Raw genomic sequence first — 560,001 nt, forward strand, 5'->3', positions numbered from 1 at the left:
TAGATGGGCCATGTACGCACGATGCGCTTCGCGCACCGTGCGCACATGGAGGACATATGATGCACTTCGTTTTGAAAGGTAATATTTTAATTTTTCGTATATTTTATAAGCCATGCACAAATGGTGCCCTTCGGGGACAATTTGCACACGGGGTGGAGAGAGTGTGGATAATTTTTTTTTTTATTTATTTTTTTTTAAAAATTTTAGTTTTTTTCAGCTGTAATAAGCCATGCACAATTGGTGGCCTTCGGCCACCAATTGCACAGGGGGTGAAGAGAGCGTGGATGATGATTTTTTTTTTAATTCTTTTTTACCGTACGCGTACGGTAAGCGTAATCGGCGAAATTACCGAAAAAATAAAAATTCCGTTTTTGGCCTTGGAGGATCTTTGGGGACTCCCTCAACATGCCTATGTGTGTGGGAGCTGTCTAAACAGCCCCTTTACATGTTTTTGGGCTTTAAATTTTAAAAATCGCTCTCGGTGCGAGAGAGAAAATGGCGGCCGCAGCTTCCTGGTTTCGGCCGATTCGAATGTTTACTAAGATCTAAGAGCCAATCAGAATCGCGCTCGCGCACGCCACCGTACGCGTACGGTAAGCGTACCGTAAGCGCACCGTAAGCTGGCTCAGATATATATATTGATTTAAAGGCTATTTTCTCAGAATCTACTGAACAGATTTACACCAAACCTACAAAAGGCACTTCCTTGACCTGAGGACTACCTCTCTGCCAAATTTCTAGTAATTCTGTTCAGCCGTTCGGGCTGTAGCCCTGTCTAAAGGTCCTATGGAAAAATGCATGGGAAAAACGCGTTTTGGGACCCCCCTTTTATCTCAGCCCCCGCTTGACGAATCCCCCCGAGACTTTCAGGGTAGGAGCGGAGCGTAGCGCCCCACCTATTTTGAAAACTTCGCGAGGATTCGTCAACCGGCGCAAAAGTTATTCAAAATAGAATGTTGCGGATTTCCTATGGAAACGTGGTCCTAACTATAACTACCTACTGGCAACCGCCAGTAGGTAATATATATATATATATATATATATATATATATATATATATATATATATATATATATATATATATATATATATATATATTCACTGAAAAAACCATAGGTTTCACACACGTTATAGTTAGGAATTAGCATTTAAAAAACCTTGCAAATTCAGTGAAAAAACCATAGGTTTCACACATGTTATAGTTAGCTGGAAATTTTACTGATAAAAAACCAATGAAATTCCCCCGTTATAGTTAGTGCAGGCAACTATAACTCACGCGACCGCAATCCTCTGCTGATGACATATGTGTCTTTATGAAAAAAAAATATTTGTAATATATGTATAGCTAAAATTTAATGGAAGAAGACATGGGCAAATAAGTGTCTAAATACAGTATTAGCATCAGCAGAAGATTGCGGTCGCGTGAGTTATAGTTGCCTGCACTAACTATAACGGGGGAATTTCATTGGTTTTTTATCAGTAAAATTTCCAGCTAACTATAACATGTGTGAAACCTATGGTTTTTTCACTGAATTTGCAAGGTTTTTTAAATGCTAATTCCTAACTATAACGTGTGTGAAACCTATGGTTTTTTCAGTGAATTTGTACGGTTTTTTAAATGCTAAGTTACTTTACGCCATTCGTGGCATGCGCGCCCACTTAACGCAGTTCGTTCCGTGCGCGCACGGTGCGCTTCGCGTACCGTGCGCGCACAGTGAGCACGCAGTGCGCTTCGCGCACCGTGCGCCCACTTTACGCAGTTAGTGCCGTGCACGCACGGTGGGCACGCGGTGCGCTATGCGCACCGCGTGCCCACATTACGCTAGATGGGCCATGTACGCACGATGCGCTTCGCGCACCGTGCGCACATGGAGGACATATGATGCGCTTCGTTGTGAAAGGTAATATTTTAATTTTTCACAGTACTACTATGCCATGCGCAAATGGTGCCCTTCGGGCACCATTTGCACATGGGGTGGGGAGAGTATGGATATTTTTTTTTTTTATTAATTTTTACCGTACGCGTACGGTAAGCCTAATCGGCGAAATTATCGAAACAATTAAAATTCCGTTTTTGGCCTTGGGGGATCTTTGAGGACTCCCTCAACATGGCTAGGTGCTTAGGAGCTGTCTAAACAGCCCCTTTACATGTTTTTGGCCTTTGTTTTTTAACCCCCTCTCAGACTGCGAGAGAGAAAATGGCGGCCGCCGCTTCCTGGTTTCGACCGATTCGAATGTTTACTAAGATCTAACAGCCAATCAGAATCGCGCTCGCGCACGGCGGCGTGCGCGTACGGTAAGCGCACGGTAAGCGCACCGTAAGCTGCCACAGATATATATATTGATTTAAATGCTATTTTCTCAGGAACTACTGAACAGATTTACACCAGACCTACAAAAGGCACTTCCTTGACCTGTAGACTACCTCTCTGCCAAATTTCAAGGAACTCTGTTCAGCCGTTCGGGCTGTAGCTGTGTCTAAAGGTCCTATGGAAAAATGCATGGGAAAAACGCGTTTTGGGACCCCCCTTTTATCTCAGCCCCTGCTTGACGAATCCCCCCGAGACTTTCAGGGTAGGAGCGGAGCGTAGCGCCCCATTAGTTTTGAAAATTTTGCGAGGATTCGTCGACCGGCGCCAAAGTTATTCAAAATAGAATGTTGCGGTTTTCCTATGGAAACAGGGTCCTAACTATAACTACCTACTGGCGACCGCCAGTAGGTAATATATATATATATATATATATATATGAACAAGGCGGTTCGCCGTCGAAACGCGTCTTGCCGCTGTTGGATTAAACTTCTTTTTGCCATCATTTCACGGAGTCTGTGCCTGTCTGCTCGTCGACTGCCAGGATTGGAATTCCATATATATATATATATATATATATATATATATATATATATATATATATATATATATATATCCTTAAAAGCGAAGCTCCTTCTGGACAGCTGGCCCCCATGGAAAGTGGCGTACACGCTAGCGGAGTGTGCTGGCAATCCTCAATGCAAAAATCCAAAGTAGGTACGCTCTCAGTCAAAGAAATCAATCCTCACGAGTAAATGCGACTATGCTTTATTCCACACAACGCGTTTCAACTGCATCCGCAGCCTTGCTCACGTGAATATGGTGCACTGGCACAAAACATACAATAAGTAATCACGGACATCGCGTCATAGTCATGAGACAAATAAACATAAAGAAAGGACATTATCTGTGAAAATCTTGGCAGCCATATTGGAAGTGCCTAAACTGTACGTTACAATTGTCCAAAAAGTCAAATGAATGTCAGTACGTAAATCACTATATTGAACTCACACAGTGCACTGTGCCTTCACACTTTATGTCTTTCTCTTACTGGATGAAACGCTGTACTTGTGCCTTTCTTTTCCTTTTATTTGACACGCACTAGACTGAGTTCAATATAGTGAGTAGAGAGTCACAACTCAGTATTCCACTATGGATGAGTTACTTTCTCGCTGTATGCAGTTAACATTCAGTTACCTTAATTTGTCACGAGACTATAATCACTCATCATTATCATGTGAGGTTACATATTACGCTGTATATGATTTACGTACTGACATTCATTTGACTTTTTGGACAATTGTAACGTACAGTTTAGGCACTTCCAATATGCCTGCCAAGATTTTTGTATGTTTTGTGCCAGCGCACCATATTCACGTGAGCAAGGCTGCGGATGCAGTTGAAACGCGTTGTGTGGAATAAAGCATAGTCGCATTTACTCGTGAGGATTGATTTCTTTAACTGAGAGCGTACCTACTTTGGATTTTTGCATATATATATATATATGTATCCAACGGTTCACTTCGCAGTGAACCAAAATACCACGCACTCACAGTCTGTTAAAACTATCCCAAGTTCTTTATTTTCTTTAGTAGGTATCCAGTCTACAAAGTCAAACCAACGCGTTTCGCCATCCACCGATGGCTTGGTCACGGTTAACAATGTGCATTTCATTTACCCAATAAAAACATTCGTTGTTAGTCATGTGATTGTTGATGTCACATCTTTGGCCACTTTGAAATTGATTCACATTAAGGTTAGAGTTTCCTAATTATTTGGTTTCTAAAGGAGAACCGGTTCTCACCATTCAGGTTTCACAAGGAAACCATTTTTTGTTTGTGAATAGTCTGGGGTGTCCATTATGACGATGTTTCCACCCTTGTCTGCCATTTTAATGATTATTGATTTGTCTAGGTAGTTTCACACCATATAGACATAATGTAATTCTTTAAAACAGTAAGAATGAACTTACAATTATCAACAAGTTCAGCCAGCAAGAGTCTCTCCCCACTAGAGGGGATTCAAATCAAACTGTGAGGATTAACCCACTAGAGGGTGTCATACTAATATAATTGGTGACCTTGAATCTGATCAGTGAAACCTTATTCACAAACAAAAAATGGTTTCCTTGTGAAACCTGAATGGTGAGAACCGGTTCTCCTTTAGAAACCTAAATCATTAGGAAACTCTAACCTTAATGTGAATCAATTTCAAAGTGGCCAGCACTAATGGCATTAAGTATAATAAAATAGAACAAGTGACCTACACATTTACCAATAACACACGGTTTAACAAACACTCTTTGGATAATCCACAATAAAAATTTAATCGAGATAATGGTTCAGATCAAAATATGATAGGTTACCATACTAAAGGAAACAATTAATATTAAAATCCGCATGATTATTGTTTGGAATTGTGAGTAAAAATGAATTGTAAATAATATATGGTGGAAACTACATATACCAGAATTCCATTTTAAGAAAGATGTGACATCAACAATCACATGACTAACAACGAATGTTTTTATTGGGTAAATGAAATGCACAATGTTAACCGTGACCAAGCCATCGGTGGATGGCGAATCGCGTTGGTTTGACTTTGTAGACTGGATACCTACTAAAGAAAATAAAGAACTTGGGATAGTTTTAACAGACTGTGAGTGCGTGCTATTTTGGTTCACTGCGAAGTGAACCGTTGGATACATTTAACACGGCATGGCTCGGCCGTAGCACTGCACCGGATAAAGATGCGCCAGGGGTCCCCCGAACGGAGCTGAATTGTGGTTTTATATATATATATATATATATATATATATATATATATATATATATATATATATATATATATGATCCAAAGTTAGACCAAAAGCAGAGGCGCACACAATGGCAAGCGGACTCTCACTTGCGAAAAGAATCCTTTATTCAGCAGAAACCGGCACGATGAATAATCCCTTTAAAACTTCCCAATGCGTTTCGGAGCTCCTGCTCCTTGCTCACGGGAAACATGCTGTGTGGCAGATACGAAGAACGTGTGTCCCTTAATTGGCCATTATAACGCCCCCCCGATGGACTTCTTAGTTCACTTGGCTTCTAGGACACGTAGTCCAAAATTGCAATAAGACCCTGCATGGGTTCTGGCTTCAGCATACTCCAGGTTAAGCTCCCAATGGAGCCTTCAATGTGCGTAGCGGTTTCAATCCACGCACCTGCCATCCTGCATAACGGACCCTAGAACCAAAGTCCACAGTGCACAATTGTAGTGGTGGTGCTGCCTCCCCGGCCTGGACAGGCCGTTAAACATTAAACATTATGCAGGATGGCAGGTGCCATGATATATATAATAAAAATTAAATATATTAAATAATAAAATGTATTTTGAATTTAAAAAATTGATGTTATACACATTTTAACAAATATAATAAATAAGCGTAATTTTAAAAAGGTAAACACACATATATAATAATTACTATATATAGATTTTCTTTAAAACAAGTAATGATCTATTAATTGTAATTTCTTTTATAATTTAAAAGTTATATAAAAATTATAACAAATGAATATATCTATACATATAGCAATCACTTTAAATTCATTAAAAAAACATTCTATTATAATTTAAAACATTAAACTATTTAAAATTCTTTAAACTTAAATTTCCCACTCCAGTCAGTGCAACAGTAGGGAAACTGTTGGAGAGTGGAGGGGTAAAAATTACTATTCCCACTCCAGTTAGTGCAACAGTAGGGAAACTGTTAGATAGCGGAGGGGTAAAAATTACTATTCCCACTCCAGTGAGTGCACCAGTAGGGAAACTGTTGGATAGTGGAGGGATCAAATTTACTGTTCCCACTCCAGTCAGTGCAACAGTGTCGAAAGTGTTGGATAGCGGAGGGGTAAAAATGATTATTCCCGTTCCAATGAGTGTAAAATTACTATGCCCACTCCAGTGAGGGCAACAGTAGGGAAAGTGTTGGATAGCGGAGGTATCACATTTACTATTCCCACTGCAGTCAGTGCAACAGTAGGGAAAGTATTGGATAGTGGAGGGGTAAAAATTACTGTTCCCACTCCAGAGAGTGCAACAGTAGGGAAAGTATTTAATTGCGGCAGGGTAAAATTTACTATTCCCACTCCAGTCAGTTCAAAATTAAAAACAAACAAAATGTCAACAACCCCCAAAAAATATTTAAAAATAAAAATAAAAAATACATATGTTAAAAATGTAAATACAACTATATTTAATATTAATTTTTTTTATAAAACATATTATAATGTTAAGTGCACATCACTAATACCTACATATATTATATTAAATTAAATTACAAATAACAATGTTCAAACAAATAAATATTTTTATTTAGAAATTATTTATGAACATACAATAATTATTACATAAATGTAGTTTATTTACTACTATAACACCACACAATTCACAACCCACATCTAAATTAAAACAAAATGTACTTCCATAATTAACATAATTAGTTATCAATTAAAGAAATATTATTAGTTAAAAACAAATTAAATCACATAGAAATGAATTAACTTCCCACCCTTTACCCCTCTAATCCCCACAACCCACACCTAAAATAAAACTGTAAAAAAATGAATTTCACAATTAAAATTGGTTTTCAATTAAAATACTTATAGTATTTAACAACTAATTATAAAGTAAAATTAATTTACTTCCCACCCTTTACCCCTATAAAACCAAAACCCAAGCACAGAAAAAAAAGAAACAATTACCCTAATTAATTATCAGTTTATTAATATTAACTATCAAGTAATTATTAATGAACTAAAAATAAATGACTTCCCATCCTTTACCCCTGTAAACCTCACAACCCGCACCTAAAATTAATTACACAATTTCCATATTTACTTTTCAATTAATTAATTAATATTAATTAAAAACGAATTATTTATGAATTAAAAATAAATAACTTTCTACCCTTTACCCCATAAGCTCCGCATCCCATGCCTAAAAAATTACACATTTATCATAATGAATTACTAATTAATTAACATTAATTAACAAATAATTAATAATTAATTAAAAATAAGTTACTTCCCACCTTATACCCCTATACATCCCACAACCCACACATAAAATTTACCATAAAAAATAAAAACTAAATTAACACTATAAAATCTACATTAAATAAATATTAATAAATAAATAAATAATCATTTGTTTATTATAATCAATTTACTTCCCATCCTAGTCCCCTATAAACCCACAACCCGCTACGTAACTAAAAAACACAAAGTTTAATTAAAATAAAATTGGTCACTACTAAAAATGTAACACATATATTAAAAACCATAATCAATACTTATACACAAAATACATCACATACATTTAAAATATATAACACTAATTTAAAAAATCAATATGTAAAACAACTATGGGCCAGATGTATTGAGGTTTTTTGCGGGCGCACTGTTGTACATTCAGTTTAGTGTTGTGCACCCCAATTTGCGAGTCGCAAATTGCGAGTCGCAAATGTGACGCAAATTGCGACTCGCAAATTGGCGGGTCATACATCTGGCCCTATATTTTTGCAAACGATATTATTGACTTCTATATTTTTGAAAACAATCTTTTTTTACCTTAAATTCGATATTCTTGACCACAATATTCTTGCTGTCGATATTTCTAAGTCACGAAAATAAAATTGGTAACTACTAAAAATTTAACACATATATTAAAAACGATAATCAATATACAAAAAATACATCACATACATTTAAAATATATAACACTAATTTAAAAAATCAATATGTAAAACAACTATGGGCCTGATGTATTGAGGTTTTTTGCGGGCGCAAATGGGTTTTAAACTTGTTTGCGCCCGCAAAAAACCTGTGGCCCATGTACTAATCCTATTTTGCAGGTCACAAATCAATTTGAGACTCGCAAAATAGGATTAGCGAGTTGCTATTAGGAAGGGATGTTCCAAGGGCATCCTTTCCTAATAGCGACTCCTTAAGCTATGTATAACTGTTTTGCAACCGCAGTTGTGATCGCAAAGCAGTCACAGTTTACCACTCTTCACAGAAGGGTGGTAAACAACTTGCAAACGGGAAGTTGTCCCCAGGGGAACCCTTTCCCTTTGTGAGTGGCTCTCAAAATATTTTTAAGGGCAGGCAGTGGTCCCAGGGACCACTGCCTGCCCTTAAGAAATGAAACTGAAAAGTTTCATTTTTATTTTTTAAATGCAGCCCGTTTTCCATTAAGGAAAACGGGCTGCATTAAAAAAAAATCTGCTTTATTTAAAAGCAGTCCCAGATATGGTGGTCTGCTGACCCCAGCAGGCCACCATCCCTGTAGTGCCAGCCATTCCCAATGGGGTCGCAAATTGTGCTTTCCTCATTAATATGCATGAGGCATGCAATTTGCGACCCCATTGGGAATCGCAAACAGTGTCTCAGACACTGTTGTTCACCCCAGTTTGCGAGTCGCAAATTGCGAGTCGCAAATGTGACGCTAATTGCGACTCGCAAATTGGCGGGTCATACATCTGGCCCTATATTTTTGCAAACGATATTATTGACTTCTATATTTTTGAAAACAATCTTTTTTTACCTTAAATTCGATATTCTTGACCACAATATTCTTGCTGTCGATAATTCTAAGTCACGAAAATAAAATTGGTAACTACTAAAAATGTAACACATATATTAAAAACCATAATCAATACTTATACAAAAAATACATCACATACATTTAAAATATATAACACTAATTTAAAAAATCAATATGTAAAACAACTATGGGCCAGATGTATTGAGTTTTTTTGCGGGCGCAAATGGGTTTTAAACTTGTTTGCGCCTGCAAAAAACCTGTGGCCCATGTACTAATCCTATTTTGCAGGTCACAAATCAATTTGAGACTCGCAAAATAGGATTAGCGAGTTGCTATTAGGAAGGGATGTTCCAAGGGCATCCTTTCTTAATAGCGACTCCTTAAGCTCTGTATAACTGTTTTGCAACCGTAATTGTGGTCGCAAAGCAGTCACAGTTTACCACTCTTCACAGAAGGGTGGTAAACCACTTGCAAACGGGAAGGTGTCCCCAGGGGAACCCTTTCCCTTTGTGAGTGGCTCTCAAAATATTTTTAAGGGCAGGCAGTGGTCCCAGGGACCACTGCCTGCCCTTAAGAAATGAAACTGAAAAGTTTCATTTTTATTTTTTAAATGCAGCCCGTTTTCCATTAAGGAAAACGGGCTGCATTAAAAAAAAATCTGCTTTATTTAAAAGCAGTCCCAGATATGGTGGTCTGCTGACCCCAGCAGGCCACCATCCCTGTAGTGCCAGCCATTCCCAATGGGGTCGCAAATTGCGCTTTCCTCATTAATATGCATGAGGCATGCAATTTGCGACCCCATTGGGAATCGCAAACAGTGTCTCAGACACTGTTGTGCATCCCAGTTTGCGAGTCGCAAATTGCGAGTCACAAATGTGACGCTAATTGCGACTCGCAAATTGGCGGGTCATACATCTGGCCCTATATTTTTGCAAACAATATTATTGACTTCTATATTTTTGAAAACAATCTTTTTTTACCTTAAATTCGATATTCTTGACCACAATATTCTTGCTGTCGATATTTCTAAGTCACGAAAATAAAATTGGTAACTACTAAAAATTTAACACATATATTAAAAACCATAATCAATACTTATACAAAAAATACATCACATACATTTAAAATATATAACACTAATTTAAAAAATCAATATGTAAAACAACTATGGGCCAGATGTATTGAGTTTTTTTGCGGGCGCAAATGGGTTTTAAACTTGTTTGCGCCTGCAAAAAACCTGTGGCCCATGTACTAATCCTATTTTGCAGGTCACAAATCAATTTGAGACTCGCAAAATAGGATTAGCGAGTTGCTATTAGGAAGGGATGTTCCAAGGGCATCCTTTCTTAATAGCGACTCCTTAAGCTATGTATAACTGTTTTGCAACCGCAATTGTGGTCGCAAAGCAGTCACAGTTTACCACTCTTCACAGAAGGGTGGTAAACCACTTGCAAACGGGAAGGTGTCCCCAGGGGAACCCTTTTCCTTTGTGAGTGGCTCTCAAAATATTTTTAAGGGCAGGCAGTGGTCCCAGGGACCACTGCCTGCCCTTAAGAAATGAAACTGAAAAGTTTCATTTTTATTTTTTAAATGCAGCCCGTTTTCCATTAAGGAAAACGGGCTGCATTAAAAAAAAAATCTGCTTTATTTAAAAGCAGTCCCAGATATGGTGGTCTGCTGACCCCAGCAGGCCACCATCCCTGTAGTGCCAGCCATTCCCAATGGGGTCGCAAATTGCGCTTTCCTCATTAATATGCATGAGGCATGCAATTTGCGACCCCATTGGGAATCGCAAACAGTGTCTCAGACACTGTTGTGCATCCCAGTTTGCGAGTCGCAAATTGCGAGTCGCAAATGTGACGCTAATTGCGACTCGCAAATTGGCGGGTCATACATCTGGCCCTATATTTTTGCAAACGATATTATTGACTTCTATATTTTTTAAAACAATCTTTTTTTACCTTAAATTCGATATTCTTGACCACAATATTCTTGCTGTCGATATTTCTAAGTCACGAAAATAAAATTGGTAACTACTAAAAATGTAACACATATATTAAAAACCATAATCAATACTTATACAAAAAATACATCACATACATTTAAAATATATAACACTAATTTAAAAAATCAATATGTAAAACAACTATGGGCCAGATGTATTGAGTTTTTTTGCAGGCGCAAATGGGTTTTAAACTTGTTTGCGCCTGCAAAAAACCTGTGGCCCATGTACTAATCCTATTTTGCAGGTCACAAATCAATTTGAGACTCGCAAAATAGGATTAGCGAGTTGCTATTAGGAAGGGATGTTCCAAGGGCATCCTTTCTAAATAGCGACTCCTTAAGCTCTGTATAACTGTTTTGCAACCGCAATTGTGGTCGCAAAGCAGTCACAGTTTACCACTCTTCACAGAAGGGTGGTAAACCACTTGCAAACGGGAAGGTGTCCCCAGGGGAACCCTTTCCCTTTGTGAGTGGCTCTCAAAATATTTTTAAGGGCAGGCAGTGGTCCCAGGGACCACTGCCTGCCCTTAAGAAATGAAACTGAAAAGTTTCATTTTTATTTTTTAAATGCAGCCCATTTTCCATTAAGGAAAACGGGCTGCATTAAAAAAAAATCTGTTTTATTTAAAAGCAGTCCCAGATATGGTGGTCTGCTGACCCCAGCAGGCCACCATCCCTGTAGTGCCAGCCATTCCCAATGGGGTCGCAAATTGCGCTTTCCTCATTAATATGCATGAGGCATGCAATTTGCGACCAAATTGGGAATCGCAAACAGTGTCTCAGACACTGTTGTGCATCCCAGTTTGCGAGTCGCAAATTGCGAGTCACAAATGTGACGCTAATTGTGACTCGCAAATTGGCGGGTCATACATCTGGCCCTATATTTTTACAAACAATATTATTGACTTCTATATTTTTGAAAACAATCTTTTTTTACCTTAAATTCGATATTCTTGACCACAATATTCTTGCTGTCGATATTTCTAAGTCACGAAAATAAAATTGGTAACTACTAAAAATTTAACACATATATTAAAAACCATAATCAATACTTATACAAAAAATACATCACATACATTTAAAATATATAACACTAATTTAAAAAATCAATATGTAAAACAACTATGGGCCAGATGTATTGAGTTTTTTTGCGGGCGCAAATGGGTTTTAAACTTGTTTGCGCCTGCAAAAAACCTGTGGCCCATGTACTAATCCTATTTTGCAGGTCACAAATCAATTTGAGACTCGCAAAATAGGATTAGCGAGTTGCTATTAGGAAGGGATGTTCCAAGGGCATCCTTTCTTAATAGCGACTCCTTAAGCTATGTATAACTGTTTTGCAACCGCAATTGTGGTCGCAAAGCAGTCACAGTTTACCACTCTTCACAGAAGGGTGGTAAACCACTTGCAAACGGGAAGGTGTCCCCAGGGGAACCCTTTCCCTTTGTGAGTGGCTCTCAAAATATTTTTAAGGGCAGGCAGTGGTCCCAGGGACCACTGCCTGCCCTTAAGAAATGAAACTGAAAAGTTTCATTTTTAGTTTTTTAAATGCAGCCCGTTTTCCATTAAGGAAAACGGGCTGCATTAAAAAAAAATCTGCTTTATTTAAAAGCAGTCCCAGATATGGTGGTCTGCTGACCCCAGCAGGCCACCATCCCTGTAGTGCCAGCCATTCCCAATGGGGTCGCAAATTGCGCTTTCCTCATTAATATGCATGAGGCATGCAATTTGCGACCCCATTGGGAATCGCAAACAGTGTCTCAGACACTGTTGTGCATCCCAGTTTGTGAGTCGCAAATTGCGAGTCACAAATGTGACGCTAATTGCGACTCGCAAATTGGCGGGTCATACATCTGGCCCTATATTTTTGCAAACAATATTATTGACTTCTATATTTTTGAAAACAATCTTTTTTTACCTTAAATTCGATATTCTTGACCACAATATTCTTGCTGTCGATATTTCTAAGTCACGAAAATAAAATTGGTAACTACTAAAAATGTAACACATATATTAAAAACCATAATCAATACTTATACAAAAAATACATCACATACATTTAAAATATATAACACTAATTTAAAAAATCAATATGTAAAACAACTATGGGCCAGATGTATTGAGTTTTTTTGCGGGCGCAAATGGGTTTTAAACTTGTTTGCGCCTGCAAAAAACCTGTGGCCCATGTACTAATCCTATTTTGCAGGTCACAAATCAATTTGAGACTCGCAAAATAGGATTAGCGAGTTGCTATTAGGAAGGGATGTTCCAAGGGCATCCTTTCTTAATAGCGACTCCTTAAGCTATTTATAACTGTTTTGCAACCGCAATTGTGGTCGCAAAGCAGTCACAGTTTACCACTCTTCACAGAAGGGTGGTAAACCACTTGCAAACGGGAAGGTGTCCCCAGGGGAACCCTTTCCCTTTGTGAGTGACTCTCAAAATATTTTTACGGGCAGGCAGTGGTCCCAGGGACCACTGCCTGCCCTTAAGAAATGAAACTGAAAAGTTTCATTTTTATTTTTTAAATGCAGCCCGTTTTCCATTAAGGAAAACGGGCTGCATTAAAAAAAAATCTGCTTTATTTAAAAGCAGTCCCAGATATGGTGGTCTGCTGACCCCAGCAGGCCACCATCCCTGTAGTGCTAGTCATTCCCAATGGGGTCGCAAATTGCGCTTTCCTCATTAATATGCATGAGGCATGCATTTGCGACCCCACTGGGAATCGCAAACAGTGTCTCAGACACTGTTGTGCATCCCAATTTGCGAGTCACAAATTGCGAGTCGCAAATGTGACGCAAATTGCGACTCGCAAATGTGACGCAAATTGCGACTCGCAAATTGGCGGGTCATACATCTGGCCCTATATTTTTGCAAATGATATTATTAACTTCTATATTTTTGAAAACAATCTTTTTTTACCTTAAATTCGATATTCTTGACCACGATATTCTTGCTGTCGATATTTCTAAGTCGCGATATTTACAACTCTGTATTTGTGTAGGTCAACATTTCCAACTCGATATTTTGTCTAAATACCATTTACAAGTCCTTGTAAACATGGGTTTGCTTCAAAATACATGGGGTTATGCTCTGAAACACCCATGCAACTGCTAGCTGATGCAAGGTAACGCTTGCATTACTTCGTATTTTGCTAAACCACAAAAATCGGGATTTGCGTGGCTTTGTAAATCCCAAAATAGATTTTGCATTGGACCTGCCCCAGATAAGTGATGGAAGCTTGATGCAAAATCTTAATATATCTGGGCTTAAGTTTATGATGTTAACATTAACACATAAATCATCTCACAGCTACATGCAGATTTACCACCGGTTGAGTTTCCCAGGGGCTAGACGCTCCTGATTCCTAAGGTCCTAAACCGTCAAGCTTTTCCTGCTGAGGCATGAACTTCGTGGAGTTCTTTGTTGTAACAGACTCGTGTGCTATGTTGCACTGTATTGCACTGCTGTATGCTATAGTTTTCTGTACTGTATTGAATGGTATCGTTGTGCACTTATGTTTGCTCCACAGTTCTGAGGCTTACTAGACTGCTGTGCTTTCCTACACTATACTTTGTGGTGTTTTATTTGCTTTGCTGCGCTGCACTATACTGCGCACTATTGATGTATACAGGAATGGCCAGCAGTCTGTGCTTTGCTGTAGTGTTACACCAATCAGCGGCAGCTCTGCCACGGTTGCACTCACAGCACTCTGACTCGCAGACTGGGGCGATGGGATATTAATTAGGGAGGAAAATGTCTAAATGTATGGAAGTGCATTTCAGAACCATTGGACCTTTTGAAGCTTGAATTTGGACTCTAAGCTTCTCAAGGAGGTCATTAGCTGGGGTTATATGTGGCACTTCAGAAGTATTCCAATCGGAAGATATAGTTAACACGGTATGAACGTTTCTTAACAGGGTGGTGTCAGTGGGAAGTAAGAGGTTGATTTAATTTTATTTTTGTTGTGATTAGTTTAAAGAGCTCATTTATGAAAGAGAGCTGTTTCTGCGACACTGTTATATAGCAACAGGCCTCAGTCTCCTTGTAGTAGTAAGGGGGAGGTCAACATTTTTGTTTTCACAGTGCGCTTTGGGAATAAAAGGTTCAAACTATAAAAAATAAATAAAAAACGAAATAAAGCAAGTCAGAGTGTTCGCAAAGTGGCTAGATTGATTTTATTCACTGAAACAATAAAAATGTCATGATAACGCTGATGGTTACTGTGTTTCCTAGAGAGAGATCAGAGTTTTGCCTGTGGAAGTTTTGAATCATGGAAAGGTAGTGCAGAAGTCGAATGTGCCTGCTGCAAAGAACATGTACCTGATGCAGATCACAAAATGCACATGATGTTTAGAAGTTTAGTTGTTTGTTAAATAAAAAACATCTGTGAGGTACTCAGAAATGCATTTTATCTCGAAGCCTGTTATGAAGATCTGTGGTTATACTGAATAAGCAGCTGCCTATACTGAATAAGCTACCTGTTATTTGACATTTCTTTATTAATGTAATAACTTCACTTTCACAGTTGCTTTATTAACCTTCCTGCTTTCTCAAATTTGCTTGAAAATGCACCATTTGGCCACTCTTTTTTTCAAAAGCCCTGCTTAGTTTGTTCGGGGTCGCTCGCTACGTTCGCTCGCTACGTGCAGTATGACAATAATTTTACGCCTCACCACTTTCAAATGTCACCAGCCACCACTGCATCTAAGAAATACTATGTCGCTGCTACTTTTTATGAAAGGTTAAGGGCCAGATGTACAACACTTTTTTCCTGCCGCAAATGGGAGATCGGCCTGTTTACGACGGTAAAAAAGATTCCAGGCATGTACAAATGCTATTTTGTGAGTCACTGACTCGCAAAATAGCATTTGCGACTCTCACTATTAGGAAGGGGCGTCCCTTCCTAATAGCGAGTCACCATGCTATGTGCTGTTGTTTTGGGACCACATTTGCGGCCACAAAACACTCGCAGTTTACCATCTACTTCATGTAGGTGGTAAACCACTCGCAAACGGGAAGGGGTCCCCAGGGGACCCTTCCCCTTTGTGAACGGGTGCATAAATATTCTTTATGAGCCGGCCCTGAAGAAATGAAACTGAAAAGTTTCATTTTAATGTTTTTTAATGCATCCCGTTTTCCTTTAAGGAAACGGACTGCATTTAGAAAAAAAAAACTGCTCTACTTAAAAGCAGTCTCAGACATGGTGGTCTGCTGAGCCCAGCAGGCCACCATCCCTGGGAGTGCTAGCCATTCCCAATAGGGTCGCAAATTGCGACAGCCTCATTAATATTCATGAGCCATGCAATTTGCGACCCCACTGGGAATCACAAACAGTGTCTGAGACACTGTTGTACATTAGGTTTAGCGAGTCGCAATTTTGCGCACTTTGCGACTCTCTAAACTTAATGGTCGTACATCTGGCCCTTAAAGCCCTACCTTTACTGAAGGAAGGCAGTTTACAGTCTCACAGCGCTTGGATGCCTATTGCAGGATTGTTTAGCACTCGAAAATGATGATGATGATAACTATATCAGTGCTATTTTACTGCTTCTGGTGTTAAACAGCTCATCAGTCTCCCAGATTACACAGATCCCACTGTCTGGGGCCGTAGAGCCAGCCGTGAGATGACCCTGCCTCTTTTACATAATGGATTAACGACAACATAAATCAACGGATTCAGTTGCTCAGGATCGCACTGTGAGCAAGGAGCTGGGACCTTGGTATCTGAAGCCTAGCTCCGTCTTCTCCCCACCCTCCCCCTCACAGTCGGTGAAGGATGCTAAACAGCGTGCGCATCCAGAGCAGATTCCACCTTGTTCATTTTGATATCTTATATTAGTTAGTCTGTCTTTTAGTCCAATCTGCCTTTTACTCAGCGTTTTAGCACCAAACATTAACCGCGCGGCCCCGACTCTCCCTGTCTCTCTTTTTGCTCATTTCTCTGCTCCTTCACTATTGCTGTCTCACTCACACTATCAATCGACCCGGTCTTCTGACGAGATTTGTTATGCTAATGCCAGATAGATGTATCGGGCGTCGTCTGTGTATATTTTTATTTTGCATTGTGGTGAATTTATATTTCATTCTAGGCACAAAAGGTTCTCTCAGCAAGATATGTCTAAAAGTAAAGCGCTCGGATACCTCCGGGTCTAGCCAGCGCTATATAAAACCTTTAAAATAAATAATAAATAAATAAAATATGTAGGTGTGCATATTTTCCTGAAAAAGACGTATGGTTTTGAAATGCAGGAAACTTTTCATCTCGTAGGCGCCAGGTGAGAACCAACGAAAGTATAAATATGCGCGTGTTGAGTCTGAAGAATGTGAACTCTGAGAACTTTATGATGGGTGCAAGTGAGGAAGGGAGGCGCCGGCACTCTGGGCGGGAGTGGCGGGGCGTCCCCAGCAGCAGCCCCCAGCCCCCTCCCCCTCTCTGCCGTCTCTCTCCGAGGCAGACGGCTCAGTCTTACCACCTCTTCCCCTCCGGCTAAGAGCTGCCGCCCGGCCAGAGGAGGCTTCCCCGGGCAGGTCTGACGTAAGGCGGCGCGGAGGACAGCTCACACGGTAAGGAGTGATGGGAGGGAGGGGGCGCTCGGAGCCCAGCTGCCTTGTCCGCACGCACCGGCGCGGTGCCGGAGTGGGACAGAGCGAGCAGTGCTGACGAGCTCTGTGGTCAGCGAGGAAGGGGAGGGAGGCACAGGTCTGTTGCGACGTTAATGCCGCCTGCTCGATTCAGCACCAGGGAGTCTGTAAAACTGGAGCATAAAGTGACAGTACGATCAAAGGCAGGGCAGTGTCGGGGCATTTGCAGCAGCCCGGCTTGAGGAAAAGCCATTCCCTCAACCTCGGAGAGGATCAGAAGGGTAGAAAGAATGCCACGGCGCAAGCACGAACAAATCAGTCCAATTGGCTGTTTTGGGGAAGCAATAATCAGAGTTCAATGGGTTCCTCAGGGCGCTGTGCACCGGTACCACTACACCTGCTGCACCAATGAGAGCTACGACCCTTGAAGCAGCCAGATGTGTGTCACAGGTAGGACAGTGCAAGGGCAGGAGTCTGACCCCGCTCTTACGAGTCCATGCGTACGGTGAGCAGAAGGTGTGGGGTTTTGTCAGGGTGAGAGGAGTATCACGCGCTGGAAGGTCTCCCGAAGGTGGAAATGGAAAGCAGAGGTCGAGGAGGGCAGAGAGCAGGTGTGGTCCGGGCAGGGCGTGGCAGGGAATCCGGTGCACGTCGGAACATTGCCCCGAGACACCGGGGAGCGTCCCTGCCCTGGAATGCAGCAGGTATTTGTCAAGGAAAAGGGTCTGCAAGAGAGGGAGAGGGCGAGAACGAGAAACAGCGAGGAGAAAAGAGAGTGACAGGCGTAGTAGAGAAAGAGAGTGGATGAAAAGAGAGAATTCGCTGGAGAGGAATTAGAGAGGGGCGAGATTAAAAAGAGCTCGAGGGGAGAAAACAAAAATTAGAAGGGAGGAATCAGAGGGAGTGAAGGATGAGGCGCTGGAAAGAGAAAAGAAAGATTGGGAGAAATCAGTGAGATTAGAAAAAAAGTGAAAGGTAGATAGGACAGGGAGGAGAAATTTGAGGTAGAGAAAGAGCGAGAGAGGGAGACAGGGGTTTAGAGGGTAAGAGAAATTACAGTCTAACAGTGGGGTAGTAAAACGCCGAAGAGGCGTGCAAGCATAGTCTGCAGACCGTGAGCAGCGCATCACTGCAGGGAACCTACTCAGGGCGGTAGATTAATGCGCCGAAAACAAAGTTCATGTTTCAAATCCCCATAGGTCATTTAAAGGTGGCGTGGCACTGTGTGTATGTTGGGGAGGGGGAGAGGCACTTATCACAGAGTCATCAGTTTTGATTACTTGGAGAGCCCCTTAGTAGTGGAAGAGAGAGCACCAGCGGCAAACCTAAAGTTGCACAGTTTATCATCTCGCAGGTCGTGTCACCAGACGTACATCTCTACTGTGCAGCGGCCCCGGGCGCTGCTATCTAAGGAGCAGAGAGTTGCAATATGGTCCTTCTGACCAGAGCACAGACCACGTTTGTAAAGTCTCTGATTGGCTCACCCCCATGCTCACATTGTTTTTCAGCCTAGAGTTTAAAAGAATCATCGCCGTATAGCTGATTTAAGACCTCTACTGTACGGAATAAGAGTGCGACGGTCCTCTCTTAAACTCACGCTGTATAAAGATGCACCTATGGAACCGAGAGCTTTAGATGAAAACTGTAGCATACCGTGGTTTAGATATGAGAAGAACTGGTTCCCTTCCTTGAAGCTGGGAGAGATGCGGGAGGACCCCTCCTCTAGCTCCAGTAGTGATGGTGCAAGGGGGCTTCCAAAAGAAAGATATTGGTCCTATGCCCTGGGCAACTGGCACAGAACTGATCATCAATGAGGTTTGGTGGAAACAAGTTTGGCCCATAAAGGCGCCCCAAAATGTGAGCTCTGTTTTGATAACATTATGCCACCAGCAGCGAAATACCTCTGTGTGAACCCATTAAATCGTTCTAGTTCAAGCTGGATTCCAAACTAGGACGATTCTGATAAATGTCAGGTTTGTGCACACCTGCAGCAGAAACCGAGGCAAGCACACAGCAACATCAGAAGAGCGGATCCCCCCCCGTGTGTCCACCGCTGGGAGTTAGATCATGGGCGTAGGAAGTGTGGGGGACGCGGGGGATATATCCCCCCCAGATTTTGGAGTGGGGGGGACACGGGGGACAAGGGTGGGGGGGACGAGGGGACAAAGGAATTTCCCCTCTCCCTTCTGTTATCGCAGGGCCATTAGCACGCGAAAGCGCTACCTAATGGCCCTGCACTTGACCTGCCTGGAGTCAGAGGCCACCCGCCCTCTGTCTTTTGTTATGCTGCAGGAAGGCTCAGCCGTTCTGGGAATAAACGCTGTCTCTTTTCCTTCATGGGAAGGACCCTGTCCACTACTCCTGATCTGCCTCTGGCAGCTGCCCTCCTCTCTTTATTCCTCCATCTCTTGCTGTCTCTGTCTCGCTCCTGCTTACGTGCTGATTTCAAGAGGCAGCTCTTAAGGTACTCTCTCTTGCCTCTCCTTTTCTTTATTTGTTCCCCTGTGAAATTGATCCAAAAAAGGCTGAACACTTTGGGGCTCATTTATGAGCCCCTGCGTCACTTTTGCGCCACCGGTGCGTCACTTTTTGTGACGCACCAGTGGCATGAAACATGCGCCATGTTGCGCCATATTTACAAAGTGACGCATCTAGGTAGATGCGTCACTTTGTAAACCCCTGCGCCACATTATACCTGCGCCAGGTATAATGTATGCAAGGGGGGCGTTTTGACGCAACAAAGGGTCGTAGAAGTGACGCAGTGAAATCTACGAGATTTCACTGCGCCACTTCTAGTGTGCAAATGCGTCAATTTCTTGCGCCTGCCTCACAGCAGGCGTAAGACTGACGCAGGCCCTTTCACATGGGGCTTGCCCCATGTGAAAGGACACATTGCTGGAGTTGCGTCACTTTTGTGACACACTCCAGCGATGCGTCACTTTTGCGCCTACAGATACGTCAGAAATACTGACGTATCTGTGACTCCTTGCGACATGATGCGTCATACTGTAAATATGACGCATCACTGGAGTCGCAGGGAGGGCACAGTGAAAAGTGGCGCATCACTGTTTTCACGCAGTGATGCGTCACTTTTCATAAATGAGGCCCCTTGGCTTTAAATGTCCTCATTTTCTGACCGTTTTCTATTGAAAAGAAAAACCTCGGAATGGAGAGAAAAAATAGTTAAATACCTAAATAAAGCAATACAGAGCGGACAGCAGACAGGCCAGACTGTTATTTACACCCACACACATTAGCGCCACTTTACAGAGTTTGCCAGTGAAAGCGCTACTTTCTTTTTATCTTCTTTCTTTGAACAACATTGTTTTCCCAGGGTGGGTAAGTGTGCCATTCCTAAAGTGGGTAGAGTGGAAACGTTTAATATGATCGTTTTCAACTTTTTAATTATTTTAGCTTATAAAATGCGGCTCTGTGTTTGGGGATGTGGCCTTTTTAAAACCAAACTGCATACATTTTGAAAGGATATAAGCAATGGACATTGAAAGGGGTCCCTTCCTGGTCCTGTAGCCATGTCTTGAACTTTTCAGGCAAAATCACTTACTGATTTCTGAATAATGAGTTTAAAACCGTTAAGGTAACCATGTTTTTTTCTGATTACAGTTCACATGCTTTGCTTATTCTTGCATTCCCTATGAGTGTTTGCTTTTTCCAGGGTGTTATTCATGTTTTTTCAGGCAGCATTTTACTGTTGTCTAGTGCATAATTTGAATTTAGTCGCAGCACAATTGAGTTGTGCTGAAGGCAGTGCGAGTTTCTCTCAGTGGGGCAGTATGGTGTTCAGTGTGGGAGAGAATGTGGCACTCTGGCCAGAGCTGTTGAATTTGGAACTGGAGAACCATGTTCAGACCTTCATGACCAGTTCACCATACCACACTCCTGACAGAGCTTATTCGGATGCTACACCTTAGAAGGCCCGATAGACCTTAGAGCCCAGGTGTCTTAGCACCCGCAGGTGGACCTGTCCACCACAATCCATACTGCAGTTCACTTCCAGTCTTACGGGCAGGCATATGAAGAAGCACATCCTAGATCGACAGTGAATCTGTCACTGAGGTCACAAGACCCTTGAGGCCAGTCCACCTCACCCATTGGTACCTCCATTGTCCTTTTTCCAGCACTAGCAGTGCAACTTGCCAGGGGTTGGCAATGTAGGATTTGCATGCACACCAAACTTAGGGGGTGATTATAATGGCAGTGGGACCGCCACATCACCCCGTCGGTGGCGGTCCCACCGCCATTGGTGACTGCATCACAGCCCGCCATATTACAATGGCGGGTGGTTACCTGGCGGTCGGAAAGACCAACCACCACGCACCCGACGGGCTTCTTGGGCCCTCCGGTGTGGTGGAGGGGCTCGTGGTTCCTACAATGCTGGTGGTGCCTACCATGCACCGCAGCAGGGATTACGATGTCCCTTACCCGCCAGCTTATCAATGGCGGTTCACCTGCCATGGAAATGCTGGCGAAAGGGACATTGGGGAACCGTAGCAGGCCCCTTTACCCCTGGCCCTCAGACATGGGTCCTGGGGGGCATCTAAGATGCCCCACAACATATCACTGCACCATGTGGCAGGCACCGATATATTTAACATGTTCCTTTTTTTTTAACTTTGCGGCGGATGATGCAGCCAGCAGCCCCTGCTGCAATGTAAAAGATAGGCACTGCGAACACCGTAGTGGCAGTCGCATTGGAATGCCTATCGTGGGGCCCCCACCTGGAAGGCCAGCCGTCCCATTCCCCGATTCGATGGCGGTGGTACTGAAGTCCGCCTGCCATCGTAGTCAGCCCCTAAGTTTGCATTTTATGAATATGATTCAGCGGGAAATAAATTGATGTTTGCAATTTAATTGACTTTGGTTGGCCTCTTATCTATGAGATTTCCCTGTTGAATGTGCCTTTACATTGTACATTTTTGGTTGTATGAATTGATTGCATACTACACTCTCCTACAGGTATTAATTTGAGTGTCATTAGGAGTGTCTGGGACCAATTGTTTTCTTAGGAATTGTTTTCTTTACTAACCTTTGCAAAGGGCCCTAAACTTCACAGCAACACAAGTCACATTTGTTTTAGTAATTTGGGATCCGTTTGAGCTACAAAATTGTTTTGGAGGAAATCGTTAGATTATGCAGCAGATGATGTATTATGTGGCAAATATGATACAGCCATAGTTAATTGGAAAACATTTTTCCACTTAATTTTGCCCAACATTGTAGTTGATCAATTTAAGTTCCCCAAACCCAAAAGTCGAGTTTGGGCACAATTTGCATTTTAAAAGCAGCCCTATAACACAAGGCTACTTTTAAACTGACCTCAGGCTTCAGCAGTGCACACATGCAAGCGCAGAAAGGGCTGCTGGCCTCTAAACTACCATGCCTTATTATATTCTAGGGACTTAAAAGTAGTTCTAATCCCCCTGCCCTATTATGTACTAGGGCCTTATAGGAGAGGTCATGCCAATCATAGGGGTACCCTAACCCATAGTGCACCCTAGTGTATGTAGGTGTTTTCACTGTATTTTTAAGTGCCTCTTTCAGAATAGCACTGGCTGTTTAGGCAGAGGCCAGGGTCAGTCAGTCAGGTACCACCAGTACCAGTCAGCAAAAAGTTGGGGAGTGCCCAGGGCGGCTTTGCAACACTAGAGAAACACAAACTCAGAATGTAAAACATAACACCATGGTTGGGGGGTTCTCTTCAATAATCAGAATTGATTTCTATCCTAATGAACCCATTTTCCAACATTAGGATAGGGAAAGACTGGGAAAAAATCATAACGTTCTAATCTATACATTGAAGTTTTTATGCAGCTCTTTGATGATGGTTAATAGCTCACTGTTCAATGTTAGGATTTTAACTTATAAACTTCAAATACCAAAAGAATATCTCAGACAAAAGCAGTAACTCACTGACCTATTGAATTAAAACTTTCACTAGACAAGCCTTCGATCTCTCTCAAAAAAAGAACATTAATCACCAAAGTTATCTTCACATTTTTATTGTTGCCTGAAAATTGCTGGAGACCAGGAATGCAGCAGCAGGTACTTTTCAAACCCTAATGCACTTGCAAACACGACGCCCCCACCCTAAGTCAGCGGCCTTTGTTTGCTTTGTGCATTAAGATGCAAGATTCATATATATGTTTTTTTTAAACATTTGGTCTCATTACTATATGAATGTAAATAACAATAAAGCATACATACAAACTATGACTACATGCCTGCTTTTCTCAATATTTCACTTCGAAAGTATGCGATTGTATTTGTTTAACGGGCGGTGATTTGTATAGGGTCACTGGAAAGTGCACAAGGTTGTCCCTGTCCCCCCCAGAATTGTAGTGTCTCCTACGCCCCTGAGTTAGATGCACTTTGAATTCTTAAGGCAGACACCACTGAGGTTTGTCTTTGGTATGACGACGTTATTGTTCTCCACGTGGCCTTTAATGTCAGTCCTTAAGAAACAAGGCAAATATCTAAGCAGATGAGGTATACTTCGCACTGGCTGGGCTGACATCACGGACACACTGAGATGATTTTTATACTTGATAAACTATTATTTGATGATGTTTTAAGAGGTTTTATGCATGTAAGTACATCTTAGTATAGACTGTATGTATCTGTTCGCCGTTTGTAATTGTATATATTCCTAAAGATACACATTGGTGCTTCTATGAAAAGTTTTATGGAGTAGTCCCCGAAGTAAACTGCACGGATTGATTGACATGAGATTGGTAGTTTAACATTCACTGACCTCAGTCTGAATGTTGTGAAGTGCTCACGCGCCTGCGGCTATCGGCGAGAGAAATGCTGTTTTGGAATAACCCCACCATCGACTTTCTGTCCTGCCATTTCAAGTAATTCTTTTCTCTCAAATCCTGGTACCCTGGAAAAGGCCGTGCTCTCCTGCTAATTACCATAATAACATTTAATATCTCTGGATGAACTGCTGACTCCAATGGGCGGGAAACTCCTGTCCCTGAGCTGTGCATGTTGATTTTCGAATATGCCAGGGGGTCACACGTCACATCTCGCACCTAAACCACCCCCGCCCTTCAAATACACCTCAGTGTTGACACCTTGCCCTGTCCCCAGCTCCCCAGCAGCCCCAGGGCCTCTGCTGCGTGCCCGGGTGAAGGAGTGAACCGCGGCAGCGCCTTCATGACCCCTGAGAGCAGGGCTAGCGAAGGACGTGCTGGGGGTAAACCGCTGGGCGCAGCTGCTGCCCCGACTATTCATAAGAACGTCACCGTCAGCAGTGGCCACAACAACTCGCCACTTCGTCCTATTCAACTTAGATGCAAATGTGTATGATTCACGGAACTGTAGCAGCTGGTTATGGCAGAAGGGGCATTATGGGTAGCTGTGCTGATTGTCTGGAAAATGCAAAAACAACAGTTGATGGACACTGGATTCAAGCTAGCCTGGCTGAAGAAGGGTGATATACCCTGAAACCGGCCCCAGGATGCTTGTTTCCGGTCCAGGGAGGACCTGGCCTGGCAGTTCGGTCTGGACTGTTCCCATGGGGCACAGGGTCATGACTGATTTGCATATGGCTGTGTCCAAACTGGGGTGGCGTAGTGGGCAAAAGAAGATGGACTTAACCCAGATCTTTTGACTGGGGGAGAATGTCTGCATTGTCAGCATTCCGTCCATCATTTGTTTGCTGTAACAATTGTCTGGAAACGTGAGTGGCATAGGCTGCAGTGAGAGAAGAGTGATGGAATTACCACAGAATGAGGTCTAGGCAGCAGCGAAAGAACAGGGATTGAATTGCCAAAGAATGAGATCCAGGCAGCAGAGAGAGAACAGTGAGGGAATTACCACAGAATGAAATCTAGGCAGCAGCGAAAGAACAGTGATGGAATAACCACTGAATGAGGTCTAGGCAGCAGCAAAAGCACAGTGATAGAATTACCACGGAATGAGATCTAGGCAGCAGGGAAAGAACAGTGATGGAATAACCACCGAATGAGATATAGGCAGCAGCAAAAGAACAGTGATGGAATTACCACGGAATGAGATCTAGGCAGCAGGGAAAGAACAGTGATGGAATAACCACCGAATGAGATATAGGCAACAGCAAAAGAACAGTGATGGAATTACCACGGAATGAGATCTAGGCAGCAGGGAAAGAACAGTGATGGAATAACCACCGAATGAGATATAGGCAGTAGCAAAAGAACAGTGATGGAATTAGCGAAGAATGAGATCTAGGCAGCAGCGAAAGAACAGTGATGGCATTACCACAGAATGAGGTCAAGGCAGCAGCGAAAGAACAGTGATGGCAACACCACAGAATGAGATCTAGGCAACAGGGAAAGAACAGTGATGGAATTACCATGGAATGAGGTCTAGGCAGCAGCGAAAGAACAGTGATGGAATTACCACGGAATGAGGTCTAGGCAGCAGCGAAAGAACAGTGATGGCATTACCACAGAATGAGGTCAAGGCAGCAGCGAAAGAACAGTGATGGCAACACCACAGAATGAGATCTAGGCAACAGGGAAAGAACAGTGATGGAATTACCATGGCATGAGGTCTAGGCAGCAGCGAAAGAACAGTGATGGCATTACCACAGAATGCGGTCTAGGCAGCAAAGAAAGAACAGTGATGGAATTACCACAGAATGAGGTCTAGGCAGCAGGGAAAGAACAGTGATGGAATAACCACCGAATGAGGTCTAGGCAGCAGCAAGAGAACAGTGATGGAATTACCACGAAATGAGATCTAGGCAGCAGCGAAAGAACAGTGATGGAATTGCCAAAGAATTAGATCTTGGCAGCAGAGAGACAACAGTGGTGGAATAAACACAGAATGAGGTCTAGGCAGCAAAGAGAGAACAGTGATGGAATTACTCAGAATGAGGTCTAGGCAGCAGCAAAAGAACAGTGATGGAATTATCACAGAACGAGATCTAGACAGCAAAGAGAGCAGTGATGGAATTGCCAAAGAATTAGATCTAGGCAGCAGAGAGACAACAGTGGTGGAATAAACACAGAATGAGGTCTAGGCAGCAAAGAGAGAACAGTGATGGAATTACTCAGAATGAGGTCTAGGCAGCAGCAAAAGAACAGTGATGGAATTATCACAGAACGAGATCTAGACAGCAAAGAGAGCAGTGATGGAATTGCCACAGAATGAGGTCTAGGTAGCAGCAAGAGAACAGTGATGGAATTACCACAGAATGAGATCTAGGGAGCAGCGAAAGAACAGTGATGGCATTACCACAGAATAAGGTTTAGGCAGCAGTTAAAGAACAGGGATGGAATTACCACATAATGAGATGTTGGCAGCAGTTAAAGAACAGTGATGGTAGTACTGAAGAATGAGATCTAAGCAGCATTGAATGAACAGTGATGGAATTACCACAGAATAAGGTTTAGACAGCAGCAAAAGAACAGTGATGGAATTAGCGAAGAATGAGATCTAAGCAGCATTCAGCGAATGATGGTATCAGCACGTAATGAGATCCACGCAGCAGAGAGAGAACAGTGATAGTATTACCACAGAATGAGATCTAGACAGCAGCGAAAGAACAGTGATGGAATTACCACAGAATGAGATGTAGACAGCAGCGAAAGAACAGTGATGGAATTCCCACAGAATGAGGTCTAGGCAGCAGCAAAAGAACAGTGATGGCATTACTGAAGAATGAGATCTAGACAGCAGCGAAAGAACAGTGATGGAATTAGCGAAGAATGAGATCTAGGCAGCATTCAACGAACAGTGATGGAATTACCACAGAATGAGATCCAGGCAGCACCAAAAGAACAATGATGGCAACACCACAGAATGAGATCTAGGCAACAGGGAAAGAACAGTGATGGAATTACCACAGAATGAGGTCTAGGCAGCAGCGAAAGAACAGTGATGGAATTACCACGGAATGAGGTCTAGGCAGCAGCGAAAGAACAGTGATGGCATTACCACAGAATGAGGTCAAGGCAGCAGCGAAAGAACAGTGATGGCAACACCACAGAATGAGATCTAGGCAACAGGGAAAGAACAGTGATGGAATTACCATGGCATGAGGTCTAGGCAGCAGCGAAAGAACAGTGATGGCATTACCACAGAATGCGGTCTAGGCAGCAAAGAAAGAACAGTGATGGAATTACCACAGAATGAGGTCTAGGCAGCAGGGAAAGAACAGTGATGGAATAACCACCGAATGAGGTCTAGGCAGCAGCAAGAGAACAGTGATGGAATTACCACGAAATGAGATCTAGGCAGCAGCGAAAGAACAGTGATGGAATTGCCAAAGAATTAGATCTTGGCAGCAGAGAGACAACAGTGGTGGAATAAACACAGAATGAGGTCTAGGCAGCAAAGAGAGAACAGTGATGGAATTACTCAGAATGAGGTCTAGGCAGCAGCAAAAGAACAGTGATGGAATTATCACAGAACGAGATCTAGACAGCAAAGAGAGCAGTGATGGAATTGCCACAGAATGAGGTCTAGGTAGCAGCAAGAGAACAGTGATGGAATTACCACAGAATGAGATCTAGGGAGCAGCGAAAGAACAGTGATGGAATTACCACAGAATAAGGTTTAGGCAGCAGTTAAAGAACAGGGATGGAATTACCAAATAATGAGATGTTGGCAGCAGTTAAAGAACAGTGATGGTAGTACTGAAGAATGAGATCTAAGCAGCATTGAATGAACAGTGATGGAATTACCACAGAATAAGGTTTAGACAGCAGCAAAAGAACAGTGATGGAATTAGCGAAGAATGAGATCTAAGCAGCATTCAGCGAATGATGGTATCAGCACGTAATGAGATCCACGCAGCAGAGAGAGAACAGTGATAGTATTACCACAGAATGAGATCTAGACAGCAGCGAAAGAACAGTGATGGAATTACCACAGAATGAGATGTAGACAGCAGCGAAAGAACAGTGATGGAATTCCCACAGAATGAGGTCTAGGCAGCAGCAAAAGAACAGTGATGGCATTACTGAAGAATGAGATCTAGACAGCAGCGAAAGAACAGTGATGGAATTAGCGAAGAATGAGATCTAGGCAGCATTCAACGAACAGTGATGGAATTACCACAGAATGAGATCCAGGCAGCACCAAAAGAACAGTGATGGTAGTACCAAAGAATGAGATCTAGGCAGCAGCGAAAGAACAGTGTTGGAATTACCACAGAATGAGATGTAGGCAGCAGCGAAAGAACAGGGATTGAATTACCACAGAATGAGGCCTAACCAGCAGAGAGAGAACAGTGATGGTATTCCTGAAGAATGAGATCTAGGCAGCCGCTAAAGAACAGTTATGGCATTACCATAGAATGAGATCTAATCAGCAGCGAAAGAACAGGGATTGAATTACCACAGAATGAGGCCTAACCAGCAGAGAGAGAACAGTGATGGTATTTCCAAAGAATGAGGTAAAGGCAGTAGAGAGTAATGAGGTCTAGGCAGCAGACAGGGAAAAGTGATGGTATTACCACAGGATGAGGTCTAGACGCAGCAGAGAGAGAACAGTGATGGTATTACCACAGAATGAGGACAAGGCTGTAGAGGATGAAAACTGATGGAATTACCACAGAATAAGTTCCGGGCAGCAGAGATAGAACAGTGGTGGAGTTAACAAAGAATGAGGTCTAGGCAGCAGAGAGAAAAGACTGATGTTATTACCAGGGAATGAGGTCTAGGCGGCAGAGAGAGAGAACATTGATGGTATTACCACGGACTGAGTTCTGGACAGCAGAGAGAGCAGTTATGGAGTTACCACAGAATGAGGTCTAGGCAGGAGAGAGAAAACGGTGGTTGAGTTATCATGGATTTAGACCTGGGTAGCAGTGAGAGAACAGTGAAAAAATTACCATAGACTGAGGTCGAGGCGGCAGTGTGGCGTCACGTCACCACGGAATGAGTTTTCAGCAGCAGAGCGTGGACAGTGCTGGAATTGCCACAGAATGAGTTATGGGCATCAGAGAGAGAACAGTGATGGAGTCACCACGGAAGGAGTTATGGGCAGCAGAGAGAGAACAGTGTGGCGTCACGTCACCACGAAATGAGTTATCGGCAGCAGAGCGTGAACAGTGATGGAATTACCACAGAGTGAGTTATGGGCAGCAGAGAGAACAGTGGTGGAGTCACCACGGAAGGAGTTATGGGCAGCAGAGAGAGAATAGTGTGGCGTCACGTCACCACGGAATGAGTTATCGGCAGCAGAGCGTGAACAGTGATGGAATTACCACAGAGTGAGTTATGGGCAGCAGAGAGAACAGTGATGGAGTCACCACGGAATGAGAAATGGGCAGCGGAGAGAGAACAGTGTGGTGTCATCACGGAATGAGTTATGGGCTGCCGAGAGAGAACAGTGTGGCGTCACGTCACCACGGAATGAGTTATGGGCAGCAGAGAGAGAAGAGTGTGGTGTCACCACGGAATGCTCAGATAAAGTACGTTCTTTGTAAAGCCTCGCTAAGAAGATCAACTGACTGACAGGGTCTTAGCGGATCACCTAAGAGTGCGGGCGGTGCCGCAGCTTGATCTGATCTGTTGTGACACGGATGACGTCAGAGAGGCAGGGGCAGGCACCAGCACGACGAGCTGTTAACCAGTGGAAGCCGGCAATGATGGGTCCGATGCTGGAAAGGCCCCTGAAGGAAATGCACTGAAATGTGCTTGCACCTGCATTTATTGTAAAAAAGTAGCTTTTATGGAATTCGTTAGGAATCCCATAAGTGCTTCGGGGAATTTAAAACTCGCGCAGTTTGCAGGAACACTCAAATCCGTAATAATTTCTTCATAAAAAAAAACACACTGCACTTTCTAAAATGAAATGCGAAAGTACATTTGCGTTTCGAAACTTTTTTGTTTTTCTCCATGCGGAAAATATGCGGTATGACCTTCCTCTATCTAGTGGTCGAAGTGGGCGGGATCGGCAGGGCACGGCGTGCCCCTACTTCTATAGTTTAGATCCCGTGCCCCTCCTTTTCTCGCTTTAATAATGCGTCCCAGGACGGCAGAAATCGCCAAGGCCTGCAGAGAAGGTTCGTTGTTCCCGCCGTTCGGGGACGGGTGGTGCGCAGAGAAGGAAAGGACTCTGTCTTTTCTTTCTTGCCAGAGAAGAAAAGGACAGTGTCCACTTCTGCTCCGTCGCTGGCAGCTGACCCCCCCCCCCCTCCCTTTCTCCCTCTTGAAAACCGTGACTTCAAGAAAGGGTTCTCATCCTCTCTTTCCTCCTTTCGCGTATTTCTTCCCTTGTGAAATGGATCCAAAAAAGAAAAATACTTTTGCTGCACGTGTTGTCTTTTTCTGACATTATTCTATTCCAGAGTACAGCTTCGGGACGGAGAGAAATAAAAGGTTCAAAATATGAAAAATAAAGAAAAAACTAAATAAAGCATGACAGTGTTCACAAAGCGGCCAAATTGAGTTTCCCAGTGAAGTGCTACTTTTGTTTGATCTTTTCTTTGAAAAAGCATTGTTTTCCCTGAATGAGGATGTGCACCATTTTTGGAGATACTGCAATGCTGGATTGATGGGTGGATTGGAAAACAAAATGTGTACCGCGGCTAGGTGTTAATGGATGCTGTCTTTTTACTAGGGGTGGGCGGAATTTGCAAAATTCACTTTCCCTAACTATCGCGAAAATGTTAAAAATCTCCGCAAACATGTGGAAATATCGCGAAGACGCGGACGTTTTTTTCCCGCCCGTTCGCGGTATTTTCTGCGTGATCGCGGCTCGCCAACTTACCCATGCAGTTGCTCACAGGCCATCTTGTTTTCACTTGTCTCGCCCGCTTGGGTTCGATATGACGTGCCCGCGTCCTCACGCTCTCGCTCGCGGTGGAGAATGACGTGCTCGAGATCTCAAGCATCTCATACTCTCGCGGTGCATGATCGCGCGACGAAAGACGTGATCGCGCGATGAAAGACATGATCGTGCGACAAATGACGTTAATGTGGGCGCGAACTGTCGCGAGACAGCGCAAAAGGCTACCAACAATCCAACATCTTGTGGAGAACGCGACCGGATAGGGAAAACTTGTCGGCGAACGTGGGGATTCAGGTAAGGCGATCGCGCGCACGCGAGAATGTATTTTTTTACAGCGCGAGCACGAAAAAAAATTCTGGTAAGATGCGGATTACGGAAATTTTGACATTTTCGCGCTCTCCGCAGATTGCAAAAACGTCAAATTATCGCAATTTCCGCGAGCGGAACGGAATGTTCGCCCAGGCCTACTTTTTTACCATACTGCTTGCGTTTTGTAAGGACATAAGCAATGGACATTGAAGCGGGACCCTTCCGGGCCCTGTAGTCATGTCCTTAACTTTTCAGGCACAATCACTCACTGATTTCTGAATAGTGAGTGTAAATGCATTACCATGTTGTTCCTGCTTACATTTCACATGCTTAACTTAATCTTCCATTCCCTATGAGGTGTTTGCTTTTTTCAGGCTGTTGTTACGTTTTTTAGGCAGCATATTGCTCTTGTCTAGTGCGTAATTTGCACTGAGTCACATCCAGGTATTTATAGCTGGGCACAACTGGGTTGTAGTTGAAGGCCATGCAAGTTTCTCTCAGTGGGGCGGTATGGTGTTCAGTGGGGGAGAGGATGTGGCACTCTGGTCAGAGCTGCCGAATTGGAATTGGGGAACCAGGTTCAGTCTTCATGACCAGTCCACCAGACCACTCTCCTGAGGGAGCACATTCCCATGCTAGGCCTAAGAAGGCCCTGCAAGACCATAGAAGCCCTGGTGTCTTAGCACCAGCAGGTTTACCCTAGTGGGGGCAAGTGTGGGTTAACCATGGAGGCCCGTCCCCTCCAATCCATACTGAAGTTCACCTCTAGTGTTGCGGGAAGGCTTATGAAGCAGCACACCCTGGAGCGAGGTCACAGGACCCTTGAGAGGTGCCAGCTCTAGGGCGGTGCGACCGGTGTGTTCCCATCGGGTGCTGCCTTTAGACGGCCCTTTGTCTTCTGTAACATTTCCTATACAGTGATTTACACACGTATTATTGATTGTCTGTGTGTAGTGTGTGTGATGTAAAGTGCTCTGAAACCCTACACTGGTATGAGTGGCGCTGTGAATCAAATTAAATGCATCTGAGAGAGAGTGCTGTTATGGAGACACTCGGGGCACTGTTAAAGGGTAGAATTGAGGGAATCCGTGGCAGAGGTGGTCATTGGGGGGCACCAACAAACATTGTTGCACAGGGTGCCACCAGCGCTAAAGCCGGCCCTGCCCTTGAGGCCAGTCCGCCTCACCCATTGGTACCTCCATTGGCCTTGTTTCAGCAGTAGTAGTTGCAACTCACCAGGGATTGGCAAAACAGGATTTGCACACACACACCAAACTATGTTAGCAAACTTCACATTTCTCTGCTTCATGCTCAAGCACTTTTAAGACATGCTGCCTGCTTTGGGGCCACTGGAATTATGCAGCAAAAGAAGACAAAATTATGTCGCATTGTTGACTAGATTATTCAGCAAAAAAAGGCTGCAACATAATGCAGTATATTTTCTGACACTTTATTATTTTGACATTTTTACACATGCTAACAGTCTTTGGAAAGATTTTGCCTTATTAGTACCAGTGTAACATACAAATGCAGCAGTGAGAAAGGTGATCAGTCAACCTTTGCAAAGAGCCGTCCTCTTTGCAGCAACACAAGTCACATTATTTTAGTAACTTTTGATCCGTTTGAGCTACAAACAATTTATTAGTTACAATTGTCAGATTATGTAGCAGATGTTGTATTATGTTGCAAATATGCAGAGCCATAATTATTTAGAAAACTTTTGCAAACTAGGATATTTTTACCATTTATGTTTGAACTGCTCTTGTGGAAAAAGGAAACTCCATGGACCTGAGACAAATGGTTTGTGCTTCCACTTTTAAGCGTATTTGGGACATTCTGTGATTGGAAACATATCCCACTTTTTGATTGTATTTTAATGTCAGTAACTCATATTAAACCTTAAATAATTATGTGTAATAACATAAGCTGTAACTGGTCAGTGAAATGTGAAACAAATACTAAAAATTGGAATGTTTTGCGCATTCTGGCCACACCTCTGACTCCGCCCACTGACCCAGTTCTCGGGTTATTCCCGCCCTCTCATCCTCCACTCACATTTCCCCAACTTTTTTTACCCCACTTCGAACACTGCCTCTATCACCCATTCATACCCTGAATGCGCACTTACACTTGCCCTCTAAAGTAATTATAGTGTATTCACGGTGGGGTGACTAAGGGGGAACTAGCTGGGAAATGTGTGTATGATACCCGTAAACTTCCTTTTTAGGCCTCGGCTAGCGAAGGCTGTGCTTGCGCAGTCTCGCTCGCGAGATTTAATGTTTTTTAATACGGGGCTTGAACCCGCCCCTCTTCTCCATTGGCTGGCTTCCTAAACGGAGGCCAGCCATTGGAGGAGAGGGGCGTCTGTCCGTTTAAGCCCCGTCTTTTTCGGATTCGGGGGCGTGTTTTTTACTTTCTTTCTCTCCTCTGGAATGTAAACATTCCAGCCAATGGCAAGAGGAGAGAAAGAAAAGCACGCCCCCCAATCCGAAAACGCCGCTGCGTTTCTCCGAGGCAATTCTGCTTGACCTCGGAGAAAGATGTTGGTGTTCATGGCGAACAACAACCTTCACCAGGGCCGTCAGTCCAAGTCTCACAAAGTTCTTGCGGTGCAAAGCTGCTCTAGTGTATGGAGTCAATGTATGGACTCTTCGCGCTGTATATAATATCATGCGTTTACAAAAAATCAGGGGTACTTTAACGTAATTGCATTTCTGAAAAGGACCATATTTGTGTATGCTTCAACAAACGATTGGGTTAATGTGGCCTACCTTTAAAGCTCTAACAATGCCCCCGAGGGGTATCCCAAGGAGCATGTTCCCTTATATCGGAAGAGCGTTTGCTCCAGCTTGCAAAATGCTCACGTACTCTCATTGGACCCTGGGCTCTTAAATAGCGGGACAAGTTTTAAGTGATACTTCGAAATCATAAAATATTTGTGCTCTTTATAAAGGCATGCATATAACTGCCAGAGTGCCATTCAAGGTTCTTACCTGTAATTGGTGCTAGTCTGAAACGCCACCCGTCAGATGCTGTGAAAAGTGTTCGGCATCTGCGGCTCCTTAAATTACTGTTTGAATGGGCCAATCAAGTTCCTAGGCCCACCCTCAGCATTTGTTCCCGGATGAACCTTAAAATGTGGTGGCCATGATGAAACGGGCAAGTGCTAGAAGTATATCTGACTCACAAGGGCCAAAACCAGATACGATAAGAACCGTACAAAATAAAAGCTGGATGGAAGAATTGTATTCACCCAGCAGTACGATTATCCCAGCGGTCTATTCTGGCAACTTAAGTGAGACCCAATTGAATGTAAAAAATTGGAGTGAATCGGGAAGGCAAATCCCACAGACCACAAAAGAGGGGGAGTTCGATGTCAAAAGTCACCGATTTATATTTATAAGAAGATAAAACCGTAAATAGATTATAACCTTATTTGACCTGATGGAAACTGTATTATGATAGATAACAATGACACCTCATGGTGTTATCCCTCTAGTGCTGTCTTCTGACCCGAGGGAAGTTCTAGAGCCTATATGGATCAGAGCAGCAAGAAAAAAACAAGCATTGGCATAGCCAATAGGTCTCGCATTCGGGACCTTATAAGTGTTTAGCTATGCAACAGTTGCATAACTAAATACTTATAAGGTCCCAAAAGCGAGACCTATTGGCTATGCAAAGCGGGCATGCGGCCCCGAAAGTGAAAGTGATCGGGATCACGATCACGATCAAACATCAAAGCGGCCCTGTGGCTGCGAAAGTGAAAGTAATCGCGGTAAAGCGCGGCGCGCGCGCCCGCGCACATGCACTGTAGCTCTAGGCTGGCCTGGTAGCACTTCTTGGAGCCCTCTCAATAAGTCTCGCCAGACCAGCGCATGCGCTGGGTCAGGCGAGACCTAGCAAATAGGCTGCTAGTTATTTAATAGGTAACAGGTCACTCAATTTCTAATTAAGGATACATCCATAACTGGCAAAATAATCCACTGATAATGTCCATTTGAATGCCTCTGGATACTAGCCTAAACCCCTATGGGGGTTGTGTATCATTTTGGCTGATACTTTTACTTGAAGTGCAGCTTGGGGAGATAGGATTTGAAACGTCTCTTATTTCCTTTGGAACACCGTGTTGATCTATGAAGCTCAGCCGGATCTCTAGCCTCAGCATATTCTGTCTAGGTGTGTCGAATGGTGTTTTCCCATGAGATCTCACTGTTTAATCCTTTTGTGTGAGTTTGGAGTAATTTTTTTCTTTTAAATGTTCTTTTTCTCACTTCTGATCCATCCTTTGCTTCTCTAGTAGTGATTTTCTCCAGATTCAGCCATTTGAGACTTTCCGGTGAGTGCTCATTCTCCACAGTGTTTCACTATAGGTGCCATAAGTTTTGGGGTTTTAATGGCTGATCTGTGTTCGGTCAATCGAGTATAAAAGCTGCAGCCTGTTTCCCCTACGTAACCTTGCCCACAAGGAAATAGCAGAAGGTATATGACGCTCTGGATTTTACACTTCGTCATCTTCTGCAAATGTATCTTCTATCCGTTGTGTGTCCACATGTCTGTTTCAATGGCACTATCACAGACCATACATTGGCCACATTTGAAATTTCCTTTAACTGGGTTACTTCCATCAATAGTTTTTAGGATGAAACTGCTGCTTATTTTCAGGCATGATCTAACTGGGTGTCTTTCAAGCTATTATTTTTACGATGGGCGAGAACTGGTTTCTGTATCCTCGTTGAATCATCTGATTTTGCATTCAGAATATGCCAATTTGAATTGATTGCCTGGTGTACTTTTACATTCAAAACAGAATGTCTCATAATACATACTATTAGCAGATCTTTTTTCTTTTTTTCTTGACAGATTAGGTGGTCTCTATCATAGAATCTTGCCCTTTTAAGGGGTTTCTAAATAAGCCTCCTCGGATACCCTCTCTTCAGGTGCACAATTTATGAACAAAAACAAATAACATGCAAACCGATCACCTTCCGTTTATTGAGAAGCCGACGTTAGTAGAAATTCCATCCACAATACACGTTACAATCGATGTAATTATGTGTTATGTTTAGACAGAAACACTTCTTCGCTACTAGACTTAACAATGTGTAGACTGCTTTAGAAAAGAGTGGTGATTTTAACATACACATCCCAATGAATGTGCGCACGTCACACTTTATGAAATTATAATTTCAATATTCAGTCAAATAAGCGTCAAGTTGAGGAAGGCGCTATATGGAGCCAAATAACAATGCCGTTTCTTTAAATGTTTTAAAAACAAAAACATAAAAAAAATAATGTCATGAGCAATGCCAATAGCTCTAACTTTAACAATGCCGAGACCATTGCATTGTAAATGCTTGTTTGTGGATGTTTACCAGCTTTTCTTAGAGCACATTTGCAGACATGGAAAATCCACCATCATGGAAAGGTTTTTAACAGCCGCCCCCATTTACGAGGGCAACAACCCACCATTCCTGCTTTTAGAATTTTGTGATAGTGAATGCTAGTATTTCCGCCCTAAGTTTCATTTTTAGTACAATTTGCTTTGCGAATCAGTGTGTTAGGAGGTAAAACGTGCCTGGCCTTCGCAATAAACAATGCAATGTGTGCAAACCGTGCATCAGTCAAGTGCCGGAATCCTTGTCGGGAAGGGCCCTGCTAGGAATGGGGGATTACGAGCCTTATCACTCGGCTTTAGGCTAAAAGGTGCAGCTTGAAATTCACGTCGCGCTCCAGGGCTCAGTTCCTGCTAGACGTGTTCTTCTTGACCGTTCTCACCACTCGAATAAAGGGCTATTTTACCCGAGGCTGAGGCTGAGGCTGAGCCCGACACTTCCTTGTATCTCGGAACCCTATGATGGATTCCCAGGCAAACATTTTGACAACTAAATATATTTTCTGCTAGAACTCATTGTTCAAAACTCTCTACTTCCTCATATATACCAAGATGTAGCTATTAACCTGTTAACATTCAAGGCAGGAATGGACGGCAGTTACACCTGTCAGCGATACGGAGAGCAAGTACACGCATCGCACAGATTTTATAGCAAGTGACACTTGACAATATGTAAGATCCAAACACATTAGACAATGACTCAGCAGTGGTACCCAGTTCAGTACTGGGGATCAGCTCCCCCAGTTGCATGCTCCTACCGATGGCCCCATACCAGACAGCAAAGCATCTTCTGTTTCCATCCCCCACAGGGGCTGGCACCTTCTGCCAACAATTTCCGTTCTCAACCAAGAGTCAGAGGCAAATAACGCCATCAACATTCACCTGGGCAAGTTCTCCTCTTGACTAGGCGAGGGATGAAAAAGTACATACAAGCAAATACAAACGCACACAACACCAGGGAACCTCATAACGCACCGCCCCTGAAAATGCGACTGTGGCCTGACCAGCCTCCAAGCGATGTCTCCATCAATAATCAATCTAAGGCAACCCAGGGTAGGGCCGAAAGGTGCAGGTCAGTCCCACCTCCAGCCAGCCCATACCCAGATACTCATTACCCCGTCAAGGGGTCAAACCAGCAAACTAGCCACATTTGTCAGATACACCCCTTCGTTTCTGCAACAATGTCAGTCTCTTGCTCCAGGTGAGGGGGGGTGTTTTGCAAAGCGGCTCCCAGCCTCAGGACAGGTGTGTCTGGATCCTCCATCCATCGAGACGCGTGGGCAAAGAAGAAAGAAACGGCTTCTCGATCTTAGGGTGTTTTTTAGCCCCCGTTGTGGCGCCCCTGCTGATGACATCATGACATGCCTAGTACCTGCGTAAAGCTGTGGATGGAGCACCCAGTCTCTCATCCTGGGAGAACTCAGACACAACCATGGAACCATGGCCGCCCTCGCCCCTCCGTCCCATTGAGCGACTAAAAGCGACCCTTTGCTAAATGCAGTGGTTGCCATCTCATTTTCAGTTGAACCAAGTCTTCAGCACCAAGTTTCTTTACTGTCACGCTTTACACAACATACATTGCCTACCCTTTCAACAATCCTGCCACATGACGACATTTTATAGAATCCGGAAAGCACTGCAAGGTACTTGTTGAGTGTGTTGTGTCCTGTGCAATTTCCCAGTGGATCAAGGAAGACCTGGAGTGTCCTGTGTTTGTTCGTGTCCTGTATTTGACTGTCCCAGCATTATGTGACGTGTGCAGCATTTTGCGTCAGTGCGCGCTTAAACTTTAAATGAGGGGCTGAGCCCTGCTGGGTGTTATAAACAGGTGTAACCAAAGACTCACTAGATGACATGAACTGTTAGCTCATCTGAGTATTTGCAGTCGTATGTTATACGCCAGTGCTGATATGTGCACTGGAGCACAATGGTATGCGTCAGTGAGCAATGGTAATATTCACTTTGTAGCGAACTATGGTGTATCCTCAGTGAGGGAATCCTACTTGATTGAAAAGAAGTTTTAAGTGTGTGTATTTGGTCATGGACCATGGTTGTGTGGGATTTTGTCTCACACTGGGACAGTACGTCCTCTATTTGGTGCCGTTTGTTCCTGTACAGTTAGGTACAGTGTGACATCTTTGCCTTGAATGATTGATTTTTAATTTATTAAGCATGCAGTTATCTAGGCACTGAGTGTCCTAGTGCCAAAATACTGAAAACAGAAAGATACTGTCGCAAGGTTTAAAGAACACATATGTTTCATGATGTTTGCTAAAAAGTACGAGAACAGTAGTGCTGTGAAGAGAGAATGCAGGAGTTCAAGGCTTTGGCTGTAATAACTTGAAGCAAAATCTCAGCCCCGTAATCTACCTCTTTAAAGAGAGTCCTACCTCGCCATGCACAGTGTTGTCATCAATGATGTCATTTCAGTTGTTATCTATGATGTTTTAAATGATGTCATAGATAATTTTATCATTGTTGTAATATGTGAATCATAAGCAGTGAATGGCGAGGGCATGAGTTATAGTTACTTGAAATAACTATAACTGGTGAATTTCAGTGTCTTTTTCGTTTGATATGTTATGTTTAAACTAACATTTTCACCCAACTATAATGTCACTTTAACCTTTGTTTCATTCAGTGAATTGTATAGGAGTTTTTTTTGTGACCAACCCCCCAGGGCAGCTAACCTCCTGCGTGAAGCCGTCTCTCGCTGTGCATGGCCTTCAGCCCCCCCATGACATAGAGTAGGCCCAACCCCCTTAGGGCAGCGAATCCCTCGCCACACACGGCCTTGGCCCGATGAGTAACGTGAGGTTGGCTGCAGGGCATGGCCTGCAGATAGACCCTCTGCCCAGTGCCCAGCCACGCCCGTTATTTGGCTGTGTGCAGCTGGGAGTTGGCCAAAGTGCATAGCCTGCGTCCTCTGCCCAACCTTAGCAGGCAGCCTCCCCATGCTCTGCATGGCCTTAGGCCATCCACAGGGTTGGGTTGGCTGCAGGGCCTGGTCTGTTGCCAGGCTGCAGGGCCTAATCTGTTGCCAGGCCTAGCGCCAAACCCCCTGAGGGCAGCCAAACCCCTGCATGTGGACACCTGGCTAATGTGATTGGCTGGCCGCAACATGAGAAGAAATGTTGTGGCCGCCATTACAGGACACAGGGACTTAGTTGGGTGATGGTGTTCCCCAGGGCCATAATCGTCCTGGGGGTGGGGTGCACATGCACCCCTCTTCCCCCCCCTTTAATACTAATTATATATCCCCCCGGACCCTTGCCCACCCGAGTGGCTCTCGAAAAACCAAGCGTGGTAGACGGCGCTTGTTTTGTTAACATTTTTTTACCACAGATTTGCGGATCTACCAAGTTTTCATGCCAACAATTATAAAAAACATTTTTGACCCCTGGCAAGGTCCCTCTGGGACCCCAGCACCAGGCCTAGGGTGTCAGGGTATTCCAACCCTGCCCATTTTGTTGTTTCTTTCATTATTGGGGGGACTCTGACTCAGTCCCTTGTCCCAAGAGGGTGCTAACACTTTCTGGTTAAAGTTTTGGCGGACACTCAGATCTGATCATGAGATCTGTTTGATCCATGGAGGATTTGCATTCCTAGGTATAAATAAATATTCTTCTGCAATAACTCAAAACTACTGAACAGATTTGCACAAATTACAAAAATGGCTCTTTCTGGACCAAGAGCTGGTTTCTTGCCAAACTTGGTGTAATTCCATTTAGCGGTTCAGGTTGTAGTCCAGTTCAAAATCCCTATAGGAAATTGCATAGGGAAAACGTGTTTTGGGACTCCCCCTTTTCTTCTCTGCCACCAAAACTTTCAAGACAGCAGATGAAGTGATTGTTGGCGTTCTGGTTTTGAAATTTTTTTGAAGATTTGTCAAACAACGCCAAAATTATTAGCAAAAGAAAAAACTCTTTGTCTATTGAAACTAGGTCCTAACTATAACTACCTACTGGCAACTGGTAATATATATGAATATATATTAATTACCCAGTGGTAGTTGCCACTAGGTAGTTATAGTTAAGTCTGCTTTTCCATAGAAGGAGCGGTTTTTGGTTTGCCAATAACTTTGGACCCGTTTGAAGATTCTTCACGAAAGATTCTCAAAAAGAAGTTCATCCACCTCAGCTAATTTCTGGAACGTTTTGGGGTGAACCGTTAAGCGGAGGCCGAGAAAAATAGGGGGTACCAAAATGTAAAACATCTCCATGCATTTCCTCAGACTTCTTAGAGAGGCTCTAGCAAAAACTGCTGAACACCAAATTCTGCAGGAAGCTAGTTCTTGGTCCATAGATTGTGACTTATATGATTAGGTGTTAATCCGTTCAGTAGTTTTTGAGATATTAAGAGTAAAAAATAATAGTATATTTTGACAGTTGGTCTCAAGAGAGTCTTCGAGACTCTTGCAGGAGTGCCATTTTAAAAATAGAGCGTTCTGATTGGCACAGAGAGCTTTATTACCTCTGGGCAGTCCCACTCCCACAAGAGAAAGACTCCCATGAGTGCTCTGATTGTCTGCCAGTAGCATGAGAAAAATGTTGGCAGCTAGTACAGGACTTGGGGACTTATTCCCCCATCCTGAAGTTCTGCAAGAAAGATATATGGGAGCAGAGTATGGATAAAAAAAAAACCTGCATAAAATGCAGCAAAAAAAAAAGGCAGCCGGGCAACATATATTTAGTATAAGCTCCAAGGAGCCTACCCCAGGGCTATGTTTAGAAAGGGGAGGTGGGCTGTTCAGCCCTCCGCCCCAAGCCATCGGAGGACACGGGTAGCCCACCCCGGGACTGATATTATTGATTATGGGGAGGGGGCCACGTTGAAAGGCCCTGGCGAGTCCACCCCGGGGCCCAAATGTACACAATGGGGAGGGGGCATGATGCCCCTCTCCCTGAGTCTAAAAAGGCCCCAGGGAGCCCACCCCCTGGCTGAAGTCTTTAAGGGAGGGGGGTCACGCGGACACCCTTCCTGAGCCATTAATGGTCCCGGGGAGCCAACCCCTGGGGCCGGGACAGGAGCTATGTCCCAGGGTGCCCACAGCCCGGGACAAAGCGGTTTCCAAGCAGTGCAGGCAGGGAAACCTGTGCTTGTTCTCACTTGGTGGGAGCAACTTTAAATCACCCGCCAAGCCCGAGAAAACAACAAACCTGCTCACAGCTAGTAGGATGTTTAGAAATGCTCCTGCCCACTGGGAGCAGACTTGAGATCTGTTTTCCTGCCTGCCATGATGCATTAGAAGCTGCTCCCTGTTGGCGGGTGCAATGTGGGCTCCCGCTGGATGTGGGGACCGGCTGGGGTCACAGGGCTCTTGGGATTACCCCCGCGGCCCGCAACAAGGATATGGTGGGTGCCCTGTGTGGCCACGAGGGCGTCCACTTTTAAGGTTCCTGGCCCAGAAGGATGGACATGAAATCAGCCAGCGGAGGGAGTGTGCATGCCACCCACCCCTAATTATGATGCCTGGCCCCAGGGGATGGGGCTCCCAGGGCCAAAATCAGCCCAAGGAGTGGGGTTGCATGCCCTCTCCTCCTTCAATGTGTTGCCGGACCCCGGGGAAGGGGTACCCTGGCCAAAATCAGCACAGGGAGGGGGGCCGCATGCCCCCTTCCCCTTCAATATGTTGCTGGGCCTGGAGGATGGGGTCTTCAAGTCTGAAATCAGCCTGGCAAGGGGGGGCATGCCCCCTCTCTCATAAAAATGGCACTGGACTCTTGGGGATGGTGTACCTGGGGCCAAAATCGGCCTGGGCAGGGTGGCCATGTGCCCCGCCCCTTCAATATGTTGCTGGGCACTGGATGATGGGGTCCCTGAGGCTGAAATCAACCTGGGGAGGGTGGCTGCGAGCTCCCCTCTCTCCTAAAAATAGTGCCAGGTCCCTTTGGGATATAGTCCCGGAAGCCGAAATCAGCCTGACGGGGGCTCTGTCCCCCTGGTCCAAATCAAAATTGGACCGAAATCGGCCAAGGGAGGGGGACAGCGCGCACCACTCCCCACATAAAGATTATGCCGGGTGATGAGGTACCCGTGACCGAAATTGGCCTGAAGAGGGATGCCGCATGTCCACTCCCCCACAAATATCACTGGGTCCCGAGGGATGGAGTCTCTTGGGTTGAAATCAGTCCAGGGACAGAGACCACAGGCCCCCTCCCCATAAAAAGTGCACCCGGCCCTGGGGCCAAAATCAGCCCAAGGAGGGGCACCTCCTCCCCTTGACTTAAAAAAAATGGCCATGGGTGAGGGAATCACCAGGGCCAGGCCCTGAATGGTGGGGGTTGTATTTATTTATGGTAATTAAGTATTACTTTAAGTAAAAAAAAAACACTCTGAAAAAAAAGGTTAATGTAACATTATGGTTAGGACAACAGTGACAATATTAATGTTTTACACTAAAAACACAGAAATTCATCAGTTATAGTTAGCTATGCTAGCTATAACTTGCCCCCCCACCATGCACTGCTTATGACCTCACATATGACATCACTCATGACATGTTCTACGACATAATTTATGACATCGCTGATGACATCCCAAATGACATCCTTGATGACATCACTGATCACATCGTCCAATGAGTGTGTTAGTGATCACAAGGGAGTGTTTGCCTGTTATCAAAGGCACACTTGTGGGTGGGCACAGGGAACTCTGACCAGGAAAATTAAAGTTTCTGTGTCGTTGGTAGGTAGAGAGGGGCACTGTAAGCCATGAGATAGCTTACAGTAAAACAGACAAGAAGTGCTGCAAAAGTGGGTCGCCCCTGGGAATGTTTACTCCATTGGTTAGGGAGGGGTCAGGAGTTTCCCCCACCCACAGGTTGGCACTGGACATAAATGTGGCTTCCCCAGTACCCTTCACAGAACACTCCTGGACCTGTTAAGAATCTGAAGAAAGTCTGCCCTGCTGTCTTAGGAACCTGAAGGAGTACCAACCCTACCTGCCATTGTTATGATTGCAGATATGTTTAAAGAGAAATATAGAGGAGGGCTCAAAAGCTGTAATAAAAAGAAATGGAACCTTACAGCAAAATTCCTTAACACATTTCCATTGCAAGGATTTGTTTACAGTGATGCCTCATCCAAGATGGCAGTCACCGTGGACAAGGATACCACAAACTGAAAGTCAGACTAAAACAAAATATTGCACATTTTGTGATAGGGGCCATTGTGAATCTTCTGTATGAAAAGGTGAAAGTGAAATTAATCTAATGGCTAACCAAACCTGCCGCTGGAGTCTTGGAAACCTTGGCCTTTTGGAGCCACACATTTTTCTTCATGTTGCCTTGGATGTCTGCTTCTCTTGCCACTACTTGAGGGTCTCAAGGGTTTGGTAGGAGGGTGTACTATCACTGATGAATGTTGATAGACCTGGGATCCTTGATGTGGTTTACCCCTTAACTTTTTGCCTTTAACCCTCCTGTTTGCTGACTTTGTTTTGGCTGGTTTTAGAACTTTACCACTGCTGACCAGTGCTAAAGTACTTTTGCTCGCTGCTTAAAACATGGTAACATTGGCTTACATCCAAAGTTGCATAGTTAATTGCATAGTTAATTTACCTGTAAGTCTTTCATAAAGTGGTGCTATCTGTGTGCAGGGCCTGTAAATGAAATCCTATCAGTGGGCCTGCAACATTGAATGTGCCACCTATTTAAATAGCACTTTAAACATATCTCAGGCTGCCATAACAGCCTCTGTGTGTGCAGTTTTAAACAGTTGTTTCAACCTGGCAAAATAAACCTTTTGCTACGCCCAAACCTTCCTTTTTGATACATATGTCACCCCTAGGGTAGACCCTGGATAGCCCAGAGGACAGGGTGCAGATTATGTAAAAAGTTGGACATGTATTCTACATTTTCCATGTTCTGGTAGTGAAAAACTTTTACGTTCATTTTTCACTACTGCAAAGCCTGACCTCGCTCATAGGATATTATTGGAGTTACCTTATTACATTTTATAAGGGAAATTTCCAAATGGGAACAGGTAACTTGATCATTTTTGTTGTCTCTGGAATTGTAATGAAAAATCTTGACTACTGAGGATGGCGAATTTTAAATTACAATTTTGAAAACGCCACTTAAAAAGTTGACATTTTCCTGCCATAGCCATTTGGTGCCTGAAGCCTCTGCAGAAAGGGCTGCATACCCCCTGTAGGAAGTGTGGAGCCAGGAAGGCAGGGCACCTGTGTACTTAAAAGGCATACCTCTAGAAGCATATCCCCACTTCAAAGGCACAACTGAGTATAAATATTGGAGCTCGAACACCAACTCTTTGGCACACTTCTGGACCTATGGATCCTCTGCCAGGAAGAAGGGCTGCTGTGCTGCTGAAAGGACTGCCACTCTGCTGGACTGATGCTCTGAAGGAATGCTTCCTTGGTGTGCTGACTTGTTGCCTGATGCCCTCTTGCCTGGGTGAGATGAACTGGATCTGCATCTTCTGAACCCAGAAAATCAGAGTAACTCCAAGCGCTAATTGGCTTGCCTCCAGATCTGAAGCCTCAGGGATATAATATGCTACCAACAACCCTGCACCTGTGAGTTTACCCTGCCAAGTGGTACTACCACAGTCCTGGACCCTTGGAAGCAGGCTGAAGTTGTTCTGCCAGCCTCTCTGTATCTCGTGGAACAGACGCATCTCTCTGCTGCATGGCGCAAACACTGAGCAGAAGCGACTCATCAACGCTACTGCGTGGAATCCGTCACTTGGAAAGACACGCATCACTGCTGCAGCCCGCACCTCCTTTGGAACCACTGCTGCGCGATGCATCTTGTGCGTAGTGCTTTACATCGCTCGTCATTGGCAGCCTCGACTCCAGACTCTGCATCGCAGCCTCGCAGCTCCTCGGAACCGATGAATCACCCCGACTGCATGACACATCCTCGATGCCGGGCTTCGGATCACAAGCCCACATCAACATAATCTTCGATGACGACGCAAGGCCTCGCACCACAGCCTTGCCACATCCTGGAGCCGACGCATGGTTCAGCTGTGTGAAGTATTCTTGCAAACAAGGATTGAAGATACTTTGGGGCATATTTACATGGGCTTAACGTCGCCACAGCATACATTTTTTGACTTTTCATCAGCTTTTTTAATCGCCGTATTACAAGTTGCTGCTAACTGCAGTTAGCGGCAATTTTCATGCGTTAACGTGAATTTTTCACATCAGCACTACTATTTGTGTGACTTACCAAGAATGAGATACAAGATAGACATTCCCATGTAAAAACTCCCGAAAAACACACGACGTGATATTTACAAGTATTCCCTTGTATATCGCAAAACCAAAAAAACTGCATTTAAGTCCAATTAGAGGCAGTTTTTTAAGGCCAGAAAATACCTGGTCTTAAAATTGGTGCAAACAGTTGGGGCCTCATTTCAGATGTTTTGGTGCCAAACAGCGCTGCAAGGAATGTTGCTGCGCTGCCCCACGATGAAACAAAAGGGCAGGAATGCGCACTATCAATAACATAAGGCGCATTCCTGGGCCTCATTTATGAAAAGTGTTGCATCGCTGCAATAAAACAGCGATGAAATACTTTTCGCTGCGCGTTCCTTGCGACACAATGGATGTGCCATATTCAATGGACAGCATTCCATGTCGCAAGGAGTGACAGATACGCCTGGAATCCTGATGTATCAGTTGGCGTTAAAGTTGTGCATCGCTGGAGTTGTGTCACAAGCATGAAGCAACTCCAGCAATGCATGTGGCAGGCCGATCCCTATGACACTGCGTCACCCTTACGCCTGCCATGAGGCAGGCGTAAGGTTTTGATGCAGTGGCATCCTTAAAGCGTCACAGTGAAATCTCATAGATTTGCCACTCCTACGAGGCTTTGTTGCGTGGGAATGCACACTCTGCATACATCATAACTGACGCAGGTAAAATGTGGAGTAGGGCTTTACAAGGTGATGCACATGCCTAGATGCGGCACTTTGTAAATACGGAGCAACGTGGCGCATTATTCCTGCAGCCAGTATGTCAACAAAATGACACACCTGCAGCATTAAACTGTTGCAAGGGGCTACTAAAAAAGCCCCCCATGTCTTTTTACCCTACTTTGGTGTACAATGGCGGCCATGTACCAATGCAGACACCGTTGTTCCATGGTGCAAGGGTGTCTGTGTTTCGGAGCAGATTGATGTGCACAAAATCTATCAATCCAGGCAATTTCTTCTTCCTATGTGTGCTTCTGAATGCTAGAGACATAGAATAAGGGAAAAAAGAGGAGAAATTAATCCATTTATCCTTGTTGCACCTCCCAAACCCCCCCTTGGGGTGTGATCGATTCTGAAGCATTCCCAGGTTTACGGTTTCATGTAAACCTGGGAATGCTTCAGATTTCATATGTTTGGCGTGGGAACGCTCACAGCAGCACCCATGGAATGCCCCTTTCACACTGTTTAATGCTTGAAAGGGGCATATATTTACAATGCCATGAAAAGCCACGGAAAGTGGATTTATGTGGCCTTGTAAACATGCTGTGGCACATTGCGCCACCGGAACGTCAATCAAGTGATGTTGCAGTGGTGCAAGAGTGCCTCTAGGGCCTCATAAATAAGGCCCTAGGATAACAGAAGAACTCCCAAAATTCCTCCTTTTGAAGGTCAACGACATCATCGACCTCCTGCCATTGCAGCTAGGAGCACCAAGGAAACCACCAACAACCTTGACATCCATCACTCACCTGAACAAGTGCCCCATTCCCTTTGGGTGATGACTGGACCTGTTCTCCTCTAAGTGCTGACCTCGGTAGACTGGAACTCCAGCAACATGAAGCTGGGGACTGGGAACCTCAGAAAGCCAGAGACTCTCCAGAGCTGTCTGGAACCGTGAAAGAAGGAGAGACGCACAACCTGTAAACCTTCAAAAAGGTGATCTGCTGTCTGAGGAGTCACATCCGGGGCTGCACGGACAGTAGAGCCCATGTCGCTGGGGTATCGTTCAGGGGAAGTGTTGGGATCCTGTCTCCGAGTGCAGTCAGTTGCGCATTGTTGCCACCACATGCAGTGCCTTCCACTTCTCTTTTATAACCAGCTTCGGAATGGGGTGGCTTGTGGTTATGGTGGGGGATGCCTATTCCTCCTACACTTCCCACTACGACTGGCTCTGTGAATGACAGCTTGTTGCGCAAATCCTTCACTCCCTGTCCTCAGCACCTGTCAACCAGTAGATTGCAGTCAGGTCCAGACCTGTTCAGCGGTGTCCAAGAATCGTGTGTCACCATCTGAGACTACTCGCAGCCTTGACCAGAAGAGGTGGGAGTATTGGATGCCCAACTCTCGGAGGTGTCGCTTAAGCACTAGCGTAGTCATGGAAGAAAATAACTGTGGCCATATTCACTTTTACCTCCCCCAGCTTGCGTACCTCCCTCAGCACAGTGTCATGATCCCTGTAGGAAGTGGAAGGGAAAGGGTCTAGGACCTGTCCCTGGCAGCGGATGACGCGCCGGCACGCAATGGGCCTGCTCCACAACAAAGATTGGGGAGAGTGCACCTTCTGGCAGTAGATCACGCAACCATGTCGCAGTATATGCCACTGCATCAGCCCTTCTGCTCCCTCGGGCAGACCCAACACCCTCAAGTTGTTACACCAGGAGCAGCCCTCCACATCCTCCACTGTTCTTTCTAGTGACTTTAACACGAGCCATTAGCTGCTGTTCCTCCAACGCTGCGGTGAGGGTAATCGGGGAGACTTTGGCCAGTTCTTGCTCAATGTCATGTGCCTTGTAAGTCAGCTTGCAATGATCTGCGCGCTCCAGAGTCAAGTCAACTTTGATTTTGTCTATGCTGCCCTCAAGGGAAGTGCGGGTATGTTCGTGGGAGGTACACACTGCAAGTACAGAGTCCAATTTGGAGTCCAGGGTGTCCACTGTCACCTTTCCCAGCTGCCAGCGATGCCCAGCTGCTCAGTTCACTGGCACGGTGGAGCAGACAAATGTCGATGCTGCTCCCGTATTCAGGCGGGCCATCGTTGTGCTAGATGCCCAGGCACTATGTATGACATGTAGTGCAGTGTAGTGTGGCTAGCTGGCCCCTCTCCTCCGGTCAGGTTTATGCTTGCCAGGAATCTTCGTTCGGGTGGCACCGATGAAAATCCACCATACATCCAAGAGCTCACTATCAGGGGGTGAAGAAAGGCAGCACCACCCAGTTGCCTCCTCAGATCTTATAGCGGCGACCAGATTCAGTGTTCCCCAGAGTCCCAGTGAGTGACAGCAGATCAAGCTGCGCGTCCAAGGGCCTGGGCCTGAACCGACCCTCTTGCCCCTGGGGACTAGAACAAGTTAGTGGAGTCCCCCACCAGTCTTGTGCAATGCCCTCGGTAATGTAGGTCAGCCGCATTGCAGGGATTGCTTAGGGTAAGGTCCACAGGTGCTAGGCCTGGGCTTTACTCAACCCCCAGGCCTCCTCCGCTCGGCACCCCACCATCTCCTCACCTGGACATCAGCACCAGGGCTCAATCAGCAGTGCTCTCTTCGAATCTATGACTCAGCCAGCAGGAGCCTCAGTCAGGCGGAATTTCACAAGCCTGGGTACAGTAGTGGCCGCCAAGTCTGCTGGGTAACCTCCTGATGCAGGTGATGCAACAGTGCCCCCTGAGGGGTGAAGTTGCGGCACTCCCAACACAAGTTTGGCGCAAGTTAGGGGCCTCACCCTCCACAGCGTCCGGGTACCCGCACAAACTCCGGCCTATGAAGCAGAGAGGCACCATTGATAATCTCCTTGTGCACCCCGGTGTAGTGGTGGCACAAGTTATGCAATGCAGCCTTCCCTACGTCGGTGCGCAGGAGCACCTATACCGATCACAACTCCAAGGGGTGCCAGGCGGTCTTTTCACACAGGTCAGCAATGTCTCTCCATGTGACCTATCAGGCTTTGCCACCAGCTAAGGGCGATCACCAATGCCTCCGTGTCCACCGCCATGGCCCACAGGTTCAGCACCACCACCTCCCATTCGGGGTCTCATACACAGACCCAGCAAGTCCTCCAGGCCCCAGGAACTGTCCGCGCTTCCAGGCATCGGCTGCCATGGTAGCGCAAGGATGGCGCAATGAAAAGTGCTGTAACACTGTTTTTCCCCTGCGATGCACCACTTTCCATAAATGAGACCCTGACTCTGCATTTCCTCCTCCCCTGGGACTAGGCTGGTCATCCTGGCTGTTAGGGGGGTTGTTGACCTCTGCTGAACTTGGCCCTGGTTGCTCCATTTTGGGCTGACTAACGTGAATTTTTTGCCGCTAATGGGCTTCTCGTCACTTGTCTCTCGCTAACGTCACATTGTTTTATCGCCTTGACGCTAGTGTTAGCGGCAGTTTTCGCTGCGGCTAGATGATACTATCGCCATGTAGTGACATATTGTACAAACATCTCTAACAGGGTGATAGTTTTCGGTGATAAACAGCGTAAAAAAACGACCGCAAAAACTGGTTAGCAGCAATTCTTGTAAATATACCCCTTTGTTCTGTGGGCCTAACTGGGTCCCTGTATCTGGCCTGTGTTCCCTTGATGGGATTTATGACTATCTCCTGATCTGGCACAACCAGATATCCACAGTTGGCTTTTTGTGCTTTTTGGCTCTATTTTCACTAAAATCTTTAATATTGATTATAACTGTTCCTAATGATTGGATGTTTGTCATTTTGGACTTGATGTATTTAATACAGACAGTTCTATTTTTCTATGACCTGGTGTGGAATCCTTTTTGTGTGATGTTTTTACTTTATTACCGTTTGAAGTGTTGAACAAATACTTTACACATTGTCTCTAAGTTCAACCTGACTGCTCTGAGACAAGCTACCTGAGGGTTGAGCACAGGTTAATTCAATTTTAGCTTGTGTCTCACCTTGACAAGAATTGTGGTTGTTACTTGACCAAGCCTCATACCCCAGTCAACCAACAACCCAATTTCTTACAACTGTACTTTCCTGTACATTAATAATTTCTTTGAAGGATCTGATTGTCACTTTATTCGCCCTGTGGAATGAACATTGATGAACTTGGAATCATTTTATAAGAAGCCATGGAATGAAAACTCTGCATTTTTTGTGATCTTTAGTGGGTTGTGAGGTGGTTAAGTCACCTCTTATAATACTGTGCCCTTATATTCATGTTTCTAGACAGTGTTAGTAGGAGGGTGAGTTTTTTCACACACTTATTTCTTATTCACTCCATAGAGGAAGCCAGCATAAAAAAATCACTGTTATATATTTTGCAAATAGATACGCTTACATGTTAGCAGAAATTCAAGGAGAGTAGCTGAGAAAGTGTTGTTTGTAAACCAGGTATTAATTTGCTTTATAAAAAAACATATCAGAATCTAGTCTATTATAGTAGTCACAAGAAAACTGATAAGTCACATTTTCTTTTTTAGACCAGAATTCCGAAGTTGCGCTTACCGCAATATGTCTGAGAGAATGCATCAACTACTTTTTCTGAGTTATCCCATTCCCCTTCCCCCTTGGGTATTTACGGTTCACATTTAATTTGTGTGTGTCTGGAGTGCCTTTTGGGGAGTTGGAACAAGCTTCAGTGTATTCATGATACTTATGCAGAACAGAGACTTCTGGTTCATGACAGCCTTGTACTCAGGGCCCCATAGGTGACTCCGAGAGCCACAACGCTGACCTCTTGTTTGGGCTGCAGAGACACAACAAGTATCCAGAGGCTTTTCTTTCAACTGCTCTGCTGACCAGTTCCATCTGGACCTGCCCTGGACCCTGCTTCTGGACTCTGCTGTAGTGAATCTTGAAGTTAATCTTAAACCCCAAGTGCTGTACCCAATGTCCTGAGTCCTTGTCTGGTGTCAAATGTGTATTACTCCTAAAGTTCCTTGAAACCTGGGACTTAGAAACTTTTTTGCTACTTTTTGCTCTGAGAACCGAAGGTGGACCAAGACCAACCTGTCAAGCCAATCCGATGAAAGTGCATGGAGGCTGGGCCAAAGACTCAGGTTGCTCCCACTATGTTCTTTGCCGCAGCAGTAAATCCTATTTAGCGGGACTTCGCAGCGACGGTGTCCAGCCTCGCTGAGCCCTCTTTGACTACAACCTGCTGTCTTGCTCCACTGGAAGAATCCAGGCTCCTAAAAAGTGACTAAGTCTCAAGGTAGAAATCTTCAACTGGTGAAGGTGCGAAAAGTACCTGACCTGCGAGGGACCTTCTCTGGGCACAAAATGAAAATTTCTTCTGCTCAGACCTATCCCGCAAAAAGTCAACAGCTTTATCGAGACCTCGTTCAGCGTCTATCCGGAGACGTGGAGACGTCTTCGGCCACAGCCTACTTCCTTGTCCTTCTGAGGATTTTTGACATACATCCCAGAGACAAAGTTAGAAGGTAAAACTTTTCTAGGCCATCACAGTCAGCTTTAACTTTCGACTTTGACCCGGTCTAACGTGACCATATAACAGCGTAACACTTTTTGGTGCTATTTTGAAACTTAAAGTTTAAGAATTCAGAACTCAAGTTCTAATTAGTGGATTTTTATTGTTTTGGTGTTATTGTAATTATTACCATTTACTCTATTTATCTAAATTTGTTTGGGATTTTTCTAGTGTTCTGTTTGCTCTTTTTTAAAGTTTGAATTCTGTATAAATACTTTACACATTGCCCCAAGTTAAGCCTGATCACTTGTATGCAACGGTACCAGAGGGTTAAGCACACGTTTATTTAGTGAATTTTGTGGTTCACCTTAACAAGGATTGTGATTATTATTTGAGGTGGGTTCTAGCCCCCTCAACTAGTCCTCCCATTTCTTACACTAATTATAACTCCAACTCTAAAAACCTTGAAGATATACATGTATACATTGTCAAGGTATATATTTGTAAAGTTAATTATACTAATCTTATACTTACCTAATGTACTTATGTTCTCAATATTCTAGCAGTCAACATTTTGCCCACAATATTTCAGTAGGTTGATATTTAAATCTCAGTATTATGGTAGTAAATCTGGGACTGACTTGCATGCACATAAACTGGGGAATAAAATGTATTTGTCATCTGGCCTTGAGACTAATATTTTAAGGATTCAAATCTAACTATGGAAATGTCATGATTGAGGTCAACAGGACGATCAATGCAGAAAATCCGCTGCACGTTAGAGGAAGTTTACATTGCATACTGGATATTGCTAGAAGTTGAGGGCCCATCAGCATTATTTATTATAGCAGTGCTTGTGGTTTCTTTCCTTCCTTGTCCTTTCTCCACAAAGAGATTTCCCAGCCACAAGTATTGCCCTGGGAGCATGAATCGTGTCAAGTTGGAGGCATGGAATCACCACTTTAAAACTAGAAAAGGACAGTGAGAAAGGAAAGGCAACATGCATGACTGTGGGAACTGTTGTCTGTCAGCATTGTAAGAGGTTGAGGTTTCCAAAAGCAAGTCTTTTAATTGTGTCTTCTTTGGTGCATCATGTATGCATTTTTTTGCTTTATTCCTCCTTGTTTTGTTTTGCACATTAAACATATATAATTCAATAAAAGCTTCTTTACTCAAACACTTCCTCAAAATAATACGAGTATAGAGGCACCATAAGAGTGATATGAATGGATGAACAGAAGCTACCAGAGGTGGTGCATAAGAAATTATTGGGAAGTGGTTTACATAGACCATGTGTTGTAGGACCAACTGCAGCCTTTTTGTCAGCTCCTCACGACTTCTGGTGATGGCAATGATCAATAGCTGACTGGGCCACAATGTTGTGTAATTTCCACCAACCAGTAGGAAATGCACGTTTGTGGATGACATAAACTTAGCATTGTGCCAGACTGATTCCATCCACCCCGTGGGATATGTTGTCCCTGGGACAAGCTAGCTCGCAGAGCCACCGTCAGCCCCCCTCACCTAAACAGGGAGAGAACAGTTCTAGCAATCACTTCTGAACATGACAACTCCATGGTGACAGACTTCAAATTTTCGCTTAATCACTCATGCTTTCTTTTCTTTTGCTCAGAGAAATATATACAGTATACACAGAGGGGCATTTTCAATATTTATTGAACCAGAGTGATTCTTGTATAAAAGATATGGGCTGCGATCATTAATAGACAGAAGTAGATAAAAGTTATATTGAGTGTCAACACAAAGAATAAAACAAAGATTTCCACCATTTTGTTGAGACAGGTTATATATGCATACATATAAAAGATTATAATAATCAAGCATACCCCTGCAATGCTAACCCTCACTTATGTGTCTAGGGTTTGAATATATGGTTTGCCAAGAAAACCCCTGTCTGGATGATCTAACCCCTTGACCTGACGGGTAAGACGATATGACCCCATCTTGGTCATGGACTGGACACCCCTCACGGAGAAGTCAGTCAGCTTCAAGACGAAAACTTCAGCATGCAGGGACCCCTCAAGATCAGAAGAAGTGTCTCCTCTGATTATGTTAGGAAACAAAAGGCTATATATAGAAAATGGCATCCTTGCCTTGGGTTGAGATTGTAATAGGGTAGCAATTGTTTGTATTCTACAGATAGCTGTGTCACCAAATGGATCTAATATTAAAACACATTTGTATTACGCACGTGAGAGGTCTTGCACCAAATGCCAAGGCAGTGTGATAGGATTCTCACGAAGTGTACTGTGTCAGCAAGGTTGGTGTGTGTGCAAAACCAATCCAAGCATCATAAATGTAAGAATGTTAATGTGGCAAAGAGAAGACAACTTTAGGAAGAAGAATCCTTGTATTTGCATGAATTGACTATTTCCTACCGGGCATAACTCTGGCGCATGATACAGAATTACTTCTTAGATGGCCCTCATTGTCTATTTGCCTTTAATGCACTTTGTAGAAGGTTGTTGCTGGTAGCTCTAGTGGAAGCACATTTCAGTTAAACTAAATAGGAATGTGTTCATTATCTGGGGCAGTTGGGGTTTGCCGGAGGATAAGAGGCGCTTTGTGGATGATCTAATCAGCAGTCGTGAATATACATTATGGCATTGCGGGTGAGCTAGGGTGCCATTAAGAGCAGATAACTTTGAAGACTGAGTAAGAAGATTCAAATACATCATAACAGCAACTATGCCTGGTGCCCATAGTAGGAAGTGGGTGTGGCCCAGAGTAAGCTGAAAGGGGTGTTTTTGTGGCAAAGTTGGAGACTTTTTCAAGGAGTGTGATGGTATTGTGTCAGATCCAGATAGAAAGCTATTACTCCAGTTGTGTTTCTTCAAGAACAAGGCACTAGTTAGGTGTATCACTGAGTGGAAGGAGCAGTGATGTCAGGTACTGCAGATGTTTAGCAGGATAAAGTAGATGGCTATGGCTGTGTAATGAAGAAAATTGTGATGTGCAAAGGAATGCTGAAGGGTACTCTGGGCTTTTACTGGTATGTGAAATTAAGATGGGGAAAGATATCAGATATGGTAGAGTGGACTCTGTGGGCATAAGGGGTCAAAAACCCACCACCTGATTTTTTCTCGACAAGAGAATACACATTCCTCCTCCTATGCTTCATACAATGGTCAGAGAAGAACACAAGATGTGCAACCAATGTCAGGCACTGAACAGCCTTTCAAACAGAAACATGCTAGGATTTATTATTGAATAAACTGCAAGCTTATCATTCATAAATCAGATATACCGATGTGTCAGCTGCTCCTGATTTTCAGGACATTTATGTATCCTTTGACATATTTATGTTCTCTAATGCACTAGTCACCACATTCGGTAACTGATAGATGATGCTTCTTAGTTTGTTGATCTTGATTTTTGTTTGAGCTTTGCCTGCTTTTTGAAGGAACAAAGTACATACAGATGTATCCAGTCCTCCTATTTTCAAATTTTTCTGATATTTTACTATCAATATTTCTGTGAGTTATAAGTGATATTTTCAGGATATACTTTGGATCAAACTGAGCATATAATTCTGTCGTTTTTCATCTGATGGCAAACTATAATAAATATAGTTGCAAGTTTTGGATAAAACAAAGGGTATTTTTTATATTTTGTTATTGTAGTGTGTTTGTTGACGCTTTGCCATAAGAATTTTATATAGCGGTACCATTGCTTAACAGTAACTGCACAGCTGTGCTGGACTCTGGTTTTGCTGCAATATTCTGTCTGATTTCAGAATTTCTTTTCGAAATCGCTAGATTTGAACTCAATCAATCAGGATTTATAAAGTGCGCTAATCAACTGATAGTCTATCCAGGCGCTTGCATTTACTGGACTTTAATTTACATGGACTCAGTTTACCAGGTGATACCAACACTGATAATGGTACTTTTGTGGTACTTGATGAAGTCCTCCTTTTTAGTGAGAAGTTGTAAGCAGTGCACGCGGATAGTAAGTTATGTTCATGGCCACTGGAATTTTGCGGCAGTGGAGGGCCAAATTATGCAGCAGGGTTAAATTAATTATGTGGCAAGAAAGGCAACTTATGCGCCACTATGTAGCACATTTTGTGATAGTATTACTTCATTTTCCACTGCACGGCAACACGTGTCACTACATTTTTAGTAACTTTTGAACCGTGTGAGCTAGAAACAATTTTATGCTGCATATGATGAATTATGCATCAAATCTACAATTATGGAAAAATTGTAGTGGCTGCACAATCACATATTTCAAGGGGCCCTGGTTATGTTCGCATGTTTTTTTTTTTTTTTAAAATATTTTTTATTTGCATTTTTAACCAATACAAAAACAACTGGCATGTCACAAATAGTCATCCACGCGTCCGAAAAACTCCCCACCCCCCCCACCCACGGTAACATCACCATGTCAATCAACCTATCAACATCCGGCTCTGTCATAAATGACACTGTTGACAGTCCTCTTTTACCCCCCCCAAAGGCTCCCCCCGGGTCTAGGGCCCATGTCCAGCCACATACCTTCACGTATTACAGTCGTACCCAATAGGGCCCACAGCATATCAATCAGATCCCAGACCCCCCATCGAGACCATGATACCTTCTCCATTTCCCCCATACTCTGCGAAAGTTCCGGGGGCAGCCTCTCGCTTTGTAGGTGACCCTTTCCGCCGCCATATACATGTCCATCCCCCGCCTCCATTCTCCCAATTGAGGGGGTGATGACGCCCCCCACACCCACGCCACGTCCCTCTTTGCCACCACTAGGGCCAACAGTGCGAAGATCAAGTGTGGACAGCTCAGGTCCATATCGTTGGTTATCCACAGTAATACAAATTTAGGTTCCATAGGAAGTGTTGCCTCCTGCACCTTACTCACCTTACTCATCTCTCCAAATATTTGTGCCCAGTAAATGTGGATGATGGGGCAGTCCCAGATGATATGATAGAAGTCCCCCTGTGGGTGTCTACAGCGGAGACAACTGGAGTCACTGGCTCGGCCCATACGGTGTAGTCGAACCCTATCATAATATACTCTGTGTAGTATTTTGTATTGGATGAGTCGGAGGCGGAATTTAATCGCAACTTCTCTATGGTGCATCAGGGCAGCCTCCCAATCTATTGTGTCCATCGTCCCCAGGTTCTGTTCCCAAGTTTCTCTCAGTTTCCCCAGGCTATCTGGCATATTATTGTTCAGGGTCTTATACGTAAAACATACTATCTTGTTGGCTATCTGTTCTTGCAATAGGTGACCCTCTAACGGGGCATATTCTGGCAGGGGAGAGGAGAGAGAGCTCTCCGCCCTCCATGCATGACGCAATTGCGCATATTTAAAAAACTGGGTGGGGTGCAACCCAAACTCCGTTGCCAGGGTCCTAAATGGTTTAAGATCCCCCTTCACCACCAGATCCCCCAACGTAGAGATTCCGATGTCATCCCACCCTGTAAAGAGTTTGTGGAGCTCCTTCAACCAGGTACAGTTTCATATCGGCGTCTGTTTTGTCGGTTTATGTGTCCACCCCATTATATTTGTCGCCCTATCCTAAACGTGGCCGGGAGTAGTCGTCTCCTACCTGCGCCTCCATATAAATAGAAGAAACAGGTACGGCGTGCCATGGTGTCCCTTTCTAACCTGTAAGTGTGGTGATCAGCTGGTGCATGAAGCCATTCATTGACCGGCGCCAAATGTTCTGCCCAGTAGTATGCCTCAATGTCTGGCAAAAAGATCCTTCCATTATATTGGTTTCTCTGTAACGTACCCGCGGCTATCCTCGGTTGCTTTCCCAACCACAACAGGGAACGCACTTCCGCATCTATTACCTTAAACGTCTGTCTAGGTAGAGGGAAGTATTCATTTTGTAGGGCATACAAGAAACGGGGCAATATGATCATTTTGAACATTGCGGCCCGGCCAAGTATCATTAGGGGGAGGGCTTTCCATGGGAGGGCATCGTCTGCAAAGTTTGTAACAACTCGCTGGATGTTTCTTTGATAGGAGAGGTTTCTATTTGTTGTCAAATAGATCCCCAAGTACGTGAATCCCGTCTGCGTTACCTGGAGGAACCCAGTGAGAGGGGGCCACTTCTCCTCCGGTCTTGGGCTGTACAGGATCGATTTATGCCAATTTATCGTATAACCCGAGAAGGAGTTATATCTGCCCAGGAGCCTGAACAGTGCGGGGACCGTAATATCCGGCTGGGCCACGTACAACAGGATATCATCCGCATTGAGCGAAATTATTTCTTCCCCTGTGTCAGTCTGCGATATTTGGAACCCCCGTATCTCCCCTGTCTGTCTGACCTCACAGGTCACAATTTCAATGGTAAGGGCAAATAATAGTGGGGATAGAGGGCAGCCCTGTCGGGTCCCCCTTCTAATAGGAAAGTCGTCGGATATCATCCCGTTCACCTTAACCCGGGCGCTGGGGTCTGCATATAGGAGTATCAAGCCGTTGGAGATACTCCGCACAAGGAAAGAAAATCCAGTCCAGTCCTTTCACTGCCCAAGGCAGAAGCAGCAACTGCAGGCCAATCCAACAAAGCAACAAAACAACACAGCAAAGGGGCAGTACTCCTCCTGGCAGTTCTTCCAGCTCTTCTTCTTGGCATGTTCCTTGTTTTCAGTGAGTACTAAAATGTTGGGTTCTGGGCCCCAATATTTATACTCAAAATTCCTTTGTTCTCTCAGGCAGAGAGTGTCTGTGCTTAGTCCAAACCAGTTATGTCCTCTCTGGCCTAGCTTCCAGGGAGGAGGTGGAGACAGCATTGTTCAAGGCAGACCAGTCCCATTCAGGTGCATGGAAATCTCCTCTCACTACTCTAAATGCAGCCCAGGTCTATTCAGCCCAGCCCTGACTGCCAGGAATGACAGAACACACCTCGATCACCTCAGTGGCTGTCTGAAGAGAATGCACACCCCCAGCCCCTGTCACTCCAAAGCCAGACAGTCAATCCACAAACCCAGCAGAGGCACACAGGATGGCTAAGCAAGAAAATACTTACTTTCTAGAAGTGGTATTTTCAAACACAGAACATCAATCAATCAATCAATCAAGCATTTGTAAAGCACACTAATCACCTGTGATGGTCTCAAGGCGCTGAGGGGGGTGGGGTGCAGCTACTGCTCGAACAGCCAGGTCTTGAGGTGTCTCCTGAAGGTCAGCAGGTCCTGGGTCTGTCGCAGCTGGGTGGGGAGGGTGTTCCATGTCTTGGTGGCGAGGTAGGAAAAAGATCTGCTGCCGGTGGTCATCCTGTGGATGCGTGGAACGGTGGTGAGGGCGAGGTCAGCGGAGCAAAGCTGGAGGAAAGGGTGTAGGAGGTGAGTTGTTTGTTGAGGAGTGCTTTGTGAGCGTGGGTGAGGAGCTTGAAGGTGATCCTCTTGTTGATTGGGAGCCAGTGCAGGTCTCTTAGGTGGGCTGTGATGTGGGTGTGGCGGGGGATGTCGAGGATAAGACGTGCGGAGGCGTTCTGTATGCGTTGTAGTCTTTTCTGGAGTTTGGCGGTGGTTCCTGCATAATCCAGTCTGCTGCTGACAAGGGCCTGGGTGACCGTCCTGTAACATACACAGCACCCTGCCCACAGGGGTACCGTAGGCCTACCTTAGGGGTGACTAATATGTAAGAAAAGGGAAGGATAGGGCCTGGCAAGAGGGTGCACTTGCCAGGTCGACAGGGCAGTCACAAACTGTATGCCGACCCTGCAGTGGCAGGTCTGAGATACCATTTCAGGGCTACTCATGTGGGTGGCACAATCAGTGCTGCAGGCCCGCTAGTAGCATTTGATTTACAGGCCCTAGCGCACTTTACTAGGGGCTTATCAGTAAATCAAGTATGCCAATCATGGAAACACCAATCCATAATAACAATTTACAACAGGAGCACTTGCACTTTAACATTGAACAGCAGTGAGAAAGTGCGCAGAGGCACTAAACCAGTAAAAACAGAGTCAAAACCGGGAGGTCAGAAAGCAAAAATACAGGGGAAACACGCCAACAAATGACAAGTGTAACATAAACAAAATAGTGTCTTTATTAACAAATTTGTGCGTTGTGAACTCCCATCAACCTCGACTCGCAAATACGTAGTTTGGCAAGCACTGAGGCCTCAGCCTGAGGTTATTGATTGATAGGTCACAGGTGTTGTGGCACGTAGCTGGAAGACAAATGCACAGACAGGAAACCTTAGATCAATTCCACATGTAGGCGCAGCAACCCTACAATGGTCAAAGGAGACTGCCCCCAATAAAGCAAACACAGCCGGAGGGGGCACATGCGCTCCTAAAACACCATAAAGTCTGATGCCACATGAGCTAGGAAGATATAGTAATCAGGACACAGCATACATACTTATCACGCGGTCCCCATTCTGGACTTCTGGAAACGTTGCCCATTGGCCACATTGTCTCCAGTCAAGGTCGAGGCCCAACTGTATTATCCATTAGACAATTCATTTATGACTCCAAAGGCAGTAACGTACATTCCTAACCATACAAGGATTGCAGAAACCTTTTATTACCTACCAAGAACTGTATAAGAGAAAGTCACAGACCGATTGTAAACTGAGACAGTCCTCAGACCCTGTACCTGTTCTCCCGGTGCTATGTTTAATTAAACAAACTGTTCCTGTTTTGCCAAACGCCTCTTGTCTCTTGTTTTTAACAAGGTATTTTATGTTCAAGTAATAAGTCAGATAGTTGTGTGTAAGAAACAAACACTATTATTTTAACCTGGGAGGACCTATTGATTTAACTAAAATTATATGCATACCTTAGCTATTTGTAGGGGATTTCAACGAGTCCTCTTAATCGGGCATACAGCATGGGGCAGTGGATCAGTCCACTGCAGACATCGGCTAACTGCAGTGTGAAGAACAGCATTCTGCATTTTCACAAGAGAATGCACGCACATAAATAAACTTGTTTAATTCCGTGCAAGGTATTACTATGGCAATATGTGCTTTTTGAGACCATTTAAATATTTTTGCTTTCAGACAAAGATTTTTTATAATATCATCAAAAACCTAGCAGTTCCCCCCAAAGATAACGTTTTATAATAAGCCTGACAAAACAAAACAGGTATTGACAAAGCCAAAAGACTAGCAGCCAAAGCCAGAAATTCTGTCTTTGCACATACTGGTTAGTCAATGGGGCTCACCACAGTGCTCATGGTGAATATTAGAAGAAATTAAATAATTACTCTCCTAAATTAAGGTGCACAGCAAGATATTTTCTTACATAGTCCGTGAATAATGTTTCGTCCAAGTACATACCTACGTTCTTGACTTTGGATTTATGTTTGAAGGAATGATACATTTATGGAAAACATCATTAACATAAATTCACTATGAACAGAGACGTTTTAAGGCATGGGGAAAGTGGGCTCTGGCCCAGGGCCCCAGCATTTCAGGGGGCCCCTGATAGAGCCAGCAGTGTTCTGCAGAGAGTCTTACCCTGGTGACCGAAATAATTCTTAAACAGATTGTTTTTTAATATTTTTTTCCTTTAATTTATTTTAATGTGGATGATGTGTGAGAGTCTATTACAGACATTTTGTAGAGAAAGATGTTTATGTTTCATGCAATATCCATAAAAAAGTTTCTTTTTGATGCAAACAGGATCTCACATATGAGAAATGGGAGGGTGTCACAGAGACTATTTTCAGTACTATTAGTGAGATGCTGCTGTGTCACAGTTTTGAACACACACATCATTTTCCCTGAACATTAGATGCAAACACATTTAGAATCTGGGCCAGTGTGCCAGGGCGCTCTCAGTGACCTGGCCATAGAGGGCATGAAAGAGCTGAAATTGGATCATAAATTCAAAGCTGTTCCGCACAGGGGCTCCCAAAATAAATTTGGCCCAGGGCCCCCAAAATCCTTAAGATGCCCCTGACTATGAAGATTCAATAAAAAACTAACATTTCAGGTAACATTGGATAATCTACAATAAGGAAACTTCTTAAATTAGTTTCTCCTTTTAGGAAGGAAATGCACTTCACCCAATCTCACCAATATTGACCTTGATACTAAACCCTCATGTAACCTTAAACTAACAATAATTCTAACTTTGAGGCCCTGTCCTAAGTTTCTTCCTGTTTGTAACCTTTAACATCTTAAAACCTACAATGCCTTTATTGCTATATAACATTGTTTTTGTGCTGATATTTAAAATGTGTTATTTTCAGTTTTCTTAATAGTGACCTGAAAATAAAATGCTTACTAAAGTTTTTTTTCATACTGTTTTCCTCACAATGTTTTCTACATGATGATATTTCACAGTGGTGGCTGGCACGGATTGGGGCCAAGGGGGTGGGAGAGAGGTTAAGGGGGGTTTAAAAAAGAAAAAATGCACTTACCTGATGCCGTGTCTCTCCTCCGTGTCTCTGTCACCGTCTCTCCCCTGGGGCCGGAACAGGAAGCACCCAGGCTCCACTGATCTATTCGCAACACTGCAGTGCAGCATTGTGATTGGTAAGCACCCAGTCTCCCCTGAGCCAATCCCAACGCTGCAATGCAGTGCTGTGATTGGTCTGAGCGCCATGGTTCAGTGCTCAGCCAGTGAATGGCAGCTTGGACATGTTCTCTATGCAGGCTGTAATGCAGCCTTCGTGTAGAACATGCAAAGTGCTCATGAACGTTTGGCCAGGCCGGGAGGGCTAGCCAAACATTCATGTGCACTTGGAGTGGGCAAATCACTCCTCCCTCTGCTCTTCTTTAATCGGAGCAGTCCGCGCGCAAACCTGCCGCATCAGGAAAACATAAAATGATAAGAACCTCAAGTTATTATCATTTTATGTTTTCTTACTTTCACTGCTTCAAAGCAGTGGGGCGATACTCCTCCTCCTTAGCGGAGGAGCCGCCGCTGATATTTCATCAAAGTAACATTATCCCCTTGACTTGTGTGTAACAATTACATTTTGGTTGAATGCATCTTGGGAGGTAACCAAGGAGAAAATGTTTGAGTAGGTCTCTAGAGCCAAAATAATGATTTTCAATTTACAGCATTAAGATGCAGCCAGCTTCCGTGTCATCTAAGCTTGCATGTTGTTTAGAGGTGTACACAAGCCATGCTTCCTATCAGCCCACAAGGTCTAAGCTGAGATATCTGCATATACATTAAATCACTTGAGATTAGTTGTGAACAAAGTTCTTTAGAGTTGTGCAGAGTAAGGCCCAGGAAACTGTCAGCAAAGACACCATCCTAGCATAGAGGTCTCCAAACAAGTAATTGTATTCCATTCCTTTATATTTCAGGAAACAAAACTGGCAACCTCTTTGCTTTGCACTATGAGATAGGTCACTTTTGTCAATTGCATCAAAACCCCTCGCTTCTCATATCTTCCCATTGTGGTTTTGAGATAGAAAAGTCAGTTACTTTATATGTTGTGCTACCAAAAGCGCCACCCATGCATTCAATATAAAGCAGCCAGTTTCTGGTGCTCTATAAGAGGATCTTCTCCAAGTATGGTCAGACTTTTAAAACTTTAGTACAATGTCTTGATTGCTCGCTGAGCCCATGCGCATGCGCTGGTTCGGAGAGACATTTTGGAGGTGAGTTTTCAAAGTGCTGCTGGTTGGCCTAGCGCTTGTGTTCACACGAGCATGCACGCGCGAACCGCTAGCCGCACATAGAAAGAGGAAAATGCTGTTATTGATTGTTTTTGTGCAGGAAGGTGTCCCTTCCTACACAATAACAATCATCCCTGCAGCGCAGGCACCTTTGCAGAAAAATAGATAGAAGGGGGCCTGCGCTTGCGCATGGCAGCCAATTGTGCACCAGAACAGGGGAGAGCACAAGGATCCATCACTAAATGACTTGCGGTGCCACGCTGCGTCATTTTCTTGTTGATGAGGCTCTTAGCATATTATTTATTTCACTGAATGAAAGTTCTTACATTGAAATGCAAGAGGGACTACTTTACACCTGAAAGGTGCACTCATTCATCACTGTCAAATTTATTTATTTATCTGCTATATGCTTTTTATATAAACGCTATCATTTTCTTGTTGCTTTTTCCAAACGCATTTGCAAAGTCAATAGTGCAGATTTTAATATCATTAACAGCATTTTTGTATGCAACTCATGCATTCAGCATTTGTGAATGCTGGTGTTTACATACCCTGTCACATCAAAGCCAGACCAATTGGCTTTTCCAATGTTAGTTTTGTTTGAGGAAATAAGAATTCACAGCAGTTTTACTGCAATATTCTCGCAGTGATCAATTGTGTGGGTGAGTGGCACAGAACGTTAAGAGGAGTGCAGAAAATGACTCTTTTCCTAAATAATTATGTTAGGGCCGATGGCAGCTGTGGTTACTAGTGTATTTTTCGGTCCCTCCAATGCACAGTCATGCGAATAAATGTGGTGTTGCTGCCCCCACCGAAGACCGAAAAATAATGTACAGCTGGGTTAGAAATCTATGACACAACTCCTTCACATATTTGCATAGCAATGTTTTATTTCTAATCAATCCAATATGAAACATGCTAAAAAATGCACATGAAAGTTGTCAAACAAGCTAGTTTTGTGATTTTTTTTTTAATTGTCTTTCTTTTTAGGTCTCGCTGAGCCCAGCGCATGCGCTGGCTCGGAGAGACATTTTGGAGGTGAGTTTTCAAAGTGCTGCTGGTTGGCCTAGCGCTTGTGTTCACGCGAGCGTGCACGCGGGAACCGCAAGCCTTCTGCAGCACTTTGAAAACTCGTGCTTAGCGCGTCATCGCGATCACTTTCGCTTTCAGAGCGATCGCGATGACTTTCGCTTTTACGGTCGCGCGGCGTTACTTTTACTGCCGCGCGGCCAATGCTTGTTTTCTATACATCTGAGGAAAGGCCCCTTGTGGCCCCAAAACCAGAAGCACGCGCCCCCTGTTCTGGCCTACTCATAGTGCCTCTTGAACGAAAGGCACCTGGGGAAAGTGCAGCGCTCCCCAAAATATTCGAGAGGCTGCTTTACAATTCTTCTCACCCCAGTGAGTAAAGTTAAAACACCCTCCCTCCCCCCGCCCCATTACTTGTTTTGAGTGTTGCACTGCGATAGTTTAGCACTGTAAGCCAGTACTGTTCTACGGACGCCAGTGAGGTAAAAGGGATCGGACTACCTACCGCCTAGAAGAGCATAGAGTACCCGAGGAGCTATTCGCTCCCCTCGGGTGCTAAACACATGGGTGACTCTGGCATTGGTGAAATGTTCTCTTCTAAGCGGACCATCACCTCCCTCCGACAGGGAAGAGACTATGCCCCCGCCCGCTTTCTCTGACAACGATGGGTTGTCACCAAGTAGTTTTATTTATTTTATTTATAATGTGTTATATAGCGCGAGCATGACCTTGTAGATATCAGAGCGCTTAACAATATCAGGGCGACATGTAAAACCAAAAAACATCATCCACCCTTTTCAATCCCTTGGATCTCAGCAAAATATCTATTTTACACCCTTTTAATTAAAGTTTTTTTTCTGGGTTCTCAAATTAATTTAAGTTTAAATAATGAACTCTTTACAGATCACTCTACACAGGGTGCGCACTTTATACAAAGTGTTTGTATTCCCCTGTTTTCCCTCATTGTGCTGTCCTTGGAAGGCTCAGCCAGCCCATGTCTGGGGACTTTGACTTGAACCCTTGACACGGAAGTGTTCAGCGGCACGCAAATGGCGCTGCTCACATATTTTGGCACAGATGTTTACAGTAGCCACTGGACTGACGTTGCTAAGATAGCTCAGCGAGTAAAGTGCACACTGCGGGCATCTAGAATGAATGAATTGACTCTTGGAGGGGCTGACTCATCCCTTCATTTGTCTGAGGTCTGCAGTTAGTGCACTATTGACGTAGGTAACGCCACCACCTGTGGCCAGATCGCTCCACACCTGTTTTACATTAGACTCCCACCCCCTGGCTCTTCATTGCACACAGATTACGATGTTTGGGTATCAACCAATCAATCAATCAAACAATCATAACATTTGTATAGCGCGCTACGCACCCGGAAGGGTCTCAAGGCGCATGGGGGAGGGGGGCCGCTACTGCTCGAACAGCCAGGTCTTGAGTTGTCTCCTGAAGGCGAAGTGGTCCTGGGTCAGCCGAAGGTGGATGGGGAGGGAGTTCCATGTCTTGGCCGCCAGGTAGGAGAAGGATCTGCCTCCGGCGGTGGCTCTTCGGATGCATGGTACGGCGGCGAGGGCGAGGCTGGTGGACCGTAGCTGGCGGGTGGGCCTGTGGAAGGTCATGCGGTCGTTGAGGTATTTGGGTCCCAGGTTGTGGAGAGACTTGTGTGCGTGGGTGAGGAGCCTGAACGTGATCCTCTTGTTAACGGGGAGCCAGTGCAGGTTCCTCAGGTGGCCGGAGATGTGGCTGCGTCGAGGGATGTCCAGGATGAGTCGGGCGGAGGCGTTCTGGATGCGTTGGAGTCTTTTCTGTAGCTTGGCTGTGGTTCCGGCGTAGAGGGTGTTTCCATAATCCAGCCGGCTGGTGACGAGGGCCTGAGTGACCGTCTTCCTGGTTTCGATCGGGATCCATCGGAAGATCTTGCGGAGCATGCGGAGGGTGTGAAAGCATGAAGAGGAGACGGCGTTGACTTGTCTGGTCATCGAGAGGGAGGAGTCCAGGATGAAGCCCAGGTTGCGTGCATGGTCTGTTGGCTTGGGGGCGGTGCCCAGGGCTGGGGGCCACCAGGAGTCGTCCCAGGCGGAGGGTGATGGTCCGAGGATGAGGACTTCCGTTTTGTCTGAGTTCAGTTTCAAGCGGCTGTTCTTCATCCATTCGGCGACGTCTTTCATCCCTTCGTGGAGGCTTGTTCTGGCGGTGTCGGGGTCTCTGGTGAGGGAGAGGATCAGCTGGGTGTCGTCGGCGTAGGAGATGATGTTGAGGTTGTGTTGGCGTGCGATGGCTGCGAGAGGTCTCATGTAGACGTTGAAGAGGGTGGGGCTGAGTGATGATCCTTGCGGGACGCCGCAGATGACTTCGGTGGCCTCGGAACGAAACGGTGGGAGGCGGACTCTTTGTGTTCTTCCAGCGAGGAACGAGATGATCCACTTCAATGCCTTCTCTTGGTTGCCGGTGTTGCTGAGACGTTAGACTAGGGTGCGGTGGCAGACAGTGTCGAACGCGGCGGAGAGGTCCAGGAGGATGAGTGCCGCTGTTTCCCCGTTGTCGAGAAGGGCTCGAATGTCGTCGGTGGCTGCGATGAGGGCGGTCTCGGTGCTGTGGTTGGCTCTGAAGCCGGACTGCGAGGGCTCAAGGGATCTGTTCGTCTCGAGGAAGGCGGCAAGCTGTCTGTTGGCGATCTTCTCGATGACTTTGGCAGGAAAAGGGAGGAGCGAGATGGGGCGGATGTTTCTGAGGTCGGTGGGGTCTGCTGTAGGTTTCTTTAGTAGGGCGCTGAGCTCGGCATGCTTCCAGCTCTCCGGGAAGGTGGCGGTGTCGAAGGAGGTGTTGATGACGTCTCGAAGTTGGGATGTGATGGTGGAGTCGGCCTTGTTGAAGACGTGGTGGGGGCAGGGGTCAGTCGGAGATCCGGAGTGGATGGTGTTCATCGTGCGGGTTGTGTCTTCGGTGGTCACTGCGGTCCAGGTGCGGAGGGTGGCGGTGGGGTGCGTTGGTTCGACGGTTGGGTGCGAGGATGGTGCGCCGAAGCTGTTGTGGATGTCGGCAATCTTGCGGTGGAAGAACGAGGCGAGTGAGTCGCAGAGATCTTGTGATGGGGTGATGTCGTTGTTGCCAGTGCTGGGGTTGGAGAACTCCTTGACGATGCTGAAGAGTTCCTTGCTGTCGTGGGCGTTGTTGTCCAGTCGATCCTTCAGTGATTTCTTCTTGGTGGTGCGGATGAGCTGGTGGTGCTTGCGGGTCGCGTGTTTGAGGGCGGTCATGTTGTCAGTGGTCCGGTCGAGGAGCCAGGCTTTCTCGAGGGTGCGGCAGGTCTTCTTGGAGTCCTTGAGGTCGTCGGTAAACCAGGGGGCCTTCTTGCTTCTGGGTCTGCTGGGAGGGTTCTTCAGTGGTGCGAGGTCGTCGGCGCAGGCGGTCAGCCACTGCGTGAAGTTGCGGGCTGCTTCGTTGGGGTCCGGTGTGCAGGCAGGTGGGTTCTGGCTGAGTGAGGTGGTGAGCTGGTCGGCGGTGATCTTGCTCCAGCTTCTGTGAGGAGCCTGTTGCGGTTGGTGGTGGGTGGTGGTTTTTCTGAAGCTGAAGTGGACGCAGCTGTGGTCGGTCCAGTGAAGTCCGGTGGAGTGGCTGAAGGCGATGTGCTTGCTGGATGAGAAGACGGGATCAAGCGTGTGGCCGGCGTAGTGGGTGGGGGTGTTGACCAGTTGCTTGAGTCCGAGGTTGGCGAGGTTGTCCAGCAGGTTGATGGTGCTGCGGTCCTTGTTCTCCAGGTGGAAGTTGAGGTCCCCTAGGAGGATGTAGTCGGCGGAGGGGAGGGCGTGTGGGCTGATGAAGTCTGTGATGTCTTCGCTGAATTGTGTGCGTGGTCCCGGGGGTCTGTAGATGAGGGGTGCCTCTGAGGGTCGTCTTAGGGTCGGTGTGAATCTGGAAGTGGAGGTGTTCGGCGGCGGTGAAGGTGTCGTCGGGGTATGTGTTACTCTCGTAACCACCAGTACATCAACGTCAGATTGATATGGACAAGGCAATGACCTGTCCTTGACCTGCCCTGGGCTTACAGTTTCCCTTGCAGTCCCACGTAAACACATCTTGTCCAGCTTTCTGCTTTCAATTATATGATTTGTAGTTCAGGTTCCCTTTACAAAATCAGGACTACATGTCCCAGAATTCGAAGCAAAAACCTGGCGTGAGTGAGTTAGGTATGCATGACCCGGGAACACCTGGAAGTTCTGCCTGCCTTGATCTGCAGCGATCGGCATCTGGCTTGACCCCTAACTGCCACCATGACCTCAGCCTTGACCCCTACCTGCCACCATGACCTCAGCCTCGACCCATTGAGACTTCGCCCTTGACCCGGTTGTTAACCTGATATTCAATCAATGGCCTCGACCTGGCAGAGTTCCCGATCTTCCCCAGCCCTACCAGCTTGGGCGTCAGAGTCATGTCGACGTCACGGGAGGTCGATGTTCTTAGGGTCGAGGAAAACGTTTTGTAGACGTTCTGGCTTTTTGATGTGCTGTCAGTCGTTGATATGATGGGGTACACGTGCACCTTTCAGGTTAAGAGTACAATGGGGGGGGGGTATTAGACCGGATCGGACTACAACGCCCAGAATGCACAGATTTATTAAATGATAGTAATCAGGTCGTTTATGTAGCGATCTGGCAACCCTGCTTGTTATTTAGAGTGCTACGAAAATGATAAACAAAACTGTGCTCCTAAGCGCTACGTTAGAATGCACAAGGTGCAGTCCTCTCCCCAGCCCGACCCAGACTCTTCGAGGTATGCCCACAAATATAACGCGTCATCGTCCCTGAAATGGATATCATTCAATGTATGAGTTCCATGTGTGTTTAAATGTCATTTACCATGGGTTTTCTTTCGGGCGGGTTCCTTGTTCTTCCAGCTCGTTGCTGGTGTTGGGTTCCCGCTCTTTCAGGGCCCTCTCCAGCCTCCATTTGTTATTCTTTCTCATTCTCTGGAGTCAGTTTCGGATTTATTCTCTGTTTGTTTCTGTGCCTCGATGGTGAACTTGTCCACTGGGGGGAGGGGCAGGGACAGCAGGGTTACATCATAAATCTTTAAATTAACAGGATTAACTGTTCTGCAGACCACAGATTTACCTGCTTTGAAAGTACCAATCTTACCTCATAGCTGTCAGATTTCCCAGTCTTAGCTTCCAAGTTTCCCAGGTCCATTTAGACCCATCCAGGCTTTTGTCTTAGAATCTGGGACTCGTAGGCGTAGTAATCTCAGCATAAAACCAAGACTACAAGACCCAGAATTCTGTGAGGAAACAAAATCAGGCGTGGTCTAACTAGTCACGCTTGGACCTGGGAAACTTGGCAGCTCACCCGGCTGAACAGCATTCATCTTTTGCGGTGCCTTCATAGGGTTAGTAGACAGAACTCACAGGTCTCTAGACTGAGAATGTAATCACCCCTGAGTTCTCTCTGCAGCATGCGGTTTTAATTCACCCATTATAGCATTGTAGCATGACTACTAGTACCAGAATGCAAAGGGGGAAATAGCAGGAGTGGGAAAGCTGTCAGAATCCTGTGCCCAGCAGACTGTTGCAGATTTCTACAGCAGGTGCTCAACCCATAGGGATGTCTAACCATCTGTATGTAACACTCGGGTTAAAAACAAAAAGAGGTCTGCTTGAGGTGATGAATGGCCTTTTTAGGTCTCGCCTGACCCAGCGCTTGTGCTGGTCTGGCGAGACTTTAAGCGAGGGCTTCAAAAAATGCTACCGCCGGCCACAGCTTGCAGTGCATGTGCGCGGGCGCGCGCTTGAGTAGAGGCGCCATATGGCGTGATTTCTGCTGCGCGCGTACCACTCGCGCACATGCACTGCAAGCTGTGGCCGGCGGTAGCATTTTTCCCCCAATGGCTGTTGATGCCTCTGCCATGGGGGTGAAAGTTCGGCCCCAGTGCTACTTTGACATCGAAATCAACCGGGAACCTGGTAAGAGAACTCTAAAGATTCATTTCCTATTGTTTTACTCTGTGTAACGCTCGCAATTATGATCTGTGTAGTGTGAAGTTGCAAATATTTCCTTTTTGTTGTTGTCGGAAATGCCACGACAGTGGAATATTAAATGAATTGTGTACATTTTTAATGCCTTAAACAACGCTCACTAATGTCTCTTCAGCATTTTTAAAAATCTGTAATATAACCCGGTAAAAATTGAAAAGTGTTTCTTTTTGAAGGAAATTAAACTGTTTAAAATCATTTGCCTTGTCCGCCACTAATGTTTTCTGTTGATTTTTAAGATCGACACTTTCGCAGTGTATCTGTGCTCCTGTGTGTAGCGGAAATGGTCGGGATTCCTTTTGTGCGATAAATGATACCTGACAAAAATAGTTACTGGCTGTAGGAGAAAGGTATATCCTCTTTTCTGGGACTCATGTTTATTATTTAAAGCCTGTAAACTCTATATATTTCTTTAGGCGGCTCTTTTGAAAGTCGTAGTTCCTGAGGAGGGACAGCTGTCACCATTACATTGGGGCCAACATACAGTCACTGCAGTCATTCTTTAAAATTGCAAGGAAACTGCCATGGCTTATTTGTTGCGCAGGGACTAATGGTTTCTGTGTTTTTAATAATGTGGGACGATGCGCTGGAGAGATTATTCTTCAGAGGGCTAAAGTATCTCATTACAATATGAATTGACAAATTTAAATACTATTTAGATTTATTTCATTAGCTGGATTGGAGAAAAGTTTTTGTGGTGTGCAGCAGAATGTCCAGGTTTATTTGGTTAACTGAATGCCCACGCGTTATTTTTTCCAGATAGTTTGTTGTATACAGTAAAACATATTTTGTGTCGGTACGGAGGGCATCAGTTATCTGCAAAACTCCAGTGCCTGGGTATCACGTTTTAAGAGGAATTTGGGCTTGTATTTGTAAAATAGCACACCAGCAAACCAAGCAGTTGCTCCATCGCTGCATGAAAGAGAATTGTCTTGCTCTATTCACCTGATTCTGCACTCACATGGTGGGGACAGGGCCTTGGCTTGCGCAGTTCTTGCTAAGAAGGACCTTTCTGCTGCTGGCACGATGAGGCTGGTTTGCTCCATGTGCGGCCACGCACTGGTGCTCGGTGCTACATCGCTCTCAACTCTGCATTTGTATCCTTCCCAAACTTAGAAGACGGGTGAACAGTGATCATATATGCTTTAAGTGGAGTATCTTTACATGATGGAAGGATTATAATTTGACTCATCTAATGACCAGCAAAGTTTCAGTTGACACTGACGTATTACATTTAGTATAAAGTTTGTGCCCACTCGTTAAAACACAATTTTGAGAGGTCTTAGACACTTTTGCCACTTGTACTTCTGCTGTCTTGTGATCATTCCTGTTTGCAATCTTTGCATCACTCACATTTGGGAAATACAAAAAGAGAAGGTATCCAGCACCATTGGCATAGCCAATAGGTATCGCCTTTGGGACCTTGTAAGTGTTTAGCCATGCAACAGCTAATGTTGTTGCACCAAGGATATTGTGCTGCATAACTAAATACTTATAAGGTCCCAAAAGTGAGACCTATTGGCTATGCCAATGCTTGTTTCTCTCTTTGCTTTGTGAGTGTTAACCACATACAAATATGTTACATTCACTTTCAGCCGCCTTTGGCAGTGAAAGAATTCAATATGTCGTGCACATTCCTTCTGCGTCAGTGAGTTATTCTCCGGCCTTTCGGAGTCCTGGAAACCACAAGGAGGGGCGGGCAGGCTTCTCAGAGGACAGGCGCGCAGAAATGCTGGAAGGCTGAGCGAGGCTTTGCAGCTTTCGTTCAGAAGTGTTCGTGCTGTCGTGATGCCACAAGTGTGGGAGAGGTTTACTACACAGGGCGGTGCAGCCAACCCTCGCCTCGGCCAGCCCCCAGGAAGGACTGCTGTGCACGCTGGGTGCACCAAACCCCACTGGAAAGGTCCATAGGATTCAGAAGGCGAGATTGTGGAGTTTAAATTAACCAGACACTCAAGACAATGGTTGTAAACAGGAGTGCTCAATATGGGCAAACTGGGCATACGTCAAGTTGAGAGAGGTGCCAAATTCGAGGATGAAAATCGACTTTAAAAAAAGGAAGAAAAGTGATCAGGGTTTTCATACAGGGTGATATATTGGTCGTTGGATGGTGTAGGGGCACCCTTGGCATGAACAAATGTGTTTTTCAAATTTGACTGTCTGGTTACTGGTGTAGTAATGGAAAATACAAACCAGTCTGGAGACTCAGTGGACTCATTCATAAACGGTGGTCTTGTGTGCCTAATCCTACAGGTTTGAATCCCACCGGGCATTTAAAAGTTTCAACCCAAACGCAATACAATCCGCATCGTTGCCTTGGGAACAGTCAACATCTTGCATCAGCTAAGAAACCGCTCTGTTGTTAAAGGTGTGCTTTATAAGTTGACATATGTTTTTGTTGCTCCTCTAGTGGCATAACATGGGTATCCCATTTTCATTTCAATTAGTAGAAAGAACTTTGCTCACCGAGAACCCATGTAAACGACGAAGCTGCGCAAACGCCAGCTCGCAGGGTTGTACTGTGAAGCAAATGCGAGAGCCTCACCTGATTTCACCTTTGTTTCTAAACCTGCATTACAAATTGGGCACATTTGACTTTGTTAATTTCTAACACTGGATACTAAGGGGCATATTTACAAGAACTTAACGCCGCCGTAGCATCGCTTTTTTGACATTACTGCGGCTTTTTTTTTATCTCCGTATGTACAAGTTGGTGCTAACTACAGTTAGGGGCACTTTTCTGGGGTAAACATGAATTTTTAAGATCACCACTTCTGTTAGTTGGACTTAACGAAAATGACTTGCAAGGTGGGCGTTCCCGTGCAAAAACTGCCTCCAACACCACTTTGCGATATTTACAATGAAACTCCCATACGGCCATAACCCCCCAAAGCTGCTGCAAGTCCAGTTAGAGGGAGTTTTTTAAGACCAGAAAATAGCTGGTCTTAAAATTGGTGCAAACACTTGAGGCTTCATTTCAGAGGTTATGGTGCTGGACAGCGCTGCTAGGAATGTTGCTGCGCTCCCCTGCGACTAAACAAAAGGGCAGGAATGTACACTATAAATAAGTAAGGGAGCGTTCCTGGGCCTCATTCATGAAAAGTGTTGCATTGCTGCGACAAAATAGCGTTGCAACACTTCACTGCGACACCATGGATGCGCAGTATTCAATGTGCAGCACTCCATGTCGCAATCAATGACAGATACCAAAGCACAATCCAATGGTCCAGCACCCAAAATGCAACAGATATTAAACATTTGTCATAAATAATTGTCGACAGTTTGTCTTTCAAAAAAAACCATGGACTTTCAGCAGAGATGATTCTTTTCCTTTTTGATCCTTTATTCAGAAATTTTCTTTCAACATGTTAAAACAGACCATAGCCAACGCGTTTCATCCTCGCGGACTTCTTCAGGGCTATAAACAATACATATATATACATAAAATTAATATACACTATTTACACAAGGTTTTTCTATTTATATTACACTTTATACAATACAAACAATCATTACATCTTATTATATAAAAATAAAAATGAATGTACAAACCATAGTGGTTCGAGGTTCCCAATTCTTTGTGATTAAGACAATGAATCAACAATTCTTTTAACATGAAAGAATAAAGCAAAAGTTCTCAAAACTCATTCCTTCCTTTTGCCCATTTCCAGTACATCTCCTATGGGATCATAATCACTCTGCCGAATTCCAAATTGTAAGAGAGGAACAATTATATATACTATTCATCGAACATATAATTTGTTAACATTTCCGTATGTGTTTTACATGAATATATACTGTCATACTGGAGCATCTCAAGACCCTTGGCTAAAATAGGAAAAAAGTATCAATTCCATCAGGCTTACCATTAAGTAGTAGCTTTGTTTTTCTGTGGTCTGTGCTCTATCGTTTAGATTGCGGTATTCTTGTCTTTGTACTCTAATTGTTGTGTACGTTTTTGCGATATCTATCAAAGAAAATATTTCATTTTTTAATTTTTTAAGGTGCGAAATATGTATACAGACTTGTAGAGTTATTCGCAAAAAGGATAATAAAATAATAATGTTAGGACACAGGGATTTATGCTATTTTTTATTTCCTAAGTTGCCAATTTAGAAAGGATTTGCGTATCCCTACCTGACAGAGTGATCTGGCGATTGGAAAATTCAGTTCCTTATATTTTCCCGGTTCGTTGGGTTAGTCAATATCCGCCATTCCTCAGTCAGTAAGTATCTATCCAAAAGTAAACAACATAAAGTATGTGGCTACCCCTATCCATGGTAATCATAGGCCAGTATACATGTATCCCTTTATTTCTCCTTTTTTTTCTTTTCCCTCTTCTTCTTTTTGTCTCTTTTCTATTTCATGCACACAAGCTACTATGTTATTATCTCAATGTGGATATATTGTTAGTCCAAAACTAAGTATGTTTTAATTTTAGTCCCAGGTCTTTATATAAATATGATTTAAACGTGCTCAAAAGACTATAGGGATTCAATACTAATACAACCCTCACTTCTAAAATGGATATATCTCCTCAATTCCATATCACACAAATGTTTTGGCTGCAAATAAAGGCAGTTTCCCTGGTATTCTATTAATTCCCCACTAATCTCAGTTAGTTCCAATATGTATATCCATAGGCTTACCTTTCCGTTTTTTATCTGCCGGCTAATCGCGTGGCGTCAGTATTGCCAAAAGCAGTGTGATCTCCGGGTTTAAATACCCCGCTCTAATTGAAATGTGAAGCACCTGTGTTAGATCGGCGCCTCGTCTATTAACCATTTCTAATCTTGGTCGCCATCTTAGAATAGGTACTTTATCATATCTTATTCTCGTTTTTTTACTTAAAAGGATCTATTTAATCATTTAATTTATTCATATGGTGAACTCTAGCACAATATTATGCGTATATATATTTTATCCGCTTCCTATTCTTTAAGCCCAATCATGTACCCGCACCTGTATTAAGTCGGCGCCTCGTCCATTAACAATTTCTAATCTTGGTCGCCATCTTAGAATAGGTACTTTACCATATATTATTCTCGTTTTGTTTACTTAAAAGGATTTATTCATATGGTAAGCTCAAGCATAATATTATGCGTGTATATATTATCCGCTTCCTATTCTTTAAGCCCAGTCATGTAGTCATTAACCCATCGCAAAGCCTCACCCGATGTTTTTATGTCGCCATCTTGGAATGGTTTACTAAAGCGTGCTGCCATATAGCTAATTAGAAGCTTTTAATGTATCCACACGCGTTCGAAAGCATCTCCTTTTATTTATATATTTTTATGTTCTTAGTGACATGACTCTATATATTGTCAACATCATTCGGTTATATCCGATCTTACAGTGCATTATGTCCCTCTTTATAAAAACGTATGCCGATATTTTCATATCGCCATCTTTGAATGGTTTCCAAAAGCGTAATAGCAAATTCAAAGGTTTTAGTATATCCACACATGTTTCGAAAGCGTCTCCTTTTACATATCTTTCGACATATATTCTATATATTGTCAATCATTCTTTAGTTATGCTCGATCTTGCAGTGTATTATATTTGGTTTTTTATGAGCGTAAACCACCCTTTTGAAACAGAATTGTTTCAATGGCGCGCATGTATATATGCTATATATTGTTATTTACGCATATCAACAGCGCTTTTTTAAGTAATACATTCTTAGTCACATGATTTTTCATACTTGCGTATGTCTGAATACTATATATTGTTATTCAAACATATTATCAACAATAATTTTGTTCATATATTATTGTTATGTTTGTATTGAAAGCATACCACCATTTCGGATAGGGAATGCTTCAATGTATATAAAAACTCCTCATTTCATTAGTGCTCGTATATAGGTACTATACAGTAATCTTTTATGTCTCATATTAAACTCTCCAAATTTTTCTAATACCAGGTAAGTTTTGTTAATTTAAATTTGTAATCTTTTGAGGATACACACCACTTTTTACATTACGAGGGTTTAGTGTATTGAGGATTTCTGTTTTATACTCACAATGCCGATAATCCTACATTGTGCTCCCAATGACATGCTCCCTATATGACTATTATTAGGTTCTCCCTTTATTATTTTGTGTAGTTATATAATATGTACTAAAATCTCTTTAAGGGATTATTAATCAATTTTTGCTCTTTTTAGATTCTGCCATCTTTGAATGATATTCTATTTATCTCATTTATATAATGGAAAAGTTTTTATAGTATATAAAGTGATCTAATTGTCATGGTTCTTTATGATATTAAACTTTACATGACATCACGTCGTGAGTCATCTGAATATTGTACCATGTGTTCAAAAAAGATATTCCGGACAATATCTAAATTATATTTTTATTTGCACCACTTATCATGGGGGGATTGAAAGCATTTGTTTATATTCCGATTCTCTCCCATGAGTGGCATTATACCCCAGGTAGTTCTTAATAGTCTTTTTAAGGGAAAAACTTAAGGTTCAAGGGGGCCAGTTTTTAATAATTACATACCCCTTATATATGTGTCAATCATCATCCATATAGGATTTATTTAGAGATGGAACTATTCATCTGTAATCGTTTTAGGGCATTCAAATTCACAAAAAATGATAAAGTTCATCATTTGTGTTTAGACCCAAAGCTACTGTTCTTAAGCGGCAAATCCAACCAGCTTCCGCTTTTCTTAGGATCAATTCTCTGTTTCCGCCCCTCTCCGGTATTTTTATGTGTTCCAATGCATGAAACCATATGTCTGTTTTCAATGGGTGATGTTCGTGGATGTGTATTGCTACTGGATAACGTTCATCCTTGTTTTTTATGGCCCTTATGTGTTCCTGGATCCTAGTTTTCAAATTTCTGATACTACTGCCTATATATATTTTATTACAGGCACATCCAAGGACATAAATTGTGTAAGTTGAATTACAATTAATAAAAGTATTAATTGTATAGCCTTTTTGTGTGTTATACCGGAAATCTGTTTTTTTGTTGCATCCAAATTTACATACACTGCACGAACCACATGTAAAGAACCCTGATGGTTTATATGGAAGCCATGTGGTTGGTTTTGTATCGGTTTTTTTAATGTAACTTGGACAGAGAATCTTTTTCAATGTTTCACCGTTTTTATAAACCACTCTCGGTTTTTTAGATACACTACCAGGTGGCATTTGTTCAGTGGCAATTAGATGCCAATTTTTTCGCAGGATATTATATACATGATCACTATAGGCATTATATTTGGTTATAAACAGAATTTCTTCCGTTTTTGCCCCTCTGTTTTCTTTTTGTTGGCTTGATGTTAAAGTAGTTTTGCGATCTATTTTTAATGCCCTTAATTCTGCTTGTTTCAGACATTTTTCTGTATATCCCCTATTTTTGAATTTAAGTTTGATGTTTTTAATGCTTTTTTTAAAATTGCTTTCTTCGCTACAAACACGCCGTGCTCTAATCATTTCCCCGAAGGGTATGGCATTGATTGTAGACCTGGGGTGTGAGCTTTCAGCATGCAGAATACTATTGCATGCAGTTGGTTTAACAAACATTTTACTTTGTATTTGATTGTTTGCCACATATAGGTTTAAGTCAAGGAAGTCAATTGAATCTCTAGAGTAATTGATGGTCATCTTCACATTAAATCTATTTTGGTTTAGATATTTGTGGTAATCCAATAGGTCTTCCACCCTTCCATTCCATATTAGGAGCACATCGTCTATGTATCTCCCATAGAAAATGATATTGTTGCTCCAGTTTTTTGAGCCTGGTCCCCAGGCGTGCTCCGTCTCATACAGACCCATAAAAAGGTTTGCATAAGACGGAGCAAACCTGGATCCCATGGCCGTGCCCTGTTGTTGTAGAAACCATTTATCACCATGCAAAAATGCATTCATACTGAGAATCAAGCGAGTCATTTCAAGGAGCATAAGAGTATGCTCCAGGTGACAGGCATTTCGTTTGTATAGGAAATGTCTTAGAGCTTCCAGTCCAACATCAGTTTTTATGCATGTATACAGACTTTCAACGTCTAAGGATACAAATAGAAGATCACTACTGTCCCAGATAAAATCCTCCAGCTTACAAAGGACATCCCTACTATCCTTAAGATACGATGGCAGATTCTTAACAAAGGGTTGTAAAAACCCATCTACATATTCCGAGAGGTGCTCAGTTGGTCCCCCATTACCCGAGATAATTGGTCTTCCTGGGGGAAATCCTCCCCCTCCCTTATGAATTTTCGGGAGAATGTAGATACATGGTTTTCTAGAATCCTGTGCTAGTAGGTATTTATATTCTTTATCAGACAGAAGACATGATTCGTGCCAATCACGTAGACTAGCATTGATATTTTGTTCAATTAGTTTCGTTGGATCTTCCTTAAGTTGTGTGTAACAGTCACTATTTCCCAATTGTCTGTCAATTTCACCTAAGTAGTCACATCTATTCATCACCACAATATTTCCTCCCTTATCAGCTTCTCTTATAACTATCTCTGGATCTTCCCTTAATGATGTTAACAATTCCCTTTCTCTTTTAGTTATATTATATTTGTGCTTACAGTGGGCATTGGTGGTATGTTTGTCCTCCAACTGATGTAACTGTTGTGTAACCCTATTGTAGAACTCATCAATAAAGGTGTCCTGTGTTCTTGGTGGTTGAAACCTTGATCTATCTTTCAAGCCACTATCTATTGAGGTGTCCTCAAAAATTTCTAGCATACTTGCAGTATCCGTGATATCAATATTGTCATCATCATTATCTAGGGTAGCCAAAAGATGTGTAGCATTCAGATCTGCAATAGTTAATGAGGAAACATTTGGGTGATCAGACAATACATTTCGCATACAAGGTCGATTTTCAAAGAACTTTTTTAATCTCAGTTTTCTTACAAATTTGAAGAGATCAATGTGAACATCAACAAAATCACATGAATTCGTAACACAAAAGCTCAATCCTTTACGTAGGATGTCCTTTTCACAGTCAGTCAAAGTTCTTCCTGACAAGTTTACAATATTCAACTCATTAGCGATTAGATCATTGGCAGTAATTTCATCATCGTTATTACATTCATCCAATATGGTATTCACTTCCTCACTTGTGTTTTGCTTTGCATTCTGGTTTGTACGCCTATTTTTGTATTTCTTCCCTCCCCTCCTGATTCTTGGTTTGGGTTTTTCTTTTTGTTCCCCAGTCTGTAACGTTGTACCTCCCTTAAAAAATGGGACGAGGTAGAGGTTTCCAGATTACTTACTCCCTCCCCCAGATCACTTTCAATAGAGGAAAGGGAAGCACTAGTATTGGAAGACACACTTTCCGCCTTCTCAGTGGCTTTAGTAACTTTGGATGAGACATCATCATATTTTTTAGAAAAAGTAAAGATGCGGCCACTCGCATAATCTGCCTCATCTCGTAATATTTTCTTCTGTTTTTTGTCAGACATATGGTTTCATGCATTGGAACACATAAAAATACCGGCGAGGGGCGGAAACAGAGAATTGATCCTAAGAAAAGCGGAAGCTGGTTGGATTTGCCGCTTAAGAACAGTAGCTTTGGGTCTAAACACAAATGATGAACTTTATCATTTTTTGTGAATTTGAATGCCCTAAAACGATTACAGATGAATAGTTCCATCTCTAAATAAATCCTATATGGATGATGATTGACACATATATAAGGGGTATGTAATTATTAAAAACTGGCCCCCTTGAACCTTAAGTTTTTCCCTTAAAAAGACTATTAAGAACTACCTGGGGTATAATGCCACTCATGGGAGAGAATCGGAATATAAACAAATGCTTTCAATCCCCCCATGATAAGTGGTGCAAATAAAAATATAATTTAGATATTGTCCGGAATATCTTTTTTGAACACATGGTACAATATTCAGATGACTCACGATGTGATGTCATGTAAAGTTTAATATCATAAAGAACCATGACAATTAGATCACTTTATATACTATAAAAACTTTTCCATTATATAAATGAGATAAATAGAATATCATTCAAAGATGGCAGAATCTAAAAAGAGCAAAAATTGATTAATAATCCCTTAAAGAGATTTTAGTACATATTATATAACTACACAAAATAATAAAGGGAGAACCTAATAATAGTCATATAGGGAGCATGTCATTGGGAGCACAATGTAGGATTATCGGCATTGTGAGTATAAAACAGAAATCCTCAATACACTAAACCCTCGTAATGTAAAAAGTGGTGTGTATCCTCAAAAGATTAAAAATTTAAATTAACAAAACTTACCTGGTATTAGAAAAATTTGGAGAGTTTAATATGAGACATAAAAGATTACTGTATAGTACCTATATACGAGCACTAATGAAATGAGGAGTTTTTATATACATTGAAGCATTCCCTATCCGAAATGGTGGTATGCTTTCAATACAAACATAACAATAATATATAAACAAAATTATTGTTGATAATATGTTTGAATAACAATATATAGTATTCAGACATACGCAAGTATGAAAAATCATGTGACTAAGAATGTATTACTTAAAAAAGCGCTGTTGATATGCGTAAATAACAATATATAGCATATATACATGCGCGCCATTGAAACAATTCTGTTTCAAAAGGGTGGTTTACGCTCATAAAAAACCAAATATAATACACTGCAAGATCGAGCATAACTAAAGAATGATTGACAATATATAGAATATATGTCGAAAGATATATAAAAGGAGACGCTTTCGAAACATGTGTGGATATACTAAAACCTTTGAATTTGCTATTACGCTTTTGGAAACCATTCAAAGATGGCGATATGAAAATATCGGCATACGTTTTTATAAAGAGGGACATAATGCACTGTAATATCGGATATAACCGAATGATGTTGACAATATATAGAGTCATGTCACTAAGAACATAAAAATATATAAATAAAAGGAGATGCTTTCGAACGCGTGTGGATACATTAATAGCTTCTAATTAGCTATATGGCAGCACGCTTTAGTAAACCATTCCAAGATGGCGACATAAAAACATCGGGTGAGGCTTTGCGATGGGTTAATGACTACATGACTGGGCTTAAAGAATAGGAAGCGGATAATATATACACGCATAATATTATGCTTGAGCTTACCATATGAATAAATCCTTTTAAGTAAACAAAACGAGAATAATATATGGTAAAGTACCTATTCTAAGATGGCGACCAAGATTAGAAATTGTTAATGGACGAGGCGCCGACTTGATACAGGTGCGGGTACATGATTGGGCTTAAAGAATAGGAAGCGGATAAAATATGTATACGCATAATATTGTGCTAGAGTTCACCATATGAATAAATTAAATGATTAAATAGATCCTTTTAAGTAAAAAAACGAGAATAAGATATGATAAAGTACCTATTCTAAGATGGCGACCAAGATTAGAAATGGTTAATAGACGAGGCGCCGATCTAACACAGGTGCTTCACATTTCAATTAGAGCGGGGTATTTAAACCCGGAGATCACACTGCTTTTGGCAATACTGACGCCACGCGATTAGCCGGCAGATAAAAAACGGAAAGGTAAGCCTATGGATATACATATTGGAACTAACTGAGATTAGTGGGGAATTAATACAATACCAGGGAAACTGCCTTTATTTGCAGCCAAAACATTTGTGTGATATGGAATTGAGGAGATATATCCATTTTAGAAGTGAGGGTTGTATTAGTATTGAATCCCTATAGTCTTTTGAGCACGTTTAAATCATATTTATATAAAGACCTGGGACTAAAATTAAAACATACTTAGTTTTGGACTAACAATATATCCACATTGAGATAATAACATAGTAGCTTGTGTGCATGAAATAGAAAAGAGACAAAAAGAAGAAGAGGGAAAAGAAAAAAAAGGAGAAATAAAGGGATACATGTATACTGGCCTATGATTACCATGGATAGGGGTAGCCACATACTTTATGTTGTTTACTTTTGGATAGATACTTACTGACTGAGGAATGGCGGATATTGACTAACCCAACGAACCGGGAAAATATAAGGAACTGAATTTTCCAATCGCCAGATCACTCTGTCAGGTAGGGATACGCAAATCCTTTCTAAATTGGCAACTTAGGAAATAAAAAATAGCATAAATCCCTGTGTCCTAACATTATTATTTTATTATCCTTTTTGCGAATAACTCTACAAGTCTGTATACATATTTCGCACCTTAAAAAATTAAAAAATGAAATATTTTCTTTGATAGATATCGCAAAAACGTACACAACAATTAGACTACAAAGACAAGAATACCGCAATCTAAACGATAGAGCACAGACCACAGAAAAACAAAGCTACTACTTAATGGTAAGCCTGATGGAATTGATACTTTTTTCCTATTTTAGCCAAGGGTCTTGAGATGCTCCAGTATGACAGTATATATTCATGTAAAACACATACGGAAATGTTAACAAATTATATGTTCGATGAATAGTATATATAATTGTTCCTCTCTTACAATTTGGAATTCGTCAGAGTGATTATGATCCCATAGGAGATGTACTGGAAATGGGCAAAAGGAAGGAATGAGTTTTGAGAACTTTTGCTTTATTCTTTCATGTTAAAAGAATTGTTGATTCATTGTCTTAATCACAAAGAATTGGGAACCTCGAACCACTATGGTTTGTACATTCATTTTTATTTTTATATAATAAGATGTAATGATTGTTTGTATTGTATAAAGTGTAATATAAAAAGAAAAACCTTGTGTAAATAGTGTATATTAATTTTATGTATATATATGTATTGTTTATAGCCCTGAAGAAGTCCGCGAGGATGAAACGCGTTGGCTATGGTCTGTTTTAACATGTTGAAAGAAAATTTCTGAATAAAGGATCAAAAAGGAAAAGAATCATCTCTGCTGAAAGTCCATGGTTTTTTTTGAAAGACAAACTGTCGACAATTATTTATGACATAACAAATGTTTAATATCTGTTGCATTTTGGGTGCTGGACCATTGGATTGTGCTTTGGTTGTTTGAAGCGTGGAGCTTCAGGAGATTTAGAGGTTTTGGATCTCCGGTCATTAGCACCATACTTTTACATAATCTCACTAGGGATAGGTGCGGTTGTGCTTTGCCCCAAATCCTCTCTTTTTTCTAACAAATCAATGACAGATACGTCTGGAATACTGATGTATCTGGCAGCGCTAAAGTAACGCATTGCTACAGTTGTGTTGTACGCATGACGCAACTCCAGCAATGCATGGGGCCAGCCTAACCCTATGGCACTGTGTCACCCTTACACCTGCCATGAGGCAGGTGTAAGGTTTTGATGCAGTGGTGTCCTAGAATTGTCGCAGTGAAATCTGAGAGACTTCACTGCGCAAAACCTACAAGGCTTTGTTGCGTGGGAACGCACACCCTGCATACATCATACCAGATGCAGGTATAATGTGGCACATAGCTTCACAAGGTCACGCATATGCCTAGATGCCACACTTTGTAAATACGACACAACGGGGTGCAAGATTCGCGCTGCAAGTACGTTAAGAAAATGAAGCATAGGTGCTGGAAGGGGCTCAGGATTAAGCCCCACTGTCTTTTTCCCCTACAATGGCGCACAATGGCTGCCATGCGCCATGGTGCAAGGGTGACTGTGTTGCGGAGTTGATTGATGTTGTGGCTCCATCTCTACTCAAGACATCTACAGGTGCATCTGGACTAGTGGAGGGTAGGAGTAAACCAGTTGGCCTTCATGGAGTGCTGTTTGCCTGGTCTTTTCTTGAGGGGTGCCAGGGTGTCGGTGCAATTGGGGATCAACCAGTGGAGATTGTGCCCTGGGGTGTTGGCGTCTGTAAGCATTGGTACTCGGAGTGGTGGTGCTGAGGGAGTTGACGAGAAGTTCTTCAGTGGCCTTGATCCAGCTGCAACAAGGTGGGTTGGGGGGGTTCGATGATGGTGGTGGTGTACAGTGGGCGTGGTGAAGGCGTGATGTATGCAATGATGGTCGGTCCAGGAGAGTTCTGTGGTGTGGCTCTAGTTGAAGTTCCCGCTAGCAGAGAAGACGGGCTCGAGCGTGTGTCCGGTTATGTGGGTTGGTGCGGTGACTAGCTGCTTGAGTCCAATGTTTGTGAGGATCCCCAGGAGGGGGGGGTGTTCTGGTTCACTGGGGTTGTCCAGCTGGAACTTGAGGTCTCCGAGTAGGATGTAGTCGGTGCATGGTAGAGCCTGGGGTGCGATGGGGTCTACAATGGCATTGGTGAGTGGGGGTTCATGACCCAAGGGGCCTGTAGACGAGGGTGCTGTTGGGGTTGGTCTTGATCTGGAAATGGAGGTGTTCCATGGTCACCGTTTGATCATTATAGTGCGTGGTCAGTCAGAGGGGCTTTTGTAGGCGATGGCAGTTCCACCTCCTGGACAGTCGGGGTGGTCCTTGCGGGTGAATTTGAAGCCATCGGGGATTGTGATAGCGATGTCTTGCACGGAGTAGAGTTTGGTGCAGGTTTACGTGAAGAAGGCGATGTCTGAAGAGGTGGTGTCGAGGAGGTCCCAGATTTCTGTGGCATATTTGTGGAGGTAAACCCTGGGTGTAGTGGGGCTATGTGGAGGTCCATGGAGTTGCAAACAAACTCCATGGAACTCCGTGGAGCTCTGCTACGCCGACCGCCTCCACCCTCTATTATGAAGTAAGTTAACAGAAATTAGAAATAAACTTAAAACCACTTACCTCTTTACTGCGGCGCCCCTCTGCTGCCCTCCTCCTCTTCCTCGCCATACCGGTAACGCTTAAGAAAACTGCGAGAAAGCAGCAGATGGGAACATCAGCAGCAGCAACCAGACGGCACAGTGCTGTGGGATGAGGAAGTCAACTGAAGGTTAGTCCCCCATACACCCAAAAGCAAACTAACAGGGAGCAAGACAAGGCAGCACCACCCGGTTGCCACTTCCGATCTGACAGTGGTGAACAAATTCCGTATTCCCCAGTTCCCCAGCGAGTAACGGTGGATCAAGCTGCATACCCAAGGGCCTGGGCCAGAACTGGCCCCATGCCCCTGGCACCTACTGCCATCAATGGCCAATCTCAGCAACTTGAGCCAGTTAGTGGAGTTCCCCACCAGTCTTGTGTGGTGCCCACGGTGATGTCGATTTGCTCGGGGCAAGGTGTGAATCACCCACAGGCACTAGGTTTTGGCCCGAATCGCTCCTGGTCATCCTCTGCTGCGCGTCCCACCTTCTCCTCACCTGGACATTGACACCGAGGCTCAATGCGCTGCACTCTCTCCAAATCTGTGACTCAGCCAGCAGGAGCCTCAGCCAGGTGGGATTTCACAAGCCTGGGGAACCTTCTGATGTAGGTGATGCAACAGGGTCCCCTAAGGCATTAAGTTGCAGCGCTCCCACCACACAAGTTTGGCATAGCTCAGGGGCCTCACCCTCCACAGTGTCCAGCCTGCGCAACATTCTCTGGCCTGTGATGCAGAGAGGCACCGCTCGCCATCGTTAATCTCCTCCGTGCACCCTGTTGTAGTGGTGGCACCTGGAATGCAATGCAGACTTCCCTATGTTGGTGCGCAGTAGCGCATCTACCGTTCACAGCTCCAAGGTGTGCCAGGTGGTCTTCTCACACAGGTCAGCAAACTGTCTCTATGCGACCTGCCATACTTCACCACCAAGTAGGGGTGATCACTGACACCTAAATGTCTACTGCCATGGCCCAGCAACTCCACTCCACCTCTGCCTCCCACTCTGGGTCACAGACGCAGGCCCAGCGAGGTCTCTGGTCCCCGGGAACTGTCCCCGCTTTCAAGGGTTTGGCTGCCAAGGTGTTGCAAGGAGGGTGCTATGGAAAGTAATGCATCACTGGTTTTTCCCAGTGAGCGCCGCCTTTCATAACTGTAGCCCTGAATCTGCATTTCCTCTTCCCCTGGGACTCTGGCTGGTTATCCTGGCTGTTGGGAGGTTTGGGGGTGGTTGTTGATCGTTCCTGCACGTGGCCCTTGATGCTCCATTCTATATTCCATTGGTTTTATTTCCTATTTTTCATTGGATGTGGACTTATAGGCTTTTTTTGCCTCTAGAGGCAAAAAAAGTCATACTGGGCTGACTAACGTAAGTTCTTTTGCTGCCAATGGGCCTTTCATCACTTTTTTCACGCTATCATCAACATTTTTATTGCCTTGACGCTAGTGTTAGCTGTAGTTTTCACCGCGGCTAGCTGTTACTATCGTCATGTAGCGACGTACTGTAAATACATCGCTAACAGGGTGATAGGTTTTGGTGCTAGGCCACGTTAAGAAACCTGCTGCTAACTAACACTAATGCTGGTTAGCAACAGTTCTTGTACATATACCCCTAAGTCTCAGCAAGTAGCTTGGATTCCTTGTTAGAAATTGGGTTTCCAGTTGGCAGAGGTATGCACCCTGTCCAAACAAGAACCAAAATCCTACTCCGGGTAAGTGTAGTACACACTAAAAGGTTACCTGTGTTCACTCACTGGTAGCTTGGCACAGAGCAGTTGGGCTAAACTAAAGAGGCAATTTGTAAAGTATTTGTGCACACATACACACATACAGTAACACATTAAAAACACTGCGAAGGTACTCCACACTGGTTTAGAAAAATAGTCAATATTTATCTGAGCAGAACAAGGTGAAACAATAAAAATCCAACATACACAAGTCAAGTTAAGAATTGTGTAAGATTAAATCAAAATGCAGTGCTTAGAAACCAAAAGCTCCAACTGGGGCTATCTGGTCATGCTTGACTGGGGCACACCCAAAAGTTCAGTCCAACCGTGATGGAGCACAGGCTGTGTACAGGAGTCACACAGACCCGCTAATTGTACCTTGGATGCGTCAAAGCTCAGGGATGATGTATTGAGCAAAGGAGGGGATGCGTCGCTGTAGAAGGCAGTGTGTCATTTCCGAAGTCGGGCAACGCTGATGATGCATCAGTGACAAGAAGTGATGTGCATCGGACTGATGAGTCTATGTCAAACCGCTTGGTTGCATCGGGGTTCTGGGATGTTTCATCGCAAATGTTGGTGATGCGGTGTCCGGGGCCGGGGAAGCTGCTGTTATGTGTCGGCAGTGCATCGGCATAGTTGGGCTACATTGTAAGTCGCGGTCATTGTGTCAGAGTTAGCCAGCGGGGTCTGCAGCTCCGGTGCAGACATTGGTGATGCAGCAGGATCGCAGGAAATGCGCATGTTTCGATCGATGCTTCGGTGTCAATGTGTTGGTTCCTTGGGTTGCAACACCAAACAATTCTCTTCCAATGGCCCATGACTGGATTAGGCACTACTTGGCAGAGAAGGACTCACAGCAGAGGAGCCCAGGTGGTAGCAAGTTGCAGGTGAAGTCTTTGATATTCCTGAGACTTCAGAAACAGTAGGCAAGCCCAACAAGCCCTTGGAGAATCTTCAGAAGCAGGATGTAGAGAGTCAAGTCCAGTCTTCTCACTCCCAGGCAATAAGCAGCGGGCAGCAGGCCAACACAGCAAAGAAAGCAGAAAAGTGGCAGTCCCGCCTGGCAGCACAACAACTCTTCTTCCTGGTGGCATGTCGTCAGTTCCAGAAGTATTTTGAGTATATGGCGTCAGAGGTTCAGTACTTATACCCATTTTAGCCTTTCAAGTACTGAGACCTCAAAAAAAGGTCATTGTAGTGCACACGACCCTGCCCTGGCTCCAGACACACTACAGGAAGGTATGCAACTCTAGCTCAGGAAGACCGATCAGCCAGGTGATGGGCCATCAGGATATGCAAGGCACACCTCCGCTACCTTTCTGTGTGACTGTCTAAAGGAAACTTCAAAGCCCAGCTGTCACCTAACCCAGAGACAGGCAGAGACACAGAATGGTTAAAGTAAGAAAAGGCCTACTTTCTAAAAGTGTCGTTTTCAGTCCAGAGACACCAAATTTACTTTTACTATCTTTTCTCATTTGGAAGTTACACTTGTAAAGAGTTACAAGGCAGCTCCCATGCTAACCAATGGGAGAGTCAGGCCTTTGATGTAGTGAAAAATAAATGTAGCAGTTTTTCACTACCGGGACATGTGAAATTCAAAAGTACATGCCCTACGTTTTAAATACATTACACCCTCCCAATGGGGCTACCTGGGGCCTATTTTAGGGGTGATTTATATGTAATAAGAGGGACGGTTTGGACCTGGCCTGTAGAAGAAATTGCCATATCAAATGCGAGTTTAAGCTGCACACACAGGCAGGCCTGAGACATGTTTGAAAGACTACTCAGGTGGGTGTCACAATAATTGCTGCAGGCCCACTAGTAGCATTTGATTTACAGGCCCTGGCACATGTAGAGAATTGTACTGGGGCGTTTTAGTAAATCCAATGTGCCAAATTATGGAGAAACCAAATGCCCATACATTTTATAGAACAGGAGGTCAGAAAGCAAAAAGTTGGAAGAAACCACACCAGGAGATACCAGGTCTAACATCCCTTTAACCACAATGTACTAACTGTGACATAGAACTCTTTACCACACATTTAGCAATATTAGTGGTTTTGGGTTGAGGAGCCCTCCAGCTTCGCATCAGATGCTTTGCCTTCCTTCTGTTAATGTGTTCTTGGCACAGGCAATCTTAGTGCCTGAAGCAAATCTTAATTTGCTTGTCTGCTGCCAAGCTGACTTCCAGGCTGTCAGAATCATGCAGGATCACTTAAACCACAGAGCATGAACATTTAACCCCATGTCTTACCTGACGGTAATTCATCTCAATTCAGTTATATTCAGGCTTAGCACAGTAGTCACTCAGCATATTCGTATTTGCTTGGCATGTTCCTGCACAGAAATGCTGTTCACACATTGTATCAAAGGGGCTAATAGTACTACTTCAGTGCTTATGATATAATAAACACCAAGATGAGTTTGGCCGTTTTGAGTATTTCAAGTCCACAAATAAGATAATCCTGCAAAAATAGTGTTGTTCATTGAGGGGAGTGTGGGTCCTCAAGCTACCGCCTCAATCCCTGTCATTGTGAACCACAAAAAAGTCAACAAATTAACCTGTGCTTAACCCTCTGCTAGCTAGGCACAAAAGCAGTCAGGTTTAACTTAGACGCAATTTGTAAAGTATTTCTGCAGCACTTTTACAGTAATAAAGGGAAAACATAACACAAGAAAACTCCCACACCAGTTTCGAAAAATAGTGCGGAATCTAATAAATTATTTGACACCAAAACAACAAAAATCTAATCAGTAGAACTGGAGATTGCAAAGATTTATGGCAAGTATAGTGTTGAAAAGCACATAGCGCAGTTAATGTCTTTTCAGGGATGATTCTATTGAATTTACCATGAAACTCTCACTACAGGAGAACTTAAGGTGCAATTTTAGAGCCAGAAGATGTGGTTAATTGGTGTGTACTGCTTTCTGTTGTCAGCAGTTCTACACAACATAGATGGTTTAGGAGGTTCAATATTATTCATTGTGTCATTTCCTTCATTGGATTGATAGCATTATGCTAATTTAAAATTCCATTGAAGCTGTTTATAGTTCACCTTATGCAGTCAATGCAAAGGCTTTTTCAGAATAATATATGGAGCTGATAATAATAATATTGCAGTTAAGCAGGTCAATGCATCTACTGCCAGAATTGTCCTACAGATCACACGTTTGAACCCCCCCAGACCATACGCAGATTTTCTTCCTTAAGAGCAGTGCTTAATTTAAATAAGTGCCAGGGCTCTTGTCAGGAGGATGCTGCAGCTTGCACCACATGTTGTCCCTGCCATGCTACCAATGATATCAACAACACAACTACTAACCATCACACTCCTAACCATCACACTCCTACAAGTATGACGATTCTGACTATTTCATGCCCCAAAGCTTTGTGAATGGCTTGGGCGGCAGGTAATAGTCATTTTTAATGCATATCGAATTAACAATTATTTGTTTCTGTAGTCATCTCTAAATTAGTCGGACAGCGCCACTGTGTGGCAGGCTGTCACAAGCCCCAATGCTGACAATTAAGTGTTGGTACCGAGCACCGGAAAGAACCAGCTCAAATTAAGCACTGCTAAAGGGAGCTGTCGGAAGTCAAAGAAATATGCTATAACTGGAGTGATGCACATTACTTTTGTTCTTTAGGGTAATATTACAATTCCCAACTTTTGTGAGGTAAATCGCTATTCTCAGATCAGGTATCATGATCATATAACTGCTAGTTGTGCCCTAATCTTGTCGTAATGAGGCCTGGAAGTTCAGCTTTCAGTTTTTATTTAGAAACCTTTGTGCTGATGCCATGAATCATTCTCTGCCACTGCAACTCTGATAAAAAGTTACTGTAGGATTAGATTGATGATTTGACTTTTGATCAAAATATGAGGATTTTTGTTTAGCATCTGTTCTCCATCCCTGTTAAAGGAAGGCCTACCTCCACCCAGAGATGCTCATGTTTCCGAAAACATCTGGAAACAAGCTGCATCTTGTGTACGGGTTGCCAAGAGGACAGAAATAGCAACTCCATTGTTGACAGCATGGATTAAATGCGTTCTGAATTAAAGGTGGTAGTGTCCAGCAAAACCACCTATGGCTGTGACTTTCTTTTACATATATCTGCAGTAGCAATGTACCAAAACCCTTGTATTGCTTTGCAAGAAAAGGGCATGCAGGCAGAGAAGGAGGCGGGGCCAGAAAATACATTAACCCATAAAAAGCGTTTTCATACAGTGACCAATGAATAAAACCAATTGATTGAAATGCAGCGCGATCTGAACTCAGGCGGTGATGGAGGTTAGTTGCTTGTCAACTTATAAGCGTTTAAGTAAAGAGTGAGTTCAGTCTCCCTCCTCACAATAGCACAAACACCTCAGTTTTACCCAGGACAGTGGCCATTGAAACAGTCATGGACCTCTGGGGGTTTCAGATGACACACAGATAGCATAAACACTGTAATCAGTGCTTAATTTGTAAAATATTAAGTGCCAGGGCTCTGACCAGGAGGACACTGCAGTTTGCACCACCGATAGCCCCTGTCATCGCTACCAAAACAACTACTAACCATCCCACTTGCATGTAAATATGACAGTTCAGATTATTCCAGGTCCCCAAAGCTAAAGGAATAGTTGGGGAGGCAGGTACTTACATTTTTTATGTACATTGCAGTCCTAAATTACCATTGTTCTGCTCATCTCTAAATTAGATGAGCAGCGCCACCATGTGGTGGACTGTTCTAAGTGTAGTGTTGACAATTAGGTGCTGGTGATGAGCACCGGAAAGCACCGTCTCAAATTAAGCACTGTCTGTAATTAAAAGCCTTTGATCTTTGCTGAACAGTCTAAACTTGCAATTGTCCAAAATTCAATTTTCTGGATATTGTAGCCGCCGTGCACATTTGTAAGATCTCCCTTTTGGGCCGGTGCTAGAGCACATAGTTGACCAGACCTCAGCTTCAGGCATTACAACAACATGTAATTTTTCGGAGAGCAATAGTGCTATTGGCCAGTGTAAACGTACTAGTAAAATCACAAACGTGTAAGTTTACCTTTGTGAATCGGCCCAAAAGACTCTACCTGGGGAGTAAAAAGTGTCTCAATCTCGAGAAATCGCAAAGAAAATACATGGTGAAAGCAGCAAATAACCTGACCCTACAAGCCAAAGTGGGACAGGCGACGAGTCCTTCTTTCTATGTCTGGACACAGCCCATCTTTAGGCATAGCTGTTCATTGTGTCCTCCACAAAGTCTGCGACACAGTTAGTACTGCAATTCATTCTGAAAAACAGCCAGGTATCAGAAGGTTCATTGGTCAGGTACTGCAGACCATGGCATTTCTCTCAGCGCCATGGGCAGATCACTCCACAGCCCTTCCCTGAGCTGGGAAATCCGGTGGTCCATAGTCTGGTGCACAGCATCAGTGCTTGGCCTGCCAGTCTGCCCAAAGCCATGAGCGCACCACAGCCCTGAGGTGCAAGTGAGCCTGCCCGTTATAGGCTGGCAGGGTATACTCAAGAAATGTGTGTGAGAGGATAGGGCACTTGTGATCCTACTGCTCAGCTATAACCAGGGCCGCTGGACTAATGTGATTGTGCAGTTGTGCCGATTTCCGGGTTACCACACAACGTATTGCCTGTTGCAGCTGCATAATTTGCAGGTTTTTATATAAAAAATAGTTTCAAGCTCAAATGAATCAAACGTTCATAAAACCACAGCGGCAAGTGTTGCTGCACAGTGGAAGGCACTTCAAAGAGGTTGACTGGTCACCTCTCAGTTACTTATTGCTATATTAAGGTGTTAAGCTAGTAATAACGAGATAAAACATTTGGCCAGGCAGTGTTAATATGTATACAAATGACAACATAATACCACCACAAAATGTGCTATGTTAAGCCGCATAAACTGCCTTCTCTTTTTGTATAATGTAGTCAGCCGTGCCGCATAAGGTGGTCTGTCACATAACTCCAGTGGCCCTGGATATAACTAACCAACCTTGTGATACCTTTATGCCTTGCAGCCTGACAGTGTACAGTGATGCAGCTGGCACTGCCAGAGTGCATGCCAGGGGAAGGGTTTGCATCCTTTCTGCTAACAAAGTTTTTGTGGACAATACTGTAGTACTTGACTAAGGGCCTGACTTATTCTCCATAGAGAGCTCTTTGGGAAGGAACAGCATGGCTTTTCATGTGAGGGAATAGCACTTCATATTGCAAAAGCGCATAGTGGCTGGATACGAATTACTAAAAGATTTTGAAAACAGATGGAAGATTACAGGAAAGTGCAGTCTCCACATCTGGGCGTTATTGAGGGCCATTGCCAAAGCCATTTTAGAGTATGTAAAGTCGTTCTCCTGTAGTATTTTTGTACGTCCCTTGCATGTCTCTGTGAATTGAATCCAATGCATCTAAAACAGGAATATTTCGGGAATAGTCTCTGCGCCTCCAGCCGCTATCATGGAAGGCGTGCTGCTTGAAAACTAGGCAGGCTCAGCAGAGTCCTCAGCAGGGCCGGCCCCCAGGGCCAGTGCACCCAGGTTTGGGATGAATGAATGGATGACAGCAACTGATCAATCATTCCTGATGTGAAGGGACCGCTCCACGAAGGAGGTGTCCTTGCGTTACAGGGATCTGATCTGAAGCGAGAGCAGTGCATTGGTTTCACTGATCCTGACACCAACTTAGATGGGAAGAAAGGTCTGATCATTGGATATTCAAAACATTGAAAGCATTTTTGGGGGGAATAAGGGGCATATCAACAAGGGCTTTATCTCTTCTTTTTTGACCTTAAAAGCCAAAAAAGCAGAGATAAAACTAGCACCCTATCAACAACAGGGTGCTAACATGCAAATTCGCATGTTAGCACCCTTTTACTCTACGCTTCCCCTTGCATCTCTAATGAGATGCAAAGGGGGCGTTCCAGAGTAAAATAATAGGAGAAATGTCGCTAAGCGACATTTCTCCTATTATCAAGAATATCGCTGCCCTGTTAGAGACAAAAAAAGCAGCGCTAACCGCGGTTAACGCTGCTTTTTTACGTCTGGTATTTTTCTGACTTAGCCATGATATCCTATGGAAGGAGGATATCATGGCTAAATTTGTCTGTTCCTATCAACAAGCTAACGTGAGATTATCACTGGGTTTCCAGCGATAATCTCATGTTAGCCACTTAGCGTGAGGATTTTTATCACTATTGAGATAAGCGTTGCTAATAGCACGCTATCTCAGCGATAAAAATCAACGCTAGCCGGCGATAATTATCCTAGCGCCAAGTGCGCCTAGCGATAATTATCGCCGGTGGTTGTTGATATGCCCCTAAGCTTCTTCAGTTTGGAGATGTGAACCAGAAAAAAATTCAGGCAACTCCATTACAAAAGACCTTATGGTGAACATGCGCTTAAGTTTTATTAACATAACTTATTGTTAACATATTCATATTCACATACACGTAGAAAGTACTGCGTGCTTGTTGCACCGTTACTGATAGGGAGTTGGACGTTTCTATGCAATTGACAAAGGTATGTATGTAAGACATGCAGAGGTTATTGCAGCTGTACTCCGTCCTGTCCCGTAAATGCGTTTGTGATTCAGCCCCTTTGTATGCGAGAGAAGTAGGTGCTTTTCGTTATGCTGCTCGCCTGGGTAAGAAGAGGCAGGACATGTCCATAAAGGCACAAGGCGCCTGTTTTGGTATTTCTACATATCTTTTGAGATGTGTGTGGGTCCGGCATCAGTGGCATAGCCAGTGTGTCATGGACCCATGGGAGGCAATAAATGAGCACGTGACTACTGTTCGAACTGTGGGATCCTGCAATGGCCAGAGTTCAGGGGCCCCTCAGCCCGCTGGGCCCTGGTGAAAAGGAAAACAAACCTTTTCTAGCCCTTGTAATCCTGAGGAGAGAGGGAAGAAATTGTCTTAGAAAGACAAAGCTCTGTCAATCATTTTTGGGAGAGGAGTGTGAACAATAATTACAATGCAAGGTGACTTTTCCATGTCTAAGGACGCAATTTTAAGTGCATTATACAATGCACGCACCTGTGCAAGAAAGAAACTGAAAACACGCGAGGCTGTCTCCAGACATGACATAAACCGCGTGTACCCTCTTTCCAGGAGCGTGTGAAATGGCCCAAGGGCAGGGCGAAGGGCAAATGCGGCCTGAATGGACACCCAGATAGCTGCGGAAACTCCCTTTTTGTCCGCACTCGAGCAGAGCGGTTGGCCGCCCGTGGGGCCGCCCGTGGTGCCTGACTTTGGTCGCCAGGTCGTCAAGCTTTACTCAGTGACGCGCTCTCGTTCCTTTGCACACCCTTCGCCCTGCCCGAGTTGTCGCTCTTTCCATAGATACCAGAGTTTTCTATTTATCTACTCAACACTTCAGTAATAGAATAATGCGAGGCGGAGGCCAGAGGGCCTGCCCTGTATAATCATTTACTAAGTTCTCCATTGAGCGCTATAAGCCCCTGAGGAGTTATTTCAAACTGTATTTGTCATTTGAATGTTGGTAACGTTATTAATGCGTGCCTTTTATGTTCATTTCCTTTACATTGATAAGGTAATCGAAAGGGTGTTCCTGGATAACCTTTTCATTCTGTTCACCAACAATACATTGTTAGATTCAATGAGAGTCACTCGCCAAACATAGCAACAACCTATATGCAACTAGCCACGTCCTATAAATCGGTATACGTGCCGGGAGGCTAGACGTTTTCGTGCACACTACTGGGCAGTAAGAACAAAGTTCAAAGTGAAGTGGTGGTCACTTGCCCCCCACTTCCTTACCACGTGGTGACAAGTCACAAGTAAGTAATATGTTGTGCGCTCATAGACTTTCAGCACACTCTTTCAGCCATTGGCTTGAGAATTTGTCAATCTGCTCTAGGCTCAGCCTAGTGAAGTATTCACCGCCCTCCTAATGCTATTGACTGTTTGAATGTATCCTTTCCTATCTTTTTCACTCCACTATAGTCCTCTCTGGCAATTGCCTTTGGTTTCTTTGCTCTAATGTGCTAGTGCTTTAGCACATTAAATCAAGATCTATTCGCTTTGCCAGTGCTTGTTGTTATGTGGTCAGGGCCAGCTTTAGTGCTGATGGCACCCGGTACGACTATGCTTCTAGGAGCCACCAATGACCTCCTTCTCCATGGGTTCCCTCACTACCACCCTTTATCAGCGCCCCTCAAGGCTCCATAACCACACGCTCTCACTTGCATGCAGTTCTCTGATGACAGGTAACAGCTCACTGTTCTATATTAGGATTTTAACTTATAAACTGCAAGTAACAAAAGGCTCTCTTCGACAAAAAACAGTAACCCACGCAACTACTTACGTTACATGTTGTGATCTGCATAGTACTTGTGCTTTGCAGCATAAATCCTTTGTTTGCCTTATGATGAGTCTGGATTTTTCTCTAGACAGAAGCTCAATCTCTCTCCAGCAGCTGCATTAATCTCCAGAGTTATCTTGACATTTTTATTGCTGACAGAACATTGCTGGAGGCAAAGTGGCTGCAGCGGGTGCTTTTAATTCCATAGTGTATTTGAAGAAATGGCGCTCCCCGAAGATAGCGCTGAGTGCGATGGCATCGGTTGCACCGCCCTAGAGCCTGCCCTGTATGTGATGGTCAACAAACAACTGGAGATGGAATCAAGTATTCCCTGTCATATAGAAGGTGCAGGAAGCATGAAATATTTGGAACCCCTAAAATGCTCACTCACCGGAACAAGACATATGGGGAACAAAACCTGGTTCGATAGTGCCAAGTATAGTAGTATAGTAGAATGTGCTAGTTAAATACAGCACATTCTACTATTTGTTTAAGAGAATAACCCCATAACATGTAATAACTACCTGTCACATTCTCATTTTCAATGCAGCGTTGCGATTGGTCTGAGCGCTGTGACAGAACGCTCAGCCATGGGATGGAGGAGTGGGCATGTTCCCCATGTAGGGTGTAATGCAGCCTTCATGGAGAACAGGAAAGTGCGCATGACAGTTTTGGGCGGCTCGAGAGGGCCGACCAAACAGTCACTGTGCACCACACACACGCTTGCCACAGCAGGAGGGCAGTATAAAATGATAATAACATTATATTATTATTATTAAATTTTTTTCTTTCTTTTGCTGCTTCCTGGCAGTGGGGCGACGCTCATCCGCCTTAGCAAAGGAGCCGCCACTGCCTGACTGTGGATTGGCATTGAAACACTCCTCTGTGTTCAGTCAAATCCAAACTAACAGCGCTACTGAGCCTACATTTATTATCTATCTCCTCCTCTGTCTGCTGAAATAAAATCACCAAACTCTGAAAATGTGCACCTGAATTGCCTTCTCTAGCATTGGTGTGGAGCGTAAACCTTCATTCTCCTGGTCATAGCATACAGAGCAGCCATTGTGGAAAAACAACACATTTTCCACCTCTTTCATAGTTTACACCTGTAATTGAGAATCAGTTATAGGTAAAAGCTAATTCTAGTTGCTAAATTAGAAATTCAGTAAGATTCAGTTTGAATCGCAGTTTTTGCAACAGGAACTGAAAGACATGTTAATGCATACCAAACTTCTCTTTTCTCATTTGATAACCCGTTGCGTCCAATTTACACATCGAAAACGGTTAGTACATTTGGCCCTTGGTCTTTTAATTCTGGTCCTGGTCTTGCGCCGTGTAAAGATGTGGGCTGTTTGATGGTCTGGTGTGGATAAGTTAAGGAAGAGACTTTTGTGTTTCGGGTGTCCTTATGCCACTCATAGTCATTGTACCAATAGGCTGTGTGGTGGAACATCGAAGGGGGACTGTGCAAGAACCCTGTATGCAAGGGTCATTTAGTGGACCTGGTGTGGGTGTCTTCCCCCAGCAACCCACCCTGCGCGGTGCTGAGAAGTTTTGTATTTTACCATGCAATATCGTTGCAGTGGCTTTAGTGATGGTTTTATGTTTCCTTGATTATGTATTTGCACAGTGAGTGTAGTAAACAGTTGAAGCTGAAAAAAGCACCACACAGGCCCTGTTAACTTCCTTCACATGAAAGCAGTCTGCGGTGTGATATTCGGAGTAAATGACACCCTCCCGTGTACCAGGGATTCAGGTGTGGACACAAACATTACATCTAATCCCACAGCAGCCTCGGCTGCCAGTGTGTATTGTCTGTGTTGTGCTTGTGATTGCCATGGTAACGCACCGCGGCCTGAGGGGAAGGACAGTGCAAGGGTGACCTCAAACAGCAACACAGACAATTTATTCAGTATTTACAGCAGTTTTGCCAGCATCTGATGAGTAATCCCAAGGTTTACCAAAAGGACATTTTGGAGATGCAATCGACAGTGACACCAACATACTCCGCGATTTTAATAACCATTTAGCATTTTTGGAATTGAAAAAAACTGAAATGTAAAAATGGAATTTGTAAACAACGAATGAAAGACTGTGAGCAAGGAACGGCAAGCAGGTGCAGAGGGCATAATGAGCGCATTGTTTCACCTGCTCAGGTAATCCTCATTGATATCCTAGTGGGTACACAGAGTGAAATCGTGAATCTTGGCATTGAATTGTAGTAATTTCCCTGTTTTGTAGTGGCAGTGGCAGTTTATCACCTTCCCTGCTTCTCCACTTTCACCAACTTGGCTTTTATTAAGTTTCCTCAGCACTGCCTTTCCATACCTTGTAAGCCATGCTTCCTAAACGCAGACTGATGCATGGCTTACTCGATGCTGTCTATCCATATCTTACAAGCCATGCTTCCCAACCGCAGACTGATGCATGGCTTACTCAACGCTGTCTTTCCATATCTTGCAAGCCATGCTTCCCAACCGCAGACTGATGCATGGCTTACTCAACGCTGTCTTTCCATACCTTGTAAGCCATGCTTCCTAAACGCAGACTAATTCATGGGTTACTCAACGCTGTCTTTCCATACCCTGTAAGCCATGCTTCCTAAACACAGACTGATGCATGGCTTACTCAACGCTGTCTTTCCATACCTTGTAAGCCATGCTTCCTAAACGCAGACTGATGCATGGCTTACTCAACGCGGTCTTTCCATACCTTGTAAGCCATGCTTCCTAAACGCAGACTGATGCATGGCTTACTCAACGCGGTCTTTCCATACCTTGTAAGCCATGCTTCCTAAACGCAGACTGATGCATGGCTTACTCAACGCGGTCTTTCCATACCTTGTAAGCCATGCTTCCTAAACGCAGACTAATTCATGGGTTACTCAACGCTGTCTTTCCATACCCTGTAAGCCATACTTCCTATACGCAGACTGATGCATGGCTTACTCAACGCTGTCTTTCCATACCTTGTAAGCCATGCTTCCTAAACGCAGACTGATGCATGGCTTACTCAACGCGGTCTTTCCATACCTTGTAAGCCATGCTTCCTAAACGCAGACTGATGCATGGCTTACTCAACGCTGTCTTTCCATACCTTGTAAGCCATGCTTCCTAAACGCAGACTAATTCATGGGTTACTCAACGCTGTCTTTCCATACCCTGTAAGCCATGCTTCCTAAACGCAGACTGATGCATGGCTTACTCAACACTGTCGTTCCAAATCTTGCAAGCCATGCTTCCGAAACGCGGACTGATGCATGGCTTACTCAACGTTGTCTATCCATACCTTACAAGCCATGTTTCCTAAACGCAGACTGATGCATGGCTTACTCAACACTGTCTATCCATACCTTACAAGCCATGTTTCCTAAACGCAGACTGATGCATGGCTGACTCAGCTCTGTCTTTCCATATCTTGAAAGCCATACTTCCTATACGCAGACTGATGCATGGCTTACTCAACGCTGTCTTTCCATATCTTGAAAGCCATGCTTCCTAAACACAGACTGATGCATGGCTTACTCAACGCTGTCTTTCCATATCTTGAAAGCCATGCTTCCTAAACACAGACTGATGCATGGCTTACTTAACGCTGTCTATCCATATCTTGCAAGCCATGCTTCCTAAGCGCAGACTGATGCATGGCTCACTGCAAAGCTGTCTTTCGGTACCTTGCAAGCCATGCTTCCTAAACGCAGAGTGATGCATGGCTTGCTCAACGCTGTCTTTCCATATCTTGCAAGCCATGCTTCCCAACCGCAGACTGATGCATGGCTTTCTAAATGCTGTCTCTCCATATCTTGCAAACCATACTTCCTAAACGCAGACTGATGCATGGCTCACTGCAAAGCTGTCTTTCGGTACCTTGCAAGCCATGCTTCCTGAACGCAGACTGATGCATGGCTGACTCAGCTCTGTCTTTCCATATCTTGAAAGCCATACTTCCTATACGCAGACTGATGCATGGCTTACTCAACGCTGTCTTTCCATATCTTGAAAGCCATGCTTCCTAAACACAGACTGATGCATGGCTTACTCAACGCTGTCTTTCCATATCTTGAAAGCCATGCTTCCTAAACGCAGACTGATGCATGGCTGACTCAGCTCTGTCTTTCCATATCTTGAAAGCCATACTTCCTAAACACAGACTGATGCATGGCTTACTTAACGCTGTCTATCCCTATCTTGCAAGCCATGCTTCCTAAGCGCAGACTGATGCATGGCTCACTGCAAAGCTGTCTTTCGGTACCTTGCAAGCCATGCTTCCTAAACGCAGAGTGATGCATGGCTTGCTCAACGCTGTCTTTCCATATCTTGCAAGCCATGCTTCCCAACCGCAGACTGATGCATGGCTTTCTAAATGCTGTCTCTCCATATCTTGCAAACCATACTTCCTAAACGCAGACTGATGCATGGCTCACTGCAAAGCTGTCTTTCGGTACCTTGCAAGCCATGCTTCCTAAACGCAGACTGATGCATGGCTTACTCAACGCTGTCTTTCCATATCTTGAAAGCCATGCTTCCTAAACACAGACTGATGCATGGCTGACTTAACGCTGTCTATCCATATCTTGCAAGCCATGCTTCCTAAACGCAGAGTGATGCATGGCTTGCTCAACGCTGTCTTTCCATATCTTGCAAGCCATGCTTCCCAACCGCAGACTGATGCATGGCTTTCTAAATGCTGTCTCTCCATATCTTGCAAACCATACTTCCTAAACGCAGACTGATGCATGGCTTACTCAACGCTGTCTTTCCATATCTTGAAAGCCATGCTTCCTAAAAGCTTACTCTCTTTGGTGGTGGCCTGTGAGAATCTGATTGTTGTAAGAACATCTGCATGATATGACCTGCTGAATCTTTGTTTGTCAGATAAGAACATGAAAGCACTAATGACCAAACAGTGATAATCCTAAACATTGATTGATTGTTACAGAACTTGTGCTCTCACAGTTTCACTGTATCTACACTTTATAAAATAGTATTACTATTTTAACATGTTTCTCAATGTATTGACATTTAAAAAATCAAAGATTGAGTTTCTCCTGATGAGATTCAAACTTATGACCGGATGTCAGCAGGGAGCTATTGACCCCTCCATCCAGCTTTTAGTATGTCATGTCCTCTCTTAAACTAGATTTAGGAGTTATAAACCACTTGTCACCTACCTGTTGCTCCGAGTTGTGGGCCTAAGCCACAGATGAAGGCCTATAATGAGAGACTAAATTCTAAGCTTCTGACACATCCTGAGGATGAAGGATCTTATTGCTATTTGAATGTTCGATCCACAGAGGTAGGAATGTTCCAAGTAAAGCTGGGGTACAGAAAGACAATCACTGGATTGTTGGAGTCAGGGCCGGCCTGGCCATAGTGTGCACCGGGCATTTACAAAAGCGGCACCGGTGAGACAGGAGTGGTGCTACCAACTAGCCCCCACCTCGGGGGGGGGGGGGGGGGCGGCCGAGGTGCTTGCCTGGGCCAGTTTTGGTTCCCAGTCCAGCCGTGGTTGGAGTGAATACCCGTCCGTGGTCCGTGGTTGGAGTGAAGTGTTGTACCAGCCCTCTGTCACTGTGTTATCTTCAATAGCTCCCTCCGATTGACAACCACTGACTCGGACGACGACTCGCCCTCCATGGAACACATCCACTTCCAGATCCAAACCAACCCCAGAATGATGCTTCGAGGAACACTCGTCTACAGACCACCAGGCCTACGCGCTCCGTTCACCAACATCATTGCTGACCTCATCGCACTCCACGCCCTCGCCGCCTCAGACTATATACTACTCGGAGACTTGAACATCCACCTGGACAACCACAATGACCCCAACAACACTGCCCACCTAGAGAATATCACCAACATAGGGCTGAAGACACACACTCGACCCCGTCTTCCTAGGAGGAAACAGCATCTTCTTCAGCTGCACCACTGAACTCCTCTGGACTGACCACCACTGCATTCATTTCTCCTTTAGTAAACCCACCGCACGCTAGCACTCGCACCAATTCCAACACAGAATCTGGAACAAAGTCTCAGAAGAACACTTCACCTCCGCCCTCAACTGCACTCCACCCTCAACTACGACGGATGCCAACACCGCGGCAAGCAACCTCCACCAATGGATAGCTAACTGCGCCAACACACTTGCCCACCTCCAGAGCACCAAGAGACGACACAGCAAGAAAGCTAACTGGTTCACCATGGCACTCCAAGAATCCAATCGCTCCTCCTGTTTACTGGAATAGACGTGGAGAAACAGCAAAACTCCGGAAGCACGCTCCGCCTACAAAACAGTCTCCACGGCACCCCACCACTGATCACTCATCAAATCCACAAAGAAAAACTTCCTCCAAACAGAATCCTCTCCAATGCCGATAATTCCAAGAAACACGTCGCCATCATACAGGAATTTGCCAAACCCAACAGCGAAACAACTGACGTCCCTCCCTCCCAGACCTCTGCAACAGACTCAGCTCCTTCTTTCACCTCAAGATCAAGACCCTCTACAACAACTTCGACGACCAAGACCTCTGCACCGCCCCAACCCCTACCCCCAGTGATGCCACCCAACAGACCCTTCTTACCTGGACCCCACACACAACAGAAGATTCCATAAAGACCATAAAGAGCATCCACTCCAGAGCACCTTCTGACCCCTGCCCGCCACACATCTTCCAGAGGGACGCCACAGCCATCGCACCTGAGCTACGTTGAACCATTAATGGCTCTCTCAAGACTGCCACATTCCCTGACAACTGGAAGTGCGCTGAAGTCAACTCCCTCCTAAAGAAGCCTTCCACAGACCCGACGGACCTAAAGAACTTCAGACCGATCTCACGGCTCCCTTTCGCAGCCAAGGTCATCGTAAAGGCCGTCAAGACCCAGCGATGACACTTCATTGAAACCAACAACATCCTAGACACCTCTCAATCCATATTCTGCATCAACAACAAAATCGAGACCGCCCTCCTCGCCGCCACAGACGACATCCATGCCCTCCTCGACCAAGGCCAAACAGCAGCGCTCATCCTCCTGGACCAATCAGCAGCCTTCAACACCGTCTCCCACCGTACACTAGCCACCACACACCATGACGCCGGCATCCAAGGAAAGGCCCTAAACTGTTTATGATCATTCCTCACAGGCAGAACACAAAGAATAAGACTCCCGCCCTTCCTCTCAGAACCAACAGATATCAGATGGGGAGTACCCCAAGGATCCTCCCTCAGCACCACCCTCTTCAACATCTACATGGCCCCCCTCGCAACCATCGTCAGAAACCACAGGCTCAACATCATCTCCTACGCCGATGACACCCAGCTCCTTTCCCTCACCAAGGAACCTGACATCACCAGACACAACTTCCAAGAAGGGAGGAAAGCCATTGCAACCTGGATGAGGAACAGCTGTCTAAAACTCAACTCGGAGAAAACAGAAGTCTTCATCCTCGGTTCCACCACCTTCGCATGGGACGACACCTAGTGGCCCTCCGCCTGCAGAATTACTGGACTCATCACTCACTATGAATCGCCAGAATAATGCAATCTCCTCCGCATGCTACAAAACCCTCCTCATACTACGCAAGATATTCAAGTGCATCCCTTCCAACTCCAGGAAAAGGGTCACTCACGCACTCATCACCAGCAGGCTGGACTACGGCAACGCCCTCTACACCGATATCAACAAAAAACTCCTCTGCAAACTCCAGACCGTCTAGAACACCGCAGACAGACTAATCCTCAATATCCCACGGCACAACACATCCCCGTCGAAAGAAGAATAACTTTCGAACTGCTCACGCACACCTACAAAGCTCTCCACAACACCGGACCCCAATACCTTAACGACCGCATCTTCTTCCATGCTCTCAGGAGAAACCTCCACCCAGCCAACCTCTCCCTAGCCACCGTCCCACGCTTCTACAGGACCAGAGCAGGTGGAAGGTCCTTCTCCTACCTCGCAGCCAAGACCTGGAAAGATCTTCCCCCGTCACCTTCGGCAAACCCCAACACTGCACTAATTCAGGAAAGACCTCAAGACCTGGCTTTTTGAATGACCACAACGGAGCTGCCCACACCCATTCCTCAGTGCCTTGAGACCCTTACTGGTGAGTATTTAGCTTTACAAAACCCTTATTGACTGATTGATTGAATGAAAGTCTCATCATTCAACTGTGCTAGCATAGTCTTATAGCCTACCACAGTGTGTGTGTGGGGGGGGACTTTAGTAGCTGGTATGCCTGCTGTAGCGGAAACATTCCACCTTTTGATGGCAAAACTTCATAATTGAAATAAAAAGTATTTCTGGGGATCACAGTAATTATAACTCCCTGTGTATATCAGCAATCTCCTTCTGCTATTTTTCACAGCTGCCTATCAATGAATGACATTTATGAATCAAATCTTTTTTATTGGAATGGTTATCTTTACAAAGAATTGCCTGCAACCAACAGCCTGGAAGCAACACCAATGCAAGAGCCAACATAGTTATACACTAATAATACACATTTGAGAGACAAAACAATGTAAGTCCCTCCCTATGCCACCACCCATCTCCACCAACAAGTGAAGTTCACCCAAGAAAAATCCACAAGAGATAAATGTGTGAATGCTCTATCCCCACCATGCTTATGTATCTCCCTCTCCCACTTCCAGTTGAGAACACTCTGGTTGAATAAAGTACTCTAAGAAATTTAGAACAAGTAAGCCCCCTAAACTTGAAGGACAGGTAATCTAGGAAGGGAACTGTTGGATCTTATGAGTCCTAACAACTGAAGTTGGTAGAATGTGGGCAGGGTGGATGGAATTTAGAATGGGAATATTGGGAACACTGATGTGGATATTTAAACATGGAAGTGCTTGCACATGGCTCCTAGCATATTCTGTAGTCTCATAACTAAAAGTAAGTAGCTTTTACTTACCTGCTCCGGAGACTTCTTAGCAGTAACAGAGTCAGATTCAAATATCACAAATTTTTGTTCAAGTGACATTTTAATTTTGTTTATCTCCTCAATCTATATAACAATTTCCTTTGATAGGGAGGCCTGGTCTTGCTCCTTAGTGCCATAATTGCTTCATTCTTGCATACAATCCTCAGGTAATTTGTTTACCGCTTAAGGAGCGCAGTGTGAAGGTCTTACTATTCAGCAGTTCCAGTGGTGTGAATGCAGTGATTCTGGGAATTGATATGTCAAATTATCCAGTGAGCCCTAGACCTTTGTCACAAAGTGAGATTTGGACGGTGCTATATTAGGCAAGTTTGTGTGCCTCCATTTCCACATCCATTCCCTCATGTCTCGGATTGTTGAGGGACCCATGCTGTAATATGTAATCTTACAAAGATATCCTATATCTCCCTGTCAGAGAATGTATGACCCAACTCTTCCTCCAGACATCTCAGGTGACTTGATGTCGCCCTCATCTCTGACATGTATATATAGGAAATATAAGCTTCTTGTCTCCCTCTTTTAGCAGCAGTAACTATACAAATTGTTTTATGTGGCAACCTACTATGGGTTAAAAGTTCCTAGTATTGAATCTAGCAATAGTGATGCTCCTTTGCCTCAGGTAATCCAAATTTAAATGGGATCACCCTAAGATCCCTCACCCCACCTTACTTCAGAAATGTATGTTCTTCCATGGCCCACATTAAATCTGGTTTGCCAATTCTTATGGGAAAGCAATTAATTTTGATCTTATGGCTACTGTTTACTGCTAGTGTCATTGTAGTTACTGAAAGTGAGTGTAAGCCCCAGGCTCAGTATTCTTTTCCTCTAACACTGGTATCTTCCAGATACTTGGACCTACCTCTATCTAAACTATAAAACACCATTGCTTCTTAGATTTGGATCATTCCTATTTAACCGTTCTTCAATTTCGGAGGTGATTCAGATTCCTAGGTACATTAAGTATGAAGCCGGTTGAAAGTTAATTTCAGTTTTTCAGAGCCAGTATTATATCCCTTGCTATGTAGATATTTGGCAATTAAAATGTTTGTAACTTGAATTTAAATGAATGGTCAGGTTCTTGCAATAGTGGGAGTGATTGAATCAGTGGGGTTGGTATGGAGACTAAAATATCATCTTCATATATTGTCAACTTATATTCTATATGCCCTGTTTACACACCTTTTATGTTACTATTTTTCCGATCACTGTTCACCATCAAATCCATGGTGATACCAAACAAAAGGGTGACAAGTCTTTTTCTACAATTGAAAGCTTCTTTTGGCTCTATTTATTTGCACGTTGGGGTTTTGTATCCGCTGAGTACCCACTTTCTAAATCTATGCCGTAAATTAAACATTTCAAGTGTCTTACTCAGAAATTGCTAACATACTAGATCAAATGTGTTTTCTGTATCCAAAAATAACAGAGGGGTCTTCTCTTGTGATCTGTGTATATTTTCAAGAACGTGTACGACCTTTATTGTGTTCTCACCACAATTTCTCCAGGGGACAAATCCAGATTGTATGAGGATGTAAGAAATTGGAGTAGTATTTGGGGGAGGACCCACCTCAAATATTAATCACAAATCTTGTTAGGGCGAACCACTAAAGTTACTAAATAAAGTTGAGATTAACCATTTGTAAGCTTGGATCAAAGCAGTCAGGCTTTTAGAGGCAATTATACAGTACTCAAATAGTAATAGAGTTAAAACACAGCACAAGCAAAATCCTTATCCAATTTCTGGATTTTTGAATTAAAAATAGCACCAGAAAGCACAAAGCACAAACCATGGTTGTCTGGTCATGCTAGACCTGGTCAAAAGTTAAGACCAACTACTATGGAGCACAGTTTTGTTTTCCTGGTGGAAAGTTTACCTTCTGACGTAGAAACTTTTATGGAGGAAAATTGATTGTCCAAGAGTCGTCGGTGGGACAGGTTGGATCCAAATTCAACCCAGATCTGTGACTGGGGTGAGTGTTTGAAAAGATTCAGCACTCCGTCCATCATCTCTTTGTGCTTGCATTGGATCCAAAGCAGGGCTCAACGATGGCGGGTTCCTAAGGAACTGAATTTCTGATGACAAAGGTGGGAAAGCTCAGAGTAGGCAAAGTCTGAAGTTTATGCCCAGGAAGGCAACAAGGTTGATCAGATGTTTCTCAGTGTCCATATTCATAGAGCCCTCTACGTCCGGACTTTGAAACATTTCTGGAAGCAGATCTCCTTCATGTGCAGACCAGCAAGTTAAGACTGACCATACTTTCTATGTTAACGGCCACGGTTTTGATGGAAATCTCAGCCTCAATCAGTTCTCCAGGAAGAAAGTTGGCAAAAAAAAGTTTCTAAGGCCCAATTCTTGCAGTTTGAGTACAGGACGAGTACACTCTGAAACCTGTCAAGGGTCCAAGACCTGGGGGGCACCACTTGGAAGCTAGGATTCCCTCCAACAGAGGCCAGCAGCAGGGTTCAGGGCAGGTCCAGTTGGTACTTGTCAGCTTGGCAGTTACATGGAAAGAGCCCCTGTAAGCTTGTTGTGTCTCTGTAGTTCAAACAAGAGGTCGGTCAACTGACCCTTGCAGTCATTTCTGGGGTCCTGGGTTAAAGGCAAGCATGCACAGTTTTCCTACACGTTCTCCAAACAGCAGGGCAGTCCTTCGTCTAGTTCTTCACAGGCCCAGGAGTATTCTGAGGAGGGTACTTGGGATGACATATCTATGCTCAGTGCCAGCCTGTGGGTGGGGGAAACTCCTAGCCACTCTCTAACCAATGGAGTAAAAGTTCCCAGGGATGACCCACCTGCTTTTTGCAGCACTTCCTGTGTTTTTTCTGTAAATTATTTTTCAGTACCCCTCTTTCCAAAACTCCAACATGGCAGAACCTTTCTGCCCCTCACCAGAGCTTCATGTGCCCGACCAGAGGTAGGATAACGGGCAAGCCCTCCCATGTGATCTCTCCAAACCATCTACTAGGTTTGGGGTCAAGTTGTCTAGGAAAACAAATGGAACGCCGATGTAGTGAACTACATTTGCCAGTGGTATGATAGGAATCCTTTGCAGCTCAGGAAGGGGCTGGGCACAGCCCCTAGGGCAAGCTGCTCAAGGAAGAAATTACTTCACCCCAACCCAAGCACTTGGACACTGTCTTGGAGCAATCCGCATCTCACCGCAGGGGATGCATCAGCAGTCATGTGACACTGGACTCTTGCAGAAAGGGCATTTAGACTTTAGGCAGGAAAATGACTACTTTCTAAAAGTGTAATTTCCAAAACATTAAGTTGGATTTTAAATTACTATTAAAATGAGTTCTTGAATCATATTTCTAGCTGCTCCCAAACTGAAATTAAGCACTATAAGTTGTTATAGTGTAACCCAATGTTCTCCTGTGGGACAGTCATCCTTGCCACAGTGAAATAAACTTTGGATGTTTTTTACTTCCAGGACATGTAAAACATAGGGGGCCTGATTCACAAACTGCACTTTATAAAATGTTTTGTACTACAAAATATAATACAAAATGCAGTTTTCAAACTACATGCAGAGTTTTACGACTCCGAACTCCCTATACCTATGTATGTGGAGTTCTCTGCTCTGATTGCAGAGTCTCCAGGTATGGAGAAATCCACACACATAAGTATAAGGAGTGTGGAGTCGTAAAACCCTGCACATAGTTTGTGAATACCTCAAAGAAGTAAACCTGTGAATCAGCCCCACAATATACATGCCCTCCGTTTTAAATACGATGCATCCTGCAGGAAAATGGAGTGTTTAAATCTGGCAAAAGGTTTGTTTTACCAGGTCGATATGGCAGTTAACAACTACACACCTAGGCTGCAGTGGCAGGCCTGGAGACATGTTTCACAGTGCTACTATAGTAGGTGTCAGCCCACTAGTAGCATTTAATTTACAGGCCCTGGGTACATGGTGTACCATTTATTACTGACTTACAAGTATATTAAATGTGCCAATTAGGGGAATGCCAATTCTAACATGTTTAGAGAAGAAAGCACAATCACTTCCCCACTGATTAGCAAGAGAAAACTGCACAGAGTCTCATGGCCAACAAAAACGGGTTCAGCAAAAGAAGGCAAAATACCACACAGAAGATGGCCATTTTAACCAAAGGTTTATTAACTAAGGTTTATTATGCCCAGGAGGATCAGAAACAGTGTTGCCATCGATAATGATCTATGGATCGGTGTTCATTAATGAGATGGGCATGCAGGAGTTACAGTGCGTATGGTCTGGTCTGGTACAAGGATAACTGTGCTTATAGCCTCTCATTGACGCTGCCATTATACCATCATTTCAAAAAGAGTTAAGAACCTGTGTTGGGATGAACTTAGGATGGGAGCAATACTTCCAAAACAAGTCTTTTAACCCCTTCCATGCCCATGACGGAACGGTTCCGTCATGAGCATCGGTTGAGCTGTGCTCATGACGGAACCGTTCCGTCATGGCCCCGCCCGCGCTCGAACCCTTCAGCACCGCGGGGGAATCCGCGCAGCGCTGAAGGGGTTAAAAGAGCAGAGAATAGCGGCCTGGACCTCGGGATTTGTGTGATTTTAATTTAGCTACACATATGACTTTCTCAATTTATGTATGTTGATCGAGTCTATCCACCTACCGGCCATCAAGGTTTGTGCCTGCGACTTTCCTAAGTATGTATTAATACGGGAAGGAAATTATTCTTCTGCCTCATCAAGATCATCATGAAAGGCCCCCAAAGTTTTATCAATATCTGAGTCTTGTCAAATTACTGTTATTTCTGTCTTTAACTGCATTTATCCTGTCCTTCCTTATTTTCACTAACAGTTTGCAGGCTAAAAATGACTGTACTTGGCTTATTTCCCTCACTATATTAACACTACTTTATTCTGAACAGGGTATATCCCTCTTCATCAAAATTAGGGTTTAAACCTTGGCCCTGGAAGCTGACAGTTTGTGTCATATTTTCATTGATCCAGTCCTTTTATATATTCCTTCTAACTTCTAAAACTGCTGTTCTAAACTTCTCCAAATCTCAGCTTTAACTTTGCTAAAAATACAAGACGTCAATATGGGTCATACTCTTGTCTTCAGTTTCAAGGCATCGCAAAGTGAGCTATGATTCACATCTTTTTTCTGCCATGGACTTAGTAATACACTCATGCACATATTCTTGCAGTTCCTTGTCTTGCAAAAGTCCGCCCTCAAGTCTCCACCTTCGATCTGTGTGAGGTGTCGGTGAAGAGTGAGAATCATGAAAATTGGGGCACGATCTGATAGGGCTACAAGACTGATGGCTGGCTGCTTTTCATTGGGAAGCATATCTGATGCAGCAAAGAAGGGGTCTAGCCTGGCATAAGTCTGGTATGCAGCAGAATAGAAGGCATAGTCAATAACATCAGAATGCTGATTACATTCAACAACTACTAAAGCCATGTTCTATAACCACTTCTGGCAGTAAGGAGTCAATGTGCTTGTCTGTGCTGCCCATAAAGAGAATATGTTGTTTGCATCATGTATGTTTGAGGTGCCACCTATGATAATTGGACTGGCTGCTGCCGTCACTTGCTTGCTTAATCTCCACAACGGCCCCCACAACGCTAAGGATGCCTGGCCTCCACCTTGGGGGTGCCCAGGAGTGGACGCCTCACAGGGAAAGCCAGGATGGGTTCCACAGCGGTATTCGTACAAGCGCCTTGAGACCCTTGCGGGTGAGTAGTGCGCTATACAAGTATCAATTTACGTCACAGCCTCTGTGCCCGTGCTTCTAAGGAATCCTGTCCTGATTTAGAGCAGCATGCATTCACATTTGTGAGCATGTCTGTTCTAAGCTTAAGTACAAAAATAAATGATCTAATCAGGGAGTCAAACTCAACCTTCATTACTTCATAGGGATAATTCGAAGCCTCCGCTCTTCAATTTCGTGGGCCCAGAAGCAAAGTATTGTCAGGGGAGCCATTTAGATTGAAGAAAATGCCATCCTTTTCTATGTAGGTGTGTTTCCTGCAGCAGGCATACATTACCCTTCAAGTCTCAGACCATATTCAGGACTGCCAGGTATTTTGTGGGTTCATAAGGTATGCCACATTTAAATTGATCAGTTTTACGATCATAACAAGGACTTTAAATCCACTGGGAGAATGGCACCTTTAGAAGCCTATTTAGTTGACACTTTCCTTTGTAACCACGACTGATCCTAAGTATACCTCCCTGTATCCATGGATATCTTCTGTGAGCCTTTTTTAAAATAAACCACATTATGACACTAAACTGTAAACCCGAAGACTAAGAGCTGTTTTCAGAAAGACCTGAGTGGGGGTCCACCTTTATATTGTATCCCGGACCTAACAGGCACTAGGACCTAATGAAAAATAATTCTCTCCACCTTCCAAAATGAGCATGCCCCCGGTCTCTCCACTATCTATCATCAAAGAGAGAACCTAAGGGTGTTCTATTCCTTCATCCTGAAAATTCGAGGCTGCATCTTCCATTTCTGGGGGACCATTTTGCATTGTGCTCACCTCTTTTGAATGCTGCAGAACATCTGCCTTTGCTTCTGTAGTGTCTTTCTTTGTGGGCTTCTTTCTCCTTCTTATGGATTTCACTCTCTGCCAAATTGGTCTCAGCACTGCCTAGCCTTCATTCCGTAATCCTGTCTCTTAGATGTTATCGTTGGGTTCTACTAATCCCAATGCTTTCTTGCATCAGTCGAGGCACCTAGGGAGTCTTCTCTTTTTGTTCCCTAGAAAAATGATGCAGACTAGCCGTCTCAATTGATGGCACACTTTATGCTTTCATTGGAAGTATCTTACTCATCTGAAGTCTCTTCATCTTTGAAGGGTTGAGCTCATCAGATGCTGAAACAGTTGAATCTTGTGCTCTGGTAAGCGTCCTGAGGGCTTCCTCCTCATCAAAGTAATGCACCCCCTCGAGGATGTGAGGAGTAGTGTTACCCTGGTCATCTCGTGCCAACTCGACGGGTGCTGTCCGGTTTTTGTGGTGGATCCCCCAACCTTTCCCTAATGGAGTCTAACAACTGTTGTACATATCTCTGGATCTCTTGGCCTGTAGCCCTCTTTGGAAGACCAGGAATGTTCTTGGCGCTTCACTACTAGGTCCTCATTCTGTCCTTGCAGTGACTGGATTATATTCCACTTCTGATCTACTGTCCACTCGATGTCGTCCACACTGGTCCCAAAGAAAGAAGTCAGGTTTCTATTTAGTTCCCTAAAGCAAGCTTTAAAACCAGATTGATTGTGCCCACTTCTGCTTTGATATCTTTAAGAGATAGAAATTGTTGAAAATATTCGGATATGACAGCTGAACAATCCAATCAGTCATCAATCGGTGTAGTGATTGATGGGACAGTGTTGTTTTGCAGAAACACTTATCTTTATGAGTGAGATTCAATGCTAAGAGTTTCTTAATATAGGGTTCTCTCCTTACCTACTTAAGCAGGTTCCTCCTGGCCCCCACCTAGAACTTACCTGTGCCTGGTCGACCGACCACGCAAGGCCCTTTCCTTCCGACCCCACTCCAGTGCATGTGAGGCTCCCCATCTCACTCTCTGGCTGCTGTCAACTATCTCTCTCTATTTGATCCCATTTTGCTGTTTTCACTTATTTTTCTTTTCCTTTTTTACTATTCTCTCCTCTAGTTTTGGCCTCCGTTTGGGCTTCATTCCTTTCTCACCTTCTGCCTGCCATGCTCTCCCTCTCTACTGCACCCCTTCCAATCCTGCCCACTGCCCCTGCTCTTCTCTCACCTTCTTGCCCAACTTAATGGTGGCAACAGTGTGGATGAGCAGTGAATGCATCATTATCTTCAAGGACTCCATCAGCTGCACCTCCACCTCAGCGGCGACACCCAGCATTTGAAAGCACCTAAATTTCAAGCTCCATGTTACTGCCAATTTTGCCCTGACTAGCCCCTTCATCGACCGACAACCTGTACTGCGCAGAAACTTCACCAGCACCACATCGCGCTTCATCACACCCCTCATCCTAGACTCAAGCTCTTTCATCCTTGCCAGAGACTTTCATTTCCTAAAGTCTAGAAAACTACACCGACCCAATAACCATTGACCTGCTTGAGGACCTGGGGAGCCTAACCCAATGAGTGACTGGTCCCACTCACACCGCAGGAAATTTGATCCAATATTTGCCAACCTCAGCGACATCACTGTCAACAAGCAAGTGTTGATCACCAGTCTCATCAGTCTACGAACCCTCATCACAGCAGATCCAACATCGCTATAACCAGCATTGTCACTGACAATCAACTTACTATGACCACCTAAGTCAATGCCATCACTGCCTCCTGCTTCCACTCCCTGAAATTTATGAAGGAGATCTTCAAATGGCTGCCTACCAGCACATGCAGAGCCGTCACCTAAGCCCTCATCACAAGCAAACTGGACTACGGAAACACCCTCTGCGTCAGAATTAGCCCACAACTAATAAGACAATTCGAAACAATACAGAGCTCAGCAGCCAGGATCACATTCAACCTTTCATAACACACACAAACACAAGCACACACACACACACACACACACACACACACACACATAACACACACATCACCACACACAGCAGGAACCTCCACTGGCTGTGCATACACAAACCAGCTTTTTTTAACTCCTCACACATACCATCAGGGTCATTCACAGAACGGACCAAGGCTATCACAACAACCGCAGCGTTTTCCACAAACCCACTAGACACCTCCTCTCAACCAGACTCCTGCTCTCACACACCCCATGAATATGAAAAACCAGAGCTGGTGGGTGGGCCTTTTCCTACATCACTCCTAAAGCCTGGAATGACCTGCCCGTGCACATCATAGTGGCCTCCTAAATGTCCATATCCAACAAAAAAGCTGAAGACGTGGATCTTTAAATAGGCTCTGCCAAGATAGTCCTAGGCTTGACCATGCTGCTTCTGAATTAATAGCACTATACATACGCACTATACATATGTAGTTTCCAGGCATTCCACCATTGGAGAAAGTATTTTCTCTATTTCTCTTCAGTGTTTTTTGTATTGTGCACCGTAGGTGAGTACCCACATATATACTCACCCAGATATTGTATGCCACCTGCGACTATGTGATTATAACTTACATATCCTTCCTACAGATACCCTAAAACCTCATGTATCCCATGAACCTTCCACTCTCAGGTAATCGTTTTTTACCCACTATAGCCCTGAAGTTTCCAAGTAACACCACTCCATTAAATAATTTGATCACTTGTTAATTTTTATTTTTAATCAGGGGTTCTCTTCATTTGCTTGTGCTGAAGAGAACGCTACACTTCACTTAAGTTCAAAATGTCATCAACGTTTAAGCACACAAACTGATGTTGACAATATATATAAACATTTCCTACTGATATAACCCAACTTTGTGTGCTTTGGAATGCATACTTGAAAGCGTCTCTGTTTATATGTAACTATAATACCTATACTTCTATGTAGTTCCTCACACTGGGACACTGCGCACAATTTTTTTCTGTCTGTCCATACTTATGTATGTATATGTCAAGTGGTTTATGTTCTGTACTTTAGCATGATTTTAATTGTGGTCCATATTAAGTGACTCTTGGGACTATAGTGTGTCTTTCGTGTTTGAGTTAGCTGAACCATTGTTTTGGCTGTATAAGGTACAGGACCCAGGCATATCTCCCGCTCAGATGAGAATCCAGGTTCTCACAGGCTTACCTCCTACAATTTAAACTGTCTACAAAGCATTGCATGAGTTCCCCATGATCCCTTGAGATTCCAAATTCTATTTCTTTCCTATAGATCCTTCTCTGAACTGTATCTTATTTTATATTCTTTACTGTACATTTGAGTTCTATGTAAATGTAAGATTAACTTTTATATTAATAATAAACATGATGCTGATTGTATAAGTTTGCTCTGTAGCATGGTTCATCATTTTGTCTGAACCTTTTACGTGAGGGTTGCTGCAGGTTAGAATATGCCTAGGCCAGGTTTGCTAGGGGCATGCCTGTATGTGAAGAGGGTGGATGCCTAATCACCCTGTTTCACAGTTGGACCTCCTTTTTTACTTACAAATACAAGAAATGTGTGCTTAGTTCTGTTTATCCTATTTTTTTCACAAAAGAGTGTAAATGGAGTCCTTAACTAGGGGTATTTTCAAAACTACTCTCAAATACATTGTAGCTTCTTCCATGTTTGCCAGGTATGGAACTGAATGAAAATAACCTTAAAGATTACTAAAGTTGATTCAACATGTCTTAAAGTGCAAAGTCTGAGTTCTTTCCATGAGAAATATCCAATTCTCTGGCCTTCCTCCTTTGATTCAAACTGTGTAAAGGTTTAGGATGTTGTTCTGCATCTCTCTCACTCAGAGTTACTAGCTTGAACACCAGATCAGGTTATTCATTATGATGTAGCAACAGGTGGTAGGAAAAATGTATTCCATCTGTTGCTACCTCATAAAAGAATTTCAGGGTAATCCTGCAAACTTCTTAGAGAGCCTGTCAGTGTAGCGCTGACTTTCTGCTCTGGTGGACGACATATCGCACAGCTTCAGGAGGGAAGGGTGTAGGGCAGCACAGAGGGTGGTTGGTGGGTGGGTGGCAGGTGACCAGTCACTTTTCTGTTTTACATTTGGCATAGGTAGGAAAGGGCATATTATCTATGGCTCCCCATTCCTCCTCTCCCCCTGCTTAGTAGTTGTAAGCAGGAGTAGATGCTTTGAGGGTCATGCATACCATAAATTTAGAGATGGGTAAAAAGTGACTAGCGGGCTGTTTTTCACCACAGGCTTCTGAGCCACATCATAGACAGCTCAAGTTTAGCTCTTGTTGTTTATCCGATGTTACTCAGATCCTCTCAGTGAAACACATCCGTTATTAACTGTTACTCATATATAATTCTATATCTTGTGCATGACCATGGGATCAAAAATGTGGGGCTAATACTTTTTACTCTAAACCAAGAAAAATGTTCTCATATCGTGCTGTTTTGAGCGGGGCGCCTGGAACGTGTGATGTTCTGTGGAATTAACTGATAGCCAGGAATATTTACTACCAATATATGGGCTTGATTTAAGGTTAGGCTTGTGAGTGTCATGTAGGCAACTGGTCAGTTTTTCACTCTGGGTACAGTGCCTGCCTCAAACTGGAGCTTAGTGTGAGATGTGGTAGGACACTAGGATTACCATAAGGCACTCCCCACAGACACCCCATCAATCAGAGCCCACGTTTGGTGTGGCCGAAGACTTTACCCATCTTGAAAAGACCCTGACAAATGGCTTTTTGGGCCTGTTTGCAGTAAAGCAAACATGAACTACTGCAGAAGCAGGTAACTAGGTCAGAGACCTTTACCCCATTGGCTGAGGAGGGGCCAAGAATCAACTAGCTAGTGTCAGGCACCTTCTTCAGAAAACTTTCTGGACCTACAGTAGATTAATTAAAAGAGGACCAGACCTACTGTCTGTGAACTGAGAAAAGTCTGGAGTGATTCGGACCTGCTCCCTCATGTACCCTGGCAAAGAAGTGTACTCCAAGGGTCAGTTGCCGGCACTCCCGTGTGGCTACAGAAACATGCTGTAAGAGGCCTTTTCCTGGAAGTACCCAACTGACCAGTTGCAACTGGACCTAGACTGGACCTTGCTGTTAACCTCTGCCTGGCACCCTGTGAGTCTCTAACCACCTCCCCTGATGTCCTACAGGTATTTAGAAGTGTACTTCTCTGATTGATTAAGACTTAAAAGACTAAGTCAGAAGGTAAAATCTTTTGCTGTGTCAAATTTCGTTGGTGCTATTTCTCCTTAAAAATTAAAAAGTGCCTATCTCTGATTCCTCTTTTTGGGTTTCTGACATTTTTGGTGTCATTTTGTTTAATGAATTATGCCCAATTTTTTTTAATTGGTTTGGGATTATTATTGTTTTGCAATTTGACTTAATAACTGTTTTTGTTCTGCATAAATGCTTTGCACATTACCCTAAGTTAAGCCTGTCTGTGTCATACCTACCAGGAGATTGGGCTCAGGTTAGTTAATTGACTTTAAGGATTTACTTTGACAGGAGTTTTGATAATTCTTTGAGGTGGGCAATCGCTCACTCAAAATAATAATTACATTTCTTACATTCAGTAAAAGACTTTGATCTAGAGCATGGAAGAGAAAAGAAGAAAATGGACAATGAAAGACGAAGAGAAGTGTAGGGGAACAGTGACAAAGGGAGAAAGCAGGGATGACAAAGAACACTCAAAAGTGATAGAAAGACTCAGGAAGAGTAGGCTGGTGGAAGAAAGAGGCATGAGGTAGAATCCACACTAAGCAGCCTTGGTATTCCGCATCCCTTGAGTTCGGCAACGGTGGATGGTAGAAACATTTTGAGATCCTGAACTTGTGTTTTGGGGAAATTAGGTGAAGGTTAATTTACAGGCACTGTGTAAAACAGCCGGCAGAATATCGTTTATAGTCAATACCAACAGTCTAATTTCTGCCAATAAATTCAGGGCCTGCAAAGATAAGGGTCAGTTCTCCCATACCCCATGACATGTATCATCGGTGGATGTTTGTCTTCATTATACGGACTGTGAATAAATCTTTTCTGTTTCACTTTCCATGTGTCCATCACAGAGATTTGATTAACAGCTCTTGGCATGGTAGATTTACCACCACCTTATTTGGCGGTTTTACTTCTGCAGGAATGGTGTCAGTTCAGCTGAGTTCGAGTGATGGAATCCCCTCCAAATGGCACCACTTTAAGTTGTTAGTAATTCCACTCTCAGTAGCTTTATTCATTGATTCTTTGGTGTGTTTTTTCTTACTACCTTCCTCTAAGTGACAACAAAACAATTACCTGGATTGCCTATTTTGAGCTCCTACACCCATACGTTGGGCATTTCCATTCAATATATATTTGACAAATAGCTTTGGCAAAACTGGCTCATTCACTGACTTCCATAAGTGACTGTATGTACATATTTTTTTTTAAATTATGTCATTCTAATGGGGGTCTGCAAAATACTTCAGGCTAAATCACTGAAATGTTCATTTAGAACAGATACATTAGCGGCTGAATCCGATGAAATTCTTCCTACCCAATACATTACCATTTTCTCCTAAAATGTTTAACATATGCTAGTTCTTCCAGGAAAGACAGATTCTGGTGGAATTTCGGCCATTCTATCCGAGTGAATAATACTCAGGAAATGCACATTTGTGTGCAAATTAATGAGGAAATTAGAATTCCATCGTCTGTGGCGATTTTCACTAAATAAGCAGTATATGAGGACCAGAATGAGTCCTATTGTTTGGCTGAAATGTCGATAACGCTACCGCCCCATGATTGCGCTTTCACAGTCCGCCTTCGGCTTCACCGCCAGCCGGGTCGACTTCCATTATGCAGCTTAAAGTTGCAGTTGCAAAGTTCTTCTTACCTCTTGCATGAGGGACCACAAACAGCAACAGGAAGTGAAAGAGACAAGACTGTACGAGCCATTTTACGTCATGTAGTTTACGCTCCTTGTCCTTCCCCAGCACATCCAGTGCTTAATTTGTAGAACAATAAGTCCCAGGGCCCAAAGTCCTCTGGCCGGTCCTACAAATATTGGGGATGTGGAATACCAAGGTTGCATAGACTTGATTTCGCTTCATGACTCTCTTATTTACTACAAGTGGCGGCCGCCACAAACAAAGGGCGGTGAGGTGACTGGAGGGAACACGGGAGGGGGAGCACGGCAAGGGTTGCGGGCGGGGGTGTTAGAAATAATATATACAAATAAAAACATACCCCAAGCCGCCGCCTCCTGCAGCATTTCGGGCCTCCTCTTCTCTTCCTGGTCCCAGCAGCCCCTGGGACAGACTCCCATCCAAGCCAGGCAGTGGGGTGACGCTCCTACACCATTGTGGAGGAGCCACCGCTGTTCACTACCAGACCTCCCCACATCGTTATCTCAATCTTGCTGGTTTTTTCTCATCTCTGTTTCTCTTCTTGTCACTCTTTTTCTGTCTATTCTTTGGATAAGGATTAAACAAGGGATCAACCATGTGAAGTCAGCGTAGATCAAACACTGCCTGATGTTGGTTGTGCTTCTCCTGTCACTGGGTGAATAGAAGTAAATGGACAGCTTTCTGGTGCAAAATAACTTAAAGGGAGGTCTGATACCAGTAAGGATGGACTGTAGTCAAAGCAGCTTAACTGGCACATATTGGTGTGTGAAACTTGTGAAAGATGACACTTAATACAACAAAATGCAAAACCAGCATTTGGCACTATGTTTGAGAGCAAAGTGGATCCTCACGTCGAATTTTGTACATGAGACAGAGCAACACAAGCGCCGCAAACAACACCCACTCACATCTCGGTCATTCGCACTGTTCCCATTCCTATGCGCTTGTGCCGAGTTTTTGCCATGAATGGTGCTTAATTACGGGACTTAATGTTATAGAGTAACTTGTGGAATTCATCACAACAATCATAATACAAAATTACCAAAATTATGAAAGATTGCATCTGTGTAAGTAAGTTTTGCCTGGGCCAACAGTATACCTTTCAAAGTTCTAATGAATGTACTAACACGTCTCTAAGCCATGGGACTAAACATTCTGATGTTTCTCTATCGTACGGCAGCTAAGCCCCTGCTTTGGAAGGGATCACTCAGTCAATCAGTCTGGATTTGTTTAGTGCGCCTAATCACCCGTAAGGGTATTAAGGCACTGAGGGCACTGCTACAGGGGGGCTCAGTTGAACAGCCTGGTCTTGAGTCCTTTGAAGTGGGAGGTCGTTCCAGGACTTCATGGTGAGGCAGGAGAAGGACGTCCTCCACTGTTGCTGCGGTGGATGCATGCCGATGTGTGGGCTGGCAGAGTGAAGGTGTCTGGAGAGAAGGGGGAAGTTCAGTCGGTGGTTGATGAATGCCGGTCTCTGGTTGTGGAGGGCTTTGAAGGCATGGATCAGCATCTTGAACTGGCATCTCTTCTGAATGGAGAGCCCGTGGAGCTTCTTGAGGTGGGGGGGTGATGTGGGTCCATTTAGGGAGGTCTAGGATGAGTCTGGATTCTTTGAAGTCTCTTGAAGAGGTGCATGGTGATTCCTTTGTAGAGTGTGTTGCCATAGGTGTGCCGTTTTAAACAAGTTCAACAAAACAAATTCAACAAAGAGAGTCCTCCTCTTGGCACATCTCCCGGATCCAGATATTTCAAAACTTAAGTAGATAATGCTTTTGAGGAACCAGTGTTTTCAACAGGGAATGACTCAGTATAAAATATGGTGTGTAAACTGTAAAGTTGGCAAGAAGACAAATGATTGTTCAGAGCAGTCTCTGTGAAAATATAGAAGGTTAAAAAAAGGTTGGGATCCCTTTTCATTCACCTAGCAATATTAGAAGACACTTCATGATGGATGGATGGCAGTACCTCAAAGCCCACTACTTTGAATAATCAAATCGTATACTTGACCTTTACTTCAATGCATCCATTACTTCGGTTAGGTAGATTTAATATTCTGACTCTAGTTTTAGCCAAATTGGACATAAGAAAACACTGAAGTAGTGAGCTGGATGCACTCACGGTCAGGGTGAATTATTGGTACTTGAGAGTGCAGGTTTTGACGAAATGCGGTGCAACCACAAGACAAACACATATTTGGCCAAAGTATTGTCACATCAGAGATAATCAGGGACTGCATAACTGAAATTATGTAGCCTAAGTACATAGCATTTTTTTAAATTTGATTGTGAGTTGCATATTGTCTTGTAATACATCTCTAATTTTCTAATTGCCACCTAGTATTAATATTGTTTGTCACCCTTCTGTACATAATAAGTATATTGCAAGTCACAAAGTAGTTCCATGATAATAGAGCGGAGGAAGGACGAAGCACAAGTTTCTCTAGAAGGTAATGGAACTCTGAGGTGACTTGCAATGTCCTTATTATAATGTATGGCAGAGGGTACTTTATTGCTTATAAATACGGTTTTACCTCCACCCTTCCCAATCGTTGGTGTGTAGACAAGAAGTATAAAAGCAGAATCTGTACTGTGAAATTAAATGCACCAAGAAGTAGTTAGTCATTTTTGCAAGCAGGATATTAGAAACCGTTTAATGTAAGTTAGATTAACATAAACTGAGGCTCAGGTTGTGTAGAAACATGCAAAGTCTCTATTTTTCCTGCAATGATGTGTAGCATTGAAAAAATAAACAGGTTGCTAAAAATATTTCATTTCTGATTATCATTTTTTCGTTTAAGAAAAGAAAAAATCAGAAGAACGCAAAGCCAGCTCCTGTTTTTCTTCTTTAACCCCTTGGCTGCGGCGGGAATTCCGCCGCAGCGCTGGGGGGGGGTTGGGGGCAGCGCGGTGGCGCTGTGCTCATGACGGAGCTACTCCGTCATGAGCCACGGTTGAGCTGTGCTCATGACGGAGTGGTTCCATCATGACTCTGCCCACTGCGCTAATCGCCCGCACAGGCGGGGAATCAGCGCAGCGTGGGCGGAGCGGCGGCCAACGGCCGCAGCATGACGGAACCACTCCGTCATGAGCACAGGGCACCCGTGGCTCATGACGGAGTGGTTCCGTCATGAGCGGGGAAGGGGTTAAACTGAGACTGTAATTGTGCTGAATGGCCTATCGTCCACCTGGCTACTGGTTCTGGCAGCGAACACCATGCGTCAGAAGTCTACAGTAATCATTTAATATAGTTGAGCAGTTACCTCGTTTCTTTATTACAGGTGACTAGAAACGTCACATGATATAAGAGAGGGGCTTTTGTACAGTGATTCAGGTCTCCCATGTATAAGAAAATGACATAGCTACCTTACTATAATAAATTATAACTGCGAAATCAGAACACTTGCTGCAAGATATTGCAGATACTGTCCCAGCCTGCAAATACTTACTGGGAGCAAAATGCAAATACTCTCTGGCTGCACCTTTCTGCAGCAGCCATGGCTGGGTTCAAACTGGAATGGCATGGTGAGCAAAAACCACAATGGATTTAGGCCCAGATCTCTGTACTGGGGTGAATGTGTGACATTGTTCTGCATTCTGTCCATCAACTGTTGTTTTTGCACAGGGTGATCTGGCTCAAAGTATTGGCGGAGGGGCTTAAGAAGGGAACACTGACGAGTAGGTTCTATTGAAGGGTAAGTCTCATTAGAAATTGTTTTTTTCAATATGTTCCCGAATTGATGAGTATGATACACCTAAAGATCTCTCCTACCTGATTGATGGACCTCAAGACCAATAGTGGAGGATGAAAGCTCTGCCCTTTTTCCGGTGTGGTGATGGATGGAGAAATGAGTCTGAGCAGAACTGTTTAGATATCGGTCTGTAAAAAATTGGTAACCAGATTACATAGCTATAATCAGTAACTTCAATGAGCGCACCAGTCATGCTCTCACTGCACATACCAAACTCACACCGAAATAAAGTATCAGAATAGCTGCTTAGACTTTTGCCATACTTTCTGAATTAAATCCTTTCATGAGGATTCTTTACAGGATCTGCAGTTTTAGGTGTTGCAATGAGTCAAGGAGTGCTCCTCAGTAGTACAAAAAATCTTTTTGTTGTGCTTGTAATCAATTCTTTTTAATCTTTGGTTCTCGGGATTCGCTTTCCAGGGTTATTTTTTGATCATTTGAGAATGGCACTCACTCAAACTGTTTCGACTTTTTCCAAATAAATATTCTTTCCGCATTAAATAAAGTCTTTATCTTCACGAACAAAATCTCAGATTTGTAGTATAATTCACCACTTTAAACAATGTTGGTTTTCTTTTTTCAAGGGTTTCCCTCTAAGAAAATCTCACTAAGTCTTTGACTTCTGAGGTTTATTTTTAAGATAAAATATATTTTCCTGAAGCTAAGCTTACCATAAGCACTTAAAATCTTGTGTCTCTTCTCTCGAGGAGCGCTGCTGCTTCGTTGGGTGGAGACTCAATAACTGTCAGTTGAAGCATGTTATTGTCTCCTTTTCCTGTGGAGCCACACCCAGATCCACTGGCAGTCGCAGCGGAGAGTGGTCTCTTTTTGTTGCAGGATTCTCAAATAAATACAAAATCTTGTCCTGCTGGGTTTATTAGATCTGCTTATTGAGAATGCAGAGAGCCTCATTCCCAGTACCAGGTCAATTTTGTCTCAAAGGAGACTGAGCAATATTAGATCTTTGGGACCTGAATTAATATTTTGTAGTAGATAACTCCAAAGTGCATTCTTGTACACGCTCATCACGGAAAAGCATCACCAGTTTATGACTTTTATGATCAGAGGTTAAAAGTATCCATCCAGGCATCAGCCAGTTACAATGATTTACAATCCTATAATATTAATTAAGGTCCACTCAGTATTTGCAGTTCAAAATATTCTTCAGGGGGTTACGCGATGCGCATATTTAGACTATTGACAGAATGTTGGTCAGTCCCCCACTGCTTGTCTAGAGAGCCTTGCACTGTTTACAAGCCTCTCCTCAATCTGGAATGTTCCTTCAACCATAAATAATCTTCCCTTCTGCCATCATATCAAATGGTTCAGTTAGTCAGAGCATACCAACCTTGGAGGAAAGGGATGATATACTTAAAACAGATGATGGAACACTTTTAAAGCCATCCTATTATTTAGCATGGTGGTTCCAGAGCCTCTTAGGTCTAAGAATGGCGTCCTGCAAACAAGAAGTTGTCTTGGCTTTCATTCAGATGACTGTTCCAAATCTGAGATTGATATCAGTTCTATTGAATGCTGATTTCAGTTGTATGATGGAACCACGCATGCAATTACCACGCATGCCCTTACCACACCGTCTATACTACACATGAGTTATTTATTACCAGGAATGCTTTTACAACAAATATTTTGAGAATGCATATGCCTTAACTACGCATGCCTTTACCATGAAAATGTAGCTGTAAAGGCATGTTAGGAAATGCATATGTGTTGTTGTAAGCAAGTCTTATATGAAAGCGCCCGATTCCCAGTGAAGATGTAAATCGGTGAGGAGATCAAAGAAAATTCATTACCATGAAAGCTGATGGCCATCCTCCCATCAAGTGCACGCACACTCACTGACTGTGATTTGCCCAACAGTAACCAATGGACGTCCTGTAGCACACACACAAGCCAATCTCCAACAGGAAGTGGCTGAAAATGGAAAGCTTTTCCAAATTTTCTAAAGCTCATCAGAGGACATCTTTATCACAAAGTGCAGAGGTCGAGAACTCAGGGTGAAAGGCAGGACAGGACCCACGTAACAAACTGGGAGTGAGAAGTGGAGTGACACTGCCCGGGCTCCACCGCTGCGGGTGGAGTCACGGTAACCCCTGCGCAAGTGTCAGGGAACATATACCCGCCCCTGGGTAGTGGAGAGAGCCTCCCTCATGTGCTCCTTGTGAGACGAGACTCTAACATAGTGCCGCACAACACCACTCGGCTTGTGAAGCGTTCTGGGGGTGGATTCAGTGAGGTGCATGAGGTATATACAGGTCTCCAGCTTTACTCCAGCCCATTCTGGAGGAGGGGGGACAGCTGCACCACTGCTTCCACAACCCCTCAATCCTAGTGGCAGCTTTAAGTGACATTTAAAAAGTGGTGGCGAGTCACTAAATAGCGGTGGCTGACCAAGTTCCACTTCTTTCCACGTACGCATGAAAACACACCACCCTGAAAACCAACCCTAAACACTGATCCTAAGCTTTTAAAACTAACCGTTCTTTGTGCTAGCATTTACAAAGCATAGATATGATGGCATTATTTGAAGGAGACATGAGCGCAGCCATTACTACTTTACCATGCATATGCCTTTATCAGTCATTCCTTTAGCACGAAATTTGTGATAAAGGCATGCATGGTAAAGGCATGCGTGGTAAAAGCATAGGGGTGGTAATGGCATCGTGGTAACGGTCATGCGTGGTTATGACCGCGTTGCAATGGCTGTTTCCCACTGAATTCCAGACAGGTGTTTTACAGTCTCTTATTTCATAGACTGCAGAGTCCAACCTCATGTAGGGGCTTCATTTCAGAGTCCAAGACTTATTGTCACACTAACCAATGACTATTCTCGGTCCAACCGGTGGGCTTATCTGGAGGCCAACCAGAGTCATGGCTTCTGGATTCTCCAAGACCTACATATCAACAATCTGGAGATCAAGGCCTTCTTTCTGTGCATGAATACTTTCCTTTCGCTGCTATGGGGGAAAGGTATTCAAGTTTCAAGTCCTCATGGATCATATCACTGCAATCTTCTACTTAGACGGCAAGAGCTGGGGGTCTGTCACTCTCTGGTCAACCTCTTAGTCCAGATGTAGGTCAATTCTTTGGGAAACAATATTTGCCATTTGCTGAGTAGCCTCCAATATGCACAGGAAGAGAAATATGGAGGCAGACCCCAAACCTACCTGTTTAACACGAATGAGAGATACCTTTGGTTGTTCAAAAGATTACCTTCAAGACCTGCAGCTGTCCATGGATAGATCTGTTCCCCATAGCAAACAGCACCCAATGTCTGGAATTTGCATGCATTCTAGACTTGGGGAAAAAGTTCTCTGGAAACGCCCCCCTTCTGCCGTGTTCAGGGATATTTCTATGAGTAGCCTACTTTCTCCTAGCTCGTCCGGCTCTTCCTTTAAAGTGCAATAGGTCCTGCAACCTTGGGCAAATTCCAGTAGCTCCAGTGTGGCCTCATCAAAAAAGGCTGAGAGGACTACTGTTTCTCGCTCTCTCTTTGCAGTTGATGAACCTTAGCAAAACTAGCCATGTAACGAGCCCAGCAAACGATACTCTTCAATGTAGCAGTGTGGTGCAAATGCACACATCTCTTCACAAAGTAATGAAAGTTTTTTTCTTGATTTTCGGAATTACACCAATGCTATTTAACACATTGGCTATAGAAAAGACAACATGAGGTATGAACATGTTGGCCAAGGTGGGGAGCATCGCGTGAACTTGCTGAGCGACAGTTGAGATCATTGTAATGAACATAAAGCGATATGTGGAGTTACAGCAAAGTGCTGCAAAGCCTTCCCTTGCTTCCACAAGTAACACCCACATGGTCTGGAAGAATACAATGATTTTTTATTAAAAAGAGGAAAAAACAAATCATATTCTTTCAAAGGCGACTCGTCTATTTTAGGTTACATTATGTTTTTTAAAAATACTTAATTACAATTTACTTTTTTTAATGTTTGCTTAACCTAAAAGAAGAATTATTAGCTTCAGTTTGCATTATTTTGGATTGGATGACACAATGTGTGAAAGGAAAATAGAAGCGCTGAACCATTGAGGTGGGTAACAATAAAAGATCTGTTATTTAGCAGCAATGTTCCCCTTGGGACGAAAGCTTTGCAGCATCAGAAAGGCGAGAATGAGGCGTTTCGAACAGGCGAACAAGGTCCGGGTGTCGGCTCAACATCCTGTGTGATTCTGGACAGATCTCTTAATTTCTCCATGCCTAAGGGGGAAACATGAACTATGACTTTATGCAATATACATGGTGCTCATATAAAGCGCTCCAATACCTTCTACTTAAGATACACAAAACTGCCAAAGGAAAAAAAGAGCACCCACCAGACCCCAATTGTAGATGTAAGCATGGGCATTTTAAAATTGCATTACATTTTACAGATACTTTACCCAGGAGAGTGGAAACAAGAGCAAAGTTAACTTCCTGGCAGCCTCAAAATAGGAAGTCGGTCAACTGGATTTCCTGTCTAGTGAGGTAAATGTCATACATTTTGGCAAATCAGTGGGAGGGCAGTTGTATTTCAATCAAATTAATAGATATCTTAATAGTATCATAATATCCAAGTACTTTTTAAAGAATTCCTGCTCTTTCATTTATCAAACTGAAGTATGCAAAAATGTGATGGCTGGAATGCTTGAATTAATCTCAGCCATTGGTAAATACTCCGGCCGCATCCCAGTTCATTGATATTTTGCACACCATGCCATCTCAGTTTGGACCCAGTCATATGCAAATCAGTCTTGACCCAGCTCCAATAGGAACATTCCAACCTGAAAAGCCAGGCCAAGTCCTTTCTGAGTCAGAACACAAGCAACCCAAGATCGTTTTCACCCTTATGTGCAACAATAACGATAGTCTGGGATTGTTGCCAAAAAGTGAATAACGTAGGTATTGTCCAATTAGGACACGTCTTTCAAGAAGGTACATTGCTTTCTTTCATGCATCTACAAGAGAAGTTTCATCTACCCAAATCTGCCTTTTTCATATATCTTCGAGTTCAAGATTTTTTAGGGACTTCAGGATAAGAACTGTATAAGCCCTTTTTAATGAACTTAGATTGGATGATCAAGAAATGAAAGCTGTATATTGGAGTGAATTGGTGAAATTGTAAGAGACAGCCAATATTATACAACAGTCGCTGGCACACAACACAGTCTTTGCAAAAGTTCAACATTAAAAGAAGCTTTTTAGATTTTCCTGTACGTCAGCCAGGCTGTTTAAATGACAGTCGTACCAACTCTAAATGTCCAGCTTTGAGAATTAGGAAATGGGCTGATTCATAAGTTTGCCGTAGGTTACACCCTCCAAGAGTTTTAGAGGCAGGTAATGAATAAATTCAGCTTTATCGCTCATAATCAAATCGATCCCTGTTATCATGCTATCAAACAATTAAGCTTGGGTTTGGCCAGTCTCCTCTACAAGCTCAGCCCGTCTTGTATTTGATGCTATCATACTAGCCAGACCTCTGCATTATAGCAGTTGTGGGCAAAATATGTGAAGTTTTATAGTTGGAGAACGTTGTTTATTAGTCAAAGGGTAGAGCGAGTCAAAAACAGTTCCATATGATCTGGGGCCCTCTAGATCACTGGAAATAATTTGATCTGGTAAAATGAAATCTTATTGATCCTTGTATTAATATTTAGGGTCATGCTGCCTGTTGCATGTTTCAAGTCTCATGCTTTAAAAAAGGGACTTCCCCATCATGTGGAAAAACCTTTGTCCAGAGTGGAGGGAAACTCTGGACTTCTATCCTGGGGCACTAACACCATCCCCCTGAGCTGAGGAAGAGCAGTCTAAACAAAGCTGCAGAAAAAAGACCAAAATATTAGGTACCAGAGAGACATACAAATGCACTCTTGGTTGGTAGAGAAGGCAGCTGTCAGCAGAACTGTGAAAATCACATGCAAATTGGTCCACTGAGAGTCAGCGCACTCGTAATGCAGAATGTAGTGATCAAGATGTCATTTCAATTGTCATCACTGATATCAATGATGTCATAGAACCTGACATGAATGTTGTAGTAAGTCGGGTTGTAGTCAGTGAATGGCAAAGGCGAGAGTTATAGTTTCTTATGTTAACTCCAACTGGTGAATTTCAGAGTTGTGTTTGGTTTAAAATGTTAGGTTTAAACTAACATTTTCACGTAACAATAACATCACATTAATCTTTGTTTTTTTCAGTAAATTTCTAGGGTTTTCTTTTAATATAAAGTAAAATATTATTACCATATCTAACTATACTGTCACTTTAACCTTTGGTTGTTTCTAGGGTTTTTTAAGGTAAAGTAAGATTGTATTACCTTAAGTAATTATGTCAACCTCCCGCCGTGCACTCACAGTACCATCACCGATCCACCACAGAGACCTGCGGTGCCGCGAGCTGAAACCTTGTGATCTGATTGGTTGGCCACAACTTGAAGAAAATGTTTCAGCCATCATATTGGGACTGAGGGGTTGTGTCCTAAACAAGTCAAGTAAAAATGCATTAGGGAGCAGGGGAGGGGTACAATGAAGCCCTTGCTGGAATACGGGATCTCAAGAGGAGCCCTGTGAGATACAAATGGATTATAATTGCTGGATCTTCAGTTCTGCCGCTGCCCACAGCATAGGCCTCCTGTGTGGCTTTGCAACAGTTATGCAGATCCCAGACAGCATTAAAAACATACACATACATGTAAGCGCCACAAAGACAACTAACAGCCACATACATCCTGACACCCAAGTCAAATGAAATATGCATACATTTTGAATCTAAATTTCTCAAAAACTACTGGGTAGATTTATAAAAAATCACAAAAAGCAGACATTCTGGGTAAAGACCAAGCTTTCTGCCCAATTTGGTGTAATTCTGTTCTAACAGTTTTTCTGAATCTTTGTTCAATTTTCCTATGGAAAATTGCATGGGGAAATGCATTTTGGGACTCCCCTTTTTCTCGCTCTTCGCTTGACGGATTACCCTGAAGATTTCGACGAGCGAGCTGAGGAGGATGAGATTTTTCTTTAGACGTTTGTGTGAATAATTCATCAAATGGCTCCAAAGTAATTAGAAAACCAAATAATCAATTTCCCATGGAAACCTAGTCCTAGCTATAACTACCCTGTTGAGATACATAGATTTTAATGTTAAAAATATATGTGTAAACAACTGTTGCATTATCATAATATTTAATAATAAACTTACTTTAATGTTAAAATTAAATAAAACAGTTGGACTTATGTTAAAAACTAAAAATAATGAAATTTAATTCCATACATAACTTTGAACAAATGTTAATAAATAATAACCAAAAATAAAAATGTTATTTTTGGAGGGATTTTAAAAACAATATTCTTGAAGAAATAATATTTTAATCAATTATATAATACACAGGAATTTGCTGTGCTGTAAGATTTTATTTTAATACTTCTGCACTGAAAATAAAAATTCACATTAATTTTAAATCCATATTTTATATATATATATATATGTCATTATTTCTTTCTAAGAATAACAAACTTTAATATTTCTCTCTATACAGTACATTCGGTAGATCTCCACCATAGTATCTCCAACTACGTGTCAACATTAATGACTTACTTTACATACATACATCCTGGTATAAGGAGGATTCACCATGGGGTGTAGATGGTAAAGCCTGTATCTCGGAGTAATTACACGCTTAGAAATGGTGAATGCCCAAAAAAAGTCTGAAGTAACTACTGGGTGCATTAACTGATTTACACTTGTGTATTTGTACCTACTAGCCCTGTGGCCGCATATTCCACTGTTCTGCTTGTCACTGTTCTATTAATTTATTTTGGTGTTTTGTGAAGCACCTACGTTTTTTGATAACTTCAGAACGCTTCCGTTATTAGACCATGTATCCTTTAACATGTGGAATCTTCTAATAATATTAGGGCTTTTTTGCTGCTGGTTAGATCACTCGCCTTGATCTTGTGCCTGTAATTTGAGAAGTGTTCATTGCACATCTGGTAACGCCATTATCGGAAGTGGACAATGCGTTGTCAATATAAGCTTGATGTTTTCATTTTAGTCTTCTCAAACAGCACAATGCCTGGACGTTACAAATGTCTGGCATTGAAAAAGCCACCGGGAAGACATCTTACTGCAACTGCCCATACTGTGCCCCAGCGCTGTAAATCGTGCAATCAGTGTCAGCTGTAGAGCATTAAGCATTCATTCTGTAATTAAGTATTGTGTTTCTCACAAAATGGAGTCTGCAGTGGCGGATAAGACAACAAACCATTAGAACATATTAAAAACGACTTATCTGCTGTTCTGAACGGAGATTACCAATCATCCTTTTATCAGTCTGGATGATTCAGTGAGGACTGATGATTTAAATGAATCTCTCTTCATTTAGGCCTTGTCTGAGCAGAATGGATGCTTTTTTTGCTTATGAATGCAAAACAAATGGGGCCTCATTTAGAGTGGTCCGATATTTGCTACAGTAGTACCACGTACTAGGATAGCAACGTGGGGCATTATTGCAAATTCTGTTGTACCAATGAGGTTTTATGAACAAGCTACTTACCTTTGGTAACAACTTATCTGGTAGAGACTCTGTCTATGCGCAGATGCATTTATACTGCATGTTTCCCCCTTTGCACGATGGGTAACAGAAAAATGCATCAATCTTTTCCCTGGCACAAACTCTGCAAGGTTTTATCTTGTGTAAATTGTGTCAGGACTGACCAGAGGTGTGCAGTTGTTCTTGCACACTTTGGCACCGATTTGGGTAGAAACGTTTATGCCCGAATCAGGACTCCCGAAATCCCAGGGGGGGAAGCGCCTATGCAGCATTGCAGTTAAGCTCCTGTCTCAGGACGCAGACGACACTTAACACATGATTTGCTTTTATTTGCACAGCATGGCCTGCACCGGTCACAACTTTTTAACCCACATCATAATTACTTAGATAGTTGTCCTTAATGGTTTCTCTTAAGCTGTGCCATATACGTTGAAAATCCACACTGAGGTGCTTCTGCATTAGTAGAGTGGTCAGGTCTATTTTTAATGGTTATCTTGTGAGCATGTATTTAGTGATTCTTTCATAGCGTACACCTAGCTGGGAAGCAATGGAGCGCTGATAGGGAGCCTTCAGCAGGAGCCTAAGACTACCATTGAGAACATTATGGAGAGGCCGTTAGCATGCGAGTACTGGTGTGTAACAGGTAATGCTCCTTGAAGAAATGTGTCTTCTGTATTTTTCTCAATTACAGTTGTCGCGTTTATGATATTGATGAGTTTGTTGGTCCAGAGCCTGAGTGCATATATCGAGATGGCCAGCTTTGTGTTGTTTGCTTCCTCTGCTTTTTTTTTTCTTTACACTTTGTTTCCTGTCTCGCAATGTTCTGGCACCTAGTGTGGGGTTGTCCATTTGAGGCCATTAGTGTCCTTAGGGTTATGTTTTAGATGGTGTTGTAGATGATGTAACTGGCCTTGAAGATCATGCAGGCTGGAGGGGATGTAATTCATTGAGAATAGCATTGGGGCAAAGTAGTGGGGTTTATTCAAGCACTTGAAGGAGGTGTGCTGAAGCTATTAGGGTGCCTTTATTGGGCAGCTGTTGGTGTTTGAGAGGTCTCTGAGCAGAGCTTTGCCTTTATCCTTCTCAAGTCAGCCTTCATTTTCTTTAGAAGGGGAAGGTGGCCCATGCTGTCTCAGGTTTCCTGGAGATGTGTCCAGGGTTTATCCAAATGATTTTCTGATAATAGTCAGGGGACAAGGACATCTCAGTTCATATCACAGAGCAAGTCTTGAACCTGTGGTTGGCAAATAGGAGTTCTGTTTTTGTAGGGTTAAGCATTAGGTAGATACTTAGGGCCTGATTTAGATCTTGGCGGATAGGTTACTCTGTCACAGTGGTTATGGCTAGCCCATCCACCAAAATATAAATCCCATTATATCCTATGGGATTTATACTTTAGCAAGAGGGATATCTATCACCATTGTAACGGAGTAACTCGTCCGCCAAGATCTAAATCAGGCTCATAGTTTTCATTGGCATTCGTTGGCGGATACTAGAGGAGTTCAGCCTCTGGTACAGGAGCGAGACACCGTCTCAGTTGCTACGCTTTTCTGCTGCCTAAATTCTTTTAATGTGCTGCTACCACTTTATATTTTAAAATTGCTGCTATCTTTTTATACTTAAAAATCCCTGCTATCCTTTTTAACTGCTGTAAAGACTAGAGTGTACTAATTTGTTGTGCTTTACAAAGGAGCTGTGTTCAATGCTCCGTCTGGGGGGACGCGAGGGAATAGCGCAACACGCAGGGCTCACCTAGTGTAGGCGCCGGGTCAGCGTTCCAGCAGCTGAACCCGATGCACAGCTGACGCGATACATATGCCAGATGGCGTGACCACGCTGCCCGGTCAAGGGGCCAGAACCTCTGGGTCTGGGTCCCCAGAAAGGCTCTGCTACTCCAGGTCGTTCCTGAAGCAGTTGAATAGTCCCCCAGGCCCTAAGTGCACTCACACCATATCTCTGGAAAACTTTAGGACAGGTGCCCTTTTTGTGGCTTTACACTCACAACGCGAGTCCCCCCCCCCCCATTCTCAGATGGGGCTTCTTTCAAACTAGCTTTACTCAATTGCAGGTCTTTGCCTAAGCACACAACCGAGATTCACGTGTTGTTAAAGGACTCTGGTCCTGAGGTTCTGTTTCTCACGGAAACCGGGCTCACCTCCAGTTCAGAGCCTGATATCGTCCAATCTTTGCCTTCTGGATATCTTATCCAGAGGAAAGACAGAACAACAGGGGGGGGCGGTATTGCCATTATCTATAAAGACCATCTGGCCTGTAGACTACTAGGGAGTCCGTTGTCAGACAGTGAGAATGTCCATTTCTCAATTGAATTTACACCCTTAGTGTCAATCTCTGGTATACTGATTTACAGACTGCCTGGGTCAATGGGCCAATTTGGCAAATCTCTACTGGAAACAGTTATGATCCAGCCTAGCTCCTCAGCGAATTTCACCCTCCTTAGAGATTTTAACCTTCACTTTGATGACCCTTTGGCATCCACGGCAATCGAACTAGCGCATGACCTGATGGCATGCCAACTCCACCAGAAGGTCTCCCAAGCAACCCATATTAATGGTCACCTTCTTGACTCAATTTTCTCAAATCTGGCGGATCTAAAAGGGGAAGCCCCCAACCCCTTGCCATGGTCAGATCATTTTTTAATTCCATTTGTATGGGCCCCATTGAACCCGGTTGTGCACACCCAGTCCACACGAATTTTAATCCGTCCTTGGCCCAAGCTCTCTGTAGAAGGATGGACCCAGGAACTGGAAAACTCCATACCAAACTTAGAATGTAAACCAGTCACAGATTATCAAAATCTCACACACTGGATCTTGGAGTCACTGAACACAGTGCTCTCAAAGAAATCTATCCAGAAGAAAATAGGTTATAACAAATCTGCTTGGTTCTCTCCTAAGTTGCACGTTTTAAAACAACAATGCAAAAAATTGGAGAGGACATGGAGGAAAGACTTCTCACACATTAAGAAACAGGAATACAGGGCAGCCATCAGAACTTACAAGGCTGAAATAAAACCAGCCCAGGCCACTTATTATCATGAAAGGATTTCCTCTGCAGCCAATTCTGCCAGAGAGACCTTTCTTATAGCCAAAAAACTTCTCAAAGTCCCGGATCCCCCAGTGGCACCCGATCCTTCGGGATACCGATGCGATGAACTCGCTAAATACTTTGCCGTCAAGGTACATAATATTCTCAAGCAGCTCCCACAAAGAGATGTTGATACACTTGAACCAACGGCCGCGTGCCGACCTGGAATTTTACACCAGCTGTAGACCTATATCTGATGACTCAGGAGTCATTTTTAGCCACCTTAACCTGGGTCAAGTCGGGGTCACCACTGGACCCTGCACCACCCAACATTTTTCAATAGGTAGGGCCCATAGTTGCCCCCATTATGACCAGCCTTGTTAACACCTCCCTTGCACTAGGCATAGTCGCCCCGGAATGGAAAAGAGCAATGGTGAAAGCTTCGCTAAAGAAACCCAACCTGGATTTTGCAGATTTGGGCAATTATCGTCCAATCTCTACTCCTGGTAATCAGCAAAATTGCAGAAAAGCATGTTAACCATACGCTTTCCACCTTTCTGGAGACTAATAACCTGCTTCACCGCTCACAAACTGGCTTCCGCCCTTGTCAAGGCACTGAGACCGCCTTATTAGCGGTGGTCGATGAAGCGAGAAAAATCCTCGACACTGGAGGTACGTCGGCCATCATACTCCTAGACTTAAGTGCGGCCTTCGATACGGTGAATCACTGTATCATGGCTCACCGCCTCAGGTCTATAGGAGTGTCCGGCAAGGCGATATCATGGCTCCAATCTTCTTTGAGGGTTAGGTGCTTCCAGGTTTTTGAAGGTGACATTTCCTGTAAACCCATTCCCCTCAGGTGTGGAGTCCCCCAGGGCTTATCTTTGAGCCCAACTCTTTTTAATGTCTATATGTCTCCACTGGCGGATATTGTTTCTCCCTTTGGGATTCATATAGTCACATATGCCGACGACACTCAATTAGTAGTGTCTCTAAACCCAGGCCGACCATACATCCTCCGATCTCCATGCCTGCCTGGAGGAAGCTACGAAGAGGATGAGGCGGTCCCATCTAAAAGTGAATGGTGATAAAACGGAGCTCCTGTTGCTTGGTAACCAGGTACATTTTAAATCTAACACCATGTGGCCAGCGTGTATGGGCCCTGCACCCAGCCCTAAAACTGAGATAAAAAGCCTGGTTGTGTGGTTGGACCAAGATCTTACATTTAAAGTCCAGGCAAGGAAGACAGCTGCTTCATGTTATGGCATGCTTAGAATGATCCACAAAGTGCTTCCCCTCCTACCGGATCATGCAAAAAATGTGTTGGTCCAAGTGCTTATCATCTCCTGGTTAGACTACGGTAATGCCCTTTATCTGGGCGCCCCAAATGCAGTCACCACAAAATTGAAGATTGTACAAAACACCGCCGCAAGACTGCTTATGGGAACAAAAATCGCTGCTCGGCAAAACCGGCACTACGCGCCCTCCACTGGTAATCGGTGCAGGAGAGCATTAATTTTAAAGCCCTTTATGTTGCCCATAAGTCTCTAGGAGGGAATGGACCTCCTAATATAAAAGCCATGATTCACCCCTACAAGGCCAATCAAAGCCTCCGCTCTGATGAGTTGTGTCTAGCATCGGTACCTAGGATTAAGAAGGCCAAAAGTGGCAGCCAACGTTTCTCATATAATGCCTCAAAATTATGGAATAGCCTGCTGCTGCATCTGCGTAGGGAACCTAACCATTTAGCATTCCGGAAACAACTAAAGACGTGGCTCTTTCCTTAGACGGCCTGGCCAACTCTAGTAACCACTTCAGCGCTGGGATGCTCCCGGGTAGCCATGCGCTTTATAAAAGCCATTTCATTCATTCATTCATTCATTTTTGGTGTAGCTCAAAACAGATATTGTGTAACTAAATATGAAAGGTGGAGGAAGGTTTGAGGTAGAGTTGAGATTAGTGTTGTCATCAGAATATTGGATATTGAAATTTCTAGTTAGTATGGATCTGAGGGGTTTCTTGTGGAGGTTAAAGATGATGGAGGAGAGAAAGGAGCCCTGGTATAATTCGTAGGAGACGGGGAGATTCTTGTCGTTTCTAGCTACAGAAGTTGGTGATGTAGGAAGTGAACTATTGCAGGTCTGTGTCAGAGAAAGCCATGCATGTTCGCTCTGTGTCAAAGATGGCAGAGAGATCAAGCATGATCGGTAGGCTGTGATCACATCTGTCAGTGATGAGGAGGCCATGATTGACGACTTCAAGAGCATTTGTTTCTGTGCTACTGTGGGGCCTGAAGCTGGACTGATAGTCATGTAAAAGATTGTCCTTTTGGTCTCTTCTTGTGCCTGGATAGAGAATGCTTCTGATAACATCTCCTTTTAAGGGTACGTGGCTGATCGGTGGAAGTGGGCTAGACCATTTGATGCAGACAGAATGGGAGTATTAACAGCAGAGGTAAATTATCAAGATGGTTACATATGGATCTTGATCTGGTAAATGCAATATTTCCAGATTGGAAGAGACTATTAAGAGATGGTTTTAGCTTCTTGTCTTCTCCCGCCTCCATTTTTTTGTGATCCTAAAGTGGTTGCTGATCTGTTTTGCAAGATATGGAGAGTGCTTGATTTTATCGCTTTAGGTGATGCAAAGTACTTTGAGGGTGATGTTGGCTTGTAGATGGAGCCAGTGGAGTTCTTTGATTGTGGATGATATTGTGCCAAACTTAAAGCATCACCTGGTCAATCAGGCTTGTTTAAACAGTTTTCAGTTGCCTAGAAGTCTTAGGATAAGAAGAACACAAAATGTAACATGGAACGTCTTCTGTTAGAGGGAAGTACTTCCTGTCAAGAGCACCCACTGTATTCCATACAACTCCATTTAGCTGTGCTGAGCATCACCTACAATATATGAAGTGAGTTGGTGCATTCGTTTCCCAGCATGATTAGCACTCTCAGCAAAACCATTTAGTAATACAAACGTAGAAGGTGCATTGCACAAGACCTGGGGACTAAAATAATTCAGACATTGTTTCTTTAGCGCATGCTTGATGCATTCTGTAGACCGCAGTGAGGAGTCTTAGTTTCATCCAGGCAGGTCTACTACCCTGCCCTGTTGATAAGTTATAGGGACATGCCTTCCTGAGGCTTCTACCTCCCATATTTTCCAAACATGATTCCTGCAGATCCTTCTTCACCATTAGTTGTTCATTCCCTACTTTAGTTGATGGGTGTACTGCAGGAGGGCCCGTCACGTCTGTGGTTGGAACCCTGGCAGGGTCAGCAGATGTCTGTGAGAATTGTCCCTGGTGGAGCCATGAAAGGGATTAAAAGTTATAACCAAGTTAGTAGTGTGAAAATGGGTCCATAACATTCACAGTTGGTCTGCTACAGGTTACTTGGGGCCATGTTATTGCAAAGATTGGGCAGCCCCGAATTGCAGTCATCTTTGTTACTAAACAACATGCACGTAACACTATGTGATCCTTTACAATTTTCATACTTGCATTCTACATTTTCTATGTTGTATTCCCATGTCTCCGTGCCTTTTTTGTTCTCTTTCCATTCCCACTCTCTTTAGTCAATGTACTTTATCTTGTGCCCAATAGTCCCCTCTTCTTGCAGTCATCACAGCTATACAGCTCCTTCTCCTGTCACTATTCTGCTCCTTTCTCTGCTTAGGCAAGCCCTCACATACCATCTCATAATTTACACTCTCATTGTTGACATATAACAGAACTTGGTAATACTAGTTGTGTCCTCCCCTCTCTTTGGCCATATTATGTAAACTGTATCTGTTGTAACATGTCAGGTAGTTGGTTACTGAGTGTTCCATCCAACCTCTACATGTGATGTAATAACTTCCATGAGAATGGGAGTATGTGGAATGTTAGATGGAGGTGGGGCAGTAAGTTACAGGAGGAGCTGTTGACGAGGGCTGTGCTGTGTTGTTGGTGGAAGCAATAAACTTGGAGGAACTTGAAGGATTTCCTCTGCCTTTTCCTCACATATTACCAGTATTGTCTTCCCAGGGAGCTATAAAGAAAGACAACGTGGTGGTAATTATCGGAGGAAATAGGGTTGCATAAAATCCCCCCTACGCCTTTGGAATCGTTAAAAGGACCAGCTCTGCCAGTCATTTCCAACCTACGCTCTGGTGGTGCTGGGCAAATATGGGGATGCTGGTTGGGCTGCGTAGTCCTCCCTCTTGGACTCCGCTATTGCGCACCCTTTCTGTTGGAAGACAGGGATCCTTTGTGACTTAAAACTGACATTTCTTGGGTTAGTCAGCCCTGTATTATGCGAACAAAGCTCAGAAGTAAACCAATATGATACTGATTAATTTTGGGGCATTTTCCCTCTAACTGCGCTTACTGTAATTGCAATGGAACACCAGCAGAGGCAGGAGGAGAGACTAAAATTACAAGAATTCCTACCGGTGGAAATTTATAGCCCGTAATTTACGGCTCTTTACATAATTTGGCCCTTACTTTCTAGAGGGCATAAAATATGAAAGAACATGCAAAGCAAAGGACCTTTTCAGTCCTGTGCAGCAAATGCATTCTGGTCCTTTTTATACCACCAATGGCTTCCTGTCATTTATAAAGATGTTTGTTACTTGCTTATGTTGCTAAAGAATCATAGTGGCTAAAAACTAATTGTTTGTATGTTATAGAAGGGTCGCGTTAACCTACAGTTACCTGTCATTGATTACACAGGTCAGCGATGAGGCTTATGGAGAAGAAGAAATCAGGCGAGACCCTGTGGACCGTACACTATTGAGCAGGGATCACACAATATGAGCAGTGCCACTTACATCTCCCACTATAAGTTCTCAATAGCAATATTGCGAAATTATACGCCGAAACCACATAATGCATCCCGAATGCTCGCAGCATTCACAGGCACAGTGTATATTCTGGGACCTGTAATCAGATTAAGTACAGTAATCAGATTATGTGCGTTTCCTCCCAGCTGGAGTACTATGCAAAGAGGCTAACCCAAAGTCAATAATTCAAGATCTGACAACTGGATAATCTTTGATGGATTCCTGCGTCCTCCAAAGGCCAACAGATGATACCAAGGCTCTTTGATGATCACTCAACATTTAAAACATCGGGTGCCCTGTATGTGATTGCAGAGATGTATTGTGGCCAAATTAATGAGCACAGGCGTGGCCAGTCTATGGCTGTAATGCCCAGGCATGATTGTACATCTGGATGGCCACAGGAATTTGATTGATTTACAGCTTATAATTTGTTGAGCAGCTTTATAGTACTAGCTTTATTTATTTGTAATGTGAAGATTATGTCTTCGTTTTTATAACTGTTTTAGTATTTATTTGTATGCGCAGTGCATGAGAGCTTATTTTCGCACCCTTTCTCTTTCCCTTCGCTTCGCCATGCTCTCCCTTTGCTTTCCCTTCTGGTCTTATTTCAAAATTAGCTCCCCCAGCCCTCGCTTGCCTCAACAAATCTGCCTGCTACCCGACACTAATATGGTGCATTCACCCACGCAGGAAGGCTATCTTGGTTTTTCTTCGATTTTCAACCACATTGATGGAGGGGAGGATTTATTGGAGTCAATTGTGTCACAGCTATCCACATTACACTGTAGCAGCAACATCCTAAATCTCTTGAATGCCCTACAGGCAAGATAAAAAGAAACTTGTTGAACCCTGCTGATTGGACAGATCACTAGCTCACCCTCTTCCACCTTCATTATTTCAAAGAGACCCAGCAATTGTAGATGGGGAAGTTATACAAAGGGGCCATATCCTGGATCTATAGTTCGCTAGTTATTAATGCTCTGGACCACTTCCCCAGGCTGAGACGGAAATGGCAGGCCTGGGTGGGCGAACTGGAGGATGCTGATGGGCGTGAGGCCACAGTGGCCCCCCAGGAGGTGGCTATTTTGAAGTGCCTCCAACTTGTCCAACTTAATTATTTACATATCACATGCATGACTACCCGGCGGCTGCACTGAGTGGGTAGGATCTCCCAGGCCACCTGTTCCAGGTGCTTCCTGCCAGAGGCAGATTTTTGTCCACGTGATTTGTTCCTGCCCGAAATTGGTTCAATTTTGGGAGCGAATAGAGAGGGACCTTTTGGCAGTATTAGATCGGCAACTGGCCCTTACCCCCAAGGATTCTTCTATAGGGATTGTTGGAGAATGTGGATGGGCAGAGGATGGAACATGTTTTATCTGGGGTGGCAATGTAGGTTGCCAAGCAGGAATAAGCCAGTAAATGGAAATCTCCGATCCCCGCTCAGTGGCAGGGTGGCGGAGAGGGGTGGACTGGTGTGCTCAACAGGAATGGCCCATTTGTGAAGCTCAGGGTTCACCCCTCAAACATAAGATGATCTAGGGCAGGTGTTGGGCCTACCTTGGACTGGGTGAGGGGACTGCTTGAGTATTATGTATGCTTTGTACTATGCTGTGCTGGGCATGGGGGGCTGTGGTCATGTTTTGTTGTTTGGTTCAAAACTCAATACAAATTGGGTTATGAAGAAAGAAAGATTCTAAGAGCTTCAGACCCCTGGTGGTGCAAAGGCCCTCCCCCTTGATTTGAGCAAACCTTAGGAATGCAAAGAAAAGCACAAGCCAAATCCGCCTTCTGCAAAAGGGAGATAACAAAAAAAAAAAAAAGAAATTCTTGCAATGGTGATGAATTTCACACATACTCCATTTACTGTCAAACATTCCTTGGAATTTCTCTATTTTTTAAGTTGCTAGGTAAAAAAAGAATGAACTGTCCCTCACACCCTTTACTAGAGTTCTAAATGGATCCAATTCCATCCTGTACCCGAAGTACACATGGTCACACGGGAAATAAACCAAGCAGAAATGTACTAAACAATTACCAGTACAAAATCATCCTCTCATTGCCTCAAACCCATACTGCTAGATCTGACATACTAGGTGTGATTTTTGCCAAACTTTTTGCCTTCACCTGTCCTCTGAATTAGTTTTTGTTGCCATTAGGAATCTGTGCTCTTTACCACTGCTAACTAGTGCTAAAGTTCCTAAAAACATTCTAAAATTGTCATACACCTGATTTGGCATATTTAATTTACTTTTAAATCCCTAGTATGTGGTACTACATGGTACCCAGGAACCGTACATTAAATGCTACTAGTGGGCCTGCAGCAGTCATTATGCCACCCACTAAAGTAGCACGTTCAACCTTGTCTCAGGCCTTCGACCTGGCAAAATAAACCTTTTGCTAGGCCTAAACCTTCATTTTTAATACATATGTCACTCCTAAGGTAGACACTAAGGTGCCGATTCCGATCCGTTAAAAATATTCCCCGTACGAATCGTATCCGGATTTTTTTACGTACGAATCGTACAAGTCCCGTACAAACTGGCAAGTACGATTCCTATGTTAAAAAATCCATACGAATCGCATTGGGAAAATTCCCCGACATGTCCTCGGGTCGGAAAAAGTGTCCGACACGTCCCCGGACAGTTTTACGTACGAATCGGGAAACTGAAGTCCGAGCGCGCAAGTACGATCCGTCCCGTCCGTCTGAATGCACAACCGTATGGAAAAAACACCGTACTGAGCGAACTCCCATAGCAACCATGGAGACATCCAAACATGTGCCTGCATACGCGCCGAACACCCCACCAACCCACCCCCCCAAGTACGCGCCGTACCCCCAGCCCCCCCATGTACGCGCCGTACCCCTCACCCCACCCCGTAGGTACGGTGTGTACCCCCACCCCCCGTATGTACGGTGCGTACCCCCACCCCCATATGTACGGTGCGTACCCCCACCCCCGTATGTATGGTGCGTACCCCCACCCCCCGTATGTACGGTGCGTACCCCCACCCCGTGTAGGTACGGTGCGTACCCCCACCCCCTGTATGTACGGTGCATACCCCACCCCCGTATGTACGGTGCGTACCCCCACCCCGTGTAGGTACGGTGCGTACCCCCAGCGCTACGCGCTGGGGGTACGCACCGTACATACGGGGGGTGGGGGTACGCACCGTACCTACAGGGTGGGGTGGGGGTACGCTCCGTACCTATGGGGTGGGGTGGGGGTACGCACCATACATACGGGGGTGGGGGTACGCACCGTACCTATGGGGTGGGGTGGGGGTACGCTCCGTACCTATGGGGTGGGGGTACGCACCGTACCTATGGGGTGGGGGTACGCACCGTACCTACGGGGTGGGGTGGGGGTACGCACCGTACCTACATGGGGTGGGGGTACGCACCGTACATATGGGGGTGGGGGTACGGTGCGGACGTGTAGGGATGGGGGTACGGTGCGTACCGGGCCCCCTTTTCGCTGTGCATCGTGGCGTACTTAGCTTTTCCGGCACTTTTTGGGTCCCGTAAAAATATTGCCGTGCGAAGTGCTGTGGGTACGAATCGTACTTGCTGGTCCTTAAAACGCTGCCTGACTCCGTGCGAATGTCGCGTACGCGGTGTCCCGGATCGGAATTGGGTGTATATTTTAGCCGGTCGGTGTTTTTTACGATTCGTACGGAAATGGTGTTTCTGTACGAATCGTACTTGCGGGTTTGTAAGGTGGTTTTCCCGGGTACGAGTCGGACGGAGAAAACGCTCCGTCCGACGATTCGTACCCGGTTTTTCCAGGATCGGAATCGGCCCCTAAATGTCCATAGGGCAGGGTGCATTGTATTTAAAAAGTACAACATAAGTTATTATGTTTTACATGTCCTAGTAGTGAAAACTTCCTACAAAAATGTTTCTCAGTGTAAGGCCTATTTCTCCCATTGGATTGACTATTGATTGGGAGCAGGTAGGAATGTCTTGTTAGGCTCATGTGAATTGTAATTTAAAATCCTCCTAAATGGTAAAGTTGGATTTTAAGTCACAATTCTGAAGATGCTACTTTTTGAAAATTGGCATTTTCTTGTCCTAACCATTTCTACCTTCTGCCAGTGTCCTGGGCCATGTGACTGTGAATAGCTCTGCTGTTGGGCTTTGTGTATTCCTCCCAGACAGTAAACAAAAAGGATTAGGTGTGGACAGGATGGTTCAACCTGCAAAAATGGCCAGTATGGCTGGAGGTGCAACTGTTCTCTGTCCCACTTGCATCTCAAATGGCACTAGTCTTTTGTCACCCCATAAGTCTTGGAACCTTGACAGGGAAGGAAATCACTTTCTAGAACTGTGTAATATAGTGGAGCTCCCACACTTCAAAGGTCGGCATCAGGTATGAATATTGGACCCTCAGAGCATCACCTTTTCAGTACACTCCTGAACCTATTAAAGACCTGAGAAGGACTGCCTGGACCCCCCGAAGACTGCAGTGCTGCTATCAGAGAAGTGCCCTGCTGCTTAAAGACCTACCTTGCTGCTTGACAGAGAACTGGACCACCATCTCCTTGATCCCAGTATCCCTAAAAGTGTCTCTAAGGGCTATTTGGTTAGTCTCCTGTGTGAGCTACAGGGACATAACACACCCCTCAGGCCCTGAACCCTGCACCTCTGCTGGAGTGAGTGCTAAAGTCCCAAGTGGTGCCCTCCCCAGGTCCTGGATCCTTGTAAGTTGTGTTAAAAGTGCTGCTTCTGCCTACCCCAAAGATGTGGGTCTTAAAAAACATTTCACCAAAAAGTGCCCTGAGAGCCGGCAGAAGACCAGGACCTACCTTCTAGCCTAAGGTGCATCACCGGTCGGCCTGACATTGCAGCAGCTCCTGGTACATTCTTCTCCACAAGCAAAACCTGTTCAGTGGGACTTCTCAGTGAAGGTTCCAAGCCTTGTGGCTCCCTCATTGACTAGAGCATGCCGCTTCGTCCCGCTGGAGATTTTCGACTTCCAAAAAAGAAAGTCTGAAGGTAAAAGTCTTCACTGCGACTTCATCCAGCAGCTCCCTGACAATGAGGCCTCCTCCCTGGGCACCTCCTGCTACCTTGCTACACTGAACTCTACATTCTTAGGGACTTTCATTCAAAATTTCTTCTTAGTCCCAAGGTAAGCCGAGACTGGGTACCAATCCACCTCGTCTATTCGGCCTGCACTCCACCGTGGTTGGCCTTCACTTTAGACCGTGCCCCGGTGCCACACAAACAGATACCTACAGTTGTTGCTTTGATCTTTTAGGTGCTATTTTATACTAAAATTTTTAAAAATTCATAACTCTGATTCTAGTAATTGGATTTAACTTGTTTCGATGTCATTTTATTCATGAAAATCTACTCTATGTTTCTAAATTGGTTTGGGATTTTCCTTGAGTTATGTTTTCACCTTATTGCTGTTTGTGTGCTGCATAAATACTTTACACATTGCCTTTACATTAAGCTTGAATGCTTATGGGGAAGCCTTGGTTTCCTAGGGACAGTTGAGCACCCATACATGATTCATTGTAGGGGAGGGGCACATAAGGAGAGGGGAAGGCAGAGGGGGGCACACTGACATGGGGTGGGAGAGGGAGGAGGGGAGGGTCCGCCTGGGAAGGATGATTATGCTCCTGGATACTTGGTAGCGACGATAACTGTAAAGTTCTCCTTTCGATGGTGGAGGTAACGGGGCTTGTACTGAGTTGTTGTTATGAAACCAATAAAAAAAAAATTCAAAAAAAAAAAAAAAATTAAGCTTGAATGCTTTTGTGCCAAGCTACTAGAGGGCTAAGTACAGGTTAATTTCTTGACTTTTGTGGTTTAGCACAGGTACACTTAGTGACTTTTGTAGTTTAACCTGACAAGGATTGTGGTTGTAGCCTGAGTGGGGCTTTCAACCCCCTAAACCATTATCCTAATTTCGTACACATACTATTTCCACTTCTTAAAGAACTAAGGGGCATATGTATCAACATCTCCATTTGCGATTCTCAAATAGCGATTTTTTGAGAATCGCTATTTGAGAATTGCAAAACGGGATGTATTTAAAAAATTGCAAAACTTTTGCGATTTCTTAAAATTCCTTAATTGCGATTAGCAAATTGCGAAATTGCAATTAAGGAATACCTTCCCATTCATTCCTATGGGCCAGGAGGCCCATAGCAATGAATGGGAAGTCCTTCTCAATTTGCGATTCGCTATTTGCTAATCGCAAATTGAGAATAATTTCAAAAGTGCAAGGGTGTCATGATGACACCCTGATGCACCCCTGAAATCAGCATCTGTGCACATATGGCGCACATACATGCCCTAAGGGCATGTATGTGCACCACATGGCACTTTGAAATATGCAAAAAAGTGCATATTTCAAAGAAATCGCAATTTACCACCAACTTGATGTTGGTGGTAATTTGCGATTTCTTAAGGAGAAATCACACAACTTGGGTGCGTGTTACATTGCATGTAAGAAATCGCAATTTGCAATTTCTTAAATGCTTACGCAAACTTAAGAAATCGCAAATTTAGCGATTCCTTAAGATTGCGAGGCTGAAATGCCTCATACATCTCCTTTTGCGATTTTGTATTCGCAAACGCTGTTTTTTTGCGATTCGCAGCGTTTGCGAATACAAAATCGGTTGATACATATGCCCCTAAGTCCTTCAGTTACTCCACATGAGGCAACCATAATTAATTTCCCTTTAGCAGAAGGCTCGGCATTGAACTGTCTAAAATAGGTAAACCCTAAAGATCCACACTACAAAACCAGAGCAAACCCTAAACATCTGAACAATTTTTGCCCAATCTCTAATCTACCCATTCTATTTATTTATTTCTCACATTTTTATAGCGCACTGTTACCCGGAGGTGTCATGGCGCTGATTGGCAGAAGTGTGTATGGGCAGAGGGATTAGTGTGTGAAGAGCCACGTCTTCAACGCTCTCCTAAAGGAAAGGAGGTCCGGCATTTGTCTGAGGTTCCGCGGCAGTGCGTTCCATGCCTTTGCTGCACCCAGGGAAAAGCTCCTTCCCCCCCAACAAGCTTTTCTGACTCTGGGGACAACCACCAGTCCCTGCTCAGCTGACCTCAGCGATCTTGTCGGTCTGTGCCATTGGAAAAATCGGGTCATACAGTGGGGCCCTAGGCCATTCAGAGCCTTAAAGGTTACGCATAGAGATTTAAAAGTGATTCTTTTACGAACTGGTAGCCAGTGTAGCTTCACCAGGTCCCATGATACCGAGGCAAATTTAGGTGTACCTGTGATCAAGCGGGCTGCTGCGTTCTGCAGAATTTGGAGCTTATTAAGAAGCCCCTGTTGGGCATTCAGCAATAGGCTGTTACAGTAGTCCAGTCGGGACATCACCAGTCCTGTAACCACTGTCTTCTTGTGCTCGTCTGCAAGAAACGGCAGGACTTTCCGGATGGTTTTTAATACGTAGTGGGTTGCTGAGGTAAGTGCATTAATTTGAGGCCTGAAGGACAGTGAGTCGTCCATCAGTACACCCAGGTTTTTGACCTTCGGGACCGGAGTTGGGGGGGTACCCATTTCCTCAGGCCACAAACGTGGGGACCAGAAGTTGTCTCTGGACCCAAACAGCAACACTTCAGTTTTAGCTGAATTCAGCTTGAGGCAATTTTCTGCCATCCAGTTGCTGACTTCCCGCATGCAGCCTCTGAACCTATCTGCTGTGCTATTGGTTTTCCCCGGTAGCAGTGACACCACTATCTGAGTGTCATCTGCGTACAATGTTAAGTTGAAGCCAAAGGATCTGATAATTGGTGCCAAGGTGGAGACGCACACATTAAAAAGAGTAGGACTCAGGGAGGATCCCTGAGGGACTCCGCAGGGGAGCACAAAAGGGTCTGATTCGAAGTCCCCCAGCGCCACCTTCTGCGTCCTGCTGGAAAGGAAGGCATGCAGGATTTTAAGCGCCTTTCCTTGAATCCCGCTGGCCCTTAGCCGGTCCACAAGTATCTTATGGTGGACCGTATCAAAGGCCGCGGGATGATCCAGCAAGATGAGGGCAGCTCTGCCCCCTGCATCCATCACTGTTCTCACGTCCTCTACTTATTTAATCAGTGCAGATTCGGTGCTGTGACCCGCCCGGAATCCATGCTGAGATGGATCCAGGCTCTGGCCTGCCCCCAAGAAGGCGCTCAGCTGTGTGTTTAAGATGCCCTCCATGATTTTCGCCAGAAGGGGCAGCCTAGCAATTGGCCGAAAGTTATTCAGATCCGTCACATCTAGATTAGGTTTCTTCAGCAGGGGTAGAATGGAGGCTTGTTTCCAGCGCGAGGGAAACTCCCCGCTATCCAACATAGCATTGAACAATGGAGTAAGACCTGCGACCATGGCCAAGGGGGCTAGTTTGGCTACCATGGCCAGACAGGGGTCATTAGGGGAGCCGGATTTTATCCTTTGTAGTCGGTTCCCCACCTCCTCCTCCCTAATGGGGGAGAAGTTGAGTAACATCACTTTGTTACTGCCTGCCTCTGGGTTAGTTTTTGGAGCGGCGATCTTTGCTTGAATGTCTAGCGGGAGGAAAATTCTTTCTACCTTTTCCTGGAAGAATTTAGCCAGATCTTCGCATAATTTGCGACTAGGTGGTATCTCTACTGGTTTGGGGGCAGCCAGGGAAGATACTATGCGAAATAGTTCTTTGGAGGAATTACTTGCATCCTTGATGCGTTTAGTATAAAACGCGTGTTTGGCCTCTTGGATCGCGTGTTTGTATATTTTCAGCTCTGCGATGAGAGGCTTTCTATCCTCCTCTTTATAGTTTTTCCGCCAGACTCTTTCCAACTTTTTACAAAGCACTTTATGATCCCTGATTTGTTCAGAGAACCAGGGAGCCGAAGGACTAGAGCGTGTGAAATGATACGTTTTAGGAGGGGCTAAGTTGAGGCAAGCTGCCTCCAGCCAGTTCGTATATGTAGTAGCTGCGTCTTCCACATTGACTAGAAGGGGCCCCCTAGAGGTTCTTAGCAAGCCCTCAAGAGCCTCCCCTTCTATGTTTTTCCACTTCCTGATCCTTCTGGGTGGGTTCTTGACCTTACTTGGTCTGGGAGGCGGGGCCAGGCTAATTTCAAATTGAACTGCCGCGTGGTCATACCAGGAGTCCGGTCGAACTGCCGTGACTTCTAGATAGGGATGGTTAGAAAAAATCCCATCTAGGGTGTGTCCTGCTCTATGAGTCGGGCCACTGACCCTTTGCTTTAGCTCAACCCCATGCATCAGTTCTGTGAGATCCCGCGTGTCAGGGTCTGAGTCACACTCCAGGTGAAAGTTGAAATCTCCCAACAGTGTAAACGTCTTGGCGCAGACCGCTTCTTCTAACAGGCTACTGAGTGCTGGGAGAAACGGGGCTTTGGGCCCGGGGGGGCCTATACATAAGGCCGCCCTTGAGGGTATGGTGATCAGATAAGATGAAATTATAAACGAGTGCTTCGAAAAGGTCGGTGGTGCCAGGCTGGATGGATCCTCTGACCGAATTATGGTAGATTATGGCAAGTCCTCCTCCTCTCTTTTTTTCTCTGTTCTGGACAAAGCACTCGTACTCAGGGGGGTAGCTTTAACAATATCTGGACCTGAGGCTGCATCTGTCCAGGATTCCGTTACGAATGTTATCAGAGCTTTGGTTTCCAGTATTAGGTCCGCTAGTTCTATACTGTGTTTCACCAGCGATCTGGCATTTAGTAACAGGCATTTAACTGCAGTATGTTCTTTCCTCTTCCTGGGCTTAAATAAGGCCGTGGGAATTTTACTAGTTTGCCAACGTAGCTTAGGGAGAGCCTGCTTGCAATTTGTGCAGAGATGGGGGGGGCTGCTGATCTTGCCGCATTTCCAAGGTAACGCAGCCGGGACTCTTGCCATTGCCCCGTAGGGCCAATAGTGTGTTACGGCTATAGGAGTGACGACTCACGTCTCTCCATGACCCCGGACCAGGGTTCTTGGCTCTGGGCGCAGGTCCGGCGCGGACGGGCGCAGACGGGCTAGCCTTTGGCGAGCCTTCGGCGCGCCGCCGGCGCGCCCGCTGCGCTTCCTAGGGAAGGATGTCATTTTATGTAAATCGGGTCGGGAGGGGCGGAGCACTAGTCTGCTCGCCCAGCTCCTCACTGAAGAGGGCGGGACAACGGTGACTAATCTCGGGTTCGAGCCCAGAGTGTGCAAGATGTCTAGTCCTGGAATGCTGTGTGGAGGGCCATCTAAAACGTACTGTAAAATGTTCTAGTTGGCAAATTAAGATTTGGTGAAACTGGCACTCTGGGACCTGTCTGCAGGTTTGATGCCACGCATTTCTTGTCTCCAAATTCTAGAATAGAATGTGACTGAGAGACGATGTCCTCGGATAGGTCTCTTTCTCATACCTCAAGAACCGGTGTCAAAGTGTTAACCAGACCATCACTCCAAACCTGCACATCCCTGTCGAGGCATTCTGCGCGCCTTCTTTCTTTCTCCCACTCTCTTAAGTCTATAAATGGAGCCGCTGGCCTGATACCTTCAGCAGTGTAATAATAGATACCACTCTTAAGCTGAAGACACTCAGCTCTGTCTAAACAATTAATTGCCTTAATAATTGAAAATGGTTGCCCAAGCTCTATCGCACATTCAGTCTGGCTGACGATAAACCACCAATGACTTAACCACTTAAAGCAGACCTCCTTTTAATATCTCCACCTAACTGCACTGCAGCGGTTCAAACCGGGATAAATAAAGCACTGTACTGAACTGAGATCCCTCAATTATGGAATGACTTAAATCGTCGGGCTTTGTAGTGGATAGGTATTTAGACAGACACATAAAAAAGCTCAGTCTCAAAGGGGTATCAAACCCTTCAACCTCCAACCACAGTATTTGCAGTGCTCTCTTTTCTGTGTACAGTTTGCCACTCTATATTCACTATTTTATAGAACTTTATTTGCTAACCATATCTTGTTACTTTGTTACGTTTCTAATGTCCTACCCTATTTGAATCTTAAGTAAAGCCCATAACTCTACTCTATGTAAATTTGTTCAAAATAAATAATAAAACTGCTCTTTGAAATAATCTTCTAACTGAACAGTACAAACATTATTAGGATGCCCATCTGTGTGCTCCTAGAGGGGTAGTGGCCAAGTGCAATCTCAGTCAAACTACTGCTTTGCTAATGCTTTTTATGCGTTACTCTTGTAAAAATGCTTAACATGTTAAATTGATCTCTTTTGTACTATGCAAAATTGGATTTAGCTGTGTCTACTCTGCTGTTTCCACGAGCACATATCTAGAGAGGGTAATTAATATTTTAACTACCTCTCTTCACCTGACCCAAGTGCACTCAGTGTGTGCGGGCATATAGTTTGCCAACACTCTTCAGGGGAGTACCACAGACCCCGGCAATCCCTGTGATGCGGAGGGTCGCACCCTTTAGTTGCTCACCCCATCCAGCCTACGGCTTATGAATATCTGTAAGTTACAGGAGCCTCAGGGGCACCACACCACAATTTTGTGGCGGGGTCTCGTCATTTTATTTTACACCACTGATCCCTTAGCCATCAGAGGCCCAACCAGGAGACTAGCTTACATGTGAGAGTCGGCCTTGCTATTTGCTGGGGGTGGGTGGAACTTGCGGAATTTGACTCCATGGAATTCAGCGGAGTTACATAATAACTCTGGGAGTTTTCTCGGAATTCTGCCAATAGACGGAAATAGGTACGTTGTGCAGCTCGCGCTGTAATTTAGCGTTACTAGCGTGTTCCATGCTGAAAAATCAGCAGAAACTCTACCACGTAGTGCCCCATAGTGCGCAGCTACTCAGCTGATTTTGCTGCCACTCGAGAAGATTTTCTACTTGAGCAGCAGCCTTCTGACTGTGAACGGTCGCTACCACCCATGTTAGAAAAATCTAACTGGATATCCACCTACTGATTGAAAAACACACTAGGGGATGCCAAATCTCGCTTGTGCTAGGTAACTTAGCATTCTGGAGCCTTGTGCAAGAAAAAAAACCACCATGCGGTGATTGGAGGAATTTGGGCAAAACTCCACCAAACGTTCGGCAATTGTGCGAGTGGAATGGAATATTCTGCACACCCCAACTATTTGCTATCTGCATAATCTCTGGAATGACTGGGCACTTCTGGCGCCTCTCTGCTTCTACCTCAACTGCAGGGAGTTATCATACACCTTTGAATCTAAGGTGAATTTATGATATAATTCAGGTAAAAGATGTTTGCGACTGCTTGGGAGGAACACAATTAGTGTGGAGTTATTGATACAGAATTTGACATCTGATAACCTTACTATGGCCATTCTGCCAGCTCATTTCTGCACCTTTGTTGGATGCTGAAGCAACCAAACCCTTCTCTAGTTTTTGTCCAAAAAATAATCATGAAGACAAAACTTAAAACACGGTGTTGATAATATTCTAAATAATAGTTACCTAGCTAGCACATAATGCATAAGAAAATTGAATCAGCTGCCTTCTCTATTTATGACCTGTGATGACCTAAATATATTATGTACATGCTCAATCCACTTTACATTTTCTTGGTATGAATGAAAACTGAAAATGGCTCCCCAGTACACAATATCAAAATCAAACTCAAAAGAGATGTGGTTATAAATGTGTAGAGTCATATATTGAGGCCTAAATTCTTTATAAACAGGTTTGATTTCCCTGTGCTTCCCAAAGATGGGCCTGTTAGTTCAATGTGCTGTGGCTCGCACCTACCTGTTTTTGGGGTCTTTGCTTGCCCATTGCCCAGGTTTTCACACAGGTGAGCTATGTCGTCCACTGGCAGGGTCTTCCACAGTCAGATTACACTGTTCGACACAGCTAGGCAGGTAAGCATAAATTTGCTTGAGCTAGTGCACCATATAAATGTATTCCTCCCCAGTCCCCTGCCCCACGCATTTAATACCAATTTGCTATTACAGTGGTGGCTACGGAAGAGTGTACAACTGTACACCACCCAGAATTAGACTAGTGTCTTGCATGTTCAATTCTGGGTGCCATGTACAAGGGGCACATCAGTGCTTAATTTGAGCTGTTGGTTTCCGGTGCTCGGCACCGGCACCTAATTGTCAGCACCGGTACTATTGACAGTCTGCCACATGGTGGCGCTGTATCTCTCAATTAGAGATCAGGACAAGAACAGTTGTTTATTCGTTCACTATAACATAAAAATGACTAATACCTGCCACCCAGATCCTACTTATAGCATTAGAGGCATAGATTAGTCTGAATTGTCGCACTTGTTGCAGTGTGACGGTTAGTAGCTAAGTTGGTACTGCCATTGACAGCGCTGACAGGGGCAATAGGTGTCACAAGCTACACTGGCCTCCTGTCAAGGTTCCTGGCACTTATCTTTTTACTAATTAATCACTGGGGTACTGGTGAGTCACAATAGGATTCCCAGGGAGTGTGGGGAATGGAAGTGGTGGTCCCATCCACCAAATGGTGTCATCGGGTGTTTCCGTGGAATTCCAGCAAGAAATATGCTGATGAGAAAGGAAAAGAATGCTAAACCCATTTTGTGCTTATGTGAGCAGAGTCAAATTACTTTTAGCATTGCCTCTCTCTATTTGGTAACAAACTGGTAGTAGGAAATCTTGTATATCGAGGCAGATACTACTCTCTACTGCCAGCTGTAAGCAGTTGCACGGGCAGGGTGTGGCAGAGCAGTTGTCAAGTCTAAGAATGTCTGTAATACCTACCAGAAAAATACTGAAGTATCTGTACGATACCTTCTTGAATAATGCCCTGACATGTGTGGAATAACATCAGCATCTTCAACACTGTGCAGTAAATAAAGAATTATTAGACTATAGCCCAGGCTGTCTGCACTGTAACAATATAATTTGAATTTAATATATTTACAAAGCGCGTCAGCTACCTTCAACAGAGGTGTCCTGGTGCTATAGCAGGCAGGCAGAGAGAGGGGATGCCAGGAGTCTAGCTCTGGCTAAATAACCAAGTCTTCAGACCCCTTCTGAACTCGATTTCAGATTGGATTAGGAGCAAGTTGACAGGCATAGAGTTCAATAGTCTGGTCATTACTACAGTGAACGATCTACCCCCAATGCGTGTCTTTGCATATCGAGGTACGCAGAGCAGATGCTGAGAGCTCGATCTCAATGATCGTTTTTGTTGGTAGAGGCATATCCGTTGCTTAAGGAAGCTAGGACATTTGCTTCTCAGTGCCCGAAAGGCCATGGCCAGGGCCTTGAATTTTATCCGTTTTGCTACCGGTAGCCAATGGAGCTGTCTTATATGCGAAGAGATGTGGTGCCAAAACGGTACTCTTCTAATTAATCTCGCAGCCACATTTTGTACCATCTGCAATCTCTTGATCAGATAGGCAGGTAGCCCCAGGTATATACTATTCGCATAATCCAGCAGTGATGTCACTGACGCATGTACAATGATTCTGCTGCAGTTCTCCGGTAGTAAATGTAGAAATTTCCTCAAGCTTCTCAGCTTACCAAAGCATGAGGATGCTATATGACGTACTTGGGTTGCGAACGTAAGATCCATTTCCCATTTTACACCCAGGTTTTTTGCCGTGGTTGAGGGACTAGTTAGCAGTCCCATTTCATCCGGCCACCACAGTCCGGCAGACGGGGGGGATGTCTTGCCGAAAAACAGGACCTCATTTTCTCTGCATTGAGCTTTAACTTGTTAATATTCATCCAACAGGAGATGTCCTTCAAACATCTCTTGAATCTGGTGAAAGAGTCCACGGAGTGATCCTTGAAGGAGAATACCAACTGGGTGTCATCCACGTAAGATATAGCCTTTGCTTCCCAGTTGGCAATGAGTGAAAAAAGTGGTGCCAAATATACATTGAAGAGTAGAGGGCTCAGGGCCGAGCCCTGCGGTACCCCACACCACAGAGGTTTTAGCGTCTGACTTAAGGGTTTGGAGAGTGACCCTTTGCATGTGGTCACTGAGATAGGACTGTGGCCAAGAGAGAGCCGCCCCCCACAATCCCGCCAGTTTGAGCCTGGCTAGTAGTATTTGGTGGTCCACCATGTCGAAGGATGCGGACAGGTCCAAGACCACCAGCATCGCTGATGCTCCCATGTCCACAGTCATTCTTACTGACACCACCACCTCCAGCAGTGCCGTCTCTGTACTAACGCCGAACCGAAAACCGGACTGCGTGTCAGTGTGCCACAGTTGTGCGATATTTCATCAAGTCCCACAGAACCAGTAATATTTCTCAGAAAAATTCCCCAGAACATTTACAGTATTTCACAGTGCACTTTACTTTCTTATTTGTATATATACTATTTGGGGGGCATGTGGTGCATTGTGGGACAGAAGCCGATCTCTGCATGGGAGAGTGCATCTGCACGAGGTGAGAGTGGGGAGGCATCGGGCCAAGGTGGGGCTGCCTGCAGGTCACATGGACGAGGCAGTTCCTGTCGATATTTAACATCTATTTGGCCTGCTTTCATATTACACTGTGAGGAATTAACAAGCAATCCTTTTGACCTGGCACAGTCCTTTTGCCAGTGTGATATAGTATTGTTAAGGCACAGTCAGTTGGGGCTGCAGGAAAGAATATTAGAACATTGGAATGTTGAGCGCTCCATTGAAAACAATGGAGGGCTCTGGGCTTCTAATGGCTGGTAGAAGCCCAGAGCATCAACATTCCAATGTTAGTTCACAGCTGTTGCTGTGAACAATGGCGTCATGGAGCCCGAGGCTCTGTGAGGCCTTTGTTTTATAAAATTAGAACATTCGGCTCTCTAGGGTCAGAATGTTCTAATAGCCTTAGAGCCCTTTGTAGCAGGCTCTACTGGCCATTAAAGGCCCAATCCCTTGTTAATGGCCTGTAGAGCCCGCTACTTCGGCTTTAAGGCTATATTATATCCTGAAGCAAATAGCCTGATTGTTAGCATCCTGCAAGAAGTGTGCAGTCGTCTCTGCGTCGAGTATTTTTTGCCATGTCTACCTTAATGTAGTAGGCTCCAATTAGTTAGTGAATATATATGTCTAGGTATGACCTTGATCATGCCCTCTCACTTTGAGGACATTAAAGCTGAACCAAAGAACGCAGCAAGACCTTTTAATTGCTTTAACCAGAACTATGGTGGCATATCTGTTCAGTCCTTCAAGATAGTCTACATTGCTCAGCTTTCGCTGCGTATGACCTCAGGCTCACACATCTGGTGGCCCACCTATAGGTTTCGCCTCATTTTGATGTTTTATTATGACCTTGGAGCTGCTCTAGGATTCCTCAGTTACATCTCTAATCACGAGATGTCCCAAACTTAGGGTACGGCAAATGTCATCTACACTTTGTGTCAATATATACACAATAAAATAAAATATAAACCCGCACAGAACTGTGGTGTGTGCTCCTGGTTTTCATTCCCGACGTCTAATGAGTGAAGATCGGAGTTGCGCTTATATTTATATATGTATATATATATATATATATATATATATACACACTCGACATGAGCTTCACCACCTCTGTGGGAGAAATGTGATAGAGGATAATTGAGTGATTGTTCTATTTAGAACTGGTCATCTGTCACTCCATGAGGTCACTAGCTGGTGGAAAGAATCTAACTCCAATGCAGCATATTGTAGATTACGGAACTCAATACTAAAGATCCGGTTGTGGGGTGTTTTCTACGAACCACAGAACAGAGTTGATGAGTGGTGCCCTACTATGTGGTGTCTTTGACAACCATCTAGAACCCCATTTGTGAGATACCAGCTCCAGTTTGAGATGGAATGATGGTTTATGTCGAAAATATATTTAACCTTTGTCACTTACTTAAAACAAATGTCAAATCACTCTCTGATAATATTAATCCTTAAATTAGAGACTCTGAGTTTGGAGTGTTTGTTGTTTATTGATGTGGTACAGGAAGCGTTTCGATCGGAAAAGCTGTACAAGGCATCTGCTACAAGGTACATTTGCAGTTTGTGGTGTGAATAGGAGGAAGTGTTGGATTTAATGGGTGGAGGATGTTCAACATAACCATGACAGTACACACACAATTATCATATATGCATCCATACATTGCTGAAGAAGTAAGGTTGGGGTATGTAGATACTGGCTGGGATTCTTGTGGGGTGAGGTGCTGCTTGCTATTCAGTCGTGTGCACCATGGGGCTCTGCAGATACGACAGGAACCACAATTCCACTGTAATGAGGAATAACTGTTAATAAAGAGTTGCTTATTTCAAAGCATTACCATCATTACAGTGCTGGATTCAGATTGCTGTAAATCTGTTACGCGGTTCGCACCTGCATTTTGATGGCAGGAGCTCTTGTCTGGTGCCTGTGGTACCAAAACAGTCATTACCCCTGATTATGGGGTCACGCAGCCGATCATACTATCCACCTTGGCTAAGAAGGTTCGAGGAAGGCGACGCTTTGATGTTTGCCAAGGGAGAACACATGCATTATTCGTGCATGCTGCGGCAGGCTTCAGGCAGGATGCACTTTACTGATGGATGACGCAGGCTCACGTCAAAACACCCAAACGAAGGACAGAAAAGAAGAGAGAGAGAAATCATAGAGGGGACACACGATGTGGTGACAGCAGGGCAGCATTTATCGATGTGCGTCACTTTGCGTCATAACACACAAGAGGAGAACATCAGGGCAAACCCTCTAGCCCGATGAAAGACTCTTTTATAACAGATGGGATGTATGTGGAGATGTATGTGTTGGTATTTATAGAGCGCCTGTCAAACCACATCTGGGGGGCCATGGGGCGAGCAGGAGCTACTGGGCCTCAGCTGTCGTGGTTGGGTCGTTTAGCTCTGATGTCCTGGGGGATGCCCTACGTTTGCTCTGCAAATTCTTGGCCTAAGAGGGGACTGATAACAAAATGCTGGCATTGGCACAATGAAGGTCATTCTTATCACATAGGGAGGAAAAGGGTGAAGTCATCGCAAGTATTTATCTTTCGGAGATCACCAGATGCTACTGGTATTAATTGAAACTGAAATGAGCTATTTCCTAAAATGTATTTTGGCTGATAGGGGGTGGAATCAATAATTATTTTAATTTGAGTCTGGCAGGGGGAGTTGAGGCCTGCACTGGAATAGATTGATCCCACACATTTTATGGAGGTGTAGAACACCGAGGCCCTTACACAAGGGATGAGGGGATGCGGCATCAGTATTTCCTATCTGAGAAGCAACGAATTTCGCATTTGGCAATGCAGCGCGCGCAATGAAATTTGTTTTATTTACTTATTTATGTACTTACCTCTGTTCGGCCGTATGTTACTACCCCCCCCACCCTTCTCCTCCACCGCCCCGCATCACCGCCCCGCAGCACTCCCTCCAGGAGCCGCTACTGATGTTTCGGCTATTGGTACTTCCGGGGATTTCATCTGCCTAATACAAGGCTCTCCCTAAGCAAGGGGGGGGGAGTAGCATATTTTTCTATGTTTCTGTACTGATTTCCACTTGATATTCCACATACTATTCCCCGTTTCCTGGCCCTTTAAGCAGGCAAAATGTCCAGTTCAAAAACCTATACTAAGCATGGTAATTCCCATAACAGAAGTGACCAACCGCCCTGGGTATTACAGGACAGGTATATTTGTGCCCAAGCAGATTGTTTTCTCAGTGACACACTGTAAACTGTGGGTAGATATGCATCTGGCCTTCACGTAGTGTGCAGTATTGCGAGAACAAAATGCTAACATGGTTCAGTTTCCTATCACACCTTCTATTTTTCATATTACCCGAGGCTGTTTTTAATAAAAAGTAATCTTTTGGCAGTGGGCCAGGCTAGGATATTGCAAGAGAAAGAGATGTTTGTGCTCAGCCTCTCGGGATCAGGCTTCGTTAATGAGATTCATTGAGAGATAAAAGTGGCTCATTACTAACACATGTCATTTGCTTTGAAGGACAGGATTCGTTGCTAAATAGGGGCATAGCTATCAAGGGTGCAGCAGGTGCAGCGGCACTGGGACACAGAAGTGTAAGGGGCCCATTTGACCCATAATAGTCATTATTGTTTTACTTCCAAACCAGGGGATGGGACCACAATTATGCTTGCATTGGGACCCAAGTTAACAACTCAGTTGACCGGGAATGCCATTTTGGAGAAAAAAGAACTATTGCCCCCTTGACCAACTTGCACCAAACTTGGAGGAATCACCCACCGAATTTCAACCCTTGAGCAAGTCAAATTTGAAGCAGATTGGTTGAGTGGCTCAAAAGTTGTCATTCGCTTCCAAAACGTCTCACTTTTTTTATTTAACAAGGTATTTCCCATCGATGAATTTGGGAGCAAATAACTCCTAAACCATTGACTGACTCTACACCATATTTTGGAGATAAGTCAAAAAGCGAATGACCAGTGTACATGAGCGAGTACAATATATATTCAGTAATGTTCACTACCCCTGGAAGTTTATGAAGAATGTCGGGGGGCATATTTGCCCCTGGCTCCTATTAAAAACCCACCAACCTTGGGCAAGGACACAGATTAAATCTGTACCTTCTTATGCATTACCAGGGCAAGGGCCGTTTACCAACTCCTCTATTGCACCGCATTACCCAAGTGAAGTGTAGTATTTGGTTACCCTGTCCACCTTGTCGACGGATGGCTGATAATATTTACCCTCTTCTCCCCCCAGCTTTGTCACATTGTAAGAGGAGATGGTTTACCCACCCGAGCCTTGGCTCACAATCAACGGAGGCGGGATGTCTTAAGCTAATCAACAAGCAAACTTCCCTTTATCTTAATGTAAATCTCAACTGTGATATAGCACCCACATTTTACACCATTCTTACGCACCTCATTAACACACCCCTCCCTTTCCCAGAAACCGCGGGGGTGAATATTAAATCGACAAGCCCTCTTGCACTGTCGACGAGCAGGATGATTCTATAACAGTTCTCCCTCACATGGGAGTCCCCTGCAGTCGAAAAACACTAGCTTAATTGTGGTGGCTTGTTTCAACAGGCAACACATGGGTGGCTCTTCCTATACAGTTAAGACGGCTGGGCTATTGAACCTTCTTCCTGATCATCTAAGGTCAATTAAAGATAAATCTAGATTTAGGAAGGAGTTGAAAACACTCCTATTCAGACTATACTGATGGCAGGATGCTGGTGATTCTCTGCTCTGGTCCATCTTCTGTTGCCTAAAAGCGACATTCTTCAGAGTAGCCGTGTGCTATATAAGCACTTTTCATTTATTCATACCCCATCTTGCCCAAGGGCAGGGTGTGGTAAATACTGGTGCTTCCCCTTCTTGTCCAAGTGCAAGAGGATAGATTTAAAAAAAGTTTTTAAAACAGCATGGTGTAGCTGACAGCTTCTCCAGTCCCATCTTTGCCTTCCTCTTGCATGTTCTCCATCATTTTGTGGGCCTCAGAGGATCGTGGCAGCCGCTCCACTGTGGGCCGCTGTATTTTGCGCGTTTAGCTTCAAACCCTATTTTAGTTGCATTCTTCTTATCGCTCACATCACCTCTCTCTGCAGCCTTTCATACTTAAAATCTCAACTTTGCATGCCCTCATTCCTCCCTAAAACACCTAGTCTACTAACTCTTCCGTCCTATCTTTACCCTCGTCATCATCTCCTCTACAAAACTGCACTGTAAGATCTCTTCTTAGCTTGTTTGACTCCAAGAGTGGCCCTATGGGAAACAGCGTTTACAGTGCTGCCATTACAGCGCGGTGCTTTTACAACGCGGTTGTTACAACGATCACGTTGTTAGTACCCAATACTTTTCCATCGCAAGACATTAGATCGACTTGCTTTACGGGGGTGCTCTAAACTAAGGAATAGTATAATTTACTATTCCAACACCTTCCCTACTGTTGCACATGCTGGAGTTGGAATAGTAAATTATACTATTCCTAACTTCAGCGCGCCCCGTACAGCAAGTCGATCTAATGACTTGCGAAGTAAAGGTATCGCATTCTAACAAAGCGGTCGTTGTAACAACCGCATTGTAATGGAATGCGATGTAATAGCATGCGTAGTAACATGCTATATTTGGCCCTACACCTCCTCCCCTTTCGTCACAACTAACCAACTTCCCTTATACAAACCTGGGATCTTTAAACCCCAATAATCTAAGTCCTCATAAGATGTCTGAACTTGAATCACTTGGACATCTATGACTGGATCCAAGACTTTCTTCCAGATCTGCTCTCTTTCACTAAACCTTGAATAAAAAGTAACCTAGCATCAATTCTACATGAAGCAAAACTCGCAGGGTACAAAATCCTGCTGAGTAATCGCTCCTCAACGAAGGTTAAGTTAGTTGGGCGAATTCTGCACCAGACTTTGAAACTCAGGGGGATATGTACTAGGAAGTGGCGGAGCGTGTCGTTAGGCTCCTTGGCTTAACACCTCTCTCCTCCACTTTTGGAACGCAGAGCTGCACCATATTTACAAGAATGTAGTGAAGATTTGCATTTCCCCCTGCGATGGTACTAGTTTAACAACTTAGCGCCATCGCAAGCACGATTGCACAAGAGTGCAAGGGTGTCTGTGTGCAGGGGAGGATTGGTTATGTGTAGGAAGGTGTCCCTTCCTGCCCATAAACAATTCTAAAATGCCATTTTGTAACTTTCATGTGTGCTGCTTCATGCAGGGCACATGAAAGTTACAAAATGGCATAATTTTTGATTAATTAATTTTGGCGCTGCCTACTATGCACGCCACCCTTGTACATAGGGGGCAGCGTCAAATCCAATGGGTGTTGCAGTGAAACGCCCGCCACAACACCCGCTGCACACCCCTTTCACGGTGCCTTATGTACAAGGCAGCGTTAAGCCTCGTTAAGTGGCTTAATGCTGCCTTGTACATAACATAAGACGCATCCCCTATTGCCACCAAAACATCCGTAAACGTGACATTGTGTTAGCGATAGGGGCTTGTACATATGCCCCTGAGAATTTTTTCTTTCTAGCAATCATGTGCCTGCCCACTGCTATCTCATTGTAGAAGAGCTGCACGCCGAAACACAAATTACCCGTGGAACTTCTCTGATGGTCCAGTGCCAGAAGGCTACAATTGACACGTTTTTTAGGAACCGACTGAAACAACCAGTAAGCTGTGCTGACCTTTGACCTCTTGCTACCATAACATTAACAAACACGGTGCTAATCATTAAAGGCTTTGTTCGTGCCTTCAAGATCAACAACAAAGAAAAATGATTGATGTTCCAGTAACAGTAGCACAAACGTGATCCTGTAGAAAAAAAATGCCTCATCAAATTCAAAAGACCGGTTTCAGTAATCTCAGTAGGCTGAACTCCGGCCCCGAAATTATTGTGTAAACTGTAGGTTCTGTGCACATTTTATTTTGCTTTGTTACTAAAAATAAGTGCATTTTCTATGGAAAAACGTATTATTTGAGTGACATTTGAAATGGTGCTGTATGGCATACATAGGTCTAATGGCTATCCAATGTGTGCCACCGCGTGAAACGCAGCAGGCCTTTCTACCACATCTGGTAGCCTTAACTGGTACCTTTCTAGACTCGGGCTGCAATTATTGAGATAATATTCGCCGCACTCTCCTGTGGGCAGGGCTTGCATTTTGCAAGGCTTGAAAGGACATTTTGCACCGTCCATAGTAATACATTGGGTGGGCTGTTTTAGAGGCCCTGGAAGGTGTTCGACACCAGAGAGTTTGTTTCAAATGTCCATCTCGCTCCCCTTTACATTGACACATTTGTAACCAGATATGTTTTAACTGTTCCTTTTGCAGCTCCTGGTCCTATGCTATAGTTCCTTTCTTTAGCACCTCAGTGGACAAAAGTATACTTGCAGGTGCATGACCTTTAATGCGATAATACAGAAGAGTCCATTGGTGATCAAGTGATCCAATGAGGTCATGGGTTTTATGTAATTTCCTTGTTTTTTACTCATTCTCAAACTTTATTCAACAAAGCTGATGTTCCAAAAAGATGGTTCCAGCAGTTTTGAATTCTAAAAGGCAGTGCATACTTGCTTGCATGGTTTTTCTTCTTGACTGCTCTTGCCACAATGTCTGAGCTTGCTTCTTCTCCTCCTCAGGACCCTCCTACAAGAAGACGTCAGGGCCGCGGAGAGAGGTATCGCCATGTCGTCTGTTGCAGCTTATTATGGCGGCAAGGTGGTCCTCGTTACAGGTGCCACTGGTTTCATGGGCAAAGTGCTGGTGGAGAAGCTGCTGCGGGCCTGTCCAGATGTGGAGGCAGTTTTCATTCTTGTGAGACCGAAAGCTGGACAGACTATAGAGGAGAGGGTGACGGACATGTTAAGTTGCAAGGTAAGATCATGTGGTTAACATCTGCCGCAAGAGAGAATTATGTGCTCTGCAAACAGTGTGTGGTAAAGGCTGTTCCATGAAAACAACTCATCCACTCACCAGTGCTGCTGGAGTGGGGGTGGGGGGATTACTGCAGCACCCCCACCTTTGCTTGATGGAAAATTAACAAAGAGGCCTTTGAAGCATTTACCGTGCACTTAAGATCAAACTGTCACGTAACAAAGTGTGGCTAAATATGCAGACTCTTTCCGCTAATAGTGAGTCAATTAATGACTCTCAGATTACTTTTGGGAGATTCATATCCATGTAATTAATTTCAAATAATATGTCAGATAATATATTTTTTATTATTTCTAGAAATAGTTTGCTTTATTAAATGTACCAGCCTGTTTTTTTAAACTGGATTGGCCCCTGTTGTTCCTTCCCTTAATCTGATCCATCCACGCTTCTTTTTACTTTTAACTCTCCCCATACCCTATTTTCTACATAAATCGTTGAATTTACACTTACTAACTTGTATGCTGTGTGATTTTTTTAAATCCTATATTTTTCTCATGCCATTTTTTCATTGATAATTTGTATCTCAAGATTTTATCTGAAATGAAATTAGGGGGATTGTTGACAGGGCCTTTCTACACGCTTGCGGGGTGTTTTTTTACGACTCGTTGACATGCCTTGTATTATGTATGGCTAGCAATGGGCCAAAGATAGGACATCGTTCCGTGCATAATCATACAGAAGCCACAATATTTCTGCTCACTCTGGTTGGAAACAGATTTTTATAAGCAGAAATTGTTTTTATTCCTTATTAAACGCACTCTTAATGTAAAGGTTAGCTAGAACTGCAGTGGAAACTTTAAAATGTCGGCGGTAACATTGTAGCACTTTTACCATGCTGTCTCAACCCCATGTTGCTGTTCAGAGGGCCTCAATTCCTCTTCAGTGAGAGAGTTTTGGATGAACCCTTCACTCCACCCAGAGATAAAGGCAGGGTTGGACTGGCCGTAGCGGGCACCGGGCAATCCCCCGGTGCGCTACACGGGTTGGGCCGTTTTTGGGCCCCTGGGGGCCGGTTTTGTTACAGGGCCGTTTTTGCAGCATAGCTACAAAATCGGCCCTGTAACAAAATCGTCCGAAAACCGGCCCTGGCAAAGAGCTCGGCAACATCCCCAAGCCCCGACACAATCTTGCATACGGTGTCTGGAGGTTATGGGCTCCCCTGTGTGCTTCTGTAAATGGGATAATATGAGGTCATCATTAATGGCCACACATTGGCAGCAGCGTGCTATTAATTGGAACATTAATTGCAAGTGGGTCCAATGCTACGGCTGAGCGAACAGACATGAGCAGCACTCGCTGTACAGTCCCCCGGGGTTGTTCTAGAAGTTCAGAGCATCGCTCGCGTCTTTGTCCCACATTTCACAGATGCTCCGGCGCAAAGCTTAATTGATGTTGCTGCACAGTGACACTTGGCTCCTGATTAGAAAAAATCCGCCTGCAGTGCATTTCCTTTTAAATGTAGAAAGTGCTTTAATACAGAATGCATATATTAAAACTATAAAGCACCACCCGTGCATAGTACCCCGGCCTGTGACTGTTAAACATACCTACCCACCTAAACTGTCCAGAGAGAGCGAGTGGGCCTGACGTCCGCCAAGAAGAAGGTTTGGGTGAAGGGGGCACTCTCCTTTCTAGCATTTTGAAAACAAGTGGCCAAAAAGTAATTTGAAAACGGCTTATTTACAAGAGGCCTGCACTGCTGGAGCGTCCATTTTTAGACTCTCCGGTGGCGCAACCCTCCCAATCATATCTATGAGGCGATGCAAACCCTCCCTGCGTGGCTTTGCATGGCCTCAGAGGTATGGAGTAAGGCGAGGCAGCGCAAAGCTCTGCCTCACCTTACCGTGCATCAAGGAGGCGTTCCATGGGTGCTGCGGTGGGTGTTCCCATTCAAAACCCAAACCACGTAAACCTGGGGCAGCGCCGGAACCTTACACCTCCCCACAGCAGGCGTAACGAGGAGAAATGTTTTCATTTCTGCTCGTTTTTTCCTCTTTCCACGTGGGCTGTATTCTTTAGCACACATAGAAAGAGAAAAAAGGCTCTCGGAATTGGTTTTGTGCAGGTAGGTGCCCCTTCCTGTACAAAAACAATGCTGCCAGCAACGCAGACACCCTTGCACCGTTGTGCAAGGATGCCTGCATTGGCGCTAAGAACCAAATTGTGCACCAGCGCTGGCTGAAAGAACAGGAATGCACCATATCTTGTAAATATGGTGCATTACTGCCCTTTCAAATTGGCGTAGGGCAATGCAGCAAAAAGACTTGTGGTGCTACCCTACACCAATCTTATGTAAATGAGTCCCATAGTTTTTAAGTATAATTGTCGAAAAGCCACTGTTTTTAGTGGCTGTTTTCAAGAGACACTTGGACGATTTCCCAATAGTTTCATGCTTTGCAAAGCAAGCCAAGCTCGATACAGGGGACTAGAAAAGCAAGTTTATCCCCCAAGACAAGTTTGAGAAGATCGTGGTAAAATTACATGTTTTCTCTCCAATTTCCTTAAAATGGTTAAAAGCCAATCTCGTTATCCAATTTGACATGACGGGCAATCATTAGGTCTGGCTGGACAAAGCATCTGTTCAAAAGACCTATTATAAATTGTTATTTAAAAAATATATGCATAGTGGGCTCGGCCACACCCAGAGGAGTATAACTTTTGCTATTGGCTGTTTGATGCATCATTCAAACTTCTAGCAAGTGACTGAGAAACAGTTTTACATATGAAAAGTACAATTAAGCATCTCACTGTTTGTCACATGCAATTCTTTATCACCTATATTCATTTCATTCAGAAAGAAATCCTTCTTGCTAAATTTTACCCTGGGATTGGCAAAGCCGATAGGTCCGAGTGTAACCTGCAAAAGAGCATTTGCGAATAAAAATGTGTTAACTGCATTTGTGCATTCCTCTGTTTGCATGAATTAGCACATTAAAGCCAGACCTATACACTTTGTCAATGCTTGTTTTACAAAATGCACATAGCCTCTCTCTATGTTCATTACATTTTTCAGTCCTGATCCTCTCAAGCAGATTTTCTGTTACATATTTATACTGGGAAGTTTTTTATAAGAGGAAATGTGTCAACTTGAAAAGTTATGCAGATCTCAGACCATAGACAACAGATTTCACTGGTTTAGGCACTAGATCTACCACTCCATTCCCAGAGATGCAACAGGTTCAGAAAGAAAACAGATCCCCTTGGCCATGTCAATCATACAGGATAAGGCCTCAGACAACAGTATTAGACATATATTATGTCATAAAAATCTATATCAAAACAGATACGGAAATGCTTTCACATGGATCATTAAATAACAAGTGTAGCAGGAAACCTATACATACACAAAGGATTTGCAAAATACCAGAGAACTCATAATTCTGGCTCCAAGCCAGTGGAATTAACTCACCACTCCTAATGAGGGCCTAAGAGCAGAAATGTTACCTGAAAGTTAATATCTGATTCTCTTGGAGGAATGAAGATAACTGCTGACTGAAAAGATTTGAGTGGATAAACATGCTACTGGTGAGATGAGGTCAGTAGGAACTCTGAGACATCTGTGGGAGAAACATTAACATACTCCGACACAGACAGATACACACACAAATTAAACACTAAGGGCCATATATCTGGGAACCCACAGACTTAAACACTCACCGGATGCAGTGGGCTACTCTAAGGTTCATGCCAGCAAAAAGAGATATTGCTCAACTATGGGGAGCAGCTCAGCCACCCACACTAGAAGCCAGGGAAAGGAACCTGGACTGGTGTATGTTCACAGAGAAGACAGTTTACCTGGCAAGGGGATGCCCCACAAAGTGGTCCTGTGTGTGGGAAATCTGGAATACCTATCGTGGAGAGCTCTGTGTGCCGCCAAGATGTGATGTACAGGACGACCCCCTCACCCCGTGACATTCCCCTTGTATGTAATGATAAATGTTTTCCTTCTGTGATTATTGCAATGTACAAACTTGCAGACCCTCTGTAAGGTCTATTTGAACCAATGTATGTTTAATTAAAATAATTATTTAAAAAAAACCACTTAGGGCCATATTATGAGTTTGGCGGTGCGGGACTGGGACCGCCCTGCTTCAGACGGCTGGTGTTAATGGGCAAAATGGGCGTTGCCCTGCCACCCTTAGGGGAGAGGCAAGAAGAATTGCAAAACACCAAGCAGCTGAACATAATTTACTACTTGGTTGCTGCTCTCCGCTCTCATATTTATAATAGGGCAGCTGTGAGGAACTTTGCAAAGGTACGGTCCTGCTGCGCATGCCTTCTGGGCGAGGTATTCTTCGACCAGCAGGCACAATCTACAGCAGTGGCATCATGGCAGAGGGCGTGCCGACTTTCAATGCCGTGAATAAGGGTTCTTTTTGGGCGCTTACACAATGGCCCTGAGAGGAGTTCACAGAACTCCATTCTTTTCAATAGAAGGGGGTGTGGCAGGCTGATAGGAAGAACGATGGAGTCGGAGGCAACAATTAACCACTCATCATAAGAGGGGGGGCTTAGGTGAAGCAGGCTGTTGTCTTCATCCCTCCCCTGCCATCTCATTACCAAGAGGGAGTGGGAGAATCGATGAGTCATACCTTTCCTGCTCCGTTGTCCGTCCTGACCTTACTGAAAGGCAGCAGTAAGTTCCACTTTGTAAAATCCTACATTGTGAAAATGAAAATATGGTGCAGTGCTTGTTCTCTGCTGCCAAAGGAAATCCCATCTCTCAGAATATAAAATCAGTAGAGAATCAAACTCGATTTAAAGCCTCTTTGTTGTTTGTAAATTAAATAAAAGAAAATGTTTTTGTATTATACTAGTGTAAATCAAACTAGTAAAATACAAAAACATTTTCTTTGATTTGAGTTGCAAACAGCCAAGACGCTTCATGTTTCAATACGAAGTTGTGCGCGCTCTTGTATTAAAAAATAAGCTGTGACTTGCTCAGTCTGCGTCTGCGCATTTGAAGCCAACGAGGGCATGCATACATGAAATGAGTGCCATGATTTAAATTTTGGCACTTCTTCTGCGACTTACATGATATTCAGACATACTGTCAAGCAGTATATTAACACACACTCGTTATCCGCAACTTTAGAGTTTTAGTTTAGTCTGTGTTGTCCACTTGTCTTTGCTCGCTGATGCTCCAGATTCCACTCCTTCTTTGAAACCTATTTCTGCTCAGGCTCTTATGATGTAGAGTTCACCCGTGTTTTCCTGTGTTGGTGCCTATGCATGTTCTGCACCCTGATATTACATATCTGCCTCCTTTCTTGGCACCTGTCCCTGCTCTGTGGCCTCCCTGCCGAGCGTGCCAGGCAGTGGTCACGTAATTCAGTTGTATTTGTGATCCTGTGCAAATGGGTGTGATGTGGTACACGGTCTTCAAAATAATGACACGGCTAAAGTAAAAGAAAATTCAATGCTCGTCCACTACTTAAGAGTCACCCCAAAGTTAATTCCCCCACCACTTTTCACTGTCACCAGCCGCCACTCAACACCGCGAAACTCATGTTTGAACCCTGTTGGACTTGGCCCTTCTGGCAGGTTCACCCCTGAACTTTTTGCTTTTATTGGTGACTTGGTGGTAGTGGTTTTTGGTTTCTGCGCACTTTCCCTGTGTCCCAGGGTAAAGTGCGTGCGCCCTCTGAGTGCATGTGGTGAGATAGGCCTGCCCTCCCATAGGAATGCATGGGGAATGTATGTGTCCCTGGTAGTTCCTGATGCGTGGGGTGTGCAGGCTCGAGTTTGGTATGTGCGGACTCGTGTGATCGAATGCTTCGCAATGATGTATGATGCGTGATTATGTCATGTGCGGAAGTGCCACTTCTAGGAGTTGGCATGTTAGTGTAAAAGGTGTCTGGCGTGTGATTGGCTGGAGCTGGCTGGTGAGCCTGGCTCCAGGAGTCTGGTTGGGTCTGCCCCAGTGGTGAGTGTGAGATTAGCATGCTGATGGCTGGGGAGGAGTACACCTTGGACCTGAATAGGGCAGGGCTTTCCCCACACAATGCTGGCTCCGCCCCCTGTGGTGCGACTGACGACCCTAGCCCTGCCAGTGAATAGAGTGAGGGGCTGAGCACATCAAGGGTGCCCCCCAACCAGCTGCGACTGGTTTTCCCCCTCACCCTGAACCAAGAACAAAGGGTTTTACTGTATAAAAATGGGTCTGTGTCCCCACAGAATCTGTTCTCTTCCAGGATCCTGAGGGGGGCTGCTGCTGCTGCTGACGGCCAGGAGGAACCGCCACTTGGGACTGCCTTCCTGCCTGGAGGGCCCAGTGAGCTGGCCCCTGGCCCAGCCTTGCCCCCTGCCTACCTTCCTAAAACTTTGCTGGGCTTTCCTGCTCCCCAAAGCGCCTGGAAGTGCTTTTATTTTCCTTATAGCGCTAGGAGCGCTTTATTTTGTGGCCCCAGCAGCGCTACGATAAATTCACGGGGGGAACCCCGACATAGGGATTCCCCCGTTTTTGCCGTGCACTTCGCGGGTGCCTACCCCGCTTATTTAATTATTTAATTAGCGGGTGCCCACCCCGCTTTGGTGCCGCATTTTTATTGGTGAATTTACATTGCGGGTGCCCACCCCGTTTATTTCCCTCACGTCGCGGGTGCCCACCCCGCGACTTAAAACTATTTCCGAAATCACCGCCGCGGCCGGGCTCCCAGGAAGTCAGGCGCCGAGTGAGGACGGGGGCGGAGTCTGAACAGGAAGCGGACGGGAGCCTACCCCGCGCTCCTGTGACGGGAACCAGGAAGTCCGCGAGTAAGCGGGGATCCCGTGTGCCAGGAGAGCCCCGCAGGCACAGAGGAGGTTGGAGCGCTGCGTGCTCCCTTGCAGCTGTCCCCATCGCCGGAGCAGCCCATCGAAGTCCGGTGAGTGAGGGTGCCGGTCGATATCCTTGAGCCCCGAGAGGCTCCAACGTTGCATAGGTGTGTAGAGCCAGTGTGGCTCCACCATACGGGGGCATCTCCTGATCAGCGGAGCGGCCCCGAAAGGCAGCGGGCCGCTCCCACGTATACGGGGGCACTTCCTAGTCAGCAGAGCGGCCCCGGAAGGCAGCGGGCCGCTCCCACGTATACGGGGGCATTTTCTAGTCAGCAGAGCGGCCCCGGAAGGCAGCGGGTCGCTCAAACGTCGCCCCCACCTTTGTTCTAGAGCCCGTGAGGCTCCAACGTCGGGGGCAATGGTTTAATAGAGCCCTGACAGGCTCTAGGGGGCATTTCATTGTTTTAGTGCCCAGAGAGGCTCCAAGGGCGACAGATTGGTTTTAAAGGCACAGTGGTGCCCACGCGCATTTCTCCAGCTGCCCAGCACTTAGTGGGCAGCTGCAACGTTTAGGGTGTGCCCAGTGCTACGTTGCGTTTTGGCTTGCGCAGCCTTGCCCTGACTCTGCTGGACACAGGGCGTCCTAGCCCCAACAAGGCCAATTGGCCTAGGGACTGCCACAGGTGGTGGCTAATGTGAGTTTTGCGCTATTGTTCCTAACCTGCACCTCTGAATGTGTTTTTATGCGTCATGTGCCCTGTTTTACACCGCTGAATGTTTTTATGCATCATGTGTTTTCCTTCCCTACACCTCTGAATGTGATGCATCATGTGTAACGTTCTATTACCCCTACAGGTATTGTAATACTTAGGTGGTTGTTTGTTTTCTCCTAGTACAGGTGGTGCTAGTGAGGTCCTAGTTCCCTGCGTGACATTTTCCTAAGGTGGTTAGGGTCGCGTAGGTGGTACTTACCAGATACCAGTAGTTACTGGTTGTGTGCTACATGTTCTATTTTTGTGCTACAGTATTATTCCTATGTTCTAAGTGCTAATTTCTACCAAGTGCTAATTCCTGACAGTGGTCCATGTGGCCCTGTCCCCTGTATATATAATCCCTTGTAAACTCTGCCCGTGCCTGTTGGCACATTGTAAAGTGTGTGTTTTTATCTAATGTGTTTTGGTAATACAAAGGCTATTTTTATATAATACCTTGTGTGGAGTTTCTTTTGTGGTGGGCCTTGGGTGTTGTTGCTGGGTGCGCGCGCAAACGCTTTACACATCGCCTCAGAGATAAGCCTGACTGCTCGTGCCAAGCTACCAAGGGGGTGAGCAGGGGTTTTCTTTGGCGTGTAACTTCCTTGCCCTGACTAGAGTGGTGGTTTCTGCCTGACTTTGGCGCAAGCCTTAGCCAACCAGAAATCCCATTTCTAACAAACCCCCTGCCAGATTAGGAGATTTCTCCTGTCTGATGGGCGGTTCTTTGGCGTTCCCACGGCGGTGCCTATGATATAGGCACCGTAATGGGAACTTCAAAATCAGTACATGCACGGCCTGGACTGCTGCAGTCCATGCGGTGCAGGTACTGGGGTGCATGCACGCAGGGAGGCACAACATGTGCCCCCCTGCATGCACCCCATGAAGCAGAGGCACAAGCAGGCCCTGTAGAGCCCCTTTTGTTTCCTCGCTGCCACACTTTTCTTGGCGGTCGCACTGCCATGAAAAGTGTAAGGAAACTTGTAATAAGCTTGGCGGGGCCGTAGCGGCCCCGCCGAGCATATCGCCACCTCAAGACTGCCATGCCACTGCCAGAGATCTCTGATCCCTGGCAGTTGCGGTGGTCCCAGGGCGGCCCGACCGCCCTGGTTGTAATCAGGTCGGAAGACTGCCACTGCCGCGCCCCCGAGTCTGGCAGTCCATGGACTGCCAGACTCGTAATACAGCCCTAAGACATACACAGTTGCTCTGTTTCCTTTTATCTTACACTTTTGAGGTTTATTGACCTGTTGCCTCATTGCTCTCTATTATATTGGACAGTAGAATGTCAAACCCCTGCTGCAATGTCATATTATTCACCAGCACTCTTCTTTTTCCACAGTACCACATCATTTTGAATAACACTGTATCATATTGGGCAACAATATAACACAATGGTCAGTTCTGGGGACAATGGGCAGCGCTGCTTATATTTTTTTGTTATTGCATGCGTAGAATCGGAGTAAAAACAGACAGACAGCACGAGTGTGCTTGTTTAGGCCTTTTCAGCATCCTACGTTTCTAAATGGCCAAGCTCTATATTTTCGATCTAATGAGATTTAAAATACAACGCACCATTTAATGCCCAGTCTCTGAAAATTCAGTCTGCGAGAACCACTAAGCCACTTGGAAAACAGTCTTTAAATCCTTCAAGGGCTGAGCAGCGTTAATATCCCACTGTGGTTTAAAACGCTGTGAACCAACCAAACAATGATTTCATTAACGCCTAACTCACAGACACTGCTCATAGGCGCAGGCTCTCTCGCAGCCAGCAGCGGGAGAGGCAAAGCAACATTCAGGGGGGATCTGAGGGGAGTTCTAACATGTGTTTTTGGGTGGAGGGAGAGGGAGCAGTTTCAGATCTCTGTAAAGTGATTCTGAAAGACAGATCCCACGCAAGCGCACAAGAATCGCAGAGAATTTAAAAAAGCATTGGCAAAGCCAATAGGTCTTGACAATCTAAGAGCATTTTTGTATATCAATAAAAAAAGCCGCAGAGCCCTATACAAATGCATTTACATTGTCAACGCCTATAGCTCTCAGATTGCCGAGACCTTCTTCGCTTAGCCAATGGATTTTGTTTTCTGCCGAGGCAAACGGAAAAAAAAGGAAAAGTTAAGTCTTCCCAATGGGTCTGTTGCAGGGAAATACAAACATGCCTGGAAAAATACCGGTGTAAGGTTAATCAAACTCGAGGTAGAGATGTAAAGGGATGAAAGCGGTGGTGTGGGTAGAATGGATATTCAACTGAGCAGTGAGAGGTTTATGGCTACTAAGCCTGTGAGCCTGCACTGCTGAGAACACACTCCAGGACTGTTTGAAAAGGGTTTCAAAAAAGCTTTGGCAAATGCACAAGGCTTTGGGAGTGTTGGTTAAGGAGAGCAGGGAGCAGGTTTTAACCAGTGAGCGGAGGGTTTTCAAAAATAACGAGGATCAGGGGGACAGCGTAGGTGGGTGTTCGTAGCAGCCGTGATAAAGCAGGTAGCAGCGGTGGGGCTGTGTGGGGGGGATTTCAAGGGACGATGGAGAGGGAAAATGAATTATTTATTTAATTTTCCCTCTGCATCGTCCCTCGAAATCCCCCCCCCCCATGCCGCCCGCCGATGTTACCTGCACGGACCGTGGCTGCTTCCCCCCCCATGCCGCCCCAACGCCCCACAGCTGTTACCTGCACGGACCGCGGCTGGTTCGCAGGCACTATGGTTGTGTACTATGCTCTTCCTGAAGTGGTGCCAGGTGAAGGGTAACACTGATAAGTCTGAGACTTGGGCACAGCCAGAGGTATATTAACAGAGTTGGCCAGCGCTCTCAGGGAGAGCTTAATACCAGGAAAGGCCTGACATATGCACGCCCTTGCCAAATGAGGAGAACACAAAATGGAGCGACGTTGATGCCAGCAAATGGGGAGCCTGTGGGAGGCTGTAAGCCCGCACGAGACCTAAAAACGATAGCATAGTGAAGTAATACTGCTTTAACATATGCTGCATGACACCACATAATTTACCTTTTCTCGTCACATGATTTAGTCAACTCTGTTGCATAATTTTGTCCTCCCCTACTGCATAATTCCAGTGGCCCTTTTTATATATTTTTCATTAAACAACACTGACCCTTTCATGAGTGAAGCTTCGAAAGTCCACGACGACCTAGCAATGAGGAAAAGCAAACAGCAGTCTGAGTGCAGAGAAGTACAGTAAATACCCACTGCTCCTCAAACCAGTTTCTCTCTTACTGAGCAGCACTGAAACAGTGATTTGTCAATCTTGCCCTCCATTTACGGAAGGGGAGGCCTAATGAGCTGAGTTCAGTCTGTGTGAGTCCAGGTCCAGGGCATACTTGAAATTGATATATCACCAATTATTAAAAATATAATTCGATTTAAGGTGTGAAGGACATAGAGGACTCTCGCAAGCAACAGTTTACCTGTTGCAGGGGTCAAGAAATGTACATTTCGTCATTGTTTCTAATTTTAGGATTCCATGGTCCCAGTAGCGCTTTACAATAAGTGCGTCAGTCAGGTGACCCAATAATAAAGCATAATATGACACTGAAAGCACTCACAGAAAGCAATAAGGAAGAAGTGCACTTTCACGAGCCGCTATTAACATTTCATATGGCGCTTACTATCGCAGTCTTGCATCTTTATACCACTGCAAACCTCAGGTGTCAACAAACGCAAGGGAAGTCATTTTACTATGTCGTAAAGTTGAAGACCTATGTCGGACTCAGTAATCAGACCAGAGACTTGCACTGCAAGCACAGAGCTCAGCCGCAGGTACATTAACTCACTAAACTGTAAAAGCCACATTACAGTACTGGCACAATGTAAACCTTCGATGGCCAGCAGTATATGAATCCCTAAATTGAAAAGCTGTGAAAGTGAGAATAACCTTGTGCTCAAAGGCCCACTGCCTACACACTCTCTGCTTTACACTCACAACTTACAAACATATCACTGCTGCAGTAAATAGACACTTTAAAGAAAGCAAACAAAACGGCTCATTTTAGCCCATGGCATTATGGGTATGAAAGTGAGCCCAAGAACGCCTGCTTTCTCCACTCTGCGACCACTGACCAGTAAGAAATTAAGCCGACCGTAAGAGAGCAGTGAAACGGAATTGGCAATACTGCAGCCCTTCTAGCAGGTCCCAAAGGCGAGACCTATTGGCTATGCCAATGCTTACTTTTTTGCTGTTCAACGTCACCAACAAGCACTGACAAAACCTAACGGCAGGAAAGTTGAGAAATATTGGCTTTGTCAGCCTCCAGGCTTTCTTCCATTTCTTAGCTTTTCAGTTTAATGGGTTCCCTCTTTATCTTAATCCCATGGGGCATTTAGATAACACACATTTTACAATGAAACTAAACTGTTCAGTTCAATGAGGGTGAATAATGGAGAAAGTCGGATAAATATTCTAAAAATATATTTTTATTTTGCTATTTTATTCTCCTCAACACTGGATATAAGTGCACATACATGCATGCAAGCGCACGTGTATGAGAGTTTTCGAGTGTGTACTGTATGAGTATGTGTGTGCCTATGAGCGTGAAAGAATGTTTCAGTCATTGTTTGTGTAAATGTGTATTTGATGTGTATTAGTCCGTCTGTGATTGTTTACGTGAGAATGTCAGTATGTGCATATTTGTGTTTGTATTTGTGTGTGGTATTTCTCTGTGTTAGTGCGTGTCTGTGTGTCACTGGGTCAGTGTATGTGATTATGTCAGTCTGTACGTACACGCACGTGCATTTTTGTGAGATTGGTTTAGAGTGTGCAAATGTGTCTCAGAGTATATATTTATGGGTCTGTCGGCGTGTGTGTTTGTGTACCCATCAGTGTGTCAGTGCGCTTGTGATTGTGGACTTGCGAGTGCATGCGTGAGTAAGCATGTGCTTTGCACAGGTTACCTTTCGCTTTTCTTACAGGAAATTAATATGCATGCATCATGTCAAAATCACAGACTGTGAGCTTTTGTGAAGAATTCCCATTAAAAAAGAAGCAAAAACCCGTATCAGAGGGTGGCTGAGACATGAGAAAGCGAGTGAACAGTGGGGGATGTAGCCATGGCAATAGCTCAGCGGCAAGCGGATGCAGCTAACATGGCGATGAAAGCATGCCTTATCTTATGCAATCTTGTATTTAAAAGGGCTCCATAAGCCGTGCGCGACAAGGAGCATCTCGCTAACCTCGGCCAAGATTAAAAATAAAAAAGGGTGTGGAAAAGAACATCTCGGAGGCTGCAATGGTGTCGCTTCTTGTGACTGGATTAACAAGCCCAGGAGTGGTGCGTGCGTGAGCACGCAGTCTTCACTTTTCAAGCACTGCACTCGTGCTTGTGGCGCGCCGCTGCTTGCTCCTGCAAGGTGGATGCCGCCACAAGCACGAGTGCAGTGCTTGAAAAGTGAAGACCGATGGTTAAAGGCCCTCCTAGTGCAGCGCATGCGCGCTGCCAAGGCGAGACCTAAAAAATGAACAGTCAGGCCATATGGCCATCTGATCCCTTCTCGTTAATAGGAAAACGACTTCAATAACAATCATTTAGATTTATAATGCGAGGTAAGTCCATTGTACTTGTTTAACCCAATTTGCAATGATCAATTGGTATTTAATTATCACACAGTAAATGGAGTCTGCTTAACAACCCCGCCCCTCCCCCAGGTTAGTGCTGTGACCTCCCACATGAGACATATGAGACAAGACCAGCTGGTTCTGTAAGCCCATGTACAACAGTTATGCCTTCCGCTTCGAGGACAAGGGTGAGGGATAGATAGCCTTCCCCTGGAGGATCACTAGGTAAAAAAAAAAATGCAGGAGGGTTAATTGTAAAGAGGAATCGAGTACAGATTAATGGTACAAACAAATCAATACAATTTACACTAAAAGCATTTGTTCTTGCTTGACCAGCAGCAGGCAGAGGTGCAACACTCTAAGGGCCAAGAGAACAAGAGCATCAGTGATATTTAAAAGACCACCATATGCGCAAAACTAGATGATGCACTAGATGATGCACAAGCTTGGGAACGCAAGTTTTAACCTAGTTATAGAGATAGTGGTTTTAAAAAATCCAATTCTGAGATGGATAAACAGCGGGCTTCAAACCAGAAACATGAAATTATCATTGTTGTCTATTGCTCCCGCTTAAGGTTCAACATTAAAATCACACTGCAAAGTATAAACACTACAAAATATTTTATAAGTCGCATAACGGTGCATTATCTTGGTGAGAAGCAGTTTAATAATGCACCTCTGAAAATATTTTCACAATGGTTTTGTGACCTATTTAGAAATGTTAAATAAAAACTGCAGCTAGAAAGTGTGAACAGTGGGACAGACCTTCTAAAACACTTGGGATTCAACCATGTACAGAAAAAAACGATTATGTTCACATTAGCAAGCAAGGCAGTTGCATTTAAAAGTATGTTAGTGCAAATGCCTGTACTAAATACCTAATTTGAAGAGAGTGTTTTGAGACAGTAGGCAGGTAAAGAGACAGTAGGCAGGTAAAGAATTAATTCAAATTAATACACATGCCCCTATACAACTACCCATTTGCACTTCTTGCTTATTCACTCACTGATTTTACATTATCAGACAACCTGTGGTTACATTTTCCCAACCATAGATCACCAAGAATTAACCGTGTTTTGGCTGTGCATCTGACCAGCAAGCAACGGTGCTTTGCTAAATTACACTGCTTGCCTCTTCCATTTTTATGGAAAGGAGGAGGCAGGATCTTGGTGTTGGAAAGGATTTAATTTCTTAAATGATACTTCTTACGACTGGTGCTCTCCAGAGGATGTGTGGGCTGACAAAGGTACTCCCTAGAGCAGACCAACGACAGGTTTCCCAAGGCAGATCTTGCGGGGTGCCACTCAAGCATCACATATACAGCGTATATGCCACTGGGTAAACTTATCTATTTATCAAAGAGATTTTCTTTTAAAATCCCAACAGACAAGCACACGTTCAGGATTGACACACAGCCCAAGGAGCACTTTATTAGCGCTTTGGTATATTGCCCTTCACGGATATCCGAATTTCTACAATATGACGCAGAAAAGCAAGGAGCAGGAGCGTCGTGGAGGCTTTACGAATATAATGACCGGTTACTCACCGGTAATATTCATTACTCCGAGTCGTAGCCCTCCCCGTCCCAGTCCTGACCAGTTGAGCATAGCTCCTCCCACCAGACACTCCCAAGCAACTTGAAACCCATCCCTTCCCTCCAGGCCACACCCATACCCTGAGGCATATAGCACCGTGACCCGCCACTCCACATCCTGTATCAACCAAGCACAAGAAGCCGAACAGGGAGGGAGGGATGGGAACCTGGACTGGGACGGGGAGGGCTACGACTCGGAGTAATGAATATTACCGGTGAGTAACCGGTCATTACCTCCTCGTCAGCCCTCCCCGTCCCAGTCCTGACCAGTTGAGCAGATACCAAAGCAATAATCGGCTTCACTCAGCAGAAAAACAGACTTTAATAAGCATATAAAGTCACACCACCGGAGCAGAACGCAACACAGCGTCCCCAAACCCAGCAGACTCAGTCCCCCCAACCACCAAACGATAATGGGACATAAACGTGTGAGGAGAACTCCAGGTAGCAGCTCTGCAGATCTCGGCCATGGAAGCCCCCTGAAAACAAGCCCAGGAAGCCGCCACCCCCCGAGTCGACCTTCCCTGAACAGAACCAGGAGCCAACGCCCCACAGGCCTCATACGCCGCACCCACAGCCCACCGCAGCCAACGACTGAGGGTAGCCCCAGAAGGCTTCAGACCTTGACCAGCCAGCCCAAAGGTCACAAAAAGGGATTCGACCTTACGAAAAGGCGCAGTACGCAACAAATAGACCTCCAGAGCCCTATGAACGTCCAAACAGTGCAGCCGCACCTCCACCTCCGAAAGAGGATCAGGACAGAAAACAGGCAACACCAGATCCGAAGAGCAGTGAAAAGAGGAAGGGATCTTGGGAACAAAGGAAGGATCAGGCCGAAGAACCACCCGATCAGGAAAAAAACGTAAAAACGGGGCAGAACAAAGCAAGGAGCCCAACTCCCCAATCCGCCGAGCCGAGGTAATAGCCACAAGGAACAGAACCTTGATAGTCAGAAACCTCAAAGACACCTCATGCAGAGGCTCAAAGGGAGCCATCTGCAAAGCCCCCAAAACCAGAGGCAGATCCCAACTAGGAGCAAAGGTCCGAATGACAGGCTTCTGAAGGATACAACTCCGCAACAAGCGGGACACCAGGGGAACCACCGGGTCACAGACCGAACCCCGAAAGGCCCGGACAGCAGCCCACTGAGCCCTCAGGGAGGACACAGCGAGACCCAAGTCAAACCCGTCCTTCAAAAACTCCAAGACATGCACCGGATCCACCTCCAACGCGGACCACCCACGCGCCTCACACCAAGACCGAAAAGAAACCCAATGCCGGGCATAGGACTTGAGAGTCGAAGGGCGCCTGGACCTCTGAATAAATTCCGCCACAGAAGGAGAACACCCCAAAGCCACAAGGTTCATCCTCTCAACAGCCAACCCGCCAATCGCAGGCGGACCAGACACCCCCGAGACAGAGGGGGAAATGACAAGGGACAAGGGACCACCGGCAACCTCCAGCAGGGCCCCACCGCCAACTTCAATAACAGAGGGAACCAAGGCCTCCTGGACCAAACCGGAGCCACCAGGATCACAGAAGCCCGATCCCGCTTGACCTTCAGGAGAACACGCGGAAGCAGAGCAATAGGGGGAAAGGCATACAGCAGACCCCCCTCCCACCGGAAGGACAGGGCATCCACCCTCCAAACCGCCGCAGAGCGAACCAGAGAACAATACTTCTCCCTCAAGGCGTTCCCCGGAGCGGCAAACAGGTCCACCACCGGGATCCCGAACTGAGCCATTAGGCAACCAAACACCTCCTGAGTCAGGCACATGTCCGACAGGGAGGGAAACACCCTGCTCAGGCGATCCGCCTCCGTGTTCAAAATCCCCGGTAGATGCAAAGCCCTCAGAGACAGCAAGTGAGACTCCGCCCACAGGCCGATACTTCGTGCCAACAAATTGAGGGAAGCCACCTTCGCGCTCCCCTGGCGGTTGATATAACACACCACCACCGTGTTGTCTGACCGTACCATCACATCCCTCTGGAGGATCCAAGGCAGAAAATGAGTCAAAGCCAACAGAACCGCCTTCAACTCCCTCCAATTCGAGGACATGCCCGCCTCTGGCACAGACCAGAGACCCTGCACCGACTCCTGACCCAAGACCGCACCCCAACCCAATTCGCTGGCATCGGTCGTCAGGACCAACCTCTCCTGGGACACAAAGGGCGAGCCCTGTAAGAGGTTCCAATCCACCAGCCACCAGGACAATTCTCGGGCGATGGACACCCCCCCCGGAATCAACTGTTCGTAATTCAGAGAGGCCGGATCCCAATGCTCCAGAAGATGATTCACCAGGGGGTACAAGTGTAGACGGGCCCAAGGAACAATCATAACAGTAGCTGACATTAGCCCCTGAACACGCAACCACTGGCGAGCCGTGGAAGACTGAGCCCCCAACACCTTCCGCAGCTCGTGCATAAGAGTCAATCTGCGAGGTTCCGACAGGAAGACCTTTCCCAACCTGGTGTTGAACACCCCCCCAATGAACAGTAGATCCTGAGTGGGGTGAAGATGGGATTTCTCCAAGTTCAGAATCCACCCGAACCGTTGAAGGAGACTGCAAACCTCCATGGACTGAGCCTGAGCCTGAAGGAAAGAAGAGGAAGAAATCAACCAGTCGTCCAAGTAAGGGAACACCTGAATACCCCGAGCATGCAACAAACCCACCAAGGGAGCCAACACCTTAGTAAACACCCTCGGAGAGGCCGACAGGCCAAGCGGTAATACCTGGAACTGGAAATGATCCACCCCCACACAGAAACGCAGGAACCTCTGAGAATCCGCGTGCACTGGTACATGAAAATAAGCGTCCCGGAGATCGAGCGAAGTCAGGAAATCCCCCACCGACAGGAAGGGAAGAATCAACTGTAGAGTCACCATCTTGAAGGACCGATGAGGGATACACAAGTTCACCGCCTTCAGATCTAGCACAGGACGGAAGTCCCCATTTGGCTTCTGGATCAAGAACAGGATCGAGTAAACCCCCCGACTCCTTTGACTCACAGGCACCTTCACCACAGCCCCCTTGGACACCAAGTCCCGAACTCCGTCCAACAGAGCACGGCATTTCGCCGGAGACCTGGGAACAGGGGTAGACCTGAACACATCCACCGGAGGAGTTCCGAATTCTATTCTGTAGCCCAGCCGGACCACCTGCAAGACCCACTGGTCCCGAACGAACTCCTCCCAGACAGGAAAAAAAGAAGAGAGGCGACCCCCAACTGGCAACCCCATCATCACATAGTCACGACTTGGAGGGACCCGCCGAAGAGGAAGCACCCTGTTGACCCCGGGACTTGTGGAAGGAAGGGACACCCCGGCCACGTCCCCTACCACGAAAGGGCTGGGTCGCCATTTTAGACTGAAACGCCTGCCCAAAAGCCCGCTTATAACCCGCAAACTTCCCTTTCTGAGAAGAGCGGACCGGAGCCAACAACTTCTTGTCCTCCGCAGTCTTTTTAATCAAAGCCTCCAACGGCTCACCAAACAGTTTAGAGCCCGTGAAGGGGATCTTCATCACGGCCGCCTTCTGAGCAGCCTCCGCCTTCCAAGACTTAAGCCACAACTGCCTCCTAGCAGCAACCGAGGCACCTGCAGCCGCCGCAGCAGCGCTAAGGGAGTCAAAGGTCAAATCTGCCAAGAAACGCAACTGCTGTTCCAACATGGATAAAGACTCCGAGGGATCCTCATCCTGCATGAGCTGCGCAGAAATACTTTGACAGTCTTTAAGAAGTGACTGCACAAGATAGCCGGTGTAAGCTGCAGACCGAACTGCAAGATTAGAGGCAGCAAAGGACCGTTTCAAGGCCCCTTCCACACGCTTGTCCCCAGGATCAGAAGGAACCGCATCCTCAGACACCACCAGGCTCTGAGACGCCATGCCAGCAAGCAGGGAATCCACCTTCACCACGGCCGGGAATTCCTCCGAGAAACCCTGCAAGGGATACCTCCTAGCCAGAAACCGGGGAAAGGCATGTTTGTCCACATCCTTCCATTCCCCCTCCAGCACCCTCCGCACAGAAGCATGAATGGGGAGGCTTTCAGGTTCTCTCTTCAGGTAATTAGCGAAGAAGTCTTCAGACTCTCCACCCGGCACGGGACCAGGGAACCCCAAATTGTCCCGAACATGCTGTAGAACACAACTAAGGTCCGACCCTTGGACAAAACGACCCTTCACCTCCTCAACAGAGTCCATTTCAGGATCTACCTCCGCCGAGGCATCCAATTTCCTTTTCTTAGGCCCAATGGGAACACGAGCCACAAAGGCAGCCGCCACCGCCGCCTCAATCATCTTCTGAATATCTATTAAGGAAGGAGCAGTGGAAGACCCAGCGACCACCTCCTCATCCACACAGCCGAGCTCACGTACATCCGCACCTCTACTCTCCATGTTGTGAACATGAGAACAGAGAAACAGACCCCATTAAATACCGAGCCGAACCATGGGAAAAAAAGAAATATATTCTCAAAGGCCAACCAGGGAAAGCCCCACCGATCTCCAGCCAATCCCCAACAGGACTGAAGGCCGGCCCCAACACGGCCAATCAGAGACTTCCACCCATCCCATAAAAGGAAAGGACAGGACAGGGCCCAACCTTTAAGGATACCAAGAACCCAGAAGCCCCCGCACCAGGAACCAGTGAACAAGGTAAGAAATACCCCCAAAGCCCACTGAAGAAACCTGCCTAGACCCAATCAAAGGGATTAGAACCTGTAACCGTGAGCGTCAGAGCCCCAGACATAAACCAGAAGGCCACAGTGACTTTTCCCCAGGGCATACAATGCAGCAACCCCCAACCAGCAGGAGAATAACACCCCACTCCAAGATCCGAGGAAGCGCGAAGCGGACAGTCAAACAGTAAACAGTAAACCCATCTGTATAAACGCTAAACAAACAGGGGACATGCCCCCACCGACGAAAAAAAGATATAGAAGCCAAAACCGTCACGCCCTTGGCGCGCAGAAAGGCAAGCCGCGCCTCACACACCTCCTCTCCCCCCCGGGCGATCCCGCTAGAGCAGGGAACAAACTCGGAAGAGAGGAGGCCGCAGCAGGGAGTCACCACCCCACACCAGGCAGTCCTGACCCCCCAACCCCACGGTCCCGCTACAGCAGGGACTCAAAGTAAATGCCTCAATAATTCAAAAACGGCACCTAAGGGGTTTAAACGGGCGCTAAACAACCCGTTTCACACTCACCTGACAGGAGGCTTGAAGACCCAGCACCTCCTATCCCGTCGAAGTTTGCCCGGAAGTGAATCTTGCAGAAAAAACAAACAGGATGTGGAGTGGCGGGTCACGGTGCTATATGCCTCAGGGTATGGGTGTGGCCTGGAGGGAAGGGATGGGTTTCAAGTTGCTTGGGAGTGTCTGGTGGGAGGAGCTATGCTCAACTGGTCAGGACTGGGACGGGGAGGGCTGACGAGGAGGTAATTAATGTAACTGTAGAGGGCCACACGGCCTCTACGCGCCCAAGCGTAAGCACGCACCCCTCGTGACCGGGCTCGGTTACGGGGGTATAAAATAAACGGGCCAAGGTCGCACGTGACCTTACGGCCGGAGCACAAGGAGAGTGGTCGCCTGCCTTATTTCTCCTGCCCCATAGTCATAGGCCGCCTGCCCCGTCCCCGCACCTGCTACAGTAACCACCACACGGGCGTTACTACAAGTGTTAAGGATAGTTCCATAAGAACACAATTGCATATAATGTACAGGATTTTATCACTGCCCGAGCCAGGCATGCAGTCATTTGTCATCCAGTTGAAAAACATTCATTCTGTAAAGAAATAAAGAAAACAGGGAGTATAAATTGGTAAATCGGCATATTTTGCAATGGCAACGGATGCCATAACTGGTTCTGTGCGATCGTGAAAATCTAGTCTTAGAAATTACGCGGCCTCAAAAACCATGATGCTATTTAAACGAGCACAGAGAAGCAACTCGGTTAACCTGGCTGCCTAAGTTCCAATAGTCAGTTTAATTTGTGTTGATGGTATCGTTTTTCTAATGTTTCTTTCAGATGCCTTTTTTTCCAATTACAAAGAGGAAATAAAAAGAAAGTAACAGTTTTATGTAAAGTTAATCCATCTGTCGTTTTGCTGCATCCCGCTCTATAAACCCGTGATCCTCGACCAGAAGGAGTTACCGGAAGCTGGAGGTGATGTCATCCCCAGACTCCACCATCCGTTATGCCTGTCAAGTTAATGCTGCGTGCGCCACCATATGGCCTGGGTGCACATTCAACAAAGGCGCTGCCTAGAACTTGGTTTAAACGGCACTTCCAGAGATACACACGAAAATGAGACGGCATTGGTGAGTTTGGGCAAACCCGACTCTTCAGTCGCAGGAAGAACATGTTGTGTCGGCAGCTTGCACGCATGTCTCACGTCCAAACGGAGGGGGCCGTGCAAATCTCCTATGTGTGTGTTTTATTGCAAAGAAGGGTCACTACTGGCGTGGCATCGCTGCAATAGGTGGAGTGGGTGTGCAAACAATTTCACTTTCAACAAGCATTGGCAAAAAGGAGACGGAGAGGACAGAGCGAGTGAGTGGGCGAGGAGAGAGATGCGTGCATGTGTTTGCTGGCCCGGGAGTGGTGCGTGCGTAGTGTGAATGTACGCGCAGTCTGCTCTTTTTCGAAGCAAATGGTCATGCTTGTGGCGCGCCCCTGCGCGCTCCCGCAAGGTGTATGCCGCCACAAGCACGAGTATGTGCTTTGGAAAAGAGCTGAACGACGGCTAAAGGTCTCCTAAGCAGCGCATGTGCACTGCATAGGAGAGACCTAAAAAGCATCAACGATGAAGAAAGGAAAATGGGAGTGACAAAGGAAGAGAGAAAAAAGCACCTTTAGGAGCATGCTGAAACGGCGCTTCTCACTAATTAAAACAACCACGCTCGTAACCTGTGGTGGAATAGGTCACCCATTCGTAAAAACAAAAAAGTAGTCCCTACACAAAGCATATAAAATGGCCGCTGCATATGTTAACAGAAGTTGGCTGGTTCACTCGGCGGGGGGGGGGGGGGCTAAACACCAGAAAGGGCATAAAAGGCATGACGCATGCATGCCCTTGACAAATGAGGAGAACCCAAAATGGAGCGATGTTGATGCCAGCAAATGGGAAGTCTGTGGGCAGGCTGTAAGCCCACAAACAGATACAGCATGTCTCGGTTCAGGACAGCGCATGTGCACCAACTGGAGCCGAGACCTAAACAATTAAAGAAGCCTAGGATTGTGTAGGACAAAATTGTGTTTTTTAACTCCCTGGCCATAAATTCTTAGAAATCCTATTTCATAACTTTGTTGGGAGCAGAAGGAGGTGCTGGTTATGCTTTCGAAACTGGATTCTTTCTTTGAGAGACTGAAATGCACACATTAGTCAGATATAGTTGGTTGAAACGGAACGACAGGTATCTTCCGAGAGTCAGTTCCACGGATAATCTCAGGATTAGATCAGAACATGATTTTCTTTCCTCTCCTCTGTTTGCTTGCATTGTTTTGGCTTGGAAATACTGTTCCACGTGCCTTCTGCAGGACACACAAAAACACTGGGAATTTTGTTTACATCAGTCCTTTGACAGTTACTTGGTAACAGGAAAGGAGGACAATGTCTTGTACAACATATAATATATATACATTTGTGTTTAATATAAATATAGTGTAATGCAAAGACTGCATGAGGCTGTGTCTGCAATGCATTGCAACGGAATTCAATAGAATGTATAAAATATCATGGGATACATGAAATATCGAGTCATAGAAAACACCTAGGGGAAACCCTGGTATTGTATTTCCCTAAGCGGTATTACTGCAGGATTTCAAGTTTCAAAGTTGCTATGGTGAATAATGCGCAGTTTTGCTTCTATGTCACGATAAAACTGTGCTCAGTTCACTTTTCAACATGCATTTTCCTCCAGTTATTTCCACATATTTGTGATGAGCAAATAGTACATTACTTTAAATTCAAGAAAAAGTATTAAATGTGTTCTAAACAACTTACTGCAAATTTAGCACAACTTTTGTGCACTTCCAAGCTTCTCTGAATGAGGGTGTAAAAAAGTCATGGAAGTAAGCCTAAAAGGGACTGAGTAAGAGTTAGACTGGTTTAACTGCGGGCAGTGCTAGATGATAACATTTCGGGTTAGTATACCTGCATCTAAATGTGTCTGTTCCTACTTACTGTCCACAGAATGGTGAATAACCTGCATATTTAAAATGATTGGGTCCTTTTCCACCTATGGATTCCTCATTGCGGTGTTTACCAGCTCCTCAAAGCAAGTTGTAATTGGGGGCGGGGGTGCCTGGGCGCAAAGTGAAGGGGAGGAATGTAAGGGGATTGGAGATGGTGGTGTCAAGCAGGAGATGAACCATCCCTGCTCCTCAGCCTGTCTGATCCACATGCATATTTATCATCTGGCTTCTCTGTCCTGTAATATTGGGCCTGGTAATATCCCAACCGGAAAATGGGTGCGGGAACACTAGGCAAATTGTGATTGGGTGCACCCGGTCTTGCCATGGTATACCACTCCACCTGACTTACAATTGTTGCCTTTTTGCTTACAACATGGTAACTCTATCCCAGCCCTAAGGCAGCCTGGAGGGGAGTATTTATTTTTCCTTTGTAAACTGAGGGATTCATTTGGAGATTAGAGGCCATACTAACTTGGGGCAACAAAAGGTCGCCGACCATCTCATTATCAACTTCTGACACAGTTACACAGGGCAAAATGTATGTGACGACCAAAACATATTTGTTTCTGATCGGACCGTGTGAAATTCTGCTGTCGTATTTATTATTTATTTATTTAAGAGTTTTATATAGCTCTGGCAAGACCCAGGGGTATCAAAGCACTTTACAGACTAAGGGCATATGTATCAACATCTCCATTTGCGATTCTCAAATAACGATTTTTTGAGAATCGCTATTTGAGAATTGCAAAACGGGATGTATTTAAAAATTCGCACAAATTTAGCGAATTCTTAAAATTCCTTAATTGCGATTAGCAAATTGCGAAATCGCAATTAAGGAATACCTTCCCATTCATTCCTATGGGCCAGGAGGCCCATAGCAATGAATGGGAAGTCCTTCTCAATTTGCGAATCGCTATTTGCTAATCGCAAATTGAGAATATATTCAAAGGTGCAAGGGTGTCATGATGACACCCTGATGCACCCCTGAAATCAGCATGTGTGCACATATGGCGCACATACAATGTGCGCCACATGGCACTTTGAAATATGCAAAAAAGTGCATATTTCAAAGAAATCGCAATTTACCACCAACTTGAAGTTGGTGGTAATTTGCGATTTCTTAAGGAGAAATCGCACAACTTGGGTGCGTGTTACATTGCATTTAAGAAATCGCAATTTGCGATTTCTTAAATGCTTACACAAACTTAAGAAATCGCAAATTTAGCGATTCCTTAAGATTGCGAGGCTGAAATGCCTCATACATCTCATTTTGCGATTTTGTATTCGCAAACGCTGTTTTTTTGCGATTCGCAGCGTTTGCGAATACAAAATCGTTTGATACATATGCCCCATAGTCAAAGTAGTGTTAATGAGCAAAAGTTACAAAATAACAGAACTGGTCGGAGGTCGGGTCATAGTGCATTGTGAATAGAAGCAGACCTACGGTATTTAATATGAGGAAAAGGGTCCAGTAGTTGGCTATGTGTTAGGATCCGGAGTGTTGAGGTGTCGATTGAGAATATCATTTGATTGTCTTTTGATGTTCATAAAGGAAGGATTTGCACTCTAAGCTGTATACTTTATGTTTTGGTTCATGCTCAGACTTGGGTCCTGGTGATAGCATCCATTTGCAGTTCAAAGCGTCAATGGTGTTTATCCACTCTTGGACCTGGGAGATCTGTCCATTTTTGATAGGAGCAGGATTTCCGTCTAATCTTGATTGAGTTTCAGGTGGTTGTGTGAGAGCCAGTTTTTCACATTTATGAGAGTGGTACTTAGTCGTTGTACACCTTCTTGTGAGGATACTTCTAAGTAAAGTTTGGTGTCGTCTGCATAGAGGTGGGAGAGGATGTTTACATGTTTAAGTATGGTGGTGAAGGGTTCCATGTATATATTGAAGAGTGCAGGTGAGAGGACTGACCCTTGGAGGACACACAATTATGGTGGATGTGTCAGAGGTTGAGCTGTTTATTTTTTTTTGTTGGAAGCGGTTATGAAGATATGAGGTGAACTATTTAAAGACCAGGTCGTTCACTCAATCCGCTTTTGGAGGGATTCTAGAAGCATCTTGTGATCGACCATGTCGAAAGTCGCTGAGGGGATGAGTAGGCAGCATTTATCAGCATCTAGCAACTTGTGTATGTCATATGCTATGTTTAGTAGGGCTGTTTCCTTTCTACATCCTTTTCTAAAACCCGGTTGGAGTGGGTCAAGAAAATTGTTGGAGTCATTGTGTTGGATGAGTTGGGAGAGAATACATTTCTCTAGTATTTTAGCCAGGAAAGGAGGTTGGAGACAGGCCTGAAGTTGTTGAGGTCGTCTAGGTCAGCACCCAGTTCCATTAGCAAGGAAGTGACTTGTTCTAGTTTGAGGCAGTCGGGCATCACCCCATTGCTCAGGGAGCTGCTTAGTATCTTAGTCCAGAGCGGTGCTAGGGCATGGTTGAGGCTCTTTGCTAAGGAGGCCGGAAGAGGATCTGCTAGAGGAGAGGTGGGCTCAGCTGTAGCTCTTCCCTAATGGCTGAGGAGCGTCGCCCCCACCATTGACAGTGCAGCCAGCAAGAATGAAAAATAAAATGGCAATGAAATCTCTTCATTTCCATTTTATTTTTCATTTCAGCCGAGCGGAGTGGCAGTGCTGGGCAGAGACACAGCTGCTGGTTGGTAGCAGAGAGCAGTGTGAGGTCCGCTACAGTTTAAAATGCACATATCACTTTGGCTGGATGTCTTGCGACAGCCAGCCAGACATGCGCATTTTCAACCTCTCCACTCAGCTGTCTTACACATCTAGGTGGAGAGCAGGCACAGGACCCCAGTGCCAGATGAAGTGTCAAGGCAGCCCACTCCAACCTATCCTGGCTCTGATTTCATGCTGCTAACATTATCAGCAGCATGAGAGCAGTGTCTGGATTCGTGCAGGGGAGTTGGCGGAGGCTTCAGAAGGATTCGGCATTCCAGAAGAAACGCGGAGCAGAGGATGAGGAGGATGCATGGATAAGTACATTTTTTGGGGCAGATTTATGTTCCCTGGCGCATCCCTGCAAATCAGCAGGGATGCGCCAGTGAAGATGCATCAAGCAAGTTTGCCCTTGCGCCACCGCAGGTGCGCCGCATTTACAATGCGGTGCATCGTGGCGCAAGGACAAGCAGATGCGTGACGCATCTGCCGGCGTAAGGTTGGCGCAGTGCTGAAGTTGTGTCTCAAGCGCGACGCAACTCCAGCATTGTTCCAACCTGCCCTATCCCTAACATGGTGCGTCACGCCTTACGCCTGCTTAAAGCAGGCGTAAGGATTTGACGCACTAGCGTCGGAAAAGTGACTGCTTGAAATCTTGTAGATTTCACTGCATCACTCTTCCGAGGCTTTTTCCGACGTAACGCCCACCCTGCATACATTAAACCTGACGCGGGTTTAATGTGTCGCAGGGCTTTACAACGTGACGCATCTCCCTAGATGCGTCATGTTGTAAATCTGTCACAGCATGGCGCTAGCTTTGTGCCGCCGCTGCGTCACAAAAGTGACGCAACGGTGGCGCAAACGTGGCGCACAGGCTTGTAAATCTGCCCCTTTGTATTTATTTTTATAATTTCAGGGTGGCTAGGTGGGCCCAAAGCCTGAGGAATTCAATGTGCGTAAGAAGCATTGGTTCACGCATATCCTTTCACTTTTTAGTTGTCTCTGCAAACAATCCAAAAGATGTCTACCCAGAGTGCAACAGACTGATTTATTTTTTATTTTTTATTTTGTCCTCATTTGCCTCTAAATGGACTCCATTCCAATTGCACCCATAAATAGTGTACAATGCCCTTTTGTGCTGGAAACAGGGAGACCGGGATAGAAAGGAAAGGATACTGGCTTCAGTACTTTTACATCCATGTCTATTTGAAGCACCATTATCCATCCTAAATTCCCTATTTGTCTCTCCCCTACTCTCCCTCATATGCCGGGGCGTAGAATGGGAAGCAAAGGTAGGGGGGGACCCCAAAAAAACCCAGACGAGGCAAGGAAGGCATAATCATCAGACTTCAATATTCATTTGTTGCTCACACCATTCTATTAAGGGAGACCAAAAGTCATGCTTTTTGAAGGCCTTCATGTCCAGGTTAGCAACATACCTAATAGAAATTAGCCAATCAATAAATACAACAGACTGTATTGTACAAAATTCTTCTAATTGCCGTTTCTTTCTCGCCCAACTGCGCCGTGCATGGGAATCTATCTTTTAAGGAATTATTTTAGGGAGTAAATAAAAGAAAGCCCCCTCAAAGAACATCATACTAATTAAAACAACAAACGTGCATTTATTGAATTGTACATTAAAAAAAATTCAGCAGGCCTGAACTTCAAGCACGCGTTGCTGGTGAAAACCTATTATTTGTGTGTGGTCCCCACGGAGAGCTCAACATGGCCCTGAGTGACGGGTTGATCCGGAGTGGTGCGCCTCGAGAGGGAGGAGTGGCATGGTAGACCTGAACTGAGGGGCGGATCCGTCAGAGCTGTGGGAGAGGGGATGGAATGAGGATCACATGGTTCTTGAAGGGCTGTAAGAGCTGTTTGGGTTTTTAAAATGCCAGTCATTAAGGTTCTCAGATTTCTTCTTTTCACTGACGGTGCAGTGGTTTATTCCCGGGCTTCGGATTAAGCATCAGGTGAATTCTGGTGGTTGTTGTCAAGGGGTAGTTCAGTTCATGCAAGTGAACAAACACATGGGAACTTTAATTTGTGAAAGAAAAGCCCATAGCGTCATCTGCTAGAGTAAGATCTAAAAGGGGGAATTGCTGTGATAATGGCTGCAGAAGCAGGGCATAGCAGCTCAAAAAGAGGTTGGGCTGCTCGAGGGGTCCATGTGTCTTGACAGCAGTGTATTCCTCAGGCGGCTTTTGAATATTTGCACACTTAGCACTGAAAGGTTTCATTGGTTGCTTAGCTTTCACAAAGGCTGAAGGGGTGCATACATGGTTGTGAGAAGGAATATAGGAGGTGCCTGGTTGGGGCAGTGCAAGAAGAGTTCACGGTTGTGGAAGGGTTAAAAGAGCAGTGAATGCATGACTGAAAGGCTGTATGAAGGGTGCCAAATAGGAATACTCGACTGGGAGGGCTTGTAAGAGGTCAGGCGCACTGATACCAGGAGTGCTAGGAGACTGCTCCAGTGCCTGGATGCCCTACCGGATTATTAGACGTGCCAGACGAACCAACATAACAAAACTGATGCACATGGTAGGGAGGGTGCTTGGATACAAAAAGCTGTAAGAAGTGTGCTAACTTTTCATTAAAAAATGTGTAGTAAATGTATGATATAAAATACACCATTTGAATCTATTCGTTCATAAATGTTCACGAGGAGACCCGCTGCTTCCCCCTTCATTTTGGGATCGGGTCCGAAATTTCCACCACACCAATTTTAGAACTCACCAGCCGCCACTGGGCGGGCTTGGAATTCAGTATCATTTTTGAGATGTCCTCCTCCGTGAGCGAGTTGAATGTCTTCCAGCTTCTGTTAGTTGAGGGGGATCCTAGGTATATATAGCATCCAGAGGGCTTAGGGTGAATGGCCATTCCTTGGGAATTTGGTGAGAGTGAAAGTGAGTTGCTTCCCTCGGTACTGAGGGGAAGGTTACCAGTGGATGGTAGATTGTGGTTGTCTAAGGAGAGTTCGATCATTGTGATTTTATCATTGAAGAATTTCACAAATGGTAGATTGTGGTTGTCTAAGGAGAGTTCGATCATTGTGATTTTATCATTGAAGAATTTCACAAATTTGTCACAGTGTTCTTTGGAGAGATGGGGATTTTGTTTTGCTGGTTTCTGAGGTTTCTGTTTAATGATATTGAAAAGTTCTTTGGGGCGTTTCTTCTGCTTTATCTAGGACTCTGCAGAAGAATGCATTTTTTTCTTTTTCAGTGTGGTTTTTAGGCTTTTTTACGTTCCATTCAGAGCTGTAGAGCATGGAATGAGCAGGGTTTCATTCTCCAGAGTCTTTCTGCCACTCTCAGTTGTCTTCTTTCAGCGTTGAGGTCTTTGTTGAACCAGGGTCTCAAGAGAGTGTCTCTAATTTTTTTAAGTTTCCAGGGTGCTAGTTGGTCTAGGATGGATGACATTGTTGAGTTATAGTTAGATGTTACGAATGTCTGTGGAGAGGAAAGTAGAGACATCATTCTATCTTCCAGGTCATCCAGAGGAATCGGACGTACGTTGGGGGACCATTGTATGTTTTTCTGAGTGTGAATGGGGGTAATTCCATTTGGTTGATATGGAACAGAATGATATGGTGATCCAACCAGTCGACTGTCAGTATGTTGTCAATACTTGTACGCTTCTTTGTGTGCTATGATAGGATCCAAGGTTGTGCCTCTGGTATGCGTTTGACCTTTGTAGTGCTGTATAAGGTTTTTATTGAGTAGGAGATTGTTTAAGGATCGGATATTGTTAAAAATGGGGGTCTCTAGTTGGCAATGGTTTGCACCTTTGTCCAAGTAGAGACCCTTCTTCCTAGTCAGGGTAAGGGGGATACACTTCTGGACAGACCATCAGCATTGGCGTGTTCTGTACCAGGGCGGTGTTTCACCGTAAAGTCCATCCCCTGTAGGGAAATGGACCACCTCAACAGTTTTGGGTTCTCATCCCTCATCTGCATCTACCATCTGATGGGCCTGTGGTCAGTCTGAACCCAGAAGTGAGTCCCAAACAAGTAGGGCCTCAGCTTCTTCAGTGCCTAGCCCACAGAAAAAGCCTTGCGCTCAATCGAACTCCACCTCTGTTCCCGTGGAAGTAACCTCCTACTAATGAAGGCTACAGGTTGGTCTAGGCCCTCAACATTAATTTGTGAGAGAACAGCCCTCACACCATGCTCTGAAGCATCTTTCTGCACCACAAATTCTTTTGAGAAGTTGGGCGCCTTGAACACGGGCACCATGCACATAGCAGATTACAGGGCATCAAAAGCTTTCTGACAGGCATGAGTCCAGTTCACCTTCCTGGGCTGCTTCCTGGAAGTCAGCTCAGTCAAGGGGGCAACGATGGTGCCATACCCCTTGACAAATCTACTGTAATATCCGGTGAGGCCTAAAAAAAGGCTCACACCTCTGTCTGGGTCTTCCCAAGCCAGAATGGTGTCAATCTTAGGCTGTATGGGCGCTACATGGCCGCTTCCAACCGGGTATCCTAAGTACACCACTGATCCCCATGATCTGGCACCGCTTCTCTTGATCGTGAGGCCTGCCTCTGCAGGGCCTTCAAAACTTCCCAGAGGTATTGCAGATGTTCCTCCCAAGTGGCACTGAACATTGTAATGTCATCCAGGTAGGCAGTACTGAAATCCTCCAGTCCAGCCAACACCTGGTTGACTGACCTCTGAAAGGTGAAAAGGGCATTCTTCAACCCAAAGTGCATCACCCGGAATTGGTAGTACCCCTCTGGGGTTGAAAATGCAGACCTCTCCTTGGCCCCATCAGTTAAGGCAATCTGCCAGTACCCAGACGTTATGTCAAACGTACTAAGGTACCTGCCAGCTCCCAACCGATCTATGAGCTCATCAGCTCTGGGGATGGGTTGTGCATCAGTCCTTGTAACTGAATTGACTCCTCGGTAGCCCAGGGCCGTAGCTACGCGAGGCATTTGGGGGCCGGGCCAGTCCATGTTATTTGTTGGCCCCCCAAACAACGCATGCAGCTTGTACGGTATTATTACAACTCTTCATATTTTAATGTGCATAATGTAAGATGAAAATATTCAACCTTGAAATGCAGCCTTACTAAAGAAAAATAACCTCTGCAATGTGGCCCCTTTGAAAACACAGCAGCTTGTTGTGTTGCTGACAGCAGCCTGCAGAAGGAGGAAGGCGGTTTGTCCTGGGTATGACCTCTGAGGCGGAGGCACAATAGACCACCTGCATGAAAAGTTAACTCCTCTCAGCATTGTCTCTGCGTGCGTGCCAGGCGTCTGACCTGACTAGAGAAAAAGAGCGTGAAATTCCAAAGAGGGACAGAAAGTTTCTCTCTTTTCCTGTAGCCTGTCCGAATCTGTCTGACACACAGGAAATTGAACTGAATCTTTCCCCAGTCATGATACCTCTTTAAAACTGTGGTGTGGGTAAGTTTTGCATTTCTTTCCCTTATGCACTCAAGCCGAAAGGGAGCCCCTGAACAACTTTCCTGATACATTGCAACAAGCAATATATACAACAAAAGAAGTGTTTGAAATGCAAAGTTAGTCCTGCAGGCGCGATGCCTGAAATCCATGCATGTTATAGTTTGGAGCGGTAATGTATAACAACAACAATCGATTACACTGTCAGGATGATAACTGCAATTGGTGTTTTAGTGTATTCTCAGAACATCAGGTATTACTTTCTCTCTTCAGAATTGTTGCTTGCACACTTATAAATGGTGCCAGTGGGCCCCATTATGTGTAACACAATCAACAACTCAAACGTTTAATCCAATCGCACTTTGCATTTCTGTTTTACTTCAAAAACCATGCCTGTAAACATCAGTTCATGTAAGGTACTGTTACGTGAAATCAAGAACAACTTTAATGCCTGCTACATGACCTAATGCCCCCAGGTAGCTTAGCACACCTGTCCCTGCTAGCCGTGTGTACATGTTTGGTGGGGGAGTCTTGAAATGATGATTGCTTCCTGTCGGTCTATTTTGTAAATGTTAGTGAGGTTGGCACAGTTGTTATCTATGGTGTATATTTTGTAAAGGTGAGTTTCAGCACCTGTACACCCCCTCCCCCCCAGGAGATAGTGCGCTTTACAAATATGCATGATATAACATTTACTTCCAGTGACCTACCTATTTTAAGAGCTGCTGCCCATGATGCTCATGTTTTGTGCAAAGTTTTACACTCATCTCCTACCATTCTCTACCTATATTGTGAGGGATCGTTCTCCTGCTACTTCATATAACTATGTGAAGGACACTTCCACAACTCCTTACTGTGATGCACCATGTTGTGGGAGACATGCCCGCCCAACTAATTTCCATGGATCAGCTGCTTTTCCTATAAGTTATTTTTAAGGTCAAGCCTGCAAGAAGCCCACCAGTTTCTTACCATTTGTTGGCTTGCATGGCACTCCTCTTGACAGCCTAGTAATTAGTCATTGCAGACCTAACATCATTTCCGTTCATCTCTGGGAAGCAGGGACCAAGCACAGATTGATTCAATGTAATCAGTGCCCGTCCCCTGCTCCTGACGTGACTGAGGTACAATTTTGTTCTTGTTAACTTTTAGTGCCCTGCAAACAGAAAAAAAATACCCAACAGGACAAACAAAATTGCAAAGATTTAATTTCTAAAGTTAACTTTATTTTATTTTGGCAAGTCTTCTTTTCTCACCTTGCATTCATGTTTTACTTTATTTTTGATCATGGGTGCTATTCTCAAAAATTAGGATTATGTTATTGCAAAGCGACATCCTTTCTTTCTTATGTGAAATTTCTGAAACAATGCTTTAACACATAATCATGCAGTACACCCAATACCACCCCACTCAACTCAGCCCCACTCAATTCAATCCACACAGACCAATCCAAACCACCCCACTCTAATCCAAACTAGTCACCCCAATCCAAACCACACACACCAATCAAATCCACTCCAACCCTCCACAATCCAATCCTCCCAACCCACCCCACTCTAGTCTGCCCCAATCCAATCCAAAACTATCTGTCCCACTCCAAAACATTCTGCCCCACTGCAATCCCAAAGAATCTGCCCTCTTCCAATCCCAAACAATCTGCCCCACTTCAATCCAAATCAATCTGTCCCACTCTGACCGCCACACTCCAGTCCAATCCACATCACCCCAATCTGCCTACTCCATAACAATTCACCCCACTCCAACCTAAAACAATTTTCTCCAATCTGCCCCACTCCAATCCAAAACAATCTGCCCCACTCCAATTCAAAACAATCTGCCCCACTCAATCCAAAATAATCTGCCTCACTTCAAACCAAGACAATAAATCCCACTTCAATCCAATACAATCTGCCCCACTCAATTCAAAACAATCTTCCTACTCCAACCCACCCCACTCCAATCCAAAACAATTTGCCCCACTCCAATCTACCCAACTCCAGTCTACCCCACTCCAGTCTGCCCCACTCCAATCCAAAAGAGACAGCCCCACTCTAATCCACCCAATTCCAGTCCAAAATAATCTGCCCCACTCCAATCTGTCCCACACCAGTCCGCCCCACTCCAGTCTGCCACACTCAAATCCAATCCAATCAACCTCACCCCAATCCACCCATACTCTAATTTACCACAATCCAGTCCAACCCACATCAATCCAATCCAGCCCAATCCAATCTACCCCACCCCAGTACAATCCACCTCATCCCAATCTAGTCAACCTCATTCCAATCTACTCCACTCCAATCCAAAACAATCTGCACACTCCAACCCAAAACAATCTGCCCCACTCCAATTCATCCCACTCCAACCCCAAACAATCTACCCTATTCCAATCTTCCCCACTCTAGTCTAAATCAATCTGCCCACTTCAATCCAAACAATCTGCCCCAATTCAATCCAAGCAATCTGCCCCACTCCAATCCTTAACAATCTGCCCCAGTCCAATTCACCCACTCCAATCCACAACAATCTGCCTACTCCAGTTGACCCCTCTCTAATATGCCCCACTCCAATCCAAAACAATTACCCTACTCCAATCTTTCCTACTCCAGTCTGCTCTACTCCAATTCAAAACAGACAGCCCCACTTTAATCCACCCAACTCCAATCTAAAACAATTTGCCCACTACAGTTCGCCCACTCCAATCTGTCCAACTCCAATTTGCCCCACTCCAATCCACCTCACCCAATCCACCCACTCCATCCCAATTCACCACACTCCAATCCACCACAATTCCCCCACTTCAATCCATACCGCTCCAACCTTCCCCACTCCAATCAAAAACAATTTACCGTACTCCAATCTGCCCCACTCCTATCCAAAACTATCCACCCCACTCCAAACTGCCCCACTCCAATTCAGAACAATCTGCCCCACTCAATCCAAAATAATCTGCCTCACTTCAAACCAAGACAATCTATCCCACTTCAATCCAAGACAATCTATCCCACTTCAATCCAAAACAATCTGCCCCACTCAATCCAAAACAATCTGCCTACTCCAATCAACCCCATTCCAATCCAAAACAATCTGCCCCACTCCAATCTGCCCTACTCAATTCTACCCCACTGCAGTCTTCCCCACTCTAATCTAAAAGAGACAGCCCCACTCTAATCCACCCCCTTCCAATCCAAAACAATCTACCTCACTCCAATCCACCTCAATACAAACCACCCCACTGCAATCCAGTCTAATCCACTCCAATCCACCCCATGCCAATCCAGTCCACCCACTCCAATCCACCCTACTCCACTCAATCCAACCCACTCTACCCCAATCCAATCTACCCCAATCTACTCCAGTCCAGTCCACCCCACCACCTCAGTCCACTCTACCCTATTCCACCATACTACACTCCACTCTGCACCACTCTATGGCACTGCACTCTGACACTGCACTCTACGACACTCTCTTACACTGAACCAGTGAACTCTACTCAACTCTACGACACTCTACTCCACGACACTCTATTCCAAAAAATCCAGCGTACGGCACTCTACTCCCCCCATGTCACTCTACGCCACTCCACGCCACTAACTTGTAGCCACGCTGGACAGCAGCCACACTGGCATACAACATGGCAAAACTCCAGTCAGTGCAACAGTAGTGAATGTGATGGACTTTGGAGGTGTAAAATTAACTATTCCCACTCAAGTCTCTGCAACAAGTAGAGAGAACATTGGATTTCAGAGTTATAAAATGTTCTATTCCCATTCCAAACAGCGTAAGAGTAGGGAAAGTGCTGAACAGCGAAAAGGTTAATTTTACTATTCCTACTGCAGCCTAAACAAGAGTAGGGAAAATACTTCTGTTCAAACACATCACATACATGAGTAACCCCATGAGTTTAGAAAAATATTAAACTCTTAATAAATAAAAAAATGAACATAAAAGAATATATATATGTGTGTGTGTGCCTGTATTAAAAAACTAAAAACAATCAATTTACTTAATTATTAATCAATAAAATGTTAGTTATCAATTAAGAAATAAATGATTACCTTCCCATCCTGTACCACTAAAAACCTAGCAGCCAGCACCAAAAAATAATTTAAAAGAACTATTCTATAATTTATATTATTAAAATATATTAAGTTATTAATTAACAATCAAAATTGGTAATTATTACTTAATTAACTTCCCACTCTACACCCCTGCAACCCGAGCATCTTGCAACTAAAGTAAAATGAAAATAAACAGTATTCCACAATTTACATATCTAATATTCAATTGAATAATTATTTTACAAATAATAGTTAATTTTTATTTAATTACCTTCCAACCTTATATCCTTACAAACCTAGCACCCTGCAATTAAAATGTAAGTGGAAAGCAGTATTCCATATTTTACATAATTAAAAATCAATTAAATATTGAATTAACATTTAATCATTAATTGCAATTAATTATTATTTAAGTTACTCCCCACCCTGTATCCCTACAAATCTACCTGCCCACAAATAACATATAACTAAAATAAATCAGTTACATAAATTACATAATAAATATAAATATGAATCTTATAGTTAAATTTCTCAAGTAATACCTGACTAAATATTACTTAATTAATTTCACTCCCTATCCACCTACAAACCCAACAACCCACTACGACACTATAAATCATAATTAAATATTAATTAAAAATGTAGATTCACTTAAAATTACAAGCCATGCTTTAAAAATAATGAATACCATTTATATAAACAATAGTAACATAAAATTAATATTTCAACTAAAACACACTAAACGAATTAAAAAAACAATATTTTTACCACTAAATAATGAAAACGATATTACTTTCCTCAAAAAACGATATACTCATCAACGATAATTTTGCATTGTGATATTTGTGTGTCACGATATTTGATTTCTTTAATGCATTCATGAGACATTGTATAGGTTTTCACAATGTAGCTAAAATGGTGGCTAAGGGTGGGGCTACTGGGTCAGCAGGGTAAGGGCTTGTGAAAGCAAGCAAGCCATCTTAGCTTTAGAAAGATACCTTAATGTAGTCGTTGAAAGATGAAATACTAAAACATGGAGTTTAAATATTTTATCTAGGATTCCTATGCTGCTATCACAGGATTTCACTAAGGAGGTCATTACAATTTCTGGCGGAATCACTTCCGCCCGGCACCGCATCGGTCATGGGACCTACCGACACCCAGTCGGCGGTCCCGTCTGCCTCATTGGGATGCGACCGAACATTGTTCAGTCGCATTCCTACATTTTAATATGGCAGCATGCATTCTGACCGTAAACCGGCCATAATGCATGCTCCCATAGTGAAATGGGAGGTGCGGTTCATCCCTGCACCATGTGGCAGGCACCTCAAGGTACCTGCCACAAGGTACAGGGATCAATGGGGGGCACCATAGGTTGCCCATCGGCCTTCAACTGGAGGCCGTGTCCCCTAGGGGGCCCTGCTGTGGGCCCCCAAAGATGCTTTCCGACATGGTTTCCCTTCCGGACAGACCGGCATGGAAACCATGTCGGAAACTTTCATAGTAACCTTAGTGTTACATACATTGAATGATTCTCTATTGTCAGGGAGTAAGTCAAAGCATGAATATGAGGCTATGAATGATACAGATGCTAGAAAACTGTAGTTCGACGAGAGTAAGATTTTCTTTCTTGCCTTAATCGTTGATCTTTTTGATTACTAGATTTTATATCAACATTTTATTACTCGTTCCAATTTCTAAGATTGTGGGATTAAGATTTTTTTGCAGTGCTTGGTGTTTTTGAGCTGATGCTTTGATGCAAGTGATCATAAAATGTAAGTTGGAGGAGCTTGCACTAAGATTGTTTTTCAGCACACGATTGCTGTTTCATGTATTTTAGCCAGGATTAATTTAATAAAACCTGAGGCAAGTATGTGCTTCCTACACAGCATTACAACACAGTAAGCGTGAATATGCATGTTCACACATGGCTGGAGCATGTTTCGGTCTATACATCTTCGGAGTGATGGCACAGCAGAAGAATGGTGAGCCATTAGAAAGAGATAATGCCATGTTTTTCCAATGAAGGCTTTTAACAATGGAATTAAAGTTTGTGTCCCTTACTTATTTTTCCCTTTGTGGAACCCTCAGGTGAAGTCATGAGTTCACCACCAGGGCCCCTAGCCATCTTCCATGTTGTGATTTCAGCTGCAGCTTTGCTGCATGACTTCACTTGCATCTCACATTTAAAATGTGCCCATATTTATGTCACACTTTGCCATGGAGGGCCACATTATTTAAAGGTCCAATCCTCTGAAACAGACATTGGTTTTAACTTAGCACATTTTCAGCATATTTGAGGAGGGAGTCAAAATTGTTTTAGATGAGGTCAGCATAGCAACAAGAAGCCTAGTAGGTGGCACTTGTTATATTCTGAAACAAGACCCAGAGACTGGTTTCATGATTTCAGGAAATATCCTGGAGGAGGTTGTGGTGGAAAAGAATCAGAGATTAGTCCTCTTTGACTTCTAATACATTTAGTCCATGGCCCATATTGCTGTAACCCAAGGATGTTATATATTATACTAATGTGGCCCACTCTCACAATTTTTGGATAGGTGCCAGTGTTTCGAGGATGTTGTGTAAACCTCTTCTTTGCCTGCACTGGGAAGCACCTTATGCGCATGGATCTAGCCTGGAACACAAAGTTAACTATCCCGGCAGCTAAGCAGTTCACAAACCAAACAGGCTGATGGTTGAAATAATTGTTGGCAAACCCCAAGAGGGAAAAAAATGAGACACACCACTATGTCTTCTTGCACAAATTCTTGATTACTTACTATGCTGCCCCCATGTTCCAGTTGCGTAGTCACTGTCTCTGAGATATTCAGAGAGCTTCCTTCGGTGCAGGTTAGGTTCCTGACTCATCAACCATCTACCACTACAGAATGGTATGGCTTCTGCAGCCAGCAGAAATCCGGGGTCGCTTTTTAGTAATCAATATGTCCTTGTAAGTTATCTCGGTGTATACGTCCTTGCGCAATGCATGACCGAGGGACTGGTGCAGAACACATGCAAAATCACCAGACAACCATCACAGAAAGGGTCATCGCCAGCAAAAGCAGAGATTGATGAACGACAGGACATCGTTTCCTGTCAGCCTCCTCACACCACTAAAGGTGTAGCCTGATTCTAGGCCTTCCCAGTTTGTTGAGTGGTCCACGCCCAGGTCTCTTTATATTCTGACCCCTCCCTAGCCATGTCACTCCCACTTCAAGCTGTCAGGATCCTAGACCATGGAGCAGCTGCTGTGATGTCTGAGGTACTAGCATGGAACATATTACATTTGGCTGTGGGTGGTTTGCTGGTAGGGAAACTAAATAGGATATGCGAAAGCAATGCATATTTCATGGGTGACCTTTATCCTCTGATCTAATTGGCCAGCTCTCCTTAGATGTCAGAGCAGTTAGTGGAGTGATTCCAGTGCCTGGAAGTCTTTTGTCAATCTGATGCCATGTTTTTCTCTTTATGTGCACCGGAGCGACTGTCTTTTGTACAGAAAGGTGTTAACCAATTTTAACGTTTTTCCTGGTTCGGTGCATATGAAATATTATGCGTATCACAGTGTGGAACAGCGTTTCTCCACCCCTGCAACAAGGGCCCCCTCGGTTCTCTACTCTCACCAGTTTGTGCAGTTGAAAGCACAGATTTATGGCAGCTTCCTCTATATGCGTTTGTTGGTGCTTCTGCCCGCGTTGGTAATCTTGAAAAAAGAGAACAACTGTTCTTGCTTTGATTTATTGAACTGATTTTTTCCCTGTTCCCAGGCGTCTGTTGTTTCCATAAAGTCTCATTGTGATGGTGTTCACTTACCGCATCTTTTGGTTCACATAGCTCATACTGTGTTCTTAGTATTTCATTTAGCGGGTTCCAACGGTGCACCCCGCTTTGGTTATTTTGGCAGTCACAGGTTTCAGTTCAGTTCCTAGATGGGAGAGATTATGGTGGCTTCCAGTAATCACTGGGTGTGTTCCTTGATGTCACCACAAAAGGATGCCCTGAAAACTGGCCCAACCACGCTAGCCCAGAGCCAACATGTTGCAGCGTTTCCGGGTTTCCGGGAATCGTGTGGTGTGCAGCACGCACAGCCCAGCACGCGTCGGACGTCACTCAACTGGCGTCAGCTTTGCAGTCTCCCTTTAATTTGGCCAGAACAGGTTGGGCTGGTATTTTCCCGAAGAGTGGACGCGGGTGTTTATGACGGTAGCAGGTTTCTGGCGAGATGTTTTCTTGTATTTGCTGGCCTGTTTTTAGTACATGCGGTTGTTTGCTGGTTGTTTGGAGGGTACGAAGAGATTGCGACGCGCATCCCTGGGCCAGGGAGTTTGCCAGAATTGTGGGATCTGTTCGATTATTACTATTACTGCTACCACAGGCACTAGTAACAGTACAATAATAATGATCCCAGTCATTGCCCGAATGAGCTTGTGTGACTTATAAAACTTACGTATTGCACCATCTTTGCATATATATTTTTTTCCAGTTATTCCAATGAAAGGTATACAAAGTGATAAAATAGGTTGGGGAGTAAAATCTGTGAAACCTAAACGTGTCACCTAAACAACAGAATGTAATCTTATTTCTATTGTTCTTTCCATGTTCTATGACATGGAATTCGATATCAGGAGAGAAGTTAAAACATTGACTTGGGAACATGGAAAGCATTAACTAAGGATGTAAAGTAGACGGTTAGCAAATTTAGCAAAGTGTGGATTGATTGGAAAATAACCACTGGATTGCAGGGTTTTCTGGTTATGCTACAGCACTGTTCTTGAGTTTTGTGGACAACGTTTACAAACTTGATTTTGAAAATTATTGTGTGTGTGTATAGAAGGTGTTTGGGCCTCGTTCCAAGATGCAAGATGGCCGGGAGAGTGGAATTACCGAATCTGGGTGGCATCTCCCCAACTAATCCCGGTCATTACAAGCTTAAATCACCAGAATGGAGAATAACCTAGGAAATATGGAATTACTATGTCCTTTCCCACAGGGTGTGCCCCATTCTTGGGTTGCTTCGGCTCACATTTACCACCTGCTCACAGGAGTACGAATGGCGGGTGAGCCGGAGGTCATCAGGGCAGGTCTGGGGGGCTTCTAGGGAAAGTGTTCCATACTCCACTCTGCTGCTGAGTGAGGTGATGGCCAGGTGGAGCTTTCTTTGGCTCCAGGTCATTGTCCAATGGTGATACTGGATTATTATTTGCATCCAAGCTGGGGCGCGTGTTCTGGCATTCAGTATTCTAGATGACCCAAACATGACTTAATATAGGATAAATTTCATTTCTAGTTTTCTGAGATAAAAAATGCACCTGGCAACGCTTGACCAATTTGTTTAGGTACAATCAATACATTTAAAACACTGCGGTTCCTTCTATAGGCTAGACGTCCCCTCCCCCACTAGAGATTAACAGCCTCATTTAAATTATGGGCTATCATTTAACCCTCTCGGCTTCTTCTGTTACTCTGCTTTTTCAATTCAGGAGCATTTAGCCTGTTATTAGCAGCTGTAGCGTTCTTTTCACATTCACAAGATCCTGCAACTCTAGGGCATGCATTACATTTGTCTCTATATCTGGGGGGGAATTCGAACTGTGAGGTACAGGAAAATACACCCAAACCGTGAACTGTGGCCGACACATTCTGTAGGTGTGTGTTGCAGCCACAGAAACTTCCAAAATCACAGAGATGACACATAACATCTAATCAGTTAGACAGAAAATCAAGCCTTGGTGTACACAAAGGGGCTGTATTTGTGTTAGAGGAAGTGTTTGATAATAGTTGGGTGGCTTTATGTGTCCTGCTTCAATTGTCCTGAAAAAAATCTCCTATTGATAGATACTCTTGAAAAAGAGTCAGTATTTTCATAGCATTTTTAAGAAATCCGACATGCGCACAATCCTTTACTTTGTGAAGTGAAAACGATGTAAATCAAACAATACGTTATCATGACTATAATTTAAGACAAATGACAGCTCAAAGGCAATTATTTAATAGACTTGCAATTTTATGACCGGCTGAGACATCCGAACAGAATGCCCTTCCTAAACAAAAAACATAAATCAACAATTCAAGAGCCATTATCTCAGCCAATAAATACATCAAAGAACAAACATTAGCTCTCATGGAGATGCTACATGTCGCATCACAATTGCGCTCCAAAAATGTACTACTTGCTACCCATTGCCAAAACACTAATGGGAAATCAAATTGGACTATGTAACTATTCTAATAATGACTGGTGCTTGATAGACAACTTAACCAAGCAATGCAAAAGCACGAAAAAAAACATAAAATCCAATGTCCTAAAGGGGTTGACACAGCACTCAATCTCCGTAGTTCTTCCAATTGTAGTTTTTTTAAAAAGTGAATTAAAAAGGACCATCCATACTTAGCTGGTTGTAGCCACACCTAAAACACACAGAAGCACACTTTTTATACCAGTGTGAGAATCTGGGGACTGGATATTAGTTCTTATAGCATGTCTTTAGGGACACCAAATCAGAACAATGTAACTAGGAGTGCAAACAGAAGATGGGGCAGATTTTTTTTTTGTGCAACACAGTACAGCAACCAAAGTTGCAGCACTATGCTACACAAAGAAAAGAAAGCAGCGTAGCGCTAATTGTATAAAAAATGTTCTGCTGCAGCTCGCTTCCCCTGCAGTGTAGCACAAACAGGCTGCTGCTCAAGCACTTTGGACCATTTGTCCAAATCTCCCTGCAACTGAACTTTCTAGGTGCCTGGGGAATAAAGAGGCGCTAGCATCATCCGCAAATTCAATTTACAGTGTAACCTATTTGGCTACACAGTGAGGACTCAAAGTTGGTAAATGGAATTAGGTATAGATGTATTACAAATTCAGAGCTAAGCTGATATACACTCGTCAAAAGAATACATTGTAAAAATACAGAATCACTACTACAGATTAAAAACAGAATTTGAAGATAAGGATATGATTTACATTTCCCTTGCCTATGCATGAGTAGAGTCAGATTACCTAACTAAGCCTAACCTAATTAGTATGACTGGGGAAACCCTAATTTGATCCAATAAAGCAGAAAGGTGTCAGCATTGTGGACAGCTTATGTAGAACTTCTCTCAAATCAACGGTATTGTATAGCATAAAGCCACATAGCAGAGAAAAAGCAAAGAGGTCTGTACCCCTCAAAGTCTAAAAGGATTCTCTGTAAAGCTAAGTTGTGATAATCAACTAAACCCACAAAAGAACATTCAAGAATCTCATATCATGTGTCTATGGCTCGTCCAGATTCTCACAGTAAAAAACTGGCAACCATACTTGAAACCCCCTTCTTATGATCTGCAGATTAGAACATCCTTGGATTCCTTCCATCTCCAGACACAGCACAGACCGTGGTCCTCCCTTTGTTTGTTAGCACTTCTTGTCCTCGCCAATGATACTTTCAAGCCTCACTATCTCTCATATATAATGTGTGTTTCACTAACCATGAGGTCATACGAATGCACCTGCAGAGGAGAGAAAAACATTGCAACCTAAGCAAGCTTTCGCATTGAAGTTTAAACAATAAAATGCTTAAGGCCATTGGTCAAACAATAACTCAGTACACGTTTTAATGCATGGTTATGGATACGTATACAGGCATAAGGTAAATGCTGATTACCATTTAAATGATTACACAGGAATTAGCAATATTATTCAAACCACAAAAATGCATATTATATATATATATATATGAGAACTACAATTCGGTGACACTAAGGAAAACGTTAGCATGCACTATATCATGCTAGTGACATTAAATCACATAAATAGATGAGACCATGTGTATGTATATATGGCGGGGTCAAAATATAAATGGGTGGAGCCAAATTTACGCTGCTCCACTGTCTAGCTCCTAGAGTAGACCTAGACAAACCATAAGACATTTCACATGGTGGATGTGTGCTCTGAAGTTCAGCACAAATACAATGTGTGAAAGGTTAGGAGAGATAAAAAGAAAAGGTTTCTCCAACAAGCCCTGTCTAACATCTTTAGTAGATCAGGCTTTGATTGAAGAACCATGTGAGGCTACGATGGAACTCCGTAGTATAAACCAGGACACATCCCCTTGACGTAAAGTAATGCAACACAAAGCACTATTTGCTCTAAAGAAGGACACTTTTACAGTGCAATAAAGTTCACCTTCGAAACTAACTACCATATCAAGAATTTGCGTTGCTTGGCTTCACTTGTCTAATTTTGCGGCAGGAGAAAGTCTTGCTAAATCTCTCCACAGGCTCATCACTGTGCTTGATGATGACTTTGTGAAGAAGATGTCATAGCTCCTTTGAAACTGTGTGACAAGATCATGGCCCAGGAACAAAAGGTGAAATATCTTTAATATAAAGGTGAATGCCATTATTAGTGTGAGGCAGAGGATGTAAAAACAATAGCATGAACTCAAACACTGGATGTGTGACACCATGGAAAAACACAGGCTGTGCGCCAGGGTTTATGCAAATCCAGCCAGCAGTGGGTCCTCGAGCCTTTCTCTCATCTCCTCCACTCCCCCTGGGCTCATTGCCATAAATATGCCCAGTGACATCTAAAAGAACCTCTAGCCAGGATAGTTCCCTCAGTTCGGGGAGGCAGGAGAAGACATGGACCTATGAGAGCTGTTGGAACCCTTACTGGACCGATAACATTTTAGATCCAGGTATCCTGTCGATCTTATTGGCACCCACAACATTTATAACTGATAGTAAGCCAATCATATTGCTCGTCATAAATGTACTGATTACAGTGTACCAAAAGATAGGCTGTGTGAGGTCCGGCCATCTAATTCCACTAGAGACTTCCCAAGAGGAAGAAGTGGTCACCTGACTTTGCAATGATTGAAGTGGCCAAAATAATTAGAAAGGATTTGAAGGGGTCCAAATGCCAAAGAAGTGACTTCTGTCACTGCATGAACATTGTGGCTAACTGGACCATCTCTAGGCAGATTTCTGAATTGAATGACCTAATTGCATGGTTGCAGAATATACTGACCAAACATCATTCATCTGGTAACAGGACATGATATTGTCAGAAATTTCTGGGTACCCCATTAGGGGTACCACTATCCTCTCTGCAGTCTGCTCTACCTCCCAATTACCTTCACGTCGAATGTCCCTACCCTAGTCTAGGAGGCGCTCAGCCCTATTAGTAGTACTCTACTACAAACAGTAAAGGTGAACCACCCAACAAATATTTTTGTGGGGGCATTTAAGGGGTTCTGAGGCTATGTAGGGTAGGATCAGGCTGCCCGGGACGTCATTATTTTCTGTGGTGTTATGGGGATAAAGAAGCTCTAGGGTCGAGAGGTAGTTTATGGTGTATTAGGTTAGAAGGAGTAGGATCAGGTTACTTGGCAACGCTCTCTTGTGTACTTTGTGATTAGAAGAGGTTGGATTGTGCACTTGATAGAGAAGACAGATTGTGCTGAGGTTAAGGAGGTAATAGTGCTTCCGTGTTTACAATAAGGCAATGTTCTAGTGGTTTTTAGCCAAAGTAGACAAGCTTGCCAGAGCAGGAAGTGGTGTCTCCTCACATGGTCTATCCCTAGAGATGCTGGTGGACTGAAAGGCAGAGAGGGATTTCAGGCTACAGATGGCCAAACAAAATGGAGGAGAAGCTGGCTTGGAGGAGAAAATATTCACTTATGAAAGCAGCGCCTCAGAGAGCTGGACCTTAAATCTAGACAAGCAGAGTCCAGCATCATGCCCTCACTGTAAGAACGAGAGAAGAAGGTTTGTGTACCCAAATATCTGGTACTCAGTTATGTGGTGGAGGATGACATTGATAAATGGTTTGCAGCTTATGAGGTCACCAGGAGAGATCACAAGATCTCAGAGGAGCACTGGGGTTGTGGTCTGTGGAAGCATATGCTTCCAATGGAGAGCGACAGTCTTCTGGCCCTAGAAATAGAGGACCGAACAAGGTACACTCCCATAAAAGTCATTCTTCTAGCTAAATTTTGGCTGGCCCCTGAAAAGGTTAGGGGATAGCCACAACCTCTCTAATCAGCATTAGGTGTATTTCTTGGATTCATCTAAGAAGACTAGGTGAGGGGCAGCACAGTTAATGATTACAATGGGTTGTACAACTTGACTTTAAGGGGGCACATGCTCAAAATTTGTTTTACAGAGCTGAGCCAGCAACTAGTGGACAGAAAGCTTACTGACCCCAGAAAGATTGCTTAGGCGGGGGACTTCTGGGACAGCACCAGGGTGTCCAAATAGGCATCTAGGGGGTACTCCCAAAAGAGTGGTCAGGGGTACCGCCAGAAGTAAGAGGGGGGGAGAACTTAAAAGTAAGGAGTTCTCAAAAGACCCCCAAAATAATTCCCAAGGGAACAGTGGTAACCAGCAGTCCCAGTCTGAACCAAAGAAGAAGGGATTATTTGATAAACAGACTGGGAGATTTGCCTCCCCCCCTCAATATACTGAGTGTTACAGATATGAGCACCTCAAGGGAAATACCAAGTGTCCCAAGAGGGCATAGTCCTCCACTGGTGGGCAGACACCTGGGTTGGTGAGTGTAGTGCTTGGGGAGGAGATGGTCCCAGTTAGCTATGGGGAGCAGACAAATGTTACCCTAATGTCCGTGGGAGAAAAGGAGATGGTGCCAAAACCCATATGCCTGGAAATACTTTTTAAGTATAGGCAGTGGGTCACTATCAATGGGCAATGGATGGAGCCTCTGAGGGACATAGGACCCAGCATGACTTCTGTAAGGTGTCAGCTGGTGTCCTCAGAGCTTGTCCATCAAGTCATAGTCGTAGACAACTGAGAGTCATCCACTGGTGGCTCTGCTTCCCTTTGAGTATGTGGGGGGTCTCAGGTTCTCTAAAAGTAGCTGTGATACCTGCCATGCCTGTCGATTGTCTGTTAGGCAATGACCCAGAGCACACTATATGGGAGGAGGTGGAGATGTTGGGATTGCCTGAATGGGTCTGTGTGACCACAAGGTCCGTGGCTGCCTGGGAAGGGAGTCAAGGGTGCCTGGAGTCTGGAACAATGGTCCAGGCAGCTGCCAAGAAGAATAAGGTCAAGGGGCTCGCAGTCCCGGTTGTCAGGGCACCTGAGGAGGATGCTCCTGAGCCTCCTGGAGAGGTTATTGCAAGCCTGGGTGATCTGCCTGAACTTGCTGGATGGCAAGTTGAGGGTGGTTCCACCAGAGAGTAATTCTGCAAGGTGCAGAAAGAGTGGCTATACTCTAGAGGGCTTGAGATGGCAAGCTGAGGCCCAGGCAGCAGGTGGTACTTCAGAAAATCACCTTATCCTTTGGGAGAATTACCTCCTATACAGTAAGCCTCAGCTTCCTGGACCTGGGGCAGCCTGTGTGCTGGTGGTCCCCCGGTCTTACAAGACCTTCCAACTGATATCACCCTGGCAGGACCTCTGGGGCATGACAATACCTTTGTCAGGCTTGTTGCCCACTTCCATGGGCCCTGGATGAAGACAGCCTCAGGAGCATTCTGTAGGTCCTGGCCCACTTGCCAGGTCAATGGGAACTCAGGGAAAAAGCTCAAGGCTCTCTAGTACTTGTCTTTGGCACTCCCTTTGAGAGGGTGGGCATCAACATTGTTGGTTCATTGGACCCCAAGACAGCTCTCGGCAATATGTTCATCCTGGTCTTGGTGAACCACACCGCTACCAACAGAGAGGCCATCCTTTTGAGGTCGGTGAATGCACTTGCATTGGCCAGGGCCCTGATGGGGATTTTTGCCCATGTGGGGTTCCCCAAAGAAGTAGTGTGTGGCAGAGGGACTAACTTCATGTTGGCCTACATGAATGAGCGTGGAATGACATATAGGTTCTCCACACCTTATCACCCCCAAACAAATGGTCTTGTGGAAAGACTCAACTAGACCCTCATAGGCATGATAATTGGCCTACCTGAGCCCATGAGGCACAAGTGGGTCATCCTCCTGCCATGCCTTCTATTTGCCTACAGGAAAGTGCCAGAGAAGAGAGTTAGGTTTAGCTCCTTCGAAATCCTCTCTAGCCACCCTGTTAGGGCACCTCTTAGAATTGTAAGAGAAGGGTGGGAGCAAGCCCCCAGGAAACCACCTCAGGATGTGGTCAGCTACATGCTGGCCTTCCACAACCAGATGCATAACTTCTGGAAAAGGCGAAAAATTATCTTGTGGGCAGTCAGAAGGCCACTCAGGTAGGCAGACAAAGGTAGAGTGCTATTGAAAGGGATTCTTTTGCTGTGGTCTGGGCAATGAAGAAGCTGTGACCATATGATGTATGTAAATGAGGGGTGAAAATCCTAAACTGTTGAGGTAGTCTATCTCCCTATAGGGAATGGACTTTACAGTGGATCACCGACCAGGGTTAACCAATACTGATGGTCTATCCATGTTCTTATACCTTAGGGATGAGAAACTCCCAAAAGGTTGGTTAGCTCTCCCCACTTTTACCTGGGGGACACGTGTTAGACCTATCAGCACTAAGGTGGCCTTCCCCCAAGTTTTTTGCCTTCTCCATTTTTGTTGATCTCGCTTTTGCTGTCTTAGGACTTTGTACACTTTACCACTGCTAACCAATGCTGAAGTGCATGTGCTCACTCCTTAAAATAGGGTAACACTGGCTTACCACAGATTAGCATATTTAATTTACTTGAAAGTCCCTAGTAAAGTGGTACTACATGTGCCCAGGGCTGTAAATTAAATGCTACAAGTGGGTCTACAGCACTTATTGTGGCACCCACTGCAGTAGCCCTGTAAACATGTCTCAGCCTTGCCATTGAAGCCTGTGTGTGCAATGTTAAACTGACTTTTCAACTTGGCCTAATAAGCCTTTTGTCAGGTCCAACCCTTCCATTTTAATACATGTAAGTCACTGCTTGGCTATGCCCTGGACAGCCCAGAGGGCAGGTTCTGGTGTATTTGAAAAATAGGTTTTCTTGTTGTGAAAAGCTTCAAATTAATTTTTCACTATTGCAAGGCCTACCTTTCCAATAGGATAACATTGGTGTTACCTTATTACATTTCTTCCAAATACAAACAAGTAAACAATTCATGTTTGGTGTCGATGGCATTGTAATGGAAAAACCTCTCTTATGATTGCAATTTTGAAAATGTCACTTTTAGAAAGTTGTCTTAGCTATTTAGTGTCTGCAGCCTGTCTCTGGGTCACATGGCTGGGTATAGCTGACAGTTGGACTTTGTGTATTCCTCCTAGACAGCCACACAATAGAGAGCCTTGTTGTGCCTGGATGGGCCATCACTGGCAGGATGCCTGCATACAAAGGGCTGCCTACCCACTGTAGTTAGTCTGGAGCCAGGACAGGGTGGGCAGGATGTCTGGGGACTTCAAAGGGTAACCTCTACAAGCTTCTCCTACTTCAAAGGCAGATCTGGGTATAAATATGGATTTCAAACCCAACTCTGCAGTGCACTTCGGACCTGTGGATACTCTACCAGGAAGAAGGACTGCTGTGCTACTGAAAGGACTGCCCCTTTGCTGGACTGCTGCTCTGAAGGACTGCTGCCCTGCTGTCCTATTGTCTGGGTGAGAAGGAGTTGCCCTGCTTCTGTTGAACCCAGGACCCCAGAGTGACTCCAGGGGCCAGTTGAGTGGCCTCGACTTGAGCCTCAGGGACATAAGGCCATCTTGACCCAGCACCTGGACTATGACATTTGTGAGCATACCCTACCATGTGGTGCCACCCCAGTCTGGACCCTTGGGAGTGGGCCTAAGGTGCTCTGCCAGCCTCTGTGGATCCAATTGAACCGACACATCTCCGCTGCTACACAGCGCATCCCTGAGCAGAACTGACATCACCACTGCTGTGTGGCTCAACTCCGTAGCAAATACCCGCATCACATCACAGCCTGTTGCCTCATCAGGAACTGCCGTGACGCATCCTTGGGCCCTCGCATCCCTTGCTGGCGGCAGCCTTAACAAGGATAAGGGAATCCGAATCTCAGGCCAGATGGAACCGACACATCGCCTTAACTGCATGACTCATCCTTGATGTGCATCCTCCACTAGGTGCCTGATGTAACACATTTATGTAGTTGATGGCCCCTAGCACATGGAAGACAGGGGTGATTGTACAGAAGTCCCCTGTCACCGATAGCCTACAGTGACTGTGGCATGGTGCTGTACTGGTGCACTCATGATGCAGGTCAATATCTGGTGCAAGAATATAACTCGTTACAACGCAAGTCATTACATCGCGTGGCATTACAACACAGTCATTACAATGACCGCGTTGTTACCACGCAATGCCATTACTATGCAAGTCATTACATCGACTTGCAGTATATGGCACGCTGACATAAGAAATTTATAATTTACTATTCCAACTCCAGCCTACGTAACAGTAGGGAAGGTGTTGGAATAGTAAACTATACTATTCCTAATGTTCGCGCGCCATCTACTGCAAGTCGATGACTTGTGTAGTAATGGCTTTGTGTGGTAACAACGCAGTCATTGTGATGGCAACGTTGTAATGGCATTGCGGTGTGATGACCGCGATGTAAAGGTTGTTTCCCCTGGTGCAACCGCTAGTATTTCCATAATCCACTGGCTAAACAGCAGACAACAGCCAGTATGTTGACATGAACGTTGGTGGCATGTGAGTAAGCTCGTGGAGAAGGTAGCTCCTGCTCTCATTTTGCAGCCATGTTCAAGATCACATCTGGAGATAAACAGTTTGCCTACAGTATGCCTTGCTCTGACATACCAAATTGAGTGACCTTTTGTTGGTATAGCCTTTTGTCTGATCCTGAAGTACTTGGTTCTCAGGATGAGGGGCAGTGCAACATAGACTAGTGCCGACGTCATGAGATATTTGTTTTGAATATGTTTGTCTTGCTTATGTTACTGACCTGTGTGATTGGTTAGTAGTTTGATGAATCGCAGCTGGAAAGTGGTCAGGTGTTCTAAACAAGACCCACCATTTAGATTAACAAGTGACTATACTAATGACATGTTATTCTGATGAATGTATGTTTACTATGTATTCATTAACACCTTCAGTGCCACGCCCTTTCCCCCTCCTGTGCCGGGCGTTGCACTAGTGGGTGGGGTTCATGACGAGATAGTCTCGTCATGGGCACAGCGCAACCGTGCTCCATGACGAGACCATCTCGTCATGGGCACTGAAGAGGTTAACAGTTTATTTTAGGCCTGGTTGTAATAGCGTGTTTTCATGTTGCTAACTATGTGCTTATCTGTTTGTAGACGGTGATGCATTTTACAAGTATACAATGACAGATTTGAGTTTGTCACCACGTATTTTTCAAACCCTTTTGTGTGTGTGGTTGTTATGGTACCAGATGTGTGTGTGTGTGAAAAATTGTACCAATTGTTTCTATATTGTAATCTTCTTCGTCCTATTTTCCTTTGGCCTGGTAGTGATCTGATAGTGTTATTCCCTGCTTCGAATGGCTTTGATGTGATGTTGCTGCAGTTCTTATGAGTATCCGGGTGTGGTGGCTGGGCGTACATAACCTTGAACCTGGTTGGCCTGTAGCATTACTCCAGTAGTTTTTGGCTAAAACTCAGTGAATTGGGCCTGACATAAACGTTTGTAGATGCATCTGTGGATTGTCATGGTTCTCCATGTGCTACTCCTTGTTTCCACCCTTGTCTCTCCTATTTTGTGATGGATAGTCCATACTGTTGGTCCTCCCACTGCCCATGTCCAAATGTATAATGCAGAATCATTTGTGGTGTGTGGAGGTTTCTGACACACCGAAGTTTGGCTTCCAAAGTACATTTATTTTTAAAAGGCCTTTTGTGAATTTGAATTGCCTTTACCCATCACAGCCATATACCCTTAGCATAGTCTTTTACTTTTACAGCAATTCAATTCTACTGAAGAACTTCCATCAAAACCCAAATAGCAAAAGGCTTTTTTTACTGTGTTACAAGCATCAGTTTAGTTTGTGTTATGGAAACACAGGGCTCCATCTCCCCCCACTCAACACTTACTCTAATCCGAGTATTGACAGACTCTTATGGGTGCAAATACAACACCAGAAGTACTTCTGCAAGCACTACATCCAGCATACCCCTCTACTTGCATATGACTAATGTTGGTGCGGTAATCCCATTGTTGGATGCAAAGTGTAGTTTGTACCCGAAATGGGATAACAAATTAGGTGCAACCGGTGTTCCCAACGGGTTTGCCAACTCAATTTACAGCAAATACCACCTGCCACAAATAAGTGGTAAAATTAGCACAAAATGTACTTTTTACCTCTGTTTTTCCCATTGCAAACTGAACTGTAAACGCTTCGGGTATCATTGGTCTGAGATGGAAACAATTCAGAAATGTAGATATTTTTCAATGATGTATAAGAATTATGGGGTTCATTATTATGGCGGGCAGACTTGGTCCGCCCGCCACAATATTGGTGTTTGGGACCGCCCGCCACACATGCGGTGGTCCCACCACTGCTATTAGGATGTGCCCGCCATACTGGCGGGCGTTTTCTGGGCCTTTATCATTGCGGGAGGTGCTGCTGGCTGTAGCACCGTCCGCAGTGATAAAGGTGCATGCACCGCATTTCCCTGCACCACGTGGCAGGCACCACGCGGTGCCTGCCATTTGGTGCATTGCAATGCAGGGGGTACCATGGGTACCCCCCAGTGCAGCGACAACCCTTCCCACAAGGGGGGCCCGCAACGGGCCCCCAAACCCAATCCCCACCAGCCTTTCCATGGCAGCATCGTAGCCATGGAAAGGCCTCCTAAAACCCAAGTCCTAATATGGCGGACGGTGCCTGCTATGCACCGCCACCATATTGACTGGGTCTGGAGCTTGGCGCCCCCTCCATGCACTTTGCAGCCCCCCACCCTCCAAGTTTCGTTATGCCTCTGCTATTACCAACCCACCATTGCCCCTAGCAGGGATTGCTGTTGACTTCGAGATCTCACACCTGTAGTCACCCTCATCTTCCAGAAATTGTGCCTGATACTAGACTAACCCTGGCTAAAGATACCAGACAATCAGCCCTCACCCTTCCCCCTGTGGAGCTTTGCCCTACATTGGTCTGATAATTCTGGCCATTACATGCCAAGTAGAACAGGTATTACACAGTAAACCTAAATGTAAATACCATCCATGTCGCCCTGTCAGACCATATGCTTAACTGCCTTAGTGCTCTGTTTCGAGTTTAGTGGATGAGATTCTGCATCACAAATGTGGTGGACGTCCTATTCGCTGTATTTCAGTGCATTATAGCCTATGGCACGTGCAATAGGGCAAACGTGAAACCCTCCCACTTATTGACTTGTTCCACCACGAATAAATCATTGAGGTGCCTAATTATGAGAGCCCTGCGTGACTTTTGCACCACATAAAATGGACCATGCAGGGCTTCCTTAAAGATTTATGTCCCTGCGTGGATTTAAGTGGCTTCATAATTCATGAGTAAGGCGACACAGCGAGGCATATCATGGGCGTTGCTATGGGTTTTCCCACATAAAACCCATTAGAATTTGCCCCTGATTCACAAAGTGATGTTAACCTGAAGAAGCGTCAAATCTGTACGCTTCCTGAGGTGAGGCGTAATGAAGAGAAATATGTTTATTTCTCCTTATTGTTTCCTCTTTCCATGTGTGCTACATTCTGCAGCACACATGGAAAGAGGAAAACACCTAATATGATTGTTTTTGTGTAGGAGGATGGCCATTCCTGCACAAAAACAATCCTGCCTGCAATGGAGGCACCCTTGCACCACAGTGCAAGGGTGCCTACTGTGGCGCTAGGCTGCCAAAACGGCTCCAGCGCAGGCTGAAAGGATAGGAATGCATCGTATTGCTTAAATACGATGCATTTCTGCCTTTTCAGTTTGGCGAAGGGCAGCACAGAAAGGTGCCTTGCTGCGTTGCCCTAAGCCAAAATGGCATAAATGATGGCCTTTTTTTATTGGAGATTTTTCAATTGCAACCAGTGCAAAAAACAAACAAACATTTATTGGCACCCTGCTGCTGTTCTCCATGCATAACTTCCACACCTTTGTTACCAATTCTTGTAGCTGCAAAATTCTCCCTATTGGTCTGTTACATAGGTAGAGACAGATCTCAGTGTTCCACCTACCATAATATTGTAAAGGACTGACAAAATAATCTGCTCATGCAGCACAAGTGGCTTAATTCACCTAGAAGAGCAGTAAATCTCAGCCTACAAATGTACTGGTTCACTGCTTTGGGGAATTCACAAACATTCCGATTGGTAAATCAGCAAAGCTTCTCCAGAATGGAACAATCTCTAGTCAAGCATAATGCATTTCACCCCAGTTTATGCTCAAAGGTAGGCCAGTAGAAAGAGATACAAGATTATGCATCTCAGAAACAGTTCTGAGCATATCAAACATATAGATGACAGCTTCATAGGGGCTGATTCACAGAACTAATCTGAGATAAAATCCTAAACTTACTACTTTTGATATTCACAGAAGGCATTTAGTAGTAGTAAGGTTAGGACTCCTAACTTTACTACTACTAAATGTCTTCTGTAAATACCAAAAGTAGTAAGTTTAGGATTTTATCTCAGATTAGGTCTGTGAATCGGCCCCATGGAGGTTACATAGTATTATTGCATCATCATATAGTTCATCAGTGTAAAGCAAAAAAAGGCATGCTCATTGCATGAAATATGTATTTTGCATTTTTTTGCTCCAATTATATATATAATATAGATCACATGTGAGCTTAATTTTAACTGGTGATTGCCAGTGGCGGGCTCTGGCACTCATTTTTGGGGGCCAGAACTTATTTTTCTGCATCAGATGTTTACTGATACAGGAGAGGGAATACACATAAGGCAGAAGGACGCAAGAAGACAAAAGACGGCAAAAAGTCACAAAGGGAGAATGCAGGGACCGGTAAGAGAGAGAGACAAGGGGTAAGGGGGTGCCTGGTAGTGAATTAAAAGGCAGCCTTGGTATTCAGCGCGGCAGCATTTAATTGCAAGGGATGCGGCCTTCTCAGTTTCATAAAATTTTATTGAAATAAGAAATGCTCAAATATTACATAGTAAGATAAAAAGTAAGAAAAAGGTAACTAAAAATAGATAAATAGCTAGTTAAGTAATGACAATAACTTAGGCTGTAAAATAAGGTATCAAAGATTAAGAGAAAATATAAGCAAAAACTGGCAATTGATATGGAATAAAGCATTAAAAAGGAATACGAAATACACAATCTAATCAATAGCAAAATTGAAAAAAAAAAGAGAACGCAGAAGAAGTACCTTATTGAGAAATAACAGGAAATCATGGAGGTTTAGAAACTTCTTGCTGTATCGGGAGTAAGGACAGAGAAGTACGGGCACTCACGTCAAAAAATGCTGTAACTGGGCTCCACAATTCTCTTCGTTTAACAGCTAAGGTTAAGGGATAAACAAAAGTTGTGTCTAATCTATGATTGCAGCAAACAGCATACCACCAAGCCTTATAAGATAATTTGGTGAAATCCTTCCAGGTTTTGGTGATTTGTTGAAATGCCACAGCTAATAGCAAATCAATTATCCTAACGCTACTAGTGCAATGCTCCCAGATGGGAGATAAGCTCCCTAAGAAAATATGAGATAGAGAAAAGGGATGGGTGGAGGAAAAAATCTTGTTAATTTGAGACCAAACCTGCCTCCAAAAATTAAGAACAAAGTGACAATCAAAAAGCATGTGGAAAAGATCAGCACCTGGTAAAGAACAGGACCAACACTTGTCTGAGGTATCTGGGAAATGGTTGCTGAGAGTGAGTGGTGAAAACAATAAACAATTGTAAATAAAAAATAGTGTTTGAGTAGTATTGGCCGCCCTGGAGGATCTACGAATTTTCAACCACAATTTGTCCCATAACACAACAGGCCATGAAGTTCCAAAATCATTTTCCCAATGTTCCTCTGTAGTGGTTTTGGTGCGGGGATAGGACAGAGTGTGAAAAAAAGCATATATCTTGGAAGCTTTAGAATGTGTAAGAAGTAAAGAATTCAACGAGGGCATATCAGATGACGTGGGAATTGATGAGGGAGATGCAGCAAGATGAACCTCGTAGGCTTGCTGTAAAGCGTGAGTCAACAATGAATATTTGGTTTGAAAAGCGAGAGGAAGATTAAAAGAAGTGGCAGCTAAATCAAAAGGAATGATTTGAGTATGATGGAACAATTGCCTCACCCAAATAAGACCACGTGTTCTCCAAGATTTCCAAAAGACTGGCTTATTGTTCATTAAAATGGATGTATTATGCCAAATAGGTTGATCAAAAAAGGATGAATCAGGTAAACAAGGAAGGATTTTGGAAGTATGTTTAAGAATGGGAGTTGAAATGGACTGAGGTCTGCGAGAGAACATAAGATACTCTTTGAAAGAGAAGGGAAAAATGAAAGACTGTTCTAAGGTTAACCAGATAGGAGATGTTAATGAGATGTCTTCAAGCCAATGAGAAACTTGATGTAACAGGAAAGATTTATGATACAAGGGAAAGTTTGGAAAGTTCACCCCACCCTCCCTTTTAGAACGCATCAGCCTAGACAAAGACATACGAGATTTTTTATGCCCCCACAAAAAGGAAGAGAGAATAGAGTTAATCTTCTTGAAATATTTCAAGGGGATAGGAAGCGGAATATTAGAGATTGTGAACAAAACAATGGGAGAGAGCATCATTTTGATGGTATCTAATCGCCCCCTCCATGACAGGTAGAGAGGATGCCATTTGCTAGTGAGAATAGTTAATTTTTGTATACAATCTTCCATAGACTTAGTGATTGTGCCCGAGAGAGAGGAATGAAAATGGAGGCCCAGATATTTAATAGAGTTAGGGCTCCAAGTAAACCCTGAAGCAGAAAAGTCATCCTTGAAAGTTCCTTTAGTGAGTGGCAAGATCTCGCATTTATCTTTATTTAGTTTATAACCCGAAACCTGAGCAAAAGAATGAACTTTGTCTAAGAATGCTGGAAGGGAGGTGACTGGTTGGGATATAAATAATAAGACATCATCAGCATAAGCTGCCATTTTAATGTTGGAATCATGAAAATTAAAACCATGTATATTATCATTCTGACGAATTCGCAAAAGGAAAGGTTCTAGAGCAAGATTAAACAAAAAGGGCGAAAGTGGGCATCCCTGCCTAACCCCTCTCCCTAACGAAAAATAAGAAGATAAGCCTCCATTCGCCGAAATAGCAGCCCTAGGACGAGAATAAAGAAAGGAAATCAGGGAAGAAATTTTTGGTCCGAAACCGAACCACTTCAGAGTTTCAAATAAATAAGGCCATTCAACTCGATCAAAAGCTTTTTCTGCATCCAAAGCTATGGCTGCAAGGGAATGAGGGTGATGCGAAGTCTTAGAGAGAACGTCAAAAAATATTCTGGTGTTATCCGATAACAATCTGCCCTTGACAAAGCCAGATTGTTCTTTCCTTAAAAACTCGGGTAATGAAGATTCTAAACGCAAAGCCAATACTTTAGAAAAAAATGTGTAGTCAATGTTTACCAGAGAAATAGGGCGATAATTTTTACAATGCTGTGGATCTTTACCCGGTTTCGGAATAATACAAATAAGGGCATCAGAGAAGGAAACAGAAGCCGAACCAGTTTGAAGAAAGGTAGAGAGAAGCAAATGCAATTTGGGAATTAGCAAGTTTGAAAAACAGGAGAAGAATTCAACAGTAAAGCCATCCGGCCCCGGAGCTTTACCCTGTGTGAGAGTATGAAGAGCCTGAAGAAGATCCCTGTGAGTAAGATCAAATTTTAAGGAAGAAAGATCCGGAGGAGTATCAAAAGGACAAGATATGGTAGACAAAAATTGGGAGATGGACTGTTCAGACGAAGATGCTTCAGAGGAATATAATGTTTCATAAAAATGCAAGAATTCTTGTAAGATGTCCTCATTCTTATGTTTCAGCAATCCATCTTGACCATAAACAGATTCAATGTTGACTTTGTTATGTTTGACCTTTAAATAATTAGCCAACAACTTACCAGCCTTGTTCTGTCCACCGTAGAACTTGGCGCTGGATTTTAAGAGAAAATTAGAGGCATTAGATGTGGAAACTTTATTAAATTGAAGTTTGGCAGAGATGAGGTCGTTTAAGCAATCTTTTGAGTTAGAAGTATAATATAAGTGCTCTAAATATTTAATTTTGGAAAGTAGAACAATAGTGTCCTGTTGGGCTTTCTTCCGTTTACGGGAAACATAAGTAATGATGAAATCCCTAGCCGACGCTTTGAAAGCATCCCAGACTACAGGAAATGGAACTTCACCTGTATGATTAAACAAAAAATATTCATGAAAAAAGGACGTGAAAGAAGATACAAATTGGGCATCAAGAAGGAGAGCAATATTAAAGCGCCATTTTTTAAAGGAAATAGGATTCTGTAGAACATCCAATATAATGGAAACTGGAGCATGATCCGATATTAAAATGGAGCCAATGTCAGAAGAAATGAGGGACTGAGTAAGGTGATGTGAGAGAAAAAAATAATCTAGTCGAGACTGAGTTTGGTGAGGGGGTGAGAAGAAAGAGAATTCTCGGGAGGTGGGATTGCAGAGTCTCCAGGCATCAGTAAGTTTGAATTGTGTGATAAGGTGAGTAAAAGATTTTTGTGACTTATGAGGGATGTAGGCGCTAGCTGAATGCCTATCCAGAAAGGGGTCAAATACTTCGTTACAATCACCTACTAGAATGAAATTATCAACATAATGTTGAGTAATTAGCGGAGCTAAAGAGGACCAAAAAGAGGCGTCCCCACATGTGGGAGCGTACACATTTAAAATGGAAATAGGAACATTGTCGAGATTAAAATTGACTCACACCCATCTACCTGAAATATCAGCGAAATGCGTTACTGACTGGACTAGAAGAGATTTTTTAAATAAAATCAAAACGCCATTACGTTTACCATCACCTGGAGAAAAATACACTTCGCCTACCCAACCCCTTTTCAATTACTGCTGATAAATGTGATTCCTGTAAACAAACTATATCTGCATTTAGTGTGGACAGATGGGATAACACTCTCTGTCTTTTAATTGGTGAATGTAAACCTCTAACATTCCAAGAAAATATTTTCAAAGGCATGAAATAGTGTAAAAAAAAACAAAAAAACATATCAATATATCAGTAGAAGAAGAAGCATAAAAATAAACCAAGAAAAAGATATGAAAAGCATATATATATGTTAATAGGAGACAACAAAGATAAAGGAGAATAGTGTCATGAAGAACATCAAAGTAAAAACCAGTTACATGATGAGGAAAGAAAGGGAAAGTAAAAGCATGGAGATATAGTATAAACAAGAGCAGGAACGAAGAAAAATGGAAAAACTGGATCAAGAAGAAAGAAGGATCTAAAGAGCATAAAGAAGAAAGAAAAGTAAATGAAAGAACAATAAAACAGAAGAGGAAGAATAATAAACTTACACATTGTCGAGGACAAACAAAAGGAGAGGAGGGTGGAGGCCACATAGAGCAATGACGAGTCATAAGCTCCCAAGGGAAGGCAGGGAGGAAAGACAACCGCAACGAACTCCAGGGCCATGAAGGTGAATGGTGATGTGAAGGAAGAAATCTGTATGAAGGGGAGAAAAGGGTGAACGTTAGATATGAAGAACATATACAGTTAACAAAAAACAACCAATTGAGAAGACTGTATAAACATAACAATCATAAAAGACCAACCAAGAACAAGCGTACCATCATTAATACAATGCAGGTAAATGTAACCAAATACCAATAGACGATGCAGCAGTGTCCATACTGGTAGCATTGTGAGAATATAGAAAGCTCTTCAGTTTCAGCGGATCATCATAAGTAGTAGTCTTATTATTGAAAGTCACCTTGAAAAGGCAAGGATGAAAAAGTCCATATCTCGCTCCCATAGATCGGAGCTGTGGTCTAAGTGAAAGGAAGTCCTTACGCCGATCAGCAGTAGATTTTGCATAATCCTGTGAGAAGAAAAGCCGATTACCAGACCAGGTGAGTTGAGGAAGTGCCCTGGCAGCAGACAAAACAGTGAGTAAATCGGTATATTCCAAAAAATAGAGTATAACACCTCGCGGCTTTTTAGCATGAGTGGTCGAGAAGCCAGTTGGAGGAGGACCTAACCGATGAGCCCTTTGTATGTTCAGACTGTTGGTATCCGGCAGCTGGAGAATCTTCGGTAAAAAGGATTTGAAAAATGCTAAGGCATCAGATCCCTCTGAATTTTCCGCCAGGCCATAAATGCGGAGGTTATTTCTCCTACTTCTGTTCTTCAAATTCTCAATTTGTTTGTGGAGTGCAGACACTTGAACACACAGTGGATCAACCTTGGCAACAGAGGAAGCAAGAGTGTCAACATGGTGTTCTAATAGGGTTACACGACCATCAATATTCGACCACTTGTCGGAAAGCAGCTGAAGAGTAGATTTGGTTTCCTCAAGAGTAGATTTAGTTTCTTCAATAAAAGGGCGTAAAGCCCTAATTTCTTCCAAAAGTATATCCATCGTTACTGATGAGGTTTGTTTGGGAGGAGAAGGAGGGTCTTTTTTTAGCCTTTTGGTGGCAGCTTTAGTGACGCCACTGGTGTGTGGAACAGAGACTGAAGAAGAACTCTTAGCCGATGGATCAGAAGAGTCATCCATCTCTAGACACCTGTATCTAGACCCCGTTTGAAGAAGAAATTTACGAGGAGTTGCAGAAGGCTTGTGTAGCTCCTTGTACAATCTACCCATAGATGTTACAACAAAAGCAAAAGTAGTAGCCACAAAATAAGGGAAGAATGAACAGCAGTAGAAAGTGACAGTGGCATCCAAAAGCGTGAAAAAGTCAGCACTGTGTCAATACATTTGAAAGAGCCAGGACGAAATAACCTGTAAGTGAAGCAATACTCATCATAGAGCGCAGTTAGAAATCTTTTTACACTGCAAAGCGACGAAGAATAGGGTTCAGTTAGGAGCAACAACAAAATGGCGGTCACAGGTACATGTATTAACTTCACATATCTTTATGAAATAAATGAAAATATGTCACATTAAAGTAGGACATAGAACGCGGCCCATGTCTGGTGAATTGTAGAGAAGAATATCCGCAACATAATGTTCACACATACTGCAGCGTCGCTGTGAGGAAGAGGGAGGAGCCAGAGGTGAGAGGAAACCCAAGTTGCACAAAAAAAAAAAAACGCTCTATAAAGAGCCAAAACTCCGCTTAAAGGTGTAGAAGGTACATCAAGGCGTGCAGTAGGCTATCGAAATGAAGAATAGTCATGTCAATCCGCGTTACCTTCATTAAGCAGGAAGCGCCATGCATAAAGCTCTGACCGCGCTGATACAGGAGGCTCCGTCAACGAGGAATCAAAATGGCGGACGTGATGAGTCGGCGCTTCGAACATTCGCCGAGGTAAATGAAGAGCTACAGGTAAATACGAGGCTTTAAAGTCACCCCGGCAGTGCCACAACCATTCCGAAGTCAAAATTCATGACTTCTAGGTGTTCTTTTTTTAGATATGCAGGAAGGGATTTCCAGAGCTTAGTGGTAGTGTAGGCAAAGCTTTTTCCTCCCCATTTTACTTTATGTGCCTTGGGGATGATCAGATTACCACTGTCTGACGATCTGAGTGGTCTGGCTGGAATGTTAGATTTAAAGAATTGTGACAGTTGCCAAGGCCATGTCTAGATTTAAAAGCAATGCATAAGGCTTTGCATTGAATGCGTTTACTGATGGGCAGCCAGTGTACCTCCATGAGCTACAATTGGCATCACGAATGTAAGCCGGTCAAGCATATGAATATGTGATGATGTCGTACGAAGATCAGATCAGCAGGGTTGTATCTTCCTGCGCCTTTACTCTTAAGCTCCTACGCAAAATCAGATCCCTCCTTCCAGAAGATTGCCTAAAAATCGCAGTAACGGCACTAATCCTATCACGGTTGGATTATTGCAACAGCCTCTACATCAATATTCAAACAAAACAGTTATTGAGACTTCAGACAGTGCAAAACGCCGCAGCCAGACTACTCACCGGTATACCCAGGTTCACATCAGTAAGGGCAGGGCTTAGATCCCTACACTGGTTACCGGTTGCAGCTCGAATTCAATTCAAAGCCCTATGTCTAGTCTTCAAAGCCCTCAACGGCTTTGGCCCTGAATTCCTTAAACATTCCATCCAGTGGTATGTGCCAGGGAGAACACTGAGATCTCTGACATCCAAACGCGCTATTCTTCCCCGCTATTACAAACTCAGATGGGGTGGCAGAAGTTTCTGCCACTGTGCCGTTAAGGCCTGGAATAGCCTTCCCACCTATCTCAGGAACTCCCCTGGATTACTCCCATTCAGAAAGGGCCTGAAAACCTGGCTCTTCTCGTGAATTCTCAGCCCTCTGCTTTCTTAGACAGGTAGCGCACAGCGCCAGGACACCCCAGGGTAACAGTGCGCTTTAGAAATCATGATAACATAACATAACATAACATACGAACACGTCATGAAGGAAAGAAAGGCTGGACTGCTAACCAGCGAGCCAGGCCACCACAAGGGAATCACTGCCTGTCCTTGACAAATTATTATAAATCTGAATCATAGCCATTCATGTTTGGGGTCAGTGGCAGGGTTACTGCCAGCCAGTGTGACAATATGTACAACACAGGCAATTTATACCTCAAACTAATGTCGAAAGTTAAAGATGGAGCGATTGGTAGAGAGAAAACCCATATCAAGGCATATATGCAATAAAGTATCATTTTTATAACTGTCCTGTAGTCCAACAATTTCTACATATTTTGTTGTGCAAGATGAGCCCTTAAACAACATCTTTGCACAACACCCATAGTTCAGCGGGTAGTGTCACATTTCCTCTAGAAAGAACATGATAGAAATGTTTGAACTATGTTTTTTCTCTTGACTCTATTTACCAATTCTGTTCTTCTACTGCTATATCACTGACTTTTAATGTGAGTCACCCCTTGTTACTAGTTCAATACTCACCTTAGTTCCGTACATAATTTTGGTTCTCACTTCTCTTTCCACTCCTATCACCTTCAGCTCTGTTGCCTTCTGTGAATGTTTGGATATGTTATTGAGATATTCGTTTTTTATGGTTTATCGAATGTGTTGCCTACAATCTCCTTCATGTCGTGTTGTACAGCGTGCTTATACCATTGGATGGAAGGCGCTATATTAAAATGCAAAAATAAATAAATAAATGTGCAGTATAATTGGTCTTGTCAGAAATGTCCTACTAAAGCACAACGACGGTGACTTAAAAACGGAAATCAGAAATTTCTGAATCATCTCTCTTCTTTGTAAAAAAAAGAAGAAAAAAAGAAATGATTAAGAGCTCGTTGTAAATCGAAAACGGCACACTGTAGTAAAAGGCATTTCATCACTTGTGGAAGAACATAAACACTCCCAGTTTATAACACACTTTCGAAGAAATGCATATTTCTTCAACTTTACAATCTATTTAAAGTGCAACCGTTAGTAATAAAATATTCGTTCTCTGACAAAAACACAATTTGATTTTACAGATCCTGCTGGCCTTAAATGACTCTGGAAACAGAAGTCACAGAAGGATTTGCCCATCATGTAAAGTCAGCAAGAAAGAATATATTAGTCAGACCATCAGGTTGACAACTAACGCTGGTTTCCACAAAGATTGCTAGGAATATAGAATCCCTTGAATTTAAATGGAATTGGGTGCTAGGTAGTAGAGTGTTGACGTTGAATAACAACTTAGGTTATGAAGGTATATGTATTGCCAATGTGTATATTCAGAAAGTAAAAGGAAACGACTATAAGGTGGACCTGGAATGCTTAAAAAAGGATCTGGAGGGCTTATGTGATATCTACCCCAGAGATGTGCTTTTGATATTGGGCGATTTCAATCATAGATTAAACTCTTTAAAAATTGATTTATGGTGTAGAGACTTGTTCAGGGCCTACAATATAGAGATTGCTAAGTTCCCCAGCTGTGACACCTCACCCCAAGATGTAGCGCTTGGACATTTGTTGGGTTCTATGGGCCTGGTCTGCGTAAATGGAAGAAAGGATGCAGATCGGCCTGCAAAGCGCACCTTTACAATAGGGAAGCAAATGTGTCCGATAGATTATGGTGCCGATCACGATCCGGCAAAAACCGGGTACGAACCGTCGGACGGAGCATAATCTCCGCCCGACGCGTACACGGTCGTCAAATTTTACAAACAAGGAATTACGATTCGCACGGGTACACCATTACCGTACGATTCGTAAAAAAGCCCGACCGAACAAAAAACACCTACCAATGCGATCCGGGAAAGCGCCGACCTGACGTCGGGACGCACGCAGCCAGCCATTCACGACCCAGGAATCACGATTCGCACCGACGTCATCCCGCACGGTGAATATTTTGCGGCAGCCAAAAACTGCCGGGAAATCAGGACGACGCGAACAAGGACCACCAGTACGCGACGGACAGACGACGACGCGAACAAGGAGGACCAGTACGTGACGGACAGACATGGACCCGAACCTACGAGTCATCCCTGCCCTCATAGCAGTCCACCTCCTCTACAGGTTACGACGCAGACGCCGCAGAAGGTCAGAATAACTAAGGGAGGGGGGAAAGTGGGGTGGGGTGGGGGTGGCACGACCAGGGCAGGCCACAAAACAACCACATGAGTCACACACCACACATGGCCTGGACATACCTGACTCCCATGCCCTGGTCACCACGAGGGGGTGGGGGCGTCTCCTGATAAGCCAGCGACCGCCACAACGGAAGTCCGTCACCACGCGAACCGGCAACACAACCAGACAGGTACGTCCCGTACCCACGCCTGAAGAGCGTGGGTACGAGTCGGACCACGCCCACACACGTCACCCCAACAATAGCGGGACGGATCGCACCCACGTGGCAAAGGCCTGGGTACGGGCCGCACAAACATCACATAGCGTGGGGACGGATATGTATGGACCCTACCCCCACCCCGTATGCAAGGAGCGTACCCCCCACCCCAACAGTGCAAGTACGACCCGTACCCCCACCCGCGTATGCAAGGAGCGTACCCCCCATGCCAACAGTGTAAGAACGACCCGTACCCCCACCCGCGGACGTACGGAGCGTACCCCCCATGCCAACAGTGTAAGTACGACTCGAACCCCCACCCACGAATGCAAGGAGCGTACCCCCCAGCCCAACAGTGTAAGTACGACCCGTACCCCCACCCGCGTATGCATGGAGCGTACCCCCATGCCAACAGCGTAAGTACGACTCGAACCCCCACCCACGAATGCAAGGAGCGTACCCCCCTGCCCAACAGTGTAAGTACGACCCGTAACCCCACCCGCGAATGCAAGGAGCGTACCCCCCCATGCCAACAGTGTAAGTACGACTCGAACCCACACCCACGAATGCAAGGAGCGTACCCCCCAGCCCAACAGTGTAAGTACGACCCGTACCCCCACCCGCATATGCATGGAGCGTACCCCCCCTGCCAACAGTGTAAGTACGACTCGAACCCCCACCCACGAATGCAAGGAGCGTACCCCCCTGCCCAACAGTGTAAGTACGACCCGTACCCCCACCCGCGAATGCAAGGAGCGTACCCCCCTGCCCAACAGTGTAAGTACGACCCGTACCCCCACCCGCGAATGCAAGGAGCGTACCCCCCTGCCCAACAGTGTAAGTACGACCCGTACCCACACCCGCGTATGCAAGGAGCGTACCCCCCATGCCAACAGTGTAAGTACGACTCGAACCCCCACCCACGAATGCAAGGAGCGTACCCCCCTGCCCAACAGTGTAAGTACGACCCGTACCCCCACCCGCGAATGCAAGGAGCGTACCCCCTGCCCAACAGTGTAAGTACGACCCGTACCCCCACCCGCAAATGCAAGGAGCGTACCCCCCTGCCCAACAGTGTAAGTACGACCCGTACCCACACCCGCATATGCAAGGAGCGTACCCCCCATGCCAACAGTGTAAGAACGACCCGTACCCCCACCCGCGGACGTACGGAGCGTACCCCCCATGCCAACAGTGTAAGTACGACTCGAACCCCCACCCACAAATGCAAGGAGCGTACCCCCCTGCCCAACAGTGTAAGTACGACCCGTACCCCCACCCGCGAATGCAAGGAGCGTACCCCCCTGCCCAACAGTGTAAGTACGACCCGTACCCCCACCCGCGAATGCAAGGAGCGTACCCCCCTGCCCAACAGTGTAAGTACGACCCGTACCCACACCCGCGTATGCAAGGAGCGTACCCCCCATGCCAACAGTGTAAGAACGACCCGTACCCCCACCCGCGGACGTACGGAGCGTACCCCCCATGCCAACAGTGTAAGTACGACTCGAACCCCCACCCACGAATGCAAGGAGCGTACCCCCCAGCCCAACAGTGTAAGTACGACCCGTACCCCCACCCGCGTATGCATGGAGCGTACCCCCCATGCCAACAGTGTAAGAACGACCCGTACCCCCACCCGCGGACGTACGGAGCGTACCCCCCATGCCAACAGTGTAAGTACGACTCGAACCCCCACCCACGAATGCAAGGAGCGTACCCCCCAGCCCAACTGTGTAAGTACGACCCGTACCCCCACCCGCGAATGCAAGGAGCGTACCCCCCTGCCCAACAGTGTAAGTACGACCCGTACCCACACCCGCGTATGCAAGGAGCGTACCCCCCATGCCAACAGTGTAAGAACGACCCGTACCCCCACCCGCGGACGTACGGAGCGTACCCCCCATGCCAACAGTGTAAGTACGACTCGAACCCCCACCCACGAATGCAAGGAGCGTACCCCCCAGCCCAACAGTGTAAGTACGACCCGTACCCCCACCCGCGTATGCATGGAGCGTACCCCCCATGCCAACAGTGTAAGAACGACCCGTACCCCCACCAGCGGACGTACGGAGCGTACCCCCCATGCCAACAGTGTAAGTACGACTCGAACCCCCACCCACGAATGCAAGGAGCGTACCCCCCTGCCCAACAGTGTAAGTACGACCCGTACCCCCACCCGCGAATGCAAGGAGCGTACCCCCCTGCCCAACAGTGTAAGTACGACCCGTACCCCCACCCGCGAATGCAAGGAGCGTACCCCCCTGCCCAACAGTGTAAGTACGACCCGTACCCACACCCGCGTATGCAAGGAGCGTACCCCCCATGCCAACAGTGTAAGAACGACCCGTACCCCCACCCGCGGACGTACGGAGCGTACCCCCCATGCCAACAGTGTAAGTACGACTCGAACCCCCACCCACGAATGCAAGGAGCGTACCCCCCAGCCCAACAGTGTAAGTACGACCCGTACCCCCACCCGCGTATGCATGGAGCGTACCCCCCATGCCAACAGTGTAAGAACGACCCGTACCCCCACCCGCGGACGTACGGAGCGTACCCCCACCACACCAGTGTCAGTAGACTCGTACCCTCACCTCGAATGCATTGTGCGTACCCCCACCGTGTATGTGCCAAGCGCACATATCCAGAAATCGGAGGTGTGTGTGCAGAGTCCACCCAGCAGTGCCCTGAGACAGGAGTGGTGGGTGTGGAGTCCTCCCAGCAGTGCCCTGACACAGGAGGGGTGGGTGCAGAGTCCTCCCAGCAGTGCCCTGACACAGGAGGGGTGGGTGCAGAGTCCTCCCAGCAGTGCCCTGAGACAGGAGGGGTGGGTGCCTATCACTCCCAGCAGTGCCCAGAGACAGGAGGGGTGTGTGCAGAGTCCTCCCAGCAGTGCCCTGAGACAGGAGGGGTGGGTGCCCATCACTCCCAGCAGTGCCCAGAGACAGGAGGGGTGTGTGCAGAGTCCTCCCAGCAGTGCCCTGAGAAAGGAGGGGTGGGTGCCTATCACTCCCAGCAGTGCCCAGAGACAGGAGGGGTGTGTGCAGAGTCCTCCCAGCAGTGCCCTGAGACAGGAGGGGTGGGTGCCTATCACTCCCAGCAGTGCCCAGAGACAGGAGGGGTGTGTGCAGAGTCCTCCCAGCAGTGCCCTGACACAGGAGGGGTGGGTGTGGAGTCCTCCCAGCAGTGCCCTGACACAGGAGGGGTGGGTGCAGAGTCCTCCCAGCAGTGCCCTGAGACAGGAGGGGTGGGTGCCTATCACTCCCAGCAGTGCCCAGAGACAGGAGGGGTGTGTGCAGAGTCCTCCCAGCAGTGCCCTGAGACAGGAGGGGTGGGTGCCCATCACTCCCAGCAGTGCCCTGACACAGGAGGTGTGTGTGCAGAGTCCACCCAGCAGTGCCCTGAGACAGGAGTGGTGGGTGTGGAGTCCTCCCAGCAGTGCCCTGAGACAGGAGGGGTGGGTGCAGAGTCCTCCCAGCAGTGCCCTGACACAGGAGGGGTGGGTGCAGAGTCCTCCCAGCAGTGCCCTGAGACAGGAGGGGTGGGTGCCTATCACTCCCAGCAGTGCCCAGAGACAGGAGGGGTGTGTGCAGAGTCCTCCCAGCAGTGCCCTGAGACAGGAGGGGTGGGTGCCCATCACTCCCAGCAGTGCCCAGAGACAGGAGGGGTGTGTGCAGAGTCCTCCCAGCAGTGCCCTGAGAAAGGAGGGGTGGGTGCCTATCACTCCCAGCAGTGCCCAGAGACAGGAGGGGTGTGTGCAGAGTCCTCCCAGCAGTGCCCTGAGACAGGAGGGGTGGGTGCCTATCACTCCCAGCAGTGCCCAGAGACAGGAGGGGTGTGTGCAGAGTCCTCCCAGCAGTGCCCTGACACAGGAGGGGTGGGTGTGGAGTCCTCCCAGCAGTGCCCTGACACAGGAGGGGTGGGTGCAGAGTCCTCCCAGCAGTGCCCTGAGACAGGAGGGGTGGGTGCCTATCACTCCCAGCAGTGCCCAGAGACAGGAGGGGTGTGTGCAGAGTCCTCCCAGCAGTGCCCTGAGACAGGAGGGGTGGGTGCCCATCACTCCCAGCAGTGCCCTGACACAGGAGGGGTGGGTGTGGAGTCCTCCCAGCAGTGCCCTGAGACAGGAGGGGTGGGTGTGGAGTCCTCCCAGCAGTGCCCTGACACAGGAGGGGTGGGTGCAGAGTCCTCCCAGCAGTGCCCTGAGACAGGAGGGGTGGGTGCCTATCACTCCCAGCAGTGCCCAGAGACAGGAGGGGTGTGTGCAGAGTCCTCCCAGCAGTGCCCTGAGACAGGAGGGGTGGGTGCCCATCACTCCCAGCAGTGCCCTGAGACTGGAGGGGTGTAACACATGTGTGTGAGGCCAGAATTATCCACATGCATACTGGCTACAAGGGAACATGTCCCCATGAACTCATGTCAACAGACTCCACACACAAGTACAGTGATCACCAAGGATGCCACGATTGTCGCAGGTGGAGACATGGCCCTGCATGCATGGCCAAAGTAGAAGGGCTCCGTCACACACACAGCTCATGTAGACACAGCTCTGCGCTAAACATTGGGAACACCCTGCAGGGAAGAAAGCTGGGTACACAGAGGAAGGAATACACCCTTGGACAAGTGCACCATGCAGTAACTGCCTACATGAACAAAGAAAGTTAGCCAACACCTTGTGATGGCACACAGATCACAGGGTCCCACCAATGAGCAGTACACTACTACATATCCCACACACCCAAACCCTTACACACCACCCAAAACCATGTAGCAGCCCCACCAACACCAATACCAGCATAGCAGTAGTGTGATAATGAAAACAAAATTAAGCTTTATTCAGCAGGAGCACAATGTCCGTGGATCGCAGGCAGTTCAATCTTCACAAAGCCCATAGGGCAGTCAATGATTCTCAGCTGGATGGGGGACACAGTGGGATGCGTGTCCCCTACCTTGCCTGCACAGTCAAATGGCATCGTCTTCCACACTGGTGAGGGCATCAGGGGGGGGGGGGGAGCAACAGGCACCGCAGGGACATCAGGGCAAAGGGGCGGCGTTGTGGGTGCAGGGATGGAGGAGTCCACCACAGGGGGTGGGTCAGTGCCAAAGGCGGAGGCCAGGATGGCACTACACACCTTTGCAAGGTCCTCCAGGGAGTCCCCTGCACCCGAAGGGACCTCAGGCCCCAAGGAGGGGGGGGGTCAGAGGGATGGGTCGCAGCGCCACCGGGGGAGGGTGGAGACAGGGGGGGAGACTCAACCACCCTGACCGGGGACCTCCGTGACCGCTTGCGTGGTGGTGTAACTGTGGGGCTCAGGGACAGAGCGGCCATGAAGGAGTCCTTGGGGGAGATGTGGCCAGGAGAGCTGAGGGGAGGGGATTTGGAGGGAGTGGACTGGGTGGAATGCGGACTCCCACTATGGCTGCGTGTCACACGTTTGCCCCCCGACCCAGTGGGTGTGCCTACCTCACCCTGTGTGTGCGTGTCAGGAGGAGTGCGGTGGACCTTCCCTGCTGGTGTGGTGCCCGTGTCCGTTGATGTGGGTGCATGCCGACGTCTGGGTGTACGTGTGACAGGCATGGGAGTGGGAAGTGTGGATGGGGCAGGGGTAGGTGGGGGGAGGTCGCGCTGCAGGAGACCCACTGCTGCAGTCAGTGTGGAGTCGATGGACCTCAGCAAGTTGCGTTGGTCAGCCTGCGATGAATGAATGCCCTCCAAGAAAGCCTCGATGTTGGTGAGGGTTTTGCCGTGGGCATGGAGGACATTAAGGATCGCAGCCTGACCAACCTGCAGTTGCCGCTGGATGTCCACAGACTCTGCATTGGCGGCAGCAGTGGAGACAGGGGCAGGGGGCGCGGTGCCTGGCAGGAAGGAGACATGCTGTGACCGGGCACGCTGGGAAGGGACACGAGCAAGTGGGAGGCGGCTGGTGGAAACTGAGGGGGCGGTGCGAGGTGTTGTTCCGCTGTCAGCTGCTGGTGCAGCCTCCGCCCACATCGTCCCCGGACCTGTCAGCTTCGTAGTCTGATGTGCCAGTCGACAGGTCCTCGGCCACACTCTCCTCCGCCTCTGTCCCACTCGATGTGCCAGACCCGATGTCACGGCTGGCACTGGTGCTCGGTCCCTCCGCCTGGTCTGTGTCCATGTCTCCCTCTGTGTCCCCCGACGATGCTGTGGGCAGGGTGGAGAGACAGAAATTATTCAGACACCTGTACACATCTGTCACATGAGTCCAATCTACATAGGTAACATTGCATGGCCTGAAAAGGAAGATCCCTAACATCTATTGAACAGGGTACCGATGTAGGGCATGAAACACACAGTTGGTTGAGCCACCATGCCACTGAAATACCATGGAGAGCATGAGACAATAGCTAAACACAGGAAAAGGAGTCTGACATAGCACCCAGGTCCTGGGGACAATCCAGCACTGCATCTGCACCACACAGCGTTGGCGAAAATACCGATGACCAGGGACCATATCCATGAACTTGAGACACATGCTGCATCGGTAATGCTGAAAACATGCACAACATGACTCGGTCACTGCACATTGCGTGTGTGTCCAGGCACATCACACACTGCCCAGACCCAGCAAGTGGTAATCAGGATTTAACACATAGGCATTGCCCGCCCCAACAAGACCCTACACGAGGCAAATTGTGGAGACACAGGTGGCACCAACATCTCATGGTCTGGGTGATACACACAGGGGCAGGCAAAAAGCAAGATTGGACGCCAAACAGCCAAGGTGCGCCTGTACAAATAATGAGGTACCAGTGCCCATCCTCAGATGAGTATAACAAGACACACAGGCACTGGCAACTGTGAGTATGAAGAAGGACAATCAGGTCAGGCTGCACAGTGGACACCTGTACAAATTAGCACGTCTATATACATGGTGACAGGGGACAATGGCACAGAGCACAACTTACGCTGTAGACACTGACAGTGGCCACGTTTATGATGACACATACACCACTGAGGAAAAGGTGCCCCAGGGGACAGTAGTGGGCACGCAACTACATGCTACTGAATGGTAATGACAGCAACACACGTCACCATCCCTGCACTATGTGTATCGCACAGTCATGCACATCATGTCACAGGCCACTACATAGGACATGCGCGCTGTAAGGCATGACACATGAGAGACCAACTCCCATGTCTGGAGTCAGCATCAGTGCCAACTGACATGGAACCCACATGCAGTGAACTTGACAGTGCACAGACAAGGTCCCACAACCTGTTACACACCACCCCCACACATGATGCTACAGACATTGTTCCCGTGGACAAAGCGCCAGCCTACATTACCCTGTGAAGGAGTGACTACACACAGACCAGGGAACACATTGCAAGGAGGGGAAGGGTGGCAGGGGCACAGCGCTATACTGGGGCAAACAGGATCTGCACAGCACCTTTAAACCCTGCCAGTGGATTCATGCTACTGTGCCCTTACAAATGCCGGTGACACACAACAAACACACATGTACCTACCCCCTTCCGGCTGCTGCATCGCCTGTAAGCGCCTCTCAAGGTCTGGAAAGACCACCGGCAGCACACGCCTGTGGAGGTGGCTCAGACGGCGGCGGCCGCGGTTCTTGTGGCTCTCAGGTGAGTCCCCCAGCAGGAGCCGTGCAATCCTCCGCGTCCAGCACCGGATATCCTGCCAGCGTTTCCTCACCTGGGCCAGGCGCCGCCTCCGACCATCCACACCCCTCACGGCACTGACGGCGGTCAGCCAGATCTGCTCCTTGGCAGTGGCGCCTACCTGTGAGGAGGAACAAGTGACACCACATCAATACACCAGCCACATGTCACAGAGAGACATATGGGTACAAATTAGCTGGTAACAACAAGGCATGTCATGCAGCCAACGCATTGCACCTTTGTCATAGGGACATCATCCCCTGGTGAGGGGAAAAGCACTACGTGCCACAGTGGGTACACAGGTGGAATGATGGCAATGTCACAATCAATGATCTAGGCTCACACTGTGCATCACACCCACCCCTCCTGGCTCAGGGCACTGCTGTGAGGACTCCACACCCACCCCTCCTGTCTCAGGGCAATGCTGGGAGGACTCTGCACACACCCCTCCTGTCTCAGGGCACTGCTGGGAGGACTCTGCACCCACCCCACCTGTCTCAGGGCACTGCTGTGAGGACTCCACACCCACCCCTCCTGTCTCAGGGCAATGCTGGGAGGACTCTGCACACACCCCTCCTGTCTCAGGGCACTGCTGGGAGGACTCTGCACCCACCCCTCCTGTCTCAGGGCACTGCTGGGAGGACTCTGCACCCACCCCTCCTGTCTCAGGGCACTGCTGGGAGTGATGGGCACCCACCCCACCTGTCTCAGGGCACTGCTGTGAGGACTCCACACCCACCCCTCCTGTCTCAGGGCAATGCTGGGAGGACTCTGCACACACCCCTCCTGTCTCAGGGCACTGCTGGGAGGACTCTGCACCCACCCCTCCTGTCTCAGGGCACTGCTGGGAGGACTCTGCACCCACCCCTCCTGTCTCAGGGCACTGCTGTGAGTGATAGGCCCCCACCCCTCCTGTCTCAGGGCACTGCTGGGAGACATCAGGCACCCCCCCCCCTGGGACCCCCCCGACAGTACATGGCATGTGTGTTACACCTGGACGCAATGGCAGAAGTCACAGTCACCACATAGGGACAGTCTGTGGCAGTGGCCTATGCACTCACCTGATAACCTGGTCGCCCATACAGCATGGAGTACTGTGGGAGGATCACATCCAGCAGAGCCATGTTCTCCTCCAGGGTGAATGGCTGTGTCCTCTCCACAGCCCTTGACATGGTTCCAGGGAATCAGTAGCAGCAGCTGGGTCGACGAATGCAAAGATGTGCAGGCAAGTGCTCCCTCATGGGACCTGGCTGCCTTATATGTGCCCTTCTGCCCAGTCTCATGCACAGGAGTACAGAGAGATTGGTCACTCACATTTGCATCCTATGTTTCCACCAATCCCTTCAAACCTAGCAGTCTGTGGGTTCTCTATCGGTTTCATTCTCCTGCATGATGTCAGCCCCACAAACACATTGCAACAAAGTAGACAAATCCCAACTGACTTCTGCTGTGCACCTTCCAGAACAATTTCGAATTTTGAACTTGGTCTCCATGACAACCAGCATGCATGTAGGCCTTAATACTTGTCCCCTATGTAATTTGGAGCATCACACACAGGTACGGTGCGTGTGGGGGCCCTAGGGCACCCCAAATGCATGGCAACGGCCCGTACATGCATGCCTACGCTCTCCATCACTTTTGGTCTGCACGCGTATGCGTACCCGTAGTGGTACGGACCGAACACTCGCATCTACGCTCACTATCACTACGGGTACGCATACGCGTGCAGACCCATAGTGATAGTGAGCGTAGATGCGAGTGTACGGTCCGTACCACTACGGGTACGCATACGCGTGCAGACCCATAGTGATAGTGAGCGTAGATGCGAGTGTACGGTCCGTACCACTACGGGTACGCATACGCGTGCAGACCCATAGTGATAGTGAGCGTAGATGCGAGTGTACGGTCCGTACCACTACGGGTACGCATACGCGTGCAGACCCATAGTGATAGTGAGCGTAGATGCGAGTGTACGGTCCGTACCACTACGGGTACGCATACGCGTGCAGACCCATAGTGATAGTGAGCGTAGATGCGAGTGTACGGTCCGTAACACTACGGGTACGCATACGCGTGCAGACCCATAGTGATAGGGCCGTACACTCGCATCTACGCTCTCTATCACTATGGGTCTGCACGCGTATGCGTACTCGTAGTGGTACGGACCGTACACTCGCATCTACGCTCGCCATCACGATGGGTACACATACGGCAGCACTCCCACAGTGATTTGGGAACATGCACAGGCCCTCTCAGCAGCAGTACGGCGGATTTTACACATCACTGTGGTGATAGGCGACACACATGTCGGAATAGGGCGGACATACTTGTCCATGGATGGACATACTTGTCCAGGAATGGACACCAAGGCATCGTCTGTGCATTACCACATGTGTGGGGCACAGGTGTCACAGGCTGTGATGTGGAACATGCCTCCTGAGTGGAGAAGGCACCAGATGTATGATGAGATGTGTACATGTGTACTGTGTGAGGGTGCAATGTGTGCCAGGCATGCCCTTGACTCCTTTGACATGTGTGCATGTGGGACTGCGCACTTGGGGTGAGCGTCACTGGCATGGCACGGACACCAACACACGGAAGTGTCCCATGATGCCCGGTACAGGGGTCATGACACATGACTCATCACTACCCACAGTGCACAATGTGACTATGCCATATATGTGTCCGGGATTTACATCGGGTTGATGTTGTAGCACCCTCAAAAGCTGCAGCCGTTGCAGCAACCAACATGTGGCTGTGTGTAGATTGTCATTGCACACTGTTCCCAACACCATGCCACATGTGTTACCGGATGTGAGGTGCACATGTATGCAAGGGACACGGAGTAGCGTGACAAGGCCATGTCAGCAAACTCACAAGGAATGTGTGGGGAGTCATGACATGTGCACCTTCATGGCAAGGTGTGTGGGCTGGACTAGTGTAATGTCATGTGACCTGTGGCTCAAGTGTTCCGCTGCCAGTCTCTGCAATCAGCATCACACTTCTGCTGATGTGTGGGTGTATGTCACTCCTGTCTTGCGTCGGGCAGTGCACTTGCACTGGGACACAGCTATTTTCATGGCGTGGCATGGGGAGGTTCTCAATCACCGTGTGTAGCTGGGTCTTGGAAGGAGTGTCACCTTGCATCCATACGTGTCCTGGGCATGTAGCACATGCCTGACTCCCTATGTGGCATGTGTGTATTGCCAGATTTACATGTGCTCAGTAGACATGAGTTGTTCTCGTAGTGCACTCACTCTTCCTTGTCACTTCCAAATTACTGCAGAGCGCCTCCTGTTGCCCGAAGAATTCCAGACTTGGACACCATGCAGGAGAATGACAGGATCCGGCTCTACCGCTTCACCCAACCGTTGATTCTGGAGCTGACGGCGAGACTGGCACCACACCTGCAACCGCAGCACAGGTATCCTACGGCACTGACACCCCAGCTGAAGGTAATGGCTGCCCTACATTTCCTTGCCACGGGTACCTTCCAATATACCATAGCTCATGTTGGTGGCATGTCCCAGAGCATGTTCAGCGGTGTGCTGCATGATTTCTTGGAGGCCATGTTGATTCACCTGGATGACTTCATCAAGTTCCCAACCCCTGAACAGATGACTGAGGTCAAGCGTGGTTTCTATGCCCTGGGAGGGATGCCCCATGTCATTGGGTCCATAGATGGGACACATGTAGGTTTGGTACCACCACACGCACGGGAGGTGGCGTACCGCAATCGGAAGCACTACCACTCCATCAATGCCCTTGTGGTGTGTCTGTCCAACATGGTGATTTCACATGTCTGTGCTCGTTTTCCAGGATCAGCACACGATGCCTACATCATGAGGCGTAGCGGGATGCCTGATATGATGATGCAGCTGCGCAACGAACGGGCATGTGTTGTTGGTGGGTACAGTCTGTCTGTCCTGTATTCTGTTTGGCCGAGCAGCACTACCGCTTCGCCAGTTCTAACGATATCCATGTGCTTTCCATTTAGGGGACGCTGGCTATCCCAACATGCCTTGGCTGCTGACACCTCTCCGCAACCCCATCACGCCGGCCCAGCTCCGCTACAACACCGCCCATGGCCGGACAAGGCGAGTGATAGAGAGGACGTTTGGCATGCTGAAGAGCCGATTCAGGTGCCTCCACAAGACCGGCGGCGCACTCCCATATGCCCCGGCGAAGGTCTGCAAGATCTTCATGGTCTGCTGCATGCTGCACAACATGGCAGTTGAAAGAGCTGTGCCCCTCATCCTGGATCAAGATGACGAGGACCATCCACCCGTGGAGGACGAAGGGCTTGGCAATGGGGCTAGTGATGTGGAGGATGTGGAGCCGCAAGAGGACATCCGGACTCGGCTCATACGCGACTTCTTTGCTTAGTGGTGAGTACCAGGGTCTGAGTGTGCACGCATTGGTCCCCGTGTGGCATGCGTTGTGATGTGTGTCTCCACCTGCATGTATGGCACGTGGGTCAGAGGTGTGTGTGGGTGTGTCACTGGAGTGATGGTGGCAGTGATGGTAGTATTTCCCCAGGCATAATTGTGACCTAGCATGTTGTCATCCATACATGTGTCGAGTAAATGCACATGCAAGTGGCTGTGCTTTTTGTGGCTGACTTCTTGTGTGTCTCTCTTCCCCAGGTACCTGCGCATGCCGTCTTCTGGTTGCATTGTTGTGGCACTGCTATTCCTCATGGACATGGCATCGTGGGCTGACTCAGCGTTACAGGCACGGACACGTTTGGAAGTCTCCATGGGGTAAGGGATGCATCTGGGGTGTATTGGGTGTGGCAGTTGTTCACGATGTGTGCACACTGCCCCGGTCGGGGTTTGGGTCCTCTGCAGACATGTGGCATCCCCATGGGACACGACATGCAGCTGGGTACACCTGAATAGATGGGCTGCCTGGTTGTCAGTCATCAGTGATGGGATAGTGGATTGTGATGAAGGCATCAATGTGTGTGACACTGCCCTCGGACACATACGGTTTACATTGTCTTGACATGGCGTGGGACTTCCACATCAGCGGATGTATGGTGTATGGCAGTCTCTCCGTGAGCAGCTGTGGGTATTTAGCTGTTATCCGACACTTGTGTGCCAGTTCCATGGCTATCACGCATTTGTGCTGCAGAAGGGGGGTGCCAGTGTTGGACCCACATGTTACTCCACATGATGTGTTCATGTGTACTTCAAGTTGCCTCTGCAATCCCAAACACATGACTATTAAAGGTGTCCCTATGCCTCCAAGGTGCCTCTTCTCAGTCAATGCTGGTGTGTTGGCACGGTGCATCCTGCATGTCTGGCATGGTATTCCCTGATTGTGGCTATGTGTCAATGTGTCGAGTGGCAAGATGCAAGCTGTGTGTGTGTGCTGAGAGTGTGTAATGGGCATGATGTCCATGACTGTGTGGGTATTGTGACATGTGCCATCCCCATGCATCCAACGTTGTCCATGACCCCATTCTCTGCATCCACCGGACTCAAGCTTGCAGGACATGGTTCTGCCACCTGTCTACACGTACCTGGGTGCCCCCCAGGACACGGGCCAGGATCCCTGACCTCTGCGCATGACTGTTGCTGTACTCAATGTGTCTGTCAGCACGGTTGTTCGGCCACCCCCTCAGCTGGTTCTGACCATCACGGGTGTGTATGGTGCTCCATGTCTGTCTTGCCTAGAAAACTGTGACCCATGTGTCCTGTGCCAGACTCAGGCCCCAGGGTGTGGATGGTTGAAGTGAACAGATGACTCAGGCATGTTTAGACTGTACAAGACACATGTTAGGTAATAATGCTACCAGCAGGCATCTACTCTTAATAGTGTGATTTATTATTGGGGGGGGGGGGGCAAAGTGAGGGCCTTTCCGGGATTAGGGAATCCAAAGTTCAGTAGGGGAGTTGGTGTCCTTGCCATTGGAAATCCTCAGAGTCCATGCCACAGTCTTTGTCAACATTGGTCAGCCAGTGACCAGCAGGGCCATGTGGCAGAGAATGTCTCTTGATGCTGTGATGCTGTTGCTCCAGTGGGCCAGGTGCCAGGCCAGGTGTCCTGGGAGATGGTGATGTAGCAGCCACCCTCACGGTCCTTTCCGTGGACGACCCGGCTTCCTGCGGGGAACCTCAGCAGCAGGCCGTGACGACGTCTGGGATGCTCCGTCGGATGTTTCCTCCTCCTCCTCATGATCCCTCCCTGTGGGTGGTGATGTTCTCCGCCTTCTGGCACAGGGAGGGTCGGCCATGGTGTCGGCCATCCGACGGAGTTCAGCGTGAATCCCCTGGGACGCCGTCACTTGCTGAGCCTGTCTGTCCTCCATCCTCCGTTGGTGTAGCTGTAGACAGGCTATTAGCTCCGCATGTTGCTGGGCCTGCTGGACCTTGATCCCCTCGAGGACGGACACAACCTGGGCCATGCCCGTGGTGTCCTGCCGGTATGAGTCCAGGATGTTACGGACATGGGAAAATACCGGATCCCCAGCCAACTGGTCAGGCTCGCGCCTCCGCCGTCCTCCACTCCCACCACCCCTGCCCACTTGCGTCTGGCCTGCACTTGTGGGCACATCGGGTCTCCGGGACCCCTGAGGGGTGGCATTGGCGTTGTCGCCTGCCTCCTCCTGGGTGCCCGGGACACCGTGTCCCTCCTGGCGAGCCTGGCTGCATTGTGGTGTTGGGGCAGGGATCCTGGGTGTCTCCTGGGATGTGGCAGGAGTGGGGGTGGTGGTTGGCACGGTTGTACCTGACGCAGGTGCTGCAGGTGGTTGGACACCAGAGGGGCCAGGTCGGTCGGGGTCGTCCGCAGAGTGGTGAGAGTGGTCGCTGCCGGTGGGATCGGTCTCCTGCAGATCCGGGTCCTGTGAGTGTTCCCCCCCAGTGTTGGGGGGTGCAGCACGACGTTGACCTGTGTGTGAGAGAGACAATGTTAATTTTGATCCATGCAACATCCATGTTTCATCCGTTACAAAGTTGGCACATTTCCTCTTGGAATTAGGATCTGTCTTGCATTCCACTCACAGTGCACTTGTGCATGTGTGTGTCCCTTGGGCACCAATTTGGCCCCTTTAACTATGTGTGGCACAGTCTTACTTGCTGCGTCAAGTGTGACTGCAGTCAGCAGTGGAGTGTGCATGTGTGCCGAGCTATGCATTTGCGCCTTCCTTGTAGCACTGTACATGTGCACATGGAGTGGATCCACACACTTATATGATGCAGGTGGCTGTCCTTGTGCTCGTGTACAGGTTGTAACATGGCCCTGCGTTTTGCCATGATGAAGAGGGGGGGTTCTGGCACTGGCCACCCTTGTCTACATGCACGCAGTCCACCTGCTGACGAGCAGACATTCCCACACACCAAAGGACTGATTTGCTCTCCCTGTGTCTCCCTCCTTCTCTGTCCCCCTCTCCCTCCCTCTCTGTCCCCCTCTCCCTCCCTCTGTGTGTCAGCCTCCTCCCTGTGTCCATCTTCCTGTGTCTCCCTCTCTCTCTGTCCCCCTCTCCCTCCCTCTCTGTCCCCCTCTCCCTCCCTCTGTGTGTCAGCCTCCTCCCTCTGTCCGTCTCCCTCCCTCTCAGTCCCCCTCTCCCTCCCTCTCTGTCCCCCTCTCCCACCCTCTGTGTCCCCCTCTCCCTCCCTCCGTGTGTCAGCCTCCTCCCTCTGTCCGTCTCCCTCCCTCTCAGTCCCCCTCTCCCTCCCTCCCTGTCCCCCTCTCCCACCCTCTGTGTCCCCCTCTCCCTCCCTCCGTGTGTCAGCCTCCTCCCTCTGTCCGTCTCCCTCCCTCTCAGTCCCCCTCTCCCTCCCTCTCTGTCCCCCTCTCCCTCCCTCTCTGTCCCCCTCTCCCTCCCTCCGTGTGTCACCCTCTGTCACCTTGGCCCAGCTTCCTGGGCACACACTGTTAGCAGATCTTTGAGTGGCCCTTGGCCAGTTGATGTGAGTTTGTTTCTGATCTCCAGGCACCCATTTTGTCTGCTGTGTGTCTGTGCGCTGCTGCTGTGGTGGTGTGTGCTGCCACTCTTTCACACTGTTGGCTGTTCATTAGCTGCTGGCATGTGCAAAACAGTGCCTTCACCCCCATGTGTTGATGCAAGGCGTCCGCCATTTGCTGGCAAGTCATTCCTGTGTTGGGACACAGTGTTTGTCTGGCTGTGACCTAGGCCATATGGGCAGAGGGCATTGTTGTCTGCTTTGGAGTCGCACTATGTGATTCTTGGTGCCCAGCCTCCCGCCATCCGGGTTACCGTGTCATGTGTTGTTGTCTTCTGTGGCCTGTGACTTGACATTGTCCAGCTGGGTGCATGGGGCATGGTGGCAGCAGTGGCATGTGCCTGCTCATGGAGTGTGGTTGAGTAATGCGATGGCTTGTGGTGGTTGCGTGCCTGTTATTAATTTTGGTTGTGGTTGCAGTTCCCCCCATGTGAGGTGCGTTGTTTGTGTACTCACCCGGGTCTCGGAGTCCTTCTACTCCTTCAACTGCCTCCACCGGCAGTATGGCCATCACCCTCTCCTCCCAGGGATGGTACTGTACGGCTCTGCGGGAGGGCCCTCCTCCGGTGGCGTTGGCCTGGTCGTGTTCCTCCTGCCTCTTGGCTCTGACCCTCCTCCGCAGATCGTACCACCTGTTCTGGCAATCCTGCTTGGTCCTCCTGGTGTCCGCAACAGCATTCACAGCATCGACGATGGTCTGCCACATGGCTGTTTTGGCTGCCTGGCTGGTGCTTCTGACCAATGTTCCAAAGATCTGTGGCTCGACTCTGAGGATTTGATCAACAAGGACCTCCAACTCTCGGTGACTGAACTTTGGATTCTTGGTAGTGGGCATGGTGAGGGGTGTGGGTGGGGATGGTGTGGGTGTGGGGGGGGTGTGGATGTTGGGGGGGGGGGTGTGGATGGTTGTGTGTGTGTGTGAATGTGATGAGAGGGTGTTTGTGAGGGTGGTCGTGTGAAGGTGTGCAAGTGTAAGGTGTGGTGTAGCTTGTAGTCTGGTTCTGTGGTGTCTGGCAGCAGTGAGTCTGTTGCAAAGGCTCATGGTTTGTGTGTGTGGGCCCTTTTTATTGGTCCATGGGTGGGTGTGGCAGTTTTTGAATTTTGGGTGGGTGTGTTATAAGGAGTGGTGGTGTATTGGGCCTCTGTTTGTTTTTGGCAGTTGCAGGTCAGTGATTGTGTTATTTTAGTGGTTGTTGGCCATGTTTAGTGGCTGTGTGCCTTTCGAATGGTGTATTCTTGTGTTGTTTTATTTTGTCCTGGTTGTGTACGTGCGTTTTGAGCGTGTGTACGGTGTGTACATGGGCCATTTGGTTGTACGATTTTGTCCTTGTGTGTGGCTTTGTAAGACTCGTACATGCGGTTGTGATGTTGGGGCATGGGGTGCGCTCCGTACTTAGGAGGTTGTGTTGGGGGTGCGCCAGGAACGTACTGGGGTGGGGGTACGACTGGAACGTACTGGGGTGTGGGTAGACGGGGCTATGACACGTCCTGGGGTGGGGGGTGTACATTGACGGTGGTACGACACGTACTGGGGTGGGGGTACGACTCGAACGTACTGGGGTGTAGGTTCACGGTGGTACGACACGTCCAGGGGTGGGGGTACGACTGGAACGTACTGGGGTGTAGGTACACGGGGGGTACGACACGTCCAGGGGTGGGGGGTGTACATTGACGGTGGTACGACACGTACAGGGGTGGGGGGGTGTACATTGACGGTGGTACGACACGTACTGGGGTGGGGGTACGACTGGAACGTACTGGGGTGTAGGTACACGGGGGGTACGACACGTACAGGGGTGGGGGGTGTACATTGACGGTGGTACGACACGTACTGGGGTGGGGGGGTGTACATTGACGGTGGTAGGACACGTACTGGGGTGGGGGTACGACTCGAACGTACTGGGGTGTAGGTTCACGGTGGTACGACACGTCCAGGGGTGGGGGTACGACTGGAACGTACTGGGGTGTGGGTACACGGGGGGTACGACACGTACAGGGGTGGGGGGTGTACATTGACGGTGGTACGACACGTACTGGGGTGGGGGGGTGTACATTGATGGTGGTACGACACGTACTGGGGTGGGGGGGTGTACATTGACGGTGGTAGGACACGTACTGGGGTGGGGGTACGACTCGAACGTACTGGGGTGTAGGTTCACGGTGGTACGACACGTCCAGGGGTGGGGGTACGAGTGGAACGTACTGGGGTGTAGGTACACGGGGGGTACGACACGTCCAGGGGTGGGGGGTGTACATTGACGGTGGTACGACACGTACTGGGGTGGGGGTACGACTCGAACGTACTGGGGTGTAGGTTCACGGTGGTACGACACGTACTGGGGTGGGGGTACGACTGGAACGTACTGGGGTGTAGGTACACGGGGGGTATGACACGTACTGGGGTGGGGGTGGGGCTCGAACGTACTGGGGTGTAGGTTCACGGTGGTACGGCACGTACTGGGGTGGGGGTACGACTGGAACGTACTGGGGTGTACCTAGACGGGTGGGGTATACATACACGGGGGGTACGTGTCGGACGTACGGGGGCTGGGGGGAGTGTTGGGCGCGTATGCGGGCACATGTCTCCATGGTTGCTATAGGTGTTCGGTGCGGACGGTGTTTTTTCCATACGGTTGTACGCTCGGACGCACGGGATGGATCGTGATTCCTCGGTCGGACTTGGCTTTTCACGTTTGTAAGGTAAATCGTCCGAGGACGTGTCGGACACATTTTCCGACCCGAGGACGTGTGGGGAATGATTCCCAGTGCGGTTCGTATGGACTTTTTACCATGCGAATCGTGATTGCCAGTTCGTACGGCACTTGTACGATTCGTACGGTAAAAAGACCCGATACGAGTCGCATGGGGGAATTTTTTACCGGATTGTGATCGGCACCTATGTGTTTATACAGGCTTGGAGTTTTGATCTAATCAAACATTTTGAAGGGTTGAAGGTTGTGACCACTACCCATTGCTGACAAAACTTTATGTAAAAAGGGTTCCTCAGAGACAAAGAGCCTTACTAGTACAGGTAGATTATCCAAAGCGACTTACAACTCGTATTACAGAAGAATATATAAAAAAACTAAGGCCATTCCAGCTGACATTTACATTAAAAAATGTATTACCAGAGGAGGATATTACCTGGTATGAAGAGATGATAAGGCAATTGGTCGAATGCCTCAGGATAAAAATTAAATGTGGTAAACTTGAGTTAGCAAGTAAGTAAAAATTACAAAGTAATAATAAACCATGGTTTAACGAGGATTGTCGCAAAGCAAAAGCCAGCATTAGGCAAAAGGAAAGACGTCCGAGAGGGAGATACAATGATGAATTGCTACTTAACCTTCAGAAACTAAGGTCAAAATATAAAACAATCATTAGAGATAAAAAAAAAGAACCTATAAGGATAGATGCTGGGTGAAGTTGAAGAAAAAAATGTGAAAGGCTTTTGGAAACTAATACAAGAAAGCACTGGTAAAGCTGTAGGGTCCTTGCAGTGCTCTGTACCGGAGGACAAGTGGGTCGATTATCTAGAGGAAATGTATGGGAAGTGGCCAAGGATGGTGGAAATAAACACCATCATATGGCCAGGCGTAAGGGAAGAAGTAAAAGAGCACTTCTCCCCTAGTCACATTAGAAGTATAATAGCCAGGCTAAACTTAACTCGAGCCACTGGCCCAGATAACTTGCCGGCTGTTATTATAAAAACAAATCCTGAGTGGTGGTCAGAGTTTTTTTCGAATATGTTCCAGGGGATGCTTAACACAAGGGTCATGCCAGACAGTTGGAAAGGGGCAATTGTAAGACCAATACATAAAAAAACTATCGTTTAATAAATCTCTTGGACATAGGTGAAAAAGTATTCGCTAAAGTAATTCTGGGATTACTCAAGGATTGGACAGATGGAAAACAGATAGTCCCCCCAGAACAGGGAGGGTTTAAAGAGGGACACTCAACGGTTGATCACTGTTTTGCTCCCTGGTCCATCGCGCAGAAGTCGATCGAGCAGAGGGGCAATCTGTTCTGCTGCTTTGTGGACTTCCGCGCAGCATTCGATCTTGTGAGCAGGGAGGAGCAGGGAGCAGCTGTGGTCAACTTTGGTAGGGTATAATATCCAAGGAGATTTATTGGCCTTGATCCAAGCCCTGCATACAGGAAACTGGGCCCAGATAATCTTGGATGAGGATGGAGGATTGTCTGGGAGGATCGAGATCGGTAATGGGCTGAGACAAGGGTGCGTACTTGCCCCCTTACTTTTTTCCCTGTTTATACCTGACCTGCCCTCAAAATTAAGAAAGGTTAGAGGGGCCAGCCCGAAACTAGGAGGAAACCATATCTCCTGTTTATTATATGCAGATGATCTGGTAGTTATGGACCAGACGGAAATTGGTCTACAAAGAAAATTAAACATGTTTAATGAATATTGTCAAATTAAAAAATTAGTTGTGAACATGGAGAAAACCAAAATCCTATGCTTTGGAAGAAGAAAAACAAAGTTCTCCTGGTATCTGGGCACAGAAACGCTGGAAAAAGTAACAGAATATAGATATCTGGGGATGTGGTTTGCGAGTAGCCTGCAATGGTATACTCACCTTGATGCCTTAAAAATGAGGGCATCGGCTTCCGTGAAGGGTCTAAAAAGATTTAATAGTGCATATGGAAAAATGTCCGATAGGCCGGTTCTAAAGGCCTATCTAGCAATGGTTCCTCCACAATTCCTGTATGGTGCAGAGGTCCTCTCTTTAAGTGCAAAAATGGATGGGACAATGAGGAGGGAAATATCCTTAAAAGTTTCTTCTCGTTGCCTAGATCATCTATGGTACAAGCAGCAAGACTAGAATTGGGAATCACCTCTTGGGCTATAACAGCTTGCATGGCTTTATTGCGCTTCTGGCAGCGTTTAGGATCATGTGAGGACCAAAGAATTTCACAGTGGTGTAAAAATGAAATATCCAACAGTGAGTTGACCTGGGCAAAAGAGACAAGAGCCTCAATAAACGAAGCGCATGGTGTGTTAAAGCTAAAGTTGTGCCCTCAGTCGCCCCATTTAAAGATAGATAAGAAAGAACTTAGGTCACTGGGAATGGAAGTGTCTCGAACAAATGATCAGGAGTATCTCTTACAGAAAAACTCAGTTTCCCATATGGCCTCGGCATGGGAAAATGATTTACACTACCCTTATATAGACCGATTACCTAGTTGTATGTTACGGCGTGAAGTGCTAAGATTGAGAATTGGGATAAACCCCTGTTACGCGACTAAAGGGGTTAAAAACTTAATGATAGATAGCAATGGAAAATGCACTTGCACTTTGGGTACTTCCTGTGATATTTTACATATTTTATTAGATTGCTTGAAGATTTTAGATATACGAAAAGAGATTTTAGATCCGATTTTTAAAAAATACGATATTAAAAACAGGAAGCAAGCTGTAAATCTCTTAATGGGAATGATGAACTTGGATATAGCCTGTGTCATTGGGAAATATATAAAGAAAGTTAAAGTGTTCCTCAAATGTAAAGAGTACTGATGAAATCTAGATCTTTTAAGCTATCAGGAGAATGAGTTATTTAAGGATAGATGTATTGGGCGAGACATACCTGAAGGTTTATGTGCCTTAAGAATGGAATAGTTGGTTTTATCATATTTTAAGACGATATTAATCTCCTATTTTAAAGAAAATTTGTTTTATAGGCTTGCAGAAGATGTATTACATATTTTATGATATTGACTTGTTTATATTTAATTGAATGAGATGCTGCTAATTGTATACTTTTATGGTTGTAAAAAACCGAATAAAGTTTTATTGACTGACTGACTGACTCTGGAAACCTTATCATATTTTGAGGTTTCTGCAGATCTTTGGTTCAATGGATAAGGTGGTGCAGGGTCCAATTCCACATATATCTAGGAACCTCAGATAGTCTTTAAAAATCAAAAGAAACAAAGGTTCCTTCCGATTTACATGCGGAAACAAAGCAAGAATAATTGAAATTTCGAAATAAATTGCATCATAAATAAAGTGAGGGTTTTTTTCATAGTAAAAGTTAGAAGAGTATTCAGCCTCACTCGTCATTCTACAAGTCTGACAATAACAGGCTGCGGTGCCTGGTCTGACGGGCCTAACATGCCAGGAAATCCTTCTCTTTGTTACTCCTCTTCCAGTTTGGTATCAGTGGCCCAGCCATTGCTGCTGATGGACTCACAGGTCAGAAAGGCAGTGGCAGGAACAGAAAGTAAACAGGACTGTGTGAGAAACCCCCAAAGTCTCCACAGTTTTTCCCCCATTTTGAATACGAGATGCTGATTTTCTAACTCTGATTGTGCCCTGGGCTCTGCTCATCAGACCCAGGGACTGTGCTCTGATTAAATGTACATGGTAATTAGATATACTTACAATTGGTACTGACAACCTACTTGTAAGTTCTTAGTATATGGTAGGGCATGTAGGTCTAGAGGCCCAGTAGACTTAATGCACTTAAGTGTGCACAACTGTGCTACCTGCTGTCATTTTAAAGCAAAAGACACACAATTGATGGACGAAATGCAGAACAAATCAAAACATTCAGCCCCAGTCAAAAGATCTGGGTTAAATCCATCATTCTTTTGCTCACCATGCCACCCCAGTTAAGACCTGGCCATATGCAAATCAGTCTTGACCCTGTGACTCATGGGAACAGTCACGCCCGAACTGCCATGCCAGGTCCTCCCTAGACCAGAAACAAGCACACTAGGACTGGATTCAGAGTTTCAACCCTCATTGGGCAGGGTAGCTGAAACCAGTGGCTCAGTGAGCCTGGAACCCAAGTCTGGGCATAACTGGCGCACTTAGGGCAAGAAAGCAAAAGACACACAATTGATGGACGGCACGCAGGACAAATCAAAACATTTACCCCCAGTCAAAAGATCTGGGTTAAATCCATCATTCTTTTGCTCACCATGCCACCCCAGTTTAGACCTGGCCATATGCAAATCATTCTTGACCCTGTGCCTCATGGGAACAGTCCAGACGAACTGCCAAGCTAGCTCCTCCCTGGACTGGAAACAAGCATCCTAGAACCAGTTTCGGGGTTCCACCCCTCATCAGCCAGGATAGCTTGAATCCAGTGGCATAGTGTGCCCGGGACCCACGTATGGGCATACCCGGCGCACTTAGGGCGAGAAAGCAAAAGACACACAATTGATGGACAGCATGCAGAACAAACCAACACATTCACCCCCCAGTCTAAGGATCTGGGTTAAATGCATCATTCCTTTTCTCACCATGCCACCCCAGTTTAGACCTGGCCATATGCAAATCAGTCTTGACCCTGTGCCTCATTGGAACAGTCCAGCCCGAACTGCCAAGCCAGGTCCTCCTTGGACCAGAAACAAGCATCCTAGGATCAGTCCCGTGCTCTCCATGCCACTGGAATCAAGCTATCCTGGCTGATGAGGGGTGGAACCCCAAAACCGGTCCTAGGATGCTTGTTTCCAGTCCAGGGAGGACCTGGCCTGGCAGTTGGGGCTGGACTATTTCCGTTGGGCACAGGGTCAAGACTGATATGCATATGGCTGGGTTCAAACTGGATTGGCATGGTGAGCAAACAAAATTATGGATTTAGGCCCAGATCTCTGTACTGGGGTGAATGTATGACATTGTTCTGCATTCTGTCCATCAGTTGTTATTTTTACATTTGTGTCAGCCTGAGTGGGACGGGTATGCCCAGACGTGGGTCCTGTGCTCTCCATGCCACTGGGATCAAGCTATCCTGGCTGATGAGAGGTGGAACCTCAAAACCGGTCCTAGTATGCTTGTTTCCAGTGCAGGGAGGACCTGGCCTGGCAGTTCTGGCTGGACTGTTCCCATTGGGCACAGGGTCAAGACTGATTTGCATATGGCTGGGTTCATACTGGACTGGCATGTTGAGCAAAAGAACGATGGATTTAGGCCCAGATCTCTGTACTGGGGTGAATGTATGACATTGTTCTGCATTCGGTCCATCAATTGTTGTTTTTGCATTTGTCACCCCGAGTGGGAAGGGTATGCCCAGACGTGGGTCCCGTGCTCTCCATGCCACTGGAATCAAGCTATCCTGGCTGAAGAGGGGTGAAACCCCGAAACCGGTCCTAGGATGCTTGGTTCCGGTCCAGGGAGGACCTGGCTTGCCATTTCGGGCTGGACTGTTCCCATGAGGCACAGGGTCAAGACTGATTTGCATATGGCTGGGTTCAAACTGGAATGGCATGGTGAGCAAAAGAACGATGGATTTAGGCCCAGATCTCTGTACTGGGGTGAATGTATCACATTGTTCTGCATTCTGTACATCAGTTGTTCTTTTTGCTGTCTTTTTAAAGGCACCCCTGTTTTTGAGGCTGCCTTCACATAAACATTGAATGTATATTTGAGTTTGGAATGAAAGATACTTCCAAAGTCTCAAGACAACCTTTTTTTTACATATAAGTCACCCCAAAGGTCTCCCCTAAGTGGTAGAGTGCCTTATAACTATAAGCAGGGGCATGATAGATTTCTTTTTCTGTCCAGGTGAGGGGAAACTGCCAATTTCTTCCCCCCCCCCCCCCGGAAGCACAATGGCTCCATAGGCTAACATGGGAATGCTTTATTAAAGTGTAACTATTGAAAGAAAGGCGCTAAAAATGTACTTCAAAGTATCAAAATGATAGGATAGATCCAGCAGCTTGCCACTGTTAGTATAACTATCACAGAAAAGAAGTTATAGAACTTTTTTCTGTAAGCCAAAACCCAGCCTTCCAGCAGCCCTGAACTGATTGGTCAGCCTTTGACAGGCTGAGGGAAGCTGTCTTAATGAGGTGTGGAGTGGCTTGACTAGAGATAAAGGATTTCCTGTGGTAGGAAAACTTCAAGCTGCATAGCAAAAGACAGGATTGGGGTGGAGTGGCTGCACTGGTCTTCAAAGAGGGAATGGCAGTTTAGGGCAGCACAGGTGCACCCCAACATCCTGCACTCCCACCCAGACATGAGCCCCTGTAATTAGATCAGCAGAGGGGCTGAAGGGGGAGTGTTAGGGAAACTTAGTCACCATACCAGAAGGATGGCTTAGTCAGATCTTAACCTCCAGGAGAAAGTTTCTCCATCTTGGAAGAATAGTGCTTTCTGGGACGAGAATATGCCACACTTTGAAAGGCTTTGTCATACCTGAGGGTGGTACACTGCACCCCATTTGTCAAGGGTTCCCCCTTGCTTGTCGCTCAGGAACAGTGGATAAAACTTGAACAGCTGCCTGGCAACTCAGATCCCTGTCTGAAACTACAAGAAGAAGGACTGCACTGCTGGAACCCTTATCTGCACCCCTGGATTGCACTCTGAAGGACTGCACCTGCTGTACAATCTAGACCTACAGCCCTAAGGACGTTGCCTTGTTTCAGAAAATGGAAAGAGTGGACTCCCTGGCTGCACACGTTAAAAGAGCTCACCTGCACCATCTCCACCAAGATGTCCCCAGCCTGGTGTGCATCTAGGGGACTTTTAAGAATGTAGCCAGGTTCATTATGGGAATTGTAGTCCCAACATCCTAAGGACCATCTCAGAGATTCTAGATCCTTAGATTTGTGTTGTGGGCACTGTGAACCATCAAGGAAACCTTCTGGAAGAAGATCCGGAAATTAGGAGAAGTTTGGAGCAACTTTGGTAAAAAGCTTCATAAGGGGACCGACGAGTCGACAAGAGTCAAACCGCCATTGTCGAACCGCGACCTGGCCTGGATTTCAGGCCCTTCTTGCTGAAAGCTTTGGAGCTCCAGTCATCGACGAGACTTCTAGGAGCTGACCGAGGCCTCGTGCTAAGCCAAGCCGATGACGTCAATGTGGATCCGTCCTGACAAAGTGCCTTGCTTGATGACAAGAGGAAAAAGCTCCTGAAAAACGACTGCGCACGAAGGTAAAATTTGGACCGAGGCCTCCCGCTTAGGGTATCCGACAAGGGCTCCATCGTGATTGCCCTCAAACTCTGACTTTGTCCCGGTCAAGCCCGTCGAGACGTCCCAAAGTGTCGATTTGGGCTTTTAAGCACTAGAAAATAATTATTCTTTAAACATTCAAATCTCTAGTTTCCTACATTGGATTTTTGTTGTTTTGGGTGTTCATTTGTTCATAAAAAATATAACCTATTTTTATGAATTGGTGTTGGATTTTTATTGTGTTTTGTGTCTTACTTAATTAATGTATTGGTGTTTTTAAATGCTTTACACACGTGTCTCTGAAGTTTAACCTGCCTGCTCGCTGCCAGCTACCAAGGGTTGAGCGGTTGTATGACATAATTTCGAAAGACAAAAATTCGACCTACAAAAATATCGCAACAAAAATATCGTGGTCAAGAATATCGACATCCTATCTACAACATGGTAAGTACAAAAATATCGATAATTTAATATCGATGTCAAAAATATCGTAATTCAAAAATATCGTTTTTTTTTAGTTTAAAAATATATGTAAAATAAACAAAATAATACTTATAAATCAAAGAAACATAATTAAATATATTTTATAATATGTAAAATTTATAATAAATATATATAATTAAATGAAACTTTAATTAAACATATATATATAATATATAATTCATTCCAAATTGCTCCTTCTGTCTCCCCTCGCCCAGGGCAGGCAGGTCGTTCGGTGTCGGCGGAGCGCGCCGACTTTAAGATTCCCAAATATGTCAAGTATAACGACCACCACCGAGCTTTTCATTCACCAGATCTTAGTTTATTAGGTAACGCGTTTCGCCTGACACAGCAGGCTTGATCACACACGGAGTCGTGGGATGAATACACGTTTATACTTTCAGGGAATCAAAAACAGAAAACGGACAGCATACAAACTAGTATCAACCAAGTATGTTAGTTTGGTGGCCATTTTAAGCTAGTCAAAGGTATAGATGAAACATATGTTCAGTCTAGTGCTGTATATGGCCTAACACATGTTGTTCTTAATTTTAGAACTATTGTATTCATAGTTCCAAACAATTAATTGTTTCCCCATGTTATACATGTTGATTTATATCCATTATGCATAGTAGCAAAAAAGAGATATCCTATATTCAGTCTAGTGCTGTGACCTATTTTGTGAGTCTTCAATATATACATAAAATTCGCTATTCATTAAGCATAGTGCTCTGATACGCATACATATGAGGCAATGTGCTATTATGTACATAATGGCATGTATAAGCTATACGAGTTCATGACACAGTGTCAGTATTATTGTCCGTTGTAAAAACATTCTCCTCAAAAAACGTGATGTGATATATCCCTGCTCCACCCAAAAAGATCCACACCCAAATCAACAAAATTAAAATTCTGTGCTACCTTTCCCTTATGTAATCTATACATTACAGAAAAGAACTAAAACATATCGTTAGGAATATGGAGGTTCTCTTATCTGTCATGTGATTCAATTTTCTGTTCTGTAAGAAAAGGGTAGGGGTATATTGCGATTCCCTTCCGGAGTCGGCCCCTTCCTTTCCTCCTAAAATAAAACAAATTACAAATATATTAGATACACTTTTTCAAATTAAAATTCTACTCAATTACCTCTTAGTACACAAACATACAGATCAATTAGATATACAGAACATAGCACCAAATGAATGTTATTCTCGTAAATGCACACTCAATTCCTCATCTTGATTTAATCCTCCTGGATATTTGCTTTGTAAGTTAATAATGTGCCAAGACTCCCTCTGTCTGAGTTGTAGTTCTCTATTACCACCCCTTCTATTATACTCTATCTGTTCGATTACAAAGAAAGATAAGAGTGAGTTGTTGGATAGATGGTACTTAGCAAAATGTCTTGCCACAGGGTAATGTGGATCTTTGTTCTTAATAGCTCGCATATGTTCCAACACCCTCTTTTTTGCTGCCAGAGTGGTACTTCCCACATACCTTAAGTGGCACGGACATTCGAGGATATAAATGACAAATGAAGTTCCACATGTAAGGAATTGTTCAATATTCCTTTCACCTACAGGTGTACTGTATTTTTTCCGCATGTGACTGCTGCGGCACGCTCTACAGTGACCACACGGAAAAAACCCTTTTAAATTAAGGCGTGTGTTTTTTTGGGGTTTGGAAATATCACCTTTCATCAGAATATCTTTCAGGTTTCTGCTTTTCCTGTAAGTGATTAGTGGACGTGTAGGTAAATCCTTTACCAAGCTGGGTTCCGTCTTCAGTGTGTTCCAGTTTTTATTCAAAATTTTGGCAATGTTTTTAGACTCTGCGTTAAATGTGAGGATGACCCTAGGTTGGTTAGTCCCTTCTTTATCGTCCTCGGGTTTTTCTAGCAGAGTTGTTTCTCTCCAGATGTTTTTCACTTTTTCTACTGCTCTATCTAGCACTAGCTTAAAATGGCCGCCAAACCAACATACTTGGTTGATACTAGTTTGTATGCTGTCCGTTTTCTGTTTTTGATTCCCTGAAAGTATAAACGTGTATTCATCCCACGACTCCGTGTGTGATCAAGCCTGCTGTGTCAGGCGAAACGCGTTACCTAATCAACTAAGATCTGGTGAATGAAAAGCTCGGTGGTGGTCGTTATACTTGACATATTTGGGAATATAATATATAATATATACCCGTACTTAATAATTACTTTTAATAATAATTTCTGTAACATATAAATTATTAAATATTTATTTAAATTACCAATACATCTATACACATAAAACAATAACATTAATAAATATTAAATAATTACATATAGCAAATAATAATCAATATGTTTAATTTGAATAATTTTTATTATTAATTATATATTACAATAGCTAAAATATTACAAAACATATTAAATATCAGACACAATAAAACTACTAGTCCAACTTCAACAAAAACAACAGTAAGGAAAATGTTGGATAGCGTAGGGGTAAAAATTAACTATTCCAACTCTCGAGAGTGCAACAGTAGGGAAAACATTGGATAGCGTAGGGGCAAAAATTACTATTCCAACTCCAAAGAGTGCAACAGTAGGGAAAGCGTTGGATAGCGTAGGGGTAAAAATTACTATTCCAACTCCAGAGAGTGCAATAGTAGGGAAAGTGTTGGTTAGCGTAATGGTAAAAATTACTATTCCCACTCCAGAGAGTGCAATAGTAGGGAAAGTGTTGGATAGCGTAAGGGTAAAAATTACTATTCCCACTCCAGACAGTGCAACAGTAGGGAAAACGTTGGATAGCGTAGGGGTACAAATAACTATTCCAACTCCAAAGAGTGCAACAGTAGGGAAAACGTTGGATAGCGTAGGGGTAAAAATTACTATTCCAACTCCAGAGAGTGCAATAGTAGGGAAAGTGTTGGATAGCGTAAGGGTAAAATTTACTATTCCCACTCCAGAGAGTGCAATAGTAGGGAAAGTGTTGGATAGCGTAAGGGTAAAATTTACTATTCCCACTCCAGAGAGTGCAACAGTAGAGAAAACGTTGGATAGCGTAGGGGTAAAAATAACTATTCCAACTCCAAAGAGTGCAACAGTAGGGAAAACGTTGGATAGCGTAGGGGTAAAAATTACTATTCCAACTCCAGAGACTGCAATAGTAGGGAAAGTGTTGGATAGCGTAAGGGTAAAATTTACTATTCCCACTCCAGAGAATGCAATAGTAGGGAAAGTGTTGGATAGCGTAAGGGTAAGAATTACTATTCCAACTCCAGAGAGTGCAATAGTAGGGAAAGTGTTGGATAGCGTAAGGGTAAAATTCACTATTCCCACTCCAGACAGTGCAACAGTAGAGAAAAGGTTGGATAGCGTAGGGGTAAAAATTACTATTCCAACTCCAAAGAGTGCAACAGTAGGGAAAGCGCTGGATAGCGTAGGGGTAAAAATTACTATTCCAACTCCAGAGAGTGCAACAGTAGGGAAAGCGCTGGATAGCGTAGGGGTAAAAATTACTATTCCCACTCCAGATAGTAAAACAGTTGGGAAAGCACTAGATAGCATAGTGATTCTATGAACATTATAACCAATTCAATAATATCTTATAAAAAAATTGCATGTTAAAAATGTTTTTAAAAAAAAATTATTATTAAATACCAATTATATAAAATAAATATTTAAATAAATAAATTTAAATTACATCCCACACTATTCCCCCTTTAACACACAACAAACTACACATACAAAATACACAGTAGATTTAAATATCAATTTATCTCTTATTTACAATTAATAATACATTCTTTATAATTAATATAGTTATTAATTGACTAATTAATACATATTAACTACGAAATTACAAATATTCACCTATTAATTATTAAATAACAATACATTAATTAGCAATAACTACAAATAAAATACAATAATCAATTATTTATATTTACTATATTTAACTAACTAATAACAATTAATTAATAATAATTACAAATAAATAAAATATATCATTATTTATTTTATTTTAATTACATCCCACCCTATTCCCCTATAAACCCACAACCCACTACACATAAAAATTCACATAATTAATTTAATTATGAATTAATCACTTAATAAAATGAAATCACCAATTAATTACTAATTAACAATTAATTAATTAACTATAACAATAAATAAATATTATTAACAAACTAATTATAATGTATATAATTAACCAAATAATAAAATAATTTTACAATTAATAATTATTTAAAAATTAATTAATCTATTAATCAAATTAATTAACAATTATTAATTATTTACCAATTAATTAATCATAAATACCAATTAAAGAATACATATTCATTCATTAATTATAATTACATTACTTCCCACCCTATTCCCCTATAAACCCACAACCCACTACACATAAAAATTCACATAATTAATTTAATTATCAATTAATCACTTAATAAAATTAAATCACCAATTAATTACTAATTAACAATTAATTAATTAACAATAACAATAAATAAATATTAATAATAAACTAATTATAATGTATATATTTAACCAATTAATAAAAATATTTTACAATTAATAATCAATTAACAATTAATTAATCAATGAATTACCAATTAGTAAATAATTACCAATTAATTCATCATAAATACCAATTAAACAATACCTATTAATTCATTAATTATAATTAAATGACTTCCCACCCTATTCCCCTATAAACCCACAACCCGCTCTGATACTAAAACGCTAAATTAAATGTAAAATAATTATAAATCTCTAAACATTTATTTTTAAATGTATTAAAATACATTACAATGATCTTTAACATACAAATAAAATACATATTAAATGACATTACACTAAATAAATATCGATATTATTGACATCGAAATTTTTACTTACGATATTACTTACATCGATATTAATTACTTCGATATTATTAACTTCGATATTACTTACCTTGAGATCGATATTCTGTCCATCGATATTCTTGACTTCGATATTCTGTACCTACGATATTAAAAACATGATATTATTGTAGGTCGAAATTTAAAACTCGATATTTTGGCTAAACACCGGGTTGGGCAGGGGAATAAATTATTGAGACTGTGACTGAAACTTTTATTGTGTTTGTGGCCTTATTACTAGCGGTAGGTCCCTGCTTATCACTACTAATAAACCATTTATCAATGTAAAAGCCATATTTATGTGCCTTGGGCCTCAGAGCAGTTTCCATGTAATTGGATTGAAACTGAGATGTCCTTGGATATTATTTCAAATTATTTAGAAGAAACTATCTGGGTCCTAATTTTTACAATATTTCCAATTAGGTCCACATATCAAATATATTTTCAGTGAAGATAATGGAAGATTCTTCTCCACCTAACATGGTAATATTGGAGAAACATTTCTTTTTTATGTAGAAGCCTGCAAATAGAAGGCAGAATTTACCTCCAAAAGTCATAAAAGTTAAATAGCTCCACCAAGGACACAGATGGGAGAATCACCAGTCCCTAAACAGGAAGTTCAATTTCAATTGGAAATTACAGTATTTTTTATTTTTTTTATTTAGATTTCATTGGTACCAAGTGCCATTTATTCAGCTGCTTCAAAGTTCATCAGGAATAAAGGAGGATCATGTTATAGAGAAGGAAGGAGGTGGAAGCTAGTCAGCAATGTGAAAACAAGTAACATTCACAATACCCAGAAGCTTGCATTCTAGTTCCTTTTGTAGGCAGTAAAGGTAGAGAAAAAGGTACTATTGAGTCAAGGAAGAAACAAGGACATGAGAGATAAAGACTGGAAGGAGTCAGAGAATGCACAGGGAAGGAAGAAAGCAAGAGGAAGGCAAGGAAGGAGTGACAGAGAGAAGGTTAAAGAAACGTTATACAAGTAGGATGGAAAAAAGGGAGGAAAAGGAATGTGGAAATGAAAGAAGCAAGAAAAAAGAAAGGTAAGAAGGAAAAAAAGAAGTACAGCAAGAAGAGAGAAGTGATGACGAGATAAAAGAAAGAAGGACGGAAAGAAGAAAATAGGAAGAAAGGAGAGAAGGAGAGAATTCAGAAGGGAAGGAAAGAGAAGAAGGAGGGAGGGAAAGAGGAAGGAAGTAGGAAGGAAAGAAAGGAAATAAGGATGGAACAAAGGAATTGGCAGAGGCAGGTACCTTTGTCCAAGTAGGGTCCCATGTTTCTAGTCAAGGTAAGGGGATACACATTTTAGGTAACCCCTGCTCACCCCCTTGATAGCTTGGCACAAGCTGAGAGGCTTATCCCAAAGGCAATGTGTAAAGTATTTGTGCTCAAAACACATAGTAACACAGTGATAGCACCACAAATGGACACCACACCAGTTTAGAAAATAAAGTATCTTTATCTAACCTCAACAATTATAGCAAAAATAGAACTTGTAGAAAACAAATAGCTCCACCTGGGGCTATTACGACATCATGACAGTAATAAATCCAAAGTATGGTGCTGTCCGCGTTTGCGCAGCATCGGGCAGAGTCACACTGACCCCCAAACAAACAGTACCTTGGAAAGAGAAGTCTATGACAATGCATTGTGTCGTGGAGGTGAGGCGTCGGTGCCGAGGTCGAGGCCGACTCCCTGGCTGCCACAGGGGAAGCGAGGCATCGTGTCCGCGTGGAGGCGACATGTCGAATCCAGGACAGAGGAAGTCGGTTGTGTCATGGTGAAGATGTGGTTCCGGTGAAGCGATGCGAAGTCGGCGAGTTGGTGGAGTCACTCTCGGCGGTTATTGGCGCTACGATAACTGGATGCAGGCGCTGGCAGTGACGGAGTCGGTGCGAGTGCTGGTGTTGGGGAAGGCCGATAAACACAGGCATGGCAGGTTTCAAAGGGTGACGGAGCTGCGTTGCAGGAAGGGCGGTGCGTCATGCACTTCACGAACGGTGCCCCTGGCCGCGGTGCAGGTTGCGGTGTCACAGCTGCATCACTGACGGCACCTCAGATTGTTTTTCTTGTTTCTGTTTGGTTTCTTCCAACTCCCAACATCAGAAACAACCTCCAAAGACCCACCCCAAACTGGAACAGCTACCTCCTGGCAGGTCAGGACTCTCAGGAGTAGAGTTCACGAGAGCTGGGGTGAAGTCTTTGTGTACCTGAGACTTTAGAACAGGATGCCAGCACACACAAGCCCTTGGAGATTCTTCTACAAGCAGGCTTCTCCTCAAAGTTCTAGTCCATGTCATTTCCTTGGCAGAAGCAGCAGCAGCAGGCCAACCCCACACATCACACAGCAAAGGGGCAGTAATCTTCACAGCTCTCCAGCTCTTCTCCTTGGCAAAGGTCCCTCTTGAGTCCAGAAGTGGTCTAAAGTTCTGGGGTTTAAGGTCCACTACTTATACCCCATTTTGTCTTTGTTCTTTTTTGTGCCAGGGTCTCTGAGCCCAGTCCAAACCAGTTCTGTCCTCACTGGTGCAGTATAACCACAGGAGTGGAGACAGCATTGTGCAAGAGAGACATGCCCTATTCAGGTGCAAGGGAAACTCCTTCCACTACTCTAAATGCAGCCAGTGTCTATTCATCTAATCTCTGAGTCATCCAGGAAGGGCCAGGCACACCTCAACCCCTCAACCTCAGTGGCTGTCTACAGAGAATGTACATCCCCAATCACTATCACTCCAAAACTAGACAGTCAATCCACAAAGAGACAGAGGCACACAGAATGGTTAAACAAGAAAATGCCTACTTTCTACAAGTGGCATTTTCAAACACAAAATTTAAAAACCATCTTTACTAAAAGATGTATTATTAAATTCGGAGTTCAGAGAGCCTAAACTTTAATCTTGAATCTTGTCCCAATGGGAAGTTATATTTGTAAGATGTTACAGAGTATCTCCCATGCTATCCTATGGGACAGATAGCCTTTCAATAGTGAAAAAACAAAATTTGCAGTGTTAGAAATGGGATTTCGGGTTAGCTAGGGCAAGCACCTAAGCCAGGCAGAACCCACCACTCTAGTCAGGGCAAGGGAGTCACACCGAAGAAAACCCCTGCTCACCCTCTTGGTAACTTAGCACGAGCAGTCAGGCTTATCCCAGAGGCAATGTGTAAAGCGTTTGCACAACACACTCACACAGCAGCGACACACTAGGCACACTGCAAAAGAAACTCCACACAAGGTTATATAAAAATAGCCTTTCCATAAAACACATCAGAACGTAATCACAAATATACACTGTGCCATCTGGCACTTAGGTATCACTTTACAGGGGATTATATACATTACAGGGCCAATCGGGCCACTCTCATCACCACTTAGAACATACAAGTAATAAAACAACCAGTAACTATTGGTAACGTTGCATGTAGCATAAACACATTATGCATAACGTCTTAGGCATATATCCTAAATTACTAGTGCACCACAATAACACTCCCACAGTGCACACATCACGTCAGGGCCTTACGCCCAACCAAAACATGAGGCGAACACCAGGCCAACTGGCCTTCCTCGGGGGCCCATCTTGGGCTTTCTCGTAATGCCCTCTGTCCCAAAGTCAGGGCACTACTATCATGTGGCCTTGTAACCGGTCACCAGGCTGCCGATGCAGCAGGGCACTGGCCCCAACAGGCCGGTACAAAAATGGGGGCAAGGGTGCAACTCACCCGTATCTCCTCATCAACACCAAAATGCCCCCCACGTTGCAGCTGCCCGCCATCCGGCGGCGCAGCTGTGTAAACCCACAGGCACTCACAAGGTGCCTTGTAAGCCCCACTCACCAGGGCTTCTTGTGGTGAGGAAATAACAGGGACGCTCAGCCCCACTCACCACTCCTTGGGGGCTGAGTGGTTCTGCTCCCAGCCCTCCTGTGGTGGGTATATCAACGCTCCATTTTCAAATGGGGAGCAGGGGCCTCCGTGAAGGCAGGGGCCCTAGTGCAGCTGGTCTCGCCTGTGTGGGACAACGGCAGGAACCCACGAGACTCACCAATGCGGAAGCTCCTCACCGGGCCTCAGGCCCTACAAATATGTTTCCCTCCTCGCGCTTGCACGGAGCAAAGTCTCCATTATTCGTGGCTTCTTCCAGGCTCACAGGGCCCTCCTCTGTCTCCTTCGCTTACTTCCCGGGATGCGGCCCCATTCACCACGCCCACAACCAGGCTTGGCCATGCAGTCTTTTACTGCCTGGCTTCCGGCGGCTCTCCTTTCTCACCCTAGGGACGTTGCTGGGCAACTCTGGTGCTTCCAGGTTTCCCAGTGGGTGGGGCCAGACAGCGGGACAGTGAAGGAAGCTTCCTCAGGCTGCCGTGGTATCGACGACTTGTAGTCACGATCCTCCGGCTGCAGGTCACTGCCAGAGCATGCGCCGGCCGCCAGGGAGAGGGAGAGTGCTTCTCCTGCCTCAGCTCTCCCCTCCTGTCCCTCAGCAGCAAAGGGTGGCATGGCCACACCACGAAAGAGCTCACATGTGCTGAACAGCACAAGAAGAACTTCACCCGCACTTTTGGTCTTGAGGCTACAGAGATGACGACAGAAGCACCCTCAAGCACTCCACACGGTCTCCTGGGAGATCAAAGAAAGGAGGATAGTTTTCCACTGCTAGCCCCAGCAAGGGTCCTTCCCCCTAAAAATCTTTTGAATCCCTGAGATTCTCAACATGAGGCCAGCACACCCAAGGCACAGTCAAAGTGGCGGTTCCTCCTGGCACACTGCAGTCCACGCAGTGTTTCAGTTCCCAAGTAAGCTCACAAGGCCTTGGGCCCAGGCAGGCCAGCTCACAGGGCCCTCCTGCAGAGGGAGAGTCCTTCTTGGCTGTTCCTCCTGGCGCCCAGCAGTCTTCAAGTAAGCACCAACAGCACACTTTTCATGGGGTCACAGCCCCAATATTTATACCACATTTGTCTTTGTTCCAAGGGCTCTGCGCCTGGTCCAAACCAGTTCTGGGGGGCACTCCAATATTTGTTTAGAGTGCACAACAGTCCTCATTGACAGAGTAGGTCCTGGCCCCAGGCACACCACAGGGCGACAGAGCCAGCATTGTACGAGGCAGGCTCAGACTTATTCAGGGTCAGGGATTACTCCTCCCACAACTCCAAATGCAGATCAGGCCCATTCAGCCTAGCGCTGACTCACCCAGCCCCTCTGGTGCCACTGGACCTCACCAGCCCCTGTCACTCCAGAGCCAGACATGCAATACACATCAGGCAGGCACAAAGACACATAGCACACAGAAATACCCACTTCTAAAAGTTACATTTCTAAAATAGTGATGATAAATCTGCGCACACCGTTACGCAACATTTATTACCACTAGTCCAAACATACCAAACTTGACCACGCTGCTCCTCTCACATCAGGAATTACCACTGAAACACTTCTCAGGGAATCCCCAATGTATTCCTAAGAGAGGGCAGCCTCACAGTAGTGAGAAACCAAAATGGCTGTTTGTCACTACCAGGACATGTCACACAGTTAAGGTACATGTCCTCCCTTTTACCTACAGTGCACCCTACCCATGGGGCTAGCTAGGGCCTACCTTAGGGGCAACTGATATGTAGGAAAGGGGGGTCACAGACGTGGCACCCACTTTATGTGCCACGTCATAGCAGTAAACTGCACGCGCAGGCCCTGCAATGGCAGAGGCCTGAGACAGGTTTGAAAGGCTACTTTGGTGGGTGACGCAATCAGCGCTGCAAGCCCACCAGTAGCATTTAATTTACTGCCCCTGGGTATATGAGATACCACTTTACTGGGGACTGAAAGGTAAATTAAATATGCCAAACAGGTGTATACCAATCTTACCATGTTTTACCTTAGAGAACACAGGCACTTTACACTGGACAGCAGTCATACAGTGCCCAGAGTCCTAAAATCACCATCACCAGGTCAGAAAAAAGACTAGGAGGAAGGCAAAAAGTTCAGGGATGACCCTTCAAAAAGGGTAAAGTCCAACATGCAGTATTTCACTATAAAGCCATTTCACACATACCAGTATATGTCCTACCTTTCACATACTCTGCATCCTGTCCATTGGGGTACGTTGGGTCTACCCGAGGGGTGTCTTACATGTAAGAAAATGGAAGGTTAGGGCCTGGCAAGTGGGTGCACTTGCCAGGTTGACATGGCAGTTACAAACTGTGCGCACAGACACTACAGTGGTAGGTGTGAGACACATTTACAGAGGTTCTCAGGTTGGTGGCACAACCGGTGCTGCAGGCCCATTAGTAGCATTTGATTTACAGACCCTGGCACACTTAGTGCACATTACTAGGGGCTGACCATTAAATCAAATAGGCCACTCATGGATAACCAATCATAATAACAATTTACACAGAGAGCATATGACCTTTAGCACTGATCTGCAGTGATAAAGTGCCCAGAGTCCTAAAGCCAACAAAAACAGGTCAGAAAAAATAGAAGGAAGAAGCAAAGCGTTTGGGGATAACCCTGCAAAAAAGGCCATTTCTAACAGAAAAAAGGGCGAAAGTGAGTGACAGAGAGTACTAGACAGAGAAAGGGCAAAACAAGAAGTAAGGTAGGCAAGTAAAAACTAAAGAAGGAGGGCAGAAGAGAAGCAAAAAAGGACGTAGAAAGGGAAGGAGACAAAGTTAACCAGAGGGAAGAGAGAGTGAGGTGAAAGAAAGAGGGGGCAGGAAGGAAGAAAATGATGGCAGTAAGGAAGTAAAGATGATTGAAATGTGAATAAAGCTCAAATGACAAGATGGAACAAAAGAGAATGAATGAAGAGAGGGACGAAGGAAGGAATGAAACAATGAAGGAAAGGAAAAAGACAACAGACCCGGTTCACAAAAGTAAACTTGGTCGTAAACGTAAATTGTTGACTGCATTTACCTGTTTTATGTGTACCAGGAATTCCTAAAGGGATTCCTGGCAAGCATAAACCCATTTACGTGTGCAGCGATCTCGGCAGCAAAATAAAAGCCCTAAGGACTCATAAATACCAATCAAAGTGTGGGTAAATGGGTTTTTCAAAAGTGTCACAGCACCATATTAACATAACACTGTAAATATGTTGTGCAGTGTGGAGGAGGGTGCTTGACATAACATGCAAACATTTTATCAAAACAAGCAATAACCCATAAAATATTACCAAATGATTTGGAAAGGGGCAGTGCCTTCTTCATGGTGTGCCAATAACACCTGTGGGCAACATTTTTGGCATGAAGTGACATCATTTACCTCAACTGCAGGGATTGAACACGGACATAGATTGACCCATGCTTGCTACCCAAGTGCTCCAAGTCTGTCCCCCCAGACACACATCTCATAGGCCAGGTGTAACTTAATGAAGATAGCACTTTGCTATATCCATGGTATTTGCTTCTTGATGCCACTGTAGTTTGATTGGACCGTCTGTTAAATAGAAAATACTAAACAAAGACACATTTGGATGTGTTTAAATAGGTGGGCTACTCATTTTTAGGTCTCGCCTGACACAGCGCATGCGCTGGTCTGGCGAGACTTTTTGTGAGGACTCAAAAAAGTGCTACCACTGTAGCCTAGAGCTACAGTGCATGTGCGCGGGCGTGCGCGCCTCACTCTTGCGGCCGCATGGCCGCTTTGATATTTGATTGCGATCACTTTCACTTTTGCGGCCGCACGGCCGCTTTGATGTTCTCCGTGAGCCAGGTTTTTTTTCTCCTGTTTATTACTTCTATGTAGTAATGGTGGCACCCATCCGCCGCCATTACTACAGAGCAGTAATAAACAGCAACAAGCATTGGCATAGCCAATAGGTCTCGCTTTTGGGACCTTATAAGTATTTAGTTATGCAACTGTTGCATGGCTAAACAAATAAGGTCCCAAAAGCGAGACCTATTGGCTATGCCAATGCTTGTTCAAATAGTCAACTGGTAATTGGAAAAAAACATAATTCATAGATGGAACACTCTTGTGGACAAGATTAAGATTAAAACCTTATTGCATAATTAGTTAAAACCTTTGCAACTGAAGACGATGTCATCAAATCACAGTGAACATATTTCATAGGTTCTTTAAAATACAAGCTTAAAATTTTAAAAGTTAGGAAACCATTGTGTCATAAACTCTTGTAGACAAGGGGAATGCATTACTTTGAATAGGTACTTCATTCAGATATATGCATACATTAACTGGATTAATTCCTCGAGAGCTCAAGCTTCAGGTGCCAGTGCCTACTGCGTGTTTTGTATTCATGCATGTTTGTGACATAATATTTTTAATATATTTGTGGCAGGCTGAGAGGAAACAAGAGAACTTGTGACTGCCACGTAAGTTGTATTGCCTATAGAAGTGAAAACAAGCCCAACTGTGTGCAAACGAGAGCTTAAGTCTTACTTTCAAAACAATGCAGGTAAAACCAAATAAATTGATCAAAAAAGTGATTTAAGGACAACTACTCGATTACACATAAACAAACATGTTGTCTAGGAACAATATATAGTTTGTAGCATACAAACGTACAAAGTTTTTTTTAGTGCAGATGACGCAGTGCTGAAAGTGAAACCAGAAGTTTATACAGTATAGTACAATGCAAAACAAGACCCTGAAAGATCCCTAGGTTACTCTGGTTTTTGGAAAAGTTGAGATCCTATCTGTATTTATGGTATCTCGTCCCGTACATCACGAATGCTACATAAACCCTAAGGAACTGATGTTGACGTTTCGACCCAGAAGCAATTTATTGGGCTCATCAGGACATGTGTCATCTGACTAATGTTCCACCAATCGTGTAGACCAGGGTTCTCCAAAGTCGGACGTGGAGGGCCGTATCCATACCAGATTTTAAGATAACTACATTTATCTGAATGGGGATATGCCAAAAATCTGGCATGGATCTGTCCCTTCAGGACCGACTTTGGAGAACCCTCGTGTAGACCAAGAACCAAACAATTGGGATTACTTCATGGTCATGGACCGAGAAGCGAAGTTTGTGTCAAGTAAGTAAAACGCCCTGTAGAAGAAAGCACATCAGTTGTGGTATAACAGCCGCAAATCGAAGCCGCAAATCGAAGCCTTTTGAGCAAAGCACATCAGTTGTGGTATAACAGCCGCAAATTTGAAGCCGCAAATCGAAGCCTTTTGAGCAAAAATCTTTCAAGAAAACCAGGTTGCTTGTTTAATTAGCTAGTACCACGGTGCACCTCAATTTTATCGACACGCTCCCATCCTTTCTCACCAGGTAAGCACCATACTACCAGTCAGTGACCGCGGGACCAGCTAATTAGACTAGCAATCAGGTTTTCCTGAAAGTTTTTTGATTTTTGACAGATTCCATTTTTTATGAATGTATTTAGTTTTGCCCACATTGTTTTGAAAGTAAGACTGGCGCAGAACACGAATGAGTTCCACGGGCTATTTATTGTTCAATTGTATTGCCATCAGACTGCCAGTCGAGAACCTCTGTTTCCGGGCTCTGGTCCCCCATCGGTTAGTCAGCACTGACTTCTAGTGCATCTTCTCAGCAGTGAAACGCGTCTTCGGCTCGAGAGATTGCTGATGCGCACATTTGCAAAACTGTTCTGTCAGGTGCCGTCCTCGTCTTGAAGCGCGCAGCACTTTGCTTTCAGTTACGATTCTGAATTCAGGCTTAATTGCCATTAGTGCCTTCCTGGTCCGAGCTGCAGACGAGGCCCTCACTCTCTCCGTTCCCGTCCAATGGGCGCAGCGTGCGTGGCTTGGCACCGTCATGCCGCGAGCATTAGCAATTCTGCGCCACAAACACGCAGGCCTCGCGGCCCTCACAATTGGGCCGCTTGTCTCCGAACACAGACGCACTTCTGTGCAATGAATGCATGCAAGACCGAGAATAAAGGGGGCCCTCAGTGTTACGGGCAGGTGCCTCCCTTCGTAGGGGGCTTGACAGAGATTCTTTATTAGACAGCTCGGCTAAGCGAGTGCTTCAGGGCGTCAAATGACGAACTATAGTTTCTTCTCCTTAAAAACTGCCCGTCAAAACGAGAGCTAGGGGTCGCCCATCCGTACACACTGAGTTGTTCCGTTATAACACCAAAGCGCATATTTTTTGGGGGGTGGGGGACAGATGTGTTATTTGTTGTATTCAGTCAAATAGGCCGTCTCAGTTTGTCATTCCCTTCAGTGATGGAATTTGAAAAACTTTATTCCGGGAACCCAGAAATTGGGTTCAAGGTGTGGCACCAAACACAGGGCGGAGTCACGAGAGCCGAGTCATGAAAACCAGTTCAACAGACAACTTATACACTTATATTTAATACCTATGCCCCAAAGACAGACGCGTGACTGTAAATCTGTTTTGGCTTAAATGTTGCAAAGGCTGCAGTTTAAAATGTCTGATGGGGTTAAGGCACCTGTTACAGAGAGCACTGTGTGCTCGATATGTAGCAGGTAATAATGTTATGTTATGTTAATTTATTTCTTCTATAGCGCTCGGCTACTCCGAGGAGCATCCCGGCGCTTTGATGAAGAATATCGGCAGGCAAAACAAGACATAACAACTAAAAAAGCAGACAGAAGAGAAGGATCAAGTTTATTTAGTAAAAAGTTTATTTAGTAAAAAGCCACGTTTTAAGCTCTTTTCTAAAAGCAAGGAGACTGGGAGCCTGTCTGAGAGAAAGTGGTAGTTCATTCCACTCCTTCGGGGCTAGGTAGCGGAAAGATCGACCTCCTATCCTTGCACGCCTGATAACCGGGACTGTCATTTTGGATAGACCAGATGATCTCAAAGACCTGCTGGGTACATATCGAGAGAGACGTTTCCTTATGTACTTAGGGCCAGATCCTTGTAAAGCTTTGAAGGCAAAAGTCAGGCACTTAAAAAGAATTCTTTTATCGATCGGTAGCCAGTGTAAAGAATTCAGTAAAGCCATGGCACCTGCTCTTCTCGGGAGCCCGTAAATAGCACGGGCTGCCGAGTTCTGGACCACTTGCAAACGGGTCAAAAGATATTTTGGTAGACCCAAGAAAAGGGCGTTTGCGTAGTCCAGTCGAGATCCGATCAAGGCCTGAACAATAATCTTCCTATGCTGGAAAGACACTAGAGTAAGAAACTTCCTCAGCATCCGTAAAATGCCAAAGCATTTACCTGAGAGGCACGAAACATGTGGCCCATAATTATAATGGTAAAATACCTCCGGTGGACAATGCACTTACTGGAGAGATCTGTATTTTGTCTAGTCTCAAGTTTGACTCATAGAGTAGCATAGTGTCTCCGGAAAAGCACATGTGAAACATGCAGACGACATGTTTTTATTTTGGTAGACGGGTATGTGGGTTACTGCTTTTGAGACAGAGATCTTTTCTGCTGAAAACAGCCTTTACAACAAAGGCTTTATCACGAATATGTATTTACGACGCAAGCCTTTATCACGCAGTACTTTACAAAGAATATGCATTCACCGCCCATGCCTTCAACGAAAATTCCATTGTAAAGACATGAATGGTAAAGGCATATGCAGTGCTTTAAATGGACCGGTACTCACCGGTACTGAGTACCGGCACCCCGGCACTTCTCTGTAGCCACAGAGAGTACCCGTACCATGATCAGCACGGCAGGCGCAGATTAGGTTTTCCCTCCAGTGCAGGGCAGATGCAGCTCTGCTTCCGAGGAGCTTGTAATGAGTTAATCTGTTTTAGTGACATGAACGCATTTCTCGTGGGCTTGGATATGTGCTGCAAATGGTACAGAAGTCATTAAGTATGATCATATCTTGCCCTTTAACCCGCCCCTAGCCCCGCCCACTTGCCACACCTCTTTTTTAGTGAGTACCTGCACTTATTTTTTCCCATTTAAAGCACTGGGCATATGCCATTAAGTTATTACTACCGTTAGTGTTATTAGCAGTTAATACAATTGCAGTCCGTGCAAAATGTGGCAGCACGAATTCTGCTTAATATTCCTTGGCGACACTCTACTTCAGCAGCCATACGCCATCTACATTGGCTAAGAGTGGAGAGCAGAATTAAATTCAAGGCTCTCTGCATCGCCTACAAGGCCATTCATCAGACTGGACCAAAGTTCTTAAAGGAAGCTTTTCAGGTGTACATACCTGGAAAGAATCTAAGATCAGCAGCAAGCCACCTATTGCATGTTCCCCGAACAAGAACGGCCACATGGGGAGATAGACGCTTCCTGGTAGCGACCCCCATACTGTGGAACACACTCCCCTTGTATATTAAAACAGCACCAACACTCATTGCCTTCCGTAAGGCTCTGAAAACTTGGCTATTTAATCAATAAGTTCCTGTCCTCAATTTTGTGTATCCTAGAGCATCTCATTGCGCCTAGACACCCTAGGGTATTAGTTGCGCATTAAAAATCCCATAAATAAATAAATAAATAAAATACTTTGTGTGGCACACGCTGACTACCACTCTCAGGCAGCGTCACGTTTGCTGTTGCCTCTCTTGAGCACTTGCATTACATTACAACTTTTCCCGCATTTGCTGGCCTTTCGGTTTCTTTCTCCCAAAACCAGACAGCCTTTCTCTCGAACTCCGGTCAGTGCCTGCTTCTCTGACAGCGAGTTTGGGAGAATTCCTCCCTCCCAGGGGCGTGGCCTTCCTTCATGCACCTTCACCAAAATTCAAAACAGGATTCCTCAGCATGATCATGCCCAAGAGGAGGGGAAACTGTTCCTGGCCAAATCTTTCAATTTAACCCCTAACAGTCGCTGGGTAGAACCACGCGTCCAGCCACTGGGCAGAAGATGAGGCAGGATACAGAGTAGAGGTACGCATCACAAAGCCTTCAAAATACAATAAAAATTACACAAACCAATAAAATTTTGCCGAGCATAAGTCTCTACCAAGCATGCATTTACAACAAAAATGTTGTTGTAAAGGTATGCGTGGTAAAGGCATATGCGTGGTAAAAGTTTTCGTTCTAAAGGGAAGCGTGCTAAAGATGCATGCATGTTCTTGACAGCGTTAAAAAAGCATTCATTGTTTTGGTAAGCACTATTCCTTCATGCAATCCTTTTTGCTACACGCAGTTCATAAGTTACAATCCTTATTATTTAGTACAGTGAGCTATGAACGGGCATCAAGGATTCAGAGCCTAATTGTTTTTTCTCAATCTTTTGTTATTATAAGGCTGCAAAAAAAGGTTTATGTCGGTAGTAACATAAGATATAAAGTACACCCTGCCGTACATTATAGGGTAACTGAGGAGTTTCATAATCATATAGGGGAGCAAGACCAAAGGCCGAGTTCCTTTAGAAGGTTATGGAATGCCGAGGTGATTTGCAATATCCTTATCATGTATGCCAGGGGGTGCTTTATCCCATATAATACATGATCGCACCATCACCATTCACACAAACCACTTAAAACATTGGTATGTAGCTCTTTTATATGAAAGATCAAGCATATTTGGAAACATGAAGAATAAAAATAAAAACTATAGTGCAAAATTAAACACATCAAAAACCTGTTAGATATTTGTGGCAAGCAGATATTAGAAACAGTTCAATGCAAGTCAATATTTAAAAAAAAAAAAAAGTAGCAATAGCTCGAAATATGTAGAAACATGTAGAAAGATTCTAGCTTTTTTTCTATCTAAAGAGTGCAAAAAACTAACATATTCTCTCTGCTTTTCATTGTTATTAAAATAGAGCAGAAGGAAAAAACGACTTAAATTTCTGTTGCTTTAAATAGCTGCTTCAACTATGCTCCATGACATGACCAGAATTTCCCCATGGCTGCTGGCTCTGGCAGCAGGCATTATGACATCAGAACTCAATTGTAATAACTTACAATAGTCGACTTCGGTCGTCTTTTCTACCTAATCGGCGACTGGGTGCATCACAGGTGGCAGATTATAAAGAAATTAGAGATTGGCGTTTCTACAGGGATAATAAAAGAAGAGGGAGGTACTTACTTAGAAAAGGGATGGGATAGCATCCAAAGAGAACCAAGAAAAGTCCATAATCTTATGCAAGTAGATGCATGGATCATGTGTTGAAAAAATGGGCTATCATAAACAAATAACAAATATACTTGCAATAAATTCAGAGTGCAATGGATATCAATTATAGACAAGAGATAAAAAAATTACATAAAAACAATAAACAAACTACTATATCTGTATAAATATTTTAATAAGATTTAGATAATACAATTGCATATAGGTTTAAAAACATCTCATATTAGAAATACAATATTATTAATACATCACAAGAAAACTACACAAATGTCGATGCGGCGTTTCGGTGAGTCGTAACTCCTTCACCTTCTTCAGGACAGAGTTTTCTAAAAACAATCTAAATATATTATATCGAGTTATTATAATATACTCGATAAAGTCGGACGGAGGGCTCTCATCCGTATCGTTTAGAAAAGGAATGACCTTTATATCGGTAAAATATTCCTTATAATTTGCATTTGTTGGAGCCACCATTGAAAAAGACGTAGGGAGTATTAAAAATTGACACCAATGTCAAAACTGGTAAGTACATTGCATCACCAGTGTGCCGTAACTTTGGCTATGTTAGTTGAAAATCGCAGTTTTCTATAACTGACGATACTGAGCTGGCTGCTTGGTGATGATGATACAGCAAGAGTAAAATCCGATAAAAATTCTGGGTCAGTATCCTGACCCAGAGGACGTTTGTTTGGAGCAGGGAGGCTGCAGAATTTTTATCGGATTTTACCCTTACTGTATCATCATCACCAAGCAACCAGATCAGTATCGTCAATTATAGAAAACTGCGATTTTCAACTAACATAGCCAAAGTTACGGCACACTGGTGATGCAATGTACTGACCAGTTTTGACATTGGTGTCAATTTTTAATACTCCCTACGTCGTTTTCAACGGTGGCTCCAACAAATGCAAATTCGAATGAAAATGTTACCAATATAAAGGTCATTCCTTTTTTAAACGATACGGATGAGAGTCCTCCTTCCAACTTTAGCGAGTATATTATAATAACTCAATATATTATATTTAGATTGTTTTTAGAAAACTCTGCCCTGAAGAAGATGAAGGGGTTTCTACAGGGATTACAGAATCTCATCTATTATAAAGTTTTATTAGTGCAGACAACCCTAAGCACTTCATACCAGTAAAGACGACGTGTGACTCCTACACTTTGAACCTCTCATTGTCTTATGTAATATCCTGTACATTGATTTACACACTTTTATGATTTATTGTCAATGTATAATGTGTGTGTGATGATAAGCGCTCAGACTCTCTATGCAGAGATGTATAGTGCTATAAAAGAAGTATATCAAAAAAGTGCATAGTAAATTCTATCTAAATTGTTATTCGTATTAATGCTCGTACAGCTGACACATTTGACATTCTTAAAGACCATGCATTTTTCATTTATACCGAGATTGAACTAAGTAAACAACCTGCTTCCAAATCGTAGTTTCTTAAGTACTTGTGAAATGAAAACAAGCTGTGTGCTTTTGTTTCCCCTACATTACATATAGCTCCCAGCCATCATCATAAATAAACAAAAGAAGGGTTGATGTCCCTTTTTATTCGGCCTCTGTTTTGGGCCCAGCTAGAATCTAAATTTAAAAAAGTCCCTTGCCATCCGTGCCTCGCTTCTCCAAACAGAAGGCAGACAGCTTGCGGGGGCTGCTGAATTGTATTCTGGATTTGGCAAATTACACCTGGACAAACTCAGCCTATATCACTGGGACTAGATGGATCCCAGTTACAGTTCAATAATAGCTGCTAGATCTCCCTTTATTCCAGCACTTATTCCTTTCAAATAGGCAACAACTCTATTCCGAGTTTGGGGTAATCACAATTCAGTCCCTTGTGACTGTAAATAGCTGAAACATGTTTACAACTTCTCTGATAAAACTGAACTCTCAGTGCCCCTGCAGAACTTTTCAACTGTTAAAGCCTGGTGAAACCTCTAGCTGGGACATGGGCTGAAAATGGGGAATTACTGCGGGAATTGGGAATAGAAATAGTAATTCCCTACTACTCGATGGACCGTTGGGGTTCCAAACAGAGTTCAAATATCATTCATCATCCCAAAGTAACCACTGTCGAGTTATTTTAAGGTCAAATTTACCAATGCAGAAATATTTAGTGCTTGGGCAACTTAGGGCCTTATTTTGAACAGCCTGCTAATAGCAATTTAGTTAGAATCAGGTATTTATTTTTTCCAGTTTACATAAAGCACAACACTCATCTCAAAGGGGATATCACAGTGCTGTAGTAAGCCCTGTAACATAAGCAGAAGTACTGAATAAGGCCGAAGCAGTGGCGGCTGCTTGTGGTCTGAAGTGATGGGGTGGGGAGGGAATGCAAATAAGCACAGACAAAAAAAAACTTTACCTACCAGTCGTCGCATTGCTCCTCTCCTGATCCTCGACTCCATGGCCTGCAGGTGCACACTGCGCAGGCTCCCAGATGCCAATCCCAGCACTTCTCTCATGCTGGCCCGGTTTGCCAATCTGAGAGCGCCTGGGAGCCTGTGGCTTTTCTCCACCTGACTATACAACACAACCGGGTTTAGAAATGCTAAGTGCGAATAATGCTTTGGCTGGTCTAAGACGGCCGACCAAACCATCATGCGCACTTTGTAGTGCACTTCACCCCTCCTCCCCACTGTTGCCATACATTGCATGGCCCCACCCTATGGCCTCACTGGCAATGATAAAATGATAGTAAAAATGGTTTATCATCATTTTTTTTTTTTTTTTTTTTTTTATAAACCTTTATTGGTACATAGAGCAGTTACAAACCCGGGCCTGAAACCATCACAGTCGGCCAGTAGTACAGAGTCGATCAAAGCAAATCAGTCAATCCACAAGAGTACAACAACCCGCCTCCCAAATGCCCCGTCGTAACTCAGGATAGTATCGGTACCATATCGGCCCCAGGATGAAAGAGGTTTCTTTTAGAGTTTTAAGAAGGAACAGGATCTAATGCTGCACAATCCAATAATACAAAGGACAGGGGTTACCACAGCTCAGGATATTCACAGGCGGGACTACTGTAGGCAGGACGTTGGCGGTGACGCACCTTAAACAGGATAGACAATGAGCTATACAATTCGCCCACCAATACAGATTCATGCCCGCTGCAATATAAAAACGTTAAAGAAACATCCACCCCTGTAATCTGTAATACCAGGACGTATAGAGAGGAACCTGTGAGACAGTTCCCAAAAGAAATAAAAAAAAAAGAGGAGAAGTAAGAGAAAGCCAAGAGAGACAAAGAATAAGAAAGAGGCCCTAGGAACATAAGAGGAAAGAACAGTAGTACCCCTCCCCCCTAACCCCCCACCCTGCACCTCTGCCAATGGCTACGGCCTCCCCCTTAACAGCGTGCCTGTCGCCCGGTGTACGGAACCCGAAATATAGAAGAAAGGAGAAATATAAAAGAAGGAAATATAAAAGAGAAAGATATATTGGGGGGTTCACCAGTACAGGCCCCCGGCCCCTCCGCGTAACTTACAGGTATATCCGTTCCGCTGCAGGACAGCCGAGGAACCCATCGACTCAGAATAGCAGTCGCCCCGCCAGCCCCCCCAGTTACCCCTCTGTCAGCATCTGAGGGAAACAATCACTATTTCGTAACCCAGCCCCACCCGGCCATTATCAGAAACATGTCCCAGTCCACACAAAACGTAGCCAACAAAGCACCAAGAGTACAATAGACAAGGATATCCAGAGAAGAGTAGGAGTTCTTCCAATACGCCAGGACACGACACATTTCACAGCCGTTCACAGCCCACAACCGCCTCCCACGCAGCAAGACATAGTCCGGTTCAGGAAGAGTAGGCAGTTCAATTTAAATGGGTTGCGCGACGATGTCTGCCACAAGGGAGAGGGCAATAAAGGAGTCCCCACAGTCTCACATCCGATGGAATCCCCGAACACTCCATTAGTCCATGGACCAAGTTCCATTCCGACGATGCCCTTTGTAGCGATCAAGTAGACCCCAGTCACCAACGTCCACTCATCAGCAACGTATAGGGTCCCGTAGAGATACCCATCCGGGACATACCACAGATCGTAGAGGGAGTCACCAGGCAAAGGCACACCGTGAAAATACCGCATCAGGCTCTCTCATACTTCCACTTATGCCGGGGACTAATCGCCATGCGAACCAAACCCACTCGCTGTGCTTCCAAAACACGGGAAGGGGCTTCCGAACTCCACACTCCTTTTGAAATGCGCATCGCCATCGACTCGGGCGGGCAGGGTTCCATGAGGGTATCACTACCAAATGGGGCGCACAGCATTAAAGCCACCAGAGTTCACACTAGAGCCTCCATCATTTGTGCCATCCGGACGTCTCCCCGGTGGCACCCGTTGTGATAGCCATCGCAACTGCCCCCAGAGGTCTCATCTGCGCCACCCAGTGTGTCCGAACGACTCCAAATCGCCATGCAGCAATCGGCCCCGATCCGCCGAATCGCGGGATACAGGCAGCAGCTAGCGGGTCGTACCAATCTCCAGCAGAGAGACACAGAGCAGCGTCACACGTCCACATTTAGCGAGGCAGCGTTCGGGTGGGTGGGGGGGGGGGCCCGTCCGGCATGAGGGGACGGCACTCAGCAATGGGCGCTAGGATGTTGTTCAGGGCGGGTTCGAGCGCCCCCGCGGGTGACCGTGTTTTCCCGGCCGTTGTTGTTCCACTCACCACCGGCTACAGTATCACGCGAGGTCCCGGCTCCGGGACCCGCGTAGGCCACACCGACCGGGAAGCATATCTTCGTCCCTGAAGCTCGGAGAGCCGCCGGAGCGACTCTCGGTGAAATCGGTCCTTCTCCGACATCCAGGAGAGTGTCGGCAGAGCTGCCCCGACAGCTAGGTCCAGCAGCAAAAAGAGAGAGTCGACGGAGCCGGGAGCCCGGGCGGCCATCTTGGCCGCCGGCCTGGCTCCGCCCCATCATTTTATTTTTAATGTGTTACTGTGTGTGCAACACACACACAGTAACAATAAAATTACCGGCATGTGCACCCATTTGCTAGGACCAAACCATCTCTTTTACTACATATAAGTCACCACTAAGGTAGGCCCAAGGTAGCCATGGGCATGGTCAAGTGTAATTGAAAGGTAGGACAAGTACTGGTTTGTTTAGCATGTCCTGATAGTGAAATACTGGTAATTTAGTTTTTCACTATTGCAAGAACTATCTTGCCCATAGGTTATCATTGGAGCTGCCTTGTGACATCTTACAATTGTAATTTACAATTGGGAAGAGATAGAGATTTGTAGTTTGGGGTCCCTGAACTCACCATTTGAAAATGCATCTATTGGTGAAGTTGATTTTTAAATTGTGTGTTTCAAAATGCTTCTGTTATAAAGTGGGCATTTTCCTGCTTTGCCATTCAATGCCTCTGCCTGCCAATGGAATCCATGTCTGAGGGAGGGTGACAGTTGAGCTGTTTGTGCATTCACACTAAACAGCCACATAAAAGGAGCTAAGGTGTGCTCTGCATATTCTGATGGCCCATCACCAGGCTGATGGGTCTTCTTGAGCTAGTGTGGTGAGAGGAGTTGTTACTGACACCTGATTAATGATGTGCCTGTCCTCACACAAAGCTGTCTCCACCCCCCTGTAGTGTGTCTGGAGCCAGGTCAGGGAAAGGCTGGGTTGTGTGCACTACAGAGACTTTCCTTGGAAGTTTGCCTACTTCGAAGGCAGAAATAGATACAAGTACTGGAGCTGTAAAACTATAACTTCAGAACACTTCTGGATTAAGAGGACATTCTGCCAAGAAGAAGAGCTGGATGCTGTAGGCGGTGAAACTGAAACTCTGTCTGTTGCATTGCTGTACTGACCTACTGCTTTCTGCTTCTGTCTTGGGCAGTGAAAGGACTGGACTTTGCTTTCTACATCCTGCTTGCCAAGGTTCTCCAAGGGCTTGTGTGCATTTGCCTCCTGTTAAGAAGTCTCAAGCCCATCAAAGACATCATCTGCATCCCCTGAACTCTGCTGCTGGGAGTTCTGCTCGTCCAGGTGGTTGCAATTCCAGTTCTGGGCCCTTGGGAGGTGGCTTTTGGTTCAGTTTTGGACCCTTGGGAGGTGACTTTTGCTGCAAAAAACAAACAAAATCCATGCATCGACCTCCGGCATCTGTTTTTCCTGACGCAGCACAGCTGGGCGTTTGAAAAACCAATGCATCGCCTCAGTGTGGCTGAAGAATCGACATAGCACCTGCCATGCGGCTAAAAGATTGCAGCAGCCCGAGTTCTGAGCACTGTGCCACCGGCACCCGCTCCAACTACGATGCTGTGTGGCTGAAGAAATCGACACATCACCTGCTTCGCGGTTTAGAAAACAACGCAGCACCTGTTTCACCGCTGCCCCATCAACCCAGCGCATCTGGATTTTCAAATCATCGTACCTGTGTGCCAATTTCTTCATCATCGCCTGTTTTTATCTTTGATTTTGGCGCATCCCAGGTACTTCATGATAAAAGTGACACATTCATAGTTTCCTATGGACTGAGCTACTTTGAACCTTTTAAAAGTGATATCTTGATTTGTACATTTTATTTATTTATTTTTATTTTTGGAGTTTATATAGCAATTGGCCATTTTGTAGTGTTTTCACTGTGTTACTGTGTGTGTATGTACAAATGCTTTACACATTGTCTCTGAGATAAGCCTGACTACTTGTGCCAAGCTACCAAGGGGGTGAGCAGGAGTTATCTTAGCTGTGTAATCCCCTTCCCCTGACTATAATAAGAGTCCGTACTTTGACAGGGTCAAGCCACTGCCAACTAGAGACACCCATGTCTAACGCTAACACATGTTCAGGCTATGTCCTGTCTCCACCCGAAGGGCTGCATACCCCCTTGTAGTTAGTCTGGAGCCAGAGCCAGGAAGTCAGGGCACCTGTGCACTTCAAAGGTGTGCCTCAAGAAGCTTCTCCCCACTTCAAAGGCACAACTGTGTATAAAACAGGACCGTAGACACCAAATCTTCATGTTATGTTCATAGTGTTCCCCTTTACCTTTTAACTAGCTGCTCCGCCAGTGTGTGTGTTGTGTGTGGAATGTTGCCATGAGTGGAAAGCTTGGGCGCCTGGTGTGAGTGGAGACAGTTGGAAGATGGGATGAGCAGCTAGCAGGCAGCTCCTGGTGGGGCTGTTACTATGGATGTTAAGAACTTAATAAATATCATAAAGTCCTTTCTCGGCAATGTCTGCTGTGTCACTTCTACGCTAGGAACCAGTTTATTTTGGCGACGACTGGACTTTAACTCAAGTGTTTTAAAGGAATCAAAGCTGTCTACATGAAACAAGGGTAACTACATGAAACTTAAGAAACTAAAAGAAATATGAATTTAAAACTGTCAACATGAAACAAGAGAAACTACAAGAAACATTAGCAACTTGAAGATGAAAGTTTGGAGCTTTAGGCAAGCCAGCCCTACCAGTGTCCTTATCAACGACGGCCTCATCCACCTTTGTTCTTGCCTATGGTCAGCCCAAGCCTGGTCATGCTCCAATGGACTAACAATAATTATTTTGGTGCAAGTGAGAAGGTAGTGTAAGGTTCTCTACTTCCCCAAGTGGGTAATCCACCTACTTCGTGTTGCAGAGGAACATAAAGAGTTTGTGCTTAATGAAAAAGGCACATAAACTTTTGTAAAGCACTTCAAATTCTTGCCAGCATCCTCGATCACTAAAGGATTACTGAGGAAGTTTTGTTTTGCTGCGTGATCGTGAAAAACCTGGATACTCTGCTTTGGGAAGGACTTGATGTTTGGCATTAGTGTCACGTTGTTGTGTTTAAAGATTACATTGTCACAGTTCGGGTTAGAGCACCATCGTGAGGCTCTCTTCCTTTTCGCTGTGTTGGCAGTTTGGAGTGGCAGCGCATGGGAATAAAGAGAGGTGAGACACTTTTTGTCTGTCATTTGTTGTGTCGGGTGAGACTTTTTGTCAGTGGGCGCAAGCAAACTGACGTTTTCCGGTTTGAAAAACTAGGCACAAGCTGTGCACAGCGCGCACTTACTTTAAAACAAGCATTTGCAATGCAATAGGTCTCGCCTTTGGGACCTTATAAGTGTTTAGTTATACAGCATATTATTGATTATATTACATTAACCATTAAATATATTAATATTTGTTGTAAAATAGGACAATTGAGAGCACTTATATACCACCACTCTCACAATCCTCAGACTATCAGTGTACTTAAGTGCTGGTAAAGTGTTTAAGGGTTGACTTCACAGTAGAATAATCAAAGTATGTACAGTCGCAGACCTGCCTTTACAAAATGTATCTTTGCACAAATATACAATCAGCACAAGGTCCTTTCATTCAGTCACTTGGCTAAATGTTCAAGTACAAGAATCAGCTTGTATGCAGTCACACCAATGCAAGATCCTGCCATACTGACACGACTCATGTGCAGCAGCACACAATCTTCTGGGCTTCTGCTAGGCCTGCATAAATCAGCACAATGGCGTACAGTACATAGTCACTAACTGTACATGATGGTATAATATCTTAACATGGCTTTATCCAGTGTCAGGCGTCACAGCTAAGGACTTCAGGACACCAAAAACATTCTTCCGCAAGTGTTTGATGACAGCACCGTGTGACAGAAAAAAGGACTCAGTGTATCTAGGGACATAAAACTTTGAGTAAAAAAAACACAAATTGCTTTAGCAGCAGCACATTATAAATGTTAAGGTGTGAAGGAAGGCAGAGAGATAAAATCATCGACCTTAACATCCATAATATGCAGAGGTAAACCAAGTGCCGTGGGAACTTAAAACCACTCTGTGACAAACAGGCAGTGTGCGCTGCAGGACTGTAGAGTGACCAGCATCGTTCAAACAGGCAGCTTCTGCTGCTTTATTATAAAGTCTCAATAAACAACGGAGAAGTATTATATTTTAAGACAGACTACGGAAACAGCAGCAAGTCAAAGTTGTTACAATGCTTCTGGCTGATAATACCTTACTTGTAAGTTGTTTCACGCACTGCCGCCTGAAACAACCTTTTTGTAGCCATTAGTGGATTATTGCGTTCAAATGAATATGCTATATGTTATGAAATCAAAAACTCACATTTAAATCACCATATCCTACAACATTGTACAAATATTTAAGAAACAACGGACAACTCACCAGAAATAATGGCTGGCTGCTGTCAGGACTACACGGTGGCAACAGAACTCCTTGTGGTACCACATCGGTGAGTGAGTTCTCCAACTGAAGGTTCTCCAGGCCATTCTGAAGGAGCAGCGAAATCCGGTATTCTAACTGTTTGAGCACCCTCGTCTGTTTGTGCTCCACTGACGTCAGAGGAAAGCTTAAAAAATACCCTGCTTTCTGAATGTTTGTGCCTGCACGTCTGTCTATGCCTCTCTTAAAGCACCGCCTGAGCCTTCACGAAATCTAATATGGAATGCATGGAGAGGCACAGAAAGACTGCATTAAGCAATATACACACGAGGAGGAGGCACCGCCAGACGGGGATCTTGAAACGACGGGAACACCGGAATCATCAAAAGACATCTTCTCCGGCCTGAACTCTCTACAACTTTATGAATGTTTTGGGGGCATTCCTGCGTCATGGACGTTGGGAGCGCTTCAGAGCTTTTCTCCACTGTGTCTTACATGTGAATAAGGCAGGAGCTTTTCTAGCTGCTTTGTGTTTTAGCTCCAGTGAAATAACTCATCAGTTTCTGTTGGGTTGCATTGCAAAAGTGATGCGGGCTTCCTGTCCCTGACAGTCAAAGTTATCTACAGCTATCTCAGGTACAACAGGAATGCTTGCACTTTCTCACTCAGTAATTGTAACAAGAAACGGTAAAACAGAAATTAAAACATGGACAGCATACTCAACACGGCGCGCTTCTCTTTGTCCTGTTTCGTTTCCCTGCTTGTGCTGCCTCTGCCCCGTGAATTGGCTCGTGTTGCAAACATGAACGTAACTCCTTCAGCATAAAAAACATTGTATGCGCGCGCATGTATTGTGCACAGGTCAGGCAAAATAGAGTGCGAACTCCCCTAGCCAATCACAGCACAAAACAAGCATTTATAAATGCAATAGAACTCGTGTTTACTGGAGACCTATTGCATTGTAAATAAAAGTGCTTGCCTGGAAGAAGGTACGAATGGGAGTGGGAGGTAGGGTGGTGGTGGGCAGAGAAGCCACAGATTGCGGGAGGGAATGGGGGGAGGAAGGGGAACAAAAACGTTTTGAAAGTAAAGGGGCTGTTAGCTATGGAAGGAGAAAAATGACGACATGGCCATCAGGAGGCGGGATTAAGTTGCTGAAAACCAATCAGATTGCAGCATTTAGGATTTCAGCCAATCACAAAGATAGGCGGAAAGTGGGCGGAGCTTCCCCCACTATACTGTATACAGCATCTCTTGCCAAGACAGCGCATGCGCTGCCTAGGCGAAACCTAAAAAAAGATTTTACATTTATTGTAAGTGCCTGCAATTTTACTTCTTTCGTGAAGACGCTCTAACTGGTGAAAGCTCCTTCTGTGACGTTGCTGTCCATACAGGGATCCGACAATGTGGTCTCTTTGATGCATTGTGCTGCTGAAGGACGCTCTACAGTACAAACGCGGTGAGAGCCATCCGGCACGGCATGGTCAGCGTGCCGCCATCTTTGGGTTGGAAGCTGCAGGCATTCAACATAGCCGTGAAATATCCCAGGAAGTCTTCTTTCTTCAGAGTTCTGCCAACCACGTTCTGTGCTGCCTTCATTATGGTCGTGGATTTTATTTATTTGTGTATTTTGTAAAGCGCACAGCTGCCCCAACGGGGCGTCCCGGCGCTGAGAACTCTGGAAACAGAAAGCATAGGATCAGAAAGCCTGTTAAGAAGAGAAGATATGGGTCTTCAGGGATTTACGGAATGCTGATTCTGTTTGGCAGGTGCGTAAGGCTAGTGGGAGCTTGTTCCAACGCTGAGTGGCACAGACCTCAAAGGTTTTTCCACCTGCACGAGATCGTTTAAATCGTGGAGTTTCCAGGAAAAATAGGGAATTGGAGCGTAATGTCCTGGAGTTAACATACGGTCGCAAGGTGTTTTTCAAATGGGCCGACCCATTGCCTTTTGACGCTCGGAAGGCCAGCGTCATGGCTTTGAAAACGCATCTTTTAGCAATGGGTAGCCAGTGCAGTTTACGAAGGTGTGGAGAAATATGATGTCTAGCAGGGATTCTCTCCACCAGCCGGGCGGCGGCGTTTTGGACCGTCTGAAGTTTATGACAAAGGCCTGCTGTGATACCCAGGTAAAGGGCATTGGCATAGTCAAGATGGGATGTTATCAATGCCTGGATCACAGTCTTACGGCAGTCCGCCGGCAGGTAATTAATAAGCCGTTTAATAGTCCTGATCTTTGCGAAGCAGGAGGCTGCTACTGTTTGTACCTGAGTGTTGAAACTGAGGTGGTTATCCCAACGTACTCCTAGATTTCTCACCGAGTCTCTGGGGATGGGGGCTTGGCTCAGATCTTCTGACCACCACAGACTAGAATCCAGAGGGGATGGTGAGTTGAAAAACAAGATCTCCGTTTTTCCGGCATTAAGTCGGAGGGAGTTAGAATCCATCCAACTAGAAATGTCCCTAAGGCAGGATTTCAGCGGATCAAAGGCTGAAACGGAGGGGGTATCGAAGGTGAAGAGTAGCTGAATGTCGTCAGCATAGGAGGTGGATTTAATCCCAGTCTGGGCGATCAGTTTGGCCAAGGGGGTGAAATAAACATTAAATAGGAGCGGGCTCAGGGAAGAACCCTGTGGGACTCCTCATTTGAGTGGTCTGGCGGGGGAAGTGTAGGGAGGGGTGAAAACCTGCTGTGTGCGGTCCGAGAGATAAGATGAGAACCATTTCAACACAGCGCCGCCCAAACCTAAGTCCTCCAGCCTTCTCAGCAAGATCTTATGAGAGACGGTGTCGAATGCTGCTGAGAGATCCAGCAGCACTAACACCGCCCTCGACCCCCGGTCAAGCGTCCACCTCACCGAGTCAGCCATTTCAATAAGGGCTGACTCCGTGCTGTGGCCCGACCTGAAGCCGTGCTGGGAGTCATGGAGAAGGCCATTGGATTCGATGTAATTCGCCAACTGAGAGTGTACCAGCTTTTCCAGGATATTAGCTGGGGCAGGCAGGAGAGAAATAGGCCTATAGTTACTGGGGTGGTCCGGATCCAGATTGGGCTTCTTAAGGATGGGGACCAGAGAAGCATGTTTCCATTTAGCAGGGAAACTGCCCGTTCTGAGGGAGTCATTCCAAATGTGGTTCAGGTAGGGATTAAGTAGGGGTGCTAGTTTTTTATATTGCTTGGCTGGCCAAGGGTCAATTGGAGAGCCTGATTTGCATTTAAGTAGTTCGGCCATGGAGTCGGCTTCTGAGACGGCTGCAAATTCGAATAGGGTGGACATCGGTGGCGAGAGAATAGTGGGTTCCTCTTCCCGTCCTTCTGTGTTGGGGGTGGGGAAGGAGGAATAAATAGTCTCGATTTTGTCCTCGAAAAATTGTGAGAGTTTATCGCATAGCGACTGTGAGGCGGGCTGAGTTCGAGTCAACGCGTTGGGGTCTGTGAAGGATCTAACTATATTGAAAATCTCCCTGACGCCATTGCTGGCGAGTTTGATTCTAGAGGCCAGAAAATCCCGTTTGTGCTCCTCGATCATTCTCGGTATTCTTTGAGGGCTGTTTTGTAGGTGATTTTGCTATCCGGGGAATAATTCTGTCTCCAGAGGCGTTCAAGAGATTTACAGGAGGCCTTTTTCTGCCGGAGCTCGTCAGAGTACCAAGGTGCTGAAGGTACAGCCCTGTGGGTTTTGATGGGTTTAAGAGGAGCCAAAGCATCTAAGGCCTGACCGATCCATGCGTCCAAGTGGTCAATCTGTAGGTCAGGATCAGACGACAGGAAAGGTTGGGTATTTTTTAGGTATTCCAGGAGCGTTTCAGGGGTAATGCGACTCCAGTTTCTGCCTGATGATTTGGGGGTGATAACGGGTCTAATGTGGCAGGGAATGCCAATCTCAAAAGGGATGAGGAAATGGTCCGACCAAATAACCGGGGTAGGGGGAGTCGCCCGAATAGATGGTAAGTTGGAACAGATCAGATCCAGTGTGTGACCCGCTTTATGCGTGGGTAGGGTTATTATTTGGACTAGGTTGCAGGCCGCTAGCGTAGAGATGAAATAGTTGCTGTGCGAACAGGAATCGTTGTTAACATGAAGGTTGAAGTCTCCTAAAGCGGTGAAGTTAGCGTAACGTGTGCTAAGCTGAATAACATAATCCGCCAGAGCCGGTAAGTGAGAAGTATTGGAATGAGGGGGGCGGTAGATAAGAATTCCCGAGCAAGAGGAGGACGGGGAGATTTGAACACTGAAAGGCAGGCCTTCTATACATTCAATTTGGTCAAATGGAGAGAGGGTAACCGTCCATTTGGAATTGTGGATTAAGGCGACACCACCTCCCGGTTTACCATTGGGTCTGTTGGCACAGATAATACTGTAGCCCTCTGGTAAGGCAAGGGTGATAGCGGGATTCGTGGTGTCGTTAAGCCACGTTTCAGTTAGAAAGAGCAGATCCCAGTTGTTGTCCCGAAGGGACTGCCAGATGTCAATGGCATGTTTGCTCAGTGATCTACAGTTGATCAGCGCAGCTCTGAGGGTCAGGGAGGACTGAGCTCCACGGGTGGAGGCAGGGTTCAGAGCGTACGCCGTACTGATAGTGTGATCTGAAGCAGGAAGGGAGAAATTGCAGACTGTGCAGACATAGACCTGGCTCCGAGCGTCAGAGGTGGAACAAGGGCAGGTCACGCAAAGGGGGGGTCTCAGAGACATCAACTCAGTCCGAGTGTATGTCGCGGTGTTATGGCTAGTGGGTCGGGGAGGGGGACCGGCCCCGGTCGCGTCCTGATCGCGGATGAGCGCAGACAAGCTTGCCTTAAGCGCGCCTTCGGCGCGCAATCGTCGTGCCCGCTGCGCTCGTCCGCTGCGCTTCCGGTACATGCACATTTTTATGGAGATGTGACGGAGGGAGGGGGCGTGGCCTCGGAGTGGGCGTGTCCCAGTCAGGACGTGGGGAATGGCGGTTGAGGAAGATCGGCGATTTTGCCCTTACCAGCGCTCGTTTTGCTGCGTGAAGGGGTGCCCGCACACTGCAATCGTGTGTCAGGAGGGGTGAGTGAGTTTTTAAAAATGCTGAGTTTTACAGTTTTACAGTTTTAAAAACAGTGAAGTGCTCGATCTGTCTAGCTACTCCCGGCTGTGCCTCAGGAGGTTTCAAGAGTTATCTGCGCACTTGCAAGTCAGCGCGCCTTTTATAACACTTTGCAGGGGGCATGGCCTCGGAGTGGGCGTGTCCCAGTCAGGGCGTGGGGAATGGCGGTTGAGGAAGATCGGCGATTTCACCCTTACCAGCGCTCGTTTTTCTCCGTGAAGGGGTGCCTGCACACTGCAATCGTGTGTCAGGAGGGGTGAGTGAGTTTTTAAAAATGCTGAGTTTTACAGTTTTACAGTTTTAAAAACAGTGAAGTGCTCGATCTGTCTAGCTACTCCCGGCTGTGCCTCAGGAGGTTTCAAGAGTTATCTCTGGTAGTGGTGCGCATCTTGTACTACGGAGCGCCAGCAAGTTATGGCATCTCTTGCCCCGTGCGTGAGAGGGGGCCTGATCCCGATGATGGAGGAACAGGGTTGAGGGCCCTATCGGAGTGGCAGTGACTTTATGCCCTCAGTTCTGTCTCAGAGCAGCACGGTTACCGGTGAGCAGGCAGAGACATATGAGAGCTTCCTCAGCTTTTTCATCTTCGCTTGTCAAGCAATTGACCCTTAACAGTTCATGTGCAGAAGGCATGTGGAGAGCAGGCTATTTTGTGCGTGTTGTATTGTCCTCCCAGCAGCCATTACTCGTGCACATCCCAGATCCCAGAGAGCAAGGGGGTAGTTTCTTGTTTTGGAAGCGCAATGCCAACACCTGCTCAGAGTGCACGCTGCTGGGACTTCATTAGCATGCGCAGGAACATCATCTCACTTGAAGATTCACCAACGTCAAGTTGTTTTCGAGGACTGTGTGGAGTTGTTACTAAGGTACTGTTTGACATTTAATTTTTCTCATCTTGAGCCTCAAAACGGGTGAGAGTGTCTATGTATGTGGCATAAACAAGGTGCAGCCAGATCAACATTCCTCGGGTGAGAGGTGTCGCTCACCGGCACATGTTTCTTTGTTTTCAGATAGCTATGTGCTATAGTTTATTTACGCTTTTTTATTTTATTCATGCCTGTGTTGTTGTTATGGTTAATGGTTGCCTTTCCCGTTATGCTGCATTTTTGTTGTTATAGTGTGTGTTGGTCTTCTTGTGTGTGTATGTTTTTCACATTTTGCTTCACACCTTTGTTTGTTGTAGTGGGTGTTAGTCCCATCTACTCAGCTTTTAGGGGATGTTAGTCTCACCTACGTTATGAGTAATGGGTGTTAGTCCCATTTATTCAGTTTATAGGGGGTATAAGTCCCACCTGTGTAATTTGTAAGTGGTTTCAGTCCCATTTACAGTCTGCATTATGGGTTGGAGTCCCATTTTGGCATCTTTTTTGGTGGTTGTGTTCCTTTCATAGGAATATCTACATGGTTAGGAGCACGTACATGGGTGCGGTCCACCCATAGTAAGTAAGTAAGTACATACATGGGTGCGGTCCACCCATAGTGTCTGTCTCGTCACTGTGTAGAGTTCTCGTTTTTTTTTTTCTACCGTGTTTCTCTGCACTTTTGTTTCACATGTATTGTCATGTGGTGTTTTCTCACTTTTTGTCAGTGAGCTAAACGTTCTTTGCTCTTTCTTTTTGTGTTTTTATTATTAAAGGTGGAGGATGGTGATAGTTTGTGTATATCTTTTCACTCTTCTTTCTTCCTTTGTGTAGTCTGTTTTCCCTCTCATGGTGTTGTTTTTACCATGTACCCCTGGGTTTTAGACTATTGATTTTATTTGTATATTTTGTGTTTGGTTGTCTTGCTTTTTAGTAATGTTGAATTAATTTTCAATTTCAAAGGGAGAAGATAATGTAGTATCTTAATGTTATGTTTCAACGTGTTCCACTTTACCTTTTAACTAGCTGCTCAGCCAGTGTGTGTGTTCTGTGTGGAATGTTGACATGAGTGGAATGCTTGGGCGCCTGGTGTGAGTGGAGACAGTTGAAAGATGGGCTGAGCAGCTAGCAGGCTGCTCCAGGTGGGGCTGTTACTATGGACGCTAAGAACTTAATAAATATCATAAAGTCATCTCTCTGCTATGACTGCTGTGTCACTTCTACGCAAGGAACCAGCTTATTACACTCTTCAGTACACTTCTGGGCCTGTGGATACTCTGCCAGGAAGAAGGACTGCTGTACTGCTGAAAGAACTGCCACTCTGCTGGACTGCTAATCTAAATGAGCTGCTGGCCCTCCTGCGCTGAACTGCTGCTCTCATGCCTGTGGAGGAAGAACTAGATCTGCAACTTCATCTTGAACCCAGGACCCCACAGTGACTCAGAGGGCTAGTTTGCTGGCCTCCTGATAAGAGCCTCAGGGATATAAAAGGCTCTCCAAAGGCTCCTGGGCCTGTCTTCAGAGAGCTCTTGACCCCCAAGATGTGCCTCTCAGGTCCTGGACCCTTGGTGTGGCTTGCAGGCTCTTTAAATCAAGATTCTGAGCTCTTTGTGACCGTGAACGGGTCAGTTCACATCGAGACTGGCCTGCTCGCACTGACATTTTGCGTGAGCTACAGCGAGCCCGTCTCTTCACACAGAAAGCATTGATTGCCTGCGTAGGACCACCAATGCGAAGCATCAGCTCGCACATCCACGATGGCTGTCAGGCTCCTCGCGCCACGGCGACCACCCAGTCTCGCACGTCCAGATAGCCACATTTGGTGCTTTGTGCTTTTAGTTGCTATATTGCAGTTCAATCCTTAAAATTCATAGCTCTGTTTCTACTGATTGGATTTTTGTCATTCTGGGCTTGTTTTATTGATCAATTTCTGCTCTAATTTGCTAATATGGTGTGGGATGCTTATTGTGAGGTGGTTTAACTGTTTTATGGTTTTAAGTGTAAGACAAATACTATACACATTGCCTCCAAGTTAAATCTGACTGCTCTCTGCCAAGCTACCATGGGGTTGAGCACAGTCAATTTGGGGTTTGCCTGGTTCTTACCCTGACAAGGAATGTGGTTGCTTCTTGACCAAGGCACACACCCCAATCAACCAGTAACCCAATTTCTTACACTGTGGTTATCTGATCACACCAGACAGGGACAAAGTCACAAGTTCAGCCTGATCATGATGGAGTATGGTTGGAAACAGGGACAGAGTTATGCCTGCTGAACAAAGTACCTTATATCCTGGTTGTGGAGCGTTGCCAGATCCCATGTAGAGGATGCGCCGTGCAGGGGCGGTTCCAAGGAGTTGCGAGTCCTGCATTGTTTTTGAGGATGTCATCAACAAAGGCCTTGCGATACGAAGTCCTGCATCAAAGATGCATCCCTCACCGTTACTTCCATTGAAGTGGTGGGGCAGCGATGCAGAGTCTGCTGTCGCCATCAAGGGTAGCGTTGAAGAAAGGCTTGTGATGCAAAGGTCTGTGTTGAGGATGTAGTACGCATGGTGGTTACGAGGAGACTGCGGTGAGATGTGAGATCTGGCATCAGGGATGTGTTGCGCTGCGTCAGTTCCGAGGTGGGGCTGTGATGAAATGCTTTGCGCTGCATTGGTTCCATCCACAGGACCACAGCTTGGCTGGTACAGCACCTTCAGGCCACCTTCCAAGGGTCCAGGACAGTGATGTCACCACTTGGCAAGTAAGGCTTAGAGCAGATAGAGTCCAGGTGCTGGGCTGGGAGTGTTTTCTGTCCCTGAGGCTCTGATCAGGAGGCCAGCTAACTAGCCCTGGGAGTCACTCTAGTGGCCCTGGACTTCAGATGCAGGTCCAATGGTTTCAGGCGGGGCAGCAGGGCATCAGAGTAGCAGTTCTTCTTGCAGAGCAGCACAGCAGTCCTGAGTCTTCCACCGGTTCAGCAGCACAGCAGTCCTGAGTCTTCCACTGGTCCAGAGGTGCATTGAAGAGTTGGGTCTGAGGGTCCACTATTATCCCTGGTGCTAGCTGGGAAGTAGGCTAATGTTCTGGAGATTTCCTCCCCCATGGGTGTTTGGAATTTACGCACTAAAGCCTAGTGTCAAACCTATTGTGAGTGTGCTGAGGCAGAGCCTTTGTGATGTGCAAGTGTCGTGAGTGACAGCTCTGCCCCACTATCAAGTCAGAGATGGCCCAACCTTTGTCCCACTGTGTAGGAGCGATACACAAAGACCCTTGGCCAGCTACACTTAGTCATATGACCCAGGATACAGGCTGCATGCACCAAATTGTTGGAGCAAAAAAATGCCAGCTTTCTAAAAGTAGAGGCAAAAAGGTGCTTTAGTTAAAACACCAGCTGCTGCACTGCTGCGATGAAGAAAAACTCTCCTCCATAAGTAAACCATTAATTATAACGTTAACCAGAGTAATCCATAGTATTCCCATTTTTTAGAAAATCCAATAATCCATATCTTCATACTCATGAAATCACTGTGGAGACAGGTTAGTTGAACTGGAATGCTTTATTCCTCATTTTCAAATGTCTCATGCTGCTCATCCAAGCTTTAACATAGACATGTGTTGCCAACTATCCTTTGAGCCGGTACACTGGAAAACCCAATGCATTTCGAACTATTATAAGTTCTTCGTCAGGGGTGCTGTAAGAAATCAGAGAGAACTGCTTAACGGCTGCACCAGAACATAACACTCTAAGTGATTATAAATGAAGCATTTACCCCGTGTCCTACCCTCCCTAGCAACCCACATTTACCCCCTTTCCTACCAAACACTGAAATGTCTCACCCTAACCCAAAAGGAAAAAATAATAAATAAATGAACAAAAACCCTCCGTTATTCATAGCAACCACAAAAAACTAACAGTGCTCATTTACCTTAAGAAACCATAATCGGCGGTTTAACGCATGCTTGTCTTGCTTCAAATTAGAAAAAGGATCAACTTCACTCTCTCCCACCATGATTATATTCGAAACCTGCTTACACACGTTTCCCCAATCAATCCCTAATGAATTCAAAACCACGTGACCCATTTAAACTCCCTTGCTCGTGAAAAAGATCATCTGCCTAAGTTTCCCATGATGCTTAGCTTTCTAAAAGTGCCATTTTCAGAATTGTGACTTACAATCCAGCTTTAGCAATAAAGAGTGTTTTATATTCCAAATTTTTATACTCCAAACTCGATATTCCGAACTGCTCCCAATTGAAAGTTATCACTTATTAAATATAATAGGTTGATCCAATGTTGTCCTTGGGAGAGCTAGGCATTGCAGTAGTGAAAAACGAATGTAAGAGTTTTTCACTAACATAATATGTAAAAATTAAAGGTACATGCCGTACATTTTAAATACACTGCAACCTGCCCTATGGGCTGTGCAGCACCTGCCCCATGGGCAACTTATAAGTATTAAGAAGGAAGGTTTAGGCCTGGCAAAAGTATTTTGGCAGGTCGAAATAGCAGTTTAAAACTGCACAAACAAACTGCAATGGCAGGCCTGAGGCATGTTTAAAGGACTCCTTAGGTGGGTGGCACAATCAGTACTGCAGGCCCACTAGTAGTAATTAATTTACAGACCCTAGGTACATGTAGTACCACTTTACTGGGGACTTACAAGTAAATTAAATGTGCCAAATGGATGTAAGCCAATTTCACTATGTTTAAAGGAGAAAGCACATGCCCTTTAGCACTAGTTAGTAGGGGAGTGTACAGAGTCATAAGACGAACAAAAACGAGAACAGCAAAAATGGAGGAGTAAGGCAAAAAGTTTGGGGGTAGAGCATCTTAAGGCTGATAGGTCTTACAGGGTGCATTAGTGGATAAGAAATGTACTTGCTCATTGGAAGCAAGGAAAACACTTGAAAACTTACCTAGATCTACTAAAGATATGAAAAGTTAGGTAAGATGCAGCTAAAGTGAGTCATGATTAAAAGTGGCAAACATGCAGAAACTGCAGATGAGGCAATAGTTTTCATTCTGTGACACAAAACTTCGAAATTACGGCACCTGTAGCTGCCTTTCTTAAAGATTATTGGGCAATATGAAAGAAGAAGTGTTAAAGCAGTGGATCCACGGGTAAAAGCAGACACCAGCGGTGTTGCCCCATTGCTCTTAGAGCAGTGAAAAAGGGGAAAAATAAAATGATAATAACAAGGTTATTATTGTTGGATTTTTGGTTGCTGCGGGCTGGGTTAGGGCTTGGCGGGACTAATGGCTCAGGGTGGGAGGAGGAGTGGACTCTGCACACTAAGTGCACATGACTGCTTGGCTGGCTGTTTCGGCTGGCCAAGCAGTCATGCGCACTTTGCATATTCCCTACCAGGCTGTAATAGACAGCCTGGTGGGGAATATGCACACGCCCCCTGTCCGGAGCTGAGCATTGATCCACAACGTTCCGACCAATCACAACGCTGTATTTGCAATAAATTAAACTTGAAAGATGAGACTGCTTGATCTTTAAAACAACTGGAAGATAGTTCAGGAGCCCTCTAGCCAGCAGCTGTGACTTTTGACAAAGACTGATTTCGATCAGTCCTTGGAGCCCTAACCCTCATGGCAGTGGAAGCCAGTGATCTTTGAGAGTCGTAAGGCATGAATACTTACCCCAAACAGCATCAACCGAGTAAGCCCGGTTTTCCTCAGTGGTGGCTTCATGATTTCTCCTTACGAATATTTTGGAAGAATGGGGCACTAAACAGCACAGTTTTCATTGACTGCTTATTTAAACTGCCACTTGGTTTATTCAGAAGAGCCTTTCCCCTTTTAAACAACTAATGAACTTAACATGTTTCAGAGGATTCTGCAGCTTACAACAAAGTCAAAACTGTCAGTTGCCTTCATAATAATTGCAGTGGTCTTTCCACTTGAACAACTCATATACAAGCCATCTGAACCACTTGTGGATTCAACTACTTTTTCCCAAGTACTACCAGGAGGAGGTTTCAATATATAACTATAATAGTTTTAATGCATCAGTACTTAAAACCATAGATAGAGGTTTTCTCTTCTCGGAATTTCTGAAGACATTTATTAAAATCTCAGTCATGTTCTATCCATGCTGCTGTTGAAGAATTCCACATTATCTGCTGCAGCTATGCTTTTCACTAATCTAGCTACATCACATTTTAGTCTGCTTTTCTTTTCACCCTTAGAGGGAAAATTGGTTGCCAGTGTTTTCATTGTAAAAAAAAGTGTCTCTTTTGTATTTGAGTTACAGAGATTTGGATTTTGTACATTTATTCGAGGAAAGGGCCATGTTACATACAATTATTTTATGTTTTCTGCAAGTGAGGCTTTAAAGCATTCTGGCAACATCCATAAAGTTCTCCCAGGAGGCATTTTAGCATTGGGGACCACTTTAGTCAAAGATTTGATAGCATTTTGTCCTATTATTTCTTTTATTAATACCCTCCCTTTACTTCCGTTTTTGAAGCCATCAACAGCATCAGAAAAGTTCTATCTCAGTTCTGGGGAAGCTTTGAGCTCATTAATCAGGTTTTTATAACACTTTCAATTTATAACCTATTTTCTTATCTTTAGGACACATTTTTTTCCAACAATACTCGTAATTGCTGTCATCCATCTTATAAAGTCACTTTGTTTTGACAGGCATGCAGTTTGCTACATTTCATCAAGAGGCTTAGTTTCGCCGAATCAGTCAAAATAGGGCAAATTCTGCTACGTGAGTTTAGTGTTTGTTTACTTATAATGCAATTCATTCAACTACCGATTTACGTATATATTTTTTGTTAGAAGTGTACTCCATCTTTGATTATTTCAGTTGTTTTTTTTACTACTTCGAATGTTTGTGGCCCCATCTTTTTTCTTTATTTGATGCATTTTTTTGTAATATTGTCTCTAAGAATGCAGACAGGTAATTCTGACAGATATTTTTCTATGAAATCACTCGTCCGTTGCATAAACATGAGGTGTATCCTGTACCCTGGGTGATCATTTTCTCCCTTCATATAAGAGAATTCTGAAAATGTTCTTTCTTGGACCACCAGGCTGGGCATACCAGTTGCAGTTGCAGTTGCAGGAAGGACAAACAGTGGTGATTGGCCGTCTTTAAAAGGATGGGGGCAACAGTCACGGTGTCCTGGTGGCGAAGTGGTGAACAGGCCGTCACGTCAAGGGTTTCGGTCAGCAGAGCTTTCTGTGACTCTGCCAATGGAAGCTTAGCAGTTCCTCCACCCAGAGACCCTAGTTTTAACACATGGTCAAAGGGGGCTCTGGTCCAGGATCCAGCCTTTCAGGGCCCCCTGAAAGTGTCAGCTCTGTTTTGCAGAGAGTCTTGACCTGATGACCTTGAGGAATTCTTAAACAGATTGTTTTTTATTATGAGTGATATGTGAGAGCCTGTTACAGACATTTTGCTGAAAAATGATGTGTTTATGTTTCATGCAACATCCATATTTTTTTTTATTTTAGATCAAAATAGGAGCTAACATCTAAGAAATAGGTCGGTGTCACAGAGATTATTTGCAGTAATATTAGTGAGCTGCAGCAGTGCAACAATATTGAAAATACATGTCACTATCACAGAATATTAGATGTAACAACTTTAGAATTTGGACGAGTGTGCCTCTGCGCTGCCAGTGACCTGACCAAAGACGTAGTGAAAGAGCTGAAATTAGATAATGAATTCAAAGCTGTTCCAAACAGGGTCCCCCAAAATATGTTCGACCCTGGGCCCACCAAATCATTAAGCTGTTCCTGCCTCCACCTATAGATGGGGTCGGAGAACTGTGAGCTTGGTGGATGGAGCATGAGTATTGCCAGTTTATGCCACTCATCTAAACTCTAAACGAACCCCCATATATTTACTCTTGCAGCTAGTAGTGATCTTCAGAATTTGCTAAAGTATGAAAGAAGCATTTGTACACATCTTAGCTGCTAAACCCAAGCTATGTGTAATCCATTACAGTTTGAGGTAAGACAAATATTGTTATTTGATTCCTACCAAATGAGGCTTTTCTAGTAGCAAGGTACAGAGTAATAGATTTTCATGCAAAACTAATTTTTGGGAACAAATCAGGATTTTCAGCAAACTCATAGTAAGGTCCTATGTCTATTAACAAGGTGCAGTGGTGTGGGGGAAGAGCAGGATGCAAGTGGCAGGTGCAGAGTACGAAGCAGAGTGCAGAATGCAATGGGATGAAAGGTTCAAGACGGAACATGGTGTATTAAAAAGAAGAGCTCAGGTTTCAAGAGCATGGCGGGGTGTAATACGGAGTACAACATTCAAGAAAAAGGCATGATACGTGGTGGAGTGCAGAGTTCAGAGTATGGTGGAGCAAAGGGTGCGTGGTAGGAGGGCAGCATGCAAGTAGAGACAAGATGGCCCAATTTGGAGCATAGAGTGCACAATGGGAAGTATAGGGTGGAAGGGGGAGCTACATTGCAGTTGTAAGGGGAGCATATGGTCAAAAGAGGAGCAAAGGACCCCTCTGGATCACTATTAAACCGTATCACTTGTGGAGTCCCCCAGGGCTCCCTACAGTATCCGATCATTTTCAGCCTACACATGGAGATATTTGGTGCTCCACTCACAGATAACATCATCAAGATTCACCAATATGCCAAAGATACACAATTCTATTTGGAAGTCTCCTCTGCTTCAGACATTCAACGCCTCAAACACTACTTGCACATCTTCCAGGGCGCCTACTTGAAGCTCAATCCAAACAAGACAAAATTCCAGTTTTTGCTACGAACAATAAACAAGATACAGTTAAAACCTGGCTTAATGACTTGAATCTTGCCTGCTTCATTCCCCAACTTTCATAGAATGGCAAGCCACTTGGATTCACCCTGGGCACCAACTTCACACTCAAAGAATATATTTGGCAAAAATAAAACACATAACAATATAAAATAGACTGGGTCTACGAAGGTATCATCAACATGTATCAGAATAAACTGTGGTATAGATACCTATTTCTCTGGTATCTCATACGCCTCTCCTTTTTTAACTTGAGGTAGTCACCAATAGCTTTTCACCTTCAATTTATATAAAAAAGTTGGTACAGTTGAATGGAGTTTATTCTGGTTCCCGGGTGCCACGCCTTCCACTTTCAGCATGTTTAGTGGGTTGAGGAGTGATGAGTGCACTCGAAAGTTGTATCCCCAAAGATAGTAGTAGTTGATGGGAAACGAACAGGAGTGTGCAGGGTTTAACCAGAAACTTTGTTGTTCCTAGATTTGCATTACAGCTGAATGCGAATCCATAGTGAGGACTCACATATGGAGCTCGATGTGTGACCTATAAAAAACGAGCTGGTACGAGGAAGTGTGGCTCAAGAAGGGTAAAGAATATATTTGTGACTGAGATTTGGTTTTGAAAAAATGACCATCAGAGGAGAATCGGTTGTTTAGTAAGAACTGTGTGTGTTTTGTCTTTTTACTTCTGGCAGTCCCCGGAATAAGTGTTTGAAGTGTCCCTAACTTTGCCCTGAAGAAATCGCCTAAAAATTCCTTTGGCGATGAAACATGTTGGCACAACATAATGGGATGCATAATAAGCAACCTTTTTAATTTGGACTAGGTGCACACATAAAGAAGAATAAAGTTGGTTTTGTGAAAAGTGCATCTTTTTCAATTTTACTTCACTTGGGTCGCATCGTGGTATGTGTTTGTTTCACCATTTAACACACCTCACATTTGGGTGTAATTGTTTGGACACTACACATATATTGTTTTTAAGCAAGATGACAACCACTGATGATAAAAGTGGGCATAGCTGGTGAGTACCAACCAGCAGGCTCAATTGGCGGTGCGCACGTGAGGTGTCATCTTGTTTTCTCACATTTTTTTCAACATTATTTCAAGATTCAATGATTTGGTAGTTTTGAGTTGGGACTTGAGTAGTGTCCTCCTGCACTTTTGGCGGGGGAATGAACAAGTGGGGATTGCCATTAGTAAAATATTTTGTAGTTTCTTTTTTATATAAATTGAAGGTGAAAAGCTGTTGGTGACTACCTCAAGTTAAAAAAGGAGAGGCGTATGAGATACAAGAGAAATAGGTATCTATACCACAGTCTATTCTGATACATGTTGATGATACCTTCGTAGACCCAGTCTATTTTGTTTTGTTATTTGTTGAGAGGAGGGCGACTTGTGGTCTTGTTTTACCTCTATAGCTCCTATTTGTTTTGCAAAAATAAAACACAGCCAAGTAAAGAAACAAAGTCAATCTGGTCTTTCCAGAAGGCGATTTAATAAGTGCTGTTCTAGCCCTCATAATTTCGCATCTGAATGATGTAATGCCCTATGTCATGGCCTCACAGACTCCACACTCACACCCCTCTAAGGGCATCCTACATGCTGCAGTACGTCTTATCCAGGGCCTAAAGAAATATGATCATATCACCCATACTGATGGAACTCCATTGGCTCCCTCTACCTGTCTGTACCATCTTCTTTTCTAGCTGCTTCATTTACAAAGCTATCACAACCCACACCCTGACTTATCTTGCAGACATGCTCACCACCTCTAGTGGATCCCGTCACACCTGCAGCCAGGACAACATCATTCTGCAAGCTAAAAAGTGTGAAAAAGAAAAAACAGGACAGCAGGACTTTTCCATCCTTGCACCCAGGATGTGGCACAACATCCCCATATCCATCACAACTGCCAAACACTGCTCCAATTTAGGTTAGAGTTGAAGACTCATCTCTTTAAAGAACACTACATCACAATGCATTAACTATCTTCTCACACTCAATGCCTTTATGCTCCTCATTAAACATGTACAGCATTCTGCTGCTTATTATCTAGGTGTGTGCTATAGAAGTACCACATACATACAAGAAAAGTGTACAAGAGAGGAGGCAGCACAGTTTGCACATATGTGTACAGCAGAGGATATGCTGAGGTACACAGTACTGAGTGCAAATGGATAGAGCTAGCAGAGAGGATGCAGGGTGCTATCAGAGTGTGTACAGCAGAGGATATTATGGGGTACATAGTAGTAAGTGCATATGAATAGAGATATCATACAGAATATAGGGTGCTATCAGAGAATGCAGAACACAAAGCAGAGTGAAGGGTGCAAAGGAGAATGCAGAATAGAGGGGAAAGTATAGTATGAAACCCAAAGTGGAAAATGCAGTAAGGACTGTAGGATCCAAAGGGTGAGTGAATTGTATAAAGGGGAGTGCATGGAGTATGGACAAATGCTAGCAGAAGACGCTTTGCTTGAACATACAGGTTTAGTATTGAGTACGTTATGTATGTGTAAACAACACACACACACTCAGAAAAGATACAACATTAGCAGCATCAGTGGAAGCTTCCCTCACACACACTTAACAAGTAGCAAATGCATATAAGAAGCACACATTTCTTTTTTAAATGTAGGACAGATACCACATAACCTTATGCACTACATGCTTCACTCATCCACACATAATAGGTGCCAGATGGTCATCAGCAGTGGAAGCTAATCCCATGCACACACAAACGAGAGATACTACACAGGCACAAGTAGTACAAGCTATGCTCACACATCAAACCACACATCAAGAAATCTCCCACCACACACACATTGAACAGGTAGCACAGAGCAGGATCTTGGCAACAAAGCGGAGGCAAGAGAAGCCACAGCAGAGCAGCAGAGACAAAATAAATCACCTGGAATTAGCCAGAGAAAGCAAAAGACGCTCAATAATTAATGGGTGGCGGTGGGACCCTTGCTCGCTGTGCCACTGGATTCAAGCTAGCCTTGCTGATGAGGGGTGATACCCCAAAACCGGTCCCAGGATGATTGTTTCAGGTCTGGGGAGGACCTGGCTTGGCGGTTCAGGCTGGGCTGTTCCCATGAGGAGCAGGGTCAAGACTGATTTGAATATGGCTGGGTCCAAACTGGGGTGGCATAGTGAGCAAAAGGACGATGGATTACATCCAGGTCTCTTGACGGGGGAAGAGTGGTTGAAAGGTCTCAGCACTCCGTCCATCATCTTGTTGTGTTTGCTATGGGAAGAGTCTAGGTAGGAGCTCTAGGCAAGCAGGTATAGTTTTCAGAAAGTAATGCATTAGTGAGACTGGGACTAATCCATTTTCTGTCAACAGCAGTTACATAATAGAAGCTGCTGCAGCATGGAGTCCAGTTAGACTAAACCCAACCACTCCCATTGTAACAGATCAATGAGACTCGCCTCAGCTCAGGAATCAGCATCCAGAGATGGACTGAAGTAGGCACATCTGTCTACAGACCCATAACCTATAGCAAACATTTACTTAAAAATTCCCATGATGAGATCTCCCGATCTCTGAGAGTTGTGTCAGCATGGCCCAAAATTCCGGTCTCCTGCGGGACTCCGCACAAGAGAAGATAGCCGCTCGCAGCGAAAGGATGCCATTCACATTCCTTTGCCACCCCCAGGCATGAAGAGATGCAGAGATGAAAGAAGGCAGGTGAAATAAATGTGATAACACATATCAACGTGGGGGGAGGTTTAAGGGAAGTTTTAACAAAACAATAGACCAGCAGGTTGTGTTTCCCCTAAAGACAATTATCGAAACACTAGTACAACCTGGGTCTGTGGCTGAGCAAAGAAATTACACAAAATGGTCAAGGTAAAACCCCATTCTCATTGTGACGACTCTATAAGAGAGCACTTCCTTCAACAGGACCCATCAATCACTTAAGGTGGTTAATTGTTATTATCATCTGGGTCTGTGTACTCCAAGCAGCAGGACCAGTTCATGAAGCAGTGATCTGGTCACTAGCATAGAAGGAGCAACAAAGGAAGATTGTCACCTGATCTCTCACAAGTATTGTCTCGGATGAAGTCTTATCCATGAATCAAAGGTGAGAGATCCTAAAAGTCAGCAGTAAAATCATAATGGTGAGAATTAAAAATGGCTAAGGGTACTCAAAAGTTCTTTATTAGTAGAGGACCCCTGTCACGTTTAAAAAGCAAGATGGCAATATGGCATAAATTAATTTGACATTATGCTATTGTCCATAGCAAATACGGTCAACATGTTTCTGCCCTCAATCGATCAAAAGTATCTGGGCTTTCGTCAGGACCTATAATACTGCTGTGGTTTCTGTGTGAAAACGTGTAAACAAAGAATACAAAAAGTAGGGGTGTATAGATAAACTATTCCTACCGCACCGGTCAGGTTAGAAGCACTCAAAACCGGATACCTGTGGAAAAAATGAAAAAGAAACAGAGACCCAATGTGTAAACAAACTCAACCAAAGGTCAAAAATTGATAAATGACCTAAAAACCGCATTGACTAATGCTTAATGGCATTCAATACTGTTAATTTTTGAATTGCACTTACCCATAACAAGTGGGTACTGCCCTCACCTCAACCTGGTCTCGACTCAGGGAAAGGGGCCCCGCTCTAAAAAGGACAAAACTCTCCTCTTAGAGGCGTGGTTTAAAAACATGAGAAATGCTATGTTGGTGCATTTCTCATGTTTTTAAACCACGCCTCTAAGAGGAGAGTTTTTCAGGTACAACCAGTTGCAACCTGTTTTCTCTTTCTCCTACTGTTTTGTCCTTTTTAGAGCGGGGCCCCTTTCCCTGAGTCGAGACCAGGTTGAGGTGAGGGCAGTACCCACTTGTTATGGGTAAGTGCAATTCAAAAATTAACAGTATTGAATGCCATTAAGCATTAGTCAATGCGGCTTTTAGGTCATTTATCAATTTTTGACCTTTGGTTGAGTTTGTTTACACATTGGGTCTCTGTTTCTTTTTCATTTTTTCCACAGGTATCCGGTTTTGAGTGCTTCTAACCTGACCGGTGCGGTAGGAATAGTTTATCTATACACCCCTACTTTTTGTATTCTTTGTTTACACGTTTTCACACAGAAACCACAGCAGTATTATAGGTCCTGACGAAAGCCCAGATACTTTTGATCGATTGAGGGCAGAAACATGTTGACCGTATTTGCTATGGACAATAGCATAATGTCAAATTAATTTATGCCATATTGCCATCTTGCTTTTTAAACGTGACAGGGGTCCTCTACTAATAAAGAACTTTTGAGTACCCTTAGCCATTTTTAATTCTCACCATTATGATTTTACTGCTGACTTTTAGGATCTCTCACCTTTGATTCATGGATAAGACTTCATCCGAGACAATACTTGTGAGAGATCAGGTGACAATCTTCCTTTGTTGCTCCTTCTATGCTAGTGACCAGATCACTGCTTCATGAACTGGTCCTGCTGCTTGGAGTACACAGACCCAGATGATAATAACAATTAACCACCTTAAGTGATTGATGGGTCCTGTTGAAGGAAGTGCTCTCTTATAGAGTCGTCACAATGAGAATGGGGTTTTACCTTGACCATTTTGTGTAATTTCTTTGCTCAGCCACAGACCCAGGTTGTACTAGTGTTTTGATAGGTGAAATAAATGACCATCAACTTTGCTCATGTCTCTAAAGCCTCGCGAACACCGGGGAATTGAACAATTCCCTTGGAGATGTGCCATTCAGCCAATAACCAGATTCATAAACCAGCAATCACTCTAGGAGACATACCTAACAATGTATTTTCGTAACAAACTGCTTAAGAGATTTTATAGAAAACAATAAGTGTCATTGTAACAATTAACATTTCTTTACAAATTGTGACATCCAGACTGCATGGCACTAATTTTGCAAGAGCCATCCACTTTCCTTGGGTGTGAACGACTGCTGATGCAGTGTTTAAAGAAAGATGCCTTTTCAATATGGGAGCTTAATCAAAAGTAGTAAAGCAGCCAATCAGATGGAGGTAACATCCTCTGCCTCCAAGAATATCACTGTGTAATGTTTGCACCCATAGGCAAACTGGCATGATGCACTCTAACGATTATTGTAACTTAATGTACAGCGACAATGCTCAGTCTACACTGCTGAAGATGTTTTCAATGTGCCACTATGCCAAGCACTGCCTAATATCTGCAGAGCAGACAGGGGGTTATGTCTGTTAAGGGCTGCCTTTGGGGTGGTATTTTTCTGGGCATACAGGGTCAGCGAGCTGGAGGCCCCATCCAGGTGCAATCCGGACACCTTATGCCTGCATCTGGAAGATGTTCACATGTGGAATGGGCACATGGTGCGAAGACTGAGGTGGTCAGTAAGTAAAGGGCAAGTTCACACACCTCGACTGCATCACATCCCCTGAGTTCTGCCAATTCTGCCTAACACAGAACTGCGTTCAGATAAGACCGCAAGGGGTCCTCCCGTTATTCGTGCACTAAAATGGTAGATGTCTCACTCTCAGCCAGTTCCAGTGCATGCCAGTACTTTGTATAGTGCTAGAGCAAGCTGGCTTACCCTCGCAGTGTTTCAGGTCTCACTCATTCTGCATAGGGACAGTGAGGACCGCGACAGTCTGGGGTAGGATAGCATCCAGCGGCTCGGCAGGTGGAAATCCCAGGCCTTCAAGACCCAAATGCAATTAAGTCAAGGCATTTCTGATCACTGCAGAGAGCCCTGAGGGGAGGAAGATTCTGAATGGTGCAGCTTCATTGAAGGACTACCAAGGCATCTGCCTGCGCAACACCACAGTGGTGTGGATGGGCAAGCCAGGCATGAAGTGGGCACACATGTTGCTAAGAGTGCGCAAGACTGTGGAATTTGGGTAAGCCAGACGCACTCCTGATACATTTAGGCAGAAATAATCTTGCTGAGCTAGGGAGATGTAAACTCTTGGTAGCACTGAAGGCGGACCAACAAGTGTCGCCAGACTAATCCGCTGACATTGTTTGGTCTGAAGTGATAGCTCGATTTGAGTGGGGGGAAGAGTGGTGAACCATGGGGCAGTGAAGGTACAGGAGGAAACTGGGGGCCTCATTTACGAAAAGTGACGCATCGCTGCGTGAAAACAGTGATGCGTCACTTTTCGTTGCGCCCTCCTTGCAACATGCTGTATGCATCATATTTACAGTATGACGCATCATGTCGCAAGGAGTTACAGATACGTCAGTATTTCTGACGCATCTGTAGGCACAAAAATGACACATTGCTGGAGTGTGTAACAAACGTAATGCAACTCCAGTAATGGGTCATTTCACATGGGCAAGTCCCATTTCAAATGTGCCTGCATCAGTCTTACGCCTGTTGTGAGGCAGGCGTAAGATATTGACGCATTTGTTTCACTGCGTCACTTCTACAAGGCTTACTTGCGTCGGAACGCCCACCCAGCATACATTATACCTGGCGCAGGTAAAATGTGGCGTAGGGGTATATTATTATTATTATTATTATTAGGAGCTTATAAAGCGCGCTTATACCCGAAGGTGTCCTGGCGCTAAGAAACTGATCATCCCTGGAGAGCGAGTGTCTAATCCCTAAACAACCAAGTCTTCAGGCCCTTTCTGAAAGAGAAAAGTTCCTCCATTTTTCTCATATGTGCTGGCAGACAGTTCCATGCGGTGGCAGCACCATATGAAAACAGCTTTCCTCCCCAGCTGGCCTTTTTTATCCTAGGCACCACTACTAGATTGCCCTCCATAGATCGCAGTGCCCTCCCCGGCACATACTGCTTAAAACAGGCCTTCAGAAACTCTGGGCCAGTGCCTTTTAATGCCTTGAAGACTGTACACAAGGCCTTAAATTGGGAGCGTTTGTGAATTGGTAGCCAATGAAGTTTCCTCATTCCATCTCGGATTGAGACATGTTTAGGTGTACCTGTCAACAGTCTCGCTGCCGCGTTCTGCACCAACTGCAGTCTGTACAGGTGTTTCTTTTGCAAGTTAAGGTACAGACTGTTGCAGTAGTCAATACGCGAGAGAATGAGAGCCGACACTACTAGCCGGAGACCATCCGTGGGAAGCAATGCTTTAACTCTCCTCAGTATCCTGAGGATGTGAAAGCAGGATGAAACTACACCACTGACCTGACTTCCAAAGTCCAGTTTCTGGTCCATAATCACCCCCAGATTCCTAGCTTTGGGTGTGGGCACTGGTATCTTCCCCAATACATCGGGCCACATGGCTGGGGACCAGATGTTGGGATTATTTCCGAATATCATTACCTCGGTTTTTCCAGCATTTAGTTTAAGGCAATTCGCAGCCATCCAACTCGCTATACCTTGAAGACAGTCATGACACCTTGCTGAAAGATCAACTTGGGACCCTCTTTGTACTGATAACACAATCTGCGTGTCATCAGCGTATGAGGTAAGTTGGAGTCCATAGGATCTAATCAAAGCTCCCAAGGGACTCACATATACGTTAAAGAGAGTGGGACTCAGAGATGAGCCTTGCGGGACCCCACAGGGAAGGACAAAAGGTTTAGATCTCTCTGCTCCCAATTCAACACTCTGGGATCTGTCGGCCATAAAAGACTTAAGGAGGTTCCAGGCAGTGCCTTCCACCCCGGCCAAAGCCAGTCGGTCCATCATAACGCCATGATGGACCGTATCAAAGGCCGCCGACAGATCTAGCAGAATGAGGATCGCCTCACCCCCTTGATCCACCGCCACTCTGATTTCCTCAGTCGCCTTAACCAGGGCAAGTTCTGTGCTGTAGCCAGCACGAAACCCAAACTGTGTGGGATCAAGGGCCTTCGATCTTTCAAGGAAGGAGGTAAGTTGCTTGTTTATGGCCTTCTCTAATAGTTTTGCTGGTAGTGGGAGCCGCGAAATAGGCCTATAACTATTCGGGTCACACTTATCCAGAGTGGGTTTTTTAATTAATGGTAAAATGGAAGCCGCCTTCCACCTCCTGGGGTAGCTACCTGACTCTATAATAGAGTTAAACAGTGGAGTGAGTGTGGCGGCAATAACCTGTGGACAATTCTGAAGAACCGCCACCGGGCATGGGTCACTGGGGGCTCCAGAACGTGCCGTCACCAGTAAACCCATAACCTCCTCTGCTTGTAGCGGGCTGAAGCCCCTAAGTTTATCCTGCGTCTCTACTGACCCAGCCTTCGTGCTCCAAACTGCCTTTCCAGCCTCTTTGTAGACTTCGGAAAAGGAGGAAAAAATCCCTGCTACCTTGTTCTGAAAAAAAGTGGCCAAGGTTTCACAAAGGTCAGAACTAGTTGAGGAGATCGGTTCAGCTGGGATCGTGAGTTTGGTTAAAGTTTTAAACAGTTCTCTGGAAGATGAACTCGCCAACTCAATTTGCTCCGAAAAATATCTTTTCTTTGCCTCATGTATTTCATTTTTGTAAATAGAGAGGCTATTTTTATATTTTTCTTTATCGGACGGACTGTAACCCTTCCGCCATATTCTCTCCAATCTTTTACAGTCCGATTTCATGGTCTGTAGCGCATCAGAGAACCACGGAGCCGAGGGAGAGGCCCTTCTGGGCGTGAAAGATTTAACAGGTGCAAATATATTGCAGGCCCTCTCAATCCATTCAAAGTATGAGTCTGCAGCCTTATTTGCGTCCTGTGGAACACCAGGGGCGTTGGCCATTAGGTAATTACCGAACTTTGTGCCATCTATCTTTTTCCAAGCTCGGGTCACAATCTCCTCCTTAGGATTAGTCTTTGGTAATGTCTGGGTTCCAGTTGGGAGTGTGAAAATTATTGCGGCATGATCAGACCAAGGGAATGGCAAGACTTCCACTACATCCAGATCCGTTCGATTGGTAAAAATGCCATCAAGGGTGTGGCCAGCCGTATGCGAGGGACCCACCACCCTTTGTTCCAATCCTCCGGCATCCATAAAATCCAGCAATTGCCTGGTATCCGGATCTAGTTTGTCATCCAGGTAGAAGTTAAAGTCGCCCAAAACAGTAAATGAATGGGCACAGAAACCATCCTCTACCAGGGTGCTGAGTGACTCCAAGAAGGGCGCTCTAGGGCCTGGGGGGCGGTAAATCAACAGTGCTCTGAACGTATTTTTGGGAGAGAGGCGGATAGTGATAGAAAGTGCCTCACATGCTTGGTTGGATGCCGTGGAAAATAAAGGCTCAAGACTATTGTGATAAATAACAGCAAGTCCGCCCCCCCTTCCTGAGGGACGGTCCAACGTAAAACAGATAAAATTAGCAGGGAGAGCCTTCACAATGTCTGGGCCTGCGGCACTGTTAGTCCATGTTTCCGTAATAAAAGCCAACTTAACCTGATGCTGTTCCATGAGCAGACAGCAGTCCGTGCTGTGCTTCACTAGTGATCTAACATTCATCAGCAAACACTTCCATGGTACGGGTTTCCTTAGAAGTTGTGGGCCTGAATCCAGTCTACACCCACCTCTAGCAATGGGGCCCTGCATGACCTGCAAGCAGTACCTGAATCTCTGATGATCATTTCAGGATGGTATTTGGGACAGCCAGCCTTCCCCCCTTCAGGGTCGAGAAACCTCAGCTGGGCAGAAGTATAACTCACCAACCCCATTGTGGCAGAGCCATGGTGACTAGCCCTCAGCCCGGACCGAGCGCGGACGGGCGCAGACGGGCTTGCCTTAGGCGCGCCCGCTGCGCGCGTCCGCTGCGCGGCCGAGGCATGCTGAGTTTAAATTTCCCCTGCCGGCTCCCGCGCCCAATCACAGCCCAGTTCCCGCCTCCGGTCTCCACCAATGACCCGCAGGTACTACGTCACTGGCGGAGCCCCGGAGAGAGATCGGTTCAAGCCCCAGCCGGTAAGCCTGTACAATCAGTGCAAGTATAATTGTAAGCGTCAAGCAGAGAAATGACACATAAAAACATTAATACTTTCACCTAAAATTCAGTGTTAAAAAGCCTTCTAAAATCGGTTATCATTAAAAAAAGGAGCGTGACCTGGCGGGTATAACACACAACCCGTTCTCCAGGGATCAGCCCCGCGCGCACGAAGCAGCTGAGTTTAAATTTCCCCTGCCGGCTCCCGCGCCCAATCACAGCCCAGTTCCCGCCTCCGGTCTCCACCAATGACCCGCAGGTACTACGTCACTGGCGGAGCCCCGGAGAGAGATCGGTTCAAGCCCCAGCCGGTAAGCCTGTACAATCAGTGCAAGTATAATTGTAAGCGTCAAGCAGAGAAATGACACATAAAAACATTAATACTTTCACCTAAAATTCAGTGTTAAAAAGCCTTCTAAAATCGGTTATCATTAAAAAAAGGAGCGTGACCTGGCGGGTATAACACACAACCCGTTCTCCAGGGATCAGCCTACAACGTGACGCATCAACCTAGATGCATCACTTTGTAAATATGATGCATCATGGTACATTTTTTACGTCGCTGGTGCGTCACAAAAAGTGGCGCACCGGCGGCGCAAAAGTGACGGAAGGGCTCATAAATAAGCCCCTGAATATCTTGATGAGCAAGTTCTGCAGAGGCATGGGCTAGGAATTCATCAGGCACAGCCTCATTAGTCTTAAGGTCCCAAGCAACTAGGCGGAGGATAAGGTCCACTTCTCCGGGGTCAGGTTGGACATGTTCCTCCTCAACATCATTTGAGCACTTGAACTGTTGGGACTTTCCTAAGGATAGGGCCAGTGGGAAAAGGGGGGAGATGACGGTGAGAGTTGAACCGTTGGCAACTTGGCAGAGCATCACCAATACATGTCAATAATAACAAAGTAGCGCAGAAAAAAGAACCGCTCGAACAGGTTTTTTGGGATGCCTCACAGCAGAGACACTGGAAGGCAGACATGGCACTCACAGCCTAGGCACAGACAGAAGGCCACGAACACCAGACTTCGGTAGCAAGGTAAGCCTTGAAGCTGCAGCACTTGACACCAGGGGGTACTTCGAGTAAAGTGCTGTCATCTTGATGATTTATGGTCTTTGACTAAAGTAGTTATGATGCACCAAGGAGTGATTTATGACCAACGATTGACCTGATCTATGATGTAATGATTGTTTTATGCTCTAAGTAGTTCATGCTATATGGGTCGTTTCAATGACCGATGTTTCGTGATGATTTATGACCCAACATGGTTTTTAAAGAACTGTTAATAGACTGCGACTATTTACACACCAATGGTCTTCGATGGTCCTTTGCTGAAAGAGGCGGTGGGTTGAGGTAAATGGTTAGAGACCATGAGGAGATGCTTATCTGTCTTGGGAGGTCAGCCTTCCTGAGAAAGAGTTCAGATAAAAATTAGTTATTCTTCTAAGCTGGTGTGGACTCATTTTGTAGTGTTGTTACTGTGTTACCACTTTGTGTGTGTGTGTGTGTGTGTGTACAAGTGCTTTACACATTGCCTCTGAGATAAGCCTGACTACTCGTGCCAAGCTACCAAGGGGGTGAGCCGGGGTTATCTTAGCTATGTGACTTCCTTACCCTGACTAGAGTGAGGGTCCCTACTTGGACAGGGTGTGAATCACTTCCAACTAGCGACCACATTTCTCACAATACAATACACTATGAAGACATGATTTCTATTGTAACAGTGCCACCTTTTGAAATAGAAGTTGTTACATTAGCACAGAGAAGCAGCTAAATTCCACTTCATACATCACACTTGCATGCCTAGCACCATTCTTTAAACCAGATTTAAAAGGGACTAAACAAATAAATGTTGTCAGTAGACTCTGATTATAGCAAAGTAGGTAATCCATTCAATAGATGGGAGCCAAAAACAGACAACCTATTATTTACCAGCGTGAACCTGCATTTTTCAGGTCATCACAGAGCTAGTGTCTTCAGTTCAAGTGAATTATATTCAGTTGTCTTTTATTTATAATAAATACACACACCTTGACCAAGTTTCTCTCTGAGATCATTTACATGTTTGCAAAAAATCTATTTGAACAAGCATTAGCACAGATAAGAGTTCTCACCTTCAAAACGCAGGTGCCGAGCAATAGGGCCTGTTAATAGTTGCCAAAATGGAAAAAATATATATATTTCAAAATAGCTGCTGGTGCATCACTGTACATGCAGCCATCTCGGAATGCTTTTACTTTCTAAGAAAAACTATTCCAGGATGGCCATTGGTTTATCACCATGCAAGCAAGCACGCATTTCTTTGCATGCCCGTGTGTGGTGATGCGCCAGGATCCGATTTGGGATTTTTTGTATTTATTTAATTTATTGTTCTGAAAAGGTTGATGGGCATGAGGCCCATTTCTGATATTCGACTATGCAAGCCCCAACCTGCAGTCCCATTTTGTGCCACATGGGTGCCTCTCTGTGGATGTGCGCATGCTCTTTTAAGACGATTGTGGTATTGAGTCTGAGAGTCTTTGATTTCCCTCAGCTGCTTGTCTTTTGTGACAGAGGCCATAAAGACTAGGTATGCCACCCAGGTGCACATAACCAATGGTGGCATACATGGCTGGATTTTTGCATTCACTTGACAGGTACAGTAGCCTTGAAAGTCGTGCACCAAGTGATAGGAGTACGTCGGGCAACAAGTGGACCCCAGATTTTGTAGTTGCAAACAGTTTTAAACGTTTAAGCCCTAGTTTTCGGTGTGCATAAATAAAGTTATTTTGTTGCCTGTGTATTATTCCTACTGTCAGTGTTGGAACCAGGAGAGGTGGCCTCTCCAACAGGTAACTGTACCATGGAGCAATCACCATTTTGGTTATTTGCACTCTCTCACATAGTGGCAACTGTATTGATGACCAGAGAGCACAGTCGCTGTCCCCCTTAGCTATGAGTGGCTATAGGTTGTCCAGCACCATGTTACCTAGCTGATAAAGACTCCCAATCATTGTAAGTTAGTTGTTAACCACTTAAGCCCATACCCATCTACAACCATTCTAATGGTATCCCGGATAAATGGAGGATTTTACTCTTGTTCTAAACAATTTTGACCCTGAAAATGAGGAAAAGCATTCAATCAATGAGAACAAGCTGTGGAAGGATGCGCTGGGCTCTGGAGGGTGAAACAAGTGTCATCTGTACATAAAATGAATTTAGCCCAGCAACTGTGTTCCCTCACTTACAGTGTGATTCCACAGCCTGGTTGTACATCAAAGGGGCTTGAATGCAAGGTGAAATAGAAGTGGTGAGAGTGGACAGCCCTGCCTTGTTCGTCTACATGCATGGAAAGACAATAGGTTTTCAACCACAGAAAACTAAAGCTATCCACATGCGAGACTTAAAAAGTTGTGTTCAGATTAAATGTATGTAATTACAGGTTTGAACAGCACTGTTATACCTGTACTGAATAAATAAATAGCACTCGCTAGGCCAGGGGGTAAGAGGGCTTTGTGGAGTGCTCTAGCATATATTTGAATATGATGGTGCAGCAACTCAATTTCACTCATTTGATTGACCTCAGAAGGATGAAAGGCTGAGTGGACCCACCTGAATTCAAACCTGTGATGATGGGGTGAAACTTAGATCTCTGAAGTGGATGGATTAGTGCACTGAGCCACCAGACATAGGCTATTAGATTATGAGATATATATATAATTGTGCTGCATGAAGGGAATACATTGTCTTGAGCATTCAATGTCCATATATTGGAAACAGAAACAAATACTGAGAATTATTAACCTTAGTTAAAGAGTGGTGTGTGCCCACACTGGCCCAGGGAATTGTCAAAGGCCCACACCACCATTCTAAAGGAAGCGGCTCAACTGTCCCCATTCTGTGCCTTAACTAGGGGCACAGTCGATTGTCAAGTGGGTTTCCATGTTGACGCAACCCACTGGGCATTTTCTTTCCCGTCTCAGAAACAAACCCCTAAAGTGGGTGAATTTTTACCTGACACTTGAAAAAATCTAATATCCTTGATACACAGGGAGTTTTCTCAGGAATATCTCTCTACTTCTGTACCCAGGTCCACCATCATTCCCAGTCCCCAAATCCGATGCTCTGTAGTGGATGGGATTTCAGGTCAAGGGTTAAGGACGGCAGAGCCAGCTGAGCCTCCGCTGTCAAAAGTGTGGCAGTTAGGGATAAATGACCCTCTAAGTGTTGAGTGGGATTGATGGGAAATTTTAATGTTATTGACAGACATTCCATATTGGACCAAATGGTCATATAAAACTTCTGGATTTCAGTTGAGTTTGGGCCAGATGTACTAAGATTTCATTTGAAAAAAGTGGTCACAAATTGCACTCCAGCTTTTTGCAAATTAAATGTGATTTTGTGAACTGACAAGTTCTAATAGGTGAGTTCACAAAATCACCAGTCAGAATGGATCACAATTCAACCTGTCTCATCACAATTCATGAGGTAGGTTACAAATTGTGACTTCACTCCAATTGGATGCCATCAAAGTTATGGGGGCCTGCTATGGTCGACAGACCACCATGTCTAAGATCACAACAGAATAAAGTAAACATTTTAATGCAGCCCATATTCCTTAATTCATACCAACCTTTTCAAAGCCAAGAACATTTGATGGGAGGTGTATCAGTACAAATGAATACATATTTTTAAATTCTATGTGTAATTGAGCTTGGGAAAAAGGCACACCCGCACCAGACACGTACAGTTTTGTGTATTTTACTAACACCCTCTTCTACCAATGCCTTAAAAGTATTGTGTGCAGGTAAATGCTGCATGATCAGGGCAGTAACTAAAGAAATGCTCTTAAGCTGCGATGTTTTCTAGCAATTTTTCCAAATGTCCTTTGGGGAAGGAGGATAAAATACAATGTAAAATGTGTGCTTAAAAAAAAATCCTATTAGGTTGATACAACTTGCCCAGTGTGTTTGGAATTTATCATTTGTCATAGATACACCTATAAAGTAGAACCTTACATTCCATATCATACTAGGTCTTTTGCCCACATATGTAATTAATTAGAACATTTGCCATTCATTGTGCTTCAATTCATTGAGAACTCCAAAATGCCTGAAATTGTATTAAATCTTTTTAGCCTAAAGTAATTTTACATATCTAGCCCGTTTAATAAAAAATGCTTATTTGCCAGAAGAAAGACCCCCCCCCCCTTATATATTCCCCACAATGATTTTTCATTGTCCTCTACCTATGTCCAGCTACACTTTGCTCTGGGAAGACTCACTCTGTCTACAAGGTTCCTTCCTCCTTCCCTCAGCCTTCCTAAACACACGACCAAATCCCACAAGAACCTCTACATCCTGGGAACCTTGAGCATCCAGTTTGACCAATCAAAACTCACCTCGACATGATCCATCCTGAAAAAATGAAGAATCTCAACTTCTTCTAAACTGCTCTTGAAAAACACACTGAGCTGAGCACAGCACAGCACTCTCTGGATATAATCGTTTCCCCACCAGGACTCCACATGGTGACTGAAAATTAAATCACCACCACTTCATCTCTTTCAATGTTAATCCGCCCATCCGTACCTGTTTTACAAAATTAAAGAGCAACAATACCCTCTCCTGACATTCAAACAAGTTCAGTTTCATCACACTCAACTTTCACTTTCCTTGATATCTCACTTGCATAAGAGAAGAGAAGGTTATCTGACACCTCCAATGGAGGTAAGTTCAAGACTTTCTAATTCCTGCAAGCACGACCAAAGATGCCACTGTTCAACAAAAATGTAAAGACACCAATGGAAGAAGTCAAATGACTAAAGTGATAACCTCCTCTTCCAGTGTTACACAAGGATCTACAAATAGGCCATCAAAAAAGTAAAAGGATTGCCACTCCCATTGGAGCTGCAAAGCATAATTGCCCTAGAAGGAACTTTGCGGGTGTCTAGAATGTGAAGCACGGTCAGGCTAACATCACAATAACCATAATGTTATGCAGGTAAGAGACGAGTGAGACTACATATCTGAGATGCATCCACAAGTACCAGAATATAGGGCTTTAGGGTTGGCTGTAAGTGGTGTGAACCGATCAGTGGAAGTTAAGAGTAACAACTAGACCACACATGCAATCATGTACTCACTCAGACTTGGGCACACCTCTTCCGGGGCACAATGAGCAGCAGCAGTATTTAAGTTGTGATTGAGGAAGCTTCATGGAAACTTTCTATTTAGTTGTATGGCTTCCCAAACTGATCAGTTCATCACAATTTCTGCCCCGTCTCACTTTCATTGTTTTTCCTCTTTTTTTGTGACTTCATGTTAGCAGAGTTAGGCAGGGTCATTGCTATTCAACTTGTTCTGCGCCTCCTTACCTTTAACACCACCTTTGACTCTCCTTGCATCCCGTGGTTCCACGCCACTATTCTGGTCAGAGTGGAGTTCATTGCTAGCACATTCGCATTGGAGTTAGATTAGAAACATTAAATATTCACTTCTTAGTTGGGCTACTCATCTGTCATTGCAGACATAATTATGTATTTGTCATTAAGAATCACATACACTACCAAGCTTGTTAACCTCCTTGCTGAACCCAAAAAGCAGACGATTGATGCAGGTGTCTCTTTTCCTCCATTCCTCTTTTCCCATATCACACTGTCTGGTTGATGTGCGTGTACGGTACCTATGAACAGATAGAAAGTATGATTCTCATCAGCACCACAGTCCTTCACTCAAAACTTGACAACAGGTTCCTCTCAGACGTGCATAACTTGATCTACGCCACTACTGAGAACTCACCATCCCCTGTGTATGAGGCCCTCGCTGACCATCTTGTCATGAAAACCAATGCCCTGGAATACTATCTCATAAGTGAGTCACCCAGCAACCTCCATGCTCTGCCCACAAAGCACAAGACCATTTCTGCTGGCAGACAACACTTTGTGGCTTCCTTCAAGTAACAGGTGACACCTATACTACAAAGCAGTACCACACCCTAACAATCCCACATTTTAAGGCTTAGCAAGAGAAGATTGCAGCCTCACAAAATCATTTACATAACCTAGCCCAATTTCCCTCTCGCATATATAAATAATAGTGGACTTGGATACAGCAAGCCACCTTTTACATTGCCATTTTCGACCTTCTCCAGCCTCGATAGGTCACAAAAACCCCAAACACAGGGCCCATATGTGGCACCTGGGCAGCACTTGGACTTGTAAATTGTTAACAACTACTTGGTTGGTTTACTACTTAATCTGGCTGGAAAGCCTAGAAAAGCTTTTATGCTCCTAGCTAAAGGGGCTGCTCTGCCAACTTTCAGTGTAACCCAAGTCAGCTTGTCATCAAAAAATATTCCCAGGTTGGGGTAAGACGAGATCTTACTAACAGGGCCAGACTGGCTGTAGTGGGCACCAGGCATTTTCCCGGTGGGCCGCCAGGGTGGGGGCCGGTTTTGTTACCAGGGGCCGGCAATATAGGCCCCCTGTAACAAAATCGTCTGAAACCGGCTCGGACGCACCCCTCCTTCCCCACAGGGGGGCCAACCGAGCAGTTTGCCATAGTCGGTTTTGGTTCTTAGTCCCGCCCTGCTTACTAATCTTCTTACTGCTAACAAAAAAGCCCTATTTCCCTTGTCTTGGGGTCCATAGACCATGATGTGTGTTTTGGATTGGTGTACCATCAGGCTGTCCATGAAGGCACAGAGCTGGTCTAATAAGCGCTGCAAGCCAATTGCAGTCCTAGCCAATGAAACAGTGTCATCAGCATAAATCAGGTATACTGCTTTTGCCAACCATGGGGCAACCATGGGGCAATCAGCACTAGAATGTAGTAAAGGCTTTTCAAGTCTAAAACGTTCTGTTGTTTCCCCAGCTGGGCCATATCTCACACTTGCAGTACCTCTAAATGTAGCTCCCTCAGGAAATCAATTATGCTGAGCTTGACAATTAGTTCCCTCCTAATTGCCCAAAGTTTTGATCTATTAACTTAATCAAAGGCCGAGCTCAGATCCATGAAAGCTGCACACGTTTTGACTTCCTTTGGGACGTAAACTAAATAATTAGCAGGTATAAATTTAGACATTTCTCGGCTGTCCTGAAGCCAACACGGAACCCGAACTGAAGATCAGAAAGGACATTATTATCGGTTGTCCACAGATATGCAACCATCTAGCAGGATCCAGCTCATTATCTTAGCCGTGGAGTTTATTAAACAAATAGGGTGGTAGTACTTATGATCCCCTTTATAGATCCTTTCTTAAAGATCGAACTATTATTGCATGTGCCCAAGCCTTAGGTGGGCCCGTAGTTAAGGGAGCCCTAAGAACATTTGTAAAAAAAAGGTGCCTAGAGTGGTAAATTTGCCCCAAATAGGTCCGCTGGTACCGTATCTGGGCCTGGAGTTTTCACGGCGTGGCACCTATTGATATCAATCTCAATGTTACAGAGTAGTTGATCGGAGACTAATGGATCAGTCGAAGTTCTTGTCAGAACCTTGCTCGTACCTGCGTCTCTCGAGTGACAAGATCCGAGTATAATCAAGATATGTACCTGGCCCAGGTCTCCAGAGGGATCGTTGTGTCTAGCCCAGATTTTTGGTATTTCTCCAACTAGTCACAATTTACAGTTTGCCAGAAAACCTTACTATCTTTAATATCGCTGGCCTTTACTAGGTTATGGTAAGCTTCCTCTCTCACTATCCATTTCTGGACCATTAAGGCAGCCTTATACCCATTTCTACAGGTGCAGACCTTTTCTGGATCTCTTGGCACTGCTTTAAGTGCTGACAGCAACCGGGTATGGGCTTTGGTGCAGGTTGTAGCACACCACCTCGTCCGTTTGTTCGTGACAGTTCAGTTTAACAGTGAACATTTCCTGAGCAGTCTCACAGAATTCTATCAAAGCTATTAATTAACTCATGCCCCCCCATCCTTGATCTCCTCCAGTCATATAAAATCACAAAGGGCTGCCACAATTAAATTTGAGAGAAAAGAGTCCTTATCAGCTCTCGCCAAACTCATAATAACCCCCTTATTAGACGAAAAAACAATGATTTATTTATTTATTTAACATTTATATGGCGCAACGAATCATCCCCAGGGGGATCTCTCGGCGCTTGGCAGCACACTAGCAGGACCCACGCTGACCCCCTAAAACAACCAGGTTTTCAGGCTTTTCTTAAAGTGTCCCAGAGAGGTGCTGCGACGTATCTCTTCCGGCAACCTGTTCCAGTGAAAGGGGGCCAAATGGGAGAAAGCACGCCCTCCCATTCTTGATTTATAGATCTTACACAGAACTAAAAGGTTTTGATTGCTAGACCTCAACTGGCGACCCGGGACATATGCCCTTACCTTCTTCCTTAGGTATACTGGTCCCAGGCCTTGCCTAGCCTTGAACACCAATGTAAGAAGTTTAAAGACTGCTCTCTTTTTGACTGGCAACCAATGTAAGGCTTGCAGCAGGGGTCAAGACGGAGAGCATCTAGGCTTGTTCAAAGCCATTCTTGCAGCAGTATTTTGCAGTACCTGGAGCTTGGAGAAGAGCTCTTCCCTGGCTCCTACCAGTAGTGCGTTGCCATAATCCAGCCTGCTCACAATAGGCGCCTGAATAAGGGTCTTTCTTGCATCCAAAGGGATCCAAGGAAATACTTTCCTTAGCATTCTCAATATCCCAGAACAGGTGAAACATCACCTGCTGCTTTTAGAAAAAGGCATTGCTTATCACAATGGCTAAGAGCCTCTGGTCGCTCTGTTAATATTTAAAAAGTCAATTTCGATGTATGCAATGATACATGTGTGCATGAAAACCAAATTGAATCACTGTTGTCGAAATCACCTGATATGGCCTCTCCATCAACCACGAGTCAGAAATACATAGTCAGGCAAGCCCTTTGACCTATGCCTGAGGCAACTGATTGACAGATCACAGGTGGGGTGGCACGTAACCAGCAGGACAAACGTGCAAACAGGAAAATCCCAGATTAGTCCCATATATAGGCAAAGACACCACAATGGTTCAGGGAGGTTGGCCCCAATAAAGCACACATGGCTGGAGGGGCTCACGTTTCCAGAACACCGTAACGTTAGATGTCACATGTAGTTAGGAACATTCCGACAATCAGGACATGGCACATGTAGTAATCATGCACTCCGCATGCCAGACTTCTGGACACTTCACCTACTGGCCCACATTGTGTCCATACAAGGTGAGACCCACCTGCATTTGTAATCAGGTGGGAATAATTAAAACTCCATGACTAGGACCACATTCCTCTTCCTAAAAAAGATCTATGAATTGTTTTATGATGCTCCGAAAATGTATGTAATAGCTCTCAGATCAATTGTACTTTGAGGCAGTCCTCAGACTCCAGCTCTGTAACTGTGCTCCCAGCCGAAGTGTTATATTTAACCAATTGTTCCTGTCTTACCGAACGCCACATGTCTTTGTTTTTTCAAGGTAAATTCACATTCGAACAACAGCTCAGAGGGGAGTCCACAATCACGTAATCTCCCACCCATGCCCTCAGATTATACAATACAATCGATTTGGCTGATTCAACCATACTCAACAAATGTAGGAGTAGTAACTAGGCCACTGTTTGAGTAATTGAATACGAACATCAGATTATGCCTTATTAGCAGCAGATTGAGTTCATCCCCATATGGTCAATGGCGAAAATGTGTAATGGGCTCCCTTTTGGCATTCAGCGGGCCACATGACATGGCTGAGGACACTGAACAGTGTTTGGTGTTGAAATCACCCATCCACCAGATCACATAGCTACCATTGGAATTACTCAAACTCAGCTCTTTAGCCTCCTGCAAAGATTTCACTAAGGCAGAGTTACCAGCATCAAAAACATTGTTATAAAAATTGACCAATATTATATGTGCTCTTTTACAGTTTATAATTATGATCTGATAGTACGGCAAAGCATGATTTGTTCATATGATCCGGCATCAGAAAGTAAGGGCCACCAATGTAACCAGACCTTCTTTAGCTCTGCCCATAGTTCCTGGTATCACAAGATTAGAGTAAGTCACAAACGCATCACAAAAACAAGTTCTATGAACCAGGTTTCTTGAAAACAAAGAACTGCCTGGGGTTTAATAAACTTTAACCAGTTTAAATTCTCCAGTTTTATGCCCAGTCCTGCTATGTTCCAAAATTTGAATCTTATATCTCTGCGTCTATTATATCCAGAACCCATAGTGACAAGGCTTTCCTCCATGGGAATGGGCAGACAAACTACTCTCGCAGGCATGATACAGCCTGTATCTTTGCCCACCGAGATCTTGGGGCCAGTTGACTTGTCTGCGAGACAATCTAGTTGGTCTACCTCTGTAAAGGGTAGAAATCTCTTCATGGTAGTGACAGGGTTTGCAATACTTGGAAATGGATGATTAGGAATATTAGTTGTTCTGTAGAAATAGCCCAGTGGAAGGACATCAATGACTGAGTGACTGTGTGTTGTCACTCAGTCTGCCCATAATATGCTTGACAGTAGCTTATTCCTAAAATGAACAGCTATACAATCGTTGATGTCCGGTTTTGGAAGATTACCTACCCAAGAAACCCTCTGCATATAGTTGATCTCATTATGTAGTTGTCCTAAGCTGTGCACCCTCCTGCTTACACACTGCACTATCTTGTTCAACAATTGACCAAAGTTTTCGCAAGTGCCTGGCTTCAATAGCAACTCCTTGAAGGACTGACACATAAGGAGTGGCCTGAGGAGGTAGCTGAAGAGTGTGGGGGCCTGTTAGAGAAGGTGCTAGTAGGTGTTAATTGCTGATCTTCTCTCAGGGCACATGATCGAGCCGCGTTATCATCTGAAGCCACCTTGCAGCTGCCCTCTATACCATGAATTTCTCGAACTGGGAGAGGGCACTGTTGAAGCACCTGTGTTTGCAGAGAGGACCAACAGGGAGCTGAACAGTCCCTCTATTCTATTGCATGGACCCATCTGTTCTGGTATCTGTGCTTACATCCCTAACTAGGAGCCCAGGTGGGTGTCCACTGCATTTGGGCTCCAGCAATCCATCACAGCAGAAATAAAGTTTGCAAATTTAGCCTCCATGCAAGTGATTTTGCTAGCTTTATCATTACGGGTGCAGGGGCCCAGTCGCAAATAGTGCAGTCTCTCCAGATATCAGCCGGGCATCCAGTATGGCCTTCACTTTTCTGCACTGGGGGGACTTCTTCTTAGCCTGGGCAATGAACAGTATGAATCGGATGGAACTGGTGCAGCAGGCACATTGAGTGCAGCATCTGAGATAGTTGTTTCATTCGTGATATTCCCTGCACACATATTTCTCACTCTAGTACCTGAGTGCCTCTGAGTAGTTCTGGAGTTACAGCTGACCTCAATTGGATCACTAGACTCTGTCCCATTGCCCTTCCCAATGGCGGACATCATGGCGGAGCACAACTGCTCTTCAACTGAGCCATTTTCCTGTTCCAGAGCACCCATAGCGTTGGTGATATAGGATAATATGGTGCCCGCCCGTGGGTTCTCCCTTACAGAGGTGGACTTTCTCTTCCCCATGTCAGCACAGCTCACACTCTAGTTTAGCAAATTTTCTGGTAAAAATGGGGAACAAATGGACAGCCAAAGAACTTACTGCATAGTGGTCGCAGGTCTCAGATCTTAGAGGTGTGGCCTAGCCCAGCCTCTTTTGGTCCCTGACGGGCGGTAGACAATCCCGCCCTTGGAAGCGGGTAAAGCAAATGCTCTTTATAGTGCCCGAATCAGCATGAACTGCTGTGGGCAATCGCGGGGCCGCCGGCGGTGTTCTGGGACTCGAAGTCCCCCTGGAATGCTGCAGTAAAGTTGTCCCCAGTCATGCTCACTGCTCCTTGTGTATGCAGTGACCATCCTCTAGTTATTCCTTGCGGCATCGTGCCCCATGTGCAGGCCTGGCACAGTGCACAACGTAGAATGCTTCTTATTGAGAAAAACACACAGAGATGTAGGCCCTAAGGAAGGAGGATGGATGGAATCCCTTTCACCTTCCTCAAGGCCAAGCGACTATGAAATCCCACTAAAAGTCTTTACAACATTTACAATGCATGCCACACAATAACTGAACGCAGCGCTCTATATCATCTTTGGAAATAATGTTTTACCACTTGCTGTCTATTTATTTTTGAGTCTCCAGTACTCTTAATGTAAATACCTTGTAACAAATGTAAAAGCAGCATGGAATAATAAACATGAACTTTATTGTTGTATCAAATGGCAACGAATAGTTATTATATTTTTACAACCCCTACTTGGACATTTTACTACTTAAATATAGTGAGATTTGTGATGCACCCGAACGTTTTACCCATGGACATAACCAGTTTACCCTATCACAAGCTAACGTCTTTGTCATCTATGCTGATGTGAGATTGAGGCTTTGTTCAACCTTTTAAGAAGTGTATTCTGCTATATAGATAGTGTCAGCATACCCATTGTCATTACACATAAACTGTGCTAACATGTATGTGTGGTACATAAAATAGATGGTAGTGATTCTTCAAACCCAGAATGCAGGAAAAAATTATCATTGCTCCTGTTATCAGTTAAATAAGGATTTGCTTCACTGCAGGAGGAACTTAGACAATGGTGCTATAAATGACAAGAGAGCTACTAGCAAAGAAAAATGATCATATTGTTTCCCTGGATAACAAATCTCAAGAGTCCGGGGGCCCTACTGTCCTACATCCTTTTATCAATCAGGTGTTTATATTGTATCGTTGTGTATGAATTGGGAGTGAAAGCAGAAAACACCTCCATAAAAGCGATTATTTTATGCATAAGCAACCCACGTGGGGAAATTTGTTAACTGTAGCGCGCATCCGACTTTATTGTTTACACCCAAGAAAATGGCGTAGACAGTTTCAGCGCCATGCTAACAACTCGCGAAAAAACATAGGCCTAGGTGATCTAATTACACCAGCGTAATCAGAGTAATTTCAGTAATTATGCATTAATCTTGTGATGCGAAATTACAGAAACTACGCAATTAAACCAGATTGAGTAAAAGTAATTTGGGGCAAAAATCCTACGGCAAGAGCACAGCAGCAATGAACTAGGAGAGAGAGCTGCTGCCGGCTACTGTTGTTCATGTCCTGTAGCATTTAGTGCTATTTTCTTAGCGCAAAATGCTTCCTCAGGCCCATATAAGACACAAGGGTGCATTTTGCACTATGAAAATAGTACTAAATGCTGGATTACGCCTCTCACTTGTACACTAGAGAGAATTACGCCTGTTAGACTCACTCCTAGAAAAAAGGTATTTGTTTGCATGAAGTTGAACAGAAAGTAGGAAAAAAAATCATAACTTTGCTTGTATTAACACAAATGTCATAAAGCCCTATTTTGCGGCTAACCTTTACCTGTTGAAGGAGGTCTGCTTTTAGAAGTCACTCTCATACCTGAATAAATCTAAATGTCTTCCCTTATATTTAAGAGATAAGTTAACCTTTAAAGATAATTGCAGTCAAACCTTGAAAATTCAGAATCTTTAACTGCTGACTCGGACATTCTTGAAATTACTTTTTGGCAAATGACAAGCTAATTGAACCTGCCTGTCCTTCCAGTTTTTTAATCTGCATTTTTCGCATTGACAGCAAAAACTTCTCTCCACTCCCTGAAGAACAACTTGTGAAGATTGCCAACTCTCTGAAACCCACTTTCTACTTGGTTTATCCTCTACCTGCCTCTGATATCCAGTCCCATTAAACTTTGCCCCAAAGCTGGGTGTCATGAGACGAACTGCTCCCTGGAGGAAGACTGTCTAAAGTCGGCCAGATTTCACCCCTAAAGACAAGGCAATGGGATCCAATTATTTTTCCTACTTACACCGGAAGCAAATCTTTCTCTTCTTGGGGAAGCGATTGACACAAAATTGTATTAACATCAAGTTATTAAAATTTATACAAAAATAAAAATCATTTGGTAACCTATAAATCCGTCTTTTGCAAAGGATGAGGTACTAAAATGACAACTATCAAATCTTTGATTTCATTAATAATGTGTTTAAATGCAAACTACCAACGGAATTCTCCACCCTCACCTCAGCATTCATGCGTACGAACTTGAGAACTGAACAAGAAATGGACCTTAATGGACCTTTTACTGACAGCGGCTGTGAAAATGGTCCTAGCCAACTGGAAAGACACAAGCAAAACCAGCTACAAAGGATGGATCAACTGGGTCACGCATCTCAGAGGAGCAGACAATATCGCGCTACAGGTCTCACCCTGGAAAGCGTCCTCGAGAGGGATGTGGGAAGCTCTAGACACTTACCTTGACTCGTATGAACCCCCATAAACAGTTGGTATCCACAAACAACGTATCGACCCTCGCTCAAAAATTTGCTCCCTAACATAACACCGGTGGCCCTGTAAGCGGACTTAAAACATCCTGAAAGGGTATCAGAGACAACGCAGTATGTATAGCTGTTGCAAATGTAATGTACACCGTCAGTTGTAATGCAGTATATAGGGCTGATACAAATGTGATGTACAGGGAATGCATCTTTCTCTTGTCTGTCCTATTCCTCTTCGGTTTCACCACTAATTTGTCTGTCCTTTCCCTCTTACATCTCTTTCACTCTCAAAAAACAAACAATAGGTGCTAGCTATACGTAAACGACTATTTATCCACTCTTGGCTAACCCTGTTAACAGTGGTTGTGATTGTATTCTTTATAAAAGCAATAAAAATTCAAGGAAAAAAAAAAGTTCCACTTTATTAACTTATGTTGTGCTGATGCATTAAACTTCATGACCGCCTCCAAATTTTCAGAAAATGATAAATCATGTAAACCAAATAATAAAAAGATTTCTTTCCTTTAAAAAAAAAAAAAGAAAGCAATAGATGACAGCCAGTACATTTTGAAGAATGGAGAGGCCTGCCCTTTGGTCCTTCTTGACTTCTCAGTGTCTTTTGATATGATGGATCATTGGAGGCTCATAGAAAGCCTGAAGACTCGCATTGGATTCACCAGAACAGCTCAAAGTGGCTACTTATCCTACCTCAGGAATCGTACACAGCCTGTGAGGATGGAAATACCATGAATTTGCTGCAGTCGCAGCTTTATTTGCACCATTTACCAACATCATCACATTGTGTATCTACCTACAAGCTTGATAAAATGGACATCATCAATCTTCCTCAAATTAAAACCTAAAAAACAGATTTTATTCTCATTACCGGAGGACACCATACAAAAGTCAACATTGACTGGATGAAGGAACAAAAAACAAACAGCTTTTCACTCAGACGTAAAATCCCACGTCTTTTGGATTTACCCAGACCTCACCTTTAGAACACAGTGAATCCAGTCAGAGGTGCATTGTCTGCACTAAAAAGATTTTATCCTTTCTTAATCAATCTGAATTCCAAGCAGTTACACAAGCTATTGTTATCTCTAACATAGACTAAAGGAATGCCCTCCTCATCGAAGCCACCAAAGACGTGCTTGCTCCCATGAAAGAAAGTGCTGAGGGACCTTCGCTAGCTACCTCTGAAGGCAAGAATCAATTTCCAGCATGCATACCTCACTGTCAAAGCTTTAGATTAAAAACATAACATCCAACCTCGACTCATCTGGAGGGATCAAAACCCTTAGCCCCGGATTACGAGTACCCCAGATCGGGGGCCAATATTTGATACAGCCAATAAAATTTGATATCCATGAGTTCAGAATTTACCAGTCGCCATAAGAAATATCCTATCATAATTATCCCCCACCCAAATGGAGAGCAACTTGCATATATTGGTGCTTTCTGCACCAAAATGTGCACACACTGGTAATTACTGGGACTTTCCCCCTGGTAAACTTCAGTACGTTTGACCTGCTGAAAGTGACCTGAGGACATTTTTACAGGGTGCGCTCAGCAAATTTAACATGTGCAAAAGACCAGCGACTCAGAATGTTTAAATTTGCTGTAGTGCATGTCAGACTTTTACAGGGCACTAATAATCAAATCCACAAAAGCAAAGAAACTCTTTGATTGGAAACTAAAATATTCAGATCTAACTCAGCAGCATCTGAATGATTGTCCTGAGCTACCTCATCTTTGTGGAGTTCACTCCTGAAGACCTGAGATGGCGAGTACCATTTCGTCCATTTATAAAGCAAATAACAACCATACTCTTTGACATTAACTTCAATGCTTAACCAACCCTTTACAGTCGAAGCGGATGAAGATAATTTTGCTCATTATAATGACTTAATCAACCCCTACTTTTACTGCCCACCTTCCCTGCTACTTTATGCTGGGACGTTCTTCTACTTTTTACTATTGTTTCTACCTTTCTCCCATCATTGAGGCTGTCTTCCTCTTGTTCTGTGTATTTTCAGAGACCTCGGTCTCTTGTTGCAGTTATCTGTAAAATGCACCAGAGGTAAAGTAGACTTATGTAAACAAATCTTAAATAAATAAAATAAATATTCTGGCAAGGGAAATGATAAACCAATCCCTAGAATGACTAAGCAAATAAGAGCAAAGGACATACAAGCTGCAGTTTAGACTAGGACTAGTCACCACTTGCTGAAGTACTGGACAGTACTGCAAAGACTGATGTTGTCTCTGTTCTCTTGCAGCTTTTTGATCGAGTACGAGAAGTTCATCCTGACTTCGAGGAGAAGATCGTCCCCATCAGAGCTGAACTTACACATCCTAACCTGGCCATCAGCTCCGAGGACACGCAGCAGCTCCTGGCCCGTGTTAACATCATCTTCCACTGCGCTGCAACAATTCGCTTTGATGAGCCCTTAAAGTATGTATCACTTTCTTCACATGCGGCTTCAGGTGGTGGAGTATCTGGGTCCCTGGTACCATGCTTTCCATTAGTGATTAGTAGGAATTGTTGTTGCTGTATCTATGGAACAGGTAAAGGTCAAGTCAACATGTTGCCCTTAGCACAATGATCCCAAACCTCGACCTCACCTTCCAACAAAAAACAATAGGTTGTACAATGCAACACCACACTCAGGGCAGGAAACACTGGAGAACTCTATATTGGATCCACTACTTCTTCCCCAGTTACAGACAAGAAGCACTGCGGTCTTATGCAAAACCACACTGCTCAAAGTATCCTATCAAAAACAACAAGGCAAGGCAAGATTACCACTACTGTTCAATTAATGCATGCATCCCTTTGATCAGGTCCTCAAACAATAAGCAGTAGACGTTCAAATGAAGGCAGACAACACCCAGATGCATATTAATTAGGTGAGTCACTGGATTGATTAGATTATCCCTGCCTACAAGAATATTCTCCTTGCCTGAAGATTGGGATCCTCTGGGGTGATGGAACAGCCCAGACATTCACCCCTTTCCTAATGTCCATGTATCTGGGAATCGACTACCGACCACCAGTTAGGCAAAAAACCTGGCGATCTGCTCAATGTCATCTATTCTTTTAAACCCGAACCACTGAACACCGTGATCAAGGGTGAACTGGCAACATAGTTGGCAATGGCTTGGCTGGACTACTACTTTAGGGTGCATACAGCACTTCCAAAAGCAGACCAAAAAAGCAATAATTATTGAACTACATAGCCAGACTGCGCCGGAGTCTTTAAAAGCAAGAACATGTGAAGTCAGCATTCAAATTATTCAGTAAATGATAAAGTTCGGAATCCTTTGCAGTGTATAGAAATGTTATCGGCAGAAAGATTTGGTGTCTATGCCCCCTATTACAAAGCAAGAAGGAATCCCCAGTCATCTACATTGATCTCGAGTATAACAAAACCTCAAAGAGATTAAAAAACAGAAGCAGACAGCTAGGCGCTTATGCCTTATACTTCGCGAATGCATTGCTCCTGACTATGCGGGCATAGCGCAACCATGAGGAGCCTCCAGAATACAGCAATATTCCTACTGACCTTTGGCTAGACAAAGGAATTGGTGCTATCGAGAGGGATATCAGAAAGGGGTCCTGTATGCAGATGATTGGAATCCCACCCATACTGCATTTATAGTTTCAAGTTTACAACATTGCTAAATAAGCAGAAAGCAATGCACAAGACTTTATACAAATGCTTATTAGATAAATAGGTAGCATGTAATCTCATCCCAAACCCACATCTGGTAAGATACAGGAATTCATGCCGCATTTCTTTGACCCCTTTGGTGAGAAATAGTGTAATATTTTTGACAGGGTTGTAGCGATTATTTGTTTATTGCCACCAGGGTACAGCGCGTGAAGAACCCACTGCACCCTAATCATGAATGTCTATAGTACTCAATTCGGCTATGACAGGCCATTTCCCTTACTTATATTAGTGCTCATTGCGCCCCTGCTTGGCACTGATGTTGACTTCCCCAAATTATAACAGAGAAATGTGTTGGGAGCCCTATCTGGACGGGCTTCTGTCTCCGAGCAGTGATGTATCTAGTGTTTCCATACCACAGGTCCTCTTTCAGCCGAGCTGGTGTCCTACGAAGGACACTACAAAAGAGCATCCATCGAATGCGGTTTACCAAATATTTCCAAAGAAACAGAGAGACTTGCTCCTCATTTTTCTTCACCTCTTAGTGGTTGTCAGTACCACTGATTACAGTTCCGCAATAACATCAGACCGGAGGTCATTGGGACAATCCTTGATGGAAATAATGACCCTCATCTCAAATAGGTGTGAATTAGCTAAATTTGAAACCTCCTGGTTCAGGCTCATTTTGTTACTCAGTGAAGGACTTCACAGTCCCATTCTGCCACTTACCTCTTTAAGCATTGCTGTAGCCACTGCACTCGGTCCCCCAGGATATAGTTGTCTCTGCTCAATGATAAGCTGGCTGAAAGTATCCACTGCCTTTGACATCCATCACTCTATGGGTAAACAGGGAGAGGGGGGGCTGGTCCTCAAGACTAGAAGAGAAACACAGGAAGGAATATGCTCCAATAGGGGCAAGGGCCATTACACACCCAGATGGGTCTCATGCTTCATCATTAGAAGAGCTCCCCGTCAGGCCGGCGCTGCAATGCCCGGTGGGCACCCACTAGGGGTCTCTCTGCCAGAGATCTTTTTGAGCCTTATGGTGAAGTGGGGGTGTGTTGGTTGGCTCAAGTGGTGTGTGTAGAGTGGTGTTAAAGAGTGGGTTAAAATAGGTGTAGTGATGCTCAGTGCCAAACTATTTAATGATTTCACTCACTAGCCTAATTAAAAACATTCACACTAATTTAAGATATAATGGTCCAAATTAGCATGAAGAGCGAGTTGGTCTGAAATAAGGCTAACATGTTTCTCGCCTATATCTGTCAAAACTTATCATGTGGCGCTTCTTCAGGACCTAACGTAAGAAACCTACACTACATTCTGACTAGATTCAATAAATGGTGCCTTGTATTATAGTAATCAGTCACACAACGGGTCAAACAGTATTATTGTAGCTTAACCTGGATGAGAAAATCTTAATAGGGTTTCAGTCAGACCCTATAAGTGATAGCAGAGGAAACGCCAGTTAGCGCCTCATACGCGAAGTAGGGTACGCCGTGACACCTCCATCTGCTTCCTCAAAGGGAGTTTGACATCCATCACTGCACTACTTATCCATCCGCAAAAGATGGCTGTCCAGCCACCATATAAATCCCCACCCAAAACCATGTTTTTGCTGTTGGCCAAAATAAAGCTGCAATCCCTCCTTCCTGGTCCAAATTACAAATCACTGACTTTCAGCATCGTCACCAAACATTCCATCTCCACCCATTTTGCAAAAAGCATCTATTTTCACCTCCAACTACTAATTAAAATAAAACATCTTGTAATCCCTCTGATCTTACATTTTTTTTTCCAAATACATGCTATTGCCCTGCAGGCACATCTCATAAGATCTGCCTTACTGCTTGCCATATCTGCCCAATGTTCCTCTGACTGCCATTTTTTTACACAGTAGTATGGGAGAGTAAAACCTGACCACTCGACTGCCCACTCTAAATCGGGCGGGTGATCAAATCGCTAAACCTCTGACTGGTCTTTCTTTGTCAGACCGTCAGAATAGTGTATCAGCGACAGAGACAGAGTAGTGTCTGCGGCTGTTGTACTCTAATTCAGACAGGCGGCCTTCAGTTGAGCAGAGAGGGTACTCCATCGCTGCACAGGGTACTTCGTTGCTGCTGTAACGGACTACCCTCTCCGCCAAACTCTAAATCAGCACCCATTATTGGTTTTTCTCAGGTTTGCTACTATAGCCTTATAGCCCGCCGTAGCGGGCTATACCGGCTGTTAAAGGCCTGCTGCAGCGTTAAAGGCCCGAGCCGAAGGCGAGGGACTTTAACAAAGCAGACTTTAAAAGCCGGTATAGCCCTGCTACGAAGGGCTATAAGGCTATTAGAACATTCTGCCACTAGAGGGCAGAATGTTCTAACAAAACAAAGCCTTCAGGGAGCACGAGGGGATTCCAATCCCCTCAGGCTCCCTGAAGTCTTTGTTCACAGCCAGAGCTGTGAACAAAGACACATTGGAATGTTGGTGCTCCGGGCTTATACCAGCCATTATAAGCCCGGAGCGGTCCATTGTTTTCAATGGAGCTCCCAACATTCCAATGTTCTAATAAACAATATTGCTATTATAAAAGGACAAACAATCCAACAATTGAAAAGGGTCGATGGGAGTCTGTTCTAACAATATCAGATCATCATCTTTTATTAAAATGGAAACCTGTATGTTTCCAATTTTGACAGGAAGGACGTAGCCCTAAATAAGTAGATAGGGAGGTTACTGAGCTACAGGATAAAAAGAGTAGATGTAATGGCACAGCTTTGTTTTAAAGCGATATGGATTTGAATTTTGCTATTATACGGCTCATTTTTGCCCATAAACACCCTGAAACATGCATTTGAGTTCAAACCAAGTACTATTTTCGTAAAACAGCCATCCATTCCCATGGTGGTCAGCTTTTTCCATAGCAGTTTATTACTAATCCCATCAAACACCCTTATAAAATCTACCACATAAGCATTATGATTGCATCCAAAGCACAACAACTTAGTAATAATGCGACTTCGCATCCTAACATTTTCCACCATTCCTAAGTTTTTCTTAAACCCAAGCTGTTCGATAGGTAACACACCAGCTTTCTAGCCCCACACAGTAAGGTGGCTCGAAACAAGACATATGAAAAACACAATTTCAATATCCAATATTGTGATAAGTCTGAAGTTACCTGTGTCACTTTTCGCTCCTTTTTAGGTCAGGCCTAGAATTCGTTTTTGCTGCCTCGCCAGCCTCATGTAATCAAAATATTCATAATAAACAATAAAAAAAATACACCTACTTAGAGGGCTTTGGGTCAGCGCTCTTCATTCTTTGGTCTGTTCAGCTCTCATTCACATTTTCTCTCCACTCACCACAGCATACAGTATGCAGCATTGGACATTGGTTCACCCCACTTTAGCCACTAGTTCTCTGTAGTTCCTGATCAAATGTGCAGATCCCCCTCAAGTGTAATCAGTGCCAGGGCTGGCGGGCCAATTATTTACCTGCCAGTGCTTTGCCTTTCCATTTTGTATTTCTTTGTCTTTAGTAGTCCTGGTGTGTTTAAACTAAACTATATATCCAAGTTACATTAGTTCAAAGACATTGGCACAAATGAGGATCATATTTTTCTGTGATGTGCATTAAAACGAAATCTATATTTTTTTTTAATACACTTGCTTGTTAGGAAGCACCCTTATTGTTCTAATAAATTAGATGCACAGGGTTTTTAAATTATAACATTTCTATTATGTATAGACAGCAGAATGTTTTCTTTTGTATTGTTGTGGCACATCTTTGAAATAAAACTTAAATAAATTTAACCACCGCACCAGCTGGCCAAAGCCAGATCCATTGGCTTTTCTTTTGCTTCAAAAGAGGGTGGAGGTAGCACCAGGGGAAGTTACAAATTGTCCAAAGTTGTCTTTTTAAAATTCTTTATTAATCTTCGTATAAAAACACAGGACAACAGCCAACGCGTTTTGTTCCCTTTAGAGGAACTTCATCAGGGCAAAATGTTTACTAAATGGACAAAGTTCCATTCGTTGAATCTGGATGCCAGTAAGTCAAATCGGACAAAAAATGTGCAGTCATGTTTCTAAGAGACGTCTGTACAGTGTTGCAGTTAATGTCTGGGTACTGCAAGGAATCACTCCGAGTTGTCCCAATCGATATTCGCATGTGGATAACTTAATCCAGTCTTTGAAAGCATCCACAAAGGACACAGATATAGCTTGTGTCCAAAGAGAAGTCCACTCAAATGGGAAATGTTCTAACATGCAAGTTTCTAGCATGAACACTGGATGAAGGATCCCAATTGGAAAATCAAGTCCGCGTTACGATTGACGCAGAAACATGCACCCAAACCCACAATCCGGGAAAGCAGTCTTTTCTATTGCTTTTTTGTATACAGGGGCCAAGTGATTGCCAGACTGAGAATTTGGAATGCTCTATTCTCAATGGCATCCTGAAGATGACCCAATAAATACCATGCTTCTGGTACAATACAATCAGGAACTCATTTGGACCTGTGACTGTCGGGATGTTTATCGACTATTAGCCCTTTCAATAGCTTTAGTTAATATGCTCTCCATGAATTGGTTAGCCCCAGAACATGACTTTGGATGAACCTCCAATTCACACTTATTTGTCCCAAACAACTCACCCACAGATTGTTGACAATCTTTTCCCAAAAGTCCGCAAAAGCTGTTAAAAGTTTTAACCAAATAGTCACAATCGATTCCTCGTATTGTTTTGGAACACATTTTTGGTTAGCTATAACAAACATTGTCTCTTATAATAACATTTCCTGTGTTCGAGGCTTAAAGCAGTTTTTGGTTAAAAAATGCAAACTATGCAACAGATGATGGATTAGGTGTACAGTTTGCAATACCACATTAAGCTGGGAAACACCACATCCTCGGAAATGCTTAATCTACAGTAGCCCTAGCACATTAAGTTATAGGTTATGCCAGAAAGAACATGCTCTCTTTGCAATACCTGTGGAAAGTAGTTTCTAAGAGATTTGGTGAGAAAGTCTCAATTCATCAAAAGGTCAGTTCTAAGGTTGAAGCATAAGATATATTTGCCAAAACTGATGTAACCCCTCTCATTTAATGAATTGCATTCACCTTAACGGATTTAGAATTTGGGAGATAAGACACACCTGCCAAAAAGCAGCCTAATCGCTCTCTTTAGAGTTCATCGACATCAATACAATCTAAATATGGCGGTCGCTTATGACTGATGTTGCAAATCAGCCAAACTATAAATCAACCCTTATGCTCTGTAATGCAAAGATCCTCTAATATTACCCTTAAGGTTCGCCAGAGGGGTCCGATTCAGGCATTTTCAGATGGCAGCACCTTTTCTGTGATTTTATAAGGAATTAGAGGCTTAGGGCCAGATGTATCTAGTGTTTTTCCCGTTCTCAAACAGGCCGATTCGCAAAATCGTCCCGTTTCCGAACGGGAATAAGTCTTTTGGGATGTATCATCCCAAAAGGCATTCACAAAATAGGGAATCGAAAAATTGCGATTCCCTATTTTGCGAATGCATTTATGGAATCGCAGTTTGCGATTCCTTTAGTGAAATGCAGGAAGCAAAAAAAATATGCGACCTGCCTTTAAGGAATCGCAGATTACCACCAACTTCAAGTTGGTGCTAATATGCGAATTCCATGAAGAATTCACTTTTTTGCATTTTTCAAGGTGCCATGTGGCGTACATACATGCCCTAAGGGCATGTATGTACGCCACATGTGCACACATCCATATTCCAGGGGTGCAACAGGGTATCCATTTAGCACCCTTGCCCCCTTAAATTTGAATGCGCAATTTGCGAGTACCTATTGGGTACTCGCAAATTGCGCATGCAATTCCCATTCATTCCTATGGGCTTCTAGGCCCATAGGAATGAATGGAAAGCCATTCCTTCTTAGCGACTCGCAATTTCAAGTTGGAAATCAGGAATATGTAGGAATCGCAATTATTATTGCGAAACCTCCATACATTGCATTTTGCGATTCCATAATAGCGAATCGGTAAAATTCGCTATTATGGAATCGCAAAATCCAAAATTGATACATCTGGCCCTTAATTTACAAACCCCCTTTGCAATCGCAAACTCTGCTATTCACAGAGCCAGATGGCTTGAGATCGCAAAAGGGATTTTTTACTAGTTATGAAACTAAAGAGTACCCCCTTTCTTAATCACAAAAGGGTTTTGTGACACATTCTGACTCACAAATAGACTTGGTTGGACTGGCTAATAGGGCAATCGGAGAGTGCCTGAAAGGACTAGTCTGACTAGTCAGTGTGTGGGTCATTGTTTTGGCTGTTTGTGGGCCTGTTTTATGGTCTGATGGGCCAGTTTTTACTGTTGATTTCCTTGATATTAAAACAAACATTGCCTGCAGCAAGTTTAAATCCGTGCAGTCTACCTAACATTCCTTGCAAAACATCTAAACAGCGTATCTTAACAAATTCAAAACTGCCCCGATTTGCAGACATGGAACACTTTTGTAGCTGTCTAATTCAGTAATGGGGGCCACTTTTTTTTTGGTTTCCAGGACTATTTTAAGTCCCAGTCTGACTCTGCACTAGATGTAGGTATGAAAAGTATCCTCTCTTGTTTGCAGTTTGCGCTGAGATATAGCAATGATTTGTGACCACATTTGCAATTGCAAACTTTAGAAAAGTTGCGAACATCTCAAAGGGGACGGTATCTCATTCTCAAAGGGGAAGATACTACACTGAATATACTGTTCATTACTATCATAGAATATCTTGCAAATGTGTGTTGAGGAAGAGCACTAGAAGGACAAAATATCTGATAATTAAATTTTCAAGCAAACTCTACAGCCCTCCATCTCCCGATTTTAAGTCATACATGGAGGCAGGCCGTACCATTATTAAATGACGCGTCAATCTTTCTGATATGTTACTGCTAGAAGGCAAATCCAACGTGAAAATGATGGGAAGCATTTTCAGGTTGGAACTCAGTGGGGCACAATGCTATATATGTCAAACTTTGTTATTGCGATCCTGAAATGCCTCCTTGCAGGCCAAAAAGCTGGTCCAAACTTTTAGCTGGGAAAACATCTATCTTGCCATGGATGCTAAAAAAATGTTTCAGCTAGCATTGAATGCACACAAAGTAATCCCTCCACTGGAACATGCATTCCCACCCGTTGAAATCCCTCTGAAGGCATTTTCTTTTATTTGTGTTCCTGTCAGACCTTCATGTATGAACACTTAACAGTCCCATTCATGCTTGAGGCAGTCTGCCCCCTCTGCCTAGTTCCTGGAGTCCATAACTTGAGAGTGGACCACAACTGCGAGGTCTTTAGAGGTAAGAGGTGAGGCTACAGCTCAAGGTGGGAGGAAAGAAACTAGTACTCTTGAGGTAACAGAGACCTGCTGAGACCTGGGAGTACAGGTACATTGTAAATACCAGAATGTAAACAAGATGAATGGTGGAAGTGAGGCCATTTGAGATTTCAGCATCATGTCAAGCTCTTTGATCATAGTTTTTTAAATAAACTCACTGTTGCCCAGAAAAGGGAAGAGATGCATTCTGATCTGAAGACATTGTAAACACAGTGAAAATCCTCTTTGAGTTATTTCACCCTACCAGTGATGGTTTGCTTACACTGATTCGGTTAACATTAATTTCCAATGAGAGAGCATAGCCCTCCCAGCAATGTCTTCCCTTCAGGACCTCGAAGAGATCAAATGTATTTGTCACCCTTTCAAGAATAATTCTGCTCCATTGACTTTAATGACATGGCATTTTCTTCTTACAAAGCTACATCACCTGCTCACCAAAAGTGAGCCTCCATTGACTTCAGTGGCATCAGACTTCGTTAACTTCAGTGGCATCACCCTCCACATCACAGCATCGAACTGCCAGCAGTGGTTCATCCTTCCCACTCCAGTGGGTCAGCATAGTCCCAGCCCACCCAGCAATGATTATTCTCCAGGTCCCCAATTGTAACAAAAAAGATTGGCATCACTATTTTAAGAATATTTTATTTCCAGTCTGACAATACTGTTTTTAGCAAAATCCTGCTAAATGTTTGGCCTGCGATATTTCTGACCTTCAATTCGTGCTCCACCATTTCAGGGTAAACCATGATGCCATACGGTGCAGTCAATGGCAAAATAATGTAGATGTTTTTCCTGAAACAAAATAAATTAGTCTTGCATACACAAAAGAAAATCCTTCAATTGGCATTGCATGTAAAAAAGACTTTGGCTACATGCTTGGCCCAGCCTGGTTGTCCAATTTTGCTTAGGTGGCATTGATTAGTTGGCCTGGGTGCATGTGACTCAAGCCAGTCTGATGAGGGGGCCACTCGCTGAGCTGCTGGCATGTGTGTGCAGTATTTTGGCCACTCATACTCTTTGAGGCATGACACTGGCGACTCGCATTCTGCATTGATAATGTGGACCTGCAGTAAATGTTAGGCAGCAATGCTCGCTGCGTAGGGCTACTGTGTGGGGCCAATAATGCTTCCTGCTATATAGGGGTCTTAAAGCTCATTACTGTGTTGGGCCATTAATGTGGGATTTAATGCTAGTTACTAGGTTAGGCTGTTAATACTCATTACAGTGTGCGGCCATTGGCACTAGTTACTGTACTTTGTGGGTAATTAAAGGTGGTTACTGAGTGAGGGTTTTAAAGCTCATTAGAACATTGGAATGTGGAGCACTCCATTGTAGACAATGGAGTGCTCCATGCTTCTACAGGCCGGTAAAGGCCCGCAGAGCAACATTCCAATGTTTTACAAAAGCCTCTCGAAGCTCGAGGGGATTTAAATCCCCTCGAGCTTCGAGAAGCCTTTGTTTAATTTATTAGAACATTCTGCCCTCTAGTGGCAGAATGTTCTAATAGCCTTATAGCCCTTCGTAGCAGGGCTATCCGCTATTAAAGTCCCGCTGCTTTTGTTAAAGTCCCTCGCCTTCGGCTCGGGCCTTTAACGCTGCAGCGGGCCTTTAATAGCCGGTATAGCCCGCTACGGCGGGCTATAAGGCTATAATACTGACTATTCCCTTTCTTAAATAACCTACACTAGACTCTGATGAACTCGTCAACTACCGGCCTATCACTCACCTACTATTCATCAGCAAGATCAGTGTAAAAGTAGTCTATGTTTAACTCCAAGATCACATCAGTGCTAATCATATCTTGTACAACTGACAGTCTGTCTTCAGATCATGCTGCAGCATAGAGACCCCCACCTTACACATCATAGATAATGCCCTCTTGGCCACAGATGATGATCACTCCTGCATCCTACCCTCATGCGCCCCTATCAGTCACGAATGGGGTTCACAAGTTGTGTTCTTTACTAGTTCTCATCCTACCTTTCCAACCAACACCAGTTTGTTCACAGGGGAACTGTCCAGTCACAAAAGCTCACTATCACATATGAAGTCCCCCAGGGTACCATTATGTGTACTGTCGTATTTAACCTTTACATTGAGCCACTTGGTGCTCTACTCACAGATAACAGAATCAAGAATTACCAATATGCAGATGATACACAACTCTTGAAAGTCACTGCTTGTACATCATTCATGTCTGGATGTACAGTCTACCTGATGCTCAACCCAACCACAGAATTCCTATTATTTGCCTAGAACGACAAACACAATACAGTTCAAACCTGGCTAAATGACATGAACTTTGATGGCTTTGCAGCCCACATAATACCAAATCACTTGGATTTACCCCTGATACTTATCTATCCCTCAATGAGCATATTTCCAAAAACCACAGACGGCCTGGAACCATCTCAGTCTTCTAAAGAAAGTCAAATTGTTTTTTTCAGAAAGCGTTTATAAAACTGCTGTTCGGCCCATGTACACTTGCATCGGTATAGTGATAATGGCCTAATCCATGGCCTCCCAGACTCCACATTTGCACCCGTTTGGGGCATCTTATACACTGTCTCATTCAGGGCCTGAAGAAATAGCATCACATTACTGATGGTACTCAATTGGCTACCATCTTCAAAACCAGCTGCATAAGTTACGAAGCCATCACAGCCAGCACCCCCACTTATCTCGCAGACAAGCACATCATCTCCGGTGGTTCTTGGCACACCTGACGTAAGGACACCAACAGACGGCAGACTAAGAAGTATTAAAAAGAAAAACAACAGACCTTTTTCATGTTTGCACACAGGAGCCGGATCAACATCCCTGTATCCATCAGGACTACCTCAACACTGCTCCAACTTAGGAAACAGTTGAAGACTCATCTCTTTAAAGAACACTACATCACAATTCCTTAAGCATCCACAACTCAGCTTCCTTTACTATTACTCTCTGAGTTTAAGCTCACCTTTTCCCATGTACAGCCTCCACTGCCTTTTGCCTAGGTTTGAGCTACAGAAATACCACATATATACATACATGCATGTATAAAGAGTGTTTATTAATGCTAGTTATAGTGAAAAGTCATTAATGCACATTTAATTTAAGGAGTCATTGAGGTAATTCTAGTTGTGGGCCATCAAAGTATAAAATACTTGAGGCAATTGATGCCCATATTGCCTACGATAATGGTATCCAATGTAGGTCCCAGAAAGACCTGATCCATGCCAGAATTTCAGGATATCCACATAGAATGTATTTCCAAACAACAAAACTCTATAGAGCTGATTAGGATGTTGCATATGCTCTATGGGACCACTGATTCATGTTACTGCCAAATGATGCATGCTGCTGTTAGAGGCAATGACACACTACTGTCTGACAACAATGATCTTCTTTGCTCTTTGGATTGTCATAGACTAGTAGACATGAGTGAGTGTTTAATATATGTAACGTTTCCAAGTGTAGGTGCCTTACCAATCTTGTATCTGAAAAATGCATATGTCTTTTCCCATGCCCAAGTGCTGGAGAGAGGGCTGGGCAAGGCCAGACCTACTGCATTTATAAATACTTGCCTATTTCAGTCAGGATCTTGGTAGTCTGCTGAAGCAGTTGCCATGTTATGTTTAGGAATGATCAAGTTCTTATTTCTAGTAGTGGAACATTATTTCTTTATGAAGACATCACATATGCTCTTGAAAATTAGGGACTTAAAAATCAAGGAAAATGGAATTGCCTCTAGATTGAGTGAATTGATTGAGAACGCATATTGCAAGCTTTCTTAGATAAAACAATTTAGAAATGATTCACAAAGGTTAACTTACACCTTTGTGTAAGTTTACAATTTGTTTGGTATTCACCAACTATGGGCCTGATGTACAAATATAAACTTTTCTGTAGGTTTATTTAATTTGTTTAATATTATTAAACTACAAATTTGAATTTAGTAAAAGTAATTTTACCACTTCCTAGACTTCGCACACGTGGCAGAGACTCTGCTCATAGAAAGAGAGGCCTGCCCCTTCTTTTTATGTGCGTGTGTCTCCACCCCTACTACGAAATCTCTGCAGTCATAAAACTACTATTAGAAATTAAACTCGTAGTTTGTGAATACGAAAAAACAGTAAACTTACACAAAAAGGGAAAGTTTGCCTTTGTGAATTGGGCCCTACGAGTTTAATATTACTAGTAGCAATTTTACGACAGCAGAGACTCTGCAGTCGGGACATAGAACTCTGCACCTAAAACAGGCATATCTTTTTATGTTCGGAGTCTCCCCCACAAGTGCAGAGTCTCCACACTTGTAAAATTATTTGTAGTAAAACTAAGCTCGTAGTTCGTGAATACCCCAAATATTGTAAACTCACACAAAGGTGTAAGTTTAACTTTGTGAATAAGGCCTTATTTCTTGTTAACTATTTAGTGATATGATATCAGAAGGATATTTCTGCTTGTGTTGCAGAAAAAGGAACTGTATGGAAACAGTGTAAGTATTAGAATGAAATGGGAGATCTAAAGTCTCCTTCTCCATTGTTATTGTGCTCAAGCTCATTATGTCTCGCTCTCTTCTTTCATAGGCATGCGGTGGAGCTCAATGTCAAAGCCACTCAGCAGCTTCTAAGTCTGGCTCGCTTGATGCAAAACCTTGAGGCCTTCATCCACATATCAACAGCCTATGCAAACTGCAACCGAATGCACATCGATGAGGTTGTTTATCCTCCGCCAGTTGAGCCCAAAAAACTTATCGAATCAGTGAAGTAAGCTGTTGTTTTTTCATTGTGCATCTCTGGTTAACAAAACTATTTTGTGTATCCTCTGGAATAATCTACATGAGTTAATATTGTACTTAGGGTGATCCAGATATCCTTGGAACTCCCAGGCATAATAAAATCCCTTTTCCTAGGTGTATACAATCTGTGTTGCACCACTGAAGACTCTGGAATCTCCTTAACCTTTCTATATAGTCAATCAATTCTACAGCAGTTGGTAGAATTAAATTAAGAATAAAAAAAATCTCTAGAGCTATTATGCCATTCTCATGGGCTGTCAATCACATTTACAGTTTCCATAGTAACAGTTGACACCCAATATTAATTTCTGACCTGGACAGCCAAGTAATACCCCAGGTAGTATATATTGCAACAATCATTATTACATGTGTTAGTGATAGTACCAAGACACTGCATAGCGCATTAATCATCCGATATAGTATCCAAGTGCTTGGGCAGGTGTGTGGTCCACAAAATACTTCTACGTCAAGCCAGGTCTTCAGCTTATTGTGGAACTCAAGTAGTGAGGAGGATATTCTGATGTGTTGAGGGAGGACATTCCATGTCTTGGGTTTGAAGCCGGAGAATGAGCAGCCTGTTTTGCTTTTGCGAATGCAGGGAGTGTGCACGAGTGAGAGTGAGCAGGTGTCAAGTGGGTTGGTTAAAGTGTATGCATCTGTTCAGCTATTCTGGTCCTGTGTTGTTTAGGGTTTTGTATGTGTGTGTGAGAAGTTTGAATCAGCTGCTCTTGTAAATGGGGAGCCAGTGAAGCTTTCTGAGGTCGGTGTGATGTGGGTGCAGCATGAAGGATTGATTGTGAGCCTTGCAGAGGTGTTCTGGATGGTCTGGGGTCTGTGTAGGAGTTGTTTGGAGATTCAGGCATAGAGAGTGTTGCTGTAGTCCAGCCTGCTGTTGATGAGTGTTTGCTTGATGGTTCGTCTGGTGTTCTAAGGCAACTATTTGAAGATCTTCCGCAGCATGCGTAGGGTGTGGAAGCAGGATGATCACACTGCGTTGACTTGAACTGTCATGTTGAGCTTGTCGTCTATAATGATCCCTAGATTTCTTGCATGGTCTGGGTGTTAGTCCTAGCTCCGACGGCCACTAGGTGGAGTCCCATGTGGAGGTATTGTTGCCGAAGACCAGTACTTCTGCCTTGTTGGAGTCGAGTTTTAGGCAATCGGGTCGAATCCAGTCTGCTACCATGAATTACACTGAATTGAATGCCATTTATATAGTGCAACATCGACCTCTAGAACATTTCCTGGTGCGAGAAGAAAGCTGAAAGGCACAGTGGATATTGCTCAGAAAGCATTCAAGAAAACCCATGTCTGTAGTGCACTTCAAAAAAATAGGTGGTCAGTGATAGTGATGGTGTGTGATGGATATTGTTCCAGGCGTTAGGGTATCTTTTGGAGCTTTGGGGAAGATGAATCTCAACAGTCACGAGGGCTGATATAGAATCAAGTGATGATGAACAAAGGACCAGAGTTAGTATAACAAAAACAAAGTGTTTCGAACAAAAGTCACTATTTAATAGGGAGCCAAAAGAGAGACAGTGACCTCAGATGTAAGCATGCCATAAGAGGCCCAGGAATAACCGTGCAGCAAAGAATTGGAGTATTTGTGTGTGATTCAGTGAGGCACTGTGAAGATTAAGGTAAACTGCATTTCCATGGTTCTTTGATGAAATAAGTGTTTTTTTGCCGTTTTACATAGTGCAAACTCAACCCAAAAATATTGGAACACTTTACATGAGCACCATTTACAATCAAGTTTTAGGCTCAGACATTCTATGGAATCAGCTCTGCTGGAGATCTCGTATACTATAAAGATGACGCTGGATAGGGGTCATAACGCTGTGGTGATCCTTTTAGATCTATCAGCAGCATTTGATACCATCCTGAAATCAGATTTTGCTTCAGCGATTCTTTGAAATTTGGATTACTGGCAAGGTCTGGTCCTGGTTAGAATCTTTCTTTGTAGATAGGAGATAAATGGCGTCTATTGGGCAGTTTTCGTCTGAAGAGAAATCAATAACCCATGGTGTTCCGCAGCGCTCTTCTCTCAACCCCTCCTTATTCAATGTTTACATGGCTTCTCTTATATCTCTGATTAGCTCATATGGTATTTCAACTACCTCCTATGCTGATGATGCTCAATTGATTTTGGCTTTGTTCAAAAACTATTTTATGTCAGAACACAATTTTAAGGATTGTTTTACTGACATTACATGCTGGATAGAAAGCAATCATCTGAAATGCAATATACACAAAACAGAAATGCTCTTATTTGGGAAGCACAATTTGCTATACCACAACATTTGGTGGCCTGACTTTGTGCCCTTACCCCTCCCTCCACCCCCTGTAGAGGGAGAGGTGTGGTGCAGCAGCCAGAGCGGCTGACTCCAGAGCGCAGGTCTCGCAGTTTGATTCCGGACACCGGCGGCAGCTCAGCTCAGCACCATGTGACTCTGGGCAATAGCTCACTTAATCTCTCAGACGGCCCCCGAGCCTTGAGGGGAGATATGGTTGCGCTTTACAAATATGGATTTATTTATTTATTTAAAGGTGGCTAGAAATTTAGGAGTAAAATTTGAAAATATTTTGTCTTTCGGCCACAAGTCCTGTCAGTTGTTGGAATTTGTTTTTCCCTGATTAAATCACTAAAAAATCTTTGATATTCTCCCTTTGGCCACAAGGAAAACAGTAGCTTTTGTCCTCATATCCTCGAGTTTGGATTACTGTAACAGTCTTTATGTAGGCATCCCTAAGCAACTTCTTGACAGTCTCCAGGTTGTTCAAAATTGAGCCGCTAGGCTTGTGGTCAGACTTACCAGGAAAAGCTCCGCTTCTAAAGCGTTTAGAGAATTGCATATTGGGATATGCATAGCGCATGGTTCCTATAATTGTAGGAAGTTGTGGCGCGTGATGCCGAAACGTAGACCTGCCCTGTCCACCGGGTCCCGGGAGGTAAAAACTTATATAAATTACATGATGTATAAACAAAGATGGCATACTGTGCAAATCACCACAAAAGGGTAAATTTATTATCTTTTTTTGCAAAAGAGAAAATTTAAATAGAGATTCAAATAAATACAAACAAACAGCTACTAACAGTCTTTAAAAATAGGTCAGCATAAATAACCCTATTGTCATAACATTTGAGAAAAACAAATGTTATCCTTCCTATTTACATTTTGATATAAATCTTAAATTGTGGGTTTGAAATCAAACAATGTATCTCTACTACATCTGATAAGACAAAATACATTTTCCATCTATAGTTTGTTATGAAGCCAGTTCTGAAAAAAATTGTTATAAAAAATAGCCAATTACCTATTGTCTCCAAATGACACTGCCCAGAAAGTTCATAAAACTATTACTATGGTAGTTCATGACATTCCTGGATAAATCCTTTCATAATAAATTATTTATGAGTGCTAATAATACAGAGATATAACCACCATCTTATAGATCAATTATCTATTGGAATGGCACTGGTTATTCAAAACAACTCATTAATAGTTTCATAGATCGCTAGAATAGTTCATAAAAAACAATGTTGTTAAATGCCATCAAATTCAATACCTTATCAATGATAAAATTCAAATACTCAATTCGCATATATGGTTATGCTAATATAAATCACAGATTTCATGCAAAATGTCTGAATCGAAAAACCTAAATATACACACATCATGTGACTACTACATATAAAAAAACTATACAGGGAAAAGAAGCACCTGAAATTTTAGGACAAATTCATCATTTATAAACAGCATTGCATAGATATGTTTCCAAAAAATTCATAGAAATGTATGAAAATCGTATTCTTGATTCAAACCATTTGGAGATCTCGAGTCAAGATTTTAAATATATCTGGTCTTCGGCTGTCTCAATATTCGCTCTTGGTTGCCGCTCCTTGTTGGTTTTCAAATTGAATCAATAACAAAGTATTTAATACAATTCGGGTTACTATTGTGTCTCTCAGCAAAGTGGCGGGCAACAGGATATGTTTGATCTACATTGGTGATCGTCCTCAGATGTTTGAGGATGCTCTTGTGGACCTGCAGTTTAGTGCCCCCTACATATTTCAATCTACATTCAGACTCCAGAACATAAACCGCATATTCAGTTTTCTAACTGAATATGCCCCTGATTTTCTGTGGTTTCTCACTGAAAGATGTGCAGTATTCGTAGATGTTTTTACCAAATCTGCAGTCCTTACATTTATTGCACTTATAAAAGCCATTTCTGGGTTGTAACCAACTCTTTTCCTTCACACTCTCAGGGCTGCTTTTTACTAGGGCATCCCTCATAGATGGAGTCTTCCTAAATGGGAGAGATGGTACTTTTGGCAGAGAGGTCCGCAGTGTCACATCACCCTATACTAATGGCCAATGTTTTCTCATAATGGCCTTTATTTGTTTCTCCTATTTGCTGAACCCCGACATTAGTCTTGTAGTGGAGTCCAATTCTCGAGGGCGTCGATTGAACAGTAGCTCCTCCCTACTTTTTTGGTTTGCTTTAACAAGTGCTGAATCGAGTATATCTTTTTTATAATCTCCTTGTAGGAATCAATTGAAAGCCTCATCTTAACCTGCAAGTACATCTTGCTGGCATCTAAAAAAAATTCTGAGGTGAAGCATTTCCTCGTAGGGATGCGGTTTTTGAGGAGCATAGTATGGAAACTATTTGCGTGTAACATAGAGATTCCCGCAGATGCCTTTCTATACAAGTGCGTCTCAATTTTATTATGTTGGATAAAAACTTTTAATTCGAGAAATTCTACCTGAGTCTTATTAATATGTGCCACGAATTGGAGGTTGATGGAATTAACATTGATTAATTTGACAAAGGATTCAGACAATTCTACAGTACCCCCCCAGTTCACAAAAAGGTCATCAATATACCTTAGCCAACATACTACATGATCATTCCATAATTCATTGTGGTCAGCAGTGAGCACCTGCTCCTCCCATCAGCCCATGTGTAAACATGCGTAACTGGGGGCCAAGAAGGCACCCATCGCAGGACCACGCTTCTGATGAAAAACCTCCCGAATAAAATTTTAACATTTATTCCCGGAGAAAAATAATTTTTTAGCAATTGCCATTCCTCCTAACTAAACAAGCCTTCATCCCTTCAGCTTGAGAATTGTCTACGATATTGTAGCTCAATAGCTGTTGTTACCTCAAAACTGCTTTTCATGTAACACTTAGTGTCATTGAGTTGGTCATAAGCCTCCTGAAGGTAATCCTTTAGCGGTCAAAAGCCGATATAACCCTCTTTATCTGCGTTGTTTATAACCCAATCGCTTTGCTTTTTCAGATTTTGGATCAAATTTTGGTATTGCACCTGCTGTATGTTTTATTTTCTTTTAGCATGTTGAGTTTTATGGTTCAATTTCTTCATATCTTCCACCACTTTATCATTGAAGATATCAATTGCAGCAAGCGGCATTGCAGGAATAAAGATAGATTTAGGTCTGAATGGAGTTTTGACAGTAGCAGAGATATTTAAAGATAGATCTCTGGAGAGCTGTTGAGTAGTTGTTTCAGCAACATTATCAGTTTCTTGTAATGTCACATGGTCACATAATAGATCAAAGTCACCAATTTGGAGGTTGTGTTTATCAACATTTGATTCCTGTTGTAAATTTCTCGGTCTCGGTGCATGGACAGTGCCAATTGTAATTTTTGGATATATTTAAACATATTGTTTCTAGTTGAAATTACTTTCAGGGCAGTATGTCAAACCCAAAGATAATAGTTGTAATTCACCTGGATTTAATTCAACCTGTGTTATACATGTTGGCATTAGCAATATTTACTGCTTGAACCCTTACTTTTTCCAAGCCGCTATTCTCACATCGTTTTCTGATAAATTGCATTCCCTCCACCTTTGGTTTCACCTTTGTATGTTCTGGATCTTTCTTCTCTAGGCCGCAATGTTTGGCGATGGTCCTTGCGTAAAAAATACAGTTCCTCAAACAGGGACATTGTTGCTGCCCACTTTGTTGTTGCCTCAGATGCCAGCTGTCTTCAGAATCCATTTCACTTTCCACGGCCGAGCTTGACTCAGTCGCTGATACAGCCCCACCTAAATTAGCATCCTGTGTGGCCAGCTTTTATCAACCAACCTCTGCCTCTTCATTGCATCAAATCTTTTGGCAAAAGGGAAAACCTGCCCGGTTTCATACTCAATCTTATCCCGTTGAAATGTATGTGCTTTGCGAGCTTTTGTTGTGTCCTCCTGTTTTTCAGGCGCATGTCTTCACGATATTTCATTATAACATCCTGTTGCTGCTCAAGTGCACCAAGCTCATCATTAAGTAGATCGCTGTCCTTCTGTAGCACCGCACCATCGATCTCTGCATATTTCTCTAATATATGGACCAACCGAGTTGATGCCTCATATTGCTTTCAGCCAATTCTTTTATCATTGCTGGATTGGAATTATCATAGGTCAGCACCAACAGGATATGTAACCATGTAGAAATTCGTCTCTCTTCAAGGTATTTGCATAACAACCACCATTCCCATAATTTGGTTTGCTCACGTTTCATTAATTTCTCAAGAGTTCTTAATTTGCTTTTTCACAGCTTCGATACCAGAACCTGTGATCACGTCCCAAGATCGAATGCCTTCCTCCAATTCCAGTAGATTACTAAATAATTCGTCAGTTTACTCTTCCCTGGCGCGGAGAACATCAACAGACGTTATTTCAACTTTAAATCCTCCCCGCCGGACACAAAAATTCTCCGGTCCCTGCAGGGTTGCAAGACCTCCCAAACTGCACTTTCACACTCACTGCAGGGTCTGGCCTTCACAGCTCGGGTCCTCTGTCTGCCATCAAGCAGCTCTGAGGCTGTCAGGTGTTTTCCAAGAGCAGGGGTTGGCAGTTTGCTTCGTTTACAAAGCACTTCTCGAAGGGTACAGCAATGCCGAGTCTGCTGTGCGACTTCAACCACCATAGGGAGGAGGTACACAAACCGGAACCAGCTGTACTCCATAAACATAAACACAGTCCCCTCAATCCTCCAAAGATCAGATGAGGACACCAATTTTACTGATCACAATTGATTTATTTCAATGGAAATGTTGTCCGCCATTCCTGGCCTTGATTACATACCTGCTACGTTTTAAAAGACAGATGTATAAACATACACGACATACTGTGCAAATCACAGCAAAAGTGCAAACCACCACCTAAGCACCTTCCCTGAAAGTTTCAGAGTGATCTGTCAAGCACAGGCCGTGAAAGAAACGGTGCTCCCAAAACACGGGTTCACCAAGCAATATCTCTTGGGATTTTTGACCTGCGCTACAGCCCAAATGGCTGAACAGAACTACACTGTTGTGTTCCCAACCCCACAGAACACGCGAGACACACCAGAGCTTTCAGGTATTCTTTATTCTTTGTTCGTCATCCCACCAGTGGGCCCTGACCTCTCGCCCTCAGGTCCTGCCCTGGAATGCCCTTTGTTCCCCTTGCCCCCTCCCCTCACCGGAACTGGTGTCCAGAGTCCTTTGGCCTCTGCCCTTGTGTCCCAGGGTCCTAGTGCCCCTGGTCTGGGCATGACATACACCAATTTGGCAGAATGTTGTATCCTTGCCAAGAAAGTGTATTTCTTGTGATTTGGTGTAAATTCTTTCACAATATATATGTTTCACAATATATGTGTATATATATGCAGAAGTGGAGGGTCAGTGGAAAAACTATCAAAAATATGATCTAATTGGCTGCCACTACATCAAAAAAGATGTGTCTGCAGGCATTTTAGGACCCAGTGGACTCAGTGAAGGTTCATTGTATGGCACCAAAGTTATAAGCAAACCAAAAAAATCCATTTAGTATGGAAACGTGGCTCTAACTAAATCTACCCAGTTTTTGAATCCATAATAACTTTGTTGTTATTTGATGAATCTGCATTAAATGTTCCAAAATTAAGTTAATTTACTGGCTCCTTGTGGAAAGTTTTGGCCCGATCCGAAAGCGAGGACCAAAAAAGGGGGTTCTCAAAAGTGCAATTTTCGATGTCAATTCTCATAGGAAAACGTGTTCTCTGATACAGAAAAATATAGCGGAACTGAATTACACCACATTTGCCTAAAGGTTAGAGCTTTCCTGAGAAAGAGTGCTTTTTAGGTCTCGCTTAGCTATTGCGTTTACGCAATCGCAAGGCGAGACTCTAGTGAGAGGGGCATTTCAAAGTGCTCCCAAAAGTGGATTGCATGGCGAGCACGCGCACAATCACGTGCATCGTGCCGCCATGCAATCCGTTTGGGGAAGCGCTTTAGGCCACTGGCACGTGCACGTGTAGCCACAGCCTCGGCATCATACTTCAAAGGGTCCACTCCCCAGCCTGGAATGCGCTCCCCCGCCCCCGCCACAGCATGCCGAGAGATTGTTTTCTGAGCGCGAAGGGGAGCGGAACACAAAAATCATACTGCGCGCACCCCTCTCCGGGGATGCAGCCGATATCCTCAAGCCCGTGAACTGATATTTTTAACGTATATGTTCTTCATTTGCCAACCCCCGCATAAGGCACATTTCTTGGGCCACAGCGATGGAAACCACCGCGACCCCCTATTCAAACCAAATTGACCATTTTCAACCGTTTTATATTGCGTTTTAACTAAAGGCGGTCTTGCTATACCGCCATGGAACCCCCAACGTAACCTCTTTAGGTTTGGCAGCTTAATGGAACACCTATTAAAAACTTTGTTTTTATAAATAAACAAATTTCAAATAAGCTGCAGAAACCTAGATGCTCGTTTGACATCGTATCTGTTTGCCGCGCGAACGCTGAAACGTGCACCCTGGCCAGGACCGGCCAACGCTTAACACTGCAAACGCCTGGCAGCAGACCGCAACTAACAACTGATCGCCTCAAAACATCGCATATTTGGAGAAGCGCGACCCCGGACCAGGCCGAATTCTGACCGTACCGCCACGCCCCCTACACCCGGGCACACTCTCCACCCATCAGGACAGCAACATAAACTAAAATAATGGCCTCATATACCCCGATACAACGAGCACAATCAGCGGCCCTGAAAAGAGGTATTCGTACATTTAAGCATTACGTATTGTAAAACGAACTTCCTTATGACTGCATTTCCAACATGTTCTTCTCTATCTGGGACGAGCTTTAATTGTTTTCATCGTTAAATACGCTAAAAGTCATGATGGAGCCAATAACCTTAATGACAACTTCTTGACTTTATCCCCCAGAGCATTCCGGATTTCAATGCGCAGTATCTCGAATCCCCCCTTTCTGAAATGCTGAGCTTTATTTCCTGTATAATTGCACCTGATTAATGATGATTGAAATACGCAGCATGGCCTCGCTTTCCAGTCGCAGTAACCTAAAAATTCCCTGAAAGCCATAGCACACTCCAGTTAGAGAGTCTTAAGGGCTCTCGGGAATGCAGAGTCGTTTTCCTTCCGTTTAGCTGAACTCCTGATGCTCCTCAAAACTCCCAAGCCCAGAACCATGCATTTCTCATTGTAGCACGCTGCCACAGTCCCCAACAATGCATTTCTCATTATAGCAAACTTATGAAAAACTCGCCCCCACCAGCTACCACCGCCAGTCTCGAAGCAATTAAAGTAGCATTTCTTTGAACATAACGCTAGCCTTTGGGAGTATGTGACTCATGTCTACTTTCTTGTATAGGCATTGCATCAAAATACAAAGAAAAAGTATGGCACATGAACTTTCAGTAATTTATTTTAGCCGATCTTTGGGGAAGTCTCTTTTCTCCAGCCCTCTGTCTGCATCACAGTGAACCAGTTTTCCGGCTCCCAGAACCTCAAACACAAACGGCCGCGCCATTCACCATCATCTACCGCAATGCACCGCCCATTCATCACCTCGTCCTCTGCACATTGCCACGCCGCAAACAATACCTATATGACATGAAATATAACATCCAAATACAACACATTAACCAACACTACGCCACGGCCCCCCCACCCCAGCCCGTCACACTCTGCCCGCCGACAGAAAACCTCTTTCCACGTCGACGACGCTCCTGTAGCCCTGCTGTGGTCTGAGGGGACAAAGAGAACAAAACTCCCCAGCCACAGCCTTAAATATCTTCTAAGTTTTGTTTCTCTGCGCCGCCCCCTAGGAATCACCCTCTGTGCTCCAGATCCTCACCTACTGTATTATGGAATCGTCTCCCTCTCTCCAGTCCTGGCATTTCTGACACAAATCGTTAGATCGCTCACATTGGTACTTAGCAGTCAGCAGGTGTGTTAGTTAATTAGTTAAATGGCAGCAGCTAAGACTACAATTCCCAGAACACACTGGTTTGGCTGATGAGAGATCTGTACGCTACAAAAAATAGCTGTGCAGCAGTAAAATGCCTACGCTCTGGCGTCACCAACGACCAGAGTCTAATTCTGGCTTCAACCTTTGACTAAATGGGCATTTGCAATGCAATAGGTCTCGCATTTGCAAGAGTTTAAGCTGTTGGCATTGCAAATGACAATGCCTTTTATTTATAGGTTTTAAAAACCAACACACAAATAAAAGGACATTGTCATTTTTGCCAATAGCTTAAACCCTTGCAAATGCGAGACCTATTGCATTGCGAATGCTGGTTGTTATATGGTGTAAATCCATAGAGCTGTTTTCAAGAAAGTAGCATTTGGAAAGGTACTCAGGGACATGAAGAGTTAACACTATTAAAAAGTTAGAGATATCTGGACCTTTGGTGTCCAGAAACACCGTGAATGGCCAATTGAAAGGGGGTGGGTGGATTTAGATTGGCTGGAAAAACATTATGCTCCAAGCAGAATTGCCCCATCTCCAAGATCATCCCTGTGTGTTCTAACAAATTAATAGATCTGGAGCACAAAAAGTGTCTGCAGGCACTCATTCCCCTCTTATTCTGGATGGATGTGTAAGGAATACCACATATAAAGTTGCAATCAGATAGTTCTTCTTTCCCTGGATTCTATTTAGTCAAGATAAGAAATCTGATTAATCTTTTATGTATGACAACATTGTAACATAGTTGAAAAGAAAGAGAAAAACATTGTAAACATGGTTGAAAAGAAAGAGAAAAAAAAGGTCTATGAAGCAAGATGTATTCTCCAGGAGTGAGCCGATGGAGCTTACTATTGGTTTAACAGAAGGATTATTTATGGTGTTATGGATTTTAGGGAGTAAAGAAATAGTTGGCATGTTAGGTTGCCCATTAGTGAGGTAGATAAAACCATCATAATCTAATAGCTCTTTCTCTCTCAAGTTGAACAATTTTTGTTGGTAATCAGCAGCAATCTGCTCTGTTGGGTCTTTATACAATACTTCATAGCGTTTCTTCATATCAAGTTGCTTCTGGCTTCGATTGCGTATACATATGACAATGTTCCCAACTTTATCAGAGGCCTTTGTTATTATGTTCACATCCTCTCAAAGCTCCTTCATGGCATTCCCTTCTTTCATGCCCATATTTGTTACCCCTGTTCATGAAAAGAAACTCAAAAAATTAAAGAAAAATACAATAGTGTTATAAAAAATGGTTCATTTTATAACCGCCTATGTTGAGCCTACGATGGAAAAAATATATGTTCTTTGTTAATTTGTTACTGTTTGGGACTCTTAATGTGTTTGATTGTGATATTTAATGTGTGTGAGAATGTGTGCGTACATCTGAATCTATAAGAATTAGTTAGACTATATGTTTGTGTGTGAATTTACTCTGTATATATGTATGTATGTCTGTATCTGAGTAAGTGTGCGTGTGTTTATAAATGTTAATGTAGTTTAGGGTGAATATGTGGATCTTGCAGGTGTGTGTGTGAGTTTGTGGCAGTGACTGTAGGGCGAGTGAGTGTGAGAAGCTTGTGAGTGTATGACGGTATGTGTGTCTGTAGTGTGAGTGTGTGACTAAATGTGTGGAGGTATATGTATGGCTGTGTGAGTGACTGAGTGTATGGGATTTGTTTGTGTGTGTGTTATGTGCGTGCATGAGGGAATACACCGGTGTGTGTAGATGTGTGAGTGTGTGTGTTACTAAATATGTAGGAGTGTATGTGTGGTGTGTGATTGACTGTAGAGATGTATCTGTGGCTCTAGATGTGTATGTGACTATGTGTGAGGAAATGTGTGTGAAGATGTAGATATGATCATGTGTTGGTGAGTGTGTGTGGCTGTAGTTGTGTGTGTGACTGAATGTAGGGTTGTATACATCTTTCTGTGCCTGTCAGTGTGTGGGGGTATAGGTATGAGTGACTGAATGTGTGGGTATGTGTGTGATTGAGTATGTGGAGGTATGTGGGTGAATTAGTGTATGCCAGTGTCTGTGTGTGTCAGTGTCTGTTTGAATGAACATGTGTGTACAGTTGTGTGTGACTCAGTGTGGCAGAGTGAATGTGGGCATAACCAAGTGTGAGAAGCATGTGTGTGTGTCTATGTGTGTGTATAGGCTTGTGTGTGAGTGAAGAATTGTGTGCAAATATATGTATCTGTATAGCTGTATGTCCTTCTAGTGGTGTCTTTGTGGTAATAGAAGGGTCCATGTGTGTGTGTGTAAATGAATATCAAAATGTGGTTAAGTTTCATGTGTAGATGAATGTGTGTGGTTCTACCTTGCATGCATAACTAACTGATAAGTGCATTAGGTTTCATAGTTTCATATAGCGTTGGCAAGACCTGAGGGTATCACTACAAATAGCGCATAAAATCACACATTAGGGAAAACATCAAAATAAGACAAAGATTGAGCTAGGAGAGGTATACAGGGAAAATTAGTGGCTGAGGTCATATCTTAACGGTAGGTTGCCGTCTTGCTACTTGAGATGTCTGTTGATGAAGAGATCCTTTAGTTGTCTCTTGAAGCTCTAAAAGGAGGGGTTTTTCCTAATATGAACTGGAATGGAGTTCCAGATTTTAGGGGCATTACTAGAGAAGGAGCCAGATAGGGTTTTTTGTTTCCAGACTTTCGGTGGGATAAGGAGTAAGGTATTTGAACTTCTTAGTTTTCTTGGTAGGCCTGAGTAAGGATTTGAGCTTCGTAGGTTTCTTGACTGGCCTGCCTTTTTTTTGTTTTGAGGCAAGGTAAGTTGGTTTCCTGGTGTGGAGGGCTTTGTGAGTGAGACATGCACTTCTGATGCTCCAGCGAGCTCAGTTTGGAGCTATTTCAGTTCTCTCAGTGCATGAGTATGTCTGATTATGTGCATTGGTATTCATGCCTGTATATGACTATGTATATATTTGTGTGTCGGAAGTAGGTTTTTTGTTTTAATAGCAGTACATTTTTTTAAAAATTTGTATTCGTTTTCTTGATATTACAACTTTCTTAGTCACTGATATACATAATATCAAATCAACATTTACTTTCCACGCAGTGGATCAAAATAAAGATAAGCAGTGATACTACTAACTGTGATTTGCCGTTGGTACTGTCCAACAAGTTTAGCAGTTATACCTACAGTGTGTTGCAATGACCACCAGAACGTCATTTCTCCACTACATATATTGTGTTGTAGATATTATAATAAACTAAACAATCCATCCCCCCAACTAATCACAAACCAACTATATCCCAACCACTCCCCCGCCCCCCCCCAGACTCAGTTCTACATTTATATATGCTTTTGTCAGTCAGCAGAGCAATAGGTATCAGTTATTAACACAATACCAGCAAGTAATTCCTGTACCATTTTATAGTAATACCGCTTCCGGATCGCTCCCTCCAATACGTTGTGTTGGCAGTATTGAGAAGCTTACATCACCCATTCTAGGATGACTGTATGTCTGTTGCAATAAATTCCTCTAACATCACATTCCATTCCATCGAGATAGGTTTCTTTTGCAATCCCCTATGTTCCTTCTGCTGTAGCTCCACACTTTCTGCTTTACCCCACCTAATCACTTTGTTGTACCAGTCTAACACTGATGGCGCTTTTGCGGCCTTCCATCTCATGGTTATTATTCGCTTAGCTAGTATCAATGCCAAATTTGCATATCTATGTGTGGGGCTTCCCTTCTTGCATCTAGGATTTAATCCCAGTTTTAATAGCAGACATAAGAGTCAAGTTATTGTAACCACGCAAAACACTATTAAATGTGTATTGAAATAGAGATTTGGCTCTTGGGTTACTAACAGTCCCTCGTTAAGGGGTTAGGGGCACTGTGGTAACAGTACCAGACCCATTTCATTATTCACAGTATCGCACACAAAGTGTACTAATAAGAATGAACACTTTTTAGTATTACTACAGGAACAATCCATTATACAGAATATTATAAAAACAGCAAGAAGGGAAGTTATAAATAATAAGACTAAAATTAACATTTCTAAAATGGTTAAAATGTCATCTAGAACCTAACACTGTAAGGCCTACGTCTAGGCACTGCTCTAAGAGATCATTGAAGGCAGAGCAACTTGCAATCTAAAGTTTCTCAGGGAGAAGAAATGCACTGCATATCTTGTTGACAACAAAGGTTGTATCTATCAGTGAGGACACGAAAACAGTGTTCCCTCTATTGAGCAAACACATACTGTGGCCTTCGTCCAGGATGCAGCTTTATCAGTTTCAGGCGAGATGTAGCTTCTGTGAAGTGCGAAGTGTGCTGGCAATAGGTGAGACCATCCCTGGCAGAATCTCGGGCAATAATCTTGGCAACCAACCTCTCTTGACAAGCGGTCAGGTGATAGTCATTATGTACTAAATGATATGAGAAATTAGAATTTCTGACATAAGTTTAGTAATATCTGACGGATTATGTGCATCAAGCTATGCATCCTAGACATTTCCTTATGATCAGAAAAAGTAAAAGGACGAGAATTCAGCCTACACCATTTTGATTAAATGTCTGTATTTGTTCCTATGTAATCTCAACCTGATGAAGAGTAGACATTTGACTCAGATGAATTTCACATCAAGTGTTGTATCTTGATGCTTTCATAGTTCTACTAAAGATAAGGTCAGGTGACATCTGGGTCTAACGGAAGGCATGACAATGATTCTGAATAAATCAGGAAACATGGCGACTGCCATTGTCTAAGGTTGAGAAGATGGCGACCTCCATTATCCAAGATGGAGTCATGGCCTACATTAAATGTAATCAGACCTTAGGGGCTTTATATCATCCCCAGCTTATACCTCTGAATGTGACATCATAGAGGCGTATCTATCCAATAGGGATTTTATCTCATGTGTAAAATGAAACACGAGCAGACAACATATCAAAATTGTAAATTAAGTATAAAAAAAGACAATCAAAAAATTAAAGAAAAGGATACACTTAGTAAATAAGTACAGCAAAGCAGGAATACTTGTAAGCTTTGCATAATTTCAGATAGTTAAGAATTATAAATAGATTTTGTAATCTATCTAGCGGGTTTTATGCATGTTGGCGATGATGTCGGCCAAGAAGACTTTGGTCATCCCCCTATTGAAGAAAACCGATGGCAGATGTAAACGATCCCGGAAATTATCGCCCAATACCTCAGGTCCCCTACCAAGTGAAAATTGTGGAGAAGTATGTTAGACAAAAATTAGCTAACTATTTGGAAACCCAAAACATTCTGGAGCACAAGCAAACTGGTTTTAGTCCAGCACATGGCACAGAAACAGCACTAAGTCTGGCTTTTGATGAGCTGAGGTTGATGGTTGACAGTGGTCGGACTGCAATACTGATATTATAAGACCTTTCAACAGCTTATGATACTGTCAACCAACAAACTCTTATCCTGAGCTTGCAAGAGACGGGTGGATTGCACCTTTCTGGAGTGGATTAAATCCTAACTGTCAGGGAGAACTCAGGCAATGTCACTCCCTCCCTTCTACTCTGAGTTTAAGTAAATTACACACGGGGTGCCCTCAGGTTCAGCCCTAAGCCTCATTATTTTTAATGTATACTTTCATCTACTATGCGTTTGACAATGTTATTCATGAAAAGCTATGGTCCATGTGGAGTAGATAACTCAATAATAATCTTTTGATGGGAGCTGTACAGAGGTAGTGGAGCCAGAATCCAATATGGTTTACGGGGTGAATGCAGGCCATCTTTTGTCTTGGAGAGGTGGGTTAGGTATGGGTGTGTCCTTAACCCCTTCTTGTTTACCCTTTATATCAAGAACATTGGCATCATTTTGGTTAAAGGGTGCAAGGACTTCATCCAAATAGAACAGCGACAGGTTCCAGCCCTCCTCTACACGCACAATGCCGTACTTATGGCCCGTATCCACATGGCCCTACAACGTCTTTTCAGCTCCCTTTCGGAGTTTATGCAGGATTTGGGCTTACTAACAAATCTGAGCAAGACATTTGTAATGAAATGTGGGAGGGCTTCATAAGTTGTCAGGACGATTTTGTTAACAACAATAAACTTAATTTTACCCCGTTGTTTTCATATCTAGGGGTCATGTTCTCACAGAGCGGGTCTTGGAAGGTTGCTAATAATGCAAGGAAATGTAACTTTGTAAATTCAATTTGACTAAGTTTGCACACAAAGTCGTCAAAAAGGCGGATAATGAAATACTGACTTACAACTGCAATATATGGGGCAGAGTTATGGGGATTCTGCGATATGACCTCCTTACAAGTTGTGGAGAATTTGTTTTTTAGATCTCTTCTGTCAGTGCCTCAGAGCTGTTCATCCCAGATTTGCTATTAGGAATTGGGGATGCCAGTCCTAGTCGGGATAGCACAATCGCGCCTCACTCTTTTGTGGCAAAAGGTGTGGACTAGTCCTGATACTCTTTTAAATCATAGGGTAGTAATGGATTGCCTTAATGTGGCAGCATACCATCATATATCCTGGCTGAAAAATGTCAAACGGATCTGCTCAGATTTGGGGCATCCAGAATGATTTTAATCTCCTGAAACTTTGCATTCCATATCAAGGAAAGAACTAAATTACATGTGTCTCATGTTGTTTGAGGAAGATAGGTTGACTATTGAACTAATTAAACATTATACTTTGGCACCAAATTTCTGTGGTAACTTTTTCCTTACAACAATATTTAATGTTTGTTCATAGCATCCAGCATACGTTTGTCCTGATCCGCTATAGATTGGACATTTTTTGCTTAGTGAGATTTCCAACCCAGAATGACTGGTCCAAACATTTATCTAAATGTCTGATTGAGGAGTCAATATATTTACCTATTTTGCATAATCTGAGCTTCAAAATGCCTCCCTACCTTTTTGTACCTGCAAATGTTACCATGCTTACCCGTCTGTTTCTCTGTGGCAATTTATTTGTGTAAAGTTTTACAGTATAGGAAAACAATGATTTTATAGTATGACTTTCAGATATTGTGAATTGTTTCTTATATTGCTTTTTTCTATTGGATGTATGCTTTTAGCTGGATGCTCAGTAAAAGATCTGACTATTGATTTAATACACATTTTATTGAACTTTTACGATGTACACATGCCACATGGAATTAGCCCCTGAAATGGCATTTCCACTACACACTTTAAGCGTCTTCATGTCAGTTAGCGCCATTTGAAACCTTATTTTGCAAATTATTAGACTTTCCAGATGGCATAGCAGACCAGTTTTAAGTTTATTTTAAGGTCTTTTTGTTGAGGTTTTTGTCACTTGATTTTAGTCTCAATAGGAAGGCACTTTTAGCTTTAAGTGAGAAACCTACATCTCATGCTAATTCCATACATATCGTAGTGATTTGATTTTTAATCTAATGATCTTATCATGTTTTTATTTGAACTATGTACTTTTTATGGTTCAGATGGAGCGAAATAAAGTTATTGTATTATTATTATTAGTGCGTCTAAAACAACTATGCAGAATATTATAAAAACAGCAAGAAGACATGTTATAACAAGAATAAAATGAGCATTTCTAACATGGTTGAAAGGTAACCTAGAAGCGGTCACCCTAAGGACTGCTTCTATGCTATGAGCTACACTAAGAGAGCATGGAAGCCAGAGCAGCTTGCGATCTAGAGTATCTTCTGGTGAAGTGACACATTGCATACGTTGTTGACAGTAAAGGATGTCTTTATCAAAGGAGGAGCAAAGTCAGTGTTCCGTGCGAAAGGCAAACACACGCTGCAGTCTTCATTCTGGACTCAGCTTTATTGGCTTCAGGTGAGATGCAGCATGTGCGAAGTGTGCTGAGAATAGGTGAGACCTTCTCTGGCAGAATTTTAGGCTATAATCTGGGTGAACAACCTTTCCTAACAAGTGGTCAAGTGACAGTCCTTATATACTAAATCTTATCAGAAATTGGAATTTCGGACATAAGTTTAGGAATGTCGGACATAGATTATGTGCATCAAGGTGTGCATCCAAGACCTTTCCTTATGAACATATAAAGTAAAAGGACTCCAATTCAGATTACACTATTTTGACTAAAAGTCTGTATTTGTTCCTATTTAACCTAGACCTGATGATGAGTAGACATTTGACCTAGACAAATGTCACATCAAGTGTTATGTCTATGTCATTAATCAAACGGCTTGCCGCTTTCAAAGTTCTAGGAACATAAGGTCAGCCGACATCTGCGTCTGATGGCAGACATGGCGATGATCCTGCATAATTTAGGAAACATCGCAACTGCCATTGCCTAAGGTTGAGAACATGGCGACCTCCATTATCCAAGATGATGTCAGGCCTACATAAAATGTATTCAGACTTTAGGGACTTTATGTCACAGCTTTGAAGTGTGTGTTGTCAGGGCTTTTTGTTGTTGTTTTTGCATTTGTCAGGGCTTTACCACTAAGGGCCAAATTACAAGTCTGGCAGACCTTGGACCGTCAGACTCCTGGTGGCCCGGCGGTGGCTGGATCCGCCTGCGGTCAGACTGCCCGATTACCACTCCCTGGGCGTAGGATCGGAGGTCAGAGGTCCGCCAAGCATATTACAAGATTCCTCTCAGCCAGCCTTTTCATGGAGGTTTAACCGCTATGAAAAAACCTGGCAAAGAGGAAACAAAGGGGGCCCTATAGGGTCCCCCTGTGCCTCAGACATAAGTGGGTGCACACAGGGGGGCATAGCAGGTGCCACACTGTGTGCATGCACAGAGGTTTCTGCACGGCATGGATTTACAAGTCCATGCCGTCCTGAACCCTGTGAGGCATTCCCTTTGCAGTGAGGCACCGCTGCCTATTAAAGGGCTTTGCAGTGGGAACTGCCATGCCACCTGCCCACCAGACTGCGAACAAGTCATAATCTGACAGGCAGGCAGCGCAAGCTTTAGTGGAGCAGTGGCGCAGCGGTTTGCACCGCCGCGCCTGCTCCACCAAAATCTCGTAATAGGGCCCTTAATGTGAACAACAATTTGCCTCAAGTAGGAGAAAGAATTGGAATAATTTGTAATATTCATTGTATAAAGCAGTGTGCTATTAAAGATGCCTCACAAAATTTCTGATATTCATTACATTTAGGGCCATATGTAGGAAGCCAAATACCGGTCGGTAACGGCCGAGTTTCGGTACATATCCCGTTACCGACCGGTATTTAGGCTTTTGGTATGTAGGGGGCATATTTAAGGATTCGGTAATTTACCGAATCAGTAAAATTACCAAATCGGTAATTTTACCGATTCGGTAAATACCGAATCCTGAAATGATATGTAGGGGGAGTGTGTCGTTGGTGTGGGGATTCGTTATTTACCACCAACTAAAAGTTGATGGTAAATGACGAATACCTGTAAAAAGAGCATTTTTTTCCCATTTGAAGTGTGCAATGTGGCAGACATACATGCCCTTAGGGCATGTATGTGCACCACATGTGCACACATGGACGAATCAGGGGTGCAACAGGGTGTCAATGTGACACCCTGCCACCCATGATGATGCCTCCCCCATTACCGATTCGGTATTTACCGATTCGGTAATGGCAACTGGCTTCCCATTCATTCCTATGGGCCTCCAGTAAATACCGATTCTAAAATACCGACATATACCGAATCGGTAATTATTTACCTACATTACATTTACCGATTCATAAATACCGAATCGGTAAAATTCGGTATTTAAGAATCGGTAAATGTAATTTACCTACATTTGGCCCTTAGTAATTTAAAATGCAAACATTTTTTGGGTGCGTGTTCTCAGATTGCCCTTTTACACAGAGTAGATTCTCATATTAAACACAAGAAGTCAAACACTCTTATCACATTGTCACCCTAGAACAATGGGGAACAAAATCTAAATGATAAAAATATATATATTAATACTGTGCATGTCTCTAATGACCACCCAAAGCCCCCAATGTGCTCAACCAACTAAACTAGAAATTGGTGAGACCAATCTTCGATTTAAGAGTTTTGTGAGACAATGTATGAGGCTAAGCATGGTTGTGTCAGGAGGTCACTGTGACAGGAACAAGACATAACAACTAGATAAACGTAACAGCTTGTTAGACTGATTGAGAGTGCAAGGTTCTAGGTGTTGCGAGACTAAGGCACATTTGGGTAAACTCTCATCACCAAGTCTAAGGGCCATATGTAGATAGCTAAATACCGGTCGGTAACGGCCGAAAATCGGTAATTTTCCCGTTACCGACCGGTATTTAGCCCTTTCTAATGTAGGAGGCAGGTTTTAAGGATTCGGTAAGTTACCGAATCGGTATTTTAAGGAATCGGTAAAATACCGAATCGGTAAATTACCGAATCCTTAAATCCTATGTAGGGAGCACTCAAGTGAGTGCTTTTTTGTTTTAAGGATTCGTTATTTACCACCAACTACAGGTTGGTGGTAAATACTGAATACCTTTCAAAAACAATTTTGTGCTTTTCTAGAAATGCCATGTGGCAGACATACATGCCCTTAGGGCATGTATGTGCGCCACATGTGCACACATGCACGATTCAGGGGTGCAACAGGGTGTCAATGTGACACCCTGCCACCCTTGAATATGCTCCCCCTATTACCGAATCGGTATTTACCGAATCGGTAATAGTCAATGGCTTCCCATTCATTCCTATGGGCCTCCAGGCCCATAGGAATGAATAGGAAGGTATTCCTTATTACCGATTCGGTTCATACCGATTCAGTAATACCGAATATTACCGAATCGGTAAAATTTACAGATTTTTTACCTACATTCTATTTACCGATTCTTAAATACCGAATCGGTAAAATTCGGTATTTAGGAATCGGTAAATAGAATTTACCTACATATGGCCCTAAATCTCGGATCTACAGTTGAAAAACCTTCAAGGTTGGACATTCATACTTTGCCCACCAGCTAAGAGAAGCTCAAAGGAAAAATAAGTGTTACACCCAGAGAATGTATTCGAAAGGAAGAGAGGTAGAGCATTAAAAGCAGTGAGGGGCATGACCAAGCGGAGCAGTGTGAAGGAACACAGCCGCACAGCCACTTGCAGGTGCCCTTGTCATATCTTCTCTTTCATCCCATTTTCCCCCTTCATCTCTGCGTTGTCTCAGATTAAGCATATCCAACGCTTGATCTGGAGAGCACAGTTAGGTATTGGAGGGTGTCTGGACTAAATATAATTTAAAAAATATTGGCAGACAGATATAGTGGAAAATACATTTTGTGACACAATGTTGGGTTGCAAAAATATCGCTGACAAAATAGTTTTTTGAGGTAAGTAATAGTGTTATAAATAATATTTGTTTTTAGTATCGTTTTTACTAATATAATGGTAAAAAATATAGCTTTTTAAATTATTTTAATGTGTTTTAGTCGATATATTATTTTTATGTGTTACTATTGTTTATATTAATGGTATTGTTTTTAAAAATATAGCTTGTAATTTTAAGTGATTGTGTGATATTTTCTAATAGTAATTTATAGTGTGGTAGCGGGTTGGTGGGTTTGTAGAGGGATAGGATTGTTATGTGCCTGAGGTAGGCCCATTTAGCAATGCTGCACATGTTCTTACATTGCCCACTTTCCACACTATAAAATTTTACTGTAATCTTTTGCACACATTTAAGTGTGTGACAATGTTGGATTAGTTTCTCTGAATTATATAGTTCCTAAATTACCTATACTAGATCTGCGCGTTTTGGATAACATAAACTGTGGGTTTGGTGGCAGACTGGTTCCGAGCACCCCCACCGGATACGTTAGCCGTTAGCCAGCTAGCTCACAGTGCTACTAGGATCTCCTCTTATCGGGGAGAGAATAATTTATGGCAACCTCAGAACATGACAACCCTGATCCCTCAGAATCGTGGAAACAATATACTACTTTTCACTAAGTCACTCGTGCTCACTTAGTTTGTCTCAGTGAGATACACAGAATAAACAGGCTGGGCGTTTCAATTAGGATTTATTGTACAGTTGTTATTCTAATTTAGAATAGATAAGCTGCAATAACCATTAGACAGTAGCAGAGATATATGATTTGCAATACTACAAAATTAAAGGGATGATACATAGAATACATGATAGTAAGTGCGTACTCCTACAATGTCTTTCTAACTTGTTGTACCTAAATGTACCTCGCATCCGTGTAGGTGTTATGTCAAAAATCCCTCTAGTAGGATCTAGTCTACCCCATTACCTGAGAATTAGAGAATGTAGGACCCCGTCCTGGTCTCGAGGGATGTTAGACCACTGCTAGCTGGGGCGTCTGCATGCAGGAACCTCAGCGTCTCAGGTCAGTGTGTCAGCCGGGAAGTCACGGTCTCCTCTGTCTCTAGTAGCAAGACATGATGTATATATACCCATAGGTCGCCTAAGGGGTCCTACCTTGCTGTTTTACTGTGTCGGCCTAAAGGATGACGTCGGCCCTGGACTTTTTACAGAGATATTCTACAGGAGATGTCAGTCCTGCTGTTAGTCCTGCTGTGCTTCCAAGAAGGCTCATGCATAATGTATGAGATATGAACAAGGGAAAAACCCACGTTTTGAATACAGTGTTGTATCTAAGTAAAAGGTCATTGCCTAAGAACCGTTATGTATGTAATGTAGGGAAGAATATAGGTGAAAGGTTGTGATGTTACCTGCGCCTATATAAGGTACCTATATGGAATATAACAGTTTGTTCTGATAATTTCTTGCATTCCCAGATGAAAAAAAAGGTTAGCATTTAGTTGGAAACTATGCCAGGGCAGAATTATTAATTACGCCAGCAAAATCGGAGGAATTTTTTAATTACACGTTAGTCTTGTAACGTGGAATTAATAATATATTCTGCCACTTCATCAGTGGAATGAATCTTCAGTGTAGAGTGCATACCCCTCGGCGGCTTTACATACTCTGCAGTAATAACTGCAGAGTATGTAAGGCCGTTGAGGGGTATGCACTGCTGTGCATTTGATACTTGGCAGCGCTATTTCATAGAGCAAAATTCACCATTTTTTGATGTGAGGATACATTTTGCTCAAAGAACATAGTGCCAAATGCCCACTACGCCCAGGCGCAGAATTCTGCGGAATCTCAAGGAATTTTAATGGAATTCCACTGAATTCCACAGAATCAAATTCTGCCAATTTCACATGCCAACCTCATGTATAATGAGGACCTTACGTTTTTTAAACCCTTGATACTTCATGAGAAACATCATTGGATAACTTGTAGTTCTCCAGTTGGTTGTTATGCTTCACTATCAACACCAGAAGGTGATGCATAGTGATACCTGTTATATTGTGTGCAGCTAGTCCAGTGGCTGCTGTTATGACACAAGAAAGGCTACATCTGTCTTTTTAGCGACATATGTAGGACGCACATTTATAAAGATACCTTTGCCCGTGTTGGAGAAGTGTAGCCTTGAATGTGGTATATGTACATTCAGAGTAATCATGCAGAATTCCATGATCCACTGATGCAGTTACTTTCAGGCAAATCTGTAGTAACTCTTCATTTAGGTGAGTTGCTAAATGCAGCAAGTCAATAGACTGAATTTTCACCTGATCACTGCATTTTGCATCTCATTTATAGCGATGGCTGCCACATTCTCAACATTGGGCTGACGAAGAGGGTCAAACCTATGAGTTCTTGACTGCTATTGTTTCCTCCTGTTTAATCTCCATCAGCCAACATTTTCAAATAAGTAGTTAACACTGAACATTCATTTAGTCTCGCAGTTGTATTGACCTAACTCATTATGCCACGGTTTGAAGAGTTGCAGAAAAGCCAAAAAGAAAGAACTCTCTTTTATCTGCACTGTGGATACTGAGTTTCTGGTGCTTGATGAGACTCCGTTTGTTGTGTTGCACTGAACAGCCATTAGAAACAGAGACAGCAATCTTGCGACTTTAAATGTTTTCAACCATATTGTTTATGTATGTATAGAACTGAACTATTTCATACAGACAGAAGTTTTCTAAATGAACACTTTGATCTGGGTATAAACTGTTCAGCCTATTTATAGTGACAATGTCTGCTATCAGGATCAGAGTGTGCAAGATATTCAGGGGCACATTTTCATTTTTTTCATGCAATGTGGTGCAGCAAGGGAACTTGCCTACTCTTTTCCTTCTTCTGTAGGCACACCATTTACTAGAACCACTAGTGGTTACTCTACTTCTCGATCTACACCAAGAGTTTCAATAGTCTGTTTAAAGTCTAGTGGAAGGTATAGAACTTTTCCTTTAAGGCCTTTTATTAATTCCCTTTGAGGTAGTTTTGCTATTTTTGTCTGCATTCGCACTACTGCTTGAAAAGGGAGTACTGTTTAGATCAAAATACTCTCATACACATTGAGCTCCTAATGCTTTGGAGGCATTGGGAAACATTCTAACTTATTGTGAATACATCTAGCAGGCATTTTGATATCATCAAATTTAATTATCCAATACTTGCACACTACCTGATTAATACATAGATTGAAGTGCTTCTCTGTAATAAAGGGTTGGCCTCTCTGTGAACACCTCTGCACAGGGGAAATCTGTGCATAGTATCATGAAGAGCTCTGCACTGTTGGTACGAGGGCTTGGCACCATAATGGAGCTCTACAAAGTGATAGAGTGACATCTTTCTAAACACCTCTACACATGGTGAAGTCTATGTGTAGTAGCTATATAATTGTACCTAGATCTTGTAATTATCTGGCTTCTTTGTTCGGAAGAGGCTTAGGGCCTGATTACGACTTTGGCATGTGGGATGTGGGAGCGGGCTGCCACGCCAGCGGCCTGCACTCACACCACCAAAGCTGACTACTGCCTGCCCGCCATCATACGAGTCATTTCATTTCATGGAATATCTTGCACACTCGGATCCTGATAGCACAGACATTGTCACTATTTGAGTTTTGAGACTGGCACAATACTTCATGTTTGTGCTGTATTCTAACAAAATAACTATTGGAGCCCATCACAGAAGCTCAATCGAAACACAAATGGGACAATGTTACATCTACAAAATGCTATATTGCCTTGATTGAGAGCCTTTCCATCAATTGGCAAACAATAAAAAACCTATGAAAAACCAAGGCCGATGTGGGCTTACCTAAAGCCCACTTTCACTAGGGTACTTCTTACATGCAAGTTTTTAGGTTTTGCCTGCACAGGGTTTGCACTGTGCTTCTGAAGTCTGTTGTATTTCATCTAAAACTTAAAAGGGGCTCACATCCTTCCCTTATTTTTCATTGGTTCTTGCGCTTCTGCTTACTTTTCCTCCATTTCTGTTGATTCTAGCATACTATTTCCTCTTGTTTCTTATGTGTTTTTCTTATCAGTGCCCGAATGCCCAAGTATGGTTTCCATCCGCTTTTGTGGAACGTTTTTTATGCTTTGACTGCACAGTGCTTGCGCTGTGCTTGTTTACGTAATCTCCGCGTGGCTGCATGCATTATAAGCATACTTGTTTTCATTAAGTTTTATTGCTTTCAGACTGAGTTGGGAATTACCATGCCTCTCTTAAAGAGAGCACCTGCATCAATGAAACATTTCATGTGTCCGCACATGTATTACCATCAATCAAGCAATAAATAACTAGAATTATTTTCAGGGAGAAAGGATGCTCAAAATCATTCACACAACCCAAGGATTGGCACATAAAGTCAGATTCCCAGACTTCAAATGCTTTTATTTGCCCTAGTCTTGAAAACGAAAGGCTCACTTTGGATTGTCTAGATTTATCTATTTTAGTGTTTTATGAAGCACTGAGTAACCTCTTGCTGAGACTTCAAAGTGCTTTGGGGCACAGACCCGTGTCTCATGCAGCCTTGATAGGTGGGTAAGTTGTGAGGATGGGAAACTCTGTCCTACCAAATGAAGCGTATCCTGGAGTTAGGAGACGTCCCCCTGTGCACAGCTAGAAGCCCCTATGAACCGGGGTTAATGAGGTTATAACATTTAATGTTCATGAAGTTTGAAAGGAAATGAGATGCAACGAGACTTTAGTTGAATCTTTCAATCGATATTTAGTAGATCATATCAATGAGTAATCTTCTATTTACATCCAATCGTTAAACATTTCGAAAATTAGCCCAATGCATTTCGGTCCCGAACGGACCTTCGTCAGGGGACATATCTATAAGGAATAACAAAACGCTAGAGTCAGGAAGTCATAAGAAAAGAAAATAGCTTTCATTGTACAAAGACGGTAAAGATGTTCCAGTACATGTAGCTTAATAAAGTTGGTCAAGTATGCACAGTAAGAAATGACGGAACGTCAGTGAATCAAAGGCTGTGAGATCGTAACTCCGAAGCTGTACGGATATAGAAGCTGATTATAAACGGGTGCACTAATAGATCATGGTGAATAGAAAAGTGCTCAAGAATGTAATCGTGGTCATAAATTAAGTTCAAGGTCGGTAAAAGAATAAAGAAAAAGAAAAGAAAGTCAAGTGCAAACAGACAGTGCCAATTCAAACGTACTAAAACAACGTAATTAGTGCTCGAGCGTGACCAGTACCAGTGCGCTGTTAAGTTAACAAGTGGCGTGATTTTGAAATTAAATGTAGCGAGCTGAAACAAAAGGATAAGAAAACTTACGAAACGCTAAGTGCTTTCATGGTGCTCCGAATATCTCGTGGTTGACGTGAACGCAGAAGCGCGCTTCTAAGGTGTTTTTAATGACGTGCTTAATAGATAGAGAAAGAGGACTTGTGGAAAGCGAACTAAGTACGGGCGCCATGTTGAAGTGGCAGAATTTGCAAAAATCAACAAACAATGACAGTTACGGTTATTGTTACAGTTAGAAGTAAAATAGTGGAAAAATGACCTTGGAAAAATTGAATGAATGCATAAATGAAAGAATAAAGATCAAAACAAAATTAGCAAACAAATGTGATAACGTAAGAAGCTGGAGCGATCACAAGTAACACAAAAATTCCATGCGATCATTGAGTCCGTTAGGCTTCATTGAGTTCAACAGTTTGATCCAGTGGTTTTCCCTGCGGAAAAGCAGATTGTGAATGTCTCTTCCTTCTTTGAATTCCACAGTTTCAAGTACCATAAATTTGAGCTGACTGATGTTGTGATGAAATTCAGTGAAGTGTACAGCTATGGAGGATTTAGTGTTGTTGGTACGAATGTTGCTCTTGTGTTCTAGAATCCTGGTCTTTATTTTTCTTTCAGTTTTGCCAACGTACACAAATCCACAAGGACATTTGAGAAGGTAAATGACGTTCATGGTGTTGCATGTAGCATTCACTTTGAGATTGATTTTGTAACCCTTCATAGGATGGTTGATGAAGGGACCAGTAATCACGTTGTTACAGTTACTGCAATTGTAACAGGGTCTGGTACCTTTGTAGGTAGTGCACAAAGATGTGTCAGTGGGTTTGGTGAGGATTTCTTTGAGGTTTTTGCCTCTTTTGAATGCGAAAATAGGTTTGTCCTTAAATAGGCCTCTGAAATCTGGTTCTATGGACAATATTGGCCAGTGTCTTAAGATTAGTCTTTTGTAATGGTTGCTCATAGTAGAGAATTTTGATACCACAACTGCTCGTCGGTTTGTGGGTTTATCAAATTTTGTCAAGAGTTGATTTCTGGAGGTAGTAGAACAACGTTGTACGGCTTGTGTTAGGATTTGTTGTGGATATCCTCTTTGGGAGAATTTGTTGAGCATCTTTTCCATTTCTTGGGTGCAAGTGTCAGCTTGAGAGACAATCCGTTTTACGCGTAGTAGTTGGGAATATGGTAGGTGATTTTTGAGTGCGGATTGATGGAAGCTGTTGAAGTGTAACAGGTTGTTACGATCAGTTTTTTTTCGGTGTATGGTGGTCTCAAGCTTGTTGTGAATCCGACTGATTTTGACATCAAGAAATGTAGCAGAATCCTCTTGCATTTCAAAAGTGAATTGAATTCTTTCATCAATAGTATTCAGGGTGTTGAGTGCTGACATAAGTTCAGAGTGTGCTCCTTGCCAAATAAAGAAAATGTCATCAATGTATCTGAGAAAAATGGTGACGTGATTTTGCCAAATGATATTGTTCAGAATGTTCTCGGTTTCAAATTTTTCCATGAAGATATTGGCATATGCCGGAGCGGCACAATTGCCCATCGATGTACCTGTGAGCTGTAAATACCATTGATCTTGCCATTTAAAATAGCTGTGATACAGGGTGAAATATAACAGTTCTAGAAGAAACAGTTGTAGTTGAGGATCCAGATTTGAATTGACAAGCGTATGTTCAATGGCAGAAATGCCTACATCATGTGGAATGGAAGTGTACAAGGATGTCACGTCCACAGTACATAGCCAATATTCTTTGTTGTCATCCAAGGTAATGCTGTTGATTTTGTTGATAAAATCAGTAGTGTCTCGTACATAGCTACTCATGTTTAACACGAACGGTTGTAGATATCTATCCAACAATTTTCCGATAGGTTCGTGTAGACTACCTCTGGTGGAAACAATAGGTCGGAAAGGAGGTTTTTCAATGCTCTTGTGTATCTTTGGTAGCATATATAAAGAAGGTGACCGAGGGTAGCTTTTCAACAAAAATTTGTATGCCTTCTCTTGGATCACGCCATCATTAAGAGCTTTCTGTAACATTTCTTGAAGAATAGATGTGAATTCTTCTGTAGGATTCTGGGTCAACTTCATGTAAGTGTCAGTGTTAGATACATGGTTCTGTACTTGTTGTATGTAGAACTCCGTGTCCATGATAACTAGTGCCCCTCCCTTGTCGGCATTTTGGCAAGTTATGTTAGAGTTGTTAGCTAGTTTCAGAAGGATGTTATACTCTTTAACCAAAAGGTTTCGATGTTTGGATTTTTTGGTAAAAGGTAACAATTGTAAATCATTTTTTACCAGTGTCTCGAAGGTATCTAGGCTTTTGTGGCTCACAGGGGCCATGTAGGTACTGGGTGATTTAAGACCTTTTAGAAAATCACTTTTCTGAGTTTCATCACTTTGAGTGACATTTTCAAAGAAAGTAGGTTGCGCATTAGTTTGAAAAAGCTGATTTCCAATTCCAGGGAGTTGGTGTGGCAGGTGGGTACAAAAGATGTATCTTTTTGTAAAGTTTTAAGTTCCATTGAATTCAATGAATAAGAGGAAATGTTGATAACTAAGTTGTTGTCATCTAGGGTTTCCTGCCCCCTTTCTGACGTTTGCTGGTAGCCGGAATGGTCTTCGGTTCGAGTCATTCCTTGTCTAAGGATATTTCAACAATCAAATCTGAACTCACTAATATGATGGATCCCAACGATTTCACCAAAATGTTGGAAGACATAAACACACAACTTGACAAATATTCTGTGGAAATCAATGAGAGGAAAATTCGCAAATATAAACGCGATACAATCGATTACAAATTGGGAGAGGTCTATACATGGGCCGAAGTATACGCAAGACGCAGACAGAACCGCCCATCTGACAAAACCGATACGGACACCTCTTCATCTGGAAGTGAAACCAGAACCAGGTCATCTAATCAACCACCTATGCGACCGCCTCCAACAACAACTCATCCGGATGCACCAACCCCCAGTACTTCGGCTTCTTTTTTAGAGGATACCGGGGACAAAGACGACCCAGGAGGAGCAAAAGAAAAAGACAAGGAATCACTCGAACCGAAGACCATTCCGGCTACCAGCAAACGTCAGAAAGGGGGCAGGAAACCCTAGATGACAACAACTTAGTTATCAACATTTCCTCTTATTCATTGAATTCAATGGAACTTAAAACTTTACAAAAAGATACATCTTTTGTACCCACCTGCCACACCAACTCCCTGGAATTGGAAATCAGCTTTTTCAAACTAATGCGCAACCTACGTTTGCAAAATTTCTTTGAAAATGTCACTCAAAGTGATGAAACTCAGAAAAGTGATTTTCTAAAAGGTCTTAAATCACCCAGTACCTACATGGCCCCTGTGAGCCACAAAAGCCTAGATACCTTCGAGACACTGGTAAAAAATGATTTACAATTGTTACCTTTTACCAAAAAATCCAAACATCGAAACCTTTCGGTTAAAGAGTATAACATCCTTCTGAAACTAGCTAACAACTCTAACATAACTTGCCAAAATGCCGACAAGGGAGGGGCACTAGTTATCATGGACACGGAGTTCTACATACAACAAGTACAGAACCATGTATCTAACACTGACACTTACATGAAGTTGACCCAGAATCCTACAGAAGAATTCACATCTATTCTTCAAGAAATGTTACAGAAAGCTCTTAATGATGGCGTGATCCAAGAGAAGGCATACAAATTTTTGTTGAAAAGCTACCCTCGGTCACCTTCTTTATATATGCTACCAAAGATACACAAGAGCATTGAAAAACCTCCTTTCCGACCTATTGTTTCCACCAGAGGTAGTCTACACGAACCTATCGGAAAATTGTTGGATAGATATCTACAACCGTTCGTGTTAAACATGAGTAGCTATGTACGAGACACTACTGATTTTATCAACAAAATCAACAGCATTACCTTGGATGACAACAAAGAATATTGGCTATGTACTGTGGACGTGACATCCTTGTACACTTCCATTCCACATGATGTAGGCATTTCTGCCATTGAACATACGCTCGTCAATTCAAATCTGGATCCTCAACTACAACTGTTTCTTCTAGAACTGTTATATTTCACCCTGTATCACAGCTATTTTAAATGGCAAGATCAATGGTATTTACAGCTCACAGGTACATCGATGGGCAATTGTGCCGCTCCGGCATATGCCAATATCTTCATGGAAAAATTTGAAACCGAGAACATTATGAACAATATCATTTGGCAAAATCACGTCACCATTTTTCTCAGATACATTGATGACATTTTCTTTATTTGGCAAGGAGCACACTCTGAACTTATGTCAGCACTCAACACCCTGAATACTATTGATGAAAGAATTCAATTCACTTTTGAAATGCAAGAGGATTCTGCTACATTTCTTGATGTCAAAATCAGTCGGATTCACAACAAGCTTGAGACCACCATACACCGAAAAAAAACTGATCGTAACAACCTGTTACACTTCAACAGCTTCCATCAATCCGCACTCAAAAATCACCTACCATATTCCCAACTATTACGCGTAAAACGGATTGTCTCTCAAGCTGACACTTGCACCCAAGAAATGGAAAAGATGCTCAACAAATTCTCCCAAAGAGGATATCCACAACAAATCCAACACAAGCCGTACAACGTTGTTCTACTACCTCCAGAAATCAACTCTTGACAAAATTTGATAAACCCACAAACCGACGAGCAGTTGTGGTATCAAAATTCTCTACTATGAGCAACCATTACAAAAGACTAATCTTAAGACACTGGCCAATATTGTCCATAGAACCAGATTTCAGAGGCCTATTTAAGGACAAACCTATTTTCGCATTCAAAAGAGGCAAAAACCTCAAAGAAATCCTCACCAAACCCACTGACACATCTTTGTGCACTACCTACAAAGGTACCAGACCCTGTTACAATTGCAGTAACTGTAACAACGTGATTACTGGTCCCTTCATCAACCATCCTATGAAGGGTTACAAAATCAATCTCAAAGTGAATGCTACATGCAACACCATGAACGTCATTTACCTTCTCAAATGTCCTTGTGGATTTGTGTACGTTGGCAAAACTGAAAGAAAAATAAAGACCAGGATTCTAGAACACAAGAGCAACATTCGTACCAACAACACTAAATCCTCCATAGCTGTACACTTCACTGAATTTCATCACAACATCAGTCAGCTCAAATTTATGGTACTTGAAACTGTGGAATTCAAAGAAGGAAGAGACATTCACAATCTGCTTTTCCGCAGGGAAAACCACTGGATCAAACTGTTGAACTCAATGAAGCCTAACGGACTCAATGATCGCATGGAATTTTTGTGTTACTTGTGATCGCTCCAGCTTCTTACGTTATCACATTTGTTTGCTACTTTTGTTTTGATCTTTATTCTTTCATTTATGCATTCATTCAATTTTTCCAAGGTCATTTTTCCACTATTTTACTTCTAACTGTAACAATAACCGTAACTGTCATTGTTTGTTGATTTTTGCAAATTCTGCCACTTCAACATGGCGCCCGTACTTAGTTCGCTTTCCACAAGTCCTCTTTCTCTATCTATTAAGCACGTCATTAAAAACACCTTAGAAGCGCGCTTCTGCGTTCACGTCCATGTCAACCACGAGATATTCGGAGCACCATGAAAGCACTTAGCGTTTCGTAAGTTTTCTTATCCTTTTGTTTCAGCTCGCTACATTTAATTTCAAAATCACGCCACTTGTTAACTTAACAGCGCACTGGTACTGGTCACGCTCGAGCACTAATTACGTTGTTTTAGTACGTTTGAATTGGCACTGTCTGTTTGCACTTGACTTTCTTTTCTTGTTCTTTATTCTTTTACCGACCTTGAACTTAATTTATGACCACGATTACATTCTTGATCACTTTTCTATTCACCATGATCTATTAGTGCACCCGTTTATAATCAGCTTCTATATCCGTACAGCTTCGGAGTTACGATCTCACAGCCTTTGATTCACTGACGTTCCGTCATTTCTTACTGTGCATACTTGACCAACTTTATTAAGCTACATGTACTGGAACATCTTTACCGCCTTTGTACAATGAAAGCTATTTTCTTTTCTTATGACTTCCTGACTCTAGCGTTTTGTTATTCCTTATAGATATGTCCCCTGACGAAGGTCCGTTCGGGACCGAAATGCATTGGGCTAATTTTCGAAATGTTTAACGATTGGATGTAAATGGAAGATTACTCATTGATATGATCTACTAAATATCGATTGAAAGATTTAACTAAAGTCTCGTTGCATCTCATTTCCTTTCAAACTTCATGAACATTAAATGTTATAACCTCATTAACCCCGGTTTATAGGGGCTTCTAGCTGTGCACAGGGGGACATCTCCTAACTCCAGGATACGCTTCATTTGGTTCATACGCTTCAACACTCTGGATCAGAGAGTGATACCCCAGTAGCACGCCACAACCTCACAAACTGTCACAATCCCAGTTGTGCGCTTATCCATATCTTGCTTGAAACTCTGTCCTACACCAGGTTTGGTGCAGACCCCACAGCACACAAGTTAAGATGCTAAAGCTCACATTCCTAGGCGTGTTTTTTTATTTCAGAGTTTTATATAGCGCAAACTTGACCTGAAGGTATCAGGTATCAGAGCGCTTTACATGAGTACCAGTTGCGTTACACAAGGACACATTCATTATTGTTAGGCACTGGGAAATGTAGGGGCATATTATCAAGAAACGGCGTTAAAATTATTGCCGCTTTTGCGGCAGAAAACTGCTGCTAAAGCGGCGATAATGGGCTTGATAATATGCCCTTGGGAATTCCAATAGAAGCCCATGTTTTGGTGTCAACATGGGCTTCTATTGGAATTCTCTGCGGCAGATTATCAAGCCCATTATCGCCGCTTTAGCTGCAGTTTTCTGCCGCTAAAGCGGCGATAATTATAACGCCGTGCTTGATAATATGCCCCTAAGTGATTTGCCCAGAAGCACAAAATGTTAAGCGTCATTGCCGAGACTCGAACCCGGTTCCCCAGATTTGAGGTTGACCGCCCTAGCCATTAGCCACATCCTCTCCCCGGGGTTAATGGTGCCTTTTAATAAACTCCAGCACGTAGCACTTGCACTGGATGCCTCTGAGAAAACAGTGCTCATGAGCAATGCTACACCCATGTGCCATAAAGCATACATGTCTGCTTTGCTGTAAATACTAACTGCAGCGCTCTCGTTTCCAGGCAGGAGACATTCCTAAATGATTGTTTGAACATGGGATAGAGGCGAGCAACGGAATCTTGACAGTAAGCAACAGGTTACACACGGAAAGCCTTATTTTTTCTCATATCCCGCATAGGATCATTTGGGAGATATGATTTACTTGTATCAGCAACATAATTTCTTGTAGTATTGATCATGAATGGCCACAACATAAAAACATGCCTGTATAAAGGGCGGGTAACACATTAAATGAAAAAAGGCAAAAGTCACAACAGAGCAAAATTAATGTATTCAATATGGCTCCCTGTGATTTAAACACCCAGACATTTCTAGCAGCGTTCGTTAGCTGAATGTTGTAGGTTGTTTTAATGCAACACTAAAAAATGATGGACGGAATGTTATACATTGACAAACATTCACCCCAGTGACAGATCTGGGTTTAATGCTTCCTTATTTTGCTCGCCACGCCAATCCCGTTCAGACCCAGCCATATGCAAATTAACCTTTACCCCCCTCCCCATGGGAATTGCCAGGCCAGGACCCCCATGGACCGGAAAACAAGCATCATAGAACCGGTTTCAGTGTATCAGCCCTCATCAGCCAGGCTAGCTTGAAACCAGTGGCATAGCAAGCAAAGGACCCACGCCTGGGCATATCCTTCCCACTTAGGGCAAAAATGCAACACAAAAAGATGATGGACAGAATGCTGAACATTTTCAAACATTCACCCCGAGTCACAGATGTGGGTTTAATCCATTGTGATTTTGATAGCAACGCCATTCCAGTTTGGACCCAGCCATATGCAAATCAGCCGTGAACCTGCTCCCCATGGGAACAGTCCAGCCCGAATATGCGAACAAAATCAAGACCTGGTATATGTTCAAATACAACAGTCTTAATGGAAGGGCCCAAGACACAAAGGTAAACTGAGATGAAAGTCTAACTTTACGGCTTTCTGTATTTACAAAGGGCAGTTAGACTTTTGTCTCAGTTTAACTTAAGTTTTGGTCCTAAGTCTTACTGAGACTGTTGGACTTGGCCCTTTTTGCAGGGTCATCCCTGAACTTTTTGCCTTCCTCCTATATTTTTTCTGACCTGTTGTTGGCTGTTTTATGACTCTGGGCACTTTACCACTGCTGATCGGTGCTAAAGTGCATATGCTCTCACCATTGTAAATTAATGTATGGATTAGTGATTCCATGATTGGCTGATTTGGTTTACCTGTCAGACCCTAGTACAGTGCACCAGGAGTGCCCAGGGCTGGTAATCCAAATACTGCTGGTGGGCTTGCAGCACTGGTTGTGCCACCCACAGAAGCAGCCTGTAAAAGTGTGTCTGCCATTGCGGAGCCTGTGTGCAGTCTGGTACTGTCATGCTGACTGGGCAAGTGCACCCACTTGCCAGTCCCTAAACCTTCCCTTTTCTTCATATCAGACACCCCTATGGTAGGCCCAAGGGCAGGGTGCATTGTAAGGATAAGGTAGGACATGCCCTGGTGTGTGTGGCATGTTCTAATAGTGAATCACAGCCATTTTCGTTTTTCACTATTGCAAGGTTAACTGTTCTCCATAGGCCAGAATGGGCAGTTTGATTATTACATTTTATAATCCTTACTGACTCAGGGAACATGGTAGAAATTCAAATTTAGTATGCCTGAACTCAGAATGATAAAATACATCTTTTAGTGAAGTTGGTTTTAACATTCTGTTGTCTAACCATTCAAACCTGCCTCTGCTAGGCTGTGTATTCCTTGTCTGGAGTTTAAGTGACAGGGCTGGGGAATTCCAGGAGACAGGGTGAAGTGTCCCAGTAGTGAACAGAGAGATCTGCATCTAGATGGGTGGGAGGAGTTGCATCTGGGACCTGAACAGGGCTGTGCCTTCCCTCCACAATGCAGGCTCCACCTCCTGTGGTGCGTCTGATGTCTCTGCCCTGCACTCTGAAAGGAAAGAAGGAGTCAGGTAAACAAAGTGCTCCAGGACTGACCAGAACCGGTTTAAATAAGGCAAAGGCCCCTCTGTCTTCAGAGGACAAAGGATTTTTGGGTATAAGTATTGGGACCCTGATCCCAAGAATTTAGATCCCTTTGGGAAACAAGAAGAAACTCTGCTGAGGAGAGGAACCAAGAAGAAACTGAGGAGAGACTATCCCTGAAACGGGGGGATTGGCCTGCAGGGGTTGCCTACTGCCAAAGAGAGGAGAAAGGAACTTTGTGTGTACTTTTGCTCAAATTGTGAAGGATCTCCAATGGCTTGGAAAAGAGCTTGCCTCCTGCTGAAGTCTCAGGAACAACAGACTTCACCCCCCAGCTCCCCAGAGTTCTTTGGAAGTGCCTGCTGCTGTTGTTGGGCCTTCTGAGGGACTGTGTGTCGCAAGGAGCTGGAAGTGCGACTCAAGAAGGAGAAGCGTGCCGCCGTCGGAGCTGTTGTCGCATCTCATAAAGTGTGTCGCCGCTGCAGCATCGCATCGAGCGGAAGCGTCTCACATCATCCAGGAAGTGTCTTGCAATGCCGAAGAAGCGTGTCGCCATCGCAGCCATTGTAGCTGACTCATTGCACCGCATCAAGAGAAGAGTTTCGCATCGAGGAAAAAGCGTGTCGCCATTACAGCCATCGTAGTTGTCTCATTGCACCACATCAAGAAATGCGCCTCGCATCCACGGAGAAGCGTGCCGCCGTCGGAGCTGCTGTCGTCACATCGCATAAAGGGGTGTCACCGCTGCAACATCGCATCGAGCGGAAGCATCTCGCAAACATGGGAGAAGACTGTCGCTGCCAAGGCCGCTGTCGTCGCATCGCGTAAAGTGTGTCACCGCTGCAGCTGAAGCATCGAGTCGAGTCTTCTCACAACATCAGAGAAGCGTGCCGCATCTGGAAGATCTTCACGTCTTTATTTCTTTGCACCAAAAACTTAATTGCATCAACATCGTTGCAACACTTTTGTTGCCCTGCGTGTCGCATCTAAAAGGTACATTGACTTACTGTCGTATCTAAGAACTTCAGAGAACTAAGTTAAATTCTACCATCTAAAGTAACAGTATTGTGTCTTTTTGTCGTTTAATGGTCTTGTGGTAAATCTATATAAAGAATACTTATTTTTTATATAAAACCTGTGTGGTGTCCATCTGTAGTGTTGTCACTTGGTTACTGTATGTGTTAACAAATGCTTTACACACTGCCTCTGAGATAAGCCTGTCTGCTCGTGCCAAGCTACAAAGGGGGGTGAGCAGGGGTTATTTTAGGAGTGTATCCCCTTACCCTGACTAGAGGAGAGGGTCCCTATTTGTCACAAGTGCATGCCTGTGCCAACTAGAGACCCCCAAGTATAACAGAGACCAAAACTTAAGTTAAACTGAGGCAAAGGTTAAACTTTACTACTAGTAAATGCCCATTGTGAATACAGAAAGTCGTAAAGTCAGACTTTTGTCTCAGTTTACTTTTGTGAAGCGGGCCTGTAGTGTTTAATTGAACTTAGCAAAAGAAAACAGTAATACCAAAAACCAGGATGGATGCACAGACAGGTAGACCATGAGGAAATAACAGTATAGTTTTAAAAGTAGCTGTAAACTGGTGCTTTCTGGGTAGGAGATCAATCTTCTGCATGAACGAAACATGCTGAGGCCCTGTCTCTATATGTCTTCTTATTTCTCTGTGCTTCATTGGCTGTGTACACATTTTATCTTCGCTCTATTCATCACTCTTCTCCATTCCTTTGGAAGCCCATTCGCTTTGTGCACCTTCTCTTTTGGTAACTAATATGAAGCATTTTCTCTGATTCTTGCAGTCACCTAGAAAACCAAACTGCTGTTCCCTCACTAACCATGACACTGCCCAGTGCGTCTGCAATCTAAAGGTAGCTTCCAAAGCCTCCTCAACTCTCCAGTTAGTTGTGGATAAAGTGATGTATGGTTAAATCCGGGTGCAGTACAACATAAGCAATAAGCATTACTATGAAGCTATGGATTGTCTAGCCAAAGGTGGGTGTTTTTTTGCAAAGGTACTCACCTTAATAATAATAATAATTAAAATTTTAAAAATATGTACAGTAAACACAAATGTCAGACAGTCAAAATTACACTAAACAAACATGCAATACAAAATTCAGTGATAAAGTACGGGATAGTTAGCTCTGGATTAAATCATCATATCTCATTTGAGATTACTTAGATGATCAAAAACACTAGCACACTCCTGCAAAAAATACAATATAGTGCAATGAAGTTATGGTAAAAGACAGTTTGATGTTTTAAGCAGTGCCTGCCAGCATAAGGCATTACCCGGGTGTTACCCAACCACGTACATCATAATGTAAAAAGGAGAATTCAACTGTCAAAACTCGGTTGCTTTGTTTCAGGTTACAAACCAAATTGAACTTAATTTTGGTGATGGAAATCTTGCTTAAACTCACAAACAAGGTGACAGATGTGACAGTGATCCTCAAAGCAAAATAAGAGTCTCAGAGGATGAGCAATGGCTCTTGTATGTGAGAAAGTTTCAAATAATATGCCTGCAGGAGACATGGGAGCCAGGAATTTTTTTTTTCATTGAAGGATACAAAACCTTCTTTCACCCAGCAGTAAGATCGTGTTTAGGACGAGCAAGGGGGGGCTGATTATGTTTGTAGATCTGAGAATTCAGGGCAGCTGGAAGAATCTGGCATGGGATTCGGATGTTGCCCTGGGTTAAAAATTCTCTAGTAACAGGTACAGGTTAGTTTTAATTAATTTTTATAATGCAAGGTCACAACTGCATGGCCCGAATAATCTCCAAGAATTAATTACACGGATGGAGTACACACGAGAGAGAGGGTTGGCACAGTCACAATTAAATCTGGTGGGTGATTTCAATTGTCATCTGTGCCCAAGTTTGAGAGTGTCCTGGGCGATTGGTCATCTTGCACTCTAAGAGAGGGACCACACAGGGAGCATACACAGGAGGGGCGGGAATTGAGTGACATAATAAATACCTATGGGTTAACCCATACGATGGATCATATTATCACCAGTCAGGGCAGGTCGGTTAATCCGACCTTTAAAGGGAGAGGATGTTCTTCGTTTATCGATTACATTTTTGTTGCTATCACCCTGTTAAGGTGTATAACTTTTTTAAATATTCAATATAGTGGTTTTAGTGACCATAACCCTCTGATTTTAGGTTTGGTTGCGTCACAGCATGCTATAGTTCCACATAGATTAGCAGGGGGTATGACGATTGCAGCAATGGACCAAGGTAGGAGGTTGCGTTGGGCCCAGATTGATCCTGGCGCTTTTAATTTTTCTCTGTTTAATAAAGCTAAGCAGGATATTTGTACATGTCTAGATTTAGATGTTCAAGGAGTTGAATTAATAGAGGTCTTTAGGAACGTCGCTCTGGTTGCGGATAGTCTACTGAGAGCCCCTGTTCACCCGTATAGTACAGGAGCCCCCAGGTGGTTCGATAGCCAATACTCATGGGCCTTAAGAGTGGTAAAAGCGGCCCTGAAGCAGTCTCCGAGGGATAGGGAGTGGGTAGTGGTCTGTCGTATAAACTATAAGCAAGCCGGCAAGGAGAGAAAGGCTCAATTACAACAGAATGCATGGGAGGAGCTGACAGAGGCAGCTGAGTTGAAGCACTCCACTCGCTTCTGGAAAGTTATCGATAACCCATGTTTCAATGACTCGAATAAACCTGGGTTAAGTAATAATATCCTACCAGAGCAATGGCAGCAGCATTTTCAGGGTCTGTATAATCAGCCCCATAGACCGGAAGATCCGCAGACCCCAACCCCAGTACATCATTTTTCCCCTAATGTATTTCTTTTGGACAAGGTGAGATCAGGAAGTGAGGGCCTCACGAGGAACAAGGCGCCCGGAGCGGATGGGATTCCACCAGACCTCTTTTGTGGTAATATAGAGGTTTGGGCCCCGCTTTTAACCAGGGTATTAAATGCGGCAGTGAGCTCAGTAATGCCAGCATCTTGGCCCACTGCCACTATTGTGTCTATTTTTAAGAAAGGGGAGAGGGATAGTCCATAGGGGGTGGGGGTACGCACCGTACATACGGGGGTGGGGGTACGCACCGTACATACGGGGGTGGGGGTATGCACCGTACATACGGGGTGGGGTGGGGGAACGCACCGTACATACGGGGTGGGGGTATGCACCGTACATACGGGGTGGGGTGGGGGTACGCACCGTACATACGGTGGTGGGGGTATCCACCGTACATACGGGGTGGGGTGGGGGTACGCACCGTACATATGGGGTGGGGTGGGGGTATGCACCGTACATACGGGGTGAGGTGGGGGTATGCACCGTACATACGGGGTGGGGTGGGGGTACGCACCGTACATACGGGGTGGGGGTATGCACCGAATATACGGGGTGGGGTGGGGGTATGCACTGTACATACGGGGTGGGGTGGAGGTATGCACCGTACATACGGGGTGGGGTGGGGGTACGCACCGTACATACGGGGTGGGGGTATGCATCGTACATACAGGGTGGGGTGGGGGTACGCACCATACATACGGGGTGGGGGTATGCACCGTACATACGGGGTGGGGTGGGGGTACGCACCGTACATATGGGGTGGGGTGGGGGTACGCACCGTACATACGGGGGTGGGGGTACGCACCGTACATACGGGGGTGGGGGTATGCACCATACATACAGGGTGGGGTGGGGGTATGCACCGTACATACGGGGTGAGGTGGGGGAATGCACCGTACATACGGGGTGGGGTGGGGGTACGCACCGTACATACGGGGTGGGGGTATGCACTGAACATACGGGGTGGGGTGGGGGTATGCACCGTACATACGGGGTGAGGTGGGGGTATGCACCGTACATACGGGGTGGGGTGGGGTTACGCACCGTACATACGGGGTGGGGGTATGCACCGAACATACGGGGTGGGGTGGGGGTATGCACTGTACATACGGGGTGGGGTGGGGGTATGCACCGTACATACAGGGTGGGGTGGGGGTACGCACCGTACATACGGGGTGGGGGTATGCACCCTACATACAGGGTGGGGTGGGGGTACGCACCGTACATACGGGGTGGGGGTATGCACCGTACATACGGGGTGGGGTGGGGGTACGCACCGTACATATGGGGTGGGGTGGGGGTACGCACCGTACATACGGGGGTGGGGGTACGCACCGTACATACGGGGGTGGGGGTATGCACCATACATACAGGGTGGGGTGGGGGTACGCACCGTACATCCGCGGGGGGGCTGGGGGGACGGCGTGTACATCTGCGGGGGGCTGGGGGGACGGCGCGTACATCCGCGGGGGAGGCTGGGGGGACGGCGCGTTCATCCGTGGGGGGGCTGGGGGGACGGCGCGTACATCCGCGGGGGGCTGGGGGGACAGCGCATACAAACGAGAGGTTGGGGGGGTACGGCACGTACCGGTCCCCCAATTCTGCTCGCATCGCGGCGTACTTCGCTTTCCCGGCACTTTTTGGGTGCCGTAGAAAAATTGCCGTCCGGACTGCTGTCGGTTCGAATCGTACTTCCTGGTTCGTGAAACACAGCCTGAATGCGTCCCGACGTCACGTCGGCGCTGTCCCGGATCACATTGGTATGTATTTTTTCGTCGGTCGGTGTTTTTTACGATTCGTACGGAAATGGTGTTTCCGTGCGAATCGTACTTGCATGTTTGTAATTTTTTTTTCCCGGGTACGAGTCGGACGGAGAAAACGCTCCGACCGACGGTTCGTACCCGGTTTTTCCAGGATCGGAATCGGCACCATAGTGTGTATTTGCTAAACCACATATATTACAAAAATGCATGGCTTCCAAAAGCAACTCTTTGTGCTGGCTGAGCTGTAGTTCAACAGCAGTGCATCAACACAAGGACGGGAAAAGTGCCTTTGCCACGTGGGAAACATATTTGTATATATTATGAATAACACCTAAATTGTGCCTTGTAAGCCCATCAGGCTGGGACTAATGGTCTTCACAGTGACTAAAAGTCCAAATTCAGTTTTCACTGTGTAGAGTCAGCTGGATTCTACATTAAGACTAGGCTAGATAAAATTAAAACTCTTAATGTACATCTTTGCCTGGGACAACGCCAGCAAAGTGATTCTGTTTCTATTCACTCAGTTTTGAAAATAGAATGTAATTGTCAAATCATATTTTTGAGAACTTCAGTGGGAAAACAACTTTATAAAAATGTACTTTATGCTGCCTCAACCAAAGCTAATTTAGACTCAGAATAACCCTACTCTTCAGAGACAATAGAATGGCCTCTAGGGCCAGGAACACAAGAGCATGGTCAGCCTCTGCCATCTGAGGGGGTACAAAAACATTCGACAGAACAAAGGCCAGCATTCATAATACCTCTTTTGACTTGGGTATACTAATTTAGGCAGACAAGATCTGCTCTCATTAATTCTCATGGCCCTCCTAGACTCTCTGGCTCCAGTCCAATGTTTGGCTTATTCAAAGATGTGTTTTATTCTACCATGTTTATCTGTATTCTTGTTTTTTTAGCTGGATGGATGACTCTATCATTCGTGAAATCACACCTAAGGTGATTGGAGACTGGCCCAACACGTACACATATACCAAAGCCTTGGCAGAATGTGTGGTTCAACAAGAAAGCGGTAGCATTCCAGTTGCCATCGTTAGACCGTCCATTGTAGGAGCCAGCTGGCAGGAGCCCTTTGCAGTAAGTATGATTTGCCATTACTTTGCATAGGAATGTATTTATGCTAATATTTTCACTTACTTCAGAAACCCATTTGTGACGCAAGCTCTTTTCTTTGCAATCTTTACTGGAGAGTTGGGTGTACACTACCAAGTTGTCTGTGATATATCTTACCAGGTTCTTCAATGTCTGAATATGCATTCCACATTGCCACAAACATCTATGCTATAATGGTTTAAGTATTTCTTCACCATCAGGTATCAGAAATTGGGTTAATAATTTGGGATGGTGGAAACCCCTATCAGCTCAATAAACTGAATATGACAATATCAATATAGTTTTGAAAGAATCTATGCTCAACCCCTGGTAGTTATGTTACCAGCAGCCGGCAACCCCCAGAGAAGTATGTGCTAATTTCAAGCAGTGGCATCAATTTTAAAACCAGGAAAACAACAAACTAAATTCAATGAAATAGAGAAAAATTTAATTAGCAAAAAGACACGAATATCATTAAAACAGGTTAAAGCAAAATGGAGATATTAATATTTAAATGTATAACTCCATTAAAAAACACTGGTTTACGGTGGACGGGAAACTAGGCATAATTTTAAACCGACTGCAATGAAGTGGAGATAGAATACACAAAGTTGTTTGTCCCAGATGTCAACTTCAGACATTGGGCCTAATATAGATTTCAGTGGGCAGGATACTCCTTCACAAATGTGGCAGATGTTTCATCCACCATATTACAGCAGGTGTCATGAGTAATTTTCTTCCATCAATTGGTACATTTACATTAACTCTTGCGACACAGATGCTACCTGTGCCATGGTTAACAGATGGCAATACTTGGAACAGCACTTATAATGGCATAGCGACAATGATTCTGTTACAAAAAAGAAAAGAGAAAAGAAAGGAAAAGGGAAAAGAGTGGGATGTGAATTAATGTTTAGCTTGGCTGTATCAGGAAAATGGGCCTTCTTCTTCAGCTGGAGCCTTCCCAGTTCCCGGAATGTTTAATGACATTATTGGTTCAGGTGCCTGGTTAATTCTCTATACCAGCCAGAGATTGGAGAAATACTACCACCTAATCCTAACTATTTTCTAGCAGTGCCCCATCTCCTTTTACAGCACTTCCTGTTTGCCTTATTCTACAATTAATCTAGGAGCCCCTGTTCCAAAATGGCAGGACCCAGCTGCACCAGGCACAGTCCTCTCCAGCACCTTAGACACTCTCCTATTTAGATAAGCTCTTCTCTCATGTGACAGGGTCAAATAGGTTTTCTCCTCTAATGTGACTGGAGAATGGCTATCTATGGGGATCCTGGGTGTGCCCTCCTTGGCATCTCCAAGTACAACACAAAAGATGTGTTCCTGTCCACTTCCAGATAGCCAATCCCTGCTACGTGGTCAGCACTTAACACCCATCTGCTCTTCCTGAGCTCAGAGGCAGGCTATTTTTCTTTGAAGTGATTTTCCTGCATTTATCCCAGTGGGGATAGTAATAAAGATTTTAATCACATCCAGGCCTGTTCTGAGAAAAGTCTGCCAAGCCCTACACAATGAACTATCCTTTGGGTCTTTCACAGTGAGAACACATTAACACCAACATGTAATGTGCCCTATATATTAGCAGCCTACCTGGGGGCTTACATGACATATACATTAGTTAAAATGCTCTCTTCAAAGGATCCTCATTAACACTGATCATTAGGGTATCTCTGTGCATGTCTGGGGTCTCAGGTATGGAGACCTAGACTGCAAGGAAATAGCTCTTACTTACACTTTCCTTGAAAAGGTGTGCAGCTGTATTTCAGATTTACTGCTATTTACGAAGGAAGGTCATTGGTGCAGAATGGCATTTGGACAACATTATTAAACAGGTTATTTGGGAAATCGAATAACATAGGATTAGGCACATGTTGCTGAAATGTGTGTGTAATTTTCATTGGTAGGTCCAATCAGCTTTTCATCATTCAGTCAATAATGTTTCATTCCTGATAGTCTGCTGTTCCTTGAAAGGCTAACTGCACAGAACAAAGCTGTAGACACACCTCTTCAGGGTGCACTTCCTGTCTGACAGTCTACCCTTAAACCCTTGACCTTCTCCTGGTCATTGCATCTTCCAAGAGGGACTTACTCCAACAAAAGGCTTGAACCCTGACAATTATCTCCTACAACAGTTTTCCCAGCACATTGGAGGTCGAAACACATAGGCATTAATGATGAGCATCTGGGGACTGTGTGAAGTTTCAGAGTGAAGCTAAATAAAGTGCCGTTAACCAACTCCTGGCAAACATTTAAGCCATCACTCTCAGTCAGGACTTCATTGAATATTTTAATGAGTAAAATACTTTAGTGTCCATAAGGCACGAGGGACAAGCAGACCTAAGGGACTGGAGCATTTGAGGTAGTGTCAATTGAGGGAACCTTTGTTTGATTTTGTGGACGTTTATAAATGTTTTATTTATGTGTTTAAGTGTAGATCTGTCAATGTACATAGATATTTATTCGTTAATAAATCCCTGTTTTTTCTTCCAGGGTTGGATTGATAATTTTAATGGACCAAGTGGAATTTTTATTGCGGTATGTATCTCTTCATTGGAGACTTTTATTAGGCAGAGTTGTCTATTGTTGAAATATGTAAATCAACATAAAAAACGCCAAGTTTTGCTGTGACTTTTTACAGGCAGAATTTCTATCCAACAGGATTTTTTGTTTAGTCTTAGGAATCCTAAGCTAAAGCTCTAAATAATTTTGTAAAGCCGTACAGTTGCTGGTCAATGGTCCTGATGCAGCTAGTAACTGATCCCGCCTGTAATGAGGCTTTTACACTAGGTTTTACAACCGAGAACAGAGAAAGAGATGTTAATGTTGCAGAACATTGGGACCTAGGCCAGTAGTATGTTCATCATCTCTAAGGAGAAATCCTAAGAACTTTATTGTCAAAGGATATTGTCTCATTTCTCCCTCATAATGCCTTAGCATAAATGTAATTTAAAAAAAATCATAATTGCATTGCTAGCTTTTATTCTTGCTTCCCCGTCCATAAAATGTGAAGATATTGCACAGATCAGACACAAAGAAGGAAGGGAGCCATTACATTTCGAAATATACAGGTTGCTTTTTGTTACCTTTACAGGTGGTTTTATGGTCGTGCACTTATTAGATGCATAGGGTAATTACACTATGCATCTTATAAGTGCATGCTTTGCAAGTGCTAGGAATATTTTAGAGAACAAGAGCGACCCATACGTCCTTGTGAACTGGGTTAGCAATTTTCTGCACAAAACAATGTTCACAAGGAGCTCATTTATGAAGGCAATATAATATATGCAAGCTTGATTTAACTTGCTCAGATTTAATCAATTTTAGATAATTACAATTTCTGACCTTCCTTTTATAGAACACAGTATAATACTCTAGTGTATTTCAACATACTAGTTAAGAGTTCTTAAAGAAGCCCAACACAACTTCATTCAATCTATGCTTACTTCAGCCGAAGAAAGAAGAATTTATTCTGCAGTTACAGTCTTAACCACAGCTGTATTTCCTTATACAAAAAAGAAATGGACAATGGTATTAGCTGCACATGAACATGTGATTTGTGAACCTCAGTGAAGTGACCATAACCTATCTAAGTGAATACTGAGTGAAAATTGGTGAAATGGCAGGGAAACAGGTTATTGGTAATATCAAAAGGACGAGCATGTACACAATGGATAAATAAACAGTAAGGCTTTCTCTTTTGTTCATGTCGATGACGTTTCGACCCTCTCTTGATACGGGGTCTCTTCAGGACAGCATTTCTGGGGACGGTGTTGCATCAAGGATATCTTGGACGTTTTAGGATATTGCCAGGTGAAGGAAGGGACAAAGCCGAAATCAACTGAATCGTAGAATTGTTCAGTATATTCCTACCGGGGCTCCACAGAGCGGTCCGAGAAGGCGTGATTAAATCCGCCCCGGAACCACCGTTACTGATCCATACCGGGTTTCTACCCTTAACCCTTGCTACACCACTATCCGTGGTAGGAATATACTGAACAATTCTATCACCTTTCCACCAGGGGCATAGCAGCCCTTGCTGCATTCTCATGACCAATTCCTTCGCAAGATATACAAGAAAGCCACTGGGTCTATAGCCATTGGTTCATGAAGCCTAATTACCTGGATTCAGATGCGCTTGAAAGCTTTGGGAGATCAGCAGGTCAGCACATATTGGCGTAACATTTCTTCTACTTGTGAGTTATCCATAGTCCATCCAACCAGACTGGTAGGTGTGGCTGGGTAATCTTTCATAGATAAAACATCTCAAAGGATAAAAGGTGAATCGAATCCTTTAAAAGAAAAAGGTATCTGTTTCCTTTATAGTACATTTGATATAAACCCTTTTCCCCCTCAATTGTAGGGGTAGGGCGAGATGACGCTGCTTATTTTCTGGGTATCTGCACACCCAGTTGCCATTGCATGCCACCGTTGCAATATCTTGGGACATAAGAGGTATAGCATAGAACCATGACTGTATCGGAAGGAAGCTCAGCAGTCCCAGTCAATGGCTGTGAGATTTCAAAGACGAAGGTTCAAAAGAGCGGGCACGGTCTCCATCAGAGACAATATCATCGGAGGTAAATAACTTCTTTGTCCACTGAGGACTCAACAGAATCAAAAGGGAGCTGAGTCCTACTCAAGCACCTTCATTCAATCATTAACATATGTAAGCGGCGATCCCTCATGTATATTCATCCATCACATTGCTAAGAACGGCATCCCATCACACAATACCCGCTCCTCGTGTCGATTACACACGGCATGGAAACACTTCCCAGATAGGATATTAAAAAAGGGACAACACCCTTCCTCGCACACACCCTACATAGCATCCCTTGCTGCCCATCCGTGCAGATGCTTCCACGCCCCACATCGGGACAGGAAGCACTACATAAATGTTGCAATACGATACAATGTTCAGCCTAATTGTGAACACAATGTTTGCGTTCTATGTCCTGCAAGGGTCTGCGCGGCCTCCACGGGCCCTGCTTCTTTAGAGGTTTTCTGTAAAAAATGTCAAACATTGTTCTAAAAGTTGAATCGTAAGTAACCAAGGAGAGAGAGTGGCCTGGGAGAACAGAATCTGATTTCCTATTTCATTGGTGGGAGCATTAGCCATCCGCAAACTATTTTTACACTTGCCGCACCAGCTTCAAAGTGTCCAGATCTTTCAGACACATGTACCTTTGTGTTCTTCTGTATTTCATGGTGTAATGTTAGCATGTCCTACTCTTTCCTGATACTTTCAGCCATTAAAAGTATGAATTGTCTGCAGCCCACGCACCACGCTCTGCCTCTCATAACACGTCAGCGGGCAGGCTGGTATTTTCTATCAGAGATCTCTTTCTGCTATGTATTAAAACTTCCAAGGTGCATAGGCGGTACACCCCCCACATCTCGTGTGCAGATATTTCCAGAAGAGAGCCTGCTGCATATTCCCCAGAGACCTTCCCTTTTTGCACATTGTGCTCGAGTGTGATGCTGGCGTCTCTAATTATGCATTTGTATTATTTAAGTTGCAAATAATTGCCTCTCCAGAGGCGGTCACTGGCTCACTAAGGACCACGAGTGCCTGTAAATAGAAGAGTCTGGAAAAGGCTCCGCCAAACACGGCACGTTGGTTTTGTTCAATTGATGGGACTTGTGCGTCCTTTTCTGTTGTTTGCGATCACAGAGCATCTACCACACATCACTCAATTGCAGACCTCTCATTTCACTGTGTAGTTCTAACTTCTTCTCAAGTGTGATCTATTGATCCAAAAATCCCCAAACCTCTGGTTCCACCAGATATCCACATTGCGCCCCTCCCCTCAAAGCTCTCTGAGGAGGCTGAAACGAAGTTGTTGCATGTCTGAATAGTAGAAAGAAAAGAAAAACGTAGCTGGGTGTTTCGATGCACACACTAGTTAGTTGGTGCATGTCAGCCCTTCATCAAGGCGAGGTATGTTTGCTTCTTCTCCGATGGCGCTTACTATGCTCTGATGACGTGACAGCAGACGCATTATAATACAAGGGAAGCGTGGTAGTAGTTTGCAGCTGAACGAGTTCACAGGGGCGGCAGTTTGGCGCTCATGAATTCAGTCGGAGCATAGTAAGTGTCATCGGAGAAATGTCAAGCATACCTTGATGAAGGACCGACATGCCCCGTTGACATGCACATTTTGTTTTGAGATTTAGATAGCGCAAACTCGACCCGAAAGTATCAGAGCGCTTTACATGAGCACTATTTGCGTTACAGTACAGACCAACGGCGGTTCCTGCATGAGGGCGTAGGGGGCAGAGCCCCACCAGTCTCCAGAGGACGGAGAAGGAGATTGACAGGTCTGAGGCTGCGGCACTCACACTGTCCATTCCGGTGGCAGTGCAGCACAGCCCTGTACATACATACGCTGCGCATGCGAGGTGGACGACTTCAATACCGCCCAAATCCCGCATGTGCAGTGTGTGGCTGTGAAGCAGTGGTGAGGGCAAGCAGGCGCTACTTAGTGCAGCAGTTTTGCCAGTACTTTGGTCGAATACGCGGCTCGACCGGATCTATGACGTAACTCATAACATCCTTCGAGGATCCCGCCTCCTCCTGTGACTGGCTGACCCTTCTTGCTGTCAGCCTATGAGAATTGGAGGCGGGATTTCCAACACTGCTTCCTTCGGTCTGTGCTGGCGGGTTCCTATTTCCCTCCTTCCTTCAACGAGCTGCATCTGGGCCCCTGAGACACCTCTGGGAGAAACACCGTGACGGTGTCCCTGACCAAGTTTAAACCGGTGAGTACAAGTGCGCCTTGCCTTGTTTTTCAAGGGCCGCCACTGCTACGACTCCCACAACAGGGCGTGGGCGAAGGCGAGCTTTAAAGGGACTAGCGGGAGGTAGGGATGAGCGAGTTGTTGCTGTAAGGGGCAGAACAGGAGGGAGGTAAGAGAGGAAGGTAGGGTGTCACTGGATCGGTTCATGGGCTGTATGTGGTAATGTTGGTGCTTCAACGGAGTGCATGGGGACGCTGTCTAACGGTATTGCATGCTGCTTGCTTGGTGTCCCTAAATGACATCTGGTGAGAGTAGGCTCGGATGGGGGATGCAGTGTTTTGGAGGCGTTTCGAATGGAGGCCCTTTGTGGTCGGTACCTTGGTGGATGAAAGAAAATACTGCGTAGCAATTCCTGGAGGGACTGTTGGAAGTGGTGGGTTGATTGGCGTAACGGGAAATTATGCCCATGGCCCCCAAGAGTAGTAGGATTAAATGGGGGCCCTCCCCTCGGCCTGCTCCAAGTCCCGCTTGTGGGCTCTGACAAAGGGATCCTTTGTATGGGAGGCATTGCAAGGAGACCCATGATGCTTTTAGAAGCATCAGTATTGGTTGGTTGTTTAGAAATGTTTTTACCGTGTCCAGTGGCAACATACTGATCTACAGGCATGAGTATTTGTACATCCAGAGGGCAAAAAATGCATACGAATTTCGCTGACCATTTCCATGAAGAGAACGTTCTCCATAACAATTCATTTTTTTGTCCATAAAGACAGGTCTCAATCGACGGGGTGGGTAGTGACGCTTCGATCGTTGCCCCCTCTCTCGCCAACACTATTCAAGGGCCACATTCAAATAGGATGTGGATTTTCATTCCTGGAGTGACAGTCATGTGTCAATATTGAAGGATAGTGGCTTCACACCGCTACTGTGTCTTTTATTTTTTGCTGACGGGCTGCCGTCTCTGTGGGTATCCGGCTGCAGGGTGGTAACTACAGCCCACTTCGAGTCGTAGTAATTATATCTCTTACTAGCCGTTCGAACATTATGGGTTGCACCGATAGAGTGGAGTGTTGCTGTGAGCACGAAGGCAGTTGTGCATCGTCCACCCAGATCACTTCATGCAATTCAACGCTTAATTGTATTGTAATATAATGTTCACGGTATGCAAGAATTGTTTGTCGTCTTGGTAAGTCTTTGGACATTTTAGGTTGACTTTTGGTGGTCTTTGTTGTGTAATCTTGACAGTAATTGCATTGGAATGGGGGGCGATTGTCCCGCTTCTTGACGTTTCGGAGGACTTAGGCAGCAAAGCCGGGCTACCTATTCACAATTAGAAACGGCAAGAACTGCTATATAAAACGTTATATAAATGTGAATGTGCAGCTGCAGGCTCGGATACCAGATTGTTCAGGCGGCAAATGGCCATACAGTCGAGTTCTAAACGTGTCTTCACTACATGGCCAAATGCTGCGATCCTGGGCAAATCCCTTATCTTCCAGTTCGTCTTAGGTAAGCCGTGCTACTTGCTTGCGCGGTGCAGGATGAAAACACCACCCCCCCCATTCTGAATACGTAAAACAGAGCCCCATTGCATATTAATTCGAAAAGAGACAGTCGTATTACCTGCATTTCAATAGGATCTCCTAGGACCCTCGAACCCACCTCATGGCAGTCAGGCTCACTTGCTAGGCTCACTCGCCACCGAGCACTCGCCCCAAACTTTTACGGCACACTACTTTCAAATGTCACCAGCCGCCACTGGTACAGACCGACATTCATTTTGTTAGGCACGAGGAGATTAAGGGGCCTATTACAATGTCGATCGGAGTTTCCTCCGAGCGACACCGTGGCGGAAACAGGACATCGACAGGCCGGAGTGCCTAATTATGATACAACAGCATTCTCCCATTTCTCTATGGGAGCTTGTGTTATGGCCATAAACTGGCCGTAATACAAGCTCCCATAGAGAAATGGGAGATTGTGTTAATCCGTGCACCCCGTGGCTAACACCTCGAGGTGCCTGCCATAAGGTGCAGGAATTAACAGGGGGGGTGACCCCTTGGCCCACAACCTGAGGCCGCAAGGGAAAGGGAGCCATGTTAGGGGGCCCCCAAACATGCTTTCTGACAGGGTTTCCATGCGGAAAGGTCGACATGAAAACCCTGCTGGTAACTGTGCATCGTAATCCAGACGGGATAAACCGCAATCCCTATGGATTACCCCTTGAGCCCATCGGAAGCCAGCTGGAATGACCGTCCAGTTTCAATTCCGACCAACTGTATCGTAATCAGCCGGTCGGAATTGAAACCGACGATGTCAGTCATAAACCTGCGACCTAAGGTCGGGGTCTTTACGACCGACATCGTAATCAGCCCCTAAGTGATTTGCCCAGAATCACAGGATGTTGAGTGTCCCTGCTGAGACTCGAACCCGGTTCGCTAGCTTCGAGATCGACCACTCTAGCCCTTAGACCACATCCTCTTCCGTAATTGGCAGTGATGGTGTCGGTGGGAGTCAGGATTCAAGCCGCTGCATCAGAGCCTGCAACAGCTTTTTAGGGGATAGCCACATGGTCAAAGCAGGGATTGTTTTTCTGCTTTTGCAAGCCTAGGTGCTCTCAAGACGTCTTGGGCAAGCACCCTACAGAACTGTATGGATTCTCTCTCATTGTATAGTCCTGGGAGGCTAGAATTAACCTGGCCAAAATGTGTCCACTTCTTCCAAAAGGGGGCCACAACAGATGCAAAGTTGTATTGGTAGAAGAAACACCGGTCATATGCTTAGTATATGAACATTAGACTTGTGGTTGATTGGATACAAAAGTGGACGACCTACAAGATGGACACAGCATATAAAGCAACACGTGGGCCGCCATTGTTTTTGTTAAAAAATATATATGAGGAAAGTGTGTGTGTTATTTTAATAATATGGATGCTCGTATTATTTTGAAATATAAAAATGAGAAATAAAGAACTGATTTACAGCTATAAATCTAAAAACTACATGTTAAAATGAGTAAATGAAGTCCAATAGTAACTAATAGACTATTGGCGACAAAGAAATTGGCAGAATTTATCCCTCAAGGGCCAGTTGTTTGTTGTTGTTAAAATGGTTGTCTCAGGCAGGGAAACCTGGTGGCAGGCAGCAAGCAACAAACAGGGCCGGCGACCACCATTATGACCTCACAGTCCACTGTTATGTGGAGCAGGGAATCGCAGGTTTGTCGGGGTGGCCGAATCATCAATTTATGGGGTTCACCCAGTCTATGAAGCTCTGAATCACCTCTTCTTTCTAGGAATTTAAAGGGGGTAATTTAATGAGCAGGAATAAAACGTTGTGATTGCCGTTGTGCAAGCTGTTGGTGCAAACCTATCTGTAGTATGAGCATCGTTATGGTGGTGAAATCTAAGGCTGCAGTTCTTCTCAAGGGAGTACTAGTTGGACGATAGTAAAAAACAGGGCAGCCATTTTCTGTGCTAAACAACAATCGAGACAAAATTGCAGCAGTTTGCAAAACAAAAAAAAAAAAACGCAATTGCATTGAGTATTACAATTGGGATAAATTGGGAACTGGGGGGAAACGAGGAATAGTGATTAGGCTAATTAAATTAGTGCTTCGGGCACCCCTAAATGTGTGGCAGTGCTTTGAAAACGGGTTTAGTCCTGGCCTAGTTGTCCTTTTTAGGTCTCGCCTGACCCAGCGCATGCGCTGGTCTGGCGAGACTTATTGAGAGGGCTCCAAAAAGTGCTACCAGGCCAGCCTAGAGCTACAGTGCATGTGCGCGGGCGCGCGCGCCGCGTTTTACCGCGATTTACCGCGATTACTTTCACTTTCGGCCGCAGGGCCGCTTTGATGTTTGATCGTGATCGCGATCACTTTCGCGGGCCGCACGGCCGCTTTGCATAGCCAATAGGTTTCGCTTTTGGGACCTTATAAGTATTTAGTTACGCAACTGTTGCATGGCTAAACACTTATAAGGTCCCTAAGGCGAGACCTATTGGCTATGCCAATGCTTGTTCTTTTAAGTTATATGTACAAAGACACTGGTGAGCATGCACCCCGTTCATGCAACAGCGCACAGTTCTTTTGAGTGTAGAACGAGGAAGGCACTCGGATATTTATGATGTGGGAGTAAGTTAAACACTACTGAAGATGTTTACGTCTTTGCAAGAACACGGGTTTAATTTACTTCCAGTGCAGGGAAAGTGCATTAAAGACGCTTATCACGGGAAGTGACTGTCTGGGTAAATACATCATTGTGTATATACACTGATGGCATAATGAATCAATATTGACCCAGTGAGACTAATGGAATGGGCGTGATTGATGGGCGGCTGAGCGCGGCATGTTTTATGCACCCTTAGCTGAATGTCACGGACTCCACATGCGGAAGGAATGCCAATGACGCCTGATGAAGAGCCCGCGCTCGCGTGCACGGCATACATTTAAATCTGGGGAAGCCGCAGCAACGATGGCAGTGAGGTGTCGCAGGAATTTGGGGAATGCCTTTCTTTGGTTCCCACTGTAGTTACCACGGGTCTGTGGAAAGCATTTTTCTTTGTTCTGTTTTACTTTCCACGTCATCGGTTTGTGGCTACTGTTTCTAAAACCGACCGACGGCTTCAGCTTTCCACTTTACCTTCAGCTCTCAAATAATATCGTTTTACTACAAAGCCCCACTTGAGCGAAAATGTTGCTAAGCCTTTGTCTTGCTTTGTAGGCTGGTAAAGGCATCCTGCGCACAATGAAGGCCTCGAACAACGCCGTGGCAGACCTCATTCCTGTGGACGTGGTGGTGAACCTCACGCTGGCAGCAGGCTGGCACACGGCGGTGCACAGGTACCTCTCATGACATGTCGAAAAATACCACAGTAGATCCTAATTTAGCATGTATATCAATGTTGAGGAAGCTATGGAAAAATGATTGCCTTCTTCAGTTTCACCTTTCTGCCTCAAAGCTCCTAAATGAAGGCATTAAAAGAACCTGCTGTAATGACACTGAAAAGGTTTGGAGGCCTCCTGTGCCTTCAAACCCTGGTTACATCTTATTATTATGGCTTTTTGTGTCCTGTGGTCTACAGGTCTGTCTCACCTTAATTCATTTTAGTACAAGAAGACAAAACCAGTTGTTTCTGCTTTCTTGGCAACTTTTCAGAAAAGAATGCCAAGGAGCCAGTACCTAATACCAGACTTGTGTTCCATGTGTATATTGCCAAACACTGTTGTTTTTACAGTTTGTCCTGTTAAAGGCCACTTGCAGAACTATTTCAAACCAAATCTTGTGGTGAAGGGCACGGGGCGCAGCACAGTGAATTTCCTACTTTGTGACCGGTTGAGAGAGTGCGTGAGCGTGATTCAGGGAAGGAGTTTACCTTGTGTACCGCGATAATGTGACATCTCACGTTTTCTTTGGTGGGACTTTTAAAAAGAAATTTGTCTCCAGAGAAGTCATGGGCTAGTAATTATAAAACTCCTTCGTCCATTTAAATATTCATGCAGTACACTGACCTGGCCCCTCTCAAAATATATTGCCTGTATATACCTGGTGTCTACTGCGAAACATAAACATAGGCTAATGAAGACAGCGATAGATCAACAGAGTGACAGAACTGGGGAAAGGTGCATGCAGCAAGAGGAAGTCCAAGCGGAGTGAGGAGGCCTGCACTTCCTTCGTTAGCTCCTGTGGGGTCATACATTCCGGCTCATTTTGGAGCATTGTTGATAATAGCAAAATCTTGAAAACTGATTGTAACCAGGTTTGTACTAATATCCTTGAGGACTCCTGGGTTTATAGTAAAGTGTATGATTCAGCTGACCTCGATAGCGAGGCATTTACCTCTATTGCGCCCATATGTCTTTTGGATATTGAGTGCAGCTCTCATGAAGTAACGGGGGCAATCCACGAGAGCCCCAAGTTTAAAGCCCCGGGTCCTGATGGGGTTCCTATGGAACTATATATATATTAGTGGGGGATCTCTCAGTGCCTATTATTTCCTACTTTGCAAATGTAGCCTGCAAACAAGGCATTCCGGAGGCATGGTGTTCAGCAATCATTGTGCCTATTTAAAAAAAATGCAATTGGGCCTCCCCTAGTTGCTATAGGCCGATTTCTCTTATCTTTTCCACTGTTAAAGTCATTGGCAGGGTAGTCCTCGACAGAATTATGTCCTGGTCTTCTGAGAACCACATTATCTCTGAGGCTCAATATGGTTTCAGAACCGGCCTGGGCGCTCAAGAGCAGTGCCTTGACCGACACCTGCTAACCAGTAAATGCACTTTGGCGAAGAGCCCGTGTTCACCTTGCATTTATGTACCGGGTCTGCACTCTGATACCGTGGTCACGTCAAACCTCTGGGAGATACTTGAGCCAATGGGGTGGATCATGGCCTGGTGCCCTTTTTAAGAGCTCGTCGCACTGATTTAAAAGCTGCTGTTAGATACGGATGTAGTGAGAAATTCAGCCTGGGCCAAGGTGCTCGGCAAGGCTGTGTTTTAGCACCAGTTTTATTTTTATTATATATGAATGATTTGGATTTTAACTTAGTTGCTAAGGGAAAGGATATGCCGGCTGTAGGAGGGCAGGGAATCCCTGTCCTCCTTTATGCTGACAATGTCTTTTTACTGTCCAGAACTCCCAAAGGGCTTCGCCAACATTTGGATATTTTTGTAAATTTCAAGTGCAGCCTTGGCCCGGCCACGAATTCTGCTAAGTCTTTTGTTATGGCCTGTGGCCCCAAAATTTTGAAGCTGCAAACTTTTGTTTTGTGGGGTGCTCTCATCTCCAGAACGCATGAATTTTCGTGTGGGTAACATTTGGCTCTCAGGGGACTTGGGGCCCATGTTTGAAGCACAGGAGACTCAAGTTTGGCAATTCAATGGGTTTCCTTTTTAGTATCGCTTCCAACTTTGTAACAAGCCTATTGCACCTATGGTGGAGATTTATAAACGGAGGTGTTTACCACCCCTAGCCTATGGAGCCAGCCTATGGGGATATAAGGAAATCAGGTTCCTGCAGGGAGAGGAGTACATGGTATGTGGACGAATCCTTGGCGTTTCACTGGGCTCGTCTACGTGCTATGTATGCAAGGAGCTTGGTATACCCTTTGTAGCTGACCAGATCAGTTTAGCACCAATGATGTTATGCTGTTCAAACTGGAGAAACCCCAAAGCCTGCCTGAATAAGAAGATATTAGACATTTCTGTCGTGTGACAAGGGCCTTTGTATTCTGTGACTTTTGTATATCAAGGACGGACACCTGTGTCAAGTTAGGCAGACTTGATTTATTTTTTCCGCCTTGTAATATTTTAAGCAGTGATAAAACCCTGGTTAGTCCAGAACTAGCGAGCTTAAGAGGGAAGAAGAAAAATGGTTGGAGCTGAAGAAACCGGCCAATAGGGAGTATCTGTCAGTCCAAACTACTTCAGGGCTGGAACTGTATCCGGAGTGGGTTTCAAAATCTTGTGACAGGACCCTGTTGACTAGATTTGGGCTGGGACTGATAAGGAGTCAGCTTTCGTTCCCCCTGGGCAGTACAATCCCAATTTTGTTCTGGTTGGCCCTTGTGACCAAAACACTTTGCAAACTTTGGCGCACTTTGTATTTTCTGTAGCTTTTATCGCTGTTTTACCAAGAGGATTTTAATCCCGCTCTTCAAAGGTGCTCCGATTAACAAGTATACTGAGGCCCTTTCATTTCTACAAACGCTTCCTTCTTTGGAAGTCCGTCTAGGTGTGGCTACCTTCTTGAAGTGCGCCCTCCGGCGTTCACAATCACTATTGCTGCAGTTGTGCTGATCTTGAATCTGGTTTTAGCTGGGCTGTTCTTGCTAATCTGACGTTTGTTCCTTTTATTCTGTTTCCCACCTTGCACTTTGTTCGACTTGACTACTTTGGCTCTTAGGCTTTGAACCGGATGGCAGCATGAAGCAATTGGGTGTTATTTTGTGACAATGAATACTTTCTTTTTATAACACTTTTAAATGTTTTTATGTGTATGCACTTTTATGGTTCTGTTTTTATGAATCGAATAAAGTAATAAAATATATGCAGCAAGCTTGCTTTTTGATCTGTATTGCTGTAAAAGTGTGGTAAAACACATTTGATTCCTTTGAAAGCAGAATGATAAAATTGTCAGTGTCATAAACCATACATTTAATTTCTGTGCAGATGAATAATCTTTCAAAGCAGAAAGCACACTGTTTTGTTCACTTAGCACATCAAAAAAGCAAACAGTACCTAAACTCTATTTAGAGAGAAAACTGTAGCAACATATCAACAGAGGAAACATATTAAATCTTTTAAAAGCAGTAATACAAAAACAGGTAAAATTGTCTGTTTTAAAGTAAATGTATGATTTTTAATTTTCCATCCTTCTGTGCATTTCTGTATGGGCATTGCTCACACTTTCGTCCTTTTAGGGGGGGCACCTTCAAACAGTTCTGGGGTTTTAAACATCCCAACCTTGCCCTCTGGGAATTATAGCTTTATATTTACCTTTGTAACTGTGGGCTTAACATCTAATCATGTAAACAGTTGTTGGATGTGGACATAGGATTAGCAGAAGGTGTCACATGACACTGGGCGTTTTCTGGCTATAGAGTTTTGCATGGCTGCCTATTCATGTGTGCTCTTATGAATTTTATATGTACATAGGTGGCTGTAAGCATGTTGTTGTCATGCATGTGTGCATGTACATATGCTGTTGTGCATGCATGTATTCCTGTGTGTGTACTGCCTGTGTGCCTGGGTCCTTTAATCTGTGTAAGTCTGTTTGTTATTGGTTTGCATATTTGGAAGTAACTGTCCTTTCATTGTATGTGGGTTGCCTTTCTGTGCGCGCCCTACATAAAAGCCTATTGGAATTGTCTTTGCCTAATATTTTTAAGGTTGTGGTCTTTGGTTAACTATATTTGCGGTTAGAGTGAAAAATAGCAATCCTGTCACCTCTTCAATTGTAGTAACTGTTGTTGAAAATACATTATCGATACACAAGTCACGTTCAGTCTAAAATTGCAACCTGTCATTGCTGACTACTTTGTGCCATCTTGTCTACATACAAGAGCACATTTGTTATGGCTGCTCTTTACCTCTGTAAAAGAAGAAAATCAATGTGTGGCAAAAGATACCTTTTCTGTGTGAGGGCGGGCGTCTGGCGGTAAGCGGAGAGTATCGTATGCCAAGTGGAAAGCATGGTTACTGCCAATAGAAGGGCGTCCTTCTGTCCTTGGTCTGATGGGCAGGAGCACTGTTATGTCCACAAGTGCCTCTGTATATTTCTCATTCCTGTTAAAGTGCCTCGATCATAGTAATCAATGACAAAAAAAAAATGCTCTCCCCTAAATTTGCACTACGGCATGTTTTCATCATCATTCCACACTATATGCAGTATGGCATGTTTTTCATCATCATTCAATCTGTGGGGCAGATTTACAAGAAACAGATGTGTTTACAACACAGCGCATCATAGAGCAAGAATTGACATATGCGTCAGAAATTCTGACACATCTATTGACCCAAAAATGACGCATTGCTGGACATGCTCATGAAAGTGACTCAACTCCAGCAATGTGACACAACAGATAGGTGAGTCCCACTTAAAAAGCCTTGCGTCATTCCTTACACCTGGTCAGAGCAGACGTAAGGATTTTGACGCAGTGAAGGCGTAGAGTGACAAAGTGAAATGTTGTGAATTTCACGGCGTCTGTTCTACATGGCTTTTTGTGTGGGAACGCCCACCCTGCACACATTATGCCGGACGCGGGTATAACGTGGTGCAGGGCTTTACAATGTGACGCATCTCCTTAGATTGACAATTTTACCTGTATTTGTATTACTGCTTTTAAAAGATTTAATATGTTTCCTCTGTTTTTCTCTATTTAAAGGCTATCTGTCCCATAGGACTGAATGGGAGTCTATTTATAACGTCTTATAAATATAACTTCCCATGGGACCAGATAGAAGGTAAGTATTAGTATGCCTGAACTCAAAATATAAAGATGCATCTTTTAGTAGGGATGATTTTTATATGCTGGGTTTGAAAATACCACTTTAAGAAAATAGGTATTTTCTTGCTTAGCCATCCAGTGTTCCTGAATGAATGAATGAATGAATGAATGAAAAAATATTTAATAAAGCGCACTGCGACCAAGCGGCTTCCTGGCGCTGGGGACCTGGTCAGAGCTCACAGAAGGGATCCGGGGGACCTATGAGGGAAAAGCCTGAATGAAAAGAAAAGTTTTGAGGGCTTTTCGAAAGTGGGTGTAAATGGGGATGGAACGAATATGAAGTGGAAGGCTGTTCCAGAACTGGGGGGCCAAAACGGAGAGGCGAGTGCCACCAGTTCTGTGTTCGCGGAAACGGGGGATGTGCAGAAGAGAGAGAGAAGAACGGAGGGTTCGACTAGTGGCGTGGGATGAAATAAGGGAGGCGATGTAGGCAGGGGCAGAGTGGGAGTAAGCTCGAAAAGCGAAGCAGGCTACTTTGAAAAGAGATCTGAAATGGATAGGGAGCCAGTGAAGAGATTTAAGAACAGGAGTAATGTGAGAGAATTTGGGAAGGGAAAAAATGAGGCGGGCAGCTTGATTTTGAATGGCCTGTAGACGTCGGGACTCGTAGGCAGGAATGCCCACGTACAGGCCATTCCCATAGTCGAGGCGAGAGATGACTAAAGCCAGGACTATGGTTTTGAGTGCATCAGTGGTGAAAAAGCGTGAGATTTTCCGGATGAGGCGGAGGGAAAGAAAGCAGGAAGACACAACAGAGCTAATCTGACTATGCATTGTTAAGTCAGAACTAACTTTGATGCCGAGGATGCGGACAGAGGAAGAAGGCGTGGGAGGGGGACCAAAAGAAAGGGGCCAGTGTGCTGGGGACCAGGGGTTAGATGAACCACCCGTGAGGACAAGTTCCGTCTTATCGGGGTTGAGCTTAAGATGGTTAGCGCTCATCCACTCGGAAATGAAAATTAAGGTGGAACTGAACTTAGGAAGAGAGTCAGGAGAGGAGGAGAGATCAAAGACGAGCTGGAGGTCATCTGCGTAGTTATACACAGAGACCCCCAGCTCAAGAAGAGAGGTGACAAGGGGACAGATGTAAAGATTAAAGAGAAGGGGGGAAAGAGAAGAACCCTGGGGAACACCATAGGTGACCGGACGGGGGGGGGCAGAGAAACCGGAGAGATGAACCGCCTGGTGCCTATCCCAAAGGAAGGATGCTAGCCAGGAGAAGGCCGCGCCCCGAATGCCCGCTGCGCTGACACGGGCGAGAAGAATGGAATGGTCAACCGTGTCAAACGCAGCGGACAAATCGAGAAGGACCAGGGCTTGGGGGAGGTTGGAATCGGCCTTCCCCTTGAGTTCATCCAGAACTGCGAGAACCACTGCCTCCGTTGAATGACCTGAGCGAAAGCCCGCCTGATGGGAAGCGAGAAGGCCATTATCCTCGATATACGAGGAGAGGCAAGAGCTGACATGGGTCTCGAGGATCTTAGCTAAATAGGGGAGAAGGGAGATGGGTCGGAAATGAGCAGGGAGGGAGGGATCCAGACCGGGTTTTTTTAGAATGGGGAGGACGACGGCGGATTTAAATGATAAAGGAACAGAGCCAGAGGCCAAAGAAGAGTTAAGTAGAGTGAGCGGAGGGACAGGAGAGTCGGTGAAAAGAGTTTTTAGGATGCGCGCCGGGGCACAGTCTGCAGGGGAACCAGATTTGACCTTGAGCAGGTAGTTGTGGAATAGATCAAGAGAAATAGGGGGGAAAGTGGCGAGGGAAGAAAGCGGGAAAGTAACAAAACACATAGGGGCAGGTTGGGGCACAGTCGGGATGTTAGCTTTAATCTTCACGATTTTGTCTATAAAAAAGTCATTGAGTGACAAACAGAGGGACTGAGAGGGGACCAAACCGAGAGAAGAACGAACAGAGGTGGCAAGATTGTGAACCAGGGAAAAGATTTCACGGGATTTGTTTGCAGAGAGAGCTACTCTCTCAGTGAAATAGGAGGTTTTGGCCGCAAGGATAGCTTGTTTGTAATCAGTGAGAAGTGATTTATATTTAGCGCGCAAAGAGGGAGAGTACTGCCGTCTCCAGAGACGTTCCGACCGCCTGAGGTCGAGTTTTAAAGCTTTAAGCTCTGGAGAAAACCATTTGTGCGCATCGTAAGGGCGAACCGCCTTGATCTTTTTTAGCGGGGCCACTCGATCGCACGAAGAGGAAAGCCATGTACTGATGGCGTTGGCCTGGGACTCAAGGGGGAGGTTGGTAAGATCAGGAGCGGAGGAAACCAAAGAAAGTGAAAGAGAATCAAGGTCGGTCTGATTCCAGTTACGGGCAAGGAGATTTTTGGGAAAAGAGGGCTTATCAACCACACCCAAGTGAATAGAAAAGGAAATAATATGGTGATCCGACCAAACACAAGGGGAGATAGAGGGGGGTGAGGCAAGGGGGCGAGAAGACCAGATTTGGTCAAGGATATGACCTTGAACGTGGGTAGGGGCTGTGACATAGGAAGTGAGATTCAAGCAGTGGAGAGTGGCAGAAAAGTCTTTGGAAGGGAGATCTTCCTTTGGATCTCCTGGCCAGAAGTTGAAATCTCCGAGAAATAGAACGGAGGAGTTGTTAACCACCAAGGTGGCTAGAAGATCCTGAATAGAGGCTACGAAAGAAGGCATCGATTGGGGGGGACGGTAAACAAGAACAACAGTAAGAGGAGAGGGGAGATTAAGGGAACGGGCCACAAGGTAGTCCACGTTGGATATGAGGGAGTGAGGGAAGAGTTGAAATTTAAGTGCCGACCGGACGATCATCGCCACCCCTCCACCGGCCCTGCCATCCGAGCGATCAGCTCGGAGGGCATAATAGGTGTCGGGGAGGATGGCTAAAAGGTCAGGGAGAGAGTCGGCAGAGAACCAGGTTTCAGTCAGAAATAAAAAGTCAGGAGAGTCAGTGGTCAAAAGATTAAAGAGTGCTGTCTGATGTTTGACTGCAGACCGGGTATTAAGTAAATAGGCAGAAGCCAGAGTGGGAACAGGGGGGGGACGAGAAACCGGAGATAATGTAGTGGGACAAAAGGAAGAATTGAAAGAGGTTGGTATCGAGTAAGGCAAAGGAGAGGAAAGAATACCAAGTGAGTGTAGATGATGTAAGGGAAAGAGGGGGGGAGAAGGAGAGGCAGATAGTGCTATAAGTTGAGTGGAGGAATAGACCAAGTGAGGAGCAGGGTGTGTGGCCCCTGGTCCCGGCCCGTCGCGGACGGGCGCAGACGGGCTTAACTTAGGCGCAACTTCGGCGCGCCTCCGTCGCGCCCGCTGCGCCAGTCCGCTGCACCGCCGGAAGACAGGAGCCGTTATATGGGGACGACACATGAGGAGGGAAGGTCAAAGGGGCGTGGCAGGGGGGGGGAGCCAAAGAGCTGCAGCGCCGAGGCCAGACCCGCCCAAGATGGAGGAGCCGCCCGTCCCCCTCCGAGAGTCAGGCGAGGAGGGGGCGATCAGCGGAGGCGGTCTGGTCGCGTGCAGGAGAGAGGGCAGCCAGGGAGGATCAGGGCGCCGGATCCGAGGCGCTTTGAGGCAGTGCAGGTAGGCGGCAAGTTAAAAGTCAAGAGTTTTAGTAAAACTAACGTTGCTCCCGGAGAAGCCTCGGGAGATATGGCGACAGGTCAAGGAGTGTGGGCAGGTGTGCGCCTTAAGTGTCAGCCAGGGGGGGTAGGAGCCAAAGAGCTGCAGCGCCGAGGCCAGACCCGCCCAAGATGGAGGAGCCGCCCGTCCCCCTCCGAGAGTCAGGCGAGGAGGGGGCGATCAGCGGAGGCGGTCTGGTCGCGTGCAGGAGAGAGGGCAGCCAGGGAGGATCAGGGCGCCGGATCCGAGGCGCTTTGAGGCAGTGCAGGTAGGCGGCAAGTTAAAAGTCAAGAGTTTTAGTAAAACTAACGTTGCTCCCGGAGAAGCCTCGGGAGATCTGGCGACAGGTCAAGGAGTGTGGGCAGGTGTGCGCCTTAAGTGTCAGCCAGGGGGGGAGGAGCCAAAGAGCTGCAGAGCCGAGGCCAGACCCGCCCAAGATGGAGGAGCCGCCCGTCCCCCTCCGAGAGTCAGGCGAGGAGGGGGCGATCAGCGGAGGCGGTCTGGTCGCATGCAGGAGAGAGGGCAGCCAGGGAGGATCAGGGCGCCGGATCCGAGGCGCTTTGAGGCAGTGCAGGTAGGCGGCAAGTTAAAAGTCAAGAGTTTTAGTAAAACTAACGTTGCTCCCGGAGAAGCCTCGGGAGATCTGGCGACAGGTCCTCTGCTAGGTTTGTCAGGTTTGTGACTGTCTGGCTTTGGAGTGACAGGCGCTGGGGATGTTCTGACTGCCACTTGGGGGGGGGGGGGGAGTGAGGTGTGTCCTACCTTTCCAGGGGGAGTTGAGGCTGGACTGAATAGACCTGGGCTGCATTCAGAGTAGTGGGAGGAGATTTCTTTCACACCTGAATGGGCCTGGTCTGCCTTGGACAATGCCATCTCCACCTCCTGCCAGGAAGCTGGCCCAGAGAGGACAGAACTGGTTTTTGCAGAGCACAGACACTCCCTGCCTCCAGAGAACAAAGGGTTTTGTACTATAAAAAGAGGGGCCCGACCCCTGAACTTTAGATCAATTTTGGAATTCAAGTGTAACCTCTGCCAAGTAAAAGAGCTGGGAAAAATGAAGGAGAAGTAATGCCCCTTTGCTGTGTGCTGTCTAGGGTGAGCCTGGGGGGCAGCAGTGGCTGTTTCTGCCAAAGAGAGGATACATACTTTGTTGTGTGCTGTGTCTCCTGCCTGAGGGAAATCTCCAAGTGCTTGAAGTAGAGCTTGCCTCCTGTTTTGAAGTCTCAGGGATACAAAGACTTCACCACCTGTTCCAAGGAACTGACACAGCGTTGCCCCGCGGCTTGAGAAACCGCCGCATGCCGAATCCCATGCACCGTTCTCCAAAGTCCAAGATCACCGCACCAATTCCGACACAGGCCCTGCAGTGCGGCTGCAAGAACCAATGCATTGTGGGACAGGGACTGGAGAAACCAACGCAGCGCCGTTGCCCCCGCTACATTGAGAACCAACGCATCCCCGATCCCTACGCATTGCACCGATGCGCCAAGTCTACAAAAACACCGGGGCCACAGTAAGAAACCGACATATCACCTTTCTGCACAATCAGAAACCAATGCATCACCTCCCCTGCGTGGCAGTAAGGAACCGAAGCATCATCTCAACTGGAGTAAGGATCCGATGGATCACCTTCCCTGTGCGTAAGGAGCGAACGCATCACCTTCCCTGTGGCTGTTTTTGTTTGTGACTGTGCCGCATCCAAGGTACTTTGTGTTGAAAGTGTTGCATCTATAGTGTGCTATGGACAAAACTGTTTCTACCTTCTAAAAGTTATATTTTGATGACTGTATTGTGGATTTTGTTGTTTTGTTTAGATAAAGATTACTTTTTTTTTTTAACTGGTGTGGTGTTCATTTGTAGTGTTTTCACTGTACTACTGTATGTGTGCATAAATACTTTACACACTGCCTCTGAGATAAGCCTGTCTGCTCATGCCAAGCTACCAAGGGGGTGAGCAGGGGTTATTTTAGAAGTGTATCCACCCCTTACCCTGACTAGGAAGAAGGGTCCCTACTTGGACAAAGGTGCAAACCGTTGCCAACTAGAGACCCCAATTTCTAACAAGAAGTGTATATAGAAAAAAAGAAAGTTGTTGCTATAGACAATAGATAACTACTCCAACTGATTAATGATATCAATATTGTTCAGAAAATAGGCATGTTTGTCTGTTTTAGACTGTTAATGGTGGGACATCCTAATGTGAGCATCAGCGCAGCTATACGCTCAGGTGTAAAGCACATGTGATAGTGCCTGCAAAGCTGTAACTATTGGTGTAGGCAGGGATGGAATGCCTCTTCTGTTGAAAGAACAGGCTCTAGGCGTGTGTCGAAAGGAAATGGCTCCTGAAGTACGCGCTGCGGACTGAAAACATTAATGGAGATGGCTTCCCGCATCCCCGGCTTCTGCAGCGCCGATCGAGAGCTTGCACCTTCAAGGCATTTCGACGTTTCCCCGGCATCACTGCTCCATGCCCAGCCTCAGGGCGAATGAGGTCCTTCAGGAGCCACATGCAGCATTCCCAGCACTAGGACTCTACTTCTCATCTCCATTGACCTATCGACAAATGCCAAGAGCCTGTTCTTGTAGCGGGTCAGACATTTAATCAGTGCCTACACCATAAGTCTAGGCTTTGCAGGCACTACCATATGTGCCTTACACCTGAGCGTATAGCTGCGCTGCATGCCCACATTAGGATGTTCCACTATTGTCAGTCCTGATGAGAGCCCTACACCCTGTTGTGGATCAAAACACCACCGATAGTCTAAAACAGACAAACATGCCTATTTTTGGAACAATATTGATATTAATAATCATTTGGAATAGTTCTCTATTGTCTATAGCAATATCTTTCTTTCTTTTTGTATATACTTTTGTGTTTGTTATTCATTTTTGTTGTGTTTCTTTGCACATGGACTATTTTGTTTTGTTGTTTGTGCACTCTAGACCTACCAGTGATTGACCAAGGCTAAACCACATCAACACTGAGCGAAGGTATGGCCAGTGGACCCTATCAAAGGCCTTCTCTGCCTCGATAGAAAGAAGAAGGGCCGGTGTGCGGGAGTGCTGCTTCTTGTCTAAAAGATGACAGATACGTTTTGTATCGGGTTCCACCAGGCCTTGTATGTAGGGAGCCAGTCTATTTGCCAAAACACCCATAAAGATCTTAGAATCCACATTTAGTAATGAAATAAGGTGGTAGGAGGAGCAGTGTTTAGGGTCTTTCCCAGACTTCAGAATTACTGTGATCGTGGCAAGTTGTACTGTGTCCAGTATAGCCTTACCAGTATGGGGGCAAGCAATGGGCCAAATGTTTTATAAAAGTTTGCGCTATACCCATTGTGTCCAAGGGCTATACCAATTTGTAGACATTGTATAGCGATAAAGACTTCATTAGGGTAATGTCTCTATCCAGAATGGAGGGATGCAGGCTAGAGGGACCGGCGCCAGATGGGAGTCAGTGTTCTCAGCATTAAGATCTTCAGCTGAGTAGAGTGGAATAAAAACGCTCAAATTCCCGAATGATCAGCTCCTCCTGATATTTTGGGGTGCCATCAGAACCCACCAGTTCACCCACCCTATGTTACATAGCTTGCGAATGGAGGTGGTGGGCCAATAAGCATCCTGCTTTATTCCCTCCTAGGTAATATTTCTACATCATATGTAACAGAGCATATTCTGCCCTATCCATATCTGGAAAACAACAATTGATGGACAGAATGCAGAACAATGTCATACATTCACCTCAGTACAGAGATCTGGGCCTAAATCCATCGTTGTTTTGCTCAACATGCCATTCCAGTTTGAACCCAGCCATATGCAAATCAGTCTTGACCCTGTGCCTCATGGGAACAGTCCAGCCCGAACTGCCAAGCCAGGTCCTCCCTGGACAGGAAACAAGCATCCTAGGACCGGTTTAGGGGTTTCACCCCTCTTCAGCCAGGATAGCTTGATTTCAGTGGCATGGAGAGCACGGGACTCACGTCTGAGCATACCCGTCCCACTCAGGGTGACAAATGCAAAACAACAGTTGATGGACAGAATGCAGAACAATGTCATACATTCACCCCAGTACAGAGATCTGTGCCTAAATCCATCGTTTTTTTGCTCACCATGCCATTCCAGTTTGAACCCAGCCATATGCAAATCAGTCTTGACCCTGTGCCTCATGGGAACAGTCCAGTCCGAACTGCCAAGCCAGGTTCTCCCTGGACTGGAAACAAGCATCCTAGGACCGGTTTCGGGGTTTCACCCCTCTTCAGCCAGGATAGCTTGATTCCATATCCATATCTGGGGCCTTTAGTTGCTTGTGGGCCGCCGTAAGTTGATGCTGAATTGCAAGCGAGCCAGCGCTCTTATAGGATTCTTCTAGTTCCATGACTTTAGTCTCTAGTTGGGCTCACAGATCGCACTTATCTTTATTGAAGCGCACTGCTATACCATAAATTGACCCCCTACTATGGCTTTCAATGGTTCCCACAGTAGTGGGATAGGTATTTGTAGTGACTGAGTCCAGACGTTTGGAGGATCTTAGGATGTTTATTGGTGGTTAGTTCCAAGTAATCCAGATCAATACATAACCAGTAGTCAAGACCAGTACAAAGACCAAAAGTAGGCCCAAGGTAAACCCCACCAGGAGCAGCTTGTCTCTTGCTCAGCCCTTCCCAACTGACTCGCTGGCTCCCAACATTCTGTGATACCTCATAAACTGAACATTCCACTGGCTGAATGGGAGATCACATGCATAAATACAAAGCCAGGATATAACATATCCCCTTTTCTTCCATATAAAACAAATATATTGCTTCAAGTGAAAAGATAAAGTAAAGAAGAAAGACAAAGTGTAAGTCGGAAACACTGTACACCAACGAAAAAACAGAAAAACCACAAGAAGATGCAAAACATAACTGAAAATGACAAAAATGAGAAGACCATCCTCCCTTCTAGCACAATCACAGAAACAATAAGAGAAAACATCAATGACTACCCCAAGATACACTTGCTGGCCAGGCATGTATAAAAAGAGACAATCAATATCAGACGCTAACAGATAGAAGGAGAAGAAAACTACCAGTCAACGAAAGAATGAACCCCATTAAAAAAAAACAGAGAAAAACACAGAACGAAAGAATCCAGAATCCACAAATGACGTCAGTAAAAGATATCACAAGGAAAACTGGGGTATAACAGGAAATAGTGAGTAGATAAACAAATGAATCACTCACACTTCCCATTAAATAACAATTTCAAAAACAAGAATGTTGATGTTGAATACCAATTCAAAATTTGTAAACAAAGCACATTAACTTCGAGAAAAACAACAGATGGTATTCAGACCAGATACCCTGTGAGGGTAACATAACAAAATAAACAGGTGGTGAACAGGAGCAGACTGTGCACTAAACAGATGAGCATAAAACCCAATAAACACACCACCCAAAAAAAAAAATTGTGCACTGTTGTGAACTAACAGGTAAAACAAAAAAATGTTGTGCACTGTTGAGAAAAACGACATACCTCATGTAGAGGTTAAATATCGTACAAAGCAGTGATGGGACTGTAACCCACACTACTCACCTCGAGTGGAGGTCATTAGTTGTGCACTAAACGGGAATGTAACCCATTTAAAACACCTCTTGTAGAGGCAAATACGTTGTGCACGGTACAGATGGGACTGAGACCCATATAAGACAGACCATGAAGTGGTCCGCATTGTCCACAATTAGAAGAACAAAACACTTGCGAAATACCTCTTGCAAAGGTAACGACAGTGTGCACTAAATAAAAAGGAATAAACCCTAATATAAAGGTAAAGAGATTGTGCACTTGTGCAAAAAGGAACGACGCCCATAGAAACATTGCACACAGATCAGGAAACTAGGCACCCGATAAAGAAAATAAAAACCCAAGCTGTAAACCTTGCCTTTGCCTTGACAAAAGTTCTTAAATACAAACATTGAATGGTGACCATAGTAACGTCCTTAAATAGTACCATAAGACAAAGCAGTGACAATATACCAAAGAAGTTTCACATTTTTTTTTCAAATGCAAACATATCACTGTTATAAGATAAAAGTCTCTCGAACTTGTGCTCCGAAAAATGTAGATGCAGCGTATGTCACCTGATTGTGCTCAATCCCCAGACTCCACAAAAATCCACAAGTAGCTCAAAAACCAAAAGAGCCTGTAAATATAGCTCCCACGACGGCTCCACTGACAGAAAAAACTTGAATAAACTTTATTGAACACGTCGTTGGCAAAACGTGGTTGCCAAATGTAGAGATTCTGCGCTTCGTGTTGAAAAACGTGGTTGACGACTGAAGAAATAAAAGAGTCTTGAAAATTGAACCACAACCAACCAAAAGATGGCGGAACGTTTTCTACGTACAGCCGAGTGGCTAACATCACATTTGGGCAGCAGAAACCATGCCCACTGAAGATGGAAAGGCAAATGGGGCACATAAACTGAGAACTCACCGCAAAAATTGAAGGCAAGATCCGGTGTCCAGTGTACAGTGACTTGAAAAGAAAAACTCACTCTCCAAATGGTGGAACTGTAATGACACACCTTCAATGAAAACGGAAAAATTGAGCTTTATTGTAATGCGGAGCGTGGTTGGCAATGCAAACTGCTGGACCCATAGGAAACCAGAGAGAGTGGCTGGTGTCTCCAGCCACAAGATGGCGGTGCGCAATTGACGTCGCTGCAGGGTGGCTCACGGTACGCCGGTGCTCCTCAAAACAACTTTGACAGAGGAAGAGCACACGTCATAGAGGAACCATGACGAACATCGCAGGACTGCAAAGTAGAGGTACGAGGGAGCGTGCTGAAAGATGCTTGCGCCAACATTTTAAAAGTAAATCCGGCAGTTGAAAATGCAGCGTTGCTCAAACGACCCCAATAATAAAAGACATTAATTGTCCCAAACTTGTCAAATTGCTGCCGATCCCAAAACACACACTAGAGGCAAAAAAAAAAAACGCCAAACTTAAAGTGCACCCAGAAGAAATGTGAACTTTTTCATTCATGAATGTGCCGTTGATGTGATGCTTGCGTGATGAAAAGCTTGATGTGCGCCGTGTACAGAGTGCGCAGCAAAGTAGAAATGTAGAGGGTTGAAAACTAAAAATCGTTTTAAGCACTGTAGATTAAAGCCAGTAACCTGACAAGGTTTGCTGAAATCACCTCACGTTGCGCAGGAAACACAAACTCAGGCAGTCAGAAATTACCTTGCTTGTTGATGCTCTGTAGAAACAAACATAGGCAAGGAAACTTGATTATGTGGCAGTAGTTGATTACCTTGCTTGTAGAGACACAGCAGACAAAGAAAGAACACGCTTGGGCTGCAGTTGAAACAGATTAGCTTTTTGAGGTGCTGCATGCGTTAGAAGAACAGAGCTGGAGCTGTTTACAATCTTGAACTGGCACGTTGTGTTGTGGGCGACCGATGGAGGGTCACTGGTGGGGTCACGAGTGAGTTGAGACAGGTGCCAGATTGAGATGCTGTTGAAATCAGTTGAAGTGGTTGATGAAGCTTGACAAGGTTGAAATTGCAGGTTCTTTAGGAAATCGTCGCCAAAAAATTGTAGTGACTGAGTCCAGACGTTTGGAGGATCTTAGGCTGTTTATTGGTGGTTAGTTCCAAGTAATCCAGATCAATACATAACCAGTAGTCAAGACCAGTACAAAGACCAAAAGTAGGCCCAAGGTAAACCCCACCAGGAGCAGCTTGTCTCTTGCTCAGCCCTTCCCAACTGACTCGCTGGCTCCCAACATTCTGTGATACCTCATAAACTGAACATTCCACTGGCTGAGTGGGAGATCACATGCATAAATACAAAGCCAGGATATAACAGTATGATTGGCGTGTCATTAGGAGTCAAAAATTAGTTAATAATGGGCGTGATTTCAGTAAGTGTGGGTGAGGGGCTTAACATTATTATGCCACGTACAGGGAGGCGATGTGGAGCTAGGAGGTGCATATCTGAGGGTGACGGGAGGATGGCCTGAATGGGCAGCTACCCCTATATCCACTGCCGTAGTTGCCCCATTGATGCGTGGAGATGTGAGGAAGAAGTCAATTCAGGCATACATTTGGGGTGCCTCAGAAAAGAAAATATATCCGCCATCTTGGCAACACGGTCTCCGGAGCCTCTCCTAGGCCAACACTTAACGGGAGGAAGCACCACCTGGGTCAGAATCTCAAACACCCTAGGCTTTAATCAGATGCTGTTCCGGAGGCAGCCACAAGTGAAAAAAACCCCAGGGAAGGATGGCATCCACCCCAATGCAGGGCACGGGCAGCGGAGTCCAAGAGAAAACTGTCATTAAGGCGCTACCTTGGACACGCCCCCAGGGACAGTATCAACCTATGCTTTAACAGTGTTTGTGTGCACTGGTTTTCTTGTGCACTTTACTTTTATTTTAGTGTTCTAAAATGGGCGTTGGACATGCTACATGGTAATTTAAAAAATGCTAAAATGCATTGCTCCATCTTGAAATGTGAAAAAACAATATGAATCAATTTTGAAAGAGACTCTTTCAAATGAGCCAATGTTCAAGTTGGGTGACCCAAGCCCACTTTATGTCCATTGTAATCTGTGCTGTCAAGTCAGACCTAGAAATGGTGAGCATATAACCCAGGTAACCCTAAACAGAGGAATCTTCATTTTAAACATTGAAACAGAACTGAAGTTCTGAAACACAAAGCTTACCAGAATGGAACTGGAGAAGGCAGACTTCCAGTGGTACGTTTTCTACCCAAACAAACATTGAGAAACAGTAGAAGTTGGGCTGTCATCCACATAAAAGACATTGGATAAAAGCAAAAATATGTATTTGTGTCAAAAAACACACATTGCCATAGTAGTCCGAGGAAAGTGAAAGACACTGTAGAATAATGGGTAAATAAATGTATAGGATAATACTAGACCTAATCACACAACTTTACCCCAGATTTGTACTACCTCCCCATGGGGTGACATAAACAAAGTTTTTGCTTCCGAACAGCAAAGAAAACAGTGCCCTTAATTGCAGCTAGGTACCTTCCTTCATTTAATAATAGGTAATAAAAAGGAGCAACGGAAGGAAAGAGTTATTTCCCCAGGATCATAACATTGTGTCAAGTTTGAAGCCTGAGTCGATCTCCTGTCTCGTAGTTCCGAGTGCAACACATAAACATACACATAGAATCGAAGCGGGACTGGTCAATAGAAAAAAAAACAGTAGACATCCCAGTAATTACACTGACACTGTCAACACACTAACATCCAAGACATAGTTTTTTATGACTAAAGAACGGTCGGAAAAATGTGATGAGCCGTTACTATAAAACAATGTAAAGGCCAACAACACCGCCCCGTTACTCTCCCATGTCCAGTCCATCGGCCAGGGGGTGCCTCAGGGCTCTGCTCTGAGTCCTGTACTTTTCAACCTGTACGTTCAACCCCTTGCTACGGTGGCCAGGGACAAAGGCCTTACTATGGTCTCCTATGCTGACGATACGCAGTTGACGGTGGCACTCTCTGACGACTCTATGCAGGACGCTTCTAAGTTTAGAAGTGGTCTGGCGGCAGTCGCGGTGTGGATGACCTTCAACTGCCTCCAGCTTAATGCTAATAATACCGAGGTGTTACTGGTGGGGAAAGATAGGAGCCTGTGGAGTGAGCTATGGTGGCCTTACTCTCTTGGTAGTGTGCCCTTCCCCAAGACAGTGGTAAAAACTTAGGGGTTTGGATGGATTCCACCCTCAGCTTCCAGGATCACACCAAGAAGGTAGCCGGTACTTTTTTCGGCCTTCTTTGGGGACTTAGACCCCTGTTCAACCCACTCGCCAGCAGATCGTTCAAGCGGCGATACTTTCTAGACTGGACTATGCCAGCTCACTCCTCATTGGGGCGAATCAGGCTGAGGTAGTGCGCTTGCAGCAAGTCCAAAATTCTGCCGCCAGAGCCCTTTTGGGGCTCCCGTGCAGATGCTCAACAGCTGGTGCTATCCGGCGATTACACTGGTTGCCGATGGCTAAGGCAATCGAATTTAGGCTCTCTGTTTGTCCTTTAAAATTTTGAAGCTTGCGTCTCCCGGGCTTTTGGCCAACTTGTTGGTACCCTACGTTCCTAGATGCCAGCTGCGCTCTCTAGGGCAACACTTGGCTTTGATCCCTCGAGTGAACCATCTCCGTGCCGGGGGGTGATCCTTTCGCTGTTTGGCAGCCAGGTTATGGAACTCCCTGCCCCTTCAGATTCGTAGGTTGCTAGCCTTCCGTAAAGCATCAAGACTTATCTCTTTCCCGCGGCCTAATCCTTCCTTTTTATGTTCTCTTTTATATTTGCTGCTTCACTCAGTTTTCTAGCCTCCTTGTCTTTCTGCTTCTAGCGCCGGGACGCCTCTTTGCTGAAGCAGCTGCGCGCTTTATAAGTCTAGTCAACATTAACATTAACAACAATTCAACTGTGAACTAGACACGTGTCATATAAGTGGCAATGCTGCTTTGTAGGATGTTGCAAATATGTAGAAAGTAGATCTAAAGCATAAGAGGTATAAGCGCCTTGACTCCCTTTGGCTAAGTTTAGCGCTCTATAAGTCCTATATTTATTAGATACATATGCCCTAGAGGGTGATATTAAGAGGGTCTCTAGACTAATATGAGACACCCCCGTCCACTAAGCTAAGATCTCCCTGCTCTGAAAGTACATAGAGGTCTAGAGAGACACAGCAGGGTTGCCCCCTTGGTCCCTAAGTATTCGCCTTGTCTATGAATCCACTAATCCACAAGAGCATGTTCAACCTGGCAATCTCGGCATCATGCACAAAGGTAAAATGAAATTGGTGCTGTTCACCAATGATATCCTTTGCGATGTTGCTACCCATTCTGCTAACAAGAGCTTGTTTATAAACCCCACCTCCCAAATTTCAAACCAGCATACAGGGATCACAGTACATTTCTTTTATTCTAAGCAGGATATTCGGCATGCGCTCAGAGTCGCAGCCCTAAAGAGGTTCTACATCTATAGACCCTTGTCTTGAGAAGACAAGAAACATTTGAGAGGGATGTGAGGGAACCAGTGAATTTGAAGGGTATTTCAGAAACTAGCAGGTGTGTCCACCTCATTCAGTAAGGGCAAGGATGTGAAAGAGTAAATTGTGATGGTGTACTTTCTCCATTTTACTAATATTTGTTAATTTTAACTCCCCCCGCCCACCCAAGTAGGCTACTATTTCTAAACTATTATTTACAATGGGGTGTATGACAGGACCACGCATGGCTAAACCACGCGTGCCTTAACAACGCTGCCAGAACAACAAAAGCGCCTTAACCATGCATTTCTATACGACGCAAGTCTGTACAATGACTTGCCTTAGCGAAAGCGCTGGACATTGGAACAGTATAAATTCTATTCCAACTCCAGTCTGAGCAACAGTAGGGAAAGCGCTGAATTTTAGTCCCACGCTGTTTTACCTAAGGCTTGCTGTTGAAAAGACATGCTTGGTAAAGGAATGTGTTGTTAAGGCGCATTCATTGTTCTGATCATGTTGCAAAAGCAACTTGTGGTTCAGCCGTCATTGTTATTGCTGTTCCCTTTACAAAGATACTACCTAGAAATCTATTATTATATTTGTATCATCTCAAATTAAATTTGGTGTTTATTGCTATTTATGTAACTGCAATATTTTTCAGGACCAATTTGTTCCAAACTCAATATATATCTTATCTTCTGAACTACCTAATACATTTTATCTCTCTTTTTCTACAGACCAAAAACTGCATTAGTGTACAATTGTACAACTGGTGGTGTTAATCCTTTCTACTGGGGGGAAATAGGTAAGTTTCAGGTGCAAGCAGTTTTATGTTATTTTTTTATTTCCACTGACTGATCAACATTTTCATACAATGGTTGGAAAACTGTGCTGTGAAATTAATAATTGATCTTCTACTTAAGGTCTGGTATTAGCCAAGAACTTTTGGCTTCTCTAAAATTATATATAAGATACTCAATTACATGAGCTTCCAGCCAGCTTTCGTCACCCAGTCGTCTGTTGCTCTGTCATACGAACTTCTTCTGCCCACTGCAGGACAAAGCATGGGGCAGTGGGTCAGCCCCCTTCAGTATCTGACGTCACCTTGAGTAATGGCATCCTGCTCTTTCACAAGAAACACATCTGCACATACAGCAGTTACATACAGAACCAGGAACTGCTATATCAATTTGTGTTTTTGTAGACCGAAAATAAATGTTTGGCTTTTAGACAATGTGTTTTTTATTATATTGACTAGGGCTAAGCAGGTCTTCTAATTATAACATTTTAAAAAAATTATGGCAAAACAGAACAAGCATTGACAAAGTCAAAGGACTGGTAGCCAATGCCAGATCTAATGGCTTTCCAAAAGCTTGTTTAAAATGGAAAGTACTTCTGGAAAAGATTAAAGAAAAGTCCACTTCTCCTCAAGTCCCGATGGAGAAGTTCAGACTACCTTACAAAGCTGCTACTAGAAACAATTCCCAGAGTTATTTAGATGTCTTCTCCTGCATCTCCTGGATGGATTACTTACATATTTTATGAAGTTTTTTGTGAACATCCTGTTATTCCTGTGAATACTGCAAATACTATCCAGAGATAGCAACGTCTTCTTCATTTATGTTTTTATTTTAATATCAGGGCCTATTGAAAATACAAAAGATTACCACATCCATCCAACTTCAAAGTAAAAAAAAGATGTTTTAAAGAATGTAGCTCATAAGAAAATAGCATTTTTAGCAACAGCTGGCACTGGTATGAAAATATCACCAATTTTAAAGGAAAAAGACAGTGTGAAGACGTAGGAAAAGCAGGAAACGTCAAAAACTATGTATACACCAGAAATCAGATTGCGTGTAAAATCTTTACACACACCTGAATTTGTCTCACTATTGGACCAAGTATACAAAAGAAACAAGGGATCCCTGACATTAGAACCTGGGGTGGTCTAAGTATTTAGGAAAAACAATGGTTCATGTTAGGCCATTTAGATCATAGAAAAGATCAAGGGGTGCTGTTAAATTAGGAATGTTTCTTTAAAATTACAGTGCTAGGCATATAAAATTAGTAGATACCTAGAGAAGCAGAATATTTAAGTAAACAATGATTTTTGGAAAGACTTAAATGTCGGAGCAGGAGGTCTTTCGCAATGCAAAAATGATTTTATTACAAATGATACATCAAGGTTGCATTTAAGAGTTTATAGTTCAAAGTGCTCACATTAAGGGTGAAAGCAAGCATGAGGTGGCGAGTGAGAGTGGCAATTAAAATATATACATCGCATTGGTAACATGAACAAAAACTCGTAGTGGTAATTTTAAACAGTAGAGGAGTTTTTTGTGTGGTCGACAGCATTTTGATCTCAATTATTGGAGCTCATCATCAAGACATAAATGTGAGCATAAAGAATTAGGAGTGCAACTGTGGTCATCTAAGAGATTGACGGGCAACTGCTTCGTCTGGTAAGGGTGACAACAGCTGGGCACCGCATGGGTCGTTCAGGATTCCTTAAAGAACCTGCTGCTCTGGGTCGGTCGTGCAGGAATGGAGTAGCGTAGATAAAAAACCAGCGCACCAAGAATTGATCTTGTCAGGGTACTTCGGGACGAGCCGCCGTTCTGTCAAAAGCATGCACTGCGAATGTGCCATAGCTTGTTTGTCCAGAGCACTGCACAGTAGGTGCCAGGATATATCTGGAACCGCTTTATTCGGTTAGAGAAGATCGGGGACGAGCAGGTGCTCTGTCTCGGGCTTGCAATACAATGGACAAACAATCTACGGTACATTCGCAGTGCACGTTTTTGACAGAGCAGTGGCTCGTCCCAAAGTACCCTGACAAGATCTGCAATTGGAGTGGTGGGAGGAGTAGCACCTGGGCCTGAATAGGGCTGTGCCTGATTTCCACAATGCTGGCTCCACCTCCTGTGGTGTGTCTGATGACTCTGGCCCACACTAACAAAGGAAGAAGTTGTGCACTGGCAGAGTGCACCCAGAACTGGTTTGCACTGGGTCCAGGATCCCTCACACATAGACAACAAAGACTTTTGGGGTATAAATACTAGAGCTGAAACCCCTAAAAGTCAGACTACTTCATGATCAAGAGGAACCTGTGCCCAAAGAGGACAGCTGAAGAGACTGAGGAGAAGTACTGCCCTTGCTGTGTGTCTGGGGTTGGCCTGCAGCGTGCTGTTTCTACTGAGGAGAGGACCAAAGGACTTTGCTGTGTGCTGTGCCCATCTGAAGAAAAGTCTCCAAGGGCCTGAGAAAAGCTAGCCTCCTGGTTTTGAAGTCCCAGGTACAAAAGGACTTAACCCCCAGCTTCCCTGAACTTCCTTGCTGGAGGTGCCTGTAACTGTGTGTGAGGCCCTTGCTGTTGGGAGCTGGAAGCGCGACGCAACGAGGGAGAAGCGTGTCGCCGCCGCAGCAGCCGCCATCGAATTGCTGAGGAAGCGTGCAGCCGCTCCCGCTTTTTGCCGCCGCATCACAGGAGAAGCATGTCGCAGGGCCCGTCGCATTGCTGAGAAAGCGTGCGGCTGCCACTGATTGCAGTCGCATCACCCGAGAAGCGTGTCACAGGGCCTGTCGGGGCTCAGGAAACCACCGTTGTATCCGCACGGCCGTCAGGCGTGCACGCATCGCCTCCACGTTGTCGCATTGCACCAAAGACGCCATTTTGTAGCATTGCACCAGATCGTCGCAGCGCATTGAGGCGCCATCTTGTCGCATCGTAACCGGAGTGCAGGAAGAATCGACAGATCGCCTTCTCTGCGACCCTTTTGTTTGTTCTGTGCATCCAAGGTACTTTGAGAGTAAAGTGTCGCATTTCCCATCTACAAGCCTATTTTTGCTACAATCTTTTTAAAGACATTCTACTAAGTAACTGTATGTTGGATTTTTGTCGTTTTGGTCTTGTTTAGTTTAGATAAAGATATTTTATTTTTCTAAACTGGTGTGGTGTCCATTTGTGGTGTTTTCACTGTGTTACTCTGAGTGTTGGTACAAATACTTTACACATTGCCTTTGGGATAAGCCTGTCTTTTTGTGTCAAGCTACCAAGGAGGTGAGCAGGGGTTATCTAAAGTGTGTATTCCCCTTACCCTGTCTAGAAGCAAGGGTCCCTATTTGGTCAAAGGTACCTACCTCTGCCAACTACAGATCCCCACTTCTAACAGTCATCTCAACAAAACTTGGCCTGCTTCTGGTGCCATCCCTGTGCTGCCGCCCAAACATGGCTGCCTAGCTCAAAACACACTCTTGCACCATGGCGCAGAGGTGAACATATGCTGTCTAGCATAGCATTTGTACTGAAGGCATATCCTTCCGGTACAAATTCCAAAATATAAACAAAGTATTGGATGTGTTTTGTGCAAATCAACACTCATGCAATGTTTTATTTGAGAAATTAACACATTTACACTGGGTTATCTCTTCTTTAAATAGTTGTTTTTGATTCAAAGTTAAATCTAGCTATCTTAGTAGATTAGGCTTGGCATTAAAATCCTCGAGTTTTTGTGCTGACCAATCCCAGTAACTCCCCTTGACGCAAAGAAATGCAAAGCAGATTGTGTGCTGTGAAATGTCCACCTTTCCAGTGCAAAACACAGTTTGCTCTGGATAGTAAGCAGAGCCAGGTCCAGTAGAGCCAAGCTGAAGAGCTCCAGACTTCAGGACATGATGAGCTGTAGCCCTCTGTTAAGTGAAGAACCTGGATTCAAAGGTCTATGCAATGAGGAGGCGCTTTTGGATAGCTGCGCCATCAGCTCGTTTGTTAAACCCGGGGTGGGAAAAAGTAAAAAATCTAGGGTGAGGAAATGGTATAACATGTAGGTGGAGATTTACTAAGATTTTACGCCGTGTTTGCATCAATGAAGTGACGCAAATCTGCACAAAATCTTTTTTTTCCAAATTTACTTTCCGACGCTGAACTTGTTTAGTGCTGGAAATTACATGAAAGTAAAGCAAAGCAGCATTCCCATGCAGCCACCCAAGGTTTCTCACGATAAACCCAATTAACTAAATAAAGTAGACAGGGTTTAGCGTCAGAAAACTGTGCCGTTTTGAAGTTGGTGCAAGGAATTAGAAATGCTTTATTTTCTCCTTCCTTTTCCGACTTTGTACGTGTACTGCACTTTGCAGCACGCATACAAAGAGGAAAAAGGTTTAAAGTTAGTGAAAGCATGGCATTTTGTACTGGAAGCGTAGCCTTCCAGTACAAAACCTATTCTAGACTCACAGAGACACCCTTGCTCCATGGCACAGAGGTCTCTCTGTGGTGCACGGCAGCTGATTTCAGCACCAACGCTAGGGAAAGGGGAGGAGAGTGCCATATTTTAGTTAATTTGGCAATCTCCTCCTCTCGCCTTCTCACGCACAGCGGTGTAGCATTTGCAACTGTTGTCTTGCTTGAATAAATGGAAAATCTGACCCGTAAATGTCTTGATATACTCAGATCCCCTATTCCTTGTCTCAGGTCTTCTGTGATTTACAAAATGTATATGGGCTTTGGTAGTTACAGGGAATACATCATGGGGTAAGGTGGCATTTATTAAGGGTGTGTAAAGTATAATTTCACTGGAGACGTTGGGTGAAGTTACACAGCATGCACATTGTTCCATCCTTCACTTGACAACACAATTTGCAGGTAAGATATTTTTGCAGGAGGGCTTTCTCTCAAAATATTCTTTGGATGAATTATTATGCCACTTAAAGGATTTTAAACCTGCCTTTTTAAATAGGTTTGAAAAAGTATTCATAGATACTAAAAGGCGCCTCCTCCATCTGGGATGGAGGAGAGGCTACAGCTTGAGGCAGTAAAATCTCATCCATCTGTGTTTTGAGAGCTGCAGAGACTTTCTAATGACATAATAATGTGATTATCTGCTAGTAATTAAGGTATAATTCCAAGAAAAGCCTTTGGCATTGTTAAGTTGAGGGACTAATAGGTTTCTGACAAGGCCTAAAAAAACCTAGCCCGTCATTTTGGATATATCCTCATTTCACAAATTGTCCATTAATGAATGTGTACAGTAAATAATTGGCACCAATCTTCAATTGTGTAGGAACCTTTAATGGTTGCCTCTGGCAATTGTGCGCCTTCCTTGGTAATTCAGCTCGGTCTCCTACAGAAAGCAGTCGATGCTCTTTACATTCCCCTCTCCAGACGAGCTTTACTAAAGGGAGGGGGCAATTGTGCTGATCCGAGCTCCCATGAGCTCTGCCGCTCCTCACTCCAGGATCTCATCCTGTGCAGAGGACACCTGGGGCAATGACAGAGATCAGTGGCAGAAACTGAAGCCACTGCGACATTTCCAGGAATGCGCGCTTCTGTTAGATTAAATATAATAAACAGACATTCCACAGAGACTCCCTTGTCTGAGAAGATTTGACAGCATCATTTAGAAAACATGTGCACAGCTGAAGGCAGTGCTCATCACCAGAGACCACCCGATGACTCCTGAAACAATTGGAGGTCATTCCCTCTCTGCCTGATTCTAATTGCAAAGCTTTGCCAAAAGTAAAGCAGCAGTAAGGGGTATCCCTGGACCTGATCACATGTTCAGCTGGTCAATATGAAGGGGTATGGCAGGTTTGCCATCAACGAGGCGGTCATTTATAAAAAAAACAGGTATTCGATGAACCTCCTTTCTGCCTTCTTTAACTCTGGGTGCTCAATTTAATATCTATTTCTAGCTGAATTTTCACACAACTTTTAGACTTCTGTGCCATATCTTTTTAGTCTTTGATATTTTACTGGTTCAGCACAGGTAGGTGTCCACTTTTGAACTGGGATTACAGATTCGTTGTGGGGGCCAAAATTGGAAAAAACTGCACTTTTTCATCCTCCTCAAAGGAGTATTTTCATTTGCAATGCATATTGGTATAACTATTCCGCTTTGCTCCTCTTGTATGCAAGGTATGCGGCCTTGATGGGATTGGTTTATCACTTTGTGTAACTCTTGAACTTATCTGAGATTCAAGGTCAGTTCACCAAGTCCAGATACTCGCACAGCTGCACCGTTGCCTGCACATACCTGTGTGCTTGCAGCTGTGGCGATTTCCTGGGGTAGCCCTGGCCTGGGTCATGCTGCGTGAATGATCATTGAGATGGTGCTGCGTGAATGATCATTGAGATGGTGCTGCGTGAATGATCATTGAGATGATGCTGCTTGAATGATCATTGAGATGGTGCTGCGTGAATGATCATTGAGATGATGCTGCGTGAATGATCATTGAGATGGTGCTGCGTGAATGATCATTAAGATGGTGCTGCGTGAATGATCATTAAGATGGTGCTGCGTGAATGATCATTGAGATGATGCTGCGTGAATGATCATTGAGATGGTGCTGCATGAATAATCATTGAGATGATGCTGCGTGAATGATCATTGAGATGGTGCTGCGTGAATGATCATTGAGATGGTGCTGCGTGAATGATCATTGAGATCATGCTGCGTGAATGATCATTGAGATGACGGTGTCCCATTTTGGCTCTCGTGCAGGGTTCATTCATCGTTGCAGTACTAGTTTGCGGGGGCGGCTGCTTCATATGGGCAGTGGGCCCACCCCCTCCAATTCTGAGCATTATGTGGTTGGTAATTGCTAATAGTAATTAATTACCATCCGCAAAGTTATTACAATAACAGCAATACAAGCAGAATCTTCACCGAGTCCGTCTAGCAAAACCCGTCCCCCAGCGCCTTGAGACCCTTACGGGTGAGTAGTCACGCTTTACGAGCCCCTGATTGATTGATTGATGGAGTGATTGGTTGATTGAGAGAGTAGTCTCAGTGCTTGGCTGTCGTAGTCAGACACTGGCATCACTTTGTACTTTTATGGGCTGCTGTCACAGCACACTTGCTGACCCGCGCTTATGCGAGAGAAGCAGCCAGGCATATTTTTCAGACACAGGCGCAAGTGTGTATATACCTATGTTTGCCTATAATTTGGTTTAGACCTAAGAGCTTATTTTACACTAGCCCTGGCCATCTATTGTTTGGGGTGTTGCGGAACCACCCCCATGTGACGAATAGCAGCGTTAATTTTTAAGGCAGGCCAAGGCGCATAAGGCATCAGCCCTGTACTTCCCAGGCTGCAGCAAATATCACTGACCCCATCCAAGCCTGTGACGATTTGAGAAAGGGTGGCATGACAGTGTGACTGTAGTTTGCATCAATGCTTAATTTGGGCTGGGTTTTTCCGGTAGGGGGCACCGGCACTTATTTTAGGGGTCCCGCACTTATTTATCTGCATTAGACATTTATCGAGAGCAAGAGAGGAAAAAATACAAACAAGCATTTACAATGCAATGGTCTCGGCATTGGTAAAGTTAGAGCTATTGGCATTGCTCATGACATTATTTTTGTTTTTGTTTTTAAAACATTTAAAGAAACGGCATTGTCATGAGCAATGCCAATAGCTCTAACTTTAACAATGCCAAGACCGTTGCATTGTAAATGCTTGTTGTAAGTGGTAGTGAGCTGTCGTATCCTATTCCCATGCCAGCTGCATTACTGCAGCCCATTCGGACCCGCAGGATCCCGGCTCCTCCACAACCGCGCAGTGTGATGGACATCGCCATCCGTCAACGACAGCCCGGGCTCGTGCGAGCCAGACGGGGCCTGGAGTGGAAAATGGAATAAGGACAGGCTTTCAGTCGGGCCCATTAGCCGGAGAGCCAGACTGTGCCATTACTAATTATGCTAATGATGGTCGTTAGTGCTGATGATGTCACCTCGTCTTCCACAGACTCACTGAAGACTCGGTTCTGCCCCATCCCCCTTACCCCTGTCCGCGCACGGTTAAAATCGATGCTGCTAAACGGTTGCCATGGCAGCCAGCGCCATCAAGCGCCGACTGACAGGTTCTGATGACGTCACCAGGGCCCTCCCTCTCCTCTAAACTTGCTTGGAATACATAAGAATAAAAGTAAAATCTATATGAAGCATAAGGGCTTTTAAATCGACTGCCACGCGCCATATGCGTTTTCACTATTTTTTAAAATGTGAATAAATCCAACAGGTGTAACACATATATGAATGACAAATAGATTTGTTGCACAGCATTCCATACTTTAGTTTCTAATCTCTGCAACTTCACGCGTTACCCATTTTAGTGGTATTCCGTTTGACGACTTTGAAGGATGGGTTCCTGAATACGAACTCTACTGAGCCATTAAATGTGACCCCGGCCCGCAGCCATATTTTATTCGTGCTTTGTTGGCATTAATATTTGTGCTGTAGACTGTAGTACGTGAACTGTCGTTTCATGGACCTCCGAAGGATGAAAGTTCGCGCCTGGCCCGCCCTGATCAGCGTAGCACAGAGTCTTCTGCAGTGGGTGCAGGACCCCACCCAGCTAGCTCAAAGGTATTCTTGGATACAAGGAGCTCGCCAGGTTCAGTAACACTGCACAGAGGGCAGAGCGCAGGCGGTGTCTTGCGGCGCGTGCACTCTGCCGAGGTCCTCTTTTGCCCGTACAGGATAGAGGGGTGGGGGGAGGCGGGGGGTCTCAGGAGGAAAACAGAGAAGGGAACATCAAAACAAGCCGAGGGCACCGGAAGACACCACCGCCTTTCTCCGAGGCAGAGCAGAAATGCCTCGGAGAAACGCAGCGTCCTTTTCGGATTCGGGGGCGTGTTTTGCTGTTGTCTCCTCCTTGAGACTTCTCGCAAAAAACACGCCCCCGATCCGAAAAGGACGGGGCCTAATCAGAGTGACTGACCTCTTCTCCAGTGGCTGGCCAGCATTTACGAGGCCAGCCAATGGAGAACAGGGGAGAAGAGGGGCTGGTTCAAGCCCCTCTTCTCCAAGTCATTAAATCTCCGACTTCCGGTTCTGCCTTTCGGCAGAGCGGTAGTCCTCGACCTAAAAACGGAAAGAGGAAGGAAGAGAAAGACATAAACATCATCACAAAGGGAGAAAGCAGGAACCTGCAGAAGTGAGATCAAGGCGAATGGGGAGTATGGTAAAGATGAATGAGGTGGGTTTAGGAATACACAGCCTTGGAATTCCATGCACTCACATTTAATTGCACCAGCAGCTGTTTCAGAGCAGAGTTTTGTGCACCAGCACCATTTAATTTACAAATTAAGCACTGGTCTGCTTGCAGATGCCCAGAGTTATATGCTCCTGTAGGCTTTCCACAGAAGCGCTGTGTTTTCCAAGTTACAGAGCTGGCTGGTCAGGGTCTTTGGCGATAAGAGCAGACCGGACAGCATCAAGTAGCTTTAAAGAAAGAAGGGAGTTGGGATGACTGTGTAGCTAATACTGGGAAACGATGGCTGCATTTTCGAAATGTCTTCCTCTCCGTTCAGTGTGTTTACCCATCTGCGTGTCCTGCTCTGGCTACGGTTTTGTGCTCAGTTTGCTCTGCTTCTCCCCCTCCCACCATCACAATCCACCATCAGACCAACTATGTTTACGTGGACCTCTCTACCTGGCAAATTGAAACACTTTTTTCCATGGACACATTTATTACTGTGTTGTTTCTATAGTTATCCTTCAAGGGGTTGGTAAGTTGCTGAAAGCTCTGGCTCGGCGCGAGGTCTTCTTGGATCCTCCAGCCCAAAACTAGTTGATAGTTCATGTGGTTTGCACCTGCCACCCACGCTCAAACCTCATGCACCAAGAATTAAATACAAAGCACATAACCTTTGATGTAAAAAGAACAAGCATTTGCAATGCAATAGGTCTTGCATCTGTGAGAGTTAGAGCTATTGGCGTAGTAAATGACAATGTCTTTTACCCATGTGTTTTGGTTTGGAGTGTATTTATGTGGTGTGGTGTGGAATTATGTGGGTTGGATTGGGATTGTTAATTGTGGAACTGTGTGGTATGTAGTGGAATTATGTGGTACGGTGAATAGATAGGGGTCAGAGCTGCACATTATAGAAAGGAAGATAGATATAGATAGGTAGTTTGTGCACAAAATGTTGCATGAACTCCATACATAGAAGCAGAAAGAGTGTATGAGAAAGAGAAAGAAGTGAAAAGCAGGCCACAGACGCTTGTGAGCGTGAGCGCTTGTGTACGCGGGAGACACCCTAAGAAGAGGAGGAGAGTGTGGCTCTGAGGGACGGAAACCTTGAAAAGGCATGGGAAAGAAACTGTGCTCGAAGACCTGAAGTGAACCACATGAGAGTGGTGAGAAGAATGCGTGAGAGAGTGGGGTTAGAGAGTACCAGAGGAACTAGTGGGAGGGGCCACCAGGGGTGGACCACTGCACAGCGCGAGATAAAGGAAGGTAGCATGTATGACTGGCAGTATTAAGAGAGGAGACAGGGAGTGTGAGGCAGGAATGAGAGGGGGCAGTGGGATTGTAGGATAAGAGGTGGCAGTGCAGTGTTAGGGAGAGATGAGAGGAGCAGTGGGTGTGTGGGGGAGAGATGATAGGGCTGGAAGTGAGGGAGAGATGTATTGTATTGGAATTGTTTGTTGTGGAATTGTGTGGTGTGGAGTTGTGTAGTGGAAATGTGGTCCGATGGGCTGTGGAATTATGTGGATAGTAATTAAATGGTATTAAGTGCACTGGGATTATGTAAAGTGAGATTGTGTGTTATGGAGCTTTGTCTAGTGGCATGCTGTGGAGTTGAATTATGTAGTGTGTGGTTACATTTTGAGGCATGATGTGGAATTTTGTGGTGTGTTGTGGAATTGTTTTGTGTAGTTGAAATATCTTGTTTAGTGTGGAATTATGTGGTGTGTATTTGAAATGTGTGGAGTTGAATTGTGTGGCCTGGACCTGTGTAGCGTTGAGTGCAATTATGCTTATTGGAATTATGTGTCATGGTGTGGAATGCATTTATGTGGGTTGCTGGTATGTGGCATAGAGTGCATTTATGTGCGGTGTATTTAGGTCATATGGAGTAGAATGTAGTTATGAAGAGTGTACTTATGTGGTGCTGAGTGGTAATATTTTGAGTGTAATTATGTTGTGTTGTGCAGAATTGAGTGGCATTCAATTGTGTGAAGTGTAAAATTATGTGGGATGGTTTGGAGTAGTATTATGCGGTATGGTGTGGAGTAGTATATGGTGTGGAATTATGTGGCATGTTGCGAAGTTGAATTTATTCTGTGCAATGCTGATAAGGTTTTGCATTTGGGAGAGTTAGAGCTATTGGCGTTGTAAATGACAATTTAATTTACCCATGTGTTGTAGAGTGAAGTGGATGTATGTGGTGTGGAGTGGAATTAGTGGGTTGGATTAGAATTGTTAGTTGTGGAAATGTGTGGTATGGAGTGGAATTATGTGGTATGGAGTGCAGTGGAATTATGTGGATAGTAATTGTGTGGTTTTGAGTGTAATGTAATTATGTGGTGTGGGATTACGTGTAGGAAAGACTGGAAGGGCTGGGGCAGTCTTAGTGGAAGAGCAAACCCTGCTTGATGTACAACTCACTGCCATTGTAAAAGGCGAAAGCTATGATGCGTTTTAGTAAAAGTAAAAACTTATATCTTACTGTGTTGGATATAGTGGAAGGGCTGGGACCGCGTCAGTGGCACGGGAAGTGCTGCTTAAATTGTATGCTATTAGGTCAAACACAAGCTTTGTATTTATACAGCGGACATCATGCAGTCACATATTTGAAGGTGCTCCCTTCTGTGACAGTGAACAATAAAGAAGGCTCGGCAAAATAAAGGATCGTCCCTTCCTAGGGACTTTTGTGACTTTACTTGCTCTTGGCCCTGTTTGTGTTTGTAAGCTCCGATCCAAGATGCCCAGGCTTTGTCAGCCTCTGAGCAAATAACTCGTTGTACAACAGCACGTGTCATGTCTGCCTGTGTTGGGTTGCGTGAGAAATGCAATGGCTCCTCTTTGACCTCACTTGCTCGCACAAGGATTGCGGCCGCCTCTGTCCCCTAGAAAGCATAGACAGCCCTGCTGTATCAGTGCCACTGGGTCCTACATGGTAAGGACTGTAGGGATCCTCCCCGGCTACCTTTGGTCAGTGCTGACCTGGCATTGCATGGACGAGGGGAGCTGGATACAATCAACTCATCTGTCCAACAAGAGAGTTTACATTGCAGCTGTACAGGGGGCTGTGTGCTTCAGCCTGTGTGCGGCCATTCCCCTCCCCACGGGTCACCGTTTCACCTCGCCTTCAGTCTGCCCTCCCACTCCCCCATCCTCCTTAAAGTGCAGTTTTTGCAGGTCTTTAATTACAATGGAAATGAATAAAGCACCAAAGAAGAGACGGGGAGAAGAACTCTCCCCTCCCCTCTGCCTTCGATGAAACTTCCAAAACACGCCTGGCTGCACCCCACCACTTGGAAGCTGGCTCTCCAGCTGCTGAGTGAACACTGCGGCTGAAACTAATGGCCTCAGGATTTCTCTCTCCATTGATGTGTTCTCAAGAAGGGCGTTGGATGGAGGCAGGTAAGCAGGCGAGTTACCAGGATTCCTGCTGCCACCTTCAGTGTGTGGGACTGAAAAGCAGTGACATAGGAATAAACGGGGTGAGGGGGGCTAGAGGACGGGCTGGGTGGGTGGGTGGAGCAGACCAAGCTGAAACAGTCAATGTAATTATGTAACCAGATCATGGCAGCAGGCTGCTGAAACTGAGGGGCACTGAGTAAAAGCCCATGCATAAAGTTTAAAACTGAAAAGTTTGTGGAAAAGGCAAACGAGTAGGCTTACCTGTGCTTAACCACATCTAATCTGCGCTTAAAAATACATCAAATGCTGGTAGAGCAGACCACGCCAAAACATTCGACATAACCAAATCGAGGCAGGCTGCTTTAAAAAACTAACAAGAAAAATCAGGTAAATAGTCCTCACCAACTAGTAGTAAAAGCTGCCGAGTACCAACACAAGTAAAAGGTCCAGTCTTCATGGGAGGTAACAAATGCAGACAAGGCGGTACCAAGAAGGGATTAACAAGCCGATTTACAAATCACAAGTCAGCATTTAGTAAGGACAAAGACACAAGCCAATGACAAATATGGGCGGGGCTTTCAGTGCATACTCCAATACAGCATGCCTCGCAGAGCGAGCAGCGCATGCGCTCTGTCGCTAGGCTTGACCTAAAAAGAGAAAAAGATAGACATAAAGTGGTTGAATTGTACAACATAAAACCAGAAAACCTGGAATCAATCACAGCTTCCCCGCTTGGCCAAAGTGTGTCACCCTAGGCAAGGGTTTATATTTCACTGCTTCTTTTTCTTTATTATCACATATGAGAGCACCTTCAACTATATTAATTTAGGATGTGTGCTCTATAAAAAACCTTTTGTGTTTGATTTAATAAACTTCAATGTTGCTCATCTGTAATAAAAAACTAGGCCATAAATAGACGACACGTGTCGACTGATTTGCCTTGAGGTTCTCTAATGTCCTTGTCATCAGGGTGGGGGGGGGGGCAGGAAGGTTTTTAAGTTTGTGTTTAAAAATACGTTTAATAGATACTGCTCAAGGAAGTGATATAATCTGATGAAACGCTTCCGCAACTATACTTTTGAATTTTGAAGAGACTTTATGATATTTTCATGTTTGTTGAGTAATTTATATGCATATAATTTCATGGCTCAGCTTTTACAGTCAAACCAGACCCTTGTCCTGCTCTGCCTGTTAATTTATTGACTCTCTTATCCGTCCTTTTGTCACACATACCTCATAAGGTAAAATGCCTGCAAGCAGACAGCCAAGTAAAGGTGCCTGTCAATGGGCGAACTACAGATTCCCAAATGGACTGCTGGCAGTGAATAACTACCGTCCATCTGGGAATGGCCGTCTCGGCAGGCTAATAAAACATGATGCTCTATCATGGTCAACTCCCAACTACCTGCGGCTCAAAGTGCATCTGTACCGTGTCCAGCATCACAGTCTCAGATAACGCCCTCACTACTTACAAGAAATTGGGCATAACCCACCCCTGTGCTGGACGCCCGGTGAATTGCAGTCACAGAATTGGATCTTGTTTGACACATTGGTGAATAGTGAGTGACTTGTGTATTTATGCGAAGTCCCAACCTGAGACTGGAAGCACCATGAAAGTGCAAGTAATGACATCAAAATTTGGTTGCACATGGTACAAAGGGAGAGTCTCCTGTTCTTTCAAGGGAGAGACAAGTAAAGAAGAAGCAGGCCTGCTCTCTGGGGTGCCTGCTACTTCAAAGAAACGTAAGTGTGCAGTTGATTAGTTACCAAATCTAAAGGGTACCTTTGATTGAATCAGGCTTGGCCACCTGGGCTGCTGCTACTTTGTCTGAAGGGGGGGCAGCTAATACTAATTGGGCAAATGCAGTGCTGGTGGAGCTATCAAGTTGTCCAGCCTGCTCCTTGCCCCCAAGGCACAAAGCAGAATATACCCCTGAGAGCTGATGGAGCCACCTGTGAATTCGTGGGACCTGGGCGCATCATGCATTGCATGTTTGACCTTGGGCTCCTGGAACCACAACAACAAAAGTTACTAGTGATGTTGTTCTTGTTTTTCACCAAATCGGCCAGCACTCCATTTGTCCCCAGAAGAGCACAGTTACCATCAGCCAGCTCCTCTTCACACAAACATGTTTGGAGCAGCTGAAACATGTACGCCTGATTCGATCCACTCCTCTAAGACCAGACTCCTTGGGTGGAAGGGGGGCTGAAATATCTATTACAGTACTGGAGCTGGGGAATTCACCTTTTTTTAGAAAAAAAAGATTCTCATGGGGAGAATCCCCTGAAGCCCTCTAGGAAAAGTCCAGCTCGCTCACTATGCTCACTCGCACAACAAAGTTGTTTAATTGGTCCCACGGCTCACCACATTCAACCGCCACCAGCCGCCACTGCTAGCTGGTGTGTTTTTATGGAAAGGGATATCAACATGCTTTTCATCTGGTAGTCATTGTAACAAATGGGTCCACTCCTTACTGGTGTCTGAAAACCTTTTGAGTGCATTTTGCCCTTTAACGTTTGTTTGCATTTATATTGTGTGCCCTTTATGTTGAATACAATGGAACAAACCTGACTTCCACACAAGCTGTTCCATGAATCCCTAAATGACGTCATGCAAACGTTGCGATCGGTTTAAACTATGTAATTGCAGCAACAAATATAATCAACAAAAACATAAGAAATCAGCAAGAAACAAAGAAAGAATATTTGTCTGCGTTTAGGCAGGAGAGCGACAGCACTGAGGGATTTGTAGAGCAGCTTGCCTGGAAGGAAGGAATGCTCCATAGGTTTCAAAGAGAGATGAAAGGCACAAACTAGAAATGTAAACAAAGGATTAAGGGCAGACGCAGATCAAAACCTCTCCCAGACACCATGAAGGAAAGAACATTTCCAATGCCAAGGGTACTCCTTTAGTAAATTAACCCATTCCCACACCTCCTGAAGTATCATGAAAAGCAACGACGGCCCCTTCAACTAACTAGCCAGAAAGCACTACACTGACTTCAGCTATCACAATGTCCGGCCGTGTAACCTGCGGCAGGAAGGCCCATTCCACAAGTCACTAGAATGTATAGCACCTCTCTCAAACCAGCAACAAGGTGAACATGGACAGAATTATAGTGCTTTATATGCGATATCCATGTAGAGCTGTCCCGGCTACGGAACCATTCTTCCTCAAGTTTTATAAAGCCTTACCTTACTATGATGCTTTACAATCCGGAATAATGGGGTTCTGGCCTGGGCAGGGGACTTGACATTACAGGGTCACTGCAATGCATGGTCTAACTTTAGCACTTAACATGGTAGGCCAATGTGGAACTGGCCTTCCGGTGGTGCTTTATAAATTGGGGAAATCTGAATATAATTAATCAATCAATCAGGGTTTTGTAGAGAGCACTACTCATCCGTGAGGGTCTCAAGGCGCTGATACGGGGGTGGTGTGAGCAGCTTTGTTGGGGTCAACTGAAGAGCCAGGACTTGAGGTCCTTTCTGAATTGGTGCAGTGTCGGGCTTTGTCGGAGGTGAAGGGGGTGTTGGTTCCAGGTCTTAGCTGTGAGGTAGGAGAAGGATCTTCCACCTGCTCTGGTCCTGTAGAAACAAAGGACGGTGGCTAAGGCGAGGTCGGTTGAGCGGAGGTTTCTCTTGGGGGCGTGGAAGGATATTCGGTCGATGAGGTATTGGGGTCCGGTGTTGTGGAGGGCTTTGTAGGTATGTGTAAGCAGTTTGAAGGTTCTTCTTCTTTTGACGGGGAGCCAATGGAGGTCTCGGAGCTGTTGGGTGATGTGGTCATGTCGTGGGATATCGAGGATAAGCCTGACTACAGCGTTCTGGACGGTCTGGAGTTTGCAGAGGAGTTTTTTGTTGACTCCAGCGTACAGAGCGTTTCCGTAGTCCAGTCTGCTGGTGATGAGTGTGTGGGTGATGGTTTTCCTGGAGTCGGGGAGGGATACACTTGAACATCTTTCAAAGTATGCGCGGGGTGTTGAAGCATGTGGAGGATATGGCATTGATCCAGCGATCCATAGTGCGTGAGGAGTCTGGTATGATGCTGATGTTAGTACGTGGTCCATTGGGGTGGGTGGGTGTCCGAGGGCGGGGGGCCACCAGGTGTTGTACCATGTGGAGGGGGTGGAGCCAAGGATGAGAACTTCTGTTTTCTCCACGTTGAGCTTCAGGCAGCTGTTGCTCATCCAGGTCGCGACGGCTTTCATCCCTTCTTGGAAATTTTGCCTTGTGGTGTTGGGTTCCTTGATGAGGATGAGCTGGGGGTATTCGGTGTAGGAGACGATGTTGAGTCCGTGGTTTCTGGCGATGGTTAAATTTGTTCACAAATCAGGGGTGATTACTCTGTTAGGCAACATCTCACTGTGCCAAGTGTCTATTGCACACATTGCTCCTGTATATAAGACTCCATCGCCATACCAGTTTGCACACTGCACTAACATGTACAGTGGCCCCCTATCCAGATCAGTGTCTTCACTGCACCTGTACATTGGCACAACATTAGCCCCTGCAGCCCCCACAGTGCTGTTGGGCCTCAGAGCTCCAGGGTGCCACCTCAGTACAGTACACTGACAGGGTCTGGAACCAGTTAGTGTTTCTTTGATATGCAAACCTTTTGGTGGTGGGGCAATGTGGTAAGTGTGGGCCGAGGGGGTGGTCCTCCATGTACCTTGCAGAGGGAGCCCTCAGGTTTTGTTACCCCACTGCCCCTGTATGTTAAGTAACACAATATTAGGGCCAATTGTCCCAATGCCCAAGTATGTAAAGTGTTTTTCACACTTCCTGAGTATTGAAAGTTCCATAGACAATTCAGTGCTGTGGAATGTAAAGCATAAAAACATACTTCAAAGTATGAAAATGATAAATCCAACAACTTGCAAAAGTTAGATTTATTATAACTATCACAGAAAATAAATCGTAGAACTTGCTTTTCTGCTGTTGTAAAATTCAGCATTTCAGCAGCCTCTCCTGATTGTCCAGCTCTTGGCAGGCTGAGCCAAACAGCTCTGATGAGGTTTGCAGTGGCCTGGGTAGAGAAAAAGGACATTTGGTGGGAGAAGATCTGCAAACCGCAGAGCAAAAAGCAGGATGGAGGTGGAGTGGCCAAACTGGTCTTCAAAGGGGGAATGACCATTCGGACAGGACAAAAGTTCACCCCCACATTCTGCACCTCCAGCCAGACAGGAGCCCCTGTAATTAAATTAGCAGAGGGGCTGGAAGGGAGTGTTAGGGAAACTTAGCAGCACCAGTAGGTTGGCTAAGCCAGATCCTAACCTCCAGGAGAGAGTTTCTACATTTTGGATTTTAAAGGATAGTGCTTACTGGGACAAGAATATGCCACTTTGTAGGAAGTTGTCATACTTCTGGGTGTCACTATGTACCCCATTGGTCATGGGTACCCCCTTTTTGTCGCCCAGCAACACTGAATAAAGATGGGAGAGCTGCCCAGCAACTGAGATCCCTGCCTGAAACTACAAGGAGAAGAAGGACTGCCCTGCTGGAACCTTGGCCTGCAACCCAAAGGACTGCACTCTGAATGACTGCACTTGCTGCACACTTTGGAGCTACAGCCCCAAGGACATTGCAATGCTTCAAGAAGAGAAAGCGTGGACTCCCTCAAAGCAACAGGTTAAAAGAGCTCCACCTGCATCATCTCCACCAAAAAGGACCTACCTGGACAGCATCCAGTGGACCTTTAGGGATTTGGCCTGGCACATTCTGGGAGACATAGTTCCAACATCCCAAAGACCATCTTAGAGCTTCTAGACCCATGGACTAGTTTTGTGGACACTTTGGAACCCCAAAGGGACCTTCTGGAAGAGGATCCAGAAGTTTGGAGAATTCTTGTCAAAACGTCCCATAAGGTGACCGACCCGTCAGTGAGAGTCAAGTCGGCGACTTCGAATTGCGACCCGGCCTGAGATCCAGGTTTGCTCTGTTGAAGCTCCAGAGCTTTTCGTCGTCATGACAAGACTTCCAGGAGTTGGCCGAGTAAATTGCACGGAGCTAAGCCGCTGTGTCAAATCGACTGAAGAAGAGCCTTGCTCGACATCGAGAGACAAAGCTCTAAAAAATGACTAAGTCAGAAGGTAAAATCTTGACAGGGCCCTACATCTAAGAGTATCCGACCAGCACTCCATTGCGGATGGTCTGAAACTTTGACTTTGGCCTGGTCAAGCATGACCAGATGCCCCAAAGTATTCTTTAGAAATTCATATCTCCTGTTACCTACATTGGATTTTTTGGCATTTTGGTATCGTTTTAATCATAAAATCTTTCCTATTGTTACAAATTGGTTTTGGATTTTTATTGTGTGTTGATTTTTGTACTTATTTAATGTATTTGTATTTTAAATGCTTTACACACCTATCTCCTAGGTTAAACCTGCCTGCTCACCAGCAGCGGCCGGCACAGCTAAGTGCTGTAGGGCGAGGCAGGGAGCGGCGGGGGGGAAATCGTCAGACGACGGAATAGGTATTATTTATTTTTCAATTATACCTATTCCGTCGTCCTGAAACCCTCCCAACACCCCCCGCCACACCGCGCTTACCTGTGCTGGCCTCTGCTGCTGCTCGCAGCCAGCTACCTAAGGGTGAGAAAGGGAATAGTTTATTAAGACCTTGACTGGACCCTTTATTGTGATTGTGGCCTTATTAGTAGTGGTAGGTACCTACTTACCTATACTAATAAACCAACTTCCAACAAGCACGCAGTCAAAATTATCCATACTTTTTTCATATTTCATTGGAGTCACTCAGGCTAGAATAGGATGAAGGTAAGCAAGTCACGTCTTCCTTCTCAGACAGCAAGACAGTCCTCAGCAGCAGGTCAGTCCTTCTGCTGCAATCTCCAAAGGTCCAGGAGTGTTTCAAAGAGCGGCTCTGGAGGTCCAATATTTACACATATCATCAGCCTTTGTGTGGGGGACTCCCTGTCTTTCCCCTACATCTGGTTCTGGAAAATTCTTCCCCTTCCCCATCAAGACTCCATAAGACAGAGAAGGCCTGGTGTCAGATTCCTTTGTGTGTGCAGGAGGCAAAGCGGGGCTGGGTAGAGCCCCTCCCAGTAATCCTGCCAGGATGGCCGATCCTGGCCCCACCTAAGCCCCGGCCCCTTTGTGTACTGTCTGGAAGCAATACACAGACCCCAACAGCAGAGCTTTTCAAAGTCATGTGACCCAAGAACCCTAGCAGAAGACACAACTGGTGGGGGCAAGAAAATGCCAACTTTCTAAAAGTTGCATTTTCAGAATTGGGACTGAAAATCCAACTTTACCACTAATGAGGATTTTAAATTACAATTCCCTTGAGTGCAAACAGCATATCTTTATCTGCTCTCGATCTTAAATGATCACTTATTAACTGTACTAAGGTAACCCAGTGTTAGTCAATGGAAGAGACAGGTCTTACAACAGTGAAAAAATACTTTAGGTGTTTTTTACTACCAAAGCATGTTTACACTTAAGTACACATGTCCTGCTTTTCAAATACAGTGCATCCTGCCTTATTAGCCTTAAGGGTCTACCTTCCTTAAGAGTAACTTATTGGCCTGGCAAAAGGACTATTTTATCAGGTTGAAATGGCAGTGTGAACTGCACTACAGGCAGTGGAAGGACTAAGGCATGGTTTTAAAATGCTACTTTAGAGAGTGGCACGGCGAGTGCTGCAGCCCACTAGTAGCATTTAATTTACATGCTTTGGGTACATGTAGTGCCATGTACTAGGGACTTACAAGTACAGTAATGTACCAATCAGGTATTTGCCAGTTGTACCATGTTTTAGGGAAAGAGCACAAGCACTTTACTACATGTTAGAAGAGAGAAAGTTTAGGGATTCCAAATGCTAACAAAAACAGGTTCGGCAACAGAAGGCAAAAGTCTGGGGCAGACCCTGCAAAAAGGGCCAGGTCCGACATTACTCATATTCTCTAGTTGAAAGACCATTTTGCACCCAATGGATAATGTTAAGAAGATAATCCTTTGATATTGCATAGTTAGTTTGTAGTCTTACGGCACCTTCTGTGCTCTTAGGAAGATTTCAGATTAACATGTCCTGCATTGTAGCTGTCACAGAATTAGTTTCGCCTACCCCGCATTCAATGAACTAGAGTTCAGGCTTCTTTTCGTGAGCTTCCTTAACTGAATTTTGCGTTGTTTTTCATTCTTTCAGTTGAAAAATTAGTTTCTCTTGGCTTGCTTACTTGCACACTGCCTGTTTTATTCAGTGTGCTCCAAAATAATGCACCCATTTCTGTGAGGCCATGGAAATTGACAATGCAGGGAGAGTCATGCTACCCTTTTCTGAACAATAATTTTCTTTCTTACTTTCTTTCCTTCATTCTTGATTTCCTTTTCTCACGTCTTGTAAACTTATGTTGCTTCTCCTTCTTTCTTTCCTTCTCTATTTCTTTCTTCTTCTACTTCATTCCTTCTCTTTCTTCCTGTAGGAGAGTAGGATCTGCACTTATGTTGCCCCCACTTTGTTTCTGATGTATACACTGGTTTCTGGCTATAGTCTGGCTGGGTCCCTGCTAATCAGGGCCCCAGTCTCACTGATCTCTCTAAAACAACTTGGTGTGCATATTAGATGCACTAGTGATTGGATACTGTGGTACCTTATGAGCCCCTAGTATATGGTACCTTAGGTACCTAGGGCATTGGTACTTCACAGGCCTACCAGGGGCTGCAGCATGTATTATGCCACCCCTGGGAAGCATTCACAATCTGACACCACAGGCCTGCTACTGCAGCCTGTGTGAGGTAGTGTTAGCACTCCTCACTGAGGTATAGGTTCCTATATCTCACCATACACACACATATAAACCTATCAGTCACCCCTCTTGCAGGCCCTAACAATCCTGAGGGTAGGGTGCTTGGTTTACTATGTGAGGGGGTGCTTTTGCATGAGCAGGACCCCTCTGCAGCTGGCAGAGTCGATTCTCTGCTGCTGTTTGTGGATGCGGTTAAACCATATACTCTTAAGTGCATTATAACCTCGCGGTAAATGCTAACTTTGGAATGACTGCATCAAAACATGTCGTGTTTGGTGTCAAGCAACTTGGAATCATACCCCCACACCAGTAACTGGTGTGGGAGTATGATCCCACCCTTCTAGAGGGGATGACATGTACCCACTGTACTAAACGGTAGAAATCTCCTAGAGCCCTGGCATCACAAAATGGATGCCACCAGCACAGACACTGGGCTGCCCTCCTGCTGCTGACCGAAACTCGCAGTGGAGGAAGCCCAACAAAAGGTATCCTGTCACAGGGAGGTGTCACCACCTCCCAGACAGGATTTAGTGTATTGGAGCTGGGTGGGTGCACTCTTAGAGTGCTTTGAAGTCCTGCACTGGGGGAGCAGTAGGCTCCTCTGTGCATATGCTAGCTCAAACCGGTTCAATTCAGATTACCCTGGAGGACGCTCTACAAAGAAGAATCCTGGCCCTTCGACGTTCCACTATCTCTGGAAGACTGAAGAATCTCCCTTGGAGTCAAGGAGTGACTCCCCTGCTTGGCAGGCACCAGTCACTTTGATCAATGGTTGCAAACTTCACCGCTCCCGCCAGAGTCCGAAGTCCCTGCGTCCCCTGAAGTGGATTTCCTAACTTCTCGACGGCCATTTTGAGTCCCCAGCGAAGCTGTGGCGTCTGGACCCCACGAGTGACGAGGAACAGCAATACCAGGGAACCGTGCACTGATTTCGAGTGCAAACCCTAAACAACGTTCTACGAACTTGTGCTTTGGACCATCTGTAGTCCAAGTCCCTAGCAGGTCTGGTACCGAAAATCAGCGGCCTACCTCGTCCCGACTGACCGTGGGCTCCTGTGGAACTTTTCCTGCAAAGGCGTCTTTGCAGTTGCTTGCCCGTTGGCTAGTGACTCACCCAAAGACTTTCTCATCGACTTCAAGGGCTCTCCTGGTTGCTCCGGGCCTGCCCTCATTTACCCTCGCTGGGTAAGTCCATTAGACCTTGCTGGTCCGCACTATCTTCAATCTTCAATCCACACAAGACTTGCAGTTGCCAAGGCTTGTTGGCTCCAATCTGGTTGCCGACACCGTCATCAGCTGCAGACGTTGTGGGACACTCCGAATCCAGCTGCTGGTCATCGTCGATCCCTCCTGGACCTCGTGAGCAAAGAGACAAACCACCATCGATGACCTGAAACGACGCGACATCAGTGGTCATCCATCCTGCTGGCCACCAGTCACTGGCAAGTGACTTTGAACTCTGTCCCCTCAATTTTCAGGTCCTCTTCAACTTCAATCCATCTTCTGATTCCAGCGGACAACTCTCCAGTCGTCACAAGCAGCAAATCTTCAGTGATCTCCATTGAAAACAGAGTCTCGACCCGACACCAAAAGACACCTATGCACCCGGCTTCCCTGGGTGAGGTAACTCGTGCACTCCGGCGCCCAAGTGTGTGTTGGCCCTCGAAATACTTACCCTGTAAGTGGCTTGCTTGTTGACTTCACCGAAGTGCCCTAAAACTTTAAAATACAAACTGCGATTTACGCCATTGAAACCAATAGGAAACCCGCGGCTGTGTTTAGACACTGCACGCGTCTCCCGTGGGCTAATTACTTACCTGCTAACACTGCAAAAGTGAAGCCCCAGCGATTCCCAAGGCCCTAGGCCTTTTCATTTTGCAAGTCGAGTTTATTAACCCATTTTTTTAGTATATGGTCTGGTACGCCCCTAGGGCTACAGCCATATTTGTGCTTAATTTATTGAGAAGTGTTGACATTTGAATGTGTATCTGGGTTCTAATCTCATAAAAAGATTAGTAGAGTGTATCTAGAAATAAATACATATATATTTGATATATATACCTGTGTGGTGTCCTTTTCATTTGGTAATTCAAGAGATTATAAGGTCAAACAAGCTGCTTTACATTTCTCAGAGACTTAGCCTGAAGGCTGCTCTCCACAGCTACCACTCGAATTGGACTGGTGCAAGGTGGCCACTATAACTAGTGTCCAGCATATGCCAGGCCAACTTCTCACACTTCCTCTGTATTTCCATCCTCCTCTCTTCCTATGATTCTATACTCTATTTTTTCTTTCTTATCTCATTTCTTCCCACTTCTTCTCTCACTTTCCTTCTTTCCTCTCATCTTTCTCTCTTTCTTCTTTTGTTCTTTCCTTGTCTCTTTTTCTCTTCTTTCCTTCTCTTTGCCAATTCCTTCTCTCCTCTTCTCCTTCTTTTCTCCTGTTTCTGTCTTTTTCTGCTTCTTTCTCATTTCAATTTTCTCTCTCACCTCGTTTTTGCTGCACCTTTTATCTCTTTCTCTGACTACTTCTTTCTCTGTCTGCTTTTTCCTATACTGTTCTTCTTCATCTCCTTTCTTTCAGTTTTCTTCTTTTGTATCCCTCATGTTTTGTTTCTAAATGTTAGCTTTATATCTCTCCTTTCTTACTCTGCTTTCTTGCTTTTCTCCTCTCTTCTATTTACTCATGTTTTTCTTCCCCTCTTTCTTTCCCTTTTTCACTTTCCATTCTCTGCTCTTTTCTTACCCCTGCTGTCTTTTTCTTTCTTTTTGCCTTGTTCTTCCTTTTTCCGTCTTCCTCATTATTCATTTATTTCACTTTTTGTTTCTATTTTACTCCCCCTGTGTCTCCTTTCTCTCTCTCCTTTCTTTTATCTTCATCTTTCTCAGATTTTTGGCTTCTTTCTTTTCTCTACTGTGCCATTCTCTCACTTCTCCCACTGCTACTTTCTCCCTCTTTCTCGCTCTCTACATTCTCTTTCTCTCTGTCTCTCTCCTCCCCCTCTCTTTCACAAGAGCAAACGGAATTGTGTACTTCTACTCCAGGGGTAAACTTTTTGTGATGCAGCTCCTGTGACTTTAATTCTACTTGCTCACAGGGGCAGTATTAGGGTACTTCAGTGACGCTGTTTAAATTTTTTGACCCTTGCGTGCCCCTATCAATCCATCTATTAGGAAGTAGCTAAGGATAGTGTGCAGTGATCAGAAGTAGGTCTCTTTATGGGAAAGGTTGGAGACTGGTTGGCTGCAAATGCAGAGATGGAGGACTACAAGGAATAGCAGACCTTCATCCCTGGACTTGCATTTCCGAATGAGGAATTTTTTTTAAAGCAGCCCACGCCCATTAAAAGAGAGGTGTTGCTTTTGGGAAGACTTCAGGGGGAGCGGTCAGCGGTGCCATGCAACCACAGCCAGACATAATTATTGTCCTGCATCTCTGAGGTTTACCAACTTTAGTGTTTTAGTAACAGACAGTCTACCTATAGCACCAGATATAAAACTTTATCCAAGACTTTCTAGAGAAAGCTGACCATTAATAAAATATGTATGGCAGTCACGTGGGTGAATCCTTGAGCCTTTTGTAAGCATTACTCCCCAGATCCATCTTCCAAGCCCAAATATTTTTTGTCCAGATGTCATATGCAATTTGTATGCTTCATTCCTTCTCCTGCATATGGTGTCTTCTTCTCGCTGTTTATGTTCATTCTATGACATTTCCCTGGACTAGCTACATAAAAGGAAGGGCAAAAACCATAAGTAAGGAAAAATGACATACATTATGATTCTGGTTGTTTTAGTTCTCCCTCCTTCACAACACCCGCTCAGATATTCCCACCAGCATATATTCTTCAAATTCAAGGCAAAAAAAAATATGGCGATCGGGATGTTAGGGCACGAATGGCAATGTATCTCCACTTTTGTGTATGCAAGGGCGCCTTTTTTTAGCTACGAAAACCAATGCAAAAATAGATTTTTCTCTGCATCCTGCAGGATTTATGAAATATTTCTTTACAGAATTACTTATTTCTATCTGCACTCTGCCCCTTTTTATACACATGGGAATTAACCCAGACTGGAAACGCAGCTGGATTGCTTAGGCTTTCATTTAATTTTCATGTTTTAAAAGAAAACAAATAATGAAAATGAACATCAGTAAAGGAGCATGCGGTTCTCATCATCAGGCAGCAGGTTGATTTCGAGTTCGCAATACCCCTCATGGTGAATTCGGATTAGATTTATATTTAAAATGAAAAAAGTAAAAAGATATTTTTTTTAAAAGCAAAACTTGCAAAAAAAAAGGATTCCTTCTTTAATTATCATGAAATAAATTGTTCCCTTGTAGATTATTATTATTTTATTTTTTTTAGGGGAAGGGTGTCTTAAAGGATGTTAATCTTATGTTAATAAAGAGTTAACAAATTTTGTACATTTTATCTGGTTTATTTCAGAATACCATGTCATATCTTCCTTCAAGAGGAATCCTCTTGAGCAGGCCTTTAGGAGACCGAAAGCTAACATTACTTCAAACTACTTGTTGAACCAGTATTGGATTGCGGTTAGTCACAAAGCCCCAGCACTCCTGTATGATTGCTTCTTGCGGTTGACGGGAAGGAAACCCAGGTGAGTAGCAGCCTAACATGTATCTGGCCATTACAAAAATGGGGTTAACCCAAAAGTCAAGGACCTGGGTGTAAACTCAGTACAGAAAACAGTGGTCCCAGACCAATTATTGACACAAGGCAATGATCCTATTCAGTTAAATCATTCACAGATTTGAGCTAATTGAGCAGAAATTATTTAGAATAACTCATGGTATTCAATACAACATTATAACATGAAAAAATAGCAACATCCAATTCTTGAATCACCATACATTTATTTACACAATCTCATAGGTTCTATGATATTTGGCACATGGTTGCTCCAGAGGGAACGTGCCTAAAGCAAGAGTGCTGAAGAGTGAGTGAGTGAAAAGGGGATGATATGAGAGACAGTAAAACAGACATTAATATACTTTACAGAGGGAACGGTTATAAATCACCGTTCAGACAAGCCTGGTCACGTTTAGGAATATCACAAGACAATTAAGTATTTCACAAAACAGAATCTAATTCTTGATGTGGCACGTTAGAGGAAATGCGTATCCCAGGCTTTGCAAAAAAGGGGGCGTCGACGTTTCGACCACTCTATTGGCTCAAAGGAAATTTGAAGCCTTGACCGTGCGGGCTCAACATGTATCTGGGCTCAGGACTGACTTGAAGTGACCGAGCTTCAATGTTGTGGGTGCATCGATTAAAGTTCTCATTGGTAAAGTTCTGTTATAGGAACAATTCATTGTGTTTCTGATATCCAACTTTACTAATTTCAAAAGTTTAGTCCATAATGAAATTATGATTGTGCATTTTGCATACCTAGTTATTATCTCTCCATAATACTATATCTATTAAAAATAGTATTTGTTAGACAACAACATTGTAAAACCAATACATTTATTTCGCAATCTCTACCGAAATGGAAAGTAGCAGGGTCCTCTTGTTTTAGGATCTTAGCCCAGTTTCACAAGATAAGAACTGCTGGGTTTGAAGGTCACATCTTCTGAGTGAGACCTGGTGCAGATAAAGTGTTGTGGAATGGCTAGTCCTAAATTTTCCCCCAAAGATACGATGTCCAGGCTCTTCAGAAGACATTAGGACATCTGCTGATGTGGCAGTTTCAGAATGATAAACTAATACAGAGGTTATATTATGGAGTTGTTCTGCCCCAGAGGCCCATGGGGTTATGTTGGGAGGTAGCAGAAAGCACTAAAACAATATTTAGATGACATTTATATGTGTGCTTCATCCCGCCTCATACACGTCCTGCATTCTCCATCCCTCACTTTCTTTAGTCCTGCATTTCCTCCTTTCATGGCGGCCATCATGCATTTTTAAGTTACTATTCCATCTTGGAGGTCAGACATTTTGGAACAGTAAATTAAACATTTTAAATAATGTCTGTTGGAGTGTAAGTGGAAATAAGCATTGACAAAGACAATAAGTCAGCACGTGCCTTTAAAGGCAAAACTTATCAGCTCATGAGGTTATTAGTATTGTTTTGCTTAACAGAATGACTGCAAAACGTAAGTAAATTTAAAGAAGTCCCACTACAGTACCCTCTAAAGCATATTTCATTATCATGAATTCGTAGTCAAATACTAAATGTGTATCACTATTGTACTTACCCAATATACTCTAATCTGTCACTTTGTGCAGCACTCAATGCTTTGCCTTTCTGGCCATTATTTTAGGATGATGAAGATCTTTAATCGACTCCACAAGTCTATGATGCTCCTTGAGTACTTCAGCAGCCAGTCATGGGAGTGGAGCTCAGACAACGTGAACATGCTAATGGGCGCGCTCAGCCCGGAGGACAAGAAGGTCAGCGCTCTCTGAAATCTCATGTGTTCGCTTCCATTTTGAATCCAAATATAAATTTCACAATTTATTTCAAGCATCTTTTCCCAGTGGGCAACCCCTGTTTAAAGTGGTGAAAAAGTCAAAACATAATTTATGAGCGACTTCAAAGATGGCCCTTATTACGAATAGACTTTTAATTCAGACGAGTCCCAATGACAGGTATTATACTGGCGCCACTGAAATTATGACTCTTATCAGAATACTATGGGTCTGGAGAACTCCTGCAAAACTGCAGAAATAAGGAATTAATAGAAATATGTTTTTGACATCTTTTAAAGTTCTTTCTACTTGGGGGTCAGTGATATCTAATAAGTTCATGTAACCTGGCAGAAGAATCCATCTCTTGAAATATTTCTTCTAATGGTTTGAGTTTTCAAAACCCGATGAGCTATTCAGGGGGAACAAAGAATAAGCCACAGTTTTTTCGTATGAAGCTGGGTATCGTATGTATACAATTAAATAATCAATTTATTCAGGATCATTGTTAGGGTCCCTAAAATATAATTAATTGCTGACATTGTCGGCTAGTCCATTGGGTGGAAAGAAACCTACATTTTCTAATTTGTTTTAATCAGTACACTGACTAGCCTCCTTCATTTGGATCCTATATAATAGTCAAAATCATTGATTGTTTCACGATTGATAGTTGAAACTCTTGTGTTATGAATGCTATTGCCTTCCTTTATCATTGCCTTATATTGAATCATATTCAAGTAGAGTATTTACCATTTGTGCCATTCCCAGCCTCTCTCCTTTATGCCCTTCATGATTTCATACATTACATAGTAGCGGCTCCTGTATCTTGTTCACAGAACAAGACCTCTTTTGTAGAAAACAAAAGTCAAAACCTTTTTGCACTGCCTGCCCCTTTCCTCATTCCCTGTTTTTTGCCATTAGTAGTTCCATGCAGTATTTCCACTATCTCCATGGTATTTGTAACAGTGTTTACGGTTTTGGATCAGGGCTACAATTTCATTATAATTGCAGATGAGTAGCAAAATACTCACTTCAACTTAAAATCTATTAAAATTAATTATAAGTAAAATTAAATTAAATGTAGACGACCATAGATTCATGTCCTACCGCTCAGACATCTTACAGCATGACAACCCAAGGGCTGATTAAAAAACACACAACTCACTAATCGGCGTTTCTGGTGCCTGGAACTGGTCTCTTTATTCCCGAAACAGCTCCTTATTTATTCACACTTTGACCAATTATTATGCACCACCTCACTCTCCCAGCTGCACAGCCTGTCCCTCCAGCAAGAGATCCTGAAAGGCATAATACAAGGTTTCCCACATACACACAGGCCAAAGGAAGGGGCGTGCTGCTTTTGGCCAGTCAATACTGGTGAGAAGACATAGCAGTATGCGTACATAGGGTACAGCTCACTGAAGGGTGAACAAACACCGGTGTCTTCCTGCAATTTCTTTTAAAAAGTTTCTGAACTACTTAGCAAGCACTGCGTCAACCTACACTGCAGCTCCTCCAAGTGTGGCGACTGGGTTCTGATAGGCATGGTAGAGGGAGTGACAATACAATACACAAGGAGAGCCACACTGTTTATGGTCAGTCAGTACTGGTGAGAAAGAGTCGGAAGCAATGGGAGCTGAGCAGATAACGCTCATGAATCCATGATTAGTACCACATTCAGATGCATTCAGAAGGCTATCTGTTGCCAATCAGCAGCTCCAAAGTAAGGCGCACCACAATGACCGGGCACATTCAGCCTGAAATATAGCTACAACACTAGGAGTTGCATCTACCTAGCCTGAGGTACACTTAAGGAGCCACCAAGAACTTTCCGAAGAGGCCAAGAGACCAGGTGCACGCTAGCCACAGGAGTGTCTAGGCCACATTGAGACTATGATTAAGCCCTTTGGGCCTCTCCAGACCACAATACTACAACACAAAAGACCCAATCTGATCACACAGTAATTCTTTAGATTTACTTGTGAGTAGGAATAAGAGCTAACACTTTCTTCTTCGCCAATCCCCCTTAATTAAATTTGGGAGAATTGTCCCACTTCACAATGGCCGTGTATTTAAAAACCAGAACCACACGCAAAGTCAACAGTCACTGGGTTCCCAAACAAGATTTTCAAAATACCCCATGAAATCACAGGTGTATAAACCACAACCTTGTGTCATAAAGTGAAAAAAGTGCAAAACACAAGGTAGCACCTCACGTGCGCAACACCTTAAGCGAGCTTGCTGGTTAAATATCACCAGTTATGCCCACGTTTATCATCATAGGTTGCTACCTTGTAAAAGAAAAAATATGATAGTGAATGTGGTATCCTGCTGCTCAGCCAGTATGACTGCCTGATAGAATGTTAGTGTTTGGAATGTGTGCGTGCGTGAATCAGTTGGATGAAGGGCTGAGCAGCAGGGAAGCTGCTCCTGGTGGGGCTCTCTCTTACATAGACTCTTACTTGGATTCCTGCTTTATTCAAATCTTATCTCTGTATACCATATCCCTCAAATAAATCTACAAGACTAATTACCTGGCTTGGAGCGTTCCTTTCCATCAACACTACATTTTGGTACCAGGAGTGCTGAACTTCATCAACCTGAAGAACCTTTCAACTCACGCTCAAGGTAAAGGATTTTCCCAAATTAAGCTTTTAAAATCACACTGGCACCTGGAGCCCCACCAGTGACCCTGTCATCGGTCGCCCACAACCCACTCTTAATGTGCCAGTTCCTACTTCCTGCCATTTCCTGCCGCAAGTTGAGACAATTTATTTCACTATTTCCTCCTGCCTGCTTTCTCCAGTTATGACGACATCCTTTGTTGTTTCCTGCTTCTTTAATGTGCAGCCTTCCAAAGCTACTAATCGTTTTTGCCTACTTGCTGTTTGAAGTTCTTTCTGTCTACTACATGAATACAGCACTGCTTACTTCCTCTTCTGCTGCCCTGAAACGAGTGTTTTTCCCTAGCTGCCTATTCCTTAAAAACAACATGCACAAGGTTTTCGTCCTGGCGTTGTTTGGCAGAGCCTCGGCCCTAATGTGCACAGCTATTTCTTTTTGCCTGCATGATTTGAACTGTGATTTGAACTGTGATATCAGGGGAGAAATCGTTATCGTGTGGAAGAGTGTTTTCCTGTGCTCGGTTATGGCACCGCCATTTAATGAGCACTTTCAGAGTTCGAGGGGCTCTTTTCACCGCATTTTATTAACTTCAACGTTTGTTCATCTTGATTTACGGCGCTATGAAAGAAATATGTTATTTAACTGTCTTCAACTGCATTGTTCGTTGGTGCTGGCGCGACCTTACCTTTTCAAAAAAAATTGCTGCACGCGCATTCCCAGCGATCCTTTGTGACGTTTTCGTTGTCTCCATAATCTTCATGACGGACTCATTACTGCCGAGTTTTGCTTCTGAGATCTGGCGTGCACAGACGTGCCTAAAGCCACCCGGCAATGCGCCGCCATTTTATGCTTAAGGCACAGTTTTCTCATCTGTACAATTTCTTCCACCATTGCCAATCATTCTGCCAACCACGTTTCTACTTGGCGATATGAACAAACTTTTCAAACAACATGCAGCATTGTTTATTTCATTTCGCGATGCATTCTCCTCACCAATTATTTTTAAGAGCTTGAGGCACAACGTCAACCTTCTTCACAAATAAGGAATTCAACTTCAAGTGCCATCCCGGACAACGGTGACTACATTAATTATTTTAGTTTATTGTTTTAATAATACTTATTTTAATTTACTTGGTCAATGTAATTTCAATATCAATTTATAATGTAATGTTATTACATTTGCATGTTGAATGTTAGTTTCATGTATTATTGTACATGACTTATTATCATTAAATCATTTTATTATTGTTGATATGCAGGTATAATTCTCATGGTTACCAATTGAAATTATTATTACAATACGAACTTAATTTTATTAAGTTTAACGTTATATGCAATGATGTTATAATTTTTGATTCAACATTCCAGTTGATCAACTCCTAATTAATGTGCAGTTTCTATGTAATTGAGTTTCGTAACATGTACATGTATTAGATACCAGTAGTTTTACAGTATCTACATTTACCGGTTTCATACTTTATTTGCTGATATCAGTTTTCAAGGTACCTATTATTTTCTTACTTTGCGCAAAGATCTTAGAAATTTTCTGTGTACGTAGACGTACGCTACACGAAATTTCATTATTGTTATATTAATTTGTAAGAATTGAGTGCTCTGTGCACATAATTCTGTTATGTGATTATTATGTGTTTTTCCACACATTTAAACACAGTGTGGTCCTTATCCACACATTTGACACGGTGGGGTTTTTTCTCCCTCATCTTCTGCTCTTCTCCTTTGGGTAATTCTGCATTCCTTGTATTATATACTATCCACCCATCTTACCTTATAGTTCTCTGGTGTTTTCTATTTCTGCTACTTTCCGTTCCTGCATATTCTTCGTTTACTTACTACTTCTCTTTTATTTTCTTTCTAACACCCTGTACTTTTCTGTTGCCTGGCCAGCATACATGATTATAGTACTTGGTTTCCTCTTTCGTCTGTTGTATACGTTCGCATTTATTTTCTGTTTTTGTGAGAAGGAAGATGGCGTAATAGTCGTTTGTACTTGTATTTTCTCCCACTTCCTATCTACTTTAATTTCCTCTGTCTATCTACTTTAATTTCCTCTGCGTGCAACTTCTATATTTCATTTCACGCCTTCTTTCAGTGTACCGTTAGCTTTAAGACATTCTCTTTTTCTTGCCTATTTTGATGCCTATTAAAGCTTCCTTCCTTTGCATTGTAAAGGGGGAAGATGTGTGGTATCCTGCTGCTCAGCCAGTATGACTGCCTGATAGAATGTTAGTGTTTGGAATGTGTGCGTGCGTGAATCAGTTGGATGAAGGGCTGAGCAGCAGGGAAGCTGCTCCTGGTGGGGCTCTCTCTTACATAGACTCTTACTTGGATTCCTGCTTTATTCAAATCTTATCTCTGTATACCATATCCCTCAAATAAATCTACAAGACTAATTACCTGGCTTGGAGCGTTCCTTTCCATCAACACTACAGTGAACTAGGTGAGAATATGTGAAAACATCACACACTTCAACCTTGTTTAATTAAAATTGAGATAGACCCACAGCAACCATTCTTTATTTACAGCTCGTGGGTATATTCAAATTAAAAACATACTGCATGTTAACAGACCAATTAATGTTGGGCCGATATGTTTCATTGCCTGTCTCTAGTGGCAATTTCTTCAGAGCACGAGGACTTCGTCCACCTTATCTGGACCCTTGATGCGAACAACCAGTGACTGTGTAAACAAAAGGGAAGGTTCTTTACGAAGGAACACTGATAGCCAGAACAGAAAACAAATCTGCAGTGTATTCAATCTGTATTTCCTTAATTGTAAATCAACTTAAAATATCCAATTACCCGGTGATAGCCAAGGCCACTCGTTCGAGCTATAAACAGCGTCACACAGGTACTACCCAGTCTGAGTAGTCCTGTATCTTAAAAAGACACTTGTGTTGTCAAGGTTCTGGAAGATAAAAAACATGATTGACCACATCCTTATGTGTATCACCATCACACGCCTCAGGAGTGTAATCACTTCCGTCATGTACTCCCACCCATGTATTTTCCTGAGTGGTGTAATGTGTCCCGCTGCCTTTCTCCTCCTTAAGAAGTTCTTAGAACGCAGAGCGTTATATTGTGGCACATTCCATCTCAAATACACACCGTGTACAATGGCATAATGTATCATTCATATATCACTGCGTCCTTCGCCCCAATTCACAACCCATTGGTGAGATTCAAAGCACAGCTAAGACCTGGATTCTTAACCTAAATCCATACCGACTCATCACTTATTAATGAGCCTCCGTAGTTCTGACCAAATCTTAACATTCTTTCCCAGTGAACAAATTGCCACGATCTTACCGCTTGATTATTACGTGGGGAGCTTTGTCTCGTTCCGCGCTAACAACTACACGCGGTTCTCATTATTTAAAAGCAGCCGGTAACAGGTTTCCATTACGGACGCATTACGTTTCAAATCACGTGACAGACCCTGTACAGTATGCGCCATCTTGGAATGGGTAAATTCCCCAACCCCGTCATTCAGAATTACGTTTTAGGGCCATAATCCAGTGATACGAAACTTACAACTCAACATCCCACCTCAGTTCTAATACCTCGTGTGTCATATTAATGTAGCCGTAACATTTTTATATTTCAAAAAGTGTATTAACATGAAATAATTTGTTTCTTTTTTTGTTGCGCTTAAAACCCTTTTAAGATACAGAGGACCAGGCGAACAATGCCCTGCGGATCATTAATCATAGCGCATTGTCAAGCCATTCATTTGATTAAAAATGCTTACCCCTACTGCTGCTAACATAGAATCTATTGAGTTCTCATAAACTGCAAGTGTATCCAAAAATCAATATTTGAATAACACATAGGATGCTTATCCAGCCACCTATTTTGATTATAACAACACCACACTTGCTGCACACAAAGAAGGGGGAATGCACAGCGTATCTAACTTCACAAGAGCACCTATTGATTACCTCAGAGGCTAAGTATATTCCATTCAATACAGTCGTTGAGCCCAACTTGTTCTGATTTCTTTGAGAAAATCCAAACGGCTTCCCTATTGGCTAGTAACCTGTCCATATTGGAGGCATCACCTCTTACTTTCTCCAATACTGTCCATGTCATTGATCTATCCTCATGTCTTTCATTAATGAAATGTTGTACTAACTTAGTGGTCAACTTCCCTGATCTGATGGTACTAAGATGTTCCTGAATACGTATCTTCACTTTCCTAGATGTTAATTCAATATAATGTAATCCACAACCACACGTCAGGCGATAGATCACATTTACTGTGTTACAGTTGGTAAATTGTGTAAGATGCCACACCTTGCCATCCGTCAATGTCACTTGGTTAGTTTTAACAGTCAGTTCACATACTGAGCATGATCCACACGGATAATGACCAGTAGGCAGAGTGGAAATTCTTGTGTCTGTTTTGGGACATGAATGTACTAATTTGTCCTTCAGTTTACATGCTCTCCTGAAGGCAAATCTAGGGGGGACATCTTAAAATCTGCTGTAGAAAGTAAGGCTCATTGTTTACACATCACTTGACGCATTTTACTTGCCAATGGATCGTATGTCATGACTACTGGGAGACAGGCACTCCAAGGTCTGATGTTCTTTTCCAACAAAGCACTACGAGGGGTGTACAAAGCTCTTTTTCTGGCATTTTTCACCAATGTCCTCGGGTATTGTCTCTGAACAAGCCTCTCACAAAGTGCTTCAGACTGCTGCAAAAAGTCCCCTGTAGAGGAACAGTTTCTCCTATTTCACACTACACAAAAACTCCTCGCAGCAACACTAGCAACCACCGGATCACCTGCGTTCACAAGAATATATTGGATGGACTTGCAGCTCAGGTCAAGTTGACAAACAAAATTAGAAGCTACTGCTGGCACCAGGCTGTCCACCTTTGACATTCACCCATGCTGTCCATCCCCTTCTTTACTCATCCATCGCAATCTTCCGCTACACCAAAGACCGCACTGTACAAGCAGTTCTTTTTTACGGGACGTATCTCCCTAGTCTTCTATTGTATGTACAGCAAGTGCCACACTCAAGTACAAATTCAATGCTCTCTATACTGATTCAAAACCACACAACAGCAGGTGTCCATCCAACAAACCTACAAATCCGGTATGACCGGATAGGGACCTAGCTGGGATTTGGATTTTCACTCAGTTTGAGCTAGAAAATCTTAAGGAAGGAAAACTTTCCTTTCTTGAGTCCCCCTCACTCACCAGGGTTTCCCCACGGTGACATGCTTCATCATAGGGGCCAAGTAGATATACTCCACATCCTGCAGATAACCTTAAATAACTAAGGTTACCACCACCTTCCAGGCTATTATATTCATTGTTTCCAGTCCTGAACTTTTGGGTTATCCCGTAAGGCATTCTGGGTATTGTAGTCTTGCTTTGTTTCCCTTTAAATAATTAGATGAACACACCTTAAAATAATCATTTGTAGATAAAATATTCAGGACTGGAGACAATATGTGAAATGACCTGGAGTGAGAAGTCACTTAGATTAAGGAAGAAAGTGAAAAGCAAACTCTTCAGACAGGCCTTGAACCTAGTCTCAGATGACTAACCTACTCCCTCCACCAAGCAAAAACCTTAGCTGAGCCGTTAGCCCGTTAGCCAAGGCATGCGCAGATCCAAAGGTGGCATCAGTGCTTTTGATCCTTTTCAATTGGAAGGGGTCCAAGCTCCACGGAGGCCTCCATCCCAAGACTAGTTGAGTTTGGACTTAAAGCTCCAGCCATAGGTAGATTATGCTTTGTACCCTACCCCAGGAGCTCACAATGAATTTCTTATAAAGGGCCTGGTTATTTGTTTTTACTTGTTTGATTTTTATCTTATATTAAGGTATTAGTAATTGCATAGCGCATGTTGTCAATTGGAACGTCATCCCAGGAATAGTTCGGGGGGCCCCATGCCTCGCTATGAAATGGCTCCTCCTTATCTTCAGCTGACTATGTTGACCTGACACGAGTCCCAGCATTCGCAATGTGCCACCCAAATGTTCCTGAGATGCTAGATGACATCAGCTCTTGCACCCATGAGCAGGACCAGCACCGGTGGGCAATGGCCATACCAATGTCTGTGACTCAGACTGATGGAGCAGGAGGGAATCCATTGTACAGTATGGACAGTAGGCCTCTTGAAATGGTGAAGATGTAACACGGCCTTAAATGAACTGAAAATACTTATCACTTTAAGAGACTGGGCAATTTCATCAGAAATTTGAAAGAACTTGACTATTAACTGGTGCTTGTGAACTTAAGGTCATATGTACAGAAAATATTTTTTTTTATCTGTATGTAACATCTGTCTTTTGTTTGAAGCACATGCACAGCATCATTTTGTTCTTTAATACCGAGGTGCTTGAGATACTGATTATCTGTTTTGTTTTCCCAACATCAGGCATTTAACTTTGATGTGCGTCAACTCAACTGGGCAGAGTACATTGAAAACTACTGCATGGGAACAAAGAAATATGTGCTGAACGAGGACATATCAGGACTCCCAGCAGCAAGACAGCATTTACGAAAGTAAGCATTGGTGAAAACAGTCACATTAGACCCTGCCTCTTCTTGATGAGGCAATGTTCACTATCGCTGAAGACTTGCCGGGAAACAGGTTCCAAGCACCATACAAAGACTTTCCATAGCATTTTACTGGACGGCATGTTGCACCGTACACCTCTGTGTAATGGGCCGCATATGGTAACTGGTAATTTTTTTGTCCACAGCCGTAGGTAGTAAGGGACCAGTCCTCCAGGACGGTGTCAATTTAAAGCTTCTGATGGAACAGCTAACAGAAAACAATACACACTCAGATGGACGCCAGCTGGACAATATTCACTAAGCCCAGCTCTTGAGATCTGTAGGGAATATCAAGGCAAACTCATTTTAATGAAGGGGAGTGCAATCATCAAACATCTTCTTAAAACAAATATAATATAGAATTTTTTTTGCCCGAATGAATAAATATTTAATTTGACCAACGGGAGAGGGGGTCGGTTTGGACGTCAGTTTTTTTCTGGCCACAGAAGTTAGTGAAATCGGACAGAAATATTTGAGCCATAATTTCCAAAATGTTGTTGCTGACAGCCTTGCACCTAAATAGCAAATTTCCAGCCTTTCTTATGTGTGTGTTGCAGAACACCGGTGATATGCAAGTTAGATTAAACCATCGCCAAAAAAAGCATCCGTTGAGTCGATCCTGCCATGCCCTGTGAGCAGGAGGTCTAGCCAGAGCAATGTCCGAGCCTCAGAAATCCAGCTGAGGGAGTTGAAAGAGCATAGAGCGCAAAGTAGCCATGGCAGGAGAAGGGGGGAGGTGGGCAGGTGTAAGACCCCGCCAGGGAGTGAGACACCCGCCAAAGGCGGGCGATTTGAGAGGTATGCCATTGGTAAATTGGGGGGTGATAACAGTAAAAACTAAGGGGCATATTCACAAGGATCTAACGTAGAGTCAACAGCACTTTATCGCAGCCAAAGTAGCGATAAACGAATCGCCCCAATCACAAGCTGGTGTTAACATCCCACAGCACCAGTTTACCCGCGATAGCAGCCGCAATAAATATCGCCACAGATGACCCCCGCAACTATCGCTAATGAGATGCAGAGTAGGCATTCCCGTGCCAAAAGCCACGACAACACCACTCCACAACATTCTCAACGACCAGCCAGATTTGCGATAAGAACACAAAACAGGCGATAAGGCGTGTTAGCAGCAGGAAAATAACACCTGCTCTGACGGGGTGCAAAGTCGGATGACAGCCTGCACCACAAAAGGGAGCCCAGCCCAGAGCAACACCTGAAGAACAACAGATGCACCCAGGCAACTGAACATGCAGCCCAGAGGGCGGAAAGGGCAACAACACCAGCTGCCACCACCCCCAGGACCCCCATCCCCGGCACCCCCGACCAAAGAAATGCCACATCACCTACACCTAAACATGTACAAAATAATCCACATGATGTAGCACAAACACAAATGGTGACATGCATCTGTCGTCACAAAAATGAGCATCACACATTCACTTTCGAAGTAACAAATGAAACTTTATTAAAATTAAAACTGAACTGAAATGAAGACACATGGCGGCTCCCCTCGGGACAATCCGTAGGTCACAGCCTGCAAGACAAAAATCATGATGAGAAGGTGTGTCCTGCGCACATCAAAGGACAGAGAGAGAGCGAAGGAGAGAGAGAGGGAGAGAGAGACATAAGAGAGGGGGAGAGAGAGAGAAGAAGAGAGGGGGAGAGAGATATAAGAAGAGAGGGGGAGAAAGAGATAAGAAGAGAGGGGGAGAGAGAGAGAAGAAGAGAGGGGGAAAGAGAGAGAGAGAGAGAGTGCCACCCCTGCGCACCCAGGCCACACTGCTCACCTGCTGCCACTGGTGTGTCTCCAAACACTTGTCAGTATGTATTGCAGTTCACCAGGTCACACATCTGAGACAGAACCGTCACCTGAAACAGAGTCCAGATACATGATTGGCACAGTACACACAATTGCATAAGACAACATCGCCTGCCTGCCCATGCACACCCAGGCAGAGGCACCCCAGCCCCTCCCGCCGCCCATCGGAGCATGCCCGCCCATGCACACCCAGGCCTCACTCCTTCCGCCACCGGCGTGCAGACAAGAGGTCCCACCACGTGCTGCTGAAAGCCAGGGGCCCACGGACATGGCAACCTCCACATCATGCAGCACGCTCCGCAGGCCACCAGGTCTCACATTTGGTGCTGGGTCTTGATTACACCATGGGAGAGGACATACCAGTGCACCCGGCCTCATCACAGGCTGCACACCCGCTCAGCCCAATAGGTGCCACTAACTCTGTGATCCCGGAAGCGACAACATGTGGCGGTAGACCCGTGCTGCCCGTTGGCTCTGGCCTACACTGCGGTCCAGCAGGGCACACAAAACCTGAGCTGTCCGGACCGCCGGGACGGGGCATCATCGCAGGCTGCACACCCGCTCAGCACTTAAGGTGCACCTACCTCAGTGCAGCCAAAGTCACAGTCCCATGGTGGGGTGCCTGTGCCGGCTGCAAAGCTTCGGGTGCCACTATACTTGTGCAACCCCAGTCAGAGCCACGTGGTGGTAGGCCCTTGACGTCCGCAAGGCCTCGGGTGCCACTAACCCTGTGCGCAACAACTAATGGGCCCTTTATGATTGAGAACCGTGGAGCGTCTGTCATCCCGTCACCACCGGCAGAGGAGAATATGACTTCGTCGGCCCATTATGTTGGCGGAGTCACATGGCCTGTGACGGCTGTGCCGGATGGGTGTGGTGTGTGTGCAAACCTGCCCTCAGGGAGTGGCTGTGACATGCTGACAACTAGACCAGTGACCTGCACACCACCAGCGAGTACGCCTGCGACGGGTAGCAATGAGGGCCCCCCCCTCACGGCGTCAGTGGTCTGGCCTGCCGTACGCCGGACCAGCGCAGGGCTTGCAACAATGACTCGTGGGCTCTGGGTGTGGTTTAGTCCACTGATGCGTGTGTCCCTGTTATAGTGTCCACGTCACCCGGAACACAATATGCAATGTAGCACCCTCTGACTGGCACTCCACAGGATGAGCATCATTGATGCAAGGGAAATCACTGTCCCTACATTCATCCACACATTCATACATGAATGATGCAAGACATAACACAGCAGTGCATTACTGGATGTTTATTGCACATCCAGTGGAGTTTTGCAGCTGGAGTGGCACAGGGCAATGCCAAGCATATTACACAATATGGGCCCGTAGAGGGCCAGGTAGAGTCTATCCGGGGATGACCAGTCCTGTGGGAGAGGAAGGGTACAGTCTGCAGTCTAGTCGCTGTGTCATTGGTCATCAAACAGGATATGGCAGTCCATGTCGCTGTCCAAGCTGAGTGCATCGGAGTGTATCGGGGGTCAGTGGAAGGTCATGGGGCCATGTGCGGCACCAAGCAGAAACAGAAATGAATGCTAGTGCCTCCTTCTGATCACAAACCCATCCACGTCCTCGTCCCCGGATGTGTGCTATGCCCCACCTGTGGGTGTTGCATTACCGGCTAAGGCATTGTGTGTCACTGATACATCAGGTGCCGGAGTGGATACGTCTGCCGCACTGTGAGGCAATGGCACACCAGGGGGCGGAGATGTGGATGGTGTAGGGGCAGCAGCATTCATTATTGCCACGCCTTGTGGCAGTAATGCCATGATGAGGATCTGCAGGGCATGGTAGATCCCAGCTACATGTCGCTGGTGTGCAGCGGTGGCTACCATCCTTTCTGCCTCCATGTCCTCCATGAGCCTCTGCATGTGTGCCACGGCTGGTATTGGTGAAGCCCCTCTGAGCGGACAGGTGTTTTTGTCTCCGCGTCATGACTCCAGCGATGTCAGTCAGGGCTCGTTGGAGACCATGGAGCGGGCCTAGACACCCATGGATGGCATCCAGTTTGGTAGCCATGAGGTCGAACCCCAGCCGCACCTGCTCAGCCGACTCCCTCTGGCCCTCCAGCACACAGCGTTGGAAGGCCGTGTGTTGTTCCTGGGGGTCTTGGGAGACTGCCGGGGCCGTGGGTGCCTCCTGCTGGGTGGTGTGGGTTGTGGGTGGGGTCTGCTCGATGCAGTTGGGCAGCCCTGATCCTGGAGGTGAGTCGCGGATGATGTCAATGATGTCTAGGAGGGCTTGTGCGTCGATGCTGGGGTTGTCCTCCTCGTCATCAGTGAAGAGTGGCTGGGACTGCTCTGCAGGGGGTGTTGACGGTGGCCCTGCAATGTGAAGGGGAGATGGTGTATTGCAATGTGTCCACATGTATGTAGACGCATGGTACATGTTGACATTCAGACAGCATGGCATTGTACCTTGTGACAGTCTATAGATCTGGGCGATGACCCAGAGTCATTGAAAGTGTGCACTGTGCTCTGCTTGATTGTGCATGTGTGCCATCGTGGCCATCTTCACCCGTCCCCCCAGTACCTGGTGGTCACTCACCCTGTTGCGGTTGTGTTGTGTCCTGTGGAGCAGTGTCCGGTCCCCCGACTCCGGCCACAGTATCCACACTCAAGCTGTCGATACCAGCTCCTCCATGTCATTCAGCACGAGCTGTGGCACCGGGCCCCCACCTCCAGTCTGCATTGCTGCCTTCTGGTTGGCTGATATTTTATCCTTGGTCTTTCGCTTGATGTCATTCCATCGCCTCTTGACCTCATCCATTGTCCTCTTGTGCTGTCCGACGGCATTCACCTTGTCCACGATGTCTCGCCATATTCCATTTTTGATGCCCAATGACACATTGGAGGTGACGAACAGTTGTTGATGGTGTTCCATCACCTCCGTAACTATAATCCTGTTCGCCTGCGGACTGAACTACTCTTCCTCTTCTTCTTGTCCTTGCCCTTCCCTATCCCAGAGGTCCCGGGCTGGTCGTCCGGGGTGCTTGTGGGGTTGTGCTCGTCCTCTGTACCTGCTCTGGCTGCCTCCATGGTGCTTGGGTGTTGGCCAGTTTGTATTTGGGTGTTTTTTCTACTTTTATGGTGATTTTTTCCACCTGCCAGGTGTGTGTTGCAGGCTTGGCGCTGCTTAGCACTGATTTCCTCATCGCGCTTTGGCCCATCGCAGGTTTTTTCGCGTTGGGGTTTCTGTTTTTATCTCCGTCGAGGTGGATGTATCGCGGACATTGGCCGCGTTTTCGGCGGACTATCGCATGGTACCACCGTGTTGTGAATTCCACGTTGACAAGGTTATTTTCCCGCGATAGGCTGCGATGTGTAAAGTTGCGTTAACATTTTTTGGAGATGTTTAGCACACGTTCTTGTGAATATACCCCTAAAATGATAGTGATATGTAATCAAATTAACTGAAACGAAAAAGAAGTGTCTGAAAAAGGAATTTGTGAAAGCGGAATCGAGAAAAAAAACTATTTACATAGAAACAATTGCAGAGAAACTACAGATATTCATCAAATATAGAGGTTCGAAGTCTGATTTTAATTTATTGTCTTACTAATTAGAGGAGATGTGTATGAACGCCTGGAAATGCAGAGTTGTCTACAACTAACTCTGTTACAGTGCAAGACAATTGAATACTACACACTGGTAAATGTAGATTGAGTGACTGAACATATTGTGGATAAATTACCCTCTACCGTATGTTATAAGGTATACTGAAAGCAGAGGAGTTCTACTACCCTATAGAAAACGAGTCTAAAAAGCTGAGTTCCTTCATAAGGCCATCAAACTCCGTGGCAAGATAGCCATTCTGCCAGTGTGCACCACCCATAGAGGAGTTTTGGACTGGTGCAAAAAAAAAAAGAGACGGCCATTTATTTGTACTAGTTTTGCTGCTTGTGTAACAGAGAATAGAGCAAACAATGTTTGCTTCAGGTTCAAGGTGGCACACGTAGTTTCACCTTGTTTGTTGTGTTTCCAAATTAATATGACAAAATACATGTGGGCTTTGTTTGAAGCACATCACTTTATTCATTCTAAAGGTAGGTTATTCCACGTTTTTAAACACTCTTATAACAAAAGTGTCACACTTGTTCAGTAATGCTTCCACAATTTCAGTTTTGCCTTGATGCAAAAAACCTTTCAGCAATTTTTACCTGGGGCAAAATATGTTTGTATATTTCGTTATTGCAGAAGTAGACGGGCACGTTTTTGAGTTTTGTCCACCTTCCAGCATCAGTTGGACTAGATCGAAGCGCTAAAACAGCTCACAGATCTTTGTTTTTGGGGATTGTAGCAGCAATAAAAAGAATCTGTAGTCTCTTCTAAAAAATAAATACAAATTGCCATGAATTGCACTGAACTAAACGTTATTTTTCTCTTTTTTAAGGCTGGGAAACATTCGCTTTGCCTTCAACACTGTCCTACTTGTCTTCATCTGGCGCATTTTCATTGCACGGTCGCAGATGGCGAGGAACATCTGGTACTTTGTAGTGAGCCTCTGCTACAAGTTCCTGTCCTACTTCAGGGTATCCAGCACCCTGAGGCACTGAGGAGGGACACAAAGAGGTACAACAGACTCAGGAGTGAGAGCCCCCTCTCAGAAGGACCTCGGGCTTCCCCGAGCCACAGTGGACACCAAGGGTTTGAAGGCAGCCAGAAGAACCAGCATCTCCCAGCAGTAGGGGAGTTACTGCTAGTGCTTTCATGGACCTTGGCCAACACTCAATCCTTCCTCTGAGATCTTACATTTGGAGCCTGGTTCCATGTACTGGTGCACTTGGATACACGTCAAACATCTGCTCTGGAAATATCCATGTACTCTGGGCGTCAACTTTAAACGGTGCAACGAATGTAAAACTGTGAGCAGTGTCAAACCTTACAAAATAACACTTGAAAATGTGAAACTGCACCTTATGTTTGTTCTGCACATACATGCTTCTGGGGTGTTGCAAAACAGGACTTTGAACAACTTCTGTCTCTTGAAAACTGGGCTTGGGAGACAGCAATATATACCTCAGAGTGCCTTATTGGTTTGATAAACGTGTATGTTATTAACGTGTCATTTCCATTTGGAAGACTTCTAAAACACTGGGCAATAAAATATGAGCATTACATGTGTGAGGTGATAACGGGAGCACTGCTCCACCTAGACACAGCTTCTGTACCCCTAATTCTCAGCAAGGAATTATGTTTAAAGATGAAATGACGTTTTATACTGTTTTAGTTTGGCTCAAGTGTTTATGGAAAGAATAGATTGCAGGGGGCGAAGAGTAGGCTTATGATGAACAATCCGCCCCTAAACACTTGCACAGTTTTCAGGGCCCGTTCTTGAGAAGGTATTAAAAAATAAGAGAGAGGTCTGGGTGTTGTGTAATTTTTATCACTCACTGTGCATGGAAAATGTCACGCAGTTTTCATGAAGCTGTCTGTGAGCATAACTTTGTTTTTGAAACGGTGTGGGCAATCAGATTGCTTAAGTGGTGAGGAAGAGGGGTCATGGCCTTGATATGAGTGGTGAATGAGCTCGTACCTCGCCATACAAAAAGACCCAGTGGCAGCTCCTGTCAAATGAAAGTGGTGGGGCAGCATGGGGAGAATATTTTGCCAGAGTGACAGGCACTGGCAGAAAACTGCATTGCCTTTGGGCCCAACGCCAGAGCTCTCAGTCGTGGTCCATTCCAAACAGATTTTTATAACGGGCCACGATTGAGAGCTCTGGAGTTGCGAGTTTCCACAGTGACTGTCAGTGAGTCAGCACTTAAAACTTAAAAATTGAAAAGTGTACTTACCCGCTGCCTCGTTTATGTGCTCCGCTCACTGGAGTTAATGGCTTAACGCTCCAACGCAGGCTCCCAGAGTCCAGTGAACTCCCCTAACCAATCCAGATGCTGCTCTCATTCTGGTAATACTGTTAACCAGCATTAAAGAAGCCACAGGATTGGTTGGAGTGGCCTGATGTGGCACTCACTCAAGAACTTGGAGCCTGTGCCTGTTCTCCACCTGGCTGTGTAACACAGCTCAGGTTGGAGAGATCTAAAGTTTGCATGTTGGACTGGCCATCACAAGATAGGCGGGCAAACCAACATGCACACTCGCAGTGCCCACCACTCCTTCCTGCAGCTGTACGTCACCAGCAATGGCCCTGCCCAGCCTTTAGACTCGGCTGACAGGATGAGTTATAAAACTGTAATAAAATTGATTTATTACCATTTTATTTTTCTTGTTTACTGTACTCCCAGCAGTGGGGTGACGCTCCTACATCCTAGTGGGGGAGCTACCACTGATCAGACCCATAAAAGGTAAATTCGTTTCTGTGGTTGATTCCTGGTTCACCCTTGGGCGCTTGCCTCACGCAGTAATGCTTTCCGTAGAAGTGTATGTGCAGCAGCAAACCACAAAAACAATACAACGGTGAAGAGCATCTAGGCTCTCACTGGACACCCACAGGTCAGTGACGCAAGCACTTATCAACAGCAGGCTCGACTATGGCTATACCCTCTTCGTAGGCATCACAGCCCAGCTCACCAAAAGAGCTCCAAGTCATTCGGAATGCAGCTGCAAGACTCATGCTGAACCTTCTTCACCAAACTCGCATAATTAAGCATCTCAAAGACTTCCACTAGCTCCAGAGGCAGAAATGCCTCTCCTCAAGCTCCCCCCAAACACCTACAAAGTTCTACACTTGGCTTAGGCTCAGCCTACCTCAAATACCGCATCCATTTCCACACCCCCACCAGACATCTCGACTCTGCCAGGCTGTTCCCTGCCAACAGTCCCAATTTGGCAATCCAAACCTGGGGACGCTCTTTCTCACATATCACCCCTAAAGCTTGGAACAAGCTTCCATTCCCCATCAGAGCATCCAGCTCTGTCCTCGAATTTCACAGGAAACTGAAGACCTGGCTGTTCTATAGACCTCCCTAAGACAGGCCAGCCTGCTCCTTTTCTAGAGCTAGGGTGAATTCTTGGGTGATATGTGCACCCTATAAATAGGAATTACATAGCAAAACGTAACATAGGCACTAGTCGTGACTGACTCACGATGGACTACTGTTGGGTATAATTTGGCAAGTCAAAACCTTTACCTGGAAACTTATAACATTTTTGGAGGTTAATATTTTCAGCCGGGCATGGCTGTTGCCAAACAGAGCTCATTGAGTCAAATACATTTGTTGAGGGGTCCCACATTAGCCTCAAACTTTCCACCTTAAACCTTCAAATAAGAATAACTGCTGTGATGAAACCTCTGAAATCATGCTTTATCAGCTACGTTTGCCATCTTGTCCCTGTCCTCCAAAGGTGATATTTTTTGTAAGTTCAAACTTTTGAAGTGGTTCTGCAACCACTACAATCACAAGTTGGATCCAGCTGGGCTATTTGACACTGCTGCTGTAGTCAGTGCCCTGCAATTCAGCTTACAACACCATATGTCTAAATAGAAAAAGGGGGCAACCCAGTAACCCAAGGACCCAGGCTGAACAATTAATAAACAATAAAGTGGTCCCTATGGGGGCAGTGTAGCCCTTGACTCCCATGGCAATGGTGTTATATTAGGGAAAGAGGAAACACCCACTCCAATGAGTAAGTTCTAGTTGTGCATTTAGTGCATTTATTTACACAAACCTCATTTATGAATATATTGTTCAATTCACACAGTATAATGAAGTACTTATACAAGGTGCTCCTAAAAAGTGACGGTGCAGTGAGAGTGATATATAGTGAATAAAATGTTCATTTGTGCTATGTACAGTATATATACCTGTGGCTGATAGGGACAATAGAAGTTTTGAACTCCAAACCCGTGAAACAAGTGTTGACATCCACCATCAAAATTCTTAAAAACCCAGTCCACACGTTATTTGTCGACGTTTGGGCCCTCAACATTGGCATTTAGAGCGAGGTCATCATCAGACAGAAACTTATCTGAAACGGAGACAGCAAAGGATTGGGGCAGAGAGTCCCTCAATCAAATGAATGTCAGACAATTTGTTTCGAACCAACTTCCAAGTGGACATTGGCATACCCAGAGGCAGATTTACAAGCCCCTTGCGCCACTTTTGCGTCACTTTTAACATGGGAAAAGTGACGCAAAAGTGGCGCAAGGGGCTTGTAAATCTGCCCCCAGGGTTTATGGCATTAGGATACCAATATGCGTGGAAGGGTCACGCTGTTTCAAAGGACAACTTCAAAATTGGGTTTTCCCAGCAGGGTATTCAAAAACTGTACACCTGGATGTGTTCCGTAGACCCTTATTGCACCTACAATTCAGATGCGTTTAGAAAACAGCCAAAGTGCTTCCAAAGAAAACCAGTAAGATAAGGTGGCAGGACAGAAATCTCAAAGCAGCTCAAATAAGGGATGTATGAATCATCCGAAGTGAAGTCGGGGGCCTCCTTTCTAAACATTCTTTCCCTCTACTTTGAATAAATGACATTGAACCGCTGCCTGTGTTCAGCCTCATGAATTCACAACACAAAGGTTTGCGAGGAGGGCTGCGAAGTGACGCACCCGCGATTGCTTAAGGAAAGGAAGTGCCACTGAACGTGCAAAATGAAAAAGCCACGGTCCTGCATTGTATGAACACGTTGGACAGCAATTGTTTGAGTTGTAAATCAATTAAGGTGTTAAAGTGATTTCAATGATTTTTTATCTGATGTGATTTCATGGCCCTGGTGCGGTGCCTGCAAGTTAACTGTGATTGTGACTGCTTGCTAATTAGCAACATATATCAGTAATCGGTGTTCAGTGGGTTTCCTGAAGCTTTTGGCCCCTGTGCCACTGCACCTGCTGCACCATCCAAATCATGGCCCTGGTGCCCGCAAGGTAAATGCGCCTAACACTGCTTGCTTAGTAACATCATATAGCTATAATTGGTGTTCAGTGGGTTTCATAGAGCTTCTAACCCCTGTGCCACTGCACCTGGTGCACCATCCACATCATGGCCCTGGTGCCTGCAAGGTAACTGCACTTGTGACTGCTTGCTTAGTAGCAACATAAAGCTTTAATTGGTGTTCAGCGTGTTTCTTGTAGCTTTTGACCCCTGTGCCACTGCACCTGCTGCACCATGCAACAGATTTACACAGGGGCTGCCTTGGCAACTGTTCATGGAGATGAAACCGAAGTTGCACCACCTGCAATGACCGGTGCCCCACAGCACGGCTCCCGGGTTCTGCTCCTCTGGCTGCACCTCCACCGAGGAGACTGAAACACATCCAGCAGCTGGAGGCTTAGAAGGAGGCAGCATTGAGGGGGGGTTGTGAGGAGCAGCGGCGAAGAGACCCAGCAGTTTTTTCTGAAACAAGGGAGTGCTACTGAATGCACAAAATGAAAAAGCCATGGTATTGCATTGTGGGAACACGTTAAACAGCAGTTATTTAAGATGCAAATCAATTATTAAGGTGTGAAAATGGTTTCAATGATTTATAATCTGATGTGATTTTGTAAAGGCCCTGGTGCATGCAAGGTAACTGTGCTTGTTACTGCGTGCTTAGTAGCAACATATAGCTATTATAAGTGTTCAGTGGGTTTCCTGGAGCTTTTGGCCCATGTGCCACTGCACCTGCTGCACCATCCACATCATGGCCCTGTTGCCTGCATGGTAACTGCACTTGTGACTGCTTGCTAAGTAGCAACATATAGCTATAATCTGTGTTCAGTGGGTTCCCTGGAGCTTTTCTCTCCAGTGCCACAGCACCAGTTGCACCATGCAACTGGGTCGTCCAGAAGGGAATGCCTTGGCAACTGTTCATGGTGATGAAACTGAAGTTGAACCACTTGCAGTGATGACCAGTGCCCTGCAGCACGGCTTCTGGGTCCAGCTCCTCTGGCTAACTGTACCTCCTCTGAGAAGAACGAGACTTCTCCAGCAGCCGTAGACTGAGAGGGAGGCCGCGTTGAGAGCGGTTTGCAAGGAGCAGTGGCAAAGTGACCCAGCAACGATTGCTGAAGGAAGTGAGGCCAAACTGCGGGAGGTTTCTTCTGTGAGGCTGGCTGTACCTCCTCTGAGGAGAATGAGACACAATGAGTTTTAATATTTATTTATGTATATATTTATTTAACAAGTTAGTGCGGCACTCAGGCAAAAATTAGGGTATAAGAAAGGTTTATACTGCAACAAAAGATTGGAAGTGGGGGGGCAGTCAGAACATGAGCTGTACTGAGAGGAGGCCGTGTTGAAGGGGGTTTGTGCAGAGCGGCGGAGAAGTGACCCAGCCGCAATTGCTAAACAAGAGTACCGAAAATAGAAGAGAAGAGGCAGGACAGAGCATGTGATGTAACTGCCAATCTTGGATTTGGGGAGCTGGGTTCGAGTCTCAGCATGAGCTCAGCATCATGTACAAGCATGCTTAAGAAAGCAGCCTCACAAAGAAGTTCTGCTGATGAAAAGGAGTACTTGAGTTTCGGGAAACTGATAAGAGCAAACACATGCGGAACAACAGGAAATAGTGTGCGACAGCCAATAGAAATGGAGGAAAAGTGGCAAGCATATAAACCAATAAAAAGTAAGGGTGGAATGTAAGTCCCTTTTAAGTTTTATGTCAAACACAATAGATTTCACAAGTACAGTGCAAGCGTTGTGCAGGCAAAACCTAAAAAGGACTGTGTCTGCTGCACTACAGGCCGTTGTAGACATCCACCTTGTGGTACCAACACAAGTTCTGACAAGAGGGTAACATATTGCAACATAGGGCCTAAAGGAAATATTTGTGTCCATGCCTCTGAAACCCCTTGCACAGAATTTAAAAAATATTGCTTGCTTTTCTGACTATAACTTCTGTGAATAATGTTATGTTTCAGACTGGAAAGAGGAAAGTCATTTGGGTGTATCAAGGCACAGGAGCATGGGAGATGGCCAGGGCATAGGCGAACACTGGAGTGGAAAGGGGAGACAAATGAGGAGGGGGAAAGCGTAGAAACAGAGATGAGTGAAAGATATGGATGTAAAATGCATAGGAAAGAGGCAAAAGTGCAAAGGAGAGGTGGAGGAGAAGGGAAGAAGAAATACGACTATTGGGGAAGAGGTGTGAATTTGGAGTATGGTCAGAAGAGACGAAAGCTGAAAGATAAAATAGTAATTTAAAATAAATTGATAAACTCAACATATACCCTGCAGAATCTTTTTTGTGAGGACTCCTCCAAACATTTGTATCCACAAACTGCAACAGGTCTGTCACCAACATTGATTTCCTAATATTGGATGTCTCAAAACCCTCAAAACTGGCTTCCTAGATAGAGGTTCTTGGGTTCAAGTCTCTAAAAGGCTCCTTATATCTCATATCAGGTCCACAGCAACATACCCAGTTAGAACTGGTTCCTGTGATTTCTCTGCAGCACCACCAACTGTATTTTCCAAACTCCCCATTAACATGTTTAATGGGTCATAGGAACAGGCAGGAGAACTGTTCTCTTGTAAACAGTCAGTGGTTTCATGCTAAACAGACCAGAGCTTTCTGGATTTTAGGATCTTTTTTGCTCACCAGCTACAGAAGAGAAGTGCACTGAGGCTAGCTGGCTTCACTGATAAGACCTGGAACTGTATACTCTTGGGCGTGAGCAAGAGAGTAGTGCCAGTAGCTCTCTAGGTGGTTTTCTCCAGTTTTCTTGTGTCAGAAAGTTCAGACAAAGTAAAGGTAACTTTCTCAATCTGCCTCTGTCAGCTAGTCAGAAAATCTTCAGTGCAGCAGCAGCGAGGTCCTATCTTCAAGTCAGCTCTCTGATGAGATTGGGAGAAGCAGTATATTTTACAGGATGAAACCAGTCCTAAGATTGGCAAAGCCCTCTAAGTGAATCAAGCTATAAATCCAAGGCTTTCTGCTCCCATCTTGTGCAGCAGTATGATGCAGTTTCATGCACGTGTGATGCACAATTTGTCCTATTATCCCTTTCACCATTTTTATTTATTTATTTTAAAGCTTTTCTATAACGCTGGATAGACCCAGGGGTATCGGAGCGCTTTACAGGAATGTGAGGATGTACAGCATTCAAAAACATTTGAACAAAACAAGAGCCAATATAACAAAGAAATCAGATAAAATACGAAAGCTATTTACAGAACAACTATATTAAGCTAGCGTGGGTAGTGAGAACTTAGGTTAGGGAGGGTGGGTGAGAGAGAAGAGAAAAAGGAGGGGAAGAAGAGAGTAGGAGTTAGGAGAGTAGCAGGAGTAGTAAATCAGTGGGAGGTGGTGCGTAGGGCAAGGAGTCATATGTAGATATAGAGAGCAGGGAGGGAGGATGGAGGAAAAGTAGCGTGAGGATGGGGGTTTGGAGGGAGAAAGTGGAGAGGATAGAATTGGAGGGCAGTAGAGAGGGACATGACGGGGTCGCAGCGTGTGAGAACAGTGTCAGAGGTAGGAATTAAGGACCTCAGTATTTGTTGAGGAGGAACAATTTGAGTTCTTTGTTGAAGTAGGAGGAGTTACAGCGTAAGTCTTTAGGCAGGGAGCTCCAGATGGAGGGAGCGTTACCGGAGAAGGAGCGAGCTTTGTGGAGTTTATCTGAGAGGTAACGTGGGGTGTTTTGGTGAAGGGCTTTGTGCGTGAAACATGCAATCTTATAAATGGATCTGCCTTCGATGGGTAAACATTTGAGGGTTTTCAGGGCGGGGGAGATGTGGTTCAAACATTTTTAGTCGGACATAAGTCTAGCAGCTCGGTTGAGCACAGATTTGAGTGGAGCAAGGAGGACTTTAGGTGTTCCAGCGAGGATAGCGTTGCCATAGTCGATTCTCGACAGGACCAGCGATTGGACAACAGTTTTAAAGTCATCAGCTGGGATGAAGGGCTTAATTTTCTTGAGATGGTGGAGAGTGAAGAGTGCTCCTTTGACTGAGGTTTTTATGTGGGAGGTGAAGGTGAGGGTAAGGCTATTATCAATGGTGAATTAGAAGTGGTGAGAGAGCAGTTGAGAGCATTAAGGTCAGAGATCCAGTCTTGTATGGGAAGTGGGTTGTTTTGAGGCGCTAAGAGAATGATTTCAGTTTTTTTAGGGTTAAGTTTGAGATGATTATGGTGGAACCAAGATTGGATCTTGGTCAGGGTGTCATTTAGGTGAAGGATATCGGAGTGGGATTTAATCTTATAGTAAAGTTGCGTGTCGTCGGCATTAAGGTGGTAATTTATTCCTGCTTGTTTGAGGATTAGGGTGAGTGGTTCCATGAAGAGGTTGAAGAGAGCAGGAGAGAGAATGGATCCCTGGGGGACACAGAGAGATCGGAGTGGGGTTGGAGAGGCAGTTCTCAATTTTGATTTGTTGGGATCTGTGTTGGAGAAAGGAGGTGGACCAGTTGAAGACATGGCTATTGAGACCAAAGCGGACTTTAAGAGTGTTTAGTTAGGCAGTGTGGTTAACAGTATCAAAGGTAGCGGATAGGTCGAGGAGAATGAGAAGGCATGATTCACCTTTGTCGAGTGAATTATGTATGTCGTCCACTATATTGAGCATGGCAGATTCTGTGCTGCATCCTTTTCTAAAGCTAGATTGTAGTGTCAAAGAGGTCAAAAGTGTTGATGTGATTATCTAGTTGGAGCAGGGCACATTTTTCAAGGGCTTTGGAGAGAAGAGGGAGGTTAGAGATGGGTCGGAGGTTATTTGGGTCATTGGGATCTGCGTTAGGATTTTTGGAAATGGGTGTGATTTGACCCAGTTGGAGGGAGGCGGGAACACACCCTGTGGCCAGGGAGGAGTTAATAATTGTGATCCAGAAAGGGGCAATGATATGTTTTAGGTCTTGGACAAGGTTGGGGCAGAGGGTCTTTGGTGACCCGTGACCCTTGACCCTTGGTAGGTCGCTCCCCACACCGCACAGGACCGCCTGTGTGCCCGTGCCTTAGACCAGCTGCTGCTGCTGCTGTCAGGGGTTCGAGGCCCTCCCTGCTCTTGCCTCGTGTTTTGGTATTTGTATTTCTAGTGTAAATTGTACTCTTTGTAAATTCACTGTGTGTTTTTGCCCTTGTTTCTCCCTTCCCATCTGTGCCATTACTGTGCCCTTTTTCTTTTCTGTATCCCTCGCCGGTCTTCTCCCGTTCCCGCCGCTGCTTCCCCTGCGGCCCCGCCCCCCCCGCTCTCCGGTTCGCCCGCTCCTGCCTCCCAGCTGCTCTTCCCTCCCACCTCTCCTTCTTATGGCGCCCGCTGCGCGGTAGTGAGAGAGACCCTAGACCCTTAGTAGGTCGCTCCCCACACCGCACTGGACTGCCTGTGTGCCCGTACCTTAGACCAGCTACCGCTGCTGCTGTCAGGGGTTCGAGGCCCTCCCTGCTGTTGCCTCGTGTTTTGGGATTCGTATTTCTAGTGTAAATTGTACTCTTTGTAAATTCACTGTGTGTTTTTGCCCTTGTTTCCCCCTTCCCTCTGTGCCATTACTGTGCCCTTTTTCTATTCTGTATCCCTCCCCCGGTCTTCTCCCGTTCCCGCCGCTGCGTCCCCTGCGGCCCTCCCCCCCGCTCTCCAATTCGCCCGCTCCCACCTCCCAGCTACTCCTCCCTCCCACCTCCCCTTCTTATGGTGGCCGACACGCCAAAGGTAAGCCCGTCCGCGCCTGGACCACGCCCAGCGCCAGAACCCCTGGCCCCCGCGAACACCACGGCGCCCGTCTCCGCTACGACTCCAGCATCCTCCATGCACTCAACACCGGACGATCACGTACCTGCTGCCTGGCTGCCTCGAAGTGCACCCAAGGACCCTTCTCCTGCCAGAACTGCAGCTTCACCAGCATCCGGCCCGCCACCCCACCTACCAAAGTACCCAACTATCTCAGATGCATCCTTCTCAACACCCGCTCTGCCCGCAAACACGCTGTTGAACTCTGGGACCTACTCGACTCCAACACCCCAGACGTCGCCTTCCTGACGGAGACCTGGCTGAACCCCTTCTCGGCACCCAACATCGCCATAGCCATCCCGGAAGGCTAAAAGATCCCCCGCAAGGACCACACCAATGGAGTAGGAGGAGGAATCGCCATCATCCACCGGAACACTCTCAAAGTCTCGACAAACACCGACGACACCCTCAGCACTGCCAAACACCTGCACTTCCAGATCCACACCGACCCCAACACCACTCTCAGAGGAACCCTCGTCTACAGACCTCCCGGATCGAAACCACAGTTCAGCGATTCTATCGCCGACTTCGTCAGCACACACGCCCTCGCCTCCAGGAACTACATCCTCCTCAGGGACCTGAACTTCCACCTCGAGAACAACAACGACTCCAACACTTCCACCCTGATCGACAACCTCGCCAACCTCGGACTCAGACAACTCATCACAACACCCACCCACTCCACCGGCCACACGCTTGACCCCATTTTCTCCGCAAGCTCCCACGTCTCCTTCAGCCACACCACCGAGCTCCACTGGACCGACCACTGGTGCATCCACTTCACCTTCTGGAAACCCACCACTGCACCCAACAGATGCCGCGCTGCTGCTGGAGCAAAGTCACCGAAGACCAGCTATTCACCACCCTCGCCCGGAGCCTACCCGCAGACCCGACCGACCCCGACACTGCCGCCCGCAACCTCAGACAGTGGATCGACGACTGTGCCAACACCCTTGCCCCGCTCAAGAAGCCCTCCAACAGCCACACCAGCAAGAAAGCCAGCTGGTTCACCAAAGGCCTCTAAGCAAACCTGCCGAAAGCTGGAGAAGAACTGGATCCATGAACGAACACCGGAAAGCTACGCAGCCCACAAGAACACCCCCCTTAGACACCACCACCTCATCAGATCTGCCAAAAGGGCCTCCTTCAAAGACCACCTAGACAACAATGCACACAACAGCAAAGAGCTCTTCAACATCGTGAAGGAACTCTCCAACCCCAGCTCCAACACCAACGACATCCCACCTTCGCAAGACCTATGCGACGCGCTGGCCTCTTTCTTCCACCGCAAGATCGCAGACATCCACAACAGCTTCAATGCTGCAACTGTCCCGGCAACCACTGAGACCCCCGCCCCCACGACCACTATCCGCACCAACTGCCTGCTCTCCTGGACCAACATCAACAACACCATCAAGATCATGAACACCCTGCACTCCGGATCCCCGTCAGACCCCTGCCCACACCACATCTTCAAAAAAGCCAGCACCACCATCGCACCCCAACTCCGGAAAGCCATCAACATCTCCTTCGAGACAGCGACCTTCCCGGAGAGCTGGAAGCACACCGAGATCAACTCCTTACTCAAGAAACCCAAGGCGGACCCCAAGGACCTCAAGAACTTCCGACCCATCTCCCTGCTCCTGTTCCCGGCGAAGGTCATCGAGAAGGCAGTCAACAAACAACTGACTAGCTTCCTCGAGGAGAACAGCATCCTAGACCCGTCCCAGTCCGGGTTCCGCAGCAACCACAGCACCGAAACTGCCCTCATCGCCGCCACCGATGACATCAGGACCCTGTTAGACAACGGAGAAACCGCGGCCCTCATCCTCCTGGACCTGTCAGCCGCCTTCGACACGGTCTGCCACCGCACACTACGAACACGCCTCTACAACGCCAGAATCCAAGAGAAGGCCCTGGACTGGACCACCTCCTTCCTCTCCGGCAGAACACGGAGCATCAGCCTCCCCCCCTTCCGCTCCGAAGCCACCGAGATCATCTGCGGCATACACCAGGGCTCATCCCTCAGCCCAACGCTGTTCAACATCTACATGGCACCGCTCACCCACGTCGCCCGACTGCACGACCTCAACATCATCTCTTACGCCGATGACACCCAGCTGATCCTCTCCCTAACCGAGGACCGCCAAAACCAACCTCCACGAAGGAATGAAGGCCGTCGCCGAATGGATGAGGAACAGCCGACTGAAGCTGAACTCAGACAAGACGGAGGTCCTCATCCTCGGATCCACCCCCTCGGCCTGGGGCGACTCCTGGTGGCCGACGGCACTAGGAACAGCTCCAACACCCACCGACCACGCATGCAACCTAGGGGTCATCCTCGACTCGACCCTGTCCACGATGAAGCAGGTCAACGCCATCTCTTCCTCCTGCTTCAACACCCTCCACATGCTCCGCAGGATCTACAAGTGGATCCCCACTGAAACAAGAAGGACGGTCACCCAGGCCCTTGTCAGCAGCAGACTGGACTATGGAAACGCCCTCTACGCAGGAGCCTCGGCCAGACTCCTGAAACGGCTCCAACGCATCCAGAACGCCTCCGCACGCCTGATCCTCGACATCCCTCGCTGCAGCCACATCACACACCACCTGAGAGACCTGCACTGGCTCCCTGTCAAAAAGAGGATAACCTTCAAGCTCTTCACCCACGCACACAAGGAACTCCACAACACCGGATCAGCATACCTCAACAGCCAACTCAGCTTCTACACCCCCACCTGCCAGCTCCGCTCCGCAGACCGTGCCCTCGCCACTGTCCCCCGCATCCGAAGAGTGACCGCCGGCGGCAGATCACTCTCCCACCTCGCCACCAAGACATGGAACATCCTCCCTATCCGCCTTCGGCAGACCCAAGACCTACTGACCTTCAGAAGACTCCTCAAGACCTGGCTCTTCGAACAGTAGCAGCATTCCCCCCCCCCCCCTTAGTGCCTTGAGACCCTCACGGGTATGTAGTGCGCTTTACAAATGCTATGATTGATTGATTGATTGATTGATTGGTGTGGCAGGATGTTTTAGCTCAGCGATGATGTTGTCGACTTCATGTTCAGTGACAGGGTGAAAATTATGCCAGGAGGCATTGTTTTTTTGTTGCTGGGGAGAGAAGGGTTGGGTTTAGGTGGGAAGGAACCGGACGAGAGATGGGCAGGGAGAGGAAGAGGATTTGAAGGGGAAGGAGATTCGGGAGAAATATCATAAGAAAGTAGTATGTTAGGAGAAAGCGGATTTAAGATGAAGGATTGGTTTATTGTGGTGATTTTATCAGAGAAGAACTTTGCAATTTCTTCGCATTTCTCAATAGAGGCCGTCAACTTTTGTGGGGCAGAGGATGTTTGATTTTTGACGATGTTGAATAGTTCTCTAGGTCTATTTTTGGCCTTATCAAGCTGATTGCAGAAGAAGGTGGACTTTTCATTGAGGATGCGTTTTTTGTAGATGGGCCTAGCAGATCGGAGGAGGGCCAGATGGGAGGGGGACGGGTGTTGCCTCCATGTTCTTTCAGATTGTCTAAGGGAGCGTCTTTCGTTGTAGAGATCAGGGTTGAACCAGGATTTGGAAGGTATATTCCTTTGGGTTTTAAGTTTGGGGGGGCCACTTGGTCTAGGACCTTGGTAACTGATTTATTATAGTATTCGGTGAGGGTGTTGGCATTTCGGGAGAAGGGAGCTAGCAGGAGTTGGGCTTTGATTTTCTTTTCTAGTTCACCGGGTGGGATAAGATGAAGGTTTCTGGTTAGTTTCTTGTGTTTGATGCTTTTGGCGTGGATGGGGGGCAGTAGTATTGATCTTGAAGAGGATGAGGTGATGGTCGGACCAGACGATGGGGATGATCCTGGAAAGGGAGGCCAAATCATCATTAGTGATGATGGCATCAAGAGTGGCCCCTTTGGAGTGAGTTGGAGAGTGACAAATTTGTTTAAGGCCACTGATCTCCAGAAGATTCAAGAGGAGATTAACTGCAGGGTCTTTGATGTAATTCCAGTGAAGGTTGAAGTGTCCAAGGAAGAAATTTTTAGAGTTGGAAAGTGAGGATTGGGTGAGGAGGTCGGAAAGTTCCTCTGCGATGGGAAGGGATTCGCCAGCAGGATGGTAGATATTATGTAGGCGAATAGGAGGGGCGTCCTGAATTATAAGTGCTGCTCCGAGGTATTCAAAGGTGGTGGGGTCAGTGTTCTTAACAAGTGAGATTTGAAGTTTGTTTTTAAAGATGATGTCTAGACCACCTCCAATTCTATCTAGTCTATCTTTTCTGAGTATGGAGTAATGGGGGGGGGGAGAGAGTAGGTCAAGGATAGATGTAGAGTGGTCGTTGAGCCAAGTTTCCTTAAGGACATGTAGCTAATTAAAACTTACAGAAAAAAGACATCCCTTAAACAAATAACTTCCTACCAGAGTCAGTGATATTTGTGGGTAATATTTAGCTCTCCATAAATCAAGACTCTTTCCAAGCACAGAAGAGCTTAATGGAAAATAGATAAAGAAAAAAACCACATAGCTGCAATTTATACTACGAAGCTAAAAAGCCTTTACTAAATTTGTGGAACTAGAAAGAAAGGCAGAGACATGAATTCCCATTTAATACGGCCAGTTCAGTTCAACACACTGTAAGTACACTAAGAGAAATTAGAGGCACACCATTACAGAATTAAATAAAATAAACTTAGACTTACCTGTATCATTTCTTGTGAAGGAAGCTGAAGCAGGATAGGCACAGGTCATCCCTGAAAAGAAGAAAGAAGATTACTGAACTGCACTTCTCTTCATAAATAAGGAAGAAAGCAAAAAGAAAAGAGAAGTAAGAAGAGAAGTAGGCTACCAATCATATCCTGGTAAGACAAGCAACCCTAAATGTTAAGGAAAGTAAGTTATTATTAGATAAATGGAAAAGTAAAGTTACATTGCATATGTGTTTTAGCACTACAAGAACACTACGAAGAAGAATAGAAGATTGGCAGAACAAGCAGAGTGTTGGGAGCTGTCTCTTCTCTGTCCATTCCCCTTTCCCCCCGGGTACTTACCTGCAATGGTTTATTGAGATACTAAGCAGGGAGGTCCCGAGAGGGGCATTGGAAACTTGTGTTCTTCTGCTCCTGTGCCATTAGAACCTAGCTGCTAGCCTTGACAATGGGGGAGGAAGAGATTCTGCTCATCCCCAGTATCACGGGAATCGGAGGGTGGGGGGGATCAATTGGATAGTTAGGGAGGTAAGAGTTACAGAGGACGGGGAGGTCAGAGGGTGAGAGGTGGTTCGAGGCGGTTCGAGGCACGGGGGGCCTATGGGAACAGTTGCAGCGGGGGACGGTTCTCCAATGTTGAAATTTGGAGGAGTTTAGTGAGTCAAGGCTTGGGGAAGTCACGTGGTTTTGGCGGATTTCAGAGGAGAGGGAGTTAAAATCTTTCCAAAGTTGAGAAAGTTCGGACGACAAGTTCAGAACATTCCTGAGCTGGGAAAGTTCAGAAGACAAGGAAAGGAGATAGTTTTCAATGTTAGATAGAGTCTGAGTTAAAGGAGTGATAGGGACTGGGGGAGGGAAGGTGTTAGGCAGAAGGCAGAAGAGTAGGATCAGATTTGTCCGAGGAAAGTGGTCTGCGGAGTGTATGGTTTGGGAGGCTGGGGGGGAGGGGGTTGGAGAGGCATTTTCAGGTTGGTGGGCGAAGAGAGGACCGTGTGGTCAATAAGGGAGTGCGGAGAGTCGTAATCGGTGTTCTGAGGTGGTAAGGGGTCAAGAGAGGAGAGAGGAGAAGTAGCATCCTGGTTAAGGGGGAAAGGCAGTTAGGGGAGGAGAAATTGGGACGGCAGCCTAATAATAGGAACTGTGGGGGGAGGGAGCTGGGGGGAGGGAGCTGGGGGGAGGCAGTGAGGTAGGAGGTGTACCTGGTGGTGGGTGGAGAGAAGTCATTATAGAGATAAAGGGGCAGATTTATAACGGACTTGCGCCACTTTTACGTCGCCGTTGCGTCACTTTTGTGACGCAGTGGCGGCGTAAACCCTGCGCCATGTTGCGCCCCATTTACAACGTGACGCATCTAGGGAGATGCGTCACGTTGTTAAGCTTGCGCCACATGTGGGCGTACCTGCACAGGGGGGGGCGTTCCGGCGTTCCGGCGCAGGAAAAGTGGCTGAGTGAAATCTACAAGATTTCACTCAGTCACTTTTCCGGCCATGCTGCGTCAAAACCCTGCACCTGCTTGAAGCAGGCGTAAGGATTGACGCAGCATTGTAACAATAGGGCACCCCCGAGCCTTGCTGGAGCTGCGTCGCGCTTGCGACGCAACTCCAGCAATGCGCCAACCTTCCGCCATCAGATGCGTCACGCATCTGTTTATCCTTGTGCCACGATGCGCTGCATTGTAAATGCGGCGCATCTATTGTGGCGCAAGGGTAAACTTTCGTGACGCATCTTCCCTGGCGCATCCCTGCTGATTTGCAGGGATGCGCCAGGGAACATAAATCTGCCCCAAAGTGTTTGGGAGGCTGAACTAGCTGTTGAGGTATCCAGATGAGGGAGGGGTGCTATCAAAGGGAAGCTATTGGGGGATTGGGTTTGAGAGACATTGTACGTAGCAGAGGTTTCTGTAGGGAGAGGGATTGTGGAAAAGAAAGGGGATGGTGAGAAGGTGTCAGTCTGTTGGGAGGGTGAAGTGTTAGGAGGTGTGATGGATTGTAGGTAGGAAAGGGTGCTGAAATGTTGTTCAAAGATGGAGAGGTGATTTTCAGAAGCTTGGATGAGAATGTTACCGGATTTGAAAATGGAGATGTCTATTTTGCAGAGGAAAGCAGGAGAAGGGGAGGTGGACAATTTAAAACCATACGGGATTTTACATGATTTAGTGATGGGGAGGTGGTGGAGGAAGATGCTTTTCCATTTGGAGGGATGTTTGGAGTAAAGAATGTAGTTGGTTTTTATTATGGAGGATAGGCTAAGGTAGTTATCGACAAAAAGAGTTTCATGGTGACCAATAAGTAGTTTGTGTTTAAAGTTTTTCTTGGCATTTTTGGAGAGATTAGGGTGGTAGAGGATGGACCATGAGTTCGGGCCATGTCTAGTGATGGGTGTGTCAGTGGATTGAGTCTGAAGCCAGTTGTATTGCAGGGGTGTGTGAGAGGGGGCATGGTGATTTAGATTAAGGAGGTCAGGTGAGGAGGAGGGAGGGAGGAGGGGAAGAATTGATATAGCTTGAAGAAAAGGTGGGAGGGTCAGGGTAGGAGCAGCAGGAGCCAGTGGATGGGGGAGGGCCGTGTTAGGGGGTAAGAGAAAAGGTATAAACAAAGAGGGTCAGAAAGAGTAACAATCAGGGTAACGCTGGAGAGAGAAATACAAAGAGGTAGAACGAGCTGAAGTTTACAAATTTTGATTAGCAGAGAGCAGTCTGGGGTCAGGGGAACATAATAAGGGGAGGGACGTTGGGGATATAGTGAAAAGCTAAGGGTGGTACAGGCAATAAATAGTGAGCAATATGTAAAACAGATAGTAATTACAATCACAGCCAATAGAAGTAAACCACAATGAAAGGCAATACAAAAGACCACAGTGGGGATATACTGAAAAACTAAGGGTGGTACAGGCAAAAAATAGCGAGCAATATGTAAAACAGATAATAATTACAATCACCATTGATCATTGGTTCCCTTGCATTCATTTATTTCCTAATCAAAAGCCACCAAAGCAGACACAGTTACTTCCACCAATGATTTCAAGGAAATCTCTACTCCCAAACACTCATCACTTCCAGTCCCCACATTGCTTTTGGGTCTGAGAGACTGGAGCTGACCGCTCAGCTCAAAAGAAGTGCTTGCTAAAGCGGTATTCAAAAGTAGGTGTGACTTGGAAGCCTTGGGGCTCATTTCCCTCTTCACATGAACCTATAGTTTCGTCTTCTCTTAAACTAATGAATGCTGGTTCACTCAGACTCATGGAAGCTTAGGTGAAAGGAGCATGAGACCAGCCAGGAATCTGGACTGCATCTGCTAAAACAATGCACCAAGTTAAAGGCACACGTTTATTTATAATCAAAGCATAGATAAAGTATTATAGAAAACCAAATTCTGATTGTTCATTTATTTTTTTTTCATTCTGGATTGCTTCTTTGTTGTGAATGTGGCGTTGATAGCATGTTCCTGTGAAACATTAGGGAAATATTTCTCTCCCATTCAGTCAGGTATGGCAACCTCAGATTTAAAAAATGTGTTTTTTTTTTTAGCAGAGCACATGCAGAGGCCAAATTAACAGACCTCAACTACTGCAGAGATCAAAGTTGTCCAAAAAAACAAATGGTGGTACACAGCAATATGGATATCCAGGCACCGGTATCTACAAATTCAAAATGCAAGCAATATAATAGGCTGGAAATAAACTACAAAGGACAAGAATTAGTAAAGTAGTAAGAAACGTGATAGAAATGTGAACTGAATATGTACAAAAGTCTTAGGCATCTTATTTCACTGTCAGTTGGTACAGTGACAGCAAATATACCCAAGACACAAAAGTAATGGACGAGTCCTAACTAACCTTTTCTTAGAACCTCTATCAGTGTCATGGGACAGTACCTGAGCGCCCTGCATTTGTATATCATGCCCCGGCACTGAGAAGGCTACGCTTCAAGAGCTCTTATGATGTATAATACTGCACTTTACTGTCAGTAAGCAAAAATGAGCACACATTTAAAATAATTACTTTTTTAAATACATTATTTTTGTGTTGTTCTGATGCAGGGAGACAAACATTTCTTCATTATGGAAACTTTACCGTCATTCTTTATACTACAAGTGTATTCCTTCAAGCCCATTTGGATTCAAAGAACACTTTTGGAAAAAATATTTTAACAATGTGTAACAAAATAAATACATAATTTCTCTCATTCACAAATGCGGACACACTTAGGTTGACTGTACAGGGAACTACTGATCTAAGAGCTCACTTCTATATCTTACTGTACAAAGCAGGCTCTGGAATACACGGCCTCATTTTTAAATAGCTAATTCCCCCCTCAGGAGTTTAGCTTTTTTGCTGAAGTTTCATCAGCTCCTTTATATTTGTGATGACATCAGAACAGGAGCAGTGTTCTCCGGGGGTGACTACTGTTTTCTTTCCTTTGTTTACCATTGCCACTCATTTGAAGTTGAGACACTCTTCAACGTAGAGAATGCCATAGTTAGGCATTGTCAGTTGGCCCACCATTTCACCATGGGTGCTAAGGTCATAAACTCTGCCACCCTGGTGGAGGAACAACTGCTGTATAAGAGATCCCCAACTCCCTGGCAGTTAGTTTCTCCAAGTCAAAAAGGGACGTCCTAATCCATACAGCGGCGCCTGCGCACGCACTGTCTCCATTGTGGGGATAGGAGTCTGACCGGTGCCCCAACAGGATCTTTGATCCTGTCTGAGATGGTGGACCTACCCCCTGACCTCTGCAGTTGGACAGGCTGCATTGAAATGCGGTGGTCGGACTGATGACATGGATGTCGGCTACCTGTTGGTGGCGGTCGACCGCCATCGTAATTAGTAGTGTAGTAACTTCGAGTTTGGTGGTACACTGCCATCTACACTCCTGCCATCTAGTGTTTTAAGGAGTTTCAGTTCCAGGAGAGTAATTTAGCTCCCATGAAACCCTCCGTGTGCCAGGACATAGACTGCACTTTATTCGAGAAATACGGTGCTGGAGGAATGTGAAACCAAGGACTTCCAAAACTGCATCACATTTAAAGGTTCAGCTATTTCAGGATCAAGTGATCTAAAGAGACTGTGGCAAGGTCATATGAGGATGCATCACTTGGAGGAGAGGGGGAACATGAAAAAGAGACCACATTCTGCTTCTATTGTGAAGAGTCCATGGTTGAATCAGCATTGTGTCTGGAATCTCTTCTTTCCAAGAGTCCACGATGGGAGGGCTTGTTTGGCATATAGTGGTCTTTATTTTAATCAAAACATTCAGGAATGACAGGGTAGAAGGTGAGTGCACTATGGAGAAATGCATCATCAGTCCTCCACTGTCTCCCTGTCAGGAGCCATAGCAAAAAGGGGTTAGACTTCAAAAATGATTTAGGAGGACCTCATGAAGACTGGATTCACATTTCTGTGTCCTCCAACGACTCCTTTTGAGATAGAAGATCTCAGCAGCCAGTAGTGGCCAGCATTTCTTGCAGGTCAGGGGGCTGGGAGGAGGGGGGATCGCATGGGGAGGGGCGTCACGATTAAAAAATATATATATATTTTAAAACCTACCTTTCCTCTGGGTCTTGTGTCTTCTCTGCTCCTACTCTCCTGCCTCCGACAGAAACAGGAAGCAGGCAGCCAGGCTCTCTCCCTTAAGCCAATCACAAAGCTGCATGCAGTGTTGTTATTGGTCTGAAGCACCGTGACACGGCGCTCAGTCAGGGGCTAGGGGGGTGGGCATGTTCTCCAGGAGAAAGGCAAAGTGCGCATAACTGGTTTGGGCGGCCAGAGAGGCCCGACCAAAAAGTCTTTTTGCACTTAGAAGTGGGCAAACCACTACTCCCCTGCCCAGAGAGCAGAGCAGCAGCCAGCAAAGCCAACATAAAATGGTAATAACTAAAAGTCTGAGTGTATATCTCTCTGGGGCTGCTGGCAGGGGTGGCTTCTCCGCTATGGTGGAGAAGCGTCACCCCACTGCTTTCATAGCGGAGAAGCCACCCCTGCCAGCAGCCCCAGAGAGATATACACTCAAGACATAGACTACACCTCAATTTTCGGGTCCCAAGATGAAGGACTTGTAGCACCTCCCTGATCCTCAAAAGGATACACACCAGGCACACCGAGGATTATTTCTTCTAGGGTTTTCCACAAAAGTAGCCACCACTCAAGTGCAAGGATTGATTCAAAAAGTGTCATATCTTCACCGTGGCATCTATTGGGAAGAAAGCGCAGCAACCAGCCCCGCGCATTGTTGTTCAGACTATTCAGCACTGAAATGCACCTCAACACCACAGATTTCTTGAGGTCGAGAATCAGAACCTCGAAGTCAAGAGCACATCAAAACATTTCCAGCACTGGAGGCAGCTTCGAAGCCAAATAAGGCCTCGACCTCAGAGCATAAAACAGAAAGACACGGAGGAGCTAACAACATCACAACTAGAGCGGAAGGCAGACAAGAAATTACATTATTAAAATCTAATGTGAAAATATTCTGCTAAAAAATATAAAGAGCCAATAACGGTGCTGGTCATAACAGCAAGGGCGGAGAAGAAATGTAGGTCAGCTTTACAAGCGCCTATATTCATCCATTATCTTGTTTCTTCAGACTCTCTTGTGATATACTCCACATCGAAAAGAGCAAAGATGAAGTGTACTGGTGACCTCCCCACCAGATAATGAGTCACTGTTTGGACATCAATGCAGTCATAAATTCCATCGGCCTTCTTGTTCATTATGCTAGGGATCAGTGAGAGGAAATATAGGAACTAATGCAACATTTCCCAGAGATGTACAAAAAAGGCCAAAAGACATAATTAAGGAAGTAAAAATCATATTGAACACTGACTTTGGAAGTGAAGATATGGCCTTCAGACAGGTCAGTACCAGCAGTTTTTGACACCATGTCTGGAGTAGGATTTCAGTGTTCTGCCCAGAGGTGCATAAAATACTTTATAGGTCTAATATTTGATGGCCATTCACCTGTACAGAGGAAATGCCAGAGAAGACAACATTTAAAAAAATGCACCAACATGTCAAAAACCATGGGACTTCTCCAGCAGCTGCAACAAAAACATTTGTTCATAGGGTGCAAACCCATCCATCTCTTAAGGCAAGCCCTCATAATGCAAGGTAAGCTTGCCAGCAACAACAGGCCTTTTAGAAATAGTCAGAAACGCAGGGAAAGTACTTCAGAATAAATATATGAGGCAATGGGTGAAGCAGCCACAGAGGTGCCCAAAATAGAGATACCTCTGCCAATAAGCAATGAGCTCCCTATCCTTTCCCATTACCACCAAGGCAAGACTGGGGTTGTAACTTCCTCATTAGGAGGACATACCCGCAGCTGAGTGGGTGCTACCCACTATTGCCCAGGGCCCAGGGCTACTTCCTAGAACAATACACTACCTCTCCAAAACACCTGCCTCTCCGGCATAAAATCAAAAAGGGTTACCACCAACTATTGCTAGAGGAGGTATACAGGCACTCTCACAAAACAAATGTAAGAGAGTCCTCCTCAAAAAGGATGAAATTCTGCATCAGTCCTTGGTCTCAGTGTGCTCAATTCAGCAAGAGATCATCCTGCTCCTAAACGTAGGTGGCTCAATGGTGATCTTTGATCTCAAGGATGCATATTTGAACATTCCTATGAACAAGGATCATAGCCAGTGTCTAGGATTTGTAGTACGTGGAACACATTACCAATTCGAGATGTTACCATTTTCGGGTTATAACTGCTCCAAGAGACTTTACCAGGTGTCTAGCGGTTGTGGTAGTGCACTGAAGGTACAGCAGAAATTCACGTGTTTCCATACCTGGATGGCCGACTTGTGAAGGGGGGCCTTGCCTATATTCAGAAAGTAATATAAAACTCTACACAACTAGGGGTTCAAAATCTATCTCAAAATATCCACCTGCAATCCCAAAGTAATGTATGCCTTATCCATACTCAGAAAATTATATAACTGCTACATAACCAGGGGTTCAAAACCTATGTCAAGATACCCCTCTGTGCAATAGCAAATCCTTAGTTTTCTGGAAGTCACTATTAGTGCACAGACAGGGAAAATTTACACCAGCACTAAGAGCATAATGGCATTTTAGAGGTGTTCTCCCCTTTTCCAGACATCACATCCTCTGACAGTCACAATGAAAATTATGGTGTCATTTATTAGTCTATACTATGCACATGCTATACATTCATCCTTTACAGGCATGTCTTGCCAGAAAATAGTCACAAGGGACTGGGGATTAGGAGGATCTAATTTCAGTGGAGCCCAGTATTAATGGGAGACTTCACGATTCAGGGAGTGTAGTCTCCACAAAAATGGCTTCTCCGCTACAATGCCCTGGAACTCATGGTGGTATAGCTAGCTCTTAAAGCTTTCCAAAACAGATGCCATAACAAAGCGGAACTGATTCGAAGAGACAACATGACCACTGTGTATTGCATACAAAACCATGGGGCACACACTCCCTACAACAGTCTTAACTGGCCCAAGTAAGTTTACAGGGAGTAACATGTCATCAGATAAACTTGCTGTTGATCATCTCCCATGAGTGGACAACACTTTTGTCAATCTCCTCAGCAGGACTCATCAAGAAAAATCCCAAATTCTCACCCAATATGTTCACCAGTGGGGGATCTCAAAAGCAGACTTGATTGCCACCCATAAAAACATAAAATGAAAAGTTGCCTCCAAATAAATGCAACTGCAGTCCTGGGGCAATGCCTGAAGGATCAGCACATCAGGGATATTTGCTTACACTTTTCCCATACTGCCTCTGATTCATCATGTAGTGAAGAAAATGTGGCACACATCGGTGGTGAAAATTCTCATTGCCCAAGTGTGGGCATGTCAACCTTGGTAACCGCTCCTTTTACAGATGTCCACTCATCTACAGAAAAACCTACAACTATGTCCAGAACTGGTGAGTCGGCATCAAAGATGAATACCAACTTCCCAAATTCAAGTCGCTCAATCTTGCGATGCGGCACCTAAGGTCTTAGAATTCGGAGATTTACACTTTCCAGGGAATGGAAGCAGCTAGAAAACCGTACACTTGTTTATTGCTATGCAGCTAAATTATATGCTTTGTCACTGACTGATTCAAGCAGCACACAAAACTGTTAATAATTACAGGCATTGCCTACTGCCTGTTACACACTCCCAAACATAAGGGCTAACCCATACTTCTGTATTGTGTTGCACTGTTGCTGCTTTACGTTGTGGGGCATAAGTGTGTTGTGACCTTTTAGAAATCCTTTGTAAAAATCATTTTACGCTATCTGTAGCATTCTGTGTATTTTACTGTTTTAAGAATATTCCGTTTTTTATTGTATTTTTAAACTCTAAGCACTGAACTCTGCTTTTCGCCCGTGCTTATCTATTTTTACTCTGCAATTTTAAATGCGTGACACTCGAGGGCGCTTCCCCCTCAGGTCAGCGTTCTAGTCTCGTTGACTCCACCCACTCCCTACCCTCATAAGCCGGATGCTGCGTTCGTGCAGCGGACGTGCGTATCGGGTGCGCCGGCGGCGCGCCAAAGGCGCACTAAAGGTAAGCCCGTCTGCGCCCATCCGCGCCCGTCCGCGCCAAGGACACGCAAGGGCCGGGCCATGTTGTTGGTTTGAGTGGGGAGGTGCTAGGAGGTAAGAGATATAGTAAATGTCAATTGTTGGCCCTGAATAAGCCATGCCGCAAGGGCTGTAGGATATGGGCTGTGCTCCAGGACATTACTTTGTTCTGCCCCGCCTGTAATTTCTGCCTCGGCCCACCGGGAGGTTCCTCTACTAGTCACCATGATTGCGGAGCTACTATTCAGGCTGCACTCATCAATGCTCGGTCTCTGGTGAAACATGCCCCTGATATATACGAACTTCTCTCTGATGCGGGCCTGGATCTTCTATTCATCACCGAGACATGGCTGAATGAGTCGTGTGCCCCTACGATCGAACTCTCTATTCCGCCTGGGTTCAAAATTGCCAGACTCAACAGATCTTCTGGGAGAGGAGGTGGTATTGCCTTAGTTCTCAGAGACATCTGGTCGTTTTCCTGTGAAGCCTCGGTGGGGTTTGTTGACGCTGAGGCCCTTGATTTTTCTATTGCTTTGTCCCCCCACTTTACCTTGGGCGGTACGTTGGTCTATCGGCCCCCGGGCTCCCCTGGCGGCTTTCTCAAGGCCCTGGATGATGTGATTATTCCACGTGCCCTGCGTTTCCCAAGGTTTCTTCTCCTTGGGGACTTTAACATACATCTTGATTGTCCAGATGCGCTGGGTTCCAGGGAGTTAAATGATCTGTGTGTCCTGGCTCACTTGACTCAATTGATTAAATCTCCGACCCACCATGGGGGGCATTTGATTGATTTGATCTGCTCCAATTTTGATATAACAACTCCTGACCCGCTCCCGGTCTCATGGTCTGACCACTATCTGCTCTATTTTTCATGGTCTATCGGTAAATTCCCGCCTAGTGCCCGCCCTGTTCATAACTTACAGTCTCGCAGGATTGACATTCCGGCTCTTGCAAAGACGTTGGCTCGGTCGGAACCTTCACCTACTAGCATCCTGGAGACTGAATGTGCCGACTTTACCTCATGGATCGCTCGTGGCATGGAATCAGTGTCTAGTGATCCCCGCGTCGGCAGACCTAGGGCCATTCCTCCCAAACCTTGGTACTCGCCTCGCTTAGAGCTCTTAAACTGTCTTGCAGGGCATTGGAGCGCATTTGGCACTGGGACTACTGTCCTTTCGCCAAGGCTACTTTGCGGAAGGCCCAACGCGACTACTACACAGCTATTAGTGCAGCTAAGAGTAGTTTCTTTGTTGCCCGTATAGCCAAAGCCAAGAACAACAGCAAAGAGATCTTCTCGATTGTCAGAAGTTTCCTATCCCCTGCGCGGAACAAACTCCCCTTCCAGCCTCCCTAGAGCGTTGTGAGGAACTGTCGTCTTTTTTTATCGAAAAAATCCAAGTGATCCAGGACAGCCTTGGTCGGGATTCTTCCCCCCTGACTGATTCCTCTTCTCTGCCGACCTCCCAGGTCTGTTCCTCCTCTTTTTCCATGTTCTCGCACATTGAAGAATGTGACACCTTGGCTATCTTAAAATCTCTCAAATCAGGGTCCCCTTCTGACCCCGCTACGGCCAGAGTGTTTGCTGGTATTGCTGAGGTGATCTCTCTGAAGGTCAACAGAATTATAAATCTTTCCCTGCAGACCTCTACGGTTCCTAGTAGTTGGAAGCAGGCCAAACTCCTTCCTCTCCTGAAAAAACCCTCACTCGACCCTTCTATTCCGACTAGCTATCGTCCTATTTCTCTTCTCCCTGCCATGGCCAAAATTTGTGAGAAGGTTGTTTTTCGGCAACTGGAAGCCTTTGTGGAATCCTCCGGCCTACTACACCCTGCGCAGTCGCGTTTTAGGTCCGCCTCCAGCACTGAAACTGTGCTTGTGGAGGTGGCCGAAGCTATTCGGGGGTGCCTTGATGCGGGCGGCAGAGCAGCTTTGGTGCTACTCTATCTTTCTGCTGCCTTCGATACGGTTCCCCATCAGCTCCTCCTCTCTCACCTGGCCAACATCGGTGTCGGTGGCCATGTGTGGAACTGGCTAAAATCTTTCTTAGAGGGCCGGACCCAGCAGGTGTGGATGCCGCCTTTCTCCTCGACGGTGAGGAAGGTGGCTACGGGCGTCCCGCAGGGATCCACCTTGAACCCCCTGCTTTTCAATATTTATCTTACACCTTTGATTTTTTTGGCAGAGGAACTAGGTGCGAAAATAATGGCCTGTGCGGATGATACACAACTTCTTTTTACTTGGAAGGATTCTGATTTGTCTACTGCGTCCGCCCAGAACTGCCTTTCGGCTGTTTTTAAGTGGCTGGCCGCTGCGCATCTAAAATGTAATGAGGACAAATCTGAAGTTCTCCTGTATGGACAATTTCCCTCTGATTTTAGATCATATCTATGGCCTTCTAATCTCCCCCGCCCACACTCGGAGGGCTCTCCTGCAAAAAATCTTTGGATTTGGTTCACGGAGGACTTACGGTTTACTTATCAAATGAATAAACTGGTCGGTCAGTGTTTTGGCACTCTTAAGGTATTGAGAAGATTTCTCCCGCTGTTGCCTCAGTCAGCCAAGGAAGCTGTGATTCGTGCCCTTATTCTTTCTCGGCTTGACTATGCCAACGCTCTGTATTTGGGTACTCCTAGATACCTAATCAACAAATTACAGACCATTCAGAATGCCGCTGCTAGACTCCTGTTCAACATCTCAGGACGGTCTAGCGTCAAAAAACACCTCTGTGACTTACACTGGCTGCCAGTCCTCCAAAGAGTGCAATTCAAATCCCTAATTTTGGCCCACCGGGCTTTGCATAATACTGGTCCTATCTACATTCAAAAGCGGTTTGCCTTCTATACTCCTAATAGACTGCTGCGATCCGCCACCTCACGTCAGGTGACGGTATCGCGCTTCCACAGGGTCCGCCTGGGTGGCCCATCTTTTTCAGTGAAAACAGCCATGGCCTGGAATGCCTTACATTTGAAGCTCCGCGCTATTCAAGACCTTAGGGTTTTTAAAAAGCAACTGAAAACTTTTCTTTTCTCAGGAGCACTCTAATGTTCTCTCCTCAAGGTTCCACATGCAGCATTCGCGCCAGGACACTTTTTAAGTATTAGTGCGCGTTATAAGTATTATATAACATAACATAACATAATTTGGTAGAAGTACACTTAGCAGCACTCGCCCTCATTTTTTGCCGAAACTTTTATTACCATTTTATGTCAAGCAGTCCACAGAATGATCTATTTTTCCCTGTGAGTGGTCAAAAGAGCACTACACAAATTACATGTCCAGAGAGCCATCAAGTACTATATCGACCATACTCAGTCCATTGAGAACACCAAACCAACTTTTGTTGCAGATGCACAGCCACATCTTGGTAACACTAGCAAAAGAGAAGGTTGACAAGGTGGATTCAGCTGTACCGCCAAAGTGAAATGTACATTGATTAAAATACCCAGTGCACTTTCCACTCACAAGAAAGGAGTCACAGTGGCATTCCTAGGTAATATTCCACTGGCTGGCATTGGACTTCCATTTTATTTGTGAGCATAGACATTACTGGTCTCCATCATTCTCATTAGCCATAGTCTATCCAGTGGACAGCCCTCAGCCACAACATTACTCTACCATTCCTGTCGCTTCCTCATCCTAAACTGGTTGGGAATGTCTGCACAGCCGTCACAAAACAGTGCACTTTTTTTACTCTCCAGCTTTTTTGAGCGTTGTTTCCTTTTCTGGATTTTCCCCCTACTATGGCTTTAAGTATTATAAACAAATGAACAGTCATTTAAACATTTGTGTTATCAGTATGCAAATCATCGACTCCCAGGAAAAACTATTGCTCACACTATTAGAGAAAAGGCTGAAGTTGTGGCTTGGTTTTAGAACACTCAACAAAAAGGAATATGTTTTACTGAAGCTGGAGAACACTTTCTACTTCGTCATTTGGTTATTTATTTCTCTTTATCCTTCTTCCCTACGAGGAGTTGTTTCTATTTCCTGTACTAGCAGTTATGGTTCTTGATATAGACACCATAAGGGAGAACATAGCTGATATTCCTATTCAATAGTAAGGATTCAGAAACAATCAATCTCTCTCTCTTTCTCTCTCTCTCATCCAAGCTACCACTCACCTGCCCTCAAAGTCAACCTCTATCCCTCAGGTTAATCAACACCCACTGAGCACATGCCCACTCATCCACCACCCTGGCATCATCAGACACAGAACGTTCTCATCAGAGATATGTCTCATCACTACCTCATCCTCAGTCTTCAATGTAAAGGTAATAGTAAGCTACACAAGCACACACCAGTCAACAATCCATAAAAATGATGTAATTTGAAATGTCATCAGTGATGTAATTTAACATATCATGAGTGATGTAATATGTGAAGTCATAAGCAGTGTAAGTTATAGTTAGTTGAGTTAACTCTAACTGGCGAATTTCAGCTTTTCTTGTCATATTCTGTCACCTATATGTTGTCTCAATTTAATCTTTGTTTTTATTGACTGATTTTCTTTACGTTAGTTAAGAGCTTAATACCATACCTAAATACAACGTTACTTATATGTGGCTACAATGTCTCTGACCAATCCTCTGTAAGCAAGAAACCGAACCCCCTGTGCACAGAACCTCTAGTTGTCTGCAGAAGAGATTAAAGCAGAGGTTTGCCTCTGGACTATTTAATTCTTTTTGATCGTTTGTATTTGTTATTTAAAGTTTGTTTTTAATTTAAACTTGTTTTTTTGTATTGGAATTTCCTTTTGAATCTTGTTTTCTTAAAACTTTTTAAACAGCATTAAACTACTATTATTTTTAAACTTGTTTTATATAATATATATATTATTTTCATTTCTCATGTTTTTTAACAAGTCTTTGTGTTAATTTTTAGGTGTTCTTCCATGGCTTTGGCAAAAAATATTTTCTTGGTTTCTCCAGAATTCACAATTATCAGTGTTTTTAAAAATTCTGAGAAATGCTGTATAATGTCATCATCTTCTTGTTGGTGGTGGTGTACTTCTGGGGTTGCAGTTTCTTTGGCCTCTGCTTCTTGTCATGTTCTTTCACAATCTACTTGGGTTATCTGGTTGAGATGCACATCCCGCAGGGGCTTCCACATCCCAGTCTTTCCCATGGAGTACAGGGCAGCATATAATTTGCTCGTCATTTGTTTTTTTGCCCAGCAGGTACAAAAAGAACGGCCACATCACCAATTCTTGGTTGTGCTGATTGTGCTACTGCAGATGTCATGGGCAGCATAATTAGGTAATCTGTTGTGATGAACCAGCTGTGGAAAGAAAGGCTGGTGGATGGTGTGGTCGGTGGCTTCTGCTCTGGACTTTTATCAGATGCCATGATACACATGGATTGTCTGCACAGCAGAATGACTCAGCAAAATACCAAAGAGTAGATTTTTTTCTAAAGGGTGTGGGCTTATTTTTTGAGTAGTGTATCCTGAGTGGCCAATCAGGTCGCTACTTTCATTTTTATGTTATTTTTGTGGTTCCTTTTGTATCATGCTACTTCTGCAGGACCCATACAGCCAATGATAAAGTGTTGCATCACTCCTGCATGCCATTTACATTACTTTTTCCCAGGTCCCACGGTGGTGCCACCGGGCCCAGAAGTAAAAAAAAAGAAAAGTTAACTTTTCTATGAAAGGGTCATTTTATTTTAAGTTTGAGGCTAGGGGTCTTCTAAAAGGCCCAAATAATATATTGTTTTTTTAAAATTAATATTTCTGCATTTTAGGTGTCATACTACTTAAAACTGGTATGGCGGTACTTGTGGTTTACAGTAAAACCACATCTGATTGGTTGATATGACTCTATTGATGCATTTTGAGGGCGATTCTGCCCCATTAGTCTCATTTGAGATTTGCACCTGAGAGAATCCACAACTTGTGCATTCTCCACTTCTCTTTTTACATTTCTTTTCTTTTTTTGAGATTTACAACTCTAAAATTAGAAAATATGGCATCTGGAGGAGACCAGAGAACACCAGAAGAGGATAAAGAGAAGCAATCCAGGACCACTCCAGAGTCAATCATTTGGCAATTCATTTCTAATCGACTTAGAGAACAAAAAAGTGTTCGCGGAAATGGTGAAATGCCATACCATACCAATATTACTTTATTTCGGTATTTCACCATAAAAGAACAGCCACAAATATATACAAGCAGATAAAAATTTAAGAGGAATAAAAACAATTCATCAAAGATATTACATTGTTAAAAAAAGACAATAAAATCAGGCACAATCAAGTTCATGATCTTGCATCTTGAGGAAGTTTCTCCTGACCCACCACATGGAGTTTAAAAAACGTGAAACTGCAAAGACTATATAAGAATCTGTGTTGTACTTTAAGATTCTAAATGCTTCCCTGCAATGAGTGGTGCCCAGGTTTTTGCACAGCTGAAGCTGCCATCTACGTCTTGTTGTTTGATAGCCCGGGCAAAAAAAGAAGACGTGGCCTTCGGTCTCATAACACAAATTACATGCCAGACACCCGCTTGTGCTTCCTCCCGACCATTTGCCCGTGAAAGCAAGCAGAGGGAGGCAGCCATGGCGAAACTGCACATATAGTTTCCTTCCTAGTGCCGGGCGGATTTCATCAAGACATGCCTCCAGCCTGCAGTTGTCTTTTATTTCCAGGAAGAGTGAAGTGAGGGTGCCATGTGCGGGTTCTGCCTGAAGTTTTACGGATATTCTGCCCCAATAGCTAGTACTCAGAGACTTTTGTGATATGCTCAAACAGGCTGTGTCGGGATTATCCCATAATTGTTTTAGACCTATTTCATAGAGGCTCTCCCTGACAAATAGAAGCCATGGCAGCTTCCCAGAGCTGGGGAGTTTCAGGATTTCCGAAAGCTCTAGTCTGTACTCGGATAATTCCGGTGTTGCCCAAAGGTGCCGCCACAAGAGTAGTGGCCTGCAGGCAATTACCTCAGCAATGGATCTAATCCCTAGGTCCATACACAATGGAACAAAGGGGGAGCTTATCGGTAGCCCAAGCAATTGTCTAAGGAAGTTGTTCTCTGTAATGGCTAAGGACCTGTGATTAGAGTGCCCCCAGAGTTCAACCCCATATAAGGCAGCGCTCCTCGCCTGGCTTTTATTGATCTCCATAACTGGTTTATGGAAAGTCTTTCTAAAAAACTTAGCCAGGCCGCCTGTGGTTTGTGTCAATTTGAGGTTGGATTTCTTAATCTGAGCACCCCCCATGTTATATTTTCAGTAAGGGTTAGGCCCAAATAGTCAAATACAGAGACCTGGTCCAAGGGGATTCCATTCATATGTGGGTTTGGTCGTGTGGATTTACTGGGGTTGAAGATCATAAATTTAGTTTTTTTGATGTTAATCTCTAATCCCCTACTACTAAAACACTTGCAAAACCCATCTAGAATTCTTTGGATGCCCATTGGCGACTTGGAGAGGAGGAGAGTATCATCTGCAAACATCATAGCAGGGAAATGCTTTTGGGCAATTCTCGGAGCATCTGAGTCTTTGCATGATCTCAAAGCATCTATCAACCCGTTGATGTAAATGCAGAACAGGGTGGGGGCAAGCACACATCCCTGCCTGACTCCCCTATTGACAGGGATGGGCTGCGTTAATTCCCCATTTTTCCCAAATCGAATTTGGGCGTAATGTCCATTATGTAATCTACTCAGTATATTTAAGAGATAAGAGGGAAGTCCCAACTCACTTAAAACCCTCCATAGTGCATCTCTGGGTACCAAATCAAAAGCACTCTTCAGATCAACAAAGACCAGAAACAGGCTACCCCCTTCTAGTTCAACTGTTTTCCAATAAAGAAGTTGGAGCCTGAATATCTGGTCTATTGTTGATGTTTTCTCCCTGAAACCAGCCTGCAGGGGGGTCAGGATCTTTTGATCTTTGAGCCAGGATTGCAACCGGTTCAAGAGGATTCTGGCAAAGATTTTCTGCGAGACATCGATCAGGCTGATCGGTCTATAATTTGCCGGTGACAGGTGACAGGGGTGATCCCTTCTTATACACTGGAATGATCTCGGCACCAAGCCACGTTGCAGGTAGCACCATTCCCTGCAAGATGGCATTAAAGATCACCCAGAAGTATGTGCCCTAGATCTTGGGTTCGGCCCGATATAGATCCCCTTGGATCTTATCCAGTCCGGCTGCCGTACCAGGTAGGATTTTGTTTAGAGCTTTATAGACCTCAGTCAGGGTTATCTCGGGAGTATCTGTCCCAGGCCCCAGTGGAATCAGGGTGTCCAAGGTCTGGCCTCCCTCTGCATCATCTAGTGAGGCATAAAGGGCTAGGAAGTGCTCTCTCCAACTATCAGCCGCAATATTTGGCTCGAGTGCCGCGTAGCCTGTGTTACTACCTGTAGTCGCAATGCTCCAAAAAGATTTCATATCTTTAGAATCCATGGTGAAATGCAATCTCTGCTAGGAGTTCATCAGGTACCTGAATGCTGCAAAGAGAAGATGGCAAGATGATGAAGGGACATCAATATCCTCTGTGTCACTCCTACTCCAAAACCCGGTGACTCTACCACTTGTGATGAAAAGTTCTTTCCACTAAAAAAGAATATAAACCCATTGTATCTGAATATTGGTTTGTGCTGTGTTTTTTCTAATGGTTTAGTTGAGCCCCCCCAAAAATTGAAAGATTACAGAAAAATAAATCAAAATGTTTTAAAAATCAAAAAATGGTTCCTGGTATAAAAAAAATGTGTTTTGCCATGTCTGTGTCTAAATGTTAAAGTATGTTAGTGTTTTAAAGGAGAAATGTTATATTCTTGGTCACAACATTACACAGGATCAGCGGTTGACGAGCGCAGGTGGGAACAGGGCTGCGGAGGGAGGTCACGGCGGGGCCCTCTCTCTCGGGCTGCATACTAGAAGGGGTTTGCCCGTTTGCCCGGAGCTGGGACGTCTCAGGCCATAGGGCCAGATGGAAGGTGGCTGATGAGGAATTACTGCGGGCACACTGACTGGGGGGGGGTGGGGGTAGAGGGGGCGGTGGGTGGGGGATGTAGGGTAGGAATGCAGTGGAACGGATTTTCTCCTGATGTGTATTTTGAGGGGGGATTCTTCGTCTGCTGGTCATATGTGTAATGTTGGTCTTCAGGACCCTGGGTGTGAAAAATTAATAAAATCTTTTACCAAAAAAAAAAACATTACACAGGATACAAATATGGTGCACTGCATTCTTTCATAGTCACAAAGAAAGAAAATAGTATACCAATCAAAATATGATGCTCTTCTTACCTTCAGCAATGACAGACTTTCGCTGTCCTGCACTAATGTAGATACCATCATGACTGGAAGAGTGAGTCTGTTGGGTCAAGCATATGTGTTTGTACATTAAGAGAATCCTTCTGGTACACAAACAATACTTTAATACTTTTCCTTCTTTTTATATGTACAGTAGAATGTAGTGCACATGGAAAGTTGTTAATGTATCGAAAATTAAGAGCATTTCTCGTTGTTATGCTTGACTTGAGCAGGTGCAACCTTTTCAGTGGAGTCCCTGTATATACATGTATGTGGATAAGGATTTGCTGAAGGCCATGCACAGCAGTGGGTTTGGTGTCTCAGGGAGTTGGGCACAAGGAACAGCCCCAACTATATAGTTTGAGACCTAAATGATATATATGGTGGATTCTAATGCTAGTAACTAAGAGTGTGGGCTTAGAAAGTAACACAATTCTGAGTGACAGCAGCTCAGAGCACACACTCTTGACTGCAGGAAAATGGGGGAATTGGTTAGAAAAACACTGGAGTCCTCTTTGGTAACTCGCTACTAACTTTGCATGGATTAGTAATTCTTCAAACACACATCTACTTGCACGTCATCCCAGTATTGTCTAGACAAAGGATAGAGGAGATAGCTAACACACAGTGGAATCACCTCCAGCCACAACCACCTCTCCAGTCCAGGACCTATCAGATTCTAAATAAAAAGGTGTGAAGAATGGGCTGAGGGTACCAATAAATCTCTGCCAACCCGAAGTGATTGAGGACTGGGAAGCGAACAAGTCGAGTATTGGTAGCTATGAAATCAAAGGAATGTTACAGGAAGAAGCACCGAGGAATATTCCAGCCAGGTAGGTGCAGAGCATAAATAGTACAGTAAAAAAGAAAATGTAAGAGCAAGGAGGCAAACAAGGTAGGAAAAAGCAGGAGGGAGGAAACAAATAATCAAAAGTGGCTGAAAAAGAGAAAACGGGGAGCGAGAACGGCGAGTCAGAGAGACATACAGTAAATCAGTTGGTAGGCCACTGACAACTGCTTCTGATCATTCTTAAATTTCCTTATAAGTTTCTACCTTTCCCTAAGGTTTCCCTCTGACTGGTCTCTTTGTGTTCTTGACCTCGAATCCTCGCCTGTTAACTTTGCGCCCTAGCTACTACTGACCAGCCCTCCAAATGCACCAGTCTCACTTATCCCCATTCTTTCCTTTAAATGCCTGTCACCTGCTCTTGTTAATCTCATGCCTCCTGATACTCCTGATCTTGACAACAACTAGCTAGCAGTGGATTCAGCAAAAACCACATCTCCATGGTGGAAAATGCAGATTTTGTATATTCCCCTTGTTTGGTGCCGAGGTTCTACAAATGCTTCCCGCAAAAAGCAGGCTACATTGTATATTACCTGGTGACCTCTGTTCAAAGGGGCTGTTGTTAGAATTCTGAATAAATCACACATTGAGTAATAGGAATGGAAAGGATTGATGGTAGGCAGGGTCGTGCAGTTTCCACTAATAAGTAGGAACTGCGCATTTGCGGACAACCAATTTAGGATGGGGCCAGTCTGATTCCATGCACCCCCACAGGATATGTTGTCCTTTAGACCAGCGACAGGGAGAGAACAATTTTGGCAACCAGTGAACTTGAGAACTCTGTTCCCTCAGGAACCCTTGTGACAGACCTAGAACCTTTCACTCTGACACGCATGCTCTCATTTGTCAGAGAAATATACAAAGAATACACAAAGGGAAGTTTTCCATGTTTACTGAACCAAAGTGATTCTTGTATAGAAAATATGTGCTGCAATAATCAACAAACAGAAACAGACGAAATTTATAATAGGTGTCAGGAAAGTGAACAGGACAAAGAGCTCCACCATCTTGCTGAGACAATGTGTAGGAAAGTAGGCTCTGCTTCCTATTGTTACCCCCACTTTTTGCTTTTTGCACCCATTGTTTTGACTAGTCTGGCTGGGATCCTGCTATTCAGGGCCCCAGCTTATCTGCTTTCTCCCTTAAATTGATATGTATGTACTTGGTACAGCTCCAGATTGCACATTTGGTGTCCCTGTGCTAAGTCCAGCTCAAACCAGCCCTGGGAGCGATTTGTTCCTGCTCTGGCGGGAAACTGGACAAAGGGCATGGAAGTAGCCTCTACCCTGTGCCTCCCCTAGGAGGGTCCCTAGAATCTGTCCAACCCTCTCCCGTGGGTATAAAATGGGTTACCTGGCTACAGGACATTAGATTTTACGTGGACAAGATTCTGCAAGAAGATACCACTACACTTCGACCGTCTGGACCCACAGGACTTCGCTGGACCTCCCTTGGGCTCGACTTCGTCTTCCCTTGCCGTCCCCAGTCTCGCCAGTATCCGTGATCCATACAGGCTCCGTGCAGGACCCTGTGGACCTCAAAGACAACAAAAGAATCTCCTTTGGAATGAAGAAGTCACTCCCCTCCTAACGCAGGCACCGTAATGCAGCTGACCAGTTTGCTGATCCTGAGCTCCTGCGGACCTCGAAGGCTCCAGTAACACAGGAGGTGGGTTAATGAAGGTCCCTGAGGTCGAGCTGGCCTCTTACTGAGTTTGAGGTAGATATCCCTAGTGGGAACCACATAACCCGTACCCCTGTGCACCGTGTCCATTTGCAGCTGCACATGCTTGTTGTCGTGCAACAATTCCGTGCATTGGGCCATTTGTAGCCCTGACCCAAGCGCATCTTTTCTGAGAAGGACTCCAGCATCCGTGCACTCTGTGCCCTGCTGGCTGGTATCCTGTGAAACCGCCTGAGGTCCCCTCATGACTACTGTGCCTCCGGCCTGTGGGTCAACATTGCTTTGAGCTCCCATGGTTGCTCCGGGCCTGCCCTGACTCCCCTTGCTGTTGTGAGTCCTTGCCGGGCCCGATCAACACTGAATTTGACCATCTGTATTGCTTGCCGCTGCCAAGGCTTGTTGGTACTACGGCCGCACACCGACCCCTCAGCACTCGACACCCTTCGTGGGACAGCTCGTATCTGGCTCATGGTTGTCCTAGACATCTCCTGGTCCGCGCAGCTGAAAAGTCAAGATCACCGTCAACACACCTGAAGCACCCAACATCAGTGGGCATTCGTCTACCGAGCCCCTGGTCACTCCCAAGTGACCCAGACTCTGTCCCCTCTGCTTCCAATTTCTGCTCATCTAGAATCCACATTTGGATTCCACTGGACACTTTTCCTACTTACAGCAGCAGCATTTCTTTGTCGACATCCATAGAGACCGACAAGGGTTTCCAGTGCCACTTCGTGCCTATGCCCCGGGCTCCTCTGGGGTGGCGTGGTGAGCAAAATAACGATGGATTATACCCAGATCTGTGACTGGGGGTGAATGTTTTGCCATTGTGCAACATTTCGTCCATCACCTTGTGTGTTATAGGTAACTCTGGTACAAAGGTGTCCACGGGTGGGGTGGCTCTCCAGCCTCCTAAATTCCAAGGGTTGTCTTCATAATCTGCTGGGAAGGATTTTAATCTCTAATTTTCCAACTGCGACTTTCCCATTGAATTGTATGGAGCACGCAGTCGTGTTCTCACTCTGCACCCGTCCTCCGTGGGGTCCCTACTCACTCACCTTAGATGGTTCCTTGGGGTCCCAGCAATTCTACACCTCCTAGACTAGGTCTAGTCCTGAGTCGTGGTTCTTATACCACTTATTCAGTATATGGTTTGGTCTCCCCATGGAGCCCACTATGTATTGTGCTACTTACGTTAGATTCTTTGCAACTGTATTATTTGATTTGTATTCTATCCTTGTGTAGAGGATACTATAGAGTGTTATATATAATAAATACATATTTTTATAACTATTGTGTGGTTTCCCTTTTTATTTAACCAATACTATAAGGTTGCACTCTGGTAAAACAAGCTGCTTAACATTCCTTCAAGACTTAGCCTGAAGGCTGCTCTCCATAGCTACCACTAGGATAGCTTTCTATAAAGGTTATCTTTGACCTAATCACCATAAGGGCTGTTTGGACTGGTACAAGGTGCCCACTTTAATTAGTGGACCGCATATACCAGGCCAACTTCTCACACAATGTATATATGCAAACATATGTAAGAGTATAACAATCTAACATATTTCTACTATGCAAACCCTAACCTATGTGTCTAGGGTGTAAATGTCTGTTCTGAAAAGAAACCCCCTATTGGATGTTCCAACCCAGTCACCTGGTGGGTAAGAGAGTAGGAACCTTTCTTGGTCCCGAACTGGAACCCCTCACGCTGCTGCTGAGCAAGAGCTTCAACTTGCAGGGACCCCTAAAAGTGAGCCGAAGTGTGGCCTCTGATTATATGTTATGTTATAGACATTTTTAGAGCACAGCGGATACCCAAGGGTGTCTTGGCACTAGTCACTTCACCTTTGGAAAGAGAACGGAAAAAGGAGTTTATTTATCAAAAAGCCAGGTTTTTGGACCCCTCCTGAACGCCAAAAGATCAGAGGCATTTCTCAGGTGGAAAGGAAGGTCATTCCAGGCTTTTGCCACACAAAAAGCAAAACTTCTACCGCCCCAAACTAATTTTTTTGTGGGTGGCACTATGACAAACTTGGCTTCCAGTAAGCGAAGGGTTCTTTTCGGAGTGTACCATTGAAACAGATGTTTTAAATGTTTGGGTCCTATACCTTGCAGAGCCCTAAAAACCATGCCGAGGGACTTAAAACGCACTCGATTTCTTACCATGAGCCAGTGCAGTTTTTTAATTTCTTTGGATATTGGGGAGAACCGGGATGTTCCAGTGAGTAGTCTGACAACTGCATTTTGCAGCAGCGGAAATGTATTCATGAATCTTTTTTTGAATGTTTAAATAGAGACTATTGAAAGAATCCATCCTTGAAATGACCAGTGCTGTGACTACTGTTTGCCAGCTACCGGATGGTAAATATGGCAATATTTTCTTAACTGGTCTAAGAACATGTGCTGTTGTCGATGCCACTGCATTTACCTGGTCACCCAAGGTAAGTCTCTCATCCAATATTACTCCCAGGTTTTTAACCTTTCTTGAGGGCGTAGGGAGAGTGCCCATAGAGTCCGGCCAACAGTTTGGGGTCCAGAAGTTAGTATCATTTCCAAAGAGCATAACTTCAGTTTTGCCTGAGTTCAATTTTAGGCAATTATCGGACATCCATCTCTCAACTGATTCCATACAGTCTTGGAAGCGTTTATCCATACCCACCTCCTGGCCTGGAAGCAGAGATAACACAATTTGTGTGTCATCTGCGTAAGAGGTGAGACCAAACGCACTAATAAGAGGGGCCAATGATGAGACATGCATCTTAAAAAGTGTAGGGCTCAGTGACGACCCCTGCGGGATGCCACAAGGTAGTGCAAAAGGTTTAGAATGATATTCATCCAGTGAAATAATTTGTACTCTGCCTGCTAAAAAGGATTTTACAAGATCCCATGTTTTAGCCTGGATCCCGCATGCTCTTAGCCGATCCATCAAGATGTCATGATGGACCGTATCAAAGGTCGCGGAAATATGCAGTAGGATCAAAGCCACTTTGCCACCCCGGTTCACGGCTTCCCTAGTCTCCTCTGTTGCCTTAATGAGAGCGGACTCAGTACTGTGACCCTCTCTAAAGCCATATTTGGTTGAATCCAGGGCTTGTTTTTCGCCTAAAGAGGCACTGACATGATTCATAATTCTTTCAATCAGTTTTGCTGGGAGAGGGAGACCTGAAATACGGCGAAAGTTGTTTGGATCCTTGGGGTCCAGGTTAGGTTATTTTAGAAGGGGCAAAATTGAGGCACCCTTCCAAAGTTTAGGGAACTGCCCTGTTTCAAAAATAACATTGTAGATAGATGAAAGTGCTAGAGGGACTGGGGGCCTATTTAACCACGGAACTGGGCATGGATCATAGGGCGATCCTGATTTAGCTGCCATATGAAGCCCAAGAATGTCATTCGGGGACGGTGGTACGAATTTTTCTAGGGTATAGTGGGGAGCCTCCATGGGCTTAATTTCCTCTATTGCCGTATTTGCCCCGGCAGTGCTTAAACTGCTAAAAGCCGAGAAGATGGTCCCCACTTTATTAAAAAAGAACTTAGCGATATCTTCACATAGTTCTTGACTGGACTGAACTTTAACTGGACCGAGAGAGACCAGGCTTGAAACCGTTCTAAACAGCTCTTTCGCCGAATTTTTCGCTAAATCAATTTGGGTTGCATAAAACTTTTGTTTAGAGGAAAAAAGGAGTTGTTTATGACTCTGGAGACTGGTTTTATATAACTTTTTCTCTGTTTCTTTGTAGCATTTCCTCCAGCTTCACTCAAGACGTTTACACTTAAGTTTTTGATTTCTCAATTTTTCCGTAAACCACGGAGCGGAGGGTTGTGATCTTTTAGGGAAGAGGGTTTTTTAGTGTATTCAATGGTAGCCTCCTCTAATCCCAAAGGCATTTGACCTGCCGTGGTAGTAAGGCGCTCCTGAAAAACGGTCCCCTCAACTTTGTTCCAGGCTCTGATTTCTAATTGTCCTTTCGGACGTTTCCCACTTGCGCGCTGAGCCGTGAGAGTCAACTCAAATTCAACGGCAGCATAATCAGTCCACACCAGAGGTACTAACCCAGTGAACAGAAGACCTGGATGGTTATTATACTCGGTAATAAAAGATTATAAATGGAAAACTTCATCCTTGCCTTGGGCTGAGTTTGTGATCAGGCTGCCATTGTTTACATTACACAGATAGCCATATCGCCATATGAATGTAAATAACAAAAACATTTGCACAACACACTTGAGGGCCTTGTACACAATACCAAGGCAATGTGAGAATGTTCTCGTGGAGTTTATTCATGTTAGCAAGTGCTGTGTTTTCAAGAACTAACCCAAGTGTCATGAATGCACAAGTGTGTCAAAAGGCGATGTGGCAAAGTGAAGGCAGCTTTAGGAAATTGTGTACATGTCAAAATGGCAACGGTTCCTACTAGGCCTAATTGGGACACATGGCAGCAGGGCAGTGGACATTGGGTTCATGCAGACACTAGACAACACCAGACAGTTCCACTTGACATTTTCACTACCAGATTATCTCAAGCAGTTTTGGGGCTTTAGTGGGAAAGTCAATCTTTGAAGCCTTTTCAAGGTGGGGTAAACACTCTTGCAATGTGCTGATTATTTGATGTGGTTCTCCAATTCACAACAGTTTGCTCCTGTTTATTCATCCTTGCACCTTTGTTGTTTCCTACTGGACCTGTACCACTTTGTTCAGGTTTTCCCTCAGTTCCCTTCATTGTCCCTCGATCTTTGTAATATTGTTGTGGTTTCCTCCTTACCTACTGTTCTCCCATCTTGCGTTCTGCTTATTTTCAAGCATATTGGTGTTCCCACTGGCAGGGCCAAACTGGGAATTCAAAGCAGCCCTGGTAATATTCTCAGACCAGGCCCTGAAGAAGAACTGCCTAGCCCCCGGAGCCTGGAAATCCTTCCCAGCTGTTTTTGTTACTGGGGGCTGATATTGCAGCACTGCTGCAAAACCTGCCCCCAGTAACAAAACTGGCCGCCGTCCTTCCAGCCTACCAGGGAAACGCCCGGTGCCCAGTACGGCCAGAAGGCCCTGCCCATTGGGTAGCTTTGTCTGAACACAGCACATTACAGCACCTTTCACCATTATGATGGATAGGCCTTGTTCTAACAGTCTGGATTGCCTTTTGGACTCACCATTATACCACACTATTAACCATGGTATTCTTCTTAGCTCATAACTTGTCTGTAATTCCTGGACGTTTCATGCACTGAATAAGACTGATCCACCTTGATGGCGTATCCATTCCTGGACTTCTCATACCCTTTTCCATCAGTTCCTCCAACAAGTGTACTATCTTCCTAATACCTGCACACAGGAATCTAGGGCCACGTGGTTTCTCAGGGGGTCTGACTACACAGTACCTGACAGTAACCTATAGTGGTACATATGCCGGCAATGTGCCTATTAAATCCACTATTGCCAGCAGAATTTCCTTCACCATCTCCATTGTCTAGTCCTTGCTAATGGACCATTAACAGCATTTTCCTGGTATATGTCTGCTATGGAGATAGGCAGGGCAGCAATAAGATCCTCTCCTACCACCTGCTTCGTTCATGTTTACAAATTTTAATCAGTGGAAAGCATGAAACAAAACAAATATTCAAATAAATGACCAATATGATGGCTAAAATACATCATTATAGAGCCGCCATTTAAGAAAATGGTGGAAGGGTTGCTCGGAGGAGTTATTTTCTGCATCTATAAGACTACTTGACCCCCAAAACGTATGGTTTGACAACAAAATGAAGTATATAGGTCTCATGGTTCCTGAAATATTACATCATCACTGCAACACATCTGCCATTTTTAAAAATTTCGTCCAGAAAAATTCAGTACGGATTAGCAATGTCTTCTAAAGCTAAATTACTTCTCTAATGATATAAAAACACAAATCAAAAATGAAAATCTCTGGACAACTATTTTTTTTTACGATAGTATATCAAGGAGCCAGGACTATTTTAGTAAAGCTGGTCACTTTTATTTTTCAATGCTGAGCTTTTATTGGTATATATTTCTCAATTATTTTGAAAAGATATGCATTGCATATTGCTTTTAACTTTGGCCCGGCACATTATTCAAAGCTATTCAAAGCCTGCCCGTGGGAAATAAGAACTCTGGGTTTCCATCAGATCTGTTAATGGCAACATTGTGAAATCATCTGCAATGACTAGCATTTACTGTACTGGCCTTATGTTTTTACACTTATCAGTACATACTATAAACATTCAATGTAAGAAGAAATCACTTTAGAATGTGTTGTAGGGCTGTCCTCATGACCCCTGACTGATAACTTAAGTAAACAAGGACATAAAGGCACTGTTGAAATTACTACAGGTTATTTCACGTAACTTTTTATTTAGCATCCATGTGTAGGCCTTTGCAGAATTTTAAATGTGAAGAGCAAGCTGGCATTTTGCTCAGGGTAAGGTGGCAACTCCTACCTCTCCTTCAGTAAGTTCTGTCTGCTTCTTCCCTCTAAACCATGTAGTGCTCTGCAGAAGATGACCTCTCTCAGGGGCCCCCACCCTCTCCTGTAAGGTACCGGGCAGGCTCAAGAGAAAAAAATAAGTTATTTTGTGTTTTTTAAGTCTGGGGGATGTGGGGGGGGGCGGTCAAAGCTGTGTCAGCTCAAAGCAGGCAGCACACTGCAGCTGCTTTTGATAGACTCAAACTGTACAGACAAGCTGAGGCGGCCCATTCCCGTAGAAAAGACCAGAGTCCCCCGCACCCCAGGGGCTGCTGGGGTGCCCTTGGCCATTACACAGCTTTCCCACCCCTGCAAATCAACTAATGTGATAAGTGATATGTGCCATCATCAGTTGCTAACTTTAGTGATTGTAAGTTGCACCTCATAATTAACAGGTTGGAGCCTTGTATATTCAACAGAAAATATTTAAATAAAAAAAATAAAAAAACACAGACAATGTCTGGTCCTTTTTTTGGACGTGTGATTCAGCATCAGGCTATTACGACATCGTTCAATAACCAGTGGTGAAACATTAGCCCACACAGCCCCTGCAGTGCGGGGGGCCCGAGCTCCAGGGGCCCCCTTCCGGCACTGTGCACAGGCCCCTGGCCTGAGAGCACCTGACCATGTCCGAGGAGGGCGGCCCTCCCTGTAAATTGCAGGGGGGCACACTCAAGTTTCCTTACACCAATGTGTCTAACACTGGAATGTCCAGTAGCTCGCTGTGTGCTCTGTAAGAACAATTAATTCATCCTGGTCTTGTCTAGTCACTTCTTCTCACATAATCAAAGTTGAAAGTCACTTAATGTCAGTTCTGACACCCTTTGGATTTTAAGTGACACACCACTGTTGCAACTCCCTTTTCAGAACTTCATAAAGCCATTCAGAAGAGTATGACCACAGTTCACACTTTTTTGCCCCCGGATGTACGAACTACACAAAGCAAGTAATTTTAAATAATAAAGAAAGGGGTGTTCTCCTTTTGCTTGCTTCTCCCACAAATATCAATCTAGGTTTTGTGACCACTTAGGTGGTCACCAAGTATTGAATGATTGTTGGCCAAGTGGAAGCAGTCTGTGATGGACAGCTGGCATTGAGCGAGTGACGGCTAACGGTATAAGTGCTAGCAGTCAACAGCCACACTAACTGCTGTCGGCTGCTCCAGTGTCCCCTTCATAATTATTATTATTATTATGTGTTCTTATATAGCGCTCAACTTACCCTTGGGCATCTTGGCGCTTGCATTGGGAACCCGTCCTGGTTTTTCGCTGTGAGATAACCCATACTGGGCATCCCCAAGGTGAAAGCCAGGCATCCCGCCGCGGGGGGGCCGTTGTGGAGATTAAGCAAGCTTGTTGCCCAGAGCTGCATAGTGTGAACTCGTGCTTAGAGTGGGCACCGAAGCGAGAATTATCGAGTCCGTGGACAATTGGGCTCCGGACCCTGCCGCGTCGGGAATTGAACCCTGGTCCCGGGTCTGACCTCTGCTTCAGGGTATGCCTCCTCTAACCAGTGAGCTACACTTCTCCACTGTGTCATGTGTCATTTCTTGCCAGTGCGACCTTTGTGCCTATGCGGAACAAGGGTCAAGATGCAAACTGACTTCAAAGGTGAAGCTCTGCTGTCGAAGCAGGACTCCCCGAAAGAATCATGCTTCATAAATGTTAACTACGTAGGGTTTCACCACATCCTTGTGAGCGGCCTTTCCGCAATTCAGACATTTTCGCAGTTTTTGCAAATTACATTTGGGCAATTCACAAGGCTGTAGGCAATTCATTTAAGTATCTTCCCTCCAAGGAAATTATATCCCACACCCATATTTGACATAGGCTCTACTGAATTGAACAGACCTGAAACAGGAAATCTGACGCAAACTTGTACTGCCTGAGATGTACAACTTTGTTACCCTGGTGAAGCAACACCTACTAGTTGTGAAACGCGTTGGCTGGCATTTGAAAATATAATTACATGTTAACATACTCACATAGGATGACAGGAAAAACAGGAAAATGACAGTGTCTATAAATAATGTTCAAACAAATCTTTTCTTTAGAGGTGGAAGTATATAAAAAAATGTCTAGCCACGCCAATAGCAACAATACCTTTTCTCTTCTTGGCGCCCCTGCCTGACAAACTAAAACTCCCACAGCTCTACAATATAAAACGGTGGTACAAAGTCTATTCACCTTCCATTAGAGCAAAATCCTCTCTTTTTGCGGGACGTACTACGAAAATTTGCCCAGAAAGGAAGCAGAGTAGCAAAACTTGGTGTTTTACAACCCTTTATCTGAAGTGTTAATAATGTAATATCTTGCTAAATGGTTACTTTCAGAGGAACGCAGCAATTACTGTCCAGACACACGTCTCTGCATTTATACTCTACTTATTTTCCAAGTTTATGTTGCCACAAAGTGGACATTGCTCCCTCACTCACATCTTCTCCTTTTCAAGGTGTGCTCAGTCTTTCCCCTGCTCTCGCATTTTTTTACCACCCCCCATCCCCACCAGCTTTCCCTTCCCTCCATGCAAAATCCCGTAGTGCTTTCAGACTGAATACCTGTTTAGGTCGAGCGTAGGCGTACGACCTCTTGTATACTTTAGTATACATCTCTGTGGGCCTAAAGCCATTCCCAGGCTTCTCATTTGTTGGTTTCGATGTCCTTTAGAATCCTTGCTTGCTAGTGGCAGGTCCTGCCTCTTTGTCCCTCCTTTTTCCTTCAGGAGCAGGGACTAAGTACAATATCATTACGCTTTGTTGTGTTGATCTGTTCGTGGGGGGACTATTTTATTATTTTGTTCCACCTCGTGTTACACTGTGGGTGCACAGGCCTGAAGCTGCTTACATTTTATTGCAGCATTCGTCCCTCCCAGTTCCTGCCATGTGGTGGACATTCCTTTATTTTCACTCCGAAGACAGCTCCCAGGCTGGCTTGTTTACAGTTTACTGGTAAACTGTGGAGTTAATGGGGCATCATTTCCCCCTGTGGATGCTCAGCTCTTACCTCTGTAGTCAGAAAGGGCTCGCTGAGTCAAGGGTTGATTTACTTAGTGCGTCTTTGCAAGAATACTTTTTCCTGTGGGAGCATGTTTATTTTTGTCATGGGCAGCTTACAGAGACAGTTCTGCTTTCTGCATGTGTATTTGGGTTTGCTCTTCGCAGTGTTGAAAGGAGAGTTTGTGTTATGGGAACTCTGACTGGACTTACGCATGGGTAGAATTTTGCTTGGATGTCAGAAATATTATACAAGAGCATCCCCAGCCCTTTAACACGATTACTACTCAATTGGTCTGCCTACATTCATTTGCTTTCTTCTTTCAACATGGCCAAGCCTGCTCTTAGGTTATAAATCATTTATGGGTGTTGTCATTATTTCTTATATATGGTGGTTTAGATTGTTATTTATCATTAAACAGGGATCCAGAAAAGCACTGCCCTTTATTTATATCCGTTTAACAGTGCTTTAAATGGGCCGGTACTGTCCAGTACGGAGTACCGGCACTTTTTTATTTTGAGAGGGAGAGTATCGGCACTTCTCAAAAGTGACGTAATACTTTTAATTGGAGAGTACCGGCACTTCTCGGAAACAAGCAGGTACTCTGATACAGAGTACCCGCACTTCTATTTTTCCATCTCAAGCACTGCATATACACGTAGCGCCAACTCGACATGAAGGGCCTGACGCGCTTTGCATGAGCACCGCTTACATTACATAGAAACACTTAGCGAGCATTCCATAAAAGTGCATCTGCAGCTGCCTTTACTACATGTTAACCCAGCACCCCCTCACCCTCAGTTGTTGCTTTGAATGAACCAATGCTTTTGTCACCCGCATGACCCACCACCCCCTCTTCCTTCATCTTTCACGTTTTACCCAACCACCAACGCCTCCTTCAGCGACCTCCCTCGTGTTTAGGAATGCGAGTAACCAAGGATTCAAAAGATTCTACTCGCAGAGAGCGCCCCCAAATCCAGCCTTTGGATCACAGAGGGCTTGGCTGGGAGAGGCGGGCCAGGCTCTCAATGGGGGGGGGGGGGGGGGGAGCAATGACTTCCCCGTGATCCGCTGCTGTATGTGTGGGCAGAGCTTGCTTGTATTACTATTCCAGCTGGACACGCTGTAATTGTAACAAAGAATGCTGCACCTATGTTTCCCTCAGTGCTGCAGTCTTTGTTATGACTATTCTCCGCATGCAAGGAAAGCCAGTCATCCGCATATACCACAGTTGTTGTTTGTGTCTTACTGACGCAAGGGGAAAAAAAGAATTCTTGCCAAAATACAAAATGATTGCCTTTGCTAAGGCTTTTTTTATGGGCCCACAGCTCGATGAGTTAACATATGATCTACCTGTGCCTCTGAGCAAGATTTTTTTATGTTTTAATTTTTGTATATATATTACCCTATACATCATTTAAACTTGAAAAGTCAAATGCATGTACAAAGAAAATAAAACAATTTGCCAACACTCTATTTAAAATATAAATAAACTCTTCCCCAACAAAATACATTAACTAAATTAACAAACAATGAGGACAACTAAAAATATATGCATTGGATGAGAAGGGCAAAAACAGCCGCAATCCAATTTAAAGGAGTTCTCCAACAGACACAATTTCATTTTGCTGTTGTACCACCAATATTTACAACAGTGTACATTAAGATAAGCAGAAGCCAGAAGGACAATGCCAGGGATCCATTAGCGAAGTGGATCAGAGGAACCAACATGTATTTATTATAACTTTTCAACATGATAGACAGCAGCCACACTGCTCTACAACATAACCTTAACACATTGGCATAGCCAATAGCCCTGGCTAAACAGTTAAAAAGGTCCCAAAGTCTTGTTTATCTTATTTTCGAACATCTCATAAAAATATTAACATGTCTGTATTTAAGGTGTCTTGTCATACACATAGCTCTTTGTTTTCTATGTCTAAAAACGGTTGGGTGGCAGGGTAGCCTTCACTATAGTCCTCCCTTTGTTTCTAAATCACACAAATAAAGCAATTAGGTATACCTTTTCATTCAACCTTTATTTTACAGCAAAAACAGGACTGTGTGAAAACATAAGCTGCAGTCCCATTAGAAATGCTTTTCTTTCGGACATGCTGTGCAGTTCCCCTCCCTGGGATAAAACTATGCTATGTAGGACTAACCAATTGCCCTATTATCTTATACAACCTAAGAGCCATTACCTTAGAGAAAATCTTAGCGTCCGAGATCATAAGAGTGATATGTCTATATGATCCTGGTTTCAAGGGTGATTTACCCTTTTTTGGAATCACAACAATATCGGCGCCTGCCCAGGAGCCTGGCACAGATTTTCCTAACTGAGCCTGTAGGATTATATCAACCAGGTCAAGGCGTATTACAGCTTGGAATGTTTTATAGAATTCAATGGGGATTAGATCAGGTCCGGCAGCCTTGCCTGAAGGGAGATTTTTAAGTGCCAAGAGAATTTCCTCAGAGTTCAAAGGTGTGTCTAACGCCTCCCTGTCTCCTTCAGAGAGCTGGGGAGCAGCAACATCCCCCAGATACCGCTGGATATCTGAGGGGTCCCCTGACTGATCCTCGCTATATAGTTTGGCATAAAACTGTCTAAAAACCTCCCTGACCTCCTCGGAATCAATAACTGTACCTCCTTTACCATCTGATATTTCTTTGATTTCTCCCGATGCCAATCTCTGTCTTGTGCGAATCGCAAGAATATGTCCCACACGCTCACTCAACTCGTGGCATTGCTCCCTTTTTGTCTAATAGGTCGCGGCTGCTTTAGTAGCAAATCCCTCATTTACGTCTGCTTTAATACACAAAATATTCAGGAGCGCCGGATCCGGAGAGGCGCCAGACCGAACTGCGAAAATCAGTTCTTCCTCTGCCTCCGTGACCGCTTTAACCAGTTTATTGACTCTGATCTCCTCTTGTTTTTGTTTATACATACTATAGCTTAATGTCTCCCCCCGGATGCCGGGTTTAAAAGCGTCCCAGATTACTCCTGAGGAAGTGCTACCACGATTAATTTCCCAGAAAGTAACTATCCAATTATTCATATGTTTAACATAATCATCATCCTTAAGCAGCCTCCTTTCAAAAGTCCATGTTCGCGTCCGCCTATCTCCGCCTATCGATTTTAATGTTAAAACCAGCGGATTATGGTCAGAAACCAAATGAGGGAACTTCTCCATCTGACTTTTTCCCATTAAAGAGTTTGATATAAAAAAAATAGTCCAATCTGACACAGACCTTATGTGGGGCAGAGTAATAAGTGGTTCCATCGTCTAATGGGTTCAAGCGTACCCATGCATCGGTTAAGGAATTATGGCGTGCCAAATTAAGTATCGCTCGGCATACTTTTTTCTTCCGGCCTCCATAGTGCTGCCCATACTCCGTGCCCAGACCCCCAACCCCATTTATATTAAAGTCCCCCCCCCCCCCCCAGAATAACCGGCTCTGGCCAAAAAGCCAACTCTGAATCTAAAAATTCAAAAACACCTGGATTATCCTCAGTGGATCCATACACTGACCCAATAGTGACTGTTTGGTCATTTATTACACATTCCATCAAAACCCATCTACCACATTGATCTTCCTTCTTCCTAATGACCTTAACATCCCTTCTTTTAGACAGGATAGCCACCCCTCTAGTCCTAGTCCCCTGTCTTGAGTGTGGAAGCAAAGAAAAACCCAGTTGTTCCATTAAATAACCCCTTGTCCCTTCTACGTGTGTCTCCTGAACGCAAACAAGATCCAACCGCATTAATCTCAGGGCAGCCGCAACGCGCTGTCTTTTCAATTGGTCATTCATCCCGCACACATTAAGAGAAGCAATCCTTATACTCATTAAAATACATCATACGCCTGACCCATCCAGATAACAGATATGTCATTACATGATTTTCTCATCTCTTGTGAAAATTGTTCCCTTCTTTTGCTAATACATCTCTTATGACTGTTCAGGCATCTCCGACAAGGTGCTGTGCTACACCGTGTAAACCTCCGCCCTCCCCCCTCCCCTATTCGCCCCCTCCCCCCTAAAACTACCCCCCAAACCTCCCCACCCCCTTTACAGGCAAATAGGTCACTCATGACCTATGTGTGACAGCTTGGACTGCAGAGGCCGCGATCGAACTATCTTGCATCTCGGAGACTGCCTGCAACACTGTTTCCATTTGTTGCCCAGCAACCGCACCTCCAGCATCCTCCGGCGCAGCTCCAGCCCCGGCCTCATTCACTGCCGTCTCTGCTGCCTTCGTAGTAAAGGACTCCTGTAAGGTAGGCTGCCATAGTACTGGCTCCTTGGGGGCCTTAGGTTTACCCCATCCATGCCGATCTTTACCGCCGTCGATTTACGGGTACCTCCGTTAAGGTCTCTTCCGCCGCTAGTCACCGCCGATCCAATGCCGCCGCCATAACCTCGTGGGTCATCAGGCTTTTTGGTAGTGCCTCTCCGCGACTGCATCGTACCTCGCTGGGTAGTACCCAGAGCTGCCGGGTCTTTCAATGACTCCTTGCCGCCGTTGTTATCCTGTTGCTCCTTCTGGGCCGCATCGTCCTTTGGTTGCTTGGGCCCCCTAGGCGCCATGCCAAACTCGCCCCTAAGCTGCCACAACCACTGGGAAAGCCAATCGGGTTGACAATGCACCAAAGTTACCGTGAACTGTGGCACCCAGCGGAGTGAACACAGGTCACGAATCAAGGCTGCTATCCAGTAGTTTGTTTGAAGGGGGATCTCCAGCATTCCAGCGTCTCTCTACAGCATAATCAGGGACTTGAGAAGAGGGAGGGAGAACTGCGACCTCTCGCTGCAATCAGTCAGCGCCATCTTGCCTAGATCAGCATGTCCGCAAGGTCATTACTTTATTCAATGCCACGGAAGTCTGAGGAGACCCCATTGCAGTCATGTTTTTGAATGCAGAAAAAGCATTCGATGAGGTCTCCTGGGACATCCTTTGGGCAGCTTTATTATGGTGTGGTATCGGAGAAGGGTTTAGCAAGGCGATTCAGGCACTCTATCAATCCCCTACAGCCCAGCTTAGAATCAACGGAGGTCATACCTCGGCAGTACAGATTAAACAGGGTACCCGTCAAGGGTGTCCATGTTCACCTCTGTTATTTGCGGTTTACATGGATCCGTTGATTCGCAGGTTGGAAATAAATGACCAAATCCGATTAGGATTCAGGGCCAAGTGTTTAAAACTCTAATCTATGCGGACGACATTGCGATAGTGACTCCTTCTCCAACTAGCGCAATTGTGGAAGTAGAAAGGGAGGCTGAGTTATTCGGTCGGATTTCGGGCTATGCGTTAAATGGTCCCAAGATACATATTATTAGGAATAACCAGGAGGTCTGTGACGATGTATGGGTAGTGAAATCGGCTGGGTACCTGGGCATTAGTATTTCAGCAGATCTGGATAAGATCGTAGATTATAATATCGAACCTATAATGGCTAAAAGCAAGAAAGATCTTGATAGGATACATAACCTTCATCTCTCCTTGGTAGGGCGCTCTAATGTGATCAAAATGATTATTTTGGCCAAGTTTCTTTACTCATTTAGGACAATTCCATTGATTTTTGAAGGTAAATGGTTTGTTGCAATTGAACATTTAATCAATAGATTTATCTGGGCACAAGGGAAGACTAGGAGAGCCCTTCGTTTTATAACTCTTCCTTGGGATAGGGGAGGATGGGCGGTCCCCGATTTTAAGTTATATTACTGGGCAGCAGCCTTCCAGTACATGAGTGGGCTGATAGGGGGAGATACCCTAGACCCACAGGTTAAGATAGGATCAACAGATATATACGCAATACTTATTGGCTAAGATGCAGAAAATTGCTTTCTGAAATATACTGATCCCAGCTATTTTAAAAGAACCAGATTTAAGACACTTATGGCAGGCTATAAAATGTGGGCATCAGTTTGTAAAAAATTGGGGCTGGGTAGATTCAATGCCTATACTCGGATTGAAAGGAATGTTTCTTTCCCAGGAGAAATATTTGCAGATTCTGTTATGGTTGATTGGGGGAGGTGGGGGATCCAGAAATTGGGGGACCTGATGGGGGCGAATGGCGTCTTCCAGTTCGCTGATATCCAGGGGAAGTATGGTATCACTAGTGAGGAAATATGGATTTTGTGATCAGTTATGTCCCCTATCGTAGACCCCAACGGCTCCATGTGCATGCTATAAGTACATGTATGTTCCCTCCTACTCCAGTTTTGAAGACGCAAATATATGTGCGTCCACCGTCAACATGTCCTCTTTCAGATCCGCCATGAATGGGTCAGATACTCCATTCCTAAGTATGAAAGGCCACCGACTTTATGTGGTTCACTCTCCACATTTTAAAGATCCAGGCGAGTAGGCCCTGAATTCTGTCATCAAGCCTTTTCCTGCCTTCTGCCTCTGAAAGCTCCAGTCTGAGCCTGCATCTGTATCCATGAACTTTGTCCTACTCCCTGCGCGGCTAACGGTGCCTGATCCAGCCAGTTGCCTGCCAAAAACTGTATTTCACCTTCAAGATTATCTGCTTCGCTCCTCATCCGATGCATTCCTGTCTAGTAGTTTAGGTAAACATTCCTCCAGCTACCGTGCAAGGGGCCAGGCCTCGCTGTCCTCATGCAAGTAATTCATAGCCCCGTTACCATGGAATATTCCTACCCCCTCGCATCTAGTGTAGACACTTAGACGCTTGTACACGCACTAACAGTCAGTATAGAATAGATTCTATCCTAGAGACCTTTCCTTTTGGATAACACAGTTCTTTAAACATAGGATATTAGATATGATTTGGGATTAGGTTGACATAACCCCAGACTTCTGTCTCCACATGTAGAGCTAAATGTCAAGTCCCCTTCACCCTCTAGTTGCACGTCAATCACACGTCATGCGGCTGCGCACGCATCTCTGCCAAATATTTCTGCTGACATTGCAGGATTCTCTTATGGATCCACCCATTTGTGACATCATGTTTAATGACGTATTTTAGTTACACCCATGTTTACGCCTCTATTGGTTACGTATGCACAGTTTATCTGTGTTATCAGCTGTTACGCCTCTTGCATCTGTTTCACTGTAATGTATTTTCTATAAAACTGCTTATCTGTCAATAATATGCGCCCTTCCTTCCTGAACTTTCGTGGTGATGGAATAGAAGCCTGTAATTCGAATTACATTCCTTTGTATAGGAATAAAGCCTATTTAAACCTCTAATACCACGGATTCTGCCTCTTATTTTTACTGAGTTATTCTCACTAGGACTTTACCGCATAAAAAATAGTACCGGTAACGAAATATTTACCACATAAATTGGCGCCCGAATAGGGACACTTTCTCATCTCACGCGCCGGCGGTGCGTTGCAGGCCCGGTCTCCTGCCACAGCTGAACGGACAAAAACGCGTACCTGCAGGATTTCCTGTATCTCCCTCCGGCCAAGCGGGGGCAACTGAGGCTGCGATCAACACCCAGACGAGGCGGTGAGAAGTGCGAAGTATCCCGACCAGAGCCTAGCTGAGAGAGCAAGATCCGAGGTATACAGAGACCCACCAGGTTCCGAAGTTCCGAGTCCAGTCAAGTCGAGTCCAGTCCGGTCCAGTTTCAGTTCCGTTCCGAGGCCTTCCGTTCCGAGCTACCCGGTGAGTACCATTACCGGGGAGGCATTTAACGTGCACATAGTCTGTGCCGGTCAAGACGGGTTTGGGTACACAAATCCGGTCTGCACTGTTTCAGCAGTGTATCTGTACTGTTTAGCAGTATATATAGTATGTCTTGCATATAAATAAGTATTACCTAGTATCAGTATTATGTCAGTAACTAGTTTTCTATTAGTTATCATTGTTCGTTAAAAAATGTTAAATGTTAAAAATGTTTTAATACGTTCTATACATTGTGGTGTGAATGACTGTTCATTATTGTGTTTACTGTATTAAGTGTGTTCTAATAATAAGATCTAAAAATGCCGCTCTTTTCGAAACTAAGACAGATCAAAACTAGAAAAGGGGTACTCGAAGAAGCTGTTCCCATTCCACCTAGGGACACTCCAGGGTACTTTATGTATCATAAACATGGCCTAGACGCCGTATTATTTCTTGATTTATGGGTGGACTACACCAAGGATTTGCCAGAAAATCAGAGATGGCCCGCAGCTGGGACCTGGGATGCAGATTGCATCATGAGAGTAGAAGAAGAATTATGGAAAAAGAAAGCCAGACAGTCACAGAAAGATGCCATTGAATTATGGCGTAAAGAATCATATAGACGTACAGAAAAAGCGCTCAGACAGGAAGAGAAAGGTAGAGAGAATTCAAATAAAACCCGAGAAAATCTATTACTTGAGGAAGGTACCCGAGTAAACTCAGAACAAATAGATAGACAAAGAAACACTCTTATGAATGGTATGTATCCTCTTCTGGCCGAAGGGTTACCTAAGGCTACCCCGGAAATACTAAAAGATTTAACTCCTCCATTACTCCCGATAAAAGCACATCCCAAAACACATCCCAAAACAGCAAAGGACGTTTTCCTTTCCTCTTATTTAGATGACGTAGCTCCCGAGTATGCTAATGCCATACCGCACATACCGCTTGCCGATGGTGTTCAACACCAAGAGCATCCGTCTATATCCCCGCAACTACAAACTCCTACACAAGTTCCCACGGGTCCGTCCGTTTCTACAGTCTTTCCCGCATCCACAATCTCTATCCTACGTCCAACGAATCCTTTCGTGCCCAGCGCTTCAGAAGGTGCTACAGGAGGTACGACAGACATGTTTGCCACCCCGCCGCGAAATAAACAGACCCTTAGAGATTTAGCACTCCAACGTACACCCCAATTAGCGACCTCCGACATGTTTAAAGAACAACTTGTGGATTGTAGATACGATCCAGTGCCAGGTAGACAGGACAGATTGCTAATATCATCACTACGTATACGACGAGCTACATTATATTTAATGACGATACCAGGAATGGGTGAACACCTAGACGAAATATATCGCTTTGTCCAAACAGGGCGAGGTCCAGAAAGTATTAACGAAGCTATGGAATATCAGAAAGTGGATGTCCAAAGACAACTACTACGTTTTTTCATAAATTGTGTAATTAGGAATCAAGACAGGCCCGGGGCAGATCACGATACCATGCAAAGACTTGTCAAATGGGGTCAGAACATATCAGAAGAGAAACATGATAGACAGGCGTGTATAATCGCCATGAGTCGAAAGATCCGCAAGGAAGTAGAACGAATACATAAAGAAAGACGAGAAACAGACAGAGTAGAATCAGAAGAGGAGGAGGAGCAAGAATCAGAACAAGTCGAAACAATAGCTTATGTAGGTAGAGGAAGACCCCATAATAATACTAGAGGTTTTAACGACCCGATACGTCCAATACGTCCAGAATATAATAGACATTTTCCAAATCCTATGTTGAATACCAAATCCCCCGAACACCTATTCCAAGCCGCGGATAAATTACTCCGAGATCGAAGGGGGTACCATATGCTCGATTCCATGGACGAACAAGAATTAGCTAGGTCAGCAGTACTATGGGCTGACAGTCCCAGCGAATACAATGATGATGTACTTGCACACACGTTTCTGAATCTTGACCCATACGAACAGCGTTTAGCTAGTATATACATGATTCAACACCTCCTTATATTATATAAAAGCCAACACTCCGATCCAGGACCCTTACCTGACATATTGACAGAACTACTCACAAATATATGGAGAGGGTCAGGTACTGATTTGATTAAAGAGATTCTAGAATTCCGAAACCAATATTTAAATTTCGTATGTCCAGAACACGTTCCAGTTCCCATCATGGGAAGAAAAATGTATCCTATAGATAGACAGAACCCGTTACGTGAAGTACACCCAATCAGAGGTGACGGTAATAACTTTACACGCGTGTTTGTGTACACGCCTATAACTAAACTAGAATTATTAGAAATGAAGAAAGTAGTACCCAGCCATGACAAGGATCCAGCAGGTTTCCACCGTGAAATAAAAGACATGTTACTCATGGGAGAGTATACCTACCCCGACATTATGAAAATATTAAAAGTCCTATTACCCACCGGTGTTTATGAGAAACTTAAAGAAAAGGAATGGGAGGTGGGAGACCAAAAGATAGATTGGACAGCATTAGAAAACGAAGAAAGGGCCCGAGCTGCAGGAGCAGGACTTGGGGAAAAGACTACAGCACTAGCAGGACTACTAGTGCAGGTACTGCCACGTTTATTAACTACGAAAAAGGAAGACTGGGGTGCCATCTCAGCCTGTAAACAAAAACCAGACGAAGACACTAGTGATTTCTATTCCCGATTTGAAAAATGTTTTAGTATAAATAGTGGTATAAAAGCCAGTAGTGAATCATATCCACATCTGTTTGTGACAAAATTAGTTGAAAATTCTCTGCTGCAAGTTAAGAATAGAGTATTGAAATTTGAAAGTACCTGGCAAGGTAATACCCCATCACAGATGTTACAGATGTTACAATATCACCACAATAGAATTAAAGAAGAACAAGAACACGAACAAAGACGTATGAAAGATACAAAAATGAAAATGCTTGTTGCTCAGTCAGTCCCAGCTAATGGTCATCAAAAGGGTGATCCCGCAGGTCCTACGAAAGGGACATGCAACTATTGTAAACAACAAGGTCATTATATACACGATTGTCCAGTCCTGAAACATAATATTGCTACAGGTAGAACCCAAGAGAGACCACGTCCACCCAGACAGGATCAGAATCAACAACCAATACCTCAGCATGCACAACCTAGGTTAGCTCCGCAACAACTAGCTCCGCAACAAGGAGCTGCACCACAGAACGTAGCACCACCGCAAGCGCAGCCTATTGCTGCAACACAAGCAACAACACAACAGATGTATCAGTATGCACAAGCAGATTATCCCGATTATCAGCGATACTCATGAGATAGCCTAGAGAGGGAAGTTGGCTTACCCCTTATTGAGGTTCCTGTAGACCAAGAAGGACCTTATGTACATAGTGAACTATTAGGGGAAGACAGAAAGTTCTTAATTGATACAGGGGCAAGCAGAACAACTATAAGACGCAGTGAAGTTCCAGGGGCACCCCTCTCAGGCTCACAGAATATTTCCCTTGGATTCTCAGGAAAACCTATAATAAATGACGTAACACAACCTCTTCCACTTACGATTGGTCCATTGACACGTACTACAGATTTATTGCTTACTAAATCCTGTCCAGAAAACTTGTTAGGTATAAAAACATTGAAAGCTCTAGGAGCTATAATATGTTGTTCTCCGGAAGGAGTACGACTATTTTTACGTGACTTCAAAGGTCACTACGTGTCCAGAGACATGGATCACCGACTGCAGAATTTACCTACACATTTATGGGCACAAGGCCCCACTGATGTTGGTTGCATGAATATTCCACCATATCGTGTCACACTAAAAACAGGAGTAATACTACCACGAATGCGACAATACAAGTTACCACCCGATGCTGTTGTGGCTTTGCTGCAAATCATTGACGAGCTCATTGCACAAGGAGTGGTTGTCGAAACGGACTCCAATGTATGTAATTCCCCGATAATTCCGATTCTTAAAAGAACAGATCCAAAAGCACCACCAGTATATCAATTAGTTATTGATCTGCGCGAATTAAATAAATGTATTGTACCACAATACCCTGTGGTCCCAGATATCTCTTCATTACTAACAGCTATCGACTCAGAAGCAACGTTCTTCACTGTAATTGATCTCAAGAATGCTTTCTTTAGCGTCCCAATCGATCCGGAAAGTCAATACTTGTTCGGGTTCAGTTTAAATGGACGAAGTTTTAAATTCACACGCGCACCTCAAGGATTTACAGAAAGCCCCAGCATCTATAGCCAAGCACTGAAACGAGAACTTGACAGTATCCACATGCCAGTTAACACTGCCTTGCTTCAATATGTCGATGATCTGCTGATCACCGCCCGAAACGAACCTGAATGTAAAAATGCGTCACTGACGGTTTTGAAATTTCTGGCCGACAAGGGGCACAAGGTGTCCCCTTCTAAGCTGCAATTCTGTGTCCAGCGAGTTATTTACCTTGGGCACTCGCTGTCCAAGGAGGGAAGGCAGCTTACTCCTGACCGTATCCAGTTAATCGCTAGCATGCCACCACCCAAGACACAAAGGGAGGTGCGGGCTTTTATAGGCCTCACTTCATACTGTAGGCAGTGGATCCCTCAATATGCATTTCTAGCAAAACCACTCATCCAGTTAACAACACAGGAGGCAGCCACATCGACTGTCCTCCCTTGGACTCAAGAACATACACATGCCTTTGAAAGCTTAAAGAAAGCTTTATGCCAAGCACCTGTTTTAGCAACACCATGTTACAGTAAACAGTTTACACTCTTTGTTACAGAACGCGAAGGTACTGCCCTGTCAGTACTCACTCAGGAACAAGCAGGATCACACAAACCATGTGCTTATTTCTCTAGTACATTGGATCCAGTAGCTCAAGCTCTTCCTGCGTGCCTGAAATCAGTGGCAGCAACAGCTTTAGCAATCAGACAAAGCGATGCCATAGTGTTAGGACATCAATTGACAGTACAAGTACCACATGCAGTAGAGGTTCTCTTGAACCGCACACAAACACAACACTTGACTATAGCAAGACTCACCGGTTACGAACTGACATTATTTCAGCCACATATAGAAATCAGACGTTGTAATACATTAAATCCTGCCACACTGTTACCAGTGGGCGGAACAGATCCATTGGCACATGATTGTGTCGAAGTCATTACTATCACGACGAAACCCAGACAAGACTTGACAGATATCCCTTTGTCAGATCCAGACTTGACATTGTATGTAGATGGGTCATGTATGAGGAAAAGTACAGGAGAGTTAGTGGCCGCTTACGCAGTCACAACAGACACTGAAGTCATTGAAACAAATCGTATTAACACTTTGTCAGCTCAAGCAGCAGAGCTCATCGCTCTGACACAAGCCTGTATTCAAGCCAAAAATAAGAAAGTCAACATATACACAGATTCACGTTATGCATTCGGAGTCGTCCATGACTTCGGCGTACTGTGGCGAGAGAGAGGTTATTTAACTTCTCACGGTGCCCACATCCAGCACGGACCCCTCATTCAAGCCCTATTAGACGCGATTCATCTACCTACTGCTATATCGATTATGAAATGCAAAGCCCATACAAAAGTTACCGATATCATTTCTCAGGGTAATGACCTAGCTGACAGAACAGCTAAACAGACTGCTCAGAATCAGACTCTCACAACTGACATGACAAAGACAATAGTTCCGACACCAACACATTGCATGACAGTTAAGGATCCCGCCCTTGATGTAATTGACATACAGACACATGCTACACCAGAAGAAATAAAGAAATGGACTGAATTAGGAGGGATCCAAACGGATCAAGGATGGATGACGAAGGAAAAATCTATATGGTTTCTTCCCGACTCTATGGTTCAAGTTATCATTAACACAATACATAGTCCAGCACACCTAGGAGAGAAAGCTATGCTAAACAGCATTCAACACATTTGGTTCAACAAACACTTGCGAGCAGCAGCTAAACAGAAAGTTCGTACCTGTATGATATGTTGTCAGTTTAATCCAGGTAAAAGCATCCCCGTAGAGCAGGGTGGATTTCAACTTCCCGATCATGCTTTTGAAGTCCTCCAGATGGATTATATCCAGATGGAACGATGTCGAGGATTCAAATATGTTCTCGTAGTTGTCTGTGCTCTTTCCCGTTGGACAGAAGCATACCCGGTTTCAGATTATACCGCTCCGACTACTGCCAAACAGTTAGTTCGAGAATTCTTCCCACGGTACGGTTTACCACGTGTTGTCTACTCAGATAACGGCCAGCCGTTCTCATCTAAACTAATGAAACATGTTTCCCTTTTGTTAGGCTACCAATGGAAATTTCACTGTGTCCGACATCCCGAGGCCGCAGGTCTCGTGGAACGCCATAATCAAACTCTGAAAATTAGATTGTCCAAAATATGTAGGGAAAAAGGTGTCGACTGGATAGTAGCCTTACCAGTTGCGCTCTTTTACATGAGAATGGTAGCACATTCTCGAACAGGGCTATCCCCGTATGAGGTGATCTTCGGTAGACCACCAAATATGTGGGGGACGCCTATACCTCGCAAAATAACTGATGTTGACTGTAATATGCTGACAGATTACCTGGCTTCCTTGATGTCTGCACTACAATCTTGTCGTTCACAGGTAACCGCAGCTTTTCCCGATAATACTGAGGTGAAGCCCCATGACGTGGTTCCTGGTGACCTGGTTTTGGTCAGGAATTTCGACCGGAAGACCCAACTGGATCCTAGGTGGAAGTCGCCTAAGTTAGTTCTACTGACCACAAGGACAGCCGTGAAGATCGAAGGTCGCAAAGGGTGGTTGCACTCGAGTCATATCAAGAAATTTTATGGACTACCATCCAGCGTGAATACTGAACCTTGTATTCCCTCACAGACAGACTCAAAGCTCCCCTTGGTTGAGAAAACAAAACCAGAACTGTACAAACTAAAATTGAGGTCTAGCAAGTCAGACAATTTGATTGTTTAAGTCCTCTCCAAGGTGAATCGGTTGAATTTGTCTCTGACATGTATCCTCTAGACCGGAATAGAGAAAGAAATCAGCGAATGCAGCTGAAAAAGCATGCGTATTGTAAATCACTTCGTAGTCACTGCACAGTAACATTATTAATTTTGTTTTTTCTAAGTCTTTTGATCATTATTTTTAGCATACTATTGCATATGTATTACCCTATTCTTAAACATGCTTACAATATAACTGCAGAACATTCTTTTAGCGAATTTCCTCCGCATGAGTTGTCCTATAGATTTGCGCTGCGCAACAACACATTCATTAGTATGTTACATCATTCCCATCAGACCAGCAATGCCACAAATTGTTGGATATGTGGCCGACTCCCTCCCTATCAAAACTATAAAGGAGTTTTGCCCCTCTTTCCATATCCGTTCACACACAATGGCTCTTGTGGAGCATGGTTTAGTTTGATTAATTCCCTAGATTCAAATTCCGCAGTTTATCAAGACAACTGGGTATGGGGAAACCTGAACCTAGTTCTGCTTAAAGTCTGCTACCCTAACAAGGAGGGACTCCCCAAAAGAACAGGAACTGATCTAGAAAATGAAGTATATGGATTAGGTAATTTTACACTTAACCTCATGATCCTGAACGTTGAATCTGAAGCTACACCAATCTTGCCCGCCATGTCAGTATTCCCAGTAAAAGGGGAATTATGTATAAGAAAGAATGGTTCCATACATATGGGCCATAGTAAATGCACCACTGTAATAAAATTCAGTGATCAAGGCAAGTCTACATTTAGAGCTTCCCATCATTCCTACTTCATATGTGGCCAGACCGCATATATATGTCTACCTCTAGATTGGGATGGTACCTGTTACATAGCATTCCTTCTGCCACCTGTTTTCCTAGCACCGCCTGATTATCACAGAAATACCCATTTAGTACACAATAGACAACAGAGAGATCTTCCAATTGTCGATTACACTGAAACAGCATGGGAAAAATACACAGATTTCAATAAAGGATTCTTTCCCTATATAGGTACAGTCACTAATAGTAAGCTAATACGTAGATTAACCAGAACCCTTGAAGCAGTAGTGAACGAAACTATTTCCGCCTTAGGCAATTTAACAGAAGAGCAGTCTGCTATGCGGATTGTTGTGCTTCAAAATCGTCTTGTCCTTGACGTCATCTTGGCCGATAGGGGCGGAGCTTGTAGGGTCATCGGATCAAGTTGCTGCATTTTCATACCAGAAAATTCGCCGTCAGTATATAAAGCCATAACCCGCCTTCATAAGATTATAAGCCAGATACACCAGAGTCCAGGCACCTGGACTTGGTCCGGTTGGTTCTGGGGCGTGTTGTCAGCCTGGGGATGGAGAATCCTATCCTTCCTAGGTATTGGCTTTCTCATACTATTCAGTTGCTGCTTATGTCTACAATGTGGGCCAGCGATTTGTGGTCTGTGTGCCACATCGTGTATCCCACCTCCAAGTTCTCATTCAAAATCCCGGAAGAAGAAAGAAGAACAAATGATGCTATATGAACAGATCGATGGATTAATGAAGATCGATATCTCCTGAGGGTCCGTAGGGGACAAGGAGGGAATGAGGAAATATGGATTTTGTGATCAGTTATGTCCCCTATCGTAGACCCCAACGGCTCCATGTGCATGCTATAAGTACATGTATGTTCCCTCCTACTCCAGTTTTGAAGACGCAAATATATGTGCGTCCACCGTCAACATGTCCTCTTTCAGATCCGCCATGAATGGGTCAGATACTCCATTCCTAAGTATGAAAGGCCACCGACTTTATGTGGTTCACTCTCCACATTTTACAGATCCAGGCGAGTAGGCCCTGAATTCTGTCATCAAGCCTTTTCCTGCCTTCTGCCTCTGAAATCTCCAGTCTGAGCCTGCATCTGTATCCATGAACTTTGTCCTACTCCCTGCGCGGCTAACGGTGCCTGATCCAGCCAGTTGCCTGCCAAAAACTGTATTTCACCTTCAAGATTATCTGCTTCGCTCCTCATCCGATGCATTCCTGTCTAGTAGTTTAGGTAAACATTCCTCCAGCTACCGTGCAAGGGGCCAGGCCTCGCTGTCCTCATGCAAGTAATTCATAGCCCCGTTACCATGGAATATTCCTACCCCCTCGCATCTAGTGTAGACACTTAGACGCTTGTACACGCACTAACAGTCAGTATAGAATAGATTCTATCCTAGAGACCTTTCCTTTTGGATAACACAGTTCTTTAAACATAGGATATTAGATATGATTTGGGATTAGGTTGACATAACCCCAGACTTCTGTCTCCACATGTAGAGCTAAATGTCAAGTCCCCTTCACCCTCTAGTTGCACGTCAATCACACGTCATGCGGCTGCGCACGCATCTCTGCCAAATATTTCTGCTGACATTGCAGGATTCTCTTATGGATCCACCCATTTGTGACATCATGTTTAATGACGTATTTTAGTTACACCCATGTTTACGCCTCTATTGGTTACGTATGCACAGTTTATCTGTGTTATCAGCTGTTACGCCTCTTGCATCTGTTTCACTGTAATGTATTTTCTATAAAACTGCTTATCTGTCAATAATATGCGCCCTTCCTTCCTGAACTTTCGTGGTGATGGAATAGAAGCCTGTAATTCGAATTACATTCCTTTGTATAGGAATAAAGCCTATTTAAACCTCTAATACCACGGATTCTGCCTCTTATTTTTACTGAGTTATTCTCACTAGGACTTTACCGCATAAAAAATAGTACCGGTAACGAAATATTTACCACACTAGGAATAATTTCTTTAAGTTTTTGCAAGTTCTGAGTTATTTGGTAAATAAACAGGGTAGCACTGCCGGGTTCTGTAAAAATAGGATATTGGATGTAATTGAGGGTGGGGCAGAATGTTCTATAAGAAGATTCTACACTGAGCTGTTGGTCTTAAAAAGCGACGATCTGGAAAAATATGGAAGGAAATGGGCAGATAAGCTCCAGGTGGACCAGGATTGTTTTTAGGACTCTCTTGAGTTGGGGCGGACTATACTCTGCTCGGCAGCATTGCAGGCCCAACACTATAAAACAATATATTCTTTATACCATACACCTGCTAGGATCGCTCAATGAGGGGGGATGACAGGAACTAGGTGCCCCCAGAGCGATAGTGTTGAGGCTGATATTATCCATGTTTTTGCACTATGTCCGCAACTTAATTCGTTACATCGGGCTATTGAATCTTTTTTCGATAAAACTTTAGGAATTAATGTTACCCTTACGCCAGTATGGATTATTCTTGGGGTAGGTGGGATAAATGAGCAATGCAGTTCGTATTATTTTTTGTTTATGGCTATGTCAGTTTTAAGAATTTGTGTGGCAACAGCATGGCTGGCTAAGGTATCCCCAACCTTTCATCAATGGTTGGCTAGATTGCTGTCAGTATATAATCTGGAAAAAGGGATATATGATAGGAAGGAGAAAGAAGGTAGAATCCTTGGGAAACGCATATGGGATCCTATCATGAGGTGGAAGGAGAACATTTGAAAAAAAAATTGAATTTATGTTTATTCTCTCTTATGGTGATTAAGGACTGTAGAAAAACTTAATAAAAATATTTTTTTTTTAAAAAGCAAGAAATGCTTTTCTTTTCTACCTGTGCCTTAAATCTGCTTACACTGCAATGTTTACACTTTAAACCCAGGCCTTTTGGCGTTGCCAGTGCCTGTTTTATGTACTGTTTCGAAATGTACGTCAACCAACTTGAGAGAGTAATTAAAAAAAAAAAGCCCTCCACATCATAACGCATCATCACGCTTGGGGTCACCATACCATCATGCCGCACATGAGAGCATGCATAATGATGCAGAGGCACACATTCATCGTTGCCCAGGTTTTTGCTGTTTTCTTCATTTATTTCTTTCTTGCTGAAATTCTCCGGCATCAGCAGTAAAGTGGATGCTAAACCACATTGGCAACAATCACTGGCATGTACCTTGGTAGACCGGAATACAGTAGATTGCCTACTAGAAGAAAGGGTGTGTTTTGCAGGCGAGTCCAACTGGAATCTCGGGAGTGAACTACTTGGCTTGTGGCCCAAAAGAACAACAAAAACCAAGAGAGGCCCTAAAGGCTGTGCACATTTTATATAACCAATCCATTTACCCAAAGGGTCATCAGGTCTCATAGGAGTATGCACGACCTTGCTCATCATGTCCCACACCAAGCGATATATAGCATATACTAATGCAAAAGTGAGTGGGACAGACAAGCTGGGCTGTAAGGACATAGTGGTGGAGAGCAGAATTGCCAAGGAGACAGCATATAAAAGTGTGAGAACCATTCTACTGGTTGAACAGGTTGTAGGTGACACCCATGACAGTGAACCCAGTACACTAAGAACATCTAGTGGACACTGCCCATGACACAGGCCTGCACAGAGGTGGATGGGTCAGCAGTAGAGCACAAGCATTGTGAATCACTGACAGGACGAGTGTATTTGTAGCAATGAGGAATGGTCTATGGTATATAACTTGCAAAGTTCAAACGTATGCAGATGGTATTTCACGTAAAAGTGCATAGGCACTGTAGGAAAGTAGGGTCTGCATTCATGTTCACCCCCAATTTTTGCTGGTGTCATTATGTTTTTCTGACTAGTCTGACTGGAATCCTGCTAATCAGAACTCCAGTCTCAGTGCTTCTTCCCTAAATTGGACAACGTGAATGCTTAGGTACACTCTGGATTGGTTACTGGTGTACCCTGATAAGTTCCTAGTACATGGTACTAGGGTACGCAGGGCATAGGTACACCAGGGGTCTCCCATGGGCTGAAGCATGTATTATGCCACCCATAATAGATCACTTAAATTGTGACCACAGGCCTGCCATTGCAGCCTGTGTAAGCTGGTACTAGCACCACTTACGACAGATATAAGTTCCCTTAAATCTGAGATCACTGCACTTAAAACCTATGTCACCTCTAAGGCAGACATTCAATCCTGAAGGCAGGGTGATTGGTTCTAAGTGTGAGGGTGCCCCTGCATGAGCAGGCCACCCTTACAACCTTCGGAGTCCATTCTCCCGGGTTGTAAGTGCATCAGCCGTTACGACATATAGAGTGGCCATGTGTCACTAAGCGATGACTATCTCTAAACTGGCTGTAACAAACCCTGTCATGTTTGGTATCAAACATGTTGGAATCATACCCCCACACTGTAAACAGTGTGGGGGTATGATTCCATGTACTGTAAAGCTCCTCCGGGAGACCCTTAGTGCTCCCGGTACCAGTCTTCTAGAACCACACAGCAAGCTAGGGCTGCTGCCGGCCAGAGACAGGATTCAGCCCTCCTCCTATTGGGCCAAGCTTGATCAGGGGAAGGCAGAACAATAGGTATCTTGTCACAGGGAGATGTCCCACCTCACAGACAGGGTTTAGTGTATTGGTACAGGGTAGGGGCGCTTGCCAGTGATCCAGCGCGGAGGACAACATTTACAAACCCATACTGACTGTCAGCAATCACAGAGACTCGCAAATTCTTTCCCAACTTGCATGCTCTAATCAGTGCAAACAACTCAGCAACCTGAGCAGATCGTACTCCTTTCAAACAAGATGCTTCCAAAACGCTTGCTACAGTGCACACAGCATATGCAGCACTCAAAATTCCTTCTCCAGTTCTTAGGCATGACCCATCTACAAACATCACATAGTCAGAAGACTCTTTCAGAGGCATGTCCTTTATATCAGGATGCGGTTTGGTGCAAAATCAAGCACTTCCAGACAATCATGATCAACATCATCTTTTACTTCTGTATCCACAGCATCAGGCAGTAATGTCGATGGGTTCACATTAGTGCATCTTACAAGGTTCACATTGGTAAAAATCACCTTTTCATATTTTGTTAGACGACTATGCGTCATGAACTGTGTTTTACTTCTTGTCACAAGGATTGCCACATCATGTGGAACACACACTCTCACAGAGTATCCCATTATAATTCCTTCACTCTGTTCCAAGCTCTTGCACGTAGCAGCTACTGCTTTCAAACATCCAGACAATGCTACAGCTACTGGATCTAGTACAGCTGAAAAATAGGCAATTGGTCGTCTCAATTTTCCATGTCTCTGCACTAACACGGAAAGAGCGCACCCATCTCATTCACTGCAAAAAAGCTCAAATTCTTTTTCATAATCAGGCATTCCAAGAGCCGGTGCTTCACACAAGCTGTCTCTCAATTGTTTAAAAGATTTCATCTCTTCTTTATTCAGCTCAATTGGATATCTCACATCACTCTTTGTCAGACGTACAAATGGTTTTGCAATCAAAGAAAAATTACTAATTGACTGGCCACAGTACCCCACCATTCCAAGAAACATTCTGACTTCTCTCTGTGTCATTGGGGCTCTCATTCCTTTAATGATTTTGATCCTATCCAATGTTACTTTTCTCAGGCCTTTTTCAATCTTATGACCTAAGTATTGCACTTCTTTCTGACAAAACTGCAATTTTGATGGCGATACTTTAAGTCCTCCATCTGCCAAATGATTTAACAGTGCAAATGTGTCAACAACACAAGCTTCTCGCGTCTTTGATGCCACTAATAGGTCATCGATATATTGGACTAGTACTGAACTTTCTGGCATCTTTAAATCTTCCAATGATTTCTTTAAGATCTGGTTAAATATTGAAGGACTTTCTGTATACCCTTGAGGGATACAGCACCATGCCAAAATACGCTTGCCGAACTGGAACGCAAATATTTGTTGGCTATCAGGGTGCAATGGAATAGAAAAGAAAGCATGACACAAATCAATGACTGTGTACCATTCTGCATCATAAGGAATCTGATATAGGATTACTGAAGGGTGTGGCACAATGGGACAGTAAGGAACAACAATTTTATTCACCTTTCTCATATCCTGCACTATTCTAAATGTCCCATTCGGCTTTTTCAAACCCATAATTGGTGAATTACATGGACTGCTCATTATCTCTCTTAGAATTCCTTGTTCAATCATTCTGTCTATTACAGGCGTTACTCCTGCAACTATTTCTGGTGTCAGCTGATACTGCGGAATATTCGGGTAATTTACTCCTTCTTTTACAGTTATTTTCACAGGATCTACCCTTTTCATTATTCCGACAACTTCCCCTGTGAAATCCCACACTTCTGTTTTCACTGTTTCTTTTAATTCCTTAGGTATTCCCTCTGGATCAAATACAACAAATGCATCGGTAATTTCTGGTTCTAGGTTAGCCATTGTCATTCTATAAAGAACATCATCGTCTGGCGTTTCAAAAGCTATACCATCAGGTGTACAAAAGATGGTGCAGTTCATTTTACAAAGTAAGTCCCTTCTTAACAGATTTACAGGACTAGTGTCAAATACTACAAAATTATGCATATCACCAAATTTCCTTATTCTAACCTTGACAGACTCGGTAAGATGGGCTTTTATCTGTTTATATGAAACTCCAACCACTTGGATTGTCTCAACCGAGAGAAGAAGATTTTTCACTTCAGCTGATCTAACAGTTGAACGAGTAGCACCAGTGTCCACTAGGAAAGTAACATTTACTTCATTCACCTTTCCATCCACAAAGGGTCCAGTCTGGTCTACTTCTAGAGTTGTGCCACGTACGCACTCCTCTTCCTCTCCTAGGCACCGTCAATAGCTCTCCTCTAACTCACTTTCATCGCGTTGCAGCCAATACTGCGAAATGGCACTAGCTCGCGGTAGCTTTGTTACCTGTTCTTCGATGTAGAATCCTGTCTCATTACTGTATCTTTGAGGATTTAGGTTCTGTGGAAAAGGTGGCTTTGGCACCGGACACTGTTGGGTAACAACCTGCTGCTGTCGCAGCGGTTGGCAACTCACCTCACTCTGCACCTGTGGATTTAATGATGAACTATCACCATTAGCTTTTGGTGGCAATTTACACTCGGATTTCTAATGTCCTAACTTTCTGCAATTATGACATGGCCACTTCTTTTTAGCTTCATCTATGCTAATCTGCCCTTTTCCCTTTCCAACATTAGGTTTTTTATCTTGCTTGCCCTATTCCACTGGCTTTTTCAATTAACTGGGCTTCTTGTCGCTCCGCTACTTTAACCTGTGCCCACATTGCCTTTTCCTTCAACTTGTGTTGTTTAGCTTCAATTTGATCACTAAAATATTTTGCATGACGCAACACTTCATCTATCTTTTTATTTTGCCAGTCTACTGTATGTTGTTTAATCATTTCACTAACTTCAGGCCTTAAACCATAAACAAATCTGTAAACAAAATGACTCAAATCCTTTTCACTTAGTTTCTCATCTACCCTGTATTGCTTAAAAGCTAACAGTAACTTCTTGTACTATACATGCACTGATTCTTTAACCTTCTGGTGAGTTCTGTCAATTTTTACCCAATCAGTTTATTTCGGAGGTACTTTATGTTTCAAAAACGTAGTTACCTGATCATATTTTTTCATTACTTCTGGATCTGGGGCTCCTGTCTTAGGATCCCTAGGGTACTCTTGTGTTGGCCAATCTCTAGTGATCTTACATTCTGTCCATAAATCTGTAGGTACAATTATATCAAAAAGACCGTTCAGATCTATCCATAACACTTTTGAAAGTTTGACAAACTTGTCTATACCATTCAACTGTTTTTTCGCTCAACCTTGGAAAATCATTTGTAAATGACAAAATATCCTGTCTAGTCCACAGAACATGTACATATCCTCCTCCTGGAATTTCTTTCATGGGACATTCTGTTACCACTGGCTCTTTCTCTCTCATTGGGAAAGCTAGAGAGGTTTGTCTGTAGTTTCCTCTCTACTTCTAAACCATCTACTTTTCCATCGGTCCACATTACCCATTTTTTAAATAATGCAATTAACTCTTTAATTTGGGTTAACCTTCCTGCAGTATTTAAGTTTTCAATGTCCTTCTCAGTAAAATCTTCTCTGTACAGCTTCTGCAATGACCTTATTTTTTCAAAATCTATTCCCATTTCACTCGCTGTCTCTTCTAACTTTTCATGCAAAGTCCTTGCTCTTTTACATAAAAAGATTAATTACTCATCTTGATATGCTTTAAATTTTTCAGTGGGAATGGTTCCTACAATTAATTCTTCTAAAGTTACTTTTAATATAGCCACATCTAAAGGTTGTGGTTCTGTATCCTTTTTCTGTAAACTTCTTAACCAATCACTTAATTCTTCAGATGTTGGTCCTACAGGGATTGCATCTATTTTCATTTTATCTACCATTTTCTCTGGGGTTTCTGTGGCTGATTCTGTTGCCATAGGCGTTTTATTTGCTGGACTCAGATTTTTAGGTGTACTTAATCCTGATATTCCTGCAGTAATCTTCCATTCATTTTCACCTGAACTACTCCTCTATTACTCCTTTTGCATACCTCCATTATACGGGACCGTTAAACAATGCTCATTATTTTTTTGTATATCAAAAACTCGTATCACTGGTCCTATAGTTACAGGCACAGTCACTGCTTCCATATTCTTTGTTAATTCTCAAATTTTTTCAGTTAATTCCTGTGTTGTTCTAGCTAATTCTACTGACTTTTCATTATCAGATCTTATCGTTTGTGACATTTCTGAATCATTAAATGGATTATTTTCCCCAAATTTATTCGGCATTTGTTCAAAACTTTAATTTATTACAGTTTTCTTTGGTGGTGCACTTGGCGTCACCATCACAGAATCCTGTTGATATGGAGCTGTTTTTTTTAATAAAAAATGTCCTCCAGCACTTCATCCTCAGATTCACTCACTCCATATCTATAAACTTCTGACTCTGTATTATTTCTTTTTTCCATGCATTTTCTACCACCTGTATCTCCAGCACTTCTCAGAGGAAACATACCTTCAGTCATGCTTTGCATTACGCCATCTTCTCATTCTGTCATCATGGCTTTCTTGACCATAATATCTACCAAATACATAATTATACCTTCTTCCACTTCGATGCCTTTCTCTTTCATACATCTCTTCTTCCCATTCAGTCAAAGCCTCAAATTGGGTAGGTCTGGGTTTCGGTTCCAATCTCATCATTCTATCTCTTAAATTTCGTAGTACAGCTAGACTAAATGAACCATTCTCCGGAAACGCTAGTACTCCATCCTTAGTATACTTTACCCAATTTTCCAACCAAATGCATGTATGATAACCATATTTCGCCACCATAAAGGATGCAGGCGTTTTCGGCAGAGGAAGTATTTGTCCTTCCCTAGTTACAATCGGCTTATCTTTCTTAAATAGGTCTTTGATTTTCCCAAACCATGACTTTTACTCCTTTTCAGGTGGATTGTAATACATTTTGTTTTATTTTTCAAACTCTTAATCAATGAAGTTCAACAATTCACCCTTTCACGGCTTCTCAGTTTTCTGACCAATCCTAGCGCGACTCACACTAACGCACGAATCCAGGGCATCCACATCACTCTTGTAATTCTCCAATCCTAGTGCGTCTCACACTAACGCACCAATCAGTGAAAGCTTCATTCTTCCGCAGCTGACCAATCCCAGCGCGGCCTTTCTGTCGTCACCCTTTCCCACTACTCCTGCCCTTGATGACCCCTCCTTTACAAAATTTATCGGCAAACTTTCTTTTAATCAAAAATCTGTTAGTAACGACATAAACCCATCTCCATTGCCTGATTCACTAAACCAAAGAGATAGCTTTGTTCATTTACACAAGAATTCTGTCTTTACAGTAGGCAGCGCTTACCTCTACCCTACCATAGAATTTTCCGTTTCGCCGATAAAGTAGCACTTCCCTCTACCTTACCCTTCTAACAAGCAAAAGGCAAACCCGTTTCTCTGGGAATAAAACACATGTGGAGACTACACTGCTCCTGAGAATTAAGGCCAGAGTGTCACAAGAAAACCTATTGCCATTCCACTCACACACATTCATACGGAGATTTCACTAACATAACACAATTCCGTGTTATCACAATTCTTGAAACCAGACAATGTTCAATTCCATGTGGCTTCTCTTGCCACATAAAGCCACTCCCTACTTCCCGGAAGCTTAAAATTTCCGACTACACTTAACGTAAACAATACTCAACATATAGTATTAAACATAAATCAATAATCACCAAGCCAATACAATTGAAACCATCCTTTGCTAACACAAAATACTGATCCAGCGCGGAGGACCAAATTTACATATTCTACTTATGTCACAGATTCTTATTCACAACAGTTCATTCATACGTTCATTCATTGGTGGGGCCCATAACACCAACACGCTTCTCATTTACGCATACTCACTCGAATCTATACACAGGAGAAAGGCTGCTGGACCAAGTGGGTACCTTATTACCTATTAGGACACATTTTCTACTAATATATATATATATATATATATATATCACAAAAACAAAAATGAGGCCCAATACTGGAGACGCGTTTTTATTAAAGGCCAGCAGCACAGCAGGCAACTCCCAACGTTTCGGCACGTAATTGGCCTTGGTCACGGGTCAAAGTACTATCTGCAAAGTGCATTCATGTGTGCTGAACTAATTTTAGTCACACATTTGACTCACCTGGCTGTTTTTCAACAGAAATCTCCAAATGCTACCAGTGCGTGTGCCAAGTAAGAACTGTAATTAACCGCAAAAATGAGGACTACCCGTATGCACAAATGTAAGGACTGTAACAATGCACTGTGGGAGCTGTAGTTTGAATATGCGGGCAGGTGACTAAAATTAGTTCAGCACACATGAATGCACTTTGCAGATAGTACTTTGACTCGTGACCAAGGCCAATTACGTGCCGAAACGTTGGGAGTTGCCTGCTGTGCTGCTGGCCTTTAATAAAAACGCGTCTCCAGTATTGGGCCTCATTTTTGTTTTTGTGCTGTTGCTGGATGGGCTGCTCCGTGCCCATTGATGAGGCCGCCCTGTAGGGTCGGGGGCTCCAGAACAGGAGGATGAACTGTGTATATATATATATATATATATATATATATATATATATATATATATATATATATATATTTACATACATTCTATATACAGTCTTCAGAATCCTGACTTTATCATCAAGGCACTCCACTGTTTGGTCTGTGGACCAACTAGTTGGACTGGTTGATGGTGAATTAGAACCAGCTAAAACACAATTAAAGTCTAGAAAACATTTGATATCTTCAGTAATTAATTAAGAACCACAAACTCATTTCTTGTTATTTTAATGTTGTTTATCTACCTAATCAATCCCTTTAACCTTACATTTATTTACTACAGCTCATAATTTGTATTCAGATTTATTAAAGAGTAATTAAACATTTAGAAATCTCATTTAAACATTAATTTTTAGAAAAATTGCAGTAAATCATTTACCAATGAACAGGTGACTAATAGCTTCAGGTCGACCACACAAGAATAACCCAAAGACAAACTTAGCCGCAACTCCAACTGAAACTCTTGAATTTCTTCCGAACCCACTAACTCCAACCCACTGCAACTGTGGCTTCCGAAAAACCCCAACACCGAACTGAGCTCTGAACTCCAAAAAACGTAACCTAAAGACCTTTTCGTAAAGACTGGTGAGGGGTTATTATACCCTCTTGTGTCTTACTTCATACAAAATATAACAATTTTAGGGGCAGACTAAATGTTCTGATTGGACAATTCAGGGTTATCAATAGTTCATTGCACTCTTCCCAGTGCAAACTGGTTCTGCATAGTGACTTGGCAATAAAGTGCACAAGTTGTCACTGTCCTCCTAATTCTCATGTGTGGAACAGTAGATATATCTTATGAAGGCAAAAGGTTCTTATTGTCAGGTTCATTCTTTGTCTCTTCATTGGTTCACATGTGGTCATCTTCTGGCTTGTAGTCAAGTCCCCAACACATCGACCTTGGCAGGAAACACGATGTCAGGAGTTCATGTCACCTCGTGATCTCCAAAGCTATCTGGGCATGCGCAGAAATCATCGTGCGCACAGGTTGGCATCTGCTTCAGAGAACGCCATCTTGAGTACTGCAGCCTAGTAGGGCTGAATGTTAACTAAGCGAAAATAGACATAGCAGCAATTATTATGTAGAAATGAAGGTTCTAATGTTCAAACCCACACTAATCCCAATATATATTAGTATTTTCCTAGCTGCAGCAACATTTAAAGCGATAATACTTACCATACGATAACTTTAAGCCACAATACAATCACAAAGCAATATAAATCATGCAATTTTACTATTTTACCGCAATCTAAGGTTAGTTTGCGTACCATTCATGTTTATCAAGGTGCAATTATTGATTAGTATCACTTCCACTGCAAACATGTTATGTAAATTAATTTTAGAATGATTATATAATTAATTTCATGCAAATTAGAGGAGGTATACAAAATTTTGTTTTACGTGCTCCATCACCGGCACCACTGAGACTGCTTGTAGGGCACATTTGGTGCCCTCCTTGCATACTCCAGTTCAAACCAGTTCAGGGAGCCATTGGCTCCCACTCGGGGTCAAAACTGGACAAAGGACTTCGCTTTGGGAGCCGAGACTGCAACGGAGAAGATTCCTGCTGCTCCTGGTCTCATCGTCCTGCTGGACTTCTGCATCGTCTGTGCTCATGCTCCATACAGGTTCTTCACCAGGCCTGTGGACATCCAAGACACCTGAAGCAATCTCCCTTGGAGTGAAGGAGTTACTCCCCTTCATCTGCAGGCACCGCAACACAGCTGACCGGTCTGCTGATCCTGGGCTCGCACGGACTACGAAAGGCTCAGCAAGACAGGTGGTGGTTCTGAAACTGCCTGGAGGCCTGCACTGTCTTCATAAAGAGTTTGAGGCCAGTATCCCTCGCTGGAAACCGCTGGAACAGGACCCCTGTGCACCGTGTTGACTTGCCGTTGCAAAGGCTTGTTGATTCTCTCCTTCAGAGACCTTCTGGCTCCAAGAAGCTCCAACCTCAAGCAATTCCTGCAGCCAAGATCCTCACCCTCACCCCTTCCTCTGCACCATGGGCCTTCTTCAATGGTGAGCTGCTTGAGGTCCTTGTGACTCCTGTGCCTTCGGCCCATAGGTCCTCTTGAGGGTCTTCTTCTGCTTCAGTGGGGACCCCTGCCCCATCTTTGTCAACTATGTTGTTTGTTGGTGCCCCTGCCGGATACTGACCCCTTGGCTCTCGACATTCTACATGGGACAGCTCATGAATGGTTCCTGGTCCTGTACAGCCTCACCTGGTCTGCACAGCTGCAACTTCAAGGGCACCGTCAACCTCTCCTGCATCTCTGACATCAGTGGGCGTTTGTGTTTCAGGCCTCCTGGTCACTCCTGAGTGGCATAAACTCTGTCCCCTCTGCTTGCAGGTACCTCTCATCCTGAATTCACCTTTGGATTCGACAGGACTCCTTCGTCTTCTTCTCCAGTGGCATTTTTCCTGAAGTCCTCCATTGTGGTCTACGGCAGTTTCCAACTTCACTTGACACCTATGCACCTGCTTCCCTGGTGTAGGTTTCATGGTTCCTGGGGTATCCACGGGTGGAGTGACTCTCCAACCTTCCCTCTTCCATGGGGTTTCTTCAGGGTCCACTGGGAAGGGTCCTTCATCTTTAAAATTGTAACCGCGACTTCCACATTGACTAACATTGAGCACACGGTTGTCTTCCCACTCTGCACACGACTGCCGTGGGGTTCCTTGATAGTCCCTGGATCTTCTATGTCTTCTGGGTCCATTCTTGACTTGAGTCATGGTTCGCATTCCACTATTTTAGTATATGGTTTGGTCTCCCCCTGGAGACCACTATGTATTTGTGCTACTTCGTGGTATGTTTCCTAAGTATTGCGTGTATTGTTTTAATATCCCTTGGTAGGATATAATACAATGTGTTAGTGAGTGTTTGTGATAAAATACATATTTTTATAACAACACTGTGTGATTCTTTTTCACTTAACCTATACCATAAGATTAAGTACTGGTGAAATAAGCTGCTTTACACTCCTTGTGGACTAAGCCTGAAGGCTGCTCTCCACAGCTACCACTTAGAGAGCTTTCTAAGGTTGTCTAAGACCACTAAAATCACCATATGGGTTGTCTGGATTAGTGCAAGGTGCTTAACTTAGATAAGTGTGCACCATATACTAAGCCAGCCTCTCTCAGACACCAAGAGACATTCACTTACCAGTTACAGAGATGAGTTTTAAATTTTTTTTTTAAGGCAAGACAAAATTTAACAGAGAGGTTAGCTGTCACGACAAAAAAAAGCTCTGTCGCTGAAATTCTGTACAAGGACTTAGTACACTGAGCAAAATGTTGCTGTTTGTTGTGGTCTGTTTGGCGACAGCCGTGGATGGATAGAATAAACAATGACAACAGGACCAGGACTCAGGCACAGAACAAATGGGTCCAATTTATCATATAAACTGTGGCAGCCTTTGTTTAGGCAGAGGAGCATCTCAATGGATTGTTGAAGGTTGTTGATCACATGCCTGAATTCTAGCCCAGCTGAATTCCAACACCATCCTGAAGAGAAGGACGGCCTGATCTACACTAAGGCTGGCTGCCAGATGACACATTTACGCAGGTAAATGATTAGTTAGACCATTCTAAGGTATTCTGGCACACCTGCATACACTATGCTTTACAGGATAGGCAGTGCTAGGTAGCAGTGCAATCATATGTATTCATATAATCTAATTGAAAGGCATGATGGTTGAATTATTCATTCTGTTTACCATTCCTGTAATGCTGGTAACATTGTTTGCTCCATTCTAATAACCAGTGCAGCACATGTATTTTACATGAGTCAATTGCTTCAATACATGTTTGAAATGCCAATTTGTGTACTTCGCGTCTCTCCCTACGGGCATACCTGAGTTACCAACAGAAGGGTAGATCTGTTTCGACTATTTACTTTGGGGAATTAGGGTTGTCATGTTCAGAGGTTGTTGCAGACCCCATCCTGCCACTTTACAGGCCGATAGCGCACTGTGAGCTAGCCAGGAATTAAATCAACAAATTCTGATGGAATGAGTGAACTCAGTCCCACATAGTTCTGAAGCTTATGTGGCCTAAAAGCAATGCAACTGAGAAAGTATTAACTGTATGACAATCGGGGTACCAAAAACCAAGGCTGCATAGTCTTGATTCCTCCTCAAGCCTCTCTCATTCACCACCAGACATTTCTAGGCTCTTTATCTCACACTTGCAGGCTCATTTTCACCCCTGCGTTCTCTTTTTGTCGCTGTTTTACGCATCTCTTCCTGCATCTTTCGCCTATTTGTTTTTTTTCTTCTGGCTCTGGATCAAGGTTTGTTGAAGAAAAATCAGCACCAGTCCCAAAGATGACTTCATCTGGACCCTATCTGTAACCACCAGGCCAAATTAAGCTCAAGATGTGCTTCGATATAAAGTAATGCAATAGCAATGTTAGAAACGGGGGTCTCTAGTTGGCAATGGTTTGCACATTGCCCAAGTAGAGATCCTTCCTTCTAGTCAGGATAATAATAGCCCCTGCTCACCCCCTTGGTTGCTTGGCACCAGCAGTCAGGCTTATCTTAGAGGCAGTGTGTAAAGCATTTGCACATAACCAACAGTAATACAGTGAAGACACTACAAAAGGACACCATACCAATTTAGAAAAATATCCAATATTTTTATATACTTAAGACAAGACCAAAAACGATAAAAATCCACAATACAGTATTTAGAAATTTTCAGTTATCAAAATAAACTTGAAATAATGTTCTTTGAAGTTGATAGCTCCATCTGGGGCTCTCACGGCGTCGTGAACAACAAATTTCAAACAGTTCTGGCTGACCACAGCATCGCGGGCCAGCTATAGTGTCGGGAAGATCCACAAAACAGTACCTTTAGAAATGCAGGGCGCTGGCAACATCTCGATGAACCCCGAAAGGCCAGCATCCGCAGGCGCCGGTTCCGGAGGTCGGTGTAGGAGTCATCGGGCCCTTGAAGTCACACGCATTGCAGATCAAACTCCACGCGGTTTAAGTCGGGAGCACTGGCATCAGCAGGTGTCGGGTGCTGCGGTGCAAAGTGCAGCGGTGCGACGTGCAGTGCCCTCAGGTCACGGTGCAGGCAGCGGCTCGGTGATGGTTGTCCAGCGGCGTCGGTGAGACTAGGGTTGTGGTGTGACGTGATGCAATGCTCATCGCGTTGCTGGCAGGACACGGTACAAGCAGCGGCATCGTCGTTGCTGAAGCGCCTTCATTGGCTGATGAACTGGAGTCGATGGTGCCTGCAGGCCAATGCTGCGGTGCAGGATGAGGACGGTGCGTCGTGTAGCTAACGAGCGGTGTCCTCAAAACCCAGTGCAAGCAGCCGTGTTGATGTCGGCGTGGCGCAGCGTCGTAGGGGATACCAGGGCGACGGCGTGAAGTGAGGCGGTGCAGAGTGCATTGCCCACATGTCTTGGTGCAAGCAGCGGCTTCGTGGAGGCGTCAGGTGGCATCGTCGGAGAGACCAGGGTTGCGGTGCTGTGTTGAGGCGGTGCCCTCTGCGGTGCCTTCAGGACAGAGAGTCAGCAGCGGCATCGTAGACGGCGTCGAGTTGTTTTTCTTCTGTTGCAGCACAAAAATACACAGTCCCCAGTGCTGATGCAGAATAATGTGAAGTCTTTGCTGTTCCCGAGACTTCTTGAACATGGGGCAAGCTCTACCTCAAGCCCTTGGAGAAACTTACAAAAAGAAAGTTGCAGGAAGTTCAGTCCAGTCCTTTCACTGCCCAAGACAGAATCAGCCACTGTAGGCCAACACAGCAAAGCACACAACAAAATGGTAGTCCCGCCTCACAGCTTCTCCGGCTCTGCCAAAAGAGTTCTAAAGTTTAGGGGTTTGGGCCCCACTTTTTATAGCCCAAAATCCTTTGTCCTCTCAGGAGTGTCTGTGCCCAGCCAGAACCAGTTCTGTCCTTTCTGGTGCAGCTTCCTGGCAGGAGGTGGAGGCAGCATTGTCAGAGGCAGCCCAGGCCCATTCAGGTGAAAGTTAATCTCCTCCCCCTACTCTAAATTCAGCCCATCCCTGACCCATCTGGAGTCTCTGGAGCCACTGCTCCTTCCCAGCCCCTGTCATCCCAAAGCCAGTCAATCCACAAACCCAGCAGAGGCACACTGGATGGCTGAGCAAGAAAATACCTACTTTCTAAAAGTGGTATTTTCAAACATAGAATGTAAAAATCACCTTCACTAAAAGATGCATCTTTAGATTCTGAGTTCAGGCATACCAAACTGTATTTCTCTACCTTGTTCCCAGGGCCAATTATGTTTATAAGATTTTATAAACAAATTTCCCTTTCTGTCCTACGGGAACAGGTAGCCTTGCAATAGTGAAAAACGAAATTAGCAGTAATTCACTATCAGGACATGCCACATACACCAGGGCATGGCCTATCTTTCACATACACTGCACACTGCCCACATGGGTACCTTGGGCCTACCTTAAGGGTGACTGACATGTAAGAAAAGGGAAGATTAGGGCCTGGCAAGTGGGTGCACTTGCCAAGTCAACATGGCAGTACTAGATTGCACACAGGCTCTGCAATGGCAGGCCAGAGTTACATTTACATGCTGCTTGTGTGGGTGGCACAATCTGTGCTGCAAGCCCACTAGTAGCATTTGATTTACAGACCCTGTGCACACACAGCGCACTGTACTAGGGACTGATTAGTAAATCAAATCAGTCAATCATGGAAACACCAATCCATAATAATGATTTACAACAGGAGCACTTGCACTTAACACTGAACAGCAGTGAGAAAGTGCGCACAGACACTAAACCAGCAGAAACAGGTCAGGAAAAAATAGGAGGAAGAAGCAAAAGGTTTGGGGATAACCCTGCAAAAAGGGCAAAAAGAGCAAAAAGGGCAGCATATAAAGCGCTTCCCACCCCACTGTAGGGTGCTGAACAACATTAGCAAGATGGGTAGCAAGCTATACCATGAAGGAGTACTTGGTTAGAAGAATGTGGCATTTACTACGAGACAACATGGGAGACAACATGGGAAGCAGATTGCTTTTGTGCATGAGTGACAAGATAGCTGCTCTCATCTTTTCCTGAAGTGCAGCATTTAGCATAGCAGTGTGATGATGGAAGGGTATGTAAGAGATTGATGCTCTCAAGCCATACTTATACTTAGAAGGCAGTTCTGGTTTATTCTTCATGTTCCTCTATAACGTTCGAAGCAATATTTCATCTCTCAATCCGTAAATGATCATTCGAGAGTAATCAATTGTACATCCTTCGGAACAAGGAAAGCCTTCACGTTCCCCTATTTCTGTGTTTTCTGATGACCTGTAATTTATGCTTTCCAGTGTCTTGTCTTAAATCACCTCAAAGGCGAAGGTGCAAAGAAATGTGAAGCTCCTGCTCAGTGATTTCCATGTTAAAAAAAAAAGAAATAGTAAAATAAAATTTTAAAGTACCATTCAGGAAAGCAGACAACACATGCTTCCAGACACCTGCTTGGTATGATATGGTCCTCAGATAGAGAGGTTTCTGGCATGTGCATACCTTTCTTAGTCCTCCTTCCGAAATCTCAAAGTTGAATTGCAGGCAACGAGCATGTGAGTTCCTATGGTAAGCAGGCGACATGAATAGCATGAATGCATCCTTCCACTAATCATGCATGCACTAGGTTTGACACCTACATTATTTCCACTCCCAACTTTTCACCCCGACCCCCACCCCCACCCTTTGGCAACAAATTCTAGGCTTCCAGACCAAGATATTTGTTCTGGTCATCAGAAATGTTGGTTTTGATCCCTCCTTTAATTAAATTTTTGGTGTTGTGTTATTGCCATTTAAGCTGAATTGGAAATTTTTCACTTGGACAAGCTTAAGGCTGGCAGTTTCGAGGTTCTCGCAGGCGAACTGCTTACTTTACAGGCTTGTTGGAACAGTCGCGACAAGGCTTCTGATCAACAAGTAGCTTGTGAGCTACTTATTAGCTCTCCAGCTAATTGCAAGTAACTTTTTCCTGTGAGCAGACCAGCCTACTAAATTAGATGTTTTTGCTTGGTTGAATTTATATCTGTATTCCAAAATTGAAAAGAGTGCATTCGATGCAAAAATATGTAATTTTAGAGCTCATGGTCTGTAGTTTGGTGGAAATGGTTGCATTTCCAAAATATATTTAAAGCTGATATTTGATTAATAAATTATGCGGTGCTAGGTAGAAAATATTACCTCAGTGCCACAGGCATTAAAGCTATGGCTGTTAAGTAGAGAGGTTTAAAATTGAAAAGCCTTTTTAAGATTATTGTTGACAATCCTCCATGATATGCACTGAGGTGATCAGAGCTGGTAATATTGCATTAAGGGCCACTACTGTACTCTTGTTTGATAAGGCCACTGTTATAAGACAAATTATATCAGTCGCTCAGGAATATTTTTACTGAATGTTGCTCTTTGAGCAGAAAAGACTGGAGACTCCCTCCTCCTCCCCTGGTCTAGACATACTCTAATTACAATGTGAGCTCATATACTTTCTTTATAGTGTTAAACTTTATTGATTTGCTTTGAATCAGCCGGAACACACCACAACTCAAGTCAATTAGTAAACTTGCGTGCCTTAGAATTCAGAAGGGCTAATTTCCACTTGTCTGGCACTACTTTTAAAATGTGTTTTAGGGCTTAGCTTTTTTCTGTTCATCTGGGATATCATGTGTTAGATAATGAGAGGAGCACTGAAGTCAGGTTATGGTTAACTATAACTGGAGAAGTTCAGTGGTCACTCGACAATGATAACTGTACAGTCATTGTTTTTTACATTGAAGTTTTTTTGAACAGGTGTTGTCTTATGAACAGCATTAACCACACAGCTTTTCAGTAAATGTTCAGGATTTTTATTTATGATACAAGGCGCGCCAAAGGCAAGCCCGTCGGTGCCAGTCCGAGCACCGGGCGCGCACAGCGCCAGCCACGCTGTCGATTTGGGGAGGATTTTCAGAGGAAAGCCAGATTACAGATATACAGGTGAACAACTGCGAGCCATAGGTGAGTGGGGAGGTGGAGTTGGGGAATTCAAACTGGAAGGGACAGCGGGACCAGAGTCAGACTTTGTTAAAAAGGATACCCTGAGATGTGGCCTGATCAATGTTAGGTCATTACCAAAGTACCATATGGAGATTCAAATTCTGTTGGAATCACACAATCTGGATGCCCTGTTTATGACAGAGACCTGGACGTACCCCGGGTCAGATATGGAGCTGGGCCGGACCTGTCCACCTGGATACAAAGCATTTCATAAGCCTAGATCCAGTGGCAGAGGTGGTGAGGTTGGGATTATTTTTAAAGAGATATGGGATATCTCACCAATGGATATTGATGAGGTGACAGGTATTGAACTGTTGGGATTCTCTTTAAAAAATCATATTGGACATGTGTTGACTGGTATGGTTTGTTACAGACCCCCTGGGGCAGTTAGTCTTCAACACCAGCAGGATTTGGCCGATGTTTTTAGTAATATGGCACTCACCCATGCTAGCAGGAAAACTAGTTTAAGAAAGGGTCTGAGGGATCACACAACCAACCTGGACAAGTCCCCCTACTGACAGTGTTTCAACACGAAAGTCCAGAGGTAGAAAAATACACAAACACAAAACAAAACCAAATGGGCTCGGAGTGCCTGAATGTAACTAAACTAAAGCCAAGCTAAGCTAACAGAGTCCTAACAAAGAGGACATAATCCCATCACCCACCGTGGTGGCATGCTTCATCATATGGGATCTCCTCTCAACCAAACCTAGTTTGGCTGAGGAGCTACTACTCCCAGTGTAAAACTACGGGAGGAGCTCGCGGATGTTTTAATCTACGCTGATGGAAAATGATCTCCTAAAGATCGATGAAGCTGTCCTAAGTGAGGTGAATGTAAGCAGTGCAGTGTAAAGCAAGTGAGTTCAAATTGACTACAGGAACACAAATAACTTTAATAGGGATTATCCCTGTGCCAACGTTAAAAACAAGGTAATAGCGCGGACTGGCCCAATGACCAAACGAACGAACAAAACCAGAAGACGGTCTACATGTTTCAGCCTATACCGATCAAAGAATTTTGGAACTAGGCTTTCATCAGGACCATTATAACAAAAACTACTGCACCTACACCGAAGTGCACAAAGCAACAATAGGTACTAGTGTTTAGATAGAAACAGGCCGATACACCAACCTTGTACCGCAGGATCAAATTCAATAGTTTAAAGTATCCTGTCAGTCACAGTTGGTAAGTACCTGTGTAAATAAAACAAAACAATCAATAAATGGCTAGGCAGTGTAAAACAAACAAAACACAAGCCCACATGAACCAAGACCATCGGACAGTAATGTCTCAGTCTTACCCGTAGTTAAATCAGGACTACGCCTGCCGCTCCTGGTGGTAACTCAGGGCGTGAGACAACGCTCTGTGAAAAAAATAGATAAAAACAGCATATAGTGTAATGAGCTAAAGTCAACAGACATATACCACACCACTAGAACGGTGGTTATTAATGCTGAAGAAGGATCTAATGGATGGTGTGTCCATCTCCTTTCAACCGTAAAAAGATAATTAATGATATTGCAGATTAGATCCCACTGTGAAAGGCCAAAGAATAAAGCCCTTAACAACCAATCATCTGGATATCGGCAGGACCTATCGTGACTATGCTTAGGAGCCACTCTCAAACAAAGCGTTTACCCCAGGCCTTAAACTTTTCATCAATATATCCACATCCCATTATCCTGTTGAAGAGTAAAGCAAAGCGTGACCATCGGTTTGCTAAAGAGGGATGTCAGTGCATAATGGGAGCAACCTGACGGCTTACAACCTGCATCAAAGGTAAAGACTTGCAATCCGGAATGGATTTAATCCTCCGGGCAAAGTACGAAAAAAGCCAGTGCTACACCATTTAAGGTGTGTTGCTATTAATGTGGCGGGGGATGTGTTGTCGTGATCATCGTGTATCAATTACACACGAGACATAAATTTCCCATACAGGGACCGCCACCCCCAAAAAAGAAGGGATCCGTAACCCTAAAGGCAGTACGGGGGGAAAACCCAACCAAATCAAAGTTCCTTGTGGGGGTCAGTTCGCTATTGCGCTTCAAAACTGTGAAAACTGACCACGGCGAAAAATGCAGGAGCCAGCATAACATGAGAGTCTCCTACCTTTCCGGTGCTGCCCCGGGCCTCCTTCCTGAATGCTAGTGGCGGCCCCGGACGAATGCCGCTTCTGTGTTTAAAAACAGCAGCTCTGACTCGACGCGTCAATGCGCGCCGTCGCATGTCGACCATCTGCGCATGAATTATTGACGTGGCTGACTGACCTAGCAGTCTGGGTAATGAAGTTCTATGTCCGCCCACCGCCCTCTCCACGGAGCCTTCGCAGTATGACGAAGGGACCGCAAGTAGCAGGACCCAGCAACAACTGATTGTTAACTTGAGCTCTTATGCTCTGACTTCCCCTGAGACTAATGTTTTAAATAAGGGGCTTGGTTTTGTTCCTACTAACTCAGGTGATCCTTTCCTAATTCAATGTGAATTAGCTAGATTTTTCCGTAAAATTAGATTACGGTTCTTTTTCAAAGACAAGATCTGTGACACTGTCTCTCAATTGGAAGAGAGTGCTGACAGCGGGTTACGGAATAAATCTACTTTTTTGCCACCTGCTAATTCTGTACCCCCATTGGTCTTAGCGTTTGAGGCAGCAGTTTCTACAGAATTCTCTAAGATTGACATGAGTGCAAATAACTACTATCATAACCTTTCTAACATCGATAAGAAGGCGGTTGATTCTCTATCTGTCAATTTTAACGCACTTGCTTTACACTGCACTGCTTACATTCACCTCACTTAGGACAGCTTCATCGATCTTTAGGAGATCATTTTCCATCAGCGTAGATTAAAACATCCGCGAGCTCCTCCCATAATTTTACACTGGGAGTAGTAGCTCCTCAGCCAAACTAGGTTTGGTTGAGAGGAGATCCCATATGATGAAGCATGCCACCACGGTGGGTGATGGGATTATGTCCTCTTTGTTAGGACTCTGTTAGCTTAGCTTGGCTTTAGTTTACTTACATTCAGGCACTCCGAGCCCATTTGGTTTTGTGTTTGTGTATTTTTCTACCTCTGGACTTTCGTGTTGAGACTCACCCATGCTAGATTGCTCATCCTGGGAGATTTTGACCTGTGGACCAATGGAAATATCGACTCCGGCTATAAAAACCTTATGCAATCTTGTGAGAATTTGAATCTGCCACAATGGGTCACAGAACATACTCACAAGGGTGAGCATGTATTGGATTTGATTTTTGCCGACAAAGATTCCATCGGAGTTGAAAATATCCTACCGGTGGGTTGATCTGATCACCACCTGGTTAAGTTTCGGGTGGTTAATCCCAGGATGAATGCTTCTACCACCAAGGTGGAAAGGAATTTTCTAGGCAGGGACTGGAATGGACTATTGAAGAGGGCAAAACAGTCTCCTGTATTCCATACAAATGGGCTTTTTCACCCAAGGAAACAGGTGGAAGAGAACTACGCAGCTTTCTGCGGACTCATAAATGGAAAGCTTGATCCGATTGCCCCTTTAAAAAACATCAGGACATTGGGGAGACCGTCTGCCCCTTGGTATAATGAAAAACTGAGTGTAGGAGAGTGGCATCGACTGCATAGTTGCCCCCAACTTTTTGCTGATGTTTTGACTGTTTTCTGACTCTAGCCAGGCTGTGGACTTGTTATCCAGGACCCCAGCCTATCTGCTTCCTCTCTAAACTGATGCGAGTACCCTAGGTACAAACCAATTGGATACTGAGGACACCCTATTAGCCCCTTGTAGATGGTACACTAGGTACCCAGGGCAAGGGACCCTCAGAGGCCTACCAGGGGCTGCAGCATTTGTTGTGCCACCCCTGGGACAGCCATACAAACTGACACCACCAGACCACTACTGTAGTCTGGGTAAGGAGGTGCTTGCACCCCTTACAGGGATATAGGTATCCTGTATCCCACTTAAATACAACACATATATCCTCATAGGTCACCCCTAAGGCAGGCCTTGCTAATCCTACAAGGCAGGGTGCTGAGATATGTGTGAGGGGGAACCTCTACCTGAGTAGGGCCCCTCTGCAACCTTCGTTAAAACTATTGCTGGGTTGTTTGTAGTGCAGCCATACCATATACTCTTAACCGCATTATAAGTAATCGCGATAGCGTGATAACTTGAGAGTGACTGCACAGTACCATGACATGTTTGGTGTCAAACATCGTGGAATCATACCCCCAATCCAGCCATGGGAGTGAGGGCATGATTCCCCCCTGCTAGAGGGGTAATATGGTAAAAGCGGCAGATTTTAGACACCAATTTAAAAGTGCACACGTAGTACAAAACTTACCTTCAAGATCTACATCTTCAATCTGCACGACATTGACGACGCTTCACGCCAGCAGCAGTTCTTCACGTTTTTCCATTGAAAGCGAGACATCGACCCGACACCGAAAACGAGCTATGCACCCGGCTTCCCTGGGGCAGGTAACAGGGGTACCTCGGTACTCTCGTGGGTGTGGACCCTCCAAGAGCTTAACTCTAAACTCCTGAACTTGAACTCCTGCTAGAAGTGTCCAGATTCTTGTAATTTCCAACCGCGACATTTCCCATAGGGTTTAAAAGGGATCCCGACTGTAGTTTACACACTGCACACACTTCCCGTGGGTCCCCTTTCTCACTACCTTGGGTGGTTTCATAAGGGGCCAGCGACCCTACATGCCCTAGGCATTGTCTGCAGAACTGTCGTAGTTCTACACCACTTTTTTAATATATGGTTTGGTCCCCCCCTGGGGCCCTGTGATTCCAGTGCTATTTATTGTTGTTTAAATGCTTTATTGAATTGTATCTTTACCTCCAGCCTCCCAAGAGACTAGTGGGATTTGTTCTTAGAATAAATACATATATTTTGAATATATACCTGTGTGGACTACTCTTTCATTTGGTCATTCAAGAGGTTATCCATGGAAAACAATAAGCTTAACACTCCTTCAAGACTTAGTCTGAAGGCTGCTATCCACAGCTACCACTAGGATAGCTTTCTTTAAAGGTTGTCTTTTAACCTTTCACCTTAAGAGTCGAATTGGACTGGTGCAAGGTGTCCCCTATAACTAGTGGACAGCATATGCCAGGCCAACATCTCACACTGAGGAACTTAAAAAAGGATGCAAACAGGCAGAGCGGCAATGGAGAAAGGAGTATGCGGAAAATGTAAAAGCTACTTGGAAGGAGAAAATAGCTAGCTACAAAAAAGAAATTGTTATTGCAAAAGCAGAATACTTCACAGATGTTATTCTGAAGGCACCTAATAGCATCAAGAGCATTTTTTAAATTGTGAATGCTATTGCCAGCCCAGATTGCACAAAAAACAAAATCCTTCCCACACGGGAGCAATGTGATAGTTTAGCAACCTTTTTCGAGGAGAAGATGAGTAAGATCATTGATGGGCTGAAAGTGGATGACTTGGTTATCCCTGGTGGGGTGGATGGTAGGTCATCGCCAAAGAAACAACGGGGTGGGTTTGGTGGGACTAAGCCATTAGATCAGGTGGCCCTTTTAGATCATTTTGAGCTACCCTCAGGGGAGGATTTCAATAAAGCAGCCTTAGGTATCTCCTCATGCTCCCCTATGGACCCCCTCCCTCATAAAATTTGGAAAGAACTAGGACCCATACTCCGACAGCTGTGTAGTCAATCTTTAAGTAGTGGGTTGGTACCACCTTGCTGGAAACAAGCGATAACACCACTCTTGAAAAAACCAACGCATGACCCAGCTTGCCCAAAGAGCTATAGGCCCATCTCTCTCTTACCTTATCCAGTGGAGATCACAGAGCGCCTGGTGAGTAGGTCATTCTCACAGTTTTTTGAAGTTAACAACAAGCTGGAGGATGTGCAATTCGGTTTCTGCCCAGGACATGGGACGGAGACTGCTATGGTAACCGTTTTGGATGACCTTCGAATGCGGGGAGACAGGGGACAATCAGCTATACTGATTCTGCAGGACTCGTCTGCCGCATTCGATATGGCTAACCATGCGGTCATTTTAGCAAGGCTGTAAGGAGCGGGGGTGGTGGGTGTGGCCCTGAAATATTATTTAATGCTTATATGAGCCCTTTGATAGCTATTATCAAGTCACATAATGTTAGCCTTGTAAATTATGCCGATGACACTCAGCTTATTCTGTCACTGAGGGGGATCATGCTGTCTCACTAGGAAACGTTCATGTCTGTATGCAAGAAACGGTACACTGGCTGAGAAATAACTCCTTGCAATTTAACGGCGATAAAATGGAGATTTTATGCTGTGCGGCAGGTAATGCCATTCGCACTTCGAACTGGCTTTTGGCCTATCCCCACGGGTACACCTTTGGTACCCGCTGAGATGGTACGCAACCTAGGAATCTGCTTCAATGACAAGCTGAACCTAGAGACTCAAGTTAACAAGATTGTGGGGAGTAGGTTTCCCTCATTAGAGTACTTCGGAAGATTCTTCCGATGCTACCAATCCAGGCCAGAGCTCAAGTGGTAAGGAGTATAATTTTGACTTGTTTGGATTACTGCAACTCTTTGCTGCTGGAGTCTCCAAGGTACCTGATTGGGAGACTCCAGAGAATCCAGATCGTGGCGGCAAAGCTTGCTTTACTGAGACCACGGCGGTCATCAGCATCTCAGGCTTTGGCGGAGCTGCATTGGCTCCCTGTATTACAGAGGATAAAATTTAAATCACCCTGTATTGTTTTTAAGGTGCTGCTTGGGCCTAAACCGTTGCAGAGCAAATTTGGCTGGGATGTTCCCACCTGCAGTCTTCGCTCTATTTCAGCGAACCTGGTAAAAATACCCAGGATCAAAAGAGCAAAATCGGGGGGGTGGGGGAACAGCCTTCAGTATTGCAGCAGCGCAGTTATGGAATGGTCTTCCCACTGACCAGAGACAGGTGCAGGACCTGCTGCTGTTTCGTAAGAAAATAAAACCTTGGCTCTTTCCTAGAGTATAAGCATTTTTAAATACAGCTTGGCTCTTTTGCAGCACTTATGGTGGTAGTGTACATGTATCTCAGCGCCAGGATGCCCGTAGGGTTACAGTGCGCTTTATAAGTACGGATAACAATAACAGCAATACACTGTATACAATGTCTATGTTAATTTATTGTGCTCTGCTTACTCTTTAACCACGTGCATTGGGCTGTTGGTGGAAGGCCTGTCCTACAGCCAGGACCTGCATCAGCCCCTGAACCTCTCGTTTACATGCGTGCAGCATTCTTGGGGCTCTGTCCCATCAAACCAGTAGAAGTGGTCCAACGGCACAGGGCTTGGACTATGGCCAGTCCCCAAAGCAGTCCAAGTGTCCACTGTACTCAGGGTGTAAGGTCTTGTCCACGCACAGCAGTATTTCTTTTTTTCAATTTTTAAGGGGGCTTTTCTTTAAAAAAAAAAAAAAACAGAAGTGCATACCCAAATAAGGGTATGCGGAGGCTGCAACAAAATCAAGGGATTTTTATTTTTGGAGGCAAGATCTGCCAATCTGACAGTCCCCAACATCTTCCCTGGTGTTGCTCCACCTGGATACTTACATGACACCAGACACATTATTCCATGATGCAGGCATCAGTGCCTGACATCCTGTAATGGCTACAGCAACAATATTTTTCCGTTACTGCAAGCCAGGGAGATATTCTATTTGCAGACCTGCAGCAGTTCAAAATACAGTCAAGATGAACAAGTTATTTACCTTCGGTAACGCTTTTTCTGGCACAGACTCTATTTTACTGCAGATGGGCTGCAGTAGGGCCTGGCCATAGTCCAAGCCCTCTGCCTATGGACCAGTGCCGTTGGTTAGAATACTCCCCAGGTGTAAGACTGGATCCGGAAGATACCTCTGCGTGCCAGTAGGTGGTGTCAATCGGCTACACATTGGAAGTGACATGCTCGGTGCCTATACAGGTGGCACGCTGGCATCAGTTCCTTTTGTGACTATTTCCACACCAAAAATGCAGAGCCAAGTTAGACTGAGTGTTGGATCAGTGTGCAGAATCTAACAGGTTGTTATGGTGAAGAGCCCAATTCACAGAACAGGGATGATTGTAGAAGAATCTGTGGTTAGAATCTATCAGAAAAAGGATTACCGAAGACAAGTAACTTGTTCTTTTGATAGAAATTTCTTACTGCAGAACCCTCACCGTAGAATAATACCCAAGCAATACCTCCCAGGAAGTGGTCCTGCAAATGGCTCAAACAAGGAAGTCTTGGAGGAGCGAATGGGCAAAGTGCCCATCCCGATGGACCAGACTATCCAAACAGTAGTCCTTAGTGAACAGGTGGAGGGACACCCATGTAGGAGCCTGGCAGATGTCCTGGACAAGAACACTGTGTGCTAACCCAGTAGTAACACCCTTTGCCCTGGTGAAATGGAAATGCAAACCCTCAGGAGGCAGCTTTTTAGCTAATGCATAGCAAATCTTGATGTAGAGTACAATCCATCGAGAGAGGGTCTATTTCTGCACTGCCTTTCCCATTTTTCACTCCAGTGAGCCCAATGAAGAACTGCTCGTCCACTAAATGTTCTTTCATGCAATAGATGTAGAAAGAGAACTCTCTTTGGGTCCAGGTGGTGGAGGCTCTCCTCCGCCTTATGAGGATGAGGCGGAGCAAAACATTTTGGCAGCATGATGTTCTGGCTAACATGAAAGGAAGTGACCACCTTCGGCAGAAAAGAGGCACATATCCGAAGTTTGCCTGGGTAAAGCTGGTATACGGTGGGTTAAATGAAAGAGCTTGAGCTTGAAGCTCTTTGACCCTCCAGGCTGATGTAAGCCAGCAAGTAGTCTTGAGAGTTAAAACATGAATGGACCGTCCATTGCTGCTGCGACAGAAGGTCCTCCCGAAGAGGCAGGCTGATTGCAGGACAAATGCTCATGCTCAGGTGTTTGGGATACCAAACTCTCCTTGCTCAGTCTGGAGTCACATGGATGACTCGGGCCTGAGCGTTCCTGATCTTGCTGAGAACTCCGAGAAGGAGTGGCATCCTCAGAAAACTGTAAAGAGTCTGAAGATCCAGTCTAAACTGAACACATCACCAAGCGAGTGCCAATTTGAAAACTCCAACTCGCAAAAGAACTGACAATGCATATTCTCGGCAGTGGTGAATAGACTGAGCCAAGGTTTTCCCCATTCTTGGAAGGGACCTCTGGGTGTAGATGCCATTTGTAATCTGCACTGCCACTCACTAAATCCGAGTTACTGCTGCGTTGAAGGACGTTTGGGAAGCGGACTAGCGCCAAACTTGCCTGGAGAGACCTTTCGAGGTCGCGCTGCTGGTGGGAGCTCCTCCTTGGTCGACGGAGTGTCCAGTGGCTCCCAGCGTGCGCTGGACCCCGCTCTGGTTGGCTGCCTGCACCGGGGGACTGCGAGGACCAGAAGCCTTTGCTTCCACCACCTGGTGCCTCTTCCCCCGGCGGTAACGCCCATCACCTGCCGTTCCCTATTTACCTTTCGTGACACCCGCTTCGCGGGTGCCACTCACTAAATCCGAGTTACTGCTGCGTTGAAGGACGTTTGGGAAGCGGACTAGCGCCAAACTTGCCTGGAGAGGCCTTTCGAGGTCGCGCTGCTGGTGGGAGCTCCTCCTTGATCGACGGAGTGTCCAGTGGCTCCCAGCGTGCGCTGGACCCCACTCTGGTTGGCTGCCTGCACCGGGGGACTGCGAGGACCAGAAGCCTTTGCTTCCACCACCTGGTGCCTCTTCCCCCGGCGGTAACGCCCTTTTACCCCCCCTTTAAATTAAACCATACTTCACGCAACGCGGGACGCGCGCGAGGAGAAGCGCGAGGCGAAGCCCGGGCCAAGGGCGGGCCCGTTTCAGCCCGTTACAGACTGTGCAGGACTGGACTGGGCCATGGTATTTCTATTTTTATTTTTGTTTTCATGTTTACATTTCCCTCCGTCCACTTGCTGCTCTGTGTGGTCATAAATTAGTGGGACCTCATATTCTAGTTGTAACAGCGACACTAGTTTTGCTCGCGACCCACAAGTTATTGCCCCTGCGACGCAGAGCGCTTAATTATGTCCAGAGTCACTAGAAGTAAAAAAACAGACAAAACCACCGATATAACGGGTCCACTTGACCTATTCCTACACAAGGCCAATGCAGCCATTGACAATACTATCCAATTGATAGATCGACGGGTGTCTCACGAATTGGAGATGGCCAGAAAAAGATCGTCTATGGGCCCGCTGGCCTCAGCACAAACCCCTATACAAAAGGGGTCGATCATACCCCTGCTGAATCCAACAAGTGCACTAGTTCACACAGTTTCAAACACTGTGGATTTGTCAGCAACACAGTTGTCACTAGGTTCCGATTCTGATTTTAGGGAGGATCTGGAAAAAACACCAGATTTACAACCCCTACATAATCATGAAATGGCCACAGAATCAAACACCACGGGGGCCAGGGAGGGCGCCATACCTAAGAGGTTAAATAAGGGGTCGAACCCACATGTGCATTTATTAGCTCCACCAAATGGTGGGATTCCCAGCAATCTGAACATAAACAGTAACAACACCGTAGTGTTGCAAACACCATCACCAACCAATAGTGTGATCCTAAACACGCCCCCACGGAACATCACGCCACTGGGGAACCTAGATACACTAGGCGCAGTAGGGGGCATACAAAAACCCTGTACCTCATGTGTGACACTACACGATTTTCTCACAAACAGCATGGGGGAACTGTTAAAATACCATCTGAAACCCCTGGAGAAAAGCATAAGGGTAATTGAAAAACAACTCGCCAAACTAAATACTCCTGCATTTATGCAGAAGTCACTTAGCACCCTAGACATGGGGGAGGGGAAGACCAAACAACCAAGTAAACCGGCCAAATCGGCTAAATCAACTCAACCATCTACAACACCAGCTGTTTGCCCAAAGTCCTGTGGACCAGATAAAGAAGGGAACATCCAGACCACTAAAAATGTCAAACAGAATCCACAAAATACTCCTAAACCCCAAACTGCAGAGGGAAAGGGCCAACTCGTCACCACTAGTGATAACGCACAACCCACCCCAGCCCTAGTAGCCCTAAATACTCAGCTAGCAAACCTAAAGGAGAATACACAAAAACTCCAAAAATCTCAGCCCTCTCAAGCCCAGGGGAAACAGAGGACGGGATCTAGACCTAGACGGCCATTCCATCTTCCACCTGAGGCCACCCCGTTCACTGTTGTCCTAACAGGGGTCTCAGAACTAACAGAGGGCGCGGATGAGCCCCAGTGGTCACTGAGAAACAAAGTTCTGCAATGGCTTAGCCAAAATAGACCTATACAGCCATCGCATGATAGCAGAATCAACTCAGTTAGAAGAGTGTTTTGGATTGGGGAAACTAAAAAAAGCTTACAGGGTGACTGCGTTATAGTCAACTGTGACGATCCTGCTATGGCTGACTATATCTCTTCCTGGTCAGCACTTGAAAAAAGGGGGGGGGTGGATGTACAGCGCCTTTCCTTTTTTTATCCTCCGTTAAATACCCCGAATTATGAAAACAGAACTGGATGGGAGGATGCTCAGGATTGGCCCTGGACACAGGTGGGGTACACTAATAGAAACAGAAATAGGAATAACAATAATAATGGATGGAATAGAGGCTGGAATTCCCGACCCTGGTACCATAGTAGAGGCAACCCACATTTTGATTACTGGGAGGGGGTTCCCTTGAGGAACAGATTCGACTATCTAGACATGGTCGATTGACCAATAAAGGTCACCACTGGGGTTTTAGAAGTCACTGTTCCCCGACATAAGATCCATGAAGTCCCTTCCCTAGTAGAAAATACTAACCCCGTGATGTCAGAGATTATACTAGTGCAAGACACGTGTGGAGGAAACCGGCTAAGCCAGCAGTTAACAGAAAAATCCAGCAGGTCACGGACTGAGAACGGAACTGGGCCAATAACTGAAATTATCAACATAAAACCATATCTGAGTACAGTAGATAGGACTAAGACCCAACTCGATAATGAGATCGAAGCCTTGCAAGAGGGCATGGTCTCACAACTTAGGCAGGAAGAACCCTGCCCCATCACTGAGGGGTTTTGTCTGCTTAAGATATCTTCCTGGAATATTGCTGGGCTTTCGAAAAAAGCGCGTGACCAGCTATTCCTAACTTTTATGGAAAAGCAGGATATAGTCTGCCTACAGGAGTGTTGGGACCCATATGAGACATCAGTAGAGGGTTTTAGCACTTTCTACGTTCCCTCGATCCAGGGTAACCGAGGCAGGGGCTTGGGGGGACTTTGTATTTTTACCTCTAACCTTTGTAACATAGAACAGAACATGTATGAGGCAAATGGGCTAAAAGCAGGTGTAGGGAGTTCACTGCAAGGATTGTCTTTTAAATTAAATGGGCGCTCCTTTTTTCTGATAAACCTTTATAATAATATGCCAAAAGTAGAGGTAAAAATTCTAATAGCGGAACTGGATTCTCTGCTAAACAAAGGCGGCCAGGCGGCAGACTGCTTACTTATAGCAGGGGATTTTAATTGTCACCTATGTCCCTATAGCCAAACAAAAAACTGTGGCATTTTTGACTCACAAGGGGATCCCACCACACATTTTGAACATTCCCTAGCGGGAAATCTGCTAAATCAATTCATGCATGAATGGGATTTGGCTTTTGCAAATGAACTTTGCCAGCCACCCGTAGTGTTTCAAACAACCTTTTTTGGTCATGGGGCAGGTACTGTAATAGACTTCATCCTGGTTTCAAATAGGAACCAAGGTTGGGTGGGCGGGTTTGAAACGGAGGGCCTAGCAATAAGTGACCACTTTCCCATTAGTATTTCCCTTAAATTAGGGAAACGGGGCACGCAAAAAATAAGCACCACGGATATATTGCATGGCCGTTCAGTGGCATTGGCCAGGAAAAATGGCTATGCCATTAAATGGGCAAAAATTGAACCCAGGAACTTTCTGAAAGATCTATTACAGAAAGAAACTAGTCAATTTAACACCTGCCTGGAACTAAGCATTAACCCAGAACAAATAATACAGGCATTCGATGAGATTAAAGCAGAAATAAACGCTAAGCTAACCAAAAAATTAAAGGCAAGGGAGGAAACGAGAATATATGGCTGGTTTAACCGAGCCTGCACAAGTGCCCATAAAGCACTTTTACAGGCTTTAAAGACTATACCCAGGGATAGCAGACAAGTCAAGGAGGCTAGACAAGCTTACAAGCTGACTCTCCTGACAAGGAAGAAAGAACTCAAAAATGCAGCTTGGGAAGCCTTGATAAAGGCAAGCGCACTAAGGGATAATACGTCCTTCTGGAAAGAGGTAAATGCCCCCTTTTTTCTAGATAGGAAGGTAGACTCCATGGAAATTGGCATAGCTGAAGACGTCTGGGTCAAGCATTTTACTGCGCTTTACAAGAAAGACTCACTTATGTTGACCTCACAAGAGGAGTTGGCTGAGGGGAGTGAGATCCTTTTACAACCACAGGGAAATTTCCCATTAAAAGTAATGTTCACCCCTGCAGACCTGGAACAAGCGATTTCTCAGAGTGCAAGCCTAAAAGCTCCAGGGCCTGACGGTGTACCCATTGATCTATTTAAAGGGAATGTAGATCTCTGGGCACCCTTACTGGCAAATGTCCTAAATGCTTACACTAAATTAGGTTTCCCCAACACATGGAAGGAAGCGATAGTCATTCCAATATTTAAAAAAGGAGATAGACAAGACCCAAAATGTTATCGCCCCATTTCTCTGTTAGATAATTTAATGAAGGTTGCTGGCAGGGTGCTACTAACCAAACTACAAACTTGGTCCAAGACTAACGGGATACTCTCAAAATTTCAATATGGTTTTAAGTCGGGGGTTGGAACCATAGAGCAGGGTTTAAACCTGTCCCTTATAATAAACAAATATATTGGATCAAAAAAAGGGAACTTGTTCCTGACATTTGTCGATTTAACTTCGGCTTTCGATTGTCTGGATCATGGAACCCTGTGGAAAACCCTGACTAATATGGGGATAGATAAAAACATCCTAACTTTTATCCAGGAACTTTACAGAGATGCAGGAGCTACGGTGAGATATGGCAAAAACGGCGAGCAAACCAGAAAATTCCCAATTGCAAAGGGCGTTCGCCAGGGTTGCATCCTTGCACCGTTTTTATTTAATCTGTATATAAACGAGGTAGCAGACTCGATGAATGACCTGGAGGTGGATTACCCCAAGATAAACGGACTCGCAGTCCCGTTATTGTTATACGCTGATGATGCGGTGATTATGGCCCGCACTCAGCGGGGACTCCAAAAGGCACTAACAGGCTTTGCAACCTTCATGAGCTCTAGAGGCATTATAATAAATGTGGGGAAAACTTTCACGATGTCATGCACAACGAGAAAAAAAGTACCAGACTGCAAAACCTTTGTTAATAATTCAAAGATAGCGATGTCGAAAACTTTTTCCTACTTGGGTATCATTTTTAATAATAGGGGGACATGGTCTGCAGCGGTTACCTCCCGAAACCTGGCTTTTGCCCGCGCAATAGGGGCGGTTAAGCAATTTGCTAAAAAACAGGGCGGGAAACCGGTAGACACACTACTTAAGATCTATGCAGCTAAATGTGTGTCCACAGCTGTTTATGGGGCGGGGATTTGGGGACTTGCAGATAGCTCGGAAATTCAAAGGGTGGAGAATGCTTTCCTGAGGTACCTCTTAGGAGTCCCGCGTTCCACATCTACTACTATCTGCCACAACGAACTGGATAGATCTCACATTAGTGACATTATAAAGATAGCGCCAGTTATGTTGTGGCATAAGATCTGGACATGCGAGGACACAACCTTCAATAGGGAGGTAATTCAGGATTGCCTGCAGCAAGGAAATGGCGCTAAACAACCTTGGCTAGCCTACGTTAAAAAATTCCTGAACTCCATCGGCAACCCAGAATTCTTTTCAGACCCAATATCATGCGCCCAAATCCCCAAAAAAGCACTAAAAGAGACGTGTCTTGGCCTATTGGAGGAGAGGAGATATTATTTAGATGGGAATAAGTCCACCATTATAGCCCACCGCCAGATTTTGCATGAACATGGTTTACATCCTTATCTGGCGCCAAATATCCCCCCTTACCATAGAATGCTGTTGGCCCGTCTGAGGACAGACTGTTTCTTCAGGTTAATAACGTTCCCTACACCGAATGATTGGTCAGTGAAAATGATTAATTGCCCGTGTGACGGAGTAGCCACTCAGTCTAACATACATTGCATACTGTTCTGCAAGTACTATCAATGGGGTAGGAAAAAACATCTATTGCCTCTGTTAAAACTGTGGGGCCTGAGAAGCTGTAAAGCAGCCCTCCACAGATTGTATCTGCTTCAAGACGAATGTACTATTGGAGTGATGATAAAATTCCTGTCGTTTATTATAAAATGTAGAGGGTCTATGAGAAGCGATTAGTAGGTTGAGGGTTTGTAGAAGTATTATTCTGTGCCTAATAACATCATATAATACATAAATATGTCATATTTACCTCGACCCTTCTATCATGCAAATGTAACGATACATATATCAATCGCTTTCTAGAAAAAATTTTTTAAAGGGTTTTTAATATTAGATTACTTGAATGACTAGGGTAATGAATATGTATTTCTTCTTAGTAATCTCCTTTTAGTAGGTAAATGTTTAAATAACGTTGTTTTAATCGTATTTTTGTAATGTTTGCTTATATGGTGTTTGTCAAATACCGAATAAAGCTATCTTTGATTTGATTTGATTTGATAATCTGCAAGGCATTGGCAGCTGAGTTTGTCTGCCTTGGCATTCAGAGATCCTGCCAGGTGCGGAAGGACCAAGAAAATGTTGTGTCGTTCCAGCCAGATCCAGAGGTAGAGTGCCTCCTGCCTCCTGCCACAGAGTCCACAAACCACTTCCACCATGTTTGTTGCAATACCACATGGTGATAGTGTGGTCTGTGAAAATTTTAACCAGTCGTCCATTGATGGATGGGAGGGAGGCTTTTAACGCCAAGCGAATCATCCTTTGCTCCAAAAGACTGATGTGGAGCTGGGACTCTCACGGAGACCAGAGTCCTACAATCTCCACTCCTGCCAGGTGACCGCTCCAACCCAGGAGCAATGCGTCAGTAACCCTGTTAGCTTCAGGTAGAGAAGGGAGAGGGGTCTTTCACTGGTCACAGTTAGTTAGCCACCATCACATGATGAAGGAAACATGACATATCTTCAACATAGATTTTCATCATGAGCATCTTTATAAAATGTATTAACGGTACATAAACAGCCCACCCTTTCCACTTTTATTATTTCCTATTAAATTTGAATGGCTGAACAAAGGCTTTATTTTTTATGCTTCTTTCTGGCCTATATTTCAGGGGTGGAAATAGTTTTCTCCCTGATTGGAGTGATACTGTGTGCAAGTGAATCCTGTTGTTCATCAAAAGAGAATTCACATCCCAGCCAACGTTGGCTTAAGAGGTGGGGTTTGACTCCTGCTGCCTTTTGTTGGCTGCCTACGAGCTATAAAGTGCCTTCAGAACAACTGCGGAGCGGGACGCAGGGGGATCCTGTGTTCATCAAAAGGGATGTCACATCCCAGCCAGCATTGCCCTGGCAGGAGAGGCTTGACTCTTGTTGCCTCAGTTTGCTGCCTACTCGCTATAAAGCGCCTTTTGACCACCTGCGGTGCAGGGACGCACCTGGGCGAAGCACAGGCCAAGGACGGGCCCGTCCGGCACCTATCAGCGCCTGGAAGAGACAGGCCAGGGCCATCCCCCCTTGCGTCTCTGCTCATATAATTTAACTGCATAGGGTAAGACATATTGTTTATCCTCGCTCTAAGCACTTGTCACCTATCCCTGACTGAAATTTGGCTTCAAATTGTCATTAAGTGGTGCAACTTCATAAGAGCAGATTCCTTTTTAGGTCTCGCCTGACCCAGCGCATGCTTGTTTAACCACATGCACTAATGGATAGACAGGCACACTTGAGGGCCAATGCAAGAATAACAACCCGGGTCACTTTCATCAGAATATGCAGTGTTGACACAGTTGGACGAGAGTGAAGTGCGCGCTCTGCGAGGCTTTTTCTTTGATTGATGGCCGCATGTCCGGCAAGCGCAGTCCGTGTTTTGTTTCTGGCGGCTCATTCCACCTCATGGAACATTTAATGACCTCAGGGCTCGGGGTAAGCACTGCAGGCCTGACGCGACGAGGCCTCCGCGTGCCCGCGCAGACGCTATTAGAGTAATTAAACTGCTATCAGTCTGTTGTCATCAGGGGTGGATTTAAGGTAAATGGTCTTCAAGTGGTTCTTTCCAAAAGTCCTCTACCGGTTAAACGTGTGCACTGCGGGTGAGCTTTTTCTCGCTGGATTTACAGCACTGCACACGCCAGGAAATTGACTTTCCATGCAACCATGCAGCCTCAGACATATGGGGCGCCTCCCAGTGGGGAAGGCAGAAAAATGTGTGGGAGTTCTCTCAGAGGATGTCAGTTTGCGGTGTGTTATATATTTAAAAATTGTCTCGGCAGGAAGTAAAGGTTAATAAACACACTAGTATTGTCAAAACTATGGGCAGATTTCTGATGTTTAAATGACGTTGGTTATGTTCAGCTTGAGTCTCCTTTCTGAGTGATTGGCATCCCAAAATGTTTCCTCTCAGCTGAGGTAGAGATTGGAGGAGTTAGGTGGTTGGCAGCCCACATTTAGAGGAGAAACAGAGCTCTGGAATGGATGTGAATGCCCCCTAATCCTCGTAACTGGATTAAACGCAGTTTACATTCTACAAAACTGGGCCGATCTTTCTGTCCGCATCACAACACTGGCGACGAGGGGTACAGGATTCAATTAAAAAAAAAAAAGTGGTGATAATGTGTCGTATTGCGGAGGAATGTTGGGGAGGAGGACGGATTATCAGATCCAGGAAGAGAGAACATTCGCGACTCATGGCCTGTGTTGACACAGATTGACTACCATTTTATCCTCGGCTTTCTTCAAAATCAAGGCTCTTATTGCTATGATGTCTGTGTATACCTTGTCTGTCTTCTGTACCGGACGGGGCAGATTCACATTCTAGAGGGGTGTGTTTAATGTCTAACTTTACCTTTTGCTGACACAAATCATTTATGTCAACTCTTGAGTGCCTTGCGTTTTGTATTGCACAGGCCAGAGCGACCCTTGTACGGCAACCGATTCACTGAGGAAGAACACAGATTATCCTTGAAGTAGTCATTTAGGGGAAGGCGCATTGTTCATGTGCTGGTTTGATCAAAAGTGAGCGCTGAAATTCACCTGCTAATTCTGACCTCTTTTCAGTTTTCCAACCCAGGGATTTTAAAAGAGAAGGGGCTATGATCCAAGATTGTCTTCGGAAACAGGATGATAAAAACACAGATAATATTTCAATTAAGGTGAACAGAAATAATGTCAATATGCAAGAACACTCAACAAAGAGCGCAGGAAAACGAGAATCCTGACTCTGTGTCCTCTGTCTGCAGCGGCGTCACTATGGGGGTGCGGGGGGTGCGGACCGCACCGGGTGACACCCTCAAGTGGGGTGACACCAACAGGGCCCGTCAGGGGCCGGTTTTAGGGCGGTGCGACCGGGTGCTGGCTTCCTGGGGGCGCCGTGTTTTAAAGTTTATTATGCTTTTGAAGCACCTGCTGCAGCGTTTCTTTCCCCGGCAATTACCAGGCCTCACATAAATGTCAAGATAACTGGTGTGATTAATTATCTTCCTGGAGAGAGATCAGTGTTTGGTAAAGTTGAGGTTTTGACTTAGGTGAAGTTAGTGCAGAGGGTTAATATGCCTGCTGCAAAGAACGTGTGCCAAGTAGATTACAGAGTGCAGATCAGCAGGTTACTGCTTTCAAAAGAGACATCCTTTTGTTGCAATTTATAACTTAAAGTCCTAATATTCAACAGTGAGCTATTAACTTTCATCCTAGAACTGCATACACACCTCAAAATATACATTATTAGAACATTGATTAATGTTGCAAAAAGGGTTAATTTGGCTAGAAATAGATTCTTATTATTAAAGAAAACTCCCAACTATGCTGTTTCTTTTTCGACTCTGCGTTTGTGCTTCTCCACACCAAGCACTATACTGCCTACCAGTATGGATGTCATGTGACTCCTACACTTTCAGTCCTTTGGTTTATGTATCATTTCCTATACACGGATTTACAGACCTATGATTGATTGTCTCTGTGTAATGTGTGTGTGATGCAAAGTGCTCGGACACCCTACACTGGTATGAGTGGCGCTATATAACTAATTCAATGCATCTGAGAGAGTGTGGTTATGGTGACTTGGTCACTGTTAAAGGGTGCTAGTGAGAGAATCCGTGGTGGAGGTGGTCATTGGGGGGGCGCCAACAAACATTGTCGCACAGGGCGCCACCAGCGCTAAAGCCGGCCCTGGGGCCCGTGTGCGCAGAGCAACCTAACCTTTTAGGAAGAGGACGTGCCTGTGCGCAGTGCACACTGTCTCCTCTCCTTTCTTTTATTTGCTTCCCTGTGAAATGGATCCAAAAAAGAAAATCACTTTTGCTGGAAATCAATGTCGTATTTTTCTGACATTTAATTCCAAAATGCAGCATCAGGAATAAAAGTTTAAAAATATGAAAAATAAATAACTAAATAAAGTAAGACAGAGTGGTAGCAAACTGTCCAGATTGATTTTTATTCACACCCAAACACATTAGCGCCACTTTTACAGAGTTTGCCAGTGAAGCGCTATTTTTGTTGTCTTGGCCTTGTTTTCCCTGGGCTTGGAACTAGTGCACCAATCCTGGAGGTACTGCAATGTGAGGATTGAAAAACAAAATTTGTACTGCTGCTCTGTATCTAGGGATGTTGTCTTTTTTTACCATACTGCTTACGTTTTGTAAGGATATAAGCAATGGCCATTGAAATGGGTCCATTCAGGGCCCTGTTGTCATGTCCTTAACTTTTCAGGCAAAAGCACTCACTGATTTCTGAACAGTGAGTGTAAAAGCGTTAATGTAACCATGTTGTTCCTGCTTACATTTCACATGGTTTGCAAAATGTTGCATTCCCTATGATTGTTTGCTTTTTCCAGGATGCTGTCACTTTTTTTTGTAGGCCACATATTGCTCTTGCCCAGTGCTTAATTTAAATTGAGCCGCATCCAGGTGTTTATAGCTGGCAACAATTGGGTTGTAGTTGAAGGCAGTCTGAGTTTTTCTCAGTGGGGCAGTATGGTGTTCAGTGGGGGAGAGGATGTGGCACTATGGCCAGAGCTGCTGAATTTGGAACTGGGGAACCAGGTTCAGCCTTAATAACCAGTCCGCCAGACCACTCTCCTGAGGGAGCACTATCTCATGCTAGACCTTAGAAGGCTTCGCAAGACATTAGAAGCCCCGGTGTCGTAGCACCAGCAGGTGGACCCTAGCATGACAAGTGTAGGTTAACCTTCAAGGCTTGTCCACCACTATTCATACTGAAGTTCACCTCTAGTTTTGCGGCAGGCCTATGAAGCAGTACACCCTAGAACAGTGACCCTGTCACTGAGATCACAGGACCCTTGAGAAGGGCCAGCTCTAGGACGGTGCAACCGGTGTGACCGCACCAGGTGCTCACTTTCGGTGGAGGCATCATTTTTGCAAGTATATTATGGTTTTAAAAGCGCTTGCTGCCTCCTTCCTGGCCTCCAGTAATTTTCGGTAACAATAAAAATGTCATGATGACTCTGGTGATTAATGTTCTTCCTAGAGAGAGATCGGAATTTTGTCTAATGGAAGATTTTACTCATGGAAAGGTAGCTCAGAGGGTTAATGTACCTGCTGCAAAGAACATGTACCATGCAGATCACAAAGTGCACATAATGTAAATAGGCCAGTGGGCTACTGCTTTTGTCAGAGAGATCCTTTTGTTACTTGCAGTTTATAAGTTAAAATCCTAACATAGAACAGTGAGCTATTAACTGTCATCTACTCCGCAGCAACACAAGTCAAATTTTTTATTAACTTTTGATACGTTTGAGCAACAAACAATTTATTAGTTTAAATGGTGAGATTATGCTGCAGATCTTGCATTATGAGGCAAATATGGCATAGCCATTATTATTTAGAAAACATTTGCAAACTAGGATTTTTAGCAATTCATGTTTGAACTGCTGTTTTGGTAAAGGGAGAAGTGCTGATGACAGAAACTCCATGGCTCGGAGACAAATGGCTTGTGCTTCCACATTTTATCGTATTTGGGGACATTCTGTGATTAGAAGCATATCCCACTTTGTGAACACATTTTACTGTCAATAACTCATTATAACCTTAAATAATCATGTGTATCCATCGGTTGATAAAACTGGGCAGTGAAACCAAACAAATACAAAAAATTGGGATGTTTGCGCATTCTGGCCACGCCTCTGGCTCTGCCCACTGATCCAATCCTTGGGTTATTCCCACCCTTTGATTCTCCGCCCACAGTACCCCTACTTTTTTCCCCCCACTTCGACCACTGATATATCGTGTTGATGGATAGTGGGAACACCACACCAGTAAAAAGTACCATACCTATGATATTATAAATTCCAATAAACTGTTGACTAGCAGGTAGCCCACTGTACAACCTGATTAATGAATCATTATCACACTGTTGTTAACAGGCACATTTTGTAAATATAGGACCTACATTTACAAACGTTACTAAGGATTCTGTAAGGTCCCGTTATTTGCCAACTGTGTCCACTGGCGGACTCGGGGCGGAGGAGGTCCATGAGGTAAGTCGTGAGGGGGTGACACCATGAGTTACCCGCACCGGGTGACACCAACCCTAGTGACGCCACTGCTCTGTCTATCACCAGACGTCTAACAGTCCCCAAGCTGTGACTGGTTGTGCTACTCACTGTTCATCTGATGTAAATCATTTTGCGGATCCCTTGTTTAGTCGATTTATTGAGACGAGGATACAACAAAACATTAAAATAACAGCAATAAATATAAGCACCTTCTCATTTCGCCATTTCAAGTCTAATTGGTATCAATATATTGGGGTTGTCCTTTTTAAGAAAGTACATTGCACAAATCACCAAATTTTAAGAATAATTTCTTTATTGGTTGTTTTGGTTTACATCACAAAGGATGCATTTATCCTGGAGGTGTACAAAGAGAGATAAACCAGGAATAACAGTTACAGCGGTCTTGTGCAACAACATACTACCTAATAAAGAGCCCTAGACATGAGTTAGAGCCTCATTTACCCACAAAGTACTCGTCAAGGGAAAATAGAGTATTCCTTGGCAAAGTAACAAACAGCAGATACAACTGTGAGATAAATTTCGTTCATAACAGTTATGCAGTTATAATAAGTGCAGTCTCCCCATGCGAACGTAAGAAAACTTACAATGATGAAGGAGCCGTACCAAAGGTTGGTAGAGTGTGTAGGTCATCAAGAATGAAGGTGTCTCTCATATACTGAGTCGGGTGATGTTATCGGTAGTGGCTGACTTCTGGGTTAAAAGGTAAGATTCCAATGGTCCCCATATATTCCTGGTCCTGGAGCTAGGGGGCAATAATTTGATGTATGTGTTTAGCTGATCCTTAAAGTATATTAAGTATTGCAACCAATCTTTGAATTTCGGTGCTCGGCCCCTTCCCCACCTACATGCAACCCGCCTTTTAGTTGAGGAGACAAAGTGATACATGTTTCCTTTATCCCGTCTCTACATCTCCCGTGTGTCCCAACACTGCCACCAGTAGCGTGAGGGTGATCAGTCATAAGTGCTAGCACCTCCTCGATCTCCCTCCGGTAAGTCTGAATCTGGGGGCATGATCATACCAGATGTAGCAAGCCCGCACCCTCCATACCTCACCTTGCACATCTTACATCAAGGCGGAGACTATATCGGTATAGTAGAGCCTATGCAAGAATTTATAGTGGATAATACATAGCCTACTGCTTAATGCTTTTTGTCCTGTCTGTTGGCAGCAATAGACCCACCGTGCATCAGTGAGGGGGGTTCCCAGTTTCAGATCCCAGCGCTTCCGAGCTCCTCCACTTATGCCAGGCATCTCCTTCTGTGCCGCGTGATATAGAAGGGACACCAAGTGTCTTGGCCCTTCGGAGTTTAGTAGCATGTGTAACTTGTTAAGGGTGGAGGGCAGGGCCAGACTGGGAACACAAACCTGCCCTGGCAATTATGTTGGACTGGCCGGAGGGGGAGGGGTGGACTGGGGGGGCTGGTGGAAAACACTGCTGCTGCGCTCGTGTTACATGGGGCCGATTTTGAAGTACTGCTGCAAAACCGGCCCCCAGTAACAACAAGCATTTGCATAGCCAATAGGTCTCGCTTTTGGCACCTTATAAGTATTTAGTTATGCAGCACAATATCCTTGGTGCAACAACATCAACTGTTGCATGGCTAAACACTTATAAATTCCCAAAAGCGAGACCTATTGGCTATGCCAATGCTTGTTCTAAGTGTGCCCTAGGTCCTCGTTTGTGAAGATTTGACCTCTCTGCAACGCCAGTGTGAACTCTGTACAACTTCAGCCCATAACAGAGTGGCTATTGTGGTAGCGCGAAGCAACGGATACTCTCCAGAGAAAAAGGGTCAAAAACCATAAATCTGATACAAGTCTGTGCCCCGATAACCCAGTGGACAATCTAAC

At 44.6% G+C, this 560,001-nt stretch overlaps 1 protein-coding gene across 1 annotated transcript; it reads left to right on the forward strand.

Moving 5' to 3' along the window:
* The first annotated feature begins 17,341 nt into the window (after positions 1-17,341).
* On the forward strand, positions 17,342-455,993 carry FAR2 (fatty acyl-CoA reductase 2). Its single transcript, XM_085652334.1, has 12 exons — positions 17,342-17,471; positions 162,176-162,410; positions 323,376-323,551; positions 336,712-336,891; positions 379,425-379,602; positions 382,123-382,167; positions 391,095-391,213; positions 411,736-411,803; positions 437,592-437,763; positions 439,430-439,559; positions 448,618-448,745; positions 455,025-455,993. Exons 2-12 carry the CDS (start codon positions 162,222-162,224, stop codon positions 455,185-455,187), a joined length of 1,548 nt encoding a protein of 515 aa, XP_085508460.1. The 5' UTR covers positions 17,342-17,471; positions 162,176-162,221; the 3' UTR covers positions 455,188-455,993.
* The last annotated feature ends 104,008 nt before the right edge of the window (positions 455,994-560,001 follow it).

The sequence above is a fragment of the Triturus cristatus genome, chromosome 4_1, assembly GCF_964204655.1.
Source record: "Triturus cristatus chromosome 4_1, aTriCri1.1, whole genome shotgun sequence".
In the NCBI taxonomy this organism is placed as follows: Eukaryota; Metazoa; Chordata; class Amphibia; order Caudata; family Salamandridae; genus Triturus; species Triturus cristatus.

Bases quoted from the DNA above. Each gene is read 5' to 3' on its own strand.
- FAR2 (XM_085652334.1), top strand. From the start codon at position 162,222: ATGTCGTCTGTTGCAGCTTATTATGGCGGCAAGGTGGTCCTCGTTACA. The intron at 382,168-391,094 runs GTATGTATCTCT...CTTGCTTTGTAG, and splicing joins CAAGTGGAATTTTTATTGCG to GCTGGTAAAGGCATCCTGCG. The intron at 448,746-455,024 runs GTAAGCATTGGT...CTCTTTTTTAAG, and splicing joins GCAAGACAGCATTTACGAAA to GCTGGGAAACATTCGCTTTG.